The sequence below is a fragment of the Kogia breviceps genome, chromosome 4 (assembly GCF_026419965.1).
Source record: "Kogia breviceps isolate mKogBre1 chromosome 4, mKogBre1 haplotype 1, whole genome shotgun sequence".
Classification (NCBI taxonomy): Eukaryota; Metazoa; Chordata; class Mammalia; order Artiodactyla; family Physeteridae; genus Kogia; species Kogia breviceps.
The window spans coordinates 136,562,264-137,138,979 of record NC_081313.1 but is presented as its reverse complement, the minus strand read 5'-3'; the positions used below and the strand labels follow the sequence as shown (position 1 = coordinate 137,138,979).

Here is a 576,716-nt window from a genome sequence, read left to right as displayed (position 1 = left end):
GCTGCTTTGTTAATTTCACCTTGAAGTTTATTGCAGGAGGACAAGGCTGTTAGTCCACAGCCAACAAAGGAATCCGAAAACCCTGGGGGAAAACCAGTGAGTCCAGAAACTCCAGTGTGTTCACAAGGTGCTCTACGAAGTCCTAGGCGTTCTGTGCAAATGTCCCAGGGACACAACTAGTGAGCAAAGGAGAGAAACAGCAGGCAAGGCCCCAAACAGAGCAGCTTTCCTTCTGTGGGTGTCAAGTTACAGCTAACATTTATCAAGGACTTACAATATGCCAGGCACTGTGCTGAGCATTTCATAAGTGTTCTCACAGCAACCCAAAAGAAGTGATGCCATTAACATTCCTATTATACAGGTGAGGAAATTGAAGCACAGAGAGGTTAAGTAACTTGCCCAGGGTCACACAGCTAGTACTTTGCTGCAGTGGGAGTTAAGCCCACGTCTTCGCCACTGTGTTATACTGGGGCTCTCTGTCAGATTTCCTGTGATGAAAGGGTTTTCTCCCTACACAGAAGAGAGGGTTTATCTAAGGTCCCTCAGGGGCAGCAACCTTAAGACTGACAGGCGGAGGCATATCAAAAACTCTGAAGGCAGCTCCTGAGTCATCAGAGTCACAGCTGCTCAGCAGTTCACTCTGCCATCTGTTAAAATGAGGAAAATATTAAATATTGACCTCTTGTGGCTCAGCCAGGCTTTGTGAGTTTTCAGGATTTAATGTCTGAAAATCACCTCCTGCAGTTACCTGGGGCACTTCAAAGTAATCCTCCTGCAGACATCACCTTCTTTCTCCTGCTCACCCCAGGGCTAATAAAGGAGCAGGGGCCAAGCTGAGGGCTTTATCCAGACAACCACTACGAAGGGCAGCCTCAAAAAGGGCGGTGGGGGTAGAGAAATAGGAGAAAGGAGGCTGTCAGTGGAGACGGCAAAAATGCTGAATAAACACAAGAATTGGACAAATGAAGGTTGTCTTTTACGCTAAAGAAGGAAACAGTCTGACTTCTGGAGAATTGCTGTTTCTTTTCATGAGACCATGGAAGACAGCCCTGGGTTTTTCTCCCTGGCCTGTAAGAAGACTCAGTTAAATTTTATGCTCAATTTCAGTCTGTTTCCTTACCTTAGGTTTTTGGCAGCCAGCTTCTCCCTGACAATAAAATTGAAAACTCCCCCAAATGAGGTAACTATGCCTTGTTATGACCAGGCTTCATATTCTCGTGGAGAAGCAGGCAGAAGATAGTAAACTATTATGCTCAGGATGAAGAGAACATGCAGTGGCCCCAAAATTGCATGCTAGATAAAAACCTGGTCCTTTCTCAACTAGGATTTGCTCAGAAACAATTTCCACTCCAGAACACAGAGTCCAAGAAAAAGAATTAATTGCTTTTTAAAAAATTTTTATATTTGATTTATAAATGTCTAAGTTTTTAAAATTAACTTAAAATGTTTTTAAGTGAAAAATAATCTGCAACAAACATGGAAATATTAGCATCTGGGTGGTAGGCACACAGCTCTTTTTCTTTGCATTTGAAATATATCATAATTTTGAAAATAAACCCAATTGCTGAGAGAGAAGACCAGCTGTCATGAGGACTAGGAGCCCTGGGCAGCCTGATTTTTGTGCTCGTATTTGTAATCTGAAGTTGGGTGAGATTGAGATAAGGAACAAAACTCTGAATCTCCAGTCTTCTGATCAATCAGTCAATCATTCAAAGACATTTAGAGAGTTCTACCGTATATCTAATACTTTTCTAGGCCTTAAGGACATAAGGGTGAACAGAAAAGATATAGTCACCACCTCCCTTGAGCTCCCAATCTAATGGAAGGAATGGACAAGAAGTAAACAAACTAAGGATTGAGTAATTACACATGTGATAAGTGCTCTGAAAAAAAGCCAGTAGTGTTCAGATAGAAACCAATGGCAAGGGGGTTTTGCCCAGTTTATACAGAGTGATCACAGATGGCTTCTATGAGGAAGTTCTATTTAGCTGAACTGAAGCAAAAGGAAGAAAGTTAGAACAATCCATGGTGAGATCACTTGGTACATACACGCCCTGAAGCAGGACAGAGCTGTGTGAGTCCTAAGGTCAGAGCATGGACAGATTGGCCGGTACACATCATTGAGGAGGGAAAGGACCTGAGATAAAGTTCAACAAACAATCAGGCGCCATACCAGGCATGGCTTTGGACACAGAGGAAGGAGCTGGCCTTTTATCCAAAACAAATATGGCAGCCACTACACATCTTAGTTGCAAAGGAGTAACATGTTCTCAACATACCTTGTAAACGAGCTCTCTGGCTGCTGTGTGGCTTGGAGTTGGTAAGAGTGGAAGCAGAGAGATGAGTAAGAACTGGAATCAGCTAACGGCAAAGCCAAATCCAGTTTACCACCTGATTTGGTAAATGAAGGTTTATTGCAACACTGCATGATTATTTGTTTACTAGTATCCATGGCTGCTGTCACACTGTAACAGCAGAGTTCAGTGGTTCAGACAAATACTGTAAGGCCCACTAATCTGAAAATGGTAACTATCTGGCCCTTTACAGGAAAAATGTACCAGCCCCTGCATTAGAAACCTGTAGCAGTAGCCACAATACTATATGATGGTAGCTGATCAGCATTCCACCAATAAGAATTATTGAACACCTACTGTGTGCTTAGGAGAAAGACAGGAGCCTGGAAATATAAGTGCTATGTAAGACCACGTGTCTTCTTTTATAATGTTCAATAGCATCAGATCCATCCCCTCACTGACCCTGATAGCCTCAACCTATCCCCTCTTTTTTTTTTTTTTTTTTGGTACGTGGGCCTCTCACTGTTGTGGCCTCTCCCGTTGTGGAGTGCAGGATGCAGACACTCAGGCTCAGAGGCCATGGCTCACGGGCCCAGCTGCTCCGCGGCATGTGGGATCCTCCCGGACCAGGTCACGAACCCATGTGCCCTGCATCGGCAGGCGGACTCCCAACCCCTGCGCCACCAGGGAAGCCCAACCTATCCCTTCTGAACCTTCAACTTTGGCTCAAGTCCTACCCGCTCCATAGAGTCTTCCTTCATTTACTTACACCTTACTCTACCTGTTTTTTTTTTTTTTTTTTTTTTTTTTTTTAACTCCAGCCATAAGTATCTCCTATGTTCAATCCTTCGGCTTTGACTAATCTGTGAATATTCATGGTTTTGGATGACCAATGCATTTTTCCCCCGTGGTGATGAAAACATGAAATAGCCCCATCTTGTCCCTTAAGCTCTGAGGTACCAATCAAGCCTCTCACCCAATGGGAGAGCCCTAGGTCTAAGGTTATGGCAACTGGTTCAGGGTCAGAACATGGCCCTAAAAGAACCTTTCCCTCAAGGCTATCTGCTGAAATTCATAAGAATTATTGTCTCTTGACTTTGTTGCCATAGTATTACAAGGCTCTAAGTTTGGGACAGCCAACACCCCTGACAAATGTGCTCACTGGAGACACATAGAGCCCACCTTTAGTAAGGGGAGAGGCAATGGAGAGAGAAGCAAATTGAGAGATGGGAGACCTGATGGTCTTCCCTGAGCCCTGCATCTCACAGTACCTCTCATCCTCACTAATTATACAAGCCAGTAAATCCAAATTATTTAAGCTGGTTGTGTTTCTGCCATTTACCACAGGAATCCTAATGTAATAGGCAACTACCTCTGCCCAAACACAACCAAGGCAGTGCCATTTGGTAGCTCTATAACCCTCAGCCTGGTACCAGAGAGATTCAGATTGCTGGTTCACTAGACGCTGGCTGGTTGGCAGGCACCTAGGCCCTTTACACTTTGATCTTGGCTGTTAGGACTTCACCTACAATCAGACATTTCTAAGAAGAAACCTAGGGAAGGTCTGGTACAAAACCAAGATACTCTACCTTCCATTACCTCTGGGGCTGGCTAGGTACAGTAACTTGCCATGTGATTTCAGTTAAGTCCTTTGTACCCTAAAATCCCTCACCTTAAAATGAGGAAATTGGCCTTTCTGAACAACCTTCCCCATTCTCTGATTCCTGAGCTTAGGTCTGTCCAATTCCTCCAGGAAAATGAGCATTTTTAGCCCATCACTTTGGGACCAAGGTGACTGTTTTCACAAAGCATTATTTGATTTCGCTCTGAAAAATGTAATCTCTGAGCCACATGCAGAGGCAGGAATCTGCTATTTACATTGGACTTCTCATTCTGTCCTGGCTCGGGCAGCCTCCACACGCCTGGCAGGGATGGGCTAAGGGGAATGACAGCACTTTGTTTTTACTGCGGTTACATGTGTCTCATGCAATATCCCAAGTGCTTCTTGAAAAACATAACAAAGAAGTATGGAAAGGAGATTTACAAATGTCTTAGAGGCCAGCATAACCTATGAGGAATTCTAAAGCTGGCTGAAAATGTTATTTTCTTGTTTCCTATGAAAGTACCTTATTTTATTTTATTTATTTATTATTTATTTATTTATTTTTGGCTGTGGTGGGTCTTCGTTGCTGTGCGTGGGCTTTCTCTAGTTGCCGCTGGCAGGGGCTACTCTGTTGCGGCGCGCAGGCTTCTCATTGTGGTGGCTTCTCTTGTTGCAGAGCATGGGCTCTAGGTGCACGGGCTTCAGTAGTCGTGGCACACAGGCTTCAGTAGTCGTGGCTCACGGGCTCTAGAGTGCAGGCTCAGTTAGTTGCGGCACATGGGCTTAGTTGCTCCCGTGGCACGGGGGATCTTCCCAGACCAGGGTTTGAACTCGTATCCCCTGCACTGGCAGGCGGATTCTTAACCACTGCACCACCAGGGAAGACCGAAGTACCTTATTTTAAAAAATCAAATCAGATCAAGAAGTTCTCCGGCAATGGTTTCTTGTTTCCGACACTTGGCCCCATTTCTCATGAGCTGTTATTCATGGACTATTATGGCTACAGCATGGATAAAGATCATCACAGGGTTTCTCAGCTAGGGCACTGTTAGCATTTTAAGTGAGATTTTTGTTTCTGCTTCATGTCCCCTGCATTGCAAGACATCCACCATCCTAGCTAAATGCCAGTCCCCCACCATTGCAACAGTCAAAAAATACCTCTGTGCATTTCCAATAACCCAGGGGGGGCTGGTACTACCCCTTTCCAAGTCTCATTTTACAAATGGGTTGAGGCCCAGACATGAGAAGGTGACAAGATTTCCCAAGACCACACAAGTAAGATAGGGGAAGGAATGGATCTGAAGCCACATATTTTGACCATCCAATCCTAGTAATCTTTATACTACCTTAACCCATCTCTGATAGCTGTGGGTTTCAATTCTACAGCTGATGCCATTAGACAACTGACAATGAAGTTATTACTATTAATGCCAATACCAACCATTGTCTCCCAATTATACTTTGGTTGCACTTGACACATTCTTACAATGCAGTTCAGCAAGTTTTTTCATCCTTGTGAGGGTCTTCATTACCATAAGTAGCTCATCTTACTTGCACTGGTTAGTGGACAAGGAGTAGCCTATCAGAATCCAAAAGCAGCGTTCTAATTCTTGATCATTGGCTCTCAAGGAAGCAGAGAGATGAGTTGGTGGGAGTACACCCAGAAGACAGAGACCAAAGATATTCAGCAACTTGGGAAGCTACTTTGTCCGTAAAATCCTAGCATTTCTGACATTTGGAGCAGTGTTTGGTCAATGTTTATGTCTTCCCGTGAATTGCTCCTATTGGGTGACCCACAAGTGGTCTGCAATACCTAGAGGGGGCTGGGTCTAAATATCGAGCAATAATAACATATACAGTGAAACCTGCTCATCCTTAGCCTGTTACAGCTCCCCAAGTCCCATCCCGTTACTAGGTTCAAGAGGAGGAAATAAACAGAAAGGAAAAAAAATATGCTCCAATAATTAAAGTTAGTGGGATTTGTATTGCACTCTCCTGCTACAAAAGAGTCACTGCAACCAGGATAGAAAAATCTGCCTGCGTGTCATGTGTCTCAGACTCTTCCTCACACTCACGCACACCTGATCCATCAATATGGTATGAAGGTGAAAAAGGACAGAGCCTTCAAGACTCTGTGTTCTCATGGTATTTTCAGAGCAATTCATGAGCCTCTTTTAATGCATTTGCTTTCTTTGAGATGTGCTTCAGACAAGCCCACATAATCAATGATGGAGTGATGCCCAGTCACTTTTTCAGAGTTTTGGTAGAATAACAGGTCTGGAGTTGCATTTTAATACCATACACTCTTATAATCCAGAGTCATTTTTTTTTCTTGCACAGGAATTTTGAAGACAAAAAAATTGATTCAAAAGTTTAACACAATGTGAAAAGAACAAAGCTAAGGTCCCAAGTTCGAATACTTTTTAGCCGAAAGCATTTAAAACGGTATGTACAACTGCATGAGGAATGGCAACTTGTAGCTAATAACCATCAGGGGAAAATGAAAATATACATATACATGTATATACACACACACCCCCAAAGAAACATGTGATGGCAGGGTTTTCTTTTTCATATTTTTTACTAGTGTTATTAGGAATTCATGAAGAGTCAATCATCATTTAATTTCTCTAAAATTTCCAATTATGGTTTTGCTGTGAAGGGATATAGTTTTTTTTTTTAATGTTTCTTCATATCACATAGGTCACTTAAAACTAAAATTTTGTTCTCCCCCCACCCATACCACCAAAAGAGGGTCAGTTTTGAGGTATGAAAAACCCCTTTTCTATTTTTGACAGTCATCTTCCAGAAGAACCAGAGACACTGGCCTGGCTCCTGGAAAAAGGCTGGCAGTCCAGCACAAAAATGCCCTCTCCATCTCTTCTCCTTTGGTAAAGCTGAGAGCTACCCAGGTGTTTATCCAAATCCATTCTTCAAGAAATATTTGTCACAAACAAGGAAAAGGCCTGCAAAAATTTACTGTAAGCAAGGAGAGTTTAAAAAACAACCATTTGGGGGCTTCCCTGGTGGCGCAGTGGTTGAGAGTCTGCCTGCCGATGCAGCAGACATGGTTTCGTGCCCCGGTCCGGGAAGATCCCACATGCCGCAGAGCGGCTGGGCCTGTGAGCCATGGCCGCTGAGCCTGCACGTCCGGAGCCTGTGCTCCGCAATGGCGGAGGCCACAACAGTGAGAGGCCTGCGTACCGCAAAAACAAACAAAAAACCAAACAAACCATTCAGGATGAGAGAGAGAAAAAAAAAAACAAAAAAACAAACAGAAACCCTAAAACTAAAAATAAAGCAATTATCTGGCATGCCTTAAAGCTAGTCATAACTATTTTAAATTACTTTGCATATAAATATCAGTTATCCCCATGGGAAAATGTAAAACCCAAAGAGAAATGCCTAGAAGTGACTGAGGTATAAAGCTGGTATTATAGTTGGTAAAGTTATACCATAGAAAAATGCATTTCCTACACCCCCAACTTGATTTCAGTTCTTTCCCTTGAAGCATACTGACAAAGTAAAACTTTCTGGTGGTGAAAAAGCAACAACGGGAAGCAAATCACAATAACTGCATCAGATAAAAATCAATAAGGCATGTCTTCAACTCAATTATTTCCTCTCTGAGGATGAAGCGGGCGCTCACGATGAGGTGTTTGTAAATACGCTATCAGTATCTATTTGGTTTGCTTAAACATGATCACCTCTCAATCCACACTGCTATTTTATTCTCCTTCTCTTAAGGCCTCACCTCCATCCTCAAGAGGTAGTCATCAGAAAATTATCAGGGAGAAGGTTGTGGTCTTACTGCAAACTACAGATGGTCAAGGAATAAATGATATTATTTTGAAAAGCTTGCCAGAAGGTGGAGAGAAGAGGTTTCAAAGCTTATGTGAATCAACTTGAATCAGTTTAGCTCCAATATTCTTTAATAACAGAAGATCAAGTCCTCCAACTCTAAATAATCAAAATTGTCAAGATAAAATCATATTTTTGTATTCCCTTGAGACCAAATTTAGCATGTTATGAGGCCCAGGCAAAGACTTAGGACACCAAACTTTTTGGGTGGGTGTATATATATATATATACACATACACACACACATATATGTACTCACCCAAAAAGTAGGGCCACTGTTTAAATACATATCAACAACAGAGGGGAAGCCATTTTGGAAGAACAGTCATCAGAAACGTTGTGCACAAATAGGCAAGAAACTGACAAAGAGTCACTCCTTCACCAAACTGCACTCAAGCTCCTCTAAGCTCCTTTCAACTAGGCGTCATCCTTGGATGTTGTTCTTAAGAGCAAGAATCTAGTTAATTCATGGACAATCCCCTACCCTCTGAGGGTAACTGTTTTCTGATCAAATTCCTCACCCCCTTCCATCCCCCAAGTGACAACTGATCACTCTGGTCTGCCTTCAGCAAGAATCTTGTTAAACGGGTTTAGTCAGAAATCCCCCTTTGCCCCTGATGTTGCCTATTAGTAATTTCCCACCCACTGACTCCCACCCAGAGCCCCTTAGCTCTAAATCCTAACTTGGCTGTGTTACATTCAGAATTGAGCACAGATCTACACTGAGGTCTCCATGTTCCCCTACTGCAGTAGTTCCTGAGTAAATCTGTTTTCAGCATTTTAACTGCTTTCCAGCTCTAGTTTGCTTTGACAAAATCGCAAAAGTGCAATAAATAAGAAAAAGCATCCATGCAAGGGCATTTCTTGGATGGATTTCATGTATGTGAGCACCTGTTTGTTTTTTGTGGGTTTTTTTCCCCATCAATTGACCTTTAACGTTTAAAAGAGGCATGAATGCAAGCCTGTCTTATGTTTTTGATAACTCAAACATTACTTCTCAAAAATTCTTTCTCTTCATTCTCTCTTCCACAGAAGTTTGTGATGGCTACGGGCATTCAAGATTTCCTATGGCTCCCACGCACCATGCCTTAAAGGCAGCTCTCTTTTATTTGGAAAGGGAGCTACACTGCAGTAAAATATGACCATCCTACGTATCTGGTACTCAGGTCACTTTGAGCCTAATCGCTTCAAGTTTTCTCCACCTGGAGTCTTATTCAGTCATCAGTGAGGTTCAGAATGCTGTTCTAATAACATTTTCTCTCAGTCATCTTAGGAAGTGCTAAGAGAGTAGAAGGAAACATTTGGAAAGACTTTTAATAACAAAATCCAGAAGAGGTATTTGTGATGTGAGGGTAGGTCAAGGGAAGAAGAAAGTTTTAATGTTATAGGAAATGCAATTAACCCAGAAAATGCCAGTGCTCATATATTCTGTTTTATTAAAGATGTGGAGCTTGTTTTTGAAACTGTCTTATAGGATGAAGAGGAGTGAGATAATCCAGAAAGGTGGGGAGGAGGACCTAGATTCTAGCCTCTATTCTGACCATTTGGGTCTAGTAACAGGCACTCAGGGAAAATGATAACAGGTCCACCTAGAAAGGGAGGTGGGGGGAAGGGTGGATGGACAGCTCAGGCACGGTGATGGTATCCCTGGGCAAGGCAACCCATCAAAGGTTTTGAAGAAAGTGAGGACCTTGATTGGAGCTGTGGTTTAAACAACTCCCTGGAAGCCTTGGTCTTTGATGAATCAATGCGGGGGAAACACCATAGGCTGAGAAACCAGTCAAGAGGTTACTGTGATATTCAGGCTACAATGAGGGCCTAAAGCAGACAAGCCAGTAGGGGTGTGAGATGACGGAAACGAGGAAGCCCCGGAAGGCAAGGCAAGGCATACGATGCTGTTTGGAACACGCTGGCTTCCAAGAATGGCATTTGAAACAGAGCTGTCTGCAACAGCAGAACATGAGGGAGAACATGGTAACAGGCTATCAGAAAGACAGAACCCGAGCATCAGCTAAAATTCACCGAGTTGCCACCAGGCTCCAGACACCTTTAACTAAAAATGAGGTACTGAAAGAGCAGATTCAGCCACACAGCTAAACCTTATGTAACTTGCTGCAAGAACAAAGCAAAAAGCACAAATGGCTCTTAGGAGCAGCCCTGCTCAGTAGGCCAGGCCTCGAAATGGTTTTACGCATTCCCAGCCTCCCTCCCTTAGCGAACTCTTTCCCCTTCTACTTGGGCTGCTCGGCAACAGTGCCAGCCGGTTGTTAGGGGACTCCGATACTCTGTGGCCCCTTTCCCTAGGTGAAGGCACTGCCAGCTCACGAATGCAGCCACTGACGCCAGGGCAGCTCTCCCCAGTCCGGAGAGAGATGTATTCTGCTGCAACCTCTCTGCCCATCGCCCAGAACCTGAACACTGGTGGTTCATTCCTCTGCCTCCACAAAACCTTCTTAGTTCCCCTCTGTCTTCATGGCTCCCCAGTTTGGCAAAAACATCTCCTCTCAGTAAGAACTTCTAGAAGACTCCAAAGTTTGGGCCTGACCAGCTTTCACGCAGACTGTTCTTTCATCTAGCTTCAGGGAACCATGAGCTTCCGAACCCCATGTATCCCACTCTGTTCCCTAAAGCTGCAAGTTCAAGATACTGGGAAATATCCTAAAAGCCCACCAACTCGTGATGGTTATTCAATTATGGATTCTCCAGGCAGATGAGCACCATTCAATGCTTTAAAAAATATCCACGAAGCTTATCTATGTATGCTGGGATGAAACCACCACTACACTCTCAGTGCAATGAGGAAGAAAAACGCACAGTAGTGTGTATTGCGCTCTTTCAGCTACAAAGGGGGCTGTAGGTGGTTGCACTTGTGTCAGATAGCTCTGGTGGAACACTGCTTTTAAATTCTGTGGTCAGTCTCAGAATTCAGTGCCCAGAGGTTTGCCCCAGTTGTGAACGAGTCAGGGGAAACAAAATTTACAATGAAATTATTCTAGTCACTGTGTGAATTCAGTGCCCAGAGGTTTGCCCCAGTTGTGAACGAGTCAGGGGAAACAAAATTTACAATGAAATTATTCTAGTCACTGTTTGACTTCTTCTGTTCTATGGAAATTGGTTAAAAACTAGTTTTCTGCTAATGGCTTGTTACCAGGATACCATTTTTCCAATTACTCACAAAGAGCAGAGATTATTAACCCTGCGATTTTATTCCAGTGGGACTGTTCAAAATCATACTTCTTGCCATCCACAGAGGTTAAGTAGTGAAATATGAATCGCACAACAATAATGAAATTCTCAGAACGAACTTCTGGAAGCTTCAGATAGGTTTTCTTGGTAGGGTGGAAAGAGTGGGCAGAGAGAGGAAAGGCAAGTATTAATAGTCTGAAGGTCTGACACACTCAATTTTACAAAGCAATGAGGAATCCCCCAAAGCCTAAATCAGAGAATTTGCCCTAATTCCATGCAACAAACATTGTTAAGTCAGAGTATCTGAGAGACTATAGAAATAAATGCAACAGGAACAAATAGCAACAGTACCTACTGCCAAATGAACTTATCTGGAGCCTCTTCGCAACTTCCACCAAAAGGGGATTTGTTACCAAACGCTGACCTGGGCGGCTCTCTCCGCACAAAGGGAAGCGGACTGAAAATGGTGGCCCCACCTCGTTCTCCCTATAATGAGTTCACACGGGATCCGTGAGGCCCTGACTCAGGTGAGTCCACCAGGTGCAGGTCATTAAGAGGCAGCGCTGGTGCTGCCAGTGCTAGGAAGGATGGAACGCTGAGCCTGGGCTCTGGTTGCAGCCCCCCACTTCACCAGGAAGCCAGGTAAAAGCTGTAGTAGCACCTGTGGGCACGTGAGAAACGCAGTCACAGGCCCTGCCCCAGAGCAACAGAATCTGCCTTCTAACAAGATCCTCCGGCAATTCACGGGCACATACAATTTGAGGAGCACTAAGGGTGAGCATCACAAATGAGAAATGCTGGCTGCACTGAATACAAAGAAGTAGAAAAGAGGGGGCCCTCTCTTTTCAGCCTTGCCTTACAAAATGTTCAACGCTTACTATTTTCTCAAATCTTGGCATGACACTGATGCTTTGGGAAGACAGTCCTGCAGAGAAGCACAACATCCCAGCTCACCCTGCGTCCAGGGGAGGAAGGTAGAAGAAGGCTGCAATGAAGGCTGAATCACGAACTTGGTCTTCAGTCGGGCAAGTTCTCTGCCCTTTCCGATCTCACTGACCCATCAGGAACATGAAGACTTCAGAACTAGACCATCTTCTAAGCCCCAGCCTAGGCAGTGAAGGTCTACCGTTCTCTCAATGAGAAAAATAACCTCCACTAAGACGTCTCCAGATCACAGATAAAAATGCCCTCCGATTTCCCCCTTTATTGACCACTGGATTACACAGGGCACCTGTGCCAGAGCCTCTTTAGATCTTTTTGGCTTTCCTAGTTGTGCCTAGCCACCCATCACGCTGCCAGAAGACCCTACATTTAATTGGGGCCAGCTGGTCTGCATTTCCCTGACTCTGCTTCAGGGAGCCCTCTTAGTAACTCCAAAGACCCAGATGTCAGGAAGCCTGAGCTTTCCTCAAGATATCTGGCTCCTTCCCAGAAAGAAGGTAAACACACACACATGCATACCTACCGAATCTGCAAAGATGAAATAGTTTAGCTTTTTTGGTATTTGTCATGTAGGGATAACCATCTTGGTTTTCCACAAGCCACAGTGGCTATCAGTATAGCTGATTACTTTAAACACAGAATCCAGGGTAAAATGTCTCTTTAAACTCGATCCTTAAAGATCAAGTACCCTAAATTATATTCAAATATCCCTTTTATAATACCCTGACACTTTAGCCTTCAGGCCCTGAATATCACCATTATTAGCAAAACCATTCCACCTGCTCTCTAGAAGTTTCCTTGAGGTTATGGATCACAGATCTGCTTTCTGGTCACTTTTACTTACTGGGACTGCCTCTTCTTCTAAGCCCCTCAGCACCCCTCTTCTTTAGCGTAGGCTTCAAGCTTTTGTTCTCTAAGCATCCCCAATTCCCCTTAAGCTGTTGTTTAAAATTTCTTTAATAGGCTCACAACCCTTTTAAAGACTAGCACAGTGGAGGGACCTTCAAGATGACAGAGGAGTAAGAAGTGGAGATCACCTTCCTCCCCACAAATACATCAAAAATACATCTACATGTGGAACAGCTCCTACAGAACACCTGCTGAACGCTGGCAGAAGACCTCAGACCTCCCAAAAGGCAAGAAACTCCCCCACATACCTGGGTAGGGCAAAAGAAAAAAGAATAAACAGAGACAAAGAATAGGGACGGGACCTGCACCAGTGGGAGGGAGCTGCGAAGGAGGAAAGGTTTCCACACACTAGAAGCCCCTTCGCAGGCAGAGACTGCAGGTGGCAGAGGGGGAAGCTTCGGAGGAGCCACGGAGGAGAGCACAGCAACAGGGGTGCAGAGGGAAAAGTGGACAGATTCCTGCACAGAGGATCGGTGCCGACCGGCACTCACCAGCCGGAGAGGCTTGCCTGCTCACCTGCTGGGACGGGCGGGGGCTGGGAGCTGAGGCTTGGGCTTCTGTCAGAAGCTGGGAGAGGTCTGGGGTTGGCTGCGTGAACACAACCTGAAGAGGGCTAGTGCACCATGGCTGGCCGGGAGGGAGTCCGGGAAAAAGTCTGGAGCTGACGAAGAGGCAAGAGATCATTGTTTCAGAGTGCGTGAGGAGAGGGGATTCAGAGCACCATCTAAACAATCTCCAGAGACAGGCGCAAGCCGCCCGTATCAGCTCAGACCCCAGAGACTGGCATGAAACGCTAATGCTGCTGCTGCAGCCACCAAAAATTCAGTGTGCAAGCACAGGTCACTATGCACACCTCCCCTCCAGAGAGCCTGTGCAGCCCACCACTGCCAGGGTCCCGTGATTCAGGGAAAACTTCCCCAGGAGAACAAATGGCATGCCTCAGGCTGTTGCAAAGTCACATCAGCCTCTGCGACAGACAGCAGGCTCACCCCACATTTCCAGTTATAACTACCGTAGCCCTCCCTCCTCCTGGCCTGAGTGAGCCGGAGCCCCCTCATCAGCCACTGCTTTAACCCCTTCCTGTCTGGGTGGGAACAGAAGCCTGAGGGCAAGGTACACTCAGAGGCAGGGCCAAAACCAAAGCTGAACCCCAGAACTTGTGCAAACAAAGAAGAGAAAGGGAAATTTCTCCCTGCAGGCTCAGGAGCAGTGGATTAAATCTCCACAATCAACTTGATGTACCCTGCATCTGTGGAATACCTGAATAGACAACGAATCAACCCAATATTAAGGCAGTGGACTTTGGGAGCAACTGTAGACTTGGAGTTTGCTGTCTGTGACTGGCTTGTTTCTGATTTTTATGTTTATCTTAGTATAGTTTTTAATTCTTGTTATCATTGGTGGATTCGTTTATTGGTTTGGTTGCTCTCTTTTTTAAATTACTTTTTAATTTTAATAATTTTTTAAAGTTTTATTGCAATAATTTTTAAATTTATGTATTTGTGTATCTATTTATTTTTTCTTTCTTTTTTCTCCCTTTTCTTCTGAGCCATGTGGCTGACAGGGTCTTGGTGCTCTGGCCTGGTGTCAGTCCTAAGCCTCTAAGGGGGGAGAGCCGAGTTCAGGACATAGGACCACCAGAGACCCCCTGGCCCCATGGAATATCGATCGGTGAGAGCTCTCCTAGAGATCTCCATCTAAATGCTAAGACCAGCTCCACCCAAGGGCCAGCAAGCTCCAGTGCTGGATGCCCAAGGCCAAAAAACTAGCAAGAAAGGAATACAACCACACCCATTAGCAGAGAGGCTGCCTAAAATCATACTAAGTACACAGACACCCCAAAATGCACCACCAGATGCAGCCCTGCCCAACAGAAAGACAAGATCCAGCTGACCCACCAGAACACAGGCACCAGTTTCCTCAACCAGGAAGCCTACACAAGCCACTGAACCAACCTTACCCACTGGGGGCAGACACCAAGAACAACAGGAACTACGAACCTGCAATCTGCAAAAAGGAGACCCCAAACACAATAAGTTAAGCAAAATGGGAAGACAGAGAAATAAGCAGCAGATGAAGCAGCAAGGTAAACACCCACAAGGCCAAACAAATGAAGAGGAAATAGGCAATCTACCTGAAAAAGAATTCAGAGTAATGATAGTAAAGGTGATCCAAAATCTTGGAAATAGAATGGAGAAAATACAAGAAACGTTTAACAAGGAAATAAAAGAACTTAAGAGCAAACAAGCAATGATGAACAACACAATAAATGAAATTAAAATTTTCTAGAAGGAATCAGTACCAGAATAACAGAGGCTGAAGAATGGATAAGTGAGCAGAAAGACAAAATAATGGAAATAACTACTGCACAGCAGAAAAAAGAAAAGTATTGAGGACAGTCTCAGAGACCTCTGGGACAACATTAAATGCACCACCATTCAAATTATAGGGATCCCAGAAGAAGAAGAGAAAAAGAAAGGGTCTGAGAAAATATTTGAAGGGACAATAGTTGAAAATTTCCCTAACATGGGAAAAGAAATAGTCAAGTCCAGGAAGCAGAGAGCATTCCATACAGGATAAATCCAAGGAGAGACAGGCCAAGACACATATTAATCAAACTATCAAAAATTAAATACAAAGAAAAAAAATTAAAAGCAGCAAGGGAAAAGTAACAAATAACATACAAGGGAATCCCAATAAGGTTAACAGCTGATCTTTCAGCAGAAACTGGAAGCCAGAAAGGAGTGACAGTACATATATAAAGTGATGAAATGGAAAAAACTACAACCAAGATTACTCTACCCAGAAAGGATTTCATTCAGATTTGATGGAGAAATTAAAACCTTTACAGACAAGCAAAAGCTGAGAGAGTTCAGGACCACCAAACCAGCTTTACAACAAATGCTAAAGCACTTCTCTAGGCAGGAAACACAAGAGAAGGAAAAGACCTACAAAAACAAACCCAAAACAATTAAGAAAATGGTAATAGGAACATACATATCGATAATTGCCTTAAATGGAAATGGATTAAATGATCCAACCAGAAAGACATAGACTGGCTGAATGGATACAAAAACAAGACCCACATATATGCTGTCTACAAGAGACGCACTTCAGACCTAAGGACACATACAGACTGAAAGTGAGGGGATGGAAAAAGATATTCCATGCAAATGGAAATCAAAAGAAAGCTGGAGTAGCAATTCTCATATCAGACAAAATAGACTTTAAAATAAAGACTACTACAGGAGACAAGGACACTACATAATGATCAAGGGATCGATCCAATAACATATAACAATTGTAAATACTTATGTACTCAACATAGGAGCACCTCAATACATAAGGCAAACTCTAACAGCCATAAAAGGGGAAATCGACAATAACACATTCATAGTAGGGGACTTTAACACCCCACTTTCACCAATGAACAGTTCATCCAAAATGAAAATAAATAAGGAAACACAATCTTTAAATGATACATTAAACAAGATGGACTTAACTGATTTTTATAGGACATTCCATCCAAAAACAACAGAATACACTTTCTTCTCAAGTGCTCATGAAACATTCTCCAGGATAGATCATATCTTGGGTCACAAATCAAGCCCTGGTAAATTTAAGAAAGTTGAAATCATATCAAGTATCTTTTCTGGCCACAATGCTATGAGACTAGATATCAATTACTGGAAAAGATCTGTAAGAAATACAAACACATGGAGGCTAAACAATACGCTACTAAATAGCCAAGAGATCACTGAAGAAATCAAAGAGGAAATCAAAAAAACAAATGACAATGGAGACACGATGACCCCAAACCTATGGGAATGCAGCAAAAGCAGTTCTAAGAAGGAAGTTTATAGCAATACAATCCTACCTCAAGAAACAAGAAAAATCTCAAGCAACCTAACTTTACACCTAAAGCAATTAGAAAAAGAAGGACAAAAAAAAAAAAAAAAAAAAAAAAAAAAAGTTAGCAGAAGGAATCAGAAAGATCAGATCAGAAATAAATGAAAAAGAAAAGAAGGAAACAATAGCAAAGATCAATAAAACTAAGAGTTGGTTCTTTGAGAAGATAAACAACATTGATAAACCATTAGCCAGACTCATCAAGAAAAAAAGGGAGAAGACAAATCAACAGCATTAGAAATGAAAAAGGAGAAGTAACAACTGACACTGCAGAAATACAAAGGATCATGAGAGATTACTACAAGCAACTAAATGCCAATAAAATGGACAACCTGGAAGAAATGGACAAATTCTTAGAAAAGCACAACGTTCAGAGACTGAACTAGGAAGAAACAGAAAATAAAAACAGACCACTCACAAGCACTGAATTTTAAACTATGATTAAAAATCTTCCAACAAACAAAATCCCAGGACCAGATAGCTTCATAGGCAAATTTTATCAAACATTTAGAGAAGAGCTAACAACTATCCTTCTCAAACTCTTCCAAAATATAGCAGAGGGAAGAACACTCCCAAACTCACTGTACAACAGACAAAGATATCACAAAGAAATAAAACTACAAGCCATTAACACTGATGAACATAGATACGAAAATGCTCAACAGGGCTTCCCTGGTGGCGCAGTGGTTGAGAATCTGCCTGCCGATGCAGGAGACACGGGTTCGTGCCTCGGTCCGGGAAGATCCCACGTGCCGCGGAGCGGCTGGGCCCGTGAGCCATGGCCGCTGAGCCTGCGCGTCCGGTGCCTGTGCTCCGCAACGGGAGAGGCCACAACAGTGAGAGGCCCGCATACCGAAAAAAAAAAAAAAAAAAAAAAAAAAAAATGCTCAACAAAATACTAGCAAACAGAATCCAACAGCACATTAAAAGGATCATACACGGTGATCAAGTGGGGTTTATCCCAGGAATGCAAGGATTCTTCAATATATGCAAATCAATCAACATGATACAGCATTTTAACAAATTGAAGAATAAGAACCATATGATCATCTCAATAGATGCAGAAAAAGCTTTTGACAAAATTCAACACCTATTTATGATAAAAACCCTGCAGAAAGTAGGCATAGAGGGAACTTTCCTCAACATAATAAAGGCCATATATGACAAACCCACAGCCAACATCATCCTCCATGGTGAAAACTGAAACCATTTCCACTAAGATCAGGAACAAGACAAGGTTGCCCACTCTCACCACTATTATTCAACATAGTTTTGGAAGTTCTAGCCACAGCAATCATAGAAGAAAAAGAAATAAAAGGAATCCAAATTGGAGAAGAAGAAGTAAAACTGTCACTTTTTGCTGATCACATGATACTATATATAGAGAATCCTAAGGATGCTAACAGAAAACTATTAGAGTTAATCATGAATTGGGTAAAGTAGCAGGATACAAAATTAATACACAGAAATATCTTGCAGTCCTATACACTAATGATGAAAAATATGAAAGGGAAATTAAGGAAACACTCCCATTTACCACTGCAACAAAAAGAATAAAGTACCTAGGAATAAACCTACCTAAGGAGACAAAAGTCCTGTATGCAGAACACTATAAGACACTGATGAAAGAAATTAAAGATGATACAAACAGATGGAGAGATATACCATGTTCTTGGACTGGAAGAATCAACACTGTGAAAATGACTAGACTACCCAAAGCTATCTACAGATTCAATGCAATCCCTATCAAACTGCCACTGGCATATTTCACAGAACTAGAACAAAAAATTTCACAATTTGTATGGAAACACAAAGATCCTGAATAACCAAAGCAATCTTGAGAGAGAAAAATGGAACTGGAGGAGTCAGGCCTCCTGACTTCAGACTACACTACAAAGGTATGGTAATCAAGAGAGTATGGTACAGGCCCAATAACAGAAATATAGATCTATGGAACAGGATAGAAAGCCCAGAGATATACCCACACACATATGGTCACCTTATCTTTGATAAAGGAGGCAAAAATATATAATGGAGAAAGACACCTCTTCAATAAGTGGTGCTGGGAACACTGGACAGCTACATGTAAAAGATGAAATTAGAACACTTCCTAACACCATATGAAAAATAAACTAAAAATGGATTAAAGACCTAAATGTAAGGCCAGACACTATAAAATTCTTACAGGAAAACATAGGAAGAACACTCTTTGACATAAATCACAGCAAGATCCTTTTGAACCCATCTCCTAGAGAAATAGAAATAAAAACAAAAATAAACAAATGGGACCTAATGAAACTTGAAAGCTTTTGCACAGCAAAGGAAACCATAAACAAGACGAAAAGACAGCCCTCAGAATGGGAGAAAATATTTGCAAATGAAGCAACTGACAAAGGATTAATATCCAAAATATATACGTTTTTTGTACAGCTCATGCAGCTCAATATTAAAAAAAAAAACAAACAACCCAATCCAAAAATGGGCAGAAGATCTAAACAGACGTTTCTCCAAAGAAGATATACAGATTGCAGACAAACACATGAAAGAATGCTCAACATCATTAGTCATTAGAGAAATGCAAACCAAAACTACAGTGGGGTATCACCTCACACCGGTCAGAATGGCCATCATCAAAATAATCTACAAACAATAAACGCTGGGGGGGGTGTGGAGAAAAGAGAACCCTCTTGTACTGTTGGTGGGAATGTAAATTGATACAGCCACTATGGAGAACAGTATGGAGGTTCCTGAAAAAACTAAAAATAGAACTACCATACACCCCAGCAATCCCACTACTGGGCATATACCCAGAGAAAACCATAATTCAAAAAGAGTCATGTACCAAAATGTTCATTGCAGCACTATTTACAATATCCAGGACACGGAAGCAACCTAAGTGTCCATCGACAGATGAATGGATAAAGAGGATGTGGCACATATATACAATTGCATATTACTCAGCCATAAAAAGATATGAAATTGAGCTATTTGTAGTGAGGTGGGTGGACCTAGGGACTGTCATACAGAGTGAAGTAAGTCAGAAAGAGAAAAACAAATACTGTATGCTAACACATACATATGAAATCTAAAAAAAAAAAAAAAGGTTCTGAAGAACCTACGGGCAGGACAGGAATAAAGACGCATACGTAGAGAATGGACTTGAAGATATGGGGAGGGGGAAGGGTAAGCTGGGACAAAGTGAGAGAGTAGCACTGCCATATATACACTACCAAATGTAAAACAGATAGCTAGTGGGAAGCAGCCGTATAGCACAGGGATATCAGCTCGGTGCTTTGTGACCACCTAGAGGGGTGGGATAGGGAGGGTGTGAGGTAGACGCAAGAGGGAGGAGATATGGGGACAGATGTATGTGTATAACTGATTCACTTTGTTGTAAAGCGGAAACTAACACAACAATGTAAAGCAATTATACTCCAATAAAGATGTTAAAAAAATAAAAATCTATTTATTAAAAAAAAATAAAATAAAGAGCAACACATGGACTTGAAATCAGTATTCTGGATGTGGAAGAGGGCAGGACTCAATCATGGCTGTTTTGCTGGTTCTCTTCTTTGAGAAGAAAGTGAAAGGATCGCATCACATGGCAGAATGTTTATTGAGATATAGTTCATGTTTTCTTCTTTCTGTTTGTCTTATCATGGCACCCAGACCAGGTAGTGGGACTTATGTGCTCCCATGCTTCTGGGGAAGCTTGTGTTGCAAAGTTAAGAGAAGAAGTTCTCCTCAGAACATTCTGAACTTCTCTCTTCCAGGATCTTATACTTGTTTTCAAATTTGGAGGGTGGCAATAAGGGCAGAGAGAGGGCAGTGTCAATGCAACAGAAAGGTTAAAGCAAGAGAAGAAAAGATGAGATGCCCCAAGTATGGGCAAGGAGATGGAGATAATCCACAAAATTGTGGACACCTTTGCCCTGCGGGGTTTAAGAGACGTGGTCTGTTCTTGGAGATGGGAACGCCTGCCTGGGGGGACCAGATGAGTTGGAGATCCCACCTGGGTAAACAAATATTCTCAGAACAAGCTTGGCACAAAAGCAACTGAGACATTTGTATTCAACAGACCTCACTCTCCCCACTCAGGTTTGGTAATGGAGATTTCAGTGGAGGCTGTGATGGATTAAAAATAAAGGAATATTTCCCCCACTTTCTGGCAACAACTCATGTCTCCAAAACTTGGATGTGACCCCTGGGAAAGGGAGGGGAGCCTCCCAAAATGATTGAAATTTACTTTCCCTACAGCCTCCCAGATTATAGGTTTATAGTCTGATTTGGAGAAATGAAATACTTTAATTTTTTTTTACATTTGCCTTATTGTTTAAATTTTATTTCCATTATAACTTTATGAAGTATTGTGAAGGGACTCAAAAGAATGATTTCTTGCCTCAGTGAAAGTCCTATCTAATCTAGAGATAATACTTTGATTTCTCTTGACGATGAAAGGTATTATAGCCAAATAGAAAGCAATGTGACTACTTGCCTTGTCATTTTATCTCTCTGTCTTAATTTCCTCCCTTGATAAATAGGGATATTAATGACATAACTTCACAAAGATTACTGATAGAATGTGAGATTCCCATGCAGATGGCGATATTAAATTTGTAATACCCATGGGATTTGTAGCATTTATTTAGGATATGGGTTAAAAGCTTGGCTTCCAGGGTCAGAACATCTGGGTTTATGCCCTGGTTCATGCCTGTGTGAGTCTTTGTAGTTCTGGGTAAGCTAATTACCCTCCCAAGACTTTAACTTCTTCAACTATAAGACGGGAATAATAATAGTAGCTAGTTTGTAGGGTGGTATGAGAATTAAATAATATAACCCATGTAATGTTCCTAGCAAAGTCCTGGTACGTTCTAAGTGTAATTAACTATTATACATTGGGGAAGTTGAGATAAAATATTTTACAAAATTAAACACATCATATAAATGTTAAGTCATCATTAAGTACTTGGTATTTCAGTTTATTTGAAAAGAAATTTTCCCATTCTTTAAAAGAAATTAAACATCTGGACCTAAAATATATATAATTATAACAACAAAAGGAAAGAAAATATTTATATCCACCGATGGGAACAATTACTTATTTGGGTCTAAAAACAACCCAACACCATGATATAACTCAGATCCATAAATACTCATGGGATGATTAACCGATGCAGAATTAAAGTACAGTACTCAAAACTTCTTTTGTGCACATATGTCTGAATATGTACATCTTTAAAATGAAACAGTTTTCATTAATTTGCCAGGCAGCTGATACAAAGGTCTAATCAATAATTCATCTCGGCAAAGAAACTCATTACTCAGCCAAGACTATGATGAAAATCCTGTCAGGAAGCCTTGCTTTGGCTAAACAAAACAACTAAATTAAGTGCAAAGTGAATAATCCAACTTTCTATAAATCATTCATTTCAGGACTAAACATTATGTATTTCTCCATTAAATATGCATCCCAGGCCTGGACATGTATTTACTTCTATATTGCTTGGTCCTGAGGGATAGCCAACACAGTCTTCTTGGAGTCTCTTTGAAACTGCCAGACCCACTGGGCAGAACAAAAGCAAATAAAGGAGTTTTGGAGAAGCCAAGAATTGAGAACTGGAAGTCCTCAAAGCCAACCTTTCACATAATCTGGGTATTCCCTCCATCCCTACTCCGAAGGCTGGTCATCTTCTTCTGTGTAAACAGTACTGTGAATGGGGGGTTTACTACCCATTTTAGTTAAAAATCTATCCATTTCAAATAAATGGCAGAAAACCCAATTCAAACTAGCTTAAGCAAAATGGGAATTTATTGCTACATATCTCAGAGCATGAATAGTCTAAGTCCATACTTTCACTCTTGGCATAATCAAGACTTAACCAATGTCACCAGGGTTTGTTCTTTTTTCCCATATTTATTCTTAGCTCCTCTTTCTCTCAAGTAGACTCTCCTTGTGATGGCACAATGGCAGCTGCAGCCTTCTATTCCCTCCTTCAGGGCCAGCAGGTAAAGATCATCACCCTGGATAACTCAAAGGAAACTCAGAGTTGTTTCTTTTCGGCTCTAATTGGCCTAACTTGGGGCTTTTTTAATTTTTTAATTTTTGAATATCACAAACTTCAATCAGAATGCTTAAAAATATATTATTCTGCATGCACTTAACAAATCTGACAAAAGACAAGAATCCAGTTGACTTGTTCACATATATTTAAAATCGTTAAGTACAGGTAACCATGAACACTTCACTGCATTAATCTGAGGGCATCCTACCTCTATGCACACGTTCATGTAACACTACTAGTAATTACCCTGGAGCAGAGGCAAAATGGAGGTGGAGGAATCACCCTACAAAGCAAGTTTAAGGGATTAAACAGCGTCGTCATCGTCGTCATCACTACTGAGGACAAAGCTGCTGCCTGTGGACAGGGGCCCTTCCTCCTTAACATTCTCTAAATCACCCACAGTCCCTCTCTCATCAGAATCTTCAAACAACTTGTCACTAGCATCGTCATCAAACAAGTTCTCGTTGGAATCGTCATCTTCGAACTTTTTTTTTTTTTTTTTTTACCAACGATAAACAAAGATTTATTTGGAAATTTCCAAACCTGCCAGAAGCGGCACTTGCCAAGCCCTAGGCCCACCCTCCTTACCAAGCTCCAAAGGGCAACAATAGTCCTCGCCATCTCTCCCTGCACCTACCCCTGCCCACACACACCCATGCCTCAGGCCACGCCAGAGAATTAGTGTGCCCTCCCTCTAGGAGGCGTTACCCCTGGGCCCAAGAGCTGGGTTGGCAGCCCTCTGGCCTCTCAGGAGATGATGGCGGCCAGAGCCGCTTGCATAGATTGAGAAAAGAAAATAAGGAAGGAGACACCAAGTAGGCCTCCCAGAAAAACCCCAGCTTACCCCTTTACAAAAAAAAAAAGTGGCTCCCACATAGAAAGACCTGCTCCACAAATAGTGCAAATACCCAAGAGAGGAAAAAAACCCAGCAGCAATCCATCCCTGCTCAGTAGATTGAGAGGGATGGGGTAGGTCTACGCAGTGTTCTGATACCCCAGGCTCGGTTTACATGCCATGGTTGTGGGGGGGTGAGTCAGCTGCAGCGGAACTATAATGAAAGGGAAGAGAGATATCAAAGGAATCAGTCCAAATGAAAAAGCAGAACAAATGAATGTTTGGTGACCAAAATCCTACTCTACACGATATTCACCAGTGATCATTATTCTAAGTTGTTCTAGTAAAGCATTCTTTTCATTAGATATAAACTGATTTTTGGAATTTCCATTCCCAGTCCTAACTTTGCATTCCAGAATCACATAGGACAAGACTACTTCCTCTTCCCAATGACAGTCCTTCAACTGTTTGTATACAGACATCAAATTCCCCTTTGGTCTGGTCTCCTCCAGGTTAAATATATCAACATACCAGGAAATAGACTTTTTGGATTGAAAATAAATCAAGGTAGGCTATTAAGTAGACACTAGAATCTTATTGTGGAACTAAATATAACTTTTTTTTTTTTTTTTTTTTTTCCATACGCGGGCCTCTCCCGTTGCGGAGCACAGGCTCCGGACGCGTGGGCTCAGCGGCCACTGCTCACAGGCCTAGCCGTTCCGCGGCACGTGGGATCCTCCCGGACCGAGTCACGAACCCGTGTCCCCTGCATCGGCAGGCGGACTCCCAAACACTGCACCACCAGGGAAGCCCTAAATATAACTTTTTGTTCTGATTATCTTTGTTTCAAAGAAAATGATAAATTTGACAATGATTGGCACTGGCAAGGCTATTGGTGAAATAAACATTTTCAAGGACAATCGGTTGATTAGGTAATATTGATTAGATAATTTAGGCCAACCATCCAATTGAAGACACAAAAAACCTGAACAAAATATTTTAAAATATTCTTTCAACTACCAAAGGGCTAACAAAACAATGAAAAATCACTAGGCCTAAAAGTAAAGGATATGGTAAACCAGAGAAGTAAGTCTAGAACTCAGTTTCTTTTGTCATAAAGGCATTTTCCAATCTGGAAGGGATATCTGCAAAACTGTGGTTTGGGCTGCCTGATGAAGTTAGAGGAAAAGTATCAAGGTCTAGAATTCACCAAAGTTAGGGACTTTGATAAACCACTATCCAGTATAAGCTAGGACAAAAAGGGCTATACCCTCAGGATAAGGATGAACCTGTTGTCATATGGGCTTGCAACCTCGCACCAAGTGATCTAAGTAATCCATAAATCTTCAAGCATTGAACTTGAATTATGGTAGTCCTAGACTGGTGACACACAAAATACCTGGCAGAAGCAAATTCAAAAGGTTCTTTCTGGAGAAGATCACATTATACTGAGACTCAAATTATTTATACCAATAATTTCCAAATGTAATAATCTCCATACAATCAAGATAGCCAGGCATACAAGAAATTAAGACGACATGAGTAAGAAGCTACGGAGACAAAGGACAGCAAGCAGAAACAAAGCTGAAAAGACCTCAAGTAGTGGAATATATATATGTAACTAAATCACTTTGCTGTACACCTGAAACTGACACAACGTTGTAAATCAACTATACTTCAACAACAACAACAAAAGACTAAGCCAACCACTCTTAAAAGAAAACATTGGGACATATTTTCATTACCTTGGATTTGGAAATGCATTCTTAAATATGACACTAAGATAACAAGCAACAGAAGAAAAAATTGACAAAATGAACTTTATCAAAATTAAAAACTTTTGTGCAAAGGACATTATCAAGAAAGTGAAAAGACAACCTACAGAATGGGAGATATTTTCAAATCATGTATCTGATAAGAAATGAATATCCAGAATATACTGAATATAAAGAATTCCTACAACTCAACAACAAAAAGACAAATTTTAAAATAGGAAGAGGACATAGATATTTTTCCAAAGAAGATACACAAATGACCAACAAGCATATGAAAATAGGTTCAACATCATTAACCATTAGTGAAATACAAATCAAAACCAGCAGATATCACCTCACACTTACTAGAATGGCTAAGGTTTTTTTTTTTGGTTTCTTTTTTTTCATTTTTAAGGAAAGTAAAAAGCGTTGGTAAGGATGTAGAACAATTGGAACGTTTGTACATTGGGGGTGGGAATATAAAATGGTGCACCCACTGAGCCAAATGGCATGGTAGTTCCTCAAAAAGCTAAACACAGAATTACCATATGACCCGGCAATTTCATCATAGATATAGACCCCAAAAATCTTAAGCAGAGACTTTAACAGATACTTGTACACCAATGATCATTGCACTTATTATAGCCAAACAGTGGAAACACCCCAGTGTCTATCAACAGATGAATGGATAAACACAGCGTGGTGTATACATACAATGGAATGTTACTCATCCATAAAAAGGAATGAAGTTCTGGTACATGCTACAACATGGATGAAACTTAAAAACATTACACTACATGAAAAAGCCATACAAAGAAGAACAAATATTATTGCACTTACATGAAATATCTAGAATAGACAAATTCAGACAGAAAGTAGAATGGTGGTTGCCAGGAGCTGAGGGAAGGGGGAAGTTATTGCTTAACTGTTACTGACTTTCTCTTTGGGATGATGAAGAAGTTTCGAAAATAGATAACATACATAATTTTGTACAACATTGTGAATGTAATTAATACCACTGAATTGTACATTAAAAAATGGATAAAATGGCAAATTTTATGGTATATGTGTATTATCACAATTTTTTTTTTTTTTTAAAGTATGAATCCAGGCAGAAACCAGAGCATTTTCTTATAGTCTTCATCATTTGTTGGGGGTAGAAAAGCCCCACAATGAACCAAGATAGACAAGATGGATTTAAAATTCAAATAGAAAATTACCCGGCATACTTTAACATAAACATGCAATGCATTGTCTACATTCCACATTCCTGGTGTTTTTAAATCATGATTCAAGTTCGAAATGATGCCCTCGCCATGGTCCAAGATACTCCATCATACTGGAAATCCAAAGGAGTGGCTGGTACCAAAGACACAAATGAGAGGCAGGAGAGGACAGCAAATGACAACTGTCAACAGATGTGCAGAAGCCACAAGAGTGCCAGCATCACCTTTGAGGAATTTAGGATCGAAAACAGGATTAAGCCAAAAGCCCAAACTTAGAGGTGTTCATGAACATTAGCTGTGAACCAAGAGCAATAAGTGAGAGTAAGAACCACAGATGAAGTGGGCAATGCCCTGGGGTCAGCCACAGTTGGCCACAAAAGAGCAAAATCAGAGCTGAGCACAGGGCCCAGAGACAAAGATAAAGCAGGGTCAGAGTTCAGAAAAGGATGGCAAGGCAGAGGGGTCAGGAATCGGGATGGCTAATAGCAGCACTGTTTGATCGTGAGCTTCTGAGCCACCCTCAAAGCGTCTGTGCCCCCTGCTTCAGAACTCCACCAAGTGAGGTTATAAAAAACGCAAGCAGTAGGACCCAATTCCAGACTCACTGAATCAGCATCTCATGGGGGTTGGACCCAGGTATGTGTATTTTAACATGTTCCCAGATGATTCTTAGGCTCTCTAAAGTATGAGAACCGCAAATCATTCACACAGCTTCTTAGATAGACTGGAAGCCCCCAGGTTCAACGTGATGCCCAGGATCTATCCTCACTGGGGGCTATGCAGGTCCTGCCAGCAAGTTTTAGTAAACATAGACTCTGAACTTGCTGGGGCTGGAGAGGGAACTACGACAACAGCGCCAACTATTTATGGAGCACCCACCCTGTGCCAGTGCTTTCCTAGCATTGCTACATCTAATGCTTACTTATGAGGAGGGTCCCATTATTATTCCCAATTTACAGGTGATGAAACTTAGACAAAGAGAAACCAAACGACTTGTCCTGGGCCACCCAGCCAGGCAAGAGCAGCTTCAGGTTCTGGGCCAGTTTGACTCCAAGACCTGTGCTCTTTCCATATACCAATGCATTACAGAATTTTTCAACCATTATTTTTAAAAGGTGGTGGATGAAGAGGAGATTGTAGCATTAGTTGATGGTGAGCCTTTGCTTAATTAAAAACTTATTTCACCATGGCATGTCCAGGGCATTATGGGGAAGCAAGACTCTGCTGTCTTTTCTAATTATCTTGATCCCCCAGTCAGAATGTATTTTCAGGTTGTGTATTGTCAGGCTGTGTCATCTCGTTCGGTCTTTTTTTTTTTCATCCCAGTGAAGAAGGATCTGAGATTAAGTTTGGGAAGAGATTGAAAACCAAAGCTCAGAGGAACAGAATAAAATGATGCAGAGGCATCCTGAATCAGGAGAAAAGAAATGATGGGACTTTGTTGATGGAGCTGCTGAAGGCATCTCAGAGGGAAGAGCAGGGTCAAGGAAAGAGAGCAGAGCCCAAGGAAGAGAGATAACCAGGTAGAGAACAGAGATAAAAGGCAGCATAAGGGCAAGGGCAGGGAGGAGGACGGCAGGCTCTCCAGGCCACTTCCTTTCTCTTTCTGTTTTGTTTCTGTCTCTCAGGTTATATCTTAAAAGGGAGGGAGGAGGCCATTTTGGAGCATATGTTAAATGTTCAATCCTGATCATTCAATCTCTATGCCTGAAAACATAGCCTCATTTGGTGGTAAATCTAAACTCTAGTCTCTTCAAGAATGTGAGGCCCAGGCCCCAAGACCCTCTGGCTTCATGTCCTTTACACTCCCCCCACTCCCATTTCCAGGTCTGTTGTATTCAGACAGACGTAGGCAGGGAGAACACCTGATTTTGCTGAGGTTATTAGGGGGAAACCTACAACTTCCAGCTGAATAGTCCTTTCTACCTCACACACTAGTATAATCATTGAGAGATCACCACGGTACTTTATGTATCTGGAGGGGCCAGGGCACAGGGGCTAAGGCCCTGGACTTTGGAGCGACTCCAGAGTTTGAATCCAGCTGGACTGCAAACAAGCTACTTTTTGTATCTGAGCTTCCATTTCCTCATCTATCAAACAGGCATGAAACTGGCAGATCCCTCACAGAGACGTTGCTATGATTAAATAAAATAGCGCATTTAAAGTGCTTCGGGTAGTGCCTGGCACACAGAAGTGCTGAAATCATGTTAGTGCTGACTGCTGGCCCTGTGAGTAGGTCCAACTGCAAAGCTAGGTGCACATGGCAGGCACCCCATGAAGATGATATTGACTCCTGGATTGAGGACGCTTGATTCTAGCTCTCATTCACGATACAGGGAACCTGGAATGTCACTGGACCTCTCTGTGCTTCCCTTTTTCTCCTTTATAAAATGGAGATGTACCCTTCCTATGACACAGACTGCTATGTGTTTGAAAATGCTTAGAAAAGTATGAAACAGCATAGAAATACAGAAGTGGTCATTTCCATTCCTCTAACACTGCACTTTTACCAAGCTGACCACTCTCTACTGAGCTTACAAAGTTTCACGGTAGCTAAGAATTTTCGCTCTAATTGGCCATCACCTCCTAGGGCAGAATGTTTCCACCCCCAACCTGCATTGACACCGGACACTTGCATCAAAGGCACAGTTCCACAGCTTCCAGGAAGTGTGCATGCAGAATTCCAAACTTTCATTCTTTTTTCTCTCTTCATTCTTTTTGCCTCTCAGGTACATTAGAAATGATTCAAATTTCTGTACTATGAATTTGGCTTAATAAGGACGGAAATGGCTTTGTAGACTGTAAGCTGTCTGGGAAGGGACCAGGCAGGTCTATCTAGTTCATCGTTATACCCCAGCACCCAACACGGCCCTTTGGCACATAGGAGACACCCAATACGCTTTTGTTAGATGAGTGAATGTGGTAGAAATCAAGACTGTTTGCCCAACAGCCATTCCCAGTTTCTTCCACGCTGACAGATCCTAAATTTTGGCTGAACGGCCATGGGCACAGCCTCAGTCCTTCTTGCCTAAGGGTGGGCCTGTGACCCAGTGAAATATATGCGGAGGTCTTCTGGTAAACTCTATGAAACATTTCCCTTTTTGACAAAAGATAAGTGTCATGTTAGGGAAAAAGTCCCATTCCCTGTCTACCTCTTCCTTCCTGCTTGGGATGCACTTGTGTGAGGGGATAGCAGAGCTGTGGCAGCCACCTGCAACCATGAAGGAAGAGTCAAGGAAAGTCACAGAGACTCGAATATCTCATTGCCAACTAAAGAATGTCACTAACCACCTGGCTCTACAAGGATTGAGTGATGAGCCCCTGTAGCTGCCGACCTTAACACACCCTGAAAGAAGTTCAGGGTGGAAGATCAGGAATGAGGAACTCTGTGTTCTGTGGAAAAAGGCAGAACAGGTCTTCAGATAGTTAGATATTTTCAGAAGAAAACTTTTATGAACCTGGATTCTTGCATCTTCACGTACTTAGAAAAGCACTAAAACAATTAACTATCTGTTCCTTGTGACTAGCAGCAACCTTCTACAGAGATGTGAATGTACTCCCTTGGTTGAACATACTCCCTTCACCAAATTCACATACATACAGGGTCTCCCATTATATTTAGGTACCGGAGGGCAGAGAGTTGACTTTCGACCAAGTTCCTTGCTCTGCAACAAAGGTTTCCACTTAACCCATCCTCCATGTTTCTCTTATCACCTTGGTGCCATCTCCTCATTATGCCTCTGATACCTCTGAAGAGATTAATAGCACTACCCTGTCCCCCACCCAGACATTCCTTCTCTGTTTATCTTTTCTGTTTTCTCATTATCACTTTCCACAAACCAAATATTATATCTTGGTTTTTAATTACTCTAATGGGCCTCATGTCCACAGTAATTGGGGCATTGAGGTCATTATCTTGTCTCCTAAGGTCTTCTTGAGCAATTTTATTGATCATTTCTTGGACTAGACTCACATAAACCTATAACTTAGGCTAAGAGTTAACCTGATTAATTAGCATCATTACTTTCTGGTGCAAAGCTGTCCTCTCTTTAAAATAGTGGTTTGCAAACATGGCCGTATATTAGAAGTACCTGAGGTGCTTTAAAATCTCCTGAAGCCCAGGTCTCCCCCATGCCAATTAAACCAAGAGTGCAGAGGGGAGTCCAGCTTCAGGACTTTTTTAAGCTCCCCACAAGATTCCAGTGTACAGCCAAGTTTGAAAATCAGTGGTTTAGACAAGTACTTCCCAATCTTTAATGTGCATGTGAATCACACAGAGGCCTTATTTAAATGCAGATTTTGAGGGTCTGGGGTGGGACTGATATTCTGCATTACTAACTAGCTCCCAGGTGATGACAATATTTTTCTGAGGCCCACAGTTTGCATAGCAAGAGTCTAGAATCTAGATTTTGCAGTCTATTCTAATGCTGGATCTGAAATTAAATTCCCCTTGGGTCTAATTGCAAAGTCACAGAAAAAGAAATAATCCCTGCAATAAAGTCAAGAGCTGGGGCAGTGAATGAAAGAACTCAGAGGGTTGTTGTTTTTTTTCTCTAATTTCGTTATGGACTTGGGTTGACAAACCATCCCAGTTTGTCGGGGATCGAGGGGAGGTTATTGCATGCAAGGATTCTGATTGTTAAAACTGGGACAAGTTGGTCACCCTAGTTAATGGCGGCGTCCCTAAGAGAGCAACAGCCAAGCTTTGCACTTCAGCGTTCCGATTCCTCTTTCTGAGAGCAAGAGTCCACCTCAGGGTCAAGTGTGTGCTGGGAAAGATAGCTTATGGAAAAGAAATGCGGAGTTGCATGCCCAACAAGAACTTAAAGAATGTGACTTCAAAGGGTAACTAATCAGGCAGGTGAAACTAGAAAATTCCAAGAACAAGGTTATAACAGGGCCGTAGAGGTAAATCTAGGGTTGCACGGTTTAGGTCTCTGCTCTAGCACTGGTTTCCTGTGTAGCCTGGGGTAACTCATTCCCCCACTCTCGACCTCAGTTTCATCAGCTAAGAAATGAGAGTTGAATTGAAAGGTGTGTAGGGTCTTTCCTGCTCCCCCGTCCCCCTACTGCTTATGCAACGTGGATAAAGCTACAACTGCAGAAGTACACCTTTTCAGCGCAATTAGAAAGTGAACCCACCTTCTGTTTTGCGAGCAGCCATCTCCAGGTCTCCCCAGGCTCTTCCACAGCAGCATGAGCATTCATCATATTCGGGAACACCTCCCTTTGCTGTCCTTTAGTGCTCAGAGAGCCGAGAACTCACGGTGCTTTTTTTTTTTTTCTTAAGACTGTAACTTGTGGACAAATCTAAATGAAACTCTATTTCAGATCCAGCCTTTTGGTTACAAGTGGTTTCCTCCCTCCACGTAGGGAGCCCACTTTAGAGAGACAAAGAGCCTCACCAGCCACTCACTGCCGGATTCCCGTTAACCTTTCGTTAACCCTGCTGACAGCTGACTTCAGCTCTTCATGACTTAGTTCAACCCATTCCCATTTCAGTGGGTCCACCTGGCTTCGTTAAGGTTCCTGCCAGCTTCTCTACTAGCAGCTTCCTCCGCAAATGCAAATAAGATCCTGCGTAACTAATACGGGGGGCAAGGGAAGATTGAGCTATAAAGGTGTTGGCATTGGAGAAGAATCCCAACACTCACGTTGCTGTGGACCTGAGTAAACTAAAACCCATTTCGGACCAACACGGGTCAGTGTCTCAGTTTCAAATGCCTGAAGTGTTAAATGAGGGCCATCCCTGTGAAGTATGGGGTAGTGGTGAAGAGCGTGGAGCTCTTCAGGCCTTGTTTCCAGACGCGGCTCTGTCACTGCGAGTAGGACTATGTGACCTTGAGCAAATTTCTTCACTTCTCTCTGCTTCTGTTTTCTCGGGAGTAATATACTGTTTCATGGGGCAGCTGTGAGGATTCAATGAGAAACTGCCTTGACACACTTGGTAGAGGAGCACCCAGAAGATAGCAAATGCTCCTTAAGGATGGGATGTTATCCATTTCTTTTAGTCTAGAAAGGCCAAGGTCGAGGTTGCAGAATTAGGTTGCTTTAAATCCTCAAGGTTTGGCTGTGGTCCCACCATGTAAACATCAACTGTAAGAGCCCTGTCTCCATCAAAGTCCTTCCTTGTGGAAATAAAGACATGACTCTGATTCCCTTCTACTGCATTTCCCTGGTGGGTTTTGTCTCATTTCGATTTTTAGGCTCCTTAAGGGAAGTGATTCTCTCTTCTGGGCCCCCTACGCAATAGATACTAGGGAGTTGTTTGTAGACTGCTACCAATTCATCCTGATTGCACAGACAGGGAAAGAGGAACAAGTGCCCCAGCAAACTCCTCAGATCAAGGAGTCTCAGTATAAGAATTATATATTTATTAATTCATCATTCTGTGACTTCCACTCCCCACCCCCGAAACCTTTGAGTCTCAAACTAGCTGCCTTTTCTAGTTCCTGGCCATGTTCTGCTTAACTAGGACATTATTTTAATACTAAGTGTGGGGCTTCCCTGGTGGCGCAGTGGTTGGGAGTCCGCCTGCCGATGCAGGGGACGCGGGTTCGTGCCCCGGTCCGGGAAGATCCCACATGCCGCAGAGCGGCTGGGCCCGTGAGCCGTGGCCGCTGAGCCTGCGCGTCCGGAGCCTGTGCTCCGCAACGGGAGAGGCCACGGCGGGGAGAGGCCCGCGTACCGCAAAAAAAAAAAAAAAAAAAAAAAAAAAAAAAAAAAAAAAGAAAAATACTAAGTGTGAGTGTTAGTGCCTGTAAGTGGACACACAAACTTCCATTTCAGTAGAGGCCACACCACTTCCCCCTGCTTCACTCCTCCGCATCAGCTGGCTGTCCTCTGAGTTTGCCACCCCAGCCTTAGACAGAGCCTAAGCGTGCTTCTTCTATGCCCCCTTGGGTGGAAATCAGGAGATAGGAATCTCACATCTGCATTGGGAAGATTCCTCTATCACAGCAGGGAGAACAAACTGGGGACAGAAAGGAGTGAAGTTGGTGAGGATGGTTAGACGCTACCCTAAGAGTCCAGGCAGAAAGTAATGCTAGCTTAACAGAGGGCTGACAAGGAGTCCACCCAGACCTTGGGCGCTGGCTGCTGGAAACTCCCACTCCTCCCTCCACCCCACCTGCCCGGCATGGCCACACCCACCACCACAGAGCCCTGGTCACAGGAGAGTATTTTCTTAAAATCTCCATCCTCCTGTTAGGGATTATTATGCTTCCACAGTTCTCCAACTCTAAGGTGCATCATAATCACCTGGAAGGCTTGTTCAACTACAGATCACGGGGCTCCACTTGGGAGTTTCTGAGTCAGTAGGGGTGGCGTGGGGATGAGAACGTGTATGACTAACAAGGTCCAGGTGATGCTCAGGCTGCTGGTCTGAAGTGCCCCATTTGAGAACCACGTAGCAACAGCAGTGGCTCTCAGCCCTGGCTGCACATTAGAACCACTTGGAGCATTAAAAAAAAAAAAAATCAGATGCCCAGGCCACAGCCCAGACCAATTAGAAAAGAATCTTCTAAAGGGTAGGACTCAGGAATTGACATTTAAAAAAATTTCCCAGATAATTGCAGTGTTCAGCTAAGGTTGAGAGCTACGAGGCCAAAGGGTCCTGGAGGCCATTACCAGTTGTAAAATACTACAACTACTCATTTAAATGTTTCTGAATCTGACCGAGGAGTTGCAGAAATATAATTGGGAAAAAGACTGCAGATGACCCCTTGCAAAACACAAAGATACTCACTGAGCTGAGATGTTCTGTTTAGGGGGTATGGTATTTGCTGTCGGCTTTTCCAGGCAGACCCAAGTTGGTCATGGCACTGGTGGTGGTCGTTTGGGAAGGTGAGTAGGCAGCATGAGCTAAGTTAGGATGGGGAGTCTCAGTGACCCGTGAAATATTAAAACCTGTTTGTACAAGGTCACCTAGTCCCACTGCATTTTCCAGATGCGGACACTGAAGCCCTGCACCTGACTCTATTGCCCCACGCCCACCCACCCACCCCCAGTTTCTACATTTGAATGTAACAGGCTGGTCAAGTCATTTCCAGTATTTTCAGTTAACACAGAGGAGATAGTCAAGCCAAATAAAGAAGCAACCCGTGTGCTGCTAATTATTTCCTTCACTTAGTCCTGCCACTCACCTTGGCACCCAAAGAGTGAGGCAGAAGGCATGCTGCTCTGGGCAGGTAGTTCTCCAAGTGCTCAGGTGAGAGGGGGATGTTGTTATTAACTGCGGGATCCGTGTGAACTAACAGTTTGAGGAATCTAGAGGCTGTAGCAGTCAAGTCATAAGACTGCTTTTTTCCCCCCTCTCTTAAAAGTAATGTCCAGAGAGTCGAAATATAAAGTATGGTTACCTGGAAAGACTGTGCACTTATTTCATTAAGGCGGTTAACTGCCCCAAACATACCAGGAAGTATTTCAGATAAATTTCTTTCAGCTCTGGCTGACTTTCCACATTTCTGCCCAACCAGAGGCCTCTAACTCAGGTGCACATTTTTTCCATTCAGTCATCAACTGCTTGTTTTAACCTCTCTCCCATGGTTCCTCATGCTACTAGCTCTCAGTGTTTAAATAATCCTGTTCTTATTGAGGAGTCAATTCCCATGAACTTTATTTAGAGAAACTGATCTGGACCGACTCACTGTCACATCCATGTGCCGGCCCTGCTTGAACATACATGTCATTCACCACAATTTACTCTGATGAACTCTTGGCTGTTTCTAACATTAAATTCCCCAAGCAAGAATTAAGATGTGACACTATGGTAACCTCTAAAGATACTCAGGTGTGAACAGAAAATAATAGAAAACCTAGACGTGTTAGAGGTGGGTCAAAATGACGGTGTGATTCCGTGTCGTTTCCTGCATTATTGATGACAATCAATACATAATATATCATCAATATGTTATTGATGAGAATCATTAATGCAGGGATACTCATACCATACCCAGAGTGGGGCACTGAATTCATAAAGCTGGGCATAAAAGAAGAGATACAAATGCATGCAAGGCAAAGGCAACTAGGGTAGGGAAGAGACCAGAAATCATGTCCCATAGAGAAACATAAGGTTCTCCTTTCAGCATCTGGAGCACTGCTACCAGGTAGAAGAGAGTTTAGACCTGTTCTGTGTAAGCACAAGGAGTTCAACTAGGACCAGCAGGCAGATGCTATCTGGACACAGTCTTTGTTCTAAATATTTCTAAGTCTCAGAAGTGCCCTGAGATTGAATGGACTTCCTTGGGTGTGATAGTGAGTTCACCATCACTGAAGGTGTTCAATTATACTGTGGAAGATCACTTAGCAGTGATGCTACAGAGATTAAACCATGAGAAGGTGTGGTCTCTAAGGTAACTTTCACTTGTGAAACTAAGGCAAGACTGGATCAGTGACAGCAAGGCAACAGATGGTTTAAAAAAAAAATTCTAAGACTTAGTTTGATAATTCACACACCATATCCTCATCCTCAATCCTAAGAGAAAGGGGCACTTTAGAGTGTGAAAAGACCATCTTCATCTTCTCTTTCGTCGAGGACATTTTTACCTTCTCCAACACTGTCTAGCCTGTAAAGAGAGAAGAGAGGCTGATGATGAGAAACACCAAGACCAGGAATGAATGGATGCTGCTAGATTATAAAACACCTAATCAAGGGCTGTTAGAGTTAAAAGGGCTCAGAGTCCATCCGGTCCAAGCCTCACATTTCACAGATGGGAAAACTGAGGTCACAGGGGATAAAGGGCTTTTGCCAATCTATTATAATAAGGGGATTTAAAGTTTCTGTATTAGCAAAGTATAAAATCATCATCTAAATGTGTTTATCTACCAAGAGGATCTCCAAGTATGATTTTGAAAAGTTACCTTGCTAACCTTCAGTTTCCCTACTTGTTAATATAGATATTGTGGTATTGATGCAATTATTAAGTGAAAGCAAGGTCTTCATCACAGTTTACACCAAATCTTTTCATTTCTTTACCAAAAAGCTATATAACAGGACAGATATCCAAAATCCCTTTCCAGAGACTCTTCAAATTATTTAAAAAACAAACAAAAAACTACTCCCATGGTCTAATTTGCCAGAGGAATTAAATCCCAGGATGATACTATACATGTTTTTTTCATTTTCCATACTGCCAACTCTCCTCTCAGTGAACTCCAGTTTAACAATGACCTTTTAAAGTGAGTCACCCAGAGTGGAACAAATAATGGGTAGAATGACATATCACCTTCTTTCGTTTGCATGTCATACTTCTGTTAATGCAACCTGCCACCGTATTTGCATTCTGGACAAATATCATAGTGTTAACCAAGATAGAGGTTAACATGAGCTGAATCCCCACATCTTTTCCACCTCTAATGCCACATTTCTCCAACCGTGTATTTAATCAGAATACAAACACAAGTCATTAAACCACCGAATAGTATCTAATCATTTGTAACAGCTTGTACAATCATTACAAGAGTCAGTCATGCAAGATGAATTACCTGATGTGTTTCTGGACACAACTGGTTTTCATGACTTTCCCTGAAAAGACAAGGCCAGGTTAGAAGCAGAGTAGCTGTGCTTATGTGAAATGCTGGGGGAAGGACGGAGCAACATTATGAAGAGCAGAGGTGGTCCAAAGGTGGGAACTTAGGAACTGGATTTGGTAGAGAAAGCCACTCCTTTCCCCAGATCAGAGGATTGCTCCTTCAGGCCCCTAGTTACTGCTCATCAATCACAGAGTTGTTCCAACATCGTGGGCAATGGTGTTAAGCTGCTTTATTCTTTTTTTTTTTTTGGCCGGGCTGTGAGGCTCGAGGAATCTTAGTTCCCTGACCAGGGATTGAACCCAGGCCCCGGCAGTGAAAGGGAGGGCCACTGGAGGGCCAGGGAATTCCCTAAGCTGATTTATTCTTTTTTTTTTTTTTGCGGTACGTGGGCCTCTCACTGTTGTGGCCTCTCCCGTTGCGGAGCACAGGCTCCGGACGCACAGGCTCAGCGGCCATGGCTCACGGGCCCAGCCGCTCCGCGGCATGTGGGATCTTCCCGGACCGGGGCACGAACCCGTGTCCCTTGCATCGGCAGGCGGACTCGCAACCACCGCGCCACCAGGGAAGCCCATCTGCTTTATTCTTGAGTTATTTGAATTCAAGTACTCACTTGGGTTTTAAAACACTTCCTTAGGACACGTACCCATAATTTCCCAAACTAACATGCCATTGTATGAAGGTTAATGACAAACTTCCACTAAGCTCCAAATTTCCTTTCGTAGTGTTCACTAGGGATAGATGTGGAGACACGCGAGTTTCACTGTTGTTGCTCAAACAGGCTGAGGTGGTTACTACTAGTCAGAGCTCCTCACTTACTACCAGTTTCTGTTAATGACTACAGAACAACGTTTTCCCCATTTTTACAGCAACAGGTGCTACGCACCTATACTTGGCATGAAAACTATAAACCCTGGTTCATGATTTCTTTTTGCAATGTTTTAAAACTTTTTGTTTTTTTGAAGGCAGAGGAGGGCAGACACAAGGTCATGGACCAGCTCAAGCATCTAATGACAGCTATGGACCCTGTCCTCTGAAAAATACAGATATGAATGTACAAGTGCCTTTGCACACGATTTTAAGGGATTCACTGGTCCCCTGAGGTCCATCTGTGGACCCTAGGTTAAGAAGTTTTACTTTAAGGGAACAAATAAGAAGACCGGGGTGATTCATGGCTCTCTTCCTGGGGCATTCCTAGCCAGAGGAGGAGTCTGCGTCAGGGCTTCCTCCACCCCAAGATAGTGATAAGAATAGCATGAAACGAGTTAGATATGTCACGAATATAGCATCAGGACTGGCACAGAATAAGTGTCCAATAAATAAAGGTGCTCTTCTTTTACTCTTCTTTCCCAAAATATAAACTCTATCAGGGGGATGATGCTCAAAGCCTTTAGCATCTTGGGAAGAATGAGTTTACCTCTAACCTCCTTGACGGGGATGATGAGGGCAATGATAGAAGTGGGACTCTAAGGAATGGGGAAAACTGGCAGGAAGCAGAATCCATCCACTCCCAGATGCCCCTGGAGTTTCCAAAGCTCGGAAGGGCTTCATCCCACCTGGTCCTGCCCTCCTTACCTCGAAGGAAAAATGCCAGAAGCAATGCCAACAGCACAAATCCCAGGGAGGGAGCAATGATCATGAGCAGGTTGGAGTTGTTGGTCATTTTTATCTGGTGAGACACAAGGAAGGCGATTGGGTCACTCATTTCCGAACAGCATCCTCCTGTGAGTTTCCCATCACTAGCACACCATCCAGTGACCAGCAGCTTCACTGCAGCTCACCACCTTTCGCCCAATGTGTCTCAAGATCAAAACAAAGCCAGCCTTACAAATCAGACTTAAAAAATAAATAAATAAATAAAAGGTAGAAAATCTGAAAGATTTTACCCAGACCCTTCCCTCAAATTTTCCTAAGTCTTAAACACCAGGCAGTTGGGTTGTGGGGTGTGAAGATTAAAAAAATAACAGTCCTGTTAAGCTGTGCCCTCCACTGTCAAATCTCTTTATTGGCCATCACCTAAATCCTTTCAGCTCTACCTACACCTGTGTGTTAGTCCTTTTCCTGGCTGACTTAGACTTCTAGAGTCAATAAGATGAAAGAGAAAGTGGAACTCAGTTTCAAATTTTCTGCAGTGGTGGTTCTCAAAGTGTAGCCAGGGGACCCCACATGAGATCAAAATGATCTTCAGGACACATTATTTCCCATTTTTACTGTCATTCTTTCATGAGACATACAGTGAAGTTTCCCAGAGGTTACAGTTATGTGACATGTGATGTGAAGGTGTCAGTGCTCTGATAATATAATATGCAAGATTCGAGAACCTCTATCTCCTATTGAGCCAGACATTAATGAGACTTGCAAAAATGTAAACCAATGCCACTTTTCTCACTAATATTTTTTCATTCAGGAAAATGTAATTATTTTTCATAAAATGTTATTTATGTTAACATGTAGTGGGTTTGTTGTACTTTTTTAAATGAATTCATATTGTTTTTAACTTCTCAGTTTTAATTTTTACGAATATAAAGTGGTCCTGACACCAAATAGTCTGACAATCACTGCTCTACAGGCAGAGTCTAGTTCCCTGGGGGCTACACCATGTCCCATTGGCCAGGCCAGGCTCCATCCCCTCAGCTTCCTGTCCCTTCTCTTACAAGGCAGCAGAGGCAGGGCAATAATCTTTCTCTGAGGAGAGAGAAGGGGAAAAAGGAAGAATGAATGAGACCTTCACTTTTCCCTTATAGGCTGTCTATACTACCTGAAGGTTTTACATGAAGCAGCTTGAATCACTTTCCTAATAATACAAATGAATGAAGGATAAGCTCAGAAAATAAGAGGAATGCTGGCGACAGGTGTTGATTGTGTAGAATGTCACTAATTCTGGGGCAGCAGAGGGACCACATAATAATTTCAATGTTTTTGTTCATACTTCTTTTTTCTTTTCTAAGTGTCTGCACATATAGAAGTAATGATATCAACATTATTTCTGCCAAGAGTACAAGTCTACAAATTCCTTCACTGTTTCAAAACAGTTGCAATGTATTTGGCCCTTGGATAGATCTGCTCCCCCAGTCCATTTCCATAAAACTTTACTGTGGATTTTAAAACTGTAGGTCATATACTTCAAAATACTTCACAAGAATTTTTACCTGTTCTGATTCAAATCCATTTTGCACAAGAAATGGCATCTCAGATGCTGGGAAGGAGAAAGAGAAGATAATGTTTATATTTCCTGTGGGAGAATAAAATGCACTACCCTGAAATAGACAATTCAGCTGATGTGTTTAATCTTTTAATCCCAACTTTCCTTTTTTTGCATAATTTATTTATGCACATTTGGTTTGGTTTGTTTTTATCTAAAGCTCATCTGCTGTCCAGTATTATCCCACAGGAGCATCTCCATTTTATAGATGGGTAGAGTGAGGCATTAGGCCAGCAGGCAATTGAATCTAAATTTTCTTTAAGCCCCAGTAATGTATTCAGGACTTTCCTCCAGCGAGAAAACCTGTCAGTCTATCAGTTAACAAATATTTATTAAGCATTTATTATAGACCATGCACTATTCTAGCTGTACCATCGACCTTCTTGATGGGGTTTACAACTTAGTACAGAAAACCAAATTTAAACAAATAATGTAAATAGTTGTAAAAAAGCAATTGTGCACAATTCTGGGAAGAAATAGTGTAAGGTGTCAGAGGTACCTCATAAGGATGGCTGACCGGTTCTAGAGGGTCACATCCTTGAGAATGGGAAGTTTAAGCTGAGACACGGAGTCTTGGATTTATAACTGATAGCTGAGTTCAACAAGGGAACCATACTGAGAATCTGCCAAGTACTAAGCACGGTTCTGGGCACCGAGAATGCAGAGATGAATATGGCATGGTCCCACCCTCATGAAATTTACAGTACACTAGAGGAGGGAGACCAGAAGCTTATTTCAGCCTAACAGGCAAAGGTAAGGATGCAGGATGGACAGGCTGCTGGGGAGGGTGTGGGCAGAGGCAGAGTGCCCACTCTAAGTGCCCATACTTAGCCCCATGGTAGTTCAGTGAATGCTATCAGAATTAAGCTCCATGAAGACACTGTCCCTCTGTGCCCGCTCAACTGTGGGACTCCAACACTGCCTGACACATACCTGGTGCTCAGAAAATGTTTGTTGAATGAGTTAACACCTGAACTGAGTTAAGGTTGTGTAACAATTAACAAAGCAATATGGTAAAGGCATTTTAGGTGGAAGAACATCCGCAAAGCTATGGAAGCATGACACAGGATGGTTCCCGTTCAAATGGCAAGCGTCTGTGAAGGTGTAAAATGAGAAGTGGGGGGTGGCAGGGGATGGCATGGAGATGGGCAGGAACCAGTCACGGAAGGCCTTTTGTTTCATGCTGCTAAGTCTCCCTTTAGTTCTGTAAGCAGTGGGAAACCACAGAAACATTTCAAGCAGGTTATGATCCAATTAGGAGGATAAGAGAACAGCCAAGAAGAGATTACTATCTATCTGATTCCAGGTCTGAAATTCGGAGCTAGAAGTGAAGGGAGAGAGACAGATTCCAGAAATGCTTAGGAGGGAGATCAAGAGGATACGGACATTGAATGTGGGGTGAGAAAGAGCTGAGTCTTAGATAACTCGAAGTTTCCTCCTTGCGAAAGTGGGCCATTGCCTGAAGTGTCCCCTAGGATTGGGAAAAGCAGAAGCAGCAAGGCAGGGGGAGAAAGGCAAGGAGCTCAGATTTAGAGTCGCTGAGTATAAGGTACCAGAGGGACACTGCAAACACACTTTGCATAATAAGCAGTTGACTGATTTGAATCTGAATCAAACTCGGGAAAAGGTTGGAGCTGGAGATACTGATTTAGGAGTTATCAGGATCCAGGCAGCAGATACAAACCTCAGAGTGTGTAAGAAACCCAAAGGCTACATGTCCAGAGAAAGAGGGGAGCAGGAATCCTGAGAAACAGACCTACTAGAGCATGGCCTTGAGGATATGGGGAGGGGGAAGGGCAAACTGTGACGAAGGGAGAAAGTGGCATGGACATATATACACTACCAAACGTAGGGTGGATAGCTAGTGGGAAGCAGCCCCATGGCCCAGGGAGATCAGCTCAGTGCTTTGTGACCACCTAGAGGGTGGAATAGGGAGGGTAGGAGGGAGACACAAAAGGGAGGGGATATGGGGATATATGTATAGGAATAGCTGATTCACTTTGTTATACAGCAGAAACTAACACACCATTGTAAAGCAATTATACTCCAATAAAGATGTTAAAAAAAAACAGTTAATAGGGCTTCCCTGGTGGCGCAGTGGTTGAGAGTCCGCCTGCCGATGCAGGGGACATGGGTTCGTGCCCTGGTCCGGGAAGATTCCACATGCCGTGGAGCGGCTGGGCCCGTGAGCCATGGCTGCTGAGCCTGCGGGGCCAGAGCCTGTGCTCCGCAACGGGAGAGGCCACAACAGTGAGAGGCCCTCATACCGCAAAACAACAACAACAACAACAACAACAACAACAACAACAAAAAAAACAGTTAATGCATGCATATAAACCTATGAGAAATAAAGTAGATATAGATGATTTGGAAAGGGAAAAAAAAAAAAGGTAGGCAGAGGAGGTGGAGGAGAAGGAAGAAGAAACAGGGCAGGGAACAGCGAGTGAGGGCAGTGTCCCGGGGCCAGGGCAGGGGAGAATGTCCAGCTGGAATGCAAAGTCATATGTACAATAAAACCGTCCCATAGAAGCAGAACACAATGCCACACACAGAGGAGGCACCAACGTAACAAATAGCTAGAGTAATAATTATTGAAATTGATCCCTGTTTCCCCCAAGCTTCTCTGCACTCAAGTCAAAAGGAGAAATGTGACAGGTTTTGTAAGGCTCATAATTTGGTACAAGAGAGCTTATTTGTTCTCCAGGGAAAGTGACTTGTTGAATGCCTAGGAGCATAAAACTCAGAGGGGGAAATTCAGCATGTTTTCATATCCTACAACTTAGTTAATGTTGTTTTTCTCTCAGCTATTATCCCCTAGAGCTGGAAACTGCAGGTAAGTATTCAAAATTCCTACCCTGTTCTGTCAAAATCCTGCTGTATCATAATCATTTGTGGTGGGTAAGCCTGAAACTGAAACCATCAAAGAGAAAAGCCAGTCTGGGTCATTTTTGTCAGAGCTAATCTGTATTTTAAATTGGAGTCGTCTAAAGGGAGACACATTTTGCAAACACAAACACTGCTGCGTGATACCAGACAGCACTTTTTCTTCTCCTTCTCCTTCTTCTGAAAATGCCAGAAGCCCAAATGGAAGTACTCATAGGGCCACAGTGTTACACACTGTGTAAAGAGCAACAAGAAATACACATTGGTGGTTGGCTTTTCTTCCTTGTGAAAAGTAGCAATGCCTGCGGCTGGGGGAGGAGTTAGACAAGTCCAGGCTATTGGTTTTCGTGTCCTCTGTGTCCTGCTGGCCATTACATTCTCAAGGCCCTGAACGCTGCCACGAGCACATTCAGGCAAAGGCAGAGCCTCCCAGAACTTGCAAGAAAAGCAATTCTGTGAGAGAGGAATTGTAGTGGGTTGAATATTGTCCCCACCCCCGCCCCCACCCCGCAAATCATGTCCAAGTGGAACCTCAGATTGCAACCTTATTTAGAAATAGGGTCTTTACAGGCGTAATTAGTTAAGGATCTTAAGATGAAATCATCCTAGATTTAGGCTAGGCCCTAAATCCAATGGCCGGTACCTTTACAGGAAGAGAAGAGGATACACAGAGCCACACACAGAGAAAGTCATGTGAACACGGAGGCAGAGATGAGAGTGATGCTGCCATAAATCAAGGAATCCCTGCGGCACCAGAAGCTGGAAGAGGCGAGGAAATATTCTCCTCTAGAGCCTTCAGAGAGAGTAAGGCTGTGCTGACACCTGGATTTCAGACTGCTAGCCTCCAGAACTGTGAAAGAATAACTTTCTGTTGTTTTAAGCCACCTTGTTTGTGATCATTGTAACCGCATCCCTGGGAAACAGATACAGGTATTAAAGGAAATTGACATATGAAGAATGAGAGTGGCCTTCCATGGGGGAAGCCAGCCTCAGAAAGAATAAGGAAATGGGTGCTGAGCACACATAAGATGACTAAATGGAATCGAAAGGCCTTGCATTAAGCTTATATTATTACTAGCATTCCACTGAACATTTAATCCTCAGGAACAACCCTATGGGGCAGACGTTAGCTCATATTTCCAGTGAAAAAACTAAGGTTCGGAGGGTTGAGCAATGTGATGAAGGTCAAATAGGTCGTAGGTGGTGGAGCTAGAATTTGAACCTGTCTGACTGACATCAAACACCTATGCTCTTCACAACCTTATGATACTGGAGTTCAAGCATAATTGTACCACGTAAATAGCATGTCCCACTGAGGCAAGAAAGACTGCTTGGTATAATGATTTTCATTGAATCTAGAAAAGTGATGGTCCAGAGCTCAGCGCTCACCTTGACTGTGCGAGGCCATCACTGGGAGTGGGGAAAATGAGAGCTTCTGTTTACATTTAATTAAATTGAATCCTTGCAACATTTATTCGGGAGGGATATATTCCAACACGTACATGTCAGTATGGAGGTGTATTTGAACAAATTATCAGTAAGTGTTTTACCACTAATAATACATTTTTAGCCTGGTCAAGAGAGGAAGAATGAGTCACTTGGAGACTATGGCAGACAAAGTAATGAAACCCAAAGGTGTCCGTGTCTAATCTTACAGGTTTTGTAAGGCTCATAATTTGGTACAAGAGAGCTTATTTGTTCTCCAGGGAAAGTGACTTGTTGAATGCCTCGGAGCATAAAACTCAGAGGGGGAAATTCAGCATATTTTCATATCCTACAACTTAGTTAATGTTGTTTTTCTCTCAGCTATTATCTCAGGTAAATGAGGAAGAATTTGTGATATGTATATGTATATGTATGGCAAAAGAGACTTTGCAGTGTGATCAAGTGAAGGCTCTTGAGATGGGAAGATTATCCTGCATTACCCAGTGGGCCCAATGCAATCACAAGGATCCTTATAAGAGGGAGGCCAAAATGTCAAAGCTGGGATAGGTGAGGATGGAAGAAGAGGTCAGAGAGAAAGAGAGATTTGAAGATTCTGTGTTGCTGACTTAAAGATGGAGGTAATGGGCTGAAAGCCAAAGAAAGCAAGTGACACGCAAAAGCTGGAAAAGGCAAGGAAATTGATTCCCCCCCAGACAATTCAGAAGGAATACAGCCCCACCAACCCCTTGATTTTAGAACTTCTGACCTCCAGAACTGTAAGATTAATCTGTGCTATTTTAAGACACTATCATTCAGGTAATTTGTAATAACAGCAACAGAAAACTAACACAGAGACACTGGCCTCCAAGACAACAGTGGCTCTGGGGATGGGCACATGGGATGAAAGGAAGATTGACTTTTTATTTAAAAGTTTTTTGTACGCTTTGTAGTTTTGTCATATAGGTGTAGTATCTATCTTAAAAAAATTAAATTGCAAGAACAACAACAAAAGAATCTTAAGGTTAACCATGCTTTTCCCAGGTCCATGTACTCACCAATGTTTCTGATGAATATCAGATTTTCCTACAAGGTGAGAATGTATTTACATTAAAAAAAAAAAAAAAAAACCAAAATAGGGACCACGTGGCAGCTAGAGTTCTCACTGTAAATTAGTAAATTGGCTTGCTGGTTTAATTTTAGGCTCTTGGGTTCTGGGTATACATGGGTACTGTGAAAAATGGAATTTCTGTAAAAAATTAACCCCAGACCTCAGAGCACAGTGAGGCTGCCAGTCGGCCTCCCTCATGCTTTACCACCACTAAGTACTTCCCCCAGACTTCCTGGCTCTGTGACCTTGGGCAAGACATTTCCTCTCTCTGAGCCACAGTTTATTCATCTGAAAACGCTGCTATTTCACCAACTGATCTCCTATGTCTTTTTTAACCTTTATATCTCTGGATAGCTTTTTACAAAGTATTTGAATGACCTGAGAAAATTATCATTACATAGTAATTTTTTTAAGGATATAAAGCTATACTTAGTGTAGGGAATGAATATGTAAATACTTCAAAATATATATACAAACACATGCATACCTCTTGTTCCCCAAAGAAAACTAAAAAGAAATCCAGGCTAAATACACCTGACTTTGAGTGGAAATATTGTAGGCAATTCAATTTTTTAAATTAATACTTTTGTATGATTTCTAATTTTCTCAAATGTGAAAACTTTAACTGTAAAATATTCTGTGTATCATGTGTTAATTACTGGAAACTCTGCAGGATGACTTAGTCAAGGGCAAACTGTTAGGGGTGTGTCATTTCTCTGAAGCAAGGCCACAGTGACATTCTAAGTGAAACTTGGAAGGTAGCTGTTAGAAACTCATTCACCCGCTGCCAAAGAAGGGTTTTGTGGTGCTATTTGAAAAAGGCACCTCCTAAGATCTAAGAGTACTGAGGTATGAAGATGTAACAGGATATATATATTAGTCATTTTTAAAGGTCAAAAACAGTTTGTTTTTTTAAATAATGAGTACATATAAAAACTGGTGAAATCCAAGTAGAATTTGTAGTCTAGTTAATTGTATTGTACTGATGTAAATTTCTTCATTTTGATAATGTACCGTAATAGTGTAAGATGTTGCCACTGAGGGAAGCTGGAGGAATGTATAGCTCTCTCTGTATTATTTTTGCAAGTTTGTGGAAGTCTACAGTTATTTCAAAGTAGAAAGTTTTTAAAAATTAGTTTAAATATCAGCCATTTCATATAGTTCAATTTAATCTATGCATGACATGTAGTAGCTTTGCAGTAAAGACTTGTTGAACAAAAATGTTGAATGAACTTTAAAGCAAGTTTTAAAAGACTATAGGGAGAATGATTTTGTAAACAATTTGAACATTTTTATGAAAAATAATAATAGATGTGACTATGCTATTAAGAACAAAAAATGACCTGAGAGGATATAGCCCAAACTGTTACAGTATTATCTCTTCATCTCAATCATTTGGGGAGGGGGCTGGGTGGAATGTTTGGAATACAAGGAACTTGAACTTTATAGTGTTTTAACTTTTTATTTTACAAGAGCATGTATGTATTTCGTAACATGAAAAATAAAGTTTAAGTGTTAACAGTACGGCATGAAAACACCATCTTTCCCTTCAGAGGACTTCTCATCTAGCAGGGTAGGGGGCAATGTTCAGTGTACACTCAGGAAAACAAACCTATCCAAATAAATTCACATCTGCCCTTTCTAAGGAACACATCCAGTATCTGGATGGTATAGATCAAGGGCTGCAAATGACAGCCTAGGGACCAAATCCAGCCTTGGCCTGTTTTTGCACAGACTCAGAGACAAGAATCCTTTTTAGATTTGTAAATGGTTGGGAAAAAATCAAAAGAAGCAGAAGAACTCATAACATATGAAAACTGCAGGTACTTTATATTTCATTGTCCATCAGTACAGTGTTATTGAAGCATAGAGACACCATTTGCAATTTGCACGTGTGTTACCTCTGGCTGCTCCTGCAGTGTTAGGGCAGGGTTGAGTAGCTATGACAGAGACAGCACGGCTTGTAAGGCCTGAAGATATATTATCTGGCCCTTCACAGAAAACATTTTCTGACTACTGGTAAGTGAGTCTACATGCAGAAACAATGCCCATGGAGTCAGGGAATTAAATGTGTTCTATATGAGTACAATTTTGAAAACCTTCAGACCTTCACACCCTAGGGTGATGAGAGACTTCCCTTCAAGGTGGTTTTATACCTGAGGGAGTAGACTGGACCCCACTCTCTTACTCAAATAAAACCATGTGCTTTGTGCAATTCTGGAATGGCACTGAATTTTTAGGGTAGAAAATCTTTTAAGAGTCTCTTTTGATATTGCCCGTTTCCAGCCCATTAACAAAAATGTGCTTCAAAACTCCTAGAACCTCCCTCTCAGAATCAGTTTACTGAGCACTATCACAGGCCTGGCATAGTGATGAGCACTTCATGTAAATTACTTCACTTTAATGCTTACAAAACCTATTTTACGGATGTATAAACTGAGGCTGAAAGTTTCAATCACTCATCCAAGGTAACACAGACAATAAAAGGAAATTTGAACTCAACTCAACTCAGAATGACTCAAAAAATCATGATGGTAACCTCTCTGAGAGACAAGAAGAAGAGCATATTAAAATCCTACTTGAAAACGTGAACTCTCTAACCGATGGGTTTCATGCCAGAAATCACCCGGAAATAAGAGCACTATCTTCTCAGTGGGTACATTTTAAAACTCATATTACATATGTTGACTCATCACTGAATTCATAGACACTAGGACTCATCGGTCTCTACTTTTAAAACAAATTTAGTTTTGAAATAAGTTAATTCAATGATACAATCTTAACACAACCTAGAATTTTAAAAGTCAGAACTTCAAGCCTTCAGAGAAGTTTCTTTCCTTTCCTAGGTAGCAGCTGGCTTATGCTGTCCCCTTGTGGCTGACTTGTGGTATGGTCTTAAAAATCCAAAGAACAGCAAAAGGATCCAAAAGTCTGAATGTTTTAGATTTGAAAGAAATTCAAAATTATCTCCTCTGATTCCTTTTTTAATCAAGAGAAAAATTAAAATCTAGAGAGACAGTATCATTTGCTCAAGGTTTCACAGTAATAAGTAACAAAGGAAGTGACCAGAACCCATACTTCCTGACCTCACCTGGCAGCGCTAAAGGAGTTCTGGAATTACAAAATACCTTTTGAAAATAGAAACAGGCATTTACTGAATTCACATACTTCCTTTAAATTTTGGAGACCCCTGCATGTGTTTTTTTTATTCCACAAAAAGCAACTGAGTATTTTATTTTATTTTATTTTTAATATCTTTATTGGAGTATAATTGCTTTATAATGGTGTGTTAGTTTCTGCTTTATAACAAATTGAATCAGTTATACATATACATATGTTCCCATATCTCTTCCCTCTTGTGTCTTCCTCCCTCCCACCCTCCCTATCCCACCCCTCTAGGTGGTCACAAAGCACCGAGCTGATCTCCCTGTGCTATGCGGCTGCTTCCCACTAGCTATCTATTTTACATTTGGTAGTGTATATATGTCCATGCCACTCTCTCACTTCGTCGCAGCTTACCCTTCCCCCTCCCCATATCTTCAAGTCCATTCTCTAGTAGGTCTATGTCTTTATTCCCATCTTACCCCTAGGTTCTTCATGACCTTTTTTTTCCCTTAGAGTCCATATATATGTGTTAGCATACGGTATTTGTTTTTCTCCTTCTGACTTACTTCACTCCGTATGACAGACTATAAGTCCATCCACCTCACTACAAATAACTCAATTTCGTTTCTTTTTATGGCTGAGTAATGTTCCATTGTATATATGTGCCACATCTTCTTTATCCATTCATCTGATGAGGGACACTTAGGTTGCTTCCATCTCCTGGCTATTGTAAATAGAGCTGCAATGAATATTTTGGTACATGACTCTTTTTGAATTATGGTTTTCTCAGGGTATATGCCCAGTAGTGGGATTGCTGGGTCATATGGTAGTTCTATTTGTAGTTTTTTCAGGAACCTCCATACTGTTCTCCATAGTGGCTGTATCAATTTACATTCCCACCAGCAGTGCAAGAGGGTTCCCTTTTCTCCACACCCTCTCCAGCATTTACTGTTTCTAGATTTTTTGATGATGGCCATTCTGACCGGTTTGAGATGATATTTCATTGTAGTTTTGACTTGCATTTCTCTAATGATTAATGATGTTGAGCATTCTTTCATGTATTTGTTGGCAATCTGTATAGCTTCTTTGGAGAAATGTCTATTTAGGTCTTCTGCTCATTTTTGGATTGGGGTTTTTTTTGTTATTGAGCTTCATGAGCTGCTTATAAATTTTGGAGAGTAATCCTTTGTCAGTTGCTTCATTTACAAAGATTTTCTCCTATTCTGAGGGTTTCTTTTGGTCTTGTTTATGGTTTCCTTTGCTGTGCAAAAGCTTTTAAGTTACATTACGTCCCATATTTTTGTTTTTATTTCCATTTCTCTAGGAGATGGGTTCAAAAGGATCTTGCTGTGATTTATGTCATAGAGTGTACTGCCTATGTTTTCCTCTAAGAGTTTGATAGTGTCTGGCCTTACATTTAGATCTTTAATCCATTTTGAGCTTATTTTTGTGTATGGTGTTAGGAAGTGTTCTAATCTCATACTTTTACATGTACCTGTCAGTTTTCCCATCACCACTTATTGAAGAGGCTGTCTTTTCTCCACTGTATATTCTTGCCTCCTTTATCAAAGATAAGGTGACCATAGGTGCATGGGTTTATCTCTGGGCTTTCTATCCTGTTCCATTGGTCTGTATTTCTGTTTTTGTGCCAGTACCATGCTGTCTTGATTACTGTAGCTTTGTAGTATAGTCTGAAGTCAGGGAGCCTGACTCCTCCAGCTAATTTTTTCGTTCTCAAGATTGCTTTGGCTATTCGGGGTCTTTTGTGTTTCCATACAAATTGTGAAATTTTTTGTTCTGGCTCTGTGAAAAATGCCAGTGGTAGTTTGATAGGGATTGCATTGAATCTGTAGATTGCTTTGGTTAGTAGAGTTATTTTCACAATGTTGATTCTTACAATCCATCAACATGGTATATCTCTCCATCTATTTGTATCATCTTTAACTGCTTTCATCAGTGTCTTATAATTTTCTGCATACAGGTCTTTTGTCTCCTTAGGTAGGTTTATTCCTATTTTATTCTTTTTGTTGTAATAGTAAATGGGAGTGTTTTCTTAATTTCATTTTCAGATTTTTCATCACTAGTGTATAGGAATGCCAGAGATTTCTGTGCATTAATTTTGCCTCCTGCTACTTTACCAAATTCATTGATTAGCTCTAGTAGTTTTCTGGTAGCATCTTGGGGATTCTCTATGTATAGTATCATGTCATCTGCAAACAGTGACAGCTTTACTTCTTCTTTTCCGATTGGATTCCTTTTATTTCTGTTTCTTCTCTGATTGCTGTGGCTAAAACTTCCAAAGCTATGTTGAATAACAGTGCTGAGAGTGGGCAACCTTGTCTTGTTCCATCTTAGTGGAAATGGTTTCCGTTTTTCACCACTGAGGACGATGTTGTCTGTGGGTTTGTCGTTTATGGCCTTTATTATGTTGAGGAAAGTTCCCTCTATGCTTACTTTCTGCAGGGTTTTTATCATAAATGGGTGTTGAATTGTGTCGAAAGCTTTCTCTGCATCTATTGAGATGATCATATGGCTTTTCTCCTTCAGTTTGTTAATATGGTGTATCACGTTGATTGATTTGTGTATATTGAAGAATCCTTGCATTCCTGGAATAAACCCCACTTGATCATGGTGTATGATCCTTTTAATGTGCTGTTGGATTCTGTTTGCTAGTATTTTGTTGAGGATTTTTGCATCTATGTTCATCAGTGATCTTGGCCTGTAGTTTTCTTTCTTTGTGATATCTTTGTCTGGTTTTGGTATCAGGGTGATGGTGGCCTCGTAGAATGAGTTTGGGAGTGTTCCTCCCTCTGCTACATTTTGGAAGAGTTTGAGAAGGATAGGTGTTAGCTCTTCTCTAAATGTTTGATAGAAATCATCTGTGAAGCCATCTGGTCCTGGGCTTTTAATTGTTGGAAGATTTGTATTCACAGTCTCAATTTCAGTGCTTGTGATTGGACTGTTCGTATTTTCTATTTCTTCCTGGTTCAGTCTTGGCAGGTTGTGCATTTCTAAGAATTTATCCATTTCTTCCAGGTTGTCCATTTTATTGGCATAGAATTGCTTGTAGTAATCTCTCACTATCCTTTGTATTTCTGCAGCATCAGTTGTTACTTCTCCTTTTTCATTTCTAATTCTATTGATTTGAGTCTTCTCCCCTTTTTTCTTGATGAGTCTGGCTAATGGTTTATCAATTTTGTTTATCTTCTCAAAGAACCAGCTTTTAGTTTTATTGATCCTTGCCATCATTTCCTTCATTTCTTTTTCATTTATTTCTGATCTGATCTTTATGATTTCTTTCCTTCTGCTAATTTTGGGGATTTTTTGTTCTTCTTTCTCTAATTGCTTTAGGTGCAAATTTAGGTTGTTTATTTGAAATGTTTCCTGTTTCTTAATAGGATTGTATTGCTATAAACTTCCCTCTTAGAACTGCTTTTGCTGCATCCCATAGGTTTGGGGTCATCGTGTCTCCATTGTCATTTGTTTCTGAGTATTTTTTGATTTCCTCTTTGATTTCTTCAGTGATCACTTCGTTATTAAGTGTATTGTTTAGCCTCCATGTGTTTGTATTTCTTACAGATCTTTTCCAGTAATTGATATCTAGTCTCATAGCATTGTGGCCAGAAAAGATACTTGATATGATTTCAACTTTCTTAAATTTACCAGGGCTTGATTTGTGACCCAAGATATGATCTATCCTAGAGAATGTTTCATGAGCACTTGAGAAGAAAGTGTATTCTGTTGTTTTTGGATGGAATGTCCTATAAAAATCAGTTAAGTCCATCTTGTTTAATGTATCATTTAAAGCTTGTGTTTCCTTATTTATTTTCATTTTGGATGAACTGTTCATTGGTGAAAGTGGGGTGTTAAAGTCCCCTACTATGATTGTGTTACTGTCGATTTCCCCTGTTATGACTGTTAGTATTCGCCTTATGTATTGAGGTGCTCCTATGTTGGGTGCATAAATATTTACAATTGTTATATCTTCTTCCTGGATCGATCCCTTGATCATTATGTAGTGTCCTTTTGTCTCTTGTAATAGTCTTTATTTTAAAGTCTATTTTGTCTGATATGAGAATTGCTACTCCAGCTTTCTTTTGATTTCCATTTGCATGGAATATCTTTTTCCATCCCCTCACTTTCAGTCTGTATGTGTCCTTAGGTCTGAAGTGGGTCTCTTGTAGACAGCATATATATGGGCCTTGTTTTTGTATCCATTCAGCCAGTCTGTATCTTTTGGTTGGAGCATTTAATCCATTTACATTTAAGGATATTATCGATATGTATGCTCCTATTACCATTTTCTTAAGTATTTTGGGTTTGTTATTGCAGGTCTTTTCCTTCTCTTGTGTTTCCTGCCTGGAGAAGTTCCTTTAGTATTTGTGATAAAGCTGGTTTGGTGGTGCTCAACTCTCTCAGCTTTTGGTTGTCTGTAAAGGTTTTAATTTCTCCATCAAATCTGAATGAGATCCTTGCTGGGTAGAGTAATCTTGGTTGTAGTTTTTTCCGTTTCATCACTTTAAATATGTCCTGCCACTCCCTTCTGGCTTGCAGAGTTTCTGCTGAAAGATCAGCTGTTAACCTTATGGGGATTCCCTTGCATGTTATTTGTTGTTTTTCCCTTGCTGCTTTTAATATGTTTTCTTTGTATTTAATTTTTGAAAGTTTGATTAATACGTCTCTTGGCGTGTTTCTCCTTAGATTTATCCTGTATGGGACTCTCTGTGCTTCCTGGACTTGATTAACTATTTCCTTTCCCATATTAGGGAAGTTTTCAACTATAATCTCTTCAAATATTTTCTCAGTCCCTTTCTTCCTCTCTTCGTCTTCTGGGACCCCTATAATTCGAATGTTGGTGCATTTAATGTTGTCCCAGAGGTCTCTGAGACTGTCCTTAGTTTTTTTCATTCTTTTTTCTTTATTCTGCTCTGCAGTAGTTATTTCCACTATTTTATCTTCCAGGTCACTTATCCATTCTTCTGCCTCAGTTATTCTGCTATTGATCCCTTCTAGAGTATTTTTAATTTCATTTATTGTGTTGTTCATCATTGCTTGTTTCCTCTTTAGTTCTTCTAAGTCCTTGTTAAATGTTTCTTGCATTTTCTCTATTCTATTTCCAAGATTTTGGATCATCTTTACTCTCATTATTCTGAAATCTTTTTCAGGTAGACTGCCTATATTCTCTTCATTTGTTAGGTCTGGTGGGTTTTTATCTTGCTCCTTCATCTGCTGTGTGTTTTTCTGTCTTCTCATTTCACTTATCTTACTGTGTTTGGGGTCTCCTTTTTGCAGGCTGCAGGTTCATAGTTCCTGTTGTTTTTGGTGTCTGCCCCCAGTGGTTAAAGTTGGTTCAGTGGGTTGTGTAGGCTTCCTGGTGGAGGGTACTAGTGCCTGTGTTCTGGTGGATAAGGCTGGATCTTGTCTTTCTGGTGGGCAGGTCCACGTCTGGTGGTGTGTTTTGGGGTTTCTGTGGCCTTATTAAGATTTTAGGCAGCCTCTCTGCTAATGGTTGGGGTTGTGTTCCTGTCTCACTAGTTGTTTGGCATAGGGTGTCCAGCACTGTAGCTTGCTGGTTGTTGAGTGAAGCTGGGTCTTGGTGTTGAGATGGAGATCTCTGAGAGATTTTTGCCGTTTGATGTTACGTGGAGCTGGGAGGTCTCTTGTGGAACAATGTCCTAAAGTTGGCTATCCCACTTCAGAGGCACAGCACTGACTCCTGGCTGAAGCACCAAGAGCCTTTCATCCACACGGCTCAGAGTAAAAGGGAAAAAAAGTAGAAAGAAAGAAAGAGGATAAAATAAAATAAAATAAAGATAAAATAATGTTATTAAAATACAAAATAAAAATAATTATTAAGAAAAAAATTTTTTTTAAGTAAGAAAAAACAGACGGACAGAACCCTAGGACAAATGGTGAAAGCAAAGCTATACAGACAAAAATCTCTCACAGAAGCACACACATACACACTCACAAAAAGAGGAAAAGGGGAAAAAAATAATATGTCGTTGCTCCCAAAGTCCATCTCCTTAATTTGGGATGATTCCTTGTCTATTCAGGTATTCCACAGATGCAGGGTACATCAAGTTGATTGTGGAGATTTAATGCGCTACTCCTGAAGCTGCTGGGAGAGATTTTCCTTTCTCTTCTTTGTTCGCATAGCTCCTGGGGTTCAGCTTTGATTTGGACCCGCCTCTGCGTGTAGGTCGCCTGAGGGCGGCTGTTCTTCGCTCAGACAGGACAGGGTTAAAGGAGCAGCTGCTTCGGGGGCTCTGGCTCACTCAGGCTGGGGGGAGGGAGGGGCACGGATGCGGGGAGGGCCTGCAGAGGCCCGCGTGATGTTGCATCAGCCCGAGGCACGCCATGCGTTCTCCCGGGGAAGTTGTCCCTGGATGACGGGACCCTGGCAGTGGCGGGCTGCACAGGCTCCGGGGAGGGGAGGTGTGGCGAGTGACCTGTGCTCGCACACAGGCTTCTTGGTGGCGGCAGCAGCGGCCTTAGCGTCCCATGCCCGTCTCTGGAGCTCCTTTAAGCGGTGCTCTTAATCCCCTCTCCTCTCTCACCAGTTAACAAAGAGGCAAGAAAAAGTCTCTTGTCTCTTCGGCAGCTCCAGACTTTTTCCCTGGACTCCCTCCCGGCCAGCCGTGGTGCGCTAACCCCTTCAGGCTGTTTTCACTCTGCGGAGTCCTGTGACCTAGAGATGTCAAGCAACTGGCTCAAGTGACATAGCTAGGAAGGGAGAGAGCAAACCTCAGAGGCAGGATTACCTATCTGTAGAGCCCAAGCTCTTATCCTCTGGGCTCTATGGCCTTTGGGAAGTGTAGCAAGAGCTCACATACACTTGCTCTGAAAAGGTCAGTGCTGGAGGGTGCATGACCATGCTATTTCATGGCACAGTGGGAAGTGGTCCTGTTGGAATGGAACCCTAGCCCTCCACTGCCTAGGTGGGTGCAGTTTCTGAAAAGACATTCTAAAAATTATTATTATTGATGACAATGTTAAGCATAATGGAAGCAGCTAAAAACGCACAGAGTCCTTTCACATTTATTATCACATTTGAACTTCAAAATGAATCTATGAGGTAAATAAACTTGGGCAGAATTACTGAAAGGGGAGGAAACTGAAGCCAAGAGAGGTCTCGTATCTTGCCCAAGGCTGCAAAGCTAGTGCTGATTGCTAGTACATGGTAGAGCAATGATGTCTGATTCCAAATTCCCTTTCTGTTTCCCTCTTCTGCCTCTGGGCATCACAGGATTCAATAGTCCACAAGTGTGGGTAGGTTCTTGCCAAAGGGCATTGGTACCTTTATACATTGAGACTTGTTTGTAGTGGGGAGAACAGCTACCTCACCTCATCACAGAGCTCACTGAGGTTTATCTATTGATCCTACCCTCCTATGAAACCGGAGATGTCTCCAGCGCCTGACTTGGTGTCCGAGGGACATTTTGGTCTGCAGAGCGGTCACCCAGCTCACCTGAGTAACCATTAGTGAGGACCCATCTTAGGGTCAGCTCTGAGTTCTATTTTCAGTGGATGGTACCTTACTTCACTTTCACTTTCTGTTTGCCTTACCATAGACATGCCTCTCCTAAAGCTTGGCAACTTTCTTTCATCTTATTTGGTTGACCTTTCTGAAGGTGAGCTGTTAGATGCTAGAATTACACGGATTCAATCCCAACTTTATTAATGGAAAAAAACAAACATTTGTACGGTTGATAGAGGTAACACTATTGTGAGAAGCGTCATGAGAATCCACTTTCTGTTCTTTTCCTTCATCCTCAGACTGCCAGCCTACCAACTGATTCCAGCCTGTGAACAGCACTGGACATGAAAGATAAAACAAATAGCCTACCGCCTCGCGAACGATGTTACCTTTGAAATCAACTGCATCCGATTTCTTTCCTCCTAACAATGGCATTTGTGAGTGAAAATGAGCTTTGCTTTATTCACCTGCCTTCATCTGTTCCTTTGCTAAACTTGCACTGAGAATGGCAACTCCTCCTACAAGTTCCTTATGCCCCTGATCAACTGAGGACCCAGAAAGTGTCAAGTTCTGACAGGACTCAATTTTGACTTCAATGAAATAGTGCAGTGCAGGGGACAGAGCTCTGATTTGGGACCCAGAAGAGAGTCCTACGTAGGACTTACTTCCTCTTCTCTTTGAAATTTTTTCATGCTTCTGTGCTTCAGTTTCCTTCCATGTAGAATAAGGAGAGTCGACTACACCAGCAATTCCTAAATGCCTTCTTGGGCTAGGGCTGGGCTTCAGTTTCTTGGACCCACCCCAGAGGTCCTCATTCTGCAAGTCTTGGATAGAGTAGGGCCATCTACGCTTTGACTAAGCTCTCTGTGGTTCCAGACCATGGCCAGTTCTGGCATAGACAGACTGGATGATCTCAGAGTTCAAGGTCTTTGTTCCCCAGTCTTCTCCTACCTCCCTGGGAGGTTAGCGTGAGATCTGATTGCTCTCCCACCTTCATTTATGCTATCCGAACTCCCCTGTCTCCTATCTCCATTTCTAGACCAAACCCTACCTCTCCCATTTTTGATGGCCTCCCCTCCTCCTATAACAGTACAAGCCTCCTCCCTCTACCCTGCCTCCCCTCTAAATATTCACCCTCCAACTCCTTGAAAGAATGCCTAGCATTTATTCTCTCACAATCGCTCAGCGTTGGACTTCAGGGTGTCCATCCACAATGCTCACCCTGTTCGCTTAGCGGTCCTCCTGCCACAGTTCACAGCCACCTGTCTAGATGCCACATCTGACCGGTATTTAGAATTCCCTCATATTTAAGTACACACCCCATAATCTTTGTCTCCTGGACCACTTCCTACCTCTGCTGTCTCTCTAACTGGCTCCCTGGGCCAGCTTTTCGGCCTCTACTACACCCTCTCCCAATGGAGTCGTTCCTGTAAGGAGGTGGGGTGTCTGCCTTCATCCCACCCTTCCTTTCCCACAATATCTTCAGATGATGCCACAGGAGCTTCAATGATGCCCTCTGCTAATGAGACAATAGAATCAAGTGTTTAAGAGCTAATTTTCAAGAGCCAAGAGACCTGGGGTTCCAACTCTGGCAAATGTCTTAACCTCTGCAAACCTCAGTTTCTTCTCCTTTACAATGAATGCAATAATAGAATCTTCCTCACAGATCTGGACAATGCCTCATGATGAGATAATGCACTGAAAGCATGGAGCCCAGTCCTGTCCTATAATAAGCAGTCAGTAACTGTCATATTATAGCGATAGGCCTGAACTCTCCCTCATGAGACAGTACGTATGAAAGTTCTGGTATAGAGGCAACTCTTTATTCAGCATAGTAATGATTCTTTGATCACAGGAGGTGCCAATCATCAGACACCCAATCCCCACCGAGGCATCCGTAAGTCCGCCCAGCCCCACATTTCCAATGGCCTGTTAGACATTTCTCAGGGGCACTTCAAAGTCAAGATCATCCAAATAAATTTCACTCTTCCTCCTGGGGTTCCTTTACCAGTGAATCCATCACATCGAGCTGATCTCCCAAGTGCGGAGAATCAGTCATCCTTCCTTCTTACTCCAGTCACCAAGTCCTCTCAGTTCAAAGTCCTAAATGGCTCTGACTCTGTCCCTTCGCTGCTGTCACTGCTGCCATCATCCTAGTCGAGACACTCACCTCCTGCCTGAGTTATTGCAGGAGGCTCTCTGCCTCCAGCCTTAGTCTCCTCGAATACATCTTCCACACTCTTGCCAGAGCAATTTTTCCTAAAACAGAGCTGAAAATGCCATTCCCAACTCCAAAAACATGACTGGATCCATGTGACCCTGGAATGAAATCTAAATTCTTCAGCCCATCAATCAAGTCCTTTAAGAACCTAGGCCACTCCTAGCTTCCTGTCTCCATTAGATTAAACTAGACTCTTAAACAATCGCCAAAGATTTCATGCTATTATAAGTCCCCCTATTTCTACTCATGCTGTTCTCCCTGCCTGTTCACCCTTCTCTGCTCAATGAGATGTTCTCATCCATGAAGAACCAATTCAAGGATCATTGAGTGAAATCATCCTGGCCTTTCTTTCCAAGTTAGAATCCTTCTCTCCCTTCTTTGGGCCCCCAGGGCACCTTTTCATACTTCTATCCCAAAACCAATCTCACTGGATAATTGTTTGCTCTACACAAGCCTGTCTGTCCCATCCCTTTAAGAACAGAGGTCAAGACTTCCTCATTTTTATATGTTCTGGGCCCTGCACAGGGAAGCACCCAGGTAAGCCATGTTTAATGAATGACAGATTTGAAAGGCCTTCACCAAATATCATGTGACTTATTTCCATATAGCCAAACCAAATGCCAAGGTAAAGATATAAAATCTCATCTCCAACCACTTTTCCCTCTGATAATCCTTTGATTCCATGGCAAGGCCAGCTTGCTCTGGACCATGAAACTTGGGCTGGTATTGTAAAACAAAAAGATACAGTAAGAGAACAAGAACTCCTAAAAGCACCCCATCCCCACTCCCCCGCCATCCAACCCTGGGATGGAGAAAACACTACTGTAAGAATCTCAAAAAAGGAAATTATGACTATTACCAGAGAAATATTCATTTTTTTCCCAGTTTTCCTGGGTTGACAGCCAGGTCCTCATGCATATTTGGGGGCATTAAATTTGAAATTATTTCACAGCTTGGACTTCATGCTGTAGATGAGTATAATGATCCACCTGGGGGCTGAGAAAAAGTGAATCCTAATACTTGAGGAGCAAATAGGAAAATCTGCCCTCAGGGAAGCTCTGTTGAGAGATAGTGGCTGCCAGTCTTGAGACAAAGGTTAACTATACGTGGGATCAGGAGAACCGACCTCTGGTCTCAGCAGCCTCCCTATCACTGCAAGCCCTCTCTCAACTCGCTGGCCTTTGCTGGGTCTCGATTTCCCATCAGTTTTCCACTGACAACACCTCCCCAGGAGTTTGTGGGTGCAAATATCAAACCTCCGAAACCTGGGTAAGAGTCTCAGCTCTCCCTCTGCCTCACTGTGTGATCTCAGGAAAGTCATTCCACATCTCTGAGCTCCATTTCTAGGCAGCCACAGAGTGGAGGTGAGGATTTGACACCCTGACTAGGGCTTCTTCAGATGATGTCTGCAGACCAAACACCTTCAAAGCAGAGGAGGGCACCAGAGCAGGAGACACATACTTGGAGGTGTCTAATCAAATAAATAATGCAAGTCAGCAAGCCCTTGCATGGCAAACTCGACCACAGCTCTTTTTCAAGCAAAACTTGATTTCTGAGCCTAAATTATAAAGTGAAGCCTCTCTAGACTGAGTGATGTGAGAAGGACAAAACAACTGAGAGGCATCCGAAGATTAAAGATGTCCACCAAAGGAACAAAACCCATAACTGAGCGTTCCATAGAGCCATGTAATAAGCAGCCAGTGAAAAGCTTTCAAAATCAGATTTATTTTAATAGTGAGTCAAGAATGACTGCCATGAGACTTTTAAAAAAGCTTTCATCACTTCCCCAAGTTTGCAATTTTGCCACTCATCAGCTGTTTTCCTGGTACAATTAGCAGTTAAAAAAATCATAAAACCAAAAAGTGTCTCTGCCATGTATATGAGGGTTTATTCTCTACTGTATTCATTGGTCTATATGTCTGTCTTTGTGCCAGAGCCATACTTTTTTGATTACTGTAGCTCTTTAATATGTTTTGAAATCAGGAAAAAAAAAAGTGTCTCTATATTTGGAAGGAAGCGAGTCAGCTGGGAGTTGGTAGATGTGGCCTCTTGCTCCCCAGCCAGCCTGGCCAGAGAATGAAGATGTGTGAGTAGGAAGATCAGCAGAGATGCAGAGAGCAGAGGGAATCAGAATCTGTCACAAGGACTATCATTTACTAGCCAGTAATTATGGACCAGACATTTTTCTCATTCATTGCCTCACTTAACAGCCCTATGAACCATGTACTATTATCTCCATTGTACATTTTGAGGAAACTGAGATTCCAAAAGTCTAGAACAAGAACCTGAGATTCTAAAAGAAAAAAAAGTAAAGCATAAAACGTTAGAGCTGGTATATAACCCTGAGCCTTCACGTTCCCCAAATGAGGTCTTTTAACCCCCACCTCAGGCTACCAAGAAGAATGTGAGGAGAAAGGACTAGAAAAAAAGGATTTGGGATGTTATTGAGGCACTAAAAGTGAGGCTGAGGCATAATCTGCAGAGAATTTCATCCCAAGCCACCCGATTTTATTTAGGAAATGACATGGTGATGTGGGTCTCCTCACTCTAGCTTCAGAGTCCTTACCCAATAGAGATGTTGGGTCACTAGGGAGCAATTTGGGACCATTTCACACATTCCTGTGGCCAAGCAAGAAATGAAATTAATCCTCAGGCTAGAGGGACTGATTTGAGTTCCCAGCTACCTGGAGGCGTAAGAGTTCGTATTCCCCTAACAGGCTGCCTTTAGCTGCAGGGAAGAAACCTATGAGAATTTTTATTGTTGTTATTGTTGTTTGTGTTTGAATTATGGTTCCTAATCATTTGGAGCTTTGCAGAATTCTTGGAGAATCTAATAAAAGTTCTATACTTTTTCCCCAGGAAAATGTGTGTGCACATATACACACACAACTATATATATATATATATATATATATATATATATATAAATAATTTCAGAGGGGTTCTTGTCCCCCCGCCAAGTTCATCCACAGACAACTCCATTTAGGAGTCCATGTACACATTTTAATAATATCCCTGGAAACTGGGTGTGATCCCACCTCTCTCTCTGCACTGCTGTGTGATCTTGGGCAAATCACTCCACATCTCTGAACTCTGTTCCAGGCAGCCAAAGAGAGGAGGTAAAGAATTGCCATTCCAGGGGCTTCCCTGGTGGCGCAGTGGTTGGGGGTCCGCCTGCCGATGCAGGGGGCGCGGGTTCGTGCTCCGGTCCAGGAGGGTCCCACATGCCGCGGAGCAGCTGGGCCTGCGCGCCCGGAGCCTGTGCTCCGCGGCGGGAGAGGCCACAACGGTGAGGGGCCCGCGTGCCACAAAAAAATAAATAAAAAGTAAATTAATTAAAAAAAAAAAAAAAGAATTGCCATTCCAGGAAATGCTAATTTTAGGGAATAATTATTGTAGCAAGATCCACTTGAACAATTTAAAGCAGCCCTCAACCATGGAAGCCTGCCCATCCAAAAATTACATGAAGACATAAGGAAGGAATTGGGAATATTTAGCCAATGTAAAAGAAAGCCCACAGAAGCATGTAGGTTCTCTGAAATGGGTTGAAAGCATTTTTATGCAAATGAAGAAGTAGTTTTATTCTCTAAGTGCTTCCAGAGGGTAGATGGGGCGGGGGCAGCCTAGCATGGGGTCAGAATGGCATCAGAGTTGAGCAGAGAAGGGTTAAATCCAGGTCCATCATCTACCAGACAAGATATGTAACATTCATGGACTCTAAAATGGAGGTGATAATGGTATCTATCTCCTAGGATTTTGTGAAAAATCAAATGAGGTAATGCATGTAAAATGCAGAGCGTTAAAACAAAGACAGACCTCAGTAGGTGTTAGCTTCTTTAATAAACTCCCTGACCCTCCATTTCTTTATCTGTAAAATGGGGATAATACCTATACCTGGCTAGAAGGTCATTGTTAGATTTAAATAAAACAATACAAGTTAAAACCCTTATACAGCACCTAACACCTAGCTAAATCCTCAGTATGTATTATAAATGTTTCATTACAAAAACCGATGGAAAAAAAGGATGGTAAATGACAAGAGCATGATATTTTATTTCAGACTGGAAGGTAGGGCAAAATAAAATAATACCTAAGAGTATGGAATCAGAGCTAGACTTCCTTGATCTGGTACCCAACAGCTGTGTGGCCTTGAAAAAGCTATGACAAATAGAGATTGGAGCATCTGGTAAGAGGGGTTGAATTAAGTGGCCCAGGAGAACAGTTGACCCCATGCCAGCACATGATATGTGCTCAATAAACCCTGGCTTCTTCCACAACGAACAGATGTTACACAGAGACTGACAGACCTTCCTATAACCAGCTCCTCTTCAGCAGTGCCGCCTATAGGTATGGGCACAAGTGTTCTCTCTCCCAGGATTTATAAAGCAGGAGTGAAATGAAATTATCAGGGATATTATAAAAGACGGTAAAACATCAGATGACCTTCTGTTCCCTTGCAATTCAGTGTAAAATAGTCCAAGATTTAAGTGGAATAAATGAAACATTTTGAAAACTCGTTGACCATCCTTTGTCACTTTTCTAGTTGCTACCTTCTCTTCTGCCAGAAAATAGGCCCCCACCCTACCGCATCCCATGGATAAAGAAGGTTTGCATCATTGGCACCTTGTTATCAACATCCAGTCCAGGTTTCCCATCCTCCCACTGTGTGAGTTAGTGCATGCCAAAGCTTTTCAACATGAGGTCACCCTTGCATTTCATCTTGATTTAGAGTCTCCCTTCAAAACCTATCTCCCTTCCACTCACTCTTGTCTGGACCCTACAATTCCATCTTCCAAGCCTTTGTCAGTGATGTTACATTGCCTCCTTCACAGAGTTAAAGGATGGCTGTTTTCTGGCTAATAAACATAGAGAAAGACACTCCAACTCTCTGTTAATCAGAACAACAGAAGAATGAGATGACATTTTCTTCTCAGGAGATTGAAAAAAATTAAACAAATGGTTATATGGAGTGTGGGGAGGATATGGGAAAGCAGATACTCTGTGGGTGGGAAGATAAATTAGCACAGCCTTTCCAGAGGACAATTTTGTAATAGCTATAAAATTTAGAAGCACACATTTCAGACTTCTCTGGTGGCGCACTGGTTAAGAATCCTCCTGCCAATACAAGGGACACAGGTTCGAGCCCTGGTCTGGGAAGATCCCACATGCCGCGGAGCAAATAAGCCCATGCGCCACAACTACTGAGCCTGCACTCTAGAGCCCGTGAGCCACAACTACTGAAGCCCGCGTGCCTAGAGCCCATGCTCTGCAACCAGAGAAGCCACCGCAATGAGAAGCCTGCGCACCGCTACAAAGAGTAGCCCCTGCTCACCGCAAGTAGAGAAAGCTCGTTTGCAGCAATGAAGACCCAACGTAGCCAAAAATAAAATATAAAAAAATTTATAAAAAAATAAAAGCACACATTTCTTTGAACCTAGCATTTCTCCTTCTTGGTCACCACCCTAGCTAAAGAAACACTTGCATGAACACTAAGGAGACACCTATAAGGATCCTCACTGCAGAATATTTATGATGTGACGCTTTGGAACAACCTGAGTGCCTCTCAATGGGGAATGGATACTATAAGTAACCATAGTAAAAAATACTATGCAGCAATTTAACACAGTGATGGAGATCTACATGGACCAAGAAAGAAAGTGGTCCAATGTATAATGTTAGGTGAATAAAAATTCAGAAGGCTGCACACAATATGATAGCATTTTTTTAAAAATTCACACACAAAACACAACTGCATATTTCTATATCTATACCCATGCATAAGGGATTAGAAAAAGATCTGAAGAATGATCATCTTCAACTAATATCAGTGATTAACTCAGGGGAGGAACTGGGATTAAAGACAGGGAGTCAAAGAGAAAGTTATTTCTACTTTTAAAAAATGTATCCCTAGGGACTTCCCTGGTGGCACAGTGGTTAAGACTCCACCGTCTCAATGCAGAGAGCCCGGGTTCCATCCCTGGTCAGGGAACTAGATCCTACATGCATGCCGCAACTAAGGAGCCAGTGAGCTGCAACTAAGGAGTATACCCGCTGCACCTAAGACCCAGAGCAACCAAATAAATAAATAAAAATAAATAAATAAATAGCTTAAAAAACCTGTATCCCTAACAAAAATACACTGGTGTATATTTGCATAATTTAAAATAAATTAGTAACGTTTTGAAAGATGAATGGTTGCTTTTCCTACTAGCATTCCTAGCTTCAGATCCCAACAGAGCGTTTTCAGAAATGAGGCAGAGAAGGGATGGAGCCAACACTGATGTTTTTAGCCCGTGTCACTTTCATCCCAGCTGGCGGGAGGATGTAGGATGTGACCACAGTGCAATCAAAAGAGCAGAATTCCAAGACAAGCAGTCAGATGATAGATTGTTCCCAAGTCCAAAGGCAAACCACTCACAGGAGCACAATCCCCCTACCTCTTGGCTGAAAAATCACCGAGTCACTCGCTTCCCGCATCAATTCCTGGGGTGTTGACTGGAGAACCCACCTTTCAGATCCTGGAAAATATACAAAGGAAAAGAGAAAACAAACTTAGGTAGATGCCTGTCTTCCTATTTTGTGGGAAGGTGAGGGGGTGGGGGGGTACTCTTCCCCTAAACTGACTTCTGTCATTTTAAAAAAGTGCTAATGTTTACTGAGCATTTAGTACATGCCAGACGCTGTTCTAAGTCATCTACCTGCATTCTCTCACTTAATCCTCAGAAAGAGACACAGGGTAAGTGCTTCATTATTCCCATTTGACCAGTTAGGAAGCCAAGACCCAGAGAGATTAAGGAACTTTCCCAAAGTCACACAGCAGAGAAGAGGCACAATTTGTACCCAGGCAGTGTGACACCAGAACGCACACATGAACCACTCTATTTTTCTGCCCCCCTATACTCTACTATCATAAGCATTGATTTATTTACCTCATAGATGTCTGTTTTCCTCTGCTTGATTATAAACTCCACTAAGGTAGCAGCTACCTTTTGCACACTTACTAACGTGCCAGGCACTCATCCAAATTTTGTATGCATGAAGTTACACAATGGAGGGCAGAGACCTCCAGGGGCAAGTAGTACAACTGATAACCAAGCCCAGGCAGGCCCCTCTAGCACCTGCAAGGCTGTGAATTATTTTCAGGGTGTTCTCTGCCCCTGGACACTAGTAAATACCTAAAGAAGTCTGGCTGGCTGGATGAAAGGACAAATGAATGAAAGAACTCTCCCTCCACTATAAAAAGCCAAGGAGTTAAGTGAGTACACCCTCTGGGGTTTCAACACAGAAGTCCGGTTTTCTTGGAATTGGGGGATGAGATAGCCGAGCGCCACACAGCCTAGAGTGGAAAGGCAGATATTCTAGAGATGTGCTACCGTGGAGAACTGCACAAACAAATCAAGGTCAATGGGTCTCTCTCACGCTCTCAAATCCATAGGGAGGAATGAGCCACAAATGCGGTATTGATACCAATTTGTCCCAGGTGGACTTCATGGCACACAGGACCCAAGAGTCATCTCTAGTCATCTGACTTGGTGACACTCTATTCAGTGTTTCCCTCAGTCTAAGCAGTGAGGAAAGAAAAAGAGAGAACCCCGGACACATACCTTTGGATGTGAGCAAGGCAGTGTCTGCAGAAGTCGCCTCAGTGCTTCTCTGAGAGGTCCTAGGGAGGACAGTTTCTGATTCTGGAAGAGAAAAAAAGTTTGATAAAAGGCAGCTAAAAATAGGTGTTTGTGCTGAGTGGTGAGATTTGGGGCTATTTTTATAGTTGTCTTTGTACTTTTCTATGTTTATTTCAGTTTTTATTCCAAGGATTGTAAGTAATTTTTAGAATCTAGGGGAAACACTGCAAATGTAGTATTCTAAGATGATTATTTTAAAGACCAAAGGAATAAAAAAATACATATAAAAATTGGCTTAGGGTTCATGGACTTTAGGTGACTGCACAGAGTATAAAGGAATTAGCCAATTCGATACTGTAAAGTTGTTTAAATTAATCCAGGCCTTATTGAGGCAGCTGAAATGCCTAAGCTTTCAAGTTATCTCATGATTCTTTTCTAATATTCTTACCTCAGAATCAGAGGTTGAAACATGGTGGAAGCTTTGATAAGCCCCCATAATTAATGGAGCTAGTAATTCAGTGAGAGTTCCAAGATGTAGGATCAAGAAGGATTCAGGATGAAGGAAGGAAGGAAAGGAGGGAGGGAGCTAGAGAGAGAGAGAAAGAGAAAGAGAGAAAGAAAGAAAGAAAGGAAGGAAGGAAGAAAGGAAGAAAGAAAGAAAAGGTAGAACCAGTTCATTAAGGGATATTTTAAGGCATCTGGAGGACTTTCCTCAACCAATCTCTAATGCCTGAGTAGGGACTTAAGCCCCGGCAGGATGGAACTGGTGTCTGACCCAGGTTGACATTTCCTGTTTCTTTACTAAGTGTCCCCAAGACTCCTGGGAGGTCACCTGGGGAACCAAAAATGCTGACTTTTCAAAAGCACAAAGGGAAAAAAAAAGCAACAAAAAAGGAAATCATAAAACAATGAAAGGAATAATTTAATGAAACTATACACACATATACAGTTATGGGATGAATTGTGTGGTCCCCTCCCACCCCTGCCTCAGCCCTACCCGAAAATTCATACTTTGAAGCCCTAACCCCAAGTAGCTTGGAATGTGACTGTATTTGGAGATAGTGCCTTTAAAGAGGTAATTAAGTTAAAAATGATGTTATATGGTTGGGCCCTGATCAAATATCACTGGTGTTCTTACAAAGAGAGGAGATTAGAACACAAACACACAAAGGAGGAAGACCATGTGAGGACACAGGGAGAGGACGGCCGTCTAGAAGTCAAGCAGAAAGGCCTCGGAAGACACCAACCCTGCTGACACCTTGATCTCAGACTTCTAGCCTCCGGAATTGTGCAAAAGTAAACTTTTGTTGTTGAAGCCACCCAGTCTGTGGAATTTGTTATGACAGCCCTGGCAAACTCATACACAGACACACACACACATAGACCTAAGAGCAAGTTGCTGGGCTGCCCCATTCAGCAGGAGAACCCTCTTCCAAGGGATCCAAGGTGCATCTGACCAAAAGAAGGGAAAGAATGGCCCATTGAACCAGGCACCTGCAGTGAGAATGGGTCCTTCTGTGGAAGGCTCAAGGGTCAGAAGTATCGTGTCTTCTTCACGAAGGGAGTCCCATGTTGTCAGAGGGCATGTGGCTGCTGTGGTGGTGAGTGCAGCAGTGGTTCTCATCTGAAGCGGTGGTGTGGCTGGCAGGTCAGGTGTAGCCACGACTGAGGCTGTTGGAAGCACAGCTGTGGTTGTCGTCATGGCAGCGGCGGTGGTTGGGCGATGGGTGGTTGTTGAGCGCGTGGTCGTGGGACCTGTACCCAATAGAAGATACATCTGGTGTCAAGTGGAGACGGAGGAAGAGGGAAACACTACAGATGTAGCCGGCATCTGTCCATTTCTCTGCCTTTCTGCTGCCTCACCCAGCCCACGAGCCTGGACCACTAAAATGCCCATGAAAACTGGGTTTCTTAACTCTAGTCCTGGCCTTTTCAACCTGTTCTTCACACACTGGCCAGCGTAACCTTTGAAAATGACAAATCTAATTATGTCAGTCCCCTACCTAAACTTTTTTACTGGGTTCTCCTTGCCCTTAAGATGAAGACCCAACCCCCAACCTCACCCTCAGGGCCCCACCTGATCTGCTCTTTCTTTCCCATCTCGGGCCTCCACTCTATTCTCCTCACTTTTCCCCAGCCCACTGGCCTTTCTTCAGTTCTTCCACTGTATTAGTGACCTTCCATCTGAGGGACTTTGTACCTACTGCTTCCTAGACTCTCTCTTCCTTAGATGGACTCCTCCTTAACCCTCATGTCTCAGCTAAAAGGATGCTTCTGAAAGGAGATCATCCGCATTCGACAATAACAATGTTTTTTGCACACTCATACTTGACCTTCATAGCATTTGTTGCATTTCCTAACTACACATTTATTTGTCGATTATTATGGAATGTCTGTTTCTCCTAGTACACTGTAAGCTCCACGAGGGAATGGCTGGTATTTATTTTTTCTCTGCTACAAATCTAATATCTATGACAGTGTCTGGTACATAGTAGGTGTTCCAAAAACATGGCATGAATGAGTAAATGAATGATCCCACCAAAAGTGAGCCCAAACATCATATTTCAGTCAAGCAAGATGAATAAGCTCTAGAAATTTGCTGCACACATTGTACCCATAGTTAACAATAGTATATTGCACACTTGAAAATTCATGAAGAGGGTAGAACTCATGCCAGGTGTTCTTGCTACAATAAAAATTAAAATCTAAAAAGAGCGAGTCCAAAGAGTGTAACATAGGGTGAAAATGTAGTCTCTTTCAGATATTAAAGATTGGTTCATGCCAAAACCACTCACCCCCTAAACATCTGAATCTGAGTTCATTAGCAACAGTTATTCTACAGATACCACCCTCTCTTAAATATGCCAAATTTCCACTAACTCTAACGGACCAGAAAGACATCATTAGCTTCAAGTGAACTTAGAAATGTCCTCATAGAGTACTGATGTCAACCAATATTTTATAGAATAAGAGCTGGTTATATCAGCCTTGAAAAGCAAAGACTTGGATTGGCATCCTCTAACTTCAACAAATCCTAATGATACCTCTATCTTACAAAGTTGCTTTGAGAGAAAAATATACTAAATATATATATTTAGTATATTAAAAATATACTTTCATATATGCTTGTGAAAGTTCTCTAATTAGAAGCATCCGCATCAGTTGTTCTCAAATTTTAGAGCACATGAGAGTCATCGGAGAAGCTTATTACTTGCATGGCTAGCCAGAACCTGCCTTCCGAGATGCTAGTCCAGTTAGGAACAGAGTCCAAGAATCCTCAGTCCTCAGTGCAGGCTGAACACAGAGCTGAATTTGAGAGGCTCCATTCCAGACCAGCAGGAACAGTGGTTATTGTTCACATAATTCAACCATAGGCTGCACTCCATGCAGCTCAAATCTTTATGAGTTCCACCATATTTCAAATTTCATCAAAAGCAACTGATAGTAACAGAAGGAAAGATCACCCGAAAACTGCTATGACTATCTCCAAATCCCCTGCCCTTTCCCCTCTGCTGGAAGTTGGGCTTATGGGCTGAAGCTGATCCATGAACAACACATTTTATCTCATTCATCCAATATTCTTTTAAATTTTGAAATCTTTGCCAACATGCAAAAATCAATCTACTTCACATAATAACTGGGAGATCTGAAAGCACCGGGCCCAAATTTCTGCAATTCCCTAGAGAAGAAGCAGCTACCCTCTTCAGAGTGACCCTGAATTTCACTGGTTCCCTTCCCTACCCCCCACCCTCTACCCCTCACTCATTTCTGTGGGAATTTTGCCTCCCACAGGCATCTGCTCCAGACTGTGGCTCCTCTAGTCATCAACGTGTCTCAGATTTAATCTGCCCACTCTTTGCTTAAGCAGCTTCAGCCTCTCCACCGCCACCCACTGACTCTATGACCCATGACTCGTGAACCTCTCCAACCACAGACACAGCCCCTGTGTGCTCACCTCTCCTCAGCTCCAGGCGGATGTTCTTCTTCACATCGTTGAACCAGCCAGGCACCTCTATGCGGCAGCAGTACACACCACTGTTATCTTCTTTGGTGTTAAAGATGGTCAAGGAGACATCCCCTCTCTGGATATTCCCCAGAAGTTGGTAGTTTGGCAGCTTCCTCGAGACCACCCTTGTCCCATCGGTGTAGAGAAGCTCGTCATTGCATTTGGAGTGGGGACACTGGCCTTTGCCCCAGCACATGCTGTTGCTGTTAGGAGACCAGGATGAGTATGTACAGGGCAAAGTCACCGACTGACCCCAAAACGCTCTCACGACAATCTCTGATGCAGCTGGAGCTGTGAGGAAAGATGAGAAAACCAGGTTGTGAGGTACTGAAATCTCTCAAATATGCTCTACAGGGATTGTGCAGATAGATGCTTCCAGGAAGATGAAGAGAGTCGTAGTGTATATGTTTCTTTAGCCCAAATTCTGGCCTGCCCTTCGCTGCTGCTAAGCTCCTAACTCCACACCCCTCCATCCCTCAAGTGGAAACAGCTGACCGCCTGAGTCTCTGAACACATCTCCATAGCAGATTTGCTGATTAAAAAAACTCTGACCTTGAGTACCATTCCATAAAACAATAAATTCTCCATGGAAAATCCTGACCCTTTAATCCAATTCCTCTAACTCATATAAACAGGTCCAAAACAGCACTCTACCCAGTGTATCTTAATAGGCAGTGATCACCTACTACTGTCTTGAATGCCTCAAATGGGTCTCTGTCTGTCTTCCACCCCAGAGTGTTGTGATGGCAGGGAGACAGGCTGTTGAACTATATCCTATTGTCCTTGTCTCCTTTTAGTACTGGACATAGAAATTAATTGCTCTGGACCATTTGTTGTTAGAGAATGTGAACTTAGGTGGAGTTTGTGGATTTTTTTTTTTAATGTTAGAACTGGAAAGGAATCATAGGAATTCTTTGGAAGGGCAGCTGTGACATAAAGATGCTGGCGATTAGGCTGACCATGTTAGCTATCTGAAATAGAACATGGCACCATTTTTAAAATGAGGTATCTGTGTTTCCCAACTTCAGCTGCTCATCAGCATGGCCTGGGGAGCTTGCTAAAAATACCTATTTTCTTGCCCAACCCTGAGTCAGAATCTTAGAGGCCAAGGCCCATGGAAATGTACATAACCAAGGTCTCCAGGTCGTTCTGATGTCACTGACTACCCACTCTGTTTGAGGACCACTCGACAGCCTCTTCTAAGAGAGAAGAGAATCCGTGAAAGTTTTTCACTGCTGCAAATGTTAAGCCCTCTGATTTAATTGAGCATCAGTGATTGTTCTCAATCAAACCATGCTGTTGAGAGGAGAGCCAGGCAGGCTATAGCTCCACAGTGTCAGGATGACATCCTGCTCCTCCTTGAGTACCTAGATCCTTTTTTTTTTCTAATTTTTTAAAACATCTTTATTGGAGTATAATTGCTTTATAATGGCGTGTTAGTTTCTGCTTCATAACAAGTGAATCAGCTATACATATACATATGTCCCCATATCTCTTTGCTCATTGTTTTCTTCAAGGTACGCTTCTGTAAGACTCTCCGTTCACTAACTCTGTTAACCCCGTTAGCTAAGTTGTGTAAGACATGGCCGGTAGCACCGTATTCCTCCCTGACCCTAGGTGTCAGCAACTTCCAGCTATCCTTCTCTGGAAGAAGGTGAGAATGAGCCCTAGTAGTTGCCCAGGTAGTAAGCCAAATGATGTACTTGCTGGGTTTTGCAAAGTTTGCTCTCATGATGAAAGGTCATTCCAATTCAGACCAGCCTGGAGCCTTCCCTAAACTCATCGTCTCTTTACTTTGCCACAATGGAGATGTTTCACAGATTGTATATGCTGTGGAAGCCCATTTTGCACCCCATGAAGCCAGGGAAAAAAATAATTGTCTTCAACCTCAGCTGTGATAGCGATGCAGAACACATGCACCAAACACCAATGACTTCTAAAATATGAGCTTGTCCCTATGAATATTTGGTAAATTAATAAAAAATGTGGGACAGAAGTATTTCTACTGGAGATCCAACAGTTTATTATCCCAAGTATCACAGTATAGAAAGAGGCATCCTACTACTCAATAAGGAAAGACTCAATAGAAAAAACTGGTAAAGGCAACAAACACATGAAAGAATGCTCAACATCATTAATCATTAGAGAAATGCAAATCAAAACTACAATAAGATATCATCTCACACCGGTCAGAATGGCCATCATTACAAACAATAAACGCTGGGGAGGGTGTGGAGAAAAGGGAACCTTCATACACTGTTGGTGGGAATGTAAATTGATACAGCCACTATGGAGAACAGTATGGAGGTTCCTGAAAAAACTACAAATAGAACTACCATACGACCCAGCAATCCCACTACTGGGCATATATCCTGGGAAAACCATAATTCAAAAGAGTCATGTACCACAATGTTCATTGCAGCTCTATTTGCAATAGAGAGGACATGGAAGCAACCTAAGTGTCCATCGACAGATGAATGGATAAAGAAGATGTGGCACATATATACAATGGAATATTACTCAGCCATTAAAAGAAACGAAATTGAGTTATTTTTAGTGAGGTGGATGGACCTAGAGTCTGCATACAGAGTGAAGTAAGTCAGAAGGAGAAAAACAAATACCGTATGCTAACACATATACATGGAATCTAAAAAAAAAAAGAAAAAAGAAATGGTCATGAAGAACCTAGGGGCAAGACAGGAATAAAGATGCAGACCTACTAGAGAATGGACTTGACATGGGGAGGGGGAAGGGTAAGCTGGGACAAAGAGAGAGAGTGGCATGGACTTATATATACACTACCAACTGTAAAATAGATAGCTAGTGGGAAGCAGCCGCATAGCACAGGGAGTTCAGCTTGGTGCTCTGTGACCAGCTAGAGGGGTGGGATAGGGAGGGTGAGAGGGAGGGAGACGCAAGAGGAAAGAGATATGGGGATATATGTATATGTATTACTGATTCACTTTGTTACAAAGCAGAAACTAACACACCATTATAAAGCAAGTATACTCCAATAAAAACGTTAAAAAAAAAAAAAGAAAAACTGGCAAAGGACAAAACAGACAATTCATAGATAAGGAAATATGAGTGATCAATAAATTTCAACTATTAGACTGGCAAAAAATTAGAATGCTGATGATATGAAGTGTTGGCTAGACTGGGAGCTGGGAAATGACTTAGCCTACTGGAGTAAACTGGAGTGAAATGGGGTGTGAATTGGTACAGCCACACTCTGGGGAAATTTGGCAGTTTCGGTTAATACTCAACATGCAAGTGACCTAGCTAAGCCTGGGCAATTTCATGGTTTGTTATTTGCTCTAGAAAAGCACAGGTGCACAAGGAAGCCTATTTGCAAATGTTTATTGCAGTGTCATATGTGTGTGAATGAAATAAACAGTGTGTATATGTGGAGTGGCTAACCTATGGCACAGTCCTTCCGTGGAACCGCAATGTACAGGATTAATAGAATTAGACGATTTATATCCATTGGCATGAAAACTCCAAGCCTTATCAACATATGAAAAGGAGAAATTTCAAAATGACATATAAAATACAAAACCATTTTAAAAATTAAATAAACCAGTTTAGAGTTTTTGTGGGCACAGACATATGAAAGTAAACGTAGAGAAAAGTGGCTGGTGGAATATACACCCAACTCATTGTGTCAGCAGCTCCATGATCAGGGGAAAGGGACTGGGGTTGAGGGCAGTAGTCAAAAGGGATTTAACTTTATAACATTTTAATTGTTCCACCAGTTGTCTCTGTATTAATCATTGGATTAAAAATTAATGTTAGGGCTTCCCTGGTGGCGCAGTGGTGGAGAGTCCGCCTGCCGATGCAGGGAACACGGGTTCGTGCCCCGGTCCGAGAAGATCCCACATGCCGCGGAGCGGCTGGGCCGGTGAGCCGTGGCCGCTGAGCCTGCGCATCCGGAGCCTGTGCTCCGCAACGGGAGAGGCCACAACAGTAAGAGGCCCGCGTACCTCAAAAAAAAAAAAGATTGTCTGGGCTTCCCTGGTGGCACACTGGTTAAGAATCTGCCTGCCGATGCAGGGGACACGGGTTCGTGGCCCGGTCCGGGAAGATCCCACATGCCGCGGAGCGGCTGGGCCCGTGAGCCATGGCCGCTGAGCCTGCGCGTCCGGAGCCTGTGCTCCGCAACGGGAGAGGCCACAGCAGTGAGAGGCTCGCGTACCCTTTAAAAAAAAAAAAAAAAAAAAAAAAAAGGGGAAGCGGAAGCAGGTGTGGCAGAAAAACACCCATCAGGCTTACACTGAGAACCTCATTCTGCCAGTTACTGCTTTTGTGCTCTTTGGAGGAAAGCCACACTAATCCTGACCTCATTATTCTCATAAGGCAAAGGGGGAAGATAATGTTCACCTCAGAAATAGTTCTCAAGTTCACAAGAGATGGAGTATTAAATGCCACATGAAATTAATAAATTATTAGCACAAATAACCAAGCATTTCTGATTTTAGAGATAGGATAAGAAACTGTTTCTTTCCAGCTGCAAAATTATCTGAAGCAAAGGAATCATTGCTATTAAATCAATTTCTCTTTTGGGGAATTACCCAGGATGGTGGGTATAACCTAGGTTCTGGTGCCAGCTTGGTTCCTTCTCTAGCTGGTGACCTTAAACAAGGCCTTTCCCCAGTCTGGGTCTCAATTTCATCATCTACAGAGTGAAGGGTTTGATCTGGCATCTTTTAAGAGCACATTCAGTTCTGATCACCAATGAGTCTGAGCAGTCACTGCCTTCTAAAATGGTCAGTTTAGAAAAGGCACAAATGAAAAACAAACAGATCATCCACCAGGTGCCACCTTCTTCAAGTAGGGTTGGAAAAGCCCACTCAGTCAGTGTCCAGCCAGTAGCCGCAAAGGTGGCCAGAGCAACTTTCAGCATCACCAAACCCTCCACACCTCCAGGTCCCAGGACAAGGTAAAGACCAGGCAAAAACAATGATAAAGAAAGGGACAGGAACTGCTTTCATTCCACTAACTCCCACAGGGTATCTGGGGAGAGAGACAATTAAATGAGCAACTACTACAGGGTGACAAGTTCTCTAATGGTGGGACTCCAGGGAGGACAGGAACTCACAGCAGAAACACTTAAACCAGTTTGGAGGCTAATGGGTAGTCAGGAAAAGCTTGACTTAGGTGGAGACCTGAGGATGTATGGAGTTCTAGAAGAAAGAAAGGCACAAAGAACAGTATGACAAAGGCTTGTTTTTCGTGGAATATAGGTGTTTTCTCACGCAGCACATTTGAAAGATTCATGTGCAGAAACTATGAACTGTTAAAACTGCAAGGGACATTAGATATCGTCTAGTTCTAGAGTCAAGGATTGTTAAAACTGGTCTTTTCCAGGTCCCTCATTTCTTCCATGAAAGGGCCATAGTCGCCAGTGTCAAAAGTTAATGACCAAGATGCAACTTCAGCTCAGCCCAGAGCATTCCACCTGTATAGCAGCATGTGAAGGTCTATACTGGTCCACACCTAGTGTGTGTACATTTGCATCATCCGAAACCTGGAAACAGTATGCAGAAAAGGTAAACCTCACCTGGATGCCTGACCCCCAGCAAAATAAAACAACCCAAGAAGCAAACAAAAACTCCTAAAAATAAAGAGAAAAATAAGGATTATAATAAGGGCTCTTAGCAGAACAAATTCCCCTGGCTCTGACTGTGCTAGGAAAACCTGCAAAGGACATTTCTTTTCCTCATGTTATCTGACCCCTTATCTCTGTGTCTCTTCTTAAATTACCATTCCTGGTATGAACATAAATACCCCTACCCTAAAACTCCCAAACCAGTCTCAAGATAAAACCTGTGTCACACAGAAAGGGAGAGACCTTCCAAACAAGAGAAGCTGAGTGGATGCAGGAGTGAAATGGGCTTCACCTTTATAGATCAGCCATGGAAATCCAGGAGGTGCCAAGCCTCCAGGGATTCCTGGATGGAAGGTCTGAGAACACTTACTCAGATAAAGCCGCCCGAGCGCAATCATCAGCCAGAGAATCAGAGGCCCTTTGGACATTTTGGTTGTTGTCAGGCCCCAGGAGTCTGTCTGTCTGTCCAAATTCCATTTCTTATATTCTGGTTAATGCTGACAGGGCGGGACCTTTAGGTTTCATTTCTCTTTTTGCCTCATAATCTTCCCTTTCCCCCTCCTGAATGGCCTTCCTCAATCTGGGATGTATGATAAAATGTGCTGAGCACTTTTCTCCGGGCCATTAGTGTGTGTGCAAACATGTGGAGGGATGGTGTGGGCGTGCATGTACTCCGTTGTTCACTCATATAGGGGGATTTCCTACACGTACATGAGCATCTATGCTTGTGTGTATGTGCACTAGTAAACTGTGCATCAGCCATGGTCCTCCTGGCTATCATGCAGCTTACAATAAAATGCAATTAACTCTCCCCTCTGGCAGTGGTTTACACACAGACTCCTCATGTGAGCCAAAGGCAAGTTAGATGGGAATTTGGCTCTGCTCCCATTCCGGGTTCTCCCTCACCCAGCCCCTGTACTCCTTGATAATAGAGAAATAAAAGCAGGGCTGCCATCAACTATCACATAAGCAAAAAACACCATTAGAGTTTACTGGGCAAGGAAAGAGGTTCCCTAGAGGAAGCATATGGTGATAGTTACCAGACAGGCTCAGGTAACAAACAAGCTCAAGGTCTGGGCCCAATTCTACCACTTGTTAGTGAAACCACTTAATGGGGAGGAGCACACAAGACAATTCATGAACTAGATTTCAGGGCTTGAACTAGATGATATTTATGGCCCTTCTGCACTCTATGGATTCAACAATATATCCAGAACCACAGAATCATTTAGAGGAGGAATCAAAACAATGCTCACCAACCAGATGTGTTTTCTAAAACAGATTTATCTCATCATCATTAGTTATTGAATGCTTAATTATATGCCAGGCACTCTGCTACATGATATAGCTGTATTACTGAATTCTCACAACCCTAAGAAATAGAAAATTTTTTTTCTATTTTAACAGATGAGGAAACTGAAGCTTAAGGGAGCTAAGCAAATGACATTCACAGCAAAAATATTGTAGAAACAGAACTTAAGCCAAGACTTTCTGATTGATCCCAAAGTCCATGGTCTTAATCACTACACCCTCCTTTGATCTGTGACTCTTATGGCATTGCACCATGAGACCAAGCATACCAGTGGCCAACTCCTACCTAGCCCCAGAGAGGGAATTTAAGGATGCACAGATGTTCTAGATTTTTTTTTTAATTTCATTTGATTGTCACCAGCCAAATGAACCTTAAACCTTCAAATTTCTCACACTGAAGGATTAGTGAAAATACAAATCTTGGGTGAGGCTCTGGAATCAGAGAACCCAGAAAACAGGGGGAAGGGATGAAAATAGAGGGATTCAAAGAAAGTCTTTTCACTGTATGTTCACTAAACTGTGAATCCTTTTCCTACCCTATTCCCAGGAAACTGGGTGATTTAATCTCTCACTAAACTGATGGCCCAAATAAAACACTCAAAGATACTGATATCTGGGTGCCCCCCAACAATATCACCCAATCCCCCTTCAATAAAGTCACCAGTGCATGAGTCTCAGGCATGCATGCAGCACTGCTAATCAGTTTTTAGGGTGTCACTTTAAGATATGAATAGACAACCAAGAATCTCCAGACATTTCAGGAAAGTCTTCTGTACGAAAAAGATGTAAAGACAACAGAGAGAGCAGAATAAAACAAGCAAACAAATAAAAAACAAACAAAAAAACCCAAAACTAGTGTCTTCCAAGAAAAAAAGAAACAGAGAAACTATAAAAAAGAAAAATCAGAGAAAAAAGAAAGAGCTCCTAGAAATGTAAAAGATTATACTTACCCCCAAATTTTATGGAAGATTTGAAAAATAAAGTTAAGGAAATTTTCTAGAAAATATAACCTATCTATGAAGTCTAATAGCTAGGGGTGTTTCAGAATATTAAAACAGAAAATTGAGAAGAGGAAATTATTAAAGAAATATTTTTCTAAATTCTCATAACTAGAAAACATGAGTCTCCAGATTGGGAGGGCCAATCAAAGGCTAAACTTCACGAATAAAAAGATCCCCACAAAAATAGTATATTATCATGAAATATAAGAATATTAGACATAAGGAGAAGATATTAAAAAGCTCCAGAGGGGGGCTTTCCTGGTGGCGCAGTGGTTGAGAGTCAGCCTGACGATGCAGGGGATACGGGTTCGTGTCTCGGTCCGGGAGGATCCCACGTGCCACAGAGCGGCTGGGCCCGTGGGCCATGGCCGCTGGGCCTGTGCGTCCGGAGCCTGCGCTCCGCAATGGGGGAGGCCGCAAAAGTGAGAGGCCCGTGTACCACACACACACACACACACAAAAAAAAAAAAGCTCCAGAGGGAAAACAAACAAAAACATATTGCATTGAAAGTATTTAGGATCAGAATTGCATTGGTCTTCTAAATAGCCAAGCTAGAAAATAATGCAGGAATGCTATCAAAACTCACAGGGGAAAATGATGGTTATATCATAATAATAGAAACTCTGGCTACTGGTTTAACACAAAATTGTAATATGACTTCCTTGGGAAGATGGGCAGACAGAAAGTAGGGTGTTGGCACTAGAGTCAAACCCTATTTGCCATTACAGGAGGTCAATACTGAATGTCCAAACTGATCAAACAATACCAGCAGAAGCCCATTATTAGTAAAATGGATGTAAAAAACTGAAGAAAAACCCAAGGAGTTCAAATTTTATGGAAAGGAGTAGGAAAGGAATTCACTATTTTTTAGTATGAAGCTTTTAAAAATAACTAGATTATTTTAAATAATTTAAAAGAATTTATTTGTTATTTACAATACATTTATTTTTTTAAATGCACATATTGAGAATACCTAGCACTCAGATCTTAGTTTCCAACACTACTCTCCAACAAAAGGAACTACAGCTCCTTGGGAAAATGGCTGATTCTAGGACTGAGGCAGGAAATATTTAAGATCTGTCTGGAGCATCTTGCAGTGCTAGGAAGTAGGGAAATGCTGGGGGTGGGCGGCAGGAAGAATTACAATTTAAAGCTGTTAAAGGGACAAAGGAGACAACTGAAAGAGTTCCTAAAGACCGGAGCTAGAACAAACTTAACAACAAAATAAATAAAGTAGTACTAGATTATAACCCAAAGTAGATAAGATATCTATGAGTCCATACTGGTATAATAATTGAATCAATACATATGTGGGGGAGAAGAGACAAATCTTCTTCACAGAAGAATTCCAAGTAATTTATGTAGATACTCCCTCCTCAAGGAGGTGAAGCAAAACTCCCTTCCTCATGTGTGGGCTGGACACAGTGATTTTCTACCAAAAAAATACAGTGTGGAGAGGGAGTAAAAAAGACTAACTTTACAGTGGAGAACACTGACAAACACTGCCTCAGGCAGGCAATCAAGATCAGCATCAACAGAGACAAGTCATATTGATAGTATGCAAGATGTGAGGTAAATGGCACTTTACCTCTGCAGTCTCCTCCCAAGAACCCAGAGCCTAAGTCTAGTTATGAGAAAAACATCAGACACAGCCCAACTGAGGGGCATTCTACAAAGTATCTGGCAAGTGTTTCTCAAAACTTCAAGGTCATCAAAAATAAGAAAGGTCTGAAAAACTTACAGCTAAGAGGAGCCTATGGAGACATGATAACTAAATGCAATGTGGTATCCTGAATGGGATCCTGGAAGACAAAAAGGCCATTAGGTAAAAACTAAGGAAACTTTTGGACTTTGGTTAATAATAAGTATCAATGTTCATTCACTAATTGTAAAAAATACACCACACTAATGGAAGATGTTAACAATAGGGAAAACTAAGTATTGGTTATATGGGAACTCTCTGTATTATCATCACAATTTTTCTATAAATCTAAGGCTGTTCTAAAATACATGAAGTTTATTATTAAAGAAGTACATATACCTTTATTTTAGAAATGAAAATGCTAATAGTAATTTGGTATCTGGAAGGGGTCACACACTGGAAAAAAGAGACTAAGCTTCGTTGTCTTCTCTTCCTAAAATGGGATCAGTGGACACGCTTCAGGAAATTCACAAATATCCTAATATTGGATGGTTCATTTGTCTCATTGTATTAAAGCATACTCTTCTTCGGAGAGGGGCGATAGCAGTCCTAGATACTCCATGTGTTTGCCACCTTCTTTTTCGATGTATGGAGTCTGCCTCTGGAGAACCTGTTCCCCCTCTTTCTCAGTCAACAAAGTGCAGTTGGCATTGATTTTATTTGTGGTGATTGGCTCAAGGATGGACAGGTGACCCAAACAAAGCCAAGGATACACAGTCTTGTCACATTTACTAGAGCTTTTGAGAAACAGGGACTCTCCCTCTTTGCCGCTGGTCTTTGAACTGTGAGGACATGAGCCTGAAGCCAATGTTAGTCATCGTACAGCCAATGGGTGAAGGCTGCCTGATAAGAGAACCAATCAGGCACAAAGCAAGTGGAGACATAGAGAAACCATGGTTTGAGGCCCTGAATCAAGGCACATCAGTGTGCCAGTAAATTCCCTTCAGGGCTTCAGCAATTTGTGTTGAGTCTTTTGTCATTTGGAATCAAAAGACCCCAAGTCTACCTCTACATAGTGGTAATTTGGCTGGATGACTAAAGTTTTCCCAGTCTTAAGAGTTTACACTATTATCTAGTCCAACTACGTGCCTCACCAAACACATACTTCACCCCAGCTAGTATCTGACACCTATTATACCCTAGGTGTGTGGAAACTCTTCTAGGCTCTGGGCTCTGGGAGTAAAGACAAATAAGACATAGATTTTACCCTTAAGGACCTGATAGGTTCATCTTTAGGCAGAGGCGCTGCTCTTATCAGGTCCCATTCTAAAGATAAGGCCACAGAGGATAAAAGTCTTTTAAGTAATAGAAAGAAAATAGAATCCAAGTTTTCTGATAAAGGGCTCTTTGTGGTAGCCAGTAATTCCTCTCTGGTTAAATATAATCCCACTCATTCATTTTTATTTCTTCATTTCTTCATCATTATTGCAGGGATCAGCAAACTATGGCCCATTATCCATTTTTATAAATAAAGTTTTATGGCAACACAGCCATGCCCATTTGTTTACCTCTTGTCTATGGCTGCTTTCACACTGCAATGGCAGGGTTGAGCAAATGCAGCAGATACTGTATGGTCCACACAGCCAAAATGTTTACTATCTGGTCTTAACAATAAAATACTGTCAGCCTCTGAATGATATCTTGAGTTCTTGCAATGTGCCAGGCTGCAATGTTATACCAGCCATTCTTGTCCTCAATAAGCTCACAGGCTAGTGTTTCCTAGTGAGAGACAAGCAAGTTAACAGACAATAAAGCACATTTTGATAAGATGAGACAGGGAGAGGATGGAACACTATGGGAGTGTTAGGAAAAGATTCCTAGTGTTAAAGGTGGAAGAAAAGAGCCAAGGACACTTTCTAAGTCTAGACCTAGAGGACATTGGAGAGGATTGGGGCGGGGTAGAAAGAATTTCAGGCAGGGGGAGGAGCCTATACATTTCAGTGGTGATAGGCGCAAGGCATTTCAGACTAACTGAAGAATTTGAGCTTTTCAGTTGTTTATTACATTGTTAAAACTTGAATCTTGGAAAAGAAAGGCAAGGGAAAGATCACTAATTTACCATCCTTTCAAAGCCTGATACATGGGGTCAAGCGTCTGCTTGCATACTTTCTTCCAAGTAGTCCATTCTACCTCCATACAGCCCTAGTTATTAGGAAAATGGAAAGGAATTAACATTCACTAAACTGCAGCTATGTGCTAAGTACTGCGTTGTTCACATATATTCCCAACCACAAACCTGTAAAGAAGTATTATCTTTTACACTATTTATGCAAGGAAAGAGAGGTAGGAAATGTTAAAAATTTAACTCACAATATAGCTTTTGTTGTCTAGTATATTAGCTAGAGCTTCTTTGAGGACAAGGACAGAGGGTCACTCATATTACCCCAGGGAAGAGGGGACTCCTGACAAGGGCACTCATGGTCTGGAATGCCTACCCCATCAGGAACCTCCAAGGCATCACTTGCTCTGCTCTTCTCTCAGGTGTCTCTTTCTGCTCAACAGTGAACCTCTCCCCATGACCAGTTTCCTCATGACTTCAGCTTGTTCCTGGTCCACATCACACACCCCAGACCCAAGCGCTCTCTGCGACCCTCAATTCAGCTCTCTGAGTTGGTTGACTCATTCTCTCCATTATAAATTCCACAGCCCTGAAAGAGAACTCAAGTTCCTCCATTTCTCATTTCCCATGTCAGGCCTTAGGTTGTAGTTCACTGGCAGGTCTGTGGTTGGCACCCTAGGATCATGAGAAGAAAGACCCCACTGTGCAGAATACAATCATTCCATTTGCAATTTGAGCGATGAGGGCTATGAATGGGGTACAGCCCCTCAGAACTGGTTGGGGTGAAGCAGCAATGACTAAGAACTCTAACACAAATAAGAATTTGTATGTTTGTCACCAAAATAGACAGTTGAATCACTTAGGAATTCATTCAAATGTGAGCAACAGAGAATCCAATTCACAGAAGCCTAAACATAAAGGGTTTGTTTTTTCCTCTCATAACAAGACATCTGGATGTAGGCAACCCACAGATTCAAAATTATCAAGGACCCAGGCTCTTTTCTTTCTGTTCTCTCTTATTCATTTGTCACAGCATAGTCACGGTAGGGTTGACGTACTTCTGAACGTCAGGTTCATCTTTGGGAAGGGGAAATGAGAGTCAAAAGTTCTCACATCATTGTTCCGTGAATTTCATTGGGGAAAGGAAGACCTTCTAAGCAGTCTTCCTCTTATAACTTATTATCCAGAACAAGGCTACCAGCCAGTTCTCAAATCCAACCTATGAGATGTCTATGACTAGTTTAGACGAATCAGGGACATCCCCTGAGCCTGGGGTAGGGACTTGGGGTCTCTGAGATCAAGGGACGCTGTATGCTCATTTCCTGAAAAAGTAGTAGAGTTCTATTAGGAAAAAGAAAGGCTGTTAGTTGAGCAGCGAACAGCAACTGCTCTAACAGAACACTCCTCCAAGACAAGAGACCTGTATATGCACCCCCTCCAGCTGGCCCATTGTTTCCAGTAGATAACACGTTCTTGTTGAGTCAATGAATGAATGAATGAATGAATGAATATTTTGAGTCATGAAAGACAGAAACTAATACAAAGTAGAAAGAAGACCATGGTGGCTGTCAGGAGATACAAACATTTCAAAAATCTCTGTGAGACCTTGTCTCACCTCTCTGAACCTCAATTTCTTCATCTATAAAATAAGATTGAATAGTCCATTCACCATAAAGTTGATTTGGGGATGAAATGAGACTACTTATGGGTAAGTTGTTTGAAATCATAAAGAATTAGGAAATATTGTTTCAACTTACAAGCAATGGAAACAAAGATAGGAGGAAACTGGCCCGAGTCAATAGGCCTTAGAACTCATTCTTGCAAGGGAGAACTCCACAAATAGAAAAGGAGAAATGGAAATCCCCCAGGGATTTCCTAGTTGGTCCAAATGTAGTGAAATCACTACTTCCAGGTTACACTGTATTGTGGAATCACAGATGCATATAGCTGGCTGCCTGTGGCAACTGAGCTCCATTTGATTCCATAGAGCTTAGAGGTAGTTGTTTTTACAAATATTTCAGCTAACTTCAGGCACACGGTGAAGGAGCATGCCCCACCTCATGGTGTCAGATTCTACCACCAGACTTCATTTGGCCAGTGCGTGTGGGCAGGAGTGTCTTGGTTCACCTGCAGGTGGAAGCCTATAAGAACTGGTGTACAATTCACTACTTTCCCTCCCCTGACAGGGCAACTGGCTCCAAACAGTGAAAGCTCCACAAGCCTGAGTCCCAGGGTGACAATCACATCAAGCAGGAACCCCTCTCCCGATGACCCTCCATGGAAGCAAGCAGAAACAAGACTGCATTGTTCTAAACCACTAAATTGTTTCACTGCAACGTAATGTCATGTACCCTAATACCACCGCAGTGGTGTGGAAACAGCAACAAGGAGGGGTTAAAAACATTCTTTGAAGAGAGCCAGTCCAGGATTGGAGGCTCTGACACTAGTCCCGTGGCCTACCTCTCTACACCCTTAGCCTTGCTCATGTTCGTCTATCAGCCTAGATCTGTGGTTCTCAGATCTGGCTGCACCTTCAAATCACAGGAGGAATTTAAAATACATGCCCAGGTTCTACATCAGACATTGTGATTTCATTGGTCTTCGGGGGGGGGGGGGCGGTGCCTAGGCACTGGTATTTTTTTAAGCCAAATGCACAGCTAGGTTAGAGAGCTACTTGTCTAGAATTCCTTAATGTTATTTAACTGGTTCACCCTTTAACACTCAGACTGAATCTTCTCCAAAAAGTCTTCCTGAGTCCAAAGTTCCCACTTGAGCTCCAGTAGCAACCTGGGCACATGTGATCTCTGTAATTAGAACATCACATAAGATTATCCATTTCCACATCTACTTTCCAAACAGAGTGTGATCTCCCAGAACACAGGGACTGTACTAAAATCTTCCTGTAGCCCCAACACCTAGATCCTGGCATCATGCTATATATCAAGGTATATATGCAATAAATGCTTATTTATTTAAACAGAGAAAATACCACTTGATTAAAACTAAGAAACCAATGGCAACCTCTGAGAAAACAGCTTTAATAGAACTTGGAAGAAATGACAACCATTCTAAACTGAGAAGTGAATGTGAAAGTAAGTTATTTGAAGATGTTGTCTTGTCAAGAGAAATAGAAAGGCAGATGATGGTGGTCAAGAGAATGGGTCATTTTTAGGAAGGGAAAAAAGCCAATTTTGTAGGATTGGGAATGATATCTTTCAAAAGGAAAAGTGTGTTTCAACAGAAAAGTATAATTTTTGTTAGTCAAGGATTCAGAAATAGGAGAAGGAGGTGGAGAAAAGAGCACAGGTATACAAAATGGCAAAAATGGTTATTTCTATGTGGTGAGGTTTGGGTGATACTTTTTTCTCTTCCAACAGGTGCTCAATAGGTACTTCTCTGTGTGAGTGAATATGTATAATTTTTCACAGGTGAAGAGTTGAGTTCATTGTACAGTTTAAGGCACAATATCATCTCAAGTCTGTTAAGCCTTCTCATATTTTCCCTTATATCTCCACATCTACCCCAATTTTTCTTTAATGTATTGTGTGTCATTGGATATATAAGTATCCTTGAAAGATACATAGTATTGCTTTGTATACTTTTTTTCAAACTCACAAAATGTTTTGTTATAGATCTCATTCTGCTTCCTTGTTTACTCAACCCTGTATTCTTGAGCTCTGTGTTACCATATGTACATTTATCTTATAGTTTCTAACTGCTGCATAATATACCATTGTAGGCATATCCCCTATTATAGTCATCCCTTCTCTTAATGATGAACACCTAGTTTACCTCCAACTCCTGGCTAACACTAAAAACATTTCAATGAACCTCATACATGTCCTGACATGGACCTGAGAAAGAGTTTTTTAGGGGTTGGTATCCAGACAAGGGATTGTTAAATTATAGGCTAGTCGCACACTTAATTTCAACACATGCTGCCAAATCTCTCTCCAGCACAACTGCACAGTTTTATGCCTACCGGATGTGCATGTGAATTTTGTTTCCCCACATCCATGCTAACAATACGATCCTTCTATAATTTTTGCCATGCTGATAGATGTAAAGTGCTACTTTGTTCCCTTTGGATTTCTTTGATTACTAGTGAGTTTAATCATCCCTTCACTTACTGTAACTGTTTCTGTTTCCCCTTCAGTGTGCTGACTTCTCTTATCTTTGCCCATTTTTCTAATTGTTTCCTTTCTCTCTCTCAGTGTGTGTGTGTGTGTGTGTGTGTGTGTGTGTATTGTCATCTCTGAACATTACAAGTGATTCCTTCTGCTCCATCATCCCTCTGACAACTTTGTCAGTTGAATATGTCATTGAAATGAGAACCTTAATAATGATATATTAAAATCCATCAAGCTTTATCCTCATGGCTTCTACCTTGAAGGTCTTATTTAAGAGTTCTTTTTCCACTCTAAAATTACTATAATACCTGCCTATATTTTTTTCTATTAAGTGTATAGTTTTACGTTTGAAATTGGTCTTTAATTCCTCTGGAGTTCACCATATATATGGTATGACGTAGGGATTCAACATTATTTTGTCTATATAGTAAGCTAGTTTTCTCACTACTCTCTGCTAAATGTCCATTCTTTCTTCAATGATTGGTGATGCCATCTCTATTATAAGCTATGTAGAATATTAGACAAGTAGGTAAATATGTGTGAATGTGTTTGTGTTCTATGCTGTTTACTCTGATGCACTGGGGTTTCTTGTTCTTGTTGTTGGTGGTGTTGAACATTCTTTATTATATCAGCTTTGTATCAGAACTTAATATTAAGAAGGGTGACTCTAAACTCTCCCACTTCCTTTGGTCTTATTAAAAGCTTTTTTTAAACTATTTTATATTTTATACTTCCATGAAAATTCTAGATTCAATGGTTGAGTACTTAAAAAGATCCTGTTAAGATGGGAGGTGGGCAAAAGGGGTAAAATGTGGTCAGAAGTCCAAACTTCCAGGTATAAGATAAATCAGTTCTGGGCTTCCCTGGTGGCGCAGTGGTTGAGAGTCCGCCTGCCGATGCAGGGGACACGGGTTCGTGCCCCGGTCTGGGAAGATCCCACATGCCGAGGAGCGGTTGTGCCCATGAGCCATGACCGCTGAGCCTGCGTGTCCAGAGCCTGTGCTCCGCAACGGGAGAGGCCACAACGGCGAGGGGCCCGCGTACCACACACACACACACACAAAAGATAAATCAGTTCTGAGGATGTAATGTACAACATGGTGACAAAATTTAACAATATTGTATAGCTGAAAGTTGCTAAAAGAGTAAATCTTAAGAGTTCTCATCACAAGAAATAAATTCTAACAATGTAAGGCGATGCATATTAACTAAACTTATTGTGCTAATCATTTCATGATATATACAAATATCTAATCATCATGTTGTACATTTAAAACTAATACACACACACACACAAAAAAAAACTAATACAATACTATCTGTTATTTATATCCCAATAAAATTGGAGGAAAAAAAGAATCTGTTAGAGTTTTATTGAATAAGCTTGAATGATCTGATTAAGGAAGAAATGATATCTTAATAAATATTAAGTCATTCAATCCATGAACATAGTACATCAGGTTTTCTTGTGTTCCACGACAGAGTTTAACATTTTTCTTCATACAGGTTTTGTGCATCCTTGATTAGTTTAATGACTACATTATACTTTCTATAGCTAATGTGATTTATATCTTATATTTTCTAGACAATTATCGCTGAGATAGCAATTGCTGTTGGCATCTTAGCTACTTTCTATTTTGCATCCAAGTAACATGGATTACTGTTTTAAAAAATTTTATGAAACAAAAGGGGGAAAAAGAACACACATGAAAAGTTTGCCTTTATAGGAATAAGGCTATTTCTTCTTCTATATCAGGAAGAGTGACACAAGAAAGGTCAAAGAAATAGGAAAATGTAGTGGATTAATTGAGGGAAGTTGATTAGTTCATTCCTCAAATAGAAATAATCCTGATGGGTTCGAACTTCATCCCTTGAAGAAAGAAAATACCTTTCTGTTAGAAAAACCCGGGTCAGTCATTGTGTATCAAGGAGTTACTGGGGCAACAACTCTTTTCAAGAAGAGTTACAAAATACAAGAACTGAACAACTGAAACTTTAGAGCAAAAAAGAAAACTAAGATCAGAATGAAACATAAACAATACATCTCCACCTACATCCTCATCTATAAAATGAGGAGACTGTACTAAATGATATCTAAACTTCCTTCTACTTCAAGTCTCTGAAAATATTCCTTTTAGAAAATGAAACATGGGAGTGAAAAAATAATTTTAAGTGCAAATTAATCTCCTCCATTGACTTTCCTATTCTATTGGTTCTTCTGGCAAAGAGGCTTTGAGAAGAGTTCTTTTTTAAAAAAATTTTTTTGAATTGTATTTTTTTATACAGCAGGTTCTCATTAGTCATCAATTTTATACACATCAGTGTATACATGTCAATCCCAATCGCCCAATTCATCACACCACCACCACCACCCCACCACCACTTTCCCCCCTTGGTGTCCATACGTATGTTCTCTACACCTGTGTCTCAATTTCTGCCCTGCAAACTGGTTCCTCTGTACCATTTTTCTAGGTATGACATATATGCATTAATATATGATATCTGTTTTTCTCTTTCTGACTTACTTCACTCTGTATGACAGTCTCTAGATCCATCCATGTCTCAACAAATGACCCAGTTTCATTCCTTTTTATGGCCGAGTAATATTCCATTGTATATATGTACCACATCTTCTTTATCTGTTCGTCTGTCAATGGGCATTTAGGTTGCTTCCATGACCTGGCTATTGTAAATAGTGCTGCAATGAACATTGGGGTGCATGTGTCTTTTTTAAAAAATTTAATTAATTTATTTATTTTTGGCTGTGTTGGGTCTTCGTTGTGGTGCACGGGCTTCTCATCGCAGTGGTTTCTCTTGTTGCAGAGCACAGGCTGTAGGCACATGGGCTTCAGTAGTTGTGGCACACAGGCTCAGTAGTTGTGGCATATGGGCTTAGTTGCTCCACGGCATGTGGGATCTTCCTGGACTAGGGCTCGAACCCGTGTCCCCTGCATTGGCAGGTGGATCCTTAACCCCTTGGGCACCAGGGAAGTCCCAACATGTGTCTTTTTGAATTATGGTTTTCTCTGGGTATATGCCCAGTAGTGGGATTGCTGGATCATATCGTAATTTTATTTTTTGTTTTTTAAGGAACCTCCATACTGTTCTCCATAGTGGCTGTATCAATTTACATTCCCAGCAACAGTGCAAGAGGGTTCCCTTTGAGAAGAGTTATTCTTTATGGGAAACTCAAGAGGAATAAGTTTAGTGCATGTGACTGCACAGAGACAATTTGAGAATGGACACTTGGGGAGAGAACTGGATTATTTTTATCACTGTCATTGAGGCTGGTTACTGAACTGGCTCCTTCCCTTTCATCAGTTCTACCCCCACTTTAATACTGAAGCACTTTTCAACAGGGTCCATGTATTTTAAGAGTTTTCTAGCTTGGGAAGAGAAGAGGAAGACGGAGAAGTGAAACCTCTGGAGTTGCATTGTTAAAGAAAGCTTGTTCTTTCAGACCCTTTCCTGCCAAAATTTTACTCAAAGTTCCTCTTTTGTGAGGTAAGACTTATTTTTTTCCTTCATATTCAAATAAAAAAAATTTGTGACAAAGTACAAAACCCATCACTGGAGTATCTTGAAGAACAGGTATATTTTTTCACTTAGATGAGCTCCATGCCTCCACCAATACAGCAGGTCCAATCCCCTTACCAACATCTCCAGTGTAACTTGGAAATAAACCAAAGTTATGCTTTTGAAGAACAGTAAATCTTAAATCAAATGACCATCTCAAAATGCAAAAATACAGTTTAGAAATAGGTGGAGATACAAATAAGTTATTAAAAACAAATTCAAGACTCTTGCTAATAATAACACAAAACTGAAAATAACCTGAGTGGCACGTGCCATTGAAATGAAGAGTTAGACTGAATCATCCATATAAAGATTCAGCAACCATTTACAAGAATGTTACAGGTGTATCCTTATTGATGTAAAATGATCTCCATGACAGAAGTGAGGAAAATGACTCATGATTGAGTGTGACAATCAAGATACAAATGATTATGCACAATCTTAACCCATTTTCTAAGAAGAAACACACACATACACAGACACAAGCCTGAAGTGATATAAAAGATGTTAACAATGTCCTCCTCTGAGCAGAGGAAACAGGAGATTTTTGGTTCCTTTTTCCTTCATAATCTATATTTTAAAATTTTGTGTAACAATTAGCTTATGTTCTTCTATTAAAGCAAAAGACTTAAAAAGAAAGAAAACAAAACAAACGAAGACGAGTAAGTACTGGAGACACATGGCCCAGTCTCAGCATGTCACAAGCCTAATAGAAAAGTCACCAAACTTTGTTCATGCCTCAGTTTCCTTACCTGTAAAGTAGGAAGAGCTGTCTTCCTCTGGCACAGAGTTTTTGTGATACCAGGACACCCTCCCACAAACAATTAGTAATAAGTTAAACATACGTTTGCTGTGAGGCTTAGCAATTCTACTCTTAGGTATTTACCAAAGAGAAATGAAAACATGTCCACACAAAGACTTATACATAAATGCCCACAGCATTATTCTCAATAGCCAAAAACTGAAATATTCATATATTCTAAAATTCTAAAATGCTAATCAGCAATAAAATAAAAAAGAACAAACTACCATACATGCAACATGAATATCAAAACTATTATGCCCGGTGAAAAATCTAGACTGAAAAAAGAAGAAAAACCATGTGACAGACAGCAGAGACAGCAGATCAGTAGATCAGTAATTGATCAGTTGAGGCTGGAAGTATGGGGAGGGGACAGGTATTGCCTGCACAGAGGTACAGGGGAACTCACTGGTGTGATGGAAATGTCTGCATCTTGAATGTGGTGGTATTTACATAATTGTACGCAGTTGCCAATATGATATATGCTTAAAATGAGTGAATCTTATTGTATGTAAATTACACCTCAATAAAGCACACAGCAGAACTTAAGAAAAAACACTATCCAGTAAAGTATGTGAAAATATGTTATAAAATGTAAACCTCTATAGAAATAAAGGAATTTTTCTTAACAGCACTTCTATTAAAACTAAACAAAGGGGCTTCCCTGGTGGCGCAGTGGTTGAGAATCCGCCTGCCAATGCAGGGGACACGGGTTCGTGCCCTGATCCGGGAAGATCCCACATGCCGCAGAGCGGCTGGGCCCATGAGCCATGGCCACTGAGCCTGAGCGTCCAGAGGCCTGTGCTCCGCAACGGGAGAGGCCACAACAGTGAGAGGCCCGTGTACTACAAAAAAAAAAAAAAAAACTAAACAAAGTACAAAGAAACAACATTGGAATGCATTCAGCTAATGACAATTTCCCTTTGATAAACGGGGGAGTGTGTATAAGCAAAGAGAAAAAAGAATTGCTATCTGTTCCTTTGATTTCTTTTAGCTGTGTTAAACTTTACATAACAGTTCCAGGGAAAACATATATCCTATAAATTACTTTAATACTGTTCTCTTCTAAATACTTAATTGGAAAGTAGAGGGAAGAAAGGAGAGTAGGAAAAAAACTCCTCAGCTTCAGCCCCAAATCCTGCCATTGGAAACATAGCAAAACAGCTATATTAAATATTTGGAAAACCTTCAAGTCCACACTTTGCCTTTCTAATGGTACTTTGGAGAAACTAAGTCTGAGAATTGTTCATTCCTTGCCTGAAGACACATGCCAACAGGTGGTAGAGCTAGACTTTACTGGCGGGTTAGAGCCTGGACACCGGGTCACCACCTCACCTCAAACAAATGCTCCCAATAAAAATACAGTAAGAGCCAATGAGGGGATGGTGAGAGGTCTGGGAGGAGGAAGTCCTTTGGAAATAAGAAATGGGAAAGGTGGGATGGCTACACAAGAACAAGGAGCCCAAAGGGGAAATGGCAAGGTGCTGGAAGTCACATCCTCTTTCACAGCTGTGGCCTGGCTGGCCTCTGGTGCCCCTGACCATGGCATGGGGGAGGGGTAGCCTCATGACACAGTCTGGACTGTGCCTAGGGTGACCATCCAGTGTGTCTCAGTCACGGGGTGGGCATTCATGTGCTGAGGGCTCCCTGAATCTAAGGGTTGAAAAGAAGCAGATACACGCTGTTTTACATGTTGTATCTAATTTGCCTTTTTCTTCCTTCCCCAGGTTTCTGGACTTCTAATATAAAAACACACTGAACACAGCCAGGCGTTCCATCTTTGAAGAAGGTGGTATGAAGGAGCTAAGGAACCTGCAGGAAACCACAGAGTTTTACATCCTCTTTACACCATTCTATTTCTGGGATGCTTTTTAAAGATAATTTGCATTAATTTAATATTAGCATTATTACAAAGCAATGCGTGATCATTAGGTATCTCTCTTTTCTTTATTTCCTACAAAGAAAAACAGGACAAGTAGCTTATGATGCCATCCCTAACTGATAGTGTTATGCTGTAGATCCTGCCAGTCATAATCACCCAGAGCATATATATGCTTTGGTGACCAGCTTTTATCATTTACTGCGCCATGAACATGTTTCATAGTCTCAAATTTTAATTTAAACCCTCTTTTATATGTCTTCAGGATTGGCTGCACACTGTAAGGATATGTCTTAATTCATTTAAATAAGTCTCCTTTACTGGATAGTTAGGTAACCCCTCCAAATTTGTAGCTATGAGAAATAGCACTTTAAGAACATGACTTATGAAGTATATTTTTTACTTTAATAAACAGAATAATTATTTGTACTATTTACATACATAGTCTTCCATGGTAATGTTAAAGTTACCATTTTCTTCAAATGCCCCTCAAAATAACACAATTTGCCCTCCTATTTTTTTTTTTTTTTTGCGGTACACGGGCCTCTCACTGCTGTGGCCCCTCCCGCCGTGGAGCACAGGCTCCGGATGCGCAGGCTCAGCGGCCATGGCTCACGGGCCCAGCCGCTCCGTGGCACGTGGGATCCTCCCAGACCGGGGCATGAACCCGCGTCCCCTGCATCGGCAGGCGGACTCTCAACCACTGCGCCACCAGGGAAGCCCATGCCCTCCTAATTTTTAACAAAAATATTGAAATTGGATCTAATCAAGCATTTGGCCCTAACTTCCAGTTTATAGGGAATGAAACAATCTGAAAAACCCACAATGTGGGACATCTCACAGAACAAGCCATCTAGTTTTTCAACAGGTCAGAGGCATGAGAAAAGGGAGAAGTCACTGTTCTAGATGACAAGAAACTTAAAAGACAAAACAACAAAATGTAACCTAAGGGTCTTATTTGAATATTGATTTGAATCACTCAGTTATAAACAGATACATGAGAGAAATCATTAAAGAAATATGTACTGATTTTAAAGAGTTACCACTAATATCTTAGGTGCAATAATGGTAATTACACACAAAGTTTATTTTATATTTTAGAGATGTATACTGAAATGCTTAATAAGTAAATGGCCATCATTTAAAAAAGTATCCTTGTCCCTAAAAATGTCTAGAACTAAGAGCAAAGAAATGGAAATTACAAAAATGAGCCAAATGGCAATCAGGGGATTGAAAAATATGACAAATAAAATAACTGAAATAAAAGCTAGATGGATGGGCTCAATATTAGAGTGGAGATAATAGAGGAGAGAAGGAGAGAACTTGATGACAGATTAATTTACCCAATCTGAGTAACAGAGAGAAAATAGATTGAAAAATAATTCTCTAAGAATCTGAGAAAGCTTCAAACAAGGGAAATTAAAAAATAATTCCACACCAAGAAAAATCATAGTCAAATTTCTGAAATTACAAAGAAAAAATCTTGAAAGCAGCTAGAGAGATATGATGTTTATTTATGGAGAAACACCAATTTTAGTGATAGAATTTCTCATCTGACAACATGGAGGCCTAAAAAAGTGGTACAATATTTTGAAGTGACAAAAGAAAACAACTGTCAAACATGAATTCTGTGTCTGGCAAAAATATTTCCAGGACCAAGGGGGAAAATAAAGACAGTCTCAGATGAAAGAGAATCTGTTGCTAGGAGACCTACTGTAACAGGATAACTTACAAAGTTGTCTAAATAAAAAGGAAATAATAAATGAAGGAATCTTAGAATATCAGAGAAAGGAAAGATGATAAGCAAAAATACTGGTGAATACAACAGGCTTCACTCCTGTTGTTTTATAAATCATCTTCAAAGTTGAACAAAATTCATAACACTATCTGCTGTTGTTCTCAATTTACATAGAGGAAATATTTCAGACAATCATATTAGAAATAGAAGAAGGTTAAGGAAGTTCAAGTTTGTACACTTCACTCAAACTGGTAAAATAATGACACAAGTAGACTGTGATAAGTTATGCACGCATAATACAATACATAGAGAAACCACTAAAACGCTATACAAAGAGACACACTCAAAAACACTATAGAGAATTATCACTACTGTACCCCTCCCTCCCCACGGCCAGAGTGAGCAAGAGTGTCCGAATGAGCCGCTGATTTAACCCCTTCTTGTCTAGGTGGGGAACAGACGTCTGTGGGAGACCTACACGCAGAGGTGGGGCCAAAACCAAAGCTGAACCTCAGGAGCCATGTGAACAAAGACGAGAAAGGGAAATCTCTCCCAGCAGCCTCAGGAGCAGCATATTAAATCTCCACAATCAACTTGATGTACCCTGCATCTGAGGAATACCTGAATAGACAACGAATCATACCAATATCGACGCAGTGGACTTTGGGAGTAACAGTAGACTTGGGGTTTGCTCACTGTGACTGATTTCTTTCTGATTTTTATGTTTCTCATAGTTTGGATTTTAGCGTGTGTTACCATTGGTGGATTTGTTTATTGGTTTCCTTGCTCTCTTTTTTATTTTTTTAAAATAAATTAAAAAAAATTTTTTTTTTCTCACTCATTTTTTTCCTTCTTTTTTCTCCCTTTCCTTCTGAGCTGTGTGGTTGACAGGGTCCTGGTGTTCCAGACTGAGCCTCTGAGGTGGGAGAGCTGAGTTCAGGACACTGGATCACCAGACACCTGCCAGTGCCACGTAATATCAACCAGAGAGAGCTCTCCCAGAGATCTCCATCTAAACACTAAGACCCAGCTCCACCCAACGGCCAGCAAGCTCCAGTGCTGGATGCCCCATGCTAAACAATTAGTGAGACAGGAATACAACCACACTCATTAGCAGAGAGGCTTCCTAAAATCATACTAAGTTCACAGGCACCCCAAAAGACACCACTGGATGCAGCCCTGCCCACCAGAAAGACAAGATTCAGCCCCACCCACCAGAACACAGGCACCAGTCCCCTCCCCCAAGAAGCCTACACAAGCCACTGAACCAAACTCACCCACTGGGGGTAGACACCAAAAACAATGGGAACTAGGAACCTGCAGCCTTCTTAAAGGAGACACCAAACACACCAAGTTAAACAGAATGAGAAGACAGAGAATTATGCAGCAGATGAAGGGGCAAGGTAAAAACCCACCAGACCAAACAAATGAAGAGGAAATAGGCAGTCTACCTGAAACAGAATTCAGAGTAATGATAGCAAAGATGAACCAAAATCTTGGAAATAGAATGGAGAAATACAAGAAAGGTTTAACAAGGACCTAGAAGAACTAAAGAGCAAACAAACAATGATGAACAACACAATAAATGAAATTTAAAATTCTCTAGAAGGAATCAATAGCAGAATAACTGAAGCAGAAGAAAGGATAAGTGACCTGGAAGATAAAAGAGTGGAAATAACTACTGCAGAGCAGAATAAAGAAAAAAGAAAGAAAAGAATTGAGGACAGTCTCAGAGAATTCTGGGACATTAAACACATCAACATTCAAATTATATGGGTCCCAGAAGAAGAAGAGAAAAAGAAAGTGTCTGAGAAAACATTTGAACAGATTACAGCTGAAATTCCCCTAACATGGGAATGGATACAGTCAGGCAAGTCCAGGAAGCACAGAGAGTCCCAGGCAGGATAAACCCAAGGAGCAATATGACAAGACACATATCAGTCAAACTATCCAAAATTAAATACAAAGAAAAAATATTAAAAGCAGCAAGGGAAAAACAACAAATAACATGCAAGGGAATCCCCATAAGGTTAACAGCTGATCTTTCAGCAGAAACTCTGCAAGCCAGAAGGGAGTGGCAGGACATATTTAAAGTGATGGAAGGGAAAACCTACAACCAAGATTATGGTACCCAGCAAGGATCTCATTCAGATTCGATGGAGAAATTAAAACCTTTACACACAAGCAAAAGTTAAGAGAATTCAGCACCACCAAACCAGCTTTACAACAAATGCTAAAGGCACTTCTCTAGGCAGGAAACACAGAGAAGGAAAAGACCTACAATAACACACCAAAAACATTTAGGAAAATGGTAATAGGAACATACATATCAATAATTACCTTAAATGTAAATGGATTAAATTTTCCAACCAAAATACATAGACTGGCTGAATGCATCCCAAAGCAAGACCAGTATATATGCTGTCTACAAGAGACCTCCTTCAGACCTAGGCACACATACAGACTGAAAGTGAAGGGATGGAAAAAGATATTCCATGCAAATGGAAATCAAAAGAAAGCTGGAGTAGCAATTCTCATATCAGACAAAATAGACTTGAAAATAAACACAATTACAAGAGACAAAGGACACTACATAATAATCAAGGGATCGATCCAAGAAGAAGATATAACAATTGTAAATATTTATGCACCCAACATAGGACCACCAAAGTACATAAGGCAAAAGCTAACAGCCATAAAAGGGGAAATCAACAGTACCACCATAATAGTAGGGAACTTTAATGCTCCACTTTCACCAATGGATGGATCATCAAAAATGAAAATAAATAAGGAAACACAAGCTTTAAATGACACATTAGACAAGAAGGACTTAACTGATATTTATAGGACTTTCCATCCAAAACAACAGAATACACTTTCTTCTCAAGTGCTCATGGAACATTCTCTAGGATAGATCATATCTTGGGTCACAAATCAAGCCTTGGTAAATTTAAGGAAATTAAAATCATATCAAGTATCTTTTCTGACCACAACACTATGAGACTAGATATCTATTACAGGAAAAAACCTGTAAAAAATACAAAAACATGGAGGCTAAACAATACACTACTAAATAACCAAGAGATCACTAAAGAAATCAAACAGGAAATCAAAAAAACCTAGAAACAAATGACAATGAAAACACGATGACCAAAAACCTATGGGATGCAGCAAAAGCAGTTCTAAGAAGGAAGTTTATAGCAATACATTCCTACCTCAAGAAACAAGAAACATCTTAAACAACCTAACCTTACACCTAAGGGAATTAGAGAAAGAAGAACAAAAAACCCCAAAGTTAGCAGAAGGAAAGAAATAATAAAGATCAGATCAGAAATAAATGACAAAAGAAATGTGGGAAACGAGCAAATTTCAATAAAACTAAAAGCTGGTTCTCTGAGAAGATAAAAAAAAATTAATAAACCATTAGCCAGACTCATCAATTAAAAAAAGGGAGAAGACTCAAATCAACAGAATTAGAAATGGAAAAGAAGTAACAACTGACAGTGCAGAAATACAAAGGATGATGAGAGATTACTACAAGTAACTATATGCCAATAAAATAGATAACCTGGAAGAATTGGACACATTCTTAAAAAAGCACAACTTTCTGAGACTGAACCAGGAAGAAAAAGAAAATGTAAACAGAACAATCACAAGCACTGAACTTGAATCTGTTATTAAAAATCTTCTAAAACAAAAGCCCAGGACCAGATGGCTTCACAGGCAAATTCCATCAAACATTCAGAGAAGAGCTAACACACATCCTTCTCAAAATCTTCCAAAATACAGCAGAGGTAGGAACACTCCCAAACTCATTCTACAAAGCCACCATTACCCTGATACGAAAACCACAAAATGATGTCACAAAAGAAAAAACTACGGGGCAATATCACTGATGAACACAGATACAAAAATCCTCAACAAAATACTAGCAAACAGAATCCAACAGCACATTAAAAGGATCATACACCATGATCAAGTGGGGTTTATCCCAGGAATGCAATGATTCTTCAATATATGCAAATCAATCAATGTGATACACCATATAAACAAATTGAAGCATAAAAACCATATGATCATCTCACTAGATGCAGAAAAAGCTTTCAAAAAATTCAACACCCATTTACAATAAAAACTCTCCAGAAAGTAGGAATAGAGAATTTACCTCAACAAAATAAAGACCATACATGACAAACCCACAGCAAACATCATACTCAACTGTGAAAAACTGAAAGCATTTCCTCTAAGATCAGGAATAAGACAAGATTGCCCACTTTCAACAGTATTATTCAACATAGTTTTGGAAGTTGTAGCCACAGCAATCAGAGAAGAAAAAGAAATAAAAGGAATCCAAATCGGAAAAGAAGAAGTAAAACTGTCACTCTTTGCAAATGACAAGATACTAGAGATAGAGAATCCTAAAGATGCTACCAGAAAACTACTAGAGCTAATCAATGAATTTGGAAAAGTAGCAGGATACAAAATTAATGCACAGAAATCTCTGGCATTCCTTTACACTAATGATGAAAAATCTGAAAGAGAAATTAAGAAAACACCCCTATTTACCACTTCAACAAAAAGAATAAAATACCTAGGAATAAACCTACCAAGGGAGACAAAAGACCTGTATGCAGAAAACTATAAGACACTGATTAAAGAAATTAAAGATGATACCAACATTTGGAGAGGTATACCATTTTCGTGGATTGGAAGAATCAATATTGTGAAAATGACTATACCACCCAAAGCAATCTACAGATTCAATGCAATCCCTATCAAATTACCAATGGCATTTTTTATGGAACTAGAACAAAAATTTCACAGTTTGTATGGAAACACAAATGACACCGAATAGCCAAAGCAATCTTGAGAAAGAAAAACGAAATTGGAGGAATCAGTCTCCTGGACTTCAGACTATACTACAAAGCTACAGTAATCAAGACAGTATGGTACTGGCACAAAAACAAAAATATTGATCAATGGAACAGGATAGAAAGTCCAGAGAAAAACCAACACACATATGGTCACCTTATCTTTGATAAAGGTGGCAAGAATATACAATGGAGAAAAGACAGCCTCTTCAATAAGTGGTGCTGGGAAAACTGGACAGGTTCATGTAAAACACTAAAATTAGAAAAATTCCTAACACCATACACAAAAAGAAACTCAAAATGGATTAAAGACCTAAATGTAAGGTCTGACACTATAAAACTCTTAGATGAAAATATAGGCAGAACATTCTATGACATAAATCCCAACAAGATTCTTTTTCACCCACCTCCTAGACAAATGGAAATAATAACAAAAATAAACAAATGGGACCTAATGAAACTTCAAAGCTTTTGCACAGCAAACGAAACCATAAACAAGACAAAAAGACAGCACTATTTACAATAGCCAGGTCACGGAAGCAACCTAAATGCCCATCGGCAGACGAATGGATGTAGAAGATGTGGTACATATATAGAATGGACTATTACTCAGCCATAAAAAGGAACGAAATTGGGTCATTTGTTGAGATGTGGATGGATCTAGAGACTATCATACAGAGTGAAGTAAGTCAGAAAGAGAAAAACAAATATCGTATATTAATGCATATATGTGGAACCTAGAAAAATGGTAGAAATGAACTGGTTTTCAGAGCAGAAATAGAGACATAGATGTAGAGAACAAATGTATGGACACCAATGGGGGGAAAGTGGTAGGCAGGTTGGTGGTGGGATGAATTGGGAGATTGGGATTGACATGTATACACTAATGTATATAAAATAGATAACTAATAAGAATCTGCTGTATAAAAAATAAATAAAATAAAATTTGAAAAAAAGGGAGACAGGCTTTAACATATCAATAATTACATTAAGTGAAAATGGTCTAAATACATATTTTTAAGACGAAAGATGGGAAGAGTGGTTTAAAAAGCATGACCAATTTATACATTGTCTATGCTTCAAATGTACAAATATAAGCAGGTTGAAAATAAAAGGATAGAAAAATACACTGTTATGGGCTGAATTGTATTGCCCCAAGTTAATGCTGATGTTCTAATCTGCAGTAACTCAGAATGTAACAGTACTTGGAGATAGGGCCTTTAAAAAGAAAACTAAGTTAAGAGGATCATTAGGATTGGCCCTAATCCAACATGGCTGATGTTGCTTAAGAAGAGGGAATTAGAACACAAAAATACACAGATGGATGACCAAGTGAAGACACAGTGAGACGTTGTAGCTATCTATAATCAAAAGAGAGAGGCCTCAGAAATAAACAAACATGCTACTACCTGGTCCCAGACTTCTAGCCTCCAGGATTGTGAGAAAATAAAGTTCTATTTTTTTAGCCCCTCAGTCTATGATATTTTGTTATAGCAGCCCTAGCCAACGAATATAGATACCAAGCAAATACCAATCTAAACATTAATCAAAGAAAGCATCAGTTGTTTTAATATCATCACATAAAGTAGACTTCAGACCAAAGAATATTACCAGACACAAAAAAGGACATTATATAAAGATAAAAGGGCCAGCCCAGAAAGACATAGTAATCCTAAATGCATATGCATCAAACAGCAGAGCTGCAAAATATGTGAAGCAAAAACTGACTGAACATAAAGCAGTAGAATATTTCACAATTATAGTTGGAGACTTCAACACCACCTCTCAATAACTGAAAGAATAACTAGACTTAAACTCATCAAGGATACAGAAGAATTCAACAACACTATCAGCCAACAGGATAAAATCAACATTTATAAAACCCATAAATAGCAGAATACACATTCTCATCAAGTTACCACAAAACACATTTCAAGACAGACTATATCCGAAGCCATAAAACAAACTTCAACACATTTAAAATAATGGAAATCATATAGAGTATGTTCTCTACTCACAGTGGAATCAAACCAGAAATCAATAATAAAAAGATAACGGGAAAATCTTCAACCACTTCGAAACTAAACAACAGACTTCTAAATGAACCATGGATCAAAGAAGAAGTCTCAAAGAAATTTAAAAATATATTGAGCTGAATAAAAATTACATCAGAATTTGTGTGACACAGCTAAAGCAACATGAAGAGGGAAATTTATAGAAATTTTATGCATATGTTAGAAAACAGGAAAAAACTCAAATTAGTAATCTAAGCTCTAAACTCAAGAATGTGGAAAAAGATGAGAAAAGGAAACCCAAAGGAAGCAAAGGAAACCCAAGCCAAAAGAAGGAAGACAATAATAAAGATAGGAATTGAAATCAATGAAATTTACAATAGAGAAACAATAGAGGAGACAAGGAACCAAGAGTTGGTTTTTTGAAAGGTGAACAAAATTGAAAAACATTTAGCAAGACCGACCAAAAAAAAAACAGAAAAGAAACAAATCACCAATAACATAAATGAAACAAGGGCTATCACTACAGGCCCAGTAGCCACGAAAATGATAATAAGAACAAGCTAAGAATAACTTTACAGAGATAAACAGATAAACTTGACATTAGATGAAATGGACAAATTCCTCAAAAAACACAAACTATCACAACTCACACAATTTGGAATAGATAATTTGAATAACTCTACAACTATTATGGAAATTGAATTCATAATTTTAAAATGCCTCCAAGGGACTTCCCTGGTGGCTCAGTGGTTAAGAATCTGCCTGCCAATGCAGAGGACATGGGTTCGATCCCTGGTCTGGGAAGATCTCACACGCCACAGAGCAACTAAGCCCGAGCGGCACAACTACTGAGCCCACGTGCAACAACTACTGAAGCCCATGCCCCTACAGCCCACGCTCCGCAATAAGAGAAGCCACCATAATGAGAAGCCTGCGTACCGCTACGAAGAGTAGCCCCTGCTCACCACAACTAGAGAAAGCCTGTGTGCAGCAACGAAGACCCAATGCAGCCAAAAACAAATAAATAAATATTTATTTATTTATTTATTTAAAAATGTCTACAGAAGATTTCCAGGCACAGATTATTTCATTGGAGAATTCTACTAAACATTTAGAAGAGCATTAACATCAATTCTACATGATCTCTTCCAAAAAATGAAAGAGAAGGGAACACTTCCAATTCATTTCATGAAATTGGTATTACCCTGATACCAAAACCAGGTAATGACTACAAAAAGAAAACCACACTCAAGAGTACAGATACACAAATCCTTCATAAAATATTAGAAAATACAATTCAGCAACAATAAAAGGAATTATACATTATCACCAAATGGGGTTAATTTCAAGGGTGCAAGCCTGATTCAACATTAAAAAATCAATGAGTGTAATCTACCATATCAATAGGCTAAAGAAGAAAACTCATAAAATCATATCAATTGATCCAGAAAAAGCACTGGATAAAATTCAACACCAATGTGTGAATAAAGCTCTCAGACATGTAGGAACAGAGGAGCAATTTCTCAACTAATAAACAGCTTGTACAAAAGAAAAATAAATCCCTACAAATAAAATCATACTAAAGGGAAAAGGCTGAATTGTCCCCACTAAGATTGGGAAGGAGGGAAGAATGCCTACTCTCTCCATACTTATGCTACATAGACCTAAAGTTCTAACCAGGTCAATAAGGCAAGACAAAGAAACAAATGATATACAGATCAGAAAGGAAGAATTAAAACTGTCCCTTAGAACCCTCTTGCACAGTTGGTGGGAATGTAAATTGATACAGCCACTATGGAGAACAGTATGGAGGTTCCTTAAAAAACTAAAAATAGAACTACCATACAACTCAGCAATCCCACTACTGGGCATATACCCTGAGAAAACCATAATTCCAAAAGAGTCATGTACCACAATGTTCATTGCAGCGCTATTTACAATAGCCAGGACATGGAAGCAACCTAAGTGTCCATCAACAGATGAATGGATAAAGAAGATGTGGCACATACATACAATGGAATATTACTCAGCCATAAAAAGAAACGAAATTGAGTTATTTGTAGTGAGGTAGATGGACCTAGAGTCTGTCATACAGAGTGAAGTAAGTCAGAAAGAAAAAAACAAATACTGTATGCTAACACATATATATGGAATCTAAAAAAAAATGGTCATGAAGAACCTAGGCGCAAGATGGGAATAAAGACGCAGACCTACTAGAGAATGGATTTGAGGATACAGGGAAGGAGAAGGGTAAGCTGGGACAAAGTGAGAGAGTGGCATGTACACATATACACTACCAAATGTAAAACCAATAGCTAGTGGGAAGCAGCCGCATAGCACAGGGATATCAGCTCAGTGCTTTGTGACCACCTAGAGAGGTGGGATAGGGAGGGTGGGAGGGAGGGAGATGCAAGAGGGAAGAGATATGGGGATATATGTATATGTATATGTATATGTATAGCTGTTTCACTTTGTTATAAAGCAGAAACTAACACAGCATTGTAAAGCAATTACAGTCCAATAAAGATGTTAAAAAAAAAACCCAACTGTCCCTGATGCAAGGATAAAGAAGATGTGGCACATATATACAATGGAATATTACTCAGCCATAAAAGGAAATGAAATTGAGTTATTTGTAGTGAGGTGGATGGACAAAGAGTCTGTCATACAGAGTGAAGTAAGTCAGAAAGAGAAAAAAAATATGCTAACACATAAATATGGAATCTAAAAAAAAAAAAAAGGTCTGAAGAACCTAGGGTCAGGACAGGAATAAAGACGCAGATATAGAGAATGGACTTGAGGACACGGGGAGGGGGAAGGGTAAGCTGGGATGAAGTGAGAAAGTGGCATGGACATATATACCCTACCAAATGTAAAACAGATAGCTAGTGGGAAGTAGCCACATAGCACATGGAAATCAGCTCGGTGCTTTGTGACCACTTAGAGAGGTGGGATAGGGAGGGTGGGAGGGAGACGCAAGAGGGAGGGGACATGGGGATATATGTATACATATAGCTGATTCATTTTGTTATACTGTAGAAACTAACACAACAGTGTAAAGCAATTATACTCCAATAAAGATGTTAAAAAAACAAACGAAAAAACTGTCCCTATTTGTAGATAACATGATGGATTATCTATGTAGAAAATCCCAAAGAATCTTAAAAAAAAACCTCCTGGAACTCCTAGAACTCCTAAGTGAGTTCAGCAAAGATGCAACATACAAGATAAATATACAAAAATTGTTTTTATTTCTATAAACTATTTTATTTCTATTTATTAGCAAGGAACACAGAGACACCAAAATTTAAAATATACCATTTAAAATTACTCAAAAAAGAGAAATAGGTGCAAATCTAACTAATATATATATGTGTGTATATGTATATATATAAGTATGACTTGTATGCTGAAAACTACAAAATGCTGAGGAAAGTGATCAAAGAAGATTTTAGTATATTGAGAGACATACTGTGTTAATAAGTTGGACAACATAGTAAAGATGTCAATTCTCCTTCCCCAAATTGATATATAGGTTTAATGCAATTATCAAAATCTCAGTAATATGTTTGTAAAAATGATGATTATTCTAAAATATACATGGAAAGGAACTAGAATAGTTGAAAAAATTTTGGAAAACTAGAATAAAATGGGAGGAATTAGTCTACCCAATCTCAAGATTAATTACATACCTACAAGATTAATTACATAGCAAGATTGTGCAGTGCTGACAGAGGGATACAAACACAGACCATTGGGACCAAATAGAGAACTCAGATATCTGATTAGGGGTTAATATCCAAAATATATAAAGAACATATAATAACTCAATAGCAAAAGAACCAAGTTTTTAAATGGGCAGAGGATCTGAATAGACATTTTTTTCAAAGACATCCAAATGGCCAACATCTACAGCAAAAGATTAACATTACTAATCATCAGGGTAATGCAAATCAAAACCACAATATGATATCACCTCACACCTGTGAGAACGGCTGTTACCAAAAAGATAAGAAATAACAAGTGCTGGAGAGGAGGTGGAGAAAAGGAAAACCTGGAGCACTGTTGGTGGGAATATAAATTGGTGTGGCCACTATGGAAAAAAGTAAGGAGGTTCCTCAAAAAAATTAAAAATAATAAAACTAACATACAATCTAGCAATTCTGCTCTGGAAATTTATTAGAAGAAAAATGAAAACACCAATTTGAAAAGATATATGCACCCCCATATTCACCGCAGCATTATTTTCAATAGCCAAATATAGAAAAACCTGAGTCCATCGATGGAGGAATGTATAAGAAAACGTGATATATATCTACATATACCTGTGATATATACTATACACACACACACACACACACACACACACACACACACACACACACACACTGGAATACTATTCAGCCATGAAAAAGAATGAAATCTTGCCATTTGCAACAATACGGATGGACTTTGAAGGCATTATGCTAAGTGAAATATGTCAGAGAATGACAACATATGATCTCACTTCTATGTGGAATTAAACAACAACAAAAACAACAAGCCAAGCTCACAGATAAAGAGAACAGATTGGTGGTTGCCAGAGGTGGAGAATGAGGGACAGGAGAAATGGGTGAAAGTACAAAAGCTACAAACTTCCAGTTATAAAATAATTAAGTCATGGGGATGTAACGTACAGCATGGTGACTATAGTTAATAATACTGTACAGTTTATTTGAAAATTGCTAAGAGAGTAGATCCTAAAAGTCCTCATCACAAGAAGAAAATTATTTTCTAACTGTATATGCTGATGGATATTAACTGGACTTATTGTGCTGATCATTTTGCAATATATACAAATATTGAGTCATTATGTTGCACTCCTGAAATTAATATAATGTTATATGTCAAGTATACCTCAATAAAAAAAAAGAGGACCTAGAAATAGACCCACACAAATATGCCCAGTAGAGTTTTTAACAATGGTGCAAGTGCAATTCAATGGAGGAAAGATAGGCTTTTCAACAAATGGTGCTGGAGCAATTTGATATCCATAGGCCAAAAAATGAACTTCGCCCTAACCTCAGACCTTATACAAAAATTAATCCTGTGGATGCAGCTGTGGGAATGGAAAGGAGGTGATGGATTACAGAGACAATGAGGGGGTATAATCCACAGGCTGGACTAATTGTTTGTAGGGGATGGATTAAGAGCTTTAGGCAGGAGTGAAACAAGAGGGAAGAATCCAGGATGAACTTGGTTGTTGGACTTGAAGCTATTTGGGAGAGTGGGGCTAAAAGATGCTATGTCCAGATCTGGACATAGAAAGCTCCAGCTGCCTATAAGATATCTTGGTGGAAAGCCCAGTCAACAGTTCACAACTGGGTCTAAAGCTCAGGAAAGACAAATGACTGTAATAGAGATCTGGGGGTTGCCAGTAAATAGGGAGAGGATAACAAGAAAATGGCAAGCAGTGGATTGAGTCCTGGGAACATTAACACTTAGGGAGATAGAGAAAGAGGATCCAGCCACAGGTAGTAAGGACAAATGCAGAAGGATAGGAAGAAAATCAGGATAAATGGCACCACTTCCTGAGAGCAAAAGGGAAGAGAGAGTTGTAAGAAGCATGGCTTAGTCAGTGGGGTCAAATGCTACAAAGAAGTCGAATATGATAAGGATTGAGAAATAGCCACTGCACTAACATTGAACTTCTGCTTGATGGCTTCAGTGGAGGAGTAGAGCCAGAAGCCAGTTGGATTAATTTAAGGAGTAAATGGGAGGCAGGGAAGTGGACATTTGGGACAGAAAAGTTTGGCTCAGATATAAAGGAAAGAGGAAGGTCAAGGGTATAAAATTCTCATAGTCATGGCTTTTGTTCAAAGCCTGAACGAGGTGCTTTTCCACAAGGTAAGGATATCCCCTCTTCTTTTCAACATCATACTGGACATTCAAGCTAATTCAAAAGGACAAGAAAAGGAAATAAAAGGTATACAGATTCAGAAGAAAAGCAAAACTCTTTGTTCACATATGACATGATAGCCCATATAGAAAATTCCCAAGAAGTGACCAAAAAAATCATGAAACTAATAAGTGATTAAATCAAGATTGCAGGATACAAGGTTAATATACAAAGTCTACTGTTTTCCCAAATAACAGCAATGAAAAATTAGAACTTGAAATTAAAAACATAATACCATTTACATTAGTGCACGTGAAAAAATACTTAGGCTTAAACCTAACAAAATATGTAAAGATCAATATGAGGAAGTCTACAATATTCTGATGAAAGAAATCAAAAATAAATAAATGGAGAGCTAGTCCATGTTCATGGATCAGGGAGCTCAATATTATTAAAATGTCAGTTCCTCCCAACTTCATCTGTAGACTCAATGCAATTTCAATAAAAATCCTAGAAAGTTATTTTATGGATAATAACAAACTGATTCCAAAGCATATATGGAAATGCAAAAGACTCAGAATAAGTCAACACACTACTGAAGAACAAAGTCAGAAGATTGATACTACCAAACTTCAAGATTTATTATAAAGCTACAGCAATCAAGACAGTATGCTACTGGCCAGAGAATAGAAAAATAAATCAATGGGACAGAATAGAGACCCAAGAATGAGAAACCACATAAATAAAGTCAAATTATCTTTGACAAAGGAGCAAAGATAATTCAATGGAGAAATGATTGTTTTTTCGATAAATGGTGCTGGACTAACTGGATATCTACTTCAAAAAAATTAATCTAGATGCAGACCTTATAACCTTCACAAAAATTAACTCAAAATGGGTCATACTCCCAAATGTAAAACACCAAACTATAAAACTCCTAGATTATAACATAGGAGAAAATCTAGATGACCTTAGATAGGGCAATGGCTTTTTAGGTACAACACCAAAGACATGACCCATGAAAGAAAAAAATGAGAAGTTGCACTTCATTAAAATTTAAAACTCCTACTCTGTGAAAGACACTGTCAAGAGGATGAGAAGACAAGCCACAGATTGGGAGAAAATACTTGCAAAAAAAATATCTGATAAAGAACTGTTATGTAAAATATACAAAGAACTGTTAATACTCAACAATAAGAAAATGAACAACCTGATTTAAAAATGGTCAAAAGACCTAAATAGACACCTCACCAAAGAAGATATACAGATGGCAAATAAACATATGAAAACATGCTCAACATCATATGTTACTGGGAAATGTTAATTAAAAGGAGACACCACAACATACCTATTAGAATGGTTATAATCCAACACCAATTGCTGGTAAGGATGTGAAACAACAGGAACTCTCATTCATTGCTGATGGGAATGAAAAATGGTACAGCTATTTTGGAAGACAGTTTAGTAATTTCTTACAAAACTAAACAAACTCTCACCATACAATCCATCAATCATGCTCATGAATGTTTATAGCAGTTTTATTCACAGTTGCCAGAACTTGGAAGCTACCAAAATATCTTTCAATAGGTCAATGAACAAACAAACTGAGGTACATTTAAACTATAAAATATTATTCCACAATAAAAAGAAATGAGCTATGAAGCCACAAAAAGAAACAGAGGAACCTTGAATGCATATTGGTAAGCGAAAGAAGTCAACCTGAAAAGCTTACGTATTGTATAATTCCAGCCACATGAAATCTCGGAAAAGGTAAAACTATGGAGTCAAAGGTCAATGGTTGTCACAGGTTTGGGGGGAGGAAGGAATGAATAGGTGGAGTGTAGAGCAGTAAAGAGGGCAATAAAACTATTCTTCATGATACATGATACTGTAATGGTGGACACATGTAATGATACATTTGTCAAAACCTGTAGCATGCACCTCACAAAGTGTGAACCCCAATGTAAACTATGGACTCCAGTTGATAATGATGTGGCAATGCTGGTTCATCAATTGTACCAAATGTGCCACGTTTGCGAGAGATGTGGATGATGGGGGAGGCTGTGTATTGTGGGGAGAGGAAGGCGGCCATATGGGAACTCTCTGTGCTTTCCGCTCAATTTTGCTGTGACCCTGATACTGCTCTAAAAAATAGACTATTGAGAAATATTTGAAACATTCATCATCCCAGTATTTTGTTTAGGTTCCAGCAGGTGCAGGAACCGCCAGACAGAGCATACCCCATGTCAGCAGTCGACAGCACAAAACAGAGAAGGTTACCTTAGAGCATTTCCTCAGAGGCCAAAGGGGACTTTCTTCTTTGCTTATTTTTACATCTGGTGGAAGAAAACATTTAGTTCCTAGGAGGCCCAGGGACAGTCAAACGAGGCAGCTGTGGGCCAGCTTCCTGAGAAGCCTTACAAAAGCATGGCAGCATCCAGACTTCTTGTTCCCAGGGCTGCCATCAACATCATGCCATTGCCAAGGAAGCCAGATGGAGGACAGATCAGCTGGCACCCGGAGTCGTGCCCTTTCCCTACTTGGTCGTTCACCTGCCCCAGTCCACTGTTGATGTGTTCCTGTTTTGGTTGTATCTTTTATGCTTTTCCAGAGCGCTTGTCACACACAACAAGAAAACATGCTGTCATCTTCCCTCTCCAACTCTCTCTAGGTCAGTGGTTCTCAACCTAGGCTACACATTGAAATCATCTGGGGAGGCTGAAAAGGCTAACACTACCTGGGCCCCACCTGCTGAGATCCTAATTTGATTGGTGTGGAAATGGGTTCCCACATGATTCTAATGTGCATTCAAGGTTGTAAATTACTAGTCTCAGCGAGTCTGTGGGGTTTACACAGACTCCTACACTCCACCCAGTCATAGGAAGGGGGTTGTTTCTGGTTTCAGAGACACTCTTCCATGCCCCATCCCATCCCCGGCACACAAAAGAAGGCTCTGGGAAACATTCTTTCCGTCGATGTATTCACTAATCGTCATGGATATGTATTGAGCACCTACTATGTGTAAACTAGATGCTGGGAAACTACATACACTTCCTTCAAAGAGCTCAATATAAAAACATCATCAACCCAAAGACCTCTTATACAAAGGACTAAGTTCTAGGGTCACTATTTAAGGTGACAGTTCGTAGAGATTCAATTTGACAAGTCTCTGCCCTGGCTCAGGGCTCTGTCAGCCAGAAGGAGGAGGAGGCATCTTTGTAATTCACCCAAAGTACCACACATGCTAGTTGGGGTGCTGGCCTCAGGCAGAAGGACCTGAGCCAGGCACTAGCACCATGCATGGCACATGGGAGGTACTCTGTATTATTCATTGAGCGACTACAATGGGCTGCACAGAAGTGTTCATAAGAGGGATTAATTCTGTCTACAGGGATGAGGTTGAGAAAGTATGAAGAGGAAACAGTTCAGCTGAACCTTGAGGAACGGCATGCCTGGTGGGGAGACAGGAGACAAGCATCCCAAGATGGTTTACCTATGGAGTGGAGAGTGGGTATCTAAGGCATTTATATCTACCGGAACATTGCATGGAGGGGCTGCATGAAGCAAGTAGACAAGGGAGAAGTTGTGAAGGGCTTATGATGGAGTAGGGACTTGTACCCACTGGCAAGCAGTGGCAGGATTTTCATCTCACATGTAGCACAATCAGACCTTGGTGTCTTCGATTACACTGGTAGCCATGTGGAAAAGACCATAGGGGACGTTGGGGCCACCAAAGACTCGAACTCAGAGTTGCAAAGGCCCTTAGGGGCCTTGAGAATTCCCAAGGGAAATTTAAAGTTAGATCCCCAGGAATTCTCAGGATTCGACTCTTCCTCCCTCAGCCCCATACACCCTGCTCACATTCTACACCAAGGCTACCAAATGCTCCATCTGGGTTTTTGTTGGTTATTAGTACCCTTGCAGTGGGTGCAGCAGTGGTTTTGTCTATACTTCTTCAGATGATCTGATGTGATCAAGAGTCAGAGAAGAAACAAAGTCTTGAGAGGATTTGTATCCTGAGACTTCCCCCGTCAAAGCTGTCCACAACCAACTGACAGAAGACCTTGATCAGAGGGAGAACAAATGATAAAGTTTTACGGGTATTCCATTCCTCCTAGAGAGCGCTGTGAACCTAGAAGAAACAATTCTGCAAAACCAGAGAGAAAATATGCTACCCTACATTTCTTAGGGTGTTCCTATATTTTAGGGACTCAAGAGTGAGCAATTTCTTTTACCCTCAAAAGCCCATCAGATACCCACACAGTCTAAATATAAAGTTGTCATGTGCATTTCATAAAATTTACGGCTCAGATAAGTAGAAATGGAGGATTATTGCATGCTCTTCTTCCTACATATTCTTTCATGAATTCTGAATGTTTTTGTTGAAATGTAAAATAATTTGTAGTAGCTTATATTCTTTAATTTAAACAAACAAAAAATAAACTTCTAGGGCCCACCTCTCTTACTGAATCAGAATCTCTAGGAGCAGAGCCCAGGAATCTGTATTCTAAGGAGCTCCCAGTTGATCTAACTCATTGCCTCCCTGACTTCAGGCATCTACATAACCTTTGCCATATTCACAGTGCCCTTTTGCTATTGTTCACTCAAGTTGTTTTAGGTCAACTTTAAAATTGTAGTCATCCTAAATAATATCCATTAAATCACAGTTTTGATGCATTCTGTTCTAAAAATGTACATTAAAACACCTAACTAAAAAATCCATTGTGGACTAGCTGAAGGCAGCCCCTGCTCCACCCCACTAATTCAAAGCTGTAAGTTTAGAAAGAGTGGGTTCAGCTGCGTCCGGGCCCATGTGATTAAAACTTTGGAGTCTCTTCTTCCAAGACCCCTCTTCCTAGGCATGGGTGCCCTCACACAGCCCCGTGGAAAGCCCCTCACTGCCAGGATGCACCCCTGTCCTTCCCCCAGGTACCCTCTCCTGTCACCCCAACCAAACAGGCTTTTTATATCTGAACTTCGGACAGTATCACTACAGTACATTCATAAATGTTAAAATAAAATCTGCAAGTTTAACTCCTAGTAGCGAAAGTGCTTTGTTTTCCAAGAATGGGATTCTTCTCAAACGGATATGTTCATACAGCCCTTTGCATCAGCACCTAAAAACGGCACCCGTTTCTCCAACTTCATTTCTTTTCAATCTTCCTCACTCATTCTGCCTCAGCCACACTGGCTTTTTTAGTCCTTGGAACACACCTTACTTTCTCCCTCTTAACTCCCTTTCTCCCTCTTAACATACAAGCTTATGGCCTCAGGGCCTCTGCATTTGCTGGGTTTCCTCATGTCACTGCTACCTACACGTATTTTCGTATTTTCGTATTTTCGGTTTCAACTCAAACGTCACTGCTTTCCCAGAGGCAGCTCCTGACCAACTCAGCAAAAGCTACACCAATTCCTCACATGCACTCCCCTCCAGGCATCCTCTATCACAGCAGTTTTCAACCAAGGGTGATATTGCCTCTCAGGAGACATTGGTAATGTCTACAGACATTTGCAGTTGTCACTACCTGGGGAGGCACAAGTGTCCTCTGGTGGGTAGAGGCCAGGGATGCTGATAAACAATCCTATAATGCACAGCACAGCCCCCTAACACAAAGGGTTATCTGGCACCAAATGCCATGTTTGAGAAGTTCAGCTCTACCGGTGTATATCTTTTTTTCCTTATCATTATCAGCACCAGAACTGATGGTGTGGGGTTTTCTTTCCTACTGAATTGGAGCTCCTTGGGAACTGGAGTTCAGCGCTGTTCTCTGTCCCACCCCCGGCACCTAGAGGAGTGTCGGGCACACCTGACTCTCAAATCTTGCCCCATTTGCCCTTGTCCTGAGAGTCCACAGCAAGTTGAAGATGGCTGGCCTTGACTAAATGATGAGAATAAGAAAGCAAGTCAGTTTCCAAAATGAAAACAAAAACGTGTTTTATTAATGAGTGTACGTACAAATGAAACTCATGATGAGGAGTCCCTCACACTTTCATGTACTCACAAAATTATCTTCAAAGCCATCAGTGAAAGATTGGTTCCTCTACTTTTAAAGATGTGCAAAATTTCCTAAGTTCAAATATATAGTTTTAATTATACCAGTGTCCTAAAGCCTCAAGATCGATTGTAGAAAATGAAATTTCGATGGTCTCAAAAGATCAAAACCAAAGGTAAATTCATTATATAAAATTGGTACTTTTATAGAAAATAATTTAATATTAACTAAGTACCTCCCCTTCCTTCCCTCTAACCGATTCTCCCTCTCATTTACTGACAAATTTTTGTACAGTATAAAACAATAGCCAAATTACCCAATATCAACTTTTCAAAATTGAAACATTATTCAGAAAAATAATAAAAGGTACCATACAGCAAGGGACTTATGAATGCAACACCGTTGAAAATATTTACTGAGCACTGATGCTATATCTCCTATCACTACCAACTACACACACACACACACAAAAGAAAACTTTGCATTTCTGTAGTGTTTTTCACCTTTATTTTTCTCACAAAGAATATGTCATTGGAATTACCACTATACACCAATGTATGTTTGGAAATAATTCTAATAGGTGTAAAAAAAATCTAGCACAACATTGTAAATCATCTCTACTTCATTGAAAAATATATTAAAAACTTAGGCATAAAGAATGATTTATCCTAATGTCATCCAATGTTACTGGTAAGAGTTAGGATTAGAACTCAGGTTCTATCTCTAATTCTGTGTACCATCTGCTTTCTCTCAGGCTCCACATCTTGTTTTACAGAATGCTACTGGGTATGCCAGTAGTCATGGTGCTCAGGGGTTTTAAACAAATTTTGGAAATGCTGGATTAAATAAAGTTGATCAAATTCCCACAACCTGTAATATGCCATCACAAAACTCCAGGAAGGATATGGAGAATAGAGCACGCATCAAAAATTCAAAGCCACAAAGCAGGTAACAAACATGAGCCTGCAGGCAAGGCAAGGGCTGGGGGGCCTGAGGGATGTGGTGCCATCTAGTGGGGCCCTGGCTGCATAGGGATGCAGTCCGATGTTGTTAGCTCTTTCCAGAGTAGTTATACATCTTGACATTAATTTGAAATCTCTATGGTTATGCATGTTGTCTTCAATTTTTAAAAAATCCCTTTAGTTGCAACATAATTTTTTAAACTAGATTAGTCTGGTCCCACTTGTGAAAACTAGTGTACAATGTTTAGCAATCTTCTTTGGCCCTATAACCTTTATTCAGAGCTCCTGTTAATTTCCCAGAACTCCGCAGAAGTGTCAAAAATGTTGCCTTTAAAAACAAGCATCCAGCCCTCATGGACCACTTTGGTGTGAGTAGCTCTGAATATCTCCCAAATAACTCAAGCATGAGTTGTTTCAGGGTTTACTCAATTTGAAATTAATTTCCAGTCTTGTTAACTGTTCATGTAGAAATTCTCCTAGTGACTAAATATATCCTTACCATTAGCCTTTGTTTAACTCTTCTGGAAAAACCAAAAATTTAATTGAGCTGTGAAAGAGACATAACACAGGAATTGATTCAATATGAAAAAGACCCTTTATCCTTCCAAAACAATTTTAAAAATCAAAGTGGTTTGAGGACAATTTAGCATTTCGGTTGAAACTGGTAACACTCTCAAACAACACTATTATATTTGCAAACTAGCTTTTCTAAGGCAGAAATCCTTTTTACTTCTCCCTCCCCCTCTTTTTTTCTTTTATTTCCGCCCTGCCTCATTCTAAAAATTACATCAGAGAGTCTGCCAGTTGTCTACATAATTGCCTAAAACTGTGGCACCTATGTAGCAGAAACAGCATAAATCATATGGCAGTTGATTTTCTTCCCCTGGTGTCTCCATGGTCCACTCACTACGCTAGCTTCTTCTAACTGCTAAAATACCCATCCTGGTCCCAGGGAAAGCACTTCTATTTCCAGAGCCCTGAGAAACCAGATCTACCTATAATGGCAAAATCACACTCACTTCTATTTTCCCATTGTGTAAATAAAAACCTGTACACTCCCATGATTTGAAACCCTTGGGGGCCCTAAGGAATATAACATTTGAAGTTGCTTGATTAAAAAAAAAAAAGACAATCATGAAATGCTTCCAAGTTAAGTCTTTTAAGTCCCAAATTGGATTTGCTGATTTTAAGTGTTACTCAGCTTTTCTTGACAGCTTTGGTAACTGAGGTAGTAGTGTTTATTCTGTCTCCCCAAGGAGAATTCTTGATAGAAAACAGGATTCATAGGGTCTAAAGAGAATGTACAATTCTAAGGAATAAATTTCATGTTTTGGAGAGAGCTCTGCAATGACCAGAAATATTGAGCCAGTTTTAGTATAAAAAATTAGGACAATGTTACAGAGATTGACTGTACACAGATGAGCTAGACTCACTCTACCCAATGTCACTGACTGGTTGGAATGCCATGGGAAACTGACCAAAAAATTGTCCTGCTTCATGAAGGCACTCTGGCACAGTGATATCTGGTCACTGTCTTCCACAGTCAAGGGCATAATGCCTTAGAAGGCCACTGGATCCATGACTTAATGAAGGTCATCAATAATGTAGATATTGTCTTCTGCTCGGACAGGCTTCAGAGCTGCATTTTTCAAAGCTCCAATGTGAGAGTCCCTCAACGGAATCACACTACAGAAAGAATAACATGAGTAAGAGAAAAGCAGACCACTTCTCAAGTATGAGCAGTGCATTTGTTTATGTTCAAGCAAAATTGGGTATTTGCATGTCCCAGAACCCCATTAACACAGCCTACGAAATAAATAGAAGCTTTCAGAGTTGTGAATATGAAGTTTCAGGAAAGTCTGTTTAATAAGTGGATAGAAAACCTCAGAAGTAGTTTCAAAAACCCCAGACTGGTCTCCTTCTAGAGTCTCATGTAACAGAATACAAAAATTGAAAATCTAGGGACTTCCCTGACAGTCCAGTGGTAAAGAATGTGCCTTCCAATGCAGGGGACACAGGTTTGATCCTTGGTCGGGGAACTAGGATTGCACATGCCGTGGGGCAACTAAGCCCATGTGCCAGAACTACTGAGCCTGCAGGCCTCAATGAGAGAGCCCTCATGTTGCAAACTACAAAGCCCACGTGCTCTGGAGCCCACGCACCACAACTAGAGAGAGAAAACCCATACACCACAACTAGAGAGAAGCCCACGCACTGCAACAAAAGATCCCACATGCCTCAAAGGAAATCCCATGTGCCACAACTAAGACTTGATGCAGCCAAATAAATAAATAAATATTTTTTTAAAAAAGAAAGAAAATCTAAGAAGACAAATATCAGACATCAGATTGAAGTACTAAACCAGGATACATATTCTCAAAGATCACTAGGAAACGGTTTGGCTGGTGTTTTTCCAACTGTGGACTGTGACGCTTTAGAGAGGGTTATTAAATCTATTTAGTGGTCTATATCCTGCTTTTAAGATAAATATATATATAAGTATACAAAATATCAGAGCATACTGGTATAGTAAAATAGTATTGTTTCATCTAAGTGTATACTAGATCATGGAGTCAAAAATCTTACCATGCCTTAATGGTTAAAATTAGAAAGCCATGGATTAAATGACTTTTATAACACATATGCTCACACATCAAGTGTATGAATAGGTCATTTGTGGAGTTTTGATATTGCCACTCTTTTATAATTTGCAGTGTATATAGTTACTACTTTTTATTAGTTAAGCCTGCCCCCAAATTAAATGAAATGTACTGCATCTTCATTCAGCTCTGATCTTTAAACGGATTAGTCACACATGTGTGGAAACCGTTTAGGTGTCAGTAGCTCAAAATGAGTCAATGTGATGTAGGTGCCCCCAAAATAACTTCATGGGGAAACACTCATTTTTGTTTTTGTTTTGTTTTGCTTTGCTTTTCCATATTATACAGTATTTCCTACAATAAATACTTTCTTTTCTACTTAGGTGACAAAAAGTGAAACTTTAAGAAAAAGTTAACAGCTAAAGGACAAAAATAAACTAAAAGGATGCTATCTTTCATGCTTTTCTGCCTGTAGGGAGTATTATTTTTCTTCCATTCTTGGAAGCACATAGACAAAAATTTCTGTAAGTATGGGTTTTGGACTCTAAGATACATAAGACTGAGTCTTTTACCTGCTGTGGGGTGTGATCTTGGATGTCACTTAACATCTCTAAACCTATTTTCCAATCTTTAGACTAAGAATAATAATAGTGCCTGTGAAGGGTTTACAGGTTCCCTGCTGTGAAGGGCATGACTGCAATAAAAGCCAATGTTTATGGAACACTTGCAATATGTTTGGCATAGTTCAAGGCATGTTCTGTGGATTGGCTCATATGATTAATTCAGACATAGGAAAGACTAAGTAATAACATCCAATGAAAGAGAACTAGGAATAACAGCTGGGAGCTTAAGAGGGATGGATTTGGAATCGAAGAAAGGCCTGCTTAAAGCCCAAGCTGGACAATCACAGAAAGACAGACAAAATGAAAAGGCAAAGGACTATGTCCCAGATGAAGGAACAAAATAAAACCCTGGAAAAACAACTAAATGAAGTGGAGATAGGCAACCTTCCAGAAAAAGAATTCCGAATAATGATAGAGAAGATGATCCAGGACCTCAGAAAATGAATGGAGGCAAAGGTCAAGAAGATGCAAGAAATGTTTAACAAAGGCCTAGAAGAATTAAAGAACAAACAAACAGAGATGACCAATACAATTGAAATGAAAAATACACTAGAAATAATCAATAGCAGAATAACTGAGGCAGAAGAACGGATAAGTGACCTGGAAGACAGAAAGGTAGAAATCACTGCCACAGAACAGAATAAAGAAAAAAGAATGAAAAGAAATGAAGGCAGCCTAAGAGACCTCTAGGAAAACATTAAACGCACCGTTTGCATTATAGGGGTCCCAGGAGGAGAAGAGAGAGAGAAAGGACCCGAGAAAATATTTGAAGAGCTTATAGTCAAAAACTTCCCTAAAATGGGAAAGGAAATAGCCACCCAAGTCCAGGAAGCGCAAAGACTCCCAAAAGGATAAATGCAAGGAGAAACATGCGGAGACACATAGTAATCAAACTGACAAAAATTAAAGACAAAGAAAAATTATTAAAAGCCACAAGGAAAAAATGGCAAATAACATACAAGGGAACTCCCATAAGGTTCACAGTTGATTTCTCAACAGAAACACTGCAAGCCAGAAGGGAGTGGCATGATATATTTAAAGTGATGAAAGGGAAGACCTAAAACCAAGAATACTCTACCCGGCAAGGATCTCATTCAACTTCAATGGAGAAATCAAAAGCTTTACAGACAAGCAAAAGCTAAGAGAATTCAGCACCACCGAACCAGCTCTACAACAAATGCTAAAGGAACTTCTCTAATTGGGAAACACAAAAGAGTGAAAGGACCTACAAAAACAAACCCAAAACAATTAAGAAAATGGTCATAGGAACATACATATCGATAATCATCTTAAATGTGAATGGATTAAATGCTCCAACCAAAAGACACAGGCTTGCTGAATGGATACAAAAACAAGACCCAGGGCTTCCCTGGTGGCTCAGTGGTTGAGAGTCTGCCTGCCGATGCAGGGGACACAGGTTTGTGCCCTGGTCCGGGGGGATCCCACATGTTGCAGAGCGGCTGGGCCCGTGAGCCATGGCCATTGAGCCTGCGCGTCTGGAGCCTGTGATCCACAATGGGAGAGGCCACAACAGTGAGAGGCCCATGTATCACGAAAACAAAAACAAACAAACAAACAAAAAAACAAGACCCATATATATGCTGTCTACAAGAGACCTACTTCAGACCTAGGGACACATACAGACTGAAAGTGAGGGGATGGAAAAAGATATTCCATGCAAATGGAAATCAAAAGAAAGCTGGAGTAGCAATACTCATATCAGATAAAATAGACTTTAAAATAAAGAATGTTACAAGAGACAAGGAAGGACACTACCTAATGATCAAGGGATCAATCCAAGAAGAAGATACAACAATTATAAATATATATGCACCCAACATAGGAGCACCTCAATATATAAGGCAAATGTTAACAGCTATAAAAGAGGAAACTGACAGGAACACAATAATAGTGGGGGACTTTAACACCTCACTTATACCAATGGACAGAGCCTCCAGACAGAAAATTAATAAGGAAACACAAGCTTTAAGTGGCACAAGAGACCAGATAGATTTAATTGATATTTATAGGACATTCTATCCAAAAACACCATATTACACTTTATCCTCAAGTGTGCACGGAACATTCTCCAGGATAGATCACATCTTGGGTCACAAGTCAAGCCTCGGTAAATTTAAAGAAATTGAAATTGTATCAAGCATCTTTTCCAACCACAACACTATGAGATTACAAATAAATTACAGGAAAAAAATGTAAAAAACACAAACACATGGAGGCTAAACAATATGCTACTAAATAACCAAGAGATCACTGAAGAAATCAAAGAGGAAATCAAAAAAACCTAGAGACAAATGACAACAAAAACACGATGATCCAAAATCTATGGGATGTAGCAAAAGCAGTTCTAAGAGGGAAGTTAATAGCAATACAAACCTATCTCAAGAAACAAGAAAAATCTCAAATAAACAATCTAAACTTACAACTAAAGGAACTAGAAAAAGAAGAACAAACAAAACCCAAAGTTAGTACAAGGAAAGAAATCATAAACATTAGAGCAGAAATAAATGAAATAGAAACAAAGGAAACAATACCAAAGATCAATAAAACTAAAAGCTGGTTCTTTGAGAAGATAAACAAACCTTTAGACAAACTCATCAAGAAAAAGAGGGAAAGGACTGAAATCAATTAAATTAGAAATGAAAAAGGAGAAGTTACAACAGACATGGCAGAAATACAAAGCATCATAAGAGTCTACTACAAGCAACTCTATGCCAATAACATGGACAACCTGGAGGAAATGGACAAATTCTTAGAAAGGTATAACCTTCCAAGACTGAACCAGGAAGAAATAGAAAATATGAACAGACCAATCACAAGCACTGAAATTGAAACTGTGATTAAAAAGCTTCCAACAAACAGAAGTCCAGGACCACATGGCTTCGCAGGTGAATTCCATCAAACATTTAGAGATGAACTAACACCCATCCTTCTCAAACTCCTCCAAAAAATTGCACAGGAAGGAACATTCACAAACTCATTCTACGAGGCCACCATCACCCTGATACCAAAACCAGACAAAGACATTACAAAAAAAGAAAGTTACAGAACAATATCACTGATGAATATAGATGCAAAAATCCTCAATAAAATATCAGCAAACAGAATCCAACAGCACATTAAAAGGATCATATGCCATGATCACATGGGATTTATCCTACAGATGCAAGGATTCTTCAATATACACAAATCAATCAATGTGATACACCATATTAACAAATTGAAGAATAAAAACCATGTGATCATCTCAACAGACACACAAAAAGCTTTTGACAAAATTCAACACCCGTTTATGATAAAACCTCTCTAGAAAGTGGGCATAGAGGGAAGGTACCTCAACATAATAAAGGCCATATACCACAAACCCACAGCAACATCATTCTCGATGGTGAAAAACTGAAAGCATTTCCTCTAAGATCAGGAATAAGACAAGGATGTCCAGTCTCACCACTATTATTCAACATAGTTTTGGAAGTCCTAGCCATGGCAATCAGAGAAGAAAAAGAAATAAGAGGAATACGAATTGGAAAAGAGGAAGTAATACTGTCACTGTTTGCAGATGACATGATACTATACATAGAAAATCCTAAAGATGCTACGCAATCCTTATCAAATTACCAATGGCATTTTTTAAAGAACCAGAAAACTATTAGAGCTAATCAATGAATTTGGTAAAGTTGCAGGATACAAAATTAATGCATAGAAATCTGTTGCATTCCTATACACTAACAATGAAAGATCAGAAAGAGAAATTAAGGAAACAATCCCATTCACCATTGCAACAAAAAGAATAAAATACCTAGGAATAAACCTGTGTAAGGAGGTAAAAGACCTGTACTCAGAAAACTATAAGAAATTGATGAAAGAAATCAAAGATGACACAAACAGATGGAGAGATATACCATGTTCTTGGATTGGAAGAATCAACATTGTAAAAATAACTATCTACCCAAAGCAATCTACAGATTCAATACAATCCTTATCAAATTACCAATGGCATTTTTTACAGAACTAGAACAAAAAATCTTAAAATTTGTATGGAGACACAAAAGACCCCAAATAGCCAAAGCAACCTTGAGAAAAAAAAAACAAAACAGATCTGGAATCAGACTCCCTGACTTCAGACTATACTACAAAACTGCAGTAATCAAGACAATATGGTACTGGTACAAAAACAGAAATATAGATCAATGGAACAGGATAGAAAGCCCAGAGATAATAAACCCATGCACCTATGGTCAACTAATCTATGACAAAGGAGACAAGGATATACAATGGAGAAAAGACTGTCTCTTCAATAAGTGGTGCTGGGAAAACTGGACAGCTACATGTAAAAGAATTAAATTATTACACTCCCTAACACCAAACTCCCTAACACCAAACACAAAAATAAACTCAAAATGGATTAGATACCTAAATGTAAGAATGGACACTATAAAACTCTTAGAGGAAAACATAGGAAGAACATTCTTTGACATAAATCACAGCAAGATCTTTTCTCATCCACCTCTTAGAGTAATGGAAATAAAAACAAAAATAAACAAATGGGACCTAATGAAACTTAAAAGCTTTTGCACAGCAAAGGAAAGTATAAACAAGACGAAAAGACAACCCTCAGAATGGAGGAAAATATTTGCAAACGAATCAATGGACAATGAATTAATCTCCAAAACATATATTTTATATATATATATATATATATATATATATATATATATATATATATATATATATATAACAGCTCATGCACCTCAATATCAAAAAAACAAACAACCCAATCCAAAAATGGGCAGAAGACCTAAATAGACATTTCTCCAAAGAAGACATACAGATGGCCAAGAGGCACATGAAAAGCTGCTCAACATCACTAATTATTAGAGAAATGCAAATCAAAACTACAATGGGATATCACCTCACACCAGTTAGAACAGCCATCATCAGAAAATCTACAAACAACAAATGCTGGAGAGGGTGTGGAGAAAAGGGAACCCTCCTGCACTGTTGCTGAGAATGTAAATTGATACAGCCACTATGGAGAACAGTATGGAGGTTCCTTAAAAAATTAAAAGTAGAATTACCATATGACCCAGCAATCCCACTACTGGGCATATACCCAGAGAAAACCATAATTCAAAAAGATACATGCACCCCAATATTCATTGCAGCACTATTTACAATAGCCAGGTCATGGAAGCAACCTAAATGCCCCATTGACAGATGAATGGATAAAGAAGATGCGGTACATATATAGAATGGACTATTACTCAGCCATAAAAAGGAACGAAATTGGGTCATTTGTAGAGATGTGGATGGACCTAGAGACTGTCATATAGAGTGAGCTGGACCAAATGAAGCAGGCTATTTGGATTTGGAAGTAGGCAGAGGTTTCCTACCATTACAGACAGGTGTTTGGGGAAATGACTACATGAATGCATATAAAGAGGATTTCACTTTTCATTGGGCAGTGGGGTAGATTTGCAAAAAATTTAAATGCTATGAGACCCAACAACTAATGTAAAGGAACAGAGCAGGCTGGGCATGTAACAATGGGTACGGCGGGAAGGGTGGCGAGCTGGAAGCACGTGCCTTAGCCTGGGCCTTTGTATGTCTTCAGCCTGGAGTCATCCTCCTCCAGATCTCTGCAGAACTGCCTTCTGCGCCTTTGGGGCTCACTCACATAGCCTATTGCCCTGCTCTGTATTCCCCATGGCATTTCTCTGCAAGTTCTAAAAGTACCCTGCTTATTCATTTATACGTTTCTGTCTGTTTTGTCCATCTCTTTGGAATTTAGTAGGCATTCAATAAACACTCAATAAACAAAGCACTGAATGAAATCAAATAACAAACCAAACAACCCATTCAAATATCCCATCAAACAAAATCTGCAATTTAGTTCTCTTGCTCTAAGCAGTCAGGTTTGAGGTACTGTTTCTGGAGTAGTTCTGGCGCAATTCCAGGGAAATACAGAGACGCTAAAAATATCACTGGAATGTTGGACAGCAATGGAGGTGCCCTATATACTAGACTTTTCAGGATCCAGAGTATAAAATGGAGAGTTCAGAAGGAAAAGAGAGGGAGAGAGAAATTATCCTTATTTTTGCTAGTGTAAGAATATCAAAAGGCATTGACACAAACTCTTCCAACCTTACCGTAGTAGCTCCACCTTGTTACCCAGGCAAAAATATCCTAAATTGGGGAAGAAGTGAGAGAAAATTAAACAAGTAAGACAAAGAGTTCATGAGATTTTTTTTCCAAATAAGCATATTATTACTGTTATTACTTTGATATGAACAAAATCTGTACAGACCTCAGAAGCTGAAAAAATTAATTTACAAGAAAATACTTTTAAAAAGAAGGGGGAAAAAAACCAATCTGGACCCTCACCTGATAACTCCAGGTAACTTTTTTTGAATCTGTAGGAGCCAAATAAGCCCCTTAGTGTAAAGTATCTCATGTTTACTAATAGTTTAGTGTATTCACCCACATGTCCCAACTTACTTTAATGCAATTATATTTCACTGTAAAAAAAATGGGGGATTGTGTTTCTTCTATAGGTGATAGGTTTTACACACACGCACAACTGGTGGAAGGAGACCAGGAGGTTCTGGATGGCTGCCTTGTGAACCTCTTTGTTCTACTCTTAGCCCTGAAATCATGTATCCCTCTCAATGTCCCATTTGCTTCTTCTGTTAAGTGGGTATTGTAACACCCTCAATAATTTCACCCCCTATAGGGACAAAACTTGGTTCTTGAGGGAAGGGGGAAAGGAGGAGTGAACACATCTTATATATTACAATGGTTTGCTACCTTCCAAACCCCAACTCTACCCAACCAATGCTTATTTCTCCATATTTAATTTCTCCTATGGAGAATTTAAATATCATGTTTCTCTCTATGGGACAATAATTTTAAGATAAAGAAAAAATGTAAAAAGAACAAGGTAAAAACCAAGGAAGTTATGTGAATTTCAAATCATGTGGTGTGTAGGGCTACAGGTAGTTTGGCTCAAGAAGACTCCCGCAGACACAGTCCTGAGGTGACTTACTTTTGAAAATCATGGAAACCAAAAACGTGAGCAATAAAACCAAGGCAGTAACACAGATTCCAATGTAGACTCCCTTATTGGTGCTCATCCATGGATCTTGTGCCAGCATCACAGGCTAAGGAAACATCAGCAGATCAAAAAAAAAAAAAAACAACTTATTAGGATTATGGGTAGAAAACATTTCTGAAAATAATGTACACAGACACATTTATCTTTATTGGCCTTTGTCTAGTTCCAGATCATGAGGGGTAAGACCAAATGATTTAAAGTTATAACCATGTGGTGAAATTCTAAGACAATTTAGAATTCAAAATGTATTTGGGGATGGTGGAAATGTTTTATCTCTTGCTTGCGGTGGTATTTACAGAGGTGTATACATTTGTCAAAACTCAAACTGTACACTTCAAATAAGTGTGCTTTATTATATGTAAATTATACCTATTTTTAAAAATTAATAAGCTATTTTCATAAATAATCCTCTTATGATATTAAAAAAGAAAACAACAATTTTTGTTCCTATATAAGTTGACATGGTGGTGTTATCTCAAGCTATGTGAATGTGTTCAATTATTAAAATTGGCCCTTGATTACAAAACTTTTTTTTTAACTAGAATTCAAGATTCCATCTATGTCTTTATAAATGGACTTGAAACTAGATGCTCATATACATGGCCCTGCTTAACAATTAAAATGCTGCACAATTGGAAAGAAATACAACTTTATTTAAATCTAGTATGGTTCATAAGGGATCATCACCTCCTGGATAAAACCAAAATACGCCATGCATCATGTTCAGGCCCTTTACATAACTTAACTCTAATCCTAAAGAGGCCCCACGGGGTAGGTATTTTAACAGAAAGGAAGTGAAGATCAGGGAAAAAGATTAAGTCTCAAGTCTCTTCCTGCATAAGAGTTTAATCTCTGGAGACAAAATTCCAGCTCTTTTACTTAGTTGCTGTGTGACCTAGACATGTTATTTATCCTCTCTGAACCTCTGTTTCTCTGTCAAATGCAGATTAAATAGGGTTCTTGGGAAAGATAATTTAGGTACTTCCTGATCAACACTATGAGGAACACAAAGGGTGGTGACTTAGCATATGAGCTGTCCTTGCTTAAAGGGGGAACAGCCAGTGTCTTGGGAGGGAAAAGCTGTATAATTACCTTACTTGTGGGGGGTAAAGTGGTTACATGGAACATGGAGTTACAGGAAGCAGGCTTTGCTTCCTTTTTAAAAATATTATGTTACATGAAAACTGCAGTTTCGTTTTAGAATGTGCAGCTAAGCATAAAGAAAGCAAAACAAAAATCAATCATAATCCCAACATCCAGAAACAGCCACTATTACCATTTTTCATTACATACTCTTTTAGAATTTTATCCTAGTGTTTTTCTTAACAGAAGCAATTACTATATTCAATATATACTACAGTATATACACTATACACACACACACACACACACACACACACACACACACACATTTTTTGGTCGTGCTGCATGGCATCTGGGATCTTAGCTCTGCAACCAGGGATTGAACCAGCACCTGCTTCATTGGAAGCACAGAGTCTTATTAACCATTGGACCACCAGGGAAGTCCCTACACTATTTTAAAAGTTAGTTTTTTCATTTAACAATCAACACTGTCCTCTCATGTCAGTAAATGCACTGCAGTGACAACATACTTAATGGCAATAAGCGGGCATGCTTAATTGACTATGTAATTAATCCCTTATTATTGAACATTTAGGTTGTTTATAACATTTTCATGAGTATAAATAGCAGCAATGAACATCTTTTCTTATACATCTTCACGTATTTGTTCAATTCTCTCCCTAATATGGAGTTCAGGAAGTTGATTTACTGGGTCGAAATATATGCTGCTTGGTTTCAGGATACTTGGGAGACACTTTGACATCTTCAGAGTCAAGACACAAAAAGCCCACGATTTTGCCTGTCGTGAACTTGCTTCTATATTGCTTCTACTTGGTGCTAAACATACCTGTCCTGCCCGTAACTGAGGTAAAGAACAATCTCATCATTCAGAATGTGTGTTTCTTTTTTCTTAATGCAGCTATAACAATATAACAGTCATTTACATTGTGGCAGTTCTGCTATTTAACAGGCATATACAAATTCAGCACATATCCATCAGATCAATCAGTGTCCATACCATAAGAGTTGTTAAAATCTTCAATATCATTCCTATGTAGTGGTGCTCTCATTGTCACTAAGGTATGCAATTAAGGCCATTTGACCTCACACTAAATAACCCCACTTTGCCTGAGCTTGAATTTCTCTTACAATGGCCATGCTGCAACTTCTCACCAATTGTGATCAGGATTACTCTCATACCTGAAGCTCTTTAGGTTTGTTGTTTCTAAGAATTATTTGCACATAGTAAAAGGAAAGTTGGTTGACCCAAGGGAGCCAAAAGTAAAGGACCTACTGATAAATTCTTCTAACTTAGAAAGATGAGGTTTTGATGAACATTATAAGAATAAAGCGCCTTAGATTTTTTTCAGTCTAACTGTGGAAAAAGTATGACAACATCCTACAGAATCACAAAGTTTTTCAAGATGTTACGACCTTAATAAGTCATCATATGGGGAGGTTTATGTATAGAAAGACTCAGAAGTGGCCTCAAAATTTCTATGTAGGAGGACAATTGGGTTGGAAAAGGATATTAGGGGGCCTATGTTTAAACAAGAACACTTTCATTTATATAATACTTTTAGTTGGGATGGCCCCCATTCCACCACATCAATTCAAAGCACGTTATTTCTCTAACGATCACTGAAGTCGTCCTTGGTATGTAATGTTAATGCACGATCCTTGTATTAATTCACTCTTTTTTTCTAACTTTCTGGGCAGGAGAAAGTCTGTGTGTGTGTGTGTGTGTGTGTGTGTGTGTGTGTGGAGAGAGAGTAAAATATCACTTTTCAGGTATTTCTGACAACTAGAGCATCTATATAAACTTTTTAAGTTAATTAAAGCATCCCTATGTAAGAGTCAAATTCTTTCTTCCTTTATTTGAAATGTGTGGACTAGTCTTACAATAACAATCTCTAAATGTAACTTGCTTCCAGGGAGACATACAAGTGAATCTGGCTAATAAAGTAGGAAGGAAAATGCTTACAGTTTGATTGTTATGCCAAAGGGCATCTGGAGACTGGGTCACAGTGCCATACCCATCTGCTCAACAAGAAGGAAAATGAATTAGAAAGACAAAGAGTATTGAATTTTCACTGCAAACACCAAATATATTCACATTGCCCTCTGGTAATGAATGAAAAGTTGAATAATCATATGGCTAAATGCTGTAGGCTTGCAGAGTTATACCAAGTTACTAACATTTATTAATTTAACCGTAAGGTTGTGCTTCTTAAACCATTTTGTCATGGACCCTTCCAAAATGAACCCTTTTCTTTCTCTCTGTGAAAAAAAATGCACGTACACAGAAAGTTTACATACAATTTTAGAGGAGTCATAGTGTCCCATTATCAGAACTAGGTTAAAACTTGCCACTTAAAGTTATGTAATCAATATTTTCATGACAGCTAAGAAGCTGCCAATGAGGATGCTCAGAGGCCATTGCACATCCAAAGAGCAGAACCACCCCGTTCATGTTACATTGGTTTTACATTCAAAATGTGTGTGAAATGTACTAAGATATCTGAAATAGGTGGCATCCAACTCCTACATTATATGCCACAGTGCCTAGACATTGTTGCAGGAGTGCTTTAGAAAATACGTTATATCAGCCCCAAGGCCAAAGTATCTTATACTATCTAAAACCCCAATATAAAAGGATATCATGCCTTAAAGTTTTGAATATCCAAATTTTAATAGTGTTTGAAATATCTCTTTTGTCATATACTGTTGGTCCTCCTGAGCAACTATAGGTCAAATACAGGTTTCTCTTTTTACTGAGCACTTTACATCCTTATACCAATTTTTTAAACTCCATTTTATAGATGAGGAAACAGATCTGAAATGGTTAAAGTTTCCAACTCTAGTAAAGGACAATAGCCTCAGCTCATAACCACCACACACACTGCATTCCCATCCAATGAAAATACTGCAGGTCTTATGAATTCCCTAACTACTGACAAAGCTATAAAAATGTCACTGTCGGGGCTTCCCTGGTGGCGCAGTGGTTGAGAATCCGCCTGCCGATGCAGGGGTCACGGGTTCGTGCCCTGGTCCGGGAAGATCCCACATGCCGCGGAGCAACTAAGCCCGTGAGCCATGGCCGCTAGGCCTGCGCGTCCGGAGCCTGTGCTCCGCAACGGGAGAGGCCACAGCAGTGAGAGGCCCGCATACCACAAAAAAAAAAAAAAAAAAAAAAAAAAAAAAAAAAAAAATGTCACTGTCCAGTGGCAATGAAACTGGACTAACTCTATCCCCCCAAACTTTTACACTTTACATTACCGTGTCTACATTTTATTCATTCTGACACTACTTCTTAGAGAGCCAAAGACAATATCTACAGTCTAGGCTCTGTGTATGGCTTGTGTTATAATCTTAAGTAAGTCCTTTAGGTACAGAATGGGTGATGTTGCAAAAACAGCATTAAAAAAAAAAAATAAAAACAGCATGGACTTGAGTCAGATAAAACTTGACTTCGATGCTGACAATGTCCCTTGGCAATGTGACCTTGATCAGGTCCTTTGCCTATACGTTTATGCATGTATGCATGTATATGTATATATTTATATTTCTAGCTGGGGTAACCTTGAACTACAAGCTGTTGACAGCACTTGTCTGTCTCATAAAGTTGTCACATTAGAAGATGCATTAAACACCATATTAGACAAATATCAGCTATTACTATTATATTATAACGAAAGGAGCAATAGGGGGAGAAACACAGTGCAATGGACTTTCCAAACATCATGTCCTTCCTTCCTCACAAACATGCAATGAGGAATGCAACAACTTGCCCATGGGTACGCAGCTAGTAACTGGAAGTTGAACTGGAAGCTGTCAATCCCCAAAGCAGAACTAAAGAGCCTCCCCAATCTGGCAATAGCAATAAGTAAGGTCTGCCCTGAAAGAATTAAATGAGGTAATATATGACAGTTTGCTGGCTATCCATCTGTCAAAAAGTGGGTAGCAGGCCATATGATGCCCAAACTTCCTTCCAGATTCGCATTCTTTGCTTTGTGAGGCTTTAACCCATGGAATTCTGACTGGGGCACTGTCAGGATTTGGCTGGAGAGCCTCACAGACACTGACAAGATGGCAGCAGCCACAGAAGTCATGGGGACACAGCTGCTCCAATGTCTGTTCCATTCTGGAAAGTTCTACCTTGATCAGGTTTTAGTGACATTTTAGAGAAAGATTCTCCACTCCTACTTTCTTCTTCCTCATCGCATAAAAGTGTGGGTTGCAGCTGCTCCTACTTCTGTTACTTTGTATTTTAATCTACTTCCACTTTGTTTCTGTGCCCGGAGACAGTTCACACTAAGGAGTCCACTTTCAAAACCAAATGTCACCATTAGCTAATCCCAAGTGAATTGGTCCCTCTCTGAGTTTCACTTTGGGTCCGTTTTAAAGCAACCAGCTTCCACGAATGACTGGCAAAAGGTAGACCATACTGGGGGTCCACTACAGATGGGCAACTCCTGAGCACGATGAGTCATATGCACGAGGAGTCTTGCAAAGCTTGACCTTGTTTGGATGCATCACAGGCACAAGGACACATAAGCTAGTTCTGCATTACAAAGGGGTTCCGCATGTGGCACTCCCCAAATCTACCACCATAGGTAACAGAGGTAGCTGGGAAAGATGACAGGACTCAGCATCAACTTTCTCCATCACAGGAAAGACAGGTCAATCTTACATCTCAAAAGAATATGGACCTACCCAAATTGGGGAGAGTGGGGAAGACTTTTCGGGGGTGGAATAGCAGAATCTCAGTGGGACATGCCTCTTTGGTGCCAGTGTCATGTGTCCCCAACCCATCTCAAAGTGTCCATGTGAAATGAAAACTTGACAAGGCAGAAGGGGAGCCTCCTGGCTCTATATAGCCTCTGGGTCTTAGAGGAAGCATAAACACAGGGGACCAGTTTGGTCCGGACCAGCTTAGTTTGGATTTAATTGTTTTAAGGCTCTGGCCGAAGTGAGTAAGCCCAGTACTAAGTTTGAAGTCAAAGCTGGTTCATTTAATTTAGGAAAATACTGATATGGATGTGGATGTTCCCAAATCATATAAGCTGTCTATGCCGCTCAGTTGTATGTATTTCTGGACATTCTAAGTAATAGTCATAATTGCCACTAAATCTATCACTTACCTTTTAACTGTGTCCCAAGATCTTTATCTCATTTAATCTTTGCAAGAATTCTACCAAATCAGTAACATTCCATCCATTTTACAAAGGATAAAAACTGATTCAAAGAGGGTAAGACTTTTGTTCAAGTCACGTAGCTGACTGGAGTAGCCAGTGTTGGCATTCAAGGCAGATCTGTCTTATTCCAGAATATGTGTTCTTAACAATGTGCCAATGTTCATCAAAATTTGAAAGCCCCCAGGTGTTCAGGAAAGAAACAGAAGTTACCTGTTGAGCAAGAGTGCGATGGTGAGCCGGTTATATTTGTTTCTTGCCATGTGGTAGGCTGGGTTTCTGCTCTCTGCGTTGGAGAAGATAAAGAAGCTACTGGAATGACAAGAATGGAAGAACGGTGTTCAGTTTGTGGAGGAAAATTTCCACCCCCAAGAAAAATAAAAAACAAAACTAAAATCAGGAATTACCCTTTGGCTCTTTCTTAGAAAATATTCAAGGATGGCCTTCAGGCATTATACTGCCATATAGGTATTTCATTATCATGAATAAATCTGATCTAGAGAATGACCTGGAGGGCTTATCAACAGACAGAATTATTTCACTTTTTATACTCCTAGGATCCCCCTAAAGCCTACAACAGTGCATCTTATGTAGGACACCCAATTAAAGTTTTATTCATACCAATGACATTGAACTTTTGTGGAGCAGGGCCTTGGGGTGGGCACTAATCCACTCTCCCCGCTTCACAAGAACCCCAATCTGGATTTCCTCACCTTATTCAAGTTCCTAATTATCCATCCACACATCTTTCCAGGGAGATGCACACACTGACCAGCACAGAAAACATACTGAGAATATTTAATTCCTTGAGGTCCCTTTAAGGTGACAGTACTGTCCAACATCTGAGTCTTGGTAATGAGCCTCAAAGCAATGCTCCTGGTACCTTGGCTCCTTCTGCAGTTGTGTTGCGGTCACTCTTTTTATAAGACTGATTTCCTGTGTTATCTGATTCATCTTCCATTTCTCACCAAAAAGCTTCAGCAAGAGTTCTCAGGGTTATGTTTCCTTTTCCATTCTTGAAATCTCTTCTTTATTTTCTCTCAGACATTTCACTTTACCTGCAGAGTTGACCACTTGCCTCTTAATAAGATCTTTACATCCCTTCCTCTTAGAGCACCACAGAAAATTAGAGCAAGTTTAGTGGTGCTGGCTGGATAAGAGTTCCCAAACCTGGGCTTTCCTTATTGCCTCTCACTGGTCTTTCTCTTTCCACTACCCCACCATGGTCATCACATTTCAACATCATCTCTTCTCTTGTTTTGAGCTGTCTTTTGTTTCTGGTGGGGTTTGTTTGTTTTTGCTTTCCTCTAATGCTCAAATCTGTAACAGGATGTGGCTCTCTTTAGGAACTATAGGAACTAAGAACAGGACGAATCAGAAAGTCAGATGATCAGCGTCTTCAGTCAACTTAAATCCATGCAAAAGGCCTCTTGAGCTTAACTTCCATCCCCTAGTTTGGGTCTTTGTGGTCATCTTTCTTTTCTCCTCTGCTCCTACAACTTTACATCCAACCAGTGCACGAATATTTTAGGCAACTAGCATGGACGGGGCACAGAGCACAGAGAGGGAATGGATGTAAAGATAAATTCCCCTGCCCTGGATCTGCTCCAGTGTTCACCTCCTTTCTATACTGTAAAGTTCAACTCTAAACTCAAACTCTTTAGGAAATTATCAGGCTGCCTATAAGACTCAACTAGTACTATCCCCCAGGAGGTCACATAAACCGACACTTTCCTTCTGAAACTCTGCTTTAAACAAAGGCTGTAACTTACACATGTTCACCAAACAAGGAGCACTAAGCCATCCACCTCTGCAGGCACAAACTATTAAGAAGCTAAATCAATATTGAGAAAGTCAACAGATGCTCTAGTGTGTTTGCTGCCTGGAAGAAAACTATTTTTCTTACAAAGTTTTATAGCTCTAAAATGCCAGTTTTAACCTAAAGACATCTCTTTAAAACTCAGTTCGAAGTCCAATCCTTCAGATCCATCCTGGTTGAATATAATAGACATGGTTCAACGGGAATGAAGGGAAATCAATATGTTCCATCAGACTTTTTCGGCTAAAAGGTTGTGACATTTGTGTTATTCCTCAGGATCCAGAGCCACTTTAAAGTGCCCAAGGGTTGTGGAGGCTTTGAGAATCTCTACTAAAAAGTTACATTTTTAATCTGAAAGAAAGTTTGAACCTAAACATGTCCTCAGAATGGCAAGCTATTTCCCCAGCTTTAAGTCAAATTATTCTCCACTTGTATTAACCTAAACTTTAATCTAACATAAAGTTGAACTATGAACTATGTAGCCAGAATTGAAAAAACAAACGTGTGCACTCTAAATCCCATAAGTCCTTAAATCTGATGCTTACTTCGTCATCAGTATAAATAGCATTACTCGGGCTTCCCTGGTGGCGCAGTGGTTGAGAGTCCACCTGCCAATACAGGGGACACCAGTTCGTGCCCCGGTCCAGGAAGATCCCACATGCCGCGGAGCAGCTAGGCCCGTGAGCCATGGCTGCTGAGCCTGCGCGTCCGGAGCCTGTGCTCCTCAGCGGGAGAGGCCACAACAGTGAGAGGCCCGCATACCGCAAAAAAAAAAATAGCATTACTCTGCTACATAAATAAATTAAAGGATGCTAGAAGCAAAACTGTGTAAGTCACTGACACCCTAAAAAGACAGGGTAATTGTATGAAGGCTTTTTCAGTGAGAATGTCAGATCAGGACAAATTCATCCAAACATAAGCTCTATGTTCATAAGAGAAGGCAGCAAAGGCCCAACATTCAAATTGAAGGGGACAATCTTGACTCAACCATTTTCTATTTGTATGACGGTCAACACTGAACTTAGACTCTGTGCCTCGGTCCTCACAAATGTAAAATAGGACTGAATCACACCTACAAGGCATAGGATTGTCATAAGAATGAAGTGGCTTAATACTTGTAAAGCAGTTAGCATGGTTCTAGACACAGGAAACAGAGTAAACATTAACTTCACTGAAATCTTATCCTCAAGTGTTGGGTGAGACTTCAGAATGGATTAAATGAATTCTATTCAGAGCTCCTTGTAAGGACAGAATCTCATTCACCTGATCCTGTTCTGGCATTCCCTATTTTTCCTCATAAGTCTGTGTTCAGCTGGGCCAAATCGCCACCATCCTCCTTAGCTGTCCAAGATCAGTGGTCTGGCTTCTTTATTTTATTTTATTTTTTTTTGCTATTAATGAATTCCTTTGAGAATCTGATAAAAAGCTATAGGGTCCCCTCACTCTGAAGATGCTTATACATACAAAAGGTGAATATAACATGGGACGGAGGTTCACAGATTCTATGAAGCCAGGTTTGGAAGCCTGTTCAAATCTTTACCCCAGATTGCACTTCTGCCTTAACACTACACCTTAGATGATCTATATCCTCTCCTTTAAAGCCTTCTGGGCTCAGAAGCACATCTGTTTACCTGGCTGGAGGTTCTTTGTGGGTGCTGGCGCCGGAAGAGCAGAGGTAGAGGCCCTCGTTGTCGTTGGAGCAGTGGTGACCGTCATTGTTGTTGGTAGAGCAGTAGTGGTCATCATTGGTGGTGGAGTTGTAGTAGTGGTAGTTGGTGGAGTAGTAGTAGTGGTGATCGTTGTTGGTGGAGTAGTATCAATGGTGGTAGTTGGTGGTGGAGCAGTAGTGGTGATAGTTGGTCTAGTGGTAGTAGTAGTAGTCATGGTAGTTGGTGGAGTAGTATTAGTGGTGGTAGTTGGTGGTGGAGCAGTAGTGGTGGTAGTTGGTGGAGTGGTAGTAGTAGTACTCATGGTAGTTGGTGGAGTAGTAGTAGGGGTGGTCATTGGTGGAGTAGTAGTGGTCATTATTGTTGTCGTAGGTGGAGCTAGAAATCAACATGAAAGCAAGGATTCATCAAGCAGCAGGAAACAAGAGTCGTATGCTGGGCCTGTGCACCAACACAACCACTGGGGCTGTCCCCAGGCAGAAGTGAGCACTTATCTCCCATGAACTCGGAGTTCTCCTCATTGGTCAACTAGAATCTGTGACTAAGGAGGCAGTGAAGACATGTTCACAACAAGGAAACAGCTGCATTGAGAGGAGTATATATGGGGAGGTTTGGAGATTTAAAAAATGACACCTGGGATTTGTATCGAACCCCTTTGAAAAGACTAGTCCCACATATCAGATTTATGTATCTTCGTAAACGTCTGTGAGGTAGGGAAAAAAGTCTAGAGCCCGAAGCCATGTTTGTCCTCAGTGGCGTGTGACTAGGACCTAAATAGTAGTTCCCAAGAACCAGAATATTTACCAAATAAATAGCATTCCATTCAGTCAGTCCTAAGGGTACCCCCCCAACAGACCTGCATCCTAAATGTGGATTAATTCACACCATTAACATATGCTAGATAACACAGATGCCTTGTGCATTTGGTTTGAAGGTAGACTAGACCTTTTAAGTTTCCTTCCTTCCTAAGGGATAATAACAAAAGGTAATGACTTTGTCTCTTTCCAGAGTCAGAAATTGTATAGGACTCCAAACCACTTACTGAAGTCCTCAGAGCTACCCAGAGAAAGAACTGCAACTAGGATTAACCCAAAACACAGTGCCTGGCACAAAAGCAGAAATTGTAGGATTGAATCCATAATGTGTACTTTTTTCTCACCAGGCATCTTTTTTGCCCACAAGAAGTATTCTTAATTTTCAACTCTACTAACAATGAATTAGAACCTCAAATCTCTTGAATAGGAGACAATTGGTGTGAAAACTCTTTTGAGGGATTGAAGTCAATTTAATTTGGAAACTAATTTTTGCCTTAAAGAAGAAAAACTTTTTTTCAACAAATATTTATGAGTGTCTATTATGTACAAGGCATTAGTAAATGTTTTAGGCTTTGGGGGTCCTGTGATCTCAGTGGTAATTGTTCAACTCTGTCAGTGTGAAAATAGCCATAGACAGTATATAAACGAATGGGTGTGGCTGTGTTCCAATAAAACTTTATTTATAAAACTGTTGGTGAGCCTGTTTTATAATCTGATCTGGTCCTAGGGCTACAGTTTGCTGACCCTGTTCTAACAGTGTAGTCAGAGGTTTTTAAGAAGAGTGCTATCCAATCTCCTCTCTTCAGTTTGAAATCAAATCTAGACAAAAAGGAAGCAAGCAAAAAAGTCTGATCAAAGGCTATAACAAGGAAGAAACCTAATTGGCTTGTTTAACTAATGTGTCTTCCTCAGTAGTAAGTATTTCCTAAGGAAGAATCTAGGAAACTAAGGGTAGAGGAGCTGCTGAGGAAGAGCCCTAACAGAAGATTGAAAAGTAAGCTGATTCTGTGAAAAGTGCAAGAAAACTTAAGCAAAGAATTGGATTGGAGGCAAAGAGTCACTTTGGCTCATTTAGGGACCCATTTCCCACTGGACAGAGCAGTGGCTTTGTAAATATTCATCTATTAAAGAACTTCTAAGCACTCTCAAAGTCCCCTACTGGGACCTCCCTGGTGGTGCAGTGGTTAAGAATCCACCTGCCAATGCAGGGGACAAGGGTTCGAGCCCTGGTCTGAGAAGATCCCACATGCCACGGAGCAAGTAAGCCGGTGCGCCACAACTACTGAGCCTGCACTCTAGAGCCTGCAAGCCACAACTACTGAGCCCACGAGCCACAACTACTGAAGCCTGCGTGCCTACAGCCCGTGCTCCACAACAAGAGAAGCCACCGCAACGAGAAGCCCACGCACGCAATGAAGAGCAGCCCCCACTCTCTGCAACTAGAGAAAGCCGTGCGCAGCAACTGAAGACCCAACACAGCCAAAAATAAACAAATTAAAACAAAACAAAAAGAAACAAACAAAAAGTCCCCTACTAATTTCTTTATCCTTTTTAAAAAATATTCAGGGCTTCCCTGGTGGCACAGTGGTTAAGAATCCGCCTGCCGATGCAGGGGACACGGGTTCGTGCCCCAGTCTGGGAAGATCCCACATGCCGCGGAGCGACTGGGCCCGTGAGCCATGGCCACTGAGCCTGTGCATCCGGAGCCTGTGCTCCGCAATGGGAGAGGCCACAACAGTGAGAGGCCCGCGTTATCACACAAAATAAATAAATAAATAAATAAAAAATCTTCAGCCAGACTAATCAGATAATTTCACAACTCCAGAAATAATCTCTTCTCCACACGCTGCCTCGTCTCGTGTCTACAGCGCCAGCCTCTTTTGGTTTCCTTAAACTGCCTCCTACATATAGGTTTCCCAGAGTCAGCTATTTGCTGCAGCAGAATTGACTTTATTTTACCTGCCTTTATAAAGGACACAAGCCAAGTACAGACATTGGGAGATTGCAATATCAAGTTCATTTAAATCAAAAAAGAGAGTCATAGCTGATGAAGGCCACAGGTATTGGATTCTGTTGTCAATAGAAGACTTTAGTGGGAGAAGATTCATTAGGAAAGAGCACCAGAAACCAAGAAATCCTGAAGAACCTGCTCCTTTCATCAAATGGCAAGAAAAATTAGGATGTCTACATCAAGGTGGAAAAATGTAAACTTCCCAGATTTTTGGATTTTATGAAATTCTTAAAAGCAACAGGTGAACGTTATTGAGATGCAAATGTTTTCATACTGCAATAAGGCCATTTTATTTTTTCAACAGTCAATTTAGTGATATGGTGTGAAATGTGCTTCAAAAAATCCAAGACAGGACAGAGGGAGGGGGTGAACCTATATAGGCTTATATAATGTTTATGCAATGAGACTGAATTGATGATTGTTAAAGCCAAATGATACATCTACTTGATAGGACCTTATATTACCTATTTTATATGTATGAATTCTCTATAAGTCTTAAAATGTTAAGAAAGGCCACTTAAGAATTCTTCTAAGACATAACCTCAGAGAAAACGGCAGTTCTTCAAGTGGAATAAATTTACCTCCATAAAAATGTTCACTATATTTCACTGTGGAACAGTGAATGTTTTTTCATGAACCAACTAGCATTTTTGAAGCACTGCTTTAGGAGATAGTTTGCTGACTGGGAAGATCTCTAGACTATGGTCTTGAATCAAGGTTAGTCTTTTTAAAAAAATTTTATTTATTTTTAATTTTATTTATTTATGACTGTGTTGGGTCTTAACACTTCATTCTACACAAATAGAAGTTATTCTATTCCAAAAGTTATTAGAAAATAAGATTATAGGAACCTCCTCTTTCCCTATTAAAGGAGGAGAAAGTTAATATCAAACAGAAAACTCTTATCTCTGGGAACCCACAGGAAGTGATCAAAGGAAGGAGGAAGACAAGCTCACCTGGCTTTATACTCAAGTCTACGGTGATTTTTATATCGTTGAACCACCCTCTCTTCTCAACACGGCAACAATACAAGCCACTGTCAGCCTGGGCTGCATTCTCTATGGTCAAAGACACATCCCCTCCACCAATGTTTCCATTTAGCTTATAACGTTTGTCCTTCTGAAAGGTGACACTGTATCCATTAGTCCAGATAATGTCACTTCCGCAGCGACTTAAAGGACATGCCCCTCGGCCCCAGCACATGCTTGTGACTTCTCCACCATAGGTGCAGGATAGCCTGACAGACTGACCCACCACTCCAGTCACTCGTGGGTAAGATGTTACACCATCTGTAAATAAAGAGAAACCTGAGCATGAGGTCTCAATATTTTAGCTTTAATTTCATTCTCATTTTTTTTATATAGCTTATTTGGTTTGTAATCGTCTGACTATATCTTGAGTTTTAAAATTTAGTATAAGCATTTTTCTACGTTGACATATTCTTTAGCAGTGTTACTATTTACTAGGTATATTTGTAGATAAAACATCATATAAATGTTTTTCTGTATTCAGGATTATTTCCTAATAGGAAAAGATTTCCAAGAAAGAAAGTATCGGGATAAAGGGCAGAAATATATTCAGTCTCTTGGTGAATGTGACCAAATTTCCTCCCAAAAGGTTTGAAACAAATGACACTCCAGCAATGCATGAGTGTGTGTGTACTTCATCCTGTGTTTGACAGGTATCTGCTTATTTAATAGGTAATAACATACATGTGGCTTTTCCTCTCCCCTAGATTCAATCACTGTCTCAGGTGAAATCTGTTTTTAAAAGTCTATTGCATTTAAAGTTTTGATTTTCAATTTTTATTGCAATTTTTTAAATTGCTATTGCAAATAGACACCTCACAACCCCTCTTTTAAAAAAAAAAAAAATCAGAGCTAATGTTTTACTTAAAGCATCATTGACTAGAAGGCAGAAGCCTAGTAAACTCTTTAGAAATCAGCTCTTAGAAAAAAGGTTTATAATAGTTTCAGGAGAAACTGAGGCTTATCATGCTTTACGATCAATCCAAAAAATTTAAGTTAGTAAATGACAGCCTTGCAATGCAGGTGGTAAGGTCCACTTACCCAGGTGAAACCAAAAAATTGGAGAATATTCGATCAAATACTAAATTTTGCCTCTTAAAAACAAATAGGCAGGAAAACTCTCTCCTGTGGCAGTGGTTTAAAAAACCCTGCATTGCAAAATGCAGTCTGGGTGGTCCTTGAAAGAAATCTGAGATTCAACAGTTAATCATAGTTAGGACTGAGCTGTGAGTTTGGGAAATGCTCTGGGAATAAAACACTCATTGTTACATAAATTAAGAGCCTATATTTTTCACTGGAATTCTGATAATATTTAATTTTGCTTAATGTCATTTTTGGACTACAAAGGTAATACATGCTAATTATAAAAATTTAAGTTTTAGAAGTATAATTTTAAAATGTACTTTCCTCACATTCCCACCTCTAGAGATTGTTTTTAAAACTTACGATATGTCTATTTCTAAAATTTTCCCCTATCTTGCAGAATGTTTTGAATTAACATATTTTTCTTTTTAAAATTTTTTTTGGCCACACCGGGAGGCATGTGGGATCTTAGTTCCCCAACCAGGGATCATACCCTCGCTCCCTGCTTTGCAATCATGGAATCTTAATCACTGGACCGCCAGGAAAGTTAAAATATTTTCTTTTTAAAAGAAATAGTTGCACATGGTTAAAAAAATCAAAAGGCACAAAATGGTACAATAAAGCACTCGTCTCCTTCCCACCCTATCCCCTTTTCTTTATCCTGTCGCCTTCCACACCGTGATAACAACTGTTACTCTTTCCTACATACACTTGAGTACTTCATGCATACACAACCATCTACCTACTCCTTTTTTTGGTTTCAACACAAATGGCAGCATATGTCATCTTGTACTGCATCGTGCCTTGTTCACCTACCCATAGATTTTATAATTCTTAGCATTTATGCAATTTATTTGGTTTAAGGTGTCAGCCTGGTTCTTTGCTCACTAGTTGACCCCATTACCTTCCAACAAAGCCCAAGAACATCTACCCTCCCCCACCACACCCCCACACCCCCACACTCCCCCTTCCTCAGCGCTTCCAAAGAACAGTCCACCTATTCACTTACCTGTCAGAAGAAGTATGAGGCCCAGGATGGCTACCCACGGATGCATGATGGTATCAGCCTGGAGGAAAGACACAGCACGCTGGTTGGTGTGCCCCCAAACCAGATGGTATCAGAATGAGTCTTAATTCTCAGATTGAAATTTCTCCTTTCACCCTGATGGGGGGAATCACATAAGACTACCTGCTGGAAACAAGACCATGCAAAGGCTTCAGGTCTGTTAGCTCCAGGTGACTGAGGGCTCTGCCCCTCCCAACAGAAAGGCAAAGGTGTCATCTGAAGCAGTCCCCTCTTCCCCAGCTCCTTTCCTATACTTAGAGTCCAAACTGACTCCAGGTGCTGACCGAGGAGATAAGGGAGCAAACAGGAAGGAAACCAGAGGCCGGCTTAGTCAAGGACACCAGAGCAAAGCCCAGACTTCCCGTGGCAAAGGTGCACTTACCCTTTGCCTCGAAGAGGAGAGTCAACTGGCCTTCTGGCGAGGGCAGGGGACTTCCTTCCTGCTCTGTGGCCACAATGGCTAGTCCCCAGCCTCAGTCAAATTGTCAAGTGCCCACTGATATAAAAACGCACAACATGAGAGTCGTGAGTTTCGGTTTTCTTTGGGGACTTACTGAGGACTATCTATGGCCCAGGAAGCTGCCTTTCAGAGAGTTCTGAGGAACCTCTCCCAAGAGACAGAGGTGGAGAGATAAGCATATATATGATTTTGGAGAAGTACAATCAGGCACACATCTCGGTAGAAGGTCGCCGCTGGTCACAAGGAACAGATATCTCAGTTAATGACTAGTGCTTTTCTAAGTACGGGAAGATGAAAGAAATTTGGATTCATAAAATTTTCTCCTGAAAATATCTAACTATCTGAAGGCCTGTTCAACCAGTTTTCCCAGAGCACAGAGTGCCATTCCTGATCATTGCCCTGAACTCCTTTCAGGGTGTATTGAACATCAGTGGCTACAGTGGCTAGTAACTTAACTCTCATAGAACCAGATGGAGAGTGACACTGTTTAGCTGGCAGTGCCCCCTCATGGTTATAAATTCAATCATTATTTGGGAGGCAATTCAGGATCATTTTATCCCATGGTGCTAAGAATACTCTTTCCTCGGGCTTCCCTGGTGGCGCAGTGGTTGGGAGTCCGCCTGCCGATGCAGGGGACGCGGGTTCGTGCCCCGGTCCGGGAAGATCCCGCGTGCCGCGGAGCCGCTGGGCCCGTGAGCCGTGGCCGCTGAGCCTGCGCGTCCGGAGCCTGTGCTCCGCAAAGGGAGAGGCCACAGCAGTGAGAAGCCCGCGTACCGCAAAAAAAAAAAAAAAAAAAAAAAAAAAAGAATACTCTTTCCTCAGTCAGGCCAGGGTACTGTTGATCCTGTTTGCTATTATTGGACTAGGCACTGCTAATAGTAGCTAAAAGTCTCTGGACCACCTGTCTTACTAGTCTGTTATGGTCCAGGCAAAGATTCCCTCTTGTTGCTTCTTCCCATATCGAGAGTTACACTATTACAATCTTGAGTTCATAAAGAAATATATATATATATATATATGTGTGTGTGTCAATCATTTCAAGTTGCCTAGTCATCATTTTTATCAGAGGCTCAGTCACACGTTTGGTAATGCAAGAAACAACAATCTTGTATGCAGAATACAAATAATATAGCTAGTAGCATTAATAGGGTCATAAGTAAATATTTAACCCAAGAGCTTCCATTAGGTGCAGTCCAGTATATTCCCAGCTCATCTGACTCAGTCTCTCCTGTACCAATTGACCTTAAAAGTAATGAAATATTGGTATTGTTCATAAGGCACCCAGCCTAATTTCCTAGTGTTATAAGGCTGATTATCCTTAGTTTAACTGTTCCCATATAAGGGAGCTTTTAAACTTAGATGACTTAAATAGTCTGGTGGTAGTCATATAAATCCACCCCATAACTGAAGGAGGGTCCCTCCTAATAAATGGGAAGTTATATTCTTTGACTGAAATTTAGCTTGTTCTTATTGAGCTTGAGTAACTTTAAAAGAAAATGCATATGTATAGCCATGGTCAGAGCAAGTACCATTGATTGGCCAAGTGAGAGGGTCCCATCTAGTAATATCAATACAGCTCAAACAGAACTATAACTTCTTTCTTCTAAAATAAAGTTCCTAAGGGCCATCCATTTAGAGCCTTGGAGAGGAGAAATTCACCAAGGTAAGCCAGAAATACTGGATGTAGGTAATTGACCATAAACCCAACAATTGGATTAATTTCTAAACTCTGTGTAGAATTTATGCCCATGATAGAAAAACATGGATTTGGGCAAAAGTCCAAGAAATTATTATAAAGAATTATATTATATAATTATATTCATATTTCTATAATTTTAATTGTATGATATTATTATCTAATGTAATTATTATATTGAAAACATGATAAATAATCATATGGGTCAGGTCTGGCATCTAGGAATAGCCATCTACTTCTGATGTTGTCTTCTTCTTGTCTTGGTGTGAGTGCAGTTTCTCCTCTGTTTGAGCATTGTTTTTATGGGGTTTTTTTTTTGTGGTACGCGGGCCTCTCACTGTTGTGGCCTCTCCCACGGCGGAGCGCAGGCTCCGGACGCGCAGGCTCACCGGCCATGGCTCACGGGCCCAGCCGCTCCACAGCATGTGGAATCTTCCTGGACCAGGGCACGAACCCGTGTCCCCTGCATTGGCAGGCGGACTCTCAACCACTGCGCCACCACGGAAGCCCTGAGCATTGTTTTAAGGTGAGTTTGAGGTCAGCAGTTCTCTCTGTAGGCCAGTCAAGTGCAGGGGCCCTTTTTAAGTGGAAAATATGAATCCAAAAGTAAATTTCTTTCAGTCTTTCTGTGTGTGAGCTAGTTAAGAGTACCTGATAAGGGTTCTTCCATCTAGGTTGGAGGTAATCCTTTAAATGATGCCTTTTCCAATATGCATAATCTTCTGATTATAGTTCATGGGGCATCTGATCTTCATCCAAAGACAGATTACTGTGATAAGCTTCAGAAACAAACTTAGAGTCTTTTTAATAATTCAGTTAAACTTTACAATAATGTAATGTAACAACAGGGGGCTATCTGGTAAGTGAGTCTTAGGCAGTAAATACAGACCTCAATTAACAACACTAGAATTTAATATCCACTGAAACATAATTTTTCTCTCTAAAATTACCCTGATTTCTATCAAATATAGCCAGATTAAGAGTAATTTGTTTGCAGAAATAAGTCTGGTTTCAATAAACTTGGCCTGATTATTTACATAAGTGTAACTGATCACATGGGCTCTTTTTAAAAATTGGCTTTGCTGGAACTTTTTATAAAGAATCTCAGATTTCATTTTTAAAAGGCTTCTCAAGCCCAGAAAAGCCAACCCAAGGGCTTGCCATCAGATCCCACCTACAATATCTACAGATTTGGGTGAATTCCTCTCTTCTCAAGGTCCCAAAATATCTTCAGATTCCTGAATCTGTCAGGAGGTGGCCTCCCTTATTCACTTGATAAGGCTGCTAGTAACATAAGGGTTTTACAGTTTTGGAGGGATCAGGTAGAAAGAAAAGATAAATGTTTCAATTCTGCTTACAAAGGTATCATTTACCAAATTACTGTAAGTCATAATTAGCTTAAAGGGAAAGGTTTCCTTATATCTGGAAAACAGATTAAAAGGCAGTAATATTTCAGAAAAAAAATTATAACCATATTGATCAGTTCACTGAGTCCTCTGTAACTAATTTTTGATCTTTTGTTAACAGTTTTATGAAGAGTTTTACAAGCCTGTGCTTGTCAAAAGTCCTTTCTATGAATTTTCTTTAAGATGAAGCATTTTTGCAAAGGCATCAGAGTCAAACAATAACTGTCTATGAATGACAAGATTTTAAAAGGCATGGTTAAAGATCTGATTGCAAAAACTACAATGAGATATCACCTCACACCAGTCAAAATGGCTATCATCAAAAAATCCACAAACAATAAATGCTGGAGAGGGTGTGGAGAGACAGGAACCCTCCTACACTGTTGGTGGGAATGTAAATTGGTACAGTCACCATGCAGAACAGTATGGAGGTTCCTTAAAAAAACTAAAAAGAGAGCTACCATATGACCCTACAATCCCACTCTTGGGCATATATCTGGAGAAAAACATGGTCCGAAAGGGTACATGCACCCCCAATGTTCATTGCAGCACTGTTTACAATAGTTAAGACATAGAAGCAACCTAAACGTCCATTGATAGAGGAATGGATAAAGAAGATGTGGTACATATATACAATGGAATATTACTCAGCCATTAAAAAGAACGAAATAGTGCCATTTGCAGCAACATGGATGGACCTAGAGATTGTCATACTGAGTGAGGTAAGTCAGATGGAGAAAGAGAAATATCATATGATATTGCTTATATGCGAATGTAAAAAGAAATGATACAAATGCAAGTATTTACAAAACAGAAACAAACTCAGACTTAGAGAACAAACTTATGGTTACACGGGAGAAGGGTGGAGGGAAGGGATAGTTAGGGAGTTTGGGATTGACATGTACACACTGCTATATTTTAAAAGGATAACCAACAAGGACCTACTGTATAGCACAAGGAACTCTGCTCAATGTTATGTGGCAGCCTGGAGGGGAGTTTGGGGGAGAATGGATACATGTATATGTATGGCTGAGTTGCTTTGCTGTGCACCTGAAACTACCACAACTTTGTTAATTGGCTATATGCCAATATAAAATAAAAAATTTAAAAAAAATCGATCTGATTGTGATGCAATTGGCAAAGAAACTTGTTTCATAACATTTTAAGATAATAATCAGAGTTATGACTGATAACATTTTACTAAGAAATACCAGGTTTTTAGGAATTCCAATAATTTCTAGAATATCTATATTAATAACATTTCTCCCTAAAATATAGCCTAAGAATGTTTATCACAACCCATTTGAAATGTTTCCTATGTAATTTAACATACCGAATAAGCCTAATTAGTTTAATATTTCTCTCTTTATTAAGGAGAGAAAACAATTCCCTTGAGGTATTCCAGGGTCTTTTGGAAAACCTCAAAGTTAGCTAGAGGTCAAATAAACTTCAATTAGAATGTGATCTTTGGGAAGTTTGCCAAAAATATCAAAAGACTTTAAAACACCTGGCATCATAGTTCACTGTGAAACAAATCTCATTCTCTTAACCAAGAGACAATAAAAGATTTCAAAGGCAAATACAGAAAGTTATAACAAATTACTTAAAACATAAGGAAATTTACAATCTGTTATAAAAAGCAGATCAATATTCTAAGAAAACACTTCCCTTTTAATACAGAAAAAAACAAATTCAGGTTTTGTACCATTTTACCTTTAATACAGAAATTCATTTGCTCAATTAAATTTATTCTAATCTTAGTTCTGACCACACAAAAAATTCCCCTCTAAAGTTTCTTGGGCTTCCCTGGTGGCACAGTGGTTGAGAGTCCGCCTGCCAATGCAGGGGACACAGGTTCGTGCCCCGATCCGGGAGGATCCCACGTGCCGCCGAGCGGCTGGGCCCGTGAGCCATGGCCGCTGAGCCTGCACGTCCGGAGCCTGTGCTCCGCAACGGGAGAGGCCACAACAGTGAGAGGCCCGCGTACCGCAAAAAAAAAAAAAAAAAAAGTTTCTTATTTTTTCTCTCAAACCTTCTAAAATTTTCTATACCCATATTAATTTGTCTCTTCTTTCCCATTTAGAAATAACTAGCATTAAGACAAAATTATTTTCTTTTTCCTTAACAAAATGCATTTCTATTTCTTATACCTTCTTTATTCTTGCATACAAAGATGTTTTCCATATTAACTTAGTAGTCTAATTACATATATTAATTAGAATTTTCATCTTTTAAAAACCTTAATTTCTAGTGAAAACTAAGAAGTAAGCAATTATGAACTGTCTTTTACATTAGCATTCTGTAGATTAGCAAATTTTAAATACTACTTATAATTTCTAAAAAACATGTGATTTCTTAAAGAAAATGTCTCCAAATGTACGTGGCACCAAATGTGTTTATTAACAGTCCTAAATATCTTTAATTTCTCTGCAAAATGATGCCTATGTTCAGTAATTAATGTTCCACTTACCTTATTTTATTTGGGAAGGACATCGATATTTAATACATTTCCATCACTTAACTTAATTTAACAAAACTCTGAAGTTTCAAGTTACCAAATATCTAGAGAGACTATTTTCAAGTAGACATTCCTGAAACATAATTATTTCTAAAGAGTTTACCTAAAAGTTCTTATCTCATTTATATTTAATAGACATAAAAAATTTCATCATACCAAGTTATTTTTCTTGCTGACAGATATAAGAACTTATTCTAGTAAATCTAGGTACAATAAAAGTATTATATTTATGTTGATGGCTCTAAAGACATGTCTATATTAATTAAACCAACAAGCTCTAACTTTTATACCAAATATTAACTTAATATTGAATATTTCCCAGTTCACATGAACCTAAAATTCATCGGGGCTAGTTTATTATATATTTCTGAGAATTTATATAAGCACTTAATTTCCTTTAAGTCAATTAAAGAGAGCTCATTTACAAATTAATTTTGTAATACTCTCCAGAGGTAGAGACCTATCATATCTACAAGGCACACACAGACATGTAGCTTCAACTTAAAAACTTAGTCAGAAATCAGTTATTACAATATAAAACTCACTAGTTTTTAAATAACAGTTGGGATAAGTTATTTACTTGCTGGAATTTAAAAAAGCCTTTTCCCCTTTTTTCTCAGTTTCAGGAATTGAAGCTGGTCTAGATAAGATAATAGATCCTGAGAGCCCTGGTAGAACATTTACATCTCAAGGCACAGGGAGAGAAATGCAAGCTTCTCCTAGAAGGACTTGTTCCCTAGAGTCAGAATTCTTTAAAGATGTAGGCTGACATTCTGAAGCCCCTACTTTAGGAAAGACCTTAGGCCAGCTTCCCACCTAATCACCCAGTCCAGACTGCTCCAGGCTCTTTCAACCAAAGTCCTCCAATATCTTTCAACTGGGTGGGGGTGGGGACAGTTAGGGGCAGGTACCTATTATACACCACCCAATAAAACTCAGGATCATCAACCGATTATCAGGAGATCTGAGAACCAGAAAGGCCTACTCAAATTCATCTGGCGACGCTGAGGAGGCAGACAGACAGAAGGGCAATGGGGCCTGCTGGTACCAAGGGCTCTGGATCCTAAGTTCAGGCAAAGGAGAGAAGTCTGCTCTGCATCCCTTCATGGTCCTCATAACTGTCAACTGAAACAAAAATGCACAATGTGCCTGTGAGTTTGTGTTTTATTTGGGGACTTAATGAGGACCAGGAGACAAGCCTCTCAGAGAGCTCTGAGGAAGTGCTCCAAAGAGGTGGCCTTGTGGGGAGGGGAGGTCGGCATGTTTGTGATTTTGGAGCCGTGCAGTCAAGCACACGTCTCGGTAGAAGGTTGCTAGTCACAAGGAATAGCTATCTCAGTTAATGATTTTAGTGCTTTTCTAAGGTCGGAAAGATGAAAAAAAATTTGGATTCATAAAATTTTCTCTTAAAGATATCTATCTGAAGTCCTGTTCTGCCAGTCTCCACAGAGCACAGAGTGCCTCATTCCTGATCTCTGCCGCAACTCCTTTCAGGGTGTGTTGAAGGTCAGCAACTGTAGTGACTACTGCCTCAATTCTTGTAGAGCCAGGTGGGGAGCGACATTCTTTAGATGACACAAGAATTAAGCAAAAATGCAAATCATCATACCTCACCATTCATGCTACAGGATGCAATGTCGCAGACCACATCTTACTGAGTGATATCAGGAGAATGTTTCAGGAAGCAGAGTCTGGACTAGACTTGGGTTCAGATCCCAGCTCTCCCACTTATAAAGCTGGGTATCCCTGTGAGTTATGGAGTTCCTCCAAGCCTTGATTTCTTCCTCTGGAAAATAGCACTAAAAATACTTGCTCTATCTCCCTCAGAGACTTTTCATTATGAGCAAAAGGGCTGTGGGAGAACTTAAACTAAAAAATATGCACTGATACTAGCTAAGGTTTTTGGAGAATTTACTGGGTAGCAGCCTCTGTGTCAAGCGCCCACATGAATTTAATCTTCACAGAACCCCTTAGGTGGGTGCTGTTATTAACCCCATTCATGGAAGAGGAAGCTGAGGCTTCCAGAGGTTAAATGAGCCTAGATTCCAGATGAGGTCTTCTGACTTTTGCTCTTAATCATTAAACCATACAAACAAGTATAAGCCTGGCTAGTGTTTCATTAACTCTCCTTCTGGTCTAAAGATTCATTAATTTCCTCTCAGGGAGGCACTAGTGCTCTGTTTCTAGGCTTCTTGCAGCTCATGACAGGCCTCCTGGAGAAGCTGACGATGGCCTTGGCATCCTGTGGTCATGGGTCCTGTACTGCCCAGAAATGTGAACCCTGCTCTCTAGTGGCCTCTGAACTCGGAAGAGGCCTAAAGCCTGATGCTGTAAACTGGAGGCCCAAAGACTATATCTGGCCTGCAGAAGTACTTTGTTCACGGTGTTTAAAATTTTATTTCTTAATTAATAGCCAAAATTTAAAAATCCGGAGAGCTCACGTGAGAACTCAGCTTTTTGTTTTTTGTGAAATAAAATGAGATGGCAACATGCGGCCTGTACCACACTTTCACCTTAGAGCATGCCCCCTCCAGCTTGCCCCTGCACCAGCCCTGCCTGGGGGTGCTTCAGTCTCTGAAGAAGGCCTTGGATGGAGGAGGCCCCTGCCTTAGACCTTCCTCCACCTACTTGAACACAATCCCCCTCCTGTCGCTGGGCCTTCACACAGGCTGTCCCCTGAACTATTTGCTGAAAATCACCTCTTCCATAAAACCGAGAGGTATGACCATATGTCTTTAATAGCCCTCCTAGCTTTACAATGCCATGCACTTGAATTCAACTAGGTAACAAGAGGCGTTCTCCCAAGGAATAAGCATATTTCTGGATACCTGCTTTCATCTTGTTCTCTGCCTTTATACACTTGGAGGGGACACTACTGACCCCACTTCAATCACCACCGAAGGTCTGGGGGGAAAATTCTGAAATGCCTCATGCAAAAATAGGCCATGCCTTATTCATTTGGGAGACAAAATATTTTATGGCTACTTTTGTTACACTCTCAGACTTGGCCAAAGCCCAGTAGATCAGTGATAAAAATTTTCTAATTTAATTCAATTCTACCACGCTTATTATTAATATATTGAGGCTAACAAGGCATGATTCAACACACCAAGGATGAAAAAAATCTAGAATTGTGCAATCAGGCAGAGACACAGGTAAGCAAGCAACTAACAAAATTGAGCAGAATGATGTAAACGATAAATATATAATCAGACTGTGTCACTCCTCAACTTACAGCCCTCCTATGTTTCTTTCAGGAAAAAAAAAATCTAACTCTTTACCCAGATACAAAGCCCCAGTGATCTGGCCCCTGCCAACATCTCAGATTTCTTCTACCACTCTCTCCCTGCCCACAGGGCTCCAGCCACATGGGTTTCCTTCAAATGTATCCTTACTTTTGGACCTTTTCCCTACCAGTGCTTCTGCCTAGTTCCCCATTCCTTCACCCCATCATTTTCGGATTTCTTCCCTTCATTCTGATCCCTGCTTAAGTGTCACTTTCTCAGACATTCCCCTGGTCCCTCTATCTAAAGTAGCCAACCAGTCACTGTCTAAGTTCTCTACATTTATTACCTTGCTTCCTGTGATATATACTGTGTACGTGTGTGTGTGTGTGTGCGTGAGATCCATCTCTCTTCCCTCTTGTACAGTGATATCCAATAGAACTGTCTGTGATGCTAGAGTTATTCTATATGGGTGTCATGCAAGCACTTGTAATGTGGCCAGTACAACTAAGGAATTAATTTTTTTTTCCATTTAACTTGATTTACCTTTAAGTTTAAATAGCCAAACATGGCTACTGTGTTGGACAGCACTCAACACTAGACCATAAACCCCTTCAAGGCAGGCCTCCCCCTTTCATTCTCTGCTCTATCCCTGAAAACTTCTTAGGGACCCAACAGGTATCAACTGAATAAATTATGGAAGCACAAAGGCATGGGGGGAGAGACCGTTCACTGATTGAGGGGGTGAGAGGGAGGAATGGGAGGAAATCTCTTTAAAAAGTGACAGGTGAGCTTCACAGCTGGAGAATGGGGAAGGGGTAGAGGGTGTTTTAAGTGGAGGAAATGATGAGCAAGCACCAAGATAGGGACACAGAACCAAGACTCTGAGATGTGAAATAACTGTACAATTCCATAGGATTGGATTTTCTGACAAGCCCATCTCCCACGAGAGCCCCCACTATGTCCTAAAGCCTCCCAAACAGCACAATGGATTTTTTTGTTTTTTAATTTGAGCTATTCAACCTCCATCAATCGCTACTCTTTAGAGTCAATTTTGTGACCCTTAGAAGGATACATCCCAGTTGAGGCATAGGCTCCGGCAGCAAACATGAATTTCCAGCTGCTTACTCCACAGGAAAAGGAGCCCCAGTGCAGGCACAGAGGAGTGATGGGGTCAGGCTCACCTTTGAGAAGGAGTGCTGGGGCTGCTAGGGTGAGAAGCATGAGGACCTGTCAGGAGGCTACTGTAGTATTTCAGGAGAGAGGAGGAGAGAGCAGCTCAGGCTCTGAATGTTTCAAAACAGCAGGATTTCCTGCAGGGTGTGGAGTAGCAGCCTAAAGATGACTGCAAGCGATTTTGGCCTGAGCAACTGGAAAGACTGGAGGTGCCACCAGCTAAGACACGGGAAGGTGTGTGTAACACAGTTTGGAAGGAAACATTGTGGATTTTGGACATGTTGAGTTTGAGATTTCTTAGACACCCAAGTGGAGACTGTTAGAGTCCAGGAGAGGGGTCTGGGCTCAAGGTACATATTTGAGAGTCATCGGCATAGAAATGGGATTTTAAAGCCATGAACCAGAGTTGATGCTCAGGGAATGCCCTCGGCTTAGGGACTAGGTCCTGCGGCCTTCTGCAAAAGGTGGAGGTGGAAGAGGCACCAACACACACACAGAAGCAAACCAAGGAAGTAGGAGGAAAGGTAAAAAGTAAATGGGATCCTTGTGCAGCCAAATAAGCAAATGCATTAACAAAGAGGCAATGATCATGAATCAAATGCTGCAAAGGCAAGGGATGAGATTTGCCTATAGGACAGAGCAACATGGAAATCATTAATGACCTTGATAAAAGCAGTTTCTGTGAAGAGTAGTTGAATGATTGTTCATTTTCCCTATGTATGTTACATCTCAGGAAAAAGGTTTAATGGAATGTGAAAGTCAAAAGAGAATTAAAAATTGAAGACAGGGAACTCTTTCAAGGAGTTTTGCATCCAAAAACTAATAAGAATAAGGAAGGGGAAGTTTGGAATTAGGGTCAAGAGAAAGTTTTTTTAAGATGATAAAAATAACAGCATGTTTGTATTATCTGGAGATTACTCAGTGGAAGAAGAAGTATTGATTTGGGAGAGGTAAAATGTGTGGAGCAATAGAGGGACAGAATTCATAGTCCAATTAGGGAATGCTGCTTTGACATGACCAGGGATAGCACATCGGACTAGGGACTCAAGCATGACCATTTGGAAGCACTGAGCTGCCACTGGATGTAGGGGTCATGAAAGCAAGACCAGCCCAAGAAGCCCACGCTCTCCAGCTACCTGCAGCTGCCGGCTATGGGGGAGAACCCACATCTGAGGATAGCTATTTTTTAAACCTTCTCCAGTATCTAAATAATCCAATCAATTATCTTCCCCACCTTAAAGCATTCAATGGTTTCCCAAGGCCAAATTCCAAACTCTAAAAGCTGCCCACCTTCCCAAACTGGCCACACCCTTCTATGCCAAGCCTCACAAAACTCCAACCAAGTCAAACTTTTGTACTTGCTAATCTTTGCAAGATCAAGTTTCTAACACATACAAGAATACTACCAAATCCGCAAAAGGCAGAAGCCAATACTAGGCTCCTCCTTCACACTTTACACATATTTTAAATGTACAAATCACAGACGTCGATGAACAAAACTGCTAATATAGCTATGCTCTAGACACACATACTCCCATTTCCATGATATTGTATAACACCCATCTAACAGATGAGAGGCTCAGCAAATGGATGCATTTCCTCTAAGTCACACAGCTTTCTTTCTTTTGGTGGGGGGGGCCCTGCCATGTGGCATGCAGGATCTTACTTCCCTGACAAGGGATCGACTCCATGCCCCCTGCAGTGGAAGCTTGGAGTCCTAACCACTAGACCGCCAGGGAATTCTCCACACAGCTTTCAAGAGAGCCTCAATAAGTATGCCTTCCTCCAAAGGTACCACTCCATTCTGCTGAGGTTTCTTTTTCCTCTCTGCTCCCCTCAATGATGTTGCCCAGGAAAAGCTTAAACAATTCTGATGTGTAAGTCCATGATTCCATTTAAATGAGAACCTATCTCCCAAGAAACCCAAATCTATTTTATATGAATTACCCCAATTTCTATTGGCTCAGTCATCATTGTCCTAAGACCCCATATAATACCGAGAAAGTTCAAGCAGCAAAGTTCCAGTTTTCTCTTCAGCATAAGTTTCCAGAGGATTTACTTACCAGTGAGTTAGGAGGTAGTTTTCCAGCTCCTCTGGTGGTCTGTCACTGATTCCTTCTCTTTTCTCTTTATGGATAAAGATGGAATTCTATTCCTTATCTCTTTGCCACACCTTTACATAAGAATGTTGGGAAGTATCTTTAAAAGTCAAGCTTCTCCAGTCTGTCAGTCTTTTTGCTGGATTTGATCCACTTACTAAATAGATTACCAGGAGATCTTAGTGAGCTGGAAGAGTATTTGTTCTCTGCTAGGCTGCTTTTATTTTTTATTGAAGTATATTTGATGTACAATATTATATAAGTTACAGGTGTACAATGCAGTGATCCACAATTTTTAAAGGTTATAATCCATTGAGTCCTTATAAAATATTGGCTACATTCCCTGTGTTGTACAATATATCCTTGTAGCTTATTTTATACCTAATAGTTTATACCTCTTAATCTCCTGCCCCTATATTGCCCCTCCCCTTTTCCCTCTCTCCACTAGTAACTACTAGTTTGTTCTCTATATTTGTGAGTCTGTTTTCTTTTTGGTTATATTGACTAGTCTGTTTTATTTTTTAGATTCCACATATAAGTGATATCACAGTATTTGTCTTTCTCTGTCTGACCTATTTCACTTAGGATAATACCCTCCAAGTCCATCCATGTCATTGCAAATGGCAAAATTTTATTATTTTTTATGTCTGAGTAGTATTCCATTGTGTGTGTGTGTGTGTGTGTGTGCGTATATATATATATATATATATATATATATATATATATATACGCACACACACACACACACACACACACCATATCTTCTTTATCCATTCATCTGCTGATGGACACTTAGGTTGCTTCCATATCTTGGCAACTGTAAATAATGTTGCTATGAATATGGCAGTACATGTTATCTTTTTGAATTATTGTTTTTGGTTTTTTTTCAGATTTATACTAAGGAGTGGAATTGCCGGGTCATATGGTAGTTCTATTTTTAGTTTTTTAGAAACCTCCATACTGTTTTTCACAGAGGTTGCACCAATTTACATTCCCACCAACAGTGTATGGGGTTCTCTTTTCTCCACATCCTCACCAACATTTGTTGTTGTTGTTGTTCTTTTTGACAATAGCCATTCTGACAGGTGTGAGGTGACACCTCATTGTGGTTTTGACTTGCATTTCCCTGATGATAAGCAATGTTGAACATCTTTTCATGTGCCTATTGGGCAACTGCATGTCCTCTTTGGAAAAATGTCTATTCAGATCTTCTGCCCTTTTTTTTTTTTTTTTTTTTTTTTTTGCGGTACGCGGGCCTCTCACTGCTGTGGCCTCTCCCGTTGCGGAGCACAGGCTCCAGACACGCAGACTCAGCGGCCATGGCTCACAGGCCCAGCTGCTCCATGGCATGTGGGATCTTCCCAGACCAGGGCACAAACCCATGTCCCCTGCATCGGCAGGTGGACCCTCAACCACTGCGCCACCAGGCAAGCCCTGCCCATTTTTTAATATGGCTGTTTTTTTGATGTTGAGTTGTATGAGTTGTTTATATATTTTGGATATTAAGCCCTTATTGGTCATATCATTTGCAAATATTTTCTCCCATTCACTATGTTGTCTTTTTGTTTTGTAATGGTTTCCTTTGCTGTGCAAAAGCTTTTAAGTTTAATTAGTTCCCATTTGTTTATTTTTGCTTTTATTTCTGTTGCCTTAGGAGTAGATGCAAGAAAATATTGCTATGTTTTATGTCAAAGAGTGTTCTGCCCATGTGTTCCTCTGGGACTTTTATGGCTTCTGGTCTTACATTGAGGTCTTTAACCCATTTTGAGTTTATTTTTGTATGTGGCATTAAAGAATGTTCTAACTTCATTCTTTGACATGTAGCTGTCCAGTTTTCCCAGAACCACTTATTGAAGACTGTCTTTTCTCCATTGTATATTCTTACCTCCTTTGTCATAGATTAATTGACCATAAGTGTGTGGATTTATTTCTGGGCTCTCTATTCTCTTCCATTGATCTATGTGTCTATTTTTGAGCCAGTACCATAGTGTTTTGATTACTGTAGCTTTGTAGTATAGTCTGAAGTCAGGGAGTGTGATTCCTCCACCTCTGTTCTTCTTTCTCAAGACTCTTTTGGCAATTTGGGGTCTTTCATATTTCCATATAAATTTTTTAATTGTTTCTAGTTCTTTGAAAGCTGCCATTGGTATTTTGGTAGGGATTGTATTGAATCTGTAGATTGCATTGGGTAGTATGATCATTTTAACAATATTAATTCTTCCAATCCAAGAACACAGTATAACTTTCTATCTGTGTCATCTTCAGTAGTTTTCCAAGTACAGGTTTTTCACCTCCTTAGGCAGTTTTATTCCTAGGTATTTTTATTATTTTTGATGTAGGATGTTTTCAAAAGATTCAATACAGGTCTTAATTTGGGGTCAGACTCTAGGCCTGAAAAGTCATATGGACTTTGACACTGTTTATACATGAAGGGACCTTTAACTACCTGGAGCCAAACCCCTTGATTTATATGTGAATAAACTGAGGACCAAAGAGAGGAATAGAGAAGAGGACCCTTAGAAGTCACTTGGGGCAGATGCAGAAGTGAAAGCCAGGTTCTTCTCCCTCAGCAAACATTATTTCACCAAATATTTATCAAGCACACCATACTAAGCAATGGAACATTCTAAGCAGACAAAGCAAACCCAGAGTCTCTACCTTTGAAAGTTTAGGAAAACAAGTCACCACCTTCAGTGAGAATGAAGTTGTCATAGAAAACAAATTTAGGGTTACCAAAGGGGAAAGTGAGGGGATAAATTAGGAGTATCGGATTAAAAGATACACACTACTATATATAAAATAGATAAGCAACAAGGATTGACTGTACAGCACAGGAAACTATATTCATTACCTTGTAATAACCTATAATGGAAAATAATCTGAAATACACACACACACATATATAATATATATATACTGAATCACTTTGCTGTACACCTGAAACTAACACAATATTGTAAATCAACTATACTTCAATTTAAAAAAAAGAATGGAGTCGAGCTACACTGTGCCCCAATACAATTTATACACCATGATATAAATTGTATATCAGATATTAATACCATGTCCATTGATGCTTGGGGTTTTGAAGTTGTGAGTGACAAGTATGTCAGAAAATGGAATGTGAGCTGAGCTCCTGCTCACACAGCTAGAGGGCACTGCCTTGTGTAAGGCAGAACGTCTCCCCAAGAACTTATGAGATGATGGGTCCTTTTTCTTCCTTCCCAAAACCAAAACAATGCTTTCTACTTAAAAACATTGACAACAGATTTGTTTGGGGATGAAAACTCTCAGTTTTAGCCAATGTGCCTTGCTGCAATAACACATGATTGTGAGCCATTTCCTGTACATCCATTTTACGGAAGATGGGTGGATCAAAAAACCACAATAGCATTGGGCTTTTATCAGATAGGGTTAGGGGAATTTTCTAAAGGACTCAGCAGTCTCCCAAACCAAGACCACTGCATGACTTGGGCATCAGCTGAACTCCTGTGCTAGTAGCAATTATTCAAAATGTATGCTGAGCTCTGTCAAAACCTCTGTCAAGGCACCCTGTTGGTGGTGAGCATTGAGACTTAACACAATGTTGACAGAACCCTCTGCTTGTTAACTATCTATGTTGATAAAGAATGTCAACATTTTATTGGGACACTCCCATGGAACTATTTCCAAGAAATAGTAAGTGAAAAAAACAATTCTATTTCATGGGAAGTCTATTTCATGGGAACCCATTTTTGTAAAACACTGTGACAGAATGACAATGTATGTATATGCATATGTACTGTATGGAAAAGTCACAGGAAAGATGTAGGAGGATACCCATCAGACTATTCAGAGCGTCCTCTCTGGTAAGGAAGCATGCTGAGGCAAGGGGGACTTTCAGTTGAAGGCTATATATTTATGTGTCATTTGAGCATTTTACGACAAGAATGTACCAAGGTACTGCTTATATAATACACGTAAAGGGTTTTGACTAAAGAAAACAAAAAACACGTCCCCAAACTGCAGGTTCTTACAAAAGTGGATGTCTTTTACATTCGTGTAACATGTTTTTCACAGCCTAATTACAACCATCCTTTTCTTTATCGCAGATAGACAGAAAAGAAAGCAATTTAAGTTGCCTAAAGCAACATTCAGACATCACCAAGGCTCCAGAAAGATGAACGATTATAAAATAATGCTTTAATAAATATACAAGGGCTTACACTGCAAATCACATGTTTTTCTACAAAGTAGAAAATACATTGGGTCACTGTATGTTTTTTGGAGGTCTGCTGTTGGAATCCATGTCACCTGTATCACTTAATTCATTCACCCAATTAATATTTATTGAGTGTCTGCTATGTGCCAGGCTATTCTTATTCAATGAGAGTCAGCTGGAATTTTATAGAGCTAAATTAAAGAAGTGGTAAAGACAAGGATTAGTATTTTCAGGAAAAAGAAAAAGAAATCACCCAAAACTGCTTTTCTGCATCACTCAGAATCTAGTATGCAGGTCTGCCAAAGCTTATTGCTTTTTATTATAATCATTTGCTTGGCCATCATGCTGTCCTGATGGACTCTGACTTCCTTGAAGGAAAAACAAATCTTTGTAGTATCTGTGGGGCCTGTATTGTGACTTGAGTCTGCAGTACAGCAGGCATACATTCATTCATTCAATCCATCTACAAATATTTATTTGGCACCCACTACAGGTCAAGCATTGCACCAGGTCCTTAAGATATAAGATAAGTGACAGTTACTTTCCAGTTGAGGGTTGGGGGAGACAAATCACAAAAATGTAAACAATTAGAATTTCAGATTCAAACAAACTACGTAGGGAATAAACTGGAATAGAGGTGGGCACGTTAGCACTTTTGATAGGGTGTTCAGGGAAAGCTCTTAGATGATATTTAAGCTGGAAACTCAAAGATAAGAAAGAGGCAGCTCTGCAAACAGTCTGAAAGAAACATTCTAAACAGAGGGACATAAGTTCACTAAAAAAGGTGCTGGAACCAGAAAGAACTTGGTCTGTTCTAGAAGCAGAAAGGAAACCAGTGTGGATGAAACAAAAAAAAAAAAAAAAAGGAGGGGTTGGTGAGGTCAGAAGAAATCCAGGCCCTGGTGGAGCTGTTGAAAGGTTTTAAATAACAGAGTAATTGAACCTGGTTGATGAGTTTTAAAAAAGAAAAAGAAAATACTTAGGCTGCTGTGTGAGGAGAGCAAACTATTAGGAAAGCAAAAGCGGAACTGGAGGGATGGAATGGAGGGAGGGGAGTAGGGAGGGAGGAAATAAATGAGTGAATAAATATTAACTGTGACTACAAAGGAATAAGGCCTACGAGAGTCACTGGCCTAGTTATTCTAGCTTAAACTGATCCTTAAGTCAAATTTCAAAAACCAAAAACAAATTACTTTGAGTGAAAGGAACACTGTTGAAATAAATTGCTTTCTAAAATGACTGCCTTGAGAAAGATAATACGCATTTAGTAACACACTGACTGGTATATTTGTTCAAAAATATATTACTGTTCTATTGTCATGATACTTCAAATACAATCACATCCTTTGACACAGCATTTCCATATCCAGAATCATATACGTTGGAAGTACACAAATGCACATAGGTTTTTGAATAAAGGATGATCCTTGCAGACTTATTTGAAATGGGGGTGGGGGAACCCAACTAAACATCTATACATGCAGAAGTGATTTAATAGGTTATGCACATTTGTTCTACTTAATACTACATAGCTATCTAAGTAAAGGCTGTTGTCCCATTCTGACATGGAGCAATGGCCTTCTATAAGTAGTGGAAAAAATTAGGTTACCGTGCGTGTGTGCGCGCGCGCGTGTGTGTGTGTGTGTGAGAGGGAAAATAGAGAATGGCCCAGAACTTTGCTAATTCTAGAGCCAATAGCCACATGTGGCTATTGAGCACTTAAAATGTGACTAGTCAGAATGGAAAATATTCACTGGATTGTGAAGACTTAAAATGAAAAACAACAACAACACTGTATTTCTACTGGACACTGCTGGCCTAGAAGGATTGTTCCTGGGGAGTAGGACTGGGGAGAAATTTTGATAGAGAGGACAGGGAATAGGGACTTTCACCTTTAAACTCTACTCTATTTTTCAAAAAGCACTTAATTTAAAATTTTAAAAGTCAGTAGTAGGAATCCAAGCAAAATTTGTAGTTTAGTTAATAGTCATGTGCCAATGTTAAGATCTTAGTTTTGACAAATGGTACCATGGTTATATAAACCGTTAACTGAATAAACTGCTGAATACAGGAACTCTTTGTACTATCATTGCAATTTTTCGGCAAATCTCAAATTATTTCAAAATAAAAACCTAAAAAAAAAAGGGAAACAAGCACTCTAACAAGATGTATTTTCTGCTTAGAGATTCTTACTCAGAGTCTCAACATACTGTAAAGCAATTGGCTCCAAGTTAGCTTGCCCACCCATTGTTCCTTGTAAACACATTTGCTTGAAATAAGGCAGCTAGGATAACTAAATGTCATATTCCTCAGTTCTCACCTGAAATTCCATCTATTCAGAAAACTCCTTTCTTCCCTGGTGGTTAGAAGATGTCTGGCTGCTGCTTAGCTACCAGGAATTTTTGCTGGAGTAGGAGGCTTGCTGGAGAGAACAGGAAAGGTGCCACCCCTCTGAGGACTTCACTGAGGCCTGGGCAGCTGGCAGCTCTCAAAGCCCCTCACCATTGGCTCCTTGCTTCAGCCCTCAGGTTAAGGTCAAGAGATTTTTGCTAAGATCTTGTGGTGAACTTTGGGATAAAGAAATGAATCAAAAATCTACATTATTAGTAAAACAACCTTCACCTATATTTTTTCAGTTGTTACTTTTTACTTAAGGGTTTCCAGAACAAGAACTAAATTCTGCATGCAAGTGAACAGGAACGGCAAGTAAAACTGGGTAATAAAATTTAAAACATATTCGATCTAGATATATGGATATAAGGATATTTCAGAACTGACCAAAAGAAGATAACACTGCATTGGAGTGTGAAATATTTCTATTTTACACGAACTAGGTGTAAAATGCATGAAAAAGTACAATTTCAAAATGTAGAAATTTCAAAAAACATGTCAACTTATCATGAAGCAGGTTGTTAAGTATAGACTATAAAGCTATAATAAAATTTTCCAAAGGTGACCCACCCACAAAACAATTGTATTAAAATAATGTGGCTATTTAAACATGATGTCCCAGTGCCACCACCACACCTGAATAGCTTAAATAACTTTTTTTTTCTTTAAACATCTCTGCTTTCTCTGGAAAAAGAGTCACACCATAAGCAGGAGTTTGACAAAGAATTTACAAAAGAAAACTACTACTAATAAAAGAGTGGCTTGGAATGACCTTTATAATTAGTCAACACAACTGAAAAAAAAGATATTAGAGGATCTAGAATCCTGAAACTCACATTTCTGACTCATATTACTCCACTGCATAGGTTTTCCACTGAAAATAGGCCAAAATCTGAGCCCTCCTGAAACTTGAGAACCCTCCAACCAAGTGTTCCAACTGCCCCTCTCCTTTTTCCCATTTCCCAACTGAGCCCCAGAAAAGGATGACAGAAATCTTAAAAATTACAGCACTAAGGGCATCTCTACTTACCTCGAGAAAGATTTTCTCAGTAGAAATCCGGACACAAAATTAATTTGTATTCAGTTTTTTTTAGATTCAAACTTAAATGAGAATTAAATTTATATGGGACTAGGCATGAGGGGATGCCCCCAAATAAATTAATGACAGGTTAAACCACTTGGAATTTCTGCCTGGGGAAATTCTAACACTAGAAGTGATAGGCTGTTAAAACATAGTAAGACCTTAATTTTTCAGTCTGAAGAGATCAGGGAGCCTCTTCTTGTACTGTGGGTCTCTATGGCAGAGCTCTGGAAGAAAAATCCTAAGCACTTCTAAGAGCAAACCACACATTCAATCTTTTTACATTGTTTTTAATTAAGTGACCACTTGTCATTGCCCAGAACCTCTGGGGTAGCTTGATAGTTTGTTACCCTTTCTGCCATCTTCTGTATTACAAATAATTGATGTAGAGTGGCTCCTACCCTGAAAACCAGGGTTCCAATCTCTGATGGAACACTCTAGACATGTCTAGAGTGCTGGCGCACTCTGCTGCCCGCCTTGACCTTGAACTTAACTTATCCAAGTCTTCATTTCTTTCTATGGGAGGAGGGTGGACAGTAAAACATTGCTACAGTATTTAAATCTATTTTTTTATTATAAAAAATGGATAAAATAACTCAAATTATAGAAGCACATAAAAAAAAAAGTAAAACTCTATCTTTTGACTATTTGCCCTTGTGGAATAACCATATTAATCTGGGAATATTCTTCTGGATTATTTAAAGGCAAAAAAAAAAAAAATTAGCATTAACTATATATACTATTCTAGAACTTTTTTGTCTTTTGACTTAGCAATATAGATCTCTCCTTTGACAAGTAACACAAGATCTCTAAGAGTCGGGATCTTGTCTGTTTCCTTCAGTGCTATTTTTCTAGGAACTAAAACAGTGTCCGGCACGAAGTAGGTGACAAAAAATGTTCACTGAAAGAATGAATGAATGAATGAATGAAATCATCCTTCCTGTCAGATCAATCAGAAGTTCTATGGGGTCAGGGATGTGTCTATTTGGTCTCTCTCTATGATCCCAGCACCAGAGGACCTGGCACAGAGTAAGCACTTAATATTTGTTGAATTAGCAAAACAGCTCAATGATGAAACCACCTAATTTTTTTTAGTTGTGCCAGTGTGTTGACATACCACAATAACCAATTATTCCCCAAATGATGGAAAACATCTCTCACAAACACCACTGCAATGATCGTCCTTGTATACATATCCTTGTGTAAAGATTTTTGCAGAATAAGAATCCCTTTTGTGGGGAAATCACTGATCTGGTCCATATGTTTTCTGGGGTCCCTTCCCTCTAGAATTTCATAAATTTAAAACACTTAATTTTTCAGCTTGTTTAAAAGCTACTGCCTGGAACTTTGCAAAATGATCTCCCTTACAAATCTCCCTGTAGAAAGCCAGTGCTTCCCAATACTGCCCAGATGCAGCCCAAACACTGTAACAGACAGGCTGCCTACATCCTTGGTGACCAACATCTCCTGCATGCAATGCAGTAGCAGCTCAGTCATCACCTGGGGAAGACAGTTTTCAGGCAGCAACAGGTCCCTATTGTTGATTCATTCAACAGAAAGGGAAAAAAGACAATAACACACTTCCAAGGGCCTGAGCTTGGAGAGGATGCTGAGAAGAGTAGATGCTGGACAAGAGCAGAAATGGGGGCTTAGGAGTATTTTCGAGTTCCCCAACAAGTGAAGCTCTATCTGAGCTCTCCAATGGAAAAGTCTTCCCAGAAATCTACCTTTCTGCTTCTTTAATTTTTTCACTCCAAAGATATTTAGTAAATTTCTATCAGTATTATGTGTCAGAGCTGTGCCAAGACTGGAGAGGAAGCAAATAGGCAAGATAGACCTACTCTCTACCATCTTGGAACTGAAGCTTAAGGACCATTGTCTTTCCATCAGGGGATCGAGCCCTTTACCTACTTTCCACCAGTAAACAGAATTTGTGTCCTAGTCACTGCTTCTTCTTTTGTGAAAAACACAGCTCCAGTTCTCTCCATGAATGGAGAAGTTGGTCAGAGATCTTTCCTTCTGAGTGCACCCCAAGCAAAACCTGTCATCACACACTGGGCATACTTCCTTTTTTTCCAGGAGCACCTGTCACACCGCAGGGCCTTGCTGGGCAGTCTTCTTAACTTAGGCCAAGGAGAGCTGTGCACTGGCACTTACTGTCACAGAGTCAACATTCAAAGAAGCATAAACCTTGAGACTCAAAGGGAACATTCAAGACCATCTACTCCTACTCCAACAGTTTTTGAACCTGCTATGGTTCACAGAGCTCTTTGAGAATTGGCGGCCCCTTTAGACTTCCTGTACCGAAAAAGACACGCACATATCTCAGCACATAATTTCCCCTGTATTTTCAGGAGCTTCATGGACACACCATATAACTGAATATCTGGAATTCCAGAGACCCCATATTAAGAATTCCTACTCTCTATAAAGGCCCATTTGAGCTCTAACGCCTTGATTAGCAGTCTCCGAGTTGGGTGGCGGGAACACAGAGGTAATGTTGTGCCTGTCTAAGTACAATGCTGGTCTCAGTTCAATCCTCGGGTGAGCTACTTATCTTTAGAACATGGAAAAACTCTGCTTGGTGGCCAAGGACAGAACCTCTAAAACCAGTCAGGTGAGCCATCTCATAGTTTTCAAAGAAGATAACACCAAACCCCAAAAGGAAGTGGTGAATCTGGTGGTGTTGAAAGACAACAGCCCAGGGGTTGTCAGGACTGCTGCCCACTGCTGACGGAGCAGTAATACTCGTATGGATCCTCCATTTCATATACGTTCTCCTCAATGATATAGATGTTTTCCTCTGGATGTGTCCCCTCTCCTGCTGTATTTTCTAACCCCGAGGGAGGGAGGTTGGCCAAAGTGATGAGGCTGTGGAAGTAAAGTGATGCAGTTGAGTTAAGCATTTCCCAGGTAACATGGAATAGAGTTAAGAGAATGGGCTTTGCTGAAGAGATAGCCACCAAGGCAGTATTTGATCCTTGATCAGGTCCTGACTATGTGGGGGAAACATAAAATAGTAATGAAAATAGTCTGGGGAATAACTACACAAATTCAAATTAATCTGAATTTTCTTAGGTATAAAAATGGCATTGTGTTATCTAAAAGAATATCCTTATTCTGAGGAAGTGCAGACTGAAGTGTTTAGGTGAAATGTCAAGATGTCTGAAACACCTTCACAAATGGTTCAGAAAAAAAAATGTATGTAAATAGAGAAATAGATAAAGCAAATGTGACAAAATATTAAATGACATGCTTAAGTGAAGGGTTCTACTGTTCCTTGCACTATTATTTCAATTATTATGTCAGCTTGAACAATTTCAAAAAGTAAAAGAAGGGGCTTCCCTGGTGGCGCAGTGGTTGGGAGTCCGCCTGCGGATTCAGGGGACACGGGTTCGTGCCCCGGTCCGGGAAGATCCCACATGCCGCGGAGCGGCTGGGCCCATGAGCCATGGCCGCTGAGCCTGCGCGTCCGGAGCCTGTGCTCTGCAACGGGAGAGGCCACAGCAGTGAGAGGCCCGTGTACCACAAAAAAAAAAAAAAAAAAAAAAAAAAAAAGCAAAAGAAATGAATGTGTTATGGATCTAATGAGACTTGAGTTCGAATTCTGCCTCTGTTGCTTACCACCCATGTGATCTTGGGTAAGTTGGATTTGCTTTTTTCATTTATTCATTCAAGAACTATTTAACATGTTTATACCGTTCTACGCATCAAGGGATGCAACAGTGAACAAAACACAAAAATCCCCTAGAGGCTGTATATTAGTAAACTTAGTTCAGGGTCCTCATCTATAAAATGGGAATAAGTACTCTGTCTCACAGGGCTGCTGTGAGGAACGTTTATTCATTCCATCCTCAAATATTAAATGCATACTAAGAATCAGGTGTGTGCTAGGAGATACAGTTGTTAATGTGGCAGATAAGTTCCTAATTTTCTATGGAGTTTACATTTATAGGTGGAGATGAACATTAACCAAATAATTTCATAAAGAATGAATTATTGCATGTAAATATTACCTATTGATATTACCACATGTCAAGTTTCAGCTCTAATAAAGAATACTGACACAGATAATATAAAGCCATTGATAATTAAATATTTTATTTAGTCTTATTTGACTTTTTTACTGCAGACTATTTTGTCTTCATAACTATACTATCTAGATTTAGTCTAAAATCATTAGTGGTTTAAAGAGTATGCAGTGGACAGAATCACTTTTTTCTTGAAAGTTTTTAGAACAATACCTATGGTTAGGCCTCATCCCCAAAGATTCTGATTTATTTGCTCTGGGGTTGACAATAGTATGTTTAAGTGCCCTGGATGATTCCAATAGGCAATCAGAGTTAAGAAGAGCTGGGCTGGGTTGTAAATGCCCTGAGAGTAGATTCTGAGTTTCTTGTTCACATCTGTAAACCAGTGGCCACCCAGAACCTGGATGTTGTAAGTACTCAATCAGCTGAAGGGTCAGTTCATTGAAAAAGCCCATTAATCAGAAATATATAAGCATTTCCTATCAATGGGAGACAAATTCTGTACCTTAACTTTAGGACTAAAGAAGCTAGAGGGAAGAGGGATCAAGATAAAACCGAGCAACATGTTAAATTTGCATTTCATAATTCTAGGCCTAAAGCAAAAAGGAAGTAGTAAAAATTTAGATCCCAAAGTCTCAGGGCAGGACTTCTAAGAGCAAAGCCCATATTAGAGTAGGAATATCCAAGATTCCCACCTTCCACTCCTGCATGCATTATTCTTACCTTAAATTTTGTATCTTCTGTTTGCTATCAGAATACCCTAGGTAAAAAGGCGAAGAAAAGTCAATTTAAAATGCTTTCATAAAATAAATGAGATAAATAAAATGAGCTAACTGGAGACAAAGATTGTTTAGGGAAATCTGGTCTACCTATTAGATTGAATTAAATCAAACCACTGATATACATATTGATTTATTACATAAACTATGCTAAAAGTAATAAAGATGCATTTTTCATATTTAACAAATATAGGGAGCACCCACTACGTGTCTGGTAGTATGCTAAGCACCAGGGACACAAAGGTGAACTCTGAGCCCTGACATCATGAAATTTGTCTTCTAGTGAGAGAGGCATTTAAGAAAAAAAAAGTAAATGGGAAAAATAAAATAATTTCAAATTGTGATGTAATAGAAAGAAAAGTATTGCAGCAAAATGGATGGACCTACAGCTTATCATACTGAGTGAAGTAAATCAGACAAAGACAAATATTACATGGTATCACACATGTGAAATCTAAAACATAATACAAATGGATTTATTTACAAAACAGGAACAGACTCACAGACACAGAAAACAAACTTATGGTTACCAAAGGGAAAGGCGGGGGGGGGGTAGGAATAAATTAGGAGTTTGGAATGAACAGATACACACCGCTATATATAAAATAGATAAACCACAAGGATTTACTGTATAGCAAGGGAACTATATTCAATATCTTATAAAAACCTATAATGGAAAAGAATCTGAAAAAATATATATATTATATATATATATGTATATAACTGAAATCACTTTGCTGTATACCTGAAACTAACACAATATTGTAAATCAACTGTATTTCAATTTTTTAAAACAACAACAATGCACTGGAATAGATAATCAAGAAGGTAATCAGGAAAGAATTCTCAGAAGAAATGGTCTTTAAGCTCAGTTCTGAAAGAAAAGAATGCGTCAGCCAAATGAAAAGACAGGGTGAGCATTCTGGATTGAGTAAAGCCCTGGTAAAGACAGTGGTGAGTGGCTGAAACTGAACGCATGGCTGGAATAAGAGAGTGGCACAAGGTAAGGTCTGAGAGGGAGGCTGGGCTAGATACTCTATAGGACCTTGTAAATCATAATCCGGAGTTTGGATTTTATTCTAAGACACAGGAAATAATTGAAGGCCAGAAATATGATCTGACTGGGTTTTAAGAAAATCACCCTGGCTGCTATGTGGAGAATGAATTAAAAGGAGGTATGAAAAAATGAGGAGTTAAGTAGAGAACTGCTTAGAGTAAGGTGGTGAAAGAGAGATGCAGAATTATGAATGGATTTTAGATATGATTTGGAGAAAGTGCAGGAAAGTGAAGTTGGATTGGGTATTAGGAGTGATGAAAGGGGATTCAAGGATGGCTTCTGGCTCTCTGGCTTAAGCAACCAGATGTATGATAATGAAACACTATGATGAAGAAGATCAGGGAGGGGGAGGTTGGGTTCTAAAAAGGTGGAATATAGACTCTAGAGCTCCTTTCTTGACACAGTGTGGGACATATCTAAGTGGAAACAACAACTGGACAGCTGGCCAATCAGTACCAACACCCTTGAGTGCTGGAGAGAGAAATTAAGGATGACATTTAAGTCTATGGGAATATAGGTCGTCATCACCCAGAGGGCATGGAGAGAGGAAAAGGGCCAGCCCTGGGGAATCACAACATCTAAAGATCATGCTGAAGAAGAGAAAATAACAAAAATGACTGAAAGGAGTGGCTAATGAAGACAGTGGTGTTTCAGAAGCCAAGAGAAGGAAGACTTTTTAGAATGAGAGTCAACTTAGTTATTGCTGAAAGATGTACTACCATGAAGACAGAGGAATCTAGGGAATTTAGCAAAATGGAGGTCACTGGTGAGCTTGACTGAAACTATTGCCATGGCACTTCAGGTGTAGAAGCTAAATTGGGAGGGGGAGTGGTTAAAAGAGTGCGGAGGGGTGAGATGTAGGAACAACTCATCTGAGAAATACGGCTGTAAAGGAGAGCAGAGAAATGGGAGTCGCTGGAGAGAAATGTGTGAACTAGTCCATATTTTTATGCTAATAAAAATAGCATAAACAGGAATGGAGAGAGAGATGATTCTGGAGAAAGTGATCAAAGGAAGAACGAAGTCTTGGCTAAGGCAAAGTGGTTGAAACAGGCTTTTAATACTTCATCAGTGCAGTGAGAGGCGAGGGAGATTTGAGCAGCAGTGAAGTATGTGATGCTCATCTCAGACAGTGCACTAGAGAGATACAGGATTGCTGGGCATTGCTGAGTACCAATTTATGGCTTTGATGTCATGACTTAAAAACCTATCACCTTGGTTGTATGATTTTCTCCAGCAACTTCTAGGGAAAAGACTGCAAATCGAATACAACTTTCCCATCTATTCTTCTAAGTAGTCATGTTTTGGGAGTAATCATATGTGTGAACAAAACATGACTTCTCCCACTCCTCATCACCCTCCTTCCATACCCTTCTACACAAACCAGAACAGTCCCTAATATCCAGGCCTTGGCAAAACTCAAAAAGTGGGTGTTATCATTGCTCCTTATCAACCTGTAGACTCCATATTCAAGTAGTCAATTTCCAAACACCACTGCTCTCTCTCCATAAACCCAGGCAAGTGGGGGTGAGTAGCTTCTTCCTCTCAACAATCCATTTACCGTTAATGCAGAGTAACAAAATGGTGAGCAAGACAGCCCCAGTTTCAAATCCTCTATCAATTAACTGTGTCGCTTTGGGCAAGTTACTTAACCTTTTAGCACACTGGTTCTCCAACTGGTAAATGAGAATAATATTAGTACCTTTCTCAACAGGGTAGTTATGAGGATTTAATGCACATAAAATACTTGGCAGCTTCAAGCCACACCAGATGAGCAACTCATCCCAGTTTTCCCTGGACTGTCCCAGTTTTAGCACTGAAAACCCACACATTAGGAACCTCCTTCAATCCTGGGAAAATTTGGAATGGTTTGTAACCCTACACATAGTCGATGTTTATGTATTAGTAAGAAAGGCTAATAAAATAATAGTGGCATAAGGCCTTGGTCTCTGCACCAAAGAGAAGGAATATATCACAGTTATAAAAGTATGTGAGGCTTTCGGGGTGATGGAAGTGTTTGGGCATTGATTGTGGTGATGGTTTCCTGCGTGAAACCGTCTATTGAAATTCATCAAGTTGAACACACTTTAAATATACAGTTTATTGCATATAAATCATACTTAATTTTTTTAAAATAAAGATAAGTAACTTAGAAATAAAATATGTGTGCTGAATGCCACAATGGAGGAAAATACAAACGCTGAAACTCTGGGCATGACCCAGTGTTAAAGGAACCTGCTACCCCTCTTTAAAGAACCATGCCTGAGAAATAAATAAGATAGAAAAATGCACAGAAGAAAGTGATTGTCGTTGTTATGCTTCCTAATAAACCTAGACATATTCTTGAATTAAAAAGGTTTATTTTCGGGCTTCCCTGGTGGCACAGTGGTTGAGAGTCCGCCTGCCGATGCAGGGGACACGGGTTCGTGCCCCGGTCCGGGAAGATCCCACATGCCGCGGAGCGGCTACACCTGTGAGCCATGGCCATTGAGCCTGCGCATCCGGAGCCTGTGCTCCGTAACAGGAGAGGCCACAACAGTGAGAGGCCTGCGTACCGCAAAAAAAAAAAAAAAAAAAAAAGGTTTATTTTCTTAACAAAAGATTAAAAAACAGGTACTAGAATCAACCTGCTTGAGTTTGAATTCCAGCTTTGCCACTTACTGATTCTGAAACCTTGAGAAAACTTTGAAAGTTTACTGTCTCTAAACGTTACTCTCCTCCGCTATAAGAATAGGGATAACAGAGCTATCTACCTTATATAAGATGGTTACAAAGATAAATATAAAACATGCCTGTTACATGGTAAGGACTGAATAAAAATGAGCTATTATTATTGTTGAGGTTTGGAAGGACTAAAGAGTATTTATTCTAATCACCTGTATGTATAAATATAAACTAATAGTTCTATCTTAGATTTGTGTTGGTTCCTATATTAACAGTTCCTTATCAGATGGAGAGAGAAGCACCATCAAATGACTTACATTTGAGAATTAAAGCACCAGAGATAAGAACAAGAGCCAGCCCAGCAGAAACCCCTGCTGCGATGTAGAGGCCAATTCTGGTGGTGGCGCCCATGTCTTGTAACTCATTAGCCAGTGTGGATATTTCCTATGGAAACACAAACAGAATTGCAGCAAATGACCAGAAATCCATTGTCTGCCCGGCCAGTCTCATGACTTACGCATGGGACCATCCCTTTCACAGTATCTCAGGAATGCAGGGACCTTGAAATGACTCATGATCTGTTCCCTTCTAGACAAGCCTCAAACCACCCACAGAAAGGGATTAGCTGAATCTTTGGAGTTAGCAAGGGAATAAGAGGTGCCTGTCTGTGCTGTGGGTGGAGAAGCAGCCTTAGTAAATGGACTCCCCTTTCCTCAAATAAAAAGTGGGGCCCTGTTCATTGACGATTCCCTGGTGTTCCCAGGGAGTTTCAGAGTGGTCTAAATTTGGTGTCTTGCCATGAAACACCAATTTTCACAGAAAGACAGTGATTTAAAAGCTAGGAATTTGGGGCTTCCCCGGTGGCGCAGTGGTTGAGAGCCTGCAGATGCAGGGGACACGGGTTCATGCCCCGGTCCAGGAAGATCCCACATGCCGCGGAGCAGCTAGGCCCGTGAGCTATGGCCGCTGAGCCTGCACGTCCGGAGCCTGTGCTCTGCAACAGGAGAGGCCACAACAGTGAGAGGCCCGTGTACCACAAAAGGAAAAAAAAAAAAAAAAAAAGCTAGGAATTTGCAGCCAGACTGTCTTGGGTTCAAATCCCAGTTCTGTCACCAAAGAGCTGTGTCATCTTGTACAGTTATCAGGAAAATTAAGTGACAAAAAACAGAAAATGCTTGGCACAGAGCCTGGTACAGGATAAATCTCAATCAGTGGTAGCTATTATTGCTATTGCTCTAATTAATTAGATATTTTGTTAACTCAGTCACAGCGAACATACTGCTTCTAAAATTTCACTTCATGTTCCTCCTTTAAAAAGAGTAATGGTAAACACTTTTAAAACAACGTCAAGGAATTAAGTCTTCCATTTATTCAACAGACATTTACTGCAGGAGTGCACCGTGCAAGGTTACTTGCACTAAGCACTGTGGGCACACAGAGGTACTGAAAAGGCAGACCTGGATTGCAAAGAGGACAGGACAAACACAAAATGCTTGACACTGAGTCAGAGATTGAGTTAAATGAATGCAGACTCCTGGATACGTCCTCAAAGAATTTTCCAGTCACTGCTATCAGCTTGTTTTCTAATGCAGTGGTCCCCAACCTGTTTGGCCTTTCAAGGAAGACAATTTTTCCACAGACCGGGGTTGCGGGGGATGGAGGGGTGATGGTTCAGGCGGTAATGCAAGCGATGGGGAGCAGTAGATAAAGCTTTGCTCACTGGCCCGCTGCTCACCTCCTGCTGTGCAGCCTGGTTCCTAACAGGCTGCAGACTGGTACCGGTCCACAGCCCGGGGATTGAGGACCCCTGTTTTAGTGGTTTTCCCTTTTACTCTGAGAAGGTGAGAGACACTAAAATGGTAGTTGATTAAAATACTGCTTTATTTTTAGTTAGATACCTAAGTTCTTGGCTTAGAATATTCTTGCCTGGTGTCTTATCATAAATAAATAAATTTAAACAAACAACCTTTCTCATTAGGGTTGCAATGGAAGCAAGGAGAAACATATTCTGGGGTGATGGAGGTTGTCCGAACCCTCCACAGTGGTATACAGCTGTGAAATTTGAGAATAAGGACAAAATGCTAATGCTTCTTCCTTTTGGTTTTCCAGCACCTACTATGTGACAGGCACTTTACATGCATCACCTCACTCCATCCTTACAACAGGACTCACAGTTACAACAGTCATCAGCAACATGTTACAGCCAAGGAATCTGAGGCCAAGGGAGATTAAGGCATTTTTCCCCAAGGAATGAGTGGGCAGGAAGGAAGTCTAAAGCCATACTTTTTTTCCTCTGAGTTGAGTATAAGGTCAGCTCACACACACAGTTACTCACTGTTTGATTTTTGTCATGGAGGGTCTCTAGTGTCTGTATTTCTGTCACAAAGAAGAAAAATAGCCAATAAAACAGTTAAGAATGCTTTCTTTTATATGAGATTTTTTAACTCTTAAAAGCTGCCTATAATCCTGTTTGAAATTAATTCTACTCCATACTCTTCACAATAATTAACTGAGAGACAAACAAAACTTACTGAACACTTACAAATCAACTTAAGGATGACCACATTTTTTTCATCCAGATGAGGTACCCAACTACTTATGTTCTATGAAATGGAGACTTCTTCCAGGAAAACCTGTTTTGAATATGTGGTTTGTTGTGTCCTCAGGGCCCTAAAGGGGTCTGCAAAATTCCAACAACACTGATGACACAGAGACAGGCATTATAATTAGACTTTTTTTTAGATCAAATAACTGGTCTTTAATATTTATTTTGTTCATTTTTTTATTTGAAGTATAGTTGATTTACAATGTTGTGTTAGTTTCAGGTGTACAGCAAAGTGATTCAGAATATATATATATTCTTTTTCAGATTCTTTTCCCTTAAAGGTTATTACAAAATACTGAGTATAGTTCCCTGTGCTATACAGTAGGTCCTTCTTGATTATCTGTTTTACATATAGTAGTGTGTATATGTTAATCCCCAACTCTTAATTTACCCCTCCCTTCTCCCTTTCCCCTTTGGTAACCATACGTTTGTTTTCTATGTCTGTAGGTCTATTTCTGTTTTGTAAATAAGTTCGTATGTATCATTTTTTTTAGATTCCACATATAAGTGATATCATATGATATTTGCCTTTCTTTGTCTGGCTTACTTCACTTAGTATGATAATCTCAAAGTCCATCCATGTTGCTGCAAATGGCATTATATCACCCTTTTTTATGACTGAGTAATATTCCATTGTACAAATGTCCATCAACAGATGAATGGATAAAGAAGATGTGGCATGGTTAGACTTTGAAAGGTAATGAAAGTTAATTTTCTTTAAAAAAAATTTAACCTTTACTCATTAAGAGTAAGACAGGGTATTTTGTTCCCTAAAAAATTGAAAATAATAACAACTGTAACTATAATTTACCATGAACAGGCATTGTACTAAATTCTTCAAAGGAAGCATCTCATTTAGCATTCAAAACAACTATCTTAAAGTAGGGACTATTAGTCCCATTACACAGATGAAGAAGCTGAGAATTAGGGAGCTAAGTGACCTACCCAAAGTCACACAGCTTAGTGAATAACAGAAATGGCCTTCCAATTTAGGTCCACGTGGCTTTAAGCACACACTCTTAACTGTGCTGCCTCCAACAAGGCTCATCTCGGCAGTGATTACGAAGCCTCCACACTGCCCAGTTGCCAGCTCACTTTCTTTCCTTTTTATTTATTTAGTTAGTCATTTGCCTATACATTCGATGAACATGTACTACACCCCCACTCTATGCCAGGCACGGGGGACAGAACAGTGAACAAGATGCACACACCTCATAAACCCTGCATTCTAAAAACCAATAAGTTGTCAGCTTTGGGAAGATTAAGCATGCCAACGTATTTTTCTGTGTGAGTCAGAGGCTCTGAAACTTCCTAAATGTCAAGGTCACTTTCTGGAAGCTTAGAAGTCTAAACCTTTTAATGTAGAACTGGTTTACAGACTCTGATTTTAATATTATAAAAGCATATTCTCAGCCTAAAGTTTAAAAAAAAAAAAAAAAAAAAGAAAGGAAAGAGATTATCTTCCACTTACCTTAGTTCCTATTTCCCAAAAGGAATTTAAAAGCCACACTGGTGAAAAAATAAAAAATAAAAAAAAAATAAAAAATAAAAAAGCCACACTGGTGGAACTACTAAGTAAACATGCATCTTAACCACACACAACATTTTCAAATCCAGTTTCTGCTTCCTTATAATTACTTTTCTTGGCTTAAATGGTAAGACTCTAGCTTTTTTTTAAATTGCATTTTACAGTGAAAATGATCAATAAAATAGAGCACTGTTGGGTTATCACAGCTTATTTTCACATAGGTAGACATCAACCAAGATGGGTGGGACAGTTGGAGGAGGTTACAGTGTTTTTCCTAGAGGACCCAAGACTGGGAGTTGGGGGGAGATGACAATGGGGGAGGCATGTGATGATTTTAAAAGAATATAAATTGAATAGTTACCATCTAGCATGTATTATGTGCCAGACATGGTGCTTCACACTTTATGTGCACAATATCTTTTAATCTTCACCACAATAGGTAGGTACTACTATTTTCTCAATTTTCAAATGAAGAAACTGAGTCTCAGAGAAGTACTTTGTCCAAGATCACACAGCTATTAACTGGCAAATCTGAGATTCAAACCAAGTCTACCTCAGAAGCTAAGGATTCATCCATGATCCAGTCCTGCCTTCTTCAGGTGGAAGAGAGATTGCATTTATTCTGTGTTCAAAGTGGGTTTAGGAGCTTCAAAGACCCTTGGGATTCCTACTTGTTAAGGCTCCTCTCCACTTTAGAGCAAGCATATTAAATGTACCCATATTACTCAGCCATAAAAAGAAACGAAATTGAGTTATCTGCAGTGAGGTGGATGGACCTAGAGTCTGTCATACAGAGTGAAGTAAGTCAGAAAGAAAAACAAGGAACAAAACAAAGTTGTCCACTCTCACCACTATTATTCAACCTAGTTTTGGAAGTTTTAGCCACAGCAATCAGAGAAGAAAAAGAAATAAAAGGAATCCAAAACGGAAAAGAAGAACTAAAGCTGTCACTGTTTGCAGATGACATGATACACAAAGAATCCTAACGATGCTACCAGAAAATTACTAGAGCTACTAATCAATGACTCTGGTAAAGTAGCAGGACACAAAATTAATGCACAGAAATCTCTGGCATTCCTATACACAAATGATGAAAAATCTGAAAGAGAAATAAAGGAAACACTCTCATTTACTATTGCAACAAAAAGAATAAAGTACCTAGGAATAAACCTACCTAAGGAGACAAAAGACCTATATGCAGAAAACTATAAGACACTGATGAAGGCAATTAAAGATGATACAAACAGATGGAGAGATATACCATGTTCTTGGATTGGAAGAATCAACATTGTGAAAATGACTATACTACCTGAAGCAATCTACAGATTCAATGCAATCCCTATCAAACTACCAAGGGCATTTTTCACAGAACTAGAACAAAAAATTTCACATTTTTTTTTTTTTTTTTGTATGGAAACACAAAAGACCCCAAATAGCCAGAGCAATCTTGAGAAAGAAAAACGGAGCTGGAGGAATCAGACTCCCTGACTTCAGACTATACTACAAAGCTACAGTAATCAAGACAGTATGGTACTGGCACAAAAACAGAAATATAGATCAATGGAACAGGACAGAAAGCCCAGAGATAAACCCACGCACATATGGTCACCTTATTTTTGATAAAGGAGACAAGAATATACGATGGAGAAAAGACAGCCTTTTCAATAAGTGGTGCTGAGAAAACTGGACAGCTACATGTAAAAGAATGAAATTAGAACACTCCCTAACACTATACACAAAAAGAAACTCAAAATGGATTAAAGACCTAAATGTGAATGGCCTAAATGTAAGACCAGACATTATAAAACTCTTATAGGAAAACATAGGCAGAACACTCTATGACATAAATCACAGCAAGATCCTTTTTGACCCACCTCCTAGAGAAATGGCAATAAAAACAAAAATAAACAAATGGGACCTAATAAAACTTAAAAGCTTTTGCACAGCAAAGGAAACTGTAAACAAGACAAAAAGACAACCCTCAGAATGGGAGAAAATACTTGCAAATGAAGCAACTGACAAAGGATTACTCTCCAAAATTTACAAGTAGCTCATGCAGCTCAATATCAGAAAAACAAACAACCGTCTCCAAAAATGGGCAGAAGACCTAAATAGACATTTCTCCAAAGAAGATATACAGATTGCCAACAAACACATAAAAGAATGCTCAACATCACTAATCATTAGAGAAATGCAAATCAAACCTACAATGAGGTATCACCTCACACCAGTCAGAATGACCATCGTCAAAAAATCTACAAACAATAAATGCTGAAGAGGGTGTGGAGAAAAGGGAACCCTCTTGCACTGTTGGTGGGAATGTAAATTGATACAGCCACTATGGAGAACAGGATGGAGGTTCCTTAAAAAACTAAAAATGGAACTACCATACAACCCAGCAATCCCACTACTGGGCATATACCCTGAGAAAACCATAATTCAAAAAGAGTCATGTACCACAATGTTCTTTGCAGCTCTATTTACAATAGCCAGGACATGGAAGCAACCTAAATGTCCCTTGACAGATGAATGGATAAAGAAGATGTGGCACATATATACAAGGGAATATTACTCAGCCATAAAAAGAAACGAAATTGAGTTATTTGTAGTGAGATGGATGGACCTAGAGTCTGTCATACTGAGTGAAGTAAGTCAGAAAGAAAAAAACAAATACTGTATGCTAACACATATATAGAATCTAAAGAAAAAAATGGTTCTGAAGAACCTAGGGGCAGGACAGGAATAAAGACACCAACATAGAGAATGGACTTGAGGACACGGGGAGGGGGAAGGGTAAACTGGGACGAAGTGAGAGAGTGGCATGGACATATATACACTACCAAATGTAAAACAGATAGCTAGTGGGAAGCAGCTGCATAGAACAGTGGATCAGCTTGGTGCTTTGTGTCCACCTAGAGGGATGGGATAGGGAGGGGAGGGTGGGAGGGAGACACAAGAGGGAGGGTATATGGGAATATACGTATAGCTGATTCACTTTGTTATATAGCAGAAACTAACACAACATTGTAAAGCAATTATACTCCAATAAAGATGTTTAAAAAAATTAAAAAAACAAAAAAGAATCGCAAAACTTAAAAAAAAAAGTACCCACATTACACACTAAAGAAAAGGTGTAACTACACACAAGTTGACTTGAAGGTAACTATCTGAAATAATATTACATATTATAGTCATGTCATTAAATACTAATTAATTTCAATTTTCCATTTTATTTTCATAGTTTGGAGCCATTGCCTTCTTTGTTTAAGTATTTTCTCAGGCCTTTGAAAAGCTCAGAGATTGTAGGTACTCTGCCTGTATTCCCAGATGCAAAAGATGGCTCCATTTGTGTTGCCCTAAAGGGAAGGAACAAACAAGTAAAAACTGAAGGGAAGGACACTTCTGGTTATGATATAGACACTTCCAAAAAAAATGCACTGTGTTGTGAGGAAGGTACCTCTCCATCTCAGAAGGTGTGTAACCATACAGCGAATGCCAACTTGGGAGTGATGTTGTAAAGAACCTTGAAACACGAGATGGGAAAGTGGGATCCTTCAAGTCCCTTCTAGGTCTACAGTTGTAGGATTCTTTAAAATATAACAATGGCATATGATGAACACCTGTATGATTTGGTTAGCCCACTACCTGGGCAATCATCTGTTCCCACCATATTTAATTTCCTCACTAATTTCATAAAAGATGGTGGCTACCAGTGACTAAAGAACCACCAAAGATTCAACCTCTAGAGAGCTGACGTTAATATCTATAATAATAATTAATATTTGAGTGCTTTCTCTGGGCCAGGCACTATGCTGAGTGCTTTACATACATGATCACATCAATCTTTACAACAATCTTATGACATAGGCACTGGAATTACCCTCACTGTAGAGGTAAGGAAATTGAGCCTCACAGAGTTTGAGCAACATAACTGAGTTCATGAAACTAATACAAAAAGCTAACATTAGAACCCATCCTGCCTGTCACTGATATACTTAACCACAATCTCACTCTGCCTCTGGATCTTACGGATAATGACAATAACTAACATGTACTGAGTATGTACCATGATCAGACACTGGGCTAAGCACTTTAGACACACTTCCTTATTTAAATCTGAGATTTATGAGATTAGGATTGGGAATTTACCTATTATTAACCTCATTTTACAGAATGAAAGACTGAGCTCCGGAGAGTTTAGGGAGACCAGGACTCTGACAGGAAATATTTAAGATTAACCTCCCTGATCAACGTGACCTGAGGTCTGCTCTTTCAACCCTATCTTCTCTTCCAAAGCGGCAGGGAAAAGTCCTTGTTGAATTAGTTGAAGAATTTAGCTGCTCCTTCTGAGATCAGAATCTGAGGAAGATGATGGACTTTATTCTAGTTAGAAGGGATTCTTGAAATCACCTAATCCAGATTACACCAAACATGGACTGGGGTCAGTTCATGAAAACATCACCAGTCCAGGAGTAAATCAGAAAATAATAAGGACTTTTTTTTTTTTTTGCGGTATGCGGGCCTCTCACTGTTGAGGCCTTTTGCGTTGCGGAGCACAGGCTCCGGACGCGCAGGCTCAGCAGCAATGGCTCATGGGCCCAGCCACTCCGCAGCATGTGGGATCTTCTGGACCGGGGCAGGAACCCGTGTCCCCTGCATCGGCAGGCGGACTCTCAACCACTGAGCCACCAGGGATGCCCTAAACTTATTTAATTTAAAAGTGTCGTTTTTTTTAAATGCAGGGGTGTCAATAGTAGAAATTTTTCTTTCCTTGTTTGGCAAAATACATAGCTTAGCAAAATTCTTTTTGGGGGGTTGGGAATTCTACTGGGTGGTGAGATCCAAAAGTCTCTGAACCCATACCTCAGACACAAGAGGAAGCTACTCTCCAGAGAAGCGAAAGGCTTTGGCCCACGTCTGAGGGCTACTCCTGACTAATTCAGAACCCTAGCCCAGGTCTCCTTTTTCCCTGCACAAATTTACTTCTACCACCTCCCTCACCTCAAACACTATCTTGGGTGCACAGTTTGAGAAAACTCAAACTGTTTTCTCATATTTTCCCCATATTCAAAATCCTCTTAACTCAGAAACCAACTAAAGGCTTCCTCCTAGACCCCATATGTAATTACCTGAGCCAGGTCCCTGGGTGGTGAGCGTCCTTGGAAAGGCTGTAGTGATGTCCCTCCATGCAGTCCAAGCAGGGGTGACCTTGGCTAAAGACAGAAACCAACATTAAGGATGAGGCTTCTCTGAGAGCAGAAAGCTTGTTGCAGGGAATCAAAGGGGCAGCAGAAACAGCTGTAAACACAACAAAAGAAGAGAAACACATGCTCAACTTCCAAACCTACCTGAACACCTTCGTTGAGAGTGTATGACACTCCAAATGTCTGACAGAGGTGTGTTACAGTCATCATTATCACAGTCTAATTGTTAATAATGGAACTTACAGCCACAGTAAATGTTTTTCATCAAACATCTCATAAAATGCTTCCAATGGCCTATAGGGTAGGCAGTATCATATTTTACAGAGGAGGAGGTCACAGAGTTTAAATAACTTGCCCAAGATTACACAGCTGGTAAGAAGCAGTGTCAGATTTGAACTTAGCTCCATCAGCCACTAAGTACATGCTCTATACATGTTAAAACATGCAAGCACACGTGCCCCCTCTCCCCCACATATGCAGAGTCCAGTGGTTCTCAATCCTGGCTGCACATGGGGGAGAATCATCGGGGCTAGACTTTGTAAAACCCCTGTGCTCAGGTTCTAGTTCCAGAGATGGTGATTTTTCTGGTTGTGGGGTGGAGTCCAAGCATCTGTGGGAGTTAAAAGGCTCCCCAGGTGATTTTAATGACCACTCAGGTACTCAGACCTCTGATCTAGGCCTTTCCTCCATTCTCTAGATCCTAGCCATGAGGTTCAAAATAGATGGAGGGAATTAAACATGGCTGGGCATTGCTGGTGGGGCCTGTTAAACTTTAGGTCTTAGGGGCCCAACCTGAAGGCTTTAATTGGGAAGACCAGAGGTGAGACCAATCAGTGTATTTAATATGATCCACAGGCAAATCTCATTCAGAAAGAAGGTATGCAAGGGTCCACTCACCTGGTTTGATGACCAACTCCAGGTTTGATTTTTGATCATTCATTGGGCCTGGGAATTGGATCCGGCAGCAATAGGTCCCACTGTCAGCTAAAGTCACATTCTTTATGGTCAAGGTCACATCTCCTTCGCGGAAATTCCTCTTTAGTAGGTATCTGCTGGATGTCCAATAGCTCAAGTTCCTTCCATCAGTTCTGAGTACCAAACTGTGACATTCAAACAAAGGGCAGGGTCCCCTGCCCCAGCACACAGGCACGAGATCCTCAGGGGTGGCTGGAGAGTAGGTGCAGGGCAGATCAGCATCCTGACCCACCTCAGACACATATACTCCTTTCAAAGACCCTGCATAAAGAGGGAAGGAGAGCAATGAGGGAGGCTGCTCCATTTCAAGAAAACTGCAAGCAATGCCTTGCAGAATAAAGAGGAAACCACTACTGCTATCCTGTTTGGAGGACAGTTCACTACAGCAATGATTCTCAGACTTGAGAATCTGGAATCTGGTGCTAGAACCGCCAGGAAGTCTTGTTCAGACACAGACGGCTGGGCTCAACCGTCAGAGTTTAGAGTTAATTAATCTGATCAACTATTAATCAGAGCTCCTGATTTAATAGTTTGGCTGGCGGGGGCGGGAGGGGGCAGAAATTTGTATTTCTAACAAGTTCCCAGGACATGCTGATATGGCTGGTCTCAAAACCTCACTTTGAAAACCAGTGCCCCAGGAGAGAACTGTGGCCGGTCCTGTGAACGCCGAAGGGCAGCGCTGATGGAAACAGACAATCAGACAACGGGTAATTGTCAGCCAGGACAAGAGCTCACCCATCTGGGCTAGTTGTCTGTTCACCAACACAGGGAAGTTATCCTAACACAAATCTCTTTTGTTTTTCAAGCACCAGGCACATAATCAATAAAAGCCCTTGGCTGAATAAGAAGTTAGTGTATGCCTGTTCTGAGGTTTAAAATTAATTTATATATATATATGTACACACACATATTCGAACAGCATAAAAAGTATATGAAAACTCTACTCCCTCGCCCTGCTCTTTTCCATTTCCCAAGCTCCCTTTCCCAGAGTCTATTCATTAAGAAGCATTCATGTATTCCCACTCCCCTGCAACACACACACACACACACACACACACACACAGAAAGTCCAAATACCCATTATTCTGCTGCTTGCTTTCTTCAATTAACATTATGACTCACAGACATCTAATATCATTGTTTTGTCAGCGTCACTGTTTGTATCATGGATATATCATAATTTCTTTACCCACTACCCTACTGGTGGACATTTAGGTTGCTTCCAAACTTTTACTCTTGCTAGCATTACGATGACCATCCTTGCATCTTCATCTTGCACTATCCAATTGCAAAAATCCAGACTTACTTGTAAGTAGTAGCAGCAAGAGCAGGACACAGTCAAAGGAAAAATGTGAAAACATGGGTTCTGAAGAAGAACAGGCAAAGAATGGCTCTGTTTAGGTGCTGTGTTAATTCTCCAACTGAACTGGGTACTTCCTGGAACTGTCTCTCCTCCGCAGTCACAGGAGTAGTGGCCACTCTCCCAACTGCAGGCCCAGCACACCAGATGTCTGATGACCAATCACTCCTCTAATAACACTGTCAAGTCTATGATGACAGATAAGGAAACCCTGCTTCTCTCCTATGCTAGACCACATACATCCTGTGAGGACTCTGACATTTATTCTGCCTGCATCAACAAAGAGGAAGAAATACTCAGCGGAAGAAAAGGGTTACTTCGTCAAGTGTCTCTTGGCAAGTAGAGTGAGCCCTCTACTGTCTCCGGTGAAATAATACATAGTCGTCTGTTGGAAATGGACAGTATTTATTGGAAACACAGGTAGAAATGTATCACTCATGCATTCATTCAGTCAAGTCAGTCAACTGGTGAGCCCTGTGACCAATGTTTATGAAGCACCTACTATGTGTCAGGCACTGGACTAGGAGGTGGGAAATACCACCATGGATGGCCTCTTCCTTATACTCATGTTTAGCTGCCCTTTCCACTCCAGTCATGAGCCTAATTCTTTGCTCTAACACAAATTGGGCTATGTCATATAACCTTGTTAGGTCTGCCTCCTCATTTATAAAATTTATAAAATGAGGAAATTTTGCTAGATGATATATGCACAGCTCCCTGTTCTAATATTCTGACTTTGACCTGAACTTTCAAACTCTTCCACTTAGGAAAAAGGCATTCCTTTCTGCAATGCTTCTTTCCCCCTCCTGTGGAGGGAACTGAGGGGACCTCAATGTTCTATTTCCTCTCATGTACACAAGATGTCCCCTCTCCTCCCACCCCACAGGCTTCGGGCATTAACTGTCAGAAAGTATTGAGTTCCAGCCACATTCTCCATCACTGAGATAACATATCAGACCCAAACAATCTCAGCCCTGGGAGAATAACTTTTGTCTGGAAACCTTAAAAGCCAATGGTTATTGACAAAAGGGAAGTGAGCTCGTGATGAAATAGTTTCTGAAAACCCTGTGGCCTTTCTCTGTCTTCTCTGCCTGAATTTCCTTGTCATTCACTTTATTGTTTTTAATTTTATTTTTTTTCTAGTTGTGGTGAGCGGGGGCTACTTTTCGTTGTGGTGTGTGAGCTTCTCATCGCGGTGGCTTCTCTTGTTGCAGAGCACAGGCTCTAGATGCGCGGGCTTCAGTAGTTGTAGCACGTGAGCTCAGTAGTTGTGGCTCACGGGCTCTAGAGCACAGGCTCAGTAGGTGTGGCGCATGGGCTTTGTTGCTCCACGGCATGTGGGATCTTCCCGGACCAGGGTTCAAACCCATGTCGCCTGCATTGGCAGGAGGCTTCTTAACCACTGCGCCACCAGGGAAGTCCTCGTCATTCACTTTAAACCTTATTAAATGCATGTATTATAAATATCCAGCTTGTTCTATGTGTGTACCTCCATAGTGCCACAGAGCCAGCAGTTACTCAAGAGATCATGTTCAATTTCTTCATTATATAGACAAGGGAAACTGAGACCTGAAAAGATTGATTTGCCCAAAGGTACATGATTGGTCATTTCAAATAAGAATATGAGTCCCCTAAGCTCCAGATTTTTTCTATTATAAGCCATGTTTCATGAATTTCATATTTGCCCTTAATATGTCTGCCCACATATCTAAAAACAACCAGCAAATGCCCATATTCAAGTGTAAGGCAGACTTGATTAAACATGGGGTCAGAGGTTAGATTTACTAACAGCATGACTTCAAGCAACACTCTTAAAAGTTTTAGCCATCAGATTTTGTGTTCTGATTTTTGTTTTGTTTTTTATTAATATTACTCTGTTTTCTGTTCATCTCTAGAATTGCTACTGGGTCTAACTTTATAAAACATTAAAAATGTATTAATTCATTGAAGTCTAGACATGAAGGAGCCTAGAAATCTACTCTAACCCCTTTCTTTTATTCTATGTATAAAGGACTGTTTCTGAACATTGTCATGTTCATTTAAATTTTATTTCTTGTTTTTTTAACTGTTTAGGTAATACACCCAAATGGCTAAAGTTTAAAGCAATATAAAAAGCTTACATTAAGAAGCCTCATTCCCACCCCTCCAAGTCCACTAATTTCCCCCACCCAACCTATTGGTTTCTATTGTCATGTCTTTTGTGTATCCTCCCAATGCAAACAGAAGAAAATAAAATATATATTCTTATTCCTTCCTTTCTTAAAAAAAAGAGCATACCATACATACATTTTGCACCTTGCATTTTCTATTTACTATTTCATATAAAAGTTTTCTGACATATCAAAAGCAGAGAAAAGTACATACTCCCAATACACAAATTCAAAATCATCAAACTTTCATTTTAAAACAAATCCCAGATGTCATGTTATTTCACCCTTACAGACGCATCTTGTTTTCAAAAACTTGACACTCTATAACCATAATACCATTATCACACAAGTCATAATAATGATGTTTTAGCAGCACCTGACTCTTCAGTCCATAATCAAATTCCCCTGATTATCTCAAAAAAGTCCTTTTATTATAGGTTTAAGTCCACACCTAAACAGCTCCCTACATTGCATTTGGTTGTTATGACACTTAAGTCTCTCTCTCTTTTTTTTTTTTTCTTAAGTCTCTTTTAATTGAGGACAGTCTTCCCTCCTTTCCCCCTGCCATTGACTAGTTGTACAAACCAACTGTCCTGTGCACTGTTCCATATTCTGGGTTTGTCTGTTCCCTTGTGGCATCATTTAAAGTATTCCTCTTTTCTTTGTATTTCCTGTAAATGAAACGTAACTCTAGAGGTCTGGTTAGATTCAGCTTCCACTTTTTGGCAAGAATACACAGCTGGTGCTATTCCATCACAGTTATCTGGTTGCTCCACATCTAGAGATGCTAAGATTGATCAGCTTGCAACGTTCTTTTTCAACTTCACATTCTATTCTGAGCATCTCTCCATTTCAGCTCATATAGAATGTCCTCGTTCTTTATTATGGCTACATAGATCCCATTGGCTGAAAACACTGGTTGAAAATAACAAAGTGATCATTCCCTTGAAAAGAATACTTCATGTCTCAATTTATTTGTAAAGATGATCATAAAAGACCCATCAAGGTCTATGATTCTTTAATTATGTGCAACAGAAGTTTGCTTTTTTTTTTTTTTTTTTTTGCGGTACGCGGGCCGCTCACTGTTGTGGCCTCTCCCGTTGCGGAGCACAGGCTCCGGACGCGCAGGCTCAGCGGCCATGGCTCACAGGCCTAGCCGCTCCGTGGCATATGGCATCTTCGCGGACCGGGGCACGAACCCATGTCCCCTGCATCGGCAGGCGGACTCTCAACCACTGTGCCACCAGGGAAGCCCCAGAAGTTTGCTTTTTAAAAGGAGCCCTTGAATGTATTTTTGGTAAAGAAGTCTTTTGTATTGTAATTAATTAGTTTCTAAATTCTGTTTAGATAGTCATATCATTAATTTTCTTAAGGGACAGTTGAGTGTTGGCTATAATTATGTGGAGGGATAACTACAAAAAAACTATTGCATATGATACTACTATAGAAATTGTTTTGCTTTTCTCCCTTTGTCAGCAGGAAAAGGGAGAGGAAATCTCAGACTCCTTAAAGATAGCCTCCAAACACCAAATGGAAACACTGGAATTATGTGTAATTAGAATTACACATTTATAGATAACTAAGGGGCCACTTGAAAAAATTCATAAAATGGAAGTGAGAGAATTTTACTCAGGAGACAGGAAAGCATGGGTGATACAGATGGGATCACCTGGAAAAACTCAGTCCAATTAGAATCTACCCTATACAATGGGGGAGCCGCAGTGGAATGGATATGGGTGAGACAATAATGCCCACTAAAGCTGGAATCCTATATGTACTTAATTTGAAAAAAAAAAATCCTCTCATTTAAATCACAGCATCTCAGTTAGGTTCCATGTATCATTAGTCCCAAAATTTTGCAAAGGTAGACACTGAGGTTAGATACAAAGGGTAAGAAGTTAAGCAACTTTGAGCTCGATCTTGACCTACAGATTACAGCTAGCCACGTGACTTTCGTTAACAGTGCTTGTAACCTTGTGTGCCTGCACAGTACTTGAAAACTTTATTATACAAGTCATAGTCACTGTAGAAAATTCTGAACAATAAAATAAGAATAAAAATAAATAAATAAAATAAAGGCCAGATCCCACTACCATGAAATACCCACTATCATCAAAACAGGTCTCCTTTCAGATATTTTTCTATAAATCTCTCTATATATACAATGTGTTAATGCCAGTACCTCTGGTGGGTATATCTCCAGTAAGAAAGTCTTATTCATGGATGATTGTGAACATCATGAACTCAGCAGGATCCAGGAGAAGGTACAATACATTTCTTTACACTCCCCAAGTCTTTTTCTTTTTCTTTTACTTTTATTTGTGTGGTCTCAGTGCAATGATTTGCACCAAGTTGCTTTCAGCATTGCCCTCTGCACCGGGTCCCAGCACTGAGAGGGCTACTTCATCACTGTGGAAAACCCCAGGTTCTCAGGGTCATTTACAAGATGAATAAATTTCTCCCTTGCTACTGCCCATCTCTCACGGCATGATCTTGGTGTTCTTATACCAACAAAGACTTCTCTCACCAAAAACCCTATACTTTACTTATGTTGCAGATGACAGAAAACCCAACTCAAACTAGCTTAAACTACAGATTTATTGACTGACATTATTGAAAAGTCTAGCTTCAGGCAAGACTTGGTTCAGTGGCCCCAGTGAGGACAGCAGGGACCTGGTTTCTGGCTGTCCTGGCGTTGGCACCTTCTGCAGATTCCACATGGCGTCCTTCTCCTGTCCCTGCAGAGCACATATCTGCACACCAAGAACATCTCTTGGCCACTCCCACACAAGCCCACAGATGCACATCCCCTCAAACACCCACACTGGGTTACAGACTTATTCCTGAACAATCTGTGTCCATAGGTTCTAAAAGGACTAATTGGGTAAGCCCTGGGTCACATCCCCAATCTCATGCTCTGAAAGTGAGAGAAAGGTGGTTTCCCCAAAGAAAAAGTATGGTGCATTTTAGAAGGAGAAATGGATGCTGGGCAGCAGAAGCAAATATCCAGTACAGACCCGCTCCCAGAAAGGGATGGGGTGGGGCGACGGGGAAAGAAAACTTGCCCCTCCAAATATGGATGGTTCTTTTTCTTACAAAAACGACATTTTACTAACACGGTGCTTTTTAGCTTACAAGGACGCACTCTTCACAACCCTGGGGAGAGGCTAAGGGGCTCTCATGTCTTTAGAGTCTTTATACTGAGTAACTCTGGATGAGTGCCAGAGAGATTAAGCTTGAGGTCACACTTAAACCAACGCCAGAGCCAGCTCAGTGCCGCTCCTGCTCATGTAATCAAACCTTTCAGGGTGGAGGAAATGGGAGGGGTGTGAAATAACTTACCCTTGATAACTCACCGAGGCTCCCAGTGACGAAACTGAAAAGGGTGAAAACCATCAAGAAAATTCTGTTGAGCCATGTGTGAGTCACTGTGGGAACTCCTATCGGCGGTCTCACCTTGAAAATGGCAGTCCCACTGTCTCCTCCAGGGCGACGCTGGTGGGAGAGCTGTGAGTGGTCACTCATCCCAAGCATGTTCTCCAGTATGGCAATTCTTTGTGTTTGTTTGTTAGTTTTTTGCTCCAGGTTCAGATACTGAAGCTAATCATCCTCAGTTTAATGGATGTACTCCTCATCAATCCCGGTGAGGTCCCTCTCTTATTTTATTTCATTTTACTATTTCCCCCCTTTGTCCTTGACGCACATTCTCATTTCTCTCGTCTCACGGGCATCTGCTTTACCCGAGAATGTTGAGCAGTTTTACAAAGTGTTTATTCCAGCTTACATTCTGACAGCGAGAAGAACTCTTACATTTATAGTTTACCAATACTTGGAAAGCAAACACTCAAGTAACCAGGACCCAAAACAAAAAATAAAACAAGGCCTATCTCCTCATGTCCCTCTGACCCGCACTCCAAGCCCACGTGTCCCTTCCTGATCACAAAGCCTTCCCCCTCTCCTACAGGCAATCACTATTCTAAATTTTGCAATAATTGCTTCTTTTTTTAAAAATAGTTTTACCACCTAGGTAATGCATCCTAAAGTTACATATATAATTTTGCTTGCTTTTGAACATCAAATAGTGAAATCAAATTGTCTATAGGCTTTTGTGTTTTGTTTCTTTTACTTAACAGTGTATTTGTGAGATCCATTCATGCTTCTTTGTATCCCTGTGGGTTGTTTTTATTACTGAATAGTTTTCCTGGGACTGGATATGCCTCAATTGTTTATTTCCAGGTGAACATTTCATCTTCTGTTTCAGTTTTCATGAACAATGCCATCCTGGACATTCTCATACATGGATTCAGGTGGACACATATAGGAGTTTCTCTGGAGCATATTTCTGACAGTGCAATTACTAGGTCAAAGGGTATACATATTTTGAGCCTTATTACATAATGCCTGTTTCCAAGACATCTACCAGCAGAGAATGTTTTTTTTACTCCACATCCTCCTTAACACTTAGTATTGCCAGACTTTTTTTTTAGCCAAACTGGTAAAGGATATGATGGCCTCTCACTACAGCTTTACTTTGCATTTTCCTCATTGCTAACAAGGTTAATGAGCACCTTTTCTTTTGTTTATGAACCATTTGGATTTGGGGAAGGGGAGGAGCACAAATGTTTGAGTCTTTTGCCCATTTTTCTGTTGGGTTTCTCAGTTTTTCTTATTGCTGTATATGAATAATTTATATACTCGGGATACCAGTCCTCTGCTGGTTTAATCTGTTATATTTTCTCCCACTTCGTTGCTTTTCACTTATTTATGGTATGTTTTCTTGAACACAATTTCTTAATTCAAATGTAGTAAAATGTACTAGCCTTTTCTTTGGTGGGTTATACTTTTCGTATTTTATTTAAGAAGACTTCTCTTACCCAGAGATTATGAAGATATTCACCTACATTAGCTTTAAGGCTTTATAGTTTTTTCTTTCACTGTTGGCCTTTAATTTTCCCGTAATTGATTTTTGTATATTTTGTCAATTGAAAATTCCAGTGTTTTCCCATTACTTTGTAATGCCATCTCTGTTATATTTCAAAAATCATACAGGCATGGATCTGTTTTTTGGCTTTCTAGTCTGTTCCAATAGTATATTTTCCTATCTTTCTGTCAGTATAATACATTGTTTTGATTATTGCAGCTTTACAGGAAATGGTGATGTTATGCAGGGCAAATCCTCCCCTTAGTTCTTTTTTGTTTTGTTTTGTTTTTGTTTTTGTTTTGTTTTCCGGTACGCGGGCCTCTCACTGCTGTGGCCTCTCCCGTCGTGGAGCACAGGCTCTGGACGCACAGGCTCAGCAGCCATGGCTCACAGGCCCAGCCGCTCCGCGGCATGTGCAATCTTCCCGGACTGGGGCACGAACCCGCATCCCCTGCATCGGCAGGCGGACTCTCAACCACTGCGCCACCAGGGAAGCCCCCCCTTAGTTCTTTTATCAAGGGTATCTTGGGACTTCCCTGGTGGTCCAGTGGTTAAGACTCTGCACTTCTACTGCAGGGGTCACGGGTTCCATCCCTGGTCGGGAAACTAGGATACCATGTGTTGAGTGGCATGGCCAAAAAAAGGGTATCCTGGCTCTCTGGGTCCTTTGTACCTCCCAAAGGGAAGGGTATAAACTGAGTCCATATTTGTGTCTCTGTCTCTCCATACTCAAATTGGAAAAATATATTAAAACTATTTTATGGATGAGGAAATTGAGACTCAAAAATGTAACTTGCTGAACAAGTTACATTTGTTGAACAAGTGAGGGAACTCACTCACCATCCCAGTCCCATAAAAAGAGCTAGGGAATGTTTCCTCTTTATCTATTCCCTGAGTCTGCAGAAGATTTTTTTTTTCCTAACAGTGTTTGGTAGAACTTGTCTGCAAAGCTATTTGAACTTGAAGTTTTCTTTCTGAGAAGATTTTGACAAAAGCTATTCAAGTTTCCTACTCTTAAACCTTGCTAATTTTGTAAGAATTTGTCCAATTTATCTAAGTTTTCAAATTTGTTGGTATAAAGTTATTCATAATATTTTATTATTATTTCTGTCTATAAAATGTATAGTAATATCCCTTTTTCATTTCTGCTGTTGATTATTTGTGGCTTCCTTTTTTTTTTTAACCACTCTCCCCTTTAAGTAGTAGTGAGTCAGAACCCCTCAGGCTTATGAACCACTTAAGCCTCTCAGATACCCCCTCAGCCCTTCCAGATTAGATGTTTCTGCACAGATGACTCTGAGTATGTTGCCTGGGGACAAACAAGTTTCAGAAAGAATCAGCATGGGCCTTCTCTTTCATTCCCAACATTAAATGGTACCTACCCTATACTATGAGTCCATAATTATCATAGTTAAGCAAATCAAGTGTCATGGAGGTTAATAGGTCAAACCAAGGCGAAACTACTAGTAAACACAGGAGCCCAAATTCCACCACGCATTACTCTGTTTCTTTTCTTTTAAATCTGAGTTTTAACAGCCATTTACTAGCCCAAGTGTCCTCGGTGTGTAGCGAGTTACATTTTTGAGTCTCAATTTCCTCATTCATAAAATAGTTTTTAATATATTTTTCCAATCTGAGCATGGAGAGACACAAATATGGACTCAGCCTATACCCAGCAACTTCTGTTATATATAGAATGTATTTCCACATCAGTACTCTCATTCTTAATGGCTCTTAACGATTGCATGGTATTCATAGATCTTCAGGTGGTTTTTTTTGGTTTTTTATTTATTTATTTATTTATTTATTTTGGGCTGTGTTGGGTCTTCATTTCTGTGCGAGGGCTTTCTCTAGTTGTGGCAAGCGGGGGCCACTCTTTATCGTGGTGCGCGGGCCTCTCACTACGGTGGCCTATCTTGTTGCAGAGCACAGGCTCCAGACGCGCAGGCTCAGTAGTTGTGGCTCATGGGCCTAGTTGCTCCACAGCATGTGGGATCTTCCCAGACCAGGGCTCGAACCCGTGTCCCCTGCATTAGCACGCAGATTCTCAACCACTGCGCCACCAGGGAAGCCCCAGATCTTCACGTTTGTTGAATGACTGAATAATTGTGAAAATCAATAAAGACCCCAAAAGCATCTTTCCCTGTAGTTATGATACAATGCATTCTTAGCCAGCCACATCACCCCATCTGACACCCATCCTTTCAATGTCTTCCCTTACTCCAAACCTAGAGCAGGGGCAGGGAACCAGCAGCTTCACAGAACTTGGTGCTAAGCAGGTATGAGAAGCATCTTACTGTTCTCATGTACTCAGAACTAACCAAGAGTGCCTGAGGTCTTCCTCAGGTCTTGTCCAGGTAGCCCTGGAAGAAAAGCTCTAATCAAAAACCTCTTATTTGCAACATAGTACTGGTTATTTTGACAAATTTACACCCTATTCTCTCCATCAGAAAAGAGTTTGTAGGCCACAGTCAGACACAAGCAGCAAGTCTCACTTGTTGTATAAAAAGCTCAGTATTACAAGCAGCACCTGTGAGTTTCTCCACCTTAATCTCCTCCTCTGCCACCTGGCTGCAGCTTCTAAACTTGAGGTAAGAGTGCCACTTACTGTTAGACTCATCGCATTACAGTTTGAAACCAGTTCCTAAATCTTTGATTCTAAATGCCAAATGCAAAAGACTTAGCAGGAAAAGTACCAGTTAACCTTTGAAAGCTTACTAACTACCAGAAATTAGGCTTAGTGCTTTGTAGCCATAATCTCAGTTAGGCCCTAGAACAAACCTATAATTTTTATTTTGTGGTTATTAAGTGATTTTGTGAAAACACTCCAGGGTTTAGAATCCAATCACCTAGATTAGAAACTCTGGCCAAATTCATTTGGCTGCCTGTTTTTTGTACAGTTCACAGGCTAAGAATTATTTTAACATGTTTAAATGACTGGGAAAAAATAAAAATAATAATATTTCATAACATGAAAATTATTTAAATTCAGGTTTCAATGTCCATATCTAAAGCTGGAACACAGCCGTGCTCATTTGTTTACATATTTTCTATGGCTGCCTTTGTACCATATACGAGAGTACTTATAATGCCTAAAATATTTACTAACTGGCTCTTTACAGAAAGTTTGTTGATTCCTGACCTAGATTCTAATCTGGAAACACCATCTGAGCAAACCACAAAACTGAACCCCCACTTTCATAAAGTGGGGGTGATATCTACTAAGAGGGAGTTTTAGGAAGTTTAGTGCTATACACACAGCATCTCCTTAAGATAGCAGAATTCTGACAAAAATGCTTTAAAATGTTCAAAGGGAGCTCATAATCCCTGTCTACAAATCTCCTTCCTCAGTCCAGTACCATGTAGCATATGAGTATGGATTTTAGGGTCAAAATATCAGATTCCACTCGACTCCATTACTTATTACCTATGATTTATTAACTATATGATGCAGTAGAGAGGTGATAAGAGTATGAAGGTTGAGTGCTTAGGCTTTGAAACTACAATGTTTCAATCCTGGCTTCGCCACTCACTAGCTTGGTGACCTTGGGTAAATGACACCTCTCTGAGCCTCTGCTTCCTCATCTGTAACTTAGGTGTAAGAATCATAATGATTTCAATGGGTTATTTTGAGGATAAAAATGGCCTTTTGTACATAAAGTGATAAGAATAGTGCCAACAAAGTGCTAGCAGGCTTCCCCAAAATATGCTACGACGACGGCATACTGAACTAAGAAATGGCCAATGCAAGAGGGACACTCTGACCCCCACTTTGTTTCCCCCAAAGCAAAAAATAAACCTCTCCCATGAAAGGTTCACTCCCTGCAGTAAAGGTAAAAGGACACCTTTATTGCCTGAGAGAAGGAATTTGAGCCAAGAAGCCTATACAAACCTTGTTACTTCTTTAATTTACTACCCCAAGCCCAAATTGTTTGGATTCTTCACTAATTGAGCATCCAAAACCTAAGTTTCTTTGTCCTGACAATTCCTCAGAAATTCAGTGTTTGTCTAAAGAGTGTATATATGCTTTGGCTACTTCTTAGGTCCCATTTCTATGAGACCTCCCTGTATAAGAATTAAAATGTCTCTTCTCCTGTTAATTTGTCTTGCGTCAATTTTATTATTCGTCCAACCACAAGAACTCTAGAGGGGTGGAGGGGGAAATTTCCCTCTCTCCAACACTTCCCATCAGATTTAGGATATAACAAACTCCTTCCCTTGGTCTTCTAAGTCCTGTAACCTGACCTCCATCTGCTTCTCTAGCTCCCACCTCTTCCCCCGCTATGCTGCAGCCATAATAGCCTTTTCCCCCAAATCATGCCAACTTTTAATTGTCTCATGAGACACTCAGGACCCAGGACACATCTTTTCTCTCAAATACAACACAGCACAGTTGAAATGGCCTTACAACACCCTTAACAACTGTGAACATAGAAACATAACTTGAAAAGAGAAGATAATGTGGACAAGGCATTTTGAGCAGGAAATAGGAATATAATTGGAAGCAAGATTCTTCTGTTATTATGGCTGAATGGTTAAAGCAAGAACTTATACCTTCAAAAATTAACCTATTTGTTTTCCTGTTTATCTTTCTTCCATTTTCCTTCCCACTCCTCATACCCCCAGCAACTAAACCAGTATCAGGAATAGAGAGGACCACAATATCCACTAAATGAATGCAATGAGTAAATGAACTTAAAGGGAGGGGTGGACCACCTCCCCGCCCCAACACTGACATGCTGGGGTCTGTCGGATTCTTACAGAATCTGCCTCCAGCTGAATGGCCCAGTTGGAATCGGGTGTGCCACCCCTAACTCCTCCCTCCTAACTGGTTAATTAGCCTTTCACCCTTTTTTTTTTTTTTTTCCGTTTTCGAGAGACAACTCCCAGAGAGTGGTATAGAAAGACCTAACACTCAGGAACCGTTTAGCAGCCACGTTCTGCACCCATACCATTAAAGAATTTGGTTTGTAGAGAATGAAGCTAACAGAAAAGCCAGAAAGGAGAGACAGAGGGTTCTGGATCAGGTTTGAGCCCCAGTTGCCCTAGAGACCCTCCCAGTCCTTCATGGTTTGGATGTTTAACTTATGTAACACAGTATCCTTTCAACAAATTCATCTTTTGCTTAAACTAGTTCAATAGAGAGTACTGACTAATGTAATCCTCCTTATCCTACTGCACAGTAGAGTCATCTACAGATTTCTTAAAACCAATACCAGGGCCCCCGTCCAGAACAATGAAACCAGAATCCTGGTGGTCTGGGGCCCAGGCATTGGTAATCTCAGGAGTTGCCCAGGTTGTTCTTCCAGATATTTCACTTTGAGGAATCAATCTATCAGGAATATTCATTATGACCAGGTGTGCAGAGATGTATTTTAAATCCTCATAGACTGAATCTCTATATAAACTTTGAAATTTGTTAACATCAGACCACTAGTGTTCCTTCAACCCATCATAATACCAGGAGTTTAGAGTTTATGCCAGGTCCCACCCACAGACCTACAAGATCGGGTCCTCCCAAGATCAGAATTTAAGATTCCACTTGAAATTTCAGTCTCTTAATCCTTCTCTCCAACGAACACACATTATATACAAATGATGTCGTGACTCTCTTAAGGATGTGATGTGATTCAGGTAGTTTTTTCCACGCAAGGATTTGTAAGGCAGCCAAAAATTGGTTTTGTACCTCTTAACCCAGCACCCTCCTCAAGGCTGTAAAAAGATTGAGGTCTCCTTTACAAAGGAGATTCCTTTGGAGAGTCGCTCAAGTGTTGAGCAATGTCCACCTTGCCCTGCCACCGGGAGATGAGGAGGTTCCCCTCCCCCTTTAACTTAAGCTTAAGAGAGCCTGGACTGTGTCTCCTGAAGTCTCTGGAGTACAAAAATCTATACCAAACACATATCAGGAAAAAACAAATGAGACTTGCCAACTAAGTGCCTAATAGAGGGGTTGTCTACTTGGAAACAGCCTACACTCCCCAGATTTTTAAAAAGTATGCATGAATGTTTCACATATAGAACTGGCCTGTGGCCACTTTAAACTGGACTTTGCCAGCTTATCTGGCAAAAGGCCTTACCATTATCAATGATTCTTAATCTTGAGCCTGCATGGGAACCACCTGAGGGCTCTTTAAACCACAGCTTGTTGAGCCCCACCCCTAGAGTTCGATTTAGTATGTCTGGGGTGCACCTGAGAATTTGCATTTCTAACCAGTCCCCAAGTGATACCAATGCTGCTGGTCCAGGACTATGCTTTGAGAACCACTGGCCTTTATTAAGAGAAAGGCTGGCAGCCACCCTCAGATACAAGGCAGACTCTCCATCAAGATTTTGCCAGAAGAGAGGTTGGAGAAGAGAAAAGAGAAGAAGGTGCAGAAATGAAATCTCAGTGCTCAAAACAGGTTGACTTCTTATTCACATGGTGAAGTCACATCAGTGGGGGTGGGGATGGGGACTGGGAGAGGGTGGAGTTAATGAAAGGAGGGCCTAGTCTTCAGGCTTTCAAGGACTCGAAATGATTGAACTTTTGCCATCTTCAAATGGCTTCCAAAGTTTTCCTGGGTGTGACCATCAAACCAGCAGACAAGAAGAGAAATTTTTATGAGGCAGGCCTGGATTTTTACACCACATTCCACTGCTAAGAACTCAGTTACATGGCCTCACGAGATGCAAGAGGAATGGGAGGAACATAGTCCCTAGCAGGGCAGCATATCTCAGGCAAGCAAGAATCTCTGGTGGACATCCAGCAGTCTCTGCCACCAAACCCCCTTCCCAGGGCAGGCTTCCAGCCTTAAGCAGGTCTGAGTTTAGGAGATGTATAGGTAATTACACAGACATTTCAATTATTAAAATGAATGTGACTAAAAGTGATCAAAGGACTTCTTAGTGACTGGAAAAATGTTCTGGGACCCATCCAGGATAGGGACAAGAGGCTGAGACAGTGTTTGTAGGAGCAGCCAAGAGGGAAAAAAAACCTGCTTTTTTATAACTCTCCAGGGTTCCTCCCTTTTAACATGTTACACTATTCTTTTTTAGAGATTAACCAAATTTTTAAGTGAAATAAATCTAAGGATTTCATAATTTCATATTTATAAAGTTTGATATCCTTTATTATCTATCATTTTTAAAGCAAATGACAAATCTACTTTTCAGTGATGAAAACCTACTATTACTGAGGATATCTTCAAAGTTTACTGCAACTCCGAAAACAGGGATGTTCCACACAATAGCGGCAAACACTGCTTTTTAAGGTGATTACTCTTGAAGATTTTTTTTTTTTTTTTTTTTTTTTTTGTGGTACGCGGGCTTCTCACTGTTGTGGCCTCTCCCGTTGCGGAGCACCGGCTCCGGACGCGCAGGCTCAGCAGCCATGGCTCACGGGCCCAGCCGCTCCACGGCATGTGGGATCTTCCCGGACCGGGGGCACGAACCCGTATCCCCTGCATCAGCAGGCGGACTCTCAACCACTGCACCACCAGGGAAGCCCCCTGAGGTGATTACTCTTAATGTAGGCGCAGTCATTTACCTAAGCTTGCCATGAAGTGAAATAACATAAACTGCCTGTGACGTCTAACAATTGAGAAATTCTGAGAGTCAGGCTGCTTGCAAGACTTCTAGTGCTATCTCTTTTGAGACTCTCTAAAAGTGAATTAACTAATATATATGCTATTTACTGAAATGAAAAAAAAAAAAAAAAGAAGAAAAAGAAACATCCTTCACGGTCTTTCATTCATTTCGTCAATTAGGACACACAAAGCAGCATCTTTCTCTATAATCTGATCTCTCCTATGACCTGAATTTTCTCTTTGTTGTTCATCCTGTCCAGCACAATTGTTGCTATCATCAGCATCCATTGGTTCAGTTTTTACTCTCAGCCCTGCTTCCGAATGGGGCAAATCATCAGGCAAAGAAGCCAAACAATTCTGAATCATCTCAATGACTCGTTCCAGATGCTTTTGAAATCTCTCAGCTGTCTCAAGGCGTTGACGTTTCTGCACCTCCATCATGACTCTCAAGGTCTCTCTTGCTTGGTGGGGTCGGTATTCATTTATGAGATGATGTACATGTACAAAAAGCAGCTTAAGATCTTCTAGCTTCTCTTCTCGTTTTATACTCCCAGGGCTCCTTATCAAGATATCTAAGAGGTCTAAGAAATTAATAAGGATAGACATATTGAGTTTTCTCAGTTCTTTCTTGTGATCAAACTGCATAGGATGAAGCCGTTCGATACCCTGACTTTCTAAAGGGCGGATGATAAGATCATCACACTGGAACTGGTTGCCGAACATCATATAACTGTCCTTTATTGGAGGTGGAGGTTTGGGAGCGAGGCCTTCCTGAATATTTTCATCTGTATACTCCTTGATGTACTGCATCGGAGGGGGTGGGAGGGCGCTTACTTGCTGTGGCTCACCCATTGTGGAAGATCAAGAACCTACAGAAATGGACCATCAGACAAAAAATAAGAAAAAAAATCACACACACACACGCACACACACACACACAGAAATAGACCAAAGATTGAGAGTGGAGCTACAAAACAAACCTGTCACATTCAGCGACTAATGACAGAACATTTTCCCTTTTCTCCCCTGGTAGTTTGGCGCCCAAGACAAAATGATCTCCCTAGTCTCTAACATTTACAACAGGGAAAGGCTGCATCCTTTTCTAACTAACAATATATACTCAATCATCATATTTTTCCTGCTCTACTTAATACTCTCATTGGCACAAAAAATATACTGTAGTATACACTTGACCCCTGAGCAACACAGGTTTGAACTTGCACAGGTCCACTTACATGTGGATTTTTTTCAAAATAGTAAATACTAGAGTACTACAAGATCCATGGTTGGTTGAATCCTCAGATGCAGAACCGCAAATATGAAGGAGCTGCAGATATGAAAGGCCACCTCTAAGTTATACTCAGATTTTCAACTGCACAGAGGGTGGGCGCCCCTAACCTCCCAGTTGTTCAAGGATCAACTGTATTTTCATCTATAAATTAAATCATGTGGGGCTTCCCTGGTGGCACAGTGGTTGAGAGTCCGCCTGCCAATGCAGGGGATACGAGTTCGTGCCCCGGTCCGGGAAGATCCCACATGCCGTGGAGTGGCTGGGCCCGTGAGCCATGGCTGCTGAGCCTGCGTGTCCGGAGCCTGTGCTCCGCAACGGGAGAGGCCACAACAGTGAGAGGCCCGTGTATCGCAAAAAAAAAAAAAAAAAAAATTAAATCATCTGGATTCCACACCCCTCACCAGTTATGCCTCACTTCTCTACCCTCCCTATGGCCAAACTACACATGCTGTCTTCCCATCTCACGTTACAATCACTCGTTTTATATTATACATTCATCTCCAAAAGCAAACACTTATAACTCTAAGGAACACTCTGACAAAATTAAAATTACTATATTCCAGACAAAATCACATCATCTGAGCTTCTGTGATCCAATTCCATTCCCTTTTTTCCTACAATATACTCTACAATTTTTTATAGACTCATTAACTTTTCAACACCTACTACAGAAATTTCAAATTCAACTATACCTTCAATAATCACAATAACCTCCCTCTACTCCATTTGAAGCTTAGGTACATCATAAAATGAGAATATCCCGAGTGCTCACTTAGATGGATCTTACCAGATTTTCAAGATATAACATAACACCATCCAACATGACAGATAGCAAGTCATACTGGAGGCAGTTCTATACTTGGAATTTGTGAGGTAATAACGGCAGCTATGAGGCAGCCCTGTTTCCACCAACCCACAGCAGTGAACTGGTTGCTGCTGAGAATCAATCTGTCAGTGGCCATGGGCATGATGAGTTACTCTAACTGTATCAACCCACACTTCACTGTTTTACTAGCCTTCTGCATATTCATTTTTGTCACTATCCGATCTGGCGTCAACCTCCTACCTCCACAAAAACTGCTCATCACGGCCATCAACAACCACATGACCAAATCCAATGGACATTTTTCTAAACTGATCTTAATCTCTCAGCAGCATTTTCTTCCTTTTCAAAACACTCCCCTTCTCCCTCAGCTTCTGTGATGCTAAATTTACGTCTTCCTCCTAACCACACTGGCCGCTGCCTCTCAGTCTCCTTTACCGCCCCTCCTTCTCTAGCCAAATTTTAATGTTGGCATGCCTCAGAGACTCACAAACTCAAAAGCCAAAGGGAAAAGGCAGGCAACATAAAGAGTGAAGGAGAACTCAGCATCTCCAACCCAGACCTCAAAGCCTCCAGCCACTAGCATTCAGGTGCGAATGAAGATTCATTGTTCCTTGGTCTTGAGTTTTCAAGTAAGGGCAAAAAAATCCAGATTTTCATGTGAAATTTCTCAATTTTTAAAAATACTGGCAATTAATTCCAGAAATTGTCAAATACTGCGAGGTCAAAAAGGATTTATCTCCAACGATCTTTGTGGTCTGCTGGCCACTAGTTTTAGGCCTTTGTTTTATGTTCTCCCTGGGATGATCTCAGTCAATTCCATAGCTTTTAATACCATTTCTATCGGTGGTTCTCAACCAGGTGTCATTTTGCCAACCAGAAGATATATGCAAGGTCTAGAGACACCTTTAGTTGCCACAACCAGGGAGGGGGTGCTACTGGCTTCTAATGGGTAGAAGCTGGGGATGCTATAAACGTAAAAGCACAGCAACAAAGAATTATCCAGCCCAAAATGTCAATATATTGTGCCAAAGTGGAGAAACTCTGGTCTATATTTATGACTCTTGACTTTTAAAAAAAATTTTAAGTATACTTGATTTACAGTATTGTGTTAATTTCAGGTGTACAGCAAAGTGATTCAGTTATTTATTTCAGATTATATTCCATTATAGGTTATTACAAGATATTGAATATAATTCCCTGTGCTATACAGTAAATCCTTGTTGCTTCTCTATTTTATGTATAGTAGTTTGTCCGTTAATCCCATACTCCTAATTTGCCCCTCTCTCTCCCCCTCTCCCCTTTGGCAACCATAAATTTGTTTTCTGTCTGTGAGTCTGTTTTGTACATAGATTTGTTTGTATTATTTTTAGATTCCACATATAAGTGATATAATATTTGTCTTTCTTTTCTTGACGCTTGACTTCTTATCTCCAGTCCAGACTGTGTCTGGGCTGCTCCTGGATGTCTCACAGGGCATTCAAACTTAAAAAAAAAAAAGAAAAAACAAAAAAGTTCTTTTGAGTCCATCTACCATAAATACACACACCCTAAACCTGTTCCTTTCACAGCTTCTACTCTTTCCTGTTTCAGTAAAATGTCCCCATTATCTACCTAGTATTTCAAGCCAGAAACCCAAAGGTTATCTTAATCCTCCTTTTTTACCAATCTCCTCTCCTCACCATCACTGCCAAATTTATCAAATCCCAAAACTTCGATATCTCACTATCTCAAATTCGTCAGTTCTGATCAAGACACCATTCCCTCTTACCTGGAATACAATGGCTTCCCAGGGATCTTTTCGATTTCACTACAGTTCTTCTATATAGTAGCCAGCTTAATTCTTATACCACATTCCTTCTCCCTTATATCCTAGCATATTGCCTTTTAGTAGTATTTGTTGGTAGCTCCATTCATTTCAAGAAGGCTTCAAATCAATGGAAATTTGGAAGTAGGTACAAACATCTTTAATGTTTATTTACTCTTTCAAATATTTACTGTTTGTCTAACATATGACAATGATGATTATAATGACAGATAATACTTGAGTACATAGTATGTGCCAGACACTGTGCTAAATACTTCTCTCATGGTTGCGAGAAATTTGAGAAAAGAAAGGTGCTATTTCCATTTCAGAGATGAGATCACCGTGGCTCACAAAAGTTGATCCACTTGTGTAAAGTCACAGAGTAAAGGAAGGAGCCAGAGCCTAAAGATCTCAAACACTACATCATACTATCTTTCAAGGATAAACATGGCCTCCATCCTTGCGTTGCTTACAATCTATAAAGGAAAACAGACAAATAGCTAACTACATGTTTTAAGGTTACTACAAAAGACCAACAGATCTGACTACCAAAGATAAATCTAAAAATTCCATATAGGAAAATATATCATAAGCAAAATTAAAAGACAATCCCATTTTTATGGGAGAAGAATGCCTCCAAGCTAACAAGGGCAAATATGAGAAATTTAATTTTGATTTTTTAAAAACATATTTTCTGATTCCATCCCCACAAGAAAAGCAATATGAGTTCAGCAGTTGCCTGTCTTATTCACAACTCTACCTCCAGCACCTTAAACAATGCCTAGAAGGTGCTAAATCCTCAACAAAGATCCACTGAATGAGTTTTTTTTAAAACCTATATATTTTTAAAAAATAATAGAAAAATAGGTAAAAGATGAGAAAAATGCAAATGCTGAATAAAGGCAGGAAAATATTCAGACACACTGTTAAAAGCAAATTTTTAAAAGGATTCTTTTCATCTAACAGACTATCAAGATTTCACATACTCCGTCATCTGACAAATGTTAGAACACCTTCTATGTGGCAGGCCCTGGATTCCAGCACAGGTCACACTCCTTCCTCTAAGTTTCTTCGGAGTGGCCATTCCAATTTTAGAAGCAGGTGCTTAGCTCCTCTGGCCCTGCAGGGAAGCCTACTGCGGTGGACAGCATCCATTCCCCTAAACTCTCACAGAAGCCACCATGACAGCCACCACATAATACTCTCAGGCGGCAGGCCAGTACCGCCAAGAGAATATGGGGAATCCTCAGACACAACTGATAGGAAAGGAAACGAATATATTTACTTGGAATTTGACCTGAAAGTATCAAAAATTTTAATGCTGATATTCTTTGAGCTAACAATTCTTTTTGTTAATTTTTATTTTATACTGGAGTATAGTTGATTAACTATGTTGTATGACCCAACAATTCTATCTCTAGAAATTTATCCTACAAAAATATTGGTACAAGTATACAAAAGTGTGTTTAAGGATGTTTAATGCAGCATTGTTTAAAAAGAGCAGGAAAAGCTGGAAACAGCCCATAACTTCATCAATATGAGGGCTGGATAAAATGTCTCTGTATACACACAACACAGCCATTAAGAAAAAAGGGGTGAAAGTGCATGGGATGGGGGGTTATAAATACTGTGTACCATTTATTTACAACACACTTATGAGTTGCAAATAGTTATAATCAACTTTTTAAAACTTCCAAAAACATCAATTCAGACTTATAGAAAAGGTGTATGAATAGTATAAAGAATATTCCATATTCTTCACTCAGACTCTCCAAATGTTAACATCTTCCCTCATTTGCCTTATTGGTCTCTCATCTCTGTACCCGCAAATACTTCAGTGGGTATCCTCCAAATACGAATGTTCTCTTATAACCACATATTACCAAAATCAGAGAATTAGCAATGATCTGGTACTTCCAATAAATTTCAGACAGCCCAGGTTTCAACCCACTCAAGGCTTTTTAGATTGGAAGCCCAGTTTTCTGCCTCCCAGCACCATATGTAATCCTCTACATTAGCTGCCAATCCCCAAAGGGCAAGTAAGTGACAGGTACCATTGTTTCACATCCTCTCTTAGTTAATCTTCAAACCAATTCTATGAGTTAAATACTATTTCCAATTTCATTTTAGAGATGAGGATTCCCAAGTCTGTCTCAGCAAGGGGAAGTGTCTGCAACCAGATAAAAAGACTAGTAAATGGCACAGCAGGAATTCTTAACCTTGGTTTTTGTACACAGTACAAGCTCCCTTAAATCAGTAAACTATGAAGCATCTAACAGTACAAAAGGAAACTGACGTATTACAGAAATCCTGTTTATCTCCCTATCACTTCTCTAGACTAAACTTGTCAAAGGCGATGGAGGTTTTTAGTAAAAACAAGCGCCAGGCATCATAGCTGGTTATCAGACTCAAGATCCACTTTCTAGTGTTTGTTCCGTTCTGCGGTATTTCACCAAAAAAAGAAAGGTATTCTAGGGTCCCATCCCCAAACTTTTGACTCGTTTTGTCTACTGTGAATGGGGCCGCTGGAATGTTGTTTTTAAAACCTCTCCAGATGATCTAATGATTAGGCTTGGCATCTACCTCCTTCCCCGCCTCCCATTAATTCTTCTGACTTCAGGACTGTTCCCTGAGGAGGAAGAGCAAAGCTGGCTATTCCCTAAGGCTGGAGAGGCCAAAAGACTCGCCGAGGCCACCCACCTTAGCAAACCAGCCGCGAGGGACTAGAACTGAGGTCTGCCAACCTGCGGCCGTGCTCGGCCTCCCCACTCAAAGGAAGCCCAGAGCCCGCAGCAAGGAAGGTACCTTCAGCCGAGCGGTTCACCCCGGGGCTCAGCGAGCGGCGGGGAGGCCGCGCTCCCCGAGGGACCCGGGAAAGGAAAGCGGGCGAGCGTACTCTGCACCCGGCCTCCCCCCATCCCCAGCCCGCCCGGAGGAAGTCGCGGGGTCCGGAAGAAGAACTGCACACTGAACGGAGCACCAAACCGTCGCCGCCCACTCACCTCAGCCCCGGGTTTATACTGGTAGCTGCCTTCGCCACCGCCGCCGAGACCCAACTTCCGACCTCCTCTTCCAGGAAGAAGCCTCTGACGCTGTCCCTTGATTGGGTGAAAGAGCTGTCCTTTAACCGAGGCTCTAGGCCCGCCTCTGACCAATGGCTTGCTATCTGCGCCTGCGCACAGCCCCCCACCTCCTCAACAGACCCCGCGCAGCCTGCCGCCTTCCAGCAATTTGGCTGCGGCTGCGGGGTGTGCCGTCGCGGAGGATTTCTGTACTTTGTATCAATAAAAACAGCAGCTGGTAGCTCGTTCCTTTCTTTTTCTTTTTTTTTTCAGCGCTTACAATTGAGGCATCCATACGTCTTACGTAAACGTTAGACAATACAATAAGCACATATTTTTAGAAATGATATCGAGTAGCCCCACTGTCAAAAATAACATTTAAAAATATGAGGTTGAACTCTATATGCTGTTTAAGTATTTTGTAATCTGGAAATACTTGTGAACATGATTGAGAATCAATATATTCTTAATTTGCATTTTTTCACCATCTATTCACTTTTATTTTCATTTACAAATTCAGATTCTATTTCCAGGCAACAAATTAACAAGTGTAAAAAAAAAAAGTACACTTAATTCTTTTGGAAGTTATTTTCGTAAGAAATGTTACACATTTCTAAATTTGTGGGGATCTTCCAAGAGCATGTTGCGCTTACAAAAATAAGTTGTTAAAAAAAAATAAGGTTGTTATTCTGATAAACGTTCTCAACTTTAACTCTTTAAGATTATTTGATTTTATTTTTTCAAACTAATTACGGAGAGTTCCCAAACATACACAAAAGTAGAGAGAAGAGTGTATTCATCACCCAACTTCAACAATCATCTGCCGATAGACATTATTTCAGTTCATCAAGCATTTCTAAAAAGTAAGGGCTCGTTTTGTTTGTTCGTGGAACCAGAGAACCATTGTCTCATTTTAAAATAAATTAATAACTATTTAATATCATCAAAATCAAGTAAGTATTTGTATACCAATTATCTGAGGATCCGATAACGTTCACCCCTTTGTAACTGGATGATGTATCATTTAATTATTTTTTAATCTATAATAGTTTCCTTACTCCACCTCAGTCCCCACCCCCACACCATCAGTTTATTTGTTGAAGAAATCTGTTCACTCTTGAGCATACCCCAATCAGGCTTTTCTCCCTTCACTGAGACCAATGTGACGTACACTGTGACCTCCAATGGGCATTCTTAGTACTCATCTTATTCTACTCTCAGCAGCATTTGGCACATTTGATCTTTTGAATTGCCCCAGGACTCAAAGTTATCAGTTCTTAGTGGGATGTCATCCAGGTGATAATACCCAGATGATATCCAGGCCCTGGCAACACCCTCTCCTTTGCACTCAGACTCTTTTATCCCACATCTTTATTCAATTGCAAAGGCTCAAATCTAAAGGTTCACCTTTACTCCTCTACCATATTGGCCTTTTGTATTACTTCTATTTAGAAATAAGTAAAAGTCCTAAATATATTAATTTTCACCATCCCCACTGATTCAGTCCTAGCCCATACCACCATAATCTCCCCTGGACTTCTGAAATAGCCTAAATACTTTCCTTGCTTCCGCTTTTGTCCTTCTTTAGCCTATTTACCACACTGTCTTAAAATATAAGATAGATCTGAACAACCCAATCAAAAAAGGGGTGGAAGACCTAAATATACATTCTCCAAAGAAGACATACAGATGGCCAAGAAGCACTTGAAAAGATGCTCAACATCACTAATTATTAGAGAAATGAAAATCAAAACTACAGTGTGGTATAACCTCACACTGGTCAGAATGGCCACCATCAAAATATCTACAAACAGTATATGCTGGAGAGGGTGTGGAGAAAAGGGAACCCTCTTACACTGTTGGTGGGAAGGCAAATTGATAAAGCCACTATGGAGAACACTATGGAGGTTCCTCAAAAAACTAAAAATAGAACTACCATATGACCCAGCAATCCCACTCCTGGGCATATACCCTGAGAAAACCATAATTCAAAAACACACATGCATCCCAATGTTCACTGCAGCACTATTTACAATAGCCAGGACAGGGAAGCAACCTAAATGTCCACCGACGAATGGATAAAGAAGATGTGGTACATCTATAGAATGCAATATTACTCAGGGTAATTTGTAGAGACGTGCATGGACCTAGAGACTGTCATACAGAGTGAAGTAAGTCAGAAAGAGAAGAACAAATATCGTATAATAACGCATATATGTGGAGTCTAGAAAAATGGTACAGATGAACCTATTTGCAAAGCAGAAGTAGAGACACAGACGTAGAGAACAAAAGTATGGACACCATGGAGGGAAAGGTGAGGTGGGATGAATTGGGAGATGGGATCAACATATATACACTACTATGTGTAAAATAGATAACTAATGAGAACCTACTGTATAGCACAGGGAACTCTACTCAATGCTCTGTGGTGACCTAAATGGGAAGGAAATCCAAAAAAAAGGTGATATATGTATACATATAGCTGATTCACTTTGCTGTACAGCAGAAACTTACACAACACTGTAAAGCAACTATACCCCAATTAAAAATAAAATCTAACCACTCTGTTCAAAGTTCTCCAAGGTTTTCCAACACATTTATAATAAAATCTTATGTCCTCACCATGGCCTATATAAGGCGCTACAAAATCTAGTCCTTGGCTACTTCTCCAATAATATTTCCTACCATTTTTTTCCATGCTCCGTCTTTTCCGGCTACAGGATTTATTTCTTTTCCTCAAAATTTTCAAGCCTACTTCTGCCTCAGACCCATTGCATTTGCCTGGAACGCTCTTTCCACAGATATTCACATGCCTCACCTCCTCACTTCATACAGGTCTCTGGTCAAATGTGACCTTGTCAGAGAGGTCTTCTGTGGTCACTCTATATAAAGTGGCATGCCCCAGTCATTCTCTTGGGGAATGTCCCCAATCCCCTTACTATGCATTATCCTTCCTTCATAGAATGTGTTATCATCTGATATCATATTATATAGTTGATTTATTTTCATTGTCTTTCTTCCCCATTAAAATACAAGATTCATGAGCAGAGGACCTTTGTTTCATTCACTGCTACATCCTCAGCACCTAGAACAGTACCTGAAATTGGCAAGTACTCCATGCACATCTATTGAATAAGTAACAAAATGAATATTGAATAATCATCATTTTCAAATGAATTCACAGTGTGACATTGATGGATAAACCAGGGTATATTTAGCCAAAACCGTTGTGTAAAATTATCTTCCTCCCAACTTTGCTATTGTGAATACATTGGATGAGCATCCTGGTTCCTGGTGCACGTGTATATGTTTGTAATTTTCTCCTTGATATAAATTTCTAGAAACGGAATTTTGGACCCATATTTTCAGTGTTTTAGTTAGTGGCAGGATCAAGGGTAGAATTTGGGACTCCTGACTCTCAGTCTAGTGTTCTTTACAATAAACTACAAATGAATAATGGTATGAAATTCACATCATGGGAGGGACTAGTGAAAATATGGTGTATAATAAACATTTGTTTAGGTGGCTATACTTCCGGAATCTGAATAGGAGGTTTATTCCTTAAAGATGCCTTCTCTAGGGACTTCTCTGGCAGTCCAGTGGTTGATTAATATATACTGTTGTCTAACCACCACCACCAGAATTAAGATACGGAATATTTGCCTCACCCCAAGCAATTCCTTTTATGCCCCCTTCGTATTCAATCCCCGCCCTCACCCTACCCCTTGGTAACCACTGATCTGATTTCTGTTTACATAGTTTTGCCTTTTCCAGAATGTCATGTAAATGGAATCGTGCAGTATGTAGACTTTTGTGTCTGGCTTCTCTCACTTAGCATAGAAGTTTTGAGGTCCATCAGCATTGTTGTATGTATTAATAGTTTGTTCCTTTTTACACTGAAGGAGTATTCCATTGTATGGATGCACCATAATTCATTTATTTATTCACCAGTTGATGGACATTTCGGGTATTTCCAGTCCTATAAACATTCACATACATGTCTTTTACGGACGTAAGATTTTCATTTTTTTTTTTCGAGTTACTACAAAGGGATTGCAAGTCCTTATAATAGGTATATGTTTCACTACATAAGAAAGTGTCAAGCAGTTTTCTAAAGAGGCTATATCATTTTTCATTTCTACCAGCAAACTGTAAGAGTTGCAGTTGCTCTGTACCCTCCTCTGCAATTTTCCTTTTTGTGATTCTAATGGCTATGAAGTGGTTTTAATTTGCATTTCTCTAGAGTTGAGTATCTTTTTTGTATTTATTTGCCATACATATCTTTTCTTGGTGAACTCTGTTCAAAGTTTTTGCCCATTTTTTAACTGGCTTTTTTTACTGTTGAGTTGTAAGGGCACACACACACAAACACACACACACACACACACACACACACAGGACAAAAGTCCCTTATCAGATATGTGTTTTGTTATTTATATTTATTTTCTTGCAAGGTGTGGCTAATCTTTTCATTTTCTTATCAGTGTCTTTCAAAGAGCAGAGGTTTTTAGTTTTGATGAAGTCCTAGTTATAAATTGTTTTCTTTTATGGGTCATGCTTTTTGTGTCCCATCCAAGGTCACAAAGATGTTTTTTCCTTGTGTTTTCTTCTAGCAGATTTTTTTTAGCATGCAAAAGTCCAAATGTTCCAACACATTTACCCTATTGATTTTATTGGTCTTACTATGTTTGTCATTGGTAGACAGCTTCATAAATAATAATCTCTGAACTCTTGTTAGTAAATTACATTGTCTCTGCTTGTTAATAAGCCCAGACAGAAAAAAAATGGAAGCTAGCAAATTAAATTGTTCATCTCCAGCCTCTGCTTACTCCTGTCAAAAGACTTATCAGCTCATCTATATTGTTTGAACAATGCACTTTGAGTGAGAATCATCGCTAATGCACTGTTTTCTGCAGTCTGCTGTGTAGTTTTAATTCCTAATCACTGTTTTCATTGTTGCTGTTGTCTCATGGGTACTAATGACCTTATCACTAATAATAATCTCAACAACCCAGACCTGTGTGCAGCAGATGGGCCAGGAGGATGTCCGTAGTTTGCTTTGCCTGCTACACCTTTCTGTAGCAGCAGGCGGCAGCAGTAACCCTGGCATTGGGGAACTAACTCCAGTTTACAAAAAGGTGCGTGCCCCACATATGAGGTCCCACTGAGAAACAATGTCAGTTATCTCTTGCAGGCTGAAGAACTTTAAAAGGATGTAGAATCCTGCAAAAAAAGGCAGGTAAGCCCTTTTAATTTATTTGTTGTACCTCCCGATGAAATAAAACGTATTTTTAAGGCAGGACAAAAAAAATTAAACATAAAATTTTCTCTCTGTGTTTGTTTGGGGCTTCTCCCTCCCTAATGTGCAGTATGCATCTCAGAAAAGAGAAAAATTCCAAGCTTCCTGAATGGCAGTTGTGTACAAATATGAGCTGCTTGCTTTCAGAATCACTTCAGGGCTGGGACCAAGGTAAGGTGTGTGAGGCACTTGCCTCAGATGCAAAATTAAGGAGGGGGAGAAAACCTCAGTAAGCAAGATAAATAAATGCAATATTTAAAAGACAACAATTAAGGCAAAAAGTTCATGATGGACAAAATGTTACAATTTTAAATAAAGACAGGATCAGCAGTTCACATACCACCATTTAAAAAGGAGAGGTCCTTCCATGGAACTCTGTCATTCAAAGATTGGAATTATTTTCCTGAAGACATGGGTGGCAACACACACTTAGGTTTTTAGAGCTTAATGATGCATTCATATTCTAATAAATGCGATGACTCATCATTTTTATTGCTGATCTACTAAATGCCAGCTACCGTCCTAGGGGCTGCAGATACACTGGTCCAACCCATTGCAAACCCACATGCAGTTATCTGAGAAAGTCTTTACCCACTTGGTTCCACCTGTTTCGGGTCCAAAATGAACTTCTCTTAGAACATGGGGCCTCCAAAGGACAGAAACAGATTTCATGTGTTCAAGTTCCTATGGGCTTTTTACCCCATGCAGACGCCAGTCTTTGTGACTTGCACAGAATTTGGCTATCTTCCTTCTGAATCTGCTTTCCTTTGTCTCCTTATTATCTTCCTCCACTGACACCTGAGTCAGAGGAGGTGACCCCAGCACATTACACTAACACAGTATCACAGATTGTATTCTCCAATAAGCAGATTTTGAGATTGAGTTTTGTGAGGAGGGTGTTTATTAAGGAGTACTCCTAGGAGCACCTCTGGAATGGAAGGGACAGAAGCAGGAGAGCACAGAGGGAGAAGCTGAGCTCTTCAACTGGAGTGACCCTTCAGAGAGGGTCTGTGTTGGGTACGATGGCCTGACCTTCACACTCCACATCGATCAGTTCTTGCTGTGCACCTCGGGTGAGGAACCCAGGCAATTTCCAAACTCACTGCCAGCTGAAGGCTTTCTGTGGGAAGCAACCCCAGCAGCTGGGGCCACAAGTCCTTCGTTGAAGAAATGTCCACCCCATGTGGATATTTCAAAAGGAACGGTGTCTTTCAAAACATACCCTCCAATCTCCTCATTATATAGATCCTGTGGCCAAAGATAGGAAGTAACATAAAGCCACATATTAACAACCCCCTAGCCAAATACTTCTTTTCACAGAAACCACAGTACCCTCCACAAAGTGCACATTTGATCAGGCTACTCCCCTATTTAAAACATATCATGGCTGTGCATCACTCCAAGGTCAGAAATCAAAACCCTTTAAATGGACCTCAAAACCTTGCATGGCCTGGGCCCTGCTGTGTTCCCCAGTATCGCATCACGCTTGCTCTGCCAGCCATGACACCGCCTTCAATATTTTGAGGCAACTTGCTTCTTCCCACCATAGCACATCTTTCTTCTGTCTGAAAGACTCCAGTCAATCACAACAATCCTGTGAATGACCTTATTTTGCTGTAGGGAAAAAAACCCTTTCTAGCATGTATGTGTGTTGCCAGACTTGAAGTTTGGGACATTGGTTAGTTTGTAATCAACCATCCATTGCCTAATTGCAGTTGCAGCTGCAGAATTGCTACCATGGTGATGAATATTGCCAGCAAAAATATTGGCCTTTATCTGATAGGGTGTACTGACTTGATACCCAAATTGACGTCTCCCTCCAGAGGAAGATGCCTGCTGCTTTGAAATACGTAGGTATCTGTGCATGCATCTCCTGATGAACTGTCAAGATAGAAAAGGAAATCCAGAGAAAGTGCCAGGCAGGGCACGTTGCAGTGGGCAAGTCCCCACCTCCACTTTACTTCAGTGGAGGTGTAAATTGTGTAAACTGTGGGTCTGCTCAGCTAACGCCCTGCATAGTGGACTAACTAGGTTCACGCTAAAGAAGTCCTTTGGGGTGAGGGAGTGAGAATGCATAATACAGGATAAGAAAGACAAAGGGTAAAGCCAAGGGTACAGAATCGTAAGATTAAGCTGTTTTAACTAGGCTGATTCAGCCTCTGGCATAGTGAAAATTTGGGGCTCTGAGTCAAAGGCTTTGGAAAGAGTTCCCCTTTATCTCTCTCCTCTACCCCATAACTTCTCACATTTCCAGAAGGCTTCCCCCAAATCCCTCTCAGGTCTTAGAGAACATGGCTCTTTCTCTCCTCTTACCGAGACCCATTGTTTCAAGAGTTAACTCCAAGGACACATTGATCCCCACAATCTATTGGTCTTAGTGTATCGGAAATCACAAGATGGGATTTTCCAGCCACCCACCAGAGCAACTGAGAAGGGCTTCCTCTCATCCTCCCAAGCTACCACTCCTCGCAGAATCCGTATCTTATTTCTCACCTCCTCCACCCCTACCACTTACACTTGCTCTGCAGAGAAAGTCCCTAAGTTTTACTGGAAACCCAACTTCCGTCCTAGTAGACCCCGTTATCACAGAAGAGAATGAGCAAAGAATTGCAAGGCTAGCAGATGACTCCCCGGCTCATACGAACATACATGGTTCTCAGAGTCATTCTCAAATCCAACTGATGTTAACTGTTCTCAACAGTTACTCTAATCCAACTGTTATCATCTGTTGTTAACAATTTAATGATTTTCATGGACTCATGAAATTTATTTACAACTTTTTTTAAATTGGAAAGACTTTTTTATAATGGACATTTAAAAATGCATAATCTCATTATGAAATGAGATTTCATAACCTCATTTATGATTGTTTTAATTTTTAGAATCGCTTTCCACGTGCATACATAATTTACATAGTTCATTAGTACAGAGCATTTTGGATTATTCTATTATTTCTTAACAATATATCTAAACTTTCTTGTATTCCTGGATAGTGAGTATTTATGTCACTTAGTTTCTTTATCTTATATTTATTGAAAGACATCTTTCAGACTTTGTCATCCACCTCTTGTGCATATATTGAAAGGAAAACATAAGTGAAACAAATTGGTTAAGATAGTTCTAAGGCAGTGACTGCCACTTGGCTGACAGCAATATAAAAATCATCCTGATGTCAGAGATGTTAAAATAAAATGGAAACAATAATACATTCCCAGGGACATACCCCTTTGCATAATAGAAAATTCCCCACTCTGTTGAAGCTTTTCCTCCCAGACCATCCCTCCCTTCTTTTTACCCTACAGAAATCCACTATTGTGAATTTTGTGTTTATCATGTCCTTGCTTTTTTCTACACTTTTAGCAAATATGTGTCCCTACACATATTGTTTGATCTTGTTTTTGAACTTTTCTACAAATGAAACTATATTATATGTATTTTTCTGGCTTGCTTTTCTTATTCAACATCACGGGAGACTCCCCCATGCTAACCTACAGCTGCTATTCATCTTCACTGCTGTATCAATATGCACTGTAGGCATATGCCACAATTGATCATTTCTCCTATTTGGTGAACATGTGGACTGTTGCCAGGGTTTTGCTATTACAGTTTTACTACAAACATTCTCCTAGTTGTCTCCTGGCAAGCGTCTGTGAGAGTTTATCCAGAGTATATACCCAGGAGGAAGAAGAATTTTAAGATTAGAATCAGGTGGGCAATACTTTTCTGCCAAGTGCCAGAAAATAAATATTTTAGACTTTGCAGGCCATGTGGTTTCTGATACAGCTACTCAATTCTGTCATTTTAATGTGAAAGCAGCCTTAGACAATATTTAAATAAGTGACTGTAGTTATGTCTAATAAAACTTTATTCATAAAACCAGGCAGTTGGCAAGATTGGACCCTCAGGCTGTCAGTCCTGATCAAGATGATAAACTTCACTATCTGATTGCCTACAAATGCTGAGGCACCCCTTCTTTTCTTCCCTGATTACCCCTAGAGGAGACATGAGTCCTGTCTTCACTTAGTCTACGGACTGGACTGAATGACCATGGTCAGAGACCTTTAGGGAGAAAAGCAAGGGCATGAGGACATGCTGGTGGTGATGCTTCCCAGCCTGTAGACTGTGACTTGCAGCCATAGTCTTGGGGAAACCAAAGGCAGAAAGGGGTTGAGGCAAGGCAGGGCACTAATGCTGGCTCTGCTGGGCGTGGGTGGGAGGCGGGGGTCCTGCTTGACTGAGGCTGGGGTCACAGGCCGAAGCACATCACAGAAGTCTCTGTGAAGTCACTACCAGGCAAGGGGACATAGAAAACAGAAGATAGCATTTCTTTTGGAGTTATATGGTTTCCTTTATTAAGGAAAGCAGGAATTACCTCTCTAGGGATCCTTCCCTGAAGCTGGGTCTCCATGGAAAGCTTCCTTCCCTGGCTTCTATTTAAATGGATCTGGTTTCAATAATGATGGTCTCCATAGTCTCTGATGTCATGGTTCCACAGATCTCCAGATCCTGGCCAACCGGGGCTTTCTCCACCTCGGCCTCTATGTTGCACTTCTCTGCCGTCTTAGCCACGAAGTCTACCTCTTTGTCATGTGTGACCATTGTTTTTGAACCAGGAATGACTCTGAAGCTCCTGAAGAAAGAGAGGATCTTACTGGGTTTCTTACTTAGAGTCCCTGAACTGGTGGCGGGCCAGCTCTTCCCCATTTTCTGAGCTGTCCTCCCCTCCTTGGCAGAGGAGCTGTGGCTGCCACTCCTGTGAGAGCTGTGTCCTCTGGCCCTGGTGCCACTGTGCTCTTTTTTTTTCTTGTCAACTTTTGAGTTTCCATGGCTGGATGTGGACCAGTGGGAGGATGATTTCTGGGTCTTGTCCCCTCCTGTCCTGTGGTGACTTTCACCTGTCCTGCGGTGATGGGAACTCTTCCTAGATGAAGACTTGTCCTTCTTTTCCCTTCTTTCCCTTTTTTCCTTCCAGGCTTCATCCCTGGGGCGGGAGACCTTCTGGCTTCCGTCCCGTTCAGACATGTAGTCTTCGCTCTGCAAGGTGGAGACCAGGGGGCTTGTGATCTGCCCTTCAGCTCTTCCGGCAGCAGGCTTGCTGGTCGTTGCTGCACCTGCAAACACCACGCTCACGCTGCTCTCTGGACTATCTGCCCCCGTCGAGGATGTGACGGCAGCACCTGCCAAGATCAGGTTCGTGTCCTCCAAGGATATGCTGGCAGCACCTGCAATGGCCTTGCCGGATCCGCTTTCTCCTGGATCCTTGATAGTGGCTCCCGCCAGGGCCATGCTCACCTGGCTGGTGCCTGTGCTCTTGATTGCCGCCAAGCTCGCAGCACCTCCTGCAGGGCCTGCTCCCACCCCTGAGACAGCCACTCCTCCACCAGGGCTTGATGCTGTCCCTGCTACGGCCAGGCCCATGGACGTCCCTGACTCTGATCCTTCAGCACTTTTCACGGCTGCAGATGAGCCATGGGGGGCATGATGGATTCCCTCTCCCCCAACATAAACACAAGACATGGCTCTAGACACGTCACGAAGCTTGTGAAGCCCAGCCTCATCCTGATCCCTTTCTTTGTGGAGCTCTGTGGTCTGAGCCAAGGGGAGGAGAAACAGGTAAGATAGAGATGACAGAAAGTGAGATCAGAACTGTCTGTTCCTCTCTCATCCTGGAGCTGAGCAACTCAAGGGCTTATACTTAGAATAACCTTTGAAATCACCAAGTCTAAACTCCCATCTACTGCACCCCTGTCAAATGGCCACTCCATTTTGCTTGAACAATCCCAGAGCCAGGGAAAGCACTGATACAATTCTCCATGATATACACTTTAATTTTATACCCTTGTGCTGCTCTCTCTGCAGGACAGATTCCTAGAAGTGGGGTTCTGGGTCAAGGGATTCACACCTTCTACATTCTGGTGACTGCACGGGTTGGGCTGATTTTAATCAGCATGTCGGACTCACGGGGAGACAGAATGAAGGAAGGACTTCCTAACTGTGAATGATCTTCCACAACTGATGAGACTACCTGGGCTGGGGTAAGTGTTCAAGAAGAGACCGGACAATCAGGATGCTGTAGAAGGGATTACAGCCCTGGGGATGAGACCAGTGCAGCTGATATGATACCTAAGGTCTCTCTGAAATTCAGCCTTTTGGGACAATGTGGAGAAGCACTCAGAACCTCTCCAGTGTGGTGAATCCGATAGCGATGGCTCATTTGTCCCTGACCATTTTCAACAATGGAAGGTATTTCCCAGGTGAGTCTCAGAGAACATCAAAGGCTATGAAGGACCAGCTTTGCCCTGCTCTCCCAAAGCACCCTGCCCCGTGTTCTTGAGTCTCTGTAGGTGCTTACCACTAGGATTTTGGCATCCTCTATAGTCACTGCATCTCCAGATTGGAGCGTCGGGGTACTGCTGCAAATCTCTACCGGTGGTCTCAGGAGATAGACAAGCTTTACCCAACGGAAAAAGAGGTCTTCTCGTGCATCGGAAGAGGGGCACAGCTGCAGATAAAAAGTACGGCCAGTGGCAAGCTTCAGGCGCAGCTGCTGTTTCTCATGGTTGTGGATAGAGATCTTGACAAACTTCAGGGGAAGCATCCTGGTGAGCTCCAGGATCTTCACGGGCTTGCCACCTCTCTCCTTGGTGATCTGGGAGTATGTGACATGCTCTTCACAGATTTTCATTGGTCGGGCCAGCAGCATGACGTCAGGTAGTGGGAGGAGGGGGCTGGTTGATGCGATGCCCACGGTCACCATTTGGACGCGGTTGTGTAGGTCCATCACCTCTCCTTTCTTGCTGACCTGGATAAAATCGCTCTCAAACACGGGTGCATATTTTAATATGTCAAACTCTCCTCCCTTGTGCAGGTGTCGTTGCAGGTCCCCCATGGAGGTACTGAACACGCCCTCTGAACGGTAGCTGTCGGCCGTGTAATGAGGTAACAGACGCTCACTGCTCATGGTTCTCTTCGTTCAAGCCAGCAGCACGAGCCACAAATCGAGCCTCGGAGAGAGAGGGAACGAAGGCAACTGGCCACCTCTCTGCAGGGCTCTGCCTAAATCTCTTGGCCTCACCACTTTAATCCTGCACAGTCCTTTGTGACTCATCACCATCACACACCCCTTTGTCGAGCCTCCAAGGCCCCACCCCCTCGGCACAGGCTCACCAGCCTCCCGCTAAACCAACTACCATGTCCATAGGGAACAGGCTGACCCTGCCAGGGTATAGGTATGGGTAGGCTGGATAGTCTTTCTAATCAAAATGTTGAGAAAACCATCCTGCTTTTGTAAATATCTGGTGGTTTCCAGTCTTGTTGTTACAAATCTCCCTGCATGGATCATCTTAGTGCTTCTGATGAATGATGTCCTGGGGATAAAATACTGGAAGTGGACTGTGTACTTGCTAAGGGCAGGCATCCTACTGGGATTGCTGTTCTTTGTGCCCCCAGCGTATATAGCACAGTGCTGGCAGGAGCTTAGAAAGAGTGCTACCTGTCAGAGTCGCATTGGTACTGTTGTTTCCAAGGTATGGAGACTTTTCTCACCCATTTTCTCATTTCAAGGAGGCTAACTTATATATATATATATATATATTTACAGTTTTAGAAACTGTTTTTATTGTGAAATATCACACACATTCATGAAAGTGCACAAATCATAAATATATAGCTAATGAGTAACAAGAAAGTGAACACCCTTGTAGCTGCCACCCAGAGCAAGAACTAGAACCCTGCCAGCCCCTCTTCTGCATGCTCCCTCCCCACAAAGGTAACCCAACCTTGGCTTCTATTTTTTTTTCTTTTCCTTCTTCTTTTTTATGGAAATATAGTTGATTTACAACGTTGTGTTAATTTCTTCTGTTAATTTCTGAGTCACTTTTATGTATATATACATTCTTTTTCATATTCTTTTCCATTATGGTTTATATTGAATATAGTTCCCTGTGTTATATGGTAGGACTTTGTGGTTTATCCATCCTATATATAATAATTGGCATCTGCTAACCCCAAACTCCGGATCCATCCCTCCCCTACCACCCCCTTGGCAACCACAAGTCTGTTCTCTATGTCTGTGAGTCTCTTTCTGTTTCGTAGATAAGTTCATTTGTGTCATATTTTAGATTCCACAAATGTGATATCATATAGTATTTGTCTTTCTCTCTCTGATGTACTTCACATAGTATGATAATCTCTAGGTCCATCCATGTTGCTGCAAATGGCATTATTCCATTCTTTTTATGGCTGAGTAGTATTCTATTTTATATATGTACCACATCTTCTATCTATATCCATTCATTTGTTGATGGACATTTAGGTTGTTTCCATGTCTTAGCTATTGTGAATAGTGCTGCTATGACATAGGGGTGCATGTATCTTTTTGAATTATAGTTTTGTTCAGATGTATGCCCAGGAGTGGTATTGCTGGATCATATGGTAATTCTATTTTGAGTTTTTTGAGGAACCTCCACACTGTTTTCCACAGTGGCTGTACCGATTTAATTTCCAACAGTGTAGGAGGGTTCCCTTTTCTCCATACCCTCTCCAGCATTTGTTACTTGTAGACTTTTTAATGATGCCCATTCTGACTGGTGTGAGGTGGTACCTCACTGTAGATTTGATCTGCATTTCTCTAATAATTAGCGATGTTGAGCATCTTTTCACGTGCCTATTGGCCATCTGTATTTCTTCTTTGGAGTAATGTCTATTTAGTTCTTACGCCCATCTTTTGATTGGGTTGTTTTCTATTGTTGAGTTGTATGAACATTTGTATATTTTAGAAATTAAGCTCTTGTCAGTTGTATAATTTGCAAATATGTTCTCCTATTCCACAAGTTGTCTTTTTGTTTTGTTTATGGTTTTCTTTGCCATGCAAAAGCTTATAAGTTTGATCAGGTCCCATGTGTTTATTTTTGCTTTTATTTCTATTGCCTTGGGAGACTGACCTAAGAAAACATTGGTATGATTTATGTCAGAGAATGTTTTGCCTATGTTCTCTTCTAAGAGTTTTATGGTGTCATGTCTTATATTTAAGTCTTTAAGCCATTTTGAGTTCATTTTTGTCTATGGTGAGAGGGTGCATTCTAACTTCACTGATTTACATGCAGCTGTACAACTTTCCCAACACCACTTGCTGAAGAGACTGTCTTTTTCCCATTGTATATTCTTGTAAAGGAGGCTAGTTTTTAAAACAATAATTTTATGGTGAGGAACTGAGGCTCAGGATTATCTTGCTCAGGGGCAGAACGTAGAGCTGGATGGATTCTATCCCCCGTCTTGCACTTCAGGTCAGGCTTTTTCTCTGTCTCAAGCTGCATGGCTCACCATTGTACTCTCATTCTGCACCAAATATAGAATCATTCATGGTTAGCAATATATGTGGGTACCTCAGGAAATCACTAAAGTCTTGAATCACCATAGGATTTCCCATATTGGTCTGCCTGCGTCTTCACTTTTGATGTCTACCTGATAAACCACTGATGTTCTGTTTCTTTGAAAAGCTCTTCAGAGAAATTATGGCAAAGATGCCTTTCTGGAGTTTTTATACTTTGCACAAGGTGATGAATCCAAATTCCCCCTCCCGCAGTTAGAAGACTACTTTTGAAGTAAAAATACATCCTCCAAACTCAATGATTCCTATGTGAAGGTAGTGAAATAAATTTCATCCCCCCCATATATTCTTTTTATATCCCTAATGCCTACTGCAGCCCCTGGCAAATTGCAGCTTTTCAGTAAATATGAACTTGCTTATGCCCACTGAGATTCATTCTTCCATTTGTTTAGTCAACAAAATTTATTGAGCAGGCACTATTTTCAGGACCAGCTAGAAAATGGAAAATGCACAGATAAAGGTCCCTACTTCTGAAGAGCTAAAATTTTTTTTTCTGAAGATGTTAAATGATTTCTCCAAAAAAAGAGCAAAGTGGCTTATATTCTATTGTAAGGAGATAATCACTAAAAGTTAACACTATTGGGTTTTAAAACAAGAAGTTTTTATATTCTCAATATAAAGTCCATTTCTGATGAATGATTAATGAGAGAAATCATAATTATATTATAAAGAACTTACTATAAGTCACGCATAGTGCTAAACACTTTACATTCTTTTAAAAGTGTAATTCCCAAACAGCGCTATAAAACGTAGGTACAACTACTATTCCTATTTTATAGGGGAGAAAATCAAGTCTCAGGGAAGTTGGGCAACTTTATCAAGGTCAAAAGGTACCAAAAGCATATATAAGTCCCCAAATATGGCAATGGTTAAACTATACTACACTGGGTCACACAAGTAGAACACAAATATATAAGTACTATGCAGCATAAATTCATCAATTCTTTTACTTAATATTATTAGGTATCTACTTTGTGCCAGGCCCTGTTCTAGGTGCTAGGCATGTAGCAGTAGACAAAATAAACAAATATTCTCACTTTCATGGAGCTTATATGTAGAGAATAAATGAGTAAAATATATGGTATGTCTGATGCTGTGGAGAAAGATAAAGTAGGCAAATGGGATGGGAGTGTGTGCATAGGAGAAGGAGCTGGAGGTGGTGGCCAAGGAAGGCTCAGTGAGAAGCAACTTTTAAGCAAAGACCTCAAGGAGATCAGGGAGGAAGCCATGCAGATGTCTGGCGAGTAGCTTCTTGTCAGAGGGAATAGCAAGGGGTGGGAGTCCTGAGGTGGGAGTGTGCCTGGTATGTTAGAGGAACACCAAGGGGGCCACAGTGAGAAGAGTGGAGTGAGGGAGAGAGGTTGGAGAAGAGGCCAAGAAGCAACTGTGGTGATGGTAGGGAAGCCGATCATGTGTGAAGGACCTTGTAGGACATTGTGAGGTGTTTAGCTCTGCTCTAAATGGGAGATGATCTGACCTACATATATGGAGAATCATTCTGGACACCATGTTGCAAAGAGATCATAGAGATGTAATAGGGACGGAAACGGAGACTGGGTAGCTCCTGCAAGAGATGAAGATGTGTGTGGAAGCAGTGTAAGTAGTGAAAAGTGATCAGCCACCAGACACGTTTTGATTGAGGCAACTATTATGTCTACTGATGTTGAACAATTTTCAATAAATATCAGTAAGTAAAAAAGCAAGTTGCAAAGAGCATATAAGGCATGCCATATATTTTTTCATAAAAAATTTTAAAATATGTGTTTGTGTGTGTGTGTGTGTGTGTGTGTGTGTGTGTGTGTGTGTGTGAAAATATGCACAGGAAACCAGTACCAGGAGCATGGTGGAATGGAGACTTAGCTTCCCAGGGCATTCTCTTTTATACATTTCAGATCTCATCTATTGCATACACTACTTGCACAAAAATAAATAATACTTTAAATTTTAGAATTTGAGAACCCAAATACAAAATATCATTCAAAATTCATTTTCTGACTTTTCTTAAAGACCTTCTGAAAATTTATTTTCTCTTTCCAAAGTTTAAAAGTCTGACACATCCCATATCAAAAAAATGGAGATCAATAAGTCAAGACATATTTATTGATTGCCAGCTATGTGCCCACCGTTGAGCTAAGAGCATTCAGGTTATCAAATATAAGTTTCAAAAACTTTAAAACATGACTCTCACACAAATATACAATGAAAACATGTCAGAGATTTCATTAACTCATCAATGAGGGAATCAGCATGATGGTAAAGCTGGTTCATAGGAGAATTAAAGGTATAGGCATTGGCATTGGAGAAAGAATATTGGACTAACACTGCCAGGTTAGATACAAAACTGGTTATATGTCTACAGGGCAATAAAATCATAAGCTTTGGGGCTATCTTTTTTACTAAACAGAAATCATTTGCATCTCTTCTGAATGAAAATCTATAAGTTATTAGAGAACTTCACAGAGTTTGAGACTTTAATCAATAATAGATAGTCTTCTTGGGGTGCTGAAAATGTTCCAAAGTTACATTGTGATAGTTTCACAACTGTGAATATATGAAAAAGCACTGAACTGTACACTTTCAATGGATGAATGTTTTGATATGTGAAATGTATCTCAATAAAGCTATTAAAAATAATAGACAGCAATACTTCAGTCTTGATTTATTAATCCAATTCCATTGTCTTACTTCCTTCTCTTAGATAGTCACATAATCCTCGAGCAGGTATTTAAACACTGCTTTAATATGACATTGAAAGTACATGTTGGACTTCCCTGGTGGCACAATGGTTAAGAATCCGCCTACCAATGCAGAGGACACAGGTTTGAGCCCTGGTCTGGGAAGATCCCACATGCCACAGAGCAACTAAGCCCGTGCACCACAACTACTGAGCCTGCACTCTAGAGCCCGCGAGCTGTAACTACTGAGCCTGCGTGCCACAACTACTGAAGCCTGCGTGCCTAGACCCCATGCTCTGCAGCAAGAGAAGCCACCGCAATGAGAAGCCCAAGCACTGCTACGAAGAGTAGCCCCTCCTCACCGCAACTAGAGAAAGCCTGTGCGCAGCAATGAAGACCCAGCACAGCCAAAAATAAATAAATTAATCAAAAAAAATAAAGTACATGTTACCTGCTTTATAATTTTTTCTATTTACAAGTTTTTGGTAATTCTTCTTAACAAGGACTATAGTGAAGCATGTATAAACCACCACCCTAATTTCAGAAAATTTACAATTCAGGAGAACACACTGAAGAGACAGAGAACAATACAGGAGGACAATTAAATACATGATAGAGTAATAGTGAATGAGTTGAATGAATGGACCTGATAACACTTATCTCAATATTTAAAACCAACGTTTTGTGAGAAGAGAAACTGCCAAAACCACAATTCTAAGGATAGTTTCCTGTACATTTTTAATTGGCCTAAGATTAAAGAGATATGAAGCGTGAAAACACAAAATACTGTATATGATGTACTGAGTATAGGTAGACATGCAAGATTATAGATGGCTGAAGTCCACCTGTTTATCATGGGAAGAGGTTTCAAGTCAATAACTTTTGTTCCGCACCTATCATTTTGTAAAGCAAGGCAAGCAGACAGCTATATATAGCCTTTTCAAAGAGCATGCCACCTGAGAGGGCCTAGTGAGCTAGGCAGGATGTGAGGGTGGGGAGATTTTCATACTGTACACAGCATATATCTGCTGGGTAAATCCCCTGGCCTAAAATACAATCCACAGTCCTTATATGTCAACACTGTTAAACCGAGGTGGCGTGGGATGAGCTGTGGTGAGCCTTGGGCACCTAGGACTTCAGGAAGCCAACCTGATTTCTGCCTTACCTTCTGGTTGTCAGAAAAAGACCACAGTCACCTAGACTCTTTCCCTAAGGGCCATTATGCAAATCAGTTTGCTTCTGCCTTAGGTTTCAAAAGAAAATGAGCTGGTATAGATGAAAGGAGCCAGACAGGAGATCTAAAGAATTTTATTTCTCAACATTATGGTCCAAAAAGTGTCACCTCTCTTCCCCACCTACTCGCTTTCTGCTCCCTTCTAGTTCCTGTCCTCAGACATGTTTAGCCCCACTCAGAGCCAAAATTCTGTGCTCTTTTTCACGGTCTTATGACAATTTCTCTCTCTTGGCTTCCAATTTTGCTACGTTTATAAGCCATGAGACATCCCATCTTGGTCTAAATATTTATTTCTTTAATGTTATATTGAAGAAGCTTACAATTAAATACACATACAAATAATAAAATAGTTAGCATTTAAGATAAAAATAAAGATTAGAAACTGTAGAGGTCAGAGATGGTAAATGATCCAGGAGCTGGGATAAGATGATTATTGCAATTATATTGCAATGAATAAATATTAAATTTAACTCTGAAAAAATATTGGAAGAAAGTAAAATAAATGTTAACAGTGATTATCTCTGAGGGGTGAGACTAAAAGTGATTATTATTTTTGTCTATTTGATGGTTGGCTCTTTCCAGCAAGAATATATTTCACTTCTGTAACCAGAAATACATATATATGTATGTATGTGTGTGTGTGTATATATATATATATATATATATATATATATATATATACACATATATACATATACACACACACACATACATACATATATATGTATTTGTTTTGAACTATACATATATAGTTTTGAACTATATATATATATAGTTCAAAACTTAGGTCTAAGCTCTAAGGTCTAACTGGCCACCCCAGTTATCACTATCTTCTGCTAATCAAACCAATTATTTCTGACAAAGGACATACTTTTATTTTAAATTGGAAAGTAAAAAATTCCCCCATAATATGGTCTTTTTTAATTACATAAATTAAAAAGCAAAACATCTCTCTACCTTTCCAGTTCCTTGCTGGAAGTTTGATATAGAAACTTTCTGACATTGCCCTGCACATATACATACATATTAATACAAACACAAAATACTTTTATGTAAAAATGGGATTATGCCATACATATTTGCCTGTACCTTTTCTATCTTAACAATAGATCTTGTACTTTTTTAGAGTGATACATTATAGAAATTGTTCATTCATTTTCGTTATCTCAGTGTGCCACTGAATGGATGCACCATAGATTAATCAGTTTCTCACTGACGCACATATAGGTTGTTTCCATTACAAACACTGCAATGAACATTTAGTACAAATACCTCTATGTGCTCATGTTATTTTTTTTCTCTAGGATTAATAGTTCTAGAAGGAATAAGGTTTTTTTTTTAATTTTTCAGAAGATAGAAGCTATATAATTACCAAAATATTCTGGGTATCACTCTTAAACAGATCCATATAAACCTGATCAAGTTTGGATGAGAACCACAAGGATAATGAAGGCCTTGGAAGCCACATCCTAAGGGTGCAGTTGAAGGATCTCTTCATCCTGGACACAGGAGGGCTCTGGCGTTATGTAAGAAGCATCTCCACTTATCTAAATGGCTACTCCCTGGACCAGAGAAAAGGATTGGACTTGCAGGGCCTCAAATGCTAGAACAATGAAGATGGGCTTCAGGGCAGAGTAAGTGTGAGATGATTTATTGATGAGCTGACATCCCTTCCACTTCCTCTAGTGGCAACACTCTTGGTGTCCCTTTAGAGGAAAACCTCTCTCTATTCTCAGCCCATGTGGCTGGATAGGGCCGACTGTAACCCATCCCCAAATCCAGGAAAGGATGCAGACCTAGAAATAGACAACAGAATATTCTATTGCCTTGGCTGTAATGACTGAGCTACATATTAGCAACTCACCCAAGCCAGGGCAATGATTCACAGTTCTGAGACATTTGCTGGAACTATTAGGAAAAAGAATCCAGTTCCACTGGCAAAATGTCAGCCTTTTGCTGCCACAGAGGAAAGCCTTCCTAAGCATGAAACTGACACAAAACTAAGAAATGAAAATCAAAATTTCTGATGTCATTAAGTAGCTGGATCCAGTAGTGCCAGGCTGAATTGGTTTTTTCTTTGTTAGAGGATGTTAAACAAACTTTTCCAACTCAGTTTCAGTTGAGGCCTCAAAGACCTAAAATAACACAATTAAAGGAATCAAGTGACTTGCTATCCTAAAGTAGAATACCTTATCATCCGTGCTTGACACAATAGGAAGCAAAACAAGTTCTGCCAGTAATAGTCTTTGCCTACCTCCAGCTTTTAGAAAACAAAAGCTTGAAAAACCAAGAGAGAATTTTTGGTGCACTGTGCACTTCCTCTCACAACCCACTCAGGGGGAAAGGGGGCAGATGTTTGCATCCACCAGAAGCTAAGGGACAGGAACTTTAAAGGACTACTCACTAGCTTGACCTAAGTCTCATCGGGTTTATGAGGACTGTTGTCTAAATCCCATTTGGAGAAAGGCAAAGGTTAAATCTTGTGGAAGAGCTCCTTGTTTGGTGTCAGATGGAGAAGAGGCTACACTTGGGGCAAATGGTACATACATACATCAATGGATACCTGAGTCTTCTCTAGAGCCATGGGAGGGAATAAGTGGCATGCGGTTCATTTTCAAGGAACATTTACCCAAGAGGACAACAAAGATGGGCAAAGAGATCCCAACAGAGTTGCAGGGGAGGCACACTGCAGGAGGACCAGCAGAAGTCCAAGAGCTGAAGACTGGGCTCACTGGGAGTCAGACTGGTATCTCCAGTATCAAGAGAACTGCAGTCAGAGCCCTCTGAAAATAATGGCAACAACACACATGACAAAACTTTCTCACAAAAGAAAAAGCAACAATTGTGTATCCACCACATTCAGAGGGCATCAGCCTAAGATTACAACTGTGACCTCATTGAATTCAGTGCCTGTTTCCCTTCTTGCCCCAAGCCTGAGCCTGAAGGAGTGGGTCAGAAGCAAGGCTAGTGTATGGGGAAGGAGGAGGAGTTAGGATATAGTAGAAAAGGCAACATGCTTCAAAGCCTGTACCAGACCTCTGCTTAGGTTGAGGAAAAGCATTAAATTGAATATGTGTTTGGAGTTTTTGTTATTAGACTGAATTGGACAGGCCTTTTTCTTAACTTTTATTATGAAAAATTTCAAACATATAGCAATGTAAGGAGAATAAAGAACCACCAACCCATCCATCACCCAGCTTCAATAGTCAGCTCAGCCAAACATTTGTCATCTCTTGCCCTGCCCCTCCACTGGATTATAACAAGCAAATCTCATATATTTTGTCATTTTATCAATAATTATTTCTGTATGTTTCTGTGCACAATAAAGACTTTTACAATAACAACAGTGCCATTATCATGCCTTAAAAATTAAAATTAATTTAGTCATCAAATATGCAGTGTTCTGATTTCCCAACTGTCTTATAATGTCTTTATATAATTGATTTGTTTGAATATAAATCCAAACAAAATCAGCAAATGCTTGATATGGCTCTTAAAGTCTATTTTAATCTTATGGGTTCTCCCTCTGACTTACTTGTTACAGACATGGGGTCAGTTGTCTTTAGCGATTTGGGTACAGACCCAAGGTGTCCATGGTGGATTGGTTCCAGGACCTCCCAAATACAAACTGCTCTAGTTCCTTATAGAAAATGGCATAGTATTTGTATATAACCTACACATATCCTCCTGTAAACTTTAAATCATCTCTAGATTTCTTATAATACCTAATACAATATAAAAGCTATATAAATAGTTGTCAATATACTGTAAATGCTATGTAAATAGTTTCTGGTGCACAGTAAATTCAAGTTTTGCTTTTTGGAATTTTCTGGAATTTTTTTTTTTTTGACCCACAGTTGGTTGAATCCACAGATGCAGAACCCGCAGATACAGAGGGTCCACTGTATTCTGAACTTATCTCCATGCTGTCATTTGTCATGTTTCTTTATCTCTTGTAGTTCCTGCAAACTTGAATTTAGATCTAGAGGATGGATGAGATTGTTTGATTTTTTTTCTTTTGGCAAGGCTTCTGTGTACTTACTATTGCATCACTTCAGGAAATACATAATGTCTGATTGTCTCTCTTTTCCTGCTGTTAAGATTGATCAATGTGTTACAATGCTATCAGTCTAATAAATAAATTATAGATTTTCCTATTGGCTCTTCACATAATGATTTTAGCAGCCATTGATGAGCATTGCCTAGAACCTTTATGCATTATTAGGATTGCAAAATGGTGATATTCTATCACCCCTTAATTTATTCATTGGAATTCTTCTGTAAAGAAGGACTCTCCTTCATTAAATACTTGACTACTAAACTGAGATATGGCTCTTCAGGAAAAATAGGAAATATATTTTATTCTTTCCCTTTGTTTTGCAGTTTACAGAATAATAAATTGGTTTTCCAAGCATTCTCCAAAAGTTATCAATAGGGGTTTTTTTTGTTTTTCTTTGTTTTCTCTTTAGAATTTTTTTTACAATGTTTTATTTATTACTTTTGGCTGCACTGGGTCTTCGTTGCTGCACATGGGCTTTCTCTAGCTTTCTCTAGTTGCAGTGAGCGGGGGCTACTTTTTGTTGTGCTGCGCAGGCTTCTCATTGCAGTGGCTTCTCTTGTTGCGGAGCACAGGCTCTAGGTGCACAGGCTCAGTAGTTGCGGCATGTGGGCCCCAGAGCGCATGGGCTTCAGGTAGTTGCGGCATGTGGGCTCAGTAGTTGTGGTGTGTGGGCTCTAGGGTGCACGGACTTCAATAGTTGTGGCACGCAGACTCAGTAGTTGTGGCTCACGGGCTTAGTTGCTCCGCGGCATGTGGTATCTTCCTGGACCAGGGATCGAATCTGTGTCCCCTGCATTGGCAGGCGGATTCTTAATCACTGTGCCACCAGGGAATTCCCAATAGGACTTTAAAACAAAACAAAGGGATTATTTTTACACATGTTTTCCTAAGAGTGGTGGGGAAAATATTGGGCCTCTTAAGTTATGTTTAGGTGAGAACAAAAACCAATCCCAGCGAGTGGGTTTGAAGGTGCTATGAGAGAGAGAGAATAAAATTACTTATAATTACACTCCATGGAGACTCGGCAAAGGAAAGGCTCCTATTACAACAGCTATTGATGACATTTTGCTTTCCCACATGAGAATACTTTGTGAAGTCTGTAAATCTCTCAACCTGAATAAACCAGGTATAAATTTACCCTTCTCAAAGGACTTTACAGTCTAGCTTGAAAATGTACTGTATTAGTTAAAATTAGGTTTACTGTTTGTGACAGAACCTCAAAATAACAGGGGCTTAGAAAATAAAATTTTACTTCTTTTTACATTAAAAAAAAAAGTGCTCCCAGGCTGCAAGGAGGATCCAAGGTCATCAGGACCCCAGAATCTTTCTATTTTATACTCCATTGACCTCAACATGCAATTTCTATTTCAAGGTATAAGATAGCTGCTCTAGCTCAAACCTTCACATTCACATTCTAGTTAGCAGGAAGGAGGAAAAAGAGAATGAAAAGGGTATGATGATAGCCATTAAGAACATTTCCTTGAAGCTGTGCTCATAACTTCTGCCCTGTTCAATTAGCTAGAATACAGGTAACATGACTGAAAAATGTAATCTTTATTCTGGCTGGCCAGTTGTCCAGATAACCTTCAGGGAGTCAGTTACCTGGGAAGAAGGGGAGAATAGATACTTGGAGAGAATAGCAATCCCTCTCTCAAGTCCATATTCAGGAGAGAAAAGAAATACTACCTCTTTTGGGCAGTGTATTTCCACACATATATCTTAAAATCTCAGAATGGAGGTGGGGAAATCATTTAAAGTATTCCCTCCCCAACAATCTTGAGTGTCTTGATTATGCTGGGACATCCAATATATGAGACAAAATTAAGCTGTAGTCTGGTAATTCACATGAAAAAAATAAATTCTAGATCATTGCACCCCTATACAGCAATAATGATTGTTCTGTTTCATTATTTATCCCTGTCTGGCATATGCCATATCTCCTTACACTGAGATTTCTTGGTTATTTACTTCATGCTAGAAGTAGGATTCATGATACTTTATACCTTAACTCTAAGGCCAGATACATGACTAGCCTCCACCACTCACAGAGCTTACGGAATTGTCTTCCAAAGGACCCTCACAGAGACCAAGGATCAGCGAGGTAAGCAGCTCACTCAAAGAAACAGCTTAGTAAGTGACAGAGCTGGGACTCCAATGTAATTTTGTCTGTCTTCAGAGCTCATATATACTTTATTATGCCATTCTGAAGGATTTACTTATTTTCTGCTCTTCCACTATGTTTTGCGATGGAAAAGCAATCATTTCTCTGTAGCACAGACAAACTACTGTGGGCTTTTATTTAAATTTAACAGAATAATAAACTTTAATATATTTCTCTTAAGTGTTTTATGCCCATTGTCTCTTATAATTGTCCAACCCAGTTTGGTGATTACTCATTCAACACACTTTTCTAAACATCCTTTTAATGTTCCAGGCACCGTGATGGTTGCTGAGTATGTAATGGTGAGCAAAACCACACATAGACTTCCTTACCATTAGGCAGCTTCCAGACTAGTGAGGGAGACAAACATTAATCCAAATATCATCCTCCAAAAAGTACAATGACAATTGTCATAAGGGGTATGTCATAAGGTGCCCTCTACATATATAATTGGCGGATTTGATTTAGTAAAGCCAGGAAGGCTTCCCTGAGGAAGTGACATGGCTGAGACTAGCAGTATAATTTAGAGTTAAAGCAGGCAAAGCAGGGGAGAGAAGATGTTTTCAGGCAAAGGGAGCAGATGATCAAAGCAGCATGAGAAGCACGCACGATGGCTAAAGTGAAAATGTGTGAGCAGAGAGGTATGAGATGAGACTGGCAAGGAAGCCGGAGACTAGCCCCACATGTAGGGGCACCATTATTCCTCTTCACAGGTAAAAAAGCTGAGGCTCAGAGCTCTTGAGTAATTTGCTTATAGTCTCACAGTTAGTTAGCTGGTGGAGCCAGAAGCCAACCTGTGGTAGGTAAAGTTGTCCTTGTCCTAATCCCTAGAACCTGTGCATGTGTTCGCTTACATGACAAAGGGAGTTAAGGTAGAATATGGAATTAAGGTTGCTAATAAACAGATTCTAAAATAGGGAGACTATTTTAGATTATCCAGGCAAGCCCAGTGTAATCCTAAGGAATCTTAAATATAGAAGAGGGAGGCAGAAGAGGTTACAGTTGTATGAGATGAGAGAATTTGACCTGCTGTTGTAGGCTTTGAAGATGGAGGAAGAGGGCTGAGAGTCAAGGCATGCGGGTGATCCTAGAAGCTGGAAAGGGCAAGAAAACAGATTCTACCCTAGAGATCCTCCAGAAAGGATCACAACCCTGCTGACATCTTGATTTTAGCCCAGTGAGACCCATTTTGCATTTCTGAACTACAGAACTGTAAGATAATAAATTCCTGAGGCACTAAACTTGTGATAATTTGTTACAGCAACCAACAGAAAACTAATACACAAACTATTGTCCATCGACCCCAAAGTCCACGTTTCTACCCCTTGTGCTGCATGCCTTAACTGTTAGACAGTCTAAAGCAGGAACTATGAAAATTAAACTCTAATCTGTCATATCATTTTGAGTCTGAGGTTCTTCAAATATCATTTCTAAACCGTACAGCAAGGTATGTATAATTTTTACTTATGCTTCAGAGTTTTCTGAATTTTGAAAGGATGTGGTTGTGGGCTTTGACATCAGAAGAGAAGCTCTGCAATGTTGACGGAATGTTGGTAGAGAGATAACATTGGAGGCAAGTTGCCTTTGAACAACTCTCTGAAGATCAACTGCCTCTCCAACTCATTCCTTGCCCTGAAGCTCTTTCCTCTGGTTGTGCTGAGGGGTGATGCCCAAGGTGCATCACTTTTCAAGGACTGGATCATGAACAACTTTATCCTCCTGGAAGAACAGCTCATCAAGAAATCCCAACAAAAGAGAAGAACTTCTCCTTCAAACTTTAAAGTTCGATTCTTTGTTTTAACCAAAACCAGCCTGGCATACTTTGAGGACCGTCATGGGGTATGTGAGCACTTTGTTTTGTCCTTTTTAAAACAGTATTTTATAGTTAGACTGAGCTGACTCATGAAGATATACATAGAATAAAATAAGAACACAGAAAACACAGATGTACTTGTTATAACAACCTAAAAAGTACAGTAAGAGTAATTGGAAGAGAGCATGGAGAAAAGTCAAGAGATGGGTTAACTGTATTAGGTGATTTCAGTTCTAAAAACTGTAAAAGAGTAAGTTTATTATTATTATTATTTTTTGCGGTATGTGGGCCTCTCCCGTTGTGGAGCACAGGCTCTGGACGCGCAGGCTCCGGATGCACAGGCTCAGTGGCCATGGCTCACGGGCCTAGCCACTCCGCGGCATGTGGGATCTTACCGGACCGGGGCATGAACCCGTGTCCCCTGCATTGGCAGGTGGACTCTCAACCACTGCGCCAAGAGGGAAGCCCTAAGTTTATTATTCATTAGCTTATCTTTCCCCTGCAAGGTTAAGTTTGACTTTTAAATTATAATATTTTATGTGGCAAATGGAACGGTTAAGTGATGGGTCCCGTGTCAACATTTTTATGGATTCAGTTTTAATTGTCTCAACGGTCATCACTCACCTGACATGGGGAATAATGCTCCTTGGGCATTTAATTGTCTAGAATTTGCAAAGCCCAGTGGTAAAGCTCTTCATCCCTTGGAGAACTTCCCAGAAGACTATCACGCACAAAATGTTATACAGTATAGAACAGCAGTTCTTATCTAGACGATTACAGCTGCTTAGCTAAGTTAGTATTTATATATCTAAAGATAGTCTTATATTCCATAACATCAATAATAATAAGTGCAACACGAATAATCATAACAATGTAGTTTGGTACAAAAATCACTGGAATAGGGGTCAGGAGACCAAACTCCACTTCTCTCTAGGTGAGTTAGCCTGGGCAAATGTCTCTACCTTCTGCATCAGGTTCATTCTTTATAAAATGAAAGGACTGGAAATACAACCTACAACATTCCTTTCTTCTTTCCTTTGTTTCTATGAAGTAGCACTTGTATAGCCCTTCTCAGCGACTTTTCGAAGCATGTTTGCCTCCTTACTATATCATTATATTATTTTTCCATCATCAAGGAGGTAGGGGAAATAACGTTGGTGCTTAATGGTCACTTAGAGACAAGGGCACTCTGATTCTTGGCTGGGGTCTGACTCAGTAGGTGTAGGCATGAGTTTGGGGTCTTTTGAGAGCCAGGTTTGAAGTGTTCAGTGAGATGGAGACTTGAAAGAGGCCAGGCCGCGTATGGAGCCTATGGATTCCTAGACTTCTAAGTTGCAGGTGAAATAATACTGCCTCTTTTTTAGAGGTGAAAAGACATGCTCATCTTAAGCAGATGGTTACTGATAATAATCAGCCAATCAATTGGGAATTATATGGAATTACTTATGTGCAAGGCCCCTGTGGTACATATTTAATAAATATTTGTTGACTAAATTAATGGAGGGCCAATAGACAAGTTTTCAACTTGGAGAATTCATCATTTAGAGCTGATTAATCACATGGCATCAGTCAATTTTTTTTCTGTTGTGAATGGGACATTAGAAGTTCTGGTTTCATATTTGAAGAGTAGTCATTTATGTTTAAATATTTTTTTCAAAGCCCATTTTACAGTTTTCACTAATTTTCTTTCCTGACTCCACACTTGACATAGCATCATCTCATGTACTTAAACTGATCATTTCTGAGTGTAACTGCTTTTTTGAACTGTTTGGTTCTGTACAATATTATTTGCACATAGTCATACAACCAAATGGTCTTGATTCAGAATTTTGTTGGTTATAATCTGCATGTAGACAATGTTGTAAAATAACTCAGCTTCTTCATTCAAACATTATGAAAATTCTAGGGCAATTAATTCATTCTGGGGAGACCTGAGCTATAGTTTCTAACATTTCCATGTGGGATACAGCAGATATATAATGCACAAACATCAAATTTCTTATTTTCTAATGTCTATGCTTTATATTCATAAATAACATTTTAAAAAGTATTTCTTTAAATATTACAGAAATTTATTGATTAGAAAATTTTCCAAGGTCACTGAGAAAGGCAAGATATGTCAGGTATTATTGTTTATGCTCTATGTACATTCCATTGCTTAGGGCCATCGATTTGCACACAAGAGTACATTGTTCATTGCCCATAAATAAGAATAACACTTGTGGGAAGAAAGCTTTTTTAAATTTATTTTTAAATTAAAGCTTCAGTCTTGCCATCTGTAAAATGGGTGTGATAATAGTATTCACTTCATGGAAAAATGGTGAATATTTAGAGAGAATATATTTAGATTGACCTATTAGAAATTACCATTTGGTAGATCAAAAAAAGATCAAATATTGACAATTTCATATATGTAGTTCAACTTAATATATAAAGCACTTAAAATAAGTCCTGTCACCTAGTAAGCACCTAGTAAAAATTAGCTATTATTTGTATCATCATTATATCTGTGAAGGAGCTGGCAGGGTGGCATAACATAATCATTTTCAAATGAAGGGAAACATCCAAGGATTCTTCAAAGTCTGGCTAACATCAGGGTCCTGGATTCCCTCTATTCTGTGACTAACTATAACTGTGTGGGTAGAGACATACATGCATCATGAGATGCGTGACGTTGGGCCAACATTTCCCCTCTCGGGGTCTCAGCTTCTTTTTCTCTTTTCTCATTTGTAAAATTATGTTCATTGCAGCTCTAAAATTCTGTGGATTTATGACATCATATAAAAATAATCCTTTACATATTCAGGAACAAATACTGTAGTTCTGCAAAATAAGTCTGTCTTTTTCTAATTTCAAATTTCCATGCCCATTGTCATTATAATACATACTGACTGAGCCTTTTATTTTAACATGGATTTAGATCTGATGTCAGATGCCTGTTCAAAGTACTGAGATGTGCAAGTGTTTTCTGTGAGGCCGGGAAGCTCCTTTGTCATGCTGGAGCAGTGGGCCAGAAAGAAGCATGGAGTTGTCACGTGGTGACTGGCCACCAGGCATGATTTCAGACACTCTCCTGTGCCTGCCAATTTCTCAGCAATGTGATCCCTGTTGCCAGACATTCTTTAACAAAGGACAAGGAAAGATGAGGGCCCAGTGGTATGCTGGTAAATGTCTAACAATCATTGTAGTGGTAATAGCAGTAGAGAATACGGGAGAGCCTTTGTTTGTGGTGTTTGCCAATTTCTGTAAATACTCCCATCATGACCAGTGTCAAACTACCAATGTAAAGTCTACTGGCTCACAGAACTCCTGACAATTTAGCAATCAGCAGGCTCCAGCACACCACTGGCAGGGGCAGGCTTAAATAAAAATAAACTCTGGAGAGGTAGTCACCTACTGAACAACGTGCTTAGTTGTACAGGACTGATATCAGATCCTTTTTAGGGGTAAAAGAGATAAATGGGGGGGCGGGGGCCTCAGGCACTTTGAGTAAGCATGAGATGGCAGGGGTAGCACAGATGGGAGACAAGTGTCACAGAATGGTGAGGCCAGAATAGTCTGCTACAGCTGGATTCAAATGCTGTTTCTATCACTTTCTAGATGTGGGATCTCAGGCAAGACATTTAACCTCTTTAAGCCTCTGTTTCCTATTTGTAAAGTAAGGACCCCAACACTACTCAATGCTGAGTATTTCATGAGAAAAGTATGCTATAAGCTTGGTACTAATAGGACCATCTTGATCTTCTGAAACGCCCTCAGGAGAAATGGAAAGGTTTCCCTATTTTAATGACTCTTTGCACCTTAGGAAACAAGTTTTCCATGGTCACCATAGCATGGGAGCCATTACCACTTACACAGGACAGAAAAAACAGTCAAGATCACCATTCTAGTCATTGTCTGGATAGGGCCACCACTCCTCATGGACACTTCCCTTTAGCCAAAGTCTGATCTAGCAGCAGAAACATCTCTTATAATATGCATCCTTCCTAAATTAAAGATGGCAGGTGGGGAGAGGGTCCCCTTTCCTTGCTTTGGCAACATTATTGCATAGCGGTCAGACAGATTTGGGTCAAAGAGCAGCTCTACCACTTAAGAGCTGTATGGGTTTGCAAAGGTTGCTGAAGGCTGCGTGACCCTCTATAAAGCTATTTACATGTTTTAAAATGATCAAACATTCCTTCTTGATTTTTTTAAATGAAATGAGTATCACCATTATTCTAATAATTATAGTAACTAATATTTATTGAGTACTTACTATGTGTCAGTCACTGTGCTAAATGAATTATTTCATCTAATCCTTACACCTACCCTGTAAGTTAGGAACTATCATTACCCCAATTTACAGAGCATGTAACTGAGGCAAAGAGAATTTAAATAACTCCCTTATGTCTCCAGAGCCAACACAGCCTCGCTGTTGAACAGTTCTTATTACTATTAACAGTTGCTGCTCTTAGGCAATTGGAGATTCCACTGGGTTATTACAAAGTACGTAATGCCTTCTGGCTCTAGAGCCCTCCATGTAAAGGGCAGTCCTGAAAATCAGCAACCATGCCACATAGTTCTTCTGCAATGAAATGTGTTATGAGTTCTATCATTTCCACATATATTCCAGGACAAATCTTTGTCTTCATTCACTTCTGGGAGCCTCCACCATGTGTCCAAATTTTGGCACTGAAAGTTCCTCTAGGATCTGTCCATTTCTCTCCATTTCCTAGAGTCACCTTCCTTGTGGAAGCTGCCAGCACCTCTCACCTGGGATTGCTACCACTTCCTAATGGTCTCCCTGCCCCCACTCCACCGGCCCCCCACCACTCCATTCCCCACACAGTAGCCAGTGTGAGCTTTTCACATGGTGGCTGTGATCATGTCCTGATGACCCTCATCAGAAGCTGGCATGTTCCTTCAGTGGTTCTCCCTTTACCCTGAGAGTGGATGCCAAAATCTATCCCATGGTCTCCTCCATTTCAGTTCATGTTCCTTTTCCTCCCATCTCCCTAAGCTCCAAACACATAAGATTTTCTTCAACTCTAAGACCTCCCATTTTGAAGGTCACTTGCTTGGGGAAGCCTTCCTTCATTTCTCTAGCCTAGGTCGTCTCCTCTTGTTACGCTCTGACAGTGGAACATACCCTTCTTCAAAGTGCACGCCAAATTTGTAATTACCTAGTTATTAATGTGATTATTGTACTGATGTCATTCCCCTCCATTAGACTGTAAGCTTTACAAGGGCTGGTGCCCAATTTGCTAAAGATGGCATCATCAGGGTCTACCACAGTGCCTGGTACATATTATTCACTCATTATTTGCGAAAGAAAGAAAAGAAGGGAAGGAGGAATGTATAGATACAGTTGGAGAGGTTAGAGTTACACACAGGGACCCCTAACAGAACAAGGCTCAACACCAGAAGAGTTAAGAACAAAGCAAGTGATAAAGGACTTCAAACAGGAGATTCCTGGGTGCAGGAGTAAGTAATTAGGACTCCCTGGAGGCAGCAGATCATGGCTAGCCGTGAGAATTCAGGAGGTTGGAGTCTTAAGATTTGGGTCAGAGACACACGTAGAAACCAGCAGGTAGGCCAGTCCCCCCTCCCAACTCTTTTTTTTTTTTTTTTTGCGTTACGCGGGCTTCTCGCTGTTGTGGCCTCTCGCGTTGCAGAGCACAGGCTCTGGACGCGCAGGCCCAGAGGCCATGGCTCACGGGCCCAGCCGCTCCGCGGCACGTGGGATCTTCCCAGACCAGGGCATGAACCCATGTCCCCTGCATCGGCAGGCGGACTCTCAACCACTGCGCCACCAGGGAAGCCCCCAACTTTTTAAAAAAACCAAGCAACTCTGTTCTCTTTTACCCTCCACACTGGCTTACCCTTCTTTCCTTCCCTTTTACAGCTAAGCCCTTGGTAGATAATATTCTCAGAGCTACCCGAGCATTTTTGCTTGAGGCTTTAACCACCTGTGATCTCTCTCCACCTCATTCCTCCACGACTGAGTCGCCTTCCAGCTCAGCCCCTACTGACACTCAAGGCTTCCTACAATCTACTATCTAGGCTTCCTACAATCTACTATCCAAGCAACACCTAGAATAGGCTTTTAAAATGAGAAATCAGATATTATGCCCTACTTTAAAGCCCTCCGTGACTGTTTAGAGTATTTAAGTTAATCCTCAACGATGGCCTACAAGACTGTTCACCCATGGTCCCTACCTGCCTTTCAAATTCATTTATTCAGATCCCTTCATCCATCATATTTGACTTCTTTCTGAACCTTGAACACTCCAAGCCATGCCCCCCGCTAGGGCCTCTGTACAGGAGCAGGACTAGGGTAAGAGACACTTAAGGGGCCACTCCCTTTTAGGTCCTGCAAGGGTAGGGTCTTTGCATTAGCTGTTCCCACTGTCTGGAACAACCCAGATTTTTGTAGGGTTGGTTCAGTATTTTTCCAGAATCCTGTTTCTTTTTCTTTTCTTTTAAAGTCCATAGACACTTCATTAATCAATATCTGCACTTATTTATTGGGTTTATTGATGTGCTTCCCTGTTTATTTTCTGTCTCTACATCCACTGGAAGGTCACTTGCATGAGCGACTGACTGCCTTGCTCATCCCTGTAGCCTCTAGTACAGTGCTGGGCACGTAGTAGGTGGTCAGTAAATATCCAGGAAATGAATGAAGGTCACATAACTCAAATTGAATTCAGAAGCGTATCTGGCAGCTAAAACTGTGGGCCTTGCCTAACCAGGCAAAGAAAAGTAAGAATCCAAAGCAAAGTACTTTGCAGTTCAGGCCACTCAAAGCCAAGAATGTGCGGTTTTGATGTCTGCATTAATGGCATTTCTTTGTGAATTGATTTTTGCTTGTCTGATGTGATGTTGATGTTTTATGGAGATGGCCATTGGATAGAGAATTCTTGTTTTAGAGGTAAATACTCCCAAGTTAAAATTAGATTCACTTCCTACTGCTCACGGTCTAGTACATCCATTAATCAGTTTCTGCAGTAAAAATAGGCCACAGGGTAAGACCATAAATGTGAGGGCTTAGTTCCTGACTCAGTCTGGAAGAAAGGTTTCATGGGAAAGCACAAGAGCTCAGTTTCTTAAATCATGAGGTTCATGTAATATATGATATCTTTATCTCAAACTCAGAAATGGACCCTATGGAAAATGAGTTTAAAGCTCTTCTCACATTTTCAAGGCCCAAATAGTAGTCCTCATCCCCCTCATTTCCTTAACTAACGAGTAGTAAATTCTTCCACTCATCATTGAGTTTTTAGGCCTACAGAAAATAGTATATCTTCCAGGACCTAATTTTCATTGAGAGGTTCGTCTGGGTTTGCCTTCACAAGACCCAGGAGCCTCACTTAAAGTGATCCAGAGGAGGGAATGGAATCTCTGACACGGTTTCCCATGCACAGAAAATTCAGTTCCTTGAAATTCAGTGAAAGCTGTCAGTATTTTAATGGAATAAGAACCTGATCCAAACTCTTATGTTGCCATATAATTCCCACTAACCTAGAGTTATTTATAAGTAGACTTCTCATTATATTTTCCTTTTTTTGATATTTTCAAAAGTCACAGAATTATACCTGCATATTATAAAAAATTCAAATATAAGACTTTTCTCTCTAAAATGACATATATTTGTGCCAAAGCTTTATTACTATTATTATTTTTTTAACCTAACACTGTATCAAGGAACTGTTTCTATTCTGATATATATAGATTTACTCATTTGTTCAGCAAAATTTCCTGAGCACCTACTATGTGCAGGGTGCCATGTTAGAGACTAGGAATACAGTGGTAAGTAGTAGAGACAAGGTGTCTGACCTCATGCTTACATACTAGTGGGGGAAACAGACAACAAGCAAGTATATAAATATATAGAGCAGATACAGACTGTGGTAGGTTCTATGGAAAAACTAAGCAGTTGCTGGGGTTGAGTGGGAAGAGTGGTCAGAGAAGAAATTTCTATCCAGGGTAAATCTTGAAGGATGAGAAAGAGCCAGTCAAGTTAAGAAATGGAGGAGAGCATTCCAGGCAAAAGGAACTGCCAATATGAAGCCTCAAGGTAGAAAAAGCCTTGGCCTGTGTTAGGGACAGACAATTGAACACACAGAGTTCAAGAGCCCCTTTCTTATATCTTACAGCATCCCCCTTCCTGGGATACTTGGTTTAGACTCATCCTACTCCACGTTTTGGTGGAAAAGCACCTGGTGTACCAACACTGAGGACCTCAGACTCACACTGAGCTCGGGTGGCCTTTAACAGCAAAGACTGAAAACAAGTTAGAATCCAGTTAAATCCACAATTAATCTGCACAGACAGAGCAGCGAACCTTCACACCTCCATACTGTTAAAAAGATTAATGAAATAATTACACCCAATTGTTCTCCAAAACCCTTTTGTCTAAAAACATCAATTTACTGCCTCTGTGAGAATGATCTTTACTCTCATGCAGACATAAATTTCTTGTAGTTATAATCATAATGCATGACAATTTTATATTCTTCCATTTATTCTTTTTCCATTTTTCTTTTGTAGATATATTTCCATTCATGGACTCCAAAGTAATCATTTTCTCAAATATATGATTTTTTAAATAATCGAGTGGTTCATGTCAGAGATGTACTTATCTATTTTCTGTACAGAACACATTGACGAACTTATCTATCATCTATTGTTTGACATTCAGGTTGCTTTCAGGTGTAGTGAAAATGCTGAAAAATAATAGTATACCTAATATAGAACTTTCTGCTTTTTAAAATCAGCTCTTTAGGATAGAGTTATGTGGGATAACTGTGTCATGGGATAGCATTTTCTGATCTCTACCATTCGTTGCTACATAATCTTCCAAAGAGATTGAAGCAATGTATGGGGCCACAAATAGTTACCAGAATCATTGGAGAAGATATGTTTCTAAGAAGAAACTAATAAGAAAACAAAAGAATCCCATTGTTGTGGTGATTTTCAAATATCTAATACTATTTTTATAGGTTTTAAATGTTATAGTGAGAGAAAGGGCAAAAATATAATATTTTATGCATGGGCAAGTTAATTTGATTTAAAATCAGTCTTATGTATATGTAGATGAACCCACCCTACATAGTAGGATTGAAGGGGTGCCAAAAAGCCTCCTGCTCTGCAAAATATTCATCTCCCTAGATGATCATCTTAGGGGGTCTGAAAGGTTCACGTGAATGAGCTCTTTGGGATAGATCATCAAGCCTCTTTATCAAATGAAATACAGAAAGGTATAACATAAGCCATTTTTGACAGCTCTATAGAGGTTAGCTCTAACTTTAGATAGGGCCTCAGGGACTGAAAGTCTCAAGCAGACTGTAATTCTGTAATTCTAGAAAAGTGAGATAAGGTGAGAAAGCAACAACACAGCAGCTTAACAGAATGGGGACCTGGTACTGATTAATCTGGGTGACCCTGGTCAAGTCCTTCTTCTATCTGGGATTTGGTTATCTTGTCCATAGTATCAAGGGATTGGACTAGATCAAAATTTTCCAACTTTTTAAAGCCTGGAGCCCCCTTTTAGTATAAAATTACACGTGTCATTCCCATTCCCATATGTGAAGCAGAAGAAGTGTTCTAGTTGAAGAGAGAACAAGGAGGCTGCCCAGAACCCTACCCTCTTGGCCTTACCCTTGACCTGCAATAATCACCAAGGTGCTCCCAATTCTATGACCTCTGTCTCCCCAGGCTGTAAAGTGAATAGTAGAAATGAAAAGATAACAGCTAGTTTAGAAAGTCATTTCACCTTGAAGCCTCGTCTCTAACATAAAAAGTTGGATTGAATGATCTCTAAAGACCCCACCAGCTCAAAAGAAGTGGAAACTATGTGATTGTATCTCACTGCCAATGATATCAGGAATTCACAAATAGACTTGGAGATTAGTTAAATATGGAAATCATTCCAGGAAGTAATACAGCTAAGAGAAGGTTAATAACTGTATGGCTGATAAAAAACCATGTTATCAAAACCAGGCGTGAACCCAAGAATGCACCCTAAAAAAGAAGGCAGTCATTTCAAATGTAACCAATATAAAATTTAGAATAATATGAGCCAATACCTAATGAGTCCTTGCTGTGTTTCAGGGCACCAGATTAAGAGCTTTACATGTATCATATCAAAAATATTCACAATAACCACATGCAGTAGGTCCTATTGTTATCCCCATTGTATTGATGAGAAAAACAGAGGCTTGGAAAGGCTAAGTATCTTTTCTTAGGTCAGACAGCTGGGACAAATATTAAAGTTGGAATTAAGTGTTCTACAATGGATATTTTCAGATCTAGGCTTGTTTGGGTCTGAGAAGTCTTGTAAAAGAAGTCATGGTGACTGAGAAGGGAGAGTTGGGGCAAGGACTCACTGGTGAGCTTCCAACACTGTCTAATGAAGTCCTGAGTGGGGACCAGTAGGAATGCTCCTGTTAGCTCAGCGGGCCTACCTGAATGACAACACAACCACAGCATCAACAAGAGCAGCCTGCAACAATAACCACAAGGAGAGGACTGAACACGTTCCTATGGATTTTTCTCGTTTATCCTCACAATTCTTTGAAGAAGATACAAGTCAAATTCTGTTTTAGAGAGGAAGCAATCAAGACACAGGGAAGTTAAGCAATTTGCCCAAAGGTCACAATAGCAGCTGTAAGTACAAAAGCAACAACTTACCTTAGGATTAGGGGTTCCTTGTAGTTTGATCTCACACTGCTTCCTTGCCTGAAAGCAACCAACATAATCAACTTATCAGCTCTTCCAATGATTCTTTATGTATATATATATATATATATATATATATATATATATATATATATAAATACAAATAAACTTTCTTCTTTCCCTCCTTTTTATACAATGGTAGCATATGCTACATACACTTCCTAACTTTTCTTTTGGTTGATTAGCAATACTTCTTGAAGATCAGTCCATACTGATATGCAAGGGGCTTCTTTCTTCTTTTTTTTGGGGGGGGTTGCACAATATTTTGTTGTATGGATAAAAACACTATCTTGATGGACGTTTAGTCTGTTTCCAATGTTTTTGTCATTACATACAATGAGGAATGAATAATCTTATAGGTATCTCACTTTCTATATGTATGAATATGTCTTAACCAGGGGCAATATTGCCCACCATTGGCAATGTCTGGAAATTTTTGGTTGTCATAACTGGGGAAGGGGGTGCTATTGGCTTTGGTGGGTAGAGCCAGGATGTTAAGTATCCTACCATGCACAGGACAAACTCATAACAAAGAATTATTCAGCCCAAAATGTTAATAGTGCCAAGGCTGGGAAGCTGTGGTCTATAGAAAACATTTCTAGAAGTGGGATTGCTGTGTCAAAGGATATTTGCATCTGTTATTTTGCTGAACATGACCTAATTATTCTCCACGGAAGTTGTACCAGTCAACATTCTCCAGGGCCACGTGTAAAATTCTTGTTTTCTCAAAACCTCACCAACAGTATTATCATATGTTTTGATCTTTGCAAGTCTGATAGACTTAAAAAATGGTATATCAGTAAAATTTATTTACACATCTATTATTATAGTCAGTGAGCATCTTTTCATATGTTTAACAGCATTTTAGGTCCCTTTTGCCCATCTTTCTATAATGTTGTTAGTATCTACCTTAATAATTTGTAGGAGCTCTTTACCTATTAGCTAAAACCTTTGGGCAGGCTAGTTTTAACTTACCTCTACGCTGTCAAGAAATTATTATCCACTTGCCAATCATTCTAGATGTCCTTTTCAAACCATTTCTATTAAGAGTTTTGTCATGGAGTCCACAAATATTACTTTTTGCTGCACACTTGGTCCTACCTGCTGTTCCTTCAAGCAACCAAGTAACAAATAATCAATTGAACATCATCTCTGTGCAAGGAGTTATTTCCTGAAATCTAATGAAGTTGTTATCCATTTATATACTTTGGCTACTGAATCGCCAGTGCTCAAAAGGTAGATTCAAAAATACATTCCTTCAAGCTCATTCGATATCTAATATGCCCTATATCGGAAAGAAGGAGGGCTTTGAAAGAGCTTTCAAAGACCAGAGATGCTGAGAGAGCAAATGTGCAGGACACCTTCAGGGTCTACCCTGTACCACTTAGTTCTTGCTCTTAATTTCCACATTAAGTCCTTTTCTCTCTACCCACTTTTGTAAGCAAATTTAAATGAACAATGCTTTTTTAAGGCTAAGATCACTAATATCATTGCTAAGAAGAATGAGGCTGGAATTATTCCTGAATTGTTGCTTCACCTCTAAGACAAATACACCACATAAAAGCACACAAAGCTGTTTATTAATCTGTAAAGAAAATGACTAGCACTCAAGGAGAGCCTGAGAGGAAATGTCATGAACTTGAACCTCCATGGATACAGAAGAGCAGGTGGCAGGTGCTGCCTGGCTGCCACTGACTGCTAAAGGGGTCATGAGGTTATAAAGGCAAAGAGCTGCATCATTTTGCACCCAGCACTTGATGTGTACCACTTGGCCTTCTCCCATAGTCATCTGCCAAACCCGTATTACAGTGTGGTGTTTTTAAAATTTGTGACTGCTTTAAAATAGTATTTTTATTTTTCTGCTTAGTAAATTTACATGCTCATGGCAAAACTTCAAATATTATAATAATATATAACTTACCCTGCAGAAGTCTTCCATAGTGTCATCCACAAGGGAGAACCAATATAGCAGTGTTACTTCTTGTACTATTTCTTTGATTATTGAACATATTAATATATATTTTATTATCTCTTTTCCCCCAGATGAGATGATGCTCCACCTATTGTTCTAAACCTACTTTTTACATTATATATATATATATATATTTCCCCTCCGTATAGACCAGCTTTACTCTTTGTTGATGGCTACAGAGTGGTCACAAGATAGATGAACCATAACTAATCTGACCGTTTGTCTATTGGTGGATATTTAGGTTTCTCTAGACTTTTCAGTGTAATAAATTATGCCACAAGGATTTTCCTACGTCTTTATATTTTGAACAAATGTTTCCATAGGATAAATCCTATAAGGGAAATGTATTTATTTATTTTAGTGAACTGTTTTTAAATACAATAAAAGAAATACAGGTTCATGGTAAAATAGTGAAACAGTATAGAAGGAGATGAGGTGAAAAGAAAGTCTCTCTACTTCCTACTCCCAAACCCCAGAACTACTCCCAGGAGTATCTGCTCTTAATAGCTTCTTGTGAGAAAACACATTCATAATTTTAATAGAGGATCCCAAATTGAGTCTGGAAACTGTATGAGAGTATAGTCCTGTTTCTTTTCTTTTCTTTCTTTCTTTCTTCTGGTTTTTTTGTTTTTGTGGGGAGGTGGGGAGAGGGTGAGTAAAATCCTTTTATTTTCAGGTAGTCAGGGTGCTACTACTAATGAGATGGTGGACTTTAAGGAAAGCTTGAGTGTTTTCCCCACGGCACAACCAGCCTCATCGTAAACCATGGTGTGAAAAGCTGAGGTGAGGAAAGCCAGCTTACTCTGGTTCGGCCATGACTAAAAGGTCTTGTGGAAAGAAAAGAAGGCAGGTGTGGGATGGATCATAGTTTCCTGGCTTTAAGTCAGTCTAGGTGCCTCGAAACCTGCTACCTTAGCTCCAGATCTTCCCAGAACTTGAAAGTTTAGTGGGGGTAGGTCCACGTGAACGTGGACTGGGAGAGGGAAGAAACAGCAACAGCTAATTACAAATTACACCGGTGTTCTAGAAGACGCTGCTTTTTCCATTTAGATCACATCTTTATCAGGTACCAAGTAGCTCAGGTCATTATAATCCTGAGTTTCAGCTGTCAGCAGCATCCCTACTCCCCAAGAACTAAATGATTCAGAAGACCTAAGAGAACTAAGCCCAGAGAACTGAGACAACTTGCCCAATATTGTTCTCATAGGGATTCCAACCATGACTTTTCCAAATTCCGAATTTCTGCTTGTCTCCCCTTCAGCATGAGGGTTCCCTTTGCCATAAAAGACAGAAATCTGCATTGGGAGACTGGGAGGGAACTCGTGGGTTACCTCCAGCATGTTTTGCAGAGGGGATGGGACTAGAATCCAGGAAAGCTCCTAAAACCAGTCTTAGAACTGATAGTCGGAATTCTGGTAGGGGTGGGCGAAAGCAACCCCCAAGTCAGTCACTGAAGTTTCACCTCACATGACATCAGTTTTCATTTCAATTTCATCATTGTGCCGTTTCAGATTGGTACAATGGCTGGCTGTACCACACGCCAGAAGAAGCAGTGAACAAAATATTCAAAAAGCCTGGTTAAAATCATCAAAAATATTTCCGAATCTTAAAGAAACTCTGATAAAAGCAGCATGTGGCTCCTTTTACAGTGTGATCTGAGAAAGCCTTTTTTAATTTTTAGATTATTTTTGGCTGTGTTGGTTCTTTGTTGCTGCGCGCCGCTTTCTCTAGTTGCGGTGAGCGGGGGCTACTCTTTGGTGCGGCGCGTGGGCTTCTCATTGCGGTGGCTTCTCTTGTTGTGGAGCACGGGCTCTAGGCACGCGGGCTTCAGTAGTTGTGGCTCTCGGGCTCTAGAGTGCAGGCTCAGTAGTTGTGGCGCACAGGCTTAGTTGCTCCGCGGCATGTAGGATCTTACCAGACCAGAGCTCGGGGCCCATGTTCCCTGCATTGCCAGGTGTATTCTTAACCACTGCGCCACCAGGGAAGTCCCCGAGAAAGTCTTAAACGCATCGCTCTCCTTTGAAAAATACTGGTTCCCTTTGAAAAGCACTCTCCCAGTTGATGCTTAAAATTTGATTATCAAATCTCCCTCTAGGTTTAAGTCTCTAATACCTGCCCTAATCCAAACTCCTGTGAAACAAATCAAGCCTTAAGCTCTCAGGAAGTTAAATCTCAGGTGAATGACTATTTGGGCGAGGTTTTGACGGGCGAGGGGGAAGGGAAGCAGAGAGCTAAAGCCCTCACATTTGCTAAAATGAGAGCAAATGTGACACAGCTGGGAAGATCAGGCAACAGGCCCCTTTTAAGGTTTTGCCCTAGTTCTACAAATAATTGGCAAAGTAAACAAATAACTCCGGAATGTCAAAATCACCAGGATCACCAGTTAAATATTAATGTTGTCCTCCCAAATGGTGGTTCTCAGTTACATATTTGCCTGAAAGAAAACCCCAAAGAAAATGTGGACACATAAAGACAAGAGAGTGAGGTCTTGTTCTATGGGCAGCATTTGGAGAAGGAAAGGAAAGGAAGAAACACTTGGGTGGTTGGTTTACCATTTGAATGATTTTCTTTTGCTAGTAGGTTTATATAGATCTTTTAAATCCTCTAAGTTAACCCACTGATTCAGGGACAGTTATTATTTCCACTTAAAAAAAAAACAAGGCAACAGAGAAGTTGAGACACTTGCCTGAGGTTGCACAGCTGGTCAGGCAGACATGGGTTTGCCTGATGTGAAAGTTCCGATTCTCTTTCACTCAGACTCACTGGAGGAGAAGGCTGAAGTTCTACTGTTTTGCAGAAGGGTGGAGATGTCCTCTTTCATGGGTAACTGACACACAGCTTCTTACTGATGTATCTTCTGGACTAGCTGAGCAGCCAAGGCACCAATGTTATAGAAGCGAAGAGGGAGCTCTGTGCTACTGCTTTGAAATCCGACATAAGCATTTCACAACCAAATGAGGCAGAAACAAATCTCCACTGGGTCACGACTTACAGAAATTGATCATGCAATTGATTGTTCAGCATTGGGTTTGGGGAATGAAAGTCTCCTACCTTAAGTCAGGGCAGGTGCAAAGCCATGAAGCAGTCATTAAGCACTCAGGCTCTGGAGTCACAGACTTGAGCTTGTACGCTCACTTATAAAGAGACTTGGCCCATCTGAACCTCAATGTCCTCACCTGCCAAATGGGGGAATAATATTCTGTAGGACTGAGATTAAATGAGATGGTGTGATGAGCACCTGAAGTATAGGAAATGTTCCCAAATGTCATGGTCTTTTGTTTTTTCCTGCCTTCTTTAAAAGTCACAATTTAAAATTCTATTTCATAGGATACATTAACATAAAAAGAAAGGCGATATAAAAGCCACTTGCACAAGCTTACCTTGTACAAATATGTGGGCATCAGCATCTTTTTAGATTGTGTTTGACATACATCAAATGTATGGGGTGAAGCTTTGCAATATGAGGACAGCTTTGAATGTGACCAAGAAAAGAGACAAGGCCAAGTGTAGTTCTGCGATTTTCACCTCAAGGGGTGCAGATGGAATAACGAGGAAGAATGAGGACCTGCTTTACTTGGTGTCTCTCTTTCTCTCGTGGCTTTCATGTGGCTTCCTTGGAAGGTTTTACGCTGGCATTTTTCAGAAATAGCGCAGTTGTTTGGGATGATTACAGGCAGTCACCATTTCCCAGAGACAAAGCTGTGTTTAGCTCACTGACCGACTGTCCCCACTGCCCAGCTCGGGGAAGGCACAGCTGACCCTGCTATTTACCACGTAGCAGATCTTTGGAGATCTGAGGAGAACTGGTCTCAGGATGTCAGAGAGACTGACCAAGCAGGATGCATTGTGAGGGGGAAACCTGATCACTCCTCTGGGGCTTAGAGTGAACTTTGATGATAGAATGTGAAATCCATTTCAACCGAAGCCTCACCTGACAGTCTCTTAAGATCCTGTTGGAACTCAACGAATATTAAGAAGTTAAAGAAGATCATCTGAGTTTAGAGAAATCTTCTCTGGAAATCTTGAAGCCACACTGTCTAATAAGGTAGCCACCAGTCATGTGTGGCTACTGATCACTTGTAATGTGGAGAATCCAAATTGAGATACCTTGTAAAATACACAAAGTCTTAGTCCTTAAACATAATAGCTCTCAATTGTTTATGCTGATAACATGTGGAAATGATAATATTTAGAAATGCTGGGTTAAACAAAACACTGTGTTCTTAAAATTAATTGTACTTGTTTCTTTTTGCTATTTTTAGTGTGGCTACTAGAAAATTTTTAATTCCATATATGGCTCACATTATGTTTCTGTGGGTTAGCACTGCTTTAGAACTTCACATAGAATTTGTATCCCTAGTCACAACTCCAGTTACTATTTACGTCCACCTGATGCCCTGATTATGATGATCCCAGGCTATTAACAACTGATACTTATCCAGAATGTTTCTAACCCAGGGCTTTTGCTCTTGCTGTTTATTCTACCTCACTCTCCCAGGTCTTCGCCTATCTGGCTCCTTTTTTGACTTTCTGATCTCTTCTCAAATGCCCTGTCTCCAGTGAGGGCTGCCCTGACCACCAGTTGACCACATCAACCTGTCCTATTCTCCTTAGAGCACTTGTATATATTGTCTGCCTTCCCAACTAGACTAGAGCTCCATGAGAAGGTCTACCATGTTCATCTCTCTATTTCCTGCACTCAAAACAGCACCTGGCTCAGAGCTGGCCCTCAATAAATATTCCTGAATGGCTAAACCCATTAGCCTTAAGTCTGATTGAGACTATTTAAGCTGCGTTCCAACTCGGCATGCTTCTTTTTTATCATCCTAACTGGGCACCCATGGTGGACCAGCCACTGTGATAGGCTTGGGGGATATGGTAACAGATGTCCTGGTCTCTACCCTCAGGAATGCAGGAGTTCCAGTGACAAAAATGTCTGCAAACAGAGTGGTCCTGTTACTGCCATGAGCCTTCTGTTGCATTTTACCATGTACGCTACTAAGGAAATAACCCAACAGAGGTTGAAAACCAAGATAACCTCAAAGCTCAGACTCCCTGTTTATCACCTGTAGCTGCAGATGGTTTTTGAGAAGAGAGCTCTCTTGTGCTCTTCTGCTTTTGAAAACAGATTACCCATTCCAAAGACTATGATTATGGGCAGGATCAGGACACGTATTTCTAGCTGTGAAAGACTGTAAATGAGAAGAGAGTTTGGGTCCAAAGGGCACATGTTTTCAGAGGTTTTTAAGGGAAGACTGACCTCTTAATACATCCTGAGATTACAAAAGCACACTGGAGACCACTATGTGGAAGAGATGCTCATTTTCATTTTATATATTTTTCTATAAATATGTGTGGGAAAGATAAATACATTCCAAATGGTTAACCTTGGCTAGCTCAGAGTTGTGGAGAAGGAGAGGATACTAAAATACTAGAAATATTTTTTAACATACCTCCATATTGTTTTATTTGTTACAATGAACATGGATAGATTTTGTACTTTCAAAAATGAATAAATTTGTTTTCAGAAAGAAAATTTAAAAAAAAGAAATACCACAAAACTTCCCTGTGTTCAATAGAGAGTACTTCTCACATCTTGACTTTTTTTCCTCTCAATTCTGTGCCTCCGCTACTAAAGCAAAGACTAGCCATTCGGCTGAGTATCAAAAAGTGGTAAGTAAAGCCAGAGCTCATTTCTGGAGAATTTGATGATGTCATACTTCCCAAATACCCACCAAGTGCCCTCATATATCACAACTCTCTTGCCATAGTTAAGACTTCTTTAACCTCTTTCATTGGGAGGGTACCCTTTATTGAGGGCACATATCATAAGCCAGGTAATTTGTTTACATACTCCCATTTTATTCTGCAATCAACACTTAAAGGGTAGGCATTATTATCCTCACTTCTCAGACGTGGAAACTGAAGTTCAGGGAGGTTAGATGAATGACCCAGGGTCACAGAGCTGGTTAGAAGCAGAGCCCAACTTTGTCCCTAGCCCTTTCCAACCTTGTGCCTGATTCACCACCATCTGTGCTACCTCTTTCTTAAGGATAAGCTAAAATGAAGTGTTTTGCAACTGGTTCCATAACTGAATTAAACTCTATTCTCAATGGAAGCCTAATTCCAGGCACCTGTGAAAGGCTCCTGCTCTCCAAAAGCTTTTCCCTAACTAGCCTTCTATGGACCCTTATCATCTACCAACCTAACATCCCCTGGGATCCAAGGACGAGGACACTTAGAAATGGGTAACATGTGACATGGTTATAAATCACAAAGACCATCATGTGAATCAGTCATCAAGGAATACATCTAGCAGCTTCCAAGGAAATGAGACGTGGGACCAGTAAAATTTAATGGGGGTGTGAAGAAGGGATAGTTACAGAGCAGAGTCAGGAATGTCCTACAGGGGTGCCATTGTGAGATCATGGATAACTAAGGGACACAGAGAAGGCAGATATAGAAAAGAAAGGTGCCACTAAAGGTATTTGTCACCAGCCAGGTCAGGCCTGAGCTCACTTACTATGCTAATAAGGCCATGAATACGTACAAAGCAGAAAAAAACTGGCACATGTGTGGTTTCCCACAGATTGCACTACCCATCCCAGCTGTAAGTTCTGCAAATGCTGCTGTTTGTCACAAGGTAACTGGGAGATAAGGCACAGTGGCTCAATGAACAGAAGTCAGTCACTCCATCAAAAAGATGATTCAAATAACATGTTCTCCCAGAAGTCTGCTCAGAGTGTTCTTCTCAGGCACTGAGGGCTAAGAAGGAGCTTCTGGATATTTGGAGGGTTGGTTTACAGTGGATCTTATCGAGTAATGTATTTCTAGAAGCAGCCTGGACAAAAATATTGTCTTCCTTCTTCCTTAAATGGAATGTGCTTTTTCTCCCCACAGAAAAAGCGCACTTTGAAGGGCTCCATTGAACTTTCCCGAATCAAATGTGTCGAGATTGTGAAAAGTGACATTATCATCCCATGCCACTATAAATATCCATTTCAGGTAAGTGCATGAGGGAAAGGGGCTAGTTCCCCATTCCTTGGACAACGGTTAAAATGCTCAGTCATTGTACAAGCAGGTGGGACAGAGATGACTCTGGTCAAGGGTTAGAACTTAGACCAAGCCCAGAAGAAACTGCTGTCTTCTTTCAACCGATGATGCATTCATTCATTCAACAAAGATTAACCACAAAATCTTGAAAAAGTTGTCATTCATTTCCCTTTCCCTCATGTCTTCCCCACCTCAAAGAAAGTCCTAAGTACTCTACTCCTGGGGGGAGGAAAAAGACTATCAAGGGCCCCAAGCCTAATATTCCATAAGGGTGGTTTACTCATGACTTGGGACAACGGATTACAATACTTGGTTATAAATTGCTTGGAGGTCCTGGAGTAAAAAGACTCAGATTTTATTATCTGAGAACTATATGGAGTTGTACTGTCCAATACAGTAGCCAGTAGCCACATGCAGATGTTTACATTTAAATGTAAATTAATTTAAATTACACAATATTAATCAGCTCCTGAGTCACACTAAGCCACATTCAATGAATAAACTTTTCACACCTTCAATAGCCACATGTGGCTAGTGGCTAATTTACTGGACAGCAGAGATTTTAGAACATTTCCATCACTGCAGAAAGTTCTATTGGACAGAGCTGGTGGAGAGTATATTTAATCTTTAGGTCATGACATCATCTAAATCTCATTACCACTCTTGACATTTATGGTTCTGAAAGAGTGGATATCTTCTTGCACATCCTAGGGTACCATTCATGTTTACCAATCTGAGGAGTTAATATTCCATTTTTTAATGTGGCATAAAAAAGGACTTTTTTCCTACTAGAAATATGACCTCCACAAGTTGGAATTTTTAGTACCAAAAGTAAAAGGAATAACATATTTTTCCCATCATTAAAATTCCAATTACAAATGAGTGCATGGAAAAAAAAAAAAAGCCTGGTGAAATCCAAAGATGTGTAGTACATTAATAGTATTTGATCAATGTCAATTTCCTGGTTTTAAAAACATACTATGTTATGTAAGATGTTATCATTGGAGAAATGTGGGTGAAAAGTATACAGGAACTCTGTACTATCTTTGGAAATTCTTGGGTGTCTTATTTCAAATTAAGAAGTTTAAAAAAATCTCGATTATATATTTATCATCTAATATCTTACTCTTTCATATGCCAGAATTTTTTTTAATCACTGAAAAATTAATATGAGAAGTAAACGTCCTGTCTAGGTAAGTGGAGAACTCTTTTCTCCAGCTATTTGAATTTAGTGATGGCATACTGGTGACATGTATTCGAAGATGAGCTGTGGAGTTTCGCCCTAGCTGCACAGCATCCAAACACCTGGATAAAAAGGACACTAGTCCCTAAATTACCCAAATGTTTGCCTTTTTGATGACAACTTGAGACCCCACTCTTGACCCAGTAAGCCAGGTGGGCCTGCTGTCAGTCATACATCTCTGGCTGCACTGTTCACCTTGAACTCTGTGTGTGTTTCCAGGTTGTGCATGACAACTACCTCCTATATGTGTTTGCTCCAGATCGCGAGAGCCGGCAGCGCTGGGTGCTGGCCCTTAAAGAAGGTAATTAACCTCCTGTGCGATTGAATTCCTGAGATGCCTAGATCCTCTAGAAGCCTTGAGTTCCGTGATAGACTAAAGGGTGGCTGATGGTCAAACATTTCTCCCTTTTGGTGTTGGTGAAGGGTCCCACGTTTTCAACTTGGGTAACAACCAGTATAGTACAGGGTCAGGCAAATCCTCCCTGCCACTTGCTTTTGTAAAGGTCTGAGATAAGGATGTTTTTAATACTTTTTAATGGTTCTATTTAAAAGGGTTATGTAAGTACCTCCATAATATATCAATTGTGCCTTCTGGTGAGCAAAACCTAAAATATTTACTTTCTGATCCTTTAAGAAAAAGTCTGCTGACCCCTCGTATGGTATGAAGAATAAGAGCATGGGTCCCTGAGTTAGATGACCTGGGTTTGAATCCTGGCTCCGCCACTCACTAGCCATGTGTGCTTGGGCAACTTCCTTAACTGCTCTGTGCTACCGTTTCTCCATCTGTTTTTAGCAAGGGGAGGAGGAGGGAATAAAAATAATAGTACCTGCCTCCTGGTATTATGCTAAGTAGGATAAGTCAGAAAGAGAAAGACAAATGCTGTATGTTTTCACTTATATGTGGAATCTAAAAAATAAAACAAATGAATATAACAAAACAGAAACAGACTCACATAAGTGGAGAACAAACTAGCAGTCTCCAGAGCAGAGACAGGTGGGAGGAGGGGCAAAAGAGATGAAGGGGATTAAGAGGTACAAACTACCAGTCATAAAATAAATAAGTCACAGGAACGTAATATACAGCACAGGGAATATAGTCACTATTTTATAATAACTTTGTATGGTATGTAATCTACAAAAACACTGAATCACTATGCTGTGCACCTGAAACTAATATCGTAAGTCAACTATACTTTTTTAAAAATAAATTTATTTATTTATTTATTTATTTATTTATTTTTGGCTGCGTTGGGTCTTCGTTGCTACATGCGGGCTTTCTCTAGTTGCAGCGAGTGGGGTCTACTCTCTGTTGCTGTGCAAGGGTTTCTCATTACAGTGGCTTCTCTTGTTGCGGAGCACGAGCTCTAGGTGCGCAGGCTTCAGTAGTTGTGGCACGCGGGCTCAGTAGCTGTGGCACGTGGGGCTCTAGAGCCCAGGCTCAGTAGTTGTGGTGCACGGGCTTAGTTGCTCCGCCGCATGTGGGATCTTCCCAGACCAGGGCTCGAACCCAAGTCCCCCGCATTGGCAGCAGGATTCTTAACCACTGTGCCACCTGGGAAGTCCCAACTATACTTTAATAAATAAATTTTTTCAAAAGCACCTGCCTCCAGAGCTGCTAAGAGTAAGGCCCTTGGGACTATCCAGGCCCATAGTCAGAACCCAACAAATGTCAACTAGCATTAAAGGTTTTCAGATCTTCCTAAGGGTACTTCTTAGGACTCGCCTTCCCAACAGCATAATCAGAACCAGCACAGCGGTTATGAACATGAGATGTGGAGCCAGGCTGCTAAGGAGAAAATTCCAGCTCTGCCAACTATTAGTGTGTGACCTTGGGCAAATTCCTTGACTTTTCAGTGTCTCCATTTCCTCAGCTATAAATTCTGACTAGAAACAGGCAGTCATAGGGTTATTGCGAGAATTAAAAGTGTTAGGACATTGATTCACTTTGTTATAAAGCAGAAACTAACACCATTGTAAAGCAATTATACTCCAATAAAGATGTTTTAAAAAAAGTTTTAGGACATGTCAGACACTTGGAATCATACCCAAGGAAAGCACTCAATCCATATTATTATTATTACCATTTAATATTATATTATTGTCATTTAGCCTGAAGCCCTGGATTTGCAGGAGAACTGGGTTCAAATATTAATCTAAGTAGCTGTGGGGACTGAGGGTAAGCAAGCCATTTGAAATCTTGGGAGCCACGATGCCTCTATCTGAAAAATGAGAATAAACATACACGTCTTATCTTCTTCCAAGGTTGTTGCGAGTCCCAAATGGCAAGTGCCAGATAAACTGGGAAGTGCTCTCAAGTTTAACAGTCAACGGGCACAGAACAAACCCTAAAGTACGAAGTAACCAAAAGGGCCCCAACTATGCTCATTGGCCATTCTACCTCGGTGGAGAGGTTTTACTCACAGGATGTTAACGCTGAAAGAAGCATTAGAGATCATCTGTCTAGTCCTCTGTTTTTTTATACTTTTTTTTTCTTAGAAGGAAAGCCTCTTTTTTCCTGTGCCAAAATCCGACTTTAAAGCCACAAATCTAGAAAGGATAAAAGCAAAGTTTCTATAGTTGCAGGTGGGAGAAATGGAGTGGTGAGAATCCTACCTATTCAGCCTTCCCTAAGTTCCCTAAGGCACTTTTGTGGGGCCCATGGCCCCAGTCTAACGACATCATGGCACAGTGGGAACTGGGGCTCACATGCGGGTTTTGCCCAACCTAAGGACACACAACTAACTCAGGGCAGAGCCAGATAAGAACCCAGATCTGCTGATGCCTAAATTCAACATACACTCCTCCATAAATGTATATGCCCGGAAAAAAAGGCCATTTTTCTGACTATTCTAGACAATACTCATGCAAGCTCACACAGCAGGGTCAATCTCAAGGAATTATAAAGTTGGTGGCCCTTGATAGACTGACCTGGAAATAACTCTTCTGCCGGTGCCAACCCCTTTCAGAAACCAGGAATAACAACAGTTTGGTGCCCAAGTATCATCCAAATTTCTGGATGGACGGGAGATGGAGATGCTGTGCTCAACTGGAGAAGCTTGCTGTGGGCTGTGCCCAGTATGATCCCACCAAGAATGGTAAGTGACTATGAATTCCCTTTCTTCTTCGTACAGTGACTGGCCTCTCTACTAGTAGGAAGGAAAGGCTCTTGGCTTCCCATCACCAGGCGTGTCCAGGATTGAATGCAAAAGTCCACAATTTCAAAATTTTCAGAAGGCAATCATCCGCCTCTACCACCAGTCTGTTGATGTTTTTTCATCTCAAGGCCGATATCTTTTTAACTCCTTGCTGCTCAAAGTGTGGTTCTTAGACCAGCGGCATCAACATCACCTGGAAGCTAGTTAGAAGTGCAAATACTAGGCCCCCTCCTAGGTCTACTGGATAAGAATTTGTATTTTAACAAGATAAGATCCCCAGGAGATCTGTGTGCACAGTAAAGTTTGAATAGCACCACTATACCTTCAAGTTAGGAAATTGGATTGCCACAGTCTACTCAAATCTGAAGCTGTAGAGACAGCCCTAGAGATACATACTATTATCTATTACAGTGGCATCATATCACACGTGTTCAATTACACAAGTTGAATTCTGTACACTTGGAGGGGGAAGAAAGTAAAACCAAAAAACCTGCTCATTTTACAATGTGGCTTCTCCCCACCTCTACTTACTTGCCCTTGACCTCCACAGTCTCAGAGAAAAGGAGGCCACAGCCTAACTGCAAAGCAAAAACAAAAGATATTGTTTTTTGGCCTTTGAGGTCAAAGACCCAGGTCCTAGAGATTGGAGTACACCTCGATTTTATCTTATGTGATGACTTTGGGACCTGAACCCCCAGTGAAGGGCAACTCCACTCTCATGCACTTTTACGTACATTACACTCCCATTCCTCATAACCATCTGGGGTAGACGGTATGATGTTAAAGAAAGAGAAGGCTTGAGGACTTCAATATGCTCAAGGTCATACAGCGAGGAGGTGCTCTGCAAAGCCATTGTTGACTAGGAATGATGGATCATGTGGATTGTTTCCTTCCATAGCCCTCTCCTCTCAACCTCTCTTACCCTACTTAACTTTTCTCAACCATCAGTTTCTTTTTTGCACTGAAACCTAATACCTCAGATTGACAGCCCAAGGCGGATGTGCTAAATGTAACACGTGGCCGGGTTTTCTGCGGTTTCCTGAGTTGCAGCCCCTCTTAGTGCCACTTTAAAAACAACTACTTCTCACCCTCTACCTTGGGAGAGAAAGTTCAAGGTTACCAGTCCCTTGGCCCAGAAGAATATTTACCTAGTTTTAGAGGTCAGTGATCCCCTGCATTAGCCCTGTGGACCATCCTCATGAAGGTTAGTATCTCATGAAAAAGAAATGGAAGGTTTTATATGAGTGGAATCAACCACAAGAACAGGATGGTGTGGGCTTGCCTCAGTGACTGAAAGCTCTTTCCAAGGCCAGAGTGGTCTCCAAATTCCTGCCAGCACCTTGCTGTAGGTCCCTGGATGGGTCACTTTGCCATCAAGGACCCTAATACCCTCATTTCTGAAATGGAAGGGGAAGTTTTAGGGGTCCTGAGATGAAATAGTCTCTAAGCCCATTTCCAATTCTGAAATTCTTTGGATCTATGTTTCTATTTTGCACTTTCCACCATGCATGTAGCAGCTGTTCCTATCCAAGGCAGACAGTATTTCCCTCCACTGAGTAGTACACACATGATGGAGGTGGGAGGAACATCTGAATGACTCACTAGGGTAGGACTGGCCATGCTAAGCTCCTCCCCACATGAAGCCAGGGTCTAACCACTGCACCCTGCTGATGCTCCTGCATTTGAGTTGCAGTCTACCACCATCTCCTCATCTGAGCCTGTCCTCACTTTCCCTTCTTCTGACTTGGTTTAACGTCATGCACCATAGTTTAGACAGAATTGAGAGCAGACTTTTGAAGAAGGACACTGCACTGTGCACATAGCACATGATCATCTACTCTCAGTGAAGGTTTGTAGAACTCCCAGTGTTGGGCACATGTACGAAGCAGGGTCTAAGAGCACAGGGCTTCAGGATGAAAAACACCTGGTGTGAGTCCCAGCCCCTTCACGTCCTTGCTCTGTGACTTCATATATGTTACCTAACCTTTCTGAGTCTCTGTGCCTGTCTCCTCATCTGTAAAATGGGGATTATGAGAATAAGTAGCTACTTTGTGGGGTTGTTGGGAGACTCAGTGTGGGTGGGGAAAGCTCTTAGCACAGCTGCAGGCACTTAGTGAGCATGCAATAAATGGTAACTGTGTCTCCGAGCCTTTCTTATTTGTGGACAGAAGAATCTGAAGCTGAGATAGTATGTGTGTGTCTGTCTGGGAAGTAGCAGAGGTGGCTGAGTTTTAAACAGACTCTGCTATACCCAACGCACAGCAGCACTTACATCTGCAACCAGAACTGGCCCCGATCTCACCACATACGAACTTCACCCAGAGAGGGAGGAAGAAAGGCAAGAGCAAGGCCAGAGGAAGAAGAACGAGAGACCAGGCACAGAATGCTCCGGGCTGGAAGGGGCTCAAGTCCACACAGCTTGTGTGTGGTGGAGCTGGGGTTAGGACACCTGGTTCCTGGCTCCAAGCTGAGTGCCGAATAGGAACCATGCTTCCTGTTATGTATGTCTCCTTCTTCTCTGTTAATTGCACACCCAATACCCAACCCTGCCCTTGCTTAAGGAGTTAGCACAAGGGTTGGGCTCCAGTGTCAATGTGTGAATCTCTTCTTACTACATCCCTGACACAGGCTGCCCACCTCCAAGTCAACCGCCTGCAGAGATGAGGCGCTCGTCGCCTGTAGATACAGCCTACTCCCTGTTTACCTCTAACTGTTAAAGAAGTCCTTGAACTGAGCAGAAGCCTGGGCACTGCCTCCCACATCCCACATCCTCCCAGACACACAGACACACAACTTAGGCCCGTTGATTCCAGGCTTGACCTTTTTTAGTGCCTCACAGGAGAAATGCTGAGAGACACAGATGGAGAGAGGAAAGGGAAGAGAGAGGGAAAGAGAGAGAAAGAAGAGAAGAGAAAGGAGGAAAGAAGAAAGAGACACAGAGAGAAGGAGCCATGGAGACACAAAGAGATAAACAGAGCGGGGTGTTGGGGTGTTGTCTGGGGGAGTCAGCAGGAACAAATACTTGGAGTCCTTAAGATAACTAACTGAAAGTGGATTCCAGCCCTCTCAACAAGGAGCACGGCGACCTCTCACCTCATCCACCCCCTCCTCAAGCCCACAGGGGCATCAGGAAACCAGTGAGTCACTGTCCCCCTGAGTCACCAATTCCAAGTCTTGGTTTAACAGGTGGAAGTGACTTCGTGGAAGGCTCCGTGCCCACTGGGAAGGACACACACTGAGAACCCATGTCAGCACCTTTGGGCGAGGCTTTTCCTGGGGATACAGGAAGAGGGGCCCAGATATTGGCTTCTGGAAGTCTCTGGTGTCTCCTGGAAAACAAGACTGGGAACAAACGAGCAGGCTGAAAGAGAAAACACCCAGGCCCTGTGTCTCATCCTCCCCTCCTGCTGTTCTCTCTGGGGCCCCTTTTCTCTGAAAAGCCCCCTGCTGCTCACCTTTAGTTGGGCACATTGGGTTTCATGCTCATTTTCTTTTTGTGTTTTTCTCATTTCAGCTTCAAAGAAGCCTCTTCCTCCTACTCCTGAAGACAACAGGGTGAGTGAGAACACAAGGTCCGGGCACGGTGGGCCGGCGGCGCCGGGGGCTACAGCTCTGGTGTGGTCCCACTTGTGTTTCCCATTTGCCCAGGTTTCTCAAATGCCGGGCAGATGCAGCAGATTCGTGGTGATGCAGCTGAACTCAACACCATGGGTTTCTGGGGCCTGAATTGTCTCGTGGGTGTGTGCAGGTAAAAGCCGCCAGATCTTCACCCCACTGCCTTCAACTCAGCAAACACTTATTGGTAACAAGCTGTGCAGCCAGGCACCTGACTAGGTTGGGGCAGAAGAACAGCTCACAGCTATATAAAATGTGTATTTACCCCACCCTTTGACATACAGTCATTTTGGAAGCATACATTTGAGAATACCTTTTATTCTTCAAAGCACATCCACACTTTTACCAGCTATTTCGAAACTCACTATCTTCTCTAGCCACTTCAGAGGGTTATAGTTTTACTCTCCTGTGAAAGCTTTTGAGAAAGCAAGTCCCACGAGAGGTTCTCCCAAGGCCACTCAGTCACTTAGTAGTCAGGCTAGTAGGATGCAGTTTCTGGTGTGGTGGTCTTGAACGCAAGTGGTGGTTCTCAAAGTGCGGTCCGTGGACCAGCAGCATCAGCATCACCTGGGAGCTTGTTAGAAATGCAAATTCTCAGGCCCCACCCCAGACTTACTACATGCAAAATTCTAGGGGAGGAGCCCAGTAATCCGCATTTTAATAAACTTCCAGGTGATCCTGAGGCACACTGGAGTTTGAGACACATCGGTCTAATATACTGACTTTACAAGACTTAGGTGATATCAGGTCAACTCTCGGGAAGCTATTTTTTTGTTTGTTTTTTGCAGTACGCGGGCCTCTCACTGTTGTGGCCTCTCCTGTTGTGGAGCACAGGCTCCAGATGTGCAGGCTCAGCGGCCATGGGTCACGGGCCCAGCCACTCCGCAGCATGTGGGATATTCCCGGACCGGGGCATGATCCCATGTCCCCTGCATTGGCAGGCGGACTCTCAACCACTGCACCACCAGGGAAGCCCTTGGGAAGCTATTTAGTCAAGAAGACCAAAAAAAAAAAAAAAAAAAAAAAAAAAAAAAACAACCTAAGCCCTCACTTTATGGTAACATCAACACCAATATGCACATTTGAGTAATTGCCCTTTATTCTAGAACCTACTGATTCAGCTTCCTCATGCTTCTTCCTGAAGAATGAGCTCCGCTTTTTCCCTGCAGCCAATATGGTGACATTTCAAAGACTGGCAGCTTCCCCATAAGGGAAGTTCTACGTCACTCAAAAGTGGGCTGGCTTTCAGATTTGTTGTCAGCCCCCTTCCTCACAACAGGAAAGAAGTGGACTGAAATTGTAGCAGAAAATGAGCTCTCTCCCTTTTTATTTCATTCATCTTCTAAAGAATATTTCACCATCACCCCGAAAAACATGGTTCGAAATCCCCCTGCTCTGGCTTGTTGGGGGTTCCCTCAACAGTCCCACCTAAACCCGCACTTCTGCACCTTAGACTGGTTTGCTCCTGTCTGGTTTTCACTATCAGTGAAGGTGAAAGTCAGAAAACAGAGTCTATCCATCTCCCCTTGGACGCCACCACTTGGCTTCTCAGATTTCTTGGAGGAGAAGCCTCTATACTGCTCTAGCACTCCAACCACAGGGCTTTTGGAATCACAGCTGTAGCTTCAACCATACATCTAAATCCACAGTAACATTTCTTTTATCTTGAATTACTTGAATTCACTTCTCCCTCACCTTCATGTTCTGTCTTCTGATGAGTGATGGCATCTTGGGTTGGCATCTAGAGAAGCTATACTTTTATTGATCTTTTAAAAAATAAATTTATTTATTTATTTATTTATTTATGGCTGCGTTGGGTCTTCATTGCTACGTGCAGGCTTTCTCTAGTTGCGGCAAGCAGGAGCTACTCCACATTGTGGCGTGCAGGCTTCTCATTGCGGTGGCTTCTCTTGTTGCAGAGCATGGGCTCTAGGCGCGTGGGCTCAGTAGCTGTGGTGCACGGGCTTAGTTGCTCCGCGGCATGTAGGATCTTCCCAGACCAGGGATCGAACCTGCGTCCCCCGCATTGGCAGGAGGATTCTTAACCACTATGCCACCAAGGAAGTCCCCATATATGTTTTTATATACAAATACTGGGGCATGACTATACTGGACAACATAATAAAATAAAATGCACCTGTATTTGAATCCTGCTGGATTTGGCAGCTCAAATGCAACTGACAGAGGAATGTAGTATCAGTGACTCAAAACTAGTATTACCATCTGTGATACGATTTTCCAAAATGGCAAACAACTCTTGGTCAAGTTCTGAACTAAACAAAGTGTAATCTTCCCTCAATGTAAAGGGTGGTTGCACTTCTAGGAAACCAAGTACTTCGTATAGGGTTGAGGTAGGATCTAGGCTCAGAGTGTTATTGTACATTATTGTTGGAAGCAGGCTGATCACCACATGAATGTCTAACAGGACATTGAAAAGTTGTATAGGATGCGGTATGCTGCAGAGAGTTTTGCATCCTTGACCCTCTCCCATTCAATGCTAGTAACACACCTCAACCATTGTGACCTTTGAAACACTGCCATAGATGTCCAAAATGCCCCCTATGGAAAGGTTCCACATGGTTTGAGAACCCTGCTCTGACCTTTCTCTTGATAATAATTAATCAGTTGGGCCTATAATGAGATGAATACCATACCATATCCTTTCTTTATCTTCAGGTGCCCTTGAACAACTCCCTTGAACAACTGGGCTCTTAGGGTGAAAGCCTCAGGCCCAACAACTCTTATCTGTAATTCCCAATATATCACCTCACAAGCTCCACAGATAATTTTGACTTCAAATTCCAATCTGGGCTCAGTTGGGATGACACACTGTATCAATATGACAATATTTTTTTTAATCTCCAGTATGTTTATGCCACCGATTGCTTCAATGTACTCAGAGAACTTTTGATTTCCCATCACCGAATCTCATTCTAGCCAGTAATCTCAATGTCTTCCGATGTTTGCTGTCTCACAAAGTCTGCCAACCTGTAGCAGGTGTGCCCACCCTGAACCCTTGTGATTGTTTACAGTCTCCTCTTCACATCTCAATATCTCTTCCTAAGAAACGTACTGAAAAGTAGAGACATAGGCAAGAGAGCCCACAAGAGGAACAAGGGGTCCCACATGATATAGTAGAGAAAGCATAATGCTAATTCAATTGCTAAACTTGGCCACATCCATTTCTCCATCTGGGCCTCAGTTTCCCTATTCTAAACAAAAGAATGGATCAAATGATCTCTCAGAGGCACTCCAGCTCCAGTCGTCTATGATTCTATGGATCTGGACAAGCCCACCGATAAAATCAGAAAAGCATGGACTGAATGATTTAGTGTTGACCTCATCCCCTTTGTGAACAATGTGATGCTTCTAGCAGAGAGGCAGTGAATTGGAACATGGTTCAAGGAAAGAAACAATCAGACTTTTGTGAAAAGCACAGCCGCTGGGAATTCACTGGGGTCAGAATTTACCACATAGAATGGGAGAGGCAATGAACTCCAGGTATTGAATGTCTTTGTGTCCTATTCAGCACCATAAGCCTAACTCATAAAGAAAGCCAACTAGGTAGGCAAATGGCCTCAGCAAATACCCCCAATGGATTGTAGGAACCAGTGTCTGGCCTGGCATAGGTCCAAGAGCAAGTTACAGCTTGGGAACTTGCTGACCTCGTTCCACAGTTTACCTCCTTTCTACATCTTTGCTTGATTTTATTGTGTCCCTCCTCCAGCAGTTACTTCGGGAACCTGAAGAAACCTTGGTCATTGCCTTGTATGACTACCAAACGAATGATCCACAGGAACTCACGCTACAACGCAATGAGGAGTACTACCTGCTGGACAGTTCCGAGATTCACTGGTGGAGAGTTCAGGACAGGAATGGGTAAGGCACCTTCGTGGTTGCTGTCCCAGTTTTTGAGGTGATGGGGGAACAAAGAAAATCCCGGAACGATTGTCCTAGCTGTCTCAGCAGGACCACGGCGCTGAGTTAGGAGAGAACAGAGGCAGAGAGAGGAGGAAGGAAAAAGTCGTTGAGAAGGGTCTTTCCCCTTCTCAGAAGTGGCTGGGAGGCGGTCACTTGCTATACTGGCTCCCTGCACCCCATCAAGCACTGCCAGCCTCCAAACTCATTGAAAACTCTCCTGGGTTCTTCCACTGACATCCACAGTTTGGGAGAATGGCAACTTGCTCCACAAAGCACCATTGTTCTTGAGTGTTTAAGTGAGGTTGAAGGTACATCCCATTGTGAGGGTCTTATTTTTGGTGGAAAGAAAAGGTGCGTACAGATGGTGCAGATTGGTGGTTACATTAAGAAGCATCAGGAAAAAAATACTAAAGATTTAGTTAAACCAACAACCTTTGAACTAGCCATCCGAATGATTCATGGAGAAAATAAAGTTGTGCAAATACAGTTTGCCCACTATAGGACTTTTGAATGAAAAAAATCTTATGACCCCCTCCTCTGATCTGAAATATAGGAAAATTACTGTTATTGACCTTCAGAATGCTCTGGGATGTATATGACTTAGATACTAGTGCTTAGTTTAAAGTTACCAGATGCACACTGCTTTATAAGGCTTTATTTTTTTCCTTTAAATATCAAAGGTATTTACCTATGCCCTAGAAGAGTCTCCAGAATCATCTCCAGAAGATGATTTCAGTGATTGTCTAAATCCAACATAAAAGTGTGCCATAATTTAGCAAATTCCCTTCTTGGATGCTTAGGCTGTTTCTAATATTTTGCAAAGATTAACAACACTGCAATTAACATATTTCTATATTAATATTAAGAGTTCAAACATTTTCAAAGTGTGAGGTTATTATTAGTTTTAAAATATTTTTTTTTTTTTTTTTTTTTTGTGGTATGCGGGCCTCTCACTGTTGTGGCCTCTCCCGTTGCGGGGCACAGGCTCCGGATGCGCAGGCTCAGCGGCCATGGCTCACGGGCCCAGCCGCTCCGCGGCATGTGGGATCTTCCCGGACCGGGGCACGAACCCGTATCCCCTGCATCGTCAGGCGGATTCTCAACCACTGCGCCACCAGGGAAGCCCTAAAATATTTTTAAAAGATAAAGAAAACACTCCATCATTGCAACATCTGGATAGCCTATGTCAATGTTTTATTAAAAAAAAAACAACAACTAACAATAGCGAGAAATATACATAAAAATAAGCCACCCTCTGTTTGCCCGCACATCAGTCCTAAAAGTATTCATTATTAAGTTACTTGTGCATTTTAAGCAAAAAAGTTATACGTATACAAATGGATCCTTTTTTCATTTGCACTAAGGTGGTCCATTCTGCTCTTCTCCTTGCTTTTAACCTTTAATGATATATCTTAGAGATACTTTCATGTCAGCACATACAAATCTACCTTATTCTTTAAATAACTGCATAATTTTAGGATGTATGCTTGTGTTATAAATATTTAGACAATATTTTATATGGGACATTTAGTGTCCAGGTTGCTCAGTGAAGATCTTGTATTGCTCATGCTTGTATATCTTGGTAATCTTTTGAAATGTATATATTTTTGAAAAAAAGCTTTTGAAAAAATATTTTTTTCTTTGGGAAAAAAATATATATCTCACATTTCTAACTATGGAACTGGTGAGTCAGACTATGTGAAGTCTTAATTTTGAAAGATAAATCCCTCAAAAATTTTGCCAAATTCCCACCAACAGGGTATTCGAGTGCCAACACTGGGTATCATTAAACTTAACCACAAAAAAAGGACCAATCGGGCTTCCCTGGTGGCGCAGTGGTTGTGAATCCGCCTGCCGATGCAGGGGACACGGGTTCGTGCCCTGGTCTGGGAAGATCCCACATGCCGCGAAGCGGCTGGGCCCGTTAGCCATGGCCGCTGAGCCTGCGCGTCCGGAGCCTGTGCCCCGCAATGGGAGAGGCCACGGCAGTGAGAGGCCCGCGTATCAAGAAAAAAAAAAAAAAAAAAAAAAAAAAGGACCAATCGTTGAGTAAAAAAGAAGAGGTACACAAATATCTTTAGGGTTAAGGCTTTACTTTTCATATATAGCAAAACTTACATTTTCAAGGCACCGTCTCTTTAAGTAGCCTTACCATATCCACTGCAGGGGAAGTGAGGGAGAGGTATAAAACAAGATTAGATCAAGAACTGTGATCTTGGAGGCAGTGTCTCTTGCTAGCTGAGAACAGATGCCAAAGCCCCTCATCTGGAACCTCTCTCTAGTTGACTGGGGGAAACAAACAAGACCAGTCACATTACCTTCTCTTTGTCTGTTATGGGGAGGCCCATAGCAGAAACAGGTTCAAGACTGCCTGGCTCTACAAATACCAGAGGAACTTACTCAGAAATTCATCCCTTCAATCAACTGACATTTATTTAGCACAACTAATGTGCCAGGAAATTTCTTCTCCTAGGTCTCTCTTCCCCAAATGACAGTTTACCCTTTGTTCATTGGTCTGTGGAAAGGCTCAACCCTGCACTTCAAAGGGCATCGAAGAGGACACCCCAGAGGCCAATCGGGCATGTGGGAATTTCCCCAGTTTGCTTTGTAATAGCCTGGTGAAGCAGGAAGTACACAAGATGGGGAAAAAGGAGACTTGGACTTGAGTATCAGCTGCTTTTGTTGTACAGGACTTTGGAAAAGTCACTGAACAACAAAAGTGAATCCATTTCCTTCTCTGTAAAATGCAGATGATAATATCAGCTTTCCATCTCAGAGTGTTGAGAAAATCAATGAGATGAAGAAAGTGAAAGGGCTTTGTAAATTCTATACCTACACACAAGTGAAGAGAATTATCATCATTTTGTAGATAACCCAGCTTTGGCTGGCATATTAAAACACAGTCATTCTACATGAAAGTGAAAATAGTATTTGACCTACTAATATAAATGTAAACACATGGTGTGGCGAAAACAGACATAATAAAAAGGAATGCCGAAGGAAAGCCATAAAAGAAATAGCAAACGTGAGAACAAGTTGACTCCCATCAGTTGGCACTGACTACCTTGAGCACTGATTCTGAGGCTGGGTGTTCAGTTCTCCAAAGAAAGCATGCCATAATTGACTAACAAGGTCAAGTCAGCCATGGTACAAGATATGAGATATCCCGTATTTGACATCACCATTCTTGATGTCTTCACTCCTCAGAACAATTCTGTGAAATAGATTACACATTCCCCATTAAACATAAATCACTAGGGACTTTCCTGGCAGTTCAGTGGTTAAGACTTCGCCTTCCAATGCAGGGGGTATGGGTTCGATCCCTGGTCAGAGAGCTAAGATCCCACGTGCCTCGCGGCCAAATAACCAAAACATAAAACAGAAGCAATATTGTGACAAATTCAATAAAGACTTTAAAAATGGTCCACATCAAAAAAAAAATCTTGGGCTTCCCTGGTGGCGCAGTGGTGGAGAATCCGCCTGCCGATGCAGGAGACACGGGTTCGTGCCCTGGTCCGGGAAGATCCCACATGCCGCGGAGCAACTAAGCCCGTGAGCCATGGCCGCTGAGCCTGTGCGTCCGGAGCCTGTGCTCCGCAACGGGAGAGGCCACAGCAGTGAGAGGCCCGCGTACCGCAAAAAAAAAAAAAAAAAAAAAAAAAAAAAAAAAAAAAATCTTAAAAAACAAAACAAAACAAAAAAACATAAGTCACTAGATTACAAAATGGCCTTATACCAAAATTAAAACAGGAGATAGAGTAAACAGCAAGAAGTTATGAGACATCTTTTTATAGATTGCAGGGTCTGGAGGGATTTTACATGTGATCTAGTTTAGGTCCTTCATTTTACAGGTACGGAGTCAGAGGCCTAGAGAGTGAAGGAGACACTGTTCTCACCTTGCAGTACTAAATGCGATAGTGTTTTGAAAAGTACAAAGCTACACACAGATGTAAGGTATTTTGATGTTCTTGTTAGTCTCTTAATCCATATGTTTTTGTTTATTCCTGCTCAGAAGAAACCCCCAACCCCAAATCCAGCATGATTTTATCCTTTTTTTCTCATGTTTTACCATTTATGATTGAAGGAGATGCAAGAGGGAAGAGATATGGCAACATATGTATATGTATAACTGATTCACTTTGTTGTAAAGCAGAAACTAACACACCATTGTAAAGCAGTTATACTCAAATAAAGATGTTAAAAAAATATTAGGGAGGCCTTGAATTAAAAGCTCACAAGTTCAACTGGCAGTATCTTTTGGGACCTGTGGTTGGAAAGTAATTCTTTATGTTTTATTTATTTTGTTTCCCGACTGTAAAACACTAGCACTAAAGCGGAAAAAATACTGATTATTACACACACACACAAATGTTTCCTAATAGAAAATAGAGACTGAACATTAATCTTTTTTCCAACAGAGGAAATTTCACAATGAAGAGATTAGCAAGCAGAGCTATTAAAGTAACCACTTCTTATTTATTATGATTCATATTTTAGTGGTAAAATCTACATAGCCTTTAACAGATAGCAGGTTGTTATTTTTAGCAATTCTTTTATTTGAAAATTTTAAAATGTCTTGCCCCTAATGCTAAATAACATGAGACTTCATCTTTAGTGACTTTTAGTTGATTAAACCTATGAAATGGAGATGTGAAATTAGTTCTACATTAATCTAAACACTAATTTCCCTTTTAACAGGCATGAAGGATATGTACCAAGCAGTTATCTGGTGGAAAAGTCTCCAAATAACCTGGAAACCTACGAGTAAGATATTTTATTTGTTTTCCAAAAATATGGTGCTAAGGAGTCCTCTTACATTAGGAGTGAATTATTGGCTGATTATTAAAATACCAGGCATTTTCTCTTCTTGACCTGCTTTCTTCTCCCCCCATACTCTGATACCTAAGTTAACAGTTGAGGGTCACTTTATTTATTTTCTTTTTTATTAGAAAGGTATTTTTATTTTATTTATTTATTTATTTATTTATTTATTTATTTATTTATTTTTGGCTGCGTTGGGTCTTCATTGCTGCACGTAGGCTTTCTGTAGTTGTGGTGAGCGGGAGCTACTCTTCGTTGCGGTGCGAAGGCTTTTCATTGCGGTGGCTTCTCTTGCTGCGGAGCATGGGCTCTAGGCATGCGGGCTTCAGTAGTTGTGGCGGGCAGGCTCAGTAGTTGTGGCTTGTGGGCTCTAGAGCACAGGCTCAGTAGTTGTGGTACATGGGCTTAGTTGCTCCGCAGCATGTGGGATACCCCTGCCAGGGATCGAACCTGTGTCCTCTGCATTGGCAGGCAGATTCTTAACCACTGCGCCACCTGGGAAGCCTGAGGGTCACTTTATTTTATTTATTTATTTTTGGCTGCATCGGGTCTTAGTTGCGGCATGCGGGATCTTACGTTGCAGTGTTCAGGCTTCTCTCTAGTTGTGTCGTACGGGTTTTTTTCTCTCTCTAGCTGTGGCGCACAGGCTCCAGGGCACTTGGGCTCTGTAGTTGTGGTGCACAGGTTCCAGAGTGCTTGGGCTCTGTAGTTTGCGGCCCGCAGGCTCTCTCCTTGAGGCGCATGAGCCCAGTAGTTGTCGTGCATGGGCTTAGTTGACCCTGCAGCATGTGGGATCTTAGTTCCCTGACCAGGGATCAAACCCTAATCCCCTGTATTGTAAGGTGGATTCTTTACCACTGGACCACCAGGGAAATCCCGAGGGTCACTTTAAATTGAAGGGGGAGGGTATGTGTTCTCATCTCCCCTTTTATCTAAGGGATGATTTTCAGATGCCTGCACATAACTGTGGTCAAAGGAAAAGGTTCTTCTGGGAATCCCAGGAATATTTATCTTACCTGTGTCCCATGCATTGGCAGGTGGATTCTTAACCACTGTGCCACCAGGGAAGCCCCACGTGGATATAATTTTAATGGAATTACTTAATGTTTAATAAAATTCAAGTGTAGAGTACAATGTACTCACCATGTACATGTATTTCCTAGCTCAGCTGCTGGAAGGCCCAGAAACAATAATACTACAGTAGCAATGTGTACACTCAGATCTTGGTTTTTAAATAACACTTCCCACTAAAAAGAACTAGGACTTCTTGGAGAAATGGCTTGGGGGTTCAGAGTCAGGGCAGGGAAAGAACAAAGATGAAACTGGAACATTGTGATGCATCAAAATTAAAGAAGTACCCCCCAATATTTTTTTGTTAAATAATGTGAACATATTGAATGATCACAGAAGTCAGCTTAAAAATGCTCCTTCTGACTAAATCTGGGATAATTTGAGTATCAAAATAAATAATGACAATAAGGGACTACAATCCACTGAGTAAAATTTAAAAATCACTAATAAATAAATAGCTTGATAGATAAGTAAGTAAATAAATAAATGGGCAAGAAGAGAAAAAAGCTCTTTCTTGCAGCAAAATGCCAACTAATGAATGTAGAAGGAATGATAAATTTTAAAAATCACCATTTTATAACTCAAAGTACCAACTGAATCAGGCAAGAATCATCAATGAGTGTCACAAATAGGTGGTGAAAATTTGATATTTACATAGTTTCAAAGTATCTTCTCACAAACCACTTACTAATAACAAAGAGGAAATATCTGGTAGATCCCATCTTAACTAAATGATCCAAGTTCACATCAATAATGGGGCAAGCAGACACCGTGCATCTCCTGATGTGATACACTGAGAAGGACACAACATCACTTCTGTGATATTCCTGCCCAAACATGCATAACCTGAATTATTCATGAGGAAATAATAGACAAATCCAAACTGAAGATAGTATACAAAATAACTGCCCTGTGCTCTACAAAAATGTTAATATCATGAAAGACATGAAAGGCTGAGAAATTGGTCCATGTTAAAAAATTGAAGAGATGGGGTAACTAAATGCACCAGTAATCCTGGATCAATCTTGAACCATAAAAAAGCAAACCAAAAAAAGTAACAAAATATATTATTGAGACAACTGATGAAATTTGAATAAGGTCTAAAATTAGGTAATAGTATTGTATCAATGTTAAATTTCAAGATTTTGGTAATTGTACTATGGTTATACAAGTATATATTCTACTTATTAGAAATACATACTGAAGTACTTAGGGGTAAAAGTCTATTCTCAAATGGCTCAAAAAATCTATTTATCTATATCTATCTACCTGTCTCTCTATCTATCTATCTGGACAGAATGGTAAAGCAAAGGTGTAAAATATCAACAATTGATTCATCTATATGTGGGAGCTCTTTTACAGTATTTTACAACTTTTCTATAAGTTAAAAATCATTTAAAGATAAAATTTTAAGTACTTATCAAGCTTAAGATACCAGGGTTGAAGAATGCTAGCTAATGAAACCTTCTATTAACTCATTTGTGTTCTTATTAGTTCAAATGTGGTCAAGTTATTTGTTGCTGAAATTCTAATAGATTCTATAGTGAAGAACTATCATTTTCTGAAGAGTCTCTCAACCTGAGATTCATTTTGATCAAGTAGGTAAGAGAAGCCCCTCCCTCAGCTAACAGGAGTCATCACTTCCAAGAATACTTGAACTGTAATGAAATATATGAGATATGCTTTAAAAATAAAATTCTTTTATTATTTTACAGTCAACACCTTTAGAAAAAAATAGGTATTTATTTCAAATGATCACTAGGCTGGGTAGTTTTCTTTTTGTTTTGGTTTTTTACTTTTAATCAGAATTTCTTCATTTATGATAGAAGGGGCACATTCAAACTTCCAACAGAGTATAAGGCCATAGGGAATGATGGAACTTGGGGGAAAAAAAAGGTATATTCCCTCTCTTGAAGATATTTTAAGTCACTTTTAAAATGAAACACTACAGCATACAAACAAAACAGGCTGTGGGGCTTCCCTGGTAGTGCAGTGGTTGAGAATCCGCCTGCTGATGCAGGGGACATGGGTTCGTGCCCCGGTCCGGGAGGATCCCACATGCCGCAGAGCGGCTGGGCCCGTGAGCCATGGCCGCTGAGCCTGCGCGTCTGGAGCCTGTGCTCCGCAACGGGAGAGGCCGCAACAGTGAGAGGCCCGCGTACCACAAAAACAAACAAACAAACAAAAAAAAACAGTCTGTGAACTCTATTCTGTACTCTTGTCAGTTTGCATTTCAGATATGGAATCGTAGCTAGAGAATTAAATGACTCATAAACAAGCATCCAGATAGTTAGTGATTATATCTGGGTATACCAAAAAAAAAGGCCCAATATGATTACTTTTTTCCTTGAACTTAACATTGTCTAGATATCTGAATAAGAACTCAAAATTGTACCTTGGGAACATGATCATGGGTTGGTAAGTTGATTGGCTTCAGGTCTCCTGCTGTGGTTTGGGGACATGATCTTGGGCAAGTTTCTTCACCAAGTTGGATCTCAGATCCCTTTTCCTTAAACTGAAGGGTCAGGTAAGATGAAGGAAAGAAAATCGTGGCACTCTTGCTGACATTCCCTCCCTGTGCCTGAACGCAGGGCAGACATCACTCTTAGATAGTGACATTCTTACTCCCTGAGCTCAGACTGGCCTCTATCTTTGCAACACACAGCTCCAGGAAGCCAGTACTAACTGATCAGAGCTGACATGTAAGATGAAGCATATTTGTCAGGCTTCAACTAAATAAGTTCTAAGAGCCCACTGAGTTGGAAAGTACCATCCAGTTGCATGTGTTCAAAAGCTCAGATGAAGTGAAGTAAGTCAGACAGAGAAAGAAATATCGTATGATATCACTCTTATGTGGAATCTAAACAAATGGCGCAAATGAACTTATTTACAGGACAGAAATTGAGTCACAATGTAGAAAACTTATGGTTACCAAGGGGGAAAGTGGGGTATAAATTAAGAGATTGGGATTGACATATACACACTACTATATATAAAAGACAACTAATGAGAACCTACTGTATAGCACAGGGAACTCTATTTGGTGCTCTACAATGTCCTATATGGGAATGGAGTCTAGAAGAGAGTAGATATATGTATATGTATGACTGACTCACTTTGCTGTACAGCAGAAACTAACACAACATTGTAAATCCAATTAATTTAGAACAAGTTTTTTAAAAAAGCTCAGATGAATCCACTAATTCCCTTATCCATGGCAACTCTCAAATAACCAAACAAGTTTGGTAAGTAGTGTTGCTTCCCCACCCAGAACTTCTCTCCCCCTGGGCTTATTAATTTCCACAACTGATTGTTAACTGATGATCATTCTGTCTCCTCTAACCTAATAAGTGGACAGGGAGGCCAGGATATGGTTCAAGTGTTAACGACACTGAAAAACTTCAACCCTAAAAAATCACTCACATTCTTTTTTTTACCAGTTTTTAGTTATTTTTTCACCAGACAACAAAATTATAAAAATAATGCTTCTGTTTGGACATGCTCCAGTTTGAAGAGCTCTATTTTAGAAGATACAGGGAGTAGGGGTAGTAAAAGAATATAAATTATTTCACTCCATTTCATTTCTCTTTCAAACTTATATGTTACACATTTAATTTTTGTATTAAAATATAGATAAGAAAAGAAGGACCCATGTGAGAACATGCACATGATAAATAGTGCGAAGATTACGTTCCTTAGGAGTTTGCAGATCGCAAGAACTGTATCTGACAGGTGTAACCCCTGAAAGATGTGGAGTTGGGGGCTACAGCATAGCAAACTAGGATTTTTCTTGGGGGAGAGAGGGAGTCTGGTAACGTTTTTCCTTAAGTCCCTGGTATATGATAGTTACAGGCTCTTTATGGTGGTGATAAGAGCATAGACTCTGGAGCCAGAATGGCTGGGTTCACATTCTGGCTACGACTTACTAGCTCATTATTGACCTTGGGCAAGTCCCATAACCTCCTGATAACACTTTCTGACACATGATAGGTGAGCTACACATTAGCTAAATATTCTTTGCAGTCTTAAAGTTCTCACCAGAGTATGGCTGGAGCTTTCTCTCCAGCAAACTTTGATAGAGTCCACCAACCAGAGATATGATTTCAGCCTAGCTACAGCTAATGCAAAAGAGACTAATCAGGGCATATTCAGGAAACCAAAGTTCATATCGAGGCTGTTTTAATGGAAAGTTTATGAAAAGTCAGTTAGCATCCTTGTATAACTTGTATAATTCTAGTTTAGAGTCATCAGTCATTAAAATTCCAAGAATGATACTACACTGCATTTATGTTACATGTCATCTGTTGTTGCTTGCTTGAGTATGATATGCCACACATACAGATTAATGGCCAGCCAGGTAAGGAGCTGGACTGCTAGTTTCAAATGCTCAGATGTATGAAGAAGAGCTTTCAGCACTACATATGTTAATGAAATCAAACTATAAAAATGACATTGAACCCACAGTGTACTTAGAATTGCTTTTCCCCGTTATCTAAATCATTCCTTCACACTGCATTGGTTCCTAAAGGTGTCTGACATGAATTATTTCAGGTTAAGATCTATTCTTTGTTAGCAAAAATCAAGAAGTATCTTGACTTTCTTTTTTTATTTATACATTTAATCTATTATTCAAATTGCTTATAGAAAATTTGATTTTAAAACTTCTCCAGAGAAGAAATGAGACACTTATCCTGAGAAAATTAGCCAGAAATCTTAAGAAATTAAAACAGCTGTATGATAAAATCAGAAACACAAAATTAAACAATATCGTGTCATCACATGAACCCCGTGACACATTTTCCTTTTAAACCAACTTTGAAGCTCAATCTCAGGCTAGTTTGCTTTGTAAAAGTAGAAAATATGTGAATGTTTACCTTACTTTTAGCAGATTACATCCATTAAAATTTTTTAGTTTTTCAGCAAATAAATTTAGCATTCCTTTGACAAGGGATAACAGGAATGCCTAAGGTTTTTCTACATTTGCATTTTTTACAAAGATAAACTAGTCTTATGAGACACTATCAATGTCATTTGTGCAGGAGCTTTTGTGCAGCTGGGAAAAAAATGTAATTATTTTGCAAAAGATCTTGAAAACCAGTCTTACAGAGGAAAATACTGCAATTGTTTTAAAAGGATATTCGCTACACTTTCAAATTTATATTAAATCTTTATAGCTGCCCTAGCATCATCCTGCTAATAACCACCCACTGACTTACAAAATAGAGCAGAAGATAAATGTTTTCTAAAATTTTAATGTGGATAATTTCCAACATGCACAAAAGTAGAGAGAAAAATATAATGAACCTCCATGTGCCCAAAACCCAGCTTCAACAATTATCAACATTTCACCAATTCTGATTCATTTGTTCCAATTAAACATTTTATTACCTGGAAATGGTTCATGCTTTTGCTCTTGAGTTTGAAAGCATTGGTAGAAACAAAAAGAACAAAAAGTTTTCTGGCATTTATTATCTTTCATAAGTAAATAATGAAGTTTTTAAAAATGTCACTGATCTATGACTTTTTCCTGCTTTCAGGTGGTACAACAAGAGTATCAGCCGAGACAAAGCTGAGAAACTTCTTTTGGACACAGTAAGTCTCCTTGAACTGTCTTTTAACTTCAAATAAAATGAATTGTGTTACTTTTTTTCAGCCATGCTGTGGTTTGTGCTAATGCAGTGAGTTGACATATTGGATTAACAGTGGTGTCCATGTCTGTTAAAAGTATTCTGGGGGTTCACAGGGTTAGCATACATCTGTATAAGAAACCCGGAGAGGATCAAAAGCCTTGGTATTCACGTGTGACCGTGACCACAGCTTCCGTGGGTGGTCTTTCGGGCCGCGATGGCTGGCCCTGGGGAGCTGTGGTGCTGGTCTTCCTTGCCTGCGTCTCTGGCTGGGTCAGGAGGGCCTGTGACTCAGATTCCGCCTGGTTGGGCTGTGTGTGGATATAGAGGAAATACACCACTTGTTTTAACTTATTTTTCATGCAACCGTTCTTCTTGAGAGCCATACGGTGTCGGGAGCAGGACTGACCTTACACAGCGGTGTCAGGATTAAGGGAGAGAAGGCATGGTGTGGTGAGGGTACTGGGTCCTGGCCACTGCTCTCGCTCCAACTCAGTGTGTGACTTCAGAAACATCTCTTCTTCCTTCTGGGCCTCAGTTTCTCAATGAGTGCAAGAGGAGTACTGGACTAAATCAGGGATGACAATTACTACTACTACTACTACTACTACTACTACTACAAGTACTACTGTACTACAATGAGTACAGACTCATACTGCCACTCTCTGCTCCTGGTCCTGTGGCCAACACAGTTGATCAGAGTGCATGGCTTTGGGATCCTTCTCAAAACAGTGCTCCAGGAAGCTGCCATCAATTGACTGGCATGTGAGGTAAAACCTTCTCTTCCTGGATCAGAAGATCACTTGTTATTCTAAAACAGTGCCTCTCAAAGTACCTGTGGTGATGGACTACTTTTTGTGGTTGGTTTTTAATTTCCAATCTGTCACAGACTTATGTTTTGTAAAATACAATAAAAATGAATTATCAGAAAAAATAAAAAGCAAAAATAAGAAGCAAAGACATAAAAAAATGCAAGTCCAATTTTTTATTAGTATTAGATTCATTGGACATAAAATTACTGTCTGATTGCTATAAAAAGATTCTAGGGCTTCCCTGGTGGCGCAGTGGTTGAGAATCCGCCTGCAGATGCAGGAGACACGGGTTCGTGCCCTGGTCCGGGAAGATCCCACATGCCGTGGAGCAACTAAGCCCGTGAGCCATGGCCGCTGAGCCTGCGCGTCCGGAGCCTGTGCTCCGCAATGGGAGAGGCCACAACAGTGAGAGGCCCGCATACCGCAAAAAAAAAAAAAAAAAAAAAAAAAAAAAAGATTCTAAATGCTTACTCTCAATTTCTTTTTTTTGTCTGGTGGTAGACCAGTAACAATTTGCTAACTGGCACCCATCCATACACCACACTTAAAGTAGCATGGAAAACTGCACATTTAGGGCCCTTGCAGAGAAACCAAATGCATGGAGGTATTGAGAGCAAGCTTTCTACAGAGAAATCAATCAATTTATCAGCGTATTTGCTTAGAGCAGTGGTTTGCAGGCCTGTCTGCACATTAAAATCACCTGGGAAACATTTTCAAAATAGCAATGCCCAGGTCCCAGCCCAGATTCATTAAATCAAAATCTTTAGTGGGCTAGAGGGGTGAGATAGGGAGGGTGGGAGGGAGACGCAAGAGGGAGGGAATGTGGGGATATATATATATGTATAGCTGATTCACTTTGTTATACAGCAGAAACTAACACACCATTGTAAAGCAGTTATACTCCAATAAAGATGTTAAAAAAGAAGAAAACCTCTAGTGGGTAGGGTCCAGGCATTCGTAATTTAGAGGAAAATCTCTCCGGGTGAATCTAATATTCAAATGATGTTAATGACCCACGCCCAACACAAGCCTCGCCAGTGAGACCAGTAAACAGTAGGCCTGGGTTGATGGAGGCATCAGTCTCTCTGTGCCAAAATGTTAGCCCTGTTCCTGCCATTTCGTGTTCCTGCCATTTCCCAGTTATGGTTTGAAGGTATTTCCTATCTTTAAGAATCTTAAACTGCAAACCTCTCCTGGATGGAATGAAGCTGGAGTGACCAACTCATCCTGGTTTACCTGGAACTGTTCCAGTTTTAAAACTGAGAGTCCCATGGCCCCAGAGCCCCCACACCTCAGTCCCAGACAAACTGGGACAGCTGATCACCCAAACCGGTAACCATTACTAGTTTGGACAATGGCTAGAGGTGATCTAAGAGAAGGAGACCAGGTAGGGAATGAAAATCTGTGACGGGAAGGTAGAGGGATGGTGAATATTGTCAAAGAATAATCTAAAGGCATATAGTTGATTAATATACTATTTACTTTTGCACAAGGGAAACTGATGATAGATTGATTCATTCTATCAAAGGCAAACATATAATTTCTATAAGAGGAAATCGAGACGGAAGGAGAGCCCACAGTCATATTTTGGAGCAGTGAACTTTTTCTCCTTTGGTTAAGTTGCTGGTGAGCAGGCAGCTGGCAAAGAGGATGAGGTGAGATGCTCTGCCCTTGGGCAGTTTTGTTCTCATCAAAGAGGGCAAGTCCAGTTGTTTGTGGATTTTCCAAAAGACCATTTGTGTTTACCAGTGACAGATGCAAAACAGGCAGTCTGTATGATGTCAGCCGTCTCAATCAGCATCTGTTGCCTTTATGATGTCTGCACCATTTCCTTTATTAGGATTTCTCAGTATAAACTCACATACCTTACCATTTTGCTGAGCACAGATCTAAGCTCATAGAGGTACTTGAGACAGGGTGTTTGATCTCAATCAGCTTTAGACTCTATTGAGAAACAAGACAAACTCTGAAGAAACAGAGGATAATCTAAGAAAAACTGAGCATATGCAGCAGGCTTTCAGTGGCCTCAGAGTTCCGAGAATATTCTGGAAGAATTAGAAAGATTTCATGGAAGAAGAGGAATTAAGCTGAGTCATTACTAGACTCTGGTTTCTCCTTGGTTCCACCTCGACTCAACACTTAATTATTTCCTGTGGTTCCCAATATCACACATTAGAATCACGGGGAAATTTTTAAAACTACAGACTCCCAGGCCCCAGCCCAGAGCTACAGAATCAGACTCTCCAGGGTTAGTTCGTGGGAATCTATATTTTTTCAAGTCAAACTTGTGACGCATACGTGGCCCACTCAGCACCTATGTTATTGGATAACATAATACATTATTAAATTAACCAATAACAACTTATAATTAAATAAGAATTATACCGAGTTTAAACAAGTGCAGTTTTGTTATTTTCAATCCCACATTGGTTAATGAAGTATTGCCCATGGAGCACCTAAAACAGCCCACGTTAATGATTAGCAAAAGATGATTTCTATTTTACAGCAGTTCTTTGGAGACACAAATACATTCTGCTTGCTAGGGCAGTTGAAACATTCCTCCTTATTAATGTTCTAGACTACTTTACCAAATCCTCTTTGCCTCCTTAGGTCATATAAGGGCAAACTTCAGTGGGTCCCTATATTGTATGATTTTTGAAACATCAGATGAATTGTTTCAGGGGTGAATTTAGTGTCTCCTTATCTAACAATTATAGAACCCTTAAAAGATTGATTGATTCATTATTATTGACCAAAAATGGATTTATTTTATTTTTATTAACTAAATCTCCTGATATACTGCCCCATGCATATTTCTCCACTAGAATATAAACCCTTTACCTTGTTCCTGCTGTACACAGGACCCCAGAACTGTACCTATGATAACATAGTTCCTCAATGAATATTTATTGAGTGAATGAATATAGCAAATGCTTAAGAAGTGTTTTTAAATTAACAAATATGCTGTAGGAGAATCTGGCTAATCATGAGTATGATTGGGAAGCTTTTTAAAAATACAAATTCCAGGGCTTCCCTGGTGGCGCAGTGGTTGAGAGTCCGCCTGCCAATGCAGGGGACACAGGTTCGCGCCCCGGTCTGGGAAGATCCCACATGCCGCGGAGTGGCTGGGCCTGTGAGCCATGGCCGCTGGGCCTGCGCGTCCGGAGCCTGTGCTCCGCAACGGGAGAGGCCACAACAGGGAGAGGCCTGCGTACCACAAATAAATAAATAAATAAATAATCAGTAAAAATACAAATTCCAGTACTCCAGCGCTCACCAGTCAGAACCTTAGGAAGTGGTACCCAGGTGATTCTGGGTCTTACCCAGGTTTGGGAACCACAGAAAATATCTCCTATTGTGTCCTATCAATTCTTCGGATAGCACCTCCTCTAAGAAGCCACTCATGATTTCCCTCCCACAAGCTGTGGAATGTGGTTTTCCACACCTTTGAACCCTTCTGCTGCAATGTCATGACATCTCCAGTGGCTCTGTTTTCACTCAGCCTCGGACCTCAGCAGTCTCTCTTCTGTCGTAACACATTTAGGTAGAGGGTGAATTCCTTGCAAGCAGGTACTCTATACTTTACAGCATTGCATACGTTGGGTGGCCTGAATTTTGGGCAGAAGCCTTATCTAAGACATTGGTTTATCATATTTCCATGATTCTAAGATGTTATTAAAGATACAGTACTGACTCCATACCAGAATTTTTTCAAGAAAAGAAATGCACCACCTCCAGAATGAAGAGTGTCTATCTGTCAGAGACACTCTTAAATTATAATGCGGTGTGAACAAGCTATGAGTTATCAGTCCATCTTTTTCACAATAACCTACCCTGTGTAGCAAGATTATCTTCTGTAAGGTGCCCTTCAAATCATATGGACAGAAAGAAAGAAGTAAATTCCTAATAGTCAACATGTCTCAGATGAAAGCAGACAATGGCATTAATACTTCTGACAGATGGTACACCACAGCATGTGATAATAACATCTAATGACAGTCCTCATAGCCCTTGTGCTGGTATTATATTCCAGGAACTGTTTTATGCACTTTAATTCTCCCAACCATCTTGCAAAAGTCATTTTTCCAACTGAGAAAACTGAAGCTCCTACATTTAATCAGGAAACATCTGTATTGACAGAAATATAGACTGGGTTAGAATTCCTTTTAAAGAACATCTGGTCCATCCCCTTTGTGCTACAGGGAAGTAAACTGAGTGTAAATCAGTGGCATAACCTGGACTAGAGCAGGGACGCTTCTTCATAGACACACACACATACACACACACACATGCACACATACACATATACACATGCACGCACATACAGTTAGTAAGGGAATATATGAGTTAAGTTCTATTCTCCCATCCCTATACTTCCCATACGTCATCTGTGTATTTTACCGCCTTGGCATGATTTTTTTTTTCTGTTGTTACATCTTTATTTTTCTAGATAAAATAGTAAAAGGTAAAGTGAGACCTTGACTATATCCCGTGGGAACAAGCCCCCTCCCCGACCTACCCTGGCTGCATTGCACAGATCAGTGCCCCTATGCATGGCAATGACAGGAGCAGAGACCCTTTAGACTCCACCGTTCTTGGTGGTTGTGACTTCCTCTGAGCCCCTTGCAGGAAGTAGGTGATAAGGCACATGCTGGATGCCTCCTTTTCCTCAGAACCCTGCGCTGCCTCAGCCCTAAACCAGAGTTTCCTGTCTCCAGCACTGAATGCCACCTAGAGCAACTACGATGGAGGAAGAGCTCTGCCAGCCTCCTGTCCTCGGCAGAGCTGACTGAAAACTTTACCTCTACTTTGTCTGATGTCTGTGGATCAGTTTACTCTTGTTAACAGTTGGGCCCCTCTCTAATCACAATTTTAAAAAATAATAATAATGGTTTCTTTGAAAGAATAACAACAACAAAACATTCTTAATTAAATAGAAGAGACATTACCACTCCCTTCTTCACAGATAGTTGATAAACTTGGGGTCTTTTTGGTCTATGTTTCTTCCCTTTAGAAGAAGTTACATATGAAGATAATGTCTGCCTCGGCTAAAGTTTAGTTTCTTCCGTCTTGAACTTAACCCATCACATTTCAGTGAGGCAAGAGCAAAAGCTTCGATGTTTGGCAAAAGGGGAGAAATTTTGAAGACAAGTGATGGTACATGTAATACATGGATGAATATCACAAACATGATGTTGAGTAGAAGAAGCCAGACACAAATTCATTATTCACAACAGCCAAAGGTTGAAGCAAGCCCAACGCCCAGCAATTGATGAATAGATAAACAAAATGTGGTGTAATCCATACAAAGGAATATTATGCAGCCATAAAAAGGAATGAAGTACTGATACATGCTACAACTTGATGAACCTTGTAAACAATATGCTAAGAGTAAGAATCCAGTCATAAGAGACCACATATTATATGATTTCACTTACATGAAATTTCTAGAATAGGCAAATCTATAGAGATTTGGCAGGGGTGCAAATGATACTGAGGTGTCTTTTGGGAGTGATGAAATATTCTAAAATTATATTCTGGTGATGGTTACACAACTCTGTGATTTTGGTAAAAATCACTGATTTGTACACTTAAAAGAGGAGAATTTCACGTTATCTAAATTAGGCTTCAAAAGCTGTTTTAAAATCTAATGAACTAATCTAAGAGTTTTTGGTGTCACATAGATCACCTTTACTTCAGAAACTGAATAAACTACTGACCCCAAAGAGGGGAAAATCTAATTTTTGGAAAATCAAGTTTTTTTAAAAGGGCAATTTGAATGCAAAAGTTAGAAGGGTGTTTACTATTGCACTGGATAAACAGTTTACATACATACCTGAGAAGACGAAAATAAGAATCTGGTTAGTTTCCTCTGTCCTCACCATGTCCAAGGTCATGCACAGAGCACACTGTAGAGAATGTGGGAGGCTAACTATGGGCATAAGGTTGTACTATGGGTCCAGAAAGATTGACAACTCATTTTCTTAAATTTCAAAAAATTCATGAAATACAAAATCATTAAAGTAAATTCTGTGTGTACAAAGACAGAATACTAGGACTGTCTTAGAGTACTATGACATCTTAGAAAAAGAAATGTAGCAGCTTTCTGTATTTTCCTCAATTCTTCCCCCACTTTCAGGCAACAGTTAGGACAGCCCTAGCTCATGACCTTGAGAAAGGAAGGTCAAGGGTGGACAACAGAGACCTGAAGATTCAGGTCTCAGCTTTGAATTTCTTCCTTTCTTTTTCCAGTTTCAGTGAGATATAATTGACCTATAACATTGTATAATTTGAAGGTGTGCCACATAATGATTTGATTTATGTATATATTATAAAATGATTGGTACAATTTTAGTTAACATCCATCTCTACACATAGTTACAATTTTTTTTCTTGTGATGAGAACTTTTAAGATCTACTCTGAGCAACTTTCAAATATACAATACGGTATTGCTAACTGTAGTTACCATGCTGTACATTACATCCCCAGAATATATCTTATAACTGGAAATGTGTACCTTTTGACCACCTTCATCCAACTCCCCTACCCTCCGCTTCCCTCAAATTTCTAAATAGACTCTCGAATCTCCCAGCAGAGAGAAGAAGAGTTTTGGGAGTCTCACAAAGTTGTTGTGGTAACCTCTAAATTTGGCAAGAATGCACAATGATGTAAGGGCCAACCGTCCCCCACAAATGCCCCTCTGTGGGTTTAGGGCCAAGTCAGAGGAAGCAGGTTACGTGTCTGCATGAGGATGAACTTTCTAACTATTAGTGCTCTTTCAGAAGACAGGGACTACTCTTCAGGACTGTTATAAATAAGAAATGCATTTTCAGTTGAGTCAGTGGAGACCAGATCTGGTTGCCCATAAGCCTTTTAAAAGTTCAGGTCCCAGGGCCTCAGTCCTGGAGATTCCAAGTGTGTAGGTATGGGGAGGCAGGGGGAGGGGGAGCATGGTAAACTGCTCGTAGTTGCTGTTTTGTTTTGTCTTGTCTGTGCTTTAGATTCTTCAGGTGATTGTGATCACCAACAAAGTTTGGGGCACAGGGGTTTAGGGAGTTAGGCCAGATCAGTGGTTCTCAACCAGGGGTGATTTTGTCCCCCAGGGAACATGTGACAATGTCTGGCATCCAGTTGACAGAGGCCAGGGATGCTGCTAAACATCCTACGATGACAGGGCCGCCCCCATGACAAAGAATTACTGCCCCCCAAACGTCTATAGTACTGAGGTTGGGATAACTCTGGGCTAGAGAACCTTTCTAGGTTCTTCTAAAAGGTCTTTTCTAACCCTGAGATTCTAGGATGCAAACAATTAGCATGGCCGTCTATGTATTATTTGTATGCGTAGATGACCCACCTTTGGGATTAGGGGGTGGAAGAGCTTCTAAACTCTGTATATTTTGCTCCATATACAACAAGTGTATGCCCACCACACGAGGCTCCTTTCTCTCTGGCTTTCACTTATGGCCCTCAGTGTGTCTAAGTTAAGCAAACCATAGCAACAGATTTTGCAAATATCACCAGCACAGGTTGACAGGTGGGTAGGAACAGAGCCTTCGACACAAAGTACTCAAAAAACAGAGTTAAGACTTTCAAGTTCCTACCAGGACTGAAAAAACTGGTCTCCACATTTGTTAGTACTTATTTCATCAGCACTGGCAAAACTGTCAGTGGGGTGAAGGGTATATTTTGGGGGCTTCCCCTTCTCTCCACTTCCCTCATGCAACCAGCAACTTCGTGTTCTTTCTCCTTTTGCCCTGCAGCAAAGTCAGCACTTGAGAAAGGGCCTATAAAATATATTCCCATTAAGAAACTGATGAAGCTTCCAAGACAGAAGTCTTGTGCCCTTGTGGGGAACAGAGAAATGGCTTGTAACGTTTGTTGAATGGAGACACCATGGACTAGTAGAATGAGCAAAGGTTTTGCTCACCTGCCACATTCAAGGTTCAAATCCCAGGTCTGCCACCTATATTTGTAGGTTGTGAGAGAGTTGTCACTTCAGCTCTGCATCACTCAGTATCCTCATCAGGAAATTGAAGATAATAATGTCTAGACTGCAGTGTTGTGGTGAGGGCTGGGCAATATCTGTAATGAGCTCCAAGAGGGCAGAGCTTGTGTCTGTTTGCCTTCGTTTACTGTTTATGTCATCACTAGAATAGTCTTGGAACCGTGGTAGGAGCTCAAGAAATGTCTCCGGAATGAATGAATGAAACGGTAGCCATTATAGCTGAAAGGCTGCTCTGTGCCAAGCTGGCCTACAGTATTTCCTCCTTTCACAGGCAAGAAAGTGAAGCTGGATGCATGAGCCTGGTTTCCTGGGATCGCTGATTTTCCATTCTTTCTCACCCTTCCAGGGCAAAGAAGGAGCCTTCATGGTACGAGATTCCAGGACTCCAGGGACATACACTGTGTCTGTTTTCACCAAGGCCATCGTAAGGTATGGTGCTAACTCAGGAAAGTGGGGAGAGACAGTCCTGACGTGGGTGAGTGATGAGACACACACAGGAATGTCAGACAGTGCAAGAGGTAGAGGAGTCCCTAGAAATACTGTGTATCCCTGATCCCTCTGAGAAAACCAAGGCTAGGGAGATTAAGAACATAACTGAAGTCACTTACCTAGAAAGTGACACAGCTAGAGCCGGATGCCAGGTTCTCTTCCCAGTTGGCATCCCTGAGTGCAAAGCTCTAAAGAAATAAAATACCTGGCCCTGTATTTGATGCATTTATAATTTAATCCAAAGAATAACAGAAAAGCTACTTTTGACTGCAAGCGAGAAAATATGAATTCTAGTTCTGGCTCTGCTAATAAAACTATCCACCATTTATTGAGTCCTTACTACGTGCCAGAACCTTACAGATCCTTTCACTGGGGGCTGGTGACCTAGGTACTCTCTGCCTAGCACATAGCAAAATTCCAGACTCCCAGGAGAAAAGCAAGCATTGAGCATAAGCCACATTGTTTATACAAACAATTTAGGTATAGGGAGCCATCCTTATCAGTTAGAGAATGGTGAGCGCCCTCCTGAAATCTCAGTTCTCAGAAGCCAGCCAAGGGCCAATCTTGCAAGCAGGACTTTCTAAGGATAGCAGTCAGGGCTGCTATGTTAACTCTGCTATACAAAGCCAAATAAGTATGAAGGGGCCAAGATGCTTCCTTAACATATGCTGAAGATTAGTTAAATCCACACAGCAGGGATGGCAAACATGTAGCACATACAAGACGATTGTCCCTTTTGAGGTTTTGGAATAAACATCACCAATCCATCATGGCACCAATCCTGAGTCCAGATGCAGCCTTTGAGTCCTTCTTAATACAGCACCCAAGGCCAGCCTGTCAAGACTGACACACAAGTTGAAATATATCTGCCATCCATGTGAGAGGGCAAAAAACAAAGCTAATAGGAATCTGCTACCAGTAGACATTTCTGTCTCTTAAACATTGCCTCTTAATAATCACTGCATTTATGTTTCATTTGTTTTAAGTGAGAACAACCCCTGTATAAAGCACTATCACATCAAAGAAACAAATGACAACCCCAAGCGATATTACGTGGCTGAAAAGTACGTGTTTGATTCCATCCCTCTCCTTGTCAATTATCACCAACACAACGGAGGAGGTGAGTTCTAAGGGACAAGGCCAGAGGGGGACCCCCACAGGGGAACTTGGAGAAAAGTGACAAACACCCAGCTGGGTTTCTTCATCTCAGACAAACTGACCATAAATAATAACTATACAAATAGAAAAGGATGCCAAATATTTGATTATATTACATATTCTTCATTAGCAAATTCTGCTGCTGGAATCATGAGATTTCACCACCTGCCCACCTGTGACATTATACCTCTTCTAGGGGAGGATGTAATATCAGTGATTGGGCTTTGGAATTTGTTTTCCAGAATAAAAATAGCTTTTGCATTGGATTATATTTTTTTCCTGGTGATTTGACTTGGATGGTTGCTATGGTAAAACTCTAATGACTGCCTTTCACTTTGTAATCAACCCAGGCCTAGTCACTAGACTCCGGTATCCAGTTAGTTCCTGGAGGCAGAAAGCCCCGGTCACGGCAGGGCTGAGATATGGTAAGCAGTGCATTTGGGAATGTTATTCATTTGCACCAACTCACATCCCTAGAGGTCTGGGGTAAATTCTGAATGGACTTCCCCAGACGTAAAATGATCATTAAACAGGTACACTGTATATCTGGAGATGGTGGGCACAAATGAACATTTACAATGTGTGTAAGATTACATCTATATGTATGCATATTTATCTAGGTCAAACCAATGTCCATTGGTTTTAGATGACAGTTCATCAATGAAGTGTTTACTGAGCACCTACTTTGTACAGAGCACTCTGCTAAATGCTATTAGAAAAAAATATTAGAAACCAGTGCTATAGTACTGTGTTCTTGCCTATTTTCTAGAACTTCTGTATCATCTAGTTTGTTAGGTATGGGTCCATTGCAAGTGCTGTAAGCTAGCAGCATCCAGAAATGTCTGTCTGCATAGCACTGTGTTAAATTTTTTTGAATGCTTTTAGGCAGGGCATGCATCTCTAAGGCCACAGGCCCTACTATTCCTTCTTGTCCTATGGAACCATTTCACCCACTTGTGATTTTCTGCCTGCATCCCCTGGTCCAAACTGTGCTGGTCGAGGAGAAGGCTGGTGTACCTTTCATTTTGTATCTTCTAGATTGGTGGTTCTCAAGCCTCGCTGTCCATCAAAGTTACATAGGATGCTTAAGAAAAGTGTTGACTTCCAGCCCCGATCCAACATTTACCAAAACACAGTCCCAGACAGTGGGGTCCTGGGGCTGCCTTTTCAACAAGTGCCCTAGGTGATTTTGACACAGGGGTTAGAGGGTGATATTTTGAGAAACACTGTGTGGGCTCTCCATCCCTAACCAGCACCATATCTGCACACAGTAGGTACTCGGTACTGTTTTCTGTTGAGTCTGTGCCTCAAAGAGGTAGAAATTGAACTGTTTATGGTACTAGACCAAGCATCAGGAAAGGATAATGCCCCTCGGCCTCCTTATAAAAATAAGATAATTCTAATACCTGTGGAATCCGAATGTGCCCATGCTGGATGGAAGCCCAGAGAGTATTTTATGAACCCACTCATTTTTGCCAGTGTGAAAATTGAAACTCGGATCCCTTTTATTCTTTTTTTGAGCATTTATTGAAAGCCTACCTATGCGCGAGACTGTGTGCTGGCTTGCACCTCTGTACCAGTCCTCTTGGAATCCACCACCTTACCCCTAACCCCTGCTAAGGTCTAGCAAGTGCTATGTACATAATGGATGCTCTTGATGGATAAATGAATGAATGAATGACCAGTTCAAATAAAACTTGCTCTATGTGAAAAATGACAATAAAAATTTTTCAATCAGGTATAGGAAATGGTTGGGACCTTAGAACCCTTTCACTGACTTTCTTTAATATCTCAACTAATGCCATCCTCCTTTCTCTTTCCACGTAATCGTCCCCACACACATTTTTCATGGCTTTCAATACATATTCTGTGTTATTATTTGGGAAAAAAGATACTTTTATCTATCTGTCGTTCTAAGTATACAGGCTTATACAATTTGCCATCCTTGAGTTATATTAACAACAGGCTAACATTCTGTATAGGGCTATATAGTCTCCTGGGAGTCCTATACTTCATATCTACTGCTTGCCGACTCTGGAAAACTCTTTCTCTTCCAGGGAAATGGGTGATTGATCCCTCAGAGCTCACTTTTGTGCAGGAGATTGGTAGCGGGCAGTTTGGGTTGGTGCATCTTGGCTACTGGCTCAACAGGGACAAGGTGGCCATCAAAACTATTCAGGAAGGAGCTATGTCAGAAGAGGACTTCATCGAGGAGGCTGAAGTCATGATGTGAGTGACCAAAACAGGAGTATGCAAAGACACCTTGGGAAGGATGTTCTGTGCTATGCTCTTTAAATACCATTCTGATGCCATCTTGTGCCACCTCCCGGCTCAAGTCCAGCGATGGCTTCCCATGGTATGGAGAACAACTCCAAGCTCCTCACTGTGGTCTAAAAGGCCCACCATGGTCTGGCCCTGCCCACTCCCCAATCTCATCTCCTACCCATCTTTCCTCTGGTTCCATGACCTGCCAACCACACTGGCCTTCGTTCATTCTCACATACACCAGCTGAGTTCCTACATTCTTCAGGTCTCAGCTCAATAAGACACTTTTGTTTGGGGGGAGGGAGTGTATTTTGGGGAGACTAAACTTAGAACATCTCACCCCTTGCCATTTTTCCCCAGGAAACTCTCTCACCCCAAGCTGGTCCAGCTCTATGGAGTGTGCCTGGAGCAAGCCCCCATCTGCCTGGTGTTTGAGTTCATGGAACACGGCTGCCTGTCAGATTACCTGCGCAGCCAGCGGGGGCTCTTTGCTGCAGAGACCCTGCTGGGCATGTGCCTGGACGTGTGTGAGGGCATGGCCTACCTGGAAGAGGCATGTGTCATCCACAGAGACCTGGTAAGAGGGCGTAGGGCAAACCCCTACAGGTCCAGGGAGAAGGCGCATGTCCCACTGAAATGTAGAGCTACGAAGACTGGGAATGCATGAATCAATAACAAGACATAAGCCCTCTTCCTTCCCCTCTCAACTTCTTCCTTCCTCCACCCACTGTGGGATGTCCTCATGGGACTCATATCTGGGCTCTATTTCCAGCCCCATCTCTAACTTTCACCCTCTGAGTTGGAGTTTACATTCTTTCTAAGTAAAGCTAACAGCCTCTCCTTCTTAACCTCTCTGTGCCTCCTTTTCCTCTTGGTCAAATGAAAGAAATTGACAAGCACATGTTTCTCAAAATGTTATCCAAGGATCTACCAGGATCACATTGTGGTGATCCTAGAAAGATCCTCAGAATCTCTGAGGGTTGAGGCTTGGGAATATTCATTTTAACATGTCCCCCCATGGGATTTGCAGGCACATTAAAATTTGAGACTCATGGATCTTTTCTTGGTAAGGGCTCTTCCAATCGAATTAGGGACCATGTACCATCCCTACTGAGGAATAGTTTTAAGAGAATTAGCAACTTCAACACATTCTTATTTTAGTCAAATGGGCGACAGCTTCTTCATATGATCCCTAAGGTTAACATCAGGTTGCACTGGAGTTTACAGTTGGTTACACAACACCATGGATTTTTCTTCTGATTAGGATCCCAGGAATGAAGATGAAAGACCAGATTTACTCAGCCTGATGAGTTAAAGGATCTTAACATTCAACTTTCCATCAGGCACTAGTGAAGCTTAATTAGCATTTGCGAAGCTCCTCATTGCTTCTGCACAGCAGCACATGGAAAAGCAAAGGACTGTGATTATAGGAGACTCTCTAATTACTGATTACCCACCAAGTTTTCCTTTCCCTTTCGTTTGCCTGTCTCTGCTCCAGGCTGCCCGGAATTGTTTGGTTGGAGAAAACCAAGTCATCAAGGTGTCCGACTTTGGGATGACAAGGTAATTCGGACCTGTGGTGCCAGCAAAGTCTCAGGAATGGGATGCAGGCCACCAGGACATTCAGATGATCTCTCTCCACTCTCTCCCCAGGTTCGTCCTTGATGACCAGTACACCAGTTCCTCAGGCACCAAATTCCCAGTGAAGTGGGCATCCCCGGAAGTCTTCTCTTTCAGTCGCTATAGCAGCAAGTCGGATGTGTGGTCATATGGTAAGTGTCATTCTGGCCCCACTCCCACATGACCTGGGACTGTGGGCCCGCTGTTTTATTTGTCAAATTCAGGCGGGCTTACTTGCCCTGAACACTGGATGGTGAGGGCACTCCACTGAGAGTCTGTAGAAAACAGCTCTGAAAGGAATGAAGGGGCCCTCATTATTGTATCTATTCTTGGACATTTCTGAAATAGGGGCAAAAATAAAAGCGAAAACAGGATGCTGGTGATAGCTGTGACATCAAAAGCTGGAGTCAGGAGATTAGAGTATGAGCCCTTGAAAGCAGGGATCATGTTTTTCCCAACATTATATTTATTCTCACATTTCTTCCCACATTTAACTCTCAATAAAGTATTTTACCCTTTCATTCAACAACGATTTATTGAGCATCTACTACATGCTAGGAGCTAATTTAGGTGCTCACAAAGCAGTGGTACATAGGAGAGAAAAGGCTCCTCTTCTCTTAGAGCCAAGTTTTAAGGGGAGACAGTAACAATCATGTAAACAAGCTAACAAATATGTGTATAAGATAAAGTCAGGTAGCAGTAAAGTGCTATGAATAAAACAAAAGAGTAATGGGAAAGAGAGTAACTGGAATGGAGGGAGGGTCTGTTTTAAATAGCAGGGTCCGGGAAGGCCTCTCTGAGCAGAGAGCTGAAAGATGAGAGGGAGCTGTCTCCATTTGAAGGTCCAGGGAACAGTGTCTCTAACAAAGGAAGCAGCAAGTGCCAAAGCTTGGTGTGTCCAAAGAAAAGGGGTACTGACTTAGTGGGAGAACTGTAGGCAATGAAATTGCCAGGCCATGGTAAGGCATTAGAATTTCTTATAAGTACAAATGGGCAAGAATGAAAAGACAGAATGATTGATGCCGGTGTGGCAAGAAGTACTAAATATTCTTGCTGGATCTGTCATGTCTTTCTAAGCCATAGTTTTTGCATATTAATGTATACACAAAATTATACTGGCCAACCTCTTTGACTTGGATTGTAAGAAGGATTCTACTTCGGACAGGAATAGTTTAGAGTTTGATGTTGTCATTCTATGTGAAGGGAAGGTTTGCCAAATATATTGACTAGTAATAGAAACCAGGGAGAAGATGACTAATTAAATCTCTTAGGAGAAGAACTAACTAATCTTCTCCAGCATTTTAGAATATCCATTTCCAACAACCAAGTGATTTTTGATTTGGGGTCCTTCTAAATTGTTCCTTAAAGTAGTTACCCTGTTCAACAGGCCTAACTATGACTTTGTTAGTCAAATTTAAGGTACAGAATGAACTTAGAAGAAAAATAACTGCGCTTGAACAACCTCACATTCTCTTTTCCCCACTGCATATAACTAGGAAGGGTATGGCTGATGTGTGGCCACTCTCTATCAGTACAGCGGGTCATGCTGCACCAAGCCACGTGTCCCATAAAGAGATGTTTGTAGCCATGGCCACTTTGTCACATTCACCTGCTGCTGACTCAGAATGGGGTTTATTCTGCCACGGGTTGTCAGACTAGGACTTTGCTGCTGCATGTTATAATTAGAGGGCTGAGCTAAAGTCCATCCCTTCCTAGGATATGTCATCTGAAGTGTCCAAAGATGAGATTGACCGATGGAAGCAGAATAGAGGGGTGAGAAAACTGGGGTGGCAAACCTGAGAAACAGAAACCTGGATGGAGGAGAGCTTTTATCCGGCTCAAGGCCACTGGGCTTTGTCACGCATTTTGAGGTTTTTCCCCTAATTAACTGCACTATTTTTTTTTAACATCTTTATTGGAGTATAATTGCTTTACATTGTTGTGTTAGTTGCTGCTGTATAACAAAGTGAATCAGTTATAGGTATACATATATCCCCATATCCCCTCCCTCTTGCACCTCACTCCCACCCTCCCTATCCCACCCCTCTAGGTGGTCACGAAGCATGAGCTGATCTCCCTGTGCTATACAGCTGCTTCCCACTATCTGTTTTACATCAGGTAGTGTTTGTATGTCAATGCCATTCTCTCTCTTCCTCTCAGCTTCCCCTTCCCCTTCCCCGTGACCTCACGTCCATTCCCTGTGTCTGCATCTTTATTCCTGTCCTGCCCCTAGGTTCTTCAGAGCCTTTTTTTTTAGATTCCATATATGAACTGCACTATTTTAAACAAGTCAAACAAGCATCTTGGGGTGCTAATTGGTCTTATTTACTGAATTTCCAAAACTCCTGAGGCATTTCTGAGGATCCCTTAGAAATTCTAATCCAGTTGTCTGGGCTAGGGCCCAGGACCTGTCATTGGAACAAATTTCTGAGTTGATTTTTCAAAACTTCAGATGTTTTAGGGATCATGCTTTGGAAAACTCTACCCTCAGGATCTCTGGACTATGCTTTGAAAACCACTGGATTACATGATCTGCAAGCTCTGTTCCCACTCTGACATCCTATGAATAGATGAGTACATAATAAAGCTGGGTGTAACATTTCTACTAGGGCAAAAAAGGAAAAGGGATTAAATCAGAGGTCAAAAATGGACAACCTAAAGATTTTTGCTTGGTTAGCACAGTATTTCTTTTAAATCAAATTGAGTTTCTATTTAAAAACTCCCAATTTATGATTTATCTTTAAAAAATCAGAAAATGTGGCAATTCAGAGCCCTCATTTCCATGCTGGCTGGAGCTAAATCACAGCTGCCCCTTTGGGGACAGAATTTTTGACCTCCAGTTTTTCACAGTCCTCCCTCATCCCTATTATGCAGACCTCATCCACTCCATTCATCTACATCATGTGTATACATTTGAGTTTACATCCCCTGCAACTTTTAGTAGTAGCATTTGAGTTAGATATAACAAAGGGCTGAGCTTGAACATTCTTCAGCACTAGGAAGGTAGGGAAATTGCTCTTCGTTAGAAATAGCACAGGCCTAATAAGCCTCAGGTGGCTTTTGATATTGTACTTTCTGGAGGTAAGAACTTGAATCTTAATGTCAAAGAGTCTGTGATTTCTAGAGGTAAGTCGGTTTGTTCGCTATTTAGGAACGTTATCACTAGCTGTTTCGATTCACCATTTCTCATAGGTGTGCTGATGTGGGAAGTCTTCAGTGAAGGCAAAATCCCGTATGAAAACCGAAGCAACTCAGAGGTGGTGGAAGACATCACCACTGGATTTCGGTTATACAAGCCTCGACTGGCCTCCTCACATATCTACCAGATCATGAATCATTGCTGGAAAGAGGTCAGTAAAGGCAGTGGTTTCCCCCCACCCTCATTATAATCTGCAATTTCAGAGTCTGCCCCCATCCCTGAAGAAAGGAACCCTCTCAGAGGATGAGGCAGTTGGGTTGACAAAATAGATGAGCAAGAAAGTGACATTGAGCATCTATTAACTAAAGGAGTTACTCATCCCTAGAAGAGCTGGCAGGGACCTTAAATGTTATTTGATTTGTAATATAATGTCACAAGCCACCAACATATTGTCAGAAAGGAAGAGTGGGGAAGGCCTATGTCAATTTTTTGAGAAAAAAAGCATCTGTAACATCATAAAACCATTAAATATACATGAAGTTAGCTCTATAAACTGGTAAATAGAAGTTCACTGGTGCTGTGAAACTATTAAAATGACTGAATTAAAATTCATTTTATTCATACAACAATTCAGAATGGGAGCCAATTACTCTGCACCCTCCCAGACATCTCAGTTATCCTTGGGTGGCAGACTATGCCTTAAGCCACATCAGCATGAGTGTTAGATGTCCTTGGGTGAGTTAGCAAATTTTAAATTTCAACCACAGTTGAAAGTTGCTGAATAGAGAATTAACAGAAATTTGGATCATGGAAGGGTAACGGGGGGGGATTTAAAAAGTATAGGATACTTGGGTTTTATCTCAGTTTTATGATTTCTTAATCATTAATCATAGGCCATTCTCTGAAATTCCTTTTTCTTACTGTAAGATAATTAAATAATGTTTGCTCTGTAAGTTCATAGAGCTTTTGTCATCAGAAACAAAGAAATAAACCATAAAGACATAAAGAAAGGTACAAAACAAATCTAGTCCACTTCTCAAGAATTAAATACTATAACAATTATGATAGCTGACATTTAGTACATTTTTCTTTTTTAAATTTTTATTAATTTTTTAAATTAATAGACTTTGTTTAGAAGTTTTAGGTTTATAGAAAAATTCAGCAAACAGTGCAGAGAGTTCTCCCCTATAAATAACATTTTGCATTAGTGTGGTACATTTGTTACAATTATTCTACCACCACTGATACATTACTATTAACTAAAGTCCATGTTTTACATTAAGGTTCACTGCTTTTTTTGTACAGTTCTGTGAGTTTTGACAAATGTATATCATGTATCTACCATTATAGTATCATACAGAATAGTGTCACTGCCTTTAAATGCACTGTGCTTCATCTATTTATCCCTTCTCCTCTTCTTCCCAAATCCCTGGAAACCATTGATCTATTTATTGTCCAAGTTCTGCCTTTGCCAGAATATCACATAGTTGAATCATACAGTATGTAGCCTTTTCAGATTGGCTTCTTCCATTTAGAACTATGCATTTAAGATTCCTCCATGTCTTTTCATGGCTTGAAAGCTCACTTCTTTTTATCACTGAATAATATTTCCATTGTATGGATATACCACAGTTTGTTTATCCATTCACCTACTGAAGGACATCTTGGTGGCTTCCAGTTTTGGTGGTTATGAATAAAGCTGCTATAAACATTTGTGTGCAAGTATTTGTATGGACATAGATTTGTAGCTCAATTGGGTAAATATCTAGGGGTGTGATTTCTGGATCATATGAAATGAATAGTTTCATAACACTATCATATGAAAATGTTTAGCCTTGTAGGAAACTACCAGACTGTCTTCCAAAATGGCTACCATTTTCACATTCCTACCAGCAATGAGAGTTCCTGTTGCTCCACATCCTCACCAGCATTTGGCGTTGTCAGTGCTTTGATTTTAGCCATCTTAATAAGAATATAGTGGTATCTCATTGTTATTTTAATTTTCAAATCCCTAACATATGATGTTGAGCATCTTTTCATATGTGTATTTTCCATTTGTATATCTTTTTAAATGAGGTAACTGCTTAGATCTCTGCCCATTTTTAAATAGGATTATTTGTTTTCTTGATGTTGAGTTTTAAGAAGTCTTTGCATATTTTGGATATAAGTCCTTTATCAGATATGTGTTTTTAAAACATTTTCTCAGGCTTCCCTGGTGGCACAGTAGTTGAGAGTCTGCCTGCCGATGCAGGATACATGGGTTCATGCCCCAGTCTGGGAAGATCCCACATGCCACGGAGCGGCTGGGCCCGTGAGCCATGGCCGCTGAGCCTGCACGTCTGGAGCCTGTGCTCCACAACAGGAGAGGCCACAACAGTGAGAGGCCCACGTACCGCAAAAAAAAAAAATTTTCTCCCAGCCTATGGCTTATCTTTTCATTCACTTAACAGTGCCTTTTACAGAGCAGAAGTCTTTTACAGAGCAGAGGTTGTTAATTTTAACAAAGTTCAACATCAATTTTTTTCTTTTATGAATCATGCTTTTGGTGTTGTATCTAAAACCCAAAGTCACCCAGATTTTCTCCTATGTTATCTTCTAGATGTCTTATACGTCTTGCATTTTATATTTAGTTCTATGATCCATTTTGAGTTAATTTTTGTGAAGAGTGTCAGGTCTGTGTCTAGAGTCATTGTATTGCATGTGGGTGTCCAATTGCTCTAGACCCGTTTGTTGAAAAGACTACCCTTTCTCCATTGAATTGCCTTTGCTCCTCTGTCAAAGATTTGACTACATTTCTGTGGATCTGTTTCTGGGATCCCAATTCTATTTCATTGACCTATTTGTCTATTCTTTCACCAATACCATGCTCTCTTGATTACTATAGCTTTATAGTAAGTTTTGAAGTCAGGAAGTATCAGTCCTCCAAACTTGTTCTTCTTCAGTATTGTGTTGGCTATTCTGAGTCTTTGGCCTTTCCATATAGAGTTTAGAGTTGGTTTGTCAGTATCTACAAAATAACTTGCTGGGATTCTCGTGATTGTGTTGAATCCATACATCAAGTTGAAAAGAAATGAGATCTTAACAATAGCAAGTCTTCCTAATCATGAACATGGAATATTTCTCAATATATTTAGCTCTCCTTTGATTTCTTTCTTTAGAATTTTATATTTTTCCTAAAATAGATCCTATACATATTTTATGAGATTTATACCTAAATATTTTCTTTTTTAGTCTTACTGAGTGCTTATTTTATGTTGCATTTTTATATACAATTTTATTTAATACTTACAACAATCTTATGAGGTTGATATTATTATCCCCATTTTACAGATGACAAAACTGAGGTTCAAAAAGGTTAAGTAACCTGTTCAAAGGTCACACAGCTAATGAGTGGAAAAGCTGTGCTTCAAAAGCAGGTCATATAATTCCAAAATACCTGCTGTTAACAACTAAGATATAATGGCCTCAAATACAATGTATATAGAAGCATATTTAAAACTCAGCAGAGGGGATTGCTGTTTAACTCTGGTTTGCTTTGGAATTAGCTATGACACACAAGTACAAGGAAATTACAGAGTTCTTTTCTTCCCTCTCTAGAAACCAGAAGACCGGCCACCTTTCTCCAGACTCTTGAGTCAACTGGCTGAAATTGCAGAATCGGGACTTTAAAAGAGACTCAGTGCCTGGCCACGGGCTGCAGATCCTGAGTGAGGCAAGGAGGTCTTCCCACCACAGAGCATTAAAAGCTGCCACCATCCCAGGACTCCTCAGAGGCAACTGGCCTGTGACGCCAGTCCCTAAGCTGCCACGGAGGCAGCGGCCTGATAGAGTCAGGCACCAGGCCACAGGCAGGAGGCTCAGCCACTGAACTGGGAGCAGGGCCAGAGCAGTCTGTACCCTTCCTCCAGCCTGTTATCTTGTGTGGAGCACAAACCTCAATCGACAGCTTTCAAGCAACATTTCTTGCACTTCTTAGAGAAAGGGAGAGATGGGGCCGGACCCTGGATTTTTACACTTATTATTTTAAACATGGACCTAAAGTTCATGGTCAAGGGATTTTTTATTTGACCTGACAACACAGAATCCGAGGATGTGGGGCAAGATGAACAAGGAGCATGACTCTTTTTCAAGGAGAACTAGTGAGTTAATTAAAGTCACAAAAAGTAAGCTCTGCCTCTGTGATGCTGTCAGCCACAGCTTCCTGCCTTAGAGGATGATGGAACATCTGCTCACATTAGAGGCTGGATATTCTGAGAAGCAGCTTTATGAGGTTTTACTCATAGAGTACACTGCCACCTCTCTCCTGGAAGGGAGCATAATGGACTGGGGTGAACAATTCTGATCTTACCACTGGAGTACTGGGTATCTGGTGTCTGGGCAGAAAGAGGGCATCAGAGGGTGGAAACACCTGGTACAGGGAAAGGCCTTAGGTTGTAACCACTTGGATGCTCATCTTTAGTACCAAGCCAAGCAAGTGACTCTGAGTCCCCTTCTGTGCCGAATGCTTCCACAGGCACCCTGGGAGGAAATCATGGCTTCCGTAAACACTGACTTACTGAGGCCTCCAGGAATCAGTCCCCTCTCTGCATTCTTCTATCCTCATCAACAGAGTGCAGACTTATGCTGGGGAGTGTGGCCTGGCAGAGAAACTGAAGCTTGTTTAGGCCCTAGAGATTTGCAACTTTACGGCTGAGACTTCCAAGTCTCCCCAGATTCTAAGAGAGGAGTAAGAGGTCTGTTCTTGTTCAAACCATCTGGATGGAAACTGAGTCAGGCACCAAGTTGGGGGCTTCCAAGATGCACAAGGATGCCTACTGTTGATTGAGCACTTGAATATGCAAAGTGAATATGTACTGAGCTACAAGCCTTAACTGCAGAATCTCAGTTCACCCTGAGTTCACACCAGTGCAGTGAGATATTATTATTATTCCCATTTTACAGATAATGGAACTTAGGCCTTGAAAACCTTGGACACCTGCCTGAAGTGACAGAGCTAGGAAGAATACAGCCCACCTCTGTCTGACTGCAATGCCGTTTCTCTATTTTTATTCAACACTGCCTCCTACTGAGGGTGAAAGGGATTGCTGAGGAGGTAAGTAGAGTAGAGGGGAAAGTCCTAGAGAGCCAATAAAGAAGCCAACATAGCACCATCAGCAAGTAAAGTTGCTCCTGCATAGACCGGTGTGGCTGGCTGTATAGCCCTCCAACTTGTAACAGGATCTTTTTTTCCTCATCTGTATCTTCACCTTCATCAGAGTTAATGACGTTGGAGTTACTAAAGGAGTAATTAGCCCTTTGATTCATTCAACCCACCAGAGTCATTTTGCATGAAGCAATTTGTAGATGGGCTTCAAAGCAGCTTTAAAAGATTCTCCTGCAGAAGTATAAATACTTCCTTGAATTATCACTTCAACTTTGAGCCGGCTGCGGTATTCTTGGACACTTTCTGGGGAAGGGTATTCCCTGATGTAAGAGAGATTTAATTTTCCTACAGTGTTCAGGGAAGACTCTTTTTGGATGGTGTTGAAATCAGCTCTTTTTAAAACATCATGTGATATTTTGACCGGCTGAAGATGCAGATGTACAACTTTTAAGTATAATTATTGTGAAACTGGTAGCTTCAAAAAAAACTATCATTCAGAAGATGATATTTCTCAACTTATCCAAAATCATCCCTGTTTACTTTTTTGGCATTTTGTACATTCTTTTTTGGAACCTTTAATTAGAGATGATTTCTGGAACATCCAGCCTAGAAGGAAAACATCAGAATTGACTGATTTCTGTGGTATGGTTTAGAAAAATACTCCCTTACATGGTATTATCTTGTTCAAGCTCAGAATCATTGAGGCTTTAACTTAACATGTGTCAAGAGGTTACCTCTCAGTGTCCTGCAAAATAGACTTCTGCCTGTTTGGTTTTTGGCTTTTTTTTTTCCTTCTCACATTTTGAAAATGGTGCCATGTGCTCACAGGGAAATTCCTCTATGCAAAGTTTTGGTTCTGGATGCATTTTATAGATTTTGCATTGTGCCCTTTTGAGATTATGTATTTATATTTGGATAGATTGAATATTTATTAGTGTACAGTGATTGCTAGTGTTCACAATTAAAATGTTACAAATATCTCATGCTTTGTAAATCACACCAAGTTAAAGGTTGGGTCTAGCAAATAAAGCTGTGCATTTTAGTAAATAGGGTATGTATAGCCTGGGTCCATATTTATCCCAATGTCAGACAACAAAAAGTTTTCCATAAATAATAATCGTTACATAGTTTCACATTCCACAGACAAATAAAGACTATACATCATTCAACATTGTTTCACCAAGTAAATATCAAATGCTTCCTGTGATCTCTGATATGCTGTGCTGAGTGCTGCAGAAACAAAGATGAAAACGACACAGTCTTTACTTTTAAGAAACTCCAGGTATGGTTGGGAAGGCAGACATATAAACAAGTAAAATTATAATACAGCAATTAGAGCAACAACAGAAATAAGATCAAAGTAGAGAAGAGCTCAGAAAAAGTGATGGAATTTTTTGGGCAAAGGGCGACATCAGTGGAAACTTCCTAAGAACTTGCTACTCAAAGTGTGGTCCCTGGACCAGCAACAGCAGCATTGCTAGCTTGTGAGAAATGCAAATTCTCTCTCCACCCTGAGATCCACTGAATGAGAATCTACATTTTAACAAGATCTACAGGTGATCATCTGCACATTAAAGTTTGGGAAGCACTGTCACATCTCTGACTCAGTTTTGAAGATGAATTATGCTTTTTTTAGGCAAGCCAATGGACAGAAATAAGAGAACTACTTTCCAGGTAGAGGGATAGGGGAAACAAAACATATTGGGAAGCTATTATCAGTTTACCATTGCTGGGGCATAGTGTGTGTGTGTGTGTGTGTGTGTGTGTGTGTGTGTGTGTGTGTGTGTGTGTGTGTGTGCTCTCAGCAAAGGTGAGGATAATAGAAGGGGTAGACAAGTTTAATCTAAGGCTATAAATCTAGACAAGGACCTAGATTTTAAAACAGAAAAGAAGTTGGAACTCTAGTTGTAGAGAGGGAAAATGTCATTGAACAAGGAGAAAAGGTCAAATTTGTGTTTAAAATATATTCTGGCAGCAGTGTGGAGAGTGGATTTGAGAGAGGCAAAGCTGGTGGAAGAGAAACCAATCTGGAGATGATTTCTGACTTGCTCCTAGTACCAAATTATTGTTCATACTCATTCTGTCATCTGCTGTGTGAGTGACATGTGGAAATTGTAATTCGGCGTTCTTAAGCCACAGTTGGACAGCAAGGCACAGCTGTTCTCCTCCCTCTTAAAATCCCAGTGAAATAAGGGCTGGTTTATTATAGTTTTGGTGTATTGAGCTCTCCCTGTACCTTCCAGTTCACCAAATAACCACGTCCGCTGCAGGAGCCAGCTCATGCACCCAGAGAACCATCAGGTACCAGTGAGAAAGCCTGTAGCTTCCACACAGTCCTTTGTGGGACTCACCTCTGGGCTTGACTCCCCCTGGCATATGACCCAGAGAGGAAGCTTCTAGAATAGGATGGATGAACAGATCAGCTTCTCAGAGAGCATTTCTCCTGCAGATCCTACTCTGCCTGGAACCTCCTGACACACAAGACCACCACACTCAGGAAAATGTAGAACATACCCCATTCAGTAAGATGGGCTGTGTGTGTGTGTGTGTGTGTGTGTGTGTGTGTGTGTGTGTGTGTGTATGAGTGTCTTCAGTGACTTTGTAATTCTTCCCAAGTCATCATGAGTAGTTGGTTTCTGGGATAACTGAATCATACAGATACTGTTAGGAGGAGTTTTAGAGATCATTTGTTACCATTCACCTGCTATTACTTGGCACTGTGTAAGGCGTATACAATGAATAAGATATCAGTTGAGGACCAAACACATCACAGTCAAATTAAGATAATTCAAGGTGAGCCTATTTCAAAAGGACTATTTAACACAGTGTGGGTTTAGAAGAACCATAGTAAGTAGTACAGAGGGAAAGAACAGCCAAGGAGCAGTTACCACCCCTAGGCCCAAACAGATGAGGAATGGGAGTGGTCACTTGTTTGTGGAAGCAGAGTGTCACCTGCAGAATGGTGCCTCAAGAGGAGAGGACATTTAGAGAGAGACAGAGGAAGCCCAAAGCAGCAACACAAGGAGGAGGCTGTGGAATAAATATGCTGGCCCCACTCTCCTCCCTTTCCCCCCATCAACTGCTGGGGTTTCTTGTTGGCCAAACCCAAGTGGAAGCCAGAGGACAAAGAAATCCTAGTAGAGTAGTCCACAGAGCTCAGTCTGCAGGGGTGAGGGCAGGGTGAGAAGAGTGGAGTAGGTCTGGAGGATCAAGAGAAGATATCCAGGGCTTCCCTGGTGGTGCAGTGGTTAAGAATCTGCCTGCCAATGCAGGGGACACAGGTTCAAGCCCTGGTCCGAGAAGATCCCACATGCCGCGGAGCCACTAAGCCTGTGTGCCACAACTACTGAGCCTGCGTGCCACAACTACTGAGCCTGCACTCTAAAGCCCACGAGCCATGACTACTGAAGCCTGGGTGCCTAGAGCCTGTGCTCCACAACAAAGAGAAGCCACCGCAATGAGAAGCCTGCGCACCACAATGAAGAGTAGCCCTGGCTCACCACAACTAGAGAAAAGCCCATGCACAGCAACAAAGACCAATGCAGCCAAAAATAAAATAAATAAATGTAAAAAAAAAAGAGAGAGAGAGAGAAGATATCCAGTACACATGTCAACCTTTCTGTAAGAAGCCTCAGGCTAGTAAAAAAGTCCAACATATAAATAAATACAGTTGATTTTATGTTTTGCAGACTTTATACTTGCAAATTGCCTACTCGCTAAAATCTATCTGTAATCCCAAAGTCAATTCTTGCAGCCCTTTCACAGTCATTCATGACATGCCCATGACCAGAGCAGAGAAAAATTTGTCACTCTACATGCACATTCCCAGCTGAGGTCGAACAAGGCGAGGCCCTGCCTTCTCATTTCAGCTCATACCATAAATTAGTGTCTTTTTTTAGGTCTATTTAGTGCCAAATTTTTTGCACTTGTATACATTTTATTGGTCATTTTGCTGTTTAAAGTGACCCTCAAGCACAGAGCTGAGGTGCCGTCTCATGTGCGTGAAAGAAGGCTGTGATGTATCTTAAAAGGAAAACATGTGTTAGATGAGTTTCACTCAGCATGAGTCATAGTTCTGTTGACTGTGAGTTCAATGTTAATGAAGCCACAATACATACTGAACAAGGTGTTTTTGAACAGAAATGTGCATAAAACAAGGTTATGTGTAAATCAGGTGACTTTATTAAACATAACCACTGAATGATGAGAATCAACTGTGATTGCAAAGCACTGCTGTAGGTCATCTGATGGAGGAATGTTCACAATCCAGTGAGAGCACAGAAGTGAAAATACCCAAAGAAGCAGGGAGAGCTTTACAGAGGAAGTGATATTTGAGCTGTGTCTTAAAGGGTAAATGGGAGTTTCTAAGGAAGGGAGGGTCTGGAAGAACATTTCAGGCCAGAGAAACGAGCATGCATAAAAACACATCTTATTCCACCTTCTTCCCTTGCATTATTTTTATGTTAGGACTGGGAAACTTGGGGCCCAAAGCCAGCAGGTGCTGGAGAATCAGTTAAAGGAACCTAGTTGATTATGTTCCTCACCCTCCAGGTTCACATCTACCCACACCCCTCTCTACCCATCTAGAGCTAACAAGGAGTTCCTGATCCCTTTTCATTTTCTCACTCATTTTGACTACAAATGTCTATAAGCTGAGACAAGCTATAAAAACATTTACTCGCTTTTCTGTTCTGTATATCTCAAAGCACTTTCCCATTTAAGATTATGTTTTTGACCTCTCCAGCTGACATGGAAAGGAAGGGTGGGTGACGGGGTCTCACTTGACAGAAAAGGGAAGTGAAACACAGCATGCTGAGGTTGTAGAGCAACTCAACACCAGTGAGATGAGAACTCAGATCTTATTCCAAGTCCTGCATTCTTCCTAAAGACCATGCCAAAATACAAACCATGGTAATAATATTAAAAACAATAAAAGCTCCCATTTTTTAAACATCTTTATTGGAGTATAATTGCTTTCCATAGTGTGTTAGTTTCTGCTTTATAACAAGGTGAATCAGCTATACATATACATATATCCCCATATCCCCTCCCTCTTGGGTCTCCCTCCATCCCACCCTCCCTATCCCACCCCTCTAGGTGGTCACAAAGCACCTAGTGGATCTCCCTGTGCTATGTGGCTGCTCTCCACTAGCTATCTATTTTACTTTTGGTAGTGTATATATGTCCATGCCACTCTCTCACTTGGTCCCAGCTTACCCTTCCCTATCCCTGAGTCCTCAAGTCCATTTTCTATGTCTGCATCTTTATTCCTGTCCTGCACCTAGGTTCTTCAGAACCTTTTGTCTTTTTTTTTTAAGATCCCATATATATGTGTTAGCATACGGTATTTGTTTTTCTCTTTCTCACTTACCTCACTCTTTATGACAGACACTAGGTCCATCCACCTCACTACAAATACCTCAATTTCGTTTCTTTTTATGGCTGAGTAATATTCCATTGTATATATGTGTCACATCTTCTTTATCCATTCAACTGTCAATGGACAGCTAGGTTGGTTCCATGTCCTGGCTATTTTAAATAGTGCTGCCATGAACATCGTGGTACATGTCTCTTTTTGAATTATGGTTTTCTCCAGGTGTATGCCCAGTAGTGGGATTTCTGGGTTGTATGGTAGTTCTGTTTTTAGTTTTTTAAGGAACCTCCATAGTGGCTGTATCAATTTACATTCCCACCAACAGTGCAAGAGGGTTCCTTTTCTCCACACCCTCTTCAGCATTTATTGTTTATAGATTTTTTGATGATGGTCATTCTGACTGGTGTGAGGTGATACCTCACTGTAGTTTTGATTTGCATTTCTCTAATGATTAGTGATGTTGAGCAATCTTTCATGTGTTTGTTGGCAATCTGCATATCTTCTTTGGAGAAATGTCTACTTAGGTCTTCTGCCCATTTTTGGAGAGGGTTGTTTGTTTTTTATGATATTGAGCTGCATGAGCTACTTGTAAATTTTGGAGATTAATCCTTTGTCAGTTGCTTCTTTTGCAAATATTTTCCTCCCATTCTGAGGGTTGTCTTTTTGTCTTGTTTACGGTTTCCTTTGCTGTGCAAAAGCTTTTAAGTTTCATTAGGTCCCATTTGTTTATTTTTGTTTTTATTGCCATTTCTCTAGGAGATGGGTCAAAAAGGATCTTGCTGTGATGTTTGTCATAGAGTGTTCTGCCTACTTTTTCCTCTAAGAGTTTTATAATATCTGGCCTTACATTTAGGTCTTTAATCTATTTTGAGTTTATTTTTGTGTATGGTGTTAGGGAGTGTTCTAATTTCATTCTTTTACATGTTGCTGTCCAGTTTCCCCAGCACCTCTTATTGAAAAGGCTGTCCTATCTCCATTGTATATTCTTGCCTCCTGTATCAAAAATAAGGTGATCATATGTGCGTGGGTGTATCTCTGGGCAGTGTATCCTGCTCCATTGATCTATGTTTCTGTTTTTGTGCCAGTACCATACTGTCTTGATTACTGTAGCTTTGTAGTATAGTCTGAAGTCAGGAAGCCAGAGTTCTCCAGCTCCGTTTTTCTCTCTAAAGATTGCTTTGGTTATTCGGTGTCTTTTGTGTCTCCAAACAAATTGTGAAATTTTTTGTTCTAGTTCTGTAAAAAATGCCATTGGTAGTTTGATAGGGATTGCACTGAATCTGTAGATCGCTTTGGGTAGTAGAGTCATTTTCACAATGTTGATTCTTCCAATCCAGGAACACAGTATATCTCTCCATCTGTTTGTATCATCTTTAATTTCTTTCAGCAGTGTCTTATAGTTTTCTGCATACAGGTCTTTTGTCTCCTTAGGTAGGTTTATTCCTAGGTATTTTATTCTTTTGGTTGCAATGTTAAATGGGAGTGTTTCCTTAATTTCTCTTTCTGATTTTTCATCATCAGTGTATAGGAATGCCAGAAATTTCTGTGCATTAATTTTTTTTTTTTTTTTTTTTTTTTTTTTTTTTGCGGTATGCGGGCCTCTCACCGCTGTGGCCCCTCCCGTTGCGGAGCACAGGCTCCGGACGCACAGGCTCAGCGGCCATGGCTCACGGGCCCAGTTGCTCCGCGGCACGTGGGATCCTCCCGGACCAGGGCACGAACCCGCGTCTCCTGCATCGGCAGGCGGACTCTCAACCACTGCGCCACCAGGGAAGCCCTGTGCATTAATTTTGTATCCTGCAACTTTACCAAATTAATTGATTAGCTCTAGAAGTTTTCTGGTGGCATCTTTAGGATTTTCTATGTATAGTATCATGTCATCTGCAAACAGTGACAGTTTTACTTTTTCTCTTCTGATTTGGATTCCTTTCATTTCTTTTTCTTCTGTGATTGCTGTGGCTAAAACTTCCAAAACTATGTTGAATAATAGTGTTGAAAGTGGGCAACCTTGTCTTGTTCCTGATCTTAGTGAAAATGGTTTCAGTTTTTCACCATTGAGGATGATATTGGCTGTGGGTTTGTCAAATATGGCCTTCATTATGTTGAGGTAAGTTCCCTCTATGCCTACTTTCTGGAGGGTTTTTATCATAAATGGGTGTTGAATTTTGTTGAAAGCTTTTCCTGCATCTATTGAGATGATCATATGGTTTTTCTTCTTCAATTTGTTAATATGGTGTATCACATTGATTGATTTGCATATATTGAAGAATCCTTGCATTCCTGGAATAAACCCCACTTGGTCATGGTGTATGATCCTTTTAACGTGTTGTTGGATTCTGTTTGCTAGTATTTTGTTGAGGATTTTTGCATCTATGTTCATCAGTGATATTGGTCTGTAGTTTTTTTTGTGACATCTTTGTTTGGTTTTGGTATCAGGGTGATGGTAGCCTCATAGAATGAGTTTGGGAGTGTTCCTCCCTCTGCTATATTTTGGAACAGTTTGAGAAGGATAGGTGTTAGCTCTTCTCTAAATGTTTGATAGAATTCACCTGTGAATCCGTCTGGTCCTGGGCTTTTGTTTGTTGGAAGATTTTTAATCACAGTTTCAGTTTCAGTGCTTGTGATTTCTCTGTTCATATTTTCTATTTCTTCCTGGTTCAGTCTCAGAAGGTTGTGCTTTTCTAAGGATTTGTCCATTTCTTCCAGGTTGTACATTTTATTGGCATATAGTTGCTTGTAGTAATCTCTCATGATCCTTTGTATTTCTGCAGTGTCAGTTGTTACTTCTCCTTTTTCATTTGTAATTCTATTGATTTGAGTCGTCTCCCTTCTTTTCTTGATGAGTCTGGCTAATGGTTTATCAATTTTGTCTATCTTCTCAAAGAACCAGCTTTTAGTTTTATTGATCTTTGCTATTGTTTCCTTGATTTCTTTTTCATTTATTTCTGATCTGATCTTTATGATCTCTTTCCTTCTGCTAACTTTGGGTTTTTTTGTTCTTCTTTCTCTAATTGCTTTAAGTGTAAGGTTAGGTGCTTATTTGAGATGTTTCTTGTTTCTTGAGGTAGGATTGTATTGGTATAAACTTCCCTCTTAGAACTGCTTTTGCTGCATCCCATAGGTTTTGGGTCATTTTGTTTTCATTGTCATTTGTTTCTATGTATTTTTTGATTTCCTCTTTGATTTCTTCAGTGATCTCTTGGTTATTAAGTAGTGTATTGTTTAGCCTCCATGTGTTTGTATTTTTTACAAATATTCTCCTGTAATTGATATCTAGTCTCATAGCATCGTGGTTGGAAAAAATACTTGATACAATTTCAATGTTCTTAAATTTACCAAGGCTTGATTTGTGACCCAAGATATGATCTATCTTGGAGAATGTTCCACGAGCACTTGAGAAGAAAGTGTATTCTGTTGCTTTTGGATGGAATGTCCTATAAATATCAATCAAGTCCATCTTGTTTAATATATCATTTAAAACTTGTGTTTCCTTATTTATTTTCATTTTGGATGATCTGTCCATTGGTGAAAGTGGGGTGTTAAAGTCCCCTAGTATGATTTTGTTACTGTCGATTTCCCCTTTTATGGTTGTTAGCATTTGCCTTATGTATTGAGGTGCTCCTATGTTGGGTGCATAAATATTTACAATTGTTATATCTTCTTCTTGGATTGATCCCTTGATCATTATGTAGTGTCCTTCTTTGTCTCTTGTAATAGTCTTTATTTTAAAGTCTATTTTGTCAGATATGAGTATTGCTACTCCAGCTTTCTTTTGATTTCCACTTGCATGGAATATCATTTTCCATCCCCTCACTTTCAGTCTGTATGTGTCCCTAGGTCTGAAGTGGGTCTCTTGTAGACAGCATATATATGGGTCTTGTTTTTGTATCCATTCAGCCAGTCTATGTCTTTTGGTTGGAGCATTTAATCCATTTACATTTAAGGATATAATCGATATGTATGCTCCTATTACCATTTTCTTAAGTATTTTGGGTTTGTTATTGCAGGTCTTTTCCTTCTCTTGTGTTTCTTGCCTAGAAAATTTCTTTAGTATTTGTTGTAAAGTTGGTTTGGTGGTGCTGAATTCTCTTAGCTTTTGTTTGTCTGTAAAGGTTTTAATTTCTCCATTGAATCTGAATGAGATCCTTGCTCAGTAGAGTAATCTTGGTTGTAAGTTTTTCCCTTTCATCCCTTTAAATATGTCTTGCCACTCCCTTCTGGCTCACAGAGTTTCTGCTGAAAGATCAGCTGTTAACATTATGGGGATTCCCTTGTATGTTATTTTTCCCTTGTTGCTTTTAATATTTTTTCTTTGTATTTAATTTTTGATAGTTTGATTAATATGTGTCTTGGCATGTTTCTCCTTGGACTTATCCTTTATGGGATTCTCTGTATTTCCTGTAGTTGATTGACTATTTCTTTTCCCATATCAGGGAAGTTTTCAACTATAATCTCTTCAAATATTTTCTCAGTCCCTTTCTCTTTCTCTTCTTCTTCTGGGACCCCTATAATTTGAAGATTGGTGCATTTAATGTTGTCCCAGAGGTCTCTAAGACTGTCCTCAATTCTTTTCATTCTTTTTTCTTTATTCTGCTCTGCAGTAGTTATTTCCACTATTTTATCTTCCAGGTCACTTAGCTGTTCTTCTGCCTCAGTTATTCTGCTTTTGATTCCTTCTAGAGAATTTTTAATTTCATTTATTGTGTTGTTCATCATTGTTTGTTTGCTCTTTAGTTCTTCTAGGTCCTTGTTAAACATTTCCTGTATTTTCTCCATTCTATTTCCCAGATTTTGGATCATCTTTACTATCATTACTCTGAATTCTTTTTCAGGTAGACTGCCTATTTCCTCTTCATTTGTTTGGTCTGGTGGGTTTTTACCTTGCTGTTTCATCTGCTGTCTGTTTCTCTGTCTTCTCATTTTGCTTAACTTTCTGTGTTTGGGGTGTCCTTTTCACAGGTTGCAGGTTCATTGTTCCCATTTTTTTTTTTTTGGTGTCTGCCCCCAATGGCTAAGGTTGTTTCAGTGGGTAATGTAGGCTTCCTGGTGGAGGAGACTAGTGCCTGTGTTCTGGTGGTTGAGGCTGGATCTTGTCTTTCTGGTGGGCAGGACCGCATCCGGTGGTGTGTTTTGGGGGTGTCTGTGACCTTATCATTATTTTAGGTAGCCTCTCTGCTAATAGATGCGGTCATGTTCCTGTCTTGCTAGTTGTTTGGCATAAGGCGTCCAGCACTGTAGCTTGCTGGTTGTTGAGTGGAGCTAGGTCTTAGCATTGAGATAGAGATCTCTGGGAGAGCTTTTGCCATTTGATATTACATGGAGCTGGGAGGTCTCTGGTGGGCCAATGTCCTGAACTCAGCTCTCCCACCTCAGAGGCAGAGGCCTGACACCCGGCCAGAGCACCAAGACCCTGTCAGCCACACGGCTCAGAAGAAAAGGGAGTAAAAAAGAAAGAAAAAAGAAAGAAAAAGAAAAAAAATTATTAAAATAAAATTATTAAAAATTTAAAAAATTTAAAAAGTAATAAAAGAAAGTAAGAAAGAAGAGAGCAACCAAACCAAGAAACTAATCCACCAATGATAAGAAATGCTAAAAACTATACTAAAAAAAAAAAAAAAGGAGAGACAGAACCCTAGGAGAAATGGTAAAAGCAAAGCTATACAGACAAAATCACACAAAGAAGCATACACATACACCCTCACAAAAAGAGTAAAAGGAAAAAAATATATATATCTATATATATATATAAAAAAAGGAAGAGAGCGACCAAATCAATAAACAAGTCTACCATTGATAATAAACTCTAAATACTAAACTAAGACAAACATAAAACCAGAACCCAGTCAGTCACATACAGCAAACCCCAAGTCTACAGTTGCTCCCAAAGTCCACCTCCTCAGTTTGGGGATGATTCATTGTCTATTCAGGTATTCCACAGATGCAGGGTACATCAAGTTGATTGTGGAGATTTAATCCGCTGCTCCTGAGGCTGCTGGGAGAAATTTCCCTCTCTTCTTTGTTCGCACAGCTCCTGGGGTTCAGCTTTGGATTTGGCCCCGCCTCTGCGTGTAGGTCGCCTGAGGGCGTCTGTTCTTCACTCAGACAGGACGGGGTCAAAGGAGCGGCTGATTAGGGGGCTCTGGCTCTCTCAGGCCGGGAGAGGGAGGGGTACAGATGCAGGGCAACCCTGAAGAAGCAGAGGCCAGCGTGACGTTGCAACAGCCTGAGGCGTGCCGTTCTCCCAAGGAAGTTGTCGCTGGATCACGGGACCCTGGCAGTGGCAGGCTGCACAGGCTCCCGGGAGAGGAGGTGTGGAGAGTGACCTGTGCTCGCACACAGGCTTCTTGGTGGCGGCAGCAGCAGCCTTAGCGTCTCATGTCCGTCTCTGGGGTCCACGCTGATAGCCGCGGCTCACGCCCGTCTCTGGAGCTCATTTAGGCAGTGCTCTGAATCCGCTCTCCTCGTGCACCCCAAAACAATGGTCTCTTGCCTCTTCGGCAGCTCCAGACTTTTTCCCGGACTCCCTCCCGGCTAGCTGTGGCTCACTAGCCCCTTCAGGCTGTGTTCAAGCCACCAACCCATCCTCTCCCTGGGATCCACCTTCCGAAGCCCGAGCCTCAGCTCCCAGCCCCCGCCTGTCCCGGTGGGTGACAGACAAGCCTCTCGGGCTGGTGAGTGCTGTTCGGCACAGATCCTCTGTGCGGGAATCCCTCCGCTTTGCCTTCCGCACCCCTGTTGCTGTGCTCTCCTCTGTGGCTCTGAAGCTTCCTCCCTCCGACACCCCGTCTCCTCCAGTGAAAGGTCTTCCTAGTGCCAGAGGTTCAGGTCCTGCCCCTATTCTGTTTTTTCTGTCTCTGTTTTTTCTTTTTCCTTATGCCTTACCCAGGTATGTGGGGGAGTTTCTTGCATTTTGGGAAGTCTGAGGTGTTCTGCCAGCGTTCAGTAGGTGTTCTGGAGGAGTTGTTCCACATGTAGATGTATCTCTGATGTATTTGTGGGGAAGAAGGTGACCTCCATGTCTTACTCCTCCGCCATCTTGAATGTCTCCCAAAGCTCCCATTTTTGATCATATATGATGGCTCTGCTTACTGTGTTACATTGATTGTTTCATTTAATCTTCCAAGAACCCAAGGGATAGAAACAATTATGATCATCTCAATTTTGTAGATGAGGAGTACAGTCAGTGCTCAGTAACTTAGGAAAACCATTCATGGTCCCATAATTAGAAACAGGCAGAATTCGGGCTTGAAGCTAGACCTGTCTGTTCCCAAATTCCATGCTCACAACCATTCTGTGGGGTGGATTATAGGGCCACTATGCCAGCCTCTGAGAATATAGCAGCACCAACCTCATTGTACCTCAGCTGTGTTGTTGCATTCCCAATCTGGTTTGGAATATGCTCACACTCTCCTCATCCATTCTCATCCAAAATTATGGTAAATAGTATTTGTTTAAATAAAGATGAAAGGGGCTTCCCTGGTAGCGCAGTGGTTGCGAGTCCGCCTGCCAATGTAGTGAACGCGGGTTCGTGCCCCAGTCCGGGAAGATCCCACGTGCCGCGGAGCGGCTGGGCCCGTGAGCCTTGGCTGCTGAGCCTGCGCGTCCGGAGCCTGTGCTCCGCAACGAGAGGTGCCACAACAGTGAAAGGCCCGCGAACCGGGGGAAAAAAAAAAAAAAAAGATGAAAGGTCCTTTGCTGTCAAGTTCTATGTAAAATATCTGACCTTCAGGGGAGGCCAGTTCTCTAGAAGTCGGGGAAGTGAGCAAAGTGAGAAAAAGACAGCAGAGAAGAGAGGGAATGCATTTCCAAATGACCCAGGACAGAGCTACAATGTTTCAATAGCAAAAAAGCCCCCAATATTTCATCTATAAAACAACAGAGCTACTTCTGAGGACTTTGTGAGGATAAAATTTGCCCATCCATACACAGTACTTGGCACAGAGGCTAATCCCAAATAAATATCCAATAAATGTTAGTGTAGAATATCTGCTTTAACAAATTTTCAAAGAAGGAAATAGGCAACCCAGTTTCCTATGGAAAGACCTGGGTCTGGGTCCAGCCAGCCTTGGGCAACCTTTCCCCTTTCTGGTCTCCAGTTCTTTCATCTGTAAAATGAGGCAGTTTTGAGCAAGTGGTCAGGTTTTATCAAATGGACAATGTAAATTGTGTCACTGACCATCAAGTTTCCCTTTTCCTGCTAACTACACGAATGTTTAACTACACAAACCAAATGTGTGAGCCTACTGTAGCAAACCCAAAGCACATGGAGATAGTTTTTGTATCATTCACATTTTCTCTCCATCTCATATCCCTTTTCCTTTAAAAAAAATTATTACTGATTTAAAAACATTTTAATACAATGTGTCTCTATAACTTGCATTAAATGTGGTTTTAGAATAAGGTGCCACAGTAATGAAAACATGGATTCTGTTTGGGAGGGGGGAAATGAGGCTATATATAATATTGGTTAAAAGCTAAAAGCATAAGTTTTGGTTTCACTACCTTGAGCAAGTTATTTAACCTGCCTTAGTTTCCTCAATTATAAAATGGGACTAACAGTTATAGTTTCCTCATAGCGTAATTTTAAATACTAAATGAGATAATGCACTTGGTAAATGTTAGCCATTATTATTAATATTAATATTTGTGTTTTCTCTCTCCAGAACCAGTTCTTAGGCCCATTTCAGATGCTCCACTATCGGTTTCTATGAAACAGGGTCTGCCGTGGATTTTACAAGGAGACGTAGATGTCCTGACTTGGGGCTTTTCTAAAAACAAGACAATGGTGCCACACAGAGAACTGCAATGTGTGGCCCACAACTTTGCAAGTGGCGAAGCAATTCTCACCTTATAGCTGTGGTCCTCTCATTGCTGATGGTGCAGCCTGGGGTTGGACAGGAAGGATATCTGAAGGCAGTAGACAGATGGCTCCAAATTTCAATGGCAACGTGTAAGCTTTCGCTTTCGATTATTCATTCAACCCACTTTTACTATTATCTCTATTATTTTACATAATAGAACGCCTGTTATGTACTAGGCACTGAGGATGCAATGGAGAGCAAGACACATGTCTGCTCTGTTAGATTTTATGTTCAAATGGTGGTATGCAGGCAAGTATGCCAACAATTACAACACAGCATAACAAGTGGTAAGGTAGAAGATGTCCAGAGTGTTATGGGAGCAGGGACGGCTGACCCTAACGCAACCCAAACGTGGAGGGGTCATGGAGGAAGCAACAGCTGAGTGGATACCAGAAGGATGACTAGAAGGTAGGCACCATTGTGGGGGGAAAGTGTGGAAAGGGTAGGGAAAGGAGGAGAGATCATTCCAAGCAAACAAGCCTAGCTTGTGCAAAGGCCAAATGCAAGAGAGAACACAGCAAGTTTGGGGAACTAAAAGATTCCTCTTAGCTGAAGCACAGCAAGCTTGTTCACAGCAGAAGAGACTGGACAGGTAGACTCCAGATCATGGAGACACTTGTAGGCCACGGTAAGGAGGTTTGGCTCCATCCTGAGCTAGTGAATGCTTTAAGCATGGCAGGGGCATGTCCTTTGTTTTAACTCATGCAGTATTCCACATGCAGGGGGACCTTGGAGTATATCCAACCTACTGCACTGTACAGATGGGGAAACATAGGTGAAGTGACTTATCTAAGATCACTTAGTTGCAAAACCAGGACCAAAAGGCAAGCCTCTGGATTTCCAAAACAGTGGTTTCAACAAAACCATATTGCTTCCCCTTACAAGCAAATAGAATTCAGGGGCCAGGGAATTATTTTTGCCCAAGATCTAACCAAACATATACATAATCATCTTTTTTGTTTTTAAGCAATGTGTTCCTGCAAGGTGAAAAGACAAGGAAGGAATCACAAGGAAAAAATATGTCTTCCAGAAATCTACAGCATCTAAAATAATATGCCATATAGAATGAAAATCCAATCTCTCATTGTTAGATATTTGTAATCACTGACACCCCAAATCCCAAGGATCAGAGCAGAAAATTAAAAATTAAAAAAAAGAAAGAAACCTCACTTCTGTTTTTAAAGCCATCCTCCACAAACACACCCACAGCTTTCTCACATGGCACCAGGGACAGAATGTATATATATATATAAGTCATCCTTTCTGAAATAGCAATGTAAATTAGTATGAGTGATGTAACATCAAACCACAAAGGATCATGAATCCTGAGTGCTAGGAGAATGATGTGAGATCAGGGAGGGCAAAGACTTCCACAAGTTCTTTACTGAGTGTTGAGTAATGTGGCTCTTCTATAAATAGCCCCTGATAGGAAGAGCTGAGTGATTAACTAGAAATTTGTGCGCGCTTTGGAAATATTTCAGAAAGGTTCCCCTGTAGCAAGACTTTACCCCTTAACTTTAAAAAGTCTCAAATGCTTTCAAATTATTTACCTTGTGAAGTACGAAAGGCAACTCTTATTCCCCACATTGTAGATAAAGGTGGCACCTCAGGAACAGAGTGGTGAAGTGACTTGCTCAGGGGTCCCAAGGTTGGAATTCGGTGCTGCCTTTCACCTGGTTTGAGGGCTCACCAGGCTGCATCTTCATGAGAACCGTTTCTTTGGAGACTTAGAGTACATAAGTCTTGAAAAGAAAGGTGCCTGTCCTCTCAGTTCTTTCCCGGGCTTTGCCAGTAAATACTTCCTGTCACCATGTATTTGCCTTTTTGTCCATGAGGCAATTAATTCTTCCTGAAAGAACCTGAGGGAGCTCCCTGCTTCAAAGAGGGCAGCTTCAGAGATTTGGCCTCAGGGAAGTGAAAGGGAGGGTGAGAAGGTAATTTTGAACAGAGGAACAGCATTTGGGATCAGACTCCATTGGTGGAAGCCCCCTCTCGCCAACCCTCAGGTTTATTTTCTATCACTTCACCCTGTTCTTCTTCTTCACAGAACGTCTCTCAGTTGGAACTGGACATTTGCTAGGTACATTTATTCCCCGTCTCTCCTAATAGACGATAAGCTCCAAAAGTGCCGGGGCCTGTCTTTTGTACACCAGTGCCTACTCAGCTCCTAGCACGGTGCTTGGAAAAAAATAGGTGCTTGATAAATATTAGGGAGATAAATGAGCACTTGGAAATAATGTGAGATCAATGAGGTCCGAAAGGAGCCCAAATCTTCAGTCCTCCTACTGCTGCAGGTGTGGTTCCCAGGCCTGAGGGGTCCCGGGGACAAGTTCTCCCTAAGCGGCGCGGCTGGCTCTCTCGGGGCGGGAGCCCGGGTTGCAGGTCCGGGATGCGCCGGCCGCGCAGAGGGGCGCGCCCAGAGACCCTGGCCGCAGCCATTTCCTGCTCTTTGTGTGACAGCCGCAGCGGCGAAGGGGCGGGATACCGGGGGCGGAGGAGGAGCCGCGGCGGGTGGAGGGGCGGGGCCGAGGGCGGGGCCCAGCGCAGCTGCAGCGGAGCGGAGCCGGGCAGAGCATCCTGCGCCTCGGCGCGGGCTACCGCAGTAGCCTCGGGCTGCTCCCCTAGACCTGCCGCAGACCCAGGTAAGCGGTGCTGGCAGGCCTTGGAGCCGGCGTGGGGACTGGGATGCTGCTGGGGATGGCGACGCGGCCGTAAGAATGCTCGAGGGGTCGGCACCTCTTCTCCCACCCCCGGGGGTGTGCTCACCACGGCGGCTGGGCTAGCGCGGCCTGGGGGCCCCCGAAGCCCCCGGAGGCTGGGCCTCCGGGCCGGAACAGCTCTCTGCCCTCTCCGGCCCACCCTGGGCCCCGCGGCGCGTATCCCCTGCGGGAGGCGCCGACGCACGGCGGAGCTGGGGCGCGGCGGCCGTGGCAGCAGCAGCAGGTGCGCGGCCTGGGCCGGAGCCGCCGGCCGGGGAGGAAGCGGTGCTCATCACGAGCATCGGAGACACCTGCAGCGGCCGCGAGCCTGGCGGCGGCGGCGGTCTCCCCGCGCCCAGGTACTGAAGAGCGCCGGCCGCCGCCTCTGCCGCCCCGGCCACCATCGCCTCCCGCAGGGCCAGCGAGAACCGCCTGGGCCCGCCTGGCAGCCGCCTCGGGCACACAGAGCCCTTCAGTGAACGTGAGATGGGTGGGGCGAGGGGCGAAGAGGCGGTGTTTGGGGGTGGGGGCTTTAATGAGAGAGGAGGCACGCCTGACCCGCTTTGAAGCCTTCCGGCCTAGCATCGCTCTCCCTCCCGGCTGTCTGGGAGCGGGGGAGGAGGTAGGGGAAAGGAGATGAGTGGGTTGACTCTTGGGGAAAAGGTTGGGTTTTCATGAGCTCTGAACAATCGGAAAGATGCCTACCTGTCAGTAGTAGGCTTCTGCTTTTCAGGGCATACTCTCCATGGGTATACACTGTCTGAAAAGGAAGAGAAGGGCGTGCTCTCCGTGTGGCAGTGGCGACGGCGGCGGGAAGCATGGTCCGAGAGGAGTATGGTTGTATTGAGAACCTGGCAGAGAAGGACGCTAGGACTGCCCAGGTGCCCTCCCCAGCCCAGGAAATTTGACCTCTGCTTCCCTAGTTTCCCCAGCACAGCAGAAAGACTCACCAAGGGCTGATGGGCTCTTACAGCCAGGCCAAGAAGGGGACAAGTATCTTTTCTTGCCGGCTCCCAGGCACCTCCTGCCTGTGTCCCCTTTAGGGCAGGGGGTGTCTTACCTTACTTTTGGGCACAGGCACTGTTGCAAGACATGCTGGCAACCATGAGATCACAGATGTTGGAGGACAAAAATCTAGGTTCACATCCCTGGCAGGATGGTGAAGGCCTTGAAGGTTGTTTTCTCCACCATCAGACCTTCCTTCTCTGTGACCCTCCCTGAGACTGCCCACTTCCAGTTCCATACACTGTCCTGTGCTCCACCATCCCCCCACCCATTCTCCTGTGTCAAAAATTATTTTCAAGAAGGGAGCCAGTAAACACATTTATCCTCAAGAGCTAAATACACAAGAATTTCCCATTAGACACAGGAGGTGTTTTAGAAGTCATCTGACCAGAAAGGAAACAGAGGCTTAGAGGCTTTTTAGTGGGAAACAACGCTTTCTTTAAGTAAACAGTATTTGATATCTCTAATGGTGGAATTTCGGGCAGTGAGCTGGAAGTGGGGGTGGGAAACTGGGTAGCAATTTTGGGGAACAACTTTGATGAAATGACAACATTTAGCAGCTGTCAGCTCAGTTTGCTTGCTGCAGGGGCAGCTTTGGCCCTAAGGGCAAAAATACCGTAGGAGTAGAGTGTGTGTGTGTGTGTGTGTGTGTGTGTGTGTGTGTGTGTGTGTGTGTGTAACTGGTCAGGGGTTACTGTCACTAGAGGGTATTGTGGAGCACCCAGTGTACACTTGGAGGAGGTGAAACTTTCCTATAGAGAGTTACTTGTTGGTGCTGGCTACCATCTGCCAGGGCAGCTCCGAGGCCACAAGGAGAGTGTGTTATTGCTCACAAAGCCAGTTCCTCTGGCTCGTTCTGCAGGCTGAGCCTCTGGCTGGGGGCATTAGCGCTGTGCTCACTAAGCTTCTTTATTATATTTCCTGGCCAGTTCTGACTGGTTCTGTAGGCACCCAAGCCTGCCTTATTCAGTCCCTGCTGGTAATGGAAAAGGAAAAACTCATTTTAGGCATTAGGCCAATAGTAGGGTGTAAAATCCACCAGGATCGGAGAGTTTTACTCCAATCAAATTAGAGGCTGGCCCAGAGAAGACAGTAGGCAAGAATTTAAAAACTGGAAAAGGGTTTCAGGGGAACAGTACATGTTCCCTCTGATATATCATGCCCTCTCGGACATTCAGTGGGCCTCCGCTGCTGTCACTGATCAGCAAGCTGAATTTGGTGATGAATAGGCAACAAGCTAATTGACATTGGGAACAGTACTCCTGGAAAACAGTGCCGAGCTCCAGTCTCCATGTTTGAGGATCAGCCTACACTCTCAAAGAGGTTTCTTTTGGCCTCTGTTGGCCCCAGGGTTCCACCAAGAGCTGCACAAAATGGCCTTTTCTAGCCTCCATGTGGCCACTGTAACAATGAGTCTATTTCTTTACTGGCAAGTATTAATTATTCACTTGTAGTTGACGAAACCAGGCATCAGTCACCTCATTGGAGCCTTTGTAAAAGGCCTTTGGTCTTATTGTGAGGAGCAAAGCTAAGCCTAGGGTCCAGAGGATGGACCCTCCATTAGTAGTGGAGGTGGGGCAAGAGCGTAGAGCATACTGTCACCTCGGGCAGTGACACAGTGTGCCAGCAGTGGTGGGGAAGGAGCTGGTACTTAATTGGATGCTCTAGTAAACAAGGGATGCATGCAAATGCTATGTAGAGTGTCTAGCACATAGTAAGTACTATTATATTTATATGTTTATTGTTATAATGTATTAATTACATAATCATTAAGAATGTGGCTCATGCCACATTATATATTTGTGTCAATTTAAGAAGACAGATCTTTTGTTGTTGTCACTGTTGACTCTGCTAAAGGATTCCGTGGCCTTAGAAGGCCTCCCACAGTGAAGGTTCCACCCTGGTCACTCAGCAGACACCTCATTGCTGGTGGCCATGTCCAAGAACAGCACACCTGTGAGTTGGCTGGTGTAAGTCTTCACTGCTGGGGATGAGGAGGGTTAGAAGTTCCTTGACCTGCTAAGAGAAGTTCCAGTTTGGGTGAGGAGGTGTCATCAACCCCGAGTTCTTACCAACTCTTCTACCTCCAGAGCCTTCCTGGATTTTGCTTTTCACAGAGAAGTTGGTCTCTGTGACCGAGGAACCCAACCCCAGGTTGACCTGCAGAAGGTAGCCAAAGAAAGCGTGATAAGATGTCGTGTCAGCAAGGGCTTCAGCTGGGAAGTGCTCCTGAATAGCACACTGAATGTGGGTATAGCTGGAGTAGGAACAGAGAAAGGGGAGGGAATATGCCCACCGGAAGCCCAGAAGTCGTTCTCACATTTCAACACAGATCAGGAAGGACCTCTTCCTCTGTGTACATTCAGCATTTTGCAACTCAACCAAAAATGTTGAAGGCATGCTTTGCTTCCCCCAGCGGACAAAGCAGTACTGTGCTCTTCGGACACAAGATTTATCCCTGACTTGCTGTGTGCCTTTAAATCAGCCACTACCTCTCTGACTTTGAAAACTGGGGAACCAAAAGCAGCCTGCACAGCTTGTTACCTCCCTGTTGGCCACAGGAGCCTGTGGATGAGATAATGTTTGTAAACCTCAGGCTGAGAAGAAAAGGCCCTGGAAACAGAGGAGAGAAGGAGGTTCCTGAATGTATGGCTCCTTTGGATGGCTGCCCTCCATTCCTAAAGGAACAATTTATTAATTATATATTGTGTGTCAACTTAAGAAGACAAATCTGTGGTCTCTCTGCACCACTGAGCCAACTGAAAGGGAAACTGAAAGGCACTTTGTGATTCACAGATTCTGTCAAGGGCCCTGGATGGTCTTGTCTGTACAAAGACACTTCAGAATTCGGTCAGTGCGTGTGGGATGCCTCCCAGGATGCAAAGATGTTGGGTACTGGCTGCCTGGCCATGGCCACTATGCTAAGCACTGTGTGTGATGTGCCTCAAAGGACCACTATTCAAGCCATACTTCTTGGACCCTGGCAACAGAGGCAAAAACAAATTGGGTGCAAATTCTTAAAGAAATTGTTTTGAGATGGCAGAGATTGGGTTCAGGCAGAATTTCTTGCAGGGATCATTCTGGCTGAGTGACATTTTGATAGACTTGCAGCAACTCAGGAACAGTACAAGCAGAGAGGAAAGTAAACATGACCCGGAGAGCTTCCCGATAAAGACGCAACAATGACTTATTAATAGGTCTTTTGATTTGGTGTTTGCATCATCATTAGGCCATCTTAGGGCAGTGGTTCTCCGACGTTCATCTCTTCGTGGAACAGAGAGACGTTTAGTGTGTCCATGGTGTGTGGTCTCTGTCTTCTAAATAAGGCAGGAGATGAGGTCCTCTGCAGAAGTTAAAGGTGGTGGACTGGTTAGGAAAGTGCAGATGTCCGGAGCTTTGGAACAGCTGCCTTTGTGGGTAGAATAAGAAATCAAATGGGGATGAATGAGAGCATTGTCTAACTTTACTGAAGGCCCAGCTGAGATCAAAGAGATTCTGCAGGGCTGACCCTCATAGAAGACACTCAGTAACTCAGTGTTAAGTGAAGGGATACCTGAGAATGATTTTCTATTTGTGCTTTTAAATTGTGATGGTTTAAGACCAATTCAGGCAAGGTATGAATGGTGAGACAAGAATTCAAAACTCAGGGTCAGCCATCAACCACCATGCTATACCTTCATATGAGAAAGAAAAATGAAGTTCTGTCTTTTATTTTATGAGGTGGAAACTGTATGACAGAAGAATTTTCTAAATATATCTCTTCAGATTCTTATAGTAATAAGGCTGACTTAGATATGGTACCTTAGGGGACCATGATGTTTTAAATTTTTTTTTTTTTAATCAGAAGACATGAATTTTGGCCCTTGGCTCTTGTATTCAACAAATAGTTCATGAAGTGTTAATTAAGCAAGTAATGCCTAGGATGTGCCCAGCTCTGTGCTAGTTGCTATGGGTCAGACCCCCCCCAAAAGATGACAGTTATCCTTGTCATTTTTGGTGGTGCAAAGAATTAGTAAAATATAAAGCAGTTTATAATGCAATAGGAAATTATGGACTCCAGACTGTGAGTGCTATGGAAATCCAAGAAATGAAGGTTGTGGTGGAGTTCGGCTGGTCAGACCTTCATGGAGGGGGCAGTCTTGAGTTGGGCCTTGACAGTGGTCAAAGGTAGGATATGAGAAGGGGAGAAGACAGTCCACTAGGGAGCGGAGAGAGTTTGAGCAAAGGCACAAGGCAAGAATATCCATGGGCAGATTTATGGCACCGTAAGTACTCTTGCCACAGTGGACAGGTCGTGTTGGGAAGCATAGTCTTGAAGGACGTCCTTTGGATGGAGTGTCCCATTTATAGTCACAGTCATTTGTTTTTGAGTTGGAATGACTCTGAGAGAGGTTCAAGTTCAGTGATTCCTAACTAGTTGTTTTGGGTTTGCTTTTGTTTTTTCCTAAGTACATTTGATAGACAGTATCAACATACTCAGTACATCACACCCAGCAGCCATTCCCCTCCGCAGCTCTACCCCATTTTCTCCCACTCAAGAAAAGAGATGAACATGCAAACAATGATACCATGGGAGGACTTTGAACCCTCCCTCACACATAATAAAAAGCACCTTGTTTGCAAACCTCACTAGTCAAACTGTTACTGGGACAAGTTGCTGCAATAACCTTCGCAACAGAGGTTTTGCCATCATGGTTGAGAAGCACTGCTAGACCAGCCTTCATATTTTACAGACAGAGAAATTGCCCTTTTAGAGTGAGGGAAAGTGTGGTTTGAGGGCCTATGTCAGTCTTCAGGCTGAGCCACATTCGAGTTGCAACTTCACATCCGTGATGCTGAGGTTTACATGCCCCGAGCCGGTGGTCGAATTGAAGTCTCGCCCTTTGTTTCCACAGCAGATGGAATGGCTTCCCTTTCTGAGTTTTAGCAGGTGCCTCTGAAAGTCAGCTCCTCTCCCCAGATACAAGTCACGTTGCTGCCCCTCCTGTGGTGCCCTGTCACAGGCCCCAGTGGGAGCAAGTCAGCAAGCTGCCTTCTGTGGCATGACCTCCCCTCTCAAGAGGGTGGGATCTGCCGGGTTGGGTTGTCAACGGAAAGACCTCCTCAACCCTGGCAACACAGGAAGCAGCTGAGTGAACGGCGAATGGATTGGCAAGCCCTTTAGCCCCGTCAGGATCTTTTTCTTTGCTGTAAACAAACAGGAGGTTAGGCCTTCTCCAGAGACCCAAGTCAAGGCTGACGTGGACTTCTCTGCTGTGACCTCAGGCCCCCTGTGTGGAGAGAGGTTGCAAGTGGCAGGGCCTCTGGGCCTAGGAGACCCACAGGGAGGGACTTACATAGCAGAGTCTGCCTGAGACAGAGCAGTGCCCTGGCCAGCTGTCTGACTGCCAACAAGGAAGGCTTGAGTTGTTGTCTTTTATTTATTTATTTATTTTTATTTATTTATTTATTTTGGGCTGTGTTGTATCTTCGTTTCTGTGCAAGGGCTTTCTCTAGTTGTGGCGAGCGGGGACCACTCTTCATCACGGTGCGTGGGCCTCTCACTATCGCGGCCTCTCTTGTTGCGGAGCACAGGCTCCAGACGCGCAGGCTCAGTAGTTGTGGCTCACGGGCCTAGTTGCTCCGTGGCACGTGCAATCTTCCCAGACCAGGGCTCGAACCGTGTCCCCTGCATTGGCAGGCGGATTCTCAACCACTGCGCCACCAGGGAAGCCCGAGTAGTTGTCTAAAAAGTAAATTTTAAATTTTTGATCAAAGCAATACACGCACATGCTTAAAAGAATCAAATAGTATTGAAAGACTCATAGTGAAAAACAAGCATCCAGTGTCCACCTCCCCCAGAGGCTGCTGCTTTTAACTTACCATTTCTTCCAGTAGTTGCCTCCAGATCTCTAAATGATATGCTTATGCTGCTGTTTCTTGATTTATCTATTCTATGTGTCATCTATTCACTTCCTGCTGTGATGGATGAAGATTTCGCTTTTTGACACCATCCCCCTCTCTCCCCTGCCCTCATCTCCCAATACAGTAAGAGCTCTGTTTTAACCCAAATCATGTTTAAAGCATCTACCTTATTGAGACGTGTAAATGATGACCACGAGAGAGCCAAGTAATGTCCTTTGATTGTGGTATTTCCTTTCTTACATGGATTTTTGTTTTACTGCAGAATTCTTCCTCCCTCCTTCCCTCCCTCCATTCCTTCTTTCTAATATTACTCTTTTTCTTTTACGGCACTGTCATATCAGTGTGTCAGGTCCCCTTGTCTTCCCAGGAAGTTGCAGTGTTAGCCCAGCTCAGCCCCGAACTAGCCAAGGGACCCTGCCCAAGTCCTCTCGTGTCTCGACCTCAGTGTCCTTATAGTAAAAAGAGAGCTCAGGTAGGAGACTAGAGACCCATCTTGTCCTCGTTCTAAACCTCAAAGCCCATCACTCCACCTCAGAGATTTGTATTTCTGAGGAGTCTCTCCTCCTGGGCGGGGCAACCCCAGGCGCTGGCAGTTGGCAGTGCCACAGCAACAGGCCGGGGAGGGGCCTGGTTCAGGCCCTGCCTCATGGTGGTCCGCTCACCCTGCAGTCTACGGGCTGCTCCCTGGGGGTAGTGTGGCTGCGTCTCTTGCTTTCTTTTTCTCCCCTGTTCATTTTCATTCAGCACAGTCTCTGCGTGTAGGGGCAGCATCACACTCTCCAAACTCCCTAAGCTCCTGCCCCAGCTCCAGCTCTCTTTGCTCCACTCCCGCTTATGTTACACATACCCAAAGTTCCTCAAAAGTGGTCATACAAATACTAACATTTTTTGGTAAAAGCTTTATTGAGATATAGTTCATATATTGTACAATTCACCCATTTGTAGCATATAGCACAGTGACTTTTAGTATATTCGCAGAGTTGTGCAACCATCATCACGATTAATTTCCATAACATTTTCATCACCCCAGAAAGAAAACTCATAACCTTTAGCAGCACCACCTATTTCCCTCAATCTCTACCCTGAGGCTAGGCAATTACTAATCTACCTTGTATCTCTATAGATTTGCCTATTTTGGACATTTCCTTTAAAAGGTATGTTATGCTTCTTTCACTTAATATAATTTATTATTTCCACAGTTCATCTACATTGTAGCATGTATCCATAATTCATTCCTTTTTGTGGCTGAGTAATATTCCATGGTATGGATATACCATATTTTATTCATCTGTTCATCAGTTGATGGATATTTGAGTTGTTTCCTCTTTTTGTCTATTACAAATAATGCTACTATGAGCATTCATGTACAAGTTTTTTTGTGAATGTATATTTTTATTTTTCTTAGGAATATACCTAGAAGTGGAATTGCTGGGTCTTATGGTAACTGTGTTTAAAAACATGAGGAGGGACTTCCCTGGTGGCACAGTGGTTAGGAATCCGCTTGCCAGTGCCGGGGACACGGGTTCGATCCCTGGTCCAGGAAGATCCCACACGCCGCGGAGCAACTAAACCCATGTGCCGTAACTACTGAGCCTGTGCTCTAGAGCCCGCAAGCCACAACTACTGAGCCTGCATGCCACACCTACTGAAGCCCATGTGCCTAGAGCCCATGCTTCACAGCAAGAGAAGCTACTGCAATGAGAAGCCCGCACACTGCACAAAGAGTAGCCCCCACTCGCTGTAACTAGAGAAAACCTGGGCTCAGCCACGAAGACCCAACGCAGCCAAAAATAAATAAAATTTTTAAAAAAAATTTTTTTTTAAACGTGAGGAACTGCCAAACTGTTTATCAAAGTGGCTGTACTATTTTACATTCCTACCAGCAATGAATGGGGGTTCCAATTTCACACCTTCACCAACACTTGTACTTACCTGTCTTTTTGATTATAGCCATTTTAATAGATGTGAAGTAATATCTCATTGTGATTTTGATTTTCACTTCCCTAATAACTAGGAATAATAATCATCTTTCAATGTGATTATTGGCCATTTGTATATCTTCTTTGGAGAAAAGTCTGTTCACATCCTTTGCCTGTTTTAAAAACTGGGTTGTCCTTTTATTATTGAATTTTAAGAGTTCTTTATATATTCTCCATGTTTAGCAGATATATGATTTCCAAATATTTTCTCCCATTCAGTGGATTGTCTTTTCACTTTTTTTTTTTTTTTTTTTTTGACCATACTGCACAGCTTGTGGGATCTTAGCTCCCCAACCTGGGATCAAACCTGGGCCCCAGCAGTGAAAGTGCTAAGTCCCAACCACTGGACCTCCAGGGAATTCCCTCTTTTCACTTTTTTGATGATGTCTCTTGAAGTACAAAAGTTTTAAATTTAATTTTGATGATGTGTAGTTTTATCTATTTTTTATTTCATTGTTTGTGCTTTTGGTGTCATTACATATTCCAAAGTCACAAGTGTTTACTCCTGTGTTTTTTTCCTAAGAGTTTTATAGTTTAGGTATTACATTTAGGTCTTTGATCCATTCTGAGTTAATTCGTTATATGGTGTAAAGTAAAGGTTAAACTTCATTCTTTTGCATGTGGATGTCCAGCTGTCCCAAAACCATTTGTTGAAAAGAGTATTTTTTCCCCATTGAATTGTCTTGGCAACCTTGTCAAAAAATCAGTTGACCATAAATGTTATCTTTGGATTTCTCAATTCCATTCCATTGATCTATATTTCTGTCCCTATGCCAGCACCACACTGTTTGATTACTGTAGCTTTGTAGTAAATTTTTACATCAATAACTGTGCATCTTCCAATTTTGTTCTTTTTTTTTTTTTTTTTTTTTTTTTTTTTTTTTTTTTTTTTTTTTTTTTGCTGTATGCGGGCCTCTCACTGCTGTGGCCTCTCCCGTTGCGGAGCACAGGCTCCGGACGCACAGGCTCAGCGGCCATGGCTCACGGGCCCAGCCGCTCCGCGGCATGTGGGATCCTCCCGGACCAGGGCACGAACCCGTGACCCCCGCATCGGCAGGCGGATTCTCAACCACTGCGCCACCAGGGAAGCCCCAATTTTGTTCTTTTTTAAGATTGTTTTGGCTATTCTAGGTGGGTCCGTTGAATTTCCATATGAGTTTTAGGATCAGTTTGTCAATTTCTGCACAGAAGCCAGCTGGGATTTGAATAGGGATTACGCTGGATTTATATCAGTGTGGGAAGCGTTGCCATTTTAACAGTGTAAGTCTTCCAATCTATGAAAATGGGATATCTTTTCATTTATTTGGGTTGTCTTTAATTTTTTCAACAGTGTTTTATAGTTTTCAAAGTATACATTTTATAATTCTTTTTGCTATATTTATTCCTAAGTATTGTATTATTTTTGATGCTATGGTATATAGAGTTGTTTTCCTAATTTCATTTTTATATCGAGCATTGCTAATGAATAGAGATATAATTGATTTTCCTTATATTCTTATATCCTGCAACTTTGCTGGACATGTTTATTCATTCTCATAGTTTTCTAGTTGATTTTTTTGGATTTTCTACATACAAGATCGTGTCATCTTTAAATAGAAATAATTTTGCTTCTTCCTTTTTAATGTGGATATTATTTATTTCATTGCCTTTCCTAATTGTTCTGATACCCTGGCTAGAACCTCCAGCACAATGTTGAATAGAAATGGAGAGAGTGGACCTCTTCGTCTTCTTCCTAATCCTGGGGGAAAGCATTTAGTCTTTCATCATTAAGTCTGATGTTGGCTGTAGCTGTTTTTGTAGCAGCTCTTTATCAGGCTGAGAAAGTTACCTTCTGTTCCTAGTTGGTTGAGTGTTTTTATTATGAAGGAGTGTGAGTTTTGTGAAATGCTTTTTCTGTATATGTTGAGATGATCCTGTGGGATTTGTCATTTATTGCATTGATATGGCTTATCACATTCATTGATTTTTGGATGTTAATGTTAAACCAGTCTTACATTCCAGGATGAATTTCACCTGGTCTTGATGTATAATCCTTTTTTTTTTTTTTTTTTTTGCCGTACACGGGCCTCTGACTGCTGTGGCCCCTCCTGTTGCAGAGCACAGGCTCCGGACGCGCAGGCGCAGCGGCCATGGCTCACGGGCCCAGCCGCTCCACAGCATGTGAGATCCTCCCAGACCAGGGCACAAACCCACGTCCCTTGCATCGGCAGGTGGACTCTCAACCACTGCGCCACCAGGGAAGCCCTATAATCCTTTTTATATGTTTCTGGATTTAGGTTTTGTTGGGGGGACTAACATTTATGATGCACTTTCTACCTACCAAGCTTTTTACATGGGATAACTCAATTTTCAAAGCATATGAGGTAGGAACTATTATTATTCTTTATATCAAAATGAAGCACGTGAGGCTCTGAAACATTATGCCATCTTCCTAAGGTCACACAGCCAGGTAGCGGCAGAGTCAGGACTCTAGTTCACTACCACACTAAACCACCTCTAGTGGGCATATCAATGGTGGACGTGAGATGATTTTCACATGGCACTCAGACCTGTGCTTGTTTTCATTGTTTTTTATTTTTTGTAGTTTCCCTCTGCTTCTCTATTAGTGATTATGATATAAAGCTTTCTTCTAAAATACATTTATAAAGTGGAAACAAAAAGTCTATTTAGAAAAAATACTAAGTAAATAATTGTACAGGCAGTTTATGGATATGACTGTATATTCTGTGTTGATTTAAATTATCTATGTTATTAATAATGAAGGAGAAGGAATGGGAAACTAGAAATGAAGACATGCCAAGTCATCTCTTTCCTCCCGTGTTGTCAGGGAATTCGGGTATGTTCATGCGTTCTTTCATCCATCCAGTACTTCCTCAGTGCCTCATCTTTACTTGGCACCCAACTAAGGTCTCCATGGTTTTCAGTGATGGGTAAGAAATGGTCTCTGGCTTCAGGGAGCTTGCACATGCATGCATCGTTCTGCTCTGGTTTGGGGGGCAACACATATTTTATTTCATGGGCAAACTCAGATTGAGTGCTAGTGGCCACTTGGAGTTTTGTACTTCACAAGAAGGATTCTGAGTCTACCCGTGGACTCATTGAGAAATAGAGACGTTATCAATGAGCAACATTTGCCCTGGTATGGGAAGAGGAAGTAGCAGTACTTTGGAATTTTTTCCTTGCTCAGTCAAATGCTGCTCCAAATGTTTTTTTTGAGGGGGACAGTCTAAGCTTCCCTTATATTTATTTTTATATATTTATTTACTTATATATTTTTTATTTGCAGATATAAATATGCATTTATTTTTTTAAACTTTAATTTTATTTATTTGTTTTAGTTACTTTCTAGCTGGAGAGATTTACAGACAAGGAAAATATTTCTTGGCCTCTCATGAAACCCAAAGGTGACAGTTACCTAATCTTTATGGCTTGACAGAGTCTTACTCTTCAGAGGAAGGAAAAGGCAGCCAAGTTTGAAAAAAAAAAGAAAGTAAAGTGCTTGGTACCTTTCAAAAAGGTACAAAAGTGGTGCGGTCTAGAAGAAAGGGCTTAGAACTGGGAGTCCAGATATCCCATTTCTGCCCTAACTCAGTCACTAGTAGTGACCATGAATAAACGTTTTCATTTCTTAGCAACAGTGTGTCCTCCCTAGAAAAACCGCAGAAATAACACCTGCCCCCTCGAACCTGCAAGGGTGTTATGAATGAGGAAATCAAAATGAAAGATCTATAGAGTTAAGAATTAGTGTAATATTTCTGATGACTTCCTCTTGTGTAGGAGAGTTGTTGCAATGTTTAATTCATCCATTCGCTTTCTTAAAAAGAGGCCATCCGACTAGCTAATATTTCCCGAGTGCTTGCTGTGTGCCTGCTGTTGGGCTGAGCATTTCACGTGCTGTAATGTTATATAATCCTCATAATAAATCACTGAGGGCAGGGACTATTATTAATCATCGCCCTTTTACAGATAAGGAAATGGAGGCTCAGAGAAGTTAAGGAACATATTTATGGTTATGCAGCTAGGAAGTAACAGATGGCAGATATGAACACAGAACTCGAGGTTACCCACCATACTTAGCCTAGTTTTCCATATCATTAAACCGTCTGACTTTTTTCGTTTTTCTTCCAGAAAGTCAGTCAGAAAATAACAATGCAGATCTTTTGCTTAGAGAATAGCAACCTGCATTCCCAAAGCCAGGCTCGCCTAGTGCCCCTTCTTCGTCTGTGAGGCCCCTTGCTTCTTGTTCAGGATCTGTCAGTCATCTCAGTGGGAGGGTGGAGGGGTGGAGGGGGTCGGGCACGGGGCCTACAAGACCTTCTCAGAAGCAGATTGCCTGAGATCCCAGTGTTATTACTACTCGGTGAAACCAGGCCCCTGAGTTTCAGTTTGTTATGAAGATGCTGAATTTAAATCTGCCATGAATGCCCCACATTGCAGGTTGCAGCTGTGTCTGGTAAATGGTGCTCCCAGAACAGTGTTAGTTTTTTAAATATTTTATTAATTTCTCTTTCCAAAGTTACACAATGACCACGTGGTCGTAGACTCAATATTAAGAATCCTCCTTTGGAAGATTGCATAACAGGCAGGACACTTGCGCTGGAAAAGAAGTACTTATTTTCATGTATACCTCTGATAAAATTTCCGGAATGTTTTTCCTTTCTGACTGATGTGGAGTTGGCAGTGACTTCTAGCACTTGGGCTAAAAATGTCTGATTTCCTTCTCCCTTAGGCAGTGAATGATCTACAAAGAAACAGAGAAATCCATTAGAGAAGCTGTATGTGTGCTGTAGGTCATTCACTTACTGATTCACTTCCCTTCTCATCAAGGGAAGGACGGGGGTATTATTGTGTTAAAGGGGAAGATCTTAAGGGTTATTCTGATAAATGAGTATTTTAGAATCTGAGAAGCCTAGAAGAAACCCAGGTTATAGGAGGAAGGAGAAAGTAAAGATCATGAGTAGGAGTCAGGGAAGATGAAGGAAGGGAGGACATATTAGAACTGGGAGTGTATACATTGAGCTGGGAGGTTTTTTTAAAAAATAAATTTATTTTATTTATTTATTTATTTATTTTTGGCTGCATTGGGTTTTCATTGCTGTGCGCGGGCTTTCTCTAGTTGTGACGAGCAGGGACTACTCTTCATTGCTGTGAGCAGGCTTCTCATTGCGGTTGCTTTTCTTGTTGTGGAGTACGGGCTCTAGGCACACGGGCTCAGTAGTTGTGGCACACGGGCTTAGTTGCTCCGCCGCATGTGGGATCTTCGTGGACCAGGGCTCGAACCCATGTCCCCTGCATTGGCAGGCGGATTGTTAACCGCTGAGCCATCAGGGAAGCCCCAGAGCTGGGAGTTTTTATGGAACATTTCTGACATATTTAAAATTGGAGGGACTTCCCTGGCGGTTCAGTGGTTAAGACTCCGAGCTTCCATTGCATTGGGCCCAGGTTCAAGCCCTGGTCGGGGAATTAAGATCCCACATGCTGCGTAGCGTAGCCAAAGATAAATAAATAAAATAAATTGAAAAGTAACATAAAATTGGATAAAAAATTATCATAAATCTCTATGTGTAAGCATCACACAGGATTGACAATTATTAACTTTAGCTGATTTTGTCTCATTTATTTCTCACTCTTCCCCTATCTAATATGATTTGGAAGCAAACCCCTGTATCCTTTTATCCATATTTTAGTAGGTATTTGTCAAAGATAAGGACTATTTTAAACAATATTGTCACATCTAAAAAATAATAACAGTTTCCTTAATATTGTCAAATATCGAGTCAGTAACTAGCCAGAGAAATTTTCCTGTTTTCTCATATATGTTACAATTTCATCTTTATGGTGGTTTGTTTGAAATAAGATCCAAATGAAGTAAAACCATGTGATAGTCTAAGTCTCTTATCATCTATAACTTCCCCCTCCATCTCTTTTTTTTTTCCCTTGCACTTTATTTGTTAAAGATACTCAGCCATTTGTCCAGCAGACTTTCCCATAGATTGTATTTTACTGAGTACCTCACCATGGTGTATTTTAACATGTCCTCTGTATTTCCTGTCAGATTGTATCAAAGGCTTGATTAGATTCGGGTATTTTGTTTGCGGTTCAGCACTCTTTGTAAGGTGATGGTGTGTTTTTCCATCAGGAGGCACGTAATATCTGGTTGTCCCTCGTGTAATGATGTTAGCAGCAGTTGGTGATCAGTGCCTACATCCATTTGTTCATTAGGGGTTGGAAACTAGGAATATTTTAATTCTGTGAATATTTCTGGGGGGAAAAAAGAAATACCTTTATAAAGAGAAGCATCTCTCTCTCCTACAATTCATTTATCCAGTGGTACAATTGGTATAGGAAAGATTGGTTCAATGTTTGCTTTTATTTATTGATTTTCAATGTAAAAGTTGGTTCACAGGCATCCTCCAGCAGTAACAAAGGCATAAAACCAACTCTTTATTAAGTGTCTTTCCGATCTCATGAATTCACATATATTTGATATTGTTTCAAGTCCCTTGAGTTGTGCTAACTGGTGCTCATATCACCCCATCTTTGGCCAGTGGAGGCTGCCTCAGTTTGGCCCCTGGGTCCCTTTAACACAGCCCTGGGGGCTTCCCTGGTGGCGCAGTGGTTGAGAGTCCGCCTGCCGATGCAGGGGACACGGGTTCGTGCCCTGGTCCGGGAAGATCCCACATGCCGCGGAACGCCTGGGCCCGTGAGCCATGGCCGCTAGGCCTGCGCGTCTGGAGCCTGTGCTCCGCAACGGGAGAGGCCACGGCAGTGGGAGGCCCGCATACCGCAAAAAAAAAAAAAAAAAAAAAAAAAAAAAAAAAAACAGCCCTGGTAGTCATAGATAAATAGTTGCTTCTAGGCCTTTCTTATAAGGCAAACCTAGGTTCCAAGCCCAGCTCCGGCACTTGCCAGCCCTTGACCTTGTAAAGTGACCTAAATTCTGAGCTTCTGTTTGCTCATCTGTAAAATGGGAATAATCATAGTACTTACCTTTATAAGGTTGAGGCAAGATTAAAATAGCTGAGTGCTTGGCAGAGTGACACAGAGTAATGGCTTTAAAATGTTAGTTTTATTATTATTTGAATTAACGAGGAGAATTATTAGGGCTTTGGAGCTTACAGATCATTATGCCCTGGACAATCATTAACGCTTCCTGCAAAATGGACTTAACATTAATGTACTAAAGAAGACATTCTTTTCTGTGGATTAGCAAATGGTTTTGTTGTAGAACTGAATGCCACACTTAGAATTCAGGGCAGAGAAGAGAGCAGAGGAAGCAGCATAGGTGTGGAGAGGACCTGAAACCACCCCCGTGAGGCCAGGCACCTGCAGAGGGCAGAGGAGGCAGTCACTTCTGAGCTCCCCTGTGCCCTCATTGGATGAGGCCTTCACTGTTGCCATAGCGCGTGACAGGGAGGTGAGTTGAGAACTCAGTGAAGTGTGAAGCGGTAGTCAGCAGCTCAGCCCCATCTGCCCTCCCAGCCGGGCCTAAAGGAGACACAGGGGCAGCCTGTGTGGGGTGTACTCTGCAACTGTGTCAGCCCTTCACAGCCTGGGCCCAGCTCTGCTGTCGTTGGTCCTTTTCTGCCCTGGCCTCTGACACCACATTTCCTAATGAGTGAGGCAAATTCTCTGACACTCTGAGACTCCAGCCCTGAAGCAGGTCTCAGGCTTCCCTGGGATTAGGGATGGGGAGGGAGGGAGGGCGCTCTCCGGACCACAGTCAGCCTCTCCGTGTTTCCTCATTCAAATATGCTAAAGGGTTAGCAGTTGCTGCCACTGCTGCTTATTATTATGTTGTTAATCTTTTTTTAAAACTCAGTTTTCAGATTTTTGTTCACCTAGTCTACTATTTGTTTTGTTTTGCTGTTTTTTGCTTCATTTATTTCTGCTTTTGTAATTAGTAATCCCTGCATTCTCATTTTTGGGGGTTGATTTTTATCCTTTTTTAGGTTTTTGAGTGGAAAATTCAGTTCATTTAATTCTGCTTTCTTATTTCCTATGAAATGCATTAAGACATTTATTCATGCTCTCTTTCAGTTTTAAATATTTTATAATTTCTATTTGAATTCCTCTTCAGCTGTGAATAACCTAGCAGTATATTTTTACAAATTTTCATAGATACGGGGTTTTTTCTTTGCTATAATTTGCATTATTGATTTCTAAGTTTATTGCACTGTAGTCAGTGAATGTGACTTCTAGAAGGTCATATTTGGGGGAACTTGGGGGAACTTGTTTTATGCTCTAAATCATGATGATTTTTAATGCATGTTTCACGTATGCTTTAAAAAATGAGTGTTCTGTTTGCTGAGTGCTGAGTTCTTAAAATAGCAGTTAGCTCCTGTTAGGTAGGTGCTGTTTAGAACCTCTTCAGCTTCACTGCCTGGCAAAGTTCTCATCACACCTGCTGTAGTCTGCCAGGGTTGAGACACAAAAATGTCCATTTTGGGCTGATTTGTTTGGTGTGGCTCACAAGACATACCATATGTCCAGGCCAAGGAAGACAATGGCTCTAATGTTTTTGCAAATAAGGTTAAATTTGCTGGAGTCTGAATTCTTTGACTCCCAGCTTAATTTCAAACTCTGGTTTCAAGTTGATAATCTTTGGCTCTCTCAATCATGAATGTTTGTGTTATGCAATAATTTGAGTGGAACTGATAAATATCTTCTTGAATAACAGAAACTGGAGGCTGACTTTGGCCCATGTTCTAGCATCAAGCATAATTTGAGGTCCTTTGCTCCTAGTCACTGTGGTTGTATGAGTGTCAACATAACTTCTCTGAGCCTTGTTTTTCCATCAGTTATGTGGATATGAGACCACCTGTCATCAGAGGGTTGTGGTGAGGCTCAGTCAAGGCAATAGACATAAAAAAGTACTGCGTAAACTGTAAAGAGATCCTCAGATATCAGGCACGGGTTGAGGGCACCACGTGAAGAAGTAGCAAGTGGAAGCAGTCTCGGTGCGTGTTCCTTAACTCCCCGGGTTCTCCGGAAGGAGCCTGGACAGGGTGAGCTTGGGAGAAGTGTTTGAAGGCCCCTGAAACTCTCTGTTTCCTTCTCTTCTATCCCCAACCCCCATAGTGCGGACAACAGAAACTGCCGCCATGACCACCCACGTCACCCTGGAAGATGCCCTGTCCAACGTGGACCTGCTGGAAGAGCTTCCCCTCCCTGACCAGCAGCCATGCATCGAACCCCCGCCTTCCTCCATCATGTACCAGGTTAAGTCCTCCCAGAGCACCGGGGCCAGATGGTGGGGGGTGGTATCAGGAATTCTGGGGATCCCCTGAGAGGGTTTGCCCTGAAGGCAGAGGGAGGGGGATGCCTGCATCTAGAAGGTGAAAGGTCGTCAGCTGATGGAGTCCCTGGTGCACTGGTGGAGCTGAGTGTAAGCAATAGATAAGCTAGTAAATGTACACCAGGGCTGTTTCTCTTCCCTCCGGGAAGGCTTGTTGATCCGTTCTGACCTCAAATACCTTCCCGGCTGTTCTTGCTGCAGCACCAACCAAGGTTTTGGCAGCTCTGACCTCATGAATTAAATATTGCAATTTAGAAACCCCTAGAGCCTGCCTGGGTAATTACTTTTCCTTCATGTATGTGAGAAGAGGTCTTCAACTCCCCACAGCCGATAATGGCTCCGGGAAGCCAGTCACAGTTGTTTGCTTTTGCCTGAGAGGCAAGCTTGTGACAAACCGTGATGGGATTCCTCAAGACCGGGATCCCACCTGGGCGTGGTGGGAAGGGCATCTGTGCAGCCGTAGTCATCCTTGCAAATAGCCCCTTGTCTGCGTGTGCTGGGCAAGTATACCATGTTATGAAAGAATTAATTAATTGGAAATTTTTAGCTTTTTAACTGTATTTGACCTTTTGAAAGTTCTTGGACTGCTAAATGAGACCGAATATAAACACATAGTATATTTTAAATTTCATTCAATGACTAGATTTATTAAGCACATGCCTGAAGGTTCAACTCATCCTCTTGGTTTATTCACATTTGCTAACCCAGATTAAATTTTAATTATGTAAATATCTTTTTTATTATTAGCAATACAGCAAAGTATTTATAACAAATAAAAATTTCCCTGTAACTATGTCTATATATATACACATATATACACACACACACCTTTTTACCATGTTTATGTATAATTTTTTTTTTAACCAAAAGAGAATGACACTATATTATGTTGCACTATGATTTGGCTTTTTTAACTTAAAATTTATTATGGGTATTTTGCCTGACAATACTGATATGCTACCAGACTGTATTTAACCACCACATAGTACTTATAAGATAAGCCCATTGTATGGATATACTATTATTTATTTAGCTTTTTGCTGTTAATGGATATTTGGATGGTTTCCAGTATTTTTTATTAAAAAAATACTGCAGTTATTATTCTTATACAGATGTATCTGCACCCTCAGGCAAGTATTTTTGCAACTGCTGGATCAAAGCAGTCTACATCTTCACCTTTTGTTTTAATATCTTCACCTTGCAAAAATATTTTTTATTTTTTATACAATTTTTAAAGTTATTACAAAATATTGGCTACATTCCCAGTGTTGTACACTACAACCTTGAGCCTATTTTACATCCACCAGTTTGTACCTCCCATTCCCCACCACTGGTAACCACTAGTTTTTCCTCTATATCTGTGAGTCTGCTTCTTTCTAAAAAAAAAAAACCACGTCTTCACTTTTAAGAGCTATTTAGGCTTGTATGGTTTAAGCCTTTACTTCCGAGACTCCCTGGGTGAACCTGATTACCCATGGGAAGCAGATGCAGGCCCTGGCTGTAGCCAGCTCCTGCCCAGTGGGATTCAGGGTGGGATTTCTTGGCGGAAGATGAGAGGGTGATGTGGAGATAGATTTCCACAGAGAACTTGGGCATCTGGTGGCAGCAGTTTATTCCCTGGACACCCAGCCACCTTGGACCTGTTTTCCAACCACCAAATGTTCCTGTTCTCTAATTCCTGCAGGCTAACTTTGACACAAACTTCGAGGACAGGAATGCGTTTGTCACAGGCATTGCAAGGTACATTGAGCAGGCTACAGTCCACTCCAGCATGGTAAGTCTCTGCAACCTTCAGGGACAGATGTGCCCCCTGCTGGTGGGGGCGGGGCTGTGGGCAGCTTCTCTCGCCAGGGGCATGTGCTCAGCTGTTGCAAGAACACTCAGCCTCAGATCCATCGCCTCAAGCCCATCCTCATGTCCCACCCATCCCCTCCCAGCGCCTGGAGGCACACTGTTCCTATCTTCCAGCCTTGCAAATCCTGCTCACCTTTGGGGCCCGAACTCTATTCCCACTATTCACTTCCCTGGGCTTCTCTAGCTTTGGGGGTTAACAGTTGATTAGATCCTGCCTTGTTTTATGTTTTATAGATAGATTACTGGCTGTGTGGAATTTTGGCCCTTGACCAAAGCACAACTGTTTCTCAAAAAAGGTTTGGAGTAACACATTACTGGTGGCCTAAACCATTCACAGAGAGGGACCATTTGTTTGATGGGTCTTTGTCTGACCCATCTGTGAGGGTACCCTTCCTTCTTGGGCTTTCATTGATTTCATCCTCATGCATCGCTGACATTTAAAGAATTCCAAATTTCTCATTCACAGGTTCTGCCTGTGGCTCAGTGGACCTTTCTCACTATATCAGTGATAGCCTAAAGCCTGTCTCACCACACCCTGCGCATTCATTTAATAAATATTGTGTACCTGGTACCTGGAGAGACCCTGCTAAATGCTGGAGAGGGGGATATGCAAGGACAGATAGGGCTGGTCTTGGTTCTCGCTGAGTCAAGTAGAAATAGACAGGCTTACCATTTATTAAACATTTCCTGTGCAGGTATTTTAAATGCATTGTCTTAATTAATCCTCACCTCAACCCTTTGAAGAAGGTTCTGTTACAATACTCATTTTATGGGTGGGGAAAACTGAGGTCCAGAAAAGTTAAGTAACTTACTCAGGGTCCTGCCGCTGACAAATCTGTTTGACTACAAATCCTGTGCTCTAGATGGCTCTTTGAAGACAAATAAAAATATACAAAGTTAAAGGTAAAAGGCATGGTGAAAGTTCAAAGTCTTTAAGGGGCCCTGAGAGGGTCAGAGAAAGCTTGATGAAGGAAGTGGGTTTTGAGTAGAGCCTTGTATACTGTACACACACACACACACATTATAACCATATATATATACACACACACATATATAATATATGGTTATTATATATACATTATATATATATACCATATATAAATGGTACTTTAAACTGTATAAGGTTTTCTTATACATGGTATCATTGGAACCTTATAACAGCCCTGTGACTTGCAAAGAGATCATTATACCCATTTTAGGGATGAGAAAACTGAGACCTAGAGAAGTTAATAAGCAGGTTGCTCATGATCCCACAATTAGTAAATCACAGGGTTGAACCTAGAATCCAGGACTTAAGATTCCCAGCCCTGATCTCTTTCCACTGACCTCTGCTGTCCCGCACAATTAGAATTTTATCTGTCAGGGATGAGATAGAGAGCATCTGGCTGGTGGAAGCAGCATGAGGAAAGGCACAGAGGCAAAAGGCACAGAGACTGCCTGGGTTTGGACTGTAAAGTACATATAGAGAAATTCTTGGTGGTATTTATAAAAAATTAGATAAGGGTCAGTGCATAGAGGATGTCTTCGTTTGATAGAGCTGCCATAACAAAATACCACAGACTGGGTGGCTTAAATAACAAATTTATTTTCTCCCAGTTCTGGAGATGAGAAGTCCAATATCAAGATGTCAGCAGGGTTGCTTTCTCCTGAGGCCACTCCGTGGCTTACAGACTGCCGCCTTCTGGCTATGTCCTCACAGGGTCTTTTGTCTGTGTAGGCACATGTAAGGTGTGTCTCTCTGTGTGTCCAAATTCTGTCAGATTGGATGAGGGTCCCTAATGGCCTCATGTTAACTTAATCATCTCTTTAAAGGCCCTGTCTCCAAATACAGTCACATTCTGAGGTCCTGAGGTTAGGACTTCAACATATGAATTTGGTGGGGGGACACAAGTCAGCCCATAATAGAGGGCTTTAATTCATTTAATCAAAAATCAGTAGCAATGGGAATTTTTCATTGATGGGAGAAATGTGAACAGAAATACACTTGAGGAATAAGTTTCATTTGTTAGTTTTGTGCAGAACAAGTGGTAAGGAGGCGTGAGTGAGGCGATAGTTAAAGTTATCTACACTGGAGGTTTCAAGGGCCGGATGAGGGCAGTGGCGTGAGGGATAGCTAAAGGGACATGGATACGAGAGGCACTGGAGGTTGACTCTGCCTGGCTTCACAGTGTGCTGGGTGCTGGGGCCCATGGGTGTGACAACGATGCTGACTGAGGTTTCCTGGAAATACCAGGTCAGGGACACCAATAGGGAAGTCAGAGGAAGGGCCGGTTTGGAGGCAGATTGTATTCGGTTTCTATTGCTGCTGTAACAGAAGATTATCACAGATTTGGTGACCTAAAACAACACAAAGTTATTTGCTTGCCGTTTTTTTTGGTCAGAAGCCCGGCATGGGATCTTACAGGGTTAAAATCAAGGTGTCGGCAGGCCTGCATTCGTTTCTGAAGGCTCTGGAGGAGAATCTGTTGCCTTGTTTTTCCAGCTTCTAGAGGCTGCTCGCATTCCTTGGCTCAGCCCCCTTGCATCCAGCAGTCACTCCACTCCAATCTCTGCTTCCATCCTCACGGCTCCTGGTCTGACTCTCTCGCCTCCCTCTCTCACTTTTTAGGACCCTTGCCATTACACTGGGTCCATCAGATAACCCAGGATGACCTCCCCGTCTCAAGGTTGCTAACTTAATTCCATCTGCAAAGTCCCTTTTGCCGTGTAAGGTATTATCACAGGTCCTGGGGATTAGGATGCAGACCTCTTTCTGGGGCCACTATTCTACCGACACAGGGATAGTGTTGAAATGGTTTTAGGCAGGGTCTAAGATAGGGTGTACCGTTGATGTTTGTGGATAATGCCAAAACTTCACTTCCTCAACAATTTCCTCCTTGTACCTTGCTAAATCTTTCTGTAGAGTAGCTTTATCAGCAGCAAGAGGCTTCATTAGACATTCATCTTCTTGTATTTCTCATGGCCACATTGGGGCAAGGTGAATTTCTCAAAGGGCAGGATAGCCAGAGGAAAGAGGAGGAAGAGGAGGAGGAGAAAGTGTGTAATCCATGTAATTGACCACCTATGAGGAACAGTTAAGGGTTCTTTGCTGGGGGGTGAGATGGGGGCTGAGTGTCCAAATACGTGCTGAGAGGTACAGTCTGTCACTATCTGAAATTTGAACTGAACTCACATTGGGTTTATGTCGTGGACTTACAGAATCTTATCAAGGTAAAGGACCTGAGACATCCTTAGTCCTACAGCTGTCAACCTAGGCTGCACATTGGAATCACCTGGAAAGCATTAAAAAACACTTATGCGGGCTTCCCTGGTGGCGCAGTGGTTGAGAATCCGCCTGCCAATGCAGGAGACACGGGTTCGTGCCCTGGTCCGGGAAGATCCCACATGCCGCGGAGCAACTAAGCCCGTGAGCCATGGCCGCTAGGCCTGCGCGTCCGGAGCCTGTGCTCCGCAACGGGAGAGGCCACAACAGTGAGAGGCCCGCATACCGCAAAAAAAAAAAAAAAAAAAAAAAACACTTATGCCTGGGCCCCTCCCACAGAGATAATGATTTCGTTCCAGTGGAGCCCAGCCTGGGCATCAGGCGTTTTCAAAGTTGCGCAGGTGACTAATGTGCAGGCAGGGCTGAGAACCAGTGATTTAGGCCAACTCTTTGCCTCTCAATGAGAAAACCATGACGTTGTCCAGATAAAAGTTGGGTCCAAGCAGAGCCAGGACCAGAACTCAAGTTTCCTGAAGCTCCATCCAGCACACCATCCTGACCTCTACATTCCAGGCATGATTATACAACAAATCTGACTGATGGTCAGCTGAACTGTCCACAAGGCAGAGTCCACCTCATTCTTGTTCACTGGCCTGTTTTCAGCACATAGCACCAAGCCAGGGACCCGTGAGTGCTCAGCGAAAGGTTCACTGGATGAATGAATGGGAATATACCTGCCAGTGGGCAGTTTGGTGCTGATAAGTAGACACATGTTCCCTATGCATTACTGTCACTTCCCTTTTCTGACACGTGTTCTGAAGCAACGGCAGCAGGAGACCCACAGGCTTGATCTTGGTTCTCTGTGGTCTCAAGCACAACATGTTACTGATTTAAAGAGTTCTCTAAATTAAGAATTGAAAGTGTGACTCGTCAGTGACATTTGCTGTTGAAAACAAAACTTTAAAAAGTAATAAGCTCCAAATTAAATCTGATCTTGTGCTGGGAAGATATTATGAAATAGATATGATGTGTGGGATAAAAAATCAGTAAAGGTTCATTTTTGTATCTATACAAACATTCACAAAAGAAATGGTCTAGTGATACTCTTTTTGTTGTATTTTTTGAGACGTCCTTCATATAACAAAATTCACCACTTAAAGTGTACAGTTCAGTGTTTTAATAGTAGATTCACAGTGTTATACAATTATCACTACTATCTAATTTCCATCACCAAAGAAAGAAACCCCCAAACCTTTAGCAGTCCCTCCCAATTCTCTCCCCCAACCGCTAATCTACTTTCTGTTTCTATGGATTTGTCTATTCTGAACAGTTCATCTAAATGGATCATATAATAGGTGGCCTTTTGTGTCTGGCTTCTTTCACTTAGCATAATGTTTTCAAAGTTCGTCCATGTTGTAGCATGGATCAGTACTTCATTCCCTTTTACAGAAGAGTACTATTCCATTGCGTGGCTATACCACATTTTATTTATCCATTCACCCCTTGGGTTGTTTCTGTTTTTTTGACTATTAGAATAATGTTGCTGTGAACAAGTGTGGAAGTTTCTGTGTGCACATATGCTTTCATTTCTCTTGGATACATACCTCAGAAGAATTGCTGGGTCATATGGTAACTCTGTGTTTAACTTTTTGAGGAACTGCCAGACTCTTTTCCCTAGTAATACTCTTAACTCCCTTTACAGATTACCTAGCGTGTATGTATGTTTGTATTGTATTTAATTCTCATAAAATTCTCTGAGGTTGTTATTGTCATCATTATTAAACAGATGACTAAATGGAGAATTTTAGGTTAAGTGATTTCCTGAAGGCCAAAGGGCTAAGAAGTGATGAAGCTGGGATTTCAGCCCAGATATTTGGACCCTGAGATTAGGGCTCTTTCCAATGAAGCACTTACTAGTAGAGGTGAGTCATCAGATTTGTTTTTCATGCTGTTGTTAGTTTTGCCATCTGCTCTGTATTATTTTTAAAAAATCTTAATCTTGATCTTAACCGTCTTCCTGCTTATGAAATAGTAAAGTGGGCTCTTATAAAAGAGCAGACATTATAGTACCATGTGATGTGAAAAGCGAAAGCCCCTGTTTATCCAGCCCCACAGAGAGCTTGCTATTCATAGTTGTGGTATGTATTCCACCAAAATATTTTACCGTACACGATAATATACTGTGTTTTTTAACCTATCCACTGTACAAACTGTTTTGCTGCTTGCTTATTTTCTTGCTAACTGTTTATCTGGGACAACTTTTGCTGTTGGAACTAGTGGATCTACCCCTCCTTTCTGAGGTAGCCATCTGTCTTTGAAAAATGTGTCCTGCTTGTAGAGCCCTTGAGTGTCTGATGGGGATAATTTAGGCCAGTGCTTCTCAAATTTATTGTGCACCCGGGCGTGTGAGTCCCCTGGGAATTTTATTGAAATGCAGATTCAGATTCCATAGGCCCAGGGAGGGGCCTGAGACTCTGCATTTCTAATAACCCCCCCCACCCCACCCCCGGGTGATGCTGACACTGCTGGTCCACAGACCACACTGTGAGTCACGACGACTGGGGGCAGGGGGCTGTTGAAAAGTCTTGTGGCGCCAGACCAGTTTCTCCCTGCTGAGCATGTTCTGCTTTTCAGAATGAAATGCTGGAGGAAGGGCACGAGTATGCGGTCATGCTATACACCTGGCGCAGCTGTTCCCGGGCCATCCCCCAGGTGAGACAGTCCTGCCCCTTCAGGGGGTGCCTCCACCCTCCACCGCACCCCCATCCAGATTACTGACCTTCTCCAGGCAGCAGGGAGTGAAGCAGGGCCTCTTACCCAAGGGGGTGCGCTGAAAACATTCAGAGAGCATCCCGTAAAACTGACACCAGCTTTTAAAAATTGCTCAATATTGTTTTATTTTGAAAGCAGTGTATGCTAACTGTACAACACCCAAACCACTGCAGAAAGCTAGAAAGTAAAAAGCAAGACATCCTCCCCCCTCCCTCCACCACCCAAATCCCCCACCTCCCACCAAAGCATAATCACTGTGGATGCTTTGCTGCATATTCATCTGGCTCTCTTTCCTCAAACATCATGAATATTTCTGTGATTATTATTTTGTAAATGATCGTTATTTACAAAAGTGTGTTGTTTCCTATTTATACGGTCTGCCACTTGAATTTTTTACGCTGTATTCTTTATAACTGACTTTTTTATGTTGACACACACAGATATTATTTTCACCATTATCATAGTTATCATATTATTCGTAGGTCCCACTGTAACCAAATCAACAGGCCACAGGTGTGTAAACAGAAACCATTCCTCTACCTTGCTCCCAATCCTAACCCCAAGAGGTAACTACTTATTAACAGCTTGGTTTTTGTACCCTTTCAGATTCTCTATACCTGTATTATATATGGATACACAAGCACACACACTGTTTTGTGTTTTGTTGAATAAAAACGGGATTAAATGACCCTTCCTGTCCTGCAGCTGTTTCCACCCATCAGTTTATGGTAGCAATCTTTCCACCTCAGTTCAGAGATCTATCTCATTGCCCCTAACAGTTACATAATGATAGTGTACGAATGCATCATACTTTATCCATTTAATCATCGACTTCCGGATGTTTAGCTTGGTGCTTCCATTTTAAGAATTTCTGTACAGCAGTGTGAAGAATATTCTTGTGTTTATTACCCTTTGCTCACTCTCCAGTTTCAGTGACCTGTTAGCAGCCTTGGGTGTGCATGCTGTGAACACATCTGCCACGGGATTCTGATGTGCTGAAAACCACTGGGCAGAGAAAATGGGCTTCTTAATGGGCCCGAGTATGGCCAGGGGACTTTGTCCCAAGTGCATCCAGAGCCATGGACAGAACATTTCTCTCTGCTTAGGATCAGGCAGAGGGCCCCAGATAGATTACTGGGGTAGGAGTGAGGGAAAGGAGGCAGGAAGGAGACTGTGCGGCTCAGCGTAGTCGTGTGTGCAGCTCATGGTCCGGGCACAGAACAGACTGAAGGGGAGGAGGGTTCTGTTCTGGGGACCAGCTGGTTTCCTCCTGCAGCCAGTGTCTGGGGAGCACTTCTTCCCCCCTCAGAATGTCAGACAGGGCTACCCCAGCCTCCTCTCACTAGGTAACCATACCATTTATCATCCTAAATGAGGTGCATTCAACAGTGAAAACGGGCCCTGTTAATAAGACAGCAGGTGTGAACCAGGACCGCCTGGGTAAACCAGGGTGTGTGAAACCCCCTGTCTCCCCACAGGTGAAATGCAACGAGCAGCCCAACCGCGTGGAGATCTATGAGAAGACAGTGGAAGTGCTGGAGCCGGAGGTCACTAAGCTCATGAAGTTCATGTACTTTCAGGTGAGGGGTCAGGGCAGGTCTGGACCAGGACACCTGAGAAGGTCCCCATGCTTCTAGACACTGGTACTGGATTTCTGTGTCATGTTATTTATTCATTCGGCAAACACTTTCTAGTGCCCCTGACCCACCCTGGGGTGAGCAAGACAGACAAGCCCCCTCCCTCCATATAATTCACATTCTAGTGGGCAAACGAGTGTGTTCTGGGTGGGAGGAGAGACTGACAATTAACAATACACAACAGAACAAGTGCCGTGAATAAAATACAATTAAAGAGCCTTTGGCATGGAGGGTATCTTCGACATGGATGCAGCTTTAGGGATGGGCTCCACGGAGGTGGTGTTTGAACTGAGATCTGTATGATGTGAAAGAGGCTGGCAGGTGATGATCCAGGGGCAGAGGGTTTCAGGCAGAAGGAACTGCAAAGGCAAAGGCCCTGAAGCCTCAAGGAGCATGGCATGTTTAAGAAATGGAGCGAAGCCCGGGAGGCTGCATAGTGAGCAGGGGAAGCGAAAAAAGGTGACGTTGGAGAGGTGGGCAGGGACCTACTCATATAGGGCACTGTATGTAGGTCAGGAGAAGAATACCTGGATTTTCTTCAAGCACCACGGGAAGCTGCTGGAGATTTCCCGTGACATGATCTGATCGAGGTGTTCTGGCTGCTCTGTGGTTGATGGATGGGAAGTGGGGGGCAGTACAGGTGTCAGGGGCAGGAGGGGAGAAGAGTGGCAGCAGGGAGACCAGTTGGGAAGCCAAGAAGAGTGAGCATTTAAAGGAGGAAAAGAGAAAAGACAGCCAAAGCCTCCTGTGAATGAAAGGTAAGAGGGCAAGCTGGTTATTATGCTTATTTGGAAGCCATTCAGGAATGCAGGCTGATGGCTTTAAGACCACCCTCTGCCCGGGTGGGAGTCCTGCCACACACTCTGTGCCCTCCACCTGTATTTATTAGCCTCATAAAGAGACCTGCAAGCACTGGCCCAGGGTCTGCCCTGCGCCCAGCTCTGTGCTGGCCTTCTGGGGGAGGGAGATGGGAACATCTGGGGAAGGTGCAGATAGAGCCTCGAAGGCAGAGAAGCCCCGGGTTCTGTCGCATTCTGACTGTGTTCTGTTAGTTATTTCAGACCTCTGACAACTTCAGTTTTCTTACCTTGGAAAGAATGCCTATTTCACAGGTTTTCTCTAGGGATAAATAAAGTCTGCTTGTCAAGTGCCCTGTTTGTAGAGCCCTCATTACAGAGCAGGTTTAACAAAGGGCAGATGCTGTCATTAGCATCATGCACCACCTGCGTTCGAGGAACCTAAAATCTCTTTGGGAAGGCAGGTTCAAGAGAGAAAAGCTACCCCAAAACTAAGTATGTGCTAAATTGAGGGACTCCTGACAGGAGGTGTTTAGAGAAGGGAGGAGCTGAAATAATCTAGAACTATGCTGTCCAGTAGCCACATATGGCTATCTACATGAATTAAAATCAAATAAAATTTAAAATGCAGATCCTCCATTGCACTCACCTTTTCAAGTGTTCAGTATCCTCATATGATGAGTGGCTATTGTATTGGACAGAGCAGGTATGGAACATTTCCATCATCCCAGAAAGTTGTGTTAGACTCTGGAAGGAGAAAGTGTGGCTTGATCTGGTCCTTGAAGGCCTCCCTATCTCCTTTCCTTGCTTTGTTTTTCTCCATAGCACCTATCACATTCTAATATAGAGAATTTGTTTATTTTGTTTTCTGTCAGCCATCACTAGAATATAAGCTCCTTCTGGCAGAGACTTTTTCTTCTGTTTTGTTCCCTGCTTTACCCCAGGGCCAAGAATGGTGCCTGGCACGTGGAAGATGCTCAGTAAACACCCGTTTATTGGATGAATGAACCCCTTTCTCTGAGCAACTCTCTCACTCTCCATCTCTGCCCCCTTATTGTCTGGTGCCTGCACTGTCCTAGGTCCTGGGATACACACAAGAACAAGACAGTGCTTTCTCAGCAAGGGAGTGGTGAATGAATTCATTGGTTTGACTCACTTGGGGGTCAGGTTCTGGGCTTCCCTCTAGAAATCAGCTTAGTGTTTCAGCACACCTCTGAGAAAGACCTCTGGGCAGATTTGCCTTTCTCTAAATGTCCAGGCTCTGACTAGGGCCCCAGGGGAGGCTCGACCTCACCAGAGAGTGCAGTGAGGCACCCCACCAGGCCGCCGCCTCCTGACCCGCTGCCCCTCTGCGTGCAGCGCAAGGCCATCGAACGCTTCTGCAGTGAGGTGAAACGGCTGTGCCATGCTGAGCGGAGGAAAGACTTTGTCTCCGAGGCCTACCTCCTGACCCTGGGCAAGTTCATCAACATGTTTGCAGTCTTGGACGAGCTGAAGAATATGAAGTGCAGCGTCAAGAACGATCACTCTGCCTACAAGAGGTCAGGGCCCCTCCCCCTCCCCCACCTTCCTGGGCCGCCGGCCAGTGGCCAGTGGGAGGAAGAGGACAGAGCCCTTCTAAGAGGCTCCTTCTCGGAACCAAGCTAGCCAGTCCACAGACCCAGTGGGGTTGGGGGCCTGCCTCTGTTTCTGCAGTTTAAGGAATAAGGTGCAGAGCTGAGTTTTGGAAAACTGGGTCTTGGCAGGGTTTTCTGTCTCAAGGTGGAATCAAATCCTCATTTGCCCCACCTGTGGAGCAGCAGCATTTTCTGTGTCCCATGCAGTCTGAGATTATATTATGATAAATATAGTCATCAAATGGTCTCAGGAGTCATTCTCTGCAAGAATCAGAAAGCCAGTTCAAACTGCTTATGTAAAAGAAGAAACTGCGTTGGCTCCCAGAACAGAAAAGTCCTGGTCAGCTTGATCCAGGTACTCAGGTGATATTGTTGGTCTGGTTCCCTCTACCTCGCAGCTCAGCTTTCCTCAGTATCAGCTTCATTCTCAGGCAGGCTCATGCCCCATGTGGCCTCCAGCAGCTATAAGCGTCCCACCAGCCAATGTAGCGACCCCAGCTCCTAAGGACGGAAAGAATGCTCCTCCTTGCAAATACTTTTGCAGAAGTATTGTCATTGCTCCAGCTTGGGTCATGTGCCGACCCCTCCACATGTATGTGTGTGTTGGGGTGGTGCTGATGGGAGGGGTGCTCGTCCTTGGGGTCAGTTGGAGGTCAGTGTCAGCTCACAAGAAAGAAGGACTGAGGCGGGTGGAGGGGTCGGTCCCCTCCAGAAATTTGGATACAGCCACCCCAAAGTGGGGGAGGGCAGGCTAAAGCAGCCAGTATACTTTGTGCTCCGAGGTGTCTGTACCCATCTCCTGGGAAGGATTTTCTGTGTCACTGCTGAAGAGGGCCCCCCTGCAGAACCACATCCTCCCAGGGCTCCGTGGTAACTGGAGAAAACAGACAACATATGGATCCTCACCGTTTTACCCTCCTGAGTGAATTGAAACCTGGGAGTACCCAGAAGACAGAGCCCCATTCAGAAATGGCAATTTCACAAAGATTCCATAGACAGCTAGCTCCTGGTACAGTATCTTCCCCACAAATTCTCCCCAGATGTGGCCAGCTCCTTCCATCACGGTCACAGCCGACATGCTCTGTGGACCGGCTAGGGTCACGAGCAAGACGGGTGTCTTGTCTGTGTTCCACGGTCCATCGTGACACGGGCTGCATCACCTCCACCTCCAGGTCAGGCTGGAGAAGTCCCAGCGCCGTGGTTTTCTCCCTTTAAGTCCCGCTGTGTCCCCCACATCCGTCATCCCTTCACCTGTAATCCCGTCAGGTTAAATAGACTTTGCTTTTCCATACAGTGTTTAGAAACATTGAGGTTTTCCTACAAATAACATAATACGCAACGAACACAAAACATCCTGCTGCCTGCGATTCTTCTCCGTGACTTACTGTGCAGTTTCGCTGGAGGTCACGGTGAGGCACAGGGATGCCCGTTTCGCTCTGTCCTACCGCAAGCTGGTTGACGGGATGCTAGACGCCCTTAAACTTTCCTGGTCTTTGAGCTTCAGTGCGTTCTTGCCTCCTAATTTCAGATACCCTTATTACAAGGGTGCAGACAGCTCCTAATGAAATGACTACAGAACATGCTCTCCTTTGATGTTAGAGTCACTTGTGATGTTCAGAGCCCCTTAACCTCAGGGACAGTGTATCCGGGTTAGCTGAGAGATGGGGCCCACGAGGCCCGGCTGAGGCCAGCTGTGCTTGAGCATCTTTCTCTGCAACACCCCGTCCCAGGGCAGCGCAGTTCCTGAGGAAGATGGCGGACCCCCAGTCTATCCAGGAGTCACAGAACCTGTCCATGTTCCTGGCCAACCACAACAGGATCACCCAGGTGACGGCAAACCTATGTTAGTCCTGGCCTGGCATCCCGCAACATAGGCCAGGGCCTGGAGGTTGGGGGGGGGGGTGGTGGCCACGAGCAGAGGAGCTCTGTCCAGATCATCCGTCCCCTTTGCCCTACTCAGACTTTAAGCTGCAGACTTAAGTCTCCCCTCCCAACCACAGGTGGCCCTTTCACCCTCTCCAGAGTTTGTTCTCTGAAAACCTCTAGCCAGTGTTCTGCCCCTGCCTCGGTGTCGATTGAGAGCTTGGGTTCTGGAGTTAGACCACCTTGTTTCCTCATCCTAGACCCTCCACTGACCCACTGTGAGGCCTCAGGCAAGGTCTAAGCCTCAGTTTCCTCATCTGTAAAAATGGGGCTGTTGTTTTGCCACTCATAGGACAGTGGTGAGAAATGAATGAGATACTATATAAAAAGCCCTTAACGTGTAGAGCCTGACAGACAGCAAGGACATAAAAAGATGTAGTCATAGTTGCTGCCACTGCTTTGCCAGGGCATTCCCACTCAGCTGTGGCTCTCACGCTCTGCCTGGCTTAAAATAACCTGTCTTGTGCATCTGTCAATTCAACCTCAACAGGCACCAGCAGGAATGTGAGCAGGACCCAGACCTACACTTGAGAGGGGCCTTCCATCTTCAAAGGGTTTCCGGGCTAAAATCTTTCTCAGGGCTTCACTGGGCCTTCCCTGCTCTGTGTTACCCACAGAAGGCTCCTCAGTGTTGAGGCTTCAGGTTTTTTTCCCGGGGACCCAGCGCCACGCCTGAGCCCCATGCACACCCTGCCATGGGCCAGTGTGTCCCTTTGGAGACAAGGGGCCTGGGGTGGAGACCTCAGGCCTTCTTGTACAGGAAATGTCTTTGTACTGCTGTGTCCTGCCAGGAGGGAGACACCTGCTGGCTCAGCTCTCCTCCACTGGGCTTGGTCTTCCCACCATCATCTGAGAAGACGTCTTGGGCTCAGTCCATACTCTCAAAACTAAGCTGAGATGACCACGGGCCTAGTTGAACTGCTTTCAGCTCAGTCCAATAAAGCACTTTCTAACCATCAGAACTGCCAGGAAATACAATGGAAGGCCCCAAGGGGAGCAGGTCCCTGCCATGGGGATGTGTAGGAGCTCTGACCAACCACTGTGGGCACGTTGAGGAGAGGCTGCAGGCTCCCCTCCACCTGGGGTGGTCATTGAGGCCGGGCACTGTCCCAGGGCCCAGCGGTGGCCCATCCTGGGTGGTGTGTGTGTGTGTGTGTGAGGATGCAGGACAGGGGCTAACCAGTGGGGGGCACTGCTGTTTAGTGTCTCCACCAGCAACTGGAAGTGATCCCAGGCTATGAGGAGCTGCTGGCTGACATTGTCAACATCTGTGTGGATTACTACGAGAACAAGATGTATCTGACCCCCAGTGAGAAGCACATGCTCCTCAAGGTACAGCTCCCTCGGTCACATACCCCAGGGCCTGGGCTTGCCCTCTCACCCCCTTCTTATTTAAAATTATTTTTAAAAAATATGTCTTTCTTCTTACTTAAGCATTGATACAGATCTTACTGCATATAGTGTTTTGTAACCTGTTATTTGCCTTTAATATGTCATATACACCTTTCCAGACATCATTAAGGCTCTTTCTACAATGTGATTTTTAATGGCTGCCAAGTATTCCATTGTATGGGGACATTGTTATTTAACAGATCCCCTGTGGTTGGATATTTGTTTGCTAAACTGCGTTGAAACTCTGTAGCACACCTTCGTGTCCATACTGTTGTTAAGCCAGATATCCTGGAGGAAAAAACTGCCAACTCAAGGGGAAGACAGAATCTTCAAGCTTTTGCTGTGTTTAGCCAAATGGGTCACATTTGTTTCATCAGTTTACAAGTTTCATTTTTTAATTGCCAAGTAATTTTTATAATTGTAGAAAATCTGGACCATACAGAAAAGCATTAAAAAATTGAATCGCTTACAATCTTTCCATCCAGAGATAAACACTTTTAGCATTTTGATGTATATCTTTCTCATTTTTTCTGTGCTGATATATTTTCATATGTATGCAATTTACATATGCAATTTACATAAATTTTGTGCCCGTGTAATTTTTATCTCACTTCATTAAATGCATTTGGAAGATTATGCAGCCCTTAAATAATGTCATATGGATGAGCTTTAATTTCTTTAGCCATTATTCTATCGTTAGCTGCTTAGATTATTTCTAATTTCCCTCTGACAACAATAGCCTGGAAATGAATAATCTTCTCCATATTCATATGCATCACCCCTTTTGATTCCTTCTTCCCCAGAACCTCCCCTTTCAAAATTCCGCTGCTGGTTTGACGTTTTCTTTCTCTCCATGTCGCCTCTTTTGCTATTTCAAGAATCCTAGCCCTGTTGGTGTCCCCTTCTTAACATTTCCATAACATCTCAAAGAAGCTTGCAGGACAGTGTGGCTTTGTGTCTTGTTCACTCTGGCTTCCTCTGCACAGTCAGAAATCCAGAGAAGTCACCCAGAGCTCAGCAGTCTCTCTCACCCCCAGTGCTATGCCCTGGCAATTCCCATAGCTCTGCCCAGAATTGCTCCTTCCACTAAGTAGGTTGCTAAACCCCAGTCCACCAAGCATCCTTAGATGCTGCCGTCGGATTCTCAGGCCCTTCTTTTCTCTTGCCTGCTTTTAATCTTCCCACGTCTCAGCTTCCCAACCTTCTTCCCTCTCAATTCTCTGCCTCCTCAACCTGGACTCCTGCACTGCTTGCTGTTTCCCTTGTCTCTGCAGTTTGTTAGTGAACTCAGATGCCGCCAGAGAGCGCCTTCCACCTTAAATGGAAATGTCTGGTGCACACCCTGCGGAACTGCAAAATGCAAACGCCCATCCTCTAGTCCACTCCCTTAGGTGTCAGACATGACTTATCTCCAGTCACACAGCAACTGTTTGCTGAGGGAAGCTGCTTTCAACCTAGCTGTTCTGGCCTCCTCAGGCTTTCTGTACATTTGACAAAAAGAGCAAAATAGGCCAGCATTCAGGAAACTATTGTACGGACTGGAATATCAAGGATCAGCCTGTCAACCTGCTTATAGGGCATTGTCAGGCAAAAATGTGTTTTTTTGTTAATGAAGTCACCAGTGAGATTCCTTGGGAATCTTTGTTGTAGTTTCCTTGGAGAAAGGGGTGAATAGTTTTACATTCATTTTCCATCTAGTGAATATTCATCAAGTGCCTGAGATGTGCTGGGGCCCAGGGATGCAGCAACAGCACCACTCAGTCCTTCCTCTCAAGAAGGATCTAAGTGCATACATGTTGTTGTCAGATCCCGGTTCAAATCCTGTCTCTGCAGCTTACTAGCTGTGTGACCTTGACAAGCTGTCTAACCTCTCTGTGTCTCCAATTCCTCATCTGTAGAATAAGGTTATTGTGTAGAACCTGACTCGTAAGATTGTTGTGAGAATGAAGGATAACACCTGCTAAATCCCAAAGCACAGACCCTGGCCCATGGTGGAGGACTCAAGAAGTGGCTGCCATGATAATATATGAAAGAGTCCTCTGCATTTCTTCACAGAAATCAAATTTTGGGTTGAAATTAGACCTATGGGTCCCCCTTTTATTTTTTTTTTTTGAAGACACATGGGTTTTTGTCACAGAATGTGTCACTACAGGTGATGTGTACACATACACAGATCTGCTTTGTTTGGTGTTTTAAAACTTTTTCAGTGGATGTGACTGGCTTCTGGCTCTGCCTCTTCTCACTCTAGGTAATGGGTTTTGGTCTCTACCTGATGGATGGAAATGTCAGTAACATTTACAAACTGGATGCCAAGAAGAGAATCAACCTCAGCAAAATCGATAAGTTCTTTAAGGTCAGCACCTGGGGCTGGGGTTGGGTAGGGGGCCAAGGGGTGGTCTCTCTGGGGAAAGGAATTAAATTAACCAGCAAGTAGTGGGGCTTGTTGATTGAACTGTAGCTCTAAAGACCCCAAGAGGAGGAGAATAGAATGATAGGGCCTCCATTTGCCCTGGATAGAGGAATCTACATTATAGAAGGCATGTGCCTGAGTCTCAGGATTCAGCTGGGAGGCCTTGTGATTCTTTCCGCATACAGCTTTTTCCCTTTTCTGAAATCTCTTGCCATCTAAAGAAAGAGGCGCATCCCAGAAAGACAGAGCCCACTTTAATTTTCAGTATGTATCAGAGCCCACAGAAGCAGGAGGAATAAAGACTGGATTTTACATTGATTCACATTTGCCAACGCACAGCCTCTCCTGGCCCACCAGAGGCCCCTCACTCTCCCTGCCTCTGGGCAGAATGCCTCATCAGCATCCATCCCAGACTCAGTCCATCCCAGTGCCTCAGAGATTAGATCTTCTGGCCCCAAATCTTTAACAATAAAACCTTGTGGTTTGCCTTTGAGGTTTTCGCAAAGGGGTTTTCTCCTTCAGAAGTGAATTCCATGTTGTCAGTGTATTCTAGCATCAGGCATTTCAGGCCTAGAGTGGAGCCTCTGAGGTCAGACACGGGAAAACCAGGCTTCAATTAAAAGTGGAATCCCTGGGCTTCCCTGGTGGCGCAGTGGTTGAGAGTCCGCCTGCCGATGCAGGGGACACGGGTTAGTGCCCCGGTCTGGAAAGATCCCACAAGCCGCGGAGTGGCTGGGCCCATGAGCCATGGCCGCTGAGCCTGCGCGTCCGGAGCCTGTGCTCCGCTACAGGAGAGGCCACAACAGTGAGAGGCCCGCATACCGCAAAAAAAAAAAAAACGTGGAATCCCTCAAAGGTGTGGCCAAGCCTGGGTCCCACCGACTCTTGCAGGTTAAGAGGGAAATAAGTCACCAAAAGTCATCCTGTGGCTTGGCTTGGCTCCTTTTCGAAGCTGAAACATTCACTTTTCTCTGGAGCTGCCCAAAGTGAAAACAGCTCACCTTGGGAGAACTGGCCAAATCTGCCTCTGCCTTAAATCTGCATGAATGAGATGGGGGTGGAGTGGAAGACGACAATCTCACCTCACAAAGACCTGGGTCTTAGTCTCGCTCTGCCACTTCATAGCTGGGTGACTTTGGGAAAGTCACAGAACTTCTCTGAAACTGAGTTCCCTGGCTCGAAAAACAGCAATGCTCAGGGTATCTACCTTATAGGGTTCCCTTGAGGATTCAGTGGGCTCACCTAGGTCAGTCAAAGCCCTGGCTTATAATCCCAGCTCCTTAGCTTCTAGCCAGTCTTTACGAAAACAATCACTTCAGCTCTCAAAGCTTCAGTTTGTCCATCTGTTAAATGGGAATGATACTAGTACTGACCTCACCCAGTTATTCTGTGGATGGAAATACTGTTTCCTGATTTGCTTAATAGACTATTTTTTAGAGCAGTTTTAGGTTCACAGCAAAATTGAGCAGAGTGAACAGGGATTTCCTGTATACCCCCTACCTCCACTCATACACAACCTCCCCCAATGTCAAAACTCCCCAACAGAGGGGTACATTTGTTATAGTCCATGAACCTACATTGTTGGCACAGCATTATCACCCAAAGTCCGTGGTTTGCAGTAGGGATAACTCTTGGCATTGTGCATTCTGTAAGTTTTGACAAATGTATAATGATCTATATCCACCATTATGCTATCATACAGAATAGTTTCACTGCCCTAGAAACCCTCTGGTTTTGAAGGGCTTGGCACAGTGCCTAGTGCATAAGAAGCAGACAGAAAATACCAGCCTCCCCACCATTACTCCTGGTCTTCGGATGGGAATCGTCTGCCCTCTGGTGTTAGGTGTTAAAGGTTTCAATCACTTCACGTTGTGGAGTTTCTCAAGGTCATGCCCAGCCAGTGGCATCCGGGCACCCACTCGCAGAGCTCAAAGCAGCGAGGCTCCTCGAATCCAAGGAAAAATTAGAGCAGAAAAGACCCTGCTCTGAGAGGCAGACCATCTGGTCCTCATTCTTCATCTGTTCTGCCTGCTGGGTAACCTTCGACAAGTCACTTTGCCTCTCTGGGCTCAGTTGCTGGAACATAGGGATGGTTGGAGGCACGGGAGGACCTCTACGCTGGCTGGGGCTCTTTGTGGTTCCAGGGTCACATAGTAGCATCTTCGGAAGCAGAAACTGGGGGTCATCCCAGAGGCACACACGGAGGCCTGTCTCACCCGGCGGAAGGCAGCCACCTGGCCCCTCCCTCTGTGTCTCACGCACTGTATTTGCTTCCTTTGCAGCAGCTGCAGGTGGTGCCCCTTTTCGGCGACATGCAGATAGAGCTGGCCAGATACATTAAGACCAGTGCTCACTATGAAGAGAACAAGTCCAAGTGAGTGCCTGCCGTAATGTCTCTCGGCTCCCCCGAGGATGCCCAGCCCGGGCAGGGGGCCGAGGGGCCACTTCAGCCCCTCCCCCCTTCCCAGAGCCCTGGGCAGGTGGATTCCGTCCAATCACTGGCGCCTGGCAGAGGGGAGCAGTGGATGGTGCTCTGAGCCCTTTTGCACCTGCCCGTTGCTGCCAGGGTTCAAAAGTGCTCAGAGCACAGCCCCGCCCCTTCTCTGTTCCCATGGTGGCCCACGCCGCCTGCAGGGGACCAGCAGGAGTCCTCCCTCCCCTGAGAATGGGGAGGAGTGACCGGCCCTCAGTGGTCAGGCAGAGCGAGATGGCCTTGTTCTTCATCACACTGGTTCTCTCTTCAGGTTTTGTGTCCACGCAGTAAGTATGCCATGGAGGGTATTGTTCCGACGGTTCCAACTGTGGAGCGGGTTGACGACCTCTCCTTATGTTGTTTTATAAACCACCACTCCAGGTGATCTGAGCTAAGATCTGGGGTGTCAGCGCCTCATGGAAGTTGGGGGACATTCGGCTACAGTCTTGGCCACCCCTTTGATCTCTGGCCTTGTTAAGGAGGTTTCTGCCCGCATTTCCATACAGAGGGGGGCCGACCATCCTTTAGTCAGGAGTGAGGGTATTAGGGCCTTAAAAGTATGTAAATGGAGTGTCCTTGAACTCCACCAGCTTTGAGCCACAGCAGGTGAGTCTTGCCGGGGAAAGCTGGTTTAAATCTCTTCATAACCCAGTGGCTGCTGGTGTATGAGGAGGTCTTTCAGGAAAAGCATGGAGTCCAGAATGCTGAACTCGTTTCTTCACTTTTCCCTGCGTGAATTCTCGGCCACGTGAGGTTGGCTGGGAGTGGTGATGTGACCAGGATGGTGGTCAGAGGTTCAAGGGATGGTGTCCCCATCCCTACACAAGCACCTCAAAAGAAAAGTCATGCCAAAGTATAGGCATGAGGAACTCTGTCACCATTCTGAGTATTCTCTGGAGCGCCCTTTCAGAGCTCCTTTTGAAATAGTAAATTCTCTCTGCAATGCATATCTGCTTTGTTTGGTGCCCATGCTTAATCTGTCCACTGGGTCACCTGGCACCGGATGGCAGAGGACAGTGAACGGGCTTGTCTTTTGTTTCTCTTGGGGAAGGAGTGAAGATTCTCATTCATTCATTTCCTCCCCAATTTAGGATGTTTTGCCAAAAGGTCTCTTTCAAAAAAGTTGAGGAAACAGTTGAGGAGAAAGAAGAGAGAAAGGGGGAGAAGATGAGAAATAGAGACCCGTGCCTTTCAGAATGGCTGTGGTTTTCCTCTCCATAGAGAGCTTCCGTGTTGCCAGCTCGCTGTTGAAAAAGAGGCACAATCCCTTTAGTTTTCCCCAGTCCCGCGCATAGGCCCCCTCCAACGACAGCTTCAACCACAGGACGTAGTGCTGCCGGGGTCAGTAGATAGGTTTGGGAGGTCGCCCATCTTGCTTTTTCTTTGCTTGGCTTCCAGTCCTTTGCAGCCCTAGAGAGGCTGCAAGTCCCTCCCTGCTCACGTGACTGGTAAGTACTGTGGACACCCGTTATCTGGAAAAGCCTGCGATTGGGTCTTAGAGGCCAGCCCCAGGCAGGAGGAGGAGAGGTTGTTCCATTCAGCCTGCAGTCCCCACAGCGAGATTTAGTAGGCACTCTTGCTGGTAGCTGGGACACCTCTTGGTGTCCCAAGACAGCTGGCCACGTTGGCCGAGCACCAGGAGCAACTAGTGAATGGAAGGAGGCTGCCCCACCCAGGTGCCTAAGGCCAGGACCCACTCTGACCCCCCTGATTTTCTGCCCAGGTGGACGTGCACCCAGAGCAGCATCAGCCCTCAGTACAATATCTGCGAGCAGATGGTTCAGATCCGGGATGACCACATCCGCTTTATCTCCGAACTCGCTCGCTACAGCAACAGTGAGGTGAGCTCGCTCTGGCTGCTGGGATGGGGGCCCGTGTGGGCCCAGGGTGGGAAGGGGTGAGGACCGGCCAAAAAAGAGGTGAGATCATGGAGAGCGGAGGAGTAAAAGGGAATACACACTGGTGGCATGGATTTTAGAGCCAGATGGAACTGGGTGTGATTCTGGTTCTGTTGGGGACCTTCACAAGTTATTCAACATCCCTGAGCCTCAGTTTCCTCATCTGCAAAATGGAGCTAATAGTATCTGGAAAGGTTCATTGAGAGGATTAAACAATATGATGCATGGAAAATGCATTGTGCCTAGCAGCTAGTAACAGCCCAGTAATTGTTAGTCTGTGCATGATCTAAACCATCTCCACCCTGGGTGGCAAGAGAAACAGAGTTCTGAACAATCATGGTGATAACACCGTCTAAATATTTTTAAACTAGAATTATAAATAATCATTGTAATAAGCCAGAAAATACAGTTAGCAGCAAAATAAGGTCATAAAAATCTCCTGTGATCCCACTAATTACATTTTTACTGGCACTGGATTTTTCTTTTCTTCCTTTTTTTTTTTTTTTTTTGTAGGGAAGCATGATTGGTGCACAAACCTCAGGAAAAATACAGATAGGCAGGAGGAAGGAAAATCAATCATGTAAAATCTTTCCACCCAGAACCAACTATGATTAACATTTGGATGTATATGTCCTTCTGGATCTCTTTCTGTATAAACCCTTCTAATGAATGTATATGTTGGTTTAATAAATATAGGTCTCCAGATTTGAATTCCCTTATCGCCTGGAGCTCCTGGAAGACTGCACTACCACGCATTTGCCCACTGGCTCCACCATGCGGCCGATGGCCGTAGTTATGCTTTCCAAAACCCAAACTAGGGAAATGTTTTTGATCCAAGGGCATCAAAGACATATTAGAAATGAGAACAGCCAGATAAATGCAGGTGCTGTGGTCATTAGACGAGTGGCCCACATTCTCAAGAGGGCTTCTGGTGGACATGGACCAGGGTCAAGCCCAAAACCTTGACTTTCTTAACTGTATGTGACAATGAACTGAACATAAGCTATGGGAATAATTTAAGTGCTGGGGACCCCTTCATTCCTTGTCCAGTTTTGGTATGATCTAAGAATGAGTCTGGCTCAAAGCTATTTTTAGAATTATACAGCTTATACATGTGTATGTACAGACCACTCTCAGTATTCACAGCAGTTATATTCTATAAAGTGGCCATCAACACTAAATCAGCAAGTACTGAACCATCGCTCTTTGAGAAAATACAGGGTTAGGTTCCTGTGAGCTTCCGATCACAGTGTTTCCATCAGCTGGTTTTTAATATATTACCTTATTTTACATGCGTTTCTGCTTAAAGATGCCTTATGTAATATGTATTGTTGCTTTGTTAGCATTAAATCACAGCCAACAACACTATAATTCATGCCTGAGCAAAGCTTATCTAAAACACATATTTTCGGGCTTCCCTGGTGGCGCAGTGGTTGAGAATCCGCCTGCCGATGCAGGGGACATGGGTTCATGCCCCGGTCCGGGAAGATCCCACATGCCGCAGAGCGGCTGGGCCCGTGAGCCGTGGCTGCTGAGCCTGCGCGTCCAGAGCCTGCGCTCCGCAATGGGAGAGGCCACAACAGTGAGAGGCCCGCGTACCACAAAAAAAATAAAATAAAATAAAATAAAATACATATTTTCTCCATAATGCCTATCACAGCCTCCTTTCTCATAGGGGCATAGACAGAGCATTCAGCACTGTGCCTGGGGGCCATTTTAAATAATGAAATCACCAGTAAAAAGTATAAGAATGTGGAAAATGGGGCACTAAAGAGACCAGGAACGGGACACTTGTGTACAGTAGGAGCCGAAACAAGAGAGCAGAGAGTTGCCTTGTTCAGCCTCAGCTGGGAACATGACTCAGATATTTTCCCACTCTGCACACGTCTGAAACTGACCATGAAAGCACTGCAAGGATTGATCTTGAGGTTACAAATAAATTTTAGTGAATAGGGAAATTCACAAATACAGAATCCACAAATAATGAGGACTGACTCTACATGTATATATGTACACATACACATATATACACATATATCTATGCATATGCATAGTATACATACATATAGTATTTGAATATTACATGTTCAAATAGATGTTTATCTTCACCAGTGCTTTTCAGTCCGTGAGTCATTTCTAATTGAGTTGTGAAATCAATTTAGTGGTTTCTAACTACCATTTTGGTATGAAATGGAATAAAAAATCAGAGGAAATCTCAAGTCTTGAGCATAAAGTTGCTTCGTGAAAAATGTTCATGCCTATATTGAATACCTCTAAGTAGGTATGTATTCCTGAGTTAGTATACAGTATGCACTTCCTACTGTAAATCGCAGACCCAAAAGTCTGAAAGCTGCTGTGCTGCAGTCAAGCAGGGTCGTTGTGAGTGGGCCTCTGGCGTCACACCACCTGAATTTGAACCCTCAATCGATTACAAGGCATGTGGCCTTTAGCAAGGCATTTGTCTGAGCCTCAGTTTATCTGTCAAGCGGTATAATAATAGCACCTCCCTTGCAGTGTTCTTGGGGGAATCAGTGAAATAAGGTAGAAAAGTGCCAGGTGCGTCGACAGTGAGGGTGACACCTGATGTTCCCCAGGTGGTGACGGGCTCCGGGCTGGACAGCCAGAAGTCAGACGAGGAGTACCGCGAGCTCTTTGACCTGGCCCTGCGGGGCCTGCAGCTCTTGTCCAAGTGGAGCGCCCACGTCATGGAGGTGGTAGGTGTCCCAGGGCAGAGGGTCTGCCCCTTCCCGGCCCCCTCCATCCTGAACTCTGTTCACTTGGAATCTGTCTGCCCCTGCCTCTCTCTGGCACTCTATTTTTTTAAACAGCTTTATTGAGGTGTAATTCACACACCACACCATTCACCCATTTAAAATGTAAATTTGTTAATTTTTAGTATATTGCCAGTGCTGGGCAGTCTCAGTCAAATTTAGAACATTTTCATCACCTCAAAAAGAACCCGGTACCATCACCCCCTATTCTCTATCCCTGCAGCCCTCAGCAGTCTCCTTCTGTCTCTACAGAGTTCCCTATTTTGGCTGTTTCCTATAAGTAGAATCGTATCATATGTGGTTATTTGTGTCTGGCTTCTTTTACTTCACGTTTTCAAGGTCCGTCCATTGTAGCACACATCAGTACCGCATTGCCTTTTATGACCGAGTGATATTACGTTGCGTGGACTCACCCCGTTTGGTTGATGCATTCACCCACTGATGGACGCGTGGGTCTCTCCTCTCTCCCCAGTACTCCTGGAAGCTCGTTCACCCCACAGACAAGTTCTGCAACAAGGACTGCCCGGGCACGGCCGAGGAGTATGAGCGAGCCACCCGCTACAACTACACCAGTGAGGAGAAGTTTGCCTTCGTCGAGGTGGGTGCTGACTCCCTGCGTCTCCTCACCCCCCACCCCCGAGGCTGCTGTTGCTCAGTGTCAGCAGCTGTAGGGCTTCCTGGAGGGGCACTGGGCCGGGCAGCAGCCATGGGCCTCATGTGCATGCACTTCCCTGCCCCCTCCTCCCACCCGAATTCATCTCTGTCCCAAGTTGTTATTTCAGAAGCGGTGAGAAATGCATTCTGTTCTTAAAATCCCAAAGAAAGAGTCACTCCATTAGACAAAACATCAGGGACAAAACACGTGACCAAAAGAGATATAACAAATGCCCAGACTGAGGAGTGGTTGGAGAACTTCAGATCGAAACCAAGATGAGATAGAATGCTGACCAGTCAGGATAGTAAAGATCTAGTAGACTGGTGATGTCTGTTGCTGGTTGAAGTGGGATGTAGACCTTCTCAGATACTTTGAGTGGCCAGTCCACATTTTACAGGCTTTCTGTGAGGGCATTCTGATCATCTGTATTCAGATTTTTAACGGGCATACCGTTTGGCACGTATATATCTCAGGGAAATAAGCCAACTGTGCCGAGACATATGTAACAGACATTTATTGCCGTATTGTTTATAATGCCAGAATATGTGAAACAACTGAAATGTCCTTCAATATGGACCAGGTAAAATAAATAAAGGTACAGCCGTATCATTGAATACTATGCAGCCACTAAAATGGATGTACTGACATGAAAAGATACACACAGTATATTGTTAAGTTAAAAAAGAAACAGGTTAGGGCTTCCCTGGTGGCGCAGTGGCTGAGAGTCCGCCTGCCGATGCAGGGGACGCGGATTCGTGCCCCTGTCTGGGAGGATCCCACATACCGCGGAGCGGCTGGGCCTGTGAGCCATGGCCGCTGAGCCTGCGCGTCCGGAGCCTGTGCTCCGCAATGGGAGAGGCCACAACAGTGAGAGGCCCGCATACAACTAAAAAAAAAAGAAAAAAAAAAAAAAAAAAAAGAAACAGGTTAAAGAGCAGCATGTAAAATGATGCCATTTCTACTAAAATTAACATACTTTTGCACATTTGCTCAAAATGGAAGGACATAAGTGTATATATTTATATATACCAAACCATTAACAGTAGTAATTTCTAAAGGGAGGATTCTACTTCCTGCTTTATAACCTTCTGATTTGGTTTTTTTGTTTGTCTGATTACAAAAAGATATGTCTGTGAGGGTGATGGAACTCATTCTTGTTGGGTTATGAGTGACAGCTACCTCTTTCATGACTCTCTGAAGCTTAGAAGTCAGAGACTTGGATGCTACCCCTGGACCCTTCATCTCTCGGAGCCTCAGCCTCTTTGTCTATAAGATGGAGCTGATTATCTTTACCCACTTCCATCCCAGCATTATTGTTGAAAATCAAAGAGTAATTACCAGAGATAATGATGTAGATGAGCAGTGAAGGCTATAAAGCATCATACATATTAGGGGTTAGAGTTGCTCTTTAGCTGAACTCCAGGCTGTACTTTAAAGAACTGAGGCTCAGTGGGGTCATTTCAGGCAGGTATGTGTTCCTGAGTTAGTAGATAGTATACACTTCCTACTGTAAATCACAGACCCAAAAGTCTGAAAGCTGCTGCGCTGCAGTCAAGCAGGGTCGTTGTGAGTGGGCCTCTGGCGTCACACCACCTGAATTTGAAACATCAGTCAATTACAAGGCATGTGGCCTTTAGCAAGGCACTTGTCTGAGCCTCAGTTTATCTGTCAAGGGGTATAATAATAGCACCTCCCTTGCAGTGTTCTTGGGGGAATCAGTGAAATAAGGTAGAAAAGTGCCAGGTGCGTCGACAGTGAGGGTGACACCTGATGTTCCCCAGGTGGTGACGGGCTCCGGGCTGCACAGCCAGAAGTCGGATGAGGAGTACCACGAGTTTAAAATGTAAATTCATTAATTTTTAGTATACTGCCAGTGCTGGGCAGCCACAGTCAAATTTAGAACATTTTTATCATCTCAAAAAGAAACCGGTACATTCACCCCCTATTCCCTATCCCTGTAGCCCTAAGCAGTCTCCTTCTGTTTCTGTAGAGTTCCCTATTTTGGCTGTTTCCTATAAGTAGAATCATATCATATGTGGTTTTTGTGTCTGGTTTCTTTTACTTCACGTTTTCAAGGTCCATCCATTGTAGCACAAATCAGTACCTCATTGCCTTTTATGACTCAGTGATAGTACGTTGCGTGGACTCACCCCACTTGGTTGATGTGTTCACCCACTGATGGACGTGTGCGTCTCTCCTCTCTCCCCAGACAGATCTTAATCACACTTGGCATTGAGCTGAGTGGTCCTGACCTCCTGGCACTTCCATTGCAAATAGTCAGCCTGGAAGACAGTTGCCCAGTCATTCACTGGGGGAGAAAGTCCTCCTCAAGCCTATTTATATAAAATGAGACTTACAAAGAGGACATACAACTTTGTAAAACGGTTTATACCTTTCTTTCCTTAATAAAAGCAATGTGTAGGCCCCATAGGTAGTTTAGAAAATATTCCTCTCAACCCCACTCCTACACTCACCTTCCCACAGTCTCAGAAAATCATCCAACCACAACCACCAGTGGCATTTTCTGTATTTCCTTCCAGTCCTTACTTTACTATACATTGAGAGGTTTTATAATTTTTATTTTGTTAGTAAAACATGTAAAAATAAATTTAAGAAAAGTAATTCTGGGGGGGCGGTGATGGTGGTGTGATGAATTGGGAGATTGGGATTGACATGTATACACTAATATGTATAAAATAGATAAGTAATAAGAACCTGCTGTATAAAAAAAATTAATTAAATTAAATTTTAAAGAAAGAAAGAAAAGTAATTTTACATGGCATTTAGCAACACTAAAACAAGGCAAAAATATTATAGTAACCTGCACCACCTCACTCCTCCCTGAATCCCAAAATAGGAAACATCTTTTCACCTCGTCAAGCTATTTCTTCCGGTATTTATCTCTGTACTTCCACTAACAGCCTGATGGGGCTGTTCCTTGGTTTTTCAATTTATGGCATTTTCTATTGATTTCCTACTTTGGGAGAAAACAGTTTAGTTCTTTCATCTCTACCTCCCATTCCCACCCCCAATACACCCAATTCCTTTCTCCCATCTTCCCAAAGTGGCAATTTAACACTTTTTGGGTAAATTTATAGTTGCTCTATATTACTATAACTGAGTCATGTGGTCTAATATGAATACATCTCTTTTCTGGCACAGCTTTTGCCTTTTTGTTTGATACATTTTCTATGTTCCAATCAAAAAGGAGCCCTCAAACATACCAACGTAAAAGAGCTAATCGCAATCATTATTTTATGAATTTTATTACTCTTCTTTTTCTTGGAGCCATTCCCACTGAAACCCCTTTTTCTTCTCTCCAGTCTGAACTGATTTGTCTCTAGATCTGTTGTTCAGTTACTGATCTGAGATATCTCATCATCATTACCCTGGGATTCCCTTTGTTCCTCTCCTGTATTGGACCCCAGGGCTGACTCTCTCTTTATATTGGTGGAGTATATCCTCCAAAGCTTTCTAAGAAAGGGATTATGGGGGAACATATTTCTGAGATCTTGAATATCTGAAAATGTTTTACTTCTAAATTCACTCATAGTGAGGGGCTAGAGAATTTTAAATTGTAAATAATTTTTTCCCAGAATTTTGAAGGTATTATTCCATTGTTTTCTATCTTTTAGTGTTGCTGCTGAAAGTTGGATTCTAGTCTAGTCCCTGTTTCCTTGTTATTTTTTCCTCTGTATAATTTTTTAATAATTGCTTTATTGAGATATAATTTATGTATTAAAAAATTCACCCTTTAAAGTGTATACTTATTTTTAGTATATTCAGAGCTGTGAAACCATTACTACTGCCTAATTTTATAACATTTTTGTTATCCCACCAAAAACACCCATACCCATTAATGGTCATTTGCCATTCATCCTTTTCCCCACCAGCCTCTGGCAACCACTAATCTACTTTCTGTCTGCATAATCTTGCCTCTTCTGGAGATTATATTTAAATGGAGCCATATAATATGTGATCCTTTGTGACTGGCTTCTTTCACTTAGCATGATGTTTTCAGGGTTCATCCATGTTCTAGTATATATCAGTACTTCATTCCTTTATGATTGAATAATATTCCATTATATGAATATATCATATTTGTTTATATATTCACAAATTTGGATTGTTTCAACTTTTTGGCTATCATGAATATGCTGATATGTACATTCGTGTACAAGTATTTGTGTGAAAATATGTTTCATTCTCTTGAGTATATACCTAGAAGCAGAATTACTGGGTCATGTGGTAACTCTACGTTTAAAAATTTGAGGAACTGTAAAACTGTTTTCCAAAGCAGTTGCACCATTTTACATTTTCACCAGCAGTGTGCAAGAGTTGCAATTTCTTCATATCCTTGTCATCACTTATGGCCTTTTTTATTTTAGCCATCCTAGTTGTGAAGTAGTTTCTCATGGTGGTTTTGACTTGCATAGCTCTAATAACTAATGATATTGAGCACCTTTTCATGTGCTTATTGGCCATCTCCATAGCTTCTTTGGAGAAATTTCTGTTCAGATTCTTTGCCCATTTTTTTTAAGGTTATTTGTCTTTTTATTTTTGAAGTATAAGAGTTTTTATATATTCTGTATCAGAAAAAGCTAATTAATTCGCCATGGGTACTAGGAAAACAGGGACTGTTTTCTAAAATGCAGCCAAATTTATGAGCCAAAATGAAAAAGAGGGAAAAATTTTATCATGCATCTTGTTTTCCAGAACTGGTATATTTTAAAATGTATCAATATTCAAACACCAAAAGAAAGAGTTTTTATATATTCTGGATACAAGTCCCTTATCAGACATATAATTTGAAAAAATTTTCCTCTATTCCATGGATTGTCTTTTTACTGTCTATATGGTATCCTTTGAAGTACAAAAGTTTTCAATTTTGATGAAGTTCAATTTATTTTTTCTTTTGCCACTTGTGCTTTTGGTGTCATATCTAAGAAACCATTGCCTAATCCAAGTTCTCAAAGATTTACTCCTTTGTTATCTTCTGAGATTTTTATAGTTTCAATTCTTACATTTAGGTCTTTGGTCATTTTGAGTTAATTTTTGTATATGGTGTGAGTAGGGGTCCAACTTTGTTCTTTTGCATGCAGGTGTCCAGTTGTCCCAGCACCAGTTGTTGGAAAGAGTATTCTTTCTCCATTGAATTGTCTTGGTACTCTTGTCAAAAATCAATTGACTATAAATGTAAAGGTTTATTTCTGGACTTTCAGATCTCTTTCATTGATCTATATGTCTTTCTATATGCCAATACCATACCTTTTTTTTCTTTTTTTTTTTTTTTTTTTTTTTTGCGGTACACGGGCCTCTCACTGTTGTGGCCTCTCCCGTTGCAGAGCACAGGCTCCGGACGCACAGGCTCAGCAGCCATGGCTAACGGGCCTAGCCGCTCTGCGGCATGTGGGATCTTCCCGGACCAGGGCACGAACCCGCGTCCCCTGCATCGGCAGGCAGACTCTCAACCACTGCGCCACCAGGGAAGCCCAACCATACCATTTTGATTACTGTAACTTTGTAGTAAGTTTTGAAATTAGGAAATGTGAGTCTAACTTTATTCTTTCATTTTCATCTGTATAATCTTATAGTCTCATCTCTTTATCACAGTTTTTCTGAAGTTTCACTGTAAGGCATCATGATAAGGGCCTTCTGCATTCATTGTTTGGGACACTAAGTAGGCCATTGCAGTGTGGAAATACAAGTTCCGTAGGTCTGGGAAATTTTCTTGAATTTTAATTTTGATAGTTTCCTCCTCTCTGTTTTCTCTGTTCTGTCTTTCTGGGTTTTCTATCTGTCAGATGTTGGATGCCCAGGAGTTAGTGTCTAATTTTTCTATCTTTTCTGTCTTATTGCATTTCACTTATTTTTGTTCTGCTTTCTGGGATATTTCCTTAATTTCAGTTTTCAACTCTGTTAGTATTTTTTATTTGGCCTATAATATTTTAAATGTCCAAAAGCTCCATCTTGTTCTCTGAATGTTTCTTTTTTTTTTAATCACACCCAATTCTTGTGTCATGAATGTGCTATCTCCACGAGAATATTATTGTTTTTTTCAATCAGCTTTACTGAGGTATAATTTACATTTGGTAAACTGCATCCATTTAAAGTGTATAATTCACAAAGTTTTGGCAGTTGTATATACACCTGTGAAACCAAAAACACAAGATGCGGAACATTTTCATCTCCCTTTAAGACTTCTTATGCCATTTTCAATCCATCCTTCCCTCCATCCTTGGCCTTAAACAATCACATTTTTGTCACCATAGATTTGTTTTCATTTTCTAGAATTTTATTTAAGTGGAATCATATAGAATGTATTTTGTGTGTGTGGCTTTTTCACTCAGCATAATAATTTTGAGATTCATCCACATTGTTTTTTGTATCAATAGTTTGTTTCATTTCATTGCTGAGTATTTTTCCATTGTGTGGCTATTCTACAATTTGTGTATCTATTCAATTGTTGATAAACATTGGGCCATTTCCAGCTTTTGGCCAACGTAAGCAAAGTTGCTTTAAATATTTGAGTATAAGTGTTTGTGTAGACATAGGTTTTTATTTCTCTTGGAATGGTCATATTGGAGGTGTGTGTTTAACTTTTTAAGAAACTGCCAGGGCTTCCCTGGTGGCGCAGTGGTTGAGAGTCCGCCTGCCGATGCAGGGGACACGGGTTCGTGCCCTGGTCCGGGAAGATCCCACATGCCGCGGAGCGGCTGGGCCCGTGAGCCATGGCCGCGGAGCCTGTGCTCCGCAACGGGAGAGGCCACTACAGTGAGAGGCCCGTATACCGCAAAAAAAAAAAAAGAAACTGCCAAACAGTTTTTCAAAGCGGGTGTACCATTTTATATTCCCACCAATTATATATGAGGGTTCTGTTGCACACACTCTCACAGTTCTTGTGCTGTCAGTCTTATTAATCTTAGCCATTCTAATGTATATTTAGTACATCTCATTGAGGTTTCAATTTGCATTTCCCTGAAGATTAATGATATTGAGCATCTTTTCATGTGCTTAATGACTATTTATAAATCTTCCTTTGTGAAGTGTTGTCTATTGAAATCTTTTGCCCATTTTTTAAAATTAGCTTTCCTTCTTCTTACTATTAAATTGTGAGAATCTTTATATATTCTAGATACGAGTCCTTATTCACAAATACGTTGCAAATATTTTTTTCTAATCGGTGACTGTCTTCATTTTCTTGGGGGGGGCTGCCTTCTAAAGAGCACCTGTTTTTAATTTTGATGAAGTTCAACTTATTTATTATTCTGTGGTTTGTGATTTTTTGTGTTCTAGCTAAGAAATCTCTGCCTAGCCCAAAGTTGCAAAGATTTTCCCTTAGGTCTAACAGATCTGCATACTCTTCTGTGTTTGGAGTTATTCTGAAAAATCTTCATTATTTTGTCCTTCCTTTGTCCCTTATTTCCTAGTTTCATTGCCAGCCAGGAGCCCCAGATTCTTTTATGACTTAACATTCCTTTAGAGCTTCTCTCTCATTATTTCTGCACTATAAAGGTTCTCTTCAGCCAAACCATTAGACTGTTTGTTCTAGTGAAAATTCTTACCTTCTGAACTATTCTCACTATATCTCTTGCCTCAAATGTTCTACTTCTTCATTTACAGTTTGGGGGAACATAAAGGCTTAGCATCTAAGCTCATTCATTCACTTACTCATTGCTTTTCAAGAAAAATCTCTTGAGGGCTCACCAGGGCCCTGGGACCCAGGGATGGAGCCTACACAGTGTGCCAAGCCTCACCCCTGCAGTGCTTACGGTGTGGTGCAGAGGGAGGACCATGTCATGAGGGGTGTGACAAGTGTGGCAGTTGTCAGGAGGCTGATTTGACAAGGCTTTCCCCTCTGAATTCTTTTTGTTTTTAACATCTTTATTGGAGTATAATTGCTTTACAACGATGTGTTAGTTTCTGCTTTATAACAAAGTGAATCAGCTATACATATACATAGATCCCCATATCCCCTCCCTCTTGCATCTCCCTCCCACCCTCCCTATCCCACCCCTCTAGGTGGTCACAAAGCACCAAGCTGATCTCTCTCCCCTCTGAATTCTGAGCTAATCTAGAAGTTAGCACTTGAGGCTGACGGGGCCCAAAGGATCAGGTTTGGTAAAGCTGGACCAGAGACTGTAACCTCACTCAAGGCCACACCAGGCTTCCTATTCCTCCCCCATCCCATGAAACTTCCCACTGGGAAACAGGCAAAGCAGCTGCATAAATATACACCTCCCGTCCTCGGCATGGGGAGGGGTGATTACCACAAGGACAAGACAGGCACCCAGAGGAGAGGACACACCCCACAGACAGACAGATCCCAAGTGAGCGCCAAGGTCAAAGTGAAGCTACATGCATCATAGTCACCTGTCTCCTCACCTCTGCAGACAGATAAGTGAGTTAAGGGGCTAGGGAGGAGGTAAATAGAAGGGCAGAAGCCTTTCCCCACAAGACTTCTACAGGAATCCTATTTTATGGACTCAAGCAGCAACTGGCCAAATCATTTCAAAAGCAAAGATTGTAAAAATTCTATAGAAAGAAGTTCTATTTGATATTGTCTGTGGGTACATGGTATGTGGAGAGACCTCTCAAAGTCAGAGTGCTACTCAAAACATGGTCCATGGACCAGCTGCCAATTGTCACCAGTCAGCGACAAGATGGGGAGCTGGTGCCAGAATGAAAATCAGCTGATAGTGAAGCACACCGCAGCGTGTGGCTGACATCTTTGCTTTGTAGCAGCACTTCCTTGATAAGGGAAGCGGAGTGCTGATTTCTCTTCTGGCACACGTTTCCACCCAGCCGTGAACTGACACTCTGAATAGCACTCGCTGGCCTCGTGCTTCAGGATATCTCCTCAAGCACACCCCCGGAGATGTGGTGAGGGTACCGGACAGACGGGTATGCCAAGGCACAGTGAGCCTGACCTCGATCTGTGCCTGGCCAGGTGATCGCCATGATCAAAGGCCTGCAGGTGCTCATGGGCAGGATGGAGAGCGTCTTCAACCAGGCCATCAGGAACACCATCTACGCAGCCCTGCAGGACTTTGCCCAGGTGACCCTGCGTGAACCCCTCAGGCAGGCAGTGCGGAAGAAGAAGAATGTCCTCATCAGGTGGGTCTTCAGATGGCCTTTTTCAGGGGGCACATCCAAAATCGGGGGTGCTGGGTGCAGGCCACAGAGGACATTCCCAGCTCAGTCAGCTTCCAGGGAAGTGTCTGAACACAAACGGACCTTCCAGTGAGTTCCAGCAAGTCCTCTGAGGCCCTTTTAGGAGATTGGACATTTGGGATGAATTAAGCCTCCATCTCTGGGTTTGGAGCCCATATCCACCACTGTCTAGCTGTGTGAACTTAGTCATGTTACTTACCTTCTCTACACCTCAGTTTCCCTCATTTGTAAACTGTGGATGATGATGGTACCTACTCCATAGGCTGTTGGATGATGAAATGAGATAATCCGTGTATAGACCTAAGCACACAGCAGCATGGAGTAAGTGTGCAACACATATAAGCGATTATTCAAGTTTTAAATATACAGAGATTTAAATGGACTAATGAAACTGTCCTATAAGCAAAAAGAAAAATAGCCATCCTTCACTCAGGTTCTCTCCCACTGTGTGGCCTCAGAGCTGAGTTCTCAGTGAGTCAGTGGGCCTCAAAATCACTGGGGCACTTGTAAAATGCAGACTTCCAGACTACACCTCCAATCTGTTAAGCCAGCATCCCTGGGGATGGGGCCCTGGAGTGAGCATGTTTCACAAGCATGCCAGGAGTTCTAAGGCACATGGTCCTGGAACACCATGGACTCTAGAAATAGGCTTGCAGTGCCTCTTTCCATCTGGTCTGAATCCTGGTTCTTCCTTCCCCAGTGTCCTACAGGCAATTCGGAAAACCATCTGTGACTGGGAAGGAGGCCGAGAGCCCCCCAATGACCCGTGCTTGAGAGGGGAGAAGGACCCCAAAGGTGGATTTGACATCAAGGTGCCCCGGCGTGCCGTGGGGCCCTCCAGCACACAGGTAAGCAGCTCCAGGCACAGGCCAGCTCTGCTGACTCAGAGGCCAGCCAGGCTATGGTAGGTCATCCTGGCTGGACCATGGGGCAGTGGGGCTGGGGGTCCTCAGGCAGGAGGGGCAGGGTCAAGCGGCTGCTCTAGTCTTATTCTGCCATCTTGTTTTGATATTAGAGGGAGGACCACTGACTTAAGATTCAGGAGACCTGGATTCTAGTCCTAGATACCTGTGTGACCTCGGGCACGTCACACAGATCTCTTTGTGCCTCAGTTGTCTAATCTGGCAAATGGGGGTAATACCAGGACTGGCTATCCTAGCCCTGTGAAGTACAGGTTCCAAAGTATAGGAGAAGTTTAAAGTGGAATCTGTATGCATCTGTCCTGTCCCTGTTAAATGAACGCTGACCCCCGCTTCCCCTGTAGTGATGTCCTAGCTTGGGAATTCCCAAGTTCTGCCTCTGACTTGCTGTGGGATCTTGGGCAAGTGCCTTGACCTCTCTGAGCTCTGGTTATCTTCTCCGTTAAATGAAAACTTTGGATGAGATCACGTTACTGACAAAACTTCGCTTTTGTTATTCCCCGTGCCCCCCGCCCCCAAATCACAAGTATCCAAAGCCCTCGACCACTTAGAGAAAGACTAATAATCAGAGATATTCAGAGTTGCCAACCGGAGCTTTTTCAGCAACGAGAGGTTGTCTATGGCTTATCCAAAGTAGTCGTTAGAATTACAGAAAAAAAAAGTAAAGAACCTAGGCATCTCAATTAAATCCTTGCCCCCTACTTAAAGAGAAATAGTTTCTGGTAGGCTTTTTGAGGTATTGAAAAAAAGCATATGGACCCATTACAGCTTTTAAAGGTTTTACAGGCCCCCAAAGCCCCAAGCTGGGAACTCCTGCTTCACATGACCTTTAAACCTCTCTCATCTCTGAAATCCTGATTCCTTGAATCATCTGAGATGAGCCATCTGAGGCCCACCCCTGACGCTTCTCACTGTATGTGTGTCTGTGTCTGGGCACGGGGTGGGGGCAGGGAGGCGGCACCGGGGTGAGCTGGGTTCTCAGCAGTGGCATCGTAGCTTCCCTTGGCCCGCAGCCCGCAGAACCCTTTTGCACTTATCTTGCCTGCTCAAGAGACGTGGAACTTCTCAAGGAAGCTTCTACAGACGGTTCTGTGTCATGCCAAGGGCCAGAGACCTTTCCAGTCCAGAATGGCCTGGAGGGGCTGAGCAGGGCTTCTGGGTGTTGCTTCCGGGCGAGGCAAAAGAGAAACTGGAAAGGAGGAGGTCGCAAAAGGGGACCAACAGGCAGAGAATGAGAGAGGGGTGGGGGGCAGGGAAGGAGAACGGAGCATTTATAAAGATAATATGAGAGGGAGTGTCACCAACAGTTAGGCCCCCCCGACACCCCCAAGTCATGTTAGGGTGGCACAGACACACTTGATAGACTCCTCCTAGACAGTCAGCTTGGAAGAGCCCTTAGAGACAAACTAGTCCCAAACTAGTTCCTCCCCATATTTTGCAGATGGGGAAACTGAGGTCCAGAGAGGGGAAGTGACTTGTCCAAGTCACAAGGTGAGTTTAGATGGAGGTGGGACGAGAACCAGGTCTCCTGACTCCCACCCTGGGGCTCTGTTAGGGCCTTGGGAGCACAGTAGACATGGCATCTGGCAGAGCTGGGAGGTGACTGTTCTGGTGAATTAAATGCTTTGTTTAATAAAAGTAGGTGGGGAAAACGTTTCCCCTTTTAGGGATGAAATGGATTTTCAAATAGTTAGAGTTTGGTACAAATCAGTGGACCCCCGCACAGACTGGATTGAAGACTCCTTTCTTGGAGGACTCCAAAGGCCGTCATTAGAGCAGTGCCTCTCGAGTCTTAGGGATGGTCAGCCATGCCCACCGACAGGGTTGCAGAGGGTGGGCTGCCTGATAAACCGGCAGCCCCGTAGTTCCTCCACCACAAAGGAAAGTGCTGTGCCAGGGATGTCGTGCCGCTCCTTTCTGTGGCCGTGCTGCCCAGCCCAGGCCAGGAGCGTGGTGGGTGTGGTCCTAGAGGAGATCAGAGGCGGCCAGCATGGACGTGGTGGCAGGGGGAGGTTGGAGCATCTCAGAGGTGGTCGGCAGGTGGCCTCTAGCAGTTGTGGCGGCTTTCCCACCGTATACAATACCTCTTGCTTTTCTCTCTCTCTCTCTCTCTTCTCTCTCTCCCTCTTCCCTGTCTCTCCTGCCCTCCCATTCCCTCCTCCTCTCTCCTATCTATGTCTTAGGCCTGCCAGTGGTCCCCGCGGGCTTTGTTTCACCCCACTGGTGGCACACAGGGCCGAAGAGGCTGCCGATCCCTGGTATAACACCGCCTGGCTGGGTTGGTTGGGTACCCTTCTCCAGGAGGCAGCAGGAATGGACTAGCCTGGCTGCTCACGGCCCCTTCCAGCCCTAAGATTCAAAGACACATGATGTGGAAAGATGTAGATTAGCACTTGCGCCCTTTGCACTTAAGGCCCTCTGTAAGCAGGAGTTAATTGTCTAGTAGGCCTCCTGTGTAAGTACCGACCTTCACCTGCGTCCCACCCAGCATTTCGGCAAGCTGTACCATGCAGCTGATGCCTGCGGAGGCGCTGTCCCTCGGTCTTGAGGGTCAGAAACCTGAGGTGGTGGGGGGCTTGCTCTGATCCTACCTCATTTCACAGTTCCTTGGAATGTCAGAGCTGAAAGGGACTGGTTGGAGAAAGCATCTGGTGCAACCTCCTCACGTTAGCAGATAAGAAAACTGAGGCCCAGAGTGGGACTCTGTTGCCCAAGGTCACACAGCAAGTCAGGGGCCTACCTAGCCTTGAACCCCATTCTTTTGACTGTGAGTCCAGTGCTCCATCCCTGGTTCCACCGTGGCTGTCCAGTAAAGCAGGGAGTGACTCCAGGGTGATGTGGAATGAGGTTCTCCTCTGATGCCCACGCCATGGGCCAAGCAGAGCAAGCAGGACCCTGGGCCTTGAAAGACCAGGTATTACCAGGTCCTCCTAGCTGGGAAGCCGCTGGCCCCAGGCAGAACATCCTGCCAGGCTGGCCAGTCTCCCTCCTGAAGGTTACACATTCCAAATTTACTTCTCCAACCCTAAACTGGTGCTTCCTTAAGACAGTGCTTTTTAAGGGCAGATATCTTCAGAAAAAAAGAATAGAAGCACAGCACAAAGCAATCTTTTCCCTTGGATGGAGGGCCAGCCCCCTGACCTTCCCATCTTCCTTTCTTTTTCAAGCTGTACATGGTGCGGACCATGCTTGAATCGCTCATCGCAGACAAAAGCGGCTCCAAGAAGACCCTGCGGAGCAGCCTGGATGGACCCATCGTCCTCGCCATAGAGGACTTCCACAAGCAGTCCTTCTTCTTCACCCACCTGCTCAACATCAGTGGTGAGCCGCCCTGTCGGAGGCAGGGGGAGGGCTCTCAGGAACTAGAGCGTCTAAGCTGTTGGGCCAAAAGTTGCAAAGAGACGTGATCATCTACCCATAGGGGCACATTTTACCACCAAAGAAAAAAGACACACTTTCCAGTAGACTCTGGGAAAGGCCAGGCTCAGCCCAGCTATTCTGACTCAGCTAAATCTGGTAGATATTTGTAGCTAATTGGTTATGAAGTTCCCAGTAAAGTGGGATCACAAACAGGTGGCACCCTCAGACACATGCAGGGACCAGGTCAGCCTTTTGTTTTTAAGCAACAGCTCTGAGCTGATTAGTGCCCGTTGCTCCTAGCAAAGGAGGCTCCCGGACTGCACCTGGATCCCAAGTCCCCCGCTCCACCTCTCCTGTTGGTGGGATGCATGTGCAGGTGGGACAGGGGTGGGGAGTGGAGGGGAGAGCGGCATCCCAGGGTCCTGGGAGGGGTGATGTGTCTGTTAATATTGAAAAGAGTGATCTTTAACAGCCCAAAATTCTCCATAGGGAGCAGCCTAGGAAGGGCCTTCAAGGCCTGTGTAAGGGATCCATAATTATCACAAGCAAGGGTCATGGCTGCAGTGCAGTTAAAAGCGGGCACCCATGGATCTGTCTTGACACTTATGGCAAGCATGCTTTGACACTTAGATAGCATGTTTTCAGGCTGGCTTTGTAAGGACACGATGGAAATTGTAGGGGCATCTAAAGCTCTAAAACAGCACTACCCCCTGCCACACACACACACACACACACACACACACACACACACACACACACACACAGCTGGGTGAACAAACACTGTCTTATATATATATATATATTTTTTTTTTTGGTGGGGCGCCACACTGCACAGCTTGCGGGATCTTAGTTCTCTGACCAGGGATTGAACCCACGCCCTTGGCAGTGAAAGCATGGGATCCTAACCACTGGGCCACCAGGGAATTCCCCAAACACTGTCTTCTAAGTAGACGTTCGGCTGGCCTTCAGGTACAGGAGAGCAGGGTCTACTGATCGAGTCATATTCGTGAGTACCTGCTCTGTACCTAGCACAACGAAAGAAGAATAAAAGTTTTAAAAAACCCAGTAAGAACTAAGATCTTCGGGTGCTTCCGATGTGTAACCCAAGGCTCTCTCCCTTATGCTTCCAGAAGCCCTGCAGCAGTGTTGTGACCTCTCCCAGCTCTGGTTCCGAGAATTCTTCCTGGAGTTAACCATGGGCCGGCGAATCCAGTTCCCTATTGAGATGTCCATGCCCTGGATTCTAACAGACCATATCCTGGAAACCAAAGAACCTTCCATGATGGAGTAAGAGGCAGGGTTGGGCCAGCAAGGAGGTTCCCGAGGTGCAGGTAGAGGGCAGTTTGCCAGCCAGCGAGCTCTGTTCTTTCCAGAACTTTCCAGATGAGGTAGTGTGCCCCACCCAGGATCAAGTCACCACGAGGTGTGACTCAACCTTGCAGAAAGGTTCAGAAATCTACCAGCCCAGCTGCCCTTCCCAGACTTTGTCAGTCTCATAACAGCCACGCTGGGAAAATTATCATCTCTGGGGATAGGGAAGCTAATGGCCTTAATGGCCACCAGATTTCTTTTAGTCCCAGACTAATTTTTTTCAGGCCTTGCCTTTATTAACATCATGGACTTTGATTTCTGTGGGCAGACAGTAAAGTAAGTTATCCCTAAGTGGAGGCTGGAAACATCCTAGACCCTGAAAGCGTCTCTTTTTCCTAACTCTGAATTTGTTCACCCAACTGTTCGTATTTCCTAAGCAAGTTTAAATCTCCCTGCCTTAAGAGAGATCATTAGTGAGCTACTGGACATTGTTGTTCCCTCTTCAGATACGTCCTCTACCCTTTGGATCTGTACAACGACAGCGCCTACTATGCTCTGACTAAGTTTAAAAAGCAGTTCCTGTACGATGAGATCGAAGCTGAGGCAAGTGATTGCTTCTCCTTTTGTTCTTATAATCGTGTTCCAAGAGTCTGGACTTTTCAGATCTCTAGCTGGGCACAAAGTGGGGTGTCTTAGTCCATTTGGGCTACTATAATGAAATACCGCAGACTGCGGGGCTTATAAACAACAGACATGTATTTCTCACAGTTCTGGAGGCTAGAAGTCTGAGATCAGGGTGCCAACCTGGTCAGGGGAGGACCCTCTTCTGGGTCCCAGACTTCTTGCCATGTCCTTACATGGTGGACGGGGCCAGGGAGCTCTCTGGGTCTCTTTTATAAGAGCACTGATCCCATTCCTGAAGGCTTCATCCTCATGACCTCATCACCTCCCAAAGGCCCCACCTCCTAATTCCATCACCTTTGGGGGTTAGGATTTCAGCACATGAATTTTGGAGGGACACAAACATTCAGACCATAGCATGGGAGATCAGTGGCTTGCTTTGGAGACTGATCTTTATAAACATCATGATCATCAAAAGGGACCTAGAACAGGATGATAGTCTTTCTTTTTCAGATGTTTAGGGATGGCAAACGTTAGAACTGCGTGGGTAAAATTAATTTCTAATGGGTCTTTTACAGTTGGATTAATTGGCTAATAATAATAACAGTAATGCTACCTATCAATTATTACATGTTTACCATTTGCCAGGTATAGTACTAAGCACTTTATGGACATTTTAAATAATCTTTACAGTAATTTAAGAAGTGTATGCTACTGTCTATTTTACAAATAATAAATCTTAAAGTGTTCAAGTATCATTACCCCCACATCACACAGCTACAGAGTCTCATTCTAGTACTGGTAGGATGGAAATAGCCATCCTCTCACCTATGAAGCTGTTGAATAGTCGCTCAATGGCCTTATTTCTGAAATCATCAGGAAAGGCTGGGATATGCTGCAGTTACAGACAATCACACATTCTTAGTAGCTTGGGACCAAAGGTTCATTTCTCCATTGCATGTTGGCTGGGGGCTCTGTTCTATGTAGTCTTTAATCTGGGACCCATCTGGGATATTCATTAGTTGCCATGGCAGGGGGACGTGTCAGGGTGAATCATAGTCTGATCCTTAAAGCTTCCACCTGGAAGTGACACATGTCCTTGGTCAAAGCAAGTCTCATGGCAGTGCCTCCTTTCAAAGAGGAGCAAGGAAGTGCAGTCCTACCACAGGCCTGCAAGGACCAGAAATGGGATCAGCAGCACTAAGGACTATGAAATATCTCAATTTTGTCATCTGGAAATTGGAATGAGAGTGTCTGCTCCACCTAGGTACGTGGGATTATATAAACGTAGAATGAGGCCAATTGTCACACAGATATAAGGCATTCTTATTTATAAAGGAAAGATGTGTTTTAGGACAAGCATTACCACCATATTAGTTTGAAAGTTTATGTATTTCAAAGAAAATCTAGGGCTTCCCTGGTGGCGCAGAGGTTGAGAGTCCGCCTGCCAATGCAGGTGACATGGGTTTGTGCCCTGGTCTGGGAAGATCCCACATGCCGTGGAGCGGCTGGGCCCGTGAGCCATGGCAGGAGAGGCCACAATAGTGAGAGGCCCACGTACCGCAAAAAAAAAAAAAAAAAAAAAAAAAAAAAAGAAAGAAAGAAAGAAAGAAAAAAAAAAAAAGAAAATCTAGTAGAGATTCTGCTTTCTTTCTAAATCTTCCAGTTGCTATGGGAGTTGAAAACCTTGATGGACCCCAGTACAAATCTATCCTGTTTATCTCCTGAGCAGTACACAAATTTGGAAAGAAAGATTCCAGTAGACAAGTTAATTGGTTGCATCTCAGCTTGGACAGGTCCATTTTCCGATAAGATTTCAGATAGTCATGTTCTCCAACAGGTTGAAAACAAAAAATCTAAAGTGTCATATGTCCAAGTGACATTTTAAAAATAAATGTAAAGAAAGCACACAGACAAGCCCTGGATAACACTGGAGGCCATGGAGCAGAAGTATAAATTGAGACCCCCAGCTCATGGCCTTTCTCCGCCTTTCTCTTCCCATCTTCAGACTCTGTTCTGAACCAGGAAGGGCCTATGTGTGGATACCCAAGCTTTGTCTCCCTCCTGTGCCCCAAAACGATGGCCCCTTGGCCAACCCCAGGCCCTAGGGGTGCACACACCTGCAGTGCAGTCCACCCTCAGGGAGGAACCCAGGGAAAAGAGCACACAGGGCCTGGAAGAGACTTGGGCTATTTGGGCAAGAATATTCAAAGCTGGTTATAGAAGGGGACATGTGTTGGGCACCCCACCCTGGATCTTACGGGTCCTTTGCCTGAAGGAGTCCCCCTTAGGGATCCTTGAAGCTCAGACTCCAGGGCAGAGGCCTTGGTTACCTGCATATGAGGACGACACTGCACACAGCACTGTGTTTTTATGTTCAGAATAACATTTAGTGTGTAAAATAAAAGATACGAAAGCTCTTTGAATAAAGAGTTAACCTTATGGAGCTGGGAGTTTGGTGCGAAAAGGATTGAAGATTAATCACCTAAATACAGTCTATTTCCTTTGAAGTTATACTGTTACCCTGCTACTATCAGAGCCCATCTCTTTAACGCCCCACCTTTGGCCGTTCCCTGCTCTTGCCATCACTGGAGGATTTGCTTTCGATCCTCTATGTCTGCTGTGAACTTTCTTCTCACCTCAGCATCACATTCTGCCACTGACATGATGAAACACTGAAAAGGCAAGACGGTCTCTTATTCATTAAAAACCAAAGATTTTTAAGCAAACTGGTTTTAAAAAGAGGTTTTTAAATTTTTAATGACCATTAACTTCTTCATTTGCAAAGCAAGATAAAGTAAAATAAAAGGAATAGACAAGAAATTCTATCGGGAGAGATGAGGGGACTGATATGTGTAATTACAGGATGTGAAGCCTTATTTGTGGCATTCCCCCTGGGCAGGCACCTTGTAACAGCCAGGAGGAGACCAGTGGGGACAGTGGTTCCTCGACAGCTTTTTGAATTTTGCTTTCTTTGTGCCTGGTTGAGGACCTTGAGGGCAAGGGACCAGACTTCCCAAACTTAGTTGGCCACAGAATCTTCTTTTTTTTTTTCCTGCAAAGCATCTTGCTTCACCTTACACTTCAGGCAGTGCTGCACCACTGCCCCATTCAGTTGCTGAAATTTCTCTAATAAAGCCGGACAGACACCATTGACATTTCCTGCTTCTTCTTCACCAGGTGAACCTGTGTTTTGATCAGTTTGTCTACAAGCTGGCGGACCAGATCTTTGCTTACTACAAAGCAATGGCTGGCAGGTATGAGAGCCCCAGGGCTACGTGCAGCAAAGCTTCCTAAGATTGCCACCTAGAAGGCAAGGTTCTCTGTTGCAAAACGTCCCATCTCCTTTAGGACCTAAGGAAATCTGAGTGATTCCGCGGGCCTGGATTTGGTGCTAGAATGTAGGAGAAAGGAAAATAGGCAGATGTGGTGCTAGATCTCATGGAGCTTACAGTCTAGTGAGGAAAACAGACATTAATAAAAACTACTGAATGCACGGTGGCAAGGGAGGTTCCTATGAAGGACAATCTAATGGGAATATATGACAGTTAAACCTGAACTAGTCTTTGGGATGGGTAACTGGAAGAGCTGTCCTGAGAAAGTAACATTTGAGTTCACATCTGAAGTTGATTTTTACTTTACTTAATTAAGTAAAACTGGGTGAAGAGTAGGGCTAGAAATTGCAGGCAAAACAAACTACTTGTGCAGAGTCCCTGTGGCAGAAGCATAAGATGAAGAGCATGCCTACTTCTACTTTGTAGGGCTGTTGAGAGGATTAATGTGAATTAGTACATGTAAATGTCTCATTCATGGACCACAGAGTGGGCAGGCTGCATGGTAAAGCTGGGCAGGTAGGCAGGGCCCAGGTCTTGCAGCCTTGTAGGCATTTGTCCTAGGAGGAGTGGAACACCACGGGAGAGTTTCCAAAGTGTGACAGTGACCCAGTTTGATTTTTATTTTTAGAAGTTTGATCTTTTAAAAACATTAAACTGTAGAGAATGGATTGGAGGTGAGCAAGAATGGGAGTGTGAAGGCCAGACAGAAGGCCAAGGAAGAGGAGAGGTCTAGGCATGTCAGGTTTTACAGGCTCATTGGTATTGTCAGTATGGGTTGATTTAGACCCCTGAGAATTCCTGGGTTCAAGGAACCCATAATAGTACTGGTCAAAAAAACCCTGCCTACATAGATAGATAGATAGATAGATAGATAGATAGATAGAGATAATTTCCCTTTTTATTGGAAATCCAAATGTACCAACCAGTAATTTCAAGGATTGTTACTTTTTTTCCCTACAATAAAAATTTGCTTTGTTTGGCTTTCAACAACTTGAATTGTTGTGATGTATTTCAGACAGGAGGTGATGTACAGATGCACAAGTGTCTGTTAACACAGAATGTGCATTAAATGAAGTGAATCGCTCTTAAGGATGTAAACTATAGAAAGCATATGCATAGGGTTTCAGGGAAAGTGCAAAGAACACAGCCTTTCACAGAGGAGTCACTTCCCAAGTGTCTGAATTGAATTGCATGGGGTTCTAACAGTGAGCTGGGCTTCCAGCTTCTCTAAGATAATTTTCAAATATGCTGGTCCATTGTCTGTGTAAACAAACTCAGACTTGTCAAACCCTGGGTCCTCTATATATTTAATTTAAAAAATATCCTTATCTGAAATAGGAATCTTAATCTATATCCCTCCTTACAAGATCTGTAGTTTGTCAAAGGTACGGGAAGTTGGGGGAGATTGCGAGAAGTTGGGGGAGTCAGAGAGCACAGGAGAGACAGAGTGATCTAGATCATTGCTGTCCATCAGAAATATAATGCAATTACAAATGTTGGGTCACAGATGTAATTTTAAACGTTTTAGTAGCCATATTTTAAAAATTAATTTAATGCTATGTTTTATATAATCCATTGTATCTAAAATATTATAATTTCATCATGTAACCAATAAAAAGTTATTAAGGAAATAGTTTTCAATGTTTTTTTCCTAAGTCTTCAACATCTAGTGTGTATTTTATGCTAATAGCACGTCTCAGCTTGGACCCGCCACGTTTCAGGTACTCAGCAGGCTCACCTGGTGGGTGGCTAATGTATTGGACAGTGTAGATTTAGATGATGTCACTTTCCTGCTTAAAACCTTTCCATGGCTTCAATTACATCTGGAAAACATCTAACCTCCTTACTGTGGCTTATATTGTCCCACATGGTCTGGCCCCTAAACTAACTTTATAAATTCATTTTTGCACCATACTCTCCAGCACACCTGCCCCTTATCTACACTGACCATTTTTCCTTTTTCTCAACATACCAAGCTAATCATGCCTGAAAGATTCTTCCCCCAGATCTTTCCAGTTTTAGCATTTAGGTCTCTGTCCAACAGAATCTCTTTAGAGACACTTTCCCTGACCTCCTAACACCAAATGATCCTGTTTTATTATTTTCAGAGCACTTATTACTCTGCAATCCATGGCTCAGTGTAAAAGATCATAATAGAACATCTAATTCATAGGATTGTTGTGAGATTAAAAATGATTCTCTGCATGTACGTGTATGCTTGGTGAATAGTAAATACTATGCAGGTATTTACTATTATCTGAAATTATTTTATTCCTCTGCTTATTTATTTATTATCAGTCTCTCTTTACTAGAACGTAAGCTCCATAAGGACAAGAACTTCGTATCCTCGGTACCTAGAATGTTTCCTGGGATATACTAAGCAGGGACTCAATTGCTTTTATGGTGAATGAATAAAAGCAAGAATGCATCTCAACTTCTGTGTTGCCTGTCTTTAACACAGAAATTCTGTTTCACATATTGAGCTTTTGGGGCTGAAAAAAATTAGAAGAACTTTGCTCTAGATCAGAAAAAAATATGTAAAATATATAAGATAGCACTTCATGAGTAGATCCTGTGGTTTGAAATACACATGGCTGGGTGATTGATCACCATTCACCATCATGTTTACTGGCCTTATTTCACTTTTATCCCTTCCAGTGTCCTGTTGGATAAACGTTTTAGGGCTGAATGTAAGAATTATGGAGTCATCATTCCATACCCACCATCCAACCGCTACGAAACGCTGTTGAAGCAGAGACATGTCCAGGTATGGTGACAGAGGTGGAATGGGCAGGAGAGAGGAACTGTGACGTTAGCCTAGAGATTGGAAATCAGGCCTGCTTACCGTCTTCCCTGGGTATTGCCCGGTGTGGGCTTCTGACCATGGATATAACACCCCCTCAGAATCTTACAGTCAAGAGGCATTGGGCTTCCTTTGGTTCAAGTTCTAGGCTTCTCAGCTCAACGGCCATTCACCTCTGATGAGTAGCGGCCACCAAAGCCTTTGTCCTCCCATCATAAGCTGCAGCCCACCTCCTTCAGTCGGGACTAATGTTCAGAAATGGGTAAATCTACCCCTGAACAGGGCCCATTATGGTTTGTCTTTATGGAGTTAGTCTCTGTTAACATTTGACCCCAGATGTAGAGGAAATTCTGCCAGGAGCTAGAAACATATCCCTGCTTAAAAATGTTCACATGAGCCTGGCAGACAAAAATAAGAGATGCTCCAGCAGACCTTGCATCCTACTCCTAAGCCCTGCTGTCAGCCACACAGTGTTGAAATGTCCTTCATGCTGTGACCTCTGTGTGCTTATTCTGTGGTTCACGTCTTTGTGGAGACTTGGGTGAAGGGAAGCAGGGCTGAGACTGAGAAGATGCCCTGGATAAAGAGGAGAGGATTTACCCTGGAAACCCTGGATATTCCCATTGCTCTGAGAAATCTAAGAGAAATGGAGAATCGTAAGAGAAAAAAACATTTTCACCTGTGCCAACAGTAAGGGCTCAAAGAGAGTTTTTCCTTCAGCCTCTCAGAAGATTACAGCTATCAGTTACCAGTGCAGCTAGAATTAGTCACAGGACATTAATCCTGAGGGCTTTGTGTGTGCTATAAGGAGCCTTAGTCAGTTGGTGGAAAATCTCTCCCAAAAGGGAAACAGAAAAAAATAAAATCGTTGAGAATTATCCTTGCCCAAGTATCCTTGGGCACCTAGCAAAGTGCAGTGCACTCAACAGGTACTCAATAAATGTTTATTGCTATCTACGTAGCATCTGCAGTAATGCCCACGTGTACCCCGGTGGAAATTCTCCTAAGCTATATTTTCCAGCCTGTAGTCAGACCTTCTCCTCATGCTTTTACATTCATACCCATAAAGGTACACGGTAGGCCCTTGCTGGGGGGACTGCTACTCCCTGATGACTCTGAACTGGGGCACAGGACGAATACAGGAAGAACTTCAAGGGAAGATTCAGGGTGTCAGCAATGCATGGGGTACCAGAGTGTGTCCTGAGCCTCTTCCTACAGTCCGAATGCATCGTATTTTTCCTCAACATTTTTTAAAAATATATCTTTATTGGAGTATAGTTGCTTCACAATATTGTATTAGTTCCTGTTGCACAACAAAGCGAATCAGCCATATGCATACACATGTCCCCATATCCCCTCCCTCTTGAGCCTCCTTCCCATCCTCCCTGTTGAGCCTCCCTCCCATCCTCCCTATCCCACCCCTCTAGGTGGTCACAAAGCACCGAGCTGATCTCCCTGTGCTATGCTGCTGCTTCCCACTAGCCAACTTTATTACATTCAGTACTGTATATAGGTCGAAGCTACTCCCACTTTGCCCCAGCTTCGCCCTCCCACCCCATGTCCTCAAGTCGATTTTCTGTGTCTACCTCTTTATTCCTGCCCTGCAACTAGGTTCATCAGTACCTTTTTTTTTTTTTTTTTTTTTTTTAGATTCCATATAAATGTGTTAGCATACGGTATTTGTTTTTCTCTTTCTGACTTACTTCACGCTGTATGACAGACTCTAGGTCCATCCACCTCACTACAGATAACTCAATTTCATTTCTTTTTATGGCTGAATTATATTCCATTGTATATATGTGCCACATCTTCTTTATCCATTCATCTGTCGATGGACACTTAGGTTGGTTCCATGTCCTGGCTATTGTAAATAGTGCTGCCATGAGCATCGTGGTACGTGTCTCTATTTGGTTTTTTGTTTGTTTGTTTGTTTTTGTTTTTTTGCGGTATGCAGACCTCTCACTGTTGTGGCCTCTCCCATTGCGGAGCACAGGCTCCGGACGCGCAGGCTCAGCGGCCACGGCTCACAGGCCCAGCCGCTCCGCGGCATGTGGGATCTTCCCGGACCGGGGCACGAACCCGTGTCCCCTGCATCGGCAGGCGGACTCTCAACCACTGCGCGCCACCAGGGAAGCCCTCTCTATTTGAATTATGGTTTTCTCCGGGTATATACCCAGTAGTGGGATTGCTGGATCATACGGCAGTTCTATTTTTAGTTTCTTGAGGAACTGCCATACTATTTTCCATAGTGGTTGTATCAATTTACATTCCCACCAACAGTGCAGGAGAGTTCCCTTTTCACCACACTCTTTCCAGCATTTATTGGTTCTAGATTTTGTAATAATGGCCATTCTGACCTACGTGAAGTGATACCTCATTGTAGTTTTGATTTGCATTACTCTAATGATTATTGATGTTGAGCATCCTTTCATGTGTTTGTTGGCAATCTGCATATCTTCTTTGGAGAAATGTCTATTTAGGTCTTCTGCCCATTTTTGGATTGGGTTGTTTGGTTTTTTGATATTGAGATGCATGCTGCCTGTATATTTTGGAGATTAATCCTTTCTCGGTTGCTTCATTTGCAATTATTTTCTCCCATTCTGAGGGTTGTCTTTTTATCTTATTTATGGTTTCCTTTGCTGTGCAAAAGTTTTTTAAGTTTCATTAGGTCCCATTTGTTTATTTTTGTTTTTATTTCCATTTTTCTAGTAGGTGGGTGATGTATGTCATCTAGTGTTCTGCCTATGTTTTCCTCTGAGAGTTTTATAGTGTCTGACCTTACACTAAGGCCTTTAATCCATTTTGAGTTTATTTTTGTGTATGATGTTATGGTGTGTTCTAATTTCATTCTTTTACATGTAGTTGTCCAGTTTTCCCAGCACCACTTATTGAAGAGGCTGTCTTTTCTCCATTGTATATTCTCGCCTCCTGTATCAAAGATAAGGTGACCATATGTGTGTGGGTTTATCTCTGGACTTTCTATCCTGTTCCATTGATCTATACTTCTGTTTTTATGCCAGTCCCATACTGTAGCTTTGTAGTATAGTCTGAAGTCAGGGAGCCTGATTCCTCCAACTCTGTTTTTCTTTCTCAAGATTGCTTTGGCTATTCAGCGTCTTCTGTGTTTCCATACAAACTATGAAATTTTTTGTTCTAGTTCTCTGAAAAATGCCATTGGTAGTTTGTTAGTGATTGCATTGAATCTGTAGATGGTTTTGGGTATATAGTGATTTTCACAATGTTGATTCTTCCAATCGAAGAACATGGTATATCTTTCCATCTGTTTGTAGCATCTTTAATTTCTTTCATCAGTGTCTTATAGTTTTCTGCATACAGGTTTTTTGTCTCCTTAGGTAGGTTTATTCCTAGGTATTTCGTTCTTTTGGTTGCAATGGTAAATGAGAGTGTTTCCTTATTTCTTTTTCTAATTTTTCATCTTCAGTGTATAGGAATGCAAGAGATTTCTGTGCATTAATTTTGTATCCTGCAACTTTACCTAATTCATTGATTAGCTCTAATAGTTTTCTGGTAACATCTTTGGAATTCTCTAAGTATGGTATCATGTCATCTGCAAACAGTGACAGTTTTACTTCTTCTTTTCCGATTTGGATTCCTTTTATTTCTTTTTCTTCTGTGATTGCTGTGGCTAAAACTTCCAAAACTATGTTGAATAATAGTGTTGAAAGTGGGCAACCTTGTCTTGTTCCTGATCTTAGTGGAAATGGTTTCAGTTTTTCACCAATGAGAACGATGTTGGCTGAGGGTTTGTCATATATGGCCTTTATTGCGTTGAGGTAAGTTCTCTCTGTGGCTACTTTCTGGAGAGTTTTTATCATAAATGGGTGTTGAATTTTGTCGAAAGCTTTTTTCTGCATCTATTGAGATGATTGTATGGTTTTCTCCTTCAATTTGTTAATATGGTGTATCACATTGATTGATTTGCGTATATTGAAGAATCCTTGCATTCCTGGGATAAACCCCACTTGATCATGGTGTATAAACCTTTTAATGTGCTTTGGATTATTTGCTAGTATTTTGTTGAGGATCTTTGCATCTATGTTCATCAGTGATATTTGTCTGTAGTTTTCTTTCTTTGTGACATCTTTGTCTGGTTTTGGTATCAGGGTGATGGTAGCCTCATAGAATGAGTTTGGGAGTGTTCCTCCCTCTGCTATATTTTGGAACAGTTTGAGAAGGATAGGTGTTAGCTCTTCTCTAAATGTCTGGTAGAATTCACCTGTGAATCCATCTGGTCCTGGGCTTTTGTTTGTTGGAAGATTTTTAATCACAGTTTCAATTTCAGTGCTTGTGATTGGTCTGTTTATATTTTCTATTTCTTCCTGATTCAGTCTCAGGAGGTTGTGCTTTTCTAAGAATTTGTCCATTTCTTCCAGGTTGTCCATTTTATTGGAATATAGTTGCTTGTGGTAATCTCTCAGGATCCTTTGTATTTCTGCAGTATTAGTTGTTACTTCTCCTTTTTCATTTCTGATTCTGTTGATTTGAATCTTCTCCCTTTTTTTCTTGATGAGTCTGGCTAGTGGTTTATCAATTTTGTTTATCTTCTCAAAGAACCAGCTTTTAGTTTTATTGATCTTAGCTATTGTTTCCTTCATTTCTTTTTCATTTATTTCTTTTTTTTTTTTTTTTTTTTTTTTGCGGTATGCGGGCCTCTCACTGTTGTGGCCTCTCCCGTTACGGAGCACAGGCTCCGGACGCACAGGCTCAGCGGCCATGGCTCACGGGCTTAGTTGCTCCGCGGCATGTGGGATCTTCCCGGACCAGGGCACGAACCCGTGTCTCCTGCATCAGCAGGCGGACTCTCAACCACTGCGCCACCAGGGAAGCCCCATTTTTCATTTATTTCTGATCTGATCTTTATGATTTCTTTCCTTGTGCTAACTGAGGGTTATTTTTTCTTCTTTCTCTAATTGCTTTAGGTGTAAGGTTAGGTTGTTTATTTGAGAAGTTTCCTGTTTTTTTTTTAAAGATGTTGGGGGAAGGAGTTTATTTATTTATTTTTACTGTGTTGGGTCTTCGTTTCTGTACGAGGGCTTTCTCTAGTTGTGGCAAGCATGGGCCACTCTTCATCATGGTGTGCAGGCCTAACACTCTCGTGACCTCTTTTGTTGTGGAGCACAGGCTCCAGATGGGCAGGCTCAATAGTTGTGGCTCATGGGCCTATTTGCTCCGTGGCATGTGAGATCCTCTCAGACCAGGGCTCGAACCCATGTCCCCTGCAATAGCAGGCAGATTCTCAACCACTGCGCCACCAGGGAAGTCTGTTTCCTGTTTCTTGAGGTAGGATTGTATTGCTATAAACTTCCCTCTTAGAACTGCTTTTGCTGCACCCCATAGGTTTTGGGTCATCATGTTTAGATTGTCATTTCTGTCTAGGTATTTTTTGATTTCCTCTTTGATTTCTTCAGTGATCTCTCAGTTATTTATTAGTGTATTGTTTAGCCTCCATGTGTTTGTATTTTTCACAGATTTTTTCCTGTAATTGATATCTAGTCTCATAACATTGTGGTCGGAAAAGATACTTGATACCATTTCAATTTTCTTAAATTTATGAAGGCTTGATTTGTGACCAAAGATACGATCTATCCTGGAGAATGTTCCATGAGCACTTGAGAAGAAAGTGTATTCTTTTGTTTTGGATGGAATGTCCTATAAATATCAATTAAGTCCATCTTGTTTAATGTATCATTTAAAGCTTGTGTTTCTTTATTTGTTTTCATTTTGGATGATCTGTCCTTTGGTGAAAGTGGGGTGTTAAAGTCTCCTACTATGATTGTGTTACTGTCGATTCCCCCCCCCTTTTTTTTTTTTTGCGGTACGCGGACCTCTCACTGTTGTGGCCTCTCCCGTTGTGGAGCACAGGCTCCGGACACGCAGGCTCAGCGGCCATGGCTCACGGGCCCAGCCACTCCGCAGCGTGTGGGGTCCTCCCGGACCAGGGCACAAACCCGTGTCCCCTGCATCGGCAGGCGGACTCTCAACCACTGCTCCACCAGGGAAGCCCCGAGTTCCCCTTTTATGGCTGTTAGCATTTGCCTTATGTATTGAGCTGCTATGTTGGGTGCATTAATATTTACAATTGTTATACCTTCTTCTTGGATTGATCCCTTGATCATTATGTAGTGTCCTTCCTTGTCTCTTGTAACATTCTTTATTTTAAAGTCTATTTTGTCAGATATGAGAATTGCTACTCCAGCTTTCTTTTGATTTCCATTTGCAAGGAATATCTGTTTCCATCCCCTCACTTTTAGTCTGTATGTGTCCCTAGGTCTGAAGTGGGTCTCTTGTAGACAGCCTATGTACAGGTCTTGTTTTTGTATCCATTCAGCTATGTCTTTTGGTTGGAGCATTTAATCCATTTACATTTAAGGATATTATCGATATGTATGCTCCTATTACCATTTTCTTAATTGTTTGGGGTTTTTTATTGTAGGTGTTTTCCTTCTCTTGTGTTTTCTGCCTAGAGAAGTTCCTTTAGCATTTGTTGTAAAGCTGGTTTGGTGGCCCAGCACCACTTATTGAAGAGGCTGTCTTTTCTCCATTGTATGTTCTTGCCTCCTTTGTCGTAAATTAGGCGCCCCTATGTGCGTGGGTTTTTCTCTGGGCATTCTATCTTGTACCATTGATCTATATTTCTGTTTTTGTGCCAGTACCATACTGTCCTGATTACTGTAGCTTTGTGGTACAGTTTGAAGTTGGGGAACCTGATTCCTCCAACTCCTTTTTTCTTTCTCAAGATTTCTTTGGCTATTCAGGGTCTTTTGTGTTTCTATATCAATTGTAAAATTTTTGTTGTAATTCTGTGAAGAATGCCATTGGTAGTTGGATAGGGATTGCAATGAATCTGTAGATTGCTTTGGGTAGTCTAATTATTTTCACCATATTGATTCTTCCAATCCAAGAACATGGTATATTTCTTCATCTGTTTATGTCATCTTTGATTTGTTTAATTACTGTTTTATAGTTTTCTGAGTACATGTCTTTCCCCTCCTGAGGCTGGTTTATTCCTAGGTATTTTACTCTTTTTGTTACAATGGTAAATGGGAGTGTTTCTTAATTTCTCTTTCTGATTTTTCATTGTTGGTCTATAGGAATGCCAGAGATTTCTGTGCATTCATTTTGTATCCTGCAACCTTACCAAATTCATTGATCAGCACTAGTAGTTTTCTGGTGGTATCTTTAGGATTTTCTATGTATAGTATCATGTCATCAGCAAACAGTGACAGTTTTACTTCTTCTTTCCCAATTTGGATTCCTTTTATTTCTTTTTCTTCTCTGACTGCTGTGGCTAAAACTTCCAAAACTATATTGAATAAGAGTGGTGAGACTGGACCTCCTTGTCTTGTTCCTGATCTTAGTGGAAATGGTTTCAGTTTTTCAGCATTGAGTATGATGCTTGCTGTGGGTTTGTCATATATGGCCTTTATTATGTTGACGTACGTTCCCTCTGTGCCCATTTTCTGGAGAGTTTTTATCATAAATGGGTGTTGAATTTTGTCAGAAGCTTTTTCTGCATCTGTTGAGGTGATCATATGGTTTTTATTCCTTAATTTGTTAATGAGGTGTATCACATTGATTTGCGTATATTGAAGAATCCTTGCATCCCTGGGATAAATCCCACTTGATCATGGTGTATGAGGCTTTTAGTGTGCTGTTGGATTCTGTTTGCTGGTATTTTGTTCAGGATTTTGACATCTTTGTTCATCAAAGAATAACACAGTAAACACACAGATATACTTTGTAGCCAGATTCATGATTATTCTTGTTTTAACCACATTTGATTCACTTTCTTTTACTCATGTATGTGTTTTTTCTCTCTCATAAATATAGTAAGTGTAGTTTAAATATATGTTTATAGTATATATAATTTAAAAAACATATTTATATATAAATATTAGGTTGACCAAAATGTTCGTAACATCTTACAGAAAAATACCAACTGAACTTTTTGGCCAACCCACTGTAATAAAATATATATTTTAATATACATACTTTTTCTTAGCCAGTTGAGAGTAAGTTGGAGACATATAACACTTTACGGCTGATACCTCAGCGTGTATCTCCTAAGAACAAGGACATTCTTTCATCATCCAAATAGAATTATCATACTCAGGAAATTTAATAATACTGTTTTCTTCATAGAGTCCCTATTTGTCCTGGTCATGTTCTTTATAATTTTAGTACAGTTTCTTATCAATGCATTGCATTTAGTTGTCATGTGCCTGTGCAAACAAACCTTAAGTAACCTTGTATCTCTCCCCCCCTCTCTCTCTCTCTTCCATGCAGCTTTTGGGTAGATCAATTGACTTGAACAGACTCATTACCCAGCGCATCTCTGCCGCCATGTATAAATCCTTGGACCAGGCCATCAGCCGCTTTGAGAGTGAGGACCTGACCTCCATCGTGGTAAGAGATGGGGGCCCTTGTGAGTTCTGCCCTGGGACTCTTCAGACTGGAAGCCTCATTGAGGGTTGTTGTTAGCCTGGTACTGAGCTAGTTAGAGAGAAGCAATGGGTCTCTTTCTCATCTGAATGAGATGGGGAAAAAAAAAGATTTAAAAAGAATAAGAGTAGTCTTACCTTCCTGGTTGCCTAGAGAATGGGAGTGGAGGGGGGATCTTGAAATATCTAGAAATGGCCAGCCCTGGGGCACAGCTGCTTGTCCTTTAGGATTGTACAGCTCCAGAAAGTAGCTGGGTGGTCCTAACAAACTACAGAAGGTTACACAGTAGCATCAGCTTTGTGGGTGTGGCTCTTGACTGGTTTAATGCTCTGCTGTCACCATCTTGGAATTCTTAATCATTTTCTAACAAGGGTCCCCACATTTTCATTTTGTGCTGGGACGTGCAAATTATATAGTTGTTCCTGATACACAAGCATGGGACAGGCCTGCTACCTTCTTTTATTTTATTTTATTATTTATTTATTTATTTATTTTTTGGCGTTATGCGGGCCTCTCACTGTTGTGGCCTCTCCCGTTATGGAGCACAGGCTCCGGACACGCAGGCTCAGCGGCCATGGCTCAGGGGCCCAGCAGCTCCGCGGCATGTGGGATCCTCCCAGACCAGGGCACAAACCCGTGTCCCCTGCATCGGCAGGAGGATTCTCAACCACTGCACCACCAGGGAAGCACTACCTTCTTTTATTAATCAGCAATTTTAACTACTCTCTGCTAATTCTTTCCAAGAATTAGAATAACTTGATTGATCAGTCTTTCAGTGAATCAAAGGAAGCTTTTAATGCTTCAAAAGCAGATGAGTAGAAGGAATGAGAGGAGTAGAAAATCACCATTAGAACACCACAGTAGTAATGCTTTCAGGCAAGATCCAGTAACAGATGCTAAAATTAGTGGGCAGAACTTCACGAAGAGTATTTTATGATTCATCTTATTATGAGGTTTCTAGAATAGTGAGATTTATAGAGACAGAAAGTACAGTGGTGTTTGCCAAGGAATAGGGAGTTAGTGCTTAATGGGTACAGAGGTTCAGTTGGGGAGATTAAGAAGTTCTGGAGGTGGATGGTGGTGATGGTGGCACAACAATATGAATGTATCTAATGCCACAGAAGTGTACATTTAAAAAGGGTTAAAATGGTAAATTTTATGTTATCTATATTTCACCAAAGTTTTAAAATTACTCAAAAATTAAAAAAAAAAACTTAGAGAAGAAAAAGCATTCTTACATAGTCTCGAATTATCTCCTTCAAGGTATTTATTAATTGCAAAGGGAAGAATAGTAATTTTACAATGGGGAAATCTAGCAGACACCATGTTTGTTTGTTTGTTTTTGCAGAATACTTGTTATTATATTTATGTTTTCTCTTTTTTTTTAACATCTTTACTGGAGTATAATTGCTTTACAATGTTGTGTTAGTTTCTGCTGTATAACAAAGTGAATCAGCTATACGTATACATATATCCTCATATTCCCTACCTCTTGCGTCTCCCTCCCACCCTCCCTATCCCACCCCTCTAGGTGGTCACGAAGCACCAAGCTGATCTCCCTGTGCTATGCAGCTGCTTCCCACTAGCTATCTGTTTTACATTTGGTAGTGTATATATATATATGTTTATGCCACTCTCTCACTTCGTCCCAGCTTACCCTTCCCCCTCCCCGTGTCCTTAAGTCCACTCTACGTCTGTGTCTTTATTCCTGTTCTGCCCCTAGGTTCTTCAGAACCTTTTTTTTTTTAGATTCCATATATATGTGTTAGCATATGGTATTTGTTTTTCTGTTTCTGACTTACTTCACTCTGTATGACAGACTCTAGGTCCATCCACCTCACTACAAATAACTCAATTTCGTTTCTTTTTATGGCTAAGTAATATTCCATTGTATATATGTGCCACCTCTTCTTTATCCATTCATAGCAGACACCATCTTAACCAAGCATGAAAGGTTAATATCACCAGAAATAAGGTATATTCATGTATCCCCTGATATGTATGCATAATGCAAAATGCATAATCTCAATCTAATCCTGAGAATATATCAGATAAACCCAAATCAAATGGCATTCAAAAATGAACAATGCTTTTCAAAAGCATCCAGAACATAAAAGACAAAGAGATACTGAAATCTGTTAGAGATTGGAAAAGACTAAGGAGACATGACAACTCAGTGCAATGTGGGATTCTGGATTGAACCCTAAAATGGAAAACAAAATGGTGAAATTTGAATAAGGTCTGTCATTTAGTTCATAGAATTGTACCAATGTTAGTTTCCTACTTTAGGTAACTTATGTACGAGGCTAACATTGGAGAAACTGGGTTGGAATATGCAGGAAGTCTGCAGTTTTCACAGCTTTTCTGTAAGTCTAAAATTATTTCAAAATAAAAAGGGTTTTTTTTTTTTTAATGGACAAAGTGGTTTTTTAAAAAGAGACTGGGACTTCCCTGGTGGTGCAGTGGTTAAGAATCCGCCTGCCAATGCAGGGGACATGGGTTTGATCCCTGTTCCAGGAAGATCCCACATGCCACGGAGCAACTAAGCCCCTGTGCCACAACTACTGAGCCTGTGTGCCGCAACTACTGAAGCCCACGTGCCTAGTAACAAGAGAATCCACTGCAACAAGAGAAGCCACCTCAATGAGAAGCCTGCGCACCACAGCAAAATGTAGCCCCCACATTCACCCCAACTAGAAAAGGCCCATGTGTTCAACAAAGACCCAATGCAGCCAAAAAATAAGTTTTAAAAAATTAAATAAAAAAGAAAGAAAAAGGGACTAAGAACTAGGACTCTAGCATCAGAAAGACCTTGGGGTCCCAGTCCTGGCCCTGCCAGTTAACTAGCTGGGTGATCTTGGGTGAGTTACTTATCTTATACTGCAAGCCTGTAGTACAATGGAGGAAATATTAGAATCCACCTCATAGACTTGTCAAAAGGGTGAAATGAGATACTGCCTGGAAAGAGCTTTGCATAGTTCCTTGCACTTAAAGAAAATAGCTTATGAAAAAAGAGAGGAATGTAGAAATTTTGAGCTACAAATGAGGTGCTATCAGGGTAGATTCTCAGAAGCATCTCCAAGAGAACTTGACCCAACTGCCTACCTAAGTACTCGGTCACTGACTTTGAGAGACTGTGATATAGCACAAGTTCTTCTGGGAGATCTGCTTTAAGAAATATTTTGCTCTGCCAGATGTTAGCAGTGATTATCTCCAAGAGCTGGGGTTTTTGTTTTTATCTTCTTTGTTTATCTGTATCTTCTAGTTTTCTAGTAATGAATGAGCATATCTTATGGAAAAACTGGTTTTGGGGTGTGTGTGGGTATCTGTGGCCTCTTCCCAGCCCTTGAAAGGCACTGAATGTTCTTTTAGCTGGGAACAAAATCAAAACAAACAGTGAAAGCTTGTGTTTGTCAGGTGAGGACAACATCCCCCAGGAGAGTAGCCACATCCCATGAAGCCCATGAAGAGGAGAGCCCAGGGATGCTCTCTCCTGTAGGGTCAGGAGGCCCCCACTGCCTTGGCTGAGAAGGCTTCTGCCTCTTCTGAGAAACAAAGCAAAGGATGTGCTCCCCTCAGCCCTTCCCTCCACCTTAGAAGCTCTGTCCTGAGATAGGGGAGGGGGTGGCTTGATGCCCAGTTGGGAGGGTTGCAGAGATTTCATTGGTCGGTGGCCCTCATCCTACGCAGCTGAGCAAGTAGATTCTCGGAGAGATCTGATGCCAAAGTTGAGAGCTGGCAGCCTGCAGGCTGTGTTTTGTTTAGGCTGTGAACCATATTTGAAATTTGGAGCCAACACTTAACACTTGGAAGAATTCGAATAAAACTGCAGAAGCTCTGGCAACCTCAGACCGGCCTTCCCAGATAGCAGCAATTGCCTAGAAATGACTAGACTTTCCCATCGGCTGGGCTGGGCTCTCCTGGGTTTGCCGCAGGCCCTGTAGCACAATTCATTCATGGGATAACCTACCAGGCCTTGCTTGGCCTGAGTTTGAGACCCCTATTCTCCTGGCCCGCCTGGACCACAGAGCTGGTTAACGGCCAAGTGTGGCTGACGCTTAAGTTTTCTCGTTCCCGTGGAAAAGCCCTTTCCACTACTTCACTGACGTTGCCCGTCTGGGTGTTTTGTTTCCCCAGTGCTGCTTCTCTGTGTTGCCCCCAGTAAACCGGCTTTAGTATAGAGAGCTGACATCTTCTCATAAGACACCTGGACCACCCCTGTGGCCTTCTAAACCTCTGTGCCTTGATACACTGAGCCCTGAAGCCCTCAGGCAAGTGTCCTCTTCTGATTGAAAGGCTGGAAGTACACGGCTGATGCAAAACACAGTTTGCATTACATAATAAAAACTCCTGGGGCATGGCGGGAGAAGTGGACCTACATTTCCAGCACCCCCATATCAGCGGAGTTGAGCACTCTCTCCTTCAGTCTCTGATGCACAGCTGTGAGACTGTTAAAATCACAGAACATTAGAACAGAAATTGTTCAATCCGAGTTTCTCATCTGTAGCTCTCTTCATGGTAACAGGGCACCTCCATGTGCTAAGGGACTCAGTGATCTTAGAAATAAAATCATGCACATTCATTACATTTATTTATTTATTTACTTACTTACTTACTTACCCACCCTAAGTGAATAGGAACAAAAATGCCGTCCAGCTAGCTAGGCCCCAAGAGATGGAAGCAGACAGCTGATTCTGTATTTCCACCCTTCATTTACTTCACGGTGCACAGTGACTGGAAACTTATTCTTCCAGCTACCATTCCAGAATTGCAGTCCAGATTTTGGCCTTCTTTCAAGAGATGGCAGGATCTGCCATCCCTAAGCCCCATTCCGACGTAGTAACAAATAATCAGATGGTGTGAAGTAGCTGCTCCACCTTTATCTGGCAGCGGCTCTCCAATTTGCCACGGACAGCCCAGCCCGGGGCTCTCTCCTCCCCCAGCTTGCCTCACTTACCTGCAGACAGTATTTTGCCCCTGATTTAGAGCCACAGAATCTTGAGTTTCAGAGAGACGAAGCTCCAAGATTGGAAGCGTGGTCTGGGCCTACCACACTCTGGACCCCAACCAGAGTCAGAGGGGTCTTGTGGCTGATGAGAATAAAATTGAATCTCTGGTGTGAGGCCACCTCCTATGACAGTAGACAACTGGGCTCCAAGGCCCAGCTCTTACAGCTGGCCCTCTGACCATCCCACTTGCTGGCCACGCTCTGGGGAACTGCCTTTGCCGACGTTCTTTTAGCTTTTATGTTATAAAGCCATCTTTACTTTTCAAAGGGCTTTCTCAGTCATTGCTTCTTTATTCCAGGCAGCTGTGTCACAGGGGCCAAACACACGTGATTCGGAGTCAGAAGACCTGGGATCACATCCTAAGCCCTGTTCTGTATTCACTCTATGATCCTGAGCGAGTTACTTCACCCTCTGAGCCTTGGTTTTCCCCTCTATGAAACAGGGGCAGTCGTACCCATCTCAAAAGACTGCTTAACCACTACAGTATAGGAGTGTCCTAGAGCATCACAGAGATGCTTTCTGCACAGGACTGTGCTTTGATTCTCTTTGATAGCAATACAGCAAGGAACTAAAGCCAGCCCAAAGGATTTTATCCTTTTTACTTCCTAGCAAGTGCAGTGACCTGCTCTGTCCAGATATTATCCACTCTGCTCCTGTTCTCTGCCTGAAGATTGGATTCCAAACGACCAGGGCCCACAGCTCATGCACATCCTTGGTCCATAGCTTGCAGCCAAACCTTTGCCAACATGTGTAACCAAACCCTGTGTGACTGAGGGGCACAGGAAGAGTCTAGATGAGGAAACGTTCTGCCCCCAGCTGTTTTTTAAATTTCTATACTATACAACTGTTAAGAATGTGAACTTTGGAGCCCAGCTTCCTGGGTTTGAAGCCAAGTTACCGCACTTCTTAAAGCCTAGTTTCTATATGTATACAGTAAGAACAGCCATCATGCTGACTTTATAGGGGTTTTTGAGCATGAAGTGAGTTAACACATATAAAGTGCTTAGAATACTGCTTGGCATGTATTAGACTGAACCATAAAAAATTACTAACGTTGAATGGTGTTTGACCTAAAAAACAGTAGTTTCACATGGTCCAACCTAATTGTAAGTACTTAGTAAGTGGTAGCTCTTTTGATTGCTTTCTGCAGGGTGGAGATAGAGCCTCTGGTGATGGATGGATGTTCACAACTTTACTTTACTTGCAACTCAGAGGAACAAGCTTTTTCCTTACTAACCTAGAAACTGGAGAGCAAGTAGTCATGCTTTTCTACCCAGTGGGGGTGCAGACAAGGGATTTGCACATGGTCTGTGGTCCCCTTCTGTGGGCAAGCATGCAGCCTCCCTGGGCACGGTCTGGTACTTCCCTCACTCAGAAGAAGGGAACGTCGCGTACTACTGTAGCGGTCCTAGTCCCATGCTGGCCGTTATAAAGTTGTCTGAGGGGCCCTCGCCTGCATGAAAGGCATCTGTCAGATAATGGTGTCTGCGTGCAAGGCGCGTGTGTGAGTCCTCAGCAGCCGCGGGCTCTCTCTCTGGGCAGGAGCTGGAGTGGCTGCTGGAGATCAACAGGCTCACACACCGGCTGCTGTGTAAGCACATGACCCTGGACAGCTTCGATGCCATGTTCCGGGAGGCCAATCACAACGTGTCTGCCCCCTACGGCCGCATCACCCTGCATGTCTTCTGGGAGCTGAACTTCGACTTCCTCCCCAACTACTGCTACAATGGGTCCACCAACCGGTAAGGGAGTCTCTGCGCAAAGCAGAGTGGGGGTGACGGTAGAAGCAGCCAGCTGTCTCCTCCAGACGAGCCCTCTCAGTGTCATCAGGGCCTGGCTCACGGCCAGCATAGAATAAGTATGTGCCAGAGTCACAGAAGGGTCTGGGAGGAATCCACACACTTAGCAAGATAGACTTCTGATTCTCTGAAGATTTGGGATTTTCAATCCTCTTGTGCAGAGATCTGCACACTCCAGCCCACAAGGCACCCCTAGTTGCCAGCTCTTTTTGTTCAGCCTGTGAGCTAAGAATGGTATTGATATTTTGAGATGGCTAGGGAAAAAATCCAAAGAATTATAATTTGGTGACAAGTAGAAATTATTTGAAATTCACAAAGTTTTATTGGAACTCTGCCATCCATGCTCATTTACGGTTTATGAGCATGTTTATGGGTGCTTCCGTGCTACAGCAGAGTTGAGTAGTTGTGACAGAGACCATCTGGCTGGCAAAGCGGAGCATATTTGCTATGTGGGCCTTTATAGAAAGAGTTTGCAGCACTCCACTCTTGAGGAAACCAAACTGAGGGTGGAGGGTCCAAGCCCTGGAGAAGGCTGTGTTCAGGCCCACCCCGTTCTCGACTTTCTTGACCGCTGTCTGAGCAGCTGCAAGCCCAGAGCCGGGCCTGTGAACCTGGATTACAGTGTTCCCACCTATGAAAAGGAGATAGGAGTTAAACGGGAGTCTGTCAGAAGTACCTGTATAGGCCACCGCCTAAGAAACAGTGTGGTTGCACCTCAGGAAGGGCTCCCGCTATATCATGTCCCGTGAAGAATAATATTAGGACCCAGTTAACTCCTGCCCCATCTCTTTTCTTCTGCTAGTTTTGTCCGAACTGCCATTCCTTTCACCCAAGAACCGCAAAGAGATAAACCTGCCAACGTCCAGCCTTATTACCTCTATGGGTCCAAGGTGAGTGGTCTTGCCTTGTGTCCTAATTCTAAGAGGACTAGTGAGCAAAAGCAGAGAGAAGAGTGTTCCCCAAATCAGAAAAGCAAGAAACATGGAGATGAAAGGGAGCAGTGAAATCCAGGCAGAAACAACTGCAAGTATATTCATCTTTATTTGTTCACAACTAGCAGGGGTGAGGGTGAGCGCAGACCTGGTGGGGCTGGATTCTGGGCAGGAACGGTCTGGGGAAGACTTTAGGGGGCAAGCAGGGAAATAGGTGTGTGGGTCTCCTTGTCTCGGCGTCCCATCTCCTCCTGTTCTCGGTTGATTCATTGCGGTATCATCCTGCGATTCTGGGATTTTGTGCTCCGTGAAGATGAGGGATTTGCAGACAGGAAGCAGTTGGGAAGGTGGAGCTTTGAAGGAAATCCCAGATGGCCGGAGTTAGAGCTGAGAGGTCTCCTCCTGTCTCTTTGCTGCTTTGTTCACAATGCCAGTCCTGACACTCACAAAGCTTCCCAGGTGGTGCCTGTTCTGGACTTTCAGTCCTTTGCCATTTGTTAAACAGACATTCCTTAAGCCCCCACCGTAGGCCAGATGCTGGGCAGGTTCTCCATGCTGGGGATTTAGCAGAGGTTGAAGCAGACGCATCTCCACCCTCCTCCAGCTCCATTTCCACACCCGGGGTGGGCACTGGGGAACACCCTTCACACAGTCTTACCATCACCGTGACATATATAGGAGATCGTTTCTTACCCTGCGGGGTTGTGTGGGAGAACGCCACAGAAAGGGTGCAATAGCTCAACAACAACGGCAGAAAAGCCAAGATTTTTGTGTGTGTGACGGATGAAAAATGGCCACCTTTGACCCCATTTTCACAAAGCCAGCACAGATGGACTTAGAAGAAGAAGTGACTGGATAAATATAGCATGGTTAGAAAAGGTGCTACTCTAGGTCGGGAGCCCTAGATTGGGAAGTGTGAGGAACCAAGATGAGTGCCCTTCACTTGGGCCTGAATGTGGGGCTTAGAAAGTCTTAGGATGATGCTGAGAGAGTACAGGTGTCTTCTCCAGAGCAGCCTGTCTGGTCAAGGCAACTCTCTCAAATCAGGGAACCCTTACCGACAGCACTGTAGACAGTTCACAGTCATGGCATGAATTAACAGTCACTCCCAAAGTAACTCCCTTTGCAATACTCTTTCAAACCTTGCTGATTATATCAAGGAGGAAGTCTTATGTTGGTGCTAATATGTCTTTAATACCTTTCCAGTGACTGCTAATCTCCCTTTTGATCAAAGATGAGAGAGCAGGCCCTGAGCTCAGAGTCCTTAGTAGGCAATAGTATCCAAGTCAAATTTAGTATTGTTTTGTTTTCATTCTATGTATTATGTCTCTTCCCTTCTATTTATAGCAAGAGGGTGCTGGTTTTTCATTTGGGGAGTAGCATAAGGCTATGTTTTAAAATAAGTTTAAAAAATGAGTCAATTTAAAAAAAAAAAAAAAAAAAAAAAAAAAAAAAAAAAAAAAAAAAATGAGTCAATTTAAAGAAAGGGTATTGTTAATAATCGTAAAGATAGTCTGTGGTTTAAAAAAAAGTGAAGATGGGGTACAAAGTGGTGTGCGATTGTCTGAAAGTTGGAAAACACTCTAGAGCAAGGCTTCTCACATCTTTCCAAAATAATCCCCCTCAGCAGCAGAGGAGACTGGACGCTTGCCTCAGCTGACTGAAAGCACAACTAAAGAGCCCATCTTCAGCTCAAAAATTTCCTGGAAGTTTTGTGTTTTATTTAAGTCATGTAGATTTCACTTTCTCTACCATAATATATTCCTGGTTGTTTTAATATTGAAATAATGCTTTTAAATCCTAACTGAGCCCCTCTACCCTAAATGGACACTCCTAAGAGATGCCGTGTTCCTCCCTTTGCACACCAGGGGGTTATATGTTTTCCAGCTAGAGAAGCTTTGTCAAAGGGCATTCATCCAACCAGGTGGTCCATGTGTCACAGCCCTGACATTCAAGGGGAGGCGAATGAGTAGTCTACAGATGCGTTTTTACCAGAGACCTGCTGCGTGGAGGGTTTTAAGCTACCTGATGCGGGCTGCCTCCCCGCTACCTCTCACTCCCCAAAATGAGACAGTGCAGCAGGATGAACACCGCCCTCCCTCTGCAGGGCATCCACGTCAGGGGCATCCTGTTCAGCCGCTGAGGCGTCTGGTTCCGCTTCAGCTCCGGAGTTCTTGCGTGGCACTTCCACCAGGGGGAGCCCCTGCAGGTCTTCCTCCCCCTGACCCAGACCCGGGGCCTCCTCTGGCCATCTCACCAGGCCATTGGCTTCCTCCATGAGGCCGGCTCTGTAAGACCATCGAGGCTCATGGCAACGGATACACCAGAACTGGAGGCAGATGAAGGCTAAGACTGCCGTGAAGCAGGCCAGCAGAATGGCCATCAGCACCCAAAGGGAGATCTGGGGGTCCACCAGGGAACTTCCAGCAGCCAGTGGACTCTTATCCAAGGTGTGGAACATGGTGCAGTAGTGCCTGTAGGGGAAGAGGATCTTCTTGCAGCTGATACACAGGAAGTAGAGAGTGGAAGGGGTGAGGTGTTCCAGCACCACAGAGCTGATTGTTCGAGGCACCTTCTCCTCGTGGTGGAAGCTGTAGCGAAGATAGCCAGAGAAGATGCTGTTCCAATTGGGCTTATACATAATATGGTAATAGTCCTCCAGGCACGGCTCTGAGGGCGACCAGGAAATGATGGCTCCCGTATAAGAAACGTTTCCAACCTCGATGTTCATCTCAATTCTGAAACCAGAATCAAAGTGAAGAGTGTCACCTCCTCATTTAAGTGTTTATTTATGGTAATCATAGCCACCATTCATTGAGCATTCGAGATGGGGACTAATATTGACCCCGATTTACAGACAAAGAGATGCAGGCCAAGAGGTGACAGTACTCAGCTAGGCATAGCCGAGAAATGGCAGAACCACAGTTCAAATCAGGGCTGTCTCATGCCAAAGCTGGGGCCCTTCAGGCCCAAAAGAGATGCACGCACATCCCCCAGCCTCATCCTGCCGTGGCTCAGGTTCTTTAAATACAACATTGTTCCCAAACCTTAAAAAAAAGAAGGGGAAAAAAGGCAATGAAAGGAAAAATCAGCACAGCCTCAGAGTTCCCCACGTTAGTCACCATGGGTCTGTGACCTCCAGGTCAGGCAGTTGTTTCACCTAAAATTTCCCTCTGGAACTCCTGTTTCCGTCCCAAATGCTGTGAGCTCATTCATCTAGAACATTCTGGCCACTGTGTTTTTAGCCTCCAAGTGCTGTTGCCCGTAGCCAGAGGAGATTTGCATCATCACTCAGCGGCAGCTGATTTCTCCCCAAAGCCTCTGCTCATGTTTTGTCCATTCGTTAGCTTTTTTCAAAGCCGAATTACCCAGAAAATTAGTTTCACAGGTCAAGATAATCAGCTTCGAATACCAGCATAACTGCTACTGTTTGATACTGCTGGTTCTGTGACTGTTAATGATGGTAGTAACCAGCAACAGCGAGCAGTTGCTATGTCACAGGTCACTAGAAGCTCAACATATAAGAATAAATATCCTTTATTCATCACACCCTCTGAACTAGATTCCCATTCTACAGATGAGCAATCAGCTAACAAGTACAAGACCCAAAACCACGTAACCACTGGATTTACAAAGACAAGGCTGCCGGGTTTAGTCATAGAATGTTATTGCAAAATGAGGTGGTGGTACTAAGACTGGGTTGCTGTTTTTCCTGACATGTGAAATGAGCCCTCTTCAGATTGCCAGCCCTCTCGCTTTGCTAAAAGTGCGCCATCTTCAAGCTTTTTAGTTTCTTTTTAATTCGATATGTTTGAGAGATATTGTTCTCCTCTGCTGAATTTCCCCTGAGCTAAAATTCCGAGACAGTCATAGTCAACCTGTGTATGTTCACGGATAGATCTCACCCAGCTCAGTTCTCTGACCCTCCTCTCTCATGCAAAATGCAGAAGGTTTCATTTCAGATTGCAATGACAGAGTAAAAAACAGTTGATCAGATTTTAACCTGAATAGGATATTAAGCCACACTGATTGCTATTACGAGCTGCTTTCTCTCCTCCCTCCTTCCCTCCAACCACCTGTGTTCGTGCCCTAGAGGAAGTGAGCTGCAGGAAGATGCCCAGCAGTGAATGATTTTTCAGGCCTTGTTTTTCTTCTCTATGGATGACAATGAACTAAAATGCTCAGGAAGGGGAGTTCCTTTCCGTTTGGCTGGAAATTTTCTCCCAGAAAAATGGGGGATGAAAGGGACAAGGCAGGTGTGCTCAGATCCCTCCAGCGAGAGTCTTTGCAGAGGACACTGAGTATCTGCGCTCCCTCCATGGGTCTCCTCCTCATACACACCCATCCACCCTGCCACACCCCTATAAATAGGGACCACAATGAAAAGAGCTTAATTCATTACTTATGATACAGAGGCAATAGCCCTCATAAACCCTTCCATCAGGAGTGATCAGGAATGCTGTTTCTTGTCATGAATCTCTTCCCCTGTTTGCCTCACATCTGTGCTGGCTGTCTTTGCAGACTGAGTTTTCTACAGCAGACATTTTGAAGAGCTTTCTGTAAAGATGCAGCGTTCACAGCTTTTACGACTAAATGTCTCCCATTATTTATTTTTCTTCCACTGCTTCTGTTTTTAAATCCCCCCTGGTTTTAGTTGTTCGCATTACCATTGCCTGGCCCTCCTCCAAGCAGTGTGAAAGGGAAAGCCATTTCCATTTCCAAGAAGAGCCATTTGTGTCCCTTACCTGGTGCTCACACTGGATCCAGTTAGAACGCAGCCCTCAGAGTCAGAGTGGACCAAAGCTGAAGGATGGTGCCTTCTCCCTCCTCTGGTCTGGGCTCTACTTGATGTCTCTCTCACCACTGCCTGAGTAATTCCACTGTCGCCCCCAACGCTCACATTATTCATTTCTTCAGATCAGTATCATTCACCATGGCAACCAGCAGGCATCTGTACGCACGATGTTTCAGGGACCAGTCTGGAAAGGCTTTTGCCCAGTGAGAGGAGCTCTCATTCCTTTGGCCAAAAAAAAAAGGCAAACAATCTCCTGCACCCTGATCCTCAGAGAGGTACTAATTCTTCGGAGTCTCCTAAATTTTGTCTCTAATAAGCTAGTTATGTTTTTTCTCTATCTAGACCTTCTTTGGACAATGGTTGCAAATGCAAAGCTGCCATTCTCTGTTTTCCCACAAGTAAAACAGTAATTACCTCCTCATCCCCTCCCACCCCACTGCCACCCCACCTCCTTACCCACCTCTATACCCTTTTCTTTCTTTATTCTTGCCTCCTGTGGCATTACCTAGTTGTATGCCACTGGTCAAGACACTTATTCTATGGGCCTCAGTTCCATCATCTGTAAAGCTGATCGCTTGGGCTAGATCAGGATGTCAGGTAGAAAACATGAGTGCGACCCCCTGCCCAGGTCTGAACCCACGTGAGGCTTGCTGAACCGCCAGGACACTCGTACTGAGTTGGTTTGAGCATTCCCCACCCCTACCCCTCACCAAATTCAGGTCCGCCCAGAACCTCAGAATGTGACCTTAGTTGGAAGTAGGGACTTTGTGAATTTAATTAGTTAAGGATCTGGAAGTGTTATCATCCTGGATTTAGGGGGAGCCCTAAATCCAATGACTGGTGTCTTTATAAGAGAAAGGAGAGGGAGATTTATACACAGAGATGCAAAGGGTAGAAGCCATGTGAAGACAGAAGCAGAGATTGGAGTGATGCTGCCATAAGCCAAGGACTGCCAGGGACCTGCAGGAGCTGGAAGATGGCAAAGAAGGATTCTCTCCTAGAGCCTTTGGAGGGAGCATGGCCCTGCCAGCACCTTGATTTCAAGCCTCCAGAACTGTGAGAGATTCTAATGTTTCAAGCCACCATGTTTGTGGTAATTTGTTACAGCAGCCCTAGCTCCGAAGGATTTAGACCTGAATCATATAACACAAATTAGGCATTTTTATAAGTCATCTTTTTTCTTCTTGGTTCTTGGCCAAAGTATCCAAGTGGACCCTTGAAGGTCTCCTTTTGATTCACATCAGTGACACTGTCTTCACCTTCAGGCAGGACTCTTCTGCAGTCACACCTGAGTGGCAGCCTCTTCGGCTCTCAGGCCAGGTGGTCTCTGGTTGGTTTACACCAGTAGTAAATCACTGCCAGAGGAAACCAGCCAAGAGCGGGATCCCTGCTCCCTCCCTGAAGGTGGCAGTGAAGGGACAGTGAGAGAGCATACCTTGGTCCCAAAGCTGATTGGCACCCAGGGGCTGAAGTCCCCAGGCTAGGTTCATATCCTGACTCTGTGGCCTTGGACAAATTTTCTGACTTACCTAGGCCTTGGTTAACTCTTCTGTAAAAGGCAAATGTCAATACTACCCACCTGATAATGTTGTAGCAGTGAGACAAACCCATCTCTGTAGTGCTGAGCTTATAGGAATAGTAGCCATTATTAGTAAGACGAAAATGTCCGTGGGTCAGAGCCATTTCCTGAGTTGGTCTTAGCTTCATCCAGAGGCTGTAATGGACAAGATTTGCACTCTGCATGAAGCTTCTTTCCTTTTTTCTCCCCTTAAAACAGCTTTATTTTTTTTTAATGTACATGCTCGTTGTACATAAAGAGTAGCAGAAAGTTCAAAGACAGCAGTCAAAATCCTATGACTCAGAAATAACCACTGAGAACATTTCAGTGCATGAGAAAATGTGTTTTCTCATTTTACCCACGGGGAACTCTTTGAGGTAGGCCATCTTATCACCATTGTACAAAGGGAGAAACTGGGGCTCAGAGGGAGTAAGTAACTTGACCAGTATCACAAAGCTAGGCTGTGGCACAGCAGGGCCCCACGCTGAGGTCTGTCGGTCCAGAGCCCAAGCTCCTAGCCAGCCTCCTTGATGCACTGCCATTCTGCTGGGTCGACCTTCAGTCACAGGTGGTCAGCAGTAGCTCTTTGCCTTGTGGTTGACTTGTCAGAGAGCTAGAGGCAGGACTTCGCAATTTGGTGGATTCCAGGGTGATAGGAACAGGCAAGGAATTAAAAGACCTCAGAGGAAACACCCAGCCACCTGAAGGTAGCCAGCAGAAGCAGGGAAAACATCAACTACCTTTGGAGAAATTCAGTCAGCAAATGTTTCCTATTCTGGAGTTTAGAGTCCAAGTACCCCTGCCTAAGAGCTCTGTCACTTAGGGTTAGGGGTAATAGTAAATGTAAAAAGCCTTTAGCAACTGGTCTAGTAACTGAAATTAGTATATGAGTGGAAACTTTAAAAATATCTCTAAGTAATTAACTTGTAGAGAGTCTATCATAAAACAGCCTTGCAAGTGATATAGATTGTGGCACAAATCATTCCTTAAATTATACCAATAACTTCCCAATAATGTTTTGGTCTTTAGAGATTGTGGGTTTGGTCTTTTGTTTAGTGTCATCATCGGTATCTAAACATTGCCCTAGTGTGAGCCTTGATTCGACCTCAGGGGAATTCATCATACACACCAGGACTTCCCTGGTGTCCAGTGGTTAAGACTCTGCACTTCCAATGCAAGGGGCACAGGTTCAATCCCTGGTCAGGGAACTAAGATCCCACACGTCTCACGGCGTGGCCAGAAAACACACACACATACACATACTGTTTCGCCTTTAAAAAAATGTGCATCTGTGTCACACATTAATAATATGCTCCAATTCCTGATTCAGGATGATTTCTTGAGATCTCATAAAGGTATCTATTTTGTGCAAGATGGATTTAACCAAGCTTGACTTTAAGTGAGACATCCTAAACAGGGTACATAATTAGTTTCTAAAGGCAGACATTGATTGTAGCCTGAGTCAGGTAGCAGGATTGCTTCAGTATAAGAGATTTGTAGCAAGTTTCCAATGTCTCAAGTCATGTCGCATTCCTGTTTTTCTTTGCCAAACCTCAGAAAATGCCCCGGCTCCCATATTCCCACATTTTCTCAATAGGGCCCAGCCTCCTACTGAGCCAGCAGGTCAGATGGGTGCCCTGCGTGGGTGTGTGTGCATGTACTTTCCAGCATGTATATGTGTTTCCTCCTGCATGGGTGTGGTGTGTTTTTGGTGGGGGGAGTTGGGGAATAAGGGGAGTTTGCTCACTTAGAAGGAGGATTTGAATTCTGCTCATTTCATGCTGGTCCTTCCTGAGCTTGGGCCATCAGCTGAGGCCTGAACGGTCCAGACCAGAATCCAAGACTGATGGAGGAATGTCAACAAGAGGCGTCCTATGTGTATTGAGCGGGTCTGTAAGGGGGATTTTTTTTAAAGCCCCGTGTGTGATACAACAATACCACAATTCTTCTTCTCTGCCTAGAACTGGGGAGAGCTGCTGAACAGTTTCCACCTACCCAAATATATTTTTATTCGTGCTTGCCAGGAAGTGCTAAGGGAGACATATTAGAAACTCCTTGGGTGGGAGTGGGGGTTAAGAAGACCTCTAAGAAGGATGAGCACCCGGAGGATGACACTGGAACTTGCACCTCAGAGGGCAGTTAATACCACATCTATCCCAACCCTCTGTTCCAGGCAGGACTCCCTTCTAACACTCCTATGTCATGTGTCTCCATCCTTACCCAGCACAGTCTGTTGCTGGACAGCTCCTATTTTTATAAAGTTCTAAATATTGAGCAAAATCTGCATTTTGGGGTATGTTCCATCAGCTGGTCTCAGCTCTGCCCTCTATCACATCACTGTGTAGGATACACTGCATTGTATGAGGTTGTACCCCACAGATGTACTCTCCACATTCAGGGAATCATGACTATAGCCAAAGCTGCTGGGGGAAATTTGACCAGGAAGCTGTATTTTCATAGTCTTTACTTACCAAATTACCAAAACGAAGGAATATGAAGGGATGTTATTTCAGTGGGTGTTTCCAATGTGCCAGGCACTATGCTAAGTGCTGTATGTATGTCATCTCATTTAAACCTCCAACAACCGTACAAGAGTTGGTATTATTATCTTTACTTAGGGAAGACAAAGGCTGAGAGAGTTTAAGTAATTTGCTCAAGATCATCTAGCTTGTAAATTGATGGAACTGGAATTTGAAATGAGGTGTGCCCACCCCAGTAAATAACTCTGGACTCTGACAAAGCAAGAAAATAAGTCAGAGAATCATACACGGGGGAAAAAGTAGCTGATTGCTTTTTGTCCTCTCCAGGGGTATCCATTAAAAGGTCCCTGCTGCTCAAAAGTTCCTTTCACAGGATATTTGAAAGAAGACTGAACACGCCCAGAGCTTTACTGGGTTCAGAGGAGAGGCTGCAGCACCTGGTGTGGGTGGGGAGTGAGGAGGCAGCTCTCTTGGGGGATGAGTCCATGAGGGGCCCCTTGGGCTGTGAGCACAGCCCAGTCATCCTTCTCACATGCCTGTGCAGGCTTAAGCTGCAGCCCTCTTTGGGAAGAAACTCAAATCATGTTTTTTAATCTTTGAAAGCAAATGTTGGGAAGTAAATTAGGCTATGATATAGCCCAGTGGGCTTTTAAATTTACTCTTGTTATTGATATATAATCATAAGCAATAAAATGCACTGTCCTAGTTCAGGCTGCTATAACAAGAATACAGTAGCTAAGTGGCTTAAACAGCAATGATCTCTCACAGTTCTAGAGGGTGGGAAGTCCAGGATCAAGGTGCCAGCAGATCCAGTGTCTGTTGAGAGCCTACTTCCTGGTTTGCAGACAGCCTTCATCTCATTGTATCCCACGTGATGGAGAAAAGAGCGACGTAGAGCTCTCTCATGTGTCTTCCTACAAGGGCACTAACCTCATTGATGAGTACTCCACCCTCATGACTTAATTACCTCCCAAAGGTCCCACCTCCTAATACCATCACAATAGGGGTTAAGATTTCAACATAAGAATTTGGGAGGGATACAGCCATTCAGTCAATAACATGCACAGATCTTAAGTGTACATATACTTTCATGAATTTTGAAAAATGTATACTTGTGTAGTCAAGAAACCAGTCAACATGTAGGGCATTTCCATCATCTAGAAAGTTCTCTTATGCCCCTTTCTAGTCACTGTCCTTCCCCGACCAGAGGTAAGCCATGGTGTATCTGGTGTTTGTTTTATTCCCGCCTCATCCTTGGAGAGGAAACAAGAGACTACAGAATGGGCCTTTTATTACAGGGCCAGAACCAAGATGCACTCACTTGGGAGGGTGAGCACCTTGTACCACGTGTGCCCTAGCACCACCACACTCACCTCTCCCTGGTCCCAACCGTGTTTGGCAGGGTGGCCTGTTACAGAGACAGTAAAATGGTTGGCTCCATACACAGAAAATTACATGGGCTGGCCCCATGGTTGACTAAGTCAAACTCAACAATTCATGTACTCCAGGATTTGCTGACCATCAACTCAGTGAACATCATGCTTTTAATCAGTTATATTTTCCCTCCTTACATAAACCACTGCTGCCCCATACCATTTAGAAATCTTTAGTAACTACCTGCAAGGGATCCCTCCCCCAGGCTCAGGCAAAGTTTTTCTGTGACAGCACACCAGTGTTTAGTGCAGAACGCTGCTTTCTCACATCCCAAGCCTCCCCTTATATAGGCATTAGCTTACCAAGAGAACTGTTATTCAACCTGCTGGATGAGTGGGTGTTCTGATTCCTCACGAATTCTTGTTATTAGTGGGCACTCTAATTGTGTTCCTCGTGTATCCTCATTATTCAAGGGTACTATAATTGTGATGCTTGTTTTGTAAAGTTTAGAATAATTTGTGTATAGTAAAACATACTTAATGCAAAACCTAGACTGAACGTAATTAAATCTTCCCTTGATGGCTCCAGAGTTGAGAATCTTGCAGAACTCCAAAAGCATCATTACAGTTCCTATTTAATTCATGTAGGATTTCTAATTAGCCAGCTTATAGAGAATTTCAGCTAATAGAATGTCAGATGTGGTCTTTCCATATCTGCATGTTCTGTGTACAAGATTTTTACAATTCCTGATAGGAAAACTATCCTCAGTACTAAGGTTAGAAGTGAAGTCTTTTCGTAAAAAAAAAAAAAGGTTATGGTTTACATAATAATTCAGCTTCCAAAGTTCACCATTGTAGGTAGAGGTTAAGAACATGGCCTTTGGAATCACATCCACCTGGGCTCAGATCAGGGCTCAGTTACCTATGAACTGTGTGACCTTGCGCAAGTTACTTACCACCCTGAGCCTCAGTTCCCTCATCTGTGAAATAGGGCCAAGAATTGTATGGATCACGGATCACATACATTGGTTGTGTGGATTAAATGGAAATGCACTTGGAGGGCATCATGAAGCCTGGCATGAGGTGCTCCGTACGTGGCAGCATTTCAGAACAAAGTCAGTGATAACCTTAGTGTATCACCAGCTAGGTGAGACCAATTCAGAGCCCTTTATTTTGGCCCTGTATTCTCAGACAGAAAGATCTTAAAGAGATTCCACTAATTCAGCGATAGCGTCTCATGGGGTCCAGAGGACAATGAAGGTGGCCCCCAACCAGCACCCAATCAGAGCAGCTCTGCTTCTGTTTCATGTACTTGTTTCCGTGGCATCTTTTTTTTTTTTTAATTGCTAATCGAAAAGCTACAGAACCACTGTTGTAATCCAACCCCCTTATTTCACAGATGAAGAAACAGGCTCAAAAAGCCAACGTGATTTTCCCATGCACTCAGCAGAGGTCTCCTGCCTCCCAGGCCTCTTGGCTCCCAAGACGCCTCCCTGTGATAGATGGAGCAACCTCAGAGTAGAAAGAAGACAATGTTGAATCAGCTGTTGAGTTCTCACGTGGTCTTTCCAGCCAGTTCCTAGTACTGAAAATGCGCCTAGAGAAGGGAAATCATTTGTTTTACCCTCATCCCATAGCTCAACTGTGAAAGTCCTGGTTTGTGTGTGGACAGTTGCGGGCAGCATGAGTCCTATTAGAAGCATATTTACCTGGAGGCCCTCTCTCCTCTTCTGTTAGGGAACTGCTGCCCCATCTGATGACCTTCACTCGATCCTGTGGTCACTGACCACCATTCTCTATGAGCAGCTTGCAAAATGTACTCATACGGGTCCCCAGTGAGAGAACAAGGATATCAAGTTTCTATCCTTTCTGTGATTGAAACACCTCCTGCCAGGGCTCACACAATGTCCATTCAGTTCTCCGCCACTGACTTGGCCACATCCTCTGTTTTCCAGCCTCTCAATATTGCCTACAGCCACATCTATAGCTCCTATAGGAACTTCGTGGGACCCCCTCATTTCAAGACCATCTGCAGACTCCTGGGTTACCAGGGCATCGCTGTGGTCATGGAGGAACTGCTGAAGATTGTCAAGAGCTTGGTAAGGAAGGGGGCCTGGGACGGGCCAGTAGGGTTGAGAGGAATGAGGCTTGCTTTCACTTTTTACCTAGCCTGGAAAATCAAGTCACAGGCTCTTCAGCTCTGTCTGTAGTAATCACCCAGGGAATCCTTTGCCCTTATCCCCTGATTCCTCTTACCTATCACTCTGTAACATTTCAGTGCATCTTCTGACTTGTGGCCTTGCCTCTCCTTTTCTGACGCTGAGCTCACTCCCAGTACTTACTAACTGAACTGAGCAATCTTGATTTTGACTTTAAGGCCTACTAATGACTGCTCATACCCATCTCCTGTGCTGCATTATCTAATTTGAGCATGACCAATCCATGACACATGTGCTGCCATTTTCTCTCCCATGCCCATGGCAGACATCTCTAATAAATCACCACGCTTCTCCCCCTTGGAATTTCTTGATGACTGGTGCTACCAATACTCCACTGGCCTCGAGGGAATTCCATAGACCTTTGCCACCATTCTATGTCCACCCCAAGTGTGGCCATCTGAACCTTCATTTAATTCCCCAGGACACTGCTGCAGCAAGGCTGAAACATTTCAACAAATTTTCTTAAAATTTTGAGATGATATAAGAGAAATAGATTAATGCATATCCATGTCAGGAATAGCAAACAGGATTCACCTCTTAACTCCAGTCCTCTGATAGCAGCTGTGTATAACCAGGGGTTGTTCCAGGTTGTGAAGCTAAATTTAAGAAGGAAGATGTGGTAATTGATTAAAGATGTCTGCCTGGGACACAGGAGGGATGAATGTGCCATGAATTTTCCATGCTTAAATTAGATATTGTCTCAGTCTTCATGGCTCCCTGGCCCCATTTCATTTCAGATCTTAGTTGGGATCTCATGTAAGTACTCCAACCCCAGGAGGCACCCCATGCCTAGAAATTGCCCTCCTTGAAGTCTATAAGCCCAAGGTAACACTGAGAGCATTCCCTTTTCTGTCTTACAAAGGCCCATGTTTCCTTACAAAGGGCAAGGAGGCTGCCCCCCACCTTTGGGAGAGAGCCTGCCTCTTAGGGAGCAGTGCCCTACTGTCTTAGGCAGCTCGGGCTGCTGTGACAAATATACCATTTGGCTTCACCGACAAATGTTTATTGTCCACGGTTCTAGAGGCTGGAAGTCCAAGATCACAGTGGCAACACATGAGGACCGTCCTCCTACTTCACAGCCATCTGCCTACTCCTGTGTCCTCACATGGCAGAGTGAGAGAGTTCTGTCTCTCTCCCCTCTCTTCTTATCAGGGCATTAATCCCATCATGGGGGCTCCACCCTCATGACCCAATTACTTCCCAAAGGCCCCATCTCCAAATACCATCACACTGGGAATTAGGGTTTCAACATATGAATTTGGGGGGGTCCATAGCACTTACCCACGGGTCTCAACAGAACCTCCATATGCCCCGGTAGCCCAGCGTTCAGCCCCAAGATACACATATGCAGCAGCGGTGGATTATTTCACTCATCTTGTACTCTTCTTTTGTCAGCTCCAAGGGACCATTCTCCAATATGTGAAAACACTGATTGAGGTCATGCCCAAGATATGCCGCCTGCCCCGGCATGAGTACGGCTCCCCAGGTTGGTGACCAGGGGAACCAGGGCCGGGGTGTGGTGATAGGAAAATAGTCCAGATCCATCCCACCGTGGAAGGAGAGTCTGGCCATCTACCCTGAAGTATTTGCTTCTCTAACGTGGCAGCAAGCTGTCAGAGCACTGGGTTTGTACCCTCCCTCTGCCACTAAATCACCTTGGACCATTTTTAATTCCCCTGAGTAATAGTATCATTTTCTATCAGTGAAAGCAAATGATGCCCACTGGGCCTGCTTCACAGCACTGCCCGGAAGCTAGAAGAGGTCCACAAATGAGAGAACAGTTAAATCATGAATAGCGAGGTATAGCTGTAAAGGTCTTCCTTAGCTCAGCACGTCTACATTCCTTCCTCCATGTGTCTATTTGAAAGTGGCCGCTGCCCCAGGTGTGGCATAAAGTGACATTTCTAAGGTAAGTCAGGAAATAGGAGTTTTTGCCACTCAACCTCTGGGCTGAGAAGTAAGTCTTTCCTTTCCTAATAGTGAAGGCACATGGACTGAATTTAGGGCCTGAGGGGTGGGGAAAGGTGGAGACTATGAGTTTGGCACGAGGGCTTTTTTCTGAATACCAAGATTTCCGGCACTGAGTCAGTGTGAATCAGAGTAGGAGAGGGCTGGGGCCGAAAGCTCTAGTTTTCGTTCCTAACTGTGCCACTTAGCTGTGTGACTATGGACGTGCCACTTACCCTCTCTGAGCCTCATTTGAAAATGGGGGTAATTGTGCCTAGTCCCTGGTATCATTATGAGTATTACATGAGATCCAGCGGATAGTGATTAGCACCAACCTCCAGCTGACCATCCCCCTGCATCTCCCAGGGATCCTGGAGTTCTTCCACCACCAGCTGAAGGACATCATCGAGTACGCAGAGCTCAAAACCGACGTGTTCCAGAGTCTGCGGGAGGTGGGAAACGCCATCCTGTTCTGCCTGCTTATCGAGCAAGCTCTGGTGAGTCCTGAACCCCGGGAGATTGGCATGTTTCCGGGATGGAAGGGACTCCCCCCCCACCGCCACCTCAACAGATGCCCGAGGCCCCTCTAGCGCACCCCACCCAGGAGCCCTGCAGCTTAGTTCTGTGCTCTTCCAGGGCGGGCACACGCTCCTCTCCATTCCATTCAGAGTACTCCGACCATTCGGACACTGAGGGGAAGCAGGCCCTGGAGTCAGACGGGCCTGGGTTCCATCCCAGACCCCCTCCGCTAGCGGCAGGGCCTCAGCAGTCCATCGGACGCTGGGTTTTCCATTCACTCCCTAGGCACATGATAACTCCTGGCTGCCACAGTCTGGGCACTGCACTGGGGGATTCAGCGGTAGCCGGGCCCCACCTCGTGTCCTGGATGGTGGAGGGCAGACCTGCACTGAACAAGTGTTTACACAGAAACGATGTGTTTACTGTCACAGCAAGTGCTGCGAGGGATGAGTGCCAGGTCCGGTCCGATGGGAACCTAAAACCTGGTGTGGTCCTGAGGGTGAGGGAGGACTTCTCTGAGGAGATGACCTGGAAAATGACCAGGAATCGGCCTGGTGGAGAACTAGAGACGGCTGTTTCAGGCTAAGGGAAGGGCGTGTAGTGTTGTCTCCTTTTGCTGTGAAGGAAGACAGTGATTCTACCCTGCAGCGCAGTTTAAAGGCTGAAAGAAGATAAGGCATGTAAAATGAGTACCGTAAGAACCGAATAATTGGCTGGAGTTATCGTAACGGGCAAAAGCGTGAGGCCCTGTGATTCCACCTCTCGGGACCACACAGAACCAGCGCACTCTTTTCCACCGGGCCAGCCGTCATGGCTCATTCACAGAGGCTGCGTTTTCCACACACTCCCAGCACTCTCCACTTTGCTCTGCTCCCGTGAGGCGTCCACAGGTGGGCCCAGCCCTCCAGGCGCGGGGTGACTGGTACAGGCGGCGCAGTGGAAGGTCATGCAGAGAGGTGTTGCGTGATCCTCAGAACGCAGCAGGAGCATCTTTCAGCATCCATTCCTGCCTTCCTGTGTCCGCACACACATTCAGCAAAAGGGTATTCAGAGCCTGCTCGTTGCCAGGTGCAGTCCTAAGTGGTGCGTAAATGGCCATGAATAAGAGAGACAAATTATTACCATTTTTATTCTGGAGAGGGAGGCGCCTGAATCAGTAAACAGCCAGAGATGTGAATGCAGATGGTACGTGCTGTGAAAGAATAAACAGAGAAACAGGACAGAGAAGAGAGTCACAGGTGCCAGGAAGGCTGTGTTGTTTTTGGAGAGGATGGCGCTTGAGGTCTTTCAGAAATGGAGAGAACCCTGGGGTGAGCTGGAGTGAAGAGGTAATGTCGCCCAGGTGGGGGCTGAGGTGAGAGAGGTGAGTGGCCTCAGTCCTGGGCCGCGTGGGCCCTGCGGGAAACCTTAGGATGCTGTGAGATGGAGAGTGGGGGGTCTGATTTACTTTCTTAAAGGCCCTTTACCTGTTGGGAGAAGAAGTAGCTGGAAGGTGAGTGAAGGGCAAGGCTATTTGTAGCTGTTCAGTCCAGGGGTCGTCTTGGAGGCAGGAGGCACAGGGAGAAGGGCAGGAAAAGGAAGGAATTTGGAAGGAGGTGGAACAAAGGTAGAGAGAGGTGGGAAGGAAGCAGTAGAATAAGAGCCGAAGAGGATTCCTGCCTCGTACCAAGTGAGCTCTGCAGCCAGGGATGTGGACCCGCTGCTCTCTCAGACCCTTCCCACCTGACAGTCTCTGAAACACAGCCTGATTTGCTCTTCTTCTGTGAGGAGTAATAGCCTCTCTGTGCCCCTTTAGATGGACTCTCGAGACAGCTAAGTGTTCCTCTTCGCGCTCACAGGTTTTTAACGTGGTTCAGTGGGCCTGGTTGCTATGGCAATGTAGCCCACAGAAGTCACAGGGATAAGATACATAGGCGAAACCGCTCAAGGCCACAGGAAGAGGAGCACCAGGAGACGTGGAGGTGGGGGAGGGCGGGTCCCCGAGGCCTCAGTTCCTAGTGTCTCTTGTCAGCGCCGCCTTTCATGAGGACCATCAGTTAGCTTCCCCAGTATAGACCCCAAGAGGCAGACTGTAGATGAGGCTACAAGGAAAGAAAAATTCTGTCTCAGGCATCCCTGCCTGGGTGGTCAGTTGCATATACCGCGGAGGACAACAGGACACTCACATTAAAGACCTTCAGAGCTGAGAGAGACTCCAACAGTATATACGTCCCAACCCCTTCTATGCATAAGTGAGGAAGTGGAGAACCAGAGAGGGCGCAACTTGCCTGAGGTCACACAGCACATCAGCAGCAGAGGTGAAAGAACAAAAGGGAAGGTTTCTGGTACTGATCCCAGTCCTTGGCGGGGGTGGGGGTGGGGAGGGGACATAGGGAGAATCAGGGCTCCCCAGAGCTGTAAGCTCTTCTTTCTACATCTGGGGAAATCCCCAAGCTAAGACAGTGCTTTCCAAGATTAGAATGAGGCAGGAGCTTTTTACTTTATGAAGCTGGAATTAAATTTTCAAATGACATATTGATTGTTCTCATTAAATAGGACTAATAACAAAAAAACGATAGGAAGAGGGGAGGGAGGAAGGAGATACTCTTAATATATGTCTGCAGAGGAAGGGTGATTTAAACTGGAACATCTGTGCTCTGGAGGACTGTAACAGTCAAAAAGAATAAAATATGAAAGTGGCTTTGCACATACAACATAGAAAATGGTGAAAGACATAATATTGAGAGGAAAAAAAGTGAGTTCCAACACAAGATGCACATTATGATGCCATAAAGTAAAATAAACAAACAAAGCTCATGAAATAACCCTGCATTGGAAAAAATAATCTAGGAAAATCATCCCAAATAATTCAGTCATTTTTCTCTAGGTATCAGGGAGGGAGCTAGGATTAGAGGTCAACAGGGACTTTTGCCTTATCTGGAATGTCGAATTTTTTACAAGGGAAGTAAATTCATGATTATCATTGAACTAAAAATTAATTTAAAAAATACAAGTAGTATATCATAGTTTCAGAAAAACTGGAAGGACTCTGAAAAGTACAAAGTAAGAAGCCTTTTGCCCACTCGTGTTGTCTTTCTCTAATGTTTACCAGGTTCTGTCCTGTTGTGGGTTCCATATCAGTGTATGTGCTACAAATACCTTCTCTTACTCTGTGGCTTGCCTTTTTTTTTTTAACAGATTATTAACAGATCATTGATTTGTGGATGGAGAGAATATAAATTGAAAAGATTGATTGTCTGGACAAAGATATATTTTCTTATTTAAGTTCGGTGTTTATAAAAAATTCAGGGTGCAATATCAGTACAGAAAAACATGTATATACCTATGGGATGGGTTGTTTGTTTGCTTGGTGTTTTTAATGAAGGTGTACGGTAACAAGTGTACAGTAATACAGTTGACCTTGAACAACATGGGGGTTAGAGGTGCCTACCCTCTGCATAGCCAAAAATCTGTGTGTAACTTTACAGTCGGCCCTCCATATCTGCCGTTCCATATGCATGGTTCCAACCTGCAGACTCAACCAGCCACAGGTCTTGTGGTACTGCAGTATTTACTACTGAAAAATATCCATGAATAATGGACCCACACAGTTCAAACCCATGTGTTCAAGGGTCGACGGCGTATGGAGTATGCAGTATTCTCACTACATAGACTAGTTGAATCATCCATTTTACCGTGGATGTGTGTCTGGATTGTTTACAGCTTGATACCATTATGAATAAAGATACTATGAATGTTCTTATACATTTCTTTTGGTGGATGTATGCTCTCATATTTATTTATTTGTTTGTTTGTTTATTTTATTTTTGGCTGTGTTGGGTCTTCGTTTCTGTGCGAGGACTTTCTCTAGTTGTGGCAAGTGGGGGCCACTCTTCATCTCAGTGCACGGGCCCCTCACTGTCGCGGCCTCTCTTATTGCGGAGCACAGGCTCCAGACGCTCAGGCTCAGTAGTTGTGGCTCATGGGCCTAGTTGCTCCACGGCATGTGGGATCTTCCCAGACCAGGGCTCGAACCCGTGTCCCCTGCATTGGCAGGCAGATTCTCAACTGCTGTGTCACCAGGGAAGCCCTATGCTCTCATTTTTATTGGGTAAATACCTAGTAGTGGAATGGTTGGATCAATGTGTAGACATATGTTTAGCTTCAGTAGATACTACCAAACAGCTATACGAGGTGGTTGTACCAGTATATACTCCCGTTCAGCAATGCATGAGAATGTTTTTTCTTCACATCCTCATGACCGGTTGGTTGGGTTTGTCTGTCTTTTCAGTCATACCCGTTCTGGTGGATATGTTGCGATATCTCACTCTGGTTTTGCTTTCCCTGATGACTAATGATGCTGAGCCTCTTTCCATATGGCATTCCCATTTGGACAGGCTCTCTTGTGAAATGTTGTTCAGTATTTTTGCCTATTTATTGCTGAGTTATCTTTTCCTTATTGATTGGTAGAGATGATTTGTATATTATAGATACATGTATTACAAATATATTTCTGTGGCATGTCTTCTGATGAGCAGAAGTTCTTAAGGTTTATTGTATTTACCTTTTCTTTTTCCTGCATGATTGATGCTCTTGTGACTTGTTCAAACAAGTTTCCCCTACTCTTAAGTCATGAAGATGTGTTATCTTCTAAGAGTTTTAGAGTTCAGCCTTTCCAGGCGTAACAGACCTTTAAGTCTATTATTCACCTGGAATTGATGTTTGTGTTGAGTGAGAGGTAGAAATTCAATTTCATTTCTTTCCAGGTTGTCTCCACACGACTGATTGAAAAGCCCTCTTTCTCGCCCCTGTGCACAGTGGTAGTGCTGTGTCTGTCATTTATCAAGTGTCCACAAAGGGCTGGTCATGGCAGGCTTTTAATAGATACGTGTTGAATCGAATCTGAAATGGACCATATTTGTTAGGTATCTATTTATAAGGCTGTTGTGTTTTTAAAGGAAATTCTGTTCCTAATGACTAGGATTTCCTCTAGTATCTTTTACCCTGAGAAATCATAAGGGAACTATTCCACAGTCACCAAGTTTTTGTTCAAATTTTGTGTGGTTTTCGAGCCATCAGCCCATTGTTTGTTATGCCAACGTGCACCAGGAGAGGGCCCTATTCTTTCATGGGAGTGAGGGAGGGCCTGAGTCCCTGTGGAGACAGCCCTTCCGTCTGCAGAGCCTCCCACGCAGGACTTGAGAGTGTTCCCTGACTTTGGGCCTGTTGTTTATTTATTTTCTCCTCCATATAGCAGAGTGAGCCATGGTTATAGTGGTCGGTCATGAGAGAATTACTTATCTTTACAGGACATGAGGACAGTTCAGGCCCAAACTCACAGAACTGAATGCTGGTCAGATTTGGGAGAGCTGTCGGAGGCCATCCAGGGCAGGTGTCTCTACATCAGCACCACTGACATTTGGGGCCAGATACTCCGTAGTGGTGGGGCATGTCCTGTGCGTGGCAAGGTGCTGAGCAGCATCTCTGGGCTCTGCCCCGTAGATACCAGTAGTACCTCCCCAGTTATGATAACCAAAAATGTCTCCGGATATTGCCTAATATTCCTTTGGAGGACAAAACCTCCCCCGTTGAGTACCACTGGTCTGGTGCAATCCCAGTTCCACATTTAGCAGATAGGAAACTGAGTCCCGGAGAGGGAGATAACCTTCTCAGAGCTACAGCTACTCAGCTAGTGCAGGAGTTGAGACAAGAACCCAAGATCCTCACGGTTTACATACTCAGGGCCAGAGAGCTGCTCTCCTGAGCTTTGCAGATTGCTCTGTTGGCTTTTGTTTCTATTCTTGTTTTAAATTCCAGCTCCATGTCTGACCCCTCTATCTCCTGCTTCCACTTCATAGTTCCTTTTCTTTCACTTTACTTTTCTTATTGCATCACTGAAATAAATTCATTGCTAGAAAACAGAGAGGTGCAGAAAGAAGAAAACAAAAAGCACAGTGCCACAGCAAGATAACCACTGTTCACATTCCAGTGTGTTTACATTCCAACGTAGTAATTTTCCACGTATACATTCATGTGTGTGTGTGTGTGTGTGTGTGTGTGTGTGTGTGTGTGTGTGTTTTACTTTGTTTAGTTGGAAAAGTAACAGTCACCCAGCTGAGAAGATTGATTACCTCTGTGGGGTCTGAGGGAGGCAGGGACGGGCAGGGGTTAGGAATCTTCTCCTTTTACTCTGCACTCTAAATTATTGTTTGAATTTAGTGCAGTAAGCCTTTATTGCTTTTTTTTTTTCCCTTAAGAGGAAATACTCCCACACTTAGCAAATGTTCACACTCCCTGACGCGTGGGGAGTTAAAGCAAAAGCCCACCCTCTACCACCCCGCCTCAGACTGTCACTCCATATTCCACCTATACTTGATCCAGGGTTATTTTGCTCTTCACCCTGAGAAGAGATACCCCCAGTTACACAGAACACGAATTCTGTCCCCATAGCCAGGCACCATCAAGTGGCTCCCCTCGGCCTGACTGTATGAGTGGTTCCTCCAGCCCAAACCCAGAACCCAGTGTTTTTTCTCAATTGGAAACGAGCTGGGATTTGTGGGAAGGAGGCATCTTGACTTCCAGTAATACCTTTCCTTTCCGTGGCTTTATAGTTTTTAAATATATTTACATCCTTTCAGACCTGTCATAATCTGGGAAACACACCTGTTAGGTTCATCGGATTCCTGGCAAAAATGGTCTGTCGGTAAGAGTCTTTGGTTCTTCAGACATGACTGAGACCCCCCAACAGTCCAGGCAGCGTGTGAGACTCCGGGGCTCACCGATCACTGGACACCGTCACTTCCCGGACGACACTGTTCACCATCTACACCCCCTGTCTTTCAATATGGAGGGCTAACCCTCTGGGGGGTGGGCAGGATGATCTCAGGGCCTTTAACTATTTACATACTAAAAAAACAGGAAATAAATTCAGCCCTCCTGTTTATTAACACAGCGCTCGACAGTGACAGCTGTCTAGAGTTGATCAAATAAATACGTGCTAGTTGAGGTGTTTGCTCAAATTTTACTAATGAAAGCGTGTGGTCAAAAAAGTTTGGAGAGTGACCAGCCTATTTCAGAACAGCTGAGTGAAAAGTGGCATCAAACAAGTGCTGATCTGTGGAACACAGAGGAGGGGTGGGGGTGATAGGAAAGATTTCCCAGGTGAGGGTCCTTTTTGCATCCTCAGCCCCAAATACAGAGCTCATTAATTATAGTCTCAATGAATGGGGGCAGGAACATGTCATCTCCGTCCTAGATGATGAGTAGTGACATGCCTGTTGGTCCTCTAAAATCTTCAAGATACCGCCATTCATTGGGCGACAGAGGTGGTCAGTCACCTTCGTCCAAAGCCACCTCTGTCCTTGGAATGTGCTGTGCTGATGTCATTAACCTTGCCGGTAGTTGCCACAAAATCAGAGCCTTGGTTACTCACTTCTGTACTGATGACTTTTCCATGACGAGACCCCAGTGGATAGAATGCCTAGAAGCTGAGGGTTCGGGGGTCGTTTGGTACAATTTGCTCTACTGAGTGTTACAGATCTTCAGACACCCAGGAGGTACTGTAATGGTCTTATTAAACTCACTCAAACTCCTAAAATATCCTGATGTCTGAGCCCCATCCCACTCCAAGGAAAACAAAATTTTCACCAGTGGGGCCCTGGCTGATAATCCTAAAAGCTCCACACTTGATTGTAATGTGCAGCCAGGGTGGAGAGCCCCTGTTCTAGAAGGCGTCTTCTTAACTAGTATTGCCATAGCTTAGTCGTTCACGTGTTGTCGTCACAATTCTTGCCATATCTACAGACCACTGGTCCTATTTGTATTTAAAGTAACTTTTAACCTTAAGCCTATTTTAAAAAGAAACTTCATATCACTTCCATTTGAAACAAAATATTCTCTTGCTGTCATTAGAAAGCAACCAGAATAATAAATTCCATCAAAACAAAACACGATAATATAATTCTGGTTGTTGTGTGCCTAGGCCCTGAGCTTGGGACCTGCACTCTCTCTCTCTGTGTTAAAAACAGATCAGAAAATGTTACAGAAGTAGTAAGACAGGCTGGTTCCAAGTGGAGACTTTCTCATTAAATTTGTGAGAAAGATTAATAGGAAACTGAAAAGGAAAAAACGTTCTCGCTGTGACTCACTATTATGAAATTCCATTGCACTGTACCCGCATTTCCCACCCTTTGGAAAATGCCAACCTTGGATAACATTGACATGCATTTGAGGGAAGGAAAAGCTACTTTCGAGGTCAATTTCTTGGCTGTAGATCTTTCCTAGTTGACCAGACATGATTCTGATCCAGGATAATAATTCATTTTCCCCTTGACAATTCATGGGGTGTACGTGAGATATAGTAAGTAATACATAGCGTTATTCAAGTGAGGCACAGATGGGTGGGGAAAGACCACACACACACACACACACACACACACACACACACGCACACGCACACACACACGGAACCAGATGAAATTAAAGTCCTGATTTATTCAGCCAGGGCTACAGAGAGCTCCTGGAAGTGAGGGGCCCGTGGAGCAGGAACGGATGACGCATGCCTCAAGTGAACTTTCCACCTGCACTTGGAGTCCCCACTGAGGGGCTGGAAGCTGCAGCTCGTACTTTCTGTGCAAAGGAGGGTCGTGGTGGATGTGGGAAGCCTCATTTCATGGCTGTTCCACACGCCCTGTATCCTTGGGGCTTAACATCTGTACGCAGGAAACACTGACACTGACATCTATATGCATCCATATAAGGGAATGTTTAGACCGATGGGCTCTCTGGTCAGGCTCTGTCCCCCGCCACCCCCTTCCTGCGGGAAAGCCAGGGTGGGGATTCCTGTGGGGTGCCCCACCTCTAGTTTTCCAGCTCATTTCTCCACACTCACTTGACAAAGACAAGAAAAAAAAAAAAAAAGAAGAAGGGTTAGTATTATTGTCTTTGTTGCCTCAAGACTCAGAATGTTATTTAAGAAAATACTGTTTTGAGAATGGTTTGATGATTCCCCTTAGGAAATCAGCTAAAATTGGTATGTAGTTATTCACCCAGAAACAGAGCCTAAAGGTAGTCTAATGCTGTTCTACAGGAATCTGACATGCGTAGGATCACACCGACCCTGTTTTTTTAAAATATGTATTCTGAATCTTTATGGTTATCTGTTAACCAAGAGAAGTCAAATGCCCAGTTAGTCCCCTAGAGTGAGTGAGTTGGGAACATGAAGTTTTGTGGTATTTCATGGAAATCTCTAATAGTTCATCAGTTTTAAATTAAGTAAGATAGAAAAGGAAAATTTTAAGACTGAAAGCAATACAAAAATAAAATACTCACCCCTTGAATTTTCATGTGGGTCCCTTACAATACAGTATTTTTGCATCCTGACTTCAAAAATCTCTTCATTTGTACTTGCTCTGTTGACAGAGAGCAATTTTAGCTCTTACTAATCATCTAACGATTACTACTCTCAGAATCGTAATATGTTAGGGGTTGTCCTAAGCAATAGTAACAGTAAATGGCACTTGGTAAGTGTAGCAATTGTCACTCATTAGCTCCTCCCAGGGCGGACCCTGTACTGAAGCAGGAGCACACGGCAGTTCCCAAACAAGGGAATCACTGGAAAACTTTTCGGTAGAGAAATTGCTTCATCTTTAGAAAACTCATCATGGTTGGATCCTAGATCCCCCCAAAAAGGCTATAAAAGAAACAGCTTAAGAGCAACCAGGAAATGTTAGTATGTTATATGACATCAAGAACTTTTTAATATAGGTGATCATAATATTGAGGTTACGTAGGAGGATGTCCTTGTTTTCAGGAATTGCATGCCGAAATATTTAAGGCTGAGTGATGCAATGGCTTCAGCTTACTTTCAGATGATTCAGTAAATCAGAGAGAGTCAAAGCAGATATGGCAAAATGTTCGTTGGGACTCTACATCCAGAGTATAAGGATGTTCATTGTTCTTTCAAATATTTTGTATGTCTAACATTTTTCGTAACACAAACTTGAGGGGTGTGTGAAGGAAACTGAATCATGGAATCTGGAAAGTTAAGATGAAAAAGGGTCACATGATGTATAAAGAGGAAGAAAAGTTATGAGGGCTTTTGTTTTTTTTTTCAGCTACTTGCGCTAGTTGGTGGGATTTACTCTTGGTAACATATGCCCCAGAGCTACTTCTGACCTCATTTTTTTAATTTATAGAGGCATCTGCTAGTGCTGAACTCAGTCACGACTCTCATGCTACCCATCTGTTTGATTTGTGAGCAGGAAATAGAAGTTCAGGATCATAGAAAGCCAAAGCTGGGGAAGCTGGCCAGCCCAAATTAGAAGGCCACTCGGGTTTGTGAGCACCGCTGGGAGAGCACGCAGGACACCACTGTCGGCTGCCCTCCTCCCAGGGGCCTGTGGTAGGGAGACTTTCCCTCTGCTTCTAGGTCTTTGAGAGAAAAGACCTGTGCTCAACTTAAGAGACATGTTTCCATCCAGCTTCTTTGAGGGTCAGTGCCTTTCCATTCTTGCTCTGGGTGGAATTTACTAGTAGGTAAAGCATTAGGGGATAAAAGACAGCTGATTTACCCATGTAGCAGCAAAAAGGATCTTCATACCATTGTAAATCAGATCATGCGACTCTCCAGCTTAAAACTGACAGGTGGCTTCTCATTGTACTTAAAAGTCTTTTCTTTTAATTTATTTCATTCAAGTACAGTTGATGTATAATGTTTTGTTAATTTCTGCTGTCACTGTACTTAAAATTCTCACTCCCAACTTTGGCCTGTGAGGCCCAGATTATTCAGCTGTACCTTCTCCTCCAACTCCATCGTTTATTAGCACTCTCTCCCTGGCTGCACGCTCCAACCACATCAAACACACGGCTGACTTTGAAGGTCAGGCTAGAGATAAGGAATCTGAGGTACCCTGAAGATCTGCACCAGGACCAAGGCTGAATCTTACTATCCTTGGCTTCTACCCTATTGCTTGCTCACATTTACCCCCTTGGCATTAGAATTCAAGGGGCACCAAGAGCACCCCCAAAACAAAAGCATCTCTTCTGCTTCCTATCACAGTATATGAAATTCTCCTATTAGAGACTTAATTTGTTGATTTGAAATATTATCTGACCTTTAGAAGCCCCGCGAAAATACAAAGTCTGCTGACACTGGGAGAAAGATAACGCTGTGCAAGCCAGTTCATTGGTGGTATTCATTTATCAAATAGTTGTGTGTTTCTTAATTTTTATTTATTTTATTTATTTATTTTTGGCTGCATTGGGTCTTCATTGCTGCATGCGGGCTTTCTCTAGTTGTGGCGAGCAGGAAGCTACTCTTCATTGTGGTGCACAGTCTTCTCATTGCGGTGGCTTCTCTTGTTGCGCAGCATGGGCTCTAGGCCCGCAGGCTTAAGTAGTTATGGCACACAGGCTCAGTAGTTGTGGCTCGCGGGCGCTAGAGCACAGGCTCAGTAGCTGTGGCGCATGCATGGGCTTAGTTGCTCCGCGGCACGTGGGATCTTCCCAGACCAGGGCTCAAACCCGTGTCCCCTGCATTAGCAGGCAGATTCTCAACCACTGTGCCACCAGGGAAGTCCATCAAATAGTTTTGAGGAGTAGGAAGATCACTCAGGAAAGGGTGTGGGGGAACTAAAAAAGACCTCTAGGTAAAAACAAAAACAAATCAAAGGAAAACACTGAAGTAGAAACTCTGTACTGTGCTTGGTGAGATGTTGATAGTATACACTAAGTGATAGAAATAGATTACAGAAGTATAATATTTTATATTCCATTCTTATTTAAAATAATATGCTTAAATGTTTTATGCATGGAAAAACCTGGCAGGATAAACCCCAAAAGGTTATCAGTGATGACCCCTGAATGATGGGGTTATATATTTTTCCTTTTATAAACAAAAATGTATCTGCATCTTCTGTTTTTTTCAAATATAGCCAGAAAGAAAGGGGCTAGAGTGACAGTTTTAAAAATATATCTAACACATTGCACAGTGACTGTATTTAACAGCACTGTATTGTATACTTGAAAGATGCTAAGAGAGTAAATCTTAAATGTTCTCACCGCAACAATAAGAACAAAGATGGCAGTTGTGTGAGGTGAAGAATGTATCAACTAACCTATTGCAGCAGTCATTTAGCAGTATATACGGGTATCAATCATCATGTCATATGCTTTAAACTTACACAATATTATATGTCAATGATCTCAGTATATCTGGGGAAAAAAGCTATGTCCACTAAATTAATAGTTTTTCAAAGGATAGTCTTTTCCTAGAGGCTGAATTAAGTATTGGGTGCATTTGCAGAAGAAAATGACAAATGTCAAATAAAATAAAAGTCAAATAACACGTAAAGTGATTAAAATGTTGTTGTTGTTGATGGACCTTAGAAGTCAGGCATAACAAATTTGTAGCTTGAGTGCCGTTGCCCCTATTATACCCAAGGCAGATATTAATAATCCATCCTGCTGAGTCCAAGTATAATGTCAGAATTCTCTCCAGAAGTAGCCACTGCCTCTCAGTCAAGGTTGGTACATGAGACGACCCCAGGGCCATCACTAGCACATATGTTGCCTTCAGGCAAATCATGAAGAGATATCCTTCCTCAAGATCTTTCACCTCCTTCTTTTGAATTATTTTCATAGTATATTGATGTTTTTATGGAACCAAATACATCTGCTGGAAAATCATTATAAACAATCGATCTCTGATGTCTACGATATGTTTGGCACCCCCTAGGATGAGATACCCTTGAACAATACACTATCTGCATAAACCATTCACAGCAGCCCTGGATGATACTTTTTTGTCATCTCTGCTAGAGATCCCACCCCCACCAAAAAAAGTAAACACATTCTTATCTCCAAAAAAAAAGAGTGGTCTGAGACCCCTGGAGACTGCTCCATTGTCCTGACATTCTAGCACTGGAGTTTGTCCTACTTTGGTATCTGGGAGGCAACTGAAGTACCCACTTCCTCTTGGTCAGATGTAGAGTCCATATAGCAAGGCAATAGGGCAAGACATAGGACGCTAACGAGGTATTATTAACCAGTCAGCTGTTTCCGTTTCAGGGCAGTAAGATGGAAGGAAGACTGTGGGTCTTTGCTCCACTTAAAACTCAGACTTAATTCCATTTTTTTTCCCAGTCCATGAATTTGCTAATTTCACATTCCAGTGATTTGCAATGAACATAGTTCCCTGGGGCCTTTGCTGTTGCATTGGCTGTATTGCAGGCCCAGCCTCTCCTTCCCAGCACCCAGCATTTGGGGTGTGCAGTCCAGTGGTTCTGAAGAGGTGTTCTGGGTGGCACGGTCCGCTGGGCTTCATGACGAGTAAGGGGAACTCAGATGTTGAGGACATCTTCCACCCAGCAGGTTCTAACTGGTCACTTAGAGTTTTTAAATCAGCATTCCCAACTTGAGACTTGGTACAGGCACACGGAAGTCTTCGTGCTTTTGTCCCTCTCAAGAAAGACCTGTGTCCATTCAGCAGAGCAGAATGAAAGAGCAGGGTAAGGTTGGTTTTAGAAAAGATGATTGTCCTAGCCCCAGTGCAGGTCAGGCCAGACCTAGATCAGCAAGAGAATTCTGAGAGGTCTCAGCTACAGCTTATCACACGTTTCTTTATTAGGTAAGTATTACCGTATACCCTGCCTATATCCAAAAGAATATGCAGTGCCTTATACTTAAAGAAATTGTCTTGCTGAGTCTAGGGACGATGACACAGAATAAGACCAAAAAGGCATCAAGAGGCAGAGGGGAAGGCCAGGGCGTGTTACATCAGGCTCCCTCACCCCAATTACAGGTTGATTCCCAAGTACTCTCCTGGAAAGCGTATATCTTTGCACTCAGAAATCCTGGATTCAGGGCTTACCGCTGTGCTTGACAGCTATGAGCCTCTGGGGAAATGATTGAATCCCTGAGCCGTAGTTTCTACACCCCCAAAATGCTGGGGCTAGGTCCCTGCTTCCCAGAGCCTTTGTGTGAAATGCGGTTACCAGAGACCCCTCCCTCCTCTTGCCACAGCCCAGCAAGGAGGCTTTGACTCACCTTCCCTGGAAGTCGCCTAAAACCGAGGGGTCTGACTGCCTGCAGCCCCGTCAGCCCACCCCTCCATTACTCACCCGCTGAGCAAATGATTTCCTGCTCTCTCCACACCAGCCATCTCATCTCCGATCTTATCTTCCCTCTGTCTGTGACTCCATCTTTCCTGCCCATCCTCCCAGGCCCATCCCAGGGCCATCAGTACCTCATTCCCCCCAGTTCTCGTGTTCAGCACGCACTTTATCAGATGCCTGTTCTCTGCCAGACACCTGGTGTTCTTTCTCCCTCCTCCGAGTCTCTAGAGCCCTTGCTTGCAGACCTCTTTTGCACCTAGTGATTCTGATTATTTCCCAGTCACAGGTATCTTTAACCTTCTTCCCCTACTAGATTATAAACTTCATTAAAATCTAGTTTTTCCAGTCTTACCTGTCGTCATGTTTCCTGCAGCATCCAGGCCCCACTCCAGACAGAAAACAGTAAAAACACTCAGTGGATGTTTGGTGAACTGAGGGAAGGAAGGGGGAACACCAAGTGCGCTGGGCTAGCAATCTGCCTCACACCTGGCTGGAAAGGTGGCCTGCCACCCCCGTTCAGGTGTGTATGGGTAGACACGGACGTGCCCAGAATTCATCAGTCTCCCCTTTATCTCAAGTACCACTTTGCACCTTGTCTTTCTTTGGTCTCATAGAGTCAGAGGAAGTGAAATATCTGGAAAGGTCTGGTCACCTGGAGAAGCACCGACTCACATCTCCCCTTGCACTTGTGTATTCCTTTTTCCTGGAGTCAGTTTCTATCCTCGTGCTCATGATTCTCAAGTTCAGATCCACTCTGTGGACGCTGGGGGGCCCTAGGCCTTATGTCTCGTTGCCTTTTAGACATCTTCTCTTGAATGTTCACAGAAATTCACCTGGCCAGGGTCTGATCTCAGCTTCCTCTTGCCTGCAAGCTCACTGTGTCTTCTGACCCTGTGAACAGCTCCGCATGGGTGTCCTTTCCCTCTCTTTGCTGTCATATCCAGTCTGTAGTTGGGTCTTTGATATCTGTTCCCAGCTCTCTATCTCCTTTGCCACTGCTCCAGGCCCTGCAATCTCTTGCTTGGCCTATTCCAACACCGCTTTTGCCCTCCCCCAGTGCTTTCTCTCTTGTAGCCAAAAGGTGAAACTGCAGATGTGATCATGCCACTTCCCTGATTAAAACCATCAGGACAGGGCTTCCCTGGTGGCGCAGTGGTTGAGAGTCCACCTGCTGATGCAGGGGACGCGGGTTCGTGCCCCGGTCCGGGAGGATCCCACATGCCACGGAGCGGCTGGGCCCGTGAGCCATGGCCGCTGAGCCTGCGCGTCCAGAGACTGTGCTCCGCAACAGGAGAGGCTGCGACAGTGAGAGGCCCATGTACCGAAAAAAAAACCCAAAAACCATCAGGATAGCGTCCAAACACCTCAGCAAGGCTTACAAGATCCTTCCTGCTGTGCCTCCCGCTCACCCCTCCTTCCTCACCTCATGCCACCTTCCCCCAGCACTGAAAGCTTCAGTCTTATTCAGCTGTCAACCCCTCACCCGCTATGGTCTCTCTTGCTTTGGGGCCTTTCACAGGTGCTGTTCACCCTCACCTGTCCAACACTTAGCCCTTGTTCAGGTCTCAGCTTAGCATTTCCTTCTCCAGAAAGTCTTTCCTATCATTCTCCCCAGAAGTCTGGATTGATTAGCCCTATTATATATTCCTGTAGTACCCCAATTGTAGGACTTAACTAGAACTACCCATTTTACCTGTTTTCCTCCTCATCTTGGTAAGGACCATGCACTAGGTCTGCCTAACTTACTGCTGTATCTCCAGTGCCTTGCAGAGAGACTTGGTATAACAGATACGTACTGTTTGCTGAATGAATAAATGAATGAATGAATGGCTTAATTTCTGCTCAGGCTATATCCTAGTTAGAATGAAAGTGTTGAGAATTTGAGACGTCCTTGTTTGGTCTCTAGATAGTATTATACCCATGTTCTCTATATTCCTCTGATTGGCCTTTCATAGCAGGTAAAATGCAGGTCTTGAGTATGGCTAGTCCCTCCGAAAAGACTTTTGATCAGTGTTTGCATGGGATATGAGACACTGCTCTGATTCTTCTTCAGAAGCACCCTGGGCTGGGGCTGGATTAGAAAGCTCAACCGGCTTGGTGAGGGACCTGAACGAATAAGGCCTCTGATCAGTTTTTTAAAAGAAAACTACTGTAGACTGCAGGATCTTGGAAGAGTCCTAGAAGGTGAATCTCGAATGGGGCTTTGCAGGATGGACAAGAATGATGTGGTTTGGGAGGGTTGAGGAAGAAGGAATTTATAGGGATACGTTGACCACATGAGCGGTCTGGTTATTTACCTTGGAATCACACCAGCAGAACTTCAAAAATTAGTTGCCTGTGAAGAAATTGTCTACACAAATTCAGGATAGAAATTACCTCTGGAGTTTGGGGAGCAGAGGTTTCAGTAATTGCCTGTTTTTCAGCTAGAAGATGGCGCAAGACTCTTTTCATTCTTCTTCAAACTGCATGTGTATGTCACAATTTTTAAGTTTAAAGAATGTTAGTTGATAGGACCAAAAGCCTAGTAAATAAAGCAACAAATGATGTGGTCCTATCAGATAGGAGTGAGGCTAAAACGTTTCGTATGTAGTGAGATTTTAAAGTAATTTCCTCCTGTGTCTATTTTTAATAAGTGAATGTGTTTTTCATAAAGTGTATGTATAATGGGGGCCGGGGGTATATTTCAAGCTTCCCAAGGCTTTGGCTGCATAGGCGACTATGGGAAGGCAGTGGGTGTGGAAGTGAGGCGGCCCTGGGTCTCGGTGTCAGCCCTGCTGCTTCCTTATCACTGTGTGGACCTGGCTGGGACCCTCCATCTCCCCAGAAGTCTCAGCGTCCTCACAGGTAGGATGGGAATTGTAAGACCTAAGTCACAGAATGCTCAGAGGTGTAAAGGAGGCAATGGGTACAAAGCACCTGGCACTGAGTCTAGGGGAGGGCCACTTACAGACCATTTAATCCAGCCTCTTCATTTTGTTTCATTTAAACTGTTCTTAATTGCACACGATAAATCAAATAGTACAGATGAGCTTATGGTGAAAAAGATCATTCTTGGCTCCGCTGCACCTCTCCCCACCTGCATCTCAATCCCCAAGGCAACCTGCTTTAATCCTTTCTGTTTCTAGTTCTTCTGTTTGTTATCTCCATAACGCTTAGTAATATGAGGCTAACCTCTATTTCTTCATGAGCAACTTTAAACAATACTTCTTTTCTCCCTAGTTGGAAAGATAAGACTTTAGCTCATTTACATCTGTTCCCTCTCTTCCTCTTAGTATTTGATTGTTACATTTTATTACTTCTGTTGTTTTCCCTTGTAATCAGAGATAATATACTTACCCCTCTTTTGATTCTTTCAGTAACATTATTTAGTATTTTGACTCGAAATTAACAGTCCTAGTTTCCACTCCTAGGCTTTTACCTCCTACCGCCTGTCAGCTACCCTTTTACTTTTATACTGGCACAGCTGTATTTTTTGTAACATTTGTCTTTTGTTCTGCATCTGTGATTTGTTCCTTAAGTGTAGCCTAAAAAAAAAGAGAAAAAAGACAAAAGTATTTTTCATGTTATTAATCCTATGCGAATATTGTTCCTTGCTGGACCAAGTGTCATGACCAAGGATTTTGTTTCCTTCCCTCTGATTCCAGCATCAAGACCCCAAAAGCTCCTTATTTTAAAGTTAAGAAGAATTACTTTCAGATTTTTTTCCCAGATTAATTTTTTGAATTAATATATATTTAATGTAGAAAATGTAGTAAATACATACAAGTAGGAAAAAACAGGAAGGGAGAGAGAGGAATCGAAAATTTAAAAACACCTGAAAATCCAGCTCTATGGAGCGTTTACTAGAAATACTTCACATAGTGTTCATGCAGGGTAATCAGTATGTTGAAGAGAAAATACTTCCTTTAGTGATAAGGGGAAACATCTATGCCTACATAAGAAAACCCAGAATAGGAAGGATTCTGTCCTAAGTCTCAATTCCCTTATGTGCCACAGACTTTCAACTTTTATTCCACATACTTATTGAGCATTTGCTATCTGCCAGGCATTGTGCTTACTCTTGGGAGTAAAATATGGTCAAAAATAATCATTGTCCCTACCTTCCTGAAGGTTACATTCCAGTAGGGAGAGGTAGATATTAATCAAATAGTCACATGTGGGCATGTATAATACAAATTGAGTTCAAATGCTGAAAGGAAAAGAGCTTGGTTCTTTGAGGACATATATCAAAGGAACCGCATGGATAGGGAGGTATTGCAGTGGTCCAGGAAGTCTCCCAGGAAGGAATGATGCTTGAATTGAGATCTGAAAGAAGAGTGGGCGGACTTCCCTGGTGGTGCAGTGGTTAAGAATCCACCTGCCAATGCAGGGCACATGGGTTCAAGCCCTGGTCCGGGAAGATCCCACATGTCATGGAGCAACTAAGCCCGTGCGCCACAACTACTGAGCCAGCACACCACAACTACTGAAGCCCATGTGCCACAACTCCTGAAGCCTGTGCACCTAAAGCCTGTGCTCCACAACAAGAGAAGCCACTGCAATGAGAAGACCGCACACCACAATAGAGTAGCACCCGCTCTCCACAACTAGAGAAAAGCCCGCGTGCAGCAACAAAGACCCAATGCAACCAAAAATAAATAAATTAATTTTTTTTTAAAAAGTGGGAATTTACTAAGCAAAGGAGGGGGGTGGGAGAGATAGGTTAGGGAGAATTCCAGAGAAAAGGCAGAAATTCAGTGATGAATATGCAGACGGTGAATTCAAGTAACAGAAAGCTGTCGTGGCTGGAGCAGAAAGAGCTGGCAGGGAGTGGGGAAGAAACCCACTCTAGGTGGCCTTCACAGGCTAGGGGCCGGGTGGGCTTCTAGCAGAGTGGAAGGCCAAGTGCCATCCTTTAGGATAGAGATTGGATGAGAAGATGGTGTGCATTAGCCTAAGTGCCCACAGAGAAGTCTGTTCAGATCCCTGACACAGGCTTTTGTGTGCTCTGAACTGGACATTTTTATCAGTCTCAATGGCCTCAGCTCATGAATGCCAAACAAACACCTTCCACAAAAGGCGTTGCAGGGCATGTAGCCACCTCGTCATGCAAATGGCCACATAGCTCATCCTTGGGGCCCTTCCAGGCAAATGCTTTCCCACCCCTATGAGGAAACCACATCCTTCTCTTTCTTCACCTTCAGTAACAAATGGTATTACAAGGTAGAGAATACACAGGAAGTATGCCAACAGGAAGCACCCCCAAAGAACCTCTGGTCCTGCAGGTTGCAAACTCGAGCGGGGAGGTGCAGGGTGCAGAGGGGAGCTAAATGGAACACTCCGGTCTCCCCCAAGGAAATCTGAAGTGGAAGCTCATCATGTAAAATGAGTAAAGCAACAACATTGGTCTTGTTGTAGAGGGCCCAGAACCTTCTTCCCCTTTCTCCATCCCCTAAGGTGGCTTCTAAGGTCAGTTTTATTCACATTAACAAAATAGAAAGTTGATATTCATGCAAGGGGGCAACTTTCCTAGTAAGAAGACATTTCTAGGAGCAACTGAAATTTTTGGAAGAAAAGTAAACAAGAAAGATAAGAAAACTTGGCAGTAGGGCTATGTATACCAATCCTCTGCTTGGAATACTTGTGTAATTCCTCATTGCCCTTAAATTCCAGACTTGTCATACCATACTGTGAGACCTCACATGATCTGGTCCCTCCCTTCTGTTAGGAACTAAGACTGTACTATGACTACCTGCATCACTATACTCCAGCTTACTCTCTGCCCCAGCGCCATTGCGCTTACCTCATAGCTACACGACTGGCTCCTTTATTCCGTTCTCTACTTAAATATCTACCCCCTCAAAATGGTTTCCCCTAACCAGCCTCTCTGAAGTAGGCCCTTCCTCACTCTCAGTCACTCTCTAGCCTGGTACCCTATTGTGTCTTACCACTATCTGAAATTTTCTGGTTTGTTTACTTGTTTTTTTTGTTTGTTTTGTTTTGTTTTGTTTTTGCGGTACGCGGGCCTCTCACTGTTGTGGCCTCTCCAGTTGCGGAGCGCAGGCTCCGGACGCGCATGCTCAGCGGCCATGGCTCACGGGTCTAGCCGCTCCGCGGCACGTGGGATCTTCCCGGACCGGGGCACAAACCCGTGTCCCCTGCATCGGCAGGCGGACTCTCAACCACTGCGCCACCAGGGAATCCCCCTGTTTACTTGTTTTTATCTCTCTCAACTACAATGTAATTTACGTGAGTACAGAGATCTCATTCAACATCATATCTGCAAAGCCTAGAACAATGCCTGGTACTCAATAAATGTTTGTTGGATGAATGGATGTAATAGTATTCTCATATATGGAGGATAGTCATGTGGATTAAAAAAAATGCATTTATTCATCTAAGAAACATGAGATAACAAATATTCATTCATTAATAAATAATTATTGAGAGATTGTTATGTCCTAGGCACTGGGGATAAAAGGTAAAAATAGAGGTGGCATCCCTACCCTTAAGGAGCTCATAGTGTTGTGGTCAATGTGGAGAAATGTGGAGAGAATCCAAGACGTGAGGACTTACTGGTCATGGGACGTGAGGAGGAGAGATGAAAAATGAACCGCGGGTTTTAGACTTGGGCAGGTGAGGAGATTATTGTGCCATTCTGGGAGCAAAGGAACCTCAGATAAGAAGGGGAGAAGAGGGTCAGCTTTAGAAATGTGGAGCTGTGGAATATCCAGTGGAAATATCCAGTAAGGAGGTAGATATTCAAGTCTGGAGCTTGAAAGAGAAGCCTGGCTGGAAATACAGAGCTGGTGAATCAAAGGCAGTGCTTGTAGAGATGAGAGTAGGTGAGACAAAGTAGGTAAAATGAAGTGAGGAGAAAAAAAGAAAGAGGGACCTTGGAGAAAACCAACATTTAAAGGGTGGTTAGAAGCCAAACCTGCCAAAGAATCTAAAAAGGAGAAATCAAAATAATGGAAACCACAGAACTCATTGTCATAGTAACTGAGGGAAGACAGTGCCTAATACATTAGAGATGCCATAGTACAAGGACTGAAAGGTATCCATTGAACTTGGTGACAGAGCAGCCTTCAGTAATCTTTGCCAGAGCCATTGCGATGGTGTGTTATAGCTGGGCATGACATTTTTGTTTGCTGTGAAGGGAAGTGAAGACTGGGAAATGGAGAGAGAGGTAGAAAACTCTGGTAAGGTGCTCGGCCCTGAAAGGAGGAGAAAGATGGAAGGGTAGCTGAAGAATCTGGCTAGAAAAACACATTCAGTAATACTCTAGAGAGCTGAACAAGGATCTTGAATGGAAACTACTGGGAGGCTGCCTTGGTTTAAAACTTTCTAACCATTAGAATTGTTCAAATATGGGTTGGGCTGCCTCCAGAAGTACTGAGCTCTTGATTGCTAGAGGTATTGAAGAATAGCCTAAAAGTCACAGTATATTAAGAAAGAATAAGGTGTTCAGTCGGTAATCTAGGCTTCCACCATAAGAAACTGGAGAAAGAAAAGCAAATTAAACCCAAAGCAATCAGAAGAATGGACATAATAAAGATAAGAACAGAAATCAGCAACATTGAAAGCAGAAACACTACAGGGAAATATAAATGAAACTAAAAGCTGATTCTTTGGGGGGAAAAATCAATAAAATTGATAAACCTGTAGCCAGACCAAGAAAAAATAAAGAGAAGACACAGATTACCAGTATCAGGTATGAAATAGGGATATCACTATAGATCTCACAGACATCACAAGGATAATAAAGGCATACTACAAGCAACCCTATGCCCATAAATTAAACTTAGATTAAAGGAATCAAGTCTTGGAGTCACAGAAAACCCCAAAACTCACTTTTAAAAATCGATAATCTGAATAGTACTATATGTGCTAAAGAAATTGTATACCTAGTTTAAAAAAAAAAAAAAAAAAAAAGACTTCCAACAAAGAAAACTCCAGATACAGCTGGTTTCACCTGTGAATTCTACCAAAAATTTAAGGAAGAAATAATAACAATTCCAGAAAATAGAAAAGAGGAGAACTCTTTCTAACTTATGAGGTCGGCATTACCCTAATACCAGCACCAACGACACTTGAAAAACTCCAAATCAATGTCTCTAATGGATATAGAGTAAAAATCCCCAACAAAATATTAGCAAATAAAATCCACCAATACATAACAAGGATAATGCATCACCACCAAGTGAAGTTTACCCCAAGAATGCAAGGCTGGTTCATCATTCAAAAATCAATCCGTATAGGGACTTTCCTGGTGGCGCAGTGATTAAGAATCCACCTGCCAATGCAGGGGACACAGGTTCGAGCCCTGGTCCAGGAAGATCCCACATGCCGAGAAGCAGCTAAGCCTGTGTGCCACAACTACTGAGCCAGAGCACCACAGCTACTGAAGCCCACGTGCCTAGAGCCTGTGCTGCACAACAAGAGAAGCCACAGCAATGAGAATCCTGCACACCGCAACGAAGAGTAGCCCGCGCTCACTGCAACCAGAGAAAGCCCACACGCAGCAGTGAAGACCTAACGCTTTAAAAATTTAAAAAAAAAAAAATCACCATATAATTCACCATATTAATGAACGACGAGAAGCCTGAATAATCAATAGGCAAGTTTTCAGTTTATATGCTGAATCAAAGGATCTAAGCTTAGACATAGCAGTAAAGACCAAGTTACTTGATTTACTGGTTTGGGGAGGAACAGATTAATTAAGAAAGAGAGGAAATTTCCCCTCTGGCTAAGAAACTGAGAATTACAGTCCGATCAAGCAGGTCTCTCTGGAGAGTTCAGTTGTCCTCCTTCTGCCATCCTCACTTCAAAGACTGTAGGAGTTTAGGGGTTTCTTTCTTGAGCAGCTGGCCTGCTAGATTTCCAGGATGGCCGTGTTCTACCCATGCCTGGTTAAGAAAGCCAAGGGCCCTCACAATCCTGATTTTCTCAAGTTTCTTTAGAATCCAAGAGTATCAGAGTTGAATGAAGGCTGGATCTTACCTAGTTCACATCCCCACAGTTTAAAGAATAGAAACCAAGGCCCATGGAGGGTGGCTCGTGTAGGTCCCCTTCCCCATCACTGAAATCCAGTGATCATAAGCTTGTCCCGGGACAGTAAGCCCATTTGACCGTATCTTCCAGGCCTGCCCTCCTCCAAACTTTCCCCTCCAACCTTTGCAGTATGCGTTTGCTTTTAGTTTACTTTTATGCATAAAGAGTCCCCATCAAAACCTGTCTGGGTCCTAGTCCCTCTTCTCTCACCAGTTGGAGTCTGGGGTGGAGAAAAGCAACCAGACCCAGGCCTTCACACAGAGGCATCCTGCATTACTGGATTGGAGGATTGGTCTAGCTACCTGCTTTGAGCCCATAGGTCTCACAGCCGACCAGATGGACATAGTCTGGGCCCATCATCTCTATTTGACCCCACTGCCACTTTGAATTCTTTCAACAAATTCCTTCTAAGATTGTAATGGAAATGTACTGCACATTCATTATGTCCAGGGTCTGTGCTATGAGGCTCTATGTTCTCTCACTTCATCCTCACAGTAACCCATTAAAATAGGTACTGTTCTCATCCTCATTTTGCAGATAAATGAATAGGCTCAGAGAGGTTAAGCAATGTGCTTAAGATCCCACAGCTAGTTAAGTAGAAGTGTTAGGATTTGAACCCAGGTCTGGCTGACTCCAGTGTTCAAGCTTTTAGTAATGAAAATTCTTCCTGGTTTGAAATAAAAATGGTTTTCTCTTTCTTTCCCTCCTTCTCTATTTTCAGTCTCAGGAGGAAGTCTGTGATTTGCTCCATGCTGCACCCTTCCAAAACATCTTGCCTAGAGTCTACATCAAAGGTAAGGAGCCACTGACAGCTACTAAATGGCCAGTTTGAATTTGCACCTCATGCTCACTTAATCCCAATAAACTCAGATGTGCAGTCAGAAATGGAGAAGGTGAGAGCTTTGGACAGCTATTGGGTAGTCACAGAATCGGAAATGATGCTCCAGGCCTTGGTCCTTCTGAAACATCCCTAGTAAGTTGCTGTCTAGCTTGGTCTAAATCCTTCAAGTGATGGGGAACTCACCACCCCATGAGGCAGGTGATTCCACAGTTGGGCACGGACAATAGAACATTTTCGTTGTAGTGAGTCCTGATCACACTTGCCAGAACCAGGGAAAACAGTTCTACATGCTCCATCCAAGTATTGGAATACAAATACGTCACCAGGTCCTCTGAGAGCTCTTCCTTCTCCATTTCCCCCGGTGTGCCCTGAATCTCATTTTCTGCCTACTGTTCCTTTTGCAGAGGGGGAGCGTTTGGAGGTCCGGATGAAACGCCTGGAAGCCAAGTACGCGCCACTTCACCTGGTCCCTCTGATAGAGCGGCTGGGGACCCCTCAGGTACGATCCTCCTATCATGGATTCGGAGAACCAAAAGGAACTTTAGAGGGAGAGAGAGCATTTGGTCCAACCTCCTCATTGTACAGATGGGGAAACTGAGGCCCAGAGAGAGAAACAGAAAGTCTAACAGCACACAGCCTGTTAGTGGCAAGGGCAGGTCTGGAATGAGTTTTGCTGACTCTCAGGCCTGCACCCTCTATCATCTATCCTGCCAAGAAAGAAGGAAGTCAGACAAGTATCTGTTACTCCCCTTATGTATTAAGAATTCTGCTGAGTTATCTCTCAGAATTAGAACCGCATACCCTGTGAACCGGCAATTCATCTCTGGGTATCTTTGCTAAAAAAAAACTCTTACAGGAACACAAGAGGTTTACCACGGCATTGTTGGTTAAAGCAAAAAACTGGAAACAGCCTAAATGTCAGTCAGTAGAGTGTTGACTAAATAAAATGTGGTAAAATCATTTAAATGATGAATACCTGCTACATAATAATGAAAAAGAAAAAAATCAAATCTAGATGCATCAGTGTGGACAGACCATAAACACATGGTTAGGTGAATAAAGCAAGTTGCACTACAGGTCATGGAGTATGATGCTATTTGTATTTTTTTAAACACATATCAAAAAACCATATTAAGTAAAACTTTTCCTAGGAAATGAAAAACACCCAGTTCATAATGGTGGCAACCTCTGAAGAAAGATGAAAGGGACAGAGATGGATGGGGAGATCAAAGAAGGCAGCTTTATCTGTAATGTTCTAATATTTTTGAAGGTGAATGAACTCAGGTGTTAATTCTGTAATTAAAACTCATTTTTACAAACCTGAACCTGTACATGGAGATGAGTAAAACAGGACTCAAGTTGAATCAAGCATTCGGTGGTGGGGCAGGACACAGATCAGGGTAGGAATTCAGGAAGAAGAGAAAACAGGGCACTGCAGCAAGACAAGCCAATATGGCTTGTTTTGTTTGACAAAACCCAAAACCGACTGTTTCAAAAGTTTAGGATTCAGATCTGCTCTTGGTCTAGCATCCCTAAGGTCCTCTCTCCTATTATCACAAAAGCTCACGAATCAGAAAAATTCTCATCCTCCGCAGAGGGCGGAAGGCGGCCTCTTCTCTCGAAAAACATGGCAAGTGTTGGAGCCCATGACAGGGCCCCATCTGCCCAGGTGTCACACTGATGAGCAGCCCCAGCCAGACCCCCTGCAGTGCAGGCCACCCACCTCCTACTGAAAACAGTGACTAAACATTTAGTGACATTTGGGTTCTTTAGTCACCACAGAGAGAATGTAGATACTGTGAAATATGCACATTTTCTTTTTTGGCCTTCCGGGCTGAACACAGGAGATCCTCTAAAGATTGCCTTGTAGGGAGAAATCCCCCAAGCCAGCGACATATAAATGTGTCTGCTCCACTGTTGGTGTCATCCTACAAGAATCTGGCCTCTCACACCCAGGCTTTGGCATGTGTTTCCACTTAGAAGTCTGTGAATTCCTTCCCTGTTCTGATGAACACTGTTTCCTTGGGACTGATAGAAATCTCAATTTGTCAAATGCTGGTATTTAACAAACAAAAGCCTAGACATTCTGCCCAAGAGGAAATGCCAGTTTTATAAGTCTCCCAGCCCTTAAGGAATAGTCCAAAACTTAGTCCTCCTGTAGAGCATAGAGACATTTTTAAAATATTAACTTCGAAGCTTGCTGGGGTTCAGGGAACTCACATAACTTCTAGGTCGGAGACAGGGAGATTCTGCTACATGTTTAACGTTGGGAGAGTTTAACTGTATTGCATTGCTTGTATTTGTCTCTAGGAAAAATTGAGGTGACCTGGTTTGTTGCCCAGTGCTATCATGAATAGAATGTTCTGTCAGGGAGTTGAAGGACTCCTCTTTCCAGCTTTACCCCTGAATTGTTGCATAATCTAGTGCTAGACATTTAATATCTTGGTCTTTGTTTTCCCATCTATAAAATGGGCGAATAGCTGTTTTGTCTTTTTAGCTGAGCTGCCTTTCACAATTATTATGATAAACAAATAAGTAAAAAGCTTCTAAAAAACAGAAAGGAAAGAGCGAGTATGGAGATATTTTTCTCCAAAGTATCCTAAATGTAATCAAAGTACTCCATGCAGAAATATGTTCCCACATTATTTCATAGATGCTTTTTCTATACCCTTGTTAACTCAGAAAAGAATGGCAGAAAGAGAGAGAAAAAGATTCCCCACTGAGTGGAACAGAAATGGCTAAAATTTATGTTAAACACACACATATACACATAGTGTGTATATATATATATGAAACACCAAGTCACAGATTGAGGGTATATGCAACAAACAATCTTTAGTGCACTTTTTCAGATTAGAAGTATCAAAAGAAAAAAGAGGGCTTCCCTGGTGGCACAGTGGTTAAGAATATGCCTGCCAGTGCAGGGGCGGGTTTGAGCCCTGGTCCAGGAAGATCCCATATGCCATGGAGCAACTAAGCCCACATGCCACAACTACTGACCCTGCGCTCTAGAGCCCGAGAGCCACAACTACTGAGTCCGCGTGCCACAGCTACTGAAGCCTGAGTGCCTAGAGCCCGTGCTCTGCAACAAGAGAAGACACCATAGTGAGGAGCCCATGCACTGCAACGGAGAGTAGCCCCCGCTCACCGCAACTAGAGAAAGCCCGTGCGCAGCAACAAAGACCCAATGCAGCCAAAAATAAATAAATAATTAATTAAAAACAAAAGAAAGAAAAAAGGGCATGAAAGAAAACTCACAGCCTAAGAAATATAAATGCCAACAAACAAGAGAAAAAGTGTTCCGCTTTACCAGTAATCAATGAAATGTGAAAGAGAAGGATATAGCTCATTTCACAAGTTGGCTAAGAACTTTTCTTCATGATAATGAAGTACTGGTAAAGGCACAAGGAACAGACTTGACACAGACGTGTGTACAGTGGTTCAGCTTTTCTTGGGACTAGTTTGTCACTACATAGCAAAAGCCTTTTAAAACCACTTATACTCTGACTGAATACTTCTAGGATTTTATCCTAAGAAGATAACCAGAGATAAGCTCAAAAAGTGTAATATATAAGGATAATTACTTATGAGTTGTCTATAATGATGAAAACTTGTGAACAATTTAAAATAACCAACAGGAATAGAGAACTAAATAAATGACGTATGTCAATGGCCATTTTATGTAGCCATTAAAAAACCATATTACTGAAGATACTAAAGGAAATTTTTTTTTTAGTACCAATATCTTAAGAGGAAAAAAACAATGTAGATAGTGTGACCCAAACTGTGTTAAAATAGATACATATACGCGCTCACATACATAAACACAAATAAATCATATGTAAGTATTTTAAGAAAGCTCATCCGTGGGTGATGGGATTTATGGGAGATTTTTATTTTCTTGTAACATTTTTACAATTTTTTTTCCAGATTTTACTCTTGTAGCTCATAGGAAAACCCATAAAGGTAAACAGCTTTTCAGGAAAGGGACAAAGCCCTTAAGCATTTCAGTCAAGGCCCTTTGGTTGGCTCTGGTTGGGGGGGGTCATTAGAGTTCAAAATCTGTCTGCAGGTTTACAAACCCTGTTGCTAATTCTGTAGATCCTCCCACAGTTGTCAGGCCCTGAGGACTGATACAGACTAACTAAATGCACAGGAGATTAACTAGTAAGCCAGAACTCTCTGTATTAACTAGTAAGCCAGAACTCTCTGTATTAACTAGTAAGCCAGAACTCTCTGTATTAGTTTCTGAAGGAGAATATTCATGACTCGAGAACAGACGTGGGTTCTTTATTTACTGAGCATCTTCGCTGTACCAGGCACCCTCTTTCTGAAGTGGAGAGCCCTGTCAGGGTCCAGATACTACCACAGGGAGTTGCCTGGTGAGAACAGAGTCAAGCACTGGGGTCAGGGTTTTTGAAAAGAAGTACTTCTAGCTAACTGTGGCAGCTTCTCTGCGCTAGAGCGATCTTTCTCTGCCACCAGAATCAGGATGAGTCACCGTGAATCAGGGTTCCCTCTTTCAGGGTTCCCTCTTGTGTTCGAAACACGGGTCGTCAAGCTCTCCTTCCCCAATTCACGATTTTTTGTCCTAGACTTCTTTCAGTTTATTGCTGTCATGACGACTAAACTCCTGACCCACATTCCTAACAGGTTCCAGCATGGGTGTTTCCTGATCTACTTCCCTTCATGGATTAATTTAATTGAGGCTGCCCTCTTTCTAGGGGCTGTAGGGTGTGGGGAGTATGCGGGGGGCAGGCAGGCAGACTCCACCCAGCCACACTGTACACTGAGCTCTCGGGCGGGCTGCCCTCTGGGGAGCTGATCCCAGGAGTGCCCTGTGGACCTCTCTGTCTCAGAAGCCGGCCCTCTTAAGCTTTGTCCCTAGATTTGGAGATCGTACTTTGACCTTAGATGTTAATATCTATTATCTTTGCACAAGACTTTGAGACTTCTACCCCTAGATCTTTTCTGCTCCTGCAGACGGTCATGTGTTTTGAAGTACTAGTCTAGCCGGCGCTGATTATTAGAGATGTAGTAGCCAGATGCCATATGAGAAGCCAGTTTAAATTATTAAGAAAGATTGTTAACAGTGGTCAGAGAACTTCTAACAGGAGGAATAATCTGTAAAATCAGCGACAAATTTTTAAGAGTAACATATGCTTATTGTAGCACATTCAACTGTACAGAAGTATTTATAGTAAAAAGTGAAAACCCCACCTGCCTCTCCAAGCCCATCTGTTCCCACAACTGATGTTAATGCTTCTAGAATATTTTACACTCTCACCGCCCCCCCACACATACATGCGTACAGTTTTGTGTGTCTGTCTGTGGGATTGTGTTACTGATGTCTTTTAATAGGATTGTAGTATATGTCCTCTTCTGCAATTTGCTCTATTCACTTAACAATTTAATCCACAGATCTAGACTACTAGGATTCAAATCCCAACTTTTCCACTCACTGACTGCCTCTCTGAACCTCAGTTTCTTCTTCAATAAAATGGGGATAATAATGGCATCTTCTTCATGGGGTTTATGTAAGGAGTAAATAAGGTAAGTACTTAACGAATGCATAGAACAGGGCCTGGTGTATTACACACACAGTGAGTGTGTGCTAGTAGTAGTAACAGTACAGTAGTAGCAATAGTACTAGTAGTAGCATCATCTCAGTCTTTTCAAAGGCTACCTAGCATTTCATTATATAGGTGGATTGACATTTTTTATACTATTCCCCTAGCGATGGCTCCTTGATTTTACGTACCCCAAGACTTCCCCCTGCAATTGAACTCAGGTTTATAAAGTTAGTGCCCTGCTCTGGCCAGACCTCAGTTCTGGTGAACGAATTACAGATGCAGCCAGCTCTGGGGTTTGGGAATATCAGGAGAGAGGTATAAAATGGGGTCTGAGATGTGACTGGCATGTTTATGTACCCTCCCGTTCCCAGCAAATCGCCATCGCTCGGGAGGGCGACCTCCTGACCAAGGAGCGGCTGTGCTGCGGTCTGTCCATGTTTGAGGTCATCCTGACCCGCATCCGGAGCTACCTGCAGGACCCCATCTGGCGGGGCCCCCCGCCCACCAACGGCGTCATGCACGTCGACGAGTGCGTGGAGTTCCACCGGCTGTGGAGTGCCATGCAGTTCGTCTACTGCATCCCCGTGGGGACCAATGAGTTCACAGCTGAGTGAGTAGCCCCAGGGAAGGCGGGGTCGCCCCCCAACCTGTTCATCCCCCACCCGAAGAGCCATCAGGCAGCCAGAGCTCAGCCAGAAAGGAGGGCAGGGGTGGGGGGGTGGTTGTCCAACAACGGTTTGTTGAGCACGTGCTTTATGTTCCGTCAGGGTTCTAGGTGCTGGCCATGCATCTGTGCAGAGCAAAAGTAGACAGTTCCTGGTATGTGGGGTCGACAGGGCCAAGAGAAGACTGGAACATAGATATAAGGTGCATCGAATGAGGTCCCTTGGCAGCGAGGGCAGGAAGGACAACAGATGCCCATGAAGAAAGACAAGTGGATTATAGGAATTTAATTCACAGACGACAGCTGAGCTGGAACACTGCTTAGGGTTCAGCTCTTAGAGGGGAGAAGGGGACCCCACAGGAAAGGCTCCAAGTGGTTGAAGACAGACATGGAGTGTGTGCATATCGGGGCCTTGGACCTCTCAGGGCCTGTCTTCACGGGACTAGAAGCTGGGCCAATGGAAGGGGCAGGGGGGAGCCCTGGTGAGGGCTTGGTATTAAGACCTCACAGCCCACCCCAGCAGAGCTCCAGGAGTCGAAGAACAGAGACAGGCTCCCCTGGCAGAAGGTGGGCCCCACCTTGCTCATGAGGCCTCTGCTCCTAAAAAGCAGGGGTGCCTTTAAGAGGAACCCAGTCCTGTTCTCAGAGAAGACAGAAGCAGAGCCCTATTCTCCCATCACTCACCCAGCTACACAGCAAGAGCAGAGTGGTGAAGAGAGTAGACAAGGCCTGCCCTCCAGGAGCCAGGAGCTCTGGAGGAAACACGCACGGGGGCCAGAGAGGCCTCCCTGAGAGACTGGTGCCAGGAGTGGGATGGGAAGGCTGCTTCCAGAGCAGCTGCAGTTTCCGCAACAGCGGTGGGGAAGCTGGGCAACCTTCCCCGTGGGCTGTGCCGCGTTCAAGGACCAGTGATCCAGCCAAGAGACGCCCCACGGCCTCCCAAATTGCCCAGGTTGCTGTTGAGAGTTGGGGGCGTGCAGGCTGAGCTTCACCAGACCCAAGAGGACTGGCAGCCCCCCACACCAGCAGCATCTGTTCATGCCCCATCGTGTGTCCCTCCCCCACCCACAGTCCCTGCCCTCTTCACCTACACTGGCCAGCTGGTCTCCTGGTTTGAAACCACCCTTCCCCTCACAGGTGTTTCTCTGGTTCCTTCCCAGAGCCAAGGCAGAGCTTCATCAGAATTCTAACTGGCTACATAAATCTCAAAGGCTGGTTGGATTTTTTTTTCTTGCAAATTTGTCTTCTTCAAAGCTGATTTTTCTTACACTAGTGGGGCCACAGACTGACACCTCTTCATGGCTAGCAGGGCTTATAATATAACCACAGTCCCAGGAACAAATGAGTCCACACTCACAGCTTCCCTTGTACCCATTCTACAGATTAAGAGAATTGGCCCAGAGATGAGCCAGCTCACTAGCTGTACTGCTGGTCCATGATGAGGGTCCCTTCCCCATCTGCCTCCTGCTTCTCACTCCAGCTCCTTCCTCTCCCACTCCCAGGCAGTGTTTTGGAGACGGCCTGAACTGGGCTGGCTGCTCCATCATCGTCCTGCTGGGCCAGCAGCGTCGCTTCGACCTGTTTGACTTCTGTTACCACCTGCTGAAAGTACAGAGGCAGGACGGGAAGGATGAAATCATTAAGAATGTGGTAAGCAGCTCATGGCTGGGTCCTGGGAGTTGGGGCCAGGCCTGACAAGCAGGCCTTTCATCAGCAGAGGAGGGTGAGCTGCTTATGGAGGCCAGCTCCCCACACCACAGGTAGGTACAGAGACATTCAGCAGCTGGTGACCCTCTTATAAGAAGCCGTGAGTCACTGGCTCGTAACCCACTGGGATGAATCACGCCACCCGGCAGGGCAGGGCCAGCCTCCAGTCCTGAAACACACCTTCCCTGGACCAGGCAGACTCTGCTAATGCTGCTTCGTCATCTGCACAAACTCTGACTGAACACGAAAGTTGTGCAGCCGCGGGGATGGGATGCGCACTGTCGTGTGTGGGGTAGGCAAGGCTGCTGCGGAAGCATCAGGCAGGGCTGTCTAAACCAGGCTGAGGGGCTGGGCAGGGGCCTCAGAAGGCTCCCCCTTGAGGCGATGCTTGGACAAAGTCCAGAATGACCAGCTGCAAATAGCCAGGTGGAAAATGGGGTGCAGGGTGGGGAGGATGTTCTAGGCAAAGGGAACAGCTAGAGCAAAGGCACAGAGGCATGAAGATATATGGCTGGAACAGAGGGTGGGTCTGCAGGACCAGCTGAGAGGAAAAAGAGGCAGGAGCTACCTCATAAAGGTTTATTTTTGCTTTGAGGTAGAACGTACGTTAACATAAAATTTGCTGTTTTAGCTATCTTTAACTGTTTACTGCATTAAATTCACTCATCTTGGTATGCAACCATCACCACCTCCATCTTCAGAACTTTTCATCTTCCCCAGCTGAAACTCTGTGCCTAGAAAACAGTAACTCCCCATTCTCCCTCCCCACAGCCTCTGGTAACCACCCTTGCACTTTCTTTCTCTGTGAGTTTGACTGCTCTAGAGGTACTTCGTATAAGTGGAATTCTCGCTCAGCATAATGTGTTCAAGGCTCCCCGTGTTGTAGCATCTGTCAGTATTTCCTTCCTTTAAAGGCTGAATAATATTCCATTGTATGTATACACCGCATTTTGTTTATCCATTCATCTGTCTATGGACACTTGAGTTGCTCCCGTATTTTGGCTGTTGTGAATCATGCTGCTGTGATCATGAGTGTACAAATAACTGTTCAAGACCCTGCTTTCATTGCTTTTGGGTATATACCTAAAATTGGAATTGCTGGATCATGTGGTAATTCTGATTTTAATTTTTTGAGGACCACCATACTGTTTTCTGTAGTGACCACACCATTTTACATTCCCACCAGCAATGCACAGGAGTTCCGATTTTTCTATATCCTCCCCAGCACTTGTTATTTTCTGTGTATCTTTGGAAATAGCCATTTTAAAGTGTGTGAAGTGGTATCTCATTGTGGTTTTGATTCACATTTCCTTAGCAGTTAGTGATATTAGCATCTTTTCATGTGTTTATTGGCTGTTTGTTTATCTTCTTCGGAGAAATGTCTATTCAAGTGTTTTGCTCACTTTTTAATTGGGTCATTTGGCTTGGTTTTTTTGTTGTTGTTATTTAATTGCAGGTGTTCTTTCTATATTCTGGATATTAATCCCTTATCAGATATATGATTTGAAAATGTTTTCTTTCATTCTTTGGGTCGCCTTTTCACTCTGTTGATAGTGTCCTTTAATGCAAATAAGTTTTTAATTTTGATGTATTCCAATTTACTATTTATTACCTGTGCTTTGGTGTCATATCCAAGAAATCATTGCCAAACTCAATGTCATAACACTTTTACTCTGTTTTCTTCTAAGAGTTTTATAGTTTTCACTCTCATGTTTAGGTCTTTAATCCATTTTTAGCTAATGTTTTATATATGGTGTAAAGTAAGAATCCAACTTCTTCTTCTTGTGGATATCCAGTTTTCCCAGCACCGTCTGTTGAGAAGACCATTCTTTTTTTTTTTTTTTTTTTTTTTTTTTTTTTTTTTTTTGTGGTATGCGGGCCTCACTGTTGTGGCCTCTCCCTTGCGGAGCGCAGGCTCCGGACGCGCAGGCTCAGCGGCCATGGCTCACGGGCCCAGCCGCTCCGCGGCATGTGGGATCTTCCCAGACCGGGGCACGAACCCGTGTCCCCTGCATCGGCAGGCGGATTCTCAACCACTGCGCCACCAGGGAAGCCCGAGAAGACCATTCTTTTTCCATTGAATGTTGTGGGCACCCTTGTCAGAAATCATTTGACCATATATGAAAGGGTTTATATCTGGGTTGTCTGTTCCATTGGTCCATATGTCTGTCTTCATGCTAGAACCACACTATTTTGATTACTGCAGCTTTGTGGTAAGTTTTGAAACTCAAAGCGTTTTATGGTCAAGTTCACATTTCACTGTCAAGCTCTGGGCACCCGTAGAAGGCCTTTAAGCAAGAGAGTGGCATGATCATTGAAGCATCAGGACCCTGGACCCCACCCTCAACTGAATTCTTCCCTTTCTCCTGATTTCTCTGTCCCCTCCTCCCATCCCTAACCTGCACGTCCCTGTCCTTCTACAGCCCCTGAAGAAGATGGCAGACAGGATCAGGAAGTACCAGATCCTGAACAATGAGGTTTTTGCCATCCTGAACAAGTACATGAAGTCCGTGGAGACGGACAGTTCCACCGTGGAGCATGTGCGCTGCTTCCAACCACCCATCCACCAGTCCCTGGCCACCACCTGCTAGGTGGAAGGTCCTGCAAAACCTCGACCTGGAGGAGAAGAAGCAGGAAAGAGAAAGCCACAACCAGCCTGCAACAGGCTCCGACTGGACAGTGTGTGGGATGGACCTGGAAGGAAACAAGAACCTCCCCAAACACATCTGCACCTCCTGAGGGCTGGGCCTGTGCATGCTCTCCCACAACATCTCCATGGTGGTTTCTCCATAGTGTAAATGAAAAAAAAAAAAAAAAAAAGAAAAGAAAAGAAACAGGGCAGTATATGCTTTTTTCTTTTTTACTTTTTTTTTCCCTCAGCTGTGTTAAGAGCCCTAGTTTTACCCTTTCTCCATCTCGTGGTCCCCTACATCTGTGGTTGCTTCCCAAGACCTCCTTCTCAGATGGCAACCTCCAACCCAATGCCCACGTGCCACCCCAGGACTGAAGTCTTAGAGACGGAGAAAAGAGTGTGGTGATGCCCCAAGATGTCAGCCTAGCCATGCTTCCACTTCCTAGCATCTTCACCTCCTCTGGCTCCCTCCCTCCACTTCCCAAGATGGCATCTTCTTCTGCTCTGGATGCCAGGGATTCTACCACCTAGAATACTCCTGGACCAGGTGCTGAGAGCCATGGTGAATGGGAGACGAGGTTCCTGGTATCAGTACCATGGTAGATGGTGTTGTGGTGTTGCCTTTGACCTTCCATGGACTCCCAAAACCACATCCTGACTCCCCTCTCAGGGCATTCCTAGAGAGAATTCAGAAATGCATTCACAACTGGAATGGGTGAGTATAATTGGGGTAAGAAGATGGTCAGGACCGCTATGTAGAAGCAGTATTTATGAACACAGCCAGGGATTCCATAGTCCAAAACAGAAAGCTATTAGACCATCTCATCAGCTTGATGGTGAGAGGGTCCTTTATTCATTGAGCAAATGCTTAGTGAGCACCAAGTTGCACAGGGTAATGGACACTGGGGCTACAGCTTTGAACAGGCCAGGCATGCACTGCCCACAGAATTAGCCAGTGACCAAATTAGGGGCCACTTCTTGGCACAGAATCTCTCATCAAGGAAAACTGTCACAAGAAAGAAAATATTAAAGGGTTATTTTAATAGAAGCCTGAAAGATCTTGGGGTCAAGGAGGTAAGGAATATAAATAATACTTGTCAACGAGCTTTTAATACCAGAATATACCCCAAAGAGGAATCCTGTTCTAGTGAATCAGGACTTTTGTCGTCCTAGAAGCTGAAAGATTCCGGAGACATTTTATCTTTGGCTGTCAACTTCCTTGATGTTCCTTAACTTAGATTTTGAGGTATGGGGTATATCTCACAGGGACGTGTCTACTTCCGTTTCCCTGACTGAACCAAAATTCCCTGCAGAATCTCCTACCAAGCATGGGGAGACTGTTTAGAAGGACGGAAGCCTTTGGGAAGTGAATTTCTCATTGCAGAGCACCTCATCATCAAAGGGAATCTGTGACCCTGAGCTTGTAAGAACATGTAAAGTGAGACATTGGATATTTCTCCCCCGGCCCAGGAAGGAAAAGAAAGAGAGAAAATAGAACAGTAATGATCTCCTCCCTCAGGGCAGATGAATGGAAATGGTTTCCATTAACCAGATGGCCCACTTCAACCCCATGGCAAGAGCAAAGAAGTGTCCATAGCAAGAGCTTTGTGTTACCCACTCATGCTCACCAGGGAGGAGAGAGGTGGGGCTCGCCAAAGTATGGTCCAAAGGCCACATACATCAGGACCTCCTGAGATTAGCATGTTTAATGCAGATTCCTGGGTCCCATCTCACACCCATTGATTCTACAGCTCTGGGAGCAGGGTCAAGAAATCTGAACTTGCCACAAGCTGGATTGTTCTGTTGCACATGAAAGTCTGAGGACCACTGCTATAGAGGCCCCCTGCACTGCTGCCCTTGGGCTTTGAGCTCCCTCTGAGCCACAAAAGAAAATATTTGTTGGGAAGGAAAGTGAGTCAGGGTGGAAGCTGTCAGATCCTCCTGTCTGGAGCTGCCACTTCCTATTCTGATTTCTCATTTTTTTCTTCTTGATGACCATAGATGTATCCCAAAGGCAAAAGTGAGGCATTACATGACATGGGAGAACCACCAGGTAAAACTCACCTTCAAAACCCACATAAAATTTCTAAGCTCCAGAGCCTTCCGAGTCTTCATTCCTGTCTGGGAACAGTAGCTGGCTCACTCTCTCAGATTAAGTCTGGCTATTAAGTCCTGGAGATCGTTCTAAATCCTTGACCATTGCTTTGCGGAGATTTGGATCACCTGTTGGATGAGATTGCTATTTCAACAGTGCACCCCTCCCACCCTGCATTCATAGCCCTGAATTTGATCCTCTGGGTAGAATCTCATTATCCTCAAGAGATTTGATCCCAGTAAATTGAGGTCTTCACCTTTAGGAGAGACGTTTCATTTCCCTGGCTCACCAGCAGCATTGATTTACGAACACCGAAAGGGTTTAATATTCTTTCCTTCCTGGTGTTACTGCCCACCCCCACTTTTGATTTTTTGTGTATCTAAGAACCAGGAAAAATAAAATCTTAGGTTTTAAAAGGTTAAAAAAAAATCTGTTTCAGAAACTGTCAAATGTACCATATTTGTATTAAGAGTTGTTGGGGATTTTTGTACAATGAATTTACATTTATTTATGGTGACTTATATTTACGCTTGTGATCAAATGATGTTAAATTCTTAAAGCATATTTGCTATGCAGCTGAAGATGATATTTTGCTTTGTATTTTGGGGTACCTGTGTTGAGTTGATAAACATTTCCATCTCCATTAAAATTGCTTCCAAACTAGTGAAATGAGCATCTTGTCTTGATTCTGGGTCATATTCTAGTCGTCGTTGATCTGTGGAAGGCCACACGAAAACTGATGACTAAGGATACAACCTGAAAGAGAATGGAGGAAGATAAAGATAAAGAAGATAAAGACATTGCACACTAAACTAATGACTTGTTTTCCTTTCTCACTGGGAGAATTAAATCTTTACAAATTGACTTGCACTGGGCAAGATATCGGAGATGGTTCCAGAGCCTAGGGGTTTCATAGTCTGACAGTGTAACTCTATAAACTAGATCTCTAGTTTTGTTTTTTGGGTTTTTTGTTGTTGTTTTTGTTTGTTTTTTATTTTTTAAATCGAAGTATAGTTGATTTACAATGTGTTAGTTTTAGGTGTACAGCAAAGTGATTCAGTTATACATATATATCCTTTTTCAGATTCTTTTCTATTATAGAGTATTACAAGGTATTGAATATAGTTCCCTGTGCTATACAGGTGTTTGTTATTTTTCTGTTTTATATATGGTAGTGTGTATCTGTTAATCACAAACTCCTAATTTATCCCTTCCTCCCTCCCCCCATTGGTAATCATAAATTTGTTTTCTGTCTCTGTGAGTCTGTTTCTATTTTGTAAATAAGTTCCTTTGTATCTTTGTTTTTAGATTTCACATATAAGTGAAATCATGTGATACTTGTCTTTCTCTGTCTGACTTAGTATGAAAATATCTTGGTTCATCCATGTTGCTGCAAATAGCACTATTTTGTTTTTATGGTTGAGTAATATTCCAGTGTGTGTGTGTGTGTGTGTGTGTGTGTGTGTGTGTGTGTGTGTGTGTGGTGAGCGTAGGGTTGGCCAAAAAGTTAATTCGGGTTTTTCCGTCAGATCATATGAAAAACCCAACCAAACTTTTTGGCCAACCCAATATATATACACACACATATATAATCTCTTCTTTATCCATTCATCTGTTGATGGACATTTAGGTTGCTTCCATGTCTTGGCGATTATAAATAGTGCTGCTGTGAACATTGGGGTGCATGTGTCTTTTCGAATTAGAGTTTTTGTCTTTTCTGGATATATGCCCAGAAGTGGGATTGCTGGATCATATGGTAACTCTATTTTTAGTTTTTTAAGGAAACTGCATACTGTTTTCCTTATTGGCTGCACCAATTTACATTTCCACCAACAGCGTAGGAGGGTTCTCTTCTCTCCACATCCTTGCCAACATGTTATTTGTGTTCTTTTTGATGATAACCATTCTGACAGGTGTGGGGTGATAGGTCATTGTGGTTTTGATTTGCATTTCCCTGATGATTAGCGATATTGAGTATCTTTTCATGTGCCTGTTGGCCATCTGCATGCCCTCTTTGGAAAAATGTCTGTTCAGTTCTTCTGCCCATTTTTTAATTGGATTGTTTGTTTTTTTGATGTTGAGTTGTATGAGCTGTTTATGTATGTTGGATATTAACCCCTTATCAGTCATATCATTTGCAAATATCTTCTCCCATGCAGTACGTTGTCTTTTTGTTTTGTCGATGATTTCCTTTGCTGTGCAAAAGCTTTTAAGTTTAATTAGGTCCCATTTGTCTACTTGTGGTTTCGTTTCCTTTGCTTTAGGAGACGGATCCCCAAAAAATATTGCTGCAATTTATGTCAAAGAGTGTTCTGCCTATGTTTTCCTCTAGTAGTTTATCGGTCTTACATTTAGGTCTTTAATCCATTTTGAGTTTATGTCTGTATATGGTGTTAGAGAATGTTCTAACTTCATCGTTTTACCTGTAGCTGTCCGGTTTTCCCAGCACCACTTACTGAAGAGACTGTCTTTTCTCCATTGTATATTCTTGCCTCCTTTGTCATAGATGTATTGACCATAAGTGCATGGTTTTATTTCTGGGCTTTCTATCCTGTTCCATGTATATCATTTATCAATATATCCCTAGTTTTAAGAGGAAGCATGAGAAGTAATATTTAATGAGGCCTAATGTGTGTGGGCACCATGCTAAATCCCATTCATCCATCCATTCCTTTGAATCAACCACCATCACTTTTTGTGTTATATCCCACCTTTGACAAAGGGGCTATACAGTGTGTTTATTTTCACACAGTTACTAAGTGAAAGCTGGAGAATGAACCCAGTCCCAAAGGATGGGCTTTTGCTGTTACACTATAGTAAATTGATCAGCCAGTCTGGACCCCAAAACTAGACTTAGGAATTTGATTACTGGGCTTTGGGGGGGCTTTGGGTCAGTAAGATTGAGCTAAGCCTTATATTAGGAGAGACCCAGCATAGTGGCAAGGAAGTTCCCAGGCTGAAGGCACCTGGAGACCTCTCACACTCATCGGAAAGGATGGCAGTAGAAGATCACTAGAAGGATATGTTTAAGACCAGCACCAGTGCTTGGAGCCTCCTATGTTACACAGCACCTGCTTTCCTGAAGACTGCCAACAGAGATGAGTTCTAGGACATTGGTGGCCCCCACTGCTGCAGCCTGGGAAGTCCTCAAATCTCTTGGGGCCTCAGGTTCCTCATCTTCAAGGTGGACAAAATAATCCAAGGTCCCTTCAAGCTCTGGTTTCCCAATTCTAGGTCATTTCCTATTGGTGTACCTTGAGGAGGCTGACTACTTCACAAACTCAAAATCTTTCTCAGCCATGTGTCACCACCTCAAAGGGTTCTCATCATTAGGGCTGGTATATTTGATCTAGTGCCATTGAGCACTATTAGTCTGGAGAAATGCACAGTGAAAAGAAGATTCCATGTTCAAATAAATTTGGGGAATGCATTATGCTCTTTCCCCTCTTGAAGACCAGCAGGGAGGAGTCCTGCAGAACTTAATCAGCCTGGATTAACACCACATCTCCCAGATGGCTATGACCTTGGACACTCCTTTCTCTGCATCACTAATGATTCTCTCATGAAACATTCTTTGAAAACTATTGGACTAAGGGGTGGAAATCCATGTTAAGATAGTTTTTAAAATTCCCACAGGAGAAGAACCACTTACACATGGGCAGTCATGACCCTTGGGCACAATTAGGGAAGCAGGGACTTGGCAAAGTACTGAGGGAATTCAGGTGGAAGGAGGAAGCATTTTCATGATGGGAGAGCATAGGGTAGCTGAGTGGATTCACTTGCTAGGGTTGCCAGAACGAAATACCACAGACCAGGTGGCTGAAACAACAGAAATTTATTTTCTTACCATTCTCTGGAGGCTAGAAGTCCAAGATCAAGGTGTCAGCAAGGTTAGTTTCTTCTAAGATCTCTCTCCTTGGCTTACAGATGGCTGTCTTCTCCCTGTGTCTTTACATTGTCTTTCCTCTGTGTCTGTGTCATAATTTCCTAAGGACACCAGTTACATTGGATTGGGACCCATTTATATGACCTCCTTTTACCTTAATTTCCTCATTAAAGACTGTCTCCAAATAGAATCCCATTCTGAGGTACTGGGGTTTAGGGCTTCAACATATGAGTTGAGTTGGGAGAGAAACTCAACCCATAACAATGGAGAAGAGAATAGATCTGGGAAAGGTGCTATGTCTGGGGCCCTGGACTGTTTGAAGGCTGGGATGCCATTGCTTGAGAAACACTTCTTGAATGCTCACTATTTTCAAGCCTTCAAATAGAGGCTTGTAGGAAGAAAAAAGAGGGCTAGCCTACGATTTGGCTTTTTAAAAAATATTTATTTATTTATTTATTTATTTTTGGCTGCATTGGGTCTTCGTTGCTGTGCACAGGCTTTATTTTAGTTGCGGCGAGCAGGGACTACTCTTTGCTGTGGTGCACGGGCTTCACATTGTGGTGGCCTCTCTTGTGGAGTACGGGTTCTCGGCGCACGGGCTTCAGCAGTTGTGGCTCGCGGGCTCAAGAGCGCGGGCTCAAGATCGCAGACTCAGTAGTTGTGATGCACGGGTTTAGTTGTTCCGCGACATGTGGGATCTTCCCAGACCAGGGCTCAAACCCGTGTCCCCTGTGTTGGCAGGCAGATTCTTAACCACCGCACCAAGATGGAAGTCCCCGATTTGGCATTTTTAGCTGAAAACCCATGAACGTTTTTTTGTGCCTCATCCAGCACATAGTTTGAATTTGTGACTAGGAAACTTGGTTACAGCTGTGCCTCTAATGTCAGTTTTTTGGGGAATAAAAAAGATCGTGTACAATATTTTATGGAGCTGTTCAAGATAGAACATTTGATGAAACACATATCAGATTTTTCATTAAAACCGCTTTTACACACTCGATGAAATTGCTGACAAAATACTGTTAAAGTAATTAGATTTAGTTTAGACAAGGTAAAAAAAAATGCACTAAAAGAGTTCAGTAAAATCACAGAAGTCCTCAAAGAGTGAGCTGTGGTCTTGGGGGGAAATAAAATTAACTTTGAATTTACAGTCACTATACACTCACTGTGAACTATTGCTTACTATTATTAACATTACAAAAAATCAAGGGCATCTAAATTTGTCTAAGAGGATCAAAACATATTTTTATAAATTTTAGAGAAACTGACTTTCCCAAATGAAAATGCATGTGAAATATGCAAGAGAAATGGCCTTCCAGTGAAATATAAAGATATACAAACAATGAAACAAAAATATTTTGCATGACTAGGAAGAAGATGATTCACATACAAATAATTCCAAACTAACCTGTTTACAAACTACTTTTGGGCCATTATAGGTCAAAGTATTGTCTTGATTGAGGGAGGTCGGAACAAATTGAGCCATGTACTGCTTTTAGGGAGGTTTTCTCATAATATTCCAGAATTGAAAGATTTGAAAGAACGGTTCAGGAAATACTGTACCCTCTAGATACTGCTTTAAAGGCAATGAAAACTGTAATGTAAGGGATTATTTATATAATAAATTTATTTAAATAAAATGTGAATGTTGTGTAATATTTTCCGTAATAATAATTATAGATGACCCCAAGAGTAGTTGAATGTGTATTAAATGCATAGTTCATTTCTGAATCTAAGTGTTGCTTTAAAAACCTTAGTGATAATTTCAGGTGCTACCCCCTTATCAGAACAGAATTTCTTCATATTGAAATCAATTTAAAAACTCTGAGTTTTAATGACTCAAGGAAGGTTGTCTAATTTGACATTACTGACAATAGAATACAAATTATATAAAAATCTTGATGATAGAGAGTAGATTTTAAGTGTTCTTACCACACCCACCCTCCCAAAAAAGGTAACTATGTGAGGTAATGGATGTGTTAATTAACTTGACTGTGATGATCATTTCACAGTACATTCGTATATCAAAACATCATTTTGTGCACCTTGAATATGTAAAATTTTATTTTCAGTTGTACCTCAATAAAGGCAGGGCCAGAGGGAATCTTTTTTTTTAATTGAAGTATAGTTGATTAACAATATTATATTAGTTTCAGGTTTACAGCATAGTGATTCAGTATTTTTACATTATACTCTATTAAAAGTTGTTACAAGTTAATGGCTGTAATTCCTTGTGCTATACAATATATCCTTGTTTCTTTTTTTTTTTTTTTTTTTTTTTTTTTTTTTTTGCGGTATGCGGGCCTCTCACTGCTGTGGCCTCTCCCGTTGCGGAGCACAGGCTCCGGACGCGCAGGCCCAGCGGCCATGGCTCACGGGCTTAGTTGCTCCGCGGCATGTGGGATCTTCCCGGACCAGGGCACGAACCCGTGTCCCCTGCATCGGCAGGCGGATTCTCAACCACTGCGCCACCAGGGAAGCCCTATCCTTGTTTCTTATCTATTTTATACATAGTAGTTTATATGTCTTAATCCCATACCCTATTTTGCCCTTCCTTGCTTCTCCCCATTGGTAACTACCGTTTGTTTTTTTTTTCTGTATCTGTGAGTCTGTTTCCGTTTTGCTATATACATTTGTTTGTTTTCATTACTAGATTCCACATATAAGTGATATCATACAGTGTTTGTCTTTGCTTTCTCTGTTTGACTTACTTCACTAAGCATAATATTCTCTAGGTCTATCCACGTTGCTGGAAATGGCAGAATTTCATTCTTTTTTATGGCTGTGTAGTGGTCCATTGTATATATGTACCACATCTTTATCCATTCATCTGTTGATGGACACTTGTGTTCCTTCCATATCCTGGCTATTGTAAATAGTGCTGCTGTGAACATTGGGGTGCATGTATCTTTTCGAATTAATGTTTTCATTTTTTTCTGGATATATACCCAGAAATGGAATTGCTGGTAGTTCTATTTTCAGTTTTTTGAGGAACCTGTGTACTGTTTTCTGTAGTGGCTGCACCAGTGTACATTCCCACCTACACTGTACAAGGGTTCCCTTTTCTCCACATCCTCACCAACATTTGTTATTTGTAGACTTTTTGATGATGGCCATTCTGACAGGTGTGAGGTGATATCTCACTGTGGTTTTGATTTGCATTTCTCTAATAATTATCGATGCTGAGCATCTTTTAATGTGCCTGTTAGCCACCTGTTATGTCTTCTTTGGAAACATGTCTCTTCAGGTCTTCTGCTCATTTTTTGATTGGGTTGTTTGTTTGTTTATATTGAGTTATATGAGCTGTTTATATATTTTGGATATTAACCCCTTGTCCATCATATTGTTTGCAAATATTTTCTCTGTTCCATAGGTTGTCTTTTCGTTTTGTCGATAGTTTTATGTGCTATACAAAAGCTTTTAAGTTTAATTAGGCCCCATTTATTTATTTTTGCTTTTGTTTCTTTTGCCTTAGGAGGCTGATCCAAAAAGATACAATTTATGTTAAAGAGTGTTCTGCCTGTGTTCTCTTCTAGGAAGTTTTATGGTTTCAGGTCTTAAATATATATATTTAGGTCTTTAATCCATTTTGAGTTTATTTTTGTATATGGTGTGAGGAAATGTTCTAATCTCATTGTTTTACATGGAATTGTCCAGTTTTCCCAGCACCACTTATTGAAGAGACTGTCTTTTCTCCATTGTGTATTCTTACCTCCTTTGTTTAGATTAATTGACCATAGGTGCATGGGTGTGGGAATCTTGATTATAAAACCATAATAGTGTTAAAATAAAGGCAACAAAAATAAATTTTATAGAATAAATACATATTAACTTATGAATTATATATCTCTTTATTTTAGCCAAGCAAATATCACTGCCCCAAGGGCAGAACACCCAGAAATACACAATGGTAATTAAATTCAGTCATCTTTGGAATGTTTTGCAACTCGTAGTCCATATAAAACCCATGACTTTATATATACCTTACTTTGTGTTATAAAAGTATGTTTTGTCTTTAGGAAGAAAGAGTGTATTTCATAATAGTTTAATAGTGTGAATTAGGACTCTTACTTATTTAAAGACATCTGGTATGAGGTACTTTTGCCCCTGACCCTGCAGACGTTGGGAGGGGCTGCTCAGATCCTGCCTTCAGTTCCCCTAAAGTGAATAAGCCAGAGGTGGGAAGGGACAAAGACACACTTCCCTCTGGGTGAGAGGAGAGTAACCAGCCCCCAAAGCCAGTCCCCACTTCCCCATCTGGTTTGATTTACTCTGATTTCCTCGGTCTGTGCTCCCCTCTTAGCCTGTTCCCCACGTTCCCAGATGCTGCTCGTCTGGCTAGCCCGGAGCTTCCGGCAGAATGGGGAAGGCAGAGGGTTTCCCTGGGAAAATATGCTGTGAGATTGCTCTCAGAGCTAAAAATAAACGGTCTCTAAGCTCCACCCTCATTAGTTAGAATAAAACCCAGGGATTTCTGCCTTCTGGTGTTTCAGACCAACAGGAAAGGGGGAAATCAAAGAGCCCCTGGTTGGGGTATTTCTTAGACACTTCTGGCAAGGAGCCCAGCCCTGAGCTGCTGAAAGCTCTCTGGACTCACCGGGGCTGCAGTGGGGAAGGGACTGATCTCCTGGGTTCAGCGCATCCACAGCTGCCATGTAGTCTCCTTTGATTTGCTCCCCCGGTCATCAGCATTCCCATCCTGTACTCAAAGATCCAGGCTCAGAAAGCAATACAGGTTAAACAACCCACACCAAGGGCTCTTTTCAGTTCATCCTGGGGTCCCAGGCCCCCTTGTCCCTTCTGAGATGCTCACACCTGCCCCTGTATGCCAGGAATGCGCCCCTACCTCACCTCCACCTCCCCATCTTCACAGACTCAGGCCTTCCATCATCCTTCAAACTTTACTTAAAACACCCTTCCCCCTGGAAACCTAGGTTCCAGTTGCTCTGTTCAAATACTCTCTGTGCATTCTCTACTTGACCTTCTTGCCGTTTATCAGAATTACAGTTCAACGTTAATTGTGTGACCATTTCATGAATACAGTCCATGACTATAGAGATTGCATCTGTCTTGCTCACCCACTGTAGAGCCTGTGCCTTACACAGCAGGTAACACGTCAAAAGTGTTCCATCTGTGTCTGCTGATGGCCCTGTCTCCTCGAAAAAGTTTGCCATGTAATTGGTGTCAACAAGTTAGCCTTCCTTAAAACAGCAGCTGTCATAAAAGAGAGGAGAATAAAGGACTAATTGTCAGGCGTTGACTGCAGCCATGATGGTTGTACTGCATAGGGTGGTAGGAAGGCCTGGAGTTGGGATAGAGGCAGGAGGAACTGGGGCAAACTCCTGAATGGAGCAGAGGAAGGGATGGGCATGAAGTCTGGAGGCAGGCATGGAGGCAGAGCCTTCTGGGAGTAGTTCATGGTGGTGTTCGTTTTCTCTCTCTTGGGATCCTCTTTAGCCAAGAAAGGGGGCAAAAAGGAGTAACTGATTAAAAGCTGGGTTCTTGAAAACCCAGTTCTGGCAGGAACTGGCAAATTCTTAATCTCTCTTAATGTCAGGTTCCTTATGGATAAGAGTAATAGTAGGGATAATACCTATTTCTGCCGTTACTGCAATAATCAAATGACAGTCTGCATGCGTTACCTTAGCACAGTGTTTTGGGGAATCAAGCACCTTCCTACTCTCGGTGCAGATGAAAGAGGGTATAGCCCTGTGTTATTGCTGCTTTAAAAAACTCCCATAAATTTAGTGGCTTACAGCAGCACAAATTTATTCTTACAGTTATGGACATCAGAAGACCAGAGTCATCCGATTTAATCACTAGGCTAAAATCAAGGTGTCAGAATTTCCTTGGGTCATTGTGAGGGCTGGAAATGTTCTATATTCTTATGAGGATGGCAGTTACAAGGGCGTATACATATGTAAAATTACATCGATCTTCACAAATCATTTTAACATTTGTGCGCTATTCTTTATGAAGTGTTGCCTCAATAAAAATGTACATTTAAAAATTTAGGGGCTTCCCTGGTGGCGCAGTGGTTGAGAATCCGCCTGCCGATGCAGGGGACATGGGTTCATGCCCCGGTCTGGGAAGATCCCACATGCCGCGGAGCGGCTGGGCCCGTGAGCCATGGCCGCTGAGCCTGCGCGTCCGGAGCCTGTGCTCCGCAACAGGAGAGGCCACAACAGTGAGAGGCCCGTGTACCTCAAAAAAAAAAAAAAAAAAAAAAAAAATTTAGGATTTTTTTTGTGTGGCCAAAAGCCAAGAATTGTTAACCTGAGTCCCCCTGAAATTCAGTGCACAGTGGTGTGTGTATGTAGATGTGTGCATCTTTCTGTGTCAAGCATTCAGAATTTGTGTTAGGTTCTTAAAGCAATGTGGGGCCCCTAAAAAGTTAAAAATTACTAGTGAAGCCTTTCCCTAAAATGGGGACCACTCGCTCATGGCTCTGCTGGGGTTTTGACTCAAGGTCAGACCACTCTGTGCAGGCCAGGCATTCTGGAAATGCAGGATGGAATTGGAGAGGCATAAATATATTTATTGGACCTGTCACAAAGCAAACAATGACATTTTTCTTTGGGCAGCAAAAAGCAGATAATTATCTCCAGTAGATTTTTAGCTCAATTTTACAAAGGCTGCAGCCAATCCAGAGTTGGACAGCTCTGTCCCCACTCCTTCCCCCCACTGCCTCGCATCCCCAACCCCATCAGGGCGGAGGACCTCCAAGGTGGAATGGCGGCTGGGTGCTCCCCGCAGTGGATGTATCCAAAGGGGCAGGGCGAGGCATCTGGTCCTCTGTCTTTCTCCGTGGTAAGAGACAAATGGGAGGGATGTAGCTCAGCGAGAGGAGGCCAGCAATGAGAGTAAAAGCCCCGTGGAGTGGGAATGCAGAAACTGAATGTATTGAGTGCTTAGTGGGTGAATGCCAGGCTCTGTGCTATATAAAGACTTTACATAAAAGAATGGACTCTGATCCAAACAGCCTAGGGGTGAATCCCAACTCAGTCACTTTGTAGCTTTGTGGCCCCAGGGCCAGTCGCTTACTCAGTCTGTGTGCTTGGACTCTCCTCTGTAGTATCGGTGTTACAGGAGTATCTACCCTAAACTCTTCCACATAGTTTCTAGGCTGGCTCCCGCCTAGCCCTCTGACTTTTTCCTTTTTTTTTTTTGATTTAGATACAATCCACTTACCATAGTTTATCCTTTCCAGTGTACAATTAAGTGGTTTTTCTTAAGTTCACAAAGTTGTACAACAATCACCTATATCTAATTCCAAAACATTTACATCATCCCCCAAAAGAAACCCCATACACACTGGCAGTCACTCCCTACTCCCTCTCTCCCCCAGCCCTGAAAGCCATTAATCTACTTTTTGTCTCTATGGATTGACCTTTTCTGGACCTTTCATATAAATGGAATCATGTAATATGTGGCCTTTAATATGTGACCTCTTGCATAATGTTTTCAGGATTCATGCATGTCGTACCAGGAGGTATCAGGCCCTCATTCCTTTTTATGCCCAAATAATATTCCACTGAATGGATGTACCACACCTTGTTTATCCATTTATCAGTTGATGAACATTTAGGGTCTTTCCACTATTGTGAATAATGCTGCTATGAACATTTGTGTACAAGTTTTTACATATGTTTTCACTTCTCTTGGGTATGTGCTAGGAGTGAATGATTTTATCTTGTATCACTCTCCTGCTCCTTGTCAAAAGGGCCTTCCTTCTATCTCTCAAACAAACCAAGCTTGCTGGTACCTCAGGGCCTTTGTATTAGCTGTCCCCTCTGTCTGGAAGGCTCTTCCCCCAGATAGTCCCATGATTCACTCCTTGTCAGTCACATCTCACTTTAAACATCACCACCTCAGTAAGCCCTTCCCAGACCATTTTATCAGTCATTCCCTGCCTCTTACCCTATTTCATTTTCTTTGTACCTATTATTACATTCTGATTTAATACTTTTAAATTTATTTGCATATTTGTAGGACATCTACCATTTCTAGAATGTAAGCTCCAGGAGAGTAGGATCTTGTCCACCATGACACTAGCTATCCCCGGTTGCTTGAACAGTGCCTGACATGCAGTAAGCACCTATTAAACATTAGTGATCGGGCTTCCCTGGTGGCACAGTGGTTGAGAATCTGCCTGCTAATGCAGGGGACACGGGTTCGAGCCCTGGTCTGGGAGGATCCCACATGCCATGGAGCAACTAGGCCCGTGAGCCACAACTACTGAGCCTGCGCGTCTGGAGCCTGTGCTCCACACAAGAGAGGCCGCGATGGTGAGAGGCCCGCACACTGTGATGAAAAGCGGCCCCCGCTTGCCACAACTAGAGAAAGCCCTCGCATAGAAATGAAGACCCAACACAGCAAAAAAAAAAAAAAAATTAATTAATTAATTAATTAATAAACTCCTACCCCCAACATCTTCTTTAAAAAAAAAAACATTAGTGATCATTACTTGGTACCTCAGAGAAAGCTTAGGCAATAGGTCCTACTATTATCCTCATGTTACAAGTGAAGAAACTGAGACTCAGAGAAGTTAAGTGACTTGGCCAAACTCCTACAAGTAGGAAGTCCAGAGCCTGGGTTTGATGCCAGGACTGTCTGGATCAAAGCTGGTGCCTCTTGTATGAAGCTTACTGCTTACTTCAGCTCCTGAGTCACAAACTGACTGTTCCAAGACTTTCTCTGAGCTTAGACAGGAGGGCAAGGAGGCAGACATGTGGAGACTGTCTGGTCTGGCAGTATCGAGAGGCCTGGCCACAGGGGCAGGTGGTAGGAACACCCCTCTCCTGGGAGCTTTGGCTGGAGAAAGGGCTCCTCAGAGCCACCAGCCAATCCCTGCCCCCCACCGCCCCCACAGCAGGCTCTCTCAAGTAGCAGATCTCACCTGCAGTGCCACCATCATTCAGGTGAACTTCATTTTGCACAAACTCCAGCAGAGACAGTGGTAATTAGCTAACTTCTTCATGCTAGGTGCTGTTCCATATATTAACTCACTGACACCCCAAATTAGCCTGATGAGATATATGCCATATTGTCCCCATATCATCAAGGCCCAAGGAGGTTCAGTAACCTGCTCGAGAGCCCCTGGCTAGAGAATGGTAGAGCAGGATAGAAGCCCAGCCTATCCAACTCCAGGTTCCTGCTTTTAACCACTACTCCATCCTGCATCTCAGTGGTAAGTTTGAGAATAAGGCTTCATTAACAAATGAATCCACCACCAGGTAGCTGTGTGACCCTAGACAACCCATGCAAGCTCTCTGCCCCTTAGTTGTTATTATCTGCATAAACAGACAAGAATCAGCTTCTTTCCCAAGTGTGTTCCTTAGAACCAGATGTTAATAGTATTATGTGGGTTCCATGTGGGTGGGGGGTGGATTCCATGATCAGTGGGATTTGGAACACTCTGGGTTGAACCAAATTAAGCAGAATACTTTATAGTAGGACTTCTCAGGGACTTTAATATGCTAATAAGCAATTTGCATCTCTAAGAGGCAGGTTGAGGATGTAGCATTTCCCAAACTTTTTTGAACACAGAACAATGTAGAGAAGTGTTTCATGGAATACAATTTGGTAAACACTCATTAGAGATGCTTATTTAAAGGAAAAAGGCAGTTTTTCCTGAGATCAGAAAGAATTCTCTTCCCTTTCCTTACTTTCACTTTCTGGGAAGAGAGGGACCTGTAGACATTCATGGACCCCCTTCTGGCCTGTAGGGGACCTTTGGGGCATTTAGTGTGGAGACAGAAAAGGAAACACATTTACTAAGCCAGTTCTGTGACTATGACCTAGGTTGTCTTTCATGATTCTCAAAACAGCCCTTTGGGGCAGGTTTAATTTAAGAAGGTGGTATATTGCAGGTGAAAATGCTGTCTTTGGAGTCAAACAAAAATGGGTTTGGTTTGCATCTTAGCTCTGCCATTTGATAGCTGGATCTGTGTGAACTTATGCAAGCCCCCTAACTTCTCTGTGCCTCAGTTTCCATATCTACAAAATGGATAATATGACACCTACTTCAAAAGGGTATTGTGAGGGTTTGCTGATACAATACCTAAGAAGCACTTGCATAGAGCAAGTATTCAGTAAGAGGTAACTTTATTACTATCATTATCATCATCATTATCTCTATTTTACAGATAAGACAACTCAGGCCCAGGAAAGGTAATCACTTGCCTAAGGCCACACAGCTACCGTGTGTGTGGCTGAGGTGAGGCCCATACGCCACCCCAAGCCTACTCTTCCTCTCCAGGATCCCCAAAGGAGGCTGAGCTAGTTCCAAGCTTGAAAATAAAATGCCTCTCCCGCCTCACGCTGCTCATTGCATGCCACTTTGGAGTATGTGGGCACTTCCCCTGAGACCCAGAGGGTCCACTTACATAAACGTGTTCAGACCCACTTGGCAGCATGGTGCCTGTGTTCCAGGGCTCTGACAGCTGGCCCTGGAGAACTGAGAAGGTCCTGAGCCCACGGGCATCCCTTCTAGAGCCTCCCCAGCAGGGAGACAGCGTGGAGGCCAAGGCACAAGTTTCCAGGCTCTTGCCCTGAATCAATGAAAGAAGCTCCTTTTTAAAGAGGTTTATGTGTTGTCCTTTCATGTAACTTTGGAAAAAAGGTTTTGATGCCTACCCCCCTCCCACCATCAAAAAGAAAAAAAATCATTAAAAATCCTTCATTTTCATAGCACATAATGAGGAAACTGAGAAAGACCTACTTGAGAAAGACCTGCCTCAGGTCCAGAGTGTTAGTGAGAGAATGGGGCCCAGAACTCACTCACATGGCCTGACTCTCTTTTCTTTGGGGGTGGGGGGGGGCTGCGTTGGGTCTTCATTGCTGCGCGCGGGCTTTCTCTAGTTGCGGAGAGTGGGGGCTTCTCTTCGTTGAGGTGCACGGGTTTCTCATTGCGGTGGCTTCTCTCGTTGCAGGGCACAGGCTCTAGGCACATGGACTTCAGTAGTTGTGGCACGCAGGCTCAGTAGTTGTGGCCCATGGACTTAGTTGCTCCGCGGCATGTGATATCTTCCTGGACCAGGGCTTGAACCCATGTCCCCTGCATTTGCAGGCTGATTCTTAACCACTGTGCCACCAGGGAAGTCTGGCCTGACTCTTTTTAATACCAGCCTCTCAGACATCAGAGTCCAAGATGGGCTTATTTTTTAAAATCCAAAAGGGAAAACAGCCTAAATGTGTCCTTCATTTTTTAGTTGACTCTTCCCATTTTAGGATCAGTCTTCCCTCTGGCCATGAAGCTCACTGTGCCCCCTCCCTGTTGCTACATACCAGATGCTGCAGATCTAAAGAGGTGTAGAGGACCAGCATCCCCACGGTCCCCCACCCTGTGGCTGCTGACCAGCGAGAGGCAGGAACGAGGATGAGACTGCATCAGTGCTTTGAGGACCTGCTCAAATCCCAGTTTAGCCACTTCTTATCTGAGTGACCTTGAGCAAGTCACCAGACCTCTCAGAGTCACTGTCATCAGTCGTAAAACTAGGATAACTTCATGTACCTCAGGAGATTGCTGTAAGGATTAGAGGTTAATACGTGCAAAGAACCTGCAGCACAGAAGTTGTGCGGCAAGTAAGAGTTCCTATCAGTATTATTATTTTAACTCCAGCTGGTTTTAGATAAGATCTGAAATTCTTTTCCATACACAAAGTGCATGAGGCTCTCTGCACACCCACACCAATGCCCTTCCACATACATTCCTCGAGTGAGCTCTGCTCTCTGTTGTAATGTGAAACTCCTTCCACCTGTAGGCAGATATTCTGATGGAGGATCCCATAAACACCGTGTGATCAGCTTGAGAAGAGCGGTCAAGAAATGGCTCCAGAATCAGGCTGCTGAGTTTCATCATGGTCCCACTATTTAATTGCAGACTAGTTACTTAACCTTCCTGAGCCTCAATTTTCTCATCTCTGAAATAGGAATCATAGCAGTACCTAACTCAGAGGCTTATTGTGAGGAGTAAATGGGATAATGTGTGTAAAATTCTCAGTGCACTGGCTCAGCCTTAAAAAGTGACCAAAAAGTAATACCTCTTATTATTTGCCTGAAGGTCGGCCCTTTCTGCCCAGGAAGAAAGCATAGTAGGGCTTCCCTGGTGGAACAGTGGTTGAGAGTCTGCCTGCCGATGCAGGGGACACAGGCTTGTGCCCCGGTCCGGGAGGATCCCACATGCCGCGGAGCGGCTGGGCCCATGAGCCATGGCCGCTGAGCCTGCGCGTCAGGAGAACTGTGCTCTGCGACAGGAGAGGCCACAACGGTGAGAGGCCGCGTACCGCAAAAAAAAGGAAAAAAAAAAAGAAAGAAAGCATAGTAGTAGATAAAAGTGCTGGATTGGGATTCCAGTGACTTTGAGTGAAGTACTGATTCTCCCACAAATTAGCAGAGTGATGTTGGGCATGAACTTGCCCCTGTCTGTGCCTCAGTTTCCCCATCTGCCAACTACGAGGGTTGGATTCCTTGAGCCCTTCCAGCTCTAACTCTGAAGGATGGCTGATGAGAAGATCGTATGGCTGCTCCATGTAGTTTCTGTATGGTCCCAGTCTTCCCAGCTACCCCGTACAAAGGAGGACGTGGAACAGGTCTGGGAAGAAGCCCCTGGCCTCCTCAAACCAGTGCCTTGGTTAAGAGCACTACTGTGGGGATGCCCAAGCCCAGCTTGAAACTCTGTCCCTACCACTGCGTGTGACCTTGGTAAAGTCACTTCACTTCTCTGAACCTCAGTTCCTTCATCTATAAAAATGGGACTTAAAATGGTACCCAGAGTAAGGGATTGTAATGACCAGGTGAGCCAATGCCTGCAAAGTTCTTAGCATTCAGAGGAAGGACTCAGTGTGCTGTTTCAATAATCATGATTGATGCCAGTTGCATGTGGACCTCATCTCTGGGCACGGTGCTCTTCTTAGGACCAGTCTGAGTGCGCTTGTGTCCACTCCAAGCATTATTTCTTGACGCTCTTTATGAGCATAAGACAGTAAAGCTCTTTTTGAGGACAGCAGCCATCCTGGGGAACCACATGGAAGAGAAGAGTAGGCCGGCCTCTGCATACTGACCGTCCGTCTAGATGCCCATGATTCCAGGTTGGCTTGAAGGAGGAGACAGCCCTCTGTCCTTCCCCTCCCTGCCCAGAAGACCAGCTCTCCAGGACTGGAAAGGACCATAAGGTACATCTTTTCCAGCCCTTTTACCCAGTGTAGGATGCCAGGAGAAGTGGCCTACCCAAGTTTCATGGGATGTTTCTAGACTTGGGACTCTAAGTAGTTTGTGTGGTATTGAAGAGAGTGTCTGCATTTGATTCTTGGCTTCTCACGGAACAGGCTGTGTCCTCACTGGACTGGAAAAGGGGATAATAATAAACCTTTGCCTCCTAGGGTTGTTGCAAAGATTAAACAAGCATGCATATAATATATAGCAAGCCTCCTGTAAATAGCATTCCTATTACTCATGTCTCTACTCTATATTCCTCCCCCAGTGCTTTTCGGCCATACCACACTGGAAACACCCAGTGCACTGATTTGGGGATTTCTTTTCAGCTGCGAAGGTGTGTGAGAGTAGTAGCATTGGTCTGGAGTACCAGTCTGGAAACTTGATTGGAACCCTGACTCTGCCTCTCTGTTGCTCTGTGACCCGCCTCTGGTCATCTTCCCTCTCTGGCCCTCAGTCTCTTCCTCTGTAAGAGCACTGTCCAGTAGAAATAGAATGTGAGCCACAGTCTATATATATATATAGTTGTAAGTTGTTCAGCAGCCACTTTATAAAAAGTAAAAAGAAAGCAGAGAAAATTAATTTTAATAATATATTTTACTTAACGCAGTGTATGCAAGAAATAATCATGTCAACATGTAATCAATACTAGAAAATTATTTAATGAGATATTTTACAGCTTTTTTCTTATTAAGTTTTGAAATCTCGATGATTCGTGATCTGGGGTGATTTGGGCAGTTGTCTGGGATGTTTTTGGTTATCACAACCAAGAGGGTTAGAGGATGGCAGGTAGAGATATGTGTGTACTATTGGCATCTAGAGGGCAGAGACCAGGGATGATGCTAAACATCCTACAGTGCACAGGAAAGCCCCCCACAGAGGATTATCTGGCCCCCAATGTTTTAAGTGCCTATTTTACAGATACAGCCCAGTTCAGATTCGCCACTTTCCAAGTTTTCAGTAGCCACATGGAGCTGGTGGCTACCATATTGGACAGTGCAGCTCTATGGCATAAAACGTTGGGGCATGCACTTAAAAGCCAAATTTTTAGGAATTTGGGTTTTGGTCAATTTGTTTTCCTGCTCATCCCTAAATAAGTGACCAAATGAGATGTGGCTGGTTCACCCGTCCCTGGCTGGCTAAGGACAGAACCCATCTGTCTCTGGCTAGTTAGACTCTTCCAAAGCTATCCACCCTCCCCTGGGAGACTGAGCCTGGGGTGGACAGTGAACCCTGTTGTTCTTTTCTGGGGAGACAATGCTGCAGGCCCCGCTACCTACCTGACAGGGCTTTTGTGATTCAGGGAGAAAAGGGCTTTGTCAGGACAGCAGCCGAGGAGCCTGCAGTTCAATGGGGCCCTTTATGTCTGCACTCCCGCGATGCTTGGGATGCTCTGGGGAGGCCCCACCCCCTCCTAGAACAAATGGGGACGCTGAGGCCCAGAGAAGGTATAGAATAGAATGCCCTCCAACAGATTCCAGTTCTCTCCACCTCAGCCCACTGCCCTGAAACATGAAACCCACCTAACTCTGAAAAGTCCTGTCTCAAAGCCCAGGGTGAACTCAGTATTGTCCTTAACCTGGGCAAGGAGGCCCCTGCCCCCTACCCTGAACTTTAGCAGCTCCACAGATCACAAACACATACACAATTAATGTATTAAAGTCTCCCAAGATCCAGGCCCATCTCTGGCACAAGGCAACTGTAACCAAACATCTTCTCTTGTGACTTAAAAGGCCCAGGCCAAAGCACAGCACTCCATCTCTCTCGTCCTATGTCCTTGGAACAAAAGCGATGGAGTTTGAATGCAGTGAGAGTTTGAGGGTTGTACCTTGGCCAGCCTCAGAGATGGACACTCTTTCATAGCACAAGTGGGATCTGAGCAGCAGAAATGCTTAGGTAAGAGAAAAGACAAACTAAATTCCTTGTAAAGTCCTCCCTCCCAGGTGGCATGGATACATTCATTTTTTGTCTAATGAAGTATCATTTCCCAGTAGGGCCAGTCTCCAGTTTCTGGCTCCTTTGTGTCTTGGAAGTACTCATGCTGGTCTTGGAAGTATTCACCTCCATTTGAACTCTGGTGCCACATCCCTCCAAGGTTAGGGACAGGCCTGGGTGTTAGGGGTAAAGATACATAAACTTGGATCTGGTATGTGGGCAAGACCTGTGGCTTCCCTTTCCTTTCGAAACTCTGCCCTACCCACCCCGCCCTGGACCCCATGGTGGTTCACAGACACACACACACACACACACACACACACACACACACACACACACAGAGAGAGAGAGAGAGAGAGAGAGAGAGAGAGAGAGAGAGAGAGAGAGAGAGAGAGAGAGAGAGAAAGGAGCAGGAAAGGCTATCTTATTTGACAGATAAGGAAACTGATCCTTCTGGAGAGAAGGTGACTTTTTAAAGTCATCCAGCAAGTTAAGGGAAGCCACATGCTGCGAGGACCCTCCCTTTGAGGCCCAGCTAGAAGGCCACCAGCAGAGGGTGGAGGGTGGTGGCTTGGGAAACAGGGTGAGGACATAGCAGCTCTGTTTACTCCTGCTGCCCTCAGTTATTGGCTATGGGACCTTGTGGGGATGGGGCGGGGGTAGTTTATTATCAGTATTTAAAATATGGCTTTTTCTATTCCTATGCAAAATGTTATTAGGGGAAGCTGGTGACAGGTATATGGGAACTCTGTGAAATATTTTTGTAACTCTTCTGTAAATTCAAAATTACTTCATAATCAAAAAAATTTTAATACTGTTTTCCCTCATCTGTACCATGGAGATTAGCAGCTGCCTCACAGAAGGCTTAAATGAGATAATGCCTGTAAGCCTTTAGTACAGTATCTGTCCTGGAGTGAAGACTCAGTAAATAACTACTTTTAAAGGCTACTTCCTCCAGAAGGCCAGTGACCTATCAGCACCCACCACTACTTTCTTGGCAGTCCTCACTACTTGGGAGCACGAGTTATTTCAGCCTAAAATGCCAGGCTTGGTGTGGCTGCTGGGAGCATGCATTTCATCTTGGCTCTTCTGCTTCCTAGCTAGGACCCCGGGGCAAGTCACTAGATCACTCTGTGCCTCAGTTTCCTTTCTATAAATCATAAAGCTACAAGTAAGTTTGTCATGAGGATTAAATGAACTGGGATTTTTCAGCACTAACAGCTGTGCCTGGCCTATAGCAAGCAATACACAAGTGTTTTTAAGGTCCAGCTCAGTGTTTCTCGAACTTTTTTTACTAGCACCCACAGTAACAAATATACTTTCCATCACCACCATTTTTCTTTTTGATGGTGATTTGGAAAACACCAGTCTCTAGATAGCTGATCCCATTTTGTTTCCCCTATTAATAATATATAAGGTTCTTGGGGTACAGGGAATATGTTTGATTCATTTTGGTCTCCGATTACTTCATTTCCTTCTTTCATTCAATTTACCAAGCTTGTATCACCCATTCATTCCACATATATTTATCGCCCTTTATTGAGCACCTACTATGTGCCTGTTGCATATTAGTGCCCCAGTGCAGATCAGACCTACGTTAAATGAATAAATAAGGCAGGGAGGTAGGAAGCCAGGAAGGCAGGCAGGAAGGAAAAAACCCAGTGTCCTGGATGCCCATGGCCCGAGAGAGCCCCAACTGGCAGCAGTTCCCCCTTTTAGTTCCCACTTCTACCTCAGCCAGAAAATTGCCCCCTCTCCAGCCTCCCTGGAGCCCATCAACTGCCTGGGTGCCAGTCCGGCATCTCGAGGAGAGGCGGTGCTCGGGGAGCCGCCCCCTCGCCTCCTGCCTGGGGCGAGGTGGTGACGCCCTCTCCGGGAGCCGGGCAGCCTCCGCGCCCCCGGAGGGCATGCGCCCCTCCGCGGGCAACTCAAGCATAGGGCCCCAGACCCACGGAGTTGCCCGAGAGGCCCGGCGGCTCCTCCCCGGGGGCCCTCCCCCTCTGGGGCGCGTCATTCTCCCCACCCCCGGGTCCGACCCCGGCTGCTCCTCGCACGCCGGCCACGCGGGGGACAAATCTCAGCCACCTGCTCCGGAGCCGGGGAGCCGGGGCACCGTCCGCCCCATGGAGCTGCCGGCCAGCAACGCCAGCTGCGAGAATGGTGCGTGAGGCCAGCGGGGACCCCGTGCGCTCTGCGTTTCGCCTTCGCTCCCTGCTGCTCCTTTCGTCTGCGTCCTCTCCTGCCAGGGGGACCGAAACGGGGGAGGGCGTCCGCATGCGTCGTCCCCCACCCAGTTCTCAGGCCCGTCTTGGGAAGGAGCAGGGCTCTGGCTGCCTTTCCCCCTCTTTGGAGCTGGGTAGCTGAGGGGGGAATGGGAGAAAGGGGGACGTGCGTGGGAGGGAGGAGGCGGGATTTATTGATTGGAGTCGGTCTACCAAGAGATGTGTGTGTGTGGGGGGGTGTCTTTTATGTATAGTTGCTTCAGATTTTAGTACCTGCCCAGGTCTGTCCCCCTGGGGCTCACCAAAGACAGGGTAGAGGGCACAGAGACTCACCACCCCCAAACCCACATCCCCCTTTTAGGAAAAGGAGGGAAAGAATAAGGAAAGATATAAGGAAAGGAAAGGATAAGGAAAGATTATCCTTGTAATAACCCAGGAAAGGATAAGGAAAGATTCTGGGCTTTATGCTCAAGTTATTATTATGAACCTGTGTAGTGGACTAGGCTCTTAACCTGCATTATCCCAGTTAATCCTTAACACAACTCTAGATGGCAGGTAGATATTATTACCTTACTGTCACCATTCTGGAAGTAGGGAAAATGAGGCTCTGAAAAGTCTGATTAACTTGCTCAAGGTAATACAGTGGGGAAACGGAATATAGAACCAGGGCTCTTGGATTCTAAAACCTGTCCTGTGCTCATCTCCTTTCTTGGTATTTCTCCATTTTCCTACCTGGTCTTGGTATGCAGCCTGTGGGACATCCCTGTTTTTCTAACTTCTCTTCTCCAGTGAAGCTTTCAAAGCAGGCGTGTTGGGTGTTGGCTGGCCTTGGTTTTGTGAACAACGATGCAGTCCATTTTCAGCCTCGTCTTCCCCTGGGGAAAAACATGTTCCCCAGTCTTAGCATATTCTGGAAGAGAAGCAGGAATCATCTGGCCCAACACCCATTTGTCAGGATGAGTACCCTCCTCAGAACTGGATTTCCTTTGGCCATCAGCCCTCTCTCCTTTTCTTTTTACCCCTGTGGGAGGACTTGACTTGATGGAGGGCACTGTGCCCCTTGCATGCCTCAGGCCTCCCCCAAAGAGCCAAGCCCACCCTTTGGCTCCACCTGCTGGAGATGAACCTTCAGGAGGGCGGGGGAAGGGGGTGGAAATGGGCTTGGCCTTCCTGTTGGGAGTCGCCCTCCTTGGCCCACATCCTCCCAGGTTCTGGCTCTTTTCCTGAACTCAGGGAACTCCCAGGATTTGACTCTTGCCCTAACTGAGGAACAGGAGTGAGCAGTCAGAACAAGTTTGATTAGGGACCCAGAGGGTTTCTTGTCTCATCTTCTCTGGATTGTGACACAGGTGTTGGAAAGAGAGGTTTCCCACTGCAGAAGACACATGGGCGTCTCCTGGTGGGTTCCAGACCCAGCTCTGCCACCAGGCTTTTATGAGACTCAAGCAAATCCTTCCCCAACTCAGGGCCTCAGTTTCCCCAGCTGAAAAGAAAGAGGGTTAGACAGGATGCCTTCTAAGGGCTCTTCCAGCTCTGCTGTTCCATGCTTCTGTGCCATAAAAGAAAGGTCAACAGTGCCCTTAACTTTGTTACACCAAAATGCCACTCTGTGCTCTAGATATGCCAAAGCTAAAGCTGCCTGACCTTTTGGACTTTGGGCCCTTCTAGTGCAGGCCTAGAGATCTAGCTTGGTTCAAGAAGAAGTGCCTGGCCCGGGCCTACATCCTTGGCCCACGAGCCTGGGTCTTTGTGACCCACAGTTTGAAAAAGACCTTCTACCACCAAAGGTCACAAACTCAGATACTTATAGGGGCCGAGCACATAACAAAAATGACTGAAGGGAGCCGGCTGTGGACTCAGAGGAATCGCAAAGAGCACATCCTGTCTAGGGGCGAAACCACTGCTGAACCTCAGCTTACTGTTGTCTATGGGACCGTGTGCCCAGCAGACTAAGCAAAGGCAGCCCTGAAGCTGGACTTTCATGGGAAATCTCCTGATTTTTAAATGTTAGCAGGGAGCTCGTGTTTTAAGGTAACCTTCAAGAGGCTAAACGACACCCCATCCCCCTTGCCACCTGCTCTGTGTGTGGGGTGGGGGTGGCGGGGGGCGGGGGTGACTGAGAGCATGAACTTCGGCATTATATGGGCTAGGGAAGCAATTCTGGCTTCACCACTTACCACCAGTGTAGCCTTAGGCAGGTTACCAAGCTTCTCGGGGCCCCAGTTTCTTCAGCTAAAACCCTGGACATGACCACTGCTGTTTCCATGATAGGGGTGCTCCTGAGAAGCCCCAGGGTGCTGGGCCCTGGGAGTACCAGAGGATTTTTGCCTGTGCTTTGTACTGTTTCCTTGAACTTGGGCAGCTTAGTTCTTCTGACTGAGGGTCTGCCCCTCACGCCCAAGTTTGTCCTGTTGTCCTTGGTATTTGTGCCAGAAGAGCCAACAAGGGTGTGCTGGCTCAAGGGCATGAGAACTGATTGACTCTCATGGACTCTAGGACTTGGAAGGAGAGCTAAAGACTGATCCCGCATGGGGTGGCAGGGACACTGATCCCTCTGACGCCTGAAGGAGGCCTCAGCCCTGACCACAAGCACCAGAGGTCTTCGAAGTAAGGCCTCCGGATGGTCGGTTCTGACAAACAAGGATGCTCGTATTTCATCACCTTCAGGCCTAGGAGGGGCTGTGGACTCCAGCCTCACTCCCTCCTGTTACCTGTCAGGACTCTGCACTGTGGCTGCAGTTAGGGATATGTAAGTGAAGAGGCCTCTGGGAGGGGAGAATCCCTGTGTGATCCTGAGCTGTTGGAGGCCCATGTGCCCAGAGGCTGGGAGGGGATTCCTGTGGAGGCCGGGAGGTTGGATTCGATGAGGCCTGAGAGCTGTGGGGACCCTGTGTGGTGGTGGTGGGGCGGCGGGGGCATCAGTCTAGCTTCGTGGTGAGGTGCTTGAGTTCTGGAGTCAGACAGCCTGTGTTCTTAGGCAAGGTTCCTGACCTCTCATGGCCTCCATTTCCATTATCTATGAAACGGGAATCAAAGACAGCACTTATCTGACACGTGATTGGAGGCACTTGATGAGTTCACGGAGATAAAGTCCCTAGCTTGCATGCAGATGTCCCCAGCGTGACTCTCACCATGGTCCTTCCCCAGGTTCCCTGATCAGCCTGTACTGCTCCTCCCAGCAAGTCCTGTGCCAGATCGTCAGTGGCCTCAGCCCCAAGGTGCCCATCAATGTCATCTCCAACAGCTGGCAGGAGAGGTTCAGGCAGAACTACAGCTTCTACGTCGGCCTGGGGCTGGCCATCCTGGCCAGCTTCCTCATCGGCAGCAGCGTCATCCTCAAGAAGAAGGGCCTCCAGCGACTGGTGGCCTCCGGTGCCACGCGGGCTGGTAGGCTCCTGGGGGGCGGGGGTGGATGGGGTGCTGGGTGGCGAGCCCTCGGCCAGCCCTGTGAACCTCCCTTCACGGGGTCCACTGTAGTGGTTTGAGAACCTGTCCTAGATGGGCACAAAAGGCTCACTGTCAGTCCCGTTGGGAGGCTGATCCACCAACAACAGGAGACCTTCCTTTATAATCCAGTAGTTCCTGAGAACTACATGATCAGTTCATTGGGGTGAAGACAGGGAAGAGTCTCAGAGCCAAGAATCAGAAACCCCAGGTCTAGTCCTGGTTTTATTTCTTACCAGTTGTGTCATCATAGGCAAGTCACAATTCCCCTACAAAATGGGAATATAATACCTTTGCCCAGAACAATGTCAGACACTGGTGCATCCTCACGTACTCTCAGTCTGAGCTCCTTTATAGGCTACAAAAGAATTACTGAGTCTCTGTCCACAGGGATTTGCTTGTTTGAAAAGTAAGACGTGTATCCATGAAACAATTGTTGAGAAAAGGAATCCTATGTTAAAAAATTTGTTCATTTAATCATCATTCATTGTGTACCAGCTGTGTGCCAGGTGCCGTGCTAGACCTGGGGACACAGTGCCCTTGTGGGGCATTGAGTTGAGTGGGAGAGACAGGCAAGTCGATAAACAATTGTTCTGTAGCATGTTAAATGTTATCATGGGGAAAATGCAGAATGTTATGGCAATATTTTGGAGGGGCAGGTAAAGCCAGGCTTGGGGGGTAGGGGAGGTTTTCTGTAAGAGTTGACTTAGAAGCTGAGACCTACATGATGTGGAGATAACTAGGTGAGGGGAAAAGAAAAAGAAGTAGTATTCCAGGCAGAAAGAACAGCATGTGCAAAGGCCCAGGGGTGAGAGAGCATGAGTGATATTAGAAGCTGAAACTGTCTCAGGATGGCTAGAGCATGGAGGGGTAAGAGATGGGGTGAGGGCCAGCTCATGAAAGGTCTTGTAAACTGGGCTCCAGAGTTTGAGTGTAATTGTAAGTGACAAAGGTTTTAGGCAGGGGAGTGACATAGTTCGATTTCCGATTTGAAAAGATCTCTGGTTGCTGGGTGCAGAGTGGATTGGGGACAAGACTGGAGGGTGGGAGACCAATTTGGGGAGAAGAACAGCAGAACTTGGGCCAGGAAATTGCAGTAGGAATGGAGACAAGTGGTGAAGTCCAGAGATAGATTTTGAAGGTAGGACTTACTGGGTTTGGGTTTGGTGTTGCCTGGCCCCAAGGGGAGGATGAAAAAATGAGTCAAGGTGACTCAGAGCTCTCTGCTTTGAGCAACTGGGGAGATGATGGTGCTATTTTCTGAGACAAAGAAAGCAGGAGGAGCAGGTTTATAGGAAGATGGTGTGTTCAGGTTTGGACGTGTTCAGTTTAATGTTCTATGGGACACTGAGCTTTGGAAGCAGACTATTTGTGTTCCAATTCTAGCTCCTCAATTCCAGGTGATATGATCCTGGGCAAGAAAAATAGTTTTTCTGCCTCAGTTTCCTCATCTGAAAAAATGGGGATAGGAATAGTTCCAGCTATATCTTGTTGTGAAGATATGTAGTATGTTTAGAAAGATGCTTAGCATGGAGTAAGCACTAGTGTTAGTTTTACTGTGATCTAAGTGGGAGAGCCTGACAGACAGTTGGATACCCAGGACTAGAGCCGGGTGTGCTCTAAAATGGAGAGCTGTGAGGTGTGGGCATGAAGTCAGGATCAGTGGTCGTTGCTGCTCTATCTCGTCTTCTGGACAAGGGTTTGAAAGGCCAGAGACCTCCCAGAGTGTCAGAAAAATAGCTGCTTCCACTCAGGAGAGAGCAGAGCAAGTATCATTGACCATTCAGAAAGGCAGCTTCCCTGGAATCAATTTTTTCTCCAGTCTGCTCTTTCAATATCTTCTGAGATTTCAACTCAGAGTAAAATGCTCTCAGAGCACTTGACTTTTATGGGCGATTCTGACTGCTTGCGGAACCTGATGAGAGTTAAAGACCATCTTAGAAAAATGGGCATTCACAAAAGGCAACATACAAGTTTGGGATTTTCACGAAACTGTCTAAAACCCACCCTAATCATCCTCCTCCTCATCCACATCACTAATACTGAGTATTGACCATGTGCCAGGCTCTGAGTCCATCATGTGAACAAAGCAGACACAGTTCTTGGCTACATGGAGCTTCCATGTTAGTGGGGGAAATTTCAGAAAATAAATAGATCAATTCAAATTATAAATGACACATGTCATTAAGGAGAAGAACTGAGTGTGACGAGAGAGAATCCCAAGAGGAAACAATAAAGATAAGGGGACCAGGGAGGGCATTTTAGTGGAAGCAACATTCAAGCAGAGACCTGTAGAATAAGTGTAGATATAGGCAAATATTGTTAAGAAGACTATTCCAAACACGGAAAAGCACATGCAAAGGCCTTAAGGCCAAAAAGAGTTCATCATTTTTGAAGAACTCAAAGACAGCCTGAGCAGCTAGACTGCAGTAGGAAGCGTGGCAGGAGATGCCTTTGGAGAAGCGAGCAGGGTCAACACTGAACAGGCTTGTTAGGGATTCTGGTCTTTATCCTAAGAGCATTTCGAAGCCACTGGCCAGCTAGAAGCTGAGGAGTGACATAATTCTTAGAAGACTCCTGGCTACTGTGAAAAGGAATGGATTATAAAGGGACAAGAGAAGAACCAGAGGAGTCCTAGGAGGCGGTTGCCTCAACCCAGACCAGAGGTGATAGTGCCTGGGAGTTGGGTGGTGGCAGTGGAGTGGACACACGTGAAATGCATTTTGGAGACTGAACCAGCAGGACGGAATGGATGCAGAAGGTGGAGTAGTGGGAGGATCAGGTGTGATTCCCTGGTTTCTGGCTTAAGCAACTAGGTACGCGGAGGTGCCGCTTACTGAGCTTCATTTGGTGGGTAGGGAACATTTAAAACTCAAGAGTTCCATTTAGGACAGAGTTTGAGATGCCTGTGCGAGACCCAAGAGTTGTCAAGTAAGCAACTGGATATACGTCAGGGCTAAGAAGAAAGGATCAGGGTGCATATATGCAATAGGGTATCTGGATGGAATTTAAAACTTTGGAAGGGATGAACTCACCCAGGGCAAGGCCCCAAAGCAAGCCTGGAGGACTCACGACAGCTGACATATATACTGAACCCTTAGAGACTGGCGAGTGAAGGTAGAGAAGGAAAGGTCCTGAGAAAGTATGGCCAACCTCTAACTTCATGCCCATTCCTTTCTACAGTGGACGGAGGCTACGGCTACCTGAAGGATGCAATGTGGTGGGCTGGATTTCTCACCAGTAAGTGGGTTCTTTGCTACTAAGGGTAGTGCCCTATTGATGACAGAGGCAGAGATGAAAGGAGGGGTGGATGGGGCATTTCTGTCTCGATTGTGCAAAATATGAATCCAAGGCCCAGATTTCTAGGGGGAGAATCCAAACAGTCTTTGCAGGTAGAACATTTTACCTGCATCTCAGGTCACTTTCTCCATCCAAAGTCAGTCTTTCATCCGTAAAGCATCTGTCCCCAGAGAGGTTTGTACAGAGCTGGTAGTGATAAAGGTGTAATTTCTCAACTTCCCTTTAAATTCAGGGAGCTATGACTGCCCGCTGGAGTCTTCTGGACTCCTGCAGGGCACAGCTTGGGACTCCTAAGTCAGCTGCCCCATTTCACAGGCAATTGTTGGCTCACTTAGAACATGGCTGGTCTGCCACCTAAGGTTTGCCCTCATTTTCACATTCACACATTCCTTTCCACCCACCCTCTGGCTTTCAAACCCTAATTCTTTGGGATGGAAAATTAGCCAGACCCAGGTCATTCCCTACGAGCAGGGAGACAGAAGAGGCACTTGCAGGATCTGTGAACTGGAAGCTCATATGGGGAGAAGTAGGCCCTTTGGGAATGTCTGACTTTCTAACCTGTCTGCCTGTCAATCTAGACTATCCGTAACTCCTCTGGGAAAGACGGCTTCACGGACCATTTGGTACCTGGAGAATCAATAACTGTAGCTGTGTCTTTATTTGATAATTAACACTTTCTAGAGCTTACCTTAAGGATACAGACCAATCATTGGCAGTCCCTGAGATACACTTAACCGTGCCTAGGCTAGAAGCCAAGGGACCTCAAGAACCAGGAGGCACCATGTGACCCGGGACTCCAGGCCACCTCCCTATCTTTAACATGGGAGGATTTGGTCAGGATCATCTGGGCCTGACCTTTAGATCAGATTCTGCAGGGAGAGAGCATAGGGATTGGGATTTTAAGGAATGCTGGTCTGGGATTCTGTGAATGGCTGAATGCTGAATGAAGCCGTCTCCACCCAGATTCATTTGGGCTGGAGATGGCGCATCAGAGCCACTGTGACCTCTCTTCCCCCTTAATTCCCTAGTGGCTGCCGGAGAAGTTGCCAACTTTGGGGCCTATGCGTTTGCTCCTGCGACAGTCGTCACACCACTGGGAGCGCTGAGTATCCTCATAAGGTTGTTGTCACCTCTCTTGCTGTCTCTTCCTATTTTCAGTTTGTTGATGTCCGGAACTGCACATGGGGTCAATTGCTACTTGCAGTCAGGGACCTGGGTCAGTCCCAGCTTCCAGAAAGAGGCGGTGTGCTGTTCAGAGCTCCGCACCCTTGGATTGTTTGCTGCCTGGGCAGTGAAGGGGCAGGCCAAGCCCAAACCAGGTGGAAGGGCTTCCCCCGCCACCAGGCTGAATGTCTCATGTCAGTGTTTTGGCGCCCCAATAGGAGAAGCACACACGTTGAAAGTACAAGTCCTAGATTAACCCTCCCTGGGTTCTAACCACCTCTCTGCCACTTTGTAGTTACATGGCAGGTCACTTAACTACTACTCTAAGCCTCAATTTCCCATCTGTTAAGTGGGAGTTTTCATAATACCTGCCTGAAGGCATTGATTTCAGGACTAAATGAGACGATACAACGAAAGTGCATAGTACAGAACTGGCACTGAAGAATATCCACAGCTAACATATATTGAGGGTTTACTCTGTGCTAAATGTTCTAAATGTATTCACTCATTTAATCCTCACAGCATCCCTACTAATTAGAAAGGAGGGGAGACCTGAGGCCAAGAGAGGTTAAGCATCTTGGCCGAGGTCACCCAGGTCCCAGGAGGCTGGGCCAGGATTCCCTCCCAGGCAGTCTCATTTCAGAGTCTGGGTGCTTAACCACTAGGCCCCATTGCCTGGAAAATGTTTGATGGTATTAAAGATAGCTGCTGTTAAACGTGTGTGCTTCCCATTGCCCCGGTTCCTCCCAAGCTACAAACACAGTTCCTCTGTGGGGGTCCTGAGCCCCATGTGAAGCTGGCTCTGATCGTCACCCTAACCTTGGAGCCCTGGTAAGTCCCTAGGCCACCACACCCAGTACCTGTAATTTCCTGCTTTGCTTTACCAGCTTGATGACAATTTTGCAGGATTTATGCAGCCAAAAACCAGATAGAGCCGTGACTCACATGGCAGGGTTGGCTGATGTAGCTGTGACACCAGTATCGCATATCTGATTAGTTTACAGATTCCCATCCCAGGAAGTTGGGAGCAGCAGGGGATCCTCCACCGTGTGACCTCTGCCTTTGCTAATGCTACCGGGGGCTGGTGAACAGGCATTGTGGGTAAAATGTTTTGGGGAGTTTTAGAGGAGAGATGGGAGACATTCAAAGGAGGTTAGACATCAGTCCCCTCTTTCCTGATACCTTTAAGCAGGACTCATGAGGCTCATTGGGTTACCTTAGGTCAGCCAACAGATTTTTGCCCTAAACTAATGCCACCTGTTTAAAGAAACAGAAGCATGCCCTAGAGATTATACCAGTCTTGTCTCACCACCCTTCTTCCTTCATCTTTGCTGGCTCATTTGGAGATGTGACGGGAATGAAAGTCACATCACCAAGGAACAGCAAGGAACTGGAGGTGTTTTGTCCAGAAAAGACTCAAGGAAGTCAGGAGAATTCTTCTCAGTGAGGTGTAGAGGGAAAACCATAGGCTTTATAATTAGCCAGAACTTGAGTTCAAATCCTGGCTCATCTCTTACCAGTTGTATGAGCTTGCCATCATTTAAGCTTCTATGGGACTCAGTTTTCTCATCTATAGAAAGGACATAAGTATATTTTACTTCTCAGAGTTGCAAGATGTTAGTGAGATAATAAATGGGAAGTTCTTAGCACAATATCTAGTAAGTAAAGTGTGCCCAAGTGTCACTGTGGTTGTTTATATTGGCATATGCAAATGGAAGAAGGAATGGATTTGTTTTGTATGGCTCAAGGAATAGATATGGGATGAGTAGAAACTACCAAATTTTAGGTTAATAACAGAATGAACCTACAATGGATTCATTTGCCTTGTGAAGGGGGGAGCTGCTTGCCACCAGAGGTATACAAGCCAAGGCTGAAAGCCTTCTGTTTGCAATGTTAAGAGAAGATGTGCTTATTGGGTAGGAAGTTAGACATGAGTGCTTTGAAGGGCTCTTCCAACTCTTCTCTTTGGGGATATTGTCAGTCTCTAAAATGAAAGAAATTCACATGTATGTTGTCGATTCCTCCAGCCCACACTGTAACCCTCCCCCAAATGAGTTTCTATTTCACACATTTCCTAGGGGTCTAGAAAAGCTTCCACGTGTGAGAGTAGTGAGCCCTTGCTCAGCCCTCACTTTTCTCCAGGACGCTGGGACCGGGCTGGCTGCTGTAATCCCTTTCTCCACTTTCACATGCAGTGCCATCCTTGCCTCATATTTCCTGGGAGAGAGTCTGAACCTGCTGGGGAAGCTGGGCTGTGTGATCTGCGTGGCCGGCAGCACCGTGATGGTGATACACGCCCCCGAGGAAGAGAAGATCACCACCATCATGGAGATGGCTGCCAAGATGAAAGACACAGGTAGGCTCCAGGCTCCCAGTGAGCAGGAAAGCACTGGGTGTGAACCATGTTAAAGGTCTGACTGGGTTCTGGCCATCTCAGGTGCTGCCATGTGGAGGAGGAGGAAGCAAGCTCAGGGAGGAAAGTTGATGGGCTGGTACTGAGGCTAGCTTACAGGATCCCAGTCTGATAGGTATGGATGCTGTTATTATGTATTTGTTATGTGCCAGGTACTGTTCTAAATGCTTTGTTTGCATTGCCTTAGTTCAGGTTGTTTTAACAGAATATCATAGACCGGGTGGCTTATAAACAACAGACATTTATGTTTCACAGTTCTGGGGGTCACGATCAAGTCCTGGATCAAGGCCCAGTAGATTTTGTTCATAGATGGCCAGCTTCTCGCTGTGTCCTCATCTGGTGTAGAGGGCAAAGGAGCTCTCTGGAGTCCCTTTTATTTTTTTTTATTTTTTATTTTTTTTTGTGGTACGCGGGCCTCTCACCGTTGTGGCCTCTCCCGCTGCGGAGCACAGGCTCCGGACGCACAGGCCCAGCGGCCACGGCTCACGGGCCCAGCCGCTCCGCGGCACGTGGGATCTTCCCGGACCGGGGCACGAACCCGTGTCCCCTGCATTGGCAGGCGGACTCTCAACCACTGCGCCACCAGGGAAGCCCTGGAGTCCGTTTTATAAGGGCAGTATTCCCTTCCTGAGGGCTCTACCCTCATTCCTGAATCACCTCCCAAAGACGTCACCTCGGAATACCGTCACATTAGGGATTAGGACTCAACATGTAAATGGGAGGGGTGGCATTCCGTCAATTGCGTGTATTAATTTAATCCTACAAAAAAGCTCCTATGAGGAAGGTCCTAATATTAATCCTATTTTACACAGAGGAAACTGAGGTCTTGGGGATTTGACTAATAACTTGTACAAGTTATTTAAAAGTTGTGTTGCTGCAACTGCGACCCATGTTTGACTCCAGAGCCCACGTTCTTTTTTTTCAATTTTTTTGGCCACATCAGGTGGCATGTGGGATCTTAGTTCCCTGACCAGGATCAAACCAGCACCCCCGGCGTTGGAAGCACGGAGTGCTAACCACTGGACCGCCAGGGAAGTCCCAAGCCTAGGTTCTTTTTTTTTTTCCTTTAAAAAAAAAAATTATTTATTTTTGGCTGTGTTGGGTCTTCGTTTCTGTGCAAGGGCTTTCTCCAGTTGCGGCGAGCAGGGGCCACTCTTCATCACTGTGCGCGGGTCTCTCACCATCGCGGCCTCTCTTGTTGCGGAGCACAGGCTCCAGACGCGCAGGCTCCGTAGTTGTGGCTCACGGGCTTAGTTGCTCCACGGCATGTGGGATCTTCCCAGACTAGGGCTCGAACCCGTGTCCCCTGCATTGGCAGGCAGACTCCCAACCACTGCGCCACCAGGGAAGCCCCCAAGCCTAGGTTCTTAATGAGACATCCCATTGCCATGGGTGGGGGGCTCTAGAGGCTACTGGCATCCTCCCAGGTCAGGTTACCTGTCTCCATCCCCCACAAAGGGTACCTCGTGTTTGCTGTGCTTCTGCTGGTGTCCTGCCTCATCCTCATCTTTGTCATCGCCCCACGTTATGGACAAAGGAATATCCTCATCTACATCGTCATCTGCTCTGTGATCGGGGCCTTCTCCGTGTCCGCCGTCAAGGGTCTGGGCATCACCATTAAGAACTTCTTCCAGGGGCTGCCAGTTGTGCAGCACCCTCTCCCCTACATCCTGTCCCTCGTGCTGGCGCTTTCGCTCAGCACTCAGGTCAATTTCCTCAACAAGGCGCTGGACATCTTTAATACCTCCCTGGTGTTCCCCATCTACTACGTGTTCTTCACCTCGATGGTGGTGACCTCCTCCATCGTCCTCTTCAAGGAGTGGTACAGCATGTCGGCTGTGGACATTGTGGGCACCCTCTCTGGCTTTGTCACCATCATCCTGGGTGTGTTCATGCTTCACGCTTTCAAAGACCTGGATATCAGCCAGACCAGCCTGCCCCACGTGCACAAAAACCCAACCCCCCCTCTCGCCCCAGAGCCCAGCAACGTTAGACTCGAAGACAAGAAGGTTCTTGTGGACAATATAGAACTCTCCAGCACCCCATCACCAGAAGAGAAGCCCAACGTGTTTATAATCCATTCGTAAAGCTTGGAATACATCAGGGAGAGGGTGAGCCCTGTGGTACAGCCTGACTGCTCAATTTCAGAGCCACCTGCTTATTTTCAACACAACTCTTACCAGTGGGCTCTCTTTTCTTGAGACATTCATTTATACCTCACCGCTGTTTCTGAGAGAAGAATCCCTACCCTACTTCACATTGGTGCCAGCAGGTCCCCTGGATCTCCCGTCCTACTTGTTTCCTCGGTGCCATCTCTGTGTTGTTGGGAAGAAGATAGACAGGATTTGATCCATTGAATGTAGCACAAGCCAAGAACTTCCCTGAAATGTTGGTCATCAGGAAATCCTTCACACTGGTTCTCCTCCCGAGACTGATTCACCGTTCCTGAGCCCAAGACTAAAGAGCAGCTGGCCCTCCGAGGCCCAGAGAGCAACTCGCCATGCCTCCCATCCAGAACCAACAGACACACAATTATTGTAAAATGTCTTGTTCCATTTGCCATCTCATCTTCGGAGACAGAGGCAAGACCTCAGCTGACCTGCGTACTGTGAAAGCCACCTGACGTCTCAGGGAAACACTTCCACCAGCCCCATTCCCGGAGCAGCCAGCCTGGAGGTCAGCATCTGTTTCCATCCACCCCACCCCTTCCCCACCCTTCCCTCTCTAGATACATCCTAAGGAGTCAGTCATGGAGACATTCAGGCAGTTATCTAAGAACTCAAAACAACACAACAACCACAAAAGGTGCTTCCCAGCCAAGCTCTGCTGGCCAAGCCCAGTGTTTCATTTTGCCTCACTCTCCAAAGAGAACGGCGATTGCACTGCTCTTAAAAGTAGCCTGGTTGTCGATCACAACGCACTTTCCTTTTCCTCAAGGAGTAAACCCAAATATGATTTGGGGAGATGGGGAGAAGAGTGAGGGGCAGTCAGGAAAGCAGACACAGGCTCTCTGGAAACCAGGGCTAACTTTTGTGTTTACTCTGGTGGCGAACCAAGAACCCAGGTGGAAAAGGCTCTGGGTAACTTTTCTTTTGGACACACCATGCGGCATGTGGGATCTTAGTTCCCTGACCAGGGATTGAACCCGCACCCCCTGAAGTGGAAGTGCAGAGTCTGAACCACTGGACCTCCAGGGAAGTCCCCTCTGAGTAACTTCTGGGCTGAAGCCTTAGAGGCTTGGCCAGTAGGATCAGCTTTGAACTTCAGTGACCAAGTCGGGGGTGTAAGCTCGGCACGGCGTGCAATCTGGCTGTTGACCAGATCGCCACCAAGTCCCCAGCTCCACTGATGAGCTGCCCACACTGGGAAGCAGTGTGTCACAACTGCTCCACCACCACCTGCTTTGGGGACTGCCTTTGGTCCCCTCACATTTGACCAGAGGCAGTCAAAAAACAAGAGCAGCTGGAGAGAGAGATAATATCCCCTACCTTCCAGTCTTCTCTCCAGCAGCAAGAATGTGAGAGTTGATATGAGGACCATTGACAGGGAGGTAAGGGAGCCAGTATCTCTGTAAAGAAGGAAGACCTGGCCCTCAGCCCCCTAGCTGGTGCAGAGCCTCCCCTGTGTAACTCCACATCCATGCCTGTGTTTACGTCCTGTGCCCTAAGCATAGCCAAGCCCAGGCCAAACTGTTGCTGGCCTTGAAGCTCCAAGGAACAGACTGCCCTCCTGCACCGCCAGCCTCAAAGCCACAGTTTTTAATGAATGTGGATTTCTCTCTGTAACTAAAATCAGTGCAACATGTTGGATCTTGAGAATGACTGTAATCTGAAGGCCCTGAGAGCGTGGTCTTCAGGGTCAGGAATAAAGACCTCTGAGTGTGTTTACTTGATACTTACATCTTGGCTTTCCTTGGACACGGAACAATTAGACGGCTTCCTCTAGTGCCGGGGGGCCAGTCCCCAATCTCTGGAGAGTTCTGGCTGCCAAGGAAGTCCCTCCAGTGCCTTCTACAGCCACGCCTTCACTAGAGAAGGAAAGGCTGTTGGGGGAATAGCGTCAGTGGAAGACACCCATCCCTTGTTTATGCCTGAGCCCTTACGAGAAGCCCACCACAGTGTTAAGAGCTCCACGTGAATACTTTTCAGCTCTCACAAATCCTCAAGGTAGATCTGTATCATTCGTGCCTTGAGTGACCCCAGACCTATTAAAACTAGACTGGCCTGTGTCCAGGTGCAAAGACAGCTCCCTCGACTGGTCATGGGAAAACCCAGGGCTTTTCTATGGCTCAAGGTCTTCCGTGGTGGCCTCACAGGCTGGACAGATGGTCTCTGTAGGAACTCTTCTGAGGAGTCCTCGGTGATGGATCCTATCCAGGCTGGCCAGTGCAACATTAAAACAAACAAATGAAAAAGAGTTGCCAAACCAGACATTTCAAATGACAATTTAATTAAATACAAACAAGGAAAAAAGGCACCACAGCCCATTCAAGTATTTTGCATAGATATACAAATATTGTAAACAATTAATAGGTGGACAAGAGAAAAGAGGATCTGTTTTCTGTGAACAATCTCCCAAATAAAAAGAAAATTCACATTGCCCTGGATCCCAGACACACACGTACATACACACAGTGGATGGTAAGAGGGGATGCACGGAAGGGTGACTTCGGGGGCACTTGGCTTGGATTCTGCAGAACCTCTCCTTTGCACGGTTCCCTAAGGATGGGTGGAGCACCTTTCCAGCTGGCATACTCTTGACTTTCTTGGCTGTCCAGCAGAGCTGTTACGTACACATTTAACGCAATCACTGACTTTAGAACTGGTCCCCAATTTAAAACGCACAAGTCTTCCATACCCTCGGCCAAGTAAGAACAAATCCTGACATAGGTAAGGGGAGGCTCTGTTCAAAAGGATGATTGCAAGAGATGGCGAGGGGCCGTGGCCACAGGGGGATGGGGCTACGATAGTACTGTAAGGTCTACAGTGAGACACTAAGATCTGCGAGCCTCTCAGAGCTGGCGCAGAAAGGAGCTTTTCTTTTACAGGGAGAAGTCAGTAAGGCTAAAAAGAACCCACGGCAAGCAGGCAGTTACCACTGGAGCCCGGTGCCTGGGCTTAAACTCCCACTGAGACAGGGAGAGAGGGTGCAATCCCCCTCGAGGTCCCTTGAGGTTTACATTTCAGAGATGCCTCCTGGGCTCTTAAGGAAAACACACCTAGGGTTGAAAAACTAGCAGGAGGCTAAGTTAGCTTCTAAAAAGATTTACATAGTCTCCATCTGAACAGAAGGCTGGTTAAGTCACTCCACCAAGCCTCAGTTAGGCTCCCCTCCTCCCCACCAGACCCTGAGCATGGACTCACCCGTGGCCAGAGCCAGCATACAGCCCCACCCCCAAAGGCTGACCACAGAGATGGTCCCTGAATATGGTTCTTTCCAGCCATGCTCACTCCTTCCTATAAAAGGCCCCTTCCTTCTGAGCTGTGGGATGCTCATAGATCTTGTAGCCGCTCAGCTCTCCTAATGCAATTGCCCCCTGCGCCTATCGCAACACTCCCTTCCCCAGTCTTGGCAGTAATCCTTGCGAATAAAGTGCCTCTTTCCCTAAGTCCATATTGGTTTTCGTCACCTCAAAGCAGCACATGGACACAGGAGGGGAAAAACGGGCTATGACAGCCAGGCTTGCTCCTGGGCAGCCTCCCCGCCGGCCTGCCAGAACACAGCCAGGAGTCAAACGGTAAGTAGAACCGGCTGCCGAAAGTCTTATCAAATTTAGAAAACTCAACCATTTTCCAGTTCACAGTACAATGTTTATGGGATGGAGGTGGTATTAAAATAATGGAAAACAAAAATGGAAACAAACCAGAAAGCAACAACCCAGGTCTCTTTCCGGTATGGTTCCAGGGAGGGTGGATTTCAGGTTCGAAAGGCTCATGCAGCCACAGTGGCTGGGGCATTTTCACTTCAGAGCCTTCAACCTCCTGACGTTGGGGAGAAAAGCTGGACATGCCACAGGAATGTCAGTGAGGCAGGGGGTTGACTTTAAGGGTGATTTCGGTGGGGAGGTGTTTTCACCGTTAATTTTCTGGGGTCCGGCCTTGAGGCCTGGGGCATCTCGAATAGCATACTTAAATGGAAGGCCGTCCCCTGACGTCATCAGGCATCAAGGATGGTGGACATCGGCTGTGGGGAGCAACCAGGGCCCCCGTCGGCGAGACAGGGGTGTGAACATCACCAATATCACAACTACCTCACTACCTGAGGGAAGAGAACTTCATTTTCCTGAGCTCTTTCTAAATCTATCCCAAGTGTCCCCCGCAGGTGCACAGCCTGAATCTCCCACTTGTCTACAAACCCAAGAATATCTAGTGAGCACCTATTGTATACAGAGAACGATAAGGGGGCCCCAGGGTAGTGGTTGGGAGTGAAAACTCAAGCCTCTTCCTTGCACTGAGGTTTTCAAGAGCAAACGTCTGTTCACTGCAGGAGGCGGGGAGGCCCCAAGCTGCCCAGCACCTTTCTGGGGTGGGAGACCGTCCCAGAGAACATCTCCGGTGGCTCTCTGAAAATCCTCCCGGCTAGCAGAGCACCGCACAGCCCCCGTTCCCTGCTGCGGGGAGGACAGGACCAGAGGAAAGAACACAAGGAAGAGGAGGAGAAAATGTCTGGCTGGTCCCAGCGCAGACTCTGCTCTGTCAAGGCCGCTGGCTGCTGCTTCTCTAGGGATCTCTACAGACAGGTCTGCTCTCTGCTCAGAAGACAACGGTCCTGCCTCAAGCCAGTGACCAGCTCTGGGGACAGGCTGGGGCTCCCAGGATGTCCGCTCTCCTCCCCGCACACTCCACTGTCCCTGAGGACCTCACTCAGATTCAGGTCAGGGAGTAAAAGGAAGACCCACACTCTGCTGAGGTCACCACACACCACGGGAAGTAAAGCTACGACCCCCCACAGCCATGGTCTGAGTCCACCCGGGTCAACACTCTTGAGAACCAACATAGGAGATCCCGTGGCCAACCCGCAGGCAGGAGCCTGACTTGCAGGTCACAGCACCAAGTCCCAGGAAGTCGGGACTGCCAGGGATTCACTCTCAACAGCACCACACGTTAGGCGGGTCCCAGTGGGGAAGGAGAAATCAAAAGCGTGAGGCACTTGGAAAATGCAGAAGAGAAAACAAGGAGCGCGCAAGAACAATGGCGAGCGGAGTCGAAACCTTTGGCTTGACGGCTCAGAGAGGAGGCCGAGGCTGTGCTCCCCCTGCTGTCTACACTGCCTACAAATAGTACCTGTCTGAGTCAGAGTGACCCTTGGGAGTAAGGGGATGCGGGGGCTTTGGCGGGGCGGGGGAGGCAGTGTGAGGAGGGAACTTGACGTGTTCACATATGGCCACAGAGCCGGGAGCTGTGACCTCAACCAAGCCCTGGCTGGAGTGAGCCCTCCCGATCAGTAAAGCTAAAAGGGACAGTAAGTGCCCAGCCTCTGTCCAGCCTGGGACCTCTGAGGAAGATGGAAGCAAAGGAAAGCTCTCATGCGTACCCTCCTCCATAGGAAGTGGATGGATGGCTTCTCCAAGCTGAGTCCTGGCCTCAAGGACTAAACAGACTTTTCCCAGCTGGGCTCGCCAGCTCGGACAGCCTGCACCAGCTCGACCGGCACCTCTGGGGCGAGGGGCCAGCTGAAGGGCGGATGGGGGACAAGCAGCCATTCAAACCTCTTCCGCCCTGCCCTCCCTACCTGGGGCTGAATATTGCACAAAACAACACTTGGATGCCGTTGACAATAGGCACTCTAGGCCTCTGAGGAAGCCGAGGAGGCACTGAGTCAAGGAGGAGATTTTTCAGAGATGCAGTGGTTCCAGGAGGAGGGGAGCGGGGGAGGAGGAGCTCGGAGGGGGCCAGGCATGCTTCCTCCAGATTCCGTGGCCACAGCTCCTCTGCGGTGTTCAGAGTCCTCACAGAAAGGGAGAAGCCCCTTTAGACGGGTCTAGATTTTCGAGCTAACCATCCCCACAGCCCTCTGTGACCTGTATTCAGGAAACTGCGGGGAAAAAAAGAGACAGAGCGAGAGAGACATCAGCTCCGTGGGATCAGTGGGGAGCTGTCCTCTGGCTTGTGACAGGTGGACAGGAGTGGCAGACTGTCACCTGAGAAGAAGGGTTTCCACAGAAGTCTGTGCACATGTCTGCTCGTCCAGACCATCAATTCTGCAGTGAGAGGCATGGTGGCAGCCCCCAACCCCCAGCTGACAAGCCATCCCCCTCCTCCCTCCCAGCAAAGCTGCAGCTCAGTCTGCAGAGTTCCCAGGGCCTCGTAGGAACACAAGGCAGTGAGCCAGCTTCCTCACCTGCTCCCCTCTGCCCCAACTCCCAGGACTAAGAATACATCCGCCCCAGGGAAGATGTATTAAGAGGGGCCGTTTGTGCACAGCCTACCACAGGCCAGCAGTTAATGTAAATTAACTGCCTTGACCTTCACAGTAACCCGATGCGGTTGGCTATTGCTGCTTCCTAAAACCTCTTTCTAGATAAGGAAACAGAGTCTCAAGAGAGTGATTTGCTCAGGGCCTCTCAGCTCAGCTCAGCTCATCAATTGCAGACCTAGGTTTGAAGCTACCATAGTTCAGCCTCCTAAACATCACCTTTCACATGAAACCAAAAAACCCCTATCACCAATTTAAGGGACAGTCATGCAGGCACCAAGAAATGCTAAGCTTTTGTCCTTTGCTTTTGTTCTGGAAGTCCAGCCCTACATCAAGAAGCATGAACTGGTCTGTCTTCTCAACTATACTTTTGCCCCCTGGATCGCTGTGTCCCAGCTTCTACCTCGAGTGTTTCTGAAGACTCACCTTTGGGGCAGGCGCTGCCAGGGGCCGGGTCTGCTGAGGTCTAGAGGCAGGGGGCCACAGGATGGAGACGCCCCCTGGCCTGGGGAGACTCTTGCGGCCTGGCACCGGGTTAGCCGGGAGTGCCTTCTGGGGCGGACGAGGCCTGGAGAAATCCTGGGGAGAAAGCCACAAGCCTCACTCAAAGGCCAGAGGGGCCTGTTCAAAAGGAAATGTTCTCAATATTTTACAGGTCAAAAGCAAACGAGAAAAGGGATATACTATTTAAAAAGAATGGTCCCATTTAAAAAGAAATTGTGTGCATACACGTTTACAAGTTCAGGAAAAAGCCTTTTGGAGAGCAAGTTAGCAGTATCTATTAAGGTTAGAAATGATCGTTCTCTGACCTAATACATAATTCCATTCCCTCTGATAACTATTTGCACAGGTGCACAAAAATGAAATTGCAAGGATGTTCCTTGCAGCACTGTTTGTGACAGCTAAAAGAAACTATAAATAACTAAAATTTCCAACAACAAATTACTAAAATTATACAGTGATATACGATGCAGCATTTTAAAAGAATGAAGTAGGTTGATACGTGCTGAGGTGGAAAGATGGTCAAGAGTCATGGCAAGCTGAAGTACAAGCTATACAGGATAGTTTAGAGAAAATAAGTCACCTCACTACCCCCCAACCAATGTAAATGCACAGGTACAGAGGAAAGTCAGGAAGGATGAAGACCAAATTGATAACAGAGGTCAGAGGTTCAGAGTGGGCTGTGCATAGGGAGAGGGGTCATCCAAGTGAACATTCAGTTTTTTTAACAAGAGCATATATGTGTATTACCTGTGCAAATAAAAATTGTAAAAAGAAGAAATCATATTTTCCATATTGTTTGTCTATGGGTGGCACAATCTTTCCTTTGTGCTTTTACATTACCTTCATGTTTTGCTCCCTTCTCAATAAGTCCTTCCCTGATGACCTTATTTAAAATTATAACACCCCCAAACACAACCATACACAGTCAATTGGCTGTGGCAAAAGCAGCCTAAGAGAGAAGTTCATAGTGATACTGCTGGTGGGAATGTGAATTGGTACAGCCACTATGGAGAACAGTATGGAGGTTCCTTAAAAAACTACAAATAGAACTACCATATGACCCAGCAATCCCACTACTGGGCATATACCCTGAGAAAACCATAATTCAAAAAGAGTCATGTACCAAAATGTTCACTGCAGCTCTATTTACAATAGCCAGGACATGGAAGCAACCTTAGTGTCCATCATCAGATGAATGGATAAAGATGTGGTACATATATACAATGAAATATTACTCAGCCATAAAAAGAAATGAAACTGAGTTATTTGTAGTGAGGTGGATGGACCTAGAGTCTGTCATACAGAGTGAAGTAAGTCATAAAGAGAAAGACAAATACTGTATGCTAACACATATATATGGAATCTAAGAAAAAAAATGTCATGAAGAACCTAGGGGTAAGATGGGAATAAAGACACAGACCTACTAGAGCATGGACTTGAGGATATGAGGAGGGGGAAGGGTAAGCTGTGACAAAGGGAGAGAGTGACATGGACATATATACACTACCAAACGTAAAATAGATAGCTAGTGGGAAGCAGCCGCACAGCACAGGGAGATCAGCTTGGTGCTTTGTGACCACCTAGAGAGGTGGGATAGGGAGGATGGGAGGGAGGGAGATGCAAGAGGGAAGAGATATGGGAACATATGTATATGTATAACTGATTCACTTTGTTATAAAGCAGAAACTAACACACCATTGTAAAGCAATTATACTCCAATAAAGATGTTAAAAAAAAAAAACAAGAAAAATCTCAAATAAACAAGCTAACCTACCACCTAAAGAATTAGAAAAAGCAGAACAAACAAAACCTAAAGTCAGCAGAAGGAAGATCAGAGAGGAAATAAATAAAATAGAGATTTTTAAAAATAGAAAAAAAAGTCAATAAAACCAAGAGCTGGTTTTCTGAAAGGATAAATAAAATCGACAGACCTCTGGTCAGGCTCACCAAGAAGAAGGGAGAAGACCCAAATAAAATAAGAAAGAGGAGAAATAACTACTAACACAGCAGAAATACAAAAAATCATAAGAGAATACTATGAACCATTACACGCCAACGAATTGGACAACCTAGAAGAAATAGACAAGTTTCTAGAAACACACAGCCCACCAAAACTGAATCAAGAAGAAACAGATAATTTGAACAGAATGATAACTAGAAGTGAAATGGAGTCGGTTTAAAAAAAAAAAAAAAAAAAACAACTCCCTGCAAACAAAAGTCCAGGACCAGATGGCTTCACTGGAGAATTCTACCAAACATACAAAAAAGAGCTTATACCAATCCTTCCCAAACACTTCCAAAAGATTGAAGTGGAGAGAACACTCCCTAAGTCATGCTATGAAGCCACCATCACCCTGATACTAAAACCAGACAAAGACACTAACAAAAAGGAAACTAGAGACCAATATCTTTGATGAATATAGATGCAAAAATCCTCAACAAAATATTAGCAGACTGAATCCAACAACACATAAAAAAGACCATATACCACGACCAAGTTGGATTCATCCTAGGGTCACAAGAATGGTTCAACATATGCAACTCAATCAGTGTGATACACCACATCAACAAAAGACAAAACTCACATGATCATCTCAACAGATGCAGAAAAAGCATTTGATAAAATTCTACATCAACTCATAATAAAAACTCTCACCAAAGTGGGTACAGACAGAACATATCTCATTATAATAAAGGATATTTATGACAAACCCACAGCCAACATAATACTCAACAATGAAAAGCTGAAAGCCTTTCCACTAAAATGTGGAACAAGGATGCCCATCCTCATCACTTCTATTCAACATAGTATAGGAAGTCCTAGACAAAGCAATCAGACAAGAAAAAGAAATAAAAGGTATCCAAATTGGAAAGGAAGAGGTAAAATTGTCATTATATGCAGATGACATACTATATATAGAAAACCCTAAAGACTCACACAAAAACTACTACAACTGGGACTTCCCTGGCGGTCCAGTGGTTAAAACTCTGTGCTTCCAATGCAGGGGGTGTGGGGTTGATCCCTGGTCAGGGAACTAAGATCCCACATTCTGTGCAGCACGGCCAAAAAAAAAAAAAAAAACTACTAAAACTGATAAATGAATTCAGCAAGGTAGCAGGATACAAAATTAACATATAGAAATCTGTTGCATTTCTTTACACTAATAATGAAATTATCAGAAAGAGAAAGTAAAAATACCTTTTAAAATTGTATCCAAAATAAAAATACTTAGGAATAAATCTGACCAAGGAAGTGAAAGATTGATATGCTGAGAATTATAAAAAACATTGGCAAAGGAAATTGAAGATAATTCAAAGAAATGGAAAGATACTCTTGGATTGGAAGAATTAATATTGTTAAAATGGCCATACTAACCAGAGCAATCTACAGATTTAAGGCAATCCCTATCAAATTACCCATGACATTTTTCACAGAACTAGGGCAAATAATCATAAAATTTATATGGAACCACAAAAGACCCAGAGTTGCTAAAACGATCCTGAGGAAAAAGAACAAAGCTGGAGGCATAACCCTCCCAGACTCAGACAATACTACAAAGCTACAGTAATCAAAGTGTGTTATTTGCACAAAAGCAGACATATGGATCAATGGAACAGAATAGAGAGCCCAAAAATAAACCCATACACCTATGGTCAATCTCAACAAAGGAGGCAAAGATATACAATGGAGAAAAGACAGTCTCTTCAGCAAGTGGTGTTGTGATAGCTGGACAGCCACATGTAAATCAATAGTTAGAACACTCTCTCACACCATACACAAAAATAAACTCAAAATGGCTTAAAGTCTTAAATATAAGACATGACACCATAAAACTCCTAAAAGAGAACATAGGCAAAACATTCTTTGACATAAATCATAGCAATGTTTTCTTAGGCTAGTCTCCTAAGGCAAAAGAAATAAAAGTAAAAATAAACAAATAGGACCTAATCAAACTTACAAGCTTTTGCAAGCAAAGGAAACCATAAACAAAACGAAAAGACACCTATGAAATGGGAGAAAATATCTGCAAATAATGTGACTGACAAGGGCTTAATTCCCCAAATATACAAACAACTCAAACAGCTCAATATCAAAAAACAAACAACCCAATCAAAAAAATGGGCAGAAGACCTAAATAGACATTTCTGCAAAGAAGACATAAAGACGGCCAAAAAGCACATGAAAAGAAGCTCAACATCACTAATTATTAGAGAAACGCAAATCAAAACTACAATGAGGTATCATCTCACACCGGTCAGAATGGCCATCTTCAAAAAGTCTGCAAACAATAAATGCTGGAGAGGGTGTGTAGAAAAGGGAACCCTCCTATACTGTGGGTGAGAATGTAAATTGGTGCAGCCACTATGGAAAACAGTATGGAGGTTCCTCAAAAAGCTAAAAATAGAGCTACCGTATGATCCAGCAATCCCACTCCTGAGCATATATCCCCAGTTTTATGGTGTCATGTCTTCATTCAAAAAGATACACGCACTCCACTGTTCACAGTCACACTATTTACAATAGCCAAGACATGGAAGCAACCTAAGTGTCCACTGATAGATGAATAGATAAAGAAAATATGGTATATATATACAAGCGAATGTTAGCCATAAAAAAGAATGAAATAATGCCATTTGCAGCAACATGGATGGACCTAGAGATTATCACACTAAGTGAAGTAAGTCAGACAGAGAAAGACAACTATCATATGATACCACTTATATGTATGGAATCTAAAAAATGATACAAATGAACTTATTTACAAAACAGAAACAGACTCACAGACTTAGAAAACAAACTTATGGTTACCAAAGGGGAAAAGAGGCAGGAGGGATAAATTACGAGCTTGGAATTAATAGATACACACTACTATATATAAAATAGATAAACAACAAGGACCTAGTCTACAGAACAGAGAACTACATTCAGTATCTTGTAATAACCTATAATGGAAAGAATGTGAAAAATTATATATATATATATATATATATATATATGAATCATTTTCCTATATACCAGAATCTATCACAACACTGTAAACCAGCTATACTTCAATTTTTAAAAATTGCAACACTCCCCCAGTCAGCATTCCCAGACCCCTTTATCCTATTCTACTTTTTCTTTTTTGGTATATATCATTTATCCCATTCCACCATACTATACAATTTACTTATTTTTTATTTTCTGCCTCTCCATCCCCCAATATACCAGAAACAGGGGCAGGGGTCCTTTTCTGTTTGATTCAGTGATACAGCTCAAGCTTTAGAACAGTGCCTACTATACAGTAAGCACTCAACACGTATTAGCTGAAAAAATAATAAAACTCTGCACCTGTCAAAAAAATTTAAATAACTATATTTATTCTGTGATCAAAAAAAAAAATTTTAAGGGGCAAAGAATGGATCTCATGCCACCACCCACAGATCCCCAAGCTGGTGGGGTGCAAGAGAGAAGCTGATTCCACAGGTGAGAGTTCCAGTGCCTACTGTCCCGGATCGCTCCCCTTCCCGAGAAGGTCACTAGCAAGCATAAAAATGGCTCAAAGGCAAGCGTGGGGAGAGAGTGGGAGTAAATCAGAGATCTTCTGAAAGCAGCTTCTCAGCCAGCAGAAAAGTGAGAGCAGAAATGAAAAAGAGCAGCAGATTCTCGTGACCAAAGCGCCACGCTGTCCAGCGCCATCCCCTCCTGGAAGGACAATGCGATCCCACACGCTTCCAGCCCAGACAGCTGTCAAATCAGTGGCTGCTGGAGGCCAGGACAGAGACCTTCTGGGGGAAGCAACAGCTGGGGGCAGATGTCAGGATGCCGGGGGGAAATGCCATGCTCCCTTGGCTGCTTACTGTGCCAAACAAACAATTTGTGTATGTGCAAGTGCACACGCAGGGCGGGTGATCTGGGCAGGAGCCTCATCAGCATGGCAACACTGGGCCTCCTAGAGCAGGGTCATGCCACTGGCCACGTCTGCTTCGACCCAGCTCTGCTCTACGAGGGGCCTCACCCAGCACTGTTTTCCAGAGGCAGAAACTGTCCTTGAACTGCTCTGGCCCACTGCTCCTGTCCTCAGGGGGTAGCACCTCCATCAGTCAAGCTGCACAAACCAGACACTGGGCAGTTGTGTGTGTGTGGTGTTGTGTTTTTTTTTGGGGGGGTGGGTTTGTCATCCCCTCCCAACCCTCATCAGCAACCGTTTCCCTGTCTATTTTCTCTTCTACACATCCCTCATGGGCTTCACCCCATCACCGCTGTCACCCCACCCCGCTCCAAGCTACCATCGCCTCTCCTCTGGACGCTGTTTACACTTGTAACCCCTGCACCCAGTCTCATCCCTCTGATCACAATGCCACTAGAGTGAGCCTTTCATTGTTTAAAACTAATTTTTAAATTAAAGTATAATATACATAAAAAGAAATGAGTCATAAATATACAACCAGATGAATCATCAGAGTGAACACACCTATGTAATCCTCACCCAGGTCAAACAATGGAAGATTAATAGTCTCAGAAGCATCTCTGGGCACCCTCCCAGGCACTGTGCCTCCCTCTTGCCTAAATGTAGCCCAAAGTGAGATCCCTGTAAATGGCAAATCTGTAGGGAAATTTCCCTGTAGATGGAAATCCCTGTAGGTGTCACCCATGCTCCACCACTGCCCTGTTCCCATCAAATGCAGTCCAAATTCCTAGTCCAAGCCTATGGCACAGTCTGGCCTCCCCTGGCTCTCCAGCCTTTCATCATAGCTCCGTGGGACCCGGGCACAGGGGCCTTGAAGTTCCTTCCATCTGCGGGCTCTCTCCATCACAAAGCTTCCCTACCAGCAGGTCCCTGGTCCAAGAACCTCTCCCACCCCTCACAGCCTGCTCACCCCGCAGGTCTCAGCTCAAATGTCACCTCCTCAGGGAAGCCTTCCCAGATTTTCCAGGCTAAGTCAAGTCCCCCGTAACTCTCTTTGTAAGAATGCTGAACCTCTCCTTCATAGCACTTACCACTACTGTCACTACATGTATACCAGTCTCTTCCCCAGCAAGCTGTGAGGTCTGTGAGGCAGAGATGGCATCTGCTTTGCTAACCACTGCCTAGTACAGAGTAGAAGTTCATACACATTTGTAGAGAGAATAGAAGAGGTTACGAAGCTTCACCCTCCACCTCTCCAGAGTGGTCCATGTCGCCAAGTTAGGAGGTGGTGGAGCTGAGATATGGAGAGTGTGAATTCCCCCAGGGCAGGTGGTATCTCAGCTCTGGACTCCAGGGCCTAAGCCAGGACCTGACACACAGGGTGGTGAAGGGTTTGGAGTCAGCCCTGGGTGCAAGTCCTGGCTACTCCACTTACAAACCGCCACCTTGGGGTAGCCCCTTCAACCCCGTGAGACACAGCTACCCAGCACTGAAAATGAGGGCAGCAGAAACTCTCTTCTTGGAATGGTTCTGAGGAAGGGGGTGGCGCCCTGATTTAATCCCTGCCGCCTGCTCAGAGAAGCTGCCTCCCACTCCCCGCCCTTGAGAAACCCCCACCTGGGCCTGGGGCCCAGCAGAAGCCGTGCTTGGCATCTGTGTTTTGAGATACCTCGCACCAGCCAGGTGGCCCTCTGGGCTCTGGATTCCTGCCAGCAGCCACCAGGGAGAGTGGGAGTCAGGGCAGGTCATGGAGCCTCCAGGCTTCCCGTCCCCCCAGCTGGAGTCCACTGCCCCTGGAGACCCCTCCCCCAACCTACCGCTCGGCACCTTGGGGTGAGGCTGACACCATCTCCACCGAACAAGCCTCCAGTGTGGGTTTTTTAGGACCAGTGGTTTCAATGGACTGCTCCCTCCCTCCTCCTCCACGTCTGTTCTTCCCACACCCCTGTCTGCACGTGGCTGCTTTCTCCCCTCTTCCTCCCTTTCTCTCCTCTTTCCTTCTGTTATGGGCTGAACTGTGCCCACCCCCAAAATTCATACGTTTCCGCTTTAACCCCCAGTACCTCAGAATGTGACTATATTTGGAAACAGGGCCTTTAAAGAGGTGACTATGTTGAAATGAGGCCGTTAGAGTGGGCCCTAATCTGGTCTGACTGGCGTCCTTATAAGAGGAAATGCAGACACACAGAGACATCAGGGTGCACGTACACAAAGGAAGGACCGTATGAGGACACGGGAGAATGCAGTCATCTGCAAGCCAAGGAGAGAGGCCTCAGAAGAAACCAAGCGTACTGGACTTCCAGCCTCCAGAACTGCCAGAAGATAACCTTCTGTTATTTACGCCACCCGGTCTGTGCTGTTTTGGCCGCCCAAGGAGGTTAACGCACCCTTGTCTCCTCGTCTCTCCTCTACTCCTCCTGCTCTTTTCCCTTTCTCCTTCCCTCTTCTCTCCCTGTCAGCCTTTCCTTTCCCTTTCTGCATGGAATTTTCTATTCCCCGGCTGCCCCACATGAGAAAAATGGGAGAGTAGCAGCTTCGCATCCTCTAAGAACCAAAACTGATGCTCTCGGCTCTGCTAAACCATGACACTGCCATGTCCCAGGGACCCCTCCGCCTCCAAGACCTGGAGCCAACCACAGTCCTTAGGGGCAGAGACAGCCTGGGCCCCATGGAGCCCTCTGGACCATGCCCAAGAACGGCAGTCCCAGGAGGAAAATGGGCAAGTCCCCTACCCCACCTGAGGGGGTCCACACCCAAAATGCACAGGCGGCTCTGGAAGGCACCACGCCTGATCACCGTCCTGGAAACATCTGGGTCTGTGCTACAGGAACTTCTGCCAGAAGGTAGAGCTGGAGCCACCAGAGCACGGACACACCAGGTGAACAGACAGCTGGGCAAGCAGCTCTGCTTCCAAAGAACACCAGTGGTGGGGGGATAGCCCAGCCCCTACTCACCCCTCCCAGAGGCCCGGCCCCTTGACCAGCCTCCCAGACGAGCGAGGCACCACCGTATGTCCGTCAGTAAGACTTCCCGACTAGCGCAAGATACCGAAAGGCACAATTTGGTGGAATAAGTACTATGATGAGAGAAGTACAGAGGCACCAAACTCAGGCTTGGGGGTCAGAGAAGGCTTCTTAGAGGAAGTGGCATCTAAGAGGAGATCTAAGGATGAACAAGAGCTGGCCGTGCAAAAGGAAGTATATGTGGCAGAGGAGACAGCATTTGCAAAGGCCTCGAGGAGAGAAAAAAGACCATGGGGAACTGAAACATTAACTGAACATCACCATTTGGGGCGGAAGGTGGGTAGTGGCTTGTCACAGAAGAGGCCAACCAGGGAGGAAGCCCTCCGTAGTGTATTTCCTCATGCCCATCACCTGCATGCTCTGGGTGCCCTGTGTCTACCAGAATGCAGAAAAGGCAGCCAGCCCGTGAGTCAGCAAGCTGCCTCTTACCAGCCTCTGTCACTCCTCAGGGCTGATGGCCTGAAAAGTGATGCTCCCGGCCCAGCGTTGCTGAGAAACCACTTACCTGGGAGAGGATGCACTTTGGTGCAGGGGGCACTGGCCGGCTTGGGGGAGGCCTCCTGGATGATTCTTTCCTCTCTACTGGCGGTCCGGCCCCTGGGGAGTTCCTAGCAGTCCTGCTGAGGTGCACTGGCAATGGTGCAGGTGGGGACCCACCATGCAGATAGTCTGCAGGGGGCCTGGGAGGAGGCTGGGAGGGCTTCCGTAGGGTTTCAGGGGTGTTGGTCACCTGTATGCATAAGACAAGGAACGCCTGAGACACAGGAACCCTTAATGCACTTAAAACCTCAGGGTGGTCTTGTGTGTCTCTCTGGCATGCACAGAGGCCTAGGATCCCAGAGATCAGATGCAACGTTTAAAGACATTAGGGGATGGCAGAACCAGCTGACCATCTATCTCTCAAGCCAAGAAAGTGTCTTTTATCACCAATCCCATGGGCCCACAGAGGTGCTTAGGAAAGTCTAGCAAGAGTCCTGAGGGACAAAGTTAAAGTAGCAAAGTTCATGGTGCAAAGCCCTTACCTTTCGCTTGCCCTGGGGTGTCTGCAACTTGAACGTTGGGTTGGCGTGGCCAGTTCCACTGTTCTGAGACACCCTGAAGGGACAGCTAGTAACAAGGAAGGAGAGAGGAAGAGTAAAGGAGGTGCTGTTCATTGAGGATCAGTGCCTGACATCCCTCTGACTGAGGCATGGTAGGGAGCAGCTCAGTCTTCCCAAGTCTGCTCTGGTGGAAGTGGGATTGGTCCTCCTGAACCCCAGCTCCCTAGGCATGGAGACGGTGGCCCATGGAAAACTCCCAAGGAAAGACAATTGGCCTCATACAAAGCAGAGTGTTCCTCAGCACCTTTCCTTCACCCTTTTAAGACCTCTCTCCCCCAAGAAGACGAGGATGTCACCAGCCATCAACCAATCTCCCTCAGGCATCGTTCCAGAAGGACCTGGGATTTAAAATCCCCTCCGGAAAAAGTGTCATTTAATAGAGGACTCAGAGACTATACACCTTCAATATCCAAAGGAATGAATCGCTTAAGAAAAAAAATTACTCTGTCTTGAGCTGATGTCCAGCCACCCCTGTGATTGACTTGAGCTAGTCAGTTTTTCTCTGTTGCCTCAGTTTCCTGCCCTTTAAAATGGGGAGCAAATCAATTAGATACATGCTAGCAAAGAGATTTCATTTCTATTCCAAATTGAATCGGTTGGGGCATTCTGCTGAGAAGGATTCTAAAGTGAGGACCAGGCTCAGCCGAGCTTACTTATTAATAAAAATCAGCTAGTAATGTCTGCCACGGTCAAGGAGCATGGCAGCAGCGGAGAGGGCGGCATGTACCTGGCATTTGCCTTCCCCGAATTAGACCCACCACCACCAACTTTTTCACCAGGTACTGCTTACGGAAAGCTCTGTGATCTCCAAGTGGACCCCAAATCCTTCACGGCACCCCGTCATACCTGAACTGTTGCCTCAACTTGGAAGGGAGGGCTAGGGGTTTGAGGTAGCCCAGTTTGTTGTTCTGTTTACAGCAGTGGTACATCAGCATGAGGACTGCCAGCGCAAAGATGGCCGAAAACACGCCGGCTACTACAGGACCAGCACCTTCCAGAAATAGAACCCAAGTGAAAGACTTAGAAGCGGTCTGAGCTTTAGCTGTGGATTTCAAATAATGTATTCCTGACACTCTTCAGATATTTGATCTTCATTTACTTCGTATTACTTATTTTAACTTAAAAACTATAATAAAAAACACACATTATGTCCCACCAGGAAGCCACTCATATGAGCTTAAACAACCAAGTCAACTTGCTTGGCACAGATCTCATAATAAAGCTTCTCCGGCCACTTCTGCCTAATTGAAGAGAGTACCTTTTAAGGCAAGGAGTTTCAGCTCTATTATTATCTACCACTAGTTTTCAGCCTGAACCATGATGTTCCGGGACACAAAGCAACCAACACAAAGCACTGAGAGTCATAGATTGATCTAAGATTAGAACTTTCGCACATAATCCACAATTTCACATTTGATTTCACCGAACTGCCTCAATGTTCTCACAAATTATAAATCTAAATGCACAAAATATATATAGACCAGTGACACACTACTTTTGTTTTATATGTTGAGGTTTCTTCCTTGAAAAAAAAAAAGTTCTCTATTATTTTTTAAAAGCTTGGAAACCAAAGAGCTAGAATCCCTTAGATTTCCACTAAAAAAACTGTAACATTTTCTGAGTTTCTGGTTCCTCACTTGAAGCTTTGTTCATCCAAGGAGATCTGAGCCACTGTAATGTGCCCTAGATTCATGATTATTTTTAAGTGGCCGAGAAGGGGTAGTCGCCACCACCGCCTCCCAGAAAGAATGCAGTTATTCAGTAACCTGTGATCTGTCTTAATCTCTCTCTAAGCAGAACCATGCCCCTCAATAGAAGGGACAGAGGAAGAGCAGCTGAGGCTGAGCCCCACCAGGCTGCTAGCCTGGGCCACTCCTCCCATTCTGTCCCTCTAGTTCTCTCATCTACAAAATCAGGATAGTGATGCTGACTCATTATCTCTCTGCATCGTGCCACCCGCCCCCATGGCACCCACCCCTCCTCACAAAGGTGAGCAGAGGCCCACGCAGGCCGGGCACTCACTCTCGGGGGGCATGGGCCCGCTGTCGATGCTGCCCCCTTGGCCCGGTGTGTTGCAGAAGGGCGGGGCCCAGCCCCGGAAGCAATGGCAGTTCTGATTGTTGTTGCAAACCTGGAGCAAGGGCAGGGCAGAGGCGTCAGCACCCTGGAGAGCTCTGGCCTCCCATAGGGCCTGCCCCCTCAGACACCATGGCAGAGGAGCCCCAGAACCCCGGGCTCGCGTACCCCGTGGCCATGGCACTTCTTCCCGCAGCCTTCTGTTTCAAAGAACGAGGTGTTCCTGCACTGCCCCTCGAAGCAAATCTGTAACGAGGAAGAAGCCACTCAGTACAACGGAAGAGACACTCACTGGTTGGCAATTAGGAGACTGGGGTTTTGCACTCAGAACTTACGGGACTCAAAAAGGCAGCCTACTTCAGGTTATTACTGTGAAAAATTAAAAACAACCTAAAAAGCCAAGGACAGGATGGTAGTTAACTAAACTCTGCTATAACTTGTGTGATTAGGGAGAAAAAACCAAATATTATATTTTTAATAAATATGTGTTATTCCACTCTATATTACTATATGTTGGTGATATGTTAACTACTTAATTGTATATTAATATGCACTAATTGAAATATTATATTTAAAAATAATGACCATGGTGACAGCTGTCTACTTTGTGCCAGGTAGTATACCAAGTGCTTCAAATGTTTTTTATACCATCATTCTCATAGTTAACTCTGAGATGCGGCCATTATTTGCCCCAGGCTTCCCTGACTCCTAGTCTAGTCCATTTCTCAATTCATAAGATAATTAATGATGAGGACAAAAGAGATAATAGCCAGCCTTCTAAACAGGTTTACAGGGATTATCTCGTTTAATCCTTATAACAATTCTGTGAGGTGGGTCTTGCTCTTACTAACATGCTTAATAAAGGAAGCAAGCCACAGGGCCAGAGAGGTTGGGGAAGCTGGGACTTGAGCCCAGGCACCCTCGCTCCAGATTCACACTATAGTCACTGCAACCCAGCGACTGAGTGAGGCTGGAGAAAGGGACTCACGTGGTTATGGCCACATTTGGTCCCGGTCATCACCAGGCCTGGGTCCAGCATGTCACCCTCCTCCTCGGGACCTCGGTAGACGTGGGTGCCCCGACATCGGATCTGCCTCCCGTTCATGATGATGGTGGTGTCGATGGGCACTGCATTGGACTCCAGGGGCCGGGCCTCTGAACTCTGACACTGGATCTTCCCACACTTGGCATCTCTGGGCCCGAGAGAAGGAAGGAAGGAGATGGAATCAGAGGCAGGGGAAGAGCTGGGGCACCAAAGAGCTTCAATCTTTCTTGACCAGGCTTGGAGTGGGGAGAGGCAAAAGGACAATGAGTGTGTTGTAGGGACTCAGCAGGAAAGACCCCATGTGGACTGAGACCAAGGATAGGATGCTAGATCCTTATCCCCAAGCAGATCGAGGCCAGAGAGCTGGCCTTGGGAAGTCCTCTTTACTGCAAGGACAACTGCCTGACCTGAGCAACCTGCCCCCTTATGCTCCTTGCATCCCCACGCACTCGAGTGCTGCAGCCAGAAGCCTGGTGTCATCCCCGACTTCCCATACTCCCTCCCTCCTATATACCTACTCTAATTCACACCACCATCCTTTCTCACCTGGACACCAGGAAACTGTGTCTCCCTGCCTCCAGTCTTGCCCTATAGGAGTCTAATTTCCACACTGCTCTCAAGCCAAAGTCCAAACTCCCCTAGCCATGCATTCGAGGCTTCTCATGATCTGGTCCCTGCTTGACTAGCTAGGCTCATTTCTCAGCAGCCCCCTCCCCACTGAACCCCAACTTTATACTTGAACTATATCAAATTGTTATCAGTTCTTCCTACCAAGCATTTTTCTCTACTCATCTCTCTGCCTGGTACACTCTCCCAGGTACCAGCACCATTCCCCATCCTGTTCAACTGGATAATTTCTCCAAATCTCAGGCGTAACTTCCTTTGGGAAACCACTTCAACCCACTAACATTGGGTTGGGTGGCTCTCACCATATTTCCACTATTACACTGTATTGTTATGTTCCATGTACTCAGCACAGTATCTGGCACATGGCAGAACCACAGTAGATAGTGGATGGGTGGGTGGATGGATAGATGAATGAATGAATGGGTGAATAACAGGCTATTCGGATGAGGATATAATTCGTACCCTGTGGAAATGACCCAAGAGGGCTGATGCCCCGCCCTACTATAAGAAGGTCCGAGGAGGAGGTCGGACCAGCTTTCTAGGAAGCATTGCCATCCATGCCCTCCCTCTGACTTCCTTAGGGCTGAATGGCACATTGCCAAAAGGGCCTGGAACAGATTTATTTAAAGGCCCAGTTTGGGGCCAGCCAAGTTGCTGAGAGGGCGGGAGTGAGGACACAGCAGGAATTGCTTGGTCACCCTCATCTCATGGGGTCTGCCCTCTGGTCATCACCTCATGTTGCACTTCTTGTGTTTCCCATTCATGTCCTTCCCACAGTTTCCAAAGGTGTCCCCTGCCACATTCACCTTCTCGAAGCAGAGATCAGGAGCAGGCCGGGCTCCTGGGTGGGCAAGAAACATTCATCAGTACACTAGCCAACGTTAGTAGAAGTCAGAGCCCCCAAAGGGCAGAGCTAGCCCTTGGCAAAATCAGAAGGTTAAGAAAGTTTTAGGGGAGGGAATATTCAGCCTTTTCTTTCTTTACCCCATCAGTTATTCGACCCCCATCTCCTCAAGACCTACTCATAGAAAAAGGCTTTACATCAGTTCTTTATACCTTATTGAGGTTTTATATCTGCGGGAGGTTTGTGTGCTAAGCCTTGTCTCTAATGAAGAAGGCTTGTCCCATTTCAGGTTTTTTACTAAAGGTAATACCTGCACAACATTTTAAAGAGTAAAGCATGTCTTTCAGTTTTTTCTACCTAGTCATTCCAGTTCCTACTTTCCTACAACCTGGTGAAGCAATCTTAATTCACAGTGTATCTTCTAAAGATAATTTTATCTCTACCGTCTAGATACAATTCTTGTGTATCTTCTAGAGATAATGTATCTAATAAAAAGTGGCAGCATAGTCTATTCACTGGTCTGCATCTTGCATTTTTCACTTAATTTATTGCACGAGATTTTTTTTTTTTTCAGTACATTCAGAGCTGCCTCCTTTTATTCAGCTGTATAGTGTCCCAACGTATGGAGGTACCAGAATTACTTTAAGTGGTCCCTACTGAAGGATTTATAGGTTGTTATTGGTATCACTAACAATGCTGCAATAAATATCGTTGTAAATCTATCTTCACATAAATGTGCAAGTACAAATGTAGGATACATCCCCAAGGAGTAGTATGGATGAGCCCAATGACAGGTGCACTTAAAATTCTGGTATCTCCAAACAGCTTTCCCTTGGGTTTGTACCTACCTGTTTTCCCACACCCTCCACAACTATATTATTCTTGTTCTTGCTGTTATAGTTATAGTATTAGTATTATTACCTTATTATATTAATTCTTCAGTCTTTGCCAATATGATAACATGAAAAAAATCCCATCCCATAGTTGTTATAATTTGCTTATAGCTTAAGGACATTTGCATTTCCTTTTCTGTCTCCATCCTCTGCCATTTTTGTTGGATTATTCTTTTTTTTTTTTTTTTTTTTTCCGGTATGCGGGCCTCTCACTGTTGTGGCCTCTCCCGTTGCGGAGCACAGGCTCCGGACGCACAGGCCTAGCGGCCATGGCTCACGGGCTTAGTTGCTCCGCGGCACGTGGGATCTTCCCGGACCGGGGCACGAACCCGTGTCTCCTGCATCGGCAGGCGGATTCTCAACCACTGCGCCACCAGGGAAGCCCTGTTGGATTATTCTTATCCACTCACCCACTCTGAGAATTTAAAGCATCAAGGAACTAGGAAGAACACTGCCTACTGCCTCTCCCTGAAAGTCTACCCTGAGGCAAGGGGACTGAGAAAAGGTAATATCTGGAGACGCTGTTTTTAAAGCCAAGGATTCTAAGCTACCCAGAGTGCCTGAAGGGGGAGGCTGGCTAGGAAGCGGTGGGGTGGGAGGAGGGCCTTCCCCCCAGGAGAGCCTTACCAGGACCCCACAGCTGCTGGCACTGCTCCCGGTAGGTAAGGCACATGCCGTTGTAGCAGTAGGCCTGGCCACCTTCGCAGGGGCTGCCGTCCATCTGGTAGAAGTTGGTGGGGCAACGGGGGGACTTGCCCGTGCAGAACTCCGGGAGGTCACACTGCCGCGCCTGTTCACGGCACAGTGCGCCAGGGGCCAGCAGCTAAGCCGAGGAACGAGAGCGGAAAAAAGGTCAATCTGCCTCCTGCCCTCAACCCTCCCAGCGAGGGCTCGTGAGCATCACTCTGGTGGAACAGAATTTCCCATTACCGTGATTTCAGAGTGCTTTTTACATGACCTCATTAGCTCAAATCACCATCATTCATCTGATATGAATAGTGACTTAGGGTTTCGAGGTGTTTTCACAAAGGCTAACTCTACATAGCAGTCTTAAGAAGTAGGTAGAAAATAATATTTATGCAACAATTTACAGTTTACTAAGTGCTTTAGTAATAACAGCTACTTTATGGAGCTCCCACTTAAGTGCCCAGTACGAATATTACTTCATTTAGTTTTCATGATAGTCCTATGTAATATAATTATCCCTATTGTGCAGATTATGAAACCCGAGGCAAAAGAGGTTAAATAATGTCTCCAAAGTCTCATGGTTAGTAAGTGACAGAAGAGCCAAGTCCACTAATATATATGTAGAGATACACACACACACACACACACATACACAGAGTAGCATTCATACATCTTTGAATTTACAAAGCACTCTGGCAATAACACATCCCCATTACTGCCAGGCTAAGTATGTCACACATACTCAAGTCATGAGATCCTCACAATATCCATGAGCTAGATATACTGCTATTTGCCTCATTCTGCAGATCAAATAACCTGATCAATAGCACACCTTGGGCCACTGGTAAACACTGAGTTTCCACTTGAGTCTTCCAGCCTCCCAGGGTGGTCAGTTATTAGTATACTCTTCCCATCTTACAGATAAAGAACCGAGGCTTGGATGGGTAATAGGCTGCCCCAAATCACACATAGGGCTTGAATTGAAGGTCTCAGACTCCAAGCCTCATCTTTTCCCACACACTTCTCTCCAGGAACTCCTTTCCAAGATCCCAGCTGAAATCCTGGAACTGGGAGATGGGCGCTCTCCACACTCACTCTCGGGCCTTAGCCTGAGACTCGAGGACCCGACCCAGCTAGCACAGCCTCCCTGGGGGCCGCCGGGTGCATCCTAGAGTCAAACCAGATGGCGTGGGAGTTCCCCTGAACCAGGCAAGGAGAGCTACGTCTGAGAACAGCGCCCCTCCACACTCCCGGGTGACTCCACGCCACCCACAAGGCCCTCCCAAGACAGAAGGCAAGAATGGGCCAGCTGAGCAGCTTTCTGACAGTCTCAGTTCAAGGGTGGCCTCAGGATGCATCTCTCCACCTGAGAGCAGGATGGAGGGGAAGAGGACCCACCCTGGAGCCAGCCTGCCTGGGTTCAAATCCCAACTCCTTAACCAGCAGTAAGATCTATGTTTATGCACCCGTGAGGGTAATAACCCTCTCGTGGTTATTGCTAGAAGGTCATGCTAGAAGGCATGTTCCGATAAAGTACTTGAACAGTATGTGGAACATAATGAGCCCTCAGCAAGTGGTAGGTGGAAGCACAGTCCACAATCCTATCCAAAACCCTGGCACCAGATGGGCTTCAGACTTTACAGATTTTAGAAAGCAGACACTACACAGATGTACATACATATGTGTGTGTGTATATATATATATATATATATATATACACACACACATACACATGTATGTCACATAACCCACCAGCAAGGACTAGGATTATACCTTATAATCATACACATTAATATTTCTGCAATGAAATATAATATTCACTTTAAGTGTGATTTTTTTTTTAAGACTATAATCAGACTCATGTCTATTCAGGTCAAATTTTGCCACCAATAAATACGTTAAAAAATTTTTTTTGAGTTTTCAGAACTTCCTAAATTTCAGAATTATAGATAAGAGACTGTAGACCTATAGTAATATTAGTGGTAAAAATGATGTGATCTTTCATATCAATATTAAGAGAGTGGGCTCCAGAGTCAGGTCAACCTGGTTCAGCCTCCTCCTGGCTGTGTGATCCCAGAGAAGCCACTTACCCCTTCTGAGCGCCCCCAACTTTCCTCATCTTAAATTGAGGATATTAATGCACATCTCATGGGGCTTTTGTAAGGATTGAATGAGATGACATATACAAAATTCTCTGTACCATGCCCGGCACCTAATAAGCAATTCATTAATATTAATCAAAACTGTGATGAAGATTATTATGAGCTCCAAATAAAATCAAGCCTACTCTTTCTGGACACTTTTCTTTTGTTTAATCTCCCATCTTCCAGGAGGCACACACAGCCCTCTGGGATGATCTGAACTCAGTGAGGCCCAATACAGAAAAAAGTAAACTTTGTTCAAGGGCCCTTTCTAGCTCCATGTTTCTGAAGCTTTGATGCCACCACTTCCCCAGGATAGAGGCTGAATCCTGGCCATTACTCCCCAGCAGAGTCTTGGACTGTTAGGTCAGAACCCTGGGCAGGGAGGAAAGGGCCACTTACCTTACACTGGTGACAGCAGGAGCCATGGGCACACTCTGCCCCCTCTCTCAAGGTGCAATTAGAGGCATTGCAGCAGGGGTTATCACATTCCTGGGGAGGCAGTGGGAGGAGGCGTGAGCCTCTAGGGCAGCAGGGCAGGGAGACAGGGGACTAGGCAGGGTGAGGGCCTTTACCCCCTACCCTGCCCCACAGGCCCCTGGAAAGTCTCCACCAAAAAATCACTTTATAGCTTTAGCATTAAAGTAATACGTATACATCGTAGAAAATATACATATCCATAATCATCAGTAACACACAACCTGACACAACTACATTTTGTATTTTTCTAAGCACTTTCCTATATACATACATAGACATATACCCATTTTACAAAATCATAGTATCCGTACTTTTAACTTAACATAATATGCCCATTTCTCCTTGTAATCACGGATTCTTCTAAAACATGGTTTTTAGCACATTATATGGAAATTCTGTGATTTGTTTTTCTCATCCGCAACACAACATCCAGAGATCATGTCTTCTATTGCTGCCCTTCCTGCCCCCCACACTCCTAAACCTTACTAACTGATAAAAAGAGGCCATCAGGAGTCAGGGCGTGTTGGAACAACTCCCGAGCAATTTACGTCAGCCCCCCGCCTGCTTCCCCAGACTTCTCTTGCCATCTGCTCCTCCTGAACGCTCGCTGGCCTGGACCCTTCTCTAGGGGATCCATGCTCTCCTCTCTTCCTTCCTGCCCTACGGGTCCTGATTTGCTGACATACAGCATGAGATTTAAAAAGATGACGGGAATCTCCTGGTGGCGCAGTGGTTAAGAATCCACCTGCCAATGCAGGGACATGGGTTCAAGCCCTGGTCTGGGAAGACCCCACATGCCGTGGAGCAACTAAGCCCGTGCACCACAACTACTGAGCCTGCGCTCTAGAGCCCGTGAGCCACAACTACTGAGCCCACACACCACAACTACTGAAGCCCGCGTGCCCTAGAGCCCACGCACCGCAACTACTGAAGCCCACACACGCTAGGGCCTGCGTGCTGCAACTACTGAACCCGCACCCTGAAACTACTGATGCCCGCGCGCCTAGAGCCCGTGCTCTGCAACAAGAGAAGACACCGCAGTGAGAAGCCCGCGCACCTCAACGACTGAGCCCACTCGCTGCAACTAGAGAAAGCCCGTGTGCAGCAATGAAGACCCAACGCAGCCGAAAATTTAATTAATTAATTAATTTTTAAAAAAAGATACGATTATCTACAAAACAGAAATAGAGTTACAGATGTAGAAAACAAACTTATGGTTACCAGCGGGTAAGGGGTAGGATAAATAGGGAGACTGGGATTGACATATACACACTACTCTATATATAAAATAGATAACTAATAAGAACCTACTGTATAGCTCAGGGAAGTCTACTCAATACTCTCTAACAGCCTATATGGGAAAGGAATCTAAAAAAGACTGGATATATGTATACGTATAACTGATTCACTTTGCTGTACACCTGAAACTAACACGACATCATAAATCAACTATACTCCAATAAAATTTTTTAAAAAGATGATGAGATGCCCAGTGACTCCGAATGTCCCTATCACACTCCTGCTATAAAGACAGGCCCGTCCATGGGTCCCTCACAGCAGGATTATGAGGCACAATTATGCCCATTTCACACAAGGGGAAACCGCAACTCAGACAAGTCCAGTGGCTGCTCAAGGCACATACCTGGCAAGTGTTGGAACCGAATTCAAGCCATGTCTGCCTGGGGCCCACCCCGTGCTTATTAACCATATCATACCCATCACTGTCCGGGTCTGGCTTGTTGGAGAGACGCATGCCAGCTCCTGACTACAGATACTCATCCACCTGTCTCCCCCTCAGAGAAGGAATAAGGACACTTTCTTTCCATGAATCTCCTAGCACCCTGGGCTCCAGGTAGACCTGTGTTCCTTCCCTTCTAGCACACCATGTTTGTTCTCACCCTAAGGCACGGTTCCTCCTCTAGCTGAAATGTGCCTTGGCCACCTTGTGCTCCTCGCCAACGCCTACCTGAGCCTTCGGCTATGGGGTCAGAGGTCACGCTCCCACCTGAGTAGGGCAGTTCCCCTCACATTAATTACATGTACTCCTAGCATCATGCCATTGGCCCTCCTAGCACTTACCACAGTTGTATTTTATACATTTTTGCAATTATTTGGTCAATGTGTGTTTCCCCCACTGGACTATACATTCCACAAGGACAGGGACCATGTCTATTTTTTCTGCCTATCTATTTTCCTATCCCTGGCACATGACATAGTACCACATACTCAGTAAATATTTGTTGAATGAGTAGCTCCTCTGAATATAAGCCAACTGGCCAAGCCCACTCACAGGCTGCTCTTCAACACCACTGAGCCCTCCGTGATAATACAACTCTCTCCTTTCTGAAGGGTCTGGGCTGATCTCTCTGAACTCATGGTGGTGTGGATGGTAAGCCTTTAACTAGTTCTTGTTTTATTATGAAAGTTACGTGCTGGCGTTAAAAAAAAAGTCAAACCATAGAGAAAATTATAAGATCAAATAGTCTTCTCCCACATATACAGACGCTCAATCTCACCCGCATAGTTTATTCTTAATACACAGAATACTCACGCATTCTCCCACAAATTATTTTGCATGTTAACGTACATATTTTCATCCTTCAAAAAACAGATATGAAACTATTCAGTTCTGCTTTCTGCAGAACAGCAAGCATCTGTTAAAAGTGAGAGAGCTACACTGTACGCCCACCACTCTCATTCTGAAGATTATAAGGAAGGAAAGAGCTTGTACACCAAGAGTTCTGCTCTTTCTTCCTCCTAGAAGCCCCTTTCAGACTTGCCGGCACTTCCTACATCCCCTTCCTTTCAATCATCTCTTCTCCAGGCCAAACAGCATGAGCTTGTTATTTTAAGCATCCTCATAAGGGCCCAGGTTCAAGTTCATATATCTGGCTGCATGGCCTTCAGAATAAATTCAGCACAGCTGGAGGGCCAAGGAGGCCACCTGTGGCTTCACTGGCAAAGACCGTGGTTTCTGGGTAGACGTGATGCTCACAAGGAGCACTCCACCCCAATGTGGACATAAACAATGTCAACTTCAAACCGGGAGAGTCTATAGAAATGGTCCATATTTAAGGCCTACTCCCCACATCTTATTTGTGATGGGGTCTTTGATAGCCACGTGTATGCAGGAAATGCCTATGACTAAATTTTCGCTTGCATTCTCTTTAACCTTGAGATTTGAAGCCAGTGGAAATTCTTCCCCCTCCCACTAGCACCAGCACAACACCTTACCTCCTCCTCCCCACAATCACATTCTTCCCCATCTTCCAGGTACCCATTTCCACATCTCTGGCCTCCATACAGCGTCCTGGTGTCCGGCATGTTGGAGAGACACATCCCTCCACCTGACTGCAGATACCTGTCCAGCTCCTTCCTGTTGCATCTATTGAACACTCTGGGAAAGGGGTGCCTGGGAGAAGAACAAGGTTGGAATTAGCTGGGAGTCTGAGCATCAAGCAGCCAGAACAGCATCAACCCTGCTGCCCATGAGGCCGATTCCAGCTGCACTCAGACCCCTATAGTCCCATGCACATATATTCTGCCCCCCTAGAACATCACCTGTACATTAACATTCTAAGAATTAAGAAATATTAACCACCCCATAATGCTTTTTTGCTCACGCTCCATGGAGGATTTACTTGAGAATCTGAAGCAACAATTTCAGCTGTTTTCATGAAGGACTTGCAATAAATAAAGGATAACTAGTGTGTTACAATAGGTCTCCTGAGCCTTAGAGCTGAATAAAATTCCAGCCAACCCAAACTCTTCCTGAAGCTGATATTAGATGGAGATTTTCTTAGAACAGAAGACCAGGCCAAAAAAGGCCAAGTTCAAGGGTTTAATTTCTCTGTTGGGCCAGTGATCTGATCTCTGTTCTAAGGGTGCGGGAAGCACTCCAAACTCAGCCAGCTAACTCACAAACACACGGTCTTTATCACAAGAATATGAAAGGTCCTGGATCCCGCTATTGGGAAAGAGAGTCAAAAGTCATACACTCTCTGGCGGCAGGTCAGTACCACAATTTGGGTCTATAAGGGAAGAGTTATCCTGGTCCCAATTCTCTAAACCAACTAAAGGTTAAACACTGGAGGGTTTTCTTCAGTTGTCAGCAATGTCACAAAGAACTTGTTACTAATAATTGTTAAACTACTAAAATTTGTGAACAGCTTAAAAACAAATTGGAGTAGTAATTAATACAACTCTCTCAACCATTTGTCTACAAATATGCTTTTCAGACTGCGAGAAAGAGGTGGACGTAATGGTGAGCTCACAGGGATTTGAGCATGACCCATGGAGTTGTCCCCTGCATGTCAACATCATCCTTTGTGTGTCACTTTCTCTGAGAAGAGAGGAGAGAACACTGGACACTGGAGCTCCAAGAAAGCTGCATCTCCTATCTATCGATCGATCGATCGATTTATTTAGGCTGTTGGATCTTCACTGCTGCGTGCAGGCCTTCTCTAGTTGCGGCAAGCGGGGGCTACTCTTTGTAGCAGTATCCAGGCTTCTCACTGCGGTGGCTTCTCGTTGCAGAGCGCGGGCTCTAGGCACGCGGGCTTCAGTAGTTGTGGCGCACGGACTCAGTAGTTGTGGCTCTTGGGCTCTAGAGTGCAGGCTCAGTAGTTGTGGCACACGGGCTTAGCTGCTCCGTGACATGTGGAATCTTCCCAAAGCAGGGCTCAAACCCGTGTCCCCTGCACTGGCAGACAGATTCTTAACCACTGCGTCATCAGGGAAGCCCCTGCATCTCCTCTTGGAGACACACCATTCCCTAAGAAGCATAAGCAGACCCTAATGGTTTGGGGTGGGAGGAACACAAGCTCCCACCATGGTGCCTTCTGAAGAGTGACTAGGGTCCCGGAAGAACCCAGTGTTCTCTGCTGTCTGAGTCCAGGCACTGACTTTTAAGCAACTCCAGAATTCTTTTTCAAAGGTTCTGGTTTAAAGACCCCTCACAACCACAGGGAGATGGAGCTGCCTTGTCCTTATTCCTTGTGGTAAACACAGCCTGTAAATTCCCTGAGGAGTCACTGTGGGGTGTGTGGATGCTCCCCTTCCCTTTCCTTGTTCTGGAGGCTACCTCAGCACTTTCAATATGCCCTGAGGCATAACAGTACTGATCACACTTCGTTCACACGAAGGGATTAAGGACTGTGGCTGTTATAAATGGGTTCTCAGCAAAAATTCATGAAGTGGAAAAGACACACGTGGCTATGCCAATTTTATAGCTAAAGAACCCCAAGACAGAAATTAAATATATCTAAGGTCACACCACACCAAACTTCCTGCTAGAAACCTGTGCTCCTTCCACATGATTGTTTTCTTGGTCTTCTTCCAATGCTTTTGTTGTCAAAACCCCCTTTTTCTTCAATGCCCCCGTTATCATAACACAGGCTCCCTGGGCCCGGAGCAACACGGAGGACGCACTGGCCTCTCCCGCTCTGCCGTAATTGTCCTCCCGTCTCACCTTCCTGCTTGACTCACCCGGTGGCGGCTGCCATGATGCACCCACCATCAGCCGCGCTGGCGGAGCAGCAATCCGCAGAATCATGGCTCATGCCGAAGTTGTGGCCCATCTCATGCGCCATGGTGGCAGCCACGCCAATGGCATTCTCGGAGTGGTCCTGCTCAGGGAGACAGTTCAGGTCAAGGACAGCTCCGCGCTACAGCCCTGCCTCTTCTTTAGCCAAGCCTCACAGCCCTCCACTGATTATACAATTGCTGTGTGTACAGGTTCAGTGACTAAAGCCCGTGCTCTTAACTACCCTGCTGCATCTGTCAATAAATACAGGTGGATAGAGGGGTGGACAAATAAATGGACAGCAGCCTCCTTGCTGTCTACTTCACAGGTCAGACAGCAGTAGTCCAAACACTCACCAAGTCAGAGAGAACTTCAAAAGAGGGCAATAATTTCCTGTGACTCTGAGACAGGCTCTTGTTCCATACAGATACACAGAACAACACTTCAGATAAAAAAAAAAACATTTTATCTCTGTATCTTACAAGTTCTCAGCCCTTGGTCTGGAACATATAAGACGTCTAGTGATGTATGATTAATGTAATTGCTTTGAGGTGTTCCTGAGCTTGAAAATTGGGGATAAATTATAATAAATGAAAACTCATCCCTGAGTACCTCCACGTCTTAGAACTTAATGCCTTCATTTTAAACAACTGCCCTTCTTTATGTGCAATCTTCTTTTTTCCTGCAACAATTAATATAAAATTATTTTTTAGAAGATTACTTCCTGTCTTGTGGGGCAGTTCTCCGCCTTCTGCAGCATCAATATATTGGCTGAGACTCACCATGTTGACCCCTCCAGACTGGTACACAGAGCACATGGCCATGAGGGGGGCCAGGCCGATGGTGGTGCCGTGGAAAGACATGCCCCTGCAGGAGGGAAGGAGAGAGGGTGACTGGAGTGAGGACCGAGAGGGCTATTGCCATGTGCCCAGGAGTGGGTGGCCCTCAGGGTATTCCCTGGCCCTGCTGACATTCCCAGATCATTCCCAAGGGGAGAGATCCCACTACTCTAGGCCAGCTGGATAACCTCCAGGTCACCACACCTCTCACTTCCTCTCACCTATTCTCTCACTGCTCCAGAGAAACAGAAGAGAGAGCAAAAGTTCACTTCTTCCCACAATATGCCCGTAGCCCCATTCCTGGAAGGAAATGGGCAGGGCTTGCAAAGCTGCATCCCATTCCTGCTGCAGAGGAAAAGGTCAGAGGGTGGGGATGAGGGAAGGGTGGCACAGGTTCTGATGCTGAAGTGAATCATGCCCACTTCCGCCAGCTGCCAGGGTGCCCTGCCATATCCCTGGCTCTGTAGTATGTGTATGGGGATGGGGGGTGGGGGGAGGAGGTCAGGGCAGCAGCTGTGGGGGCTGATGCTTCATTCCTGCATCACTCTGCGGCCAGGGAAACAGATGTGTCCCATCAGGAGCCTCACAAAGTGCAGCTGGGTGCAAGGATGAGCTGTTTCTGCCTTTGTTTTGCAACTGTGCTCCTAATCTGCCAACAGCCAGCTACATTCCCCCAGTTTAATACATGCTTTTCTCAGCTGTACGCTTCCAGGGCAGGGGCAAAGGAATGAATAAAATACCAGTGTTCTCGTGCATGCCACAAACGTGAAATTTATTTAAAGCATCTACATGGAAGTTCATTACATCATGCTTTTATATCTCTGTGTTTGTCTTCTTACTTAGACCATGATATCTTAGAGAGTCAAGGCTATCTCATTTATTTTGGGGTCATTAGAACTTATCAGAGAATCAGACACATAGTGGGTGCTTAATACATGTTTGTTGAATTCAAGGCACATTTATCTTCAGAGAAACAATCTGCCAAAAAATACATGCAAATCTCTATGACGCCCTACTGGTTATCTGATAAACTCACACATGGCTCCGAGGAAGTCCTACTGGAAACTGGATTCAAGGTCTTGCCCAAAGCAGAACTCCAGGCTTTCAAAGATCAGGCCAAAGTTTTGGTAACCAAAGACTCTTCCTAGGTAAATGTGCCATCATGAAGTAAGCACTCAGGTTTTTGGTACGGCTATTTCCCCGGTTTCTTTTAAAGAGTAAACAAAGGTTTAAATGATTGTTGTTTCAGAGATATTTAGGAAACAGGAAAAAAATTTGGTTTTATTATGTATGTGCCTTTTGTTGTAACTTCCTGAGAATACCTTTGGAAGTCAACACTAATAAATACTAGATAATCACCACGGGGGGCTGTCACGGGCCACCACGACCCCCATCAGTTTCTGCTCTTTTCTCTCTGGGGATTGAACAAACTCCAACACAACCACCCTCTCCCCCCATGTCTCCCTCCCCCCAAACACACTATTCCTGCACTATCTGCCACTTGACTATCTCTCAGTCGATCCTGAGCCCCTGGGAATGACTTGAAGGACAAGCCGAGGAGGCCCCTCTCTTGTGCCTGCTTTGGGCGATTAACAGCTGTTCTAGAACAAAGCGCCATGAAGATCAAGGTGAGCCCCTTAGAAAGTCTATTTCAAAGCAGCCATGACCAACAGTCACTCACTTCCCAAATACACACCCAATTGTTTCAGAGACTCAACTAAATATGTCTAAGGCTAATTTTCTTCTTGGGATTGCTACGACTCAGGCTTTTTAATATTTTCCTGGATATACGGGGTACGGAGCACGTGCCTGAGGAACACTTCGTTACCTGGACTGGAGAGTCAGGATGGCTTAGTCCAGCCAACCTTCAGTACTGGGGAGAAAAGCACGAACAGCACACGCACTGCAGGCAGGGGCTTTGCAGCCAAGGCCAAGGCAACACATATGGAAAAGGTTATTTACGTGATTAACTGTGCATTGTCATGGCTCTTCCGGGCGAGCAGCTTGCGCCTCCAGCTAAGAAATGACCAGAGGGTAGAGTACGGGTTCTCCGAAACTTCACACATATTCCCATGAGTCCACACTTCCAAGCCCACGAGGGCAATCCGGATATTCAAGGATCGGTAAAACTGAAAACACACACAGAAGAGTCACAGCATCATCTGTCAACACCACTTGAGATTATGAGCCCCTTCCTAGCCCAAGCGCTCAGAGCACAGATTCCAGATTTCTCTTCTATACATGCCTCCAAGGGGAGGAGGGAACAGGTGTTGCTCTTCACCTTCTCAGAAGGGGGACATCCTGAGACAGGCACGACATCCTAAGAGAGGCTCTGCCTCTGGTGGCAGAGCTGGGGTGACTTAGCTTAGAGAAGTGAAGACTGAGATAGGACACAGAGTTGCTTTCAGACATGCACGGGGTTCTCATGTAGAGAAAGGATCAGCATTTTTGCACATGAGCCTAAAGTGGGACTCAGTCTATAGGTAAAAAAGACAGGAAGACATTTCATTTCAAACAGGAAAAAAGCTTTCGAAGCGAAATAAGCCACGCTGTCATCTATAATAAGGACCTTTGGCCCAGGTATCTGGTACAATTATCCTTCCCAATTCCTTTATGGCCCTTATCATTTTTATACATGTCTAAAAAGTTCTCTTGTATATGGATTTTCAAAACAACTTTATTGAGGTATAATTTACATATCACAGAATCCACCCATTTTAGGTGTACAGCTCAATATTTTTTAGTAAACTTACCAAGTTGTAAAGTGATCACCATAGCCAATTTTAGACTATTTTCATCACACCATCAAGATCCCTTATGTCCATTTACTATCATTGCCCATTTTCACCCCCAGACCTGGGCAATCACTAATCCACTTTCTGTCTCCATAGATTTGCCATTTCCAGACATATTCTATAAATGAAATTATACAATATGTAGTCTTTCGTTATTTCTTTCATTTAGCATGTTTCTGAGATTCATCTGTCTTGTAGCCTGTATCAGGCTGCCATTCCTTTTTATTGCTGACTAGTATTCCATTGTGTGGATATACTAATGGATTTATTGGAAGACGTCTCCGACTCATTTCGGAAGTAAATGGGCGTAAATGAAATACATGTGGATAGATGTGCTTACTTTCAAAATTTCCTTCCCCATCAATGGGGGTTTTTGGGTTTTGTGAAGGATGCCATAAACAGGTTGCAAGCTTTAGGCTGCAAAGGTCCCAGATACTCTTCAAGATTTTGTCCAACCCAGAGATCCTGAAATTCTATAAACGAGCCTTGATCCTTGGGCTCCTTAAGGCTAACGCTACATCTAACTTTCATGACACAGTATCTTTTATCTCACACACACATAGCAGGAAGAGGGTTTTCCTTAAAACGAAGTACTGGAAGGCGTAGGTACAAGGAATTCTTTGAATGGCCTACCCTAGAGAATACTGAGACAGCAACTTAAAAAAAAAAAAAATTGCAGGTAAACCTAGGTCATGTGAGCAGGAGATGCTATCTTAATTCAAAAGTGGCAGGTACTGCCCCAGGTAAATATAACAATCATAGCACCGATGCTTATCAAGTGCTTTCTATGTATTAAGCACTGAGGCCTAGAGAAGTTCAGTAACTTGCCAAAGTCTCAGCAGGAAGCTGGCAGAGCCAGGATTAAGGCCCGGATTATGAGACCTCAGAGTCTACTCATGACACTACACTGCTCAAGTGCTACCATATTTACACATCCAGAGAATCAACTTGCCCCCAAGAAACTGAGATGTAAATGGGCTCCAGATTCAGCAGCGTATCAGTCGATTTCAATGGAAATTTTGATTTTCCTGTTTTGTGCCAGGTCAATCATTACAGAAAATAAAGGGTTTGGATTTCAATTTGAACTTGCTTCACTAGGGAGGTTTTTGAGGACTTAAACTTGGCTTTTTTTCACAGTTAAGGAAAAACATTTTTGATTGGGTTCATGATTCAGCTGATTAGTGCAGTGCACTCCAGTTTTAGTTCCATAATAGTTCAGTTCAAGTAGGTGGGTCAGCAAGCCTCAGAGAAGTGAGTTTGCCTTCCCTAACCCCAGCCGGCAGTGACTGACCTCAGCTGCAGATGAGAGAACCGAGACCGCTTCACAGAGCAGACCAGCTGGCAAGGCTGGGGACCTTCCAGCAAGGATGCGGTTTGCTAACGCCTCTCTTCTCCTTCCACTTTTCACCAGCACCCCTGGTTCTATCACCCAGAGCAGCTGCAGAACCCATATAGGGGAGACCCAGCCAAGTCTCCCACCTGCAGCATCTCCAGAACAATAGATGTCACATGCGGGATAACAGGGTCTACCCCCAGGGAAACAAGCTTTTCTTGTTTTCCCAGATGCTGAGTGTTTGGGTTGTGGGATCATTTAGATGTTATTGTTGAGTGAATTGAAGGCTAGAGAGAGGACTGGACTGTGTCCCTGGAGTCCTTCCTTCCAGGAAATGCCAGTGTTTTGACTTTCACCAGGCACCAAACCCTGACCAGCATTTCCAGAGTCATCTACGGCAAAAACACAGGGCATAGACCTGCCCATCCAATGACTTCAGAACACTACCAAATTTGCTTGTAAATCCCTAAAAATATTTCTTCTCTTCCTTATCCTCTAATATTTTATATATATATATATATATATATATATATATATATATATATATATATATATATATATATATATATATATATATTCCCCCTTGAGACCTGGGATCCAGGAATCCCTAGCAGGCCCAGAGTTAAGGTTCAGAAGTTTTGTGAGTGCCCTGAAATTGTACAATAAATGTGATCAGATTCTCAGAGACCTGCGATCCCAAACATTAAAATCTACTTTTTAAAACTATTTACCACTCGCCTATCAAGAGGCCACTGTCATTCTAGGTTACCTCTTCTGCATTTTGCACTCTTTCATATAAACAAAGTATTTCCAAGTCCCAGACCAGCCTATTCTAGTAAAATTCAAGGATCTGGGTATTTCCTAAGAGCTTGTTGAAAAGAGCCTGACCTAGGAAAGTTAACCAACTGCATGGCTTTTCTAAGAGACAAAACCAAATGATTTTAGAACTGTTTTACAGATGGAGATTATACAGACTGACCCCAAACAACCCACTCCTCAACTTTTAAGGCAGGGATGAGGGGAAGGGGGTCAGAGGAGAGCACTCCGGGTCCTCACCCTTGCTTTAGCTGAGAGGAGTCTGTTATCGTCGGACTTTTATATTAGACATTGGAAAAAGGATTCCATCAGAAAAACAAAAGCAATCCAAAGCTATTGATTTAAATCAACCCCTCATTTTGCAAATTAAAAAAACAAAACAAAACAGCAACCCAGACAAGACAAGTTACTTGGCTAAGTCCATGCAGTTGACGGTCTTGTCGTGACCACTGAGCTTCGGCCACATCGCTACTGCCTCCCAGAAGCTGGTGGGGCAGCCAGTCGAGCAACAGGCAAGTCAGGTGTGATCTCCTGTCCTGCAGCTCCTCTAAGGTGCTGGCACCATTCCCACAAGGACACACCTGGTCTCACCTTATCAACGTAATTGGCGATCTCCATGAGCTTGTGTTTGGTGGCGTCCTGGTCTCGTCGATTCTTCTGAAACTAAATGGGGCAAGCAGAACCAGGTGAGACTCCAGAACCCTTCTCAGGACCCCTCGTGTGCCCCATATTACTGGTCTTTGAATTCCTTTTCATTTTCTTCCGTCTTGTATCACGACTATCTCCCTGACACATAGTGTCAGCTTGGGAGGGCAGAACCTGGGTCACATCCATCTTGGTACCTCCAACTACTAGCTCAGTTCCGGGCACACAGTAGGCATGTAACAGTTGTGCAGTGAACTGAACTGTCTTCCTCCAGCCTGTGAAGTCAACCTTGTTCTCCTGTCCTCCTAAGTACAAGGCCTCCTGCAAACTTCTGCTGGGGCTTAGAATAGGGACCAATCCAACCCTCGCCTCGGTCATCACCCCAGCACGGAACCACCATCACAGGGATCTCACAAGGCCTCCGTGCACATGATCAGTCAACATGGTCAAATTGGTGCTGAACACCTGCAGTCTGCAAGGCACTGCACTTGATGCTGGGTAGGATACAAAGTGTGTGGTCCTGGTCCTAGCCTTGAAGGAGCTTCAGTTAAAACACAGAGAGGACCAGAAATAACAACAATGGCAGATGCTACATTTAAGGAGTATGACATAGAAACGGGCTGAGAAAACCTGCACAGAAATAACTGCAACTGGAGGCCGTGTGAATGACACAAAATGAGTGTGGCAATGAGGATCATAAAACCTTGGCAAACAGGCTTCATCTGGCACGCTACTCAGATCAACTAGCAATGCCTTCCACAGTGAGAAGAATTCTAAGACTGCAAGGGGCTCGGCAGGAAAAAGTGCTGTGCTCCATTAGAAATATCTGCCGTGGGTATAGCAGGAGGAGCACATTTCGGTAGGTAGCCTCACTTTATCATGCCTGCTTCAAAAGGGTAGATCACTTTCAGCTGCAATGATGAAGGAAAGCTTCACAGCATAAAGAGAAAATTTGCTACAACTGCAACCTAAATTTGAAAATGATGGGTATGTCCTATATGCTGCCATTGTTACACAGAACCTGGGTACCTATCTGATTTACCTTGTGTACACACGATATATGTTACTTCAGTCCAAACCCTCACGACCTGCCTCCACTGCATCCCACAAGAAGATACAAGAAAGAAATGAAAAGAAAAGCCAAATAAAACACCCTGGGATATTTGTCCAGATGGGGGTGTGTCTCAGCCACGATAGGGGGAGAAACGCACCGTTTCCTATTCTCCCACTGCTTCTGGACCTTCCTGGGCCTCCTGGGAACCGTGACTCATCAGAACTGCAGTCGTCTCACTTTCACCATTGCTTTCTACGGGGTTAAATTCAATGTGAGATCCTGGGACTTAGACCTTTTCAAGGTGTTAATCCTGAAGTTTCTCTTTACTGAGTCATCCTATTTCTAAACTCGTCTCACGGCAGAGAAAGTGCTGCAGCATTCAGGGAGTATTTATTAGAACATCAGAGTCAGAGTTCATTATATCTCAAATATATTAATCCTATCTTCAAACAGCTGCCAGATAATATCACCATAGTTTTAAGGAATGTGTCATGCTATCCTGAAGAGCCTCAGGCAAGAGTCAGCAAACTTTCTGCAAATGGCCAGACTATAAATATTTTAGGCTTTGCAGCCATAAAGTCTCAACCACAACTACTCAACTGTGCCATTGTAGCTCAAAAGCAGCCACGGACAACACACGCAGCGGTAGGCATGGATACGTTCCAGTAAAACTTTATTTATAAAAACCCGGAGTAGGCTGGATTTGACCATGGCCTATAGTTTACAGACCTCTGATGTAAAGAAAAGAGTATCTCCCCCTCACACGTTCTGGGCTGACACAGGCCATAAAACACGGTGCATCACCTGGTCTTTCCCAACTGCTCCACATTCTGTCTGTATCTTGAAAAGTCCTCGGCGTACTACCTGTTCTCACAGCTACCCTGTCTCCTCCTCCAAATCCCATCTTGCTCTTCCCCCACCTGGATCTCCCATTTCACCTGAGGAATGAGTAAACTGAGAACCACCCCAGGTGCACCCACCTAGGCCCAGGGAGCTGCATGGTCATTTTTACTGCTAAAAACCCTCTCTCCAGGCAGCAGCCTCATCCATGTCTCTGCTCCCTGTGCTAAATCCAGAGCCCAGAGGCGAAGCCTGGCCTGTCTCAGCACCAGGTTATAAATCACAGATAAGGCGGCCCTCCTCTTCCCTGTCTGCCCGTCCGCTCAGATTAATTAATTGTCAGGAATACACTTCTGCCCACGGAGGATGAGAGGCCACTTGGAGAGGGAGTGGGGGAAGAGGTGGTTAGGCGGGGGCAGGGATTTGTGAGCCTGTGAGCCCAGTCTGACCTATTACTTCCCCACCCACCCCTGCCCAGGACCTGAGTAGTGAGCACACCCCCTATCCACTGAGCTGCATGAATCATGGCCTGTGGGCAACACCTATGGGGCGGCTGCTGGAGACCCTCCCTCTAGAACAGGAAGATGGCTCTAGGCACAGCACAGTTCTGGAGGCACCTTGGGCACACACTTTTCCTCCTGGGGCTTTGCTGTGACCCTGGAGGTCAGGAGACTGAAGATGTCCGATCCCCACCCCGCCCCCGCTTCTCCAGCTTTCAGACTCACACCCAGTGGGTTTTAAATCCCCACACCAGGAGTCTTCTGGTGAGAGTGCAAGGCCGAGGGGGAGTATCACCCCATCTTTCCATTAGAGCAGCTGTGTTTCTATATGCTTAACTATCGGAGTCCCAGGAGCTTTCATCAGAACAAAGGATTCTGCAGCAAAAAAAAAAAAAAAAAAAGTGGGGGGGGTCGAGACTACTGTATTAGAGGATCTCAAATGCAAAGCTTACAGATGTCTCGGGGCTTCCCTGGTGGCGCAGTGGTTGAGAATCCGCCTGCCAATGCAGGGGACGCGGGTTCGAGCCCTGGTCTGGGAGGATCCCACATGCCATGGAGCAACTAGGCCCGTGAGCCACAACTACTGAGCCTGCATGTCTGGAGCCTGTGCCCCGCAACAAGAGAGGCCGCGATAGTGAGAGGCCCACGCACCGCGATGAAGAGTGGCCCCCGCTCGCCTCAACTAGAGAAAGCCCTTGCACAGAAACGAAGACCCAACACTGCCAAAAATAAAATTAAAAATAAATAAATAAATAAATAAACTAACTCCTACCCCCAACATCTTCTTTAAAAAAAAAAGATGTCCCGGAGCCGGGGAAGCTCAGCTCTCTTCCAGCAACCCTCCCACTATGGCAGTTCTGTTAGGCAGGGGCCGGCGCCATTAGCATCTCCCATGGCTGCGCAGCTGCAGCTCTTAAATCACTTAGGATCTTGCTCCCCACACCACTCCTCCATCCTACACACACACCAGTCTTTGGAAAGGAAAACAAAAGAAAAAAAAAAAGAAAGCCTGCTGGAAAAACCAATACCGACATCAATTAAAAAGCAAAACTCCTCTCAAAGCAGAACAAGGTGTTTCCTCAGGGCTTCCCTGGTGGCGCAGTGGTTAAGAATCCACCTGCCAATGCAGGGGACATGGGTTCGTGGCCCTGGTCCGGGAAGATCCCACATGCTGCGGAGCAACTAAGCCTGTGCGCCACAGCTACTGAGCCTGCGCTCTTGAGCCCGCGAGCCACAACAACTGAAGCCCACGTGCCTAGAGCCCGTGCTCCACAATAAGAGAAGCCACCGCAGTGAGAAGCCCGTGCACCACAACCAAGAGTAGCCGCCACACGCGGCAACTAGAGAAAGCCCGCGTGCAGCAACGAAGACCCAACACAGCCACAAGTAAATAAATAAATTAAATAAAATTGAAATATATATATATATATTTTTTTAAAAAGGTGTTTCCTCGGCCTGGGAGGGCCCTTCACCTCCGCGTCTCTGCCCAGTTAACGACTCCGTGTCCTTGCAGACACTCAAGGGCCACCCCCTCCTGCCACTAACGCTGGAAGGCAGCTCTTCCAGCGTGAAGTCTAGTATTCTTCCCCCTTCCCTGCACGGCCTCCAGGATCTGTGCCGCGGGATTGCTCCTCTGGGGGAGCTGCTAACTAACCCAGTTGGACGGTATGTGACAGGTGGGAACTGGGATGAGTTCTGTCTGAAAGGGAGCCCCAGGCGAGGTGCAGTGTTAGAACGTGGGCAGTGCTCAGCTCATCTGCCCTTCCATGCCCAGAAGATATGTCAGTTATGTGGTTGAGCCACTACATAAAGTGAGAATGAGGTAAAATACGGCTAATTTAGGCAAATATGGGCCGTAGGGCCTGAATCCATTCTTTAGGAGTCAGCTTCCACACCACTGCCTTGGGACACTTTCCCCAATTCATTATCTCTAATCCTCTACAATGAACCAACCTAGTAGTCATCACACTTGGAACTAGAGAGTTTTTGTGCTGCTACTGTAAACCCTGTGATGTGAGGGGCAGGTCGATCTCTATTCTCCCAAAGAATAAGCACCAAAACCTAAGGGTCTTCAGACCCAGTCTAAGAAATGTTAACCCAAATAACAGTCTTTATCCTGATGTTCTGATTAATGTACTGAGCTGGAAGAGACCTCTCCTTGTTTTTTTCCCAACTATGTTTAAAATAGCAAAAAGAGCCCTTGGTCAGATTTAAGGTCAAAATCACATGACAAACCGGAAAAAGAGGAATGCTTTAGTATTTCCCCAAAGCAGTTTGAAGGCTGGAAGGGAAGCTATCAAGAGAGCGATTTTTCTGCTAAAACCCATTGCCTCCCCCTTACCTCTGCATAATCAGCCACAAGGTAAAGCTCCACATACTTCATGGAGTGTAAATCTTCCCTTTTCATCTAAGAAAGAGACACAAGCAGATCAGAGCTATAGAAATGGTGGACTTGACCTCATTTCAAACAACTGCTCAGAAATGGTGCAGTTAATAAGCAGCGGCCCTCTGTACTAAATTTGTACCTGGGATCTAGAGACAACCCCAGCTATGGTCACTTCATCATCACCCTCACTACACCTTCTGCCCGCCATCTTGGTTATCGCGGGAGGCTGCTCTGGGACACTGGGTCCAGTCCTTTAGTTTCCAGAAATAATGAGCTGTCAGCCTCAGAACAGAGGCTGACATACCGTGAGGGAACATGCTGACAATCAAGTTCTCAAAAGACATTTAAACCACATACCTCTATTTTCGCTATAAATAAATACAAGCATTTTGTGCACATGGTTAAGTGGCTATTCCAAAAAGGGAGGCGTATATTTTTTTTCTCACATTTTAAAGTTTCTGAAATCAGCACCTTATTTTAAAGGTAGTAATGTTTTCCCCCAAAGTAGTTATTCTGTCGAACACAAGGGTTTCTCACACTCAGCAATGACTTAGACTAAGAGGAAAAAGCTATTTCCTCCTTCTTAGCCACCTCCCTTTAACTTACAAATCCTCCTGGATCCAAGGTAAGAGTCCTCAGAAGGGACAAGCCTATCCCCAGGCTGACTCCTGCACTAAGAAAAACTCACCCTGCGAGGTCGCTTCTTGGCCTGGTTTGTAAACTGAAGGACCCAGTCCCTGGCGGTGGGCTTGGAGTGCTCGAACCCACAGTTCCCAGGGGGAAGCTTGAGATGTTCGGATCTGTAAATAAGGTGGTGGCCCTCGCTGTCAGGCAGGGGCTCGATGATGTAGCTGAGGTTACTGCTCACCATAATCAGTCCTCTGTTGACGGGAGAAATAGAATCTCTGGTCAAAGATTATGGTCCTGGAAAAGTCCCTTGCTCAGGCCTCAGTTTCCCCATATACAAAATTTCACAGTTGGTTTTGATCATTGCTTCTTAATCTTATTATGGGGTCATGCACTCCTTGGTGAGAATCTGATGCAAACTCAGACTTCCTCTCCAGAGAAATGCACATGTATGTGAGATGTGGTGCACGGTTTCAGGGTACAAAAGCTTATCACAGAGAAGCTTGAAGGTTCTAAAAGGGCTGGACCAGGGACAGTTCATACTCATACAGGATGGCAGGGCTAGGATTCCAAAAAGCCTCCCAAACCCAAACATAACATACAACAGATGACAGGTCAAAACTCTACAGACTGAGAAAAAGACGGTCTGCTGACTGGAGAAAGAATGATAGACTGAGGATGAGGAGACCCAAGTTCTAATCTTAGCTCCAACATTAAATTGCCAAATGCTCTTCGACAAACCTCTTCAATCACTCCAAGCCTCAGTCTCCCCAAGTGTAAATGCAAAGGATAATTTTCTAACTTCACAGGACTCTTGGGATGATTAAATGGAAAGACAAGTGTCTTTGCTCTTGGAAACCAAAGCTACAGACATCACTGATGGCATGCCTACCAGCCCCAACTTCCCTGTGTCAGCAAGGCAGCTCTGCGGTGAGGTGACACCCACAACAAAGCATGTATGACTACTCTTTTCTCTGGGTTACAGATACTAGCCTTGAACTCAGAATAAAGATGTGTGTTCATTCATTATATTTTTTCACTTGTTGAACCCTTACTCTGTATTAGATGTAATCTAGACATAATCCCTGTCCTTGTGTAATTTACATTCCATTGGAGGACAGACATTCATTCCACAAATACTTCCTGAGCTACTGCTATGTGCTAGGCATCGTGCTAGTTGCTGAGGATGGAGTAGCGAACAGGACAGACAAGATGCCTGCCCTCACGGAGCTTAGAGTCTGAACATGGGAATAAATCACTACAGTATGTTAACAGAGAAGTCAAAAAGCTTTCATCGCCCTTAACACTGATGTTGGATGCTGCTGTCTGGGGTGCTGCATCAATGAGGCTTCTGGGCGCTTTATCTGGACTCGGTGAGAAAGAGTGCACAGTTTATATCAATCACTATCACCAATAATCAATGGAAGGGACAGCAGAGGCCCCCGTAGCAGGTATTTGCCATCCTTGACACCGTGAGATGAAAACTAGAGCAAGGGAATGTTATCAGGGCCCTGGGGAAGGAAGATCCCAGCAATGTACCCCAGGGACCCCACAGCGTTTCGTGTGCTCCAAAACCTCAGGCTCTATCCATCCAGAAATTTCAAAAGGTAAAGTGTAGCCAAGTCAGCCTTTGCCACTCCAAACTGGCAGGACCTCTCTTCGGCTGTCTCGGCTTCCATCCCTGCCCCTAACGCCTCCGGATCCCCGCCCAGGTTTTGCCCTTTGGGAAGAGCCTGCGACACTCTCAGGAGAGACAGCGCCAGGCCCTGATCAGCAGCAGTCCTTCCTGGAATCCATCCCTGGTTGACCTCATTCCGGTGTCAGGGAGCCTGACGACTTCCCGGCTACCTCACCCAGGCTGACGCAGCAATCCCAAACCAGCCCCCCGGCGAGACACCCAATGGGCTGCCTGTGCAGCTGGGGGTGAGAGTGGAGCAAACAGCAAGGGTCACATCCGCTCCTGAGTCCACACAGGAAAGGGCAGAGGGCAGAGCTGCTGGGGGCATCCTGTTCTCAAGCTATCTTCTCATCTTGGCTGACCAAGGCCCCTCCCCATCACCTCAGTTTCCCCCAATGGCTACAAACACTGGAAGCTGAGGGCTTCACCACAAACCAGCCGATGGCTTTGTGTGCACTGGGTTGTGGCTGTGGAGGTAACACCCAGTGGGTGGAAAGTTCCAGTGTAGCTGACCAGGCATCACTTGAATAAGCCTCTAGGCCAAATAGGACAGAGATGACACAGAAGTTTGGTGCACAGTGAACAACAACCATGGTGGTTATAAATTATTGAGTCTTTGCTATGGACCAGACACTGTGCTGAGTATTTTATTATTCACACCAACTTCTATGATCCTTACAAATATCATCCTCATTTTACAAATGAGAAAACTAAGGCTCAGCGAGGTTAATCAAATGACCAAAGTCACACAGGCAGTAAAAACCTAAGTAGTCTGGTTCTAGGACCCGAGACCTTAACCATGACCTCACACTGCCACTGTCACCAGAGCCCTGTAGAGTAGCTATACGTGACGAGAATCAGCAACTCTCCTCTGAGGCATGATTGGCCATTACCCAACTGGCCTGTCTGAAGTAAGACACCAGCTGGGAGAGGCAGTCAGTCTACTCATTTTTAGACACCATTTTTTGAGAGTTAACTATATGCCAGGCACTGTGCTTATACTAATCATTCTTATTTCCTTCTTACTTCAATGCTGTACAGCACCATCATGGGTCCCATTTTACAGATAAGGAGACTGAGCCCCAGAGAGATTAAATAACAAGCGCTCATTATTATTATGTTATTCTGTTATTATTATGTTATTCTGGGGCCAAAGATTTAAGGTCCGGCAGACTCTGGACCCCATGCCCTTAACCTCTATGCTATCTGCCTCTATCAGTGAGTTCCAAACCTAGGGGTCAGAGATCTTGGGATCAAATCTCCCAGATCTATCCATTAGAATATTCTACAGGGTGTATTAAAAAGGGAGATGTCCAGACCCCACCTAGGAGATGCAGATTCTGTAGGCCAGAGCAAGTGAACAAGTCCCATAGCAATGCCCTGCACAGCCATACTCAGGAACCCTGACCTGGAGCCTAGCCTCTGGCAGGGGTCTGTCTTTTCACAGAGCTCTAAGCAATTCTGTTTTAGGGAGTGGGCAGATTATAACTGGAGAAACACACGCTCAGAAGGACACTGAAGGTCCTTCCAGCAATAGGACTCTGCAGCAGCTCCCCTCCCCTGCCCCTGCTGTAGCTGCTGGTAACGCGCCTGCGTCACAGTTGCCACCTTCCCGACTGCCTGGGGATGGAGGAGAGGCTGGCACAAGCCCTAGCATATCACAGCGAAGCCCAGCTTTGAGAGTGGGGGGATTTGTGAGGATCTACTCCCCAGGACCCTTCCCTGTCCACTCACCAGTCATTTCTCCTTCTATGTGTCCCAGTTGATCTAATTTGCTAAATGTAAGCACTGGAAGAGCTTAGCTGGGGGTGGGGGTGGGGGGTGGTGGGAGGGGGACCCATGAGGTTGGGTGGCCAGGACCTCACACACTATTCTCCGCTCTGCTCTCCATCCTATTCCTCATTGTTGAGAGCTTGCTACAAATGAAATTGTACAGAGGAAACCTGGCAGGGCAGGCCAGGCAGGCAGCAGATTTAACCCCTGAATGACTACAGGACTCACTCAAATGCATCTTTCCAGGAACCAGGCAAGAACTGCTTCTTAGGAATTTGTCCATTCAGAGCTGAACCCAAGGGGACACACCCTACATGCCTACATCCAGAGCTGCCCTAAGAGGTAATCACTCTGTCAGACTTCTTTCCTTCCCCCAAAATCTGCATGCAAGTGAGAAGGAGTTACAGGGAGCTTCAAAGGCAGCACAGAGGTGACGTGGTCACACGGGTGATGTGGTCCCTCTGAGATGGGGTGGCAAGCCACAAGTGGAGAGCATGGGCTCAGGAGTGGGACAGACCTGGATTCAAATTCTGGCTCTGCTGTGTGCTAGCTTTGGGCTAAGTTACTCAACAAAGCTGCCCCTCTCACAGGGCTGCTATGATAGTTGACTGAAGTAAGAGGCAATGTTTACTAACAATTAGGGTAATATTTAAAAAGGATAGCTAATAGTCATTGAGCATGTATTATACACAAGGCAGGGTACAAGGCATCTTATTCAGTAGCCATTCAGCACATATGTATTGAGCACCTACTGTGTGCCAGGAACAGTTCTAGGCACCGGGGATGCAGCATGATAGGAAAACAAAAACAAGTCCCTGATCTCAAGGAAGGTGCACTCGTCACCTCACGTAAATCCACCAATGATGTCACTATTGTTGCTCCCACTTTACAGGTGAGAAAACTGATGCTAGGGAACTGAAGCAACCTGTCAGGTTTTATACCAGGAACTGTCTGGCTCCAGAATCTATACCTGACACAACTTGATGTTGCCCAGTGAGGGCTTACTCTATGCTTGACACAGAGGTAGCATTTCTTATCTGTTCTGCAGAAGGAAGGCCAGGTATTCAAACAGGAAAGGGCCACGCCTCTCCTTGGCAAAAGGGCAGATAGGCATGGACTGGCTCCTTCTGTCCCAGGCACCCCACCTCCTGGAAACTCTGCCCACTCTCTCTGCAGCACAGAAATTTCGACACTGAAGGGTCCTTTTCATGGTCTTGTCTACCCTGCTTTCTCAGATAAGAGGAACCAAAGCCCAGAGAAGCAGGAACTTGCCCAAGGTCACCTAGTGAGCTACTGTTAGAGCTGGGGGCAGATCCCAGGTCTCCTGACGTCCAGGCTCATTACTCACGGGCAGAGCCATGACACCACCCTCAGCCCCCCACCCAGGACTCAGCAGCCCCCTGCACCGTGGGCACCATCTAGAGAGCTGAGCTGGCCAAGGCAAAGACAAGGAGGAAATGAAATGAAACAGGGCGAGGAAAGCTCAGAGATCACACGGCCGGGAGGTATGGAGCTAGATCTGAAATTCAGGTCGCTTGACTCTAAATTGTGAGCTCCTTCTAAGCCATCACATAACGTTCACACACATCCTCCTGTGCCCACTCATAATTTCATATCCTCTCTCTCCCACAGAGTCTGAGTCCAGGGACCTGGGGTAAGGTATAACCACAGTGAGTATGGGCCCCAGGGTTTTGAGGACAGATCTGCTATAAGAGTGATGCATCAAATAGATGACTACAGGTGACCTACTGTATGTCTTTTAAAGACTTTCTATGTAATGAAACTTGCCAGACATTAGTACTTAAGTTACTATACAGCCATTAAAAGAATGAGCTAGATCTACGTGTGCCTACGACATAATGTAAAATTGGAAAAAGAAAAAAACAAATTACAGAATGGTATGTATAACCCTATAACCAATCTCCCTTGGATTAAAAAATCATATATACACATAATTATGTATTTCAATTATGTATACTCCCCAACAGATTACAGATGGGGAATGAGACTGATTGAAAGGGCAGAACAGGATAAAGAATTTTCACTTCTTTTAGTTTTATGCTCCAGTATTATTTGAATGTTTAGCACACTCATTAGTTACGTAATGATAATCTTCAATAAGCATTTTCTTTACAAATAAAGTGACCAATCAGGTTAAAAAAATGTTTTTACTGCAATCAATACCTCTCCTGCTGATAGACAGCAAGTTGGACACACACGTGCGCACGCACACACGTACACACACGCCCAGTGTCTGCCAAATCCCACAGGTTCAGTCAAGGACACCTCAACCCAGTAATGTCTAGATTTCTTCACAAATAATCATTGCTCCTAAAATTTATACTTTATGTTAATTTGCAAAGCATTTGTGCGTGCAGGACATTGTATAGGACATTTAGATGAGTCCTTCATAGGAGACAGGCTTGGGGAGTATGGACACTAAACATCCCTAGGAAATGGTGTTCCACATCTTTTCATTGGTGTAGTTTATAAATATCCAGACCTGCCACTCTATTCTCAAAGGGGTCAGTGGCCTAAACAAGATTACAGAGCATTATATTACATATTCATGTTCCTTTTTGGAAGGAATATTTCTGAAAGGATACACAAGAAACTGGTAACAATGGCTGCCACTGCGGGGGGGGGATTCGGGAAACAGGAAGCATACTCTTTCATTGTATGCTCTTGTATTATTTGAATGTATTTTTACTATGATCCCGTATTACCTCTTCAATTAAATTAGCCTAAAGAACTGCTTTGGAGAGAAGAGGACGCCCAGCAACAATCTAGAAACTCAGCTGGATTCCTCTATATTTGTATCATCAGCCTGAAGATGCCACTTGGTATAAATCCTACCCACTTTCTCCAATCACAAAGAGCATGTTTCCAGGAGAGAAGCACAATTGCTATGGAGATTTTCCATTGCAGCATCGTTTTATGAGCTTTAGTGGGGGCGACTTGAGTGTTACATGGGTTTGAAGCCTGTTGCTGCTATAGCTGCTCCTACTCCAGAGTCTGAATCGAGCCATCTGCCATGCGTCTCCAGCTCTTAAATCAGTCGCGCCCACAGACACCCTTGGTTTCTTAAGGTGTGTAGTGAGAAGGCTGGGAAAATAAGGCGGTGGACCCCATAAAAGGGAAGCGTGCAAAATAGAAACACATGGACAGCTCACCCAGTTTCCCCATCAGCACAGCTGTGGGGACGATTTACAAGAGGCCAAGCCAAATCCCCACTGCTCCAGACCAAGAGGACAGAGGAATAGGCAGAGAGAATCAAGTCACACCTGCATGTTCCCTTTCCTCCTTCTTGGGACAGATGCTGTTCACTTGCAGACTGCAGATGGCTGGGCCTGTAAACACCACTGGAAGGCCAGTTGGCTAGGTTCAATCAGGTCACTTGAGCAGGGAATTTGGGGTCTCTGTTATGGCCTCCCAGCCAAAGCTTGTTTCCTGCCTAATCCCCTCCGGCCAAACTCACCATGAAGCCTTACAGATGAGACATGGCTCGATTTGTAAACAAACATGTGGGATCGGCAGCATGATGGGCCTCACATTGGCCTGTGAGCCTGGGTGAGTCTTAGCGCGGTTTCACTGTTATAAGATGATGACAATCCCGTCTGCATGCTGTAGCGTTAACACAGCACTTAACATTCTCTAGGATGCCTATCATACATGCCCACTTTACAGATGAGAAACTGAGGGCTCAGGAAATTACTTTTATATGCCTGTCTTCCCTCCACCTGTATAGGGTATGGGCATAGAGCAGACACCAAGTGTTAATTTGCTGAATGAAAGAAACAATCATTGGCTCAATCAATCAAGAGAGAGGAAGGGTACACAGTGGAAACACCTCCTACTGGCTCATGAGGGCCAACGTGTGCATATCTGCCCAATGCTGCCTTCAGTAACATCATGTTGATAGCTTCGAATTGGTCATGGTGGGAATATTTTTACCAGCATACTGGCAGATGCTACATATCAGTGCTTTTTTTTCTTTTTGTTTTCATAGAGCTAGTTTATCAACACGCTGGGTATAGGTACCACATAGTATAGGCCATTAAAACCCAGGAAATTAGTATAGGCAATTAGAACACAGGTTTTTCAGATCATCATCTCTTTTCCAAAAGGAGGGGAGGGTGGGAAGAGTCTAAATAAATGATTTTTATTACTTCAACATACATGTATAGATCCTACTATATGCAAAGCACCAAGGTAGGCTGGAGGAGAGAAACAGATATTGAGGTAGAATTCATATTCTCAAGGAAAACATATTCTCAGGTATAAACTATAAGGTGCACACATATCACCTGGGGATCTTGGTAAAATACAGGTTACAATCCAGTAGGTCTGGGTGGGACCTGAGATACTACATTTTGAACAAGCTCCCAGGTGATGCTGATGGTGCCCCTCTGCGGGCCCCGCCCAGGAAGCATGGGTCTGGGAGGTGACTGAGTGCTTGTATATACTGGCCAGTTCTAAACGTTAGATATCTATTAGCACGTGCAATCCTCACAATACGACAGATATATATTTCCCTTATCCACATTTTACAAAAAAGACCATCAAGGCCCCAGGTCACCCCTCTGGTCAACTGCTACTCGCTCAAAGCCAGGTCGTCTGGCTCAGAGAATGAAGTCACACTCTTTCCAACATGCCCCCCTCGTTGGAACTTTTCAGTTCATTTTCTGTCTTGAAGATTATCCTTGCTTCTCCCTTCTTTCTCTTCCTGCTCTTTTCACTAGCTGCCCATTTCCTTTTCTGCCACCTATAAGCACTTCTACCAGAGAAGAGCAAAGGAGAAGTGGGAAAAAATGCTCAAATTCATCAATTTCAAGTGTATGAACCATGTCTTTTATTTCCTATATCCTGGTGCTTTGACACTGGGACCTTGCTCCCACCCCCCAGGATTAGCCAATTCCTACAGATGGTACCTCAGCAGGGAGTACAGCATGCCTTTCCAATGGGCTTCTCACTCTCTGGGCCGCCCACCCCCCCAGACCTGTTCACCCCAGGGCCAGGTACCAGACAACTAGGGACAGCCCCATGCCCCAGATCCCACCAAAATTATTCAAACTAGCCAATCCTAAGCCTGCTTACCCTGCCTTTCCTGTTCCTTTCCACAGAAACCACAATAAAGACTCTTGCCCACATTCTCTCTCCCCCCTCTGCCTCCTGACTGACCCCTGTGCTGCCCTGTGCCCCAGCCCCAGCATGGCGTGTCCCTCCTCCCGGGATCTTGAGTACAATAAAGTGTCTTTTCGATGGCAGTTGTCTCCTGCTCTGTTGGCTTCACCATACCTAAATAATGATAAAACCTCAAGCTCCTCAGGAAAGAGTATGCTCAATGCCCAGTGAATCTGTGGGTTATCTATTATTAACATTATTATTCTTACCATCATCATCATCAAAGGATTATTATTTCCCTTGTCCCTCCCAAGCTCAGCCCTTCTCAGAGCTGGCTTGCATACATTCGCAATAGACAGCTTCTCAAAGTCCCTGCCCAAGGCCAGCCCCGCTCGGCTTAAAATATTCCATTCCTGGGGAGAGTCTCAGGTGCCCCCCCCACCCCCCGCAGCACTGTCAGGGCCTCTTACCTCATTCCCCGGCAGGTGCTGAGCGTGACACTGGACTGTTCTGCCTTCCTCACTGTCCCATGGTAAAAGCAATGATCCTAGCATGGAAAAAACAGGTGGTCAGACCACAGGATACTGATAAGCATGGCAATGTCAGTTTCTCATGAAAGTCAGGGATGATTATATACCTACCCTAAGCTTACAATCTGCAAAGAGCAGTGGGACAGGGTGGATGCCATCATCCTCACTGAAAAGATAAAGCTAAGGCTCAGAGGAGCAAAGAGATTTGCCACAGGTCTCACTGCTAGTTGGAGAAGCCAAGATTTCAAATCTCTCTCTTTTTTTTTTTTTTCCCCAGAGAAACAGTTTATTTATTTATTTTTGGCTGTGTTGGGTCTTCACTGCCGCATGCGGGCTTTCTCTAGTTGCGGTGAGCGGGGGCTACTCTTTGTTGCGTTGCGCGGGCTTCTCATTGCGGTGGCTTCTCTTGTTGCGGAGCACAGGCTCTAGGTGGGCGGGCTTCAGTAGTTGTGGCACATGGGCTCAGTAGTTGTGGCTCGCGGGCTCAGTAGTTGTGGTGCACAGGCTTAGTTGCTCCACGGCATGTGGGATCTTCCCGGACCAGGGCTCGAACCCGTGTCCCCTGCATTGGCAGGCGGATTCCTAACCACTGCGCCACCAGGGAAGTCCCTCAGATCTCTTTCTATGACATGATGCTGGCCACAGGAAACACTGGCTTCTCAAAAGCCTGCCTCCCCACTAGACTCACATCTTTGACCCCCCATAAGGACTGAACAGTGTCCCCCCCAGAATTCATGTCTACACAGAACCTCAGAATGTGATCTTATTTGGAACAGGGTCTTTGCAGATGTAATTAAATTGAGATGAGGCAATACGGAACTAGTATTCTTATAAAAAGAAGAGAGGACACAGACACACACACAGACACAGACACACACACACACACACACACACACACACACACAAAGAGAAAGGCCATGTGGAGATGAAGGCAGAGATGAGACAAAACTAGAAGCCAGGAAGCACCAAGCATGGCCAGGAGCCACTAGAAGCTGGAAGAGGTAAGGAAGGATCCTTCCCTAGAGACGACAGAGGGGGCATAACCTTGATTTTGGACTTCTAGCCTTCTGAGCTATGAGAGAACACATTTCTGTTGTTTTAAACCTCCAAGTTGATGGCACTTAGTTACAGCAGCTCTAGGAAACTGAGCTATCCCCCATCTTCCCTGCCGCCCTTGAATCCCTACGTGCCTGGAGCAGACTTGATTTGGCCCCTGTGTCCATGGACGCTTGCAGGTCTGCTGCTGCTCTCTAGCCAGGGCATCTCATGGCCATCTGGTCTTCCCAACCCGGCTGGATTCCTCATGGCTACAAACCACTATGTGCTAGGCCCAGGACGAGGCCCTGAGACACAACAGCGAGCAACAGACAGAGCCCCGGCCTTCATAGGACTTAAGGTCTTGCGGGAGCCAATATTAGTTTAAAAGCCATACAAAGATAATTACATATCATGAAGAGTGGCTTGAAATAAAGTTCGAGGTGCCAGCCGAGTGTTTGATAAGTAGGGTAGCCAGAGCATTTATGAGGCAAACCAGGACCCTGTTGAGAGTGATAAAGTGCTAAACCAGACAGACGGACACAAACCAGGACTGTTCCCAGCACACCAACGGGTGATAACAGGGGACGCATTCCTACAAGCTTCTTCCCAAAAGGTCAAAAGAGATAAGCTGGTCCGAAGAGAAAGAGAAAGAAGGTAAAAGAAAGAAGGTAAAAGCTCCAGGGCAGCGCCAGGTTCTTAAGAAGGTCTTAAGAAGGATGTATACTGTGTAGTTGCAGACACAGAAGCTTTATCTTTCCCCACCAACGTCCTGGGCCTGAGCAGGGCCAGTCAGGAATCTCTGGCACTCACCTACGTAACAATGGTCCGAGTGGCACACTCGGTCTATGAGGACCACACTTGACTGTGGTTGTTCCTTGGTCCCCAGCACGCAGGCATGTGACCCAGGAGACAGCTAACCCATTCGTCTACATTCTCTGTTTCCACCCTCTGCTCAGCTCTAGGCATGGGTATACTGCAACACACTTTACAAAGGGCTGTCACACACATCACCGCATGTGATCATAATGCCTGCCATTTACTGTTATTAACAGTAAGAGCTAACATCTACCCAGCTCTTGCTCCTGGATAAACAATTTACATGATTTTTTTCCCTTTAATTCTGATCACAGCCTTATGAGGTAGATACTCTTATTCTCATTTTTTTAAAGGGGGAACTAAAAGTTGGAGAGGTTTTAGGTCATTCACAGGGCCACACGGCAAAGTAGAGATTCAAACCCCAGCAGCCTGACTTCAGACTCCATGCTCTGTCTCTCTTAGCAAAAGCAGACCCAGCAAAGTGTATGGAACTTAATTTGTCAAAGCTCTATTATCTTCCAGCACCAACGGAGACTGAGGTACTAGTCTAAGCCTTGCCTCTCACTGGTTATCTCGACTTCGGCATGTTCCTTTTTCTCTTCTCCCCTCAATTTCCTCATCTGTAAGATGTGGCGTTCGAAGAGATGTTTATAAATTCCCATAAAAATCAGTGATTCATCTTACCCTTCCAAAGCCCTGAGAGTCAGATCTTAGCATATCCAATTTTCAAATGAGGAAACTCAACACTAGTGTGGTCAAAAGGGTTTCTCAGGTCACACAGTTAGTTAAAGCCAAGACTAAAAACCCTGGCTTCAGACCCCAAACTCTGCAACTCATTCTACTGGAACACACTCACAGACCATTCCCCCAGTGATCTGACCTAGATCAGGGCTGGAGCCCACAGGCCCAGCAATGGGTTAGATAAGGTTCCCACAACTCCCACTACCCCTGGCCAAGTTTGGTAGGAGAGTGTGATCCACAACATTTGGGTCAAGCGAAGCTAAGTGGTTTATTCCATTCCCACTTCTCTTTGAGTCTTCAGCTCCCAAGTAAGAAAGCTGACTGGAAGCCCCCTGGGGCTGGGTGGGGGCTTTGCAAGAGCCTAGGAGCAGGGGATGTAAGAAAACAAAGAGGCATCCCATGCTTCAGGCGAGATGTGCTTCTGTGCTTCAGTCAACGAGACCTTCAGGAAGGAGGGGCTCTCTGGGAGGGAGGGGAAGTTCTATCACTGTCCTCTGTTTCTCAAAGGCCCTCACAACATCTCGGCCTAACCCTGAGAGCACAAAGAACAAGTACACAACAGCCATGAAGTCATCGCATTCCTTCCCAGCTTCCCAGCCTGAGGGGGCCACCCTGAGGGGGGCTTTCGTAGCAGGAAGCATGAGCTCATGGCAAACTCGAGCACTGAGACCCATTCTTCAGCACAGAAGTGCAGAAGCCAAACCCAGAGGAGGGTGCTTTGTGAGGTCATAATGGCGAGGGGCTTTTGAGGCATGTCTGTCCCTTCCCCACCTCGCTGGAGACACAGAACGTAAGTCTCAAGGGAGGAAGAAGCTGCAACCAAGGGGCCTTGAAGAAGGTGTGGAGCCACAGCTGGCCAGCCTTCCCAGAGATGAGAAGACAGAGCCTACTTGCCTCCCGTGGGCACCAGCCACTCCTTCCCTCCCCGCCACCCAGGAAGGTCTTGGTGAAGAAGGCAGCACTGATCTTCACACCCAACAACCCAACATAGCCCCTCAGCTACCGAGTTACTACAGACCTCTTAGACCCATCGAAACCTAACTGTCCTGTGTCCCTCTCCTCATTCAAGGGCGACCTGATAAACTCATCTGTAGCTGCTAACGACTGTCAGTGGCTGTCACTGTCTTCTAAGCTTTTGCACTCCAGCAGGGCTACTGTAGAGACTGGATCATGTGGGAATCTCAGGGTCAGGGGAAGCTGTGGGAGGAGCACTGAAGCAGAGGAGCCCACACACCACACGTCCCAGGTCCGCACGCCGCAAAGGCCCAAGACATCCGGCCCCAAAGGCAAAAGACTGCTCCTCCTGCTGGAGTCTGCCTTCCCTTCTCCTTCACCCCTGCTCTTTGGCTCAGAGTCTCAGAGGGTCACTCAAGTCCAGAATGTCTCAACTTGGGCACTACTGACATTTGAGGCCAGATAGTTCTCTGCTGTGGAGGACTGGCCTGTGCATTGGAGGGTAATTAGCAGCATCCCTACCCACCAGATGCCAGTAGCATCCGCCTCCCAGTCATGATTACCCAAACTGTGCCCACAAATTGCCAAGGGTCCCCTCCTTTCTTGGTTAAAACAGTCAAAGAGACAAATAGAATATTTTAGGGTAATTGCACCTGATTAAAATGGGTATAAATCATCACAAAGCATATTTCCTTTGCTTTATGTTCATTACCAACATATTTAACAAAAATGTAAGGAAAAGAAATGATTTAAACCAAAATCACTCCTAGTTGAGAACCACCACTCTAATCCTACAAATTCTAAAAGGTCCCCTGTAGGAAAAGCTAGCAAACCATGAAATGTGTATGATTCATGACCTTAAACGTCCACCAGTGACCACATGGTGTGGTGGAGCAAACTAAAAGACTAAAACCGAAACACCATTTTTTAAATGAAGAATCTCTGTGCAAACAGCCAAACTCAACTTTGAAGGGAAAAATACCCAATGTGAAGATAGCAGCAAAATAAGAAAATCTTCATATCCTAAAACCACATTAAAAAGGCAGAGTACAAAACCTTACACGTCCATATAAAAAAAAAACCCAAACACCTGTTTGGGTGAGATGACAGGATTACCAGTAAATCGTTTCTCTTACTTAAACTTTTGTTAGTATGGGGGTAATTAACATAAAGCAAAGAAAATGTATGCTTCACAATGATTTATATCAACTTTAATCAGATGCAACTTGCTTAAAATATTGTTTGTTTCACCATTTTAGCCAGCAAAGGGGAGGGTACACTTACGAAACAACAAATTCATGTTTTGTGTCTCCTGCTCACTCCCTGGGTCTCAGTCAGGGAAACAATTCCTTCAGGGGAGGGACCTGTCTCCACTGAGCATCTCCTCACTTCCTAGGGGTGGGTCTGGGATAGGGCAGCTGCTTGATAGACATTGACCTGAACTTACCTCGGATTTCAGGGTGGTGGTTCGAGGGTTGCCACTTGGAGTATAATGGGTTTCTGTGTAGGCTGGAGCAAAAAGGTGCCTGAAAAGAATAAAAACAGGCATTTGTCTCCTTAGATGATGGACTTCACCGTCCTGGGAACAGCAGCCAGTGATTCTAACTAAACTTGGTAGAGCCACCCCAAGCGTCTCCACGCAGAAGGCACTAGGCAGTCCTATGGAACGGCTCAAGGAATAAAAAGAAAAAGAGTGAAGTTTGTTATGAACTTTGTGTTCATTGGGATCATCGCTTAAGTCAGCCACAACCAGATAGAGTTGACCACAAAAGCAGTGATCTTAGATCTTAACTTGTTCAGGGTCCTGGGAAAATACATGTGCAAACATATTCACAAAATTTCCCGGGGTCTATGGACCCTATTGTGTACCTTGACTGATTATTTCTCCAGTGTATCCACCAACTTTTGGTATCAGCACACCAACTTTTCTTTAAGGGAATCCCTCCTCCCTGTTGCATGTTTTGTTAAGACTGTCGATCAAGGTATCCTACCTGGCCTTGGCCAAGGGTGGCCCTCGGCGCGAGCCAAGCCAATGGAGTAATGCTGCAGGAGCTTAACAAATGGGAGCTATTCATCTGCTCCTGTGTTCTTGCTGCATGGGTTCCAGGAGTTTCCTTTGCCAATCTTTTCTGAGACCTAGTGGTTCAGATCTCCTGAGACCTGGTAGTTGTATGTGTTACCCTTCCAATATTGTTTTTTCTTTCCTAAAATTGGACATTGGTTTCTCTCTTGCCACAGAGGTTAGAATCTTGCAGCTGAGGTTAAGAATCCCTCACCAAAGGCAAGGTGACCTCAAATAAGGCTTTTAGAATTTCCCTGAAAGTTAAAAGACAAAAGAGCCAAACGGATGCTTCAACTAGCTCAGCCACATTACAAGCAGAACGAATCTAAAGAAAATCGAGGTCAGGGGGCAAAGTTTATAATGGAAGGCACCATTAAAAATTGGAGTCTAACAAAACAGAATCAAGTGGATCTATATCTACTAATGTGGAAAGATGTCTAAAATGGAGTTAGATAAAGACAATAGATTTCAGGCAAGTATGTACTTTTTAAATCCCTTTTAATGAAAAAGTAACAGCAGTACACACTAGTGCACACATCAACAACAGCTGGAGGAGGGCATGCCCATCGTTAATGGTGGTTAATCTCAGGGAATTACAGAAGATGTTCACAATGTAAGTTGTATAATATTTCTGAAAAACTGGTCGATCTTAAAGAATAATTATCATGTATTTATTCTGAAAATGGAAAATCTAATTTGAAACTGCTTTTTAAATAAGAAGACACAAGCTGAGGCCAGCATAGAAAGCCAAAGGGACCTGCAGGGACCACCCTGGTTTTGTAAGAGGTGACATTTCCCTCAAGAGAGGGTCATTGAAGAGGATCTCCCGAGTCTCTCGGAGTCACTTCCAGCTCTAAGTTCCGGGACTCCAGACTCCCCTCCACCCACAGAGTGCAGTCGGAAGGCAAAGGCCGCAAGGGTTGTCTCTTGCACTATGTCAAGCCCTTCAACGTGCTGCCTTGGACAAGAAGAAAAGAAACCCAACAGGGAGATGTAAAAACAAAGCAAAACAGAAAACCCAGCTTGTGTAGAGAAACTCCAATTCACATGGAACGTTTGGGTCAGTAGCTAACTTGCCAGATTCTGTCTCCCTTTCTCTTTCTCCTTAGCATCTAACCAGCCAAGGATCGAAGAGAAGAGTCACCCATTTGTCTGAGCGAGACAAACTGTAAGCCCCAGGAGGACAGAAGCCAAGCTGTTTTGCTCACCAGTATCTACTGGTGTTTAACATGTACTCAGGGAAAGAATGTGTTAACTAATTAGTGAATGAATGAACGAGCGAGTCATTGAGCATACTAGGAGCTTAGAACATGGTCTGGAGTCTGAGAGACTAAGTTTCAGTGCCAGTTCTGACATTTACTGTCTCGATGGCCATGAGCGAGTTGTTTCACCTCTCCAAACCTTTGTTTCCTCTTCTGCAAAATCCCTCTGACTTGACAGGGCTGTCGTCTGAGCAAAACAACATAATGCATGAAAAGAGCTTAAAACCAGTCCTGGCTCGGAGTGGAGCTCGGTAAAGGTTAGTGATTATCATTATTGCTTTCAACAGGGATTATGATGGGAAGAACCCAGAAAAACTGGTGGAATTTACCTACCTCCTTTCAATTCCCCCCAGCCATTAACTCCCCAGTATATCACTTGAGAGAGGTGAAAAAACAATGAGCTCATTCCTGCAGCCCATTTCCTTGGTCTGCTTTCACAGACTGCATACTGGACGGTGAGTCAGGAGTTCAGAATTTAATAGTCCACCCTGGATGACAGCAGGGAGACGTGAATTTTCCCACAGTAATGCACTCCTGGAAAAGACACCCTCAGCCTCTTCTGAGTCTTAGGGGGGAAAATATTCAGCCAGTGACACCAAGATGCTCCAAAGAGAGCAATCCAGGTTGAACCTCAGAGGAGTCCACATTCCTGTCGGTTCTTGGCCACACATCCTCAGAAGGGTAAGCATCTTTCTGCACCTTCTTATTCTGAGGTTCTGCCACTGTCATCATAGGACTCTCAGAGCCTCAGTGCTGAGAGGGACCTCAGGAATCAAGCCGAAACCCACTAGACTGTGGACTCCCTAAGAGCAGGGAGCACAGCTGCCTTGTTCAAGGCTTCTCCCCAGCTCCTAGTACCAGGCAGGTTTATTCTGTGAAAAAGTGGATGAATAAATGAATGAATGAATCTTCTACCTTGTGTAGGAAGCTGCCAGATGCCCGTTCGGCACTGGACATCTCCAGTGACAGGGAGCTCCTGAGACCACCCACTCCATTTCTGACCACATATAATAGTTAGAGGAAGTTCTTACACTGAACCAAAAGCTACCCCTCTCTGTAACGGGCACCCACTGGCCTCATTCTTGTCTGCTGAATCTACAAGGAACAGTCTGCTGCCTCTTCCACCCAACTGCCCTTTTCAAGACCAGCAGCATTAGCATCACCTAGGAACTAGTTAAAAATGCAGATTGTAAAAAAAAAATAATAATAATAATAATAATATATATATATATGCAGATTGCCAGGCCCCACTGCAAACGTCCTTGTACACAGAAACTCTGTGGTTGGAGCCCAACCATCTGTTGTTGTAATCACTCTCTGCCCGAGTGATTCTCGGGCAGAGCCACCACCCTAGACCACAAGTTCTCAACATACTTTTAAAGCAGGCAAACTTCAGAAATATCCACGTGTCTCACTACCCAAGCCTCCATCACCCTTCAACCTCCACCACACCCACACCCTGGATCATTCTGAGCTTAAGAAACCCTGAAACGTTGCAATCAAAATAGTTCACATGCCTTTAAGTGAGAAAGCATTTCACCTTCACAACATGCCTATGAGGACACTGCAACCTCGGAACTGTAACTTGTCCAAGCTGTCACAGCACAGTGTCAGAGGCGGGTTTCAAAGCCAAGTCTGTTGGGCCAGACCATACTTTTTAAGCAGTTCTCTGCTCTGTCTCTATTAGAAGGTAGAAGCATAAAACTAAAGCACTGCCAGCAGTAGTCCAAAGCACAATTTGACAGTGATGACAGCAGCCTTGAGAACATGTGATGCCACAAAAAGGAGGCTCCTGGGTCTTAGATGTGAACACATGCAGAGAAGAGCCATAAGGGTAAGCAAAGTACAAGGGCAAGATAAAGAGGATAGACATGTAAGGACATCTGGGGTAGCTTCGGGGGTTTTTTTTTGTTTTTTTTTTAAAAAAAACAACCCTTTCCCCAAATGCGGTTGCGGATATTGACCAGGAGGGTCATCCTTCCTTCTAAAAGCAAAAGGAAGGGTCATGTTCCATCACCACTATCTGTGCAATTGTACCGATCCACAAGACACTGCTTTCACATGCTCCCCATCGCCCCAAGCTAGGCCCATCCATGCCTCCAGTCTCTGGTGGTGCCTTGGCGCTGCTCTCGGCACCAAACACACTATCCCCTCAGAGACAGGGCTGCAGGGCCACTGAGCAGCCCAGCTCAGCCCAGCCACCCCTTCTCCAACCACATCTTGTTCTCATCTCCTCTCTGACAAGGGGCTGGCTCAGCAGATCTGCAGGAAGCTGTCTCTCACCACTGGAGTGTGTTAGGATTTTCAGGAAACGAGTTGTGAGTGATGTGCATCCAGGAAGAGAGAAGGACTGTCCAAGATTTCCCACCCTGCCCCCTCCTTTTTCTGGCTTTGATGGAAAAGCCATTTCTGAAGAAGTGCCTCCCACCCGTGCCCTCAAGGCTCACAAGCCCACAGGCAAGCAGAGATCACACATCACCCCAATGCTAATAGCAGCCAGCACTGCAGTGCTCACTTGGGTGAAACTCAGGTTGCCCAGACCCCAAAGTCCTTAAGCAATCTTCTGAATTTTTGTATCTTCTGAATCCCAACTGGGAAAATAAGCTGTCCCCCAAACATTGGACGTAAAAACATAAGGTCACTCTCCAGGGAGGGACAACAGAATTGCCGGTGGTGGCCTGGTAACTGTACACGCAGCCAGACCCCCCAAAACACACTGCAGCTCCAACGGCCCTGACCCACCTTTCCTAAGGCTCACAGCCTTCGAACCCAGAACCGTCCCTTTAAGGACTATGTACTGTCAGACTAATTTCAAATGCTTCTCTAAGCTTCTCTAAAACACCCTCTAGGGAGAGAGAAGCCGCAGGACTAAAATTTGCAAAACATCTTCCAGCCCCCATCCTGCTGCTTCAGATAAGCAAATCAGTGAAGACAAAGTGATAATTTCCAAACTACCTTGAAAAACAACCCTACCCAGATATGCTCAACATAAACAAACAGTACTCTGCTCATCCCTGGGGCTATTTTTACTGACACCTCGTTCTCCCAGGTCTTGCTCCATATCTAGCTCTTTCAGGAGTATTGGGGACACTTAGACACTGGTGATGCTTGCGAGGTACAGCCTGCTGGTCCCTCTTATTTTCTCTGGAGGAGCCTCACCCTCACCCTGTCCATCCATGCGGGTGATAACATAAGGCTCTTTAATTTCTCACTTATACTTACAATGCCATCATAACGGGACTCAGCCCAGTAACACAACACCCGGAAATGCTGTTAAAAAAATATAAAATCCCAGGCCCCATCCCAGCCCCACTGAGAATTACATTCTCTAGAGAAGGACTCAGAAATATATATATATATATATTTTTTTTTTTTTTTTTTTTGTACGCGGGCCTCTCACTGTTGTGGCCTCTCCCGTTGCGGAGCACAGGCTCCAGACGCGCATGCTCAGCGGCCATGGCTCACGGGCCCAGCAGAAACTCTGCTGGGATCTTCCCGGACCGGGGCACGAACCCGTGTCCCCTGCATCGGCAGGCGGATTCTCAACCACTGCGCCACCAGGGAAGCCCTGAAATCTATATTTTTAATAGTTTTTCCAGGTGATACTTTTTCAGTTTCTGGGAATTCTCCATTGTATCCATTTTAACATTTTAAATTCTTTTTCTTACTTCTAGCCTCCTCAGCACCCTCTCAAAATCTAAAGATGATATCAGCACAGCCTAGAGGGAAAGTCCCGGACTCAGAAAGGTTTGGTTTGAGTACCAGCTGCACTTCTCTCTAGATGACTGTCATTTCAAACCCTGGAAATGAGGCAAAAGATCACCGTAATGCCTTTCAATGTCACACAAGAGCACTGTCAAATCACAGGCTCTGGGAGGTCTAAGGTTCTGTGGACTCCATGGCCGAGGGGTTGGGGGGTGGGGGGAATGTAGCTTTGAAAGACTATTTACAATTAATTAGGGCAGCTCTTGTAAAACCCTGTAAAATTAGATGTTAACCTGTAAAAACCTAATAAAGAGATACAAATGATTTCCATCTAGCAGAAAAGATAACTCTCAGGGTTATGATTTTATTGCCCATAGGATATTAACCAGTTTTGTATGTAATTTAGCAATGTTACCTCAGCATTCCTTCTTCACTATTGAAAATATATATGTTTCCCTTATCTATCCAATTTTTAAACAAGTTGAATCATTTTGTTGGTTCCCCCATTAATTAAACAAAACTTTGACAAACGCTCACTATCTGTATTTGTATGAGAACTGTTTTCAGTTGAGCCACATTATTCTGTTTTTTTCCTAGACTGAAAATGAACAGGGTGATAATCATGATCTCACAGCCCCACTGAGAGGATCAAACAAGAAAATACATTCAAATACTAGCTATGACGTTTATAAGTTCTGTGAACGTGGGCAAATCGGTTAGCCTCTCTGTGCCTCAGTTTTCTCATCTATAAAATGGGGAAAATAATAGACTCTACTTCACAGGGTTGCTATACAATGTTAGGAGAGTGTCTGACTATGAATATTTGCTAAATAAAATGAACAAATGTGAAAGAAATCTTTGCAAAGTATAAAATATTTCTTTCTACAAATATCATTGTTAACATTTTCTCTGGGACTATCTATGTGCACATGTGGTAAAACTTGGTAATTGTTAACCAAGATAACGGGCTTCTGAGAGTTCCTAATACTAGTCTCTCTCCTTTTGGGTATATTCAGAAATTTTTATATTCATATTTTTTAACTAACAAGGTGATACTATACACATCACAAGCTACTCAGCCTCAGTTTCCCTTTCTATCAATTGGAAACGGTGATGCCCAGGACAGGCAGACATTGGAGAGAGCTTTTGAAAAGCAAAGAATGATATTCTAATATAATGGCTAGTGCTTGCCCATATTTGGGACAAAATAACAAATTCAGTAAGTAGTGTTTTGTTGTCTTTTGTTTTCAAAGAGCTAGAAAGAAAAGGGGAGAAGAGGCAGCTCAAGCTGTCTCAGAACCAAGATTTCCAAAGCAGTGCTCACTCCACCTCTGACTCCAAAGGAATGGAAACAAACCAACATGCCAAAGGCATGGCCCTAAAGCCAAATAAGGGGCCCACGGGCAGAGGCATTCCTTTTTGAGGGAACAGAAAGTTTAAGGAAGGGGGAACTTTAAAGGTTGCTCCTGCTGCAAAGAGTAGGAGATCTCCTCCTACACCAAGGACTCACTTGAGCAAGCATCATTGCTGCTAGAGGCCCAGCTCCAGAAGCAATGCCGCACAGCAAGATGGTGCCACCCACAAGCCTGGCATAAAGCCGAAGCATGTTGTCTTTAACCTTCTATTAAGGAAGTGTCCAAACAATGCATTAAATCAACACTCCTTTTCACCAAACGCATCCCATTACATCTTCTCCCAGTCCCCACAAGACCTGGCACCCTTCCAACCAGGTCCTGGTCCTGTGTTTTGCTTTTGTGTTGTCCACTAAAGGATGTTTGGATGAGCACTGTTTACTCCTTTGGCCAGCAGGGTCTTTATTTAATCCTCTTCAGGCCTCGCTCTTGGCTGCCTCCACGAAGATGGAGTAACCTCTCTGTGCAAATAGGGCTGACCTCTTGGGATCAGGATGCTTAACTGTCAGGGACCCGAGAGGCCCTCAAAATGGCTCACCCGAGAAGAGTTTGTTTTGCAGTGTCCTGTAATGTACCCATTATAGGCACTTATTGGAATTGGATAAGAACAGTTCAGGGAAATGGGGTACTATGTTTACTACTTCTGAGAAAAATAAAGAAGTGGAAACCAGTTACCATGAGCAACCAAACCAGTTCCCGATAGCAACAAGTTTCTGGTAAATCACCACAGTTATCAGATTACCGTGAAGGGAAGGGCCAACGCAAGAGGCAATGGTTCAGTTGTACAGATAAACTTTGGGGATAAGACACAGGAGAAGTGAAGAAAAGAAATCTCTAAGATCACAGGACTTATGAAAATATGCTTAGAAAAAGGGGAGTAGGTGGGCTATCCCATGAATAAAAGCAAACAAACAAAAAGCAAAGACCACAAACCAACCTGCCCTAAATGTGGGTTCTTGGTCCCTTTTAGGCTCTGATTAAATATCCCAGTAACTCTGATAAACCTTGACCAATGTTTCTTAGCCTCCTAAAGCCAAATCACAGTGAATGCACAAGTCAAGGTTAGAGGTTGGAAAGTCCTCCTAGAACACAGTGGACATAACGTTGTCCTGCACTGCCCAGCAGCCCTGCCACTTTCTTGGGAAAACAGTGCCAAATTTACGTTTAGAGAAATGTTCCCCTCTTGCTGCATGCTGACCGGGGCCACCTGGAGTCAGTCATAACAAGTCAGGACAATCAGGTCTCATTTCACCGAATTTCTAGATGAGTGACACTGGTAAAAACGGCTGGAGCTGACACACACCATTGGTGGCACCTGAAGATGATGTTGAAATCTCAGCCTCTGCACACCAGTGCTGAATTGAATCTCAGAGACAGAGTTTCGGGTGAAGTAGAAAGAATAGTGTTATTGCTGTGCCAGGCAAAGAGGACCACAGCATGCCCCTACACTTGAAAACCATGTATCCCAATCCGGATGGATTTTTTTTTTTTTTTTGGCTGCTTTGGGTCTTCGTTGCTGCGCATGGGCTTTCTCTAGTTGCAGCGAGCGGGGGCTACTCTTTGTTGTGGTGCGCAGGCTTCTCATCACGGTGGCTTCTCTTGTTGCGGAGCACAGGCTCTAGGCACATGGGCTCAGTAGTTGTGGCTCGCGGGCGCTAGAGCGAAGGCTCAGGAGTTGTGGCGCTCGGGCTTAGCTGCTCCGCAGCATGTGGGATCTTACCGGACCAGGGCTCGAACCCATGTCCTCTGCATCGGCAGGCAGATTGTTGACCACAGCACCACCAGAGAAGTCCCCAACCTGGATTTGATGAGGGGTTTTATAACAGTGGTTCAAGGGTGGGGTCGCTGACAAGATTAGGGTGTACACATGGCCTGCACTCCCTTAATCCCATCTCAGGTCTCCTAATATTGATGAGTTTCTTGGGTCCCTTTAATCTTGCCTCAGGAGGTTTCTTGGCTGCTCTTCCCTTGATTAGCAGCTGTTCAAATCTGCCTTTTGGAACTCAGGGAAGGTCGTGGAGGCTGCAGTCTCGCCTACAAGAAATGGGGAACAAAAAGGCCTCCGTGCCCAGGAGCCCCACAGGGTCCTGCTCGGTTTCAAAGAGACTCTCTATGAATTCCTAGACCCTGTCCTTTTCAAGCCCCAGTTCTTCAGTTTTTCCCTCACTCTATGTGTTGCCTCATACGCTTCCCATAATGTTTTTTTTGGAGGGGAGGGGGATTGGTGAATAAATGGCAGAGTCTACTGCAACAAAAAATCTTTATATGTCACCCTCTCTGTTCAGTGCTTACTCCCATTCCATTCTTATGGATGAATAATTTGAAAAAGAGCAAAAGCAACTTACCAACATCACAGAATTATATTTTGCTTCTAAACTCAGTCTAAATGAACTAAAGCTACCTAAACGTTAGCAGTAGATAATCCAAGAGTTAGGCCATCCAGACACTCCCAAAAGGCAGAGAGGAAGGATGCTCATGCAAACTCATCAATGAATGCTTATTAAGCAGCATAATATGGTACAAACTGCAGGGCACATGGCCTCAGGGAGACCAAGTTCCTTCTGGCTTGAATTCATCATGTATTTGCTCTGGATTCTTGGCCAAGCTGCAGTGCCTCTTCGGAACACCCATTCCACAAATATTTATTGAGGCCAATCATGTGCTGGGGGACGTGAAGGAGGCAAGCACAGCTTTCCTGACCTCCACATTGGCATCTCGCTCATGAAGATTAGAGGAGGCTGAAGGGTGGCAGCTTATGCCACCCCAGACATGCCACTTTAGCATAAGGGTCATCTTGAGCTGAAGGCAACTGAGAAGAAGCAGATACAAGAAAAGCTCCCTGTTCTCCTCCTATTTGCCTAAAAGCAGGTCATCAATTCTCAAAGGTGTCTCTCCTCCTCCCTCTACCAGGAAGGACAAAAGTTAACCACCAGAGACAACTTTAGACCCCATCAGCCTGGAGACGACGGCACCAGAGGAATCCACACAACAAACTTTAAAAACTAGCCTTTATCTATCATTTCCCAAATATTTACCTTCCCACAGTTTACGGCCTTTAGAAGCCTAAAACCTCTTCCCTTTTTCTTATCCATCTCTCTACAAACTTATTGTTCTTTGTTGAAGATGTTACAGAAGCCTCAATTCTGTGTCACTCATTTTTCTCTGGGTATCTCCCATGTATACATGTTAATAAACTTCTGTTTGTTTCTCTCTTGTTAATCTGTCTTTTGTTACAGGGTACCCAGCCGAGAACTTAGAAAGGAAGACAGAAAATTATTTCCTCCTTTCCAAAGTCATCTGTGAAAGTACTTTGCAAACACTAACAGGCCACACAGAAGGTAGGTATTACTCTTTGGTCCCTAGAAACCAAGTCTCTGTATTACAACCTATCTTTCTTCCTTCCTAGAACTGCTGCAAACCAGAGCTGCAATCAACTTCCAATTTCCCCTAACAAGCTGCCTACACAGCTTTGGAGGAGGGGTGCCTGTGCATGAGTGTGCATGTGCGTGTGTGTGTGTGTGTGTGTGTGTGTGTGTGCATGTGCGTGTATGTTGAGCACAGAAAGAAAGGGCCGCCTAGGGATCAGGAACTCAGTATCCTCAACACTACTGATCTCCTTTTCCACAGCCATATTCCTATCACCACATAACTGAAAGGCCAATTTAACCTTAGCATTCTTACCCAAGCCCCAAAGCCAGCATCCATAAGAGATAAAGAGCTTCTAGAATACAAGGGGTCTGACATCTTTCCCAATACTTAGATCTCCTCTTTCTCTAGCACTCCAGTCTTCCTCCAAAGGAATCCCTTTCCATGACTTGTCCTTCCTTTCCAGGGAAGGGGGGTGGGGGTGGGCGGCCTTGGAAAAAGAAACCAAGCCTGATATAATGCAGTCATTATAGCCCCTTTGGCCCATCTGGACCTCTCTCCAGGGAGACATGCAAGAGGAGAAAACATGGGGGCCGCCAGTTTCCTGCAAACCCGTAACCTCGGGGGTAAAAGAAGGAGGAAAAGGGGGCAGTGGGGCACATGGGAGCCATGGAGGGGACTGGAAGGGAGCCATAAGTACAGAAGTCATAAAGACCCATTTCTCCTTAAACTGGCTCAGGAAAGCCTGGCCCAGCTCCACCCACTCAATGATATCATTGTTTTCAACAAAAGCTGGTTTGAGAACTCGCAGGGAGACCCCCAGCGAGGCCTCACAAGTTCCTGGGAGATCAGTCAAGTGCCCAGAATTGTAGATAAGGGGGGAAGTCTATGTAAGGGTGCAAATTACAGAGATAACCAGAGTAAGGACAGACTTCGCTTCTGCCAGGACTTTTAGGGTCATGGAAAGAGTATAGGATGCTACTTTTCACATAGATTTTGTCAGTGGATTCCCCACCACCAGAGTTGATGATTGGAGATTACTACCTTCAACTAATGAGAAAACTAAAGATCTGAGAAGTGGCTTATCCGAGGTCCCACCACAAACTAAGGACAAACATGGGGACTTGTACCACTGTCCTGCTACTTACTCAAGCCAGGAACCTCAGATTGGCCTTTGAATCCACCCACTTCCTCAGCTCACATCCAACCCATCTCCAAGTCTCCACGATTCCACCCTATAAGTATCTCTGGAATCTGTCCCCTTCTCTCCATATCTGCAACCACTTCCCTATATTAGATCACCATAATTTCCCCCTCAGATTAAAATAAAGCTTTAGAATGGGTCTTATTACTATCTCCAGTCTTGCCCTTTCCAATCCATCCTCCACACTGTAGTCTAAGTAATTTTTCTCACATGCACTTTGGATGCTTTCACTATCTGACTTCTAAAATATTCTTCATCGGCTCCCCATTGCCCTCAAGATACACACCCAATCCTTTCAAGAAGCCTACAAGGCCCTTCAAGGACTCGCCCAGGCCTACCTGGACAACCTCTTCTCTCACCGTTTCCTTCCTCTCTCTTGCTCTCTGCTCTAACCACAAAGAACATCTTTTCATCAACAACAAAGGCCTTAGAGCCTTTGTTCCTGCTACTTGCCCTGCGTGGAACCCATCCCCCTTGTATAAGCCACAACTCTACCACCACCCTACTTCTTCCTTTTACTTCGCTTCCTCCTAGAAGCCTTCGCAGGCACTCGATGCAGGGTAGGTTCCCCTTCCCCGTGCTCCCACGGTACCCTCTACTTCCCCCAACATAGCCTGTCCCACACTGCTCAGTAATAGTTGGATTACGTCTCTCCTCCACTAAGCTCTAAGCCCCATGATGGCAAACTGTGTTTGCTTGCCATTACTCTTCCAGGAAGGAATACCCAGGACCTAGCCCAATGCCAGCCACCAAGCTGGCATGCACAATATTTGTTAAATGAAGGAAGAGAAGGTAAGAGAGAAGGGAAGTTAAGAATTCCCAATGAGTAACCCAGAGCTCAAGCCCTGGAGACTCAATACACTGGAGACTCTTGTCAGAAAAACCACGGATTCTCTGACCCAATACCTACTCCCAGTTGAGTTTGAGCAAGACCTGCCACTAGCTCCAGGGTGCCCCAAAGCCTATTCATTTAGCATCCAAGGAATCAGCCAAAGGTCTGTGTATGTCACTGAGTTCTAAATAGAGAAAGAGTACAGGTTACATTCTTAAAATCAGAACATCTCCTGGGCAAAATGTAAATGTGGCTTCATTCTCAGGACAGAACCAGTCCAGAAGCCTCAGAACTGGCTTCCTCCCATAGACTTTTCCCGGGGGATAATCATGCTCCATGTCCTAAGCACAAAGGTTGGAGAGTAGAAATCCAGCTTCCAGTGAGTCTGGATGAAGAGCCTAGGCACATCCTTGAAGATGAAAACTGGTCTGGAAGGTGGGACTTTCAGCACATCTCCCAAATCCAAATGTAGATCCATCCCGCCCACCAGACCCTGCTTCTCAGGAGACTCCCCCAGCTCCCCGAGTTACGAAAAAACCATATTTGCCTTGGGCTCAGCCCCTTGCAGTCCATGGCTCCATCCGCCAGGTACACCTCCACCCACTGGGCTCAGCCCAAATTTCCCTTCTATGGTGAGGGGTTGGGGAAGAACTTCTTCTCATCCGAGGCACAGAAAACACATCTCAGCTTTAAATTGCACCTCAAGCCTCTTTACTAAAAATACCCCATCTACCTCTCTGACAATATGGTTTTACCAGAGGCAAGAGAAAGCCCAACTCAAAGTCAAAAATAAGAGAACAAAAAAACTTGAACTGGGGCTTCCCTGGTGGCGCAGTGGTTGAGAATCCGCCTGCCGATGCAGGAGACACGGGTTCGTGCCCTGGTCCGGGAAGATCCCACATGCCGCGGAGCAACTAAGCCCGTGAGCCATGGCCGCTAGGCCTGCGCGTCCGGAGCCTGTGCTCCGCAACGGGAGAGGCCACAACAGTGAGAGGCCCGCATACCGCAAAAAAAAAAAAAAAAAACTTGAACTCTAAGCCACTCAAATCCTCAGGTAGCCCAGCTGTGGAAGGGAGAGAAACCCCTTTCCCACTGCCACATACCACTCTTCTGAATTATAATGATTTGGCTAGCTGGAATACTGAATTCCTAAGAGCTTATTAGCACTCCAGTTTTGGTTCCCCTAGATCCAGACCAAATATTTATATATTAATTTCTCAGTCTGAATTCCTTTCTCATTCTTCCACTCATCTCTCTTCCCTCCCTCATCTGAAGCCTCGCCTCCTTGCTCCCACAAGACAGAGCTCCAAGGTACCCTCCTGAGGGAGGTTTTCTCTAACCCCCAGTGAGAAATTCCCCCTTCCTTATCACCCCCTCAGCACTTTACTTTTAATGGTATTAAGTAAATTTGTAACCAACCTCGGAATATGCTGTTTGAGCATTTTCTCTCCCATAGACAGTAAACAGCCAGAGGGCAAGGATATGGTCTTTGCACCTGCTCCCTATAGCACCAAGCAGAGGACATTACACACAGGTGCTCAATCAATATTTGCTGAAATCAATACTACAAAGCTACAGTAATCAAAATAGCACGGTGTTGGCACAAAACAGACATATGGATCAATGGAACAGAATAGAGAGCCCAGAAATAAACCCACACACCTACGGTTAATTAATCTTTGACAAAGGAGGCAAGAATATACAATGGGAAAAAGACGGTCTCTTCAGCAAGTGGTGTTGGGAAACTTGGAGAGCCACATGTAAACCAATGAAGTTATAACACAGCCTCTCACCATACACAAAAATAAACTCAAAATGGCTTAAAGACTTAAACATAAGACCTGACACCATAAACTCCTACAAGAGAACATAGGCAAAACATTCTCTGACATAAATTGTACCAATGTTTTCTTAGGTCAGTCTCCCAAGGCAACAGAAATTAAAAGCAAAAATAAACAAATGGGACCTAATCAAACTTACAAGCTTTTGCACAGCAAAGGAAACCATAAACAAAATGAAAAGACAACCTTCAAAATGGGAGAATATATTTGCAAATGATGCAACTGACAAGGGCTTAATTTCCAAAATACACAAACAGTTCATACAACGCAACAACAAAAAAAACAAACAACCCTATCCAAAAATGCACAGAAGGCCTAAACAGACATTTCTCCTAAGAAGACATACAGATGGCCAACAGGCACATGAAAAGATGTTCCACATCACTAATTATTAGAGAAATGCAAATCAAAACTACAAGGAGGTATCACCTCACACCAGTCAGAATGGCCATCATTAAAAAGTCTACAAATAACAAATGCTGGAGAGAATGTGGAAAAAAGGGAAACCTCCTATACTGTTGATAGGAATATAAGTTGGTGTAGCCACTGTGGAAAACAGTATGGAGGTTCTTCAGAAAACTAAAAATATAATTATCCTATGATCCAGCAATCCCACTCCTGGGCATATATCCAGACAAAGCTATAATTCAGAAAGATACATGCATCCCTATGTCCATAGTAGTGCTATTCACAATAGCCAAGACATGGAAACAACTTAAATGTCCACTGATAGATGAATGGATAAAGAAGATGTGGTACACACTACTATATTTAAAATAGATAGCCAACAAGGGCCTACTGTAAAAAAAAAAATGAAAAATTAAAAAAAAGTTTTAAAAGAACTATATATGTCAGTGAATGTTAATAACAAAAAAAAATATGTGGCATATACACACACACACAATGGAATACTACTCAGCCATAAAAAAGAACAAAATAATGCCATTTGCAGCAACATGGGTGCAACTAGAGATTATCATACTAAGTGAAGCAAGTCAGAAAGAGAAAGATAAATACCATATCATATCACTTATATGTGGAATCTGAAATATGACACAAATGAACCTATCTATGAAACAGAAACAGAATCACAGACATAGAGAACAGACTGGTGGCTGCCAAGGGGAGAGGGGTTGGGGTTAGCAGATGTAAGCTTTTACATATAGAATAGATAAACAACAAGGTCCTACTATATAGCACAGAGAACTATATTCAATATCCTATAATAAACCATAATGGGAAGGAATATTAAAAAAAGAATGCATATATGTATAACTGAATCACTGCTGTACAGCAGTAATTAATACAACACTGTAAATCAACAATACTTCAATTTTTTTAAAAATCTGCTGAAATCAAACTTGTAGAGTGGAGTCAAGTTAGATCTGGTTTATAAGGCAGGAGATCCATCAACTGATGAACAGATAAACACAATGTGGTACATCTATACAGTGGAATACTATAAAGCCATAAAAAGTAATGAGGTACAGATGCATGCTATACAACTTGGATAAAACTCAAAAACATTACACAGTGAAAGAAACCAGTCACAGAAAACCAATATTGTATAATCCCATTTATATGAAAAACCCAGAATAAGCAAATCTATAGTGACAGATAGCAGATTAGTGGTTGCCTAGAGCTGATGGTGCTGGGGGAACGTTGGGGGTAACCAGTCATATTAGTTTGCTAAGGCTGCCTTAACAAAGTGCCACAAACTGAGAGGTTTAAGAAACAGGTATTTATTGTCTCACAGTTCTAAAAGTTAAGCCTAAGATTAAGGTGTTGGCAGGGCCATGCTCCCTTTGAAGGTACTAGGGAAGAATCTGTTCCAGGCCTCTCTCTTAGCTTCTGGCATTTCCTTGGCTTGTGGCCACATAACTCTAATCTTCACATGGCATTCTCCTTCTGTGCGTGTCTGTGTCCAAATTTCCCCTATTTATAAGGACACCAGTCATATTGGATTAGGTGCAATCCTACTCCAGGATGACCTCATCCCAACTAACTACATCCACAATGACTATCTCCAAATAAGGACACTCTGAGGTATCAATACAAAGGGTTAGGACTTTGACATATGAATTTGGGGGGACATATTCAACCCATAACACTGCTAATGGCTTCTTTTTGGGGTGATGAAAATGTTCAAATATTAGAATATGATGATGGTTGCATAACTCTGTAAATATACTAAAAAACATTGAATGGCATACTTATATAAATGGATCAACTATATGGTATGTAAGTTACATTTCAATAAAGCTGTTAAAAAAAAAAAGCAGGAGAGTTGGGTTTAAAGATTCTGCCCAAGCTCAATAACCAACCCACTGGTGAGAGTGTGTGAAACAAATTCTCTCAACACAGGTGGATTTAACTTGCAGAGAAGCCAAAGGCAAAGTGCCTTTATCTACCTGTTCTATGCAAATTCCCTGTGACTCAGTGATTCACATCTAGGAGGTGATTCTCTAGAAGTACCCCTCAAAGAACATGAAGGTGTCCATTCCAGCACTATTTGTAAAAATGAAAAAAAAAAAAGAAAAGAAAAGAAAAGAGTTTGAATGCCCATCAATATGGGGTGATTAAATTGATCATGGCATCTTGATTATTACTGAATCTGAGTGATGGGTATAAGGGATTCATTATATCATTCTCTCTACTTCTATGTGCATTTGATAATTTTTCATTATACGAAATTCTAAAAGTTAATTATGGCATATGCATACAATGTACTATCATATAGCCATATGATCTCAGAAATTTACATGGAAATGTATCCACAATATACTCCCATACTGTGCTGTATGAACGTAAAATGGTACAGCCTTTGGGAAGGAATCTGTGGAATGGGAGGTACGATTTGTCAAAATTTAAAACATTTTAGATATATGCTCTATGACCTTGCAACTCTGTTGCTAGGTATTAATCCTACAGAAATACTTGCAAATGTACTCAAAGATTATGTATAAATCTATTACTGCAGCATTATTTGTAACAGCAAGAAATTGGAAAACTGTCTATTAATAGGCAAATTTTTTAATTCTGGTTCATCCATTCAGTGGAATCCTATGTCATCATTCAGAAGAATGAAATAGGTCTATAAATGTGGTAATGTGGAAAGATATTGAAGAGAAATAATAAAAAAGCAAATTATAGAATGGTACATAAAGTATGATCTCATTTATTTTAGAACTCTATTACTTATGTAATTTTTTGCTAGAATTTTATTATCCAAGTTTCAAACACTCCAAAAAGTTCTTCTGCAAATTTTTAAAAATAATTGATGACTGCCCATGTTATATTTCCAAATGAAAATAAAAATAGGTAATAAAACTTAGGATATAGTATAACCCCATTTGGATAAACTTACATGGAAATTTGTACAGGGTTAAAAAAAAACATCCATATGAAACAGTATGTTCAGGGTAAATGTTCACTCACTGGATGCCAGCTATCGTTGTTATCTTAAGGTAAACAGCCTGATGGTCAAGGGTTCCTCAAACTCAAGAATCAACTCCCGACTTCCTCCAAGTACACAGCTTCCCTTCACTCTGACAAGGATCCATCTAAGGCCAACAGGGCAGCTGACAGCTTCCTCCCATTCATTTTACCCTGCGCTCCTGCTGAAGGGCCGCCAGGAGAAATAAGCTTGAGACAAAAGAAAACCATGGACATCCTTCCTGGCTACACAGGCAGCCCTGGCTGCGGGTCCCTGGAAGGAGATAGAGCCGGAACTGGTGAACAAATCCCGACCTCCTTATCAGACAGCCCAGAACCTTGCCAAGGGAGTGCCCGGGCACTGATTCTGCAGGCAGAGACAAGAGGTACAGTTTGGCCGACTGGAGAACGCTGCACAGCTGTATTCTCGAGATACAGTTAGGTCAAACTGGGCATGGCAGGGAAGCAGAAGTGAGTTTCCTCCCAGGGGCAATGGGTTTTAAGGTCATCTTCCTAATTACATTTGGAAACCAGCTCAGGGGAATTCCCTCTTACTTCACTCTTAAATGTTTTTCCCATCCTGCAAAATACAAATAATAGCAACTATTTATTGGGCTCTCACAGTGCACCAGGCACAGTGTAAGTCCTTTAAGAGAACTGTGTTATTGAATATCGTATGACACCTGATGAGGTGGCCACTATTATTAGCCCCATGATGAGGAAACTGAGACTTGCATAGGTAAGCAACTTGCCAAAGCTTACACCTCCAGTAGGTAAAAGGAGCCAGCCTGACTCCTATGTGCCTGGATTGCAGCACTACAGTCCACTGAAATCCAAATTCTAACCTAGGCCTAGGGAAGGCAGGAGGAAAGGGAAGAAGGAGGGCAGAATAACAGAGAAGTAACACCAGTGTTCATCGAAGAAGAGCATACCAAGTAAGGACAGGGCATCCAAGAGGAAGTATGAGGCCACAGCTAAGACCCCGGGCTTGGAGTGCCCTTCCTACCCAGATGTCCTTGAACAAGTCACACTGCTCCATGCCTCAGGGTCCCCATCTGCCAAACAGGACTAACACAGGTACCTACACCTCACAGGGTTGTTGTGATGATTCAATTTAGAGATTGCACAACAGAGCCTGCTACATAGGCATCTCCTATGTTGTAGCTATTACTACGGTTGATATCATTATTCCTATCTGACCATCATTCCTCAGCCAGAAGCTGCCTGAAGGCAGACTGTGCATCAGACAACATGACATGAGGAAATGCTGATAAACGGTAACCACACATGCTATGTCTCAATATGTTTTTCTCTTGCCACTCTTACTTGAAGACAGTCACAGGGGCCACAGGCAACGCTCTGCATCACCAAGACACTTTAGAAAACATCCGTTCTTGACTCTGCATTAATGAAACTTAGCATGTATTGAAAACCAGCTTATTTATGTGCCATGAGCGATACTATGCCCAGCGTAATACATTATCACTGGGACTTCCCTGGTGGTGCAGTGGTTAAGACTCCACATTCCCAGTGCAGGGGGCCTAGGTTCGATCCCTGGTCAGGGAACTAGATCCCACAGGCATGTCACAACTAAGAGTTCACATGCCGCAACTAAGACGCTCACCTGCCGCAACTCAGACCCAGCCCAACCAAATAAGTAAATAAATAAATACTTTTTAAAAAATACATTATTGCTAAGGCTCACAAACCTGGTGGATTTGTTTCCTGTGCCTGATGGGTATGTAACAAATTACCACAAACTAGGTGGCTCAAAACAACAGAAAGCTATTCTTTCATGGTTCTGGAGGTCAAGAGAGCAAAGTCAAGGTGTGAGCAAGGTTGCACTCAGTCTGAGAGATTCCATTCCTGGCCTCTCCCAGCTTCCAGGGGCTGCCTGTATTCCTCGGCTTGTGACTCCCATCTCTGCGGTCACACTGCCTTCTCCTCTTCTGTCTGTGAGCAAATCTCTCTCTGCCTTCCTCTTACAGATATACTTGTGATCGAATTTACAGCCCACCCAGAAAATCCAGAATTATCTCCCCTTCTCAAAATCCTTAATGTAGTCACACTTACAAAGATTCTTTTTTGCCACATAAGACAGCATAGTCTCAGGTTCCAGGAATTAGAATGTGGGTCTCTGGGAGGGTGGGGAACATCTTTCAGCCTACCTCATCCTGCAATGAAGTTATTTTCTATTTTCTATGCAGGACATAGAGTATAGTAAGAAACAGACAGACCTGAGTGTGACTCCTGGATCTGCCTGACATTGAGTAAATTACTCAAATTCCTCACACTTGAGTCTCCCCATTTATAAAATATGAAGAACAATATCTTCTAAAAAGAGTTGCCATGCGGATTAAATAAGATGGCATGTGAAGTGCCTCTGCACAGTGACTGGCTCTCAGTAAATGCTCACTAAGGAGTGAGCGTTATCGTGAACACAAATGAATAAACAACATTCAGAAGGCAAGTGACTTGCCGAAGGCCACCTAACCAGAAAGTGTCGGTGCATGGAACTGAATCTGGGTCTCTCTGGCACCAAAGCCCAAGCATGTTCTACCCTATGGATTAGGCATTTGGGGCTTATGTGCTCACAGCCTTAAGAGTCAACACATCTAGGTTATTTCAATTGTGGATGCTACTTCATACTCTCTTCCAGTTACTGTACAGCTGCATCCCTTCAGATCACCACTTCTAGTTACTGAGACTGAGTTTACACAGTCTACCCTAAGAAAGCAATATCATGTTTCCAATGATTTAGAAATACTGGAGACCCTGCTTATGCAGGGGTGCAGTTAAGAGTTTGGCTTGTACAAAATCATATCAGACTGGCTGGCAATCCATTTGGTCTGCAACTCCAGGGGTTCTGGACAATATGGGAATTATAACCGAAATCAATCTCCATCTACAAAGCTACAGTTGGAAACTGCATTTCAAACAGCACCATGAGGTCTCTCTGGGGCAAGGTGCCTAGCCCAGCATTTAGAATTTAAATCCACTTAGGCATTCGCTGCCTCAGAGTCAACGCAGCAGGGTTAATTCCAGTTCCTAATACTTCAAAAAAATGTTTGAAGAAAATTTCAGACACTCACAGAGAGGTCTCTTCAAATTCTCAAGTCCCCACCCATCCATCCAACCGTTTCCTCGGCACCGGTCTCCTCGGGTTATACAACATCAGCTGCGGGGAATGGGGAGCCCAGCTGTGTGCCGAGTTTGGAAAAAACATTCTGAATACTTTAGGTCTGCCAAATACTTGGTTAAAGAACGATATCCTCTAATTTCTTAAGCCATGTGTATTTTAAGTGAAATGTAATCCATATGTCTGTGACTCATTTAAATGCACTTCAGTGAAGCATGGTTCACTAAGAGCGCTGGGATATGTCTAAGCCTTTCTTAAGCTTCTCTTTGATCCAGGAAATTGAATTCTGCCAACAACAAATGAAGCTCCTGACAAGAGAGGGTCTAACAGAGCTGTCCTTTATCCTAGATAACATGTTAAAGTCTATTCCTCACCCAGGAGGAAGCCGGGGAGAACTCCACAGCCTGGGTGATATGCAGAGTTTTGCTCCAGATCAACTACGCATTTCCACCAGGCCTCCTTGGAAGAGAGGTGCAGCAGCAAGCAGTGGTAACTAACCTACCCCATCTATTGCTGAAAAAACTCCTCTTCTGTCTATTTCTCCCCTTCCTGGGTCCTCCAGTATTATACAGCTCAAATAGGGATGAAGGGGGAAAAGCCCAGGAGCTAGATCACTCCATTAGCAGTGAATGTTAATTTTCCAGGACAATTAATTTTGTTAATTGTGTTGCTTGATTTCCAAGACAACAAAAGCAGTCTCCATCCCTAAGCTATCTCTGAGGGACTGATAAGAAATTAGAGATATGAAGTGAGATGCAAGTCGGAAGTAGTGGTAGGTACAATAATCAGTAAATCTCCTAAATGCCTAAATTCTGCCTTGACCATTACTATTCCCCATGAGGTCTGGAGGTAGATATGCACACAAAAGAAAACAAATATCCATTCTTATTAGCTAGTCTTATACAAACAGGATTTCTCTTTCGCTGAGCTGGAGCACAATGAATGGGGTGAGACCAAAGGACATCGCTCCTTTTCCCAAGGCAAAACCTAAATCTGGCATCATGTGGACTCAAGGAAGGAAGTTTACTGAAGAGATGAGAGTTGCAGAATGTGCTTCAGAGACTAGCAGAGAGAAGTATATAGATGGCCAAAGATCCTCCGGGCACAGCGCCCACTGGTTGAGCTGCTCATTTGCTTTTGAAGGTGACCTTGTTATGTAGTAATTCAGCCAGTGAGCATCCTGCAAGCAGGTTCAACAGTTCAGTGTGCCCTTCTCTTGGGAGAAAGTGGAGAAGGGAGAGAGCCAGGGCCTACAACTCCCTGGAGGCAACCAACTCCCCAGATGCCTACAGCTAAGGAAGATTCCATTTGATTTCAGAAAAAAAAACTGTTGTCCAATATGGTTTCTGGATTGATGAGGCAGTCCTCAGAGCCTGGGGGAAATTACGTGGAGAAAAAAAAATTATGGATTTATACCTCAACATTGTGGGTTGTGGAAATAGCAGCCTATAATTTCTTCCCTGTAATTTCCCTTCTCGTGCTTATGTTGACTAAACGGTGGGTCCTGAGCTAGCAGTTCATCCTCAACTTCAAGGTCTGTGGTTTGGGGGGTATTTGCCTTTACCCCACTGCCCCCTATTTCCAGGAATGTCTACAGAACTGGAGAGTAAATGCCCTGAGGCAGGGACCTCTTTTCCATTTTCTACTTATGTGGTATCCTTTCAATAGGTAGCACAGGAAAGGCTCTTAGAACCCAACTGGGACAAAACCCTCATTGGACAGATGAGAGAGTTGAGGCTCAGGAGGGCCAACTGGCCTGTTGACCAATTCCACATTGTCTGTCTCTGGGCTCAGTACTCTCTCCACTGTACCGCACAGCCCTAATCACAAGTCAGGTTCTCCTAACAACAGCTAGGCGCCAACAGTGGCAAATGATGGGTAGGTGTGAGTAAATGTAAAACTAGGGAACATATCAGAGCAGAGTACTACCTTCATCACATACAGGTAAGTCTACAAAAACAAGAGTGGAGCAATACGGAGAGTATAATCTCATTTCTGCTCCTCCCTCAGCACAAAAATAGCAGCCTGGTATGCTTCTGTATGGTTGTGCAGAGGAGTATCTACGTGCGTGCTCTCACACGCAGAGAAAAGGTATATGGTAGGCTCACCAACTGTTCACAGTGGACTCTCCTTGTGGGTGGGAGACTTTCATTCTTTCACTCATTTTATTTTGGTATTGCTACATGTTTTACAATGAGCATGTACTGCTTTTGCAATTAAAAAAAGCACAAGCGGGCTTCCCTGGTGGCGCAGTGGTTGGGAGTCCGCCTGCCGATGCAGGGGACACGGGTTCGTGCCCCGGTCCGGGAAGATCCCACATGCCGCGGAGCGGCTGGGCCCGTGAGCCATGGCCGCTGCGCCTGCGCGTCCGGAGCCTGTGCTCCGCAACGGGAGAGGCCAAGACAGTGAGAGGCCCACATACTGAAAAAAAAAAAAAAAAAAAAAAAAAAGCACAAGCTAGAAAAAAATAGTGGCTGCCATTTACTGGGTATGGAGTACAAGCCGGGCAACTATGCTGACCCCTTGACAGGCACCATCTCATTTCATCCTCCCAGCAGCTCTACGGTGTGGGACTCTTATTATACCCCAGATAGGGAAACTGAGGCTTGAAGAGGACATACGGTTAGTAAGTGGCGAGTCAGGATCTGAACCAGGACCCTCCAACATGAAAGCCACATTGAGGTTAGCCCTGCGATGTCACTCTATTCCACTCGCACTCGATACAGAAAAGAGTGTGTGACCCCCATGGGAATGTCATCCGTTTATCCCGAGTTGCTTCACAGCAGAAAAAGGCTGCCAGCTGCTGTGCTATGGAACTGAGGCACCTTGGGGTGTGTCTGCTGCCCGAGCTGAAGGCCCATTTGCTGTGCCCCTCTCTCCTGGCCTAACCCCCATGTTCCTCCATCTTCACTATTCCTGGCTATCTCTCCATGTGTGAATTCCATTAAAGGCCTGATCACTGCTATTTTGGGCCATGTATTAGCACATGGGCTTTGATTAGACGAGAGAAGGCCAGACACCTCAGGATGATGAAAAAGAAATTAGAAATGTCCTCTCCCTCCCCTCAGAGTCCCAGAAGACCTTGTCCACAGCTCCTGGGAGGCCTGAGAATCCAATATATGAGGAGACGTAGGTGGGGGCGGGGGAGGGAATGGAAACCCTCATAACCTATTAGGACCTTTGAACTTGGCTGTTCCTGCTCCTTGGAATTGTCATCTCCCTGCTGTCCACGTGGCTCACTTCCTCACCTCCTTCAGGTCTGGACTCAAATATCAATTCACCACCAAGGCCTGCTCTGGCCACCATTCCCAAACAGTACCTCCCTCCTGAACCCCTGCTCTTCAGAGCCCTTATGTTCCTTTTGTTTCTGCCACGGTAGTTGTCACTGGACATACTACACATTCACTTGTGTATTTATTGTTCCCCTCCACTGAAATATAAGATCCAGGAAGGCAGAACTGTTTTATTCACAACTATATCTGCAGTACCTGCACTGGTGCCTGGAATGCTACAGATGCATCCAAGACGGAAAAGAGAAATCAATCAACTGAGGAAGTTAAGAACCAGAGCCTGAGGATCACTTAGCACAGGGCCTAGTTTCCCCTCAAATATCATGGGATTATAAAAACTTTATAATTTTTTAAAAATGTGAAAAATCAGAAAAGCAGCACTACCACCCCCCAAGCTATTTTGAATCCAGACTTGCACACACCATGAATGAGAGGGCTTTGGGAAGTAAACACACTAGGAAGTCATGTGCAGTTGGAATTCCGCTTGCTAACACATGTTCAAAAACAAAAAGCCCAATTTAGACGAAAATAGCAGGAAGCCATCCCCAGGGATACCTGGTGAGGTCATATTGCTTGGCTCTGCTGCTTCCATTTTTGTCAAGTCTCCTGCCTGCTGCCAATTCAAGGACGCCAGGAATCACATCCAGGCCACTGCTGATCACTGGGAAACAAAAGAGCTCCAGGCATCAGACAACAGAACCACATCTCCGGGCTCTCCCCTGGAACCTCAGTGTGGCACCGTAAAAAATCACAATAGTAGTCAACTATTTATTGTGTTCTCTGTAAGCACTCTGTAAGCATCACTGTACTCAGCCCTCACAATCACCCATATGAGGCTGGTGTTACTAGTCTCATTTTATAAGTGAGGACACTGAGATTCTAAAAGACACAGCAATATGCCCCAGGTTACTCAGCTAGTAAGTTGAAACTGGGTTTCTGTGACTCCAGATCCAAGGACACAAATGATCCTCATTTCACCTCTCTCATTTACTTGCTGTGTGGCGTTAGTCAAGTGCCTATCCTTCCCTGAGTTGAAGTTTCTGCTTCCATGCATAAGACTGCTGCACTCAGTGTTTTCTATGGCATCTTCATGCTCTAACTTCCTATGACCTCTTGCAAAGACTCCAAAATACGAAGGAAGGATGAGTCCTGGGATCCCTGCTTGGCCAGTCCAACTCCAAAGGATTTGCCCATGACACTAACCCCATCACCTAGGCAGCCCAGAGGAAGCTGAGGGGTCAAATGCCCCAGTTGGAGGCAGAATAGGACAGATTAGATGGAGGTGGCAATAGGGAACAACAGACTAGAGCTAGAGGGTTAGGGCCATGAGAAACTGAAGAAGGCCCCCGAGAGAGACTAAGAACAGACCCTCTGGGGGCCTTTCCTGCAAGACCAAAGGAAGACAATGCAAGGAGGAATCCCAGGCAGATTTCTGGGCCTGCTCCCTCTGCAGACACAGCCAGCTGGGTATATTCCAGGGAAACGGGACAAAAGGAACACATTCTTGGGCTGGTTTTACTCCAGGAGTAAGGTAGGAGGAAAGTAGCAAAAATGATTGAGATGCCAATCTTTCTGGCTTCCTGAAGGCCACCACATTCTGGAGGCAGAGGAAAGACTCAGATGAAGCCCATCACTGCACAGGCTGCTGAAGTCATACTTTTACTGCACTTCCGACACCACTCATCCTCCTCTGCGAGTGTCCAAAAAGCCCAAATTTGGAATAATTTATATTCTTGCTTTCCACCCAGGCTTAGCAGTCATTCCCATCCTCCTGGATATGGGAAGGTCCCTATCCATCGCTTTCTTGGCAGTGATGCATGTGATTACTCATCTGCTTCCAAGGGACTCCGGAGGCTGCCAAGAGGAGACAGGCAGTTCTGCGAGCCATGCAGCCTTATCTGCAAGGTCTGTGCGGCAGAATGTAAGTGGGACTGCTGGTGGGGAAATATCAGAAGCCCTCAGAGGACCCCGGCCAAGTAAGGAGAGCTCTCCAGTGGCCAAAGCAGATTGGGGATGGCCAAAGAATGGGCAAAAGACACAGCTGTGCCTTATGTCTATTCACCTGCTCGACAACGTGAATCAAGATACAGCTGCACTTGATGGCAAATCAATGTGGAAATATTTCTGAGCCAGGCAGCCACCCAAGAGGAGTGTGAGGTTAGGAAGATGGAGGAACCAGCCCGATGAAGCCAGGAGACCGCTGACCGTGTCCTTATTGGCAGGAGCTCAGATGTAGCTGACCCAGAATAGATAGAGCAGCCAGGGTGTGAGCAGCAAATCCCAGAACACTCCACCTTGCCTCTCTCCTTTCTGCTGTTTTCCTCTCATCTCCCTCACTTCCTGCTGTGCGCTGTGCTGGAGCTAGTAAGACAGCTGCCAAAGTCCTCCAGCCCATCCATCCCTCCCTTCGTGTCATACACACACACACACACACACACACACACTCTCTCTCTCTCTCTCTCTCTCTCTCTCTCTCTCTCTCTCTCTCTCACTCACTCACTCACTCACTCACTCACTCAAACTCATGTGCAGTGAACTCTAAGAGGCGCCAGAAATAGAGCCTGAGGAAATTCAAGGAAGACGTTAAACAGTCCACTAATTTCACAGCAAGTCAAGAGACTGTGGAAATGCTGGCTCTGTAAGATGCTCCCCACAAAGGAACTCTAGCTTGAGAGCTTGGGTCACTTCACTAACTGCTTCCTTTCAAAACAGCGGCACCTGTGTCCGGCACTGACATGCAAGTGGGTTGTTTCATTTTAGACAAAGGAGAAGTCCACTTACTCATTCTTCTCCAGGTCCAGGATCAGTTCTCGCCCCTCAGCCATCACCCTGAGCTCAGCTTTGAGTGGATGCTAAAACCAACAACAAAAGAATGTCAGTTCCTAAAAGCAGGGAACGAGGCTCCCAGGAAGGGGCGCCAGATCTAGCACAGGGCTCTGACCTGGATCCACAGGAAGTGGATCCACAAAAAAGGCTCAATCTCATTTCCAGCCCAAACATGAAATACCTTCACTCCCAGTAGGACCCAATTCCCCTCCCCCATCTGCATTCTCCTCAAAGACAAAGGAGAGAAACTCCAAGCCCAACGAAATGTGGTTGTAAGTGCCTGCATGCAGGCCTGGTAAAGGCAAACCCTGAAAAACACGATCTTGGAAGGCAAATTTTGAGTGGAGTTAGATCTGGCTTCAAGTGCTGGCTCCGACACTATAGTTGTGAATTGGACACGTTACCAAACCTCCCTACAACTCAGTTTCCTCATTTATGAAATAGAGAAGTAAGAGTCAACTTTATGGGGATCTTGTAAAGACTAAGTGACATGGTAAATGTAAAGAATTTATTACAGTGCTTGGCATACAGGAAGCCCGTTACATGTTGGCTGTTATCTAAAATACCAGGGAAAGCCTCTTCATCATGTGCTCGTATTTTATTTTATATTGGCTCTCAGTTTCGATACCTCTCAATCATCTCAGAGGAGACAACTAGAAGAACCTCCTACTAAGGTTTTAAAGGTCTGAAAGATACACTTTACACATAGGAGAAAATTTGCTGAGGGCCAAAGTAGCTACACATCCAGAATAGACCATGTAAAGTATCATACAAACGGCCAATAAGCATAAAAAACATGTTCAGCATCACTGGTAACTTTCCCTCACCCAAAAAGATTTTTTTAAGAAATCTTTTAAAAAACCAAAGCAACAAAGATTTTTTTAAAACCATAAATCACAATGCAGTGGAGTATACTATAGAATGGGCACTCTCACACCCTACCAGTGAGAATTTCAATCAATACTGGCTCACCGGAAAATAATCTGTCAGTATGGGCCAAGAGTTTAAAAATGTTTAGGCCCTCTAACTCAGAAATAGAAGATTCTATCTGAAGGGAACAAATGGAAACACAGGCAAATGGTTTATACACAAGGATGCTCATTACTTACAATAATGACTAATGAAACAGAACCTAAATGTCCAAAAATAGGAGAATGGTTAAATAACTGATAATCCATTCACATGACAAAACATTACACAGTCACTAAAAATGATGACTTTTCATAATTTTTAAATTAACAAGAAAGTACACATGATAATGATTAAGCACAAAGGTTTAAAACATAACACTGTATGTTTTATTCATTCACACTTTTGTAAAGGGACTAAAGTAGAGAGAAATAAACCAAAAGGTTACCATAGTTACTTCTCAGCAGTGAGAACATGAGTTAATTTTATTTTCTTTTCTGCATTTTTCCATGTTTTTATAATGGCTTTATATATATATTTTGGGGAGGGTGCTGTGTTGGGTCTTCGTTGCTGCGCACGGGCTTTCTCTAGTTGCAGTGGGTGGGGGCTACTCTTCGTTGCCGTGCACGAGCTTCTCATTGCAATGGCTTCTCCTGTTGCAGAGCTCTAGGCACGCGGGCTTCAGTAGCTGTGGCGTGAGGGCTCAGTAGTTGTGGCTCACAGGCTCTAGAGTGCACACTTGGTAGTTGTGGCGCACAGGCTTAGTTGCTTAGTTGCTCCGTGGCATGTGGGATCTTCCCGGACCAGGGCTCGAACCCGTGTCCGCTGCACTGGCAGGTGGATTCTTAACTACTGCCCACCGGGGAAGGCCAAGCTTCTACCTCTTTTAAGGTTGACCTCAAAGCTTAGTTTTGGCATGCATGAGAAAGTGGGTCACCTGCTTTGCCACCTGTGGTTGGGGGCCTGCCTCTTCCAAGCACGTTTCTCTTCTTATCAGCTTCAAACCCCACTTCCCATTAGGGTCCTGGGCATCCCTGAAACTTTTGTGCCACTGAGGGCTCTGATGAGATCTGAACATTGTGACCTAGGATGCTTATGCAACTCTGTCCTTGCTATATTTTGCTAATTTATCCTACTCACTTCTCTTAACAAGAGACATTTCAAAAACATGGGAAGAGGAAGGTAGGGGGATGTTTACCCAATAACTTTCACTAAGAAATTCACTTCTCTGTTTCTGATTCAGCTCTACCAATACCTATTTCTGGTCCCTGGTCCTTTGCCACTTCACTCTGGGAGTTCTGGAGCAAGGGCCCTGCCCAACCACATTAACCATCAGAGACACAGTCCCAAGTGGGCATTTGAGGAAAAGCACATAGCAACAGAGCTGTATCAATCCCTTATCCAAGAGGTAGGTGGCCAAGAGTCCACACAAAAAAAGGAAAGTTGACACAGATCAAAGCACTGTCACTTCTCCCCAAATAGACACAAGCTGCAACATGAGCATGAATATTTATTTTTAAGTGGGTAATCCAAAAATATTTCTCTAGTCTGGAAGATGCTCAGACACTGATATTTAAAATATGATGTTTCCAGGGGACACTTCAAGCAAAGCAATGAAATAGCACTGTAAGGATTTATGTAGCTTCCCTGTCCAGATTCACTCAGTTTTTGTCTTGCAACTTCCACTTTGTACTAGCAAGGGGCAACATCACCTCTCCTAAGAAGTGCAGGAGCTGACCCACTGTTTATACTTCCCCAGGGCAGGGTTAAAATGCCTTTCTCTTTTGAGCTAGATTAAACAGATCTTCAGCTCCACAGGGTATTGGAAATCTGTCCTATATATCTGTACTCCCCTTAAGACATAGTACAATATTTAGCATATAGTGTTCAACTAACGTTTGATGAATGAAGTAATTACAAAATGAGAATAAGATGCCTGAGTGAGACCTACCTCTCCTCTCCCTCTCTGACATTCATTCATTTGTTCTTCAACAAATATTGATGGTGCCAGGCACCGTGTTAACTATTCCTACAAAATACAATGACCCAGATTCTGGGCAGACAATGGCTGCGAACAAAGACAGGATCTGAGCTCCACTTTGTTTCTCAGGCCCTTCCTGAGGATGCCCAGCATCCCACATCTGGAGGGAACAGAGAGGCGTCTATAAAAGTATCAGATCCATTCCTCGGACAATAATGGATAGGTTGGAATATCCAAGATCTTAATTTGTAAAAATAACCTTCTCTAGGACAGCCATCCATTAATTTGTCTAGACTTTTCCTGAAGCTATTTTCAGTCTCTCCTACTTGTTGATGAAATGAACTCCATGCATTTATTGTCTTTAGGATAAAATATTATTTGCTTTCATTTGTCCTAATATTTTTGCTTAAGTTCCTTTATTAAATCCAAATTGGAGCATTTTTGGACATGTCTGTATTACTCTAGGCATAACTTCATGGGTTCTGGGAATTTCTATTCTCTATTTACCTTTCCAGACTCAAGGACCACAAGTCTGAAATCTTTCCTGACACAGCTCTCTCCTCTCTCTGCTACCATAATCTGGCTCTTATATGTTGCCCAATAAATCACTGACCATTTGAACCCAAAGGGCTCTTATTAACTACCCCTCCTCTCCAGCTCTCTTCCTTCTTATCCCCTCTAAGCCCTATTTTATAAATGAGGAAACTGAGTTCAGAAAGTGAAAGGTTCCTGACATGCAGCAATCACATCTTCCTTTCTAGTTCTTTCTTGTCTCACTTGAGCTATAAGAACCAGAACCAAAGACTATCCTAGATGCACAGATCCTTCCTGCAAGAACAGGATAATGTTTTCTGTCTTATTCCCAATCCCCTTGATAAAGCCTGTGCATTCTGCTGGGGTCATGGCCCAAGGAGCCTACTGAATTTTAAGATTATTGGATTTGAAGACAGATTCCTCAGTACAAGGTACCTACCCTGCCTCTTATTTTAAAAATAGTTTGGGTTATCATTTTTCTCTCCAAGTATATTATCTCATCAATAAAGTGAAGCAGAGACATCCCTGGAGGTCCAGTGGTTAAGACTCCATGCTCCCAATGCAGGGGGCACGGGTTCGATCCCTGGTCGGGGAACTAAGATCCCGCATGCCTCACAGTGTGGCCAATAAATAAATAAATAAATAAAGTGAAACACATATTATGCAGAGCAAAAACTAATGACAAAATTTAATCAATCCCAGCTGAGAGTCAGTGATTTTTGTGACACATATTTGCACTTAGCTTATGTCAGCATTAACATGGATTTTCATTTCCTCAACTCCTTGCATTTAGAAGTGTTTCTAGTAGGTTGTCACACAATGAAGGAAAGTCCCATCTGGGATTTCCAAAACTGGAACACAGAGCAGGCAGAGTGGGCCAGAAATGGAACTAATGGTGATAACTGGGCTTCCAGGAAAGTTGAGTAGGTGACCTCAAGCCTCACAAAATGGAGTTGTCAGCTTCTGCCTGTGAAAATGAGATTCTTTGTCTTACCTTTTCCCTCAAGGGACTTTCTGTGGTCTTCCACTGAGGTATTATTAGTTCATGCTGCCGCTGGGGGCTGCCTTCCCCACTTCCTCCTGCCAACACAGGAAGCACACAATTGGAATCCCAGACCTCTGCACCCTAGCTAAGCCAGGCATGCACTGCCAACTGGAAAGACCCATATTGGGTTGTTAGGAGACCTGCTGGATTCCAGGCTCTTGGCACTCACTATGGGTCAGGCACCCTGCTAGGTGCTGATAATATAGTGGTTGGTCTGTGTATACTTCACAAAGTTTACCTTCTAGAGATGGGAAATGGACAACACAAATATTCTCCAATGGTACAAGAGGGTCATGAAATAAAGAGACCCTGAAGAGGAGGTACCTGTTTTAGAGAGGATGATCAGCAAGGATGGCATTTAATTGAGACCTGAGGGACCAGAAAGAAGATGCAAAGATCTACGGGAAGGGTGTCCCAGGGAGAAGGGTCAGCAAGAGAAGAAATGGCCTTGGCCTGTTTAAGGAACAAGCACAAGTGAGAGGTAGCTAGAACGTAGCAAATGAGAGGGGAAATTGGTAGATATGGTCAGCAAGACAGCCATGGGTCTGATATCACAGAGGGCATGGAAAGTGTCTGGATTTTATTATAAATAGACTTGGAAGGCACTGCAGGGTTTAGACACAGAGCAATATGATCTGTATTTGGTTTTTAAAAGATCTTCCTGCCGCTGGGTGGAGATGGAGAGGGTGGAGGTGGGGGAGGGAGGCAGAAGTGCAAGTAGAAGCAGGAAGGCAAGGCTGGAGACTTGCTAGTGAGAGTTGCTGGTGGCTCAGACAAAATGACATCAGTAAAGAGGAATGAAGTGTTTGGATTCTGGGTATAACTGGAGGGCAAGCCCCTGGGTATTATTCCCAGAGTTTCAGTTTTCTCATCTGTAAAATGAAGACAATGATACCCACCTGCCCATCTCACAGCATTACTGGGGAGAGTTACTGTGAAAGTGCTTCCCAATCCACAAAGCATCATCTCGTTAACCTGAGCTTCCTAAGGGCAAGTTTGCTTTTTCATATCACTTCCTACTTTCTAAATTATTCTTACCACCCAGTTCTCTGTACTCAAGACAACCCTGGGAGATAGGTAGGAGGATTCCTATTTTGCAAGAAAGGTGAACTGAAATCTGTTTGAGGAGACTTGTTCCAGGCAGGGCAGACCTCAAACATTCGTCACAGACAATCTTAATAAAGTGGTAATTGCTCAAGACCTAGGCAAATTAGTCTCCGTAAGAATAGGCCAAATCCACAGGACTCCTGGGGTTGAAGTGAGGACTCCAAAATTTATTCTTTCTAAATCAACCACATCAATCACATAGAATACAATAAGTGACACAGAAGATGGCCATAGTTGTTCTGTTAGACTGGCCCAATTATGAGTGATTAACTTTCCTTTGAGGTTACTGATATGATGTATTCTCTATCAAAATAGATCCTAAAAAATAACCTCATTAGAGTAGCATTAGTTTCATCATATTAGTAAAAATGAGAAGCAATTCATTCATTTACTCATTAGATATTTTCTGAGAGCTTAACTATATGCCAAATACTATGCTAGGTGCTTGATACTCACTGGGGAAATCAGGATAGTTCCTGATCTAGTGGCTCTGATAAATCTAGATTCTCTGCAACAAAAAGAAATTATGCTATTCAATGGAACATTCAAAGGAATGAAATGATCCTCATAATTGCAAAAATTATTGAAAGCAAGGCTCAATAACAGAGGAACACAGTATATCTTAGAAAAATTGTTCAAACCTTGGAAATAAGGCAAAAAGAGCAAGCAGGATGTCCTTTCAATGTCACATTTGGAGCATTGTTTAACGGGCCTTCCCACATATTAGTGAATTATCTAGAGGAATGTACCTTTGTTTGACTTTTTTGTTTCCTATTAATTAAAGGCTATACTCTGTGAAGCTGTCTGTTAACTGTAGCTTTCAGTCTGGTAGAGATGCAAATGACTTCAGTATAGTAGAAAGATAACTAAGAATTATGGTTGTTTGGCCCCATGGAGCATTGACCACTTTTGTATCTGTCCCAGAACAGAATTTCAACATTCTTTCTCCAATGCTTGCATCACTCCTGTTCCTCTAATGCTTTGAACTAGCTTTACCATTCTATTCACTGCCTCATTAATGAATCAAATCAATCTTTGCCAACCTTTCATCCTACATTTGTATGAGAGTCATGTTTTCAACTTTTTGAAAATTATACTTCTGCGATTTCTTGAAGGAATTTATAGTCATTGAAACCATGTTTTTGGAGAACATAACGATGTGGCAAATACTCATAATGTGAAGTGGCATATGCAAGACACAAAACTGTACCTATGGTATGGCTCCAATTTTATCAAAATATATTTATAGGCACACACACAAAGACTGGAGAAAAGAGGAGAGACTAGGAAAGCAGCGGAAAGAAAAGCCAAAAGCAGAAAAACAGAGGAAAAGGAGAGAGAGGGAGGCAAGCGAGGGAGGGACCGACTGTTTTCTGCCTGCTCCGGGTCTCCCGCATCTCCACCACCTCCCAAGGCGCACAACGTGGGAACAAAGCCGGGGCTCCCGGCCTCGGGGCCGGCGGGGGCGCTGCCCCGAGGAGGAGTTGCGGGGGGATACTCACAGCTCCCCAGGCCCCCCAACCCACCCACCTCCAAAGCCCCCGTCCCCCGCCCCGCTACTTACTTGTGGTCCATCCCGGCAGGGCGAGCGCCAGCAGGCAGAGCTGGGCAGCGCCCACGCCCCGGGGCATGGTGGCAGCTGGCCCCTTGCGCACTCTGCGTTCACCAGCACACGGCCATACCAGCACCCTAACCAGGCCGCGGCGCTTCTGGAACCCACGGTCGCCCAGCAGCTCCCAGCCCTGCTCCCAGCCATTGGCCGGGACGCTCCGCCCCCAGCTTCGCGGAGGAGGGGCGGGAGGGGCAGGGGGCGGAGCCAGCGCGACCCCTGGGAGCCAGGCGAGGTGGGGGCGGGGGAGGGGAGGGGAGGGGTGGTGTTCGGCGGTGCTCAGGTGCTGGCGATCAGGGGAGGGCGAGTCCGAGCCGGAGGAAGGTTAGGGATTCACGGTGGGCGCGGCCTGAGGAGGGTCGGGGACTTGGGTTTGTAGGAATTAAACTGGACCCCTCTGGGTACAGCGGCCCGTTTCCTCTGTCCCGCACTGGGCTAGACGCCTTGGGTGACACTCAGAGGCTACTCACCCAGCACCGTCCTCTAGAGGCCGCCACGCTTGGACGCAGGTTCTGAAAGAGTTAACCTGGCACAGAGAACTACGTGCTATATGGAATTGTTTTCTTAGCAGGACACAAATCAGGGATACTTTCCTTCTGACTGGGAGGAGCGGGGTGGTGAAGAGAGGATTCCCGGAGGAGAAGACGTCTGAGCTCAGGAGGAGGCGAAATGGAGCGCCAGAGAGAAAACCCTAGACAAACGGACTAGGGCGGGAAAGTCCGTGGGCTGTACTGGGGAAAAACTGGAATATGGGATGGTTAGGATTTAGGGCTTTGGAGGGAAAGGAGGGAGATGAGACTTGAAAATAGTAATAATGACTGTCACTTACTGAGGGTTTACTGTTTGCTAGAAGAAGAAAATAATAACTAAGACTGATAGAGCGCTTCCTAAGTGCCAGACACTGTCTTCAGCACTTTACATATGTCAACTTATTTAATTAATTAATCTAGGAAAAGAACTACCTTTTATTGTCCTTTAATATGTGCTGGGGACTCTCTAAACATTATCTCTTTTCATTAGCTCTATGATCCCCTGGGGTAAGTACTAATAGTATCCTGGTTTAGAGATAGAAAACCAAACCTGAGAGGCTAAGTAATTTGCCCAAGGTCACACAGCTAAAGTCGGAGTCTGGATTCAAGTCCACATCTGAATAACTCCAGAGCCTCTTACAGCACACCTTACTTTACAGATGGGTAAACTGATAATCAGAGAAAACTGCCTTGCCTAAGATCCCTTAGCAAATTTTGGCAAAGACTGTTTCTAAAGCCTCAGACGTCTTGTCATCTATTCCTTTCACTGAGTCTCCTTCTTCAAACCCAGGTTTGTACAGTTAAACAATATGCTGTATTTGGGGGAGGAAAAGGCACTCTTGAAGATTAGTAGGTATGTCTGTTGAAACCACTGGGCATACATAAAAGACACTGCTCTTGCCATTGATGTATTTAGAGGCTGTATTATTCTGTTCAAGCTGTCATAACAAAAAACACAGACTGGATGGCTTAAACAACAGAAAGTTATTTTTTTCACAGTTCTGAGATTAAGGTGTTGGCTTGGTTGGTTTCATACAAGGCCTCTCTTCCTGGCTTGTAGAAGGCATTCTTGCTGTGGCCTCACATGGCCTCTTCTCTGCTTGTGTGAAGAAAGCAAGCTCTGCTGTCTTCCTCTTCTTAAGGACACTAATTCCATCAGAAAGAGCCCCACTCTTATGATCTCATTTAATTTTTATTACCTCTTTATAGGCCCGATCTCCAAATACAGTCACACTGGGGGTTAGGGGTTCAACATATGAATGTGGGGACACAGTTCAGTCCATAACATTCTATCCTGTGGTCCCCCAAATTCATGTCCTTCTCACATGTGTCAACTGAAAACAATGCACAATGTGAGAGTTGTGAGTTAAGTTTATTTCGGGCAAAATGAGGACTATCGACCGGGAGACAGCAACTCAGGTAGTTCTGAGGAACTGCTCCAAAGAAGTAAGGGGGAAGGTCAGAATTATATATGACTTTAGTGAAGGGGCTACATGAATCAAGCACACATTTGGGCAGAGGCTTGCTGCTAGTCACGGAGGAGCAGATGTCACCGTTAATGATTTTAGTGCTTTTCTAGACGTGAGAAGATGCAAGAATTTGGGCTCATAAAATCTTCTCCTGAAGATATCTAACTATCTAAAGGCCTATTCTGCCAGTTTTTCCCAGAGCACGGAGTGCCTCATTCCTGATCTCCACCCTGAACTCCTTTCAGCTGGTGTTGAAGGTCAGCGACGGCAGTGGCTAGTGACTTACTTCATTCTTGTAGAGGCTAATGGCAGGTGTCAGTTTTTAGTTGACATGTGCTATTACCCCATCCCAACAGCCCCCAAAGACTTAACCCATGCCAGCATCAATTCCAAGCCCAAAGTCTCATCGAAATATCATCTAAATCAGATATGGGTGAGATTCAATGTATGATTCATTCTAAGACAAAATTCCTCTCCATCTGTGAACCTGTGAAAGCAGAGAAGTTATATGCTTCCAAAATACAAGTTTAGGGGGACATTCTCATTCCAAAAGAGAGAAATCCGAAAGAAGAAAGGGGTGATTTCCCATGCAAGTCCAAAACCTAGTCCAAATTCCTTAGATCTTCAAGCTCTAGAATAATTCTCTGGCAGGATGTTCTGCCTTCCCAGCCCACTGGGGCAGTAGTGTCATCCCCACAGCCCTAGGCAGTGGCACTGCCCCCTCTGCTTTGGGCAGCAGCCCCACCCTGTGGCTTCTTGCTGCAGTCCTGCTCCCGAGGCACTGGGCAGGGGAAGCCTGGCTCCCTGAAACCAAGAGGGGGTCCTACCCTCTGAAACAAAGAAAGAAACAGCCTTGCCCTCTGGGCCTGTATGCTCTACCATATAGTGGGAATGGCAGCCCTGCTGATCTCTGAATCACCTTCAGGGTCATTCTTCCCTTTTCTTAAAGGATAAAGCACATTCACAGCAAAATAGCTCTATTGTCCTGTCCTATAGAATCACAGTTCAAAAGCCTTCCTTTAGTTTGTCTTATCTCTGTTCTCCTTGGTGAACTGGCAGTGTCTCTGCTAGCATAATCCCATCTCTATTTCTGGCAGCTGCAGAGATGGCTGATTAACTGTTTGAGTCATCTCGTTATCGACTGATTGTCCAGCCACACTCTCAGCATCCTTTCTAGAACATGTGCTTTCATTTTTTGCAATGTAGATGGGCTGAGAAGTTTCCAAATCTTCAAGCTCTTGTTCCTTTTTGCTTAGAATTCCTTCAATTTATCTCTCTCCTTTTGTATTTTACTATAAGCAACAAGGAGAAACCAGGTCACACCTTTAACATTTTGCTCAGGAATCTCCTCATCCAAATATCCAAGTTCGAAACTTGGAATTTCTACTTTCCACAATACACTAGGACACAATTCAACCAGGTTCTTTGTCAATTTATAACAAGGATCACCTTTCTTCTAGTTTCCAGTATCATGTTCTACCTTTTCATCTGAGACGTCACCAGAATCACCTTTAATAGTCACAGCTCTACCAACATTGTCTTCATGATATATGTCTTCTCAAAAATGATAGCCACTTTCTTTAGAGTGCTTCTCTTTTTTCCTGAACCCTCACCAGCATTGCCTTCAACATCATATTTCTACCAATAGTCTTTTCAAGGCAATCTAGGTTGTTTGTAGCATGGACCTCAAAGCTTATCCAGCTTTACTATTTACAATAGCCAGGACATGGAAGCAACCTAAGTGTCCATCGACAGATGAATGGATAAAGAAGATGTGGCACATATATACAATGGAATATTACTCAGCCGTAAAAAGAAATGAAACTGAGTTATTTGTAGTGAGGTGGATGGAACTAGAGTCTGTCATACAGAATGAAGTAAGTTAGAAAGAGAAAAACAAATACCATATGCTAACACATATATATGGAATCTAAAAAACAATGGTTCTGAAGAACCTAGGGGCAGGACAGGAATAAAGATGCAGACATAGAGAATGAACTTGAGGACACAGGGAGGGGGAAGGGTAAGCTGGGATGAAGTGAGAGAGTGGCATGGACATATATACACTATCAAATGTAAAATAGATAGCTAGTGGGAAGCAGCCACATAGCACAAGGAGATCAGCTCCATGCTTTGTGTCCACCTAGAGGGGTGGGATAGGGAGGGTGGGAGGGAGACACAAGAGGTTGGGGATATGGGGATATATGTATATATATAGCTGATTCACTTTGTTATAAAGCAGAAAGTAACACATCATTGTAAAGCAATTATATTCCAATAAAGATGTTAAAAAAAAAAAAAAAGCTTATCCAACTTCTACATATTACCCAGTCCCAAAGCCACTTCTACATTTTTAGGCATTTGTTACAGCAGGACCCCACCTCTTGGTACCAAAATCTGTATTAGACTTCTAGGGCTTTGCATAACTGAATACCATAGACTGGATGGTTTAAACAACATAAATGTATTTCCTCGGCTCTGGAAGATGGAAGTCCAAGATCAAGGTGTTGACAGGGTTGTTTTCTGGTGAGGCCTCTTTTCCTGGCTCCTAAACATCTGCCTTTTTGCTGTGTCCTCACATGGCCTCTTCTCTGTGTGAGCATGCCGTGAGAGAAAACACTGGTCTTCCTCTTCTTATAAGGACGCTAATCCTGTCAGATCAGGGCCCCACCCTTATAACCTCATTTAACCTTTATTACTTCTTTATAGGCCCTATCTTCAAATATAGTCACATTGGGGATTAGGGCTTCAACATATGAATTGGGGTGGAAGGGGAGACATAATTTAGTCCAGAACAGGGGCTCTAGCCCTAGAGCCATGAGACTAGAATTCTAGTCCCAGCTCTCTCCAACCAGCTCTGTGACTTTGGGTAAGTCACTTCTCCTTTCTAGGCCTGAGTTTCTGACCCAATGGCCTGTGAATGGTAATGGCTACCCCAATTCATCTCACTCAGGAGCTGTGAGAAGCTGTTGAAATAATGGTAGTGAAAGTGCTGTGCCAGTTAAAAAAATATTGAAGTATCAAGTCTAACTCATTCTATGGACAATCTACTTGCAAAAGGCATCCAAGCTCCATATCTGAAATTTGCTCCCAATTGCTGGCACTCAGCTGAGCAATATTTAATCAGCATGTGCCCCTGAAAATTGAGAAGTAGCTCACAAGAGAAAAGTCCAGTGGTTTCTGCAATGACCAAGAAATGATACCCAATTCTGTCTCTCATCTATGCCCTTCCACACTTATACACAGGAACAAACATATACACAACTTTTGACCCCCAAAAGACTTTCCATTTATTTGTAAAGAATGTATTTGTTATTTATAAAGAATACTACAGCTCTACATAATCTTTAAAATATTCATGACATTTAACCTACTAATTACATTTCTGGGAAACTAGCCTAAAAAAATAATCTGAAGGGCTTCCCTGGTGGCGCAGTGGTTGGGAATCTGCCTGCCAGTGTAGGGGACGCGGGTTCGGGCCCTGGTCCAGGAGGATCCCACATGCAGTGGAGCAAGTAAGCCCATGCGCCACAACTACTGAGCCTGCGCTCTGGAGCCCGTGACCCGCAACTACTGAAGCCCGCGCGCCTAGAGCCTGTGCTCTGCTGCAGGAGAGGCCACGGCAATGAGAGGCCCAGGCACCGCCACGAGGAGTGGCCCCCCGCTCGCCACAGCTGGAGAGGGCCCTCACACAGTGACAAGGACCCAACGCAGCCATAAATAAATAAAAATTTTAAAAAATAATAATAATCTGCAATGCACACAAAGATTTATGGACTATAATGTTCATAGTGGTGTTATTTATAATAGTGAAAAATTAGAAACAACATAAATATCCAACTGTGAAGGAACAGTTAATAAATTATAGAATATTCCTATGATGGATTATTATGTAGCCATTTATTTAAAATAATGTTTGCAAAGAGTTTATGCTCTGATGTTAAGTGAAAAAAATCAGTGTCCAAAATTACAAATGTAAGTATGATCTCAGCTATGTAAATAAAAGACTAAAAAAAAACTAGAAGGAAATGTGCCAAAATGTTAATGGCAGTTACCTCTGGATGGTGAGACTATGGATGGATGAAGGTTTTTTTTTGGTTTGTTTTTTTTGTTTGTTTTTGTTCATCATTTTTTTGTTTGTTTGTTTTGCCCCTTCCATTTTCTACAATACTTCTCTACTTATATGTTACTTTAGTAATGGGGGTGGGTGGACAAATGGTAAACACAGGAAAGAAACACAAAAGGAATAATGGTTTATCCTGGTGTCCTATGCAGAGAGTTTTGCATACTTGACCTCTCTACACAAGCTTGATTCTCTCCTCTGACGTTAGGGAAACTGAGGCAGAGTTAGAGCAACCAGTTCCAAATTTCAGGAGTCCAGGTGACCGAGGTCACTGTTCCTTCTAGCTACAGTATAATATCATGGTTAGGAGGTGGCCGCCCTGCTAGGTTTAAATCCCTTTTCTGTCCTTTACCAGCTGTGTGACAACGGGCAAATAAACTTTTCTGTGACTTTGTTGCCTCATCTATAGAAGATGCTAATAATGATAGTTCCTAGATCATAGAGTTTTTGTGAGGGTTAAATGGATGCTTAGAATAATACCTCTCACTTAGTAAGCAGTTAACACATGCAATTGTAATAATTCTCATTCTACTGCTAATAAGTATGGGGGTGGGGACCATATTCATAATGCTTAACTTGTGCTTTTAGTTGTGTAATGTGTGAAGAGTCTAATTATATACTGATTCCTTAATTATTATCAAAGATAATGATCACGTTATATTGTAATTGTCTTTTTCTTACCCCACATTCACGACATTGTGAACCCCTTGTGAACAGGAGCTAGACCTTTTTCTTCTCTCATCCACCCCTGCATTTGGAAGGCACAATAAATGTTTAATTAAATTAATTATAAATTAAATAACTAATAATAATTCTTTCATTCTGGCTTAGCACAGACTTCCAAGTTGCTCATAGGAGAATTGCCTTCATGGGCCCTTACTGTGAAAATAGTGTTGGCCCTGTGATAGCTTTCCTTTGTAAATCATTTTCCCAGCAACTAGCTCTTTTTTTTTTAAGTTTGGTTTATTCGACTATAATTTACATACATTAACATTCTCCATTTTTTTTTAGTACACATTGCTATTAGTTTTGACAAATGCATATAATCTAATAAACACTTCCACAATCAAGATCATCCTCCTGTCTCCTGTCACTCCTAACCCCTGGCAATCACTTATCTGTTTTATGTACCTATAGTGCTACCTTTTCTAGAATATCATATAAATGAAACCATACAGAATGTAGCCTTTGGAGTCTGGCTTCTTTCATTCAGCATAATGCATTTAAGACCCAGCCATGATGCTGCATGTATCAATACTTCTTTCCCTTTTTTTTTTTGGCCGTGCAGCTTGTGAGATCTTAGTTCCCTGACCGGGGATTGAACCGGTGTCCACGGCAGTGAAAGTGCTGAGTCCTAACCACTGGACCGCCAGGGAACTCCCGATACTTCTTCCTTTTTATTGTTCAGTAGTATTCCATTGTGCAATTATACCCTAGTTGTTTACCCATTCACCAGCTGAAGGGCATTTAGATGGTTCCAGTTTTTGACGATTATGAATGAAGTCACTATAAATATTCAAGTTTCATGTGAATGTAAGTTTTCATTTCTCTAGGGTAAATAATTCAGAATGGACTTGCTAGGTCTTGTGGTTAAATA

At 42.9% G+C, this 576,716-nt stretch overlaps 9 protein-coding genes across 18 annotated transcripts; 3 read left to right on the top strand and 6 right to left on the bottom strand.

Moving 5' to 3' along the window:
• Nucleotides 1–35,175: 35,175 nt before the first annotated feature.
• LOC131756124 (T-cell immunoglobulin and mucin domain-containing protein 4) lies at nt 35,176–139,991 on the bottom strand. Of its 4 annotated transcripts, none has more exons than XM_067032009.1 (9): nt 80,500–80,535; nt 70,113–70,448; nt 67,652–67,912; nt 66,140–66,220; nt 64,973–65,053; nt 40,261–40,307; nt 38,687–38,780; nt 37,067–37,106; nt 35,176–36,147 (listed from the first exon to the last, which is right to left on the bottom strand). In XM_067032009.1, the coding sequence occupies exons 2-9, from the start codon at nt 70,357–70,359 to the stop codon at nt 36,075–36,077; spliced, it is 924 nt and encodes a 307-aa protein (XP_066888110.1). In that variant the 5' UTR covers nt 70,360–70,448; nt 80,500–80,535; the 3' UTR covers nt 35,176–36,074. The 4 variants fall into 4 exon arrangements, 3 of the variants coding, with proteins under 3 accessions (XP_066888110.1, XP_058918934.1, XP_066888109.1); XM_059062951.2 differs by lacking the exon at nt 80,500–80,535 and adding an exon at nt 76,142–76,270 and having other exon boundaries at nt 70,113–70,454; XR_010840292.1 differs by lacking the exons at nt 35,176–36,147; nt 37,067–37,106; nt 38,687–38,780; ... (3 more) ...; nt 67,652–67,912; nt 80,500–80,535 and adding exons at nt 115,168–115,375; nt 123,080–123,116; nt 123,976–124,090; ... (3 more) ...; nt 137,591–137,923; nt 139,755–139,991 and having other exon boundaries at nt 70,384–70,454.
• Nucleotides 139,992–161,387: 21,396 nt separating this feature from the next.
• On the bottom strand, nt 161,388–180,471 carry HAVCR2 (hepatitis A virus cellular receptor 2). Its single transcript, XM_067032013.1, has 5 exons — nt 180,213–180,471; nt 178,829–179,167; nt 177,857–177,940; nt 164,818–164,854; nt 161,388–162,934 (listed from the first exon to the last, which is right to left on the bottom strand). Exons 1-5 carry the CDS (start codon nt 180,265–180,267, stop codon nt 162,775–162,777), a joined length of 675 nt encoding a protein of 224 aa, XP_066888114.1. The 5' UTR covers nt 180,268–180,471; the 3' UTR covers nt 161,388–162,774.
• A 13,946-nt stretch (nt 180,472–194,417) lies between these two features.
• Nucleotides 194,418–311,018, bottom strand: MED7 (mediator complex subunit 7). Of its 5 annotated transcripts, XM_067032011.1 has the most exons (3): nt 310,130–311,018; nt 239,187–239,234; nt 194,418–195,771 (listed from the first exon to the last, which is right to left on the bottom strand). In XM_067032011.1, the coding sequence occupies exon 3, from the start codon at nt 195,752–195,754 to the stop codon at nt 195,053–195,055; it is 702 nt and encodes a 233-aa protein (XP_066888112.1). In that variant the 5' UTR covers nt 195,755–195,771; nt 239,187–239,234; nt 310,130–311,018; the 3' UTR covers nt 194,418–195,052. The 5 variants fall into 5 exon arrangements, with proteins under 5 accessions (XP_066888112.1, XP_058918951.1, XP_066888111.1 ...); XM_059062968.2 differs by lacking the exons at nt 239,187–239,234; nt 310,130–311,018 and adding an exon at nt 201,826–201,918; XM_067032010.1 differs by lacking the exons at nt 239,187–239,234; nt 310,130–311,018 and adding an exon at nt 201,629–201,793.
• Nucleotides 211,619–214,145, bottom strand: GARIN3 (golgi associated RAB2 interactor family member 3). Its single transcript, XM_059062982.2, has 2 exons — nt 213,537–214,145; nt 211,619–212,773 (listed from the first exon to the last, which is right to left on the bottom strand). The coding sequence occupies exons 1-2, from the start codon at nt 214,143–214,145 to the stop codon at nt 211,619–211,621; spliced, it is 1,764 nt and encodes a 587-aa protein (XP_058918965.1).
• Nucleotides 228,238–295,529, top strand: ITK (IL2 inducible T cell kinase). Its single transcript, XM_059062939.2, has 17 exons — nt 228,238–228,541; nt 248,107–248,211; nt 249,722–249,803; nt 252,469–252,597; nt 256,172–256,212; nt 260,000–260,151; nt 264,892–264,957; nt 271,623–271,677; nt 280,877–280,959; nt 282,006–282,139; nt 282,528–282,602; nt 284,235–284,406; nt 284,803–285,019; nt 285,941–286,005; nt 286,096–286,214; nt 289,255–289,412; nt 292,799–295,529. Exons 1-17 carry the CDS (start codon nt 228,404–228,406, stop codon nt 292,868–292,870), a joined length of 1,863 nt encoding a protein of 620 aa, XP_058918922.1. The 5' UTR covers nt 228,238–228,403; the 3' UTR covers nt 292,871–295,529.
• A 68-nt stretch (nt 311,019–311,086) lies between the features above and the next one.
• On the top strand, nt 311,087–444,783 carry CYFIP2 (cytoplasmic FMR1 interacting protein 2). Of its 2 annotated transcripts, XM_067032007.1 has the most exons (32): nt 311,101–311,221; nt 329,248–329,387; nt 331,149–331,238; nt 337,155–337,232; nt 338,771–338,872; nt 341,086–341,267; nt 343,073–343,169; nt 344,469–344,597; nt 346,906–347,010; nt 349,350–349,441; nt 351,264–351,381; nt 354,033–354,152; nt 354,682–354,807; nt 363,815–363,981; nt 364,739–364,886; nt 367,142–367,216; nt 368,126–368,279; nt 369,449–369,605; nt 370,136–370,232; nt 373,431–373,507; nt 376,244–376,352; nt 384,696–384,815; nt 391,403–391,602; nt 392,462–392,549; nt 404,753–404,896; nt 406,412–406,502; nt 407,330–407,460; nt 431,330–431,402; nt 431,854–431,948; nt 437,394–437,632; nt 439,189–439,336; nt 441,817–444,783. In XM_067032007.1, exons 2-32 carry the CDS (start codon nt 329,271–329,273, stop codon nt 441,982–441,984), a joined length of 3,837 nt encoding a protein of 1,278 aa, XP_066888108.1. In that variant the 5' UTR covers nt 311,101–311,221; nt 329,248–329,270; the 3' UTR covers nt 441,985–444,783. The 2 variants fall into 2 exon arrangements, with proteins under 2 accessions (XP_058918910.1, XP_066888108.1); XM_059062927.2 differs by lacking the exon at nt 367,142–367,216 and having other exon boundaries at nt 311,087–311,221.
• On the bottom strand, nt 394,497–397,434 carry FNDC9 (fibronectin type III domain containing 9). Its single transcript, XM_059062960.2, has 2 exons — nt 397,337–397,434; nt 394,497–395,329 (listed from the first exon to the last, which is right to left on the bottom strand). The coding sequence occupies exon 2, from the start codon at nt 395,320–395,322 to the stop codon at nt 394,645–394,647; it is 678 nt and encodes a 225-aa protein (XP_058918943.1). The 5' UTR covers nt 395,323–395,329; nt 397,337–397,434; the 3' UTR covers nt 394,497–394,644.
• Nucleotides 444,784–465,013: 20,230 nt separating the features above from the next.
• NIPAL4 (NIPA like domain containing 4) lies at nt 465,014–479,591 on the top strand. Its single transcript, XM_059062943.2, has 6 exons — nt 465,014–465,316; nt 468,526–468,765; nt 472,006–472,062; nt 473,151–473,241; nt 475,482–475,642; nt 477,158–479,591. The coding sequence occupies exons 1-6, from the start codon at nt 465,064–465,066 to the stop codon at nt 477,784–477,786; spliced, it is 1,431 nt and encodes a 476-aa protein (XP_058918926.1). The 5' UTR covers nt 465,014–465,063; the 3' UTR covers nt 477,787–479,591.
• Nucleotides 479,592–480,127: 536 nt separating this feature from the next.
• Nucleotides 480,128–569,177, bottom strand: ADAM19 (ADAM metallopeptidase domain 19). 2 transcript variants are annotated; one of them, XM_059062929.2, is made up of 23 exons: nt 568,953–569,177; nt 566,231–566,316; nt 561,768–561,838; nt 534,886–534,964; nt 529,830–529,906; nt 520,846–521,038; nt 520,113–520,178; nt 515,324–515,395; nt 511,751–511,917; nt 509,732–509,816; nt 508,913–509,052; nt 506,660–506,837; nt 503,348–503,437; nt 500,745–500,940; nt 499,113–499,221; nt 497,697–497,901; nt 496,877–496,954; nt 496,655–496,763; nt 495,479–495,623; nt 494,555–494,639; nt 494,038–494,262; nt 484,541–484,693; nt 480,128–483,733 (listed from the first exon to the last, which is right to left on the bottom strand). In XM_059062929.2, exons 1-23 carry the CDS (start codon nt 569,017–569,019, stop codon nt 483,680–483,682), a joined length of 2,730 nt encoding a protein of 909 aa, XP_058918912.1. In that variant the 5' UTR covers nt 569,020–569,177; the 3' UTR covers nt 480,128–483,679. The 2 variants fall into 2 exon arrangements, with proteins under 2 accessions (XP_058918912.1, XP_066888107.1); XM_067032006.1 differs by lacking the exon at nt 503,348–503,437.
• Nucleotides 569,178–576,716: the final 7,539 nt, after the last annotated feature.

Coding starts and splice junctions, on each gene's coding strand:
- HAVCR2 (XM_067032013.1), bottom strand. CDS start 180,267: ATGTTTTCACATTTTTCCTTTGACTGTGTCCTGCTCTTGCTGCTACTA. Junction 179,168..180,212: donor CTTGCTGCTACTACTTACAA/GTAAGTCTGGAT, acceptor CTCTTTATGCAG/GGTCTTTGAAAGGAGTATAT. Junction 177,941..178,828: donor GGAGTTGGTCATCAAACCAG/GTGAGTGGACCC, acceptor TTCTGTCTTTAG/CCAAGGTCACCCCTGCTTGG.
- MED7 (XM_067032011.1), bottom strand. CDS start 195,754: ATGGGTGAGCCACAGCAAGTAAGCGCCCTCCCACCCCCTCCGATGCAG.
- ADAM19 (XM_059062929.2), bottom strand. CDS start 569,019: ATGCCCCGGGGCGTGGGCGCTGCCCAGCTCTGCCTGCTGGCGCTCGCC. Junction 534,965..561,767: donor CTGGACCTGGAGAAGAATGA/GTAAGTGGACTT, acceptor TATTCTTTTCAG/GCACCTTTTTGCTCCAGCCT. Junction 484,694..494,037: donor CAAAGTGCATCCTCTCCCAG/GTAAGTGGTTTC, acceptor CTTTCTCCCCAG/GATTTCTCCAGGCCTCGTCC.
- GARIN3 (XM_059062982.2), bottom strand. CDS start 214,145: ATGAGCAGTGAGCGTCTGTTACCTCATTACACGGCCGACAGCTACCGT. Junction 212,774..213,536: donor AGGATGCCAAAATCCTAGTG/GTAAGCACCTAC, acceptor CCCTTGGCTCAG/ACCACAGAGCTCCACAAAGA.
- FNDC9 (XM_059062960.2), bottom strand. CDS start 395,322: ATGAACATCGAGGTTGGAAACGTTTCTTATACGGGAGCCATCATTTCC.
- NIPAL4 (XM_059062943.2), top strand. CDS start 465,064: ATGCGCCCCTCCGCGGGCAACTCAAGCATAGGGCCCCAGACCCACGGA. Junction 472,063..473,150: donor GTGGGCTGGATTTCTCACCA/GTAAGTGGGTTC, acceptor TTAATTCCCTAG/TGGCTGCCGGAGAAGTTGCC. Junction 473,242..475,481: donor GCGCTGAGTATCCTCATAAG/GTTGTTGTCACC, acceptor TTTCACATGCAG/TGCCATCCTTGCCTCATATT.
- LOC131756124 (XM_059062951.2), bottom strand. CDS start 76,199: ATGTCCAAAGGGCCTCTGATTCTCTGGCTGATGATTGCGCTCGGGCGG. Junction 37,107..38,686: donor TCTGGCATTTTTCCTTCGAG/GTAAGGAGGGCA, acceptor TTGTCTTTTCAG/GGAAAGTCATGAAAACCAGT. Junction 36,148..37,066: donor TGTGTCCAGAAACACATCAG/GTAATTCATCTT, acceptor CTCTCTTTACAG/GCTAGACAGTGTTGGAGAAG.
- CYFIP2 (XM_067032007.1), top strand. CDS start 329,271: ATGACCACCCACGTCACCCTGGAAGATGCCCTGTCCAACGTGGACCTG. Junction 351,382..354,032: donor CTCGCTACAGCAACAGTGAG/GTGAGCTCGCTC, acceptor GATGTTCCCCAG/GTGGTGACGGGCTCCGGGCT. Junction 369,606..370,135: donor AAAGAACCTTCCATGATGGA/GTAAGAGGCAGG, acceptor TTCCCTCTTCAG/ATACGTCCTCTACCCTTTGG.
- ITK (XM_059062939.2), top strand. CDS start 228,404: ATGAACAACTTTATCCTCCTGGAAGAACAGCTCATCAAGAAATCCCAA. Junction 228,542..248,106: donor ACTTTGAGGACCGTCATGGG/GTATGTGAGCAC, acceptor TTCTCCCCACAG/AAAAAGCGCACTTTGAAGGG. Junction 285,020..285,940: donor GTGTCATCCACAGAGACCTG/GTAAGAGGGCGT, acceptor TCTCTGCTCCAG/GCTGCCCGGAATTGTTTGGT.